This window comes from Heptranchias perlo, chromosome 12 (genome assembly GCF_035084215.1).
Source record: "Heptranchias perlo isolate sHepPer1 chromosome 12, sHepPer1.hap1, whole genome shotgun sequence".
NCBI classification, from domain to species: domain Eukaryota; kingdom Metazoa; phylum Chordata; class Chondrichthyes; order Hexanchiformes; family Hexanchidae; genus Heptranchias; species Heptranchias perlo.
Genome location: NC_090336.1, coordinates 62,821,623 through 63,398,338, shown reverse-complemented (window position 1 = coordinate 63,398,338; position 576,716 = coordinate 62,821,623). Strand labels below are relative to the sequence as shown.

The 576,716-nt window shown below is 48.4% G+C and overlaps 1 protein-coding gene across 2 annotated transcripts; it reads right to left on the bottom strand.

Moving 5' to 3' along the window:
- Positions 1 to 102,623: 102,623 nt before the first annotated feature.
- spon1b (spondin 1b) lies at positions 102,624 to 569,786 on the bottom strand. Of its 2 annotated transcripts, XM_067994217.1 has the most exons (18): positions 569,553 to 569,786; positions 569,127 to 569,391; positions 568,721 to 568,827; positions 564,408 to 564,541; positions 557,069 to 557,142; positions 555,066 to 555,188; positions 544,829 to 544,977; positions 356,358 to 356,432; positions 328,534 to 328,598; positions 308,305 to 308,506; positions 148,529 to 148,669; positions 145,020 to 145,095; positions 141,569 to 141,751; positions 125,536 to 125,706; positions 117,726 to 117,893; positions 109,232 to 109,396; positions 106,049 to 106,312; positions 102,624 to 103,539 (listed from the first exon to the last, which is right to left on the bottom strand). In XM_067994217.1, exons 2-18 carry the CDS (start codon positions 569,383 to 569,385, stop codon positions 103,376 to 103,378), a joined length of 2,520 nt encoding a protein of 839 aa, XP_067850318.1. In that variant the 5' UTR covers positions 569,386 to 569,391; positions 569,553 to 569,786; the 3' UTR covers positions 102,624 to 103,375. The 2 variants fall into 2 exon arrangements, with proteins under 2 accessions (XP_067850318.1, XP_067850319.1); XM_067994218.1 differs by lacking the exon at positions 356,358 to 356,432 and having other exon boundaries at positions 569,127 to 569,784.
- Positions 569,787 to 576,716: the final 6,930 nt, after the last annotated feature.

Here is a 576,716-nt window from a genome sequence, read left to right as displayed (position 1 = left end):
CGGATAGAGGATGTGCCTCCTTCTGTCCACCTCTTGCACCAAAGCATCCGATGCATCAGCAGAGAACCTTGGTGCACAGAGTCTCAGATCGGCAGATTGATGTGGTCTGGCATGCAGATTGGAGAATGTGGGATTTAGTGGTGTGCAACCTTTATTCAATGTTTTAACATAACTCATCAATATGTAAAAATAGGGATGGGACCTGCATTTGTGCTTTATGTGTGCGATGTCTGATCTCTGTTCAGAGTCCATGCAGACAGCAGGCTGTTATATTCAGCAAATAACAGGTACCAGCTACCTTTAAGAGATTTCCAACAGACAGCCTGCCTTTAAGAGATTGGAGCTTCCCCCTGCTGGTGGAAGGTGAGAATTGCATGGAATCCTCGTTCAACGCTGATTTCCAACGCTGATTGCAGGTGAGTCCTCAGGCCTGACAAAAATCTTGTCCTGCCTGCGCAGGGACCATTGGGTGTGGGGTAATAGCGGATCGTGCTACTCCCGCCCAAAAACAGGCCCGATCCAATTTTTCCCCCTTGATGTCAAAATTTGTAGTAGATACCAAATTTGGGGATGGGGGAAGTGGGGAACTATAGCAAATAAAATGGAGGACAACAGCAAAATACAGGAAGACATAACAGTCATGAATTTCATTTGTCATTCAATATAGTGTAAAGTGGATGAAATGGTTCATTCTGGGCAACACACTTTAGGAAAGATGCCAAGGCCTTGGAAAGATGCAGAGGAGATTTTCTAGTCTGGAACCAGGGATGAGAGACTTCAGTTATGAGGAGAGACTGGAGAAACTTCAAGAAGAGAAGGTTAAGGGGAGAATTAAAAGAGGTGTTCAAAATTATGAAAGGGTTTTGATAGAGTAAATAAGGAGAAACTGTTTCCACAGGCAGGAGGGTCAGTAACCAGAGGACACAGATTTAAGATAATTGGCAAAAGAACCAGAGGGGAGATGAGGACGTTTTTTTTAACACAGCGAGTTGTTATGATCTGGAATGCACTGCCTGAAAGGGTGATGGAAGCAGATTCAATAGTAACTTTCAAAAGGCAATTGGAAATATACTTGAAAAGGAAAAATTTGCAGGGTTATGGGGAAAGAGTAGGCGAGTGGGACTTACTGGATAGCTCTTTCAAAGCGCCAGCACAGGCACAACGGGCCGAATGGCTCCCTTCTGTGCTGTGTGTTTCTAATAAATCCAAGTCTCCTTTCCGTACACAAAGAAAGGTGGCATTCACCTCTTTAATTAGCAGAGCACTGAACTCAGAGTCATCCTTAAATATCGCGCCAGACTTCTCAATATCTCATCTCATTAAGATCGGTTACGAATGCACTGTGAGTATTACGTGTGTGTTTCACAATTAATAATGAATGGCAACACAATCCATCTAAGGTGTTGACTGACTGATGTATGGAAGGTGTAATCTATTAAATTGTATGCTTGTTATATTCCAAGGGGCAATACTTGAGAGCAACATGATACAAGGACTGTTATGTTTTTATTATTCATGCATGGGATTTGGGCGTCGCTGGCAAGGCCAGCATTTAATGCCCATCCCTAATTGCCCTTGAGAAGGTGGTGGTGAGCCGCCTTCTTGAACCGCTGCAGTCTGTGTGGTGAAGGTTCTCCCACAGTGCTGTTCGGTAGGGGGTTCCAGGATTTTGACCCAGCGACGATGAAGGAACGGAGATATATTTCCAAGTCGGGATGGTGTGTGACTTAGAGGGGAACGTGCAGGTGGTGTTGTTCCCATGTGCCTGCTGCCCTTGTCCTTCTCGGTGGTAGAGGTCGTGGGTTTGGGTATTAATTTGTTCTGTATCTCAATAGTTGCTGCAGCTATTTTAATTGGCACCCGAGACACACAGAGTGTACAGTTGCTTTGCAAGGAGTTTAAAACTATATGGTGTTTGATGGTTGAATGATGCTCAATCATCACACCACAGACCCATCACCATGCAGAGTTCCACTGAGAACCAGTTGGAGGACTTTCTTGTCTGCGCTGTCAGGGTAACTGTCGCCTCTGAGTCAGAAGGCTGCGGGTTCAAGCCCCAATACACACTTGAGCACCTTATCTAGGCTGACTCGCTGTCAGTGCCGTACTGAGGGGGGTGTCTTGTGATCAGAGGTGCAGTCTTCCAGATGAGACATTAAACCAAGGCCCTGTCTGCCTGTTCAAGTGGACGTAAAAAATACTATGGCAATGTTTCGAAGAAGAGCAGAGGCGTTCTCCTGGTGTCCTGGATAACATTCCTCTCACCTATGAAAATATATTAGCTGGCCATTCATTCATTTGCTGTTCGTGGGAGCTTGCTATGTGAAAATTGGCTGCTGTATTTGCTCAGTATAGAGTGCTGCGTTTCAAAATATAATTAATTGGCTGTAAAGTGCTTTGGGGCATCCTAAGGATGGCACGGTGTAAATCCAAGTTCTTCCTTTCACTAGAATCATAGAGTGATACAGCACAGAAGGAGGTCATTCGGCCCATCTTGCCTGTGCTGGCTCTTTGAAAGAACTATCCAATTAGTCCCATTCCCCAACGCTTTTCCCATAGTCCTGCAAATTTTTCCCCTTCAAGCATTTATCCAATTCCCTTTTGAAAGTAAATTTTGAATCTGCTTCCACCGTCCTTTCAGGCTGTGTATTCCAGATCATAATAACTCGCTGTGTAAAAAAAATTCTCCTCATCTTGCCTCTGGTTCTTTTGCCAATTACCTTAAATCTGTTTCCTCTGGCTACTGACCCTCCTGCCAATGGAAACAGTTGCGCCCTATCTACTCTATCAACACCCCTCGTAAATTTGAACACCTCTATTAAATCTCCCCTTAACCTTCTCTGCTCTAAGGAGAACAATCCCAGAATCTCTAATCTCTCTACATACTGAAGTCCCTCATCCCTGGTATCATCCTGGTAAACCTCCTCTGTACCCTCTCCAAGGCCTTGACATCTTTCCTAAAGTGTGGTGAGCAGAATTGGACACAATACTCCAGCTGAGGCCTAACCAGTGATTTATAAAGGTTTAGCATAACCTCCCTGCTTTTGTACTCCAAGCCAAGGATCCCGTATGCTTTTTTAACAGCCTTATTAACTTCTATCTGGTTCTCCACCAGTCCCACTTCAGCTGTGCTGACGACCGTATTTGTTGTTCTGCCTTTTTAATATTACTGAAATGCTCTTGGCTATTGCACCAGGGTCTTCTTGTGGTAGACAGTGTTTAATCAGCTGAATGCTTTCCATTCCGTCTTTCGGATGGGACGTTAAAGCAAGGCCCCACCTGCCCTCTCTGGTGGATGTAAAAGATCCTGTGACTTCTATTTTGAAGAAGAGCAGTGGAGTTCTCCCTGGTGTCCTGGGTCAATAGGAGGTCAAGACCCAGATTGTAGCTCGAAGCAGCAAAGTTTTTTGGGTGAATTGGGAGTGGAGCAAAGACTTAGAGTAACAGAGACAGAAAACAAAACGTTCATTGCTACTTTCTACCTGTACATTGACTGTTTCATTTCCATCAATTTTTCATCAAATTCAACATACACACACACACAAGGCGATGTAGCTTGAAGTGACTTGAAATAAGATTCATGTCGCAATGTATTTTATAAACCCAGAATACAAGGCAGCTAATCTTATGCATGGTGGCTCACAGGCCTCGTTAGTCCAGTGTAAAGGAAAGATTGTTGATGTTTTCTGCTCCACACTTACTATCTTATTTACCAATTATGAGTTGATAATAGTCGTTTTCATGTCGTGTTTCACAGTGCTGAAAGGCAACGCCACAGATGAAGCCTGATTAAACATTGCACCTTGCAAATACCTTCCTGTTAAACCTATTAAGAGGTGTTTAAAGGATCTTGCTTAAAGGCCTGACCAACCTGAAACCAGAGCTCTATTCAGTGGAAAACATTCATTTATTCATCCATTAATTCAAATTGGTCTAAATGGATCAATTGGTGTCAGTCGTGGCTCAGATGGGAGCACTCTTGCCTCGAAATCAGAAGGCAGGTCCCACTCCAGAGACTTGAGCACAAAATCGAAGATGACACTCCAGTGTAGTACTGAGGGAGTGCTGCATTGTCAGAGGTGCCGTCTTTAGGATGAGATGTTAAACCGAGGCCCCATCTGCCTTCTCAGGTGCATTATTTGAAGAGCAGGGGATTTCTCCGGGAGTCTTGGGGCCCGATTTTACCAGGGGTGCGGGTTGGCAGCGGGTGGTCAGCCGGGCTCGAGGAAAACGTGCCGTCCGAATAGAGTGCGTTGCGCGCGCGATCGCGGGATGATTGATGTAATTAGCCGGCAGTTGCGGGTTCCGCGCTTCTCAGCTGCGTGCCGGCGGCCTGTGCATGCGCATTGACATCTGAGCGATGTTGGAGCTCTATTTAAAGGGGCAGTCCACCAAAGCCCCTCCAGCCACAACCTACAGTCCATGAAGGATGGAGGAGCGCAGGGGTAAGGCCGCTCCCCGATCCACGGACCACGCCCTCCAGGTGCTGCTGGACGGGGTCTGCATGAGGAGGGAGACGCTGTTCCCCACGGATGGAAGGAGGTGCCCTGGCAGCGCCACCAAGAGGGCATGGGAGGAGGTGGCCGCGGAGGTCACAAGCAGGGGAAACACCACCCGCACTTGGATGCAGTGCCTCAAGAGATTCAATGACCTCACCAGGTCCGGGAAAGTGAGTACACTAACGCACTCTGCCTCACTCCGTCTTCCACATCACCTCAACCACCTCACAACCCCATCTCCACTGACAGCACTGCGCTCCCGCACCAATCCTCACAGCCACCCAACTATCCCTGTCCCCACTCGACCACTACCACACACCCCAATGCCCATACAATGGGATGGCCATGTGGCACACGCATCCTCCCATCCATCTGCCACACGCTCAACCCAATCACACCAATGCTTGAAGCGTCTCACATTGTAATCATCACTCAATAACGATTTTGTGTTTTGCTCTCACAGGAGAAGAGATGCAGGAACGCACGCGATAGGGCATGCACCGGAGGGGGCCCGCCACACGAGGTGGCCCTGACAGACGCCGAGGTCGAGGCGTTGGAGATCAGCCGCACGCTGCATTGCCTGTCGGTGGCGGATGGCGAGTCTGGTTCTGGCGAAACGGCCGGTAAGGGAAAGCTGGCACTCAGCAGTCATGAGCGCGAATGATCTTAGCATCAGATGGCATATGCCGCACCGCCACATTTGGTCACATGCCTGATATTGCCCTCTGTTCTCTTGCAGGGCCGTCTGCGATCGACGTTTCGGTTGAGGGGGATTCCTCAGAGGACATGCCCGTCTCTGAGGGTGCATCGTCACACATGAGCCTTGCATCCACCAGCGCAGATACACACACCTCAGTGGGTCCCCCCACCTCAGTTAGTTGGGATTGCACATGGTGAGTCACCGCACACACGTGAGCATGAGCAGACCCCGGTGGCAGGGTCAGCCTCGGAGGGTCCGCGTCGGTGGGAGCACTCTTCTCCAGGCTCTGCTCAGCCAGACCCAGATGCTGAACCCAGGGGGCCACCAGTCAAAAGGAGAGTCGTCGAGGGGCACCAGCACATTGCTGAGGTACTGGGAGAGGTGCCACGCGCACTCTCCACAATCGCACGGAGGATGGAGGAGTCCAACTCCTGCATGAGGGGAATGGTGGCACAGGTGCAGGAGGGTATCGCCGAGATAGTGTCGCAGGGACGTGAAGGCATCTCTGAGATAGTGTCGCGGGTAGGTGTGAGAACGTCTGCGGTGGAGGACAGGCTAGCCTCCCTCGAGCGTCACGCACAGCTCACCAATGAGTCCATCCAGGCCCTCACAACGGCTGTTCGGATTCAGGGTGAGCAACATTCTGCCGCCATCAACAGGTTGACAGATGTGGAGATGCCGGTGATGGACTGGGGTTAACAATTGTAAACAATTTTACAACACCAAGTTATAGTCCAATGATTTTATTTTTAATCCCACAAGCTTTCGGGGGCTTTCCCCTTCCTCAGGCGGTGTGGAAGGGGAAAGCCCCCGAAAGCTTGTGGGATTAAAAATAAAATCGTTGGACTATAACTTGGTGTTGTAAAATTGTTTACAACAGGTTGACAGATACATTGGAGGTGGCCTTGCAAGGTCTCACCCACGTCATCCAAACTGCCGTCCAGCAGGGTGGAAGGGGTGATGTGGGCCTTGGCCATGAGAGGGAAGATGGTGAACGGGGAAATGGAAGTGTGGACGCTACTCAAGTCGCCCCCACGTCTCACCCGTTGCCCCCCTCTCAACCAGTGCCCGCAATAGTCCATCCTCTCCAGGTGGCCGAGTCTGCCCCTGCACAGGTGCAGGAGGAGCAGTCTGTGGAGGTGCCCTCACGGGCACCGAAACCCAGGGGGCGTCGGCCCAAAGCATCTACCAGATCAGGGCACGAACAGGAGCAACCTGCCACCACCTGTGCTGGAGCCACAGGGGTAGCACCACGTAGGGGTACCCGGAAACGAAAGCCTAAAGTTCCGTGAGCACACAGGGATTGCACCAGGGTGTTTGTCTATTTTTTTTTAAATTTCCACTATTTGAATGTCAACACAAAATAAACTCACTTTTTCTCACCAATGCAGCCACCTCTTGTCCATAATTCTGCGGCTTGTGCAATATGTCCCTTCCGTGCGCCTCATCATGACGACGACCACCCCGTCCCACCCATTGGGCATTATACAGTGGGTGCAGGTATACAGGCACCACTCTTCTGTGGAGGGAGCCTGTATGGACCCTCGTCTGTGCACGTAATGGCATGTGAACGCCTCACACAGTGTGATGTTAGGAGAACCGTTGGCATATGAGTGCCTCCCTGGCCTGACGAGCACGCAGGTGAGCCGGTGTTCGGCCCATGGGTCGTTCCTCCTCCTCTCCCTCTTCTTCCTCCACCACCTCCTCCTCTTCCTCCTCCTCCTCCTCCTCCTCCTCATTGTCGTCCTCAATGTGGGTGGCGGGTGTGCATGGGGCCTCCTCCAGCGGCACCCCTCTCTGTAGTGCCATGTTGTGCAGGGCACAGCAGACAACTATAATTCGTCCCACTCGGAGTGGCGTGTATTGGAGCGCTCCCCCGGAACGATCAAGGCACCTGAAGCGCATCTTGACCAGCCCTATGGCCTGCTCAATTGTAGACCTGGTAGCAATGTGGCTGTCATTATACCGACGCTGTGGCTCGGTAATGGGGTTCCTCAGAGGTGTCATAAGCCACGTGTGCAGGGGATATCCCTTGTCGCCGAGGAGCCAGCCGTTGCCAGTGTTGGGTGCGTGGAAGAGGGGCGGGACGGTGGACTCCCTGAGGACGAAGGCATCGTGGCAGCTGCCAGGGTATCTGGCGCACACATGTAGGAATCTCTGGCGGTGGTCACAGATGAGCTGGGCGTTCATGGAGTGATACCCCTTCCTGTTGATGAACAGCCCTGGCTCATGCGGAGGTGCCCGTATTGCTATGTGGGTGCAATCGATTACACCCTGCACCCGTGGGAAGCCAGCCACAGCATGGAATCCAACCGCCCTCTTCATCTGGCTGTGCTCATCCATGGCGAAGTTGATGTAGTTCGAGGCCCTGCGGAACAACCCATCGGTGACCTGCCTTATGCACTTGTGTGCAGACGACTGACAGACCCCGGTGATGTCCCCCGTGGCACCCTGGAAGGATCCGGAGGCGAAGAAGTTGAGGGCAGTGGTGACTTTGACGGCGACGGGTAAGAAGTTGCTTCTTGGTCCATCTGGGAGCAGCTCGTCATTAAGGAGGCTGCAGATGTCGGCGACTACCTGGCGAGTGACTCTGAGCCTACGTATGCACTGCTCCTCGGAGAGGTCCGTGAAGCTGAGCCTCGGTCTGTAGACCCTGTGCGGAGCGTAGTGCCTCCTGCGACGCATCTCTCTCTGCGGATGCCCTCCATCCTGCTGTGCAGGTGGATGTGCCGCAGCACCGTGTTGTGGGGATGCATGTCTCTGAGGCGGACGGCGTGGACTGCGAGGCTGCTGAGGCTGGTCACGCTGTTCGTCCTCCGAGGATGTCAACGCAGCACCCATCTGGCAGGTGTAGGTTTGCGGGGTTGTGCACGCTAGAAAAGTGTGTCCTCGCACAGGGGTTGGACTTCCACGCCGAATCTTCTTGCTTGGAGGAGGGTGGTGGAGGGCAGGCGTTGCCCAATGTTACGGAGTGTCCTCCTGCGTTGGTGAAGGCTCTCCCCCCCCCCACCTGTGGAATGCACCTTGGCAGGTGCCACAGGCTGCTGGCTGCAACACGTCCGTTGGCAGTGTGAGTGTTTCCCCCAGTATGGGAAACAGTCTCATTTCACCATAAAATCCCACACTTGTTAAATAAACAGCTCAATCAGGTCATTTAATGACCTGAAATACCTAGATAAATACACTCAAGTGGAACCCCGCTGGCTTTAATTGCCTGCGGGATTCCCACCAGCGGGGGCTACGCACGCACCCCCGCACGTCAGCACGGAACCCGGAAGTGGGCGGGATCGAGGCGTGATCCGGTCCCGCTCCTCGATTTCGGGATTTTAGAGGCCCCCCCGCCGAGAACGCACCCGAGACCGGGTGCTAAAATTGGGGCCTTGGTCTCAACTAACACCTAAAACAGATATGAACATATGAATTAAGAGCAGGAGTAGGCCATTCGGCCCCTCATGCCTGCTCTGCCATTTGATAAGACCATGGCTGATCTGATTGTGACCTCAACCCCACTTTCCCATCTACCTACTATAACCTTTGACTCCCTCATTAATCAGGAATCTATCGAACTCAGCCTTAAAAATATTTAATGACCCTGCCTCCACCGTTCTCTGGGAAGGGAGTTCCACAGACTCACAACCCTCAGAGAAAAAATTTCTCCTCGTCTCCGTCTTAAATGGGAGACCCCTTATTTTTAAACTGTGTCCCCTAGTTCTACTCTCTCCCACAAGGGGAAACATCCTCTCAGCATCTACCCCTTCAAGTCCCCTCAAGATCCTATATGTTTCAATAAGATCACCTCTCATTCTTCTAAACTCCAATGTATACAGGCCCAACTTGTCCAACCTTTCCTCATAAGATAACCCCCTCATCCCAGGAATCAGTCGAGTGAACCTTCTCTGAACCACCTCCAAAGCAATTATGTCCTTTCTTAAATAAGGAGACCAAAACTGCACACAGTATTCTCGATGTGGTCTCACCAATGCCCTGTACAACTGTAGCAAAACATCTCTACTTTTATATTCCATTCCCCTTGCAATAAATGACATTCCATTTGCCTTCCTAATCACTTGCTGTACCTGCATACTAATGTTTTGTGATTCATGTACTAGGACACCCAGATCCATCTGTACCTCAGAGTTCTGCAATCTCTCTCCGTTTAAATAATATACTGCTTTTCTATTCCTCCTGCCAAAGTGGACAAGTTCACATTTTCCCACATCCCCCATCTGCCACATTTTTGCCCACTCACTTAACCTATCTATATCCCCAATGTATATCCAGACCTACGATCTGGTCATTTACCTGACTGCTGTTTGTAGAAACATAGAAACATAGAAAATGGGAGCAGGAGTAGGCCATTCGGCCCTTCGAGCCTGTTTCGCCATTCAATATGATCATGGCTGATCCTCTATCTCAATACCATATTCCCGCTCTCTCCCCATAGCCCCTGATGCCTTTTGCATCTAGAAATCTTTCCAGCTCCTTCTTAAATATAATCAGTGACTTGGTCTCCACAGCCTTCTGTGGTAGAGAATTCTACAGAATTCCACAGGTTCACCACCCTCTGGGTGAAGAAATTTCTCCTCATCTCAGTGCTAAATGTCCTACCACATATCCTGAGACTGTGACCCCTTGTTCTGGACCCCACAGCCAGGGGAAACATCCTCCCTGCATCCAGTCTGTCTAGCCCTGTCAGAATTTTATATATTTCAATGAGATTGTGGGACCATGCTGTGCCCAAATTGGCTGCCATGTTTCCCTGCATTACAACAGTGACTACACTTAAAAAGTACTTCATTGGCTGTAAAGTGCTTTGGTACGTCCTGAGATTGTGAAAGGCGCTATATAAATGCAAGTCCATTCTTTTTATTTCATTCTAACTTCATCAATTCCTTTCGTAAATCTTGAAAACTCCAATTAGATCAAGTCTCCTCTTTTCCAAAGAAATCATTCTTCAGTTTCTTAACCTTTCTTTATAACTTAAATTCCTAATAACCAGAATCAGCTTAATTTGTACTCTCTCATGAACAGTAGTATTTCCCATGCATTAGTTGAGCAGACCTACATGTGGTACTCCTCCAGATTGGATCTAAACAACATGTTGTAAAGCAGCAGTACAAAGTCTCTTGATCTATATTCTGCCTCTTTACTAATTCAACCAATACTTTATTGACCTTCTGCCTGCAGCCAAGCGCAGGGCTGATGGTTTAATTGGTTTATTTACTATAACTAAAGCTATCTTTCATGATTAGTACACTGTCCAGTTGTTCCATGTTTCCTCTTTTTGTTCCTTGTCCCTTTATTAATCACTTTATACTTGTCTGGATAGAACTCCAGTTGCCATTCACTAACCTAGTTGCCTAATAGATCGAAATCCTTCCGAATCTGGTCATAATCTCCTTCATTACTTGCTCTGCCTCCTATCTTGGTATGGCGGGGGGGAGTGGGGGGCGGGGCGGAGGAGGATGAGGGTGGGGGGCTGGATTTTGCGTATAATAACCTTATCCAAGTCATTAACCGATATTAAAAACAGCCAGGGCCACAAGACCAAACCTTAAAGTGCCCCACTTGTAATTGTTTTGCAGCATAAATACTTCCTATTTGTACCTACCCTCTGTTTTCTGTGTTTTTATTTTACACCATTTGCTATCCATTGAGTGGCGTCAGCTCCTTTCCTGTGATTACTTACTTGAGCCACTAATCGGTGATACGAGGAGTAAGTTTATGAATCTGCGCCCTCAACTTGGAGCTTCGCCCGCTGGGAGCCCATATTGGGAATTAGCATGACACCAGCCCCCCTCACCCCCAACCATGGCCTATTATAAAGAGAACATCACGGGAGAGCTGCCTGAATTCCTGATATTCACTCCCAGCTGCCAAAAATCTACGCCAGAGGCATGAGTTCATAAAATTACCCCCACGGATCCTCGTCAAAAACTTTCTAAATGGGAGCTGAATTGGTGCTGTCTGCCAATATAAATAAGGCACACATTTCCAAAGAAGTGGTGCTTCACTCACAAGCAAGTATTTTCTTTTTCCGATTACAGATCTAAGGTTACAGTCGCATTCTTCTACATTTTGTAGCTAGCGCTATCCCTGGCTTCATTAAGAACTCGACAGAATCACAATTGAAAGAGATTCAATATAGAATGTGGTAATAGAGTATTCATAAAAGCCTGGAACGGGTGAGTAACTGTGTTTCAGTGGTAATGAGTAGCGTTGAGTATGGGTGTTTTTTTTTACATTAAGCAGCGTTAACAGCAGAATGGATTCAAGAGGAGAGTAATCTCAGTTCTTTTGTTTGATTATTTTTGAAAATTCAGTTGGATACAATAATACTTTTACCCTGAGGTCAGGTCTGAGTTTCACCACATAAGTGTGTGCAAAGACTAGAAATTGCTGTTGGAAATATTAGCACTTAAGAGGTTCATGTTATATTCCTCCATGGCCTTACCCCTCCCTAGCTCCGTAACCTACTTTAGCCCTATAACCCTCCGAGATCTCAACGTTCCTCTAATTCTGGCCTCTTGCACATCCCCGATTTTCATCACTCCACCATTGGCGGCCGTGCCTTCAGCTGCCTAGGCCTTACGCTCTGGAATTTCCTCCCTAAACCTCTCCGCCTCTCTCTTCTCCTTTAAGACGCTCCTTAACACCTACCTCTTTGACCAAGCTTGTCTTAATATCTCCTTATGTGGCTCGGTGTCAAATTTTGTTTGGTAATCGCTCCTGTGAAATGCCTTGGAATATTTTACTACGTTAAAGGCGCTATATAAATACAAGTTGCTGGTGTTGTCCGCTATTTTAACAGGTTGAAGGGCACATGTCAAAAACAAGATTGCAACACTAGTACTGATTCTCCAACCACACAGGATACTGCAGGGAGTGTGGGGTCAGTGAATTTACCATTATTTGACTATACATGGAAAATTAAACGTTCACTGCAAGCCAACGCAGAACCTAAGGGTAATTTTCTCTAGGCATTTCTACTCAAGCTTGTCCCTCCTCACCTTCCTCTAGCACTGCCAACTCCCTATCTCAGTGCGGTCACTATCCTTACAAACTCTTGCTCCAGAAAACTCTCTTCCCTCCTTGCTGTGCTGGATTGTCTCCAACTCTGCCTCACGTTTTGAGGTCTTGAGCTCAAGTGATCTCAGACACTTCCCGCAAATGTGTTTGTCGGATTGATGACTGTTTACATGTACTAAGATGGGGTACAGTAGCCGACTGATTATAATACTGGACTAGCAACCCAGAGGTCGTTAATCCAAATCCCACCATGGCAAGTTGTGAAACTGAATTCAATAAATCTGGTCATTTGTGAACTAGTTGCCAGAAAAATAACCATTAAAATTTCCAGTTTGTCAAGACAACCCAACTGGTTCCCTATTGTCCTTCAGGGAACCTCTACCCAGTCTGCCCACATGTGACTCCAATCCCGCTACATGGTTGACTATAAATGCCCTCGCTACAAAGTTCAAGAAGAAGAATTCCCTTCCTAACCATGTAGGAATATAGGAACAGGAGGAGGCCATTCAGCCCATCTGGCCTGTTCTGCCTTTCAATTAGATTATGGCTGATCTGTATCTTAACTCCCGCCTTGGTTCCATAACCCTTAATACCCTTGCCTAACAAAAATCTATCAATCTCGGTTTTGAAATTTTTAATTGACCCCCAGCCTCAACAGCTTTTTGGGGGAAGTGTTTCCTGACATCACCCCTGAACTAGCTCTAATTTTAAGGTTATGCTCCCTTTGTTCTGGACTCCCCCACCAGACGAAATAATTTCTCTCTATCTACCCTATCAAAATGCACCAACAAAAAAATCTATCAACATCACTAAAACATTATCTGGTCATTTATCTCATTGCCGTTTGTGGGATCTTACTGTGCACAAATTGACTCTATGTTTCCTACATTACAACAGTGATTACATTTAAAAATACTTCATTGGTTGTAAAGCGCTTTGGGACGTCCCAAGGCCGTGAAATGCACAATATAAGTGCAAGTTCTTTTTTTCTGTAAAGTTGTTATGCCAAAATCTTAATTTCAAATTATATAGGAAGAAAAACTTGAGGAGAATTCAGTGCCTTTCTAGAGTATATACCATGAAGCAACAGGGTCCTTAAAACAGGGGGCAAAATCCAGCAGGGCCCAGCAGGAACTAGCATGCTTATTAGAAAATCGTGAGTGCAGTACTTGCGACTTCCTACCCATTCCAGAGACTTGATCACGTAATCTATGATACCAAGGCCCCGTCTCCTCTCAAGTGGACGTAACGGATCCCATGGCACCATTCGGAGAAGAGCAGGGGAATTCTTTCTGATGTCCTGGGCCAATATTTATCTCTCTACCAACATCACCAAAAAAAGATTATCTGGTTATTTATCTCATTGCAGTTTGTGGGATCTTGCTGTGTGCATTTTTGGCTGTCACCTTACTTTACATTACACCAGTGACTATACTTTAAAAGTACTTGATTACCTCTGAAGCACTTTGGGACGTCCAGTGGACATGACAGGCTGTATACAAATGTGGGTTCTTTAAATTGGGCCAAATTATATACCTGGAATTTATTGTTGGTGACAGCAACACACGACACTTAACACATTCTTATGAAATTCATCTGTTTCCAATTTTAATGGAGGTGTTAACCCCATGAATTAATATCTGTATTAAAATAACAGGGAGAGGAAGGTATTACAAACATATTAAGTATCCTCTGCTAATAACAGCAGCTCTAATCTCTAGTATTTATTGTGCCAGCTATATGAAATTTCAGTTCTTTTTGTCTCGAGTTTTGTTCAGTACAAACCTTGGAAGCCTATTTGCTTCAATAAAATGGCATCTTTCATTAAATTCTTTGTCCGTTCAGGAGCTGATTTACCTTAGAATAAAAGCAATTGAATAAAGGCCAAGATAGAGTTATATTCAAAGTAATTTTTTATGTCGAGACAAAAAAATTTGAACGAGGAAGAAAATGAGTACATTTTACATAGTCAGGTCTCCAAAGCTCTTCACAGCCAATTAATTACTTTTTGAAGTGAAGTAGGGAGTTCCAGGATTTTGACCCAGCCGACCCACTCGACATATGTCCAAGTTGGGATGGTGTGTGACTCGGAGGGGAACTTGGAGGTGATGGTGTTCGCATGTGCCTGCTGCCCTTGTCCTTCTGGGTGGTGGAGGTCGCGGGTTTGGGAGATGCTGTTGAAGAAGCCTTGGCAACTTGTCTATCCTATAGATAATATACACTGCAGCCACAGTGCGCCAGAGGTGGAGGGAGTGGGTGTTTAAGGTGGTGGATGGGCTGCCGATCGAGCGGTGCTTTGTCCTGGATGGTGTCGAGCTTCTCGAGTGTTGTTCGAGCTGCTCCCATCCAGGCAAGTGGAGAGTATTCCATCACACTCCTGTCTTGTGCCTTGTAGGTAATGGAAAGGCTTTGGGAAGTCAGGAGGTGAGTCACTCGCAGCAGAATACCCAGCCTCTGACCTGCTCTAATAGCCACGGAATTTATGTTCACCCATTCTGGATAGTTTAAGATTAAAAAGGACTTGCATTTATAAAATCCAAATGTTTTCTTTTTAGTTTTGATTCACAACTAAAGTGGGAAAGTAAGCTATGAGGAGGACACAAAGTGTCTGCAAAGGGATATAGACAGGTTAAGTGAGGGAGCAAGAAGGTGGCAGATGGAGTATAATGTGGGGAAATGTGAGATTATTCACTTTGGTAGGAGGAATAGAAAAACAGAATATTTTTGAAATAGTGAGAAACTAGTAAATGTTGGTGTTCAGAAAGACCTGGGTGTCCTCGTATAAGAAAAACAAAAAGTTAGCATGGAGGTACAGCAAGTAATTAGGAAAGCAAATGGCATGTTGGCCTTTATTGCAAGGGGGTTGGAGTATAAGAGTAAGGAAGTCTTACTACAATTGTACAGGGCTTTGGTGAGACCACACCTGGAGCACTGCATACAAATTTGGTCTCCTTATCTAAGGAAGGGTATACTTGCCTTAGAGGCGGTGCAGCGAAGGATCACTAGATTAATTCCTGGGATGACAGGGTTGTCCTATGAGGAGAGTTTGAGTAGAATGAGCCTCTACTCTTTGGAGTTTAGAAGAATGAGAGGTGATCTCATTGAAATGTATAAGATTCTGAGGGGGCTTGAAAGGGTAAATGCTGAGCGGTTGATTCCCCTGGCTGGAGAGTCTAGAACTAGGGGGCATAGTCTCTGGATAAGGGGTCGGCCGTTTAAGACTGGGAAGAGAAGGAATTTCTTCGCTCAGAGGGTTGAGAATCTTTGGAATTCTCTACCCCAGAGGGCTGTAGATGCTTTGTCATTGAGTATATTCAAGGCTGAGATCGATAGATTTTTGAACTCTAGGGGAATCAAGAGATATGAGGATCGGACAGGAAAGTGGAGTTGAGGTTGAAGATCAGCCATTATCTGATTGAATGGTGGAGCAGGTTTGAGGGATCATAGGCCTACTCCTGCTCCTATTTCTTATGTTCTTATGTTGTTAGAACATTTTAGAATCTAAAATGATAATTAGGGTCCAAGCATTTCAGAAGTGTAGCCAGATGTACTGGCAGGATGTGGTCCTGCCTTGTGATACCCAACACTGTAAGCTTCGCCACTCAACCGAGTTATATAGGTGTTATCTCTAATGATAGGGGTCTTATGGTTTCAGGCACCAGATAATCAAGCTCACAACAACAAATTGTCTTTACTGACTTTATTAACACCATTGGAAAATACTGAAAGGGTACTGTTACCTCATTCTGGAGAATAGAAGTAGGATGCCTTCACGAGTCTGTTCTAACAAGCTCTGGCTAAGCTAAAGCTTTTATACACGACTTGCTTACTAAAATTTGATGAAATGTCTTTGCACAATGGTGGCCATTGAATGTCTGTGCTTTGATCCTTTGAACTACTTGTTATCAAATATATGTCAAATAAATAAAATCATTTGTTCAACCAGCTCATACCAAGGCTTCCTGGCTATACACCTCCTTTCTATACTTGGAGTATTGTGCACAGTTCTGGTTTCCATTATATAAAAAGGATATAGTGTCACTGGAGAAAGTGCAAAGAGATTTACAAGAATGGTACCAGGTTTAAGAGGTTATACTTATCAGAAAGATTGAACAGGCTGGGGCTTTTTTCTTTAGAAAAGAGAAGACTGAGGGGTGACCTCATTGAGGTCTTTAAGATTATGAAAGGGTTTGATAGGGTAGATGTAGAGAAGGTGTTTCCACTTGCAGCAGAGACCAAAACTAGGGGCCATAAATATAAGATAGTCACTAATAAATCCAATAGGGAATTCAGGAGAAACTTCTTTACCAGAGAGTGGTTAGAATGTGGAACTCACTACCACATGGTGTAGTTGAGGCGAATAGCATAGATACATTTAAGGAGAAAGTAGATAAACACATGAGGGAGAAAGGAATAGAAGGTTATGCTGATAGGGTTAGATGAAGAGGGGTGGGAGGAGACTCATGTGGAGCATAAACACCGGCATAGACCAGTTGGGCCGAATGGCCTGTTTCTATGCTGCACATTCTATGTAATTCCACACAATTGGATGAGACATACGCAGAGACATTCACTATTAAAAGATACACATTACTCAACCTAACAAGGCTGACACTCAAATTGCTGACACTCGAATTTCTTAACTTGGTACAAACATTCGATAAGTTTCCTACCCTACGTAAAAAAGTGTAACTGGGCAGCTCGGCAGAGTGTCATCGAGTGGCTTACATGGTGGACACATTGAGAGGAGCTGAGGTATTGCCCCACAGGGAGGTTGGGGGGGAGAAAGGAAAATTGAATGAAGCCAAGCCACTGGACATGCGCCTCCTAGAGGCCAACTTGAAAGGGTCTAGGGAATAGGGCAAGTGATGGACCTTTTTACTGGTCCTGTGTTTTGGTGAATGGAGCAGGAAGACTTAAGGTCAAGGAAGAAAATGACTTGGAAAAAAAAAGGAACAGTACATTAAAGGCTGGTATATTAATGTGCGCTCACAGCGGGAGGTCCTGAAATTGGGCGTCGGGCCTCATCTGAATAATCTGGGCCAGACACTGCTCCACAGGCAGCTCGTCCTTCTGCAGCATCGAATTTCAGGCCCACTGCCTCGCTGGCAACAACCTCTGATAAGTTGCGAGAGGAGGACCATGGGAGGGAGAGGCTCAGGGACGGTAGTGGGCCTCAGGTTAGAAGCAGTCCTGCTCCTCCCAGCTGAACAACAGCATTTAAGAAAATAAAAAAAATAATGTTTTTACTTTTAACTTTTTGGTGGTGTCCGTATCCACGCCAACAAAACCGGAGACCAGCGACAACAAATCTCAGAGCAGTCCAAATTCCTTCAGGGGTCCTTAAACAGGCATTAGGATATGCAAGGGGCCTAGCACCTGTTTTAGGTGGCCACTCCCAGATGCCTAAACTATGGCTTGACCCAATATTGGGTTGGATGTTTTGCAGGCGTCCTTGGTACTCAGGACATTGGTCCCTAAAATTGGCCCTCATTGAGTCCAATTTACACCCATAAATCAAGCGCGATGAGGCCCAATTTCCAGGGATTGCTACGTCCAGCATCAGGGAAGACCCAATTTTTAAAAAAATTGGTGTTCCTAGCCATTAGCTTTTGTGCATCTGTGAGGCTCGATTTTAAAATTCTTATCCTCGTGTTCAAATCCCTCCATGGCCTTGCCTCTCCCTATCTCTGTAAGCTCTTCCAGCCCCACAATCCTACAAGATCTCTGCGCTCCTCCAATTCTGGTCTCTTGTGCATCCCCCACTTCCTTCGCCCCACCATCAGCAGCCATGCCTTCTAGACCCCAAGCCGTCTAGACCCCAAGCACTGGAATTCCCTCGTTAAACCTCTCTCTCCTCCCTTAAGGGGCTGCTTAAAATCTACCTCTTTCACCAAGCATTTGGTCACCTGCCCTAAAAAAAAGTTGCATTTATGTAGTGCCTTTCATGATCTCAGGATGTCCCAAAGCACTACAGAGTGAATGAAGTCCATTTCATGTACACTCACTGCTGCACTGCAACTAATTTGCACACAGAAAGGTGGTAATGATTAGATCATCTGTTTTTGTGATGTTGGTTGAGGGATAAGTATTGGTCAGGAAACCAGGGAGAACTCCTCTGTTATTCTTTGAAACAATGCTGTAGGATCTTCTACATCTCACCTGACATTGCTACACTTCCTCAGTACTGCACTGGAGAGTATCAACCTGGATTATGTGCTGCAAGTCTCTGGAGTGGGACTTGAACCCATAACTTTCTGGCTCACAGGCAAGTGTGCTACCCACTAAGCCATGGCTAATGTCCCTTTTGTTGCTTACTTTAATCTGTGTCAAATAGCACTCCTTTGAAGCACCTTGGGATGTTTAATTACGTTAAAGACACTTATATACATGCAAGTTGCTGCTGACTGTGGCGTTGTCACCAGTCGCTGGAGACTGTCACAATAGGAACCGACCTCACCACAATATGAGAGAGATTTTACATAGGAATGAAATTCATCTCACTCACCATCAGCTTTGTAGCATGGGAGAAACAGCGAATGCCCAGAGATGATGTCTATTGCCCAGAATGTTGCTGTTCATATCGCATCATCACAGGCATAACCAGAAATACAGTAGATTAATTACTCCCATGCATCGCTAATCTCAAAGAAGATCAGATGATGTAAACATAATTGAAATCTGTTAAAATAAAGGCGAAGACTCGAGCACTGAATTGAAAAATTTTAAACCTCCTCTATGAATATCTGTCAGCATGTTGCTCTGTAAAGTGAAGCTTATTACTGTATTTACGAGTAAATTATGTTGCTTGTCAACATTTTGGAATGAAATCTAACATGAGGTGTTGGATAGCAAGTACTCAAAAGCCCCATTAACTGTTACATCGAGTTACATCAAAACTACAGCATAGACAGGCCATTTGGCCCAACAGGTCCATGCCGGCATTTATGCTCCACACGAGCCTCCTCCCTCCTTACTTCATCTAACCCTATCAGGATATCCTTCTATTCCTTTCTCCCTCATGTGTTTATCTAGCTTCCCCTTAAATAAATCTATGCTATTTGCCTCAACTACTCCTTGTGGTAGCGAGTTCCACATTTTTACCACTCTCTGGGTAAAGAAGTTTCTCTTGAATTCCCTGTTGAATTTATTAGTGACTTTTTATGACCCCTAGTTCTGGTCTCCCCCACAAGTGGAAATATTTTCTCTACATCTACCCTATCAAACCCTATCATTATCTTAAAGACCTCTATCAGGTCACCCTCACCCTCCTCTTTTCTCGTGAAAAGAGTCCCAGCCTGTTCAGCCTTTCCTCATAAGGATATCCTTTCAGTTCTGAATCTTTGTGAATCTTTTTTGCAACCTCTCCAATGTATCTATATCCTTTCTATAATATGGAGACCAGAACTGGGCACAATACTCCAAGTGTGGTCAAACCAAGGTTCTATACAAGTTTAATATAACTTCTTTGGTTTTCAATTCTATTCCTCTAGAAATGAACCCTAGTGCTTAATTGGCCTTTTTTACGGCCTTATTAACCTGCATCACTACTTTTAGTGATTTGTGTATCTGTACCCCGAGATCCCTTTGCTCCTCTATCCCCTTTAGACTCTCATTATACAATTTTAAAGGGAGTGCAGTAATGGAGAGACCTGGGGGTGTACGGACACAAATCTTTGAAGGTGGCAGGGTAAGTTGAGAAGGCTGTTAAAAAAGCATAGGGGATCCTTGGCTTTGAGTACAAAAGCATGGAAGTTATGCTATACCTTTATAAATCACTGGTTAAGCCTCAGCTGGAGTATTGTGTCCAATTCTGGGCACCACACTTTAGGAAGGATGTCAAGGCCTTGGAGAGGGGGCAGAGGAGGTTTACCAGAATGGCCCCAGGGACGAGGGAATTCAGTTACATGGAGAGACTGGAGAAGCTGGGGTTGTTCTCCTTAGAGCAGAGAAGGTTAAGGAGAGATTTAATAGAGGTGTTCAAAATTATTAGGGGTTTTGATACAGTAAATAACGAGAAACTGTTTCCATTGGCAGGAGGGTTAGTAACTAGAGGACACAGATTTAAGATAATTGGCAAAAGAACCAGAGGGAAAATGAGGAGAATTTTTTTTATGCAGCGAATTGTTATGATCTGGAATGCATTGCCTGAAAGGGTGGTGGAGGCAGATTCAATAATAACTTTCAAAAGGGAATTGGATAAATACTTGAAGGGGAAAAAATTGCAGAGCTATGAGGAAAGAGCAGGGGAGTGGGACTAATTGGATAGCTCTTTCAAAGAGCCAGCACAGGCACATTGGGCTGAATGGCCTCTTTCTGTGCTGTATCATTCTATGATTATTATTATTATTATATTGAGTGCTTTTTTCAATTTCAATGTGGTTAACACTTCTGGAAATATTGACGCATCCCTTAGGACCCCTTGGAAATATTGATAGTCCTTCCATCACCAGACCCCATTCTAACTTCTGAAAGAGAGCACCAACTATGCAAAGGAAAATTGTGTTATCATTGCTGAAAACATTTTTTTGTTACTATACAGTAATGGGGGCAATACTGACTTGGGGCGATAGTGTAAAATGGGTGATATCGATTCAGCTGCCCGTCATACATCTCTCCGAATTTGTCATTTCCATTGTGTGAGTAAGTCAACAGGCACAGAAAAATACAGAAATCCGATGACAGATAGTCAGGAATGTTATGATTTTGCGACCCCTTTCATACCCAACCCCACCCTACGCCACCCTCCTGGATCTCCTATGGTCTTGGGACCCCCAAATTGTAAACCTGTGATTTAATTAATGGTTTCTGAAAACAGATGTTATGACTTAAATATTGGTTTAGCCAACTGTGACATACCTTAGTGCATTGCAGTCTAATTACAAGTTGTCAGTCTTGGCTCAGTGATAGCACTCTCTGAGTCAGAAGGTTGTGCGTCCAAGTCCCACTCCAGAGACTTGAGCATAAAATCTTGGTCAAACGTTCATCCCTTTATAAATTATGTGAATATTGTTTAACTGACGATGCATTGTTCTATTTCTGCAGTTGGTTTACGATTAAGAGACTATTAAGTCTGCTGTGGCTCAGTTTGTAGCTCAGTTTGTAGCTCTCTCACCTGAGTCAGAAGTTGTGGGTTCACAGTCCATTGGGGAGACTTGAGGACATAATCCAAGCTGACGCTCCCTCAGTGCTGTACTGTCGGGAGGTGCAGCCTTTCGGATGAGATGTTAAACTGAGGCCTCGTCTGCCCTCTCAGGTGGATGTAAAAGATCCCAAGGCACTCTTCGAATAAGAGCAGGGGAGCTCTCCCCATGTGTCCTGCCAATGTTTATCCCTCAAAAAAAAACAGATGACCTGGTCATTTACTTAAGGTCTGTGGGACCTTGCTGTGCGCAAATTGGCTGCCACGTTTCCGACATTACAATAGTAACTACATCTTAAAAGAAAAGTGGTTCATTGGCTGTAAAGCATTTTGTGTCCTCCTGAGGTCGTGCTATATAAAAAAATTATTTCTTTTACAAAGCAGCCTCTGGAGCCAACCAAGCCGAGAATGAATCAACATAAAAAGGTCCTGGAATGGGGTTTTAGCCCACAACCTTCTGACTCAGAGGCAAGAGTTCTGCCAACTGAGCCAAGCTGCCATATTTAATCCATCTACTGATAATAAACCAACAAGCCTCCTTCGTCCAGGACACCTTATAACACGTTTGGCTCAATTGCTTCCACTCTCGCCAATGACCCAAAAGGTCACGGGTTCAATGTATTGACCACCATTCATCCCACAAGCAAAATCAGATCAACTGGCCATTCTATCTCAGTGCTGTTTGTGGGATCTTGCCGCATGCAAAATGAACAACTATTGCATTTGCCTGCATCGTATCAATCACTGCCTTTTCATTGTGTGTGAAGCACTTTGAGATTTTTTTTAAAGAGATGTGATTAAACTGCTAGATACGTATGAAAATCTTTAACTATCAAGAGTTTAATTTTCTGCCAGATAGTTTCCTTATAGTCTTTGCTCCTCTCTGTGGGATGAAAATGTATTCTCGCAATCTGCCCTGAAGAAATGGATCTAGACTAGGTAATAGCTCTTCAGATCCAAGTCACTTTAAAGTTATCTTGTCTTATTATTATTGCACTAAGCTGTGGCAATCAAGCAACACATCCCTTAAAGAGCAGCACTGCAATGTTACCCCGGTGAAAAGCTGAAACAACCTCGGGAAAATCAATAAAGAAATTGAGGGATTGTATTTCTTTTGAGACAAAATTGCCAGGCACTGCTACAAAAATGAAATTAACTGGTGGCTGCAATCATTTTATTACTTTAAGGTGACTTAAATGACAACCCTTGCAGAGATATCAAGTAAATACAAGCTTGATTGACACTAATGTCCTGAGACAAACCAAAATGACACTGTGGCTTAAAGGACCAAATTATGAGGACAGGTTGCATAAACTTGCTTTGTATTCCCTTGGGTATAGAAGGTTGAGGGGTGATCTAATTGAGATGTTCAAAATGATAAAGGGATTCATTAACATAAATACTGAGATAACTGTTTCCTTTTGTGGGGGGAATCCAGAACAGGGGTGGGGGGGTACAATCTTAAAATGAGAGCTAAGACATTTCGAAGTGGAATCAGGAAGCAATTTTTCACACAAAGAGTCGTTGAAATCTGGACCTCCCTACCCCCAAAAGGCTGTGGATGCTGGGGGTCAGTTGAAATTTTCAAGACTGAGACCGATAGATTTTTTTTTAGGTAAGGCTATCAAGGGATTTGGAGCAAAAGCGGGTAAATGCGATTGAGGTACAGATTACCAATGATCGAATTGAATGGCGGAGCAGGCTCGAGGGGGCTGAATCGCCTAGTCCTGCTTCTATGTTACTAAATCCATGAGCTAAAGGCAGTCAATGGTGCCCGTAGAAGTATTTGCATTAATCTTGAAGATGAACTAGGTGACTAACAGTTCGCAGCACAAAAATCACTAATGGGCAATATTATCAGTCAAGCACTGAGTGAATTCTTCTGACAACCCTCTGCCCGTTATTTTAATGGAGCTGCTTGCCTTAAATAGACCAACACCTCTGTTAAAACAGCGAGCGTGTCAACTGAATTCGAGGCACCAGCACTTTGAAGAGCAGGGCACCGAGTTAGACGATCAGCCATGATCATTTTGAATGGCAGAGCAGGCCCGAAGGGCCGAATGGCCTACTCTTTCTCCTATTTTCTATGTTTCTATGAGCCACTTCCAGTGTAAGTTCAGTTCTGTGTAGGATGATTTCAGATGTGTTTGTTGAGATCGAAACAGATCGGAGATCTTGAGTTGTGGGGTGGGGGGGGTGATTGGAGATCGTGGGAGCGGGGTTGGAGATCGTGGGAGAGGGTAGGGATCAGTGATCGTGGTGATAAGAGGGATTTGGGTGTCCTTGTACACGAAACACAGAAAGTTAACATGCAGGTACAGCAAGCAATTAGGAATGCAAATGGCATGTTGGCCTTTATTGCAAGGGGGTTGGAGTACAAGAGTAAGAAAGTCTTACTACAATTGTACAGGGCTTTGTTGAGACCACACCTGAAGTATTGTGTACAGGTTTGGTCTCCTTACTTAAGCAAGGATATACTTGCCTTAGGAGCGGTGCAACGAAGTTTCACTAGATTGATTCCTGGGATGAGATGGTTGTCCTATGAGGAGAGATTGAGCAGAATGGACCTATACTCTCTGGAGTTTAGAAGAATGAGAGGTGATCTCATTGAAACATATAAGATTCTAAGAGGGCTTGACAGGGTAGATGCTGAGAGGATGTTTTCCCTGGCTGGAGAGTCGAGAACTAGGGAGGAGAGTCTCAGGATAAGGGGTCGGCCATTTAGGACTGAGATGAGGAGGAATTTCTTCACTCAGAGGTTGGGGAATCTTTAGGATTCTCTACCCCAGAGGGCTGTGGATGCTCAGTTGTTGAGTATATTCAAGGCTGAGATCAATAGATTTTTGGCCTCTGAGGGAATCGAGGGATATGGGGTTCGGACAGGAAAGTGGAGTTGAGGTTGAAGATCAGCCATGATTCGATTGAACGGCAGAGCAAGCTCGAGGGGCCGTATGGCCTACTCCTGCTCCTATTTCTTATGTTCTTAAATCTTTGGAGTGGGACTTGAATCCACAACCTTCTGACCTTGCAGTGAGAGTGCTACCAACTGAGCCATGGCTGGAAGCACCTTTATACGCTCAGTAGACCATGTCACATAGACAAGATAAAGCAGTTAATGTAACAGGGTAGATACTCAATCCACCTCTAAAAAGGGGAGAATAAAGACCAATGAGAAGGACAAGAGCAGCAATGCCATCACCTCCGAGTCACACACCATCCCGACTTGGAAATATATCGCCGTTCCTTCATCGTCGCTGGGTCAAAATCCTGGACCTCCCTTCCTAACAGCACTGTGGGAGTACCTCACCACACAGACTGCAAGAAGGCAGCCCACCGGCACTACCTTCTCAAGGAGCAACTAGGGACGGGCACTAAATGTCGGCCTTGCCAGCAAGGCCCACATCCCGAGAATGAGCTTAAAAAAAAGACCGTCAGCAAAGAGAAAGCATGGAAAATGCAGCTTGCAGCTTGTAGAAAGGAAAACACACTTTGTGCAATGTACAGTACGTGAACGAGTGAAGTGAATACTCCAGAAGAAAGCAAGAGATAAGGATATTAACACTCAGCCGTTACCTCTTTTACGATGCAGTTCGCAGTTCTCAATCCCCACCCTTTGATTAAAGTCACTTATTACATTTCCGAAAGAGAAGTGAACAGCCTCCTCAGTTTCATTAAAAAGTAAAAAGATAATGAGCTTATCGCAGGTTTATAAAGAAAGATTGCTTGTAGCTAGGGGGAAATGTTCAAAATCTCCAGGCAGATGCTGCAATAATCTTGATCTAAAACTGATGAACATTTGTAATAAGAGTCAGCATTATAAGTGCTTTCCCATTCATCTAATTGTGAAAAAGAATATGATTGATTTTACAATTGTCAAACACATTATAAAAGTTATTGAAGTGCAGTAGAATTTAATAAGCTGGAGTTAAAGAAAATCATAGAATCATAGAGGCCATTTGGCCCATCGTGCCTGTACTGGCTCTTTGAAAGAGCTATCCATTTAGTCCCATTCCCCCGCTCTTTCCCCATAGCCCTGCAAATTTTTCCTTTTCATGTATATGTCCAATTCCCTTTGAAAGTTACCATTGACTCCCTTCACCACCGGCGCACTGTGGCTGCAGTGTGCACCATCCACAGGATGCACTGCAGCAACTCGCCAAGGCTTCTTCGACAGCACCTCTCAAACCCGCGACCTCTACCACCTAGAAGGACAAGAGCAGCAGGCGCATGGGAACAACACCACCTGCACGTTCCCCTCCAAGTCACACACCATCCCGACTTGGAAATATATCGCCGTTCCTTCATTGTCGCTGGGTCAAAATCCTGGACCTCCCTTCCTAACAGCACTGTGGGAGAACCGTCACCACACGGACTGCAGCGGTTCAAGAAGGCGGCTCACCACCACCTTCTCAAGGACAATTAGGGATGGGCAATAAATGCCGGCCTCGTCAGCGACGCCCACATCCCATGAACGAATAAAAAAAAAAGTATCTGCTTCCACCACCCTTTCAGGCAGCGCATTCCAGATCATTACAACTCGCTGCTTAAAAAGAATTCTCCTCATCTCCCCTCTGGCTGTTTTGCCAATTATTTTAAAACTGTTTCCTCTGGTCACCGGCCCTCCGGCCAGTGGAAACAGTTTCTCCCTATTTACTCTATCAAAGCCCCTCATAATTTTGAACACCTCTATTAAATCTCCCCTTAACCTCTCTGCTGTAAGGAGAACAATCCCAGTTTTTTTAGTCTCTCCACATAACTGAAGCCCCTTATCCTTGGTATCACTCTGGTAAATCTCCTCTGTGCCCTCTCCAATGTACTTAACATTCTTCCTGAAGATGAAGATGATGAGGAGGAATATTAAAAGGAGAGTGGGATTAGACCAGGTGGCTATTGATGGGGGGCGATTTTAGATTTCTATGGAACACTGAGCCAGATGGGCTAATGTTCTCCCTCATCTATATTTATCTTTTGTGATTATTGTAAAAAAAAAAGCCAGTGCTGACTTGGGCTACTCAGTTGCCCAGGGAGGAAGGGCTCTGTTGAAATCTATGACCTTCCCCTCCGTGCCTCATCCAGTAATGAAAGCTACAAGACATCTTTGCTGACTGCTGGTCAGTCCAAAATCTAGGCAGGCACAGACACTGGCCCAGGAACTGGATCATGTCGCATCCGTTTTACATGCATAAAACAGGCACCTAAGGGTTCTATGTGGCAGGCAGCTGCATCTCACGCTGCAATTATGCTGCCCGCCATATTGCTAAATGCTCTTACATAGGCATCTAGGGTGCATGCCTGAAACAAGCATTAGGCCCTTTGTGTATGCAAATAAAAACTTACATTTATATAGCACCTTTAACATAGTAAAAAGGCCCAAGGGAGCAATTATCAAACAAAATTTGGCAGTGAGCCACAAACGAAGATATTGAGATAGGTGACCAAAAGCTTGGTCAAAAAGGTAAATTTTAAGGAGCATCTTAAAGGAGGAGAGAGAGCGTTAGAGAGGTGAAGAGGTTTAAGGAGGAAATTCCAAAGTTTAGGGCCTAGGCAGCTGAAGGCACGGCCGCCAATGATTGGGCGATGAAATTCGGGGATGCGCAATAGGCCAGAACTGGAGAAGTGCAGAGATCTCAAGAGGGCTGTAGGGCTGGGGAGTGGCCATGGAGAGATTTGAACACAAGGATGAGAATTTTAAAATCGAGGCATTGCCAGACCGGGAGCCAATGTAGGTCAGCGAGCACAGGGGGTGATTGGTGAATGGGACTTGGTGCGAGTTAGGATACGGGTAACAGAGTTTTGGATCATCTCCAGTTTATGGAGAGTGGAAAGTGAGAGCCTAGCCAGGAGAGCATTGGAATAGTCGAGTCTAGAGGTAACAATGGGTGGATGAGTTTCAGCAGCAGATGAGCTGAGGCAGGGGCGGAGACAGCCGATGTTATGGAGGTGGAAGTAGACAGTCTTGGTGATGATCATGGGAATGGTTAGTTTTCATTTTTTTTAAAGCTGACCTTATTGTGGAGCCGGGAGGAGCGGGAGTTCTCCGTGACTGGTGATTGCAGCTCGCCAGTAATAAGCAAAGGAAGTTGGCAAATCAATTTCCCATGGTCCTGCCACTGACCTCCTGCTGTGCTGTTAGTTTCTATGGTTCTATGTTGTTGGCAGACATGGACAGAAGATCAACCAAGAATAGCAACAGCAACTTGCATTTATATAGCGCCTTTAATGTAGTAAAATATCCCTAGGCACTTCACTGGAGCGATTATCAAACTAAATTTGAGACCAAGCCACATAAGGAGATATTGGAACAGGTGACCAAAAGCTTGGTCAAAGAGGTAGGTTTTAAGGAGCGTCTTAAAGGAGGAGAGAGAAGCGGAGAGGTTTAGGGAGGGAATTCCAGAGCTTAGGGCCTAGGCAGCTGAAGGCACGGCCACCAATGGTGGAGTGATAAAAATCGGGGATGTGCAAGAGGCCAGAATTGGAGCAGCGCAGAGATCTCGGAGGGTTGTAGGGCTTGACACATTTCAATCTGATCTTAAATAAATCAAGCAGTTTATCAGCACACAGTATTAATCTCTGTACTGAAGGTTTTAAATGTACAGTCAATGAGACAATTGAAGCGTTGATTGCCAGTGGTGGAGAACACTTAAGAATGATCAGTAGCATATCAATGCTACCTGTATTACTGTAATTGATCTTAACCATAAATATGCCTTTATTCTGCGCTTTACTGACACTGCACTTGTTGACCACTATATCAGTCATCCCCCTCCTCAATCGTTAAACAGTGTTCAACTATAGGAAGGGGAAATGTTGAGGTAAATCCTGTGTGTGTATGCGCACGTGCATGAGAGAGGAGAACGAGTGGAGAAAAACCTTTGTCATATATGGGCAGGATAAATAAGAGGGATTCAAATTCCATCGAAAGTCATTGACACTGGTCTCCTGGAACCTGAATTAACATAGCACAAGCATTAAAATGGCTAAAGAAATAAGCATCAATTCACAACTTAGATGAAAGAAAGAACTTGCATTTATATGGCCTTTGTCGTGTCCTCAGGATGTCTCGAAGCGCTCGACAGCAAAGAGATAAGTGACCAGTTTATCTGTTTTGATGGTCTTGGTTGAGGGATAAATATTTACCAGGACGCTGAGAGAACTCCCCTGCTCTTCTTCGAAATATTGCCAAGGGATCTATTACATCAATCTGAGTGGGCAGATGGGGCCTCGGTTTAACGTCTCAGCCAAGAGACGGCACCTTCGACAGGACAGTGCAGTGCACTGCACTTTGTACTGCACTGAAGTGTCAGCCTAGATTATGTGCTCAATGCTTCAGGAAAGGCTGAATAGGCTGGTCTCTTTTCTCTAGAAGAGAGAAGGCTGAGGGGTGACCTGAGAAAGGACTTTAAGATTATGAAAGGGTTTGATAGGATTGAGGTAGAGAAGACGTTTCCACTTGTGGGGAGACCATTAATATAAAATAGTCACTGAGAAATCCAATAGGAAATTCAGAAGAAACTTCTTTACCCAGAGAGTGGTTAGAATGTGGAACTCACATGGACGAGTTGAGTAGTTGAAGTGAATGGCATAGATGCATTTAAGAGAAAGCTAGATAAACACATGAAGAAGAAAGGAACAGAAGTTTATGCTGATAGGGTTAGATGAAGAGGGGTGGGAGGAGGCTCGTGTGGAGCACAAACACCGGCATGGACCAGTTGGACCGAATGGCCTGTTGCTGTCCTGTACGTTCTATGTAACTCCATGCAACTCACCTTATTATGTCTACCCCAAATATTTAATTACTGAAATAAAAGTTCTGTATAAATATGACCTTCACATGAACTGTGTTTTTTTGGAATGAAATTCAGTAGGAACTGGAGAATTGCCAGAATCATCCCTGTTTGTAAAAAAACAAGTAATTTGCTCGGCTAGACCAAAGTATTTTATTGATTTAATCATAGGGACAGACAGCCTCTCAATGAAGCTTGCATGATTTAATATTGTTCATAAATGATTGTTACCACCGGCATCTGTTTTGTAACCTATTTACCTTCCCAACTATTTAAAAAGCCAGATCAGTCCAGGGCACCTGAAGTGCTCGTCTGTAGTCCAGGCAGCTGAGACTGGGTCAACTCTTGGAAAATGTAATAAATGTCGCTTATGAATTTCATATCAGTTTGGCTCACTGGTAGCACTCTCATTGGTGAGTTAGAAGGTCGTAGACAACATCCAGGCTTGGGCTCATAAGTGGCAAGTAACATTCACGCCAGACAAGTTTTTTTTTATTCGTTCACGGGATGTGGGCGTCGCTGGCGAGGCCAGCATTTATTGCCCATCCCTAATTGCCCTCGAGAAGGTGGTGGTGAGCCGCCTTCTTGAACCGCTGCAGTCCGTGTGGTGAAGGTTCTCCCACAGTGCTGTTAGGAAGGGAGTTCCAGGATTTTGACCCAGCGACAATGAAGGAACGGCGATATATTTCCAAGTCGGGATGGTGTGTGACTTGGAGGGGAACGTGCAGGTGGTGTTGTTCCCATGCGCCTGCTGCCCTTGTCCTTCTAGGTGGTAGAGGTCGCGGGTTTGGGAGGTGCTGTCGAAGAAGCCTTGGCGAGTTGCTGCAGTGCATCCTGTGGATGGTGCACACTGCAGCCACAGTGCACCGGTGGTGAAGGGAGTGAATGTTTAGGGTGGTGGATGGGGTGCCAATCAAGCGGGCTGCTTTATCTTGGATGGTGTCGAGCTACTTGAGTGTTGTTGGAGCTGCACTCATCCAGGCAAGTGGAGAGTATTCCATCACACTCCTGACTTGTGCCTTGTCGATGGTGGAAAGGCTTTGGGGAGTCAGGAGGTGAGTCACTCGCTGCAGAATACCCAGCCTCTGACCTGCTCTCATAGCCACAGTATTTATATGGCTGGTCCAGTTAAGTTTCTGGTCAATGGTGACCCCCAGGATGTTGATTGTGGGGGATTCGGCGATGGTAATGCCGTTGAATGTCAAGGGGAGGTGGTTAGACTCTCTCTTGTTGGAGATGGTCATTGCCTGGCACTTATCTGGCGCGAATGTTACTTGCCACTTATGAGCCCAAGCCTGGATGTTGTCCAGGTCTTGCTGCATGCGGGCTCGGACTGCTTCATTATTTGAGGGGTTGCGAATGGAACTGAACACTGTGCAGTCATCAGCGAACATCCCCATTTCTGACCTTATGATGGAGGGAAGATCATTGACGAAGCAGCTGAAGATGGTTGGGCCTAGGACACTGCCCTGAGGAACTCCTGCAGCAATGTCCTGGGGCTGAGATGATTGGCCTCCAACAACCACTACCATCTTCCTTTGTGCTAGATATGACTCCAGCCACTGGAGAGTTTTCCCCCTGATTCCCATTGACTTCAATTTTACTAGGGCTCCTTGGTGCCACACTCGGTCAAATGCTGCCTTGATGTCAAGGGCAGTCACTCTCACCTCACCTCTGGAATTCAGCTCTTTTGTCCATGTTTGGACCAAGGCTGTAATGAGGTCTGGAGCCGAGTGGTCCTGGCGGAACCCAAACTGAGCATCGGTGAGCAGGTTATTGGCGAGTAAGTGCCGCTTGATAGCACTGTCGACGACACCTTCCATCACTTTGCTGATGATTGAGAGTAGGCTGATGGGGCGGTAATTGGCCGAATTGGATTTGTCCTGCTTTTTGTGGACAGGACATACCTGGGCAATTTTCCACATTGTCGGGTAGATGCCAGTGTTGTAGCTGTACTGGAACAGCTTGGCTCGAGGCGCAGCTAGTTCTGGAGCACAAGTCTTCAGCACTACAGCTTGGATGTTGTCGGGGCCCATAGCCTTTGCTGTATCCAGTGCACTCAGCCATTTCTTGATATCACGTGGAGTGAATCGAATTGGCCGAAGACTGGCTTTCGTGATGGTGGGGATATCGGGAGGAGGCAGAGATGGATCATCCACTCGGCACTTCTGGCTGAAGATGGTTGCAAATGCTTCTGCCTTGTCTTTTGCACTCATGTGCTGGACTCCGCCATCATTGAGGATGGGGATGTTTGCAGAGCCTCCTCCTCCCGTTAGTTGTTTAATTGTCCACCACCATTCATGACTGGATGTGGCAGGACTGCAGAGCTTTGATCTGATCCGTTGGTTGTGGAATCGCTTAGCTCTGCCTATAGCATGTTGCTTCCGCTGTTTAGCATGCGTGTAGTCCTGAGTTGTAGCTTCACCAGGTTGGCACCTCATTTTTAGGTACGCCTGGTGCTGCTCCTGGCATGCTCTTCTACACTCCTCATTGAACCAGGGTTGATCCCCTGGCTTGTTGGTAATGGTAGAGTGAGGAATATGCCGGACCATGAGGTTACAGATTGTGCTGGAATACAATTCTGCTGCTGCTGATGGCTCACAGCGCCTCATGGATGCCCAGTTTTGAGCTGCTAGATCTGTTCTGAATCTATCCCATTTTGCACGGTGGTAGTGCCACACAACACGTTGGATGGTGTCCTCAGTGCGAAGACGGGACTTCATCTCCACGAGGACTGTGCGGTGGTCACTCCTACCAATACTGTCATGGACAGATGCATTTGCGACAGGTAGATTGGTGAGGACGAGGTCAAGTAAGTTTTTCCCTCGTGTTGGTTCGCTCACCACCTGCTGCAGGCCCAGTCTCGCAGCTATGTCCTTCAGGACTCGGCCAGCTCGGTCAGTAGTGGTGCTACCGAGCCACTCTTGGTGATGGACATTGAAATCCCCCACCCAGAATACGTTTTGTGCCCTTGCTACCCTCAGTGCTTCCTCCAAGTGGTGCTCAATATGGAGGAGGACTGATTCATCAGCTGAGGGAAGGCCGTAGGTGGTAATCAGCAGGAGGTTTCCTTGCCCATGTTTGACCTGATGCCATGAGATTTCATGGGGTCCAGAGTCAATGTTGAGGACTCCCAGGGCCACTCCCTCCTGACTGTATATCACTGTACCGCCATCTCTGGTGGGTCTGTCCTGCCGGTGGGACAGGACATACCCAGGGATGGTGATGGAAGAATCTGGGACGTTGGCTGAAAGGTATGATTCTGTGAGTATGGCTATGTCAGGCTGTTGCTTGACTAGTCTGTGGGACAGCTCTCCCAATTTTGGCACAAGTCCCCAGATGTTAGTAAGGAGGACCTTGCAGGGTCGACTGGGCTTGGTGTTTTGCCGTTGTCGTGTCCGGTGCCTAGTGGTCCGATGCCGGGTGGTCCGTCCAGTTTTATTCTTATTGTGACTTTTCGTAGCGAGATTTTACAACTGAGTGGCTTGCTGGGCCATTTCAGAGGGCAATTAAGAATCAACCACATTGCTGTGGGTCTGGAGTCACATATAGGCCAGACCGGGTAAGGACGGCAAGTTTCCTTCCCTAAAGGACATTAGTCAACCAGATGGATTTTTACGACAATCCGGTAGTTTCATGGCCACCATTATTGATACTAGTATTTTAATTCCAGATTTTTTATTTAATTAATTGAATTTAAATAATTAATTGAATTTAAATTCGCCAGCTGCCGTGGCCGGATTTGAACTCATGACTCTGGATTTTCGTCCAGGCCATATGGGGTAGAGGTTGTGAAGTGGGTGGCAGAGGGTTTGGTAGATGGGGTGGAGGTATTAAGGAGGATTGCAGTTACCATATTGCAATCAATCGCAGAATGATCAAATGATTTCGGGAGAAAGGCAGATTTCAGATTGAGCCACTTTGGTCCAGCTTTTTAAAAAGTTCAGCCAGCAACTCAGGTCCACTTACTCTGTGCCAAGGCGCTACAGAAATTATCATCCCCCACCTGAGGCAAGCATTCCAGCAATATCCTTTCGAAACATATAAAAGCCCCTAAGCCCAAGTCAGGGATGGAGCAGACAGGAAATTCAGCCCCTCTATCTTTCTAAGAACTTCCTGAGAGAAGCTGAGAGAGATTTGGACTCTGTTTTGTTAAGCAGTTTGTGTGTAGTACAAGTATGATCATTGTACTATTGCTCACTTGCTGGGCTTCCTGCTTCTGCGTATTCTTTTATCTGTAAATAAATCTGGCCAATAATTTAGCCTGTCATTAGCAGCATGATTTTCTACCTTCTGATGTTGTGGAGAATGTGACGGGCATCCCATGCATTCTCCACCAAGCAATTCACCACGTTTTATGGTATATTATTTAACTTAAGCTATTCTAATCTATGTATGGAAGAAAACAAAGATTTCGGAAATTGTTATCAATCACGTCAACCTCTTCCATCGCCTCTCCCCTGCTGCCCAACTCCGTAGCACTGTCCTCACCTGGTTCCACTCCTACCTGTCTGAATACAGCCACTAAAACGGCAGCAATAAATCCTCTTCCTGTTCCTGCACAGTCACGTCCAGCGCCCCCAATAATATATCCTTCATCCCATCCTTTCAGTGACAACATCCACAGCAATGAAACTCCCTCACTTCGCATGACCCTACTCCCAGGACTGGTCCAATGTCGTCACGGGTGAGTTAAAACTTCCTCCAACTGAAGACCAAAGCCCATTGTTTTTTTAGTGGCACCATCAACTCTTCTCCACTCCATTCCAATGCACTGTGTCAGATTCCACCCCCCTCCTCCAATCTGTGGAGACTGGCGATGAGTGGTGCTTTGCCCGGGTATGCAAGTGCTGGAGCAAGGTGCTGTGCCCTTTCCCCCACACTCCACAGGATGCGAGCATGCAGTGTAACCATGGCACCCCCTTCATTGGCGGCTGTTGAAAGGTGACTGGCACTGGGAGGTGCAGGAATGAGCCATTGGTCTATAGGTAGCATTCCCTGCCTCGGAGCCATACAGTGAAGCCTTCAAGCCGCAATCCAGACAGTCCCAGAAAGCGGACACTGGAACACTGGCTCTGGATACTGGGTTGAGGTCCAGCGGGGGTACTCACGTCTGTTGGGTACACCGTAAAGGGTAAGCGGGTCTCTTTAGCCTCGATTTCAGCCCACCTAGGAGGAGGTACTCCGAAGATAAAGACCATGAGGGAGGCAACGGAAAGCCACCTCAGCTCCTCTTCCCTAGTAAATGGCTCAAGAATCTCATGTTTGTGAGACTTGTGTTAGGACCTGCCCTCGGGGGTCAGACCTACACCCTCTTAAGATGCTTTTAAACAGGCATTTATTTAAACTCATAAATAAGTCTAGGATTTTGCTGACAGGATAAGGGAGCGAAAAGGCAAGAAACCATCCCGTGATGGTGCTTTCCCAGAATCCGAACTAAACCCGTTCACCCATCACCCCTGTGCTCGCTGACCTACATTGGCTCCCGATCCGGCAATGCCTTTACTTTACAATTCTCATCCTCACGTTCAAATCCCTCCATGGCCTCGCCCCTCCCTATCTCTGTAACCTCCTCTAGCCCTACAACCCTCCAATATCTCTGCACTCCTCCAATTCTGGCCTCTTACGCATCCCTGATTTTCTTTGCCCCACCATTGGCAGCTGTGACTCGAGCTGGCTAGACCTGAAGCTCTGGAATTCCATCCCTAAACTCTCCGCCTCTCTCTCCTCCTTTAACAAGCTCCTTAAAACCTATCTCTTTGACCAAGCTTTTGGTCACCTGATCTAATATCTCCCTATGTGGCTCAGTGTCAAATCTTTTGACTGATTACGATCCAGTGAAGCGCCATTGGACTCTTTACTACATTAAAAGCGCTATATAAATGCAAGTTGATGTTGTTGTAAATAAGCTCCAGTTTATAGGCCCCATCGGCTTGTTATACAGAGAAACAAATATCACTCTAGGCTTCAGTTATGTAAAAAGAAAAGTAAGAAGTTGAACAAGTTGTCATGATTTTGTGAAGCCTCATTTGAAAAGATAATGTTTATTTAACACTTGCAACCCACCAAACTGCACAGGCAAGGAACTGGCATGCGAACAGACTCTTAGGTCAATTAAATGTTAATTTGCTGCAATCAACACCAGCAAATAAACAATACAAGAGAGCGGGTGATAATTGAAGCCCAGCCACCAGAGCCATCGAGATTTATTCAACATTTATGTCGGTCTTGTTTGTAATTTTCTGATCAAAAATTTCACAGAACAGATAAACGAACCACATCTGGAGCCGCAATGCTGAGGTGCAAATTAAACACGATATTGCAGTGTTTTTTTTTGTCAAGTGGGTGTAATATTGCATTGGTGAGAATAATTGCACTGGATATCTCTGGTATACACTTGCATTCCCTCACTGAAGGATTGCTATATTAAGTGCGAGAAAGCAATCATCAACCTACACCAGAATATACATCGCCCGCAGCTTACAATACAAAACCAGTACATACCTCTAAAAAGGGGCTAAAAGGGTTAAATTATGAGGGCAGGTTGCAAAGATTTGGCTTGTATTCCCTTGACTGTAGAAAATTAAGGGGTGATCTAATTGAGGTGTTTAAGATGATTAAAGGAATTGATAGGGGAGATAGTGAGAAACTATTTCCTCTGGTGGAGGGGGCCAGAACAAGGGGGCATAACCTTAAAATTAGAGCTAGACCATTCAGGGGTGATGTCAGGAAGCACTTCGTCACACAAAAGAGAGTGGAAATCTGGAACTTTCTCCCCAAAAAGCTGTTGAGGCTGGAGGTCAATTGAAAATTTCAAAACTGAGATTGATAGATTTTTGTTAGGCAAGGGTATTAAGGGACATGGAACCAAGGCGGGTAGATGGAGTTACGATACAGATCAGCCATGATCTAATTGAATGGCAGAACAGGCTCGAGGGGCAGAATGGCTTCCTCCTGTTCCTATAAAAGGCCAAAGCTCCACGTGTGCAGTTAATCAATGATGGTCTGAGAGTAGAAGACTGAGATTGGGGAATAAAAGCAGCAGCAGACCTGCAACAAGAGACGACGACTGTGAGATGTCACAGGTGAGGCAGGAGAGTCCAAGAGGTGAGCACAGGATAAAAGGAGAGACCGAGAGTGGGAGGAGAGTCTGAGAGTCTAAGGCAAGTCATGGCAGCACAGCTTGCACCCGTGATATGCTCCTCCTGCATTTTGTGGGAAGTCATGGACACGACCAGTGTCCCTGGTGACCATGTGTGCAGGAAGTGTGTCCAGCTGCAGCTACTGGCTAACCGTCTTTCGGAGCTGGAGCTGCGGGTGGATTCACTGTGGAGCATCCGCGATGCTGAGACTATCGTGGATAGCACGTTCAGTGAGGTGGTCACACCGCAGGTAAAGATTACGCAGGCAGAAAGGAAATGGGTGACCGCCAGGCAGAGTAAAAGGACTAGGCAGGTAGAGCAGGAGTCCCCTAGGGCCATCTCCGTCTCAAACAGATATTCTGATTGAGATACTGTTGGGGGAGATGGCTTATAAGGGGAAAGCAGCAAGAGCCAGGTTCGGGGCACCATGGGTGGCTCTGCTGCACAGGAGGGGAGGAAGAAGAGAAGCAGGGCTATAGTGATAGGGGATTCCAATGTAAGGGGAACAGATAGGCGTTTCTGCGGCCGCTAACGTGACTCCAGGATGGTATGTTGCCTCCCTGGTGCTAGGGTCAAGGATGTCACGGAGCGGCTGCAGGGCATTCTGGAGGGGGAGGGTGAACAGCCAGTAGTCGTGGTCCATATCGGTACCAAGGACATAGGTAAAAAAAGGGATGAGGTCCTGCAAGGTGAATTTAAGGAGTTAGGAGATAAATTAAAAAGCAGGACTTCAAAGGTAGTGATCTCAGGATTACTACCAGTGCCACGTGCTAGTGAGTATAGGAACAGGAGAATAGACAGGATGAATGCGTGGCTGCAGGGATGGTGTAGGAGGGAGGGATTTAGATTCCTGGGACATTGGGACCGGTTCTGGGGAAGGTGGGACCTGTACAAGCGTGACGGGTTACACCCGAGCAGGACCGGGACAAATGTCCTCGCAGGGGTGTTTGCTAGTGCTGTTGGGGAAGGTTTAAACTTGAGTGGCAGGGGGACGGGAACCTGAGCGGGGAGTCAGAAGGGAATAAAGTTGAGAGCAGCAAGAGAGGGGAAGACCCAGGGGAAATCTACAATACAAATAGTACAAACAGTTGTTCAAGAACAAGTGAAAGGGAAAAGCGTAGAGCAGTGGAAAGAAAGCGTACTTTAGGCACGACAGATAAAATAAAAACTAGAAGGCGTAAGGCGATTAACCCAGCATCAAAGCTGTGGCAGGGGGTTGGGAACCTGAGCAGGGAGACAGAGGAAAGCGTGTCAGGAAGGGACAGAAGGTATGGAGTAAAAGGTAAAGAGTTAAAAAAGGAAAAAGCAGGAACTAAGTGTCACAAAACATATTTGAAAGTTCTTTATCTGAATGCACGTAGCATTCGTAACAAAATGGACGAGTTAACGGCACAAATAACTACGTATGGGTATGATCTTGTGGCCATTACAGAAACATGGCTGCAGGGTGACAACGACTGGGAATTAAATATGCCAGGGTATTTAACAATCAGGAAGGACAGGCAGGAAGGAAGTGGAGGTGGGGTGGCTATGTTAATAAAGGAAGGAATCACTGTAATACAGCAAAATGATATTGGGACAAAGGATCAGGATAATGAAACAGTTTGGGTAGAGATAAGGAATAATAAGGGGAAAAAAACACTAGTGGGCGTAGTATATCGGCCTCCTAATAGTTGCAACTCTGCTGGAAGAAGTATTGATCAGGAAATAGTCGGGGCATGTAATAAGGGAACAGCTATAATTATGGGGGATTTTAACTATCATATTAACTGGACAAATCAAATTGGGCAGGGCAGCCTTGAGGAAGAGTTTATTGAGTGTATTAGGGATGGATTACTTGAGCAGTATGTAACTGATCCTACAAGGGGGCAAGCAACCTTGGACCTGTCCTGTGTAATGAGCCAGGATTAATTAATAATGTCCTAGTTAAGGATCCCCTTGGAATGAGTGACCATAACATGGTTACATTCCATATCCAATTAGAGGGTGAGAAGGTTGGTTCTCAAACAAGCGTACTGAGCTTGAATAAAGGAGACTATGATGGAATGAGAGCAGAATTGATTAAAGTGGACTGGGAAAATAGATTAAAGGGTAAGACTGCACATGAGCAGTGGTGTTCATTTAAGGAGTTATTTTACAACTTTCAAAAAATATATATTCCACTGAGGAAAAAAGGGTGTAAAAGAAATGACAGCCATCCGTGGCTAAGTAAAGAAATTAAGGATAGTATCCGACTAAAAACAAGGACATATAAGGTAGCCAAACTTAGTGGGAGGATAGAAGATTGGGAAGTCTTCAAAAGACAGCAAAAAGTAACAAAAGGATTGATAAAGGAAGGGAAGATGGATTATGAAAATAAATTAGCAAAAAATATAAAAACAGATAGCAAGAGTTTCTACAGTTATATAAAAAGAAAAAGGGTGACTAAGGCAAACGTAGGTCCCTTAGAGGATGAGACCGGGAAATTAATGGTGGGAAACATGGAGATGGCAAAAATGCTGAACAAATATTTAGTTTCAGTCTTTACGGTAGAGGACACTAAGAATATCCCAACACTGGACAAACAGGGGGCTCTAGTGGGGGAGGAGCTAAATACGATTAAAATCACTAAGGAATTGGTACTCAGTAAATTAATGGGACTCAAGGCAGATAAATCCCCTGGACCTGATGGCTTACATCCTAGGGTCTTGAGGGAAGTGGCAGTTGGGATTGTGGATGCTTTGGTAATAATTTTCCAAAATTCTCTGGACTCGGCAAAGGTCCCGGCAGATTGGAAAACTTCTAATGTAACACCCTTATTTTAAAGGGGTAGTCGGCAGAAGGCTGGAAATTATAGACCAGTTAGCCTAACATCTGTGGTGGGTAAAATTTTGGAGTCTATTATTAAGGAGACAGTAGGGGAACAATTGGATAAACATAATTTAATAGGATAAAGTCAGCATGGCTTTACGAAGGGGAAATCATGTCTGACAAATTTGCTTGAGTTCTTTGAGGATATAACGTACAGGGTGGATAAAGGGGAACCAGTGGACGTACTGTATTTAGACTTCCAGAAGGCATTCGACAAGGTGCCACATAAAAGATTATTGCTCAAGATAAAGAATCACTGGATTGGGGGTAATATTCTGGCATGGGTGGAGGATTGGTTATCGAACACGAAGCAGAGGGTTGGGATAAATGGTTCATTCTCGGACTGGCAACCAGTAGCCAGTGGTGTTCCGCAGGGGTCGGTGCTGGGTCCCCACCTCTTTACAATCTATATTAACGATTTGGAGGAGGGGACCGAGTGTAACATATCAAAGTTTGCAGATGATACAAAGATGGGAGGGAAAGTAGAGAGTGAGGAGGACATAAAAAACCTACGAGGGGATATAGACAGGCTGGGTGAGTGGGCGGAGATTTGGCAGATGCAATACAATATTGGAAAATGAGGTTATGCACTTTGGCAGGAAAAATCAGAGAGCAAGTTATTATCTTAATGGCGAGAAACTGGAAAGTACTGCAGTACAAAGGGATCTGGGGGTCCTCGTGCAAGAAAATCAAAAAGTTAGTATGCAGGTGCAGCAGGTGATCAAGAAGGCCAACGGAATGTTGGCTTTTATTGCTAGGGGGATAGAATATAAAAACAGGGAGGTATTGCTGCAGTTATATAAGGTATTGGTGAGACCGCACCTGGAATACTGCATACAGTTTTGGTGTCCATACTTAAGAAAAGACATACTTGCTCTCGAGGCAGTACAAAGAAGGTTCACTTGGTTAATCCCGGAAATGAGGGGGCGGACATATGAGGAGAGGTTGAGTAGATTGGGACTCTACTCATTGGAGTTCAGAAGAATGAGAGGCGATCTTATTGAAACATATACGATTGTAAAGGGGCTTGATCGGGTGGATGCGGTAAGCATGTTCCCAAGGATGGGTGAAACTAGAACTAGGGGGCATAATCTTAGAATAAGGGGCTGCTCTTTCAAAACTGAGATGAGGAGAAACTTCTTCACTCAGAGGGTAGTAGGTCTGTGGAATTTGCTGCCCCAGGAAGCTGTGGAAGTCACATCATTAAATAAATTTAAAACAGAAATAGACAGTTTCCTAGAAGTAAAGGGAATTAGGGGTTACGGGGAGCAGGCAGGAAATTGGACATGAATTTAGATTTGAGGTTAGAATCAGATCAGCCATGCTCTTATTGAATGGCGGAGCAGGCTCGAGGGGCCGATTGGCCTACTCCTGCTCCTATTTCTTATGTTCTTATGTTCTTATGGTCAACAAATGAGGTAAGAAACAATATCAAGCTAAAAGAAAAGACTCACAAAAATACAAAGCAATAAAAAAAGCAATAAGGAAATACAAAGAAAGTTAGAAGATTGCCATCTCATCAGCTTAAATTTCCATTGTTTTCTAAGTAGATATCGAAGAGAGTTTGTACTGGACGTGACATGTTTCCAGGATGGTATGTTGCCTCCCTGGGGCCAGGGTCAAGGATTTCAATGAGCGGCTGCACAACTCTCTGAGGGGGGAGGGTGAACAGTCAAAGGTTATGGTCCATATTGGTACCAGCAACATAGGTAGAAAGAGGGATGAGGTCCTGCAGGAAGAGTTTCGGGAGTTAGGAAGAGATTAATAAGCAGGACCACAAAGGTAGTAATCTCCGGATTACTCCCTGTGCTACGCGCTAGTGAGTATAGAAATAGGAGGATAGAGCAGATGAATGCGTGGCTGGAGGGATAGTGCAGGAGGGAGGGCTTTAGATTCCTGGGGCATTGGGACCAGTTCTGGGGGAGGTGGGACCTGTACAGGCTGGATGGGTTGCACCTCAACGGAGCTAGGACCAATGTCCTCGCGGGGAGGTTCACTAGTGCTGTGGGGGAGGGTTTAAATTAATTTGGCGGGGGATTGGACACCAGGATGTAACATTGGAAAGGAGAAACAAGGTGCACAAAGGATTGGGAGAGACAGATAGCACTAGAGTAAGAAATAGTACAGAATTAGATGGGATGAGGCTAAGAAAGAACACAAGGCCTTACAGTGCATCTGTGTAAATGCACGAAGTGTGGTAAACAAGGTTGGTGAGCTGCAGGCGCAATTAGCCACATGGGAATATGGTGTTGTGGCGATAACGAAGACCTGGCACAAAAAAGGACAGGTTTGGGTGCTAAATATTCCTGGATACAAAGTGTTCAGGAAAAATAGGGAAGGTAAGAAAGGAGTGGGGGCTGGCAGTATTGATTAAGGAGAATATTGCAGTGGTGGAAAGAGAAGATGTCCTGGAGGGGTCAAGGACAGAATTTATTTGGTTAGAGTTAAGAAACAATAGAGGTGCCATTAAACTACTGGGTGTATTCTATGGGCCACCAACTAGTGGGAAGGATATAGAAGAGAAAATTTGCAGGGAAATTACAGAGAGATGCAAGAACCATAGAGTAGTGATAATGGGGGACTTCAACTGTCCTAATATAGACTGGGATAGTAATAGTGTGAAGGGCAGAGAGGGGGATGAATTTTTGAAATGTGTTCAGGAGAACTTTTTTGACCAGTACGTTTCCGGCCCAACGAGGAAGGAGGAATTGCTGGATCTGGTTCTGGGGAATGAGGTGGGTCAAGTGGAGCAAGTGTCAATGGGGGAACATATAGGGAACAGTGATCATAGTATCATAAGTTTTAGATTAGTTATGGAAAATGACAAGGAGCAATCTAGAGTAAAAATATTCAATTAGAGGAGGGCCAATTTCAGTGGTTTGAGAACCGATCTGGCCGGGGTAAATTGGAATCAAAGATTGGCAGGCAAAACTGTAATTGAACAGTTGGCGACCTTTAAAGAGGAGATGGGTCGGGTACAGTCCAGGCACATTCCCACGAGGGAGAAAGGTAGGGCAATAAAAGCCAGACCACGTTGGATGACGAAAGAGGTAGAAAGTAAGATGAAATGGGAAAAAGGGGCGTATGATTGATGTCAGGTTGATAATACAAGTGAGAACCAAGCTGAATATAGAAAGTTCAGAGGGGAGGCGAGAAAGGAAATAACAGGAGCAAAGAAAGAAAATTAGAATATTAACATAAAAGGGAATCCAAAAGTCTTCTCTTGGCATGTAAACAGTAAACAGGTAGTCAGAGGAGGGGTGAGGCCGATTAGGACCAAAAAGGAAATCTATGCATGGAGGCAGAGGGCATGGCTGAGGTACTAAATGAGTACTTTGAATCTGTCTTTACCAAGGAAGAAGATGCTGCCAAAGTCACAGTAAGTGAAGAGGTAGTTGAGATACTGGAGGGGCTAAAAATTGATAAAAAGGAGGTACTAGAAAGGCTGGCTGTACTTAAAGTAGATAAGTCACCCGGTCCAGATGGGATGCACCCTAGGTTGCTGAGGGAAGCAAGGAAGGAAATTGCGGAGGTACTGGCCATAATCTTCCAATCATCCTTAGATACGGGGGTGGTGCCAGAAGACTGGAGAATTCCAAAAGTTATACCCTTGTTCAAAAAAGGGTGCAAGGATAAACCCAGCAACTACAGGTCAGTCAGTTTAATCTCAGTCGTGGGGAAACTTTAGAAACAATAAATCGGGACAAAATTAACCATCACTTGGACAAATGGATTAATAAAGGAAAGCCAGCACGGATTTGTTAAAGGCAAATCGTGTTTAACTAACTTGATAGAGTTTTTTGATGAGGTAACAGAGAGGGTAGATGAGGGCAGAGAGGTTGATGTGGTGTATATGGATTTCCAAAAGGCGTTTGATAAAGTGGCGCATAATAGGCTTGTTAAAAAAGGTGAAGCCCATGGAATAAAGGGGGCAGTGGCAGCATGGATATGATATTAGCTAAGTAACAGGAAACAGAGAGTAGTGGTGAATGGTTGTTTTTCAGATTGGAGGGAGGTATACAGTGGTGTTCCCCAGGGGTCGGTACTAGGACCATTGCTTTTTTTATGTTGATGACTTGGGTGTACAGGGCACAATTTCAAAATTTGCAGATGACTCAAAACTTGGAAGGGTGGTGAACAGTGAGGAGGATAGTGGTAGACTTCAAGAGGACATCGACGGGCTGGTGTAATGGGCGGACATGTGGCAGGTGAAATTCAACGCAGAACATTGTGAAGTGATACATTTCGGTAGGAAGAACAAGGAGAGGCAATATAAACTAAAGGGTGCAATTCTAAAAAGAGTACAGGAACAGAGGGATCTGGGGACAAATTGTTGAAGATGGCAGGGCAGGTTGAGAAAGCGGGTCAGAAAGTATACGGGATCGTGGGCTTTATAAAAAGAGGCATAGAGTACAAAAACAAGGAGATTATAATGAACCTTTATAAAACACTGTTTCGACCACAACTGGAGTATCGTGTCCAGTTCTGGGCACCGCACTTCAGGAAGGATGTGAAGGCCTTAGAGAGGGTGCAGAAGAGATTTACCAGAATGATTCCAGGGATGAGGAACTCTAGTTACGTGGATAGACTGGAGAAGCTGGGGTTGTTCTCCTTAAACCGGTGAAGGTTGAGAGAAGGTTTGATGGAGGTATTCAAAATCATGAAGGGTCTGGACAGAGTGGATAAAGAGAAACTGTTCCCATTAGTGGAGGGGTCAGGAACCAGAGGACATAGATTTAAGGTGACTGGCAAAAGATCCAAAGGCGACATGAGGAAAACCTTTTTTGGTTATGATCTGGAATGCACTGCCCGAGGGGGTGGTGGAGGCAGATTCAAACGTTGCCTTCAAAAGGGAACTGGATAAGTACTTGAAGGGACAAAATTTGCAGGGCTATGGGGATAGGGCCGGAGAGTGGGACTAGCTGGATTACTCTGGAGAGCTGGCATGGACTCGATGGGCCAAATGGCCTCCTTTCGTGCTGTAATCTTTCTATGAGTTTGTGTTGTAAAATTCTATGAACCATGGCTTAGCACATCTCAGCGGACTTTGGGAGAGGAGAGATGAAACTGATCAGACCATATAAAAAAAACTAGTCTAAAACAAATAACACTAAATGTCATTTTCCATCACTGCATTACCAGAAGCAACCATAGCAACAAAAATGCCTCCTGTACCTGCGGGATTTGCCAGTAATATATTTGGGTCTCGTGTCAATAATCAGAGACTTTTAATTAAACTCACCTTGGGCTATACAAGACTCATGAGTTTGTTTGTGTTGGATATGGAAATGACAACAGGACACTCACTGGGAAAAGGGCAGAACATTGCAAAAGAAAGCGGAGGACAAATAAAAGAGGGAGAAAGAGACACAGCAAGGCAGAGAGAGAAAGAAAGAGACACAGCAAGGCAGAGAGAGAAAGAAAGAGACAGAAAGAGAAAGAAAGAGACACAGCAAGACAGAATGAGGCAATGAGACACAGCAAAGCAGAGAGAGAAAGAAAGAGACACACCAAGACAGAGAGAGACAAAGAGACACAGCAAGACAGAGAAAGAAAGAGACACAGCAAGACAGAGAGAGACAAAGAGACACAGCAAGACAGAGAGAGACAAAGAGACACAGCAAGACAGAGAGAGACAAAGAGACACAGCAAGACAGAGAGAGAAAGAAAGAGACACAGCAAGACAGAGAGAGACAAAGAGACACAGCAAGACAGAGAGAGGCAAAGAGACACAGCAAGACAGAGAGAGGCAAAGAGACACAGCAAGACAGAGAGAGGCAAAGAGACACAGCAAGGCAGAGAGAGGCAAAGAGACACAGCAAGGCAGAGAGAAAGAAAGAGACACAGCAAGGCATAGAGAGGCAAAGAGACACAGCAAGACAGAGAGAGGCAAAGAGACACAGCAAGACAGAGAGAGGCAAAGAGACACAGCAAGACAGAGAGAGGCAAAGAGACACAACAAGGCAGAGAGAGTAAAGAAACAGACAGAAAGATAGATGGAAAAGAAGGAAAGTGATTGAGAGAAACGTTAAGGAAAGGAAAGTAAGGAGGGGAGGAAGGAAGAGAAGGGAGGGAGGGAAGGGAAAGAAGGAAGAGAAGGAAGAGAGGGTGGGACAGATCCGTGATGGCTGATTGGGTCAATGCAGCCCTTCCAATTACCTGGAATTACATAGAATTTTACAGCACAAAAACAGGCCATTCGGCCCAACTGGTGTTTATGCTCCACACGAGCCTTCTCCCTTCCTTACTTCATCTCACCCTATCTGCATATTATTCTAATCCTTTCTCCCTCATATGTTTATCATGTGCGAATGGTATGTTGGCCTTTATTGCAAGAGGATTTGAGTACAGCAGCAGGGATGTCTTACTGCAGTTATCCAGGGCCTTGGTGAGACCACATCTGGAGTATTGTGTGCAGTTTTGGTCGCCTTATCTGAGGAAGGAAGTCCTTGCTACGGAGGGAGTGCAACGAAGGTTTACCAGACTGATTCCTGGGATGGCAGGACTGACGTATGAGGAGAGATTGGGTCGACTAGGCCTATATTCACTAGAGTTTAGAAGAATGAGAGGTGATCACATATAAAAATCTAACAGGACTATACAGACTAGATGCAGGGAGGATGTTCCCGATGGCTGGGGAGTCTAGAACCAGGGGTCACAGTCTCAGGATACAGGGTATGCCATTTATAACCGAGATGAGGAGAAATTTCTTCACTCAGAGGGTGGTGAACCTGTGGAATTCTCTACCACAGAAGGCAGTGGAGGCCAAGTCATTAGATGTATTCAAGAAGGAGATAGATATATTTCTTAATGCTAAAGGGATCAAGGGATATGGAGAAAAAGCGGGAACAGGTTACTGAGTTAGACGATCAGCCATGATCATTTTGAATGGCAGAGCAGACCCGAAGGGCCGAATGGCCTACTCTTGCTCCTATTTTCTATGTTTCTATGTTTCTATCTAGTTTCCCCTTAAATGTATCTATGCTAGTCGCCTCAACTACTCCTTGTGGTAGCGAGTTCCACATTCTAACCACTCTCTGGTTAAAAAAAGTTCTCCTGAATTCCCTATTGGACTTATTAATGACTATCTTATATTTATGTTCCCTAGTTCTGGTCTCCCCGCAAAGTGGAAACATCCTCTCTACATCTACCCTATCAAACCCTTTTTATAATCTTAAAAACCTCTATCTGGTCACCCCCCAGTCTTCTCTTTTCTAGAGAAAAAAGCCCCAGCCTGTTCAATCTTTCTTGATAGGTATAACCTTTCGGTTCTGGTATCATCCTAGTAAATCTTTTTTGCAGATTCTCCAGTGCCTCTATATCCTTTTTATAATATGGAGACCAGAAATGTTCACAGAGCTCCAAGTGTGGTCTAACCAAGGTTCTATACAAGTTTAATATAACTTCCCTGCTTTTCAATTCTATCCTTCTAGAAATGAACCCCAGTGTTTTGTTTGCTTTTTTTGTGGCCTTATTAACCTACGTCACTACTTTAGTGATTTGTGTATTTGTACCCACAAATTCCTCCACTACTCTACCCCATTTAGACTTTTATTATCCAAGCAGTATGTGGCCCCCTTATTCTTCCTACCAAAATGTAATACCTCACACTTGTCTATATTGAAATTTCTTTGTCAGTTACACACCCATTCTGCAAGTTTATTAATATCTTCCTGTATTTTGTCGGAGTCCTCTTTGGTATTAATTATACCCCCCAATTTGGTGTCGTCATAACCTTAGTCATGACTCTGCTACGTGGAACCTTATCGAAGGCCTTTTGAAAATCCAAAAAATAACATCTACTACATTACCCTTGTCTATCCTTTCTGTTACTTCTTCAAAGAATTCATGTTGACTATTTGCAGTTTCTAGATGTTTTCCTATTACACCTTTGAGTAAGGATTTCATTATATTTCCTACCACCGACATTAAGCTAATTGGTCTATAGTTCCCTGGATTGGTTCTATCACCTTTTTTTATATAAGAATCACATGAGCTGTCCACCAGTCCTCTGGCAATATTCCCCTTGCTAATGAATTTTTATATATATGTATTAGTGCCTCTGCTATCTCTTCCCTAACTCCTTATAATATGCGCCAATGCAATCCATCTGGACCAGGGGTTTATCCTCCCTAAGTTTGATTAAGTTCAATTCTTCCTCATTGCATGGGTGGCCCTCTGATTTCTGATCACACACATTTCTCATTGCACATTCATTATCTCAGGAACATGGGAAAGCTCAGGACCAGAAGACATTCTGCAGTCCATGCGGCCAGTCTCAAAAATGAGTACATACTCACAGATTGTCTATCCCATTTACCCTCATTGTTTAGTTTACCGGTATATGATGCATCAAGCAGAATAAATAACGGTTTGTGACAGCACAAAGCTTCTGGAAGATTAAAAATGTACCTCGATCATCGGTCAGTGTTGTTAATGCACAAAATTAGATTGTAGTGAATCATACCAGCCATGGAGGTTCTAGGTTTGATCCTGGTCTGTGCTGAAATTGCAAAGAGTTAACCCAGGCCAGAGAAGGCAAAATTAGATCGGGTGGTCAGTAGTGACCAAGGCCATGCCAGAGGTCTATTGTGACTTTTGGTCAGCTGCTGATTCCAGCAGAGAAGAAACTATTTACAGCTAGCAGCCGACTGCTCAATGAGAGCCCTCTGCTCATTCTTAAAGTCTCACCAATAAGCCACAGATGCTATCAGCGAAAGACATGTTTCAGGAGCAGCAACCTCTTGAAAATTGCTTCATCTGTGTTGCAAACTCATTACAAATAAATGCCGGCCTCGCCAACTACGCTCACATCCCATGAACGAATAAAAAAAATCTTTTAACGTGGTTTCAGGACTTAAAAGGCCATTAAAGATGGGAACTAGAAATATCAACAGTGGCAGAATGAGTGTCAGTGAGCTGCGGAAGCATTTAATAATAGAAAAAGTGAAAAATTAATCATTCCTTAGCACTACTGATAACTGCATTGCAAAAAATGTTGCTGTTGTCTGACTAAAGTGTGCATCATGTGTAATAATGGGAAGCGATGGAGAAGATATTAGCAACAGAGAGCATCAAAGTAATTTTGCTATAGCAACTTAAATTTCAGTTCATTAATCCTCCAGTCATTCATTCCTCTCCAATTGATAGAGGTCAAACGCTACATGTGAGAAATTGTCGAAAAATCAAACATTTCTCAGGGAAATCAAGGGTCTACACGCTTTACGTTTTACTTAAAGAGGATTCGTTCACTTCATCCTCTATTCAAATCACGTATCAAAATGAAATTTAACATTGCAACCTTCTGTCCTCGACTTCCAACGATTTACTGAGAGATGAGGGCCTCCTCGCTTTCTAATAGTTTGCTGGATGCTTAATAAGGTGATAGATTTATTTTTATATATTCATACTCGGGATGTGGGTGTCACTGGCAAGGCCGGTAATTATTGCTCATCTCTCAGTTGCACCTTGAGAAGGTGGTGGTGAGCCGTCTTCTTGAACCGCTGCACTCCGTGTGGTGAAGGTTCTCCCTCAGTGCTGTTAGGAAGGGAGTTCCAGGATTTTGATCCAGTGATGATGAAGGAATGGCCGATATATTTCCAAGTCGGGATGGTGTGTGACTTGGAGGGGAACGTGCAGGTGCCATTGTTCCCATGCACCTGCTGCTCTTGTCTTTCTAGGTGGTAGAGGTCGCGGGTTTGGGAGGTGTTGCAGAAGAATCTTTGGCGAGTTGCTGCAGTGCATCCTGTGGATAGTACACACTGCAGCTGCAGTGCGCCGGTGGTAGACAGAGGGAATAGATGGAGTTAGCCAGCTATTGTGCTAATTTTATGTGTAAGGGGAGATTTAATAGAGGTGTTCAAAATTATGAGGGGCTTAGATAGAGTAGGTAGGGAGAAACTGTTTCCACTGGCACGAGGATCAAATTTAAGGTAATTGGCAAAAGAACCAGAGGGGAGATGAGGAGAAAATGTTTTACACAGCGAGTTATTAAGATCTGGAATGCACTGCCTGAAAGGATGGTGGAAGCAGATTCAATAGTAACTTTCAAAAGGGAATTGGATAAATACTTGAAGGGGAAAAATTTGCAGGGCTTCAGGGAAAGAGCGGGGAGTGAGACTAAATGGAATGCTGGCCTTTATATCGAGAGGACCAGAGCACAAGGGGGCAGAAGTTATGCTGCAGCTATACAAAACCCTGGTTAGACCGCACCTGGAGTACTATGAACAGTTCTGGGCACCGCACCTTCGGAAGGACATATTGGCCTTGGAGGGAGTGCAGCGTAGGTTTACTAGAATGATACCCAGACTTCAAGGGTTAAGTTACGAGGAGAGATTACACAAATTGGGGTTGTATTCTCTAGAGTTTAAAAGGTTAAGGGGTAATCTGATCGAAGTTTATAAGATATTGAGGGGAACATACAGAGTGGATAGAGAGAAACTATTTCCGCTGGTTGGGGATTCTAGGAGTAGGGGGCACAGTCTAAAAATTAGAGCCAGACCTTTCAGGAGTGAGATTAGAAAACATTTCTACACACAAAGGGTGGTAGAAGTTTGGAACTTTCTTCCACAAATGGCAACTGATGCTAGCTCAATTGCTAAATTTAAATCTGAGATAGATAGCTTTTTGGCAACCAAATGTATTAAGGGATATGGGCCAAAGGCAGGTATATGGGGCTCGATTTTAGGGTCGGGTTTCCGGCGGGTTACCAGCGGGGTGGCCCCGAAAATCCCGATCTCCGGTCACGTGACCGGATCGCGACGAAATCCCGGACACTTCCGGGTACCGCGCTGACGTGCGGGGCTGCGCGCGCAAGCCCCGCTGGTGGGAATCCCGCAGGCAATTAAAGCCAGCGGGGTTCCACTTGAGAGTACTTAACTTGCTCGTTGTGGTCAGTTAATGAGCTGAAGCAGCTGTCAAAAGAGGAAGTGTGGGATTTTAGGTTCAAGGCAGTGAGTTTCCCACACTGGGGGAAACAGACTCCCTCCAACCAGGCGTGTTGCAGCCAGCAGCCTGTGGCAGGTGCCAAGGTGCGCTCCACGGGGGAGAGCCCTCACCCACGCAGGAGGCCACCGCGTCACATAGGGCAACCCCTGCCCTCCACCAGCCCCCGCCAAGCCAGAGGACAGACCGACACGAAACCGCAGCCCCAGTCCGAGGAACCACACACCTACCCTGCACAACCCCTCAGACCAACACCTGCCAGTTGGGTGGTGTGTGGACACCCTCGGAGGACGAAGAGCATGACCAGCACCAGCAGCCTCGCAGTCCACGCCGTCCGCCGCAGAGACGTGGATCCCCCCAACACGGTGTTGTTGCACGCCCACCTGCACAGCAGGAGGGAGGGCTACCGCAGAGAGAGACACGTCGCAGAGGGCACTACCCTCGCCACAGGGTCCACAGACCGAGGCGCAGCTCCCCGGACCTCTCCGAGCAGCAGTGCACAGGGAGGCGCAGATTCGCTCGACATGTAGTCGTGGAGATCTGCAGCCTCTTTCATGCCGAGCTGCTCCTGGCTGGCCCCAGCACCAACTGCTTACCTGTCGCTGGCAAAGTCACCACTGCCCTCCACACCTTCTCCTCCGCATCCTTCCAGGGTGCAGCCGGCTACACCGCCGATGTCTCTCAGTCGTCTGCGCGGACGAGCCCTGCAAATACACCTGCACCTACTCTGCAGTAACCCGATGGGTGGCATCAGTGGTGGGTCCTCATAGTGATACCCAGGAACGGGCATTATTGGACACAACGGACAGGATTCGCGGAGACATGGCAGTGGTGGTGTCAATATAATGTGTGCTGTTTGTTGCTCTGAAATTCAATATGGGTAACACCCATGACAAACCCTCAGACACCCTTGTGCACCCCCTTAATGCTGACGAGACGTTTGCCTTACGCTGCCTACTGCACATATGTGATGCATGCCCTGTGGCTGCAGCACAGGTGGTGGCAGGTTGAGTGAGGCTGGCCGTGAGGGAGATGCACGAGAGGGTGAGTATGGGATGGAGCAATGAGATTTTATGAGGAGTGGGTTGCGTGTTAGTGGCAGGGTGAGTACTGGCGAGGTGAGTAGGTGGAGGTAAGATGAGGACGGGGTGTGAGTGGGTATGAAGGGTGATGTGACAGAATAGTGTTGGCGGTGCCGAAGGAGATTTGGGGTGGGGGCAGTGTTGTGGCAGACGGAGTGTAGGGGAAAGACTTCGTGTTCTCACTGTGGCAGACCTACTGCGGTCATTGCAGCGCCTCCTGCACTGTATGCAGGTGGGCGATATGTTGGTGGCGCAGGTGACCCCCTCTGCCACCTCGAGCCAGGCCTTCTTGGTGGCAGAGGCAGGCCGCTTCCTCCCGCCCGCCGGGGGGAAGATCTGTGTCCTCCCCCTCCTCCTCACCCCATCTGATGATAGCTGGGGTGAGGCATCATTAAACTGGGAGCAGCCTTCCCCCTGGGCTGCTCCATGCTGCAATTTGTCCCATTGGTTGCAGCATCTGTCAGTGGAGGACTGCCCCTTTAACTAGAGAGCCTCCAGCTGACAGATCGTACTGCGCATGCGCAGCCCGACCGATGCGCAGGCCAGCGCCGTGGACCCCGGAGGAGCAGGTAATTGATTCCGATTAGTGTGTTGCCTGCTACGATCGCGTGGGCAACCCACTAATTTCGCCGTCCGCGTTTTCGACGCTCCCAGAGGACCACCCGCTGGGAACCCGCAGGCCTGCTAAATTCGAGCCCATGGAGTTATATCACAGATCAGCCATGATCTTATCAAATGGCGGAGCGGGCTCGAGGGGCTGAATGGCCTACTCCTCTTCCTATGAAGCTCTTTCAAAGAGCCGGCACAGGGACGATGGGTCGATTGGCCTTCTATGCTGTATGATTCTATGAAGTAACTTCAACCACTGAGCAAAACCATCCACCCTACCCATATTATTAGTAAAAATCTCTCTCCGAGGTTTGAGAATCTTTTGCAATTTCAGATCCATTTCCAGCACTGAGTCAAATGAAACCATTGGCTTCAGCAAATCCTGATGATCTAATTACATCAAACCCTTGAAGGTTTCAGCTCTGCAGCGAGAACCGTGGCAACTAATTTCTTTTTGTAATCAAATTCTTTATTAAAACAATGAATCACAAACATTAAACCATCATTCAAATAAATAGTGCAAATAGACGGTTAAACGTGCGCTCTGTGTTCCATACAGCCTTTAATATCACACTAACCAAACACAAGCCCATTAAATGAGCCAGTTTCTCAACTAATAAACTAATATCAAGGCCAAAAGTAAAATTTCAGTGCTGGTTTTGTTACAATAACAACAGTAACAGCATCTCAGCAAAAGAAAATTACCTCAACTCCTTGCTAATCCATGTCGGCATTTACCCTCCACCCGAGCAAACAGTTCCAATCACATTTACCCGCCCTGTTCCTGTATCCATTTATCCCCTTTTCCTTCATCCTCCACCCAATATAATCTTGAATATCGACATAGTGTCTGCCTCAACCACTAATCCTGGAGGTGAAATCCACAGCCTCACAACTCTTTTGCTCCCTGTTCTAAATCTGTTACATCTATGGCCCCATGTTCTTGACCCCTCCACTATTGGAAACAGTTTACTTCTATCTACACTGTCCCATCCGTTCATAATTTTAAACATTTTATCATATAGATATGGTAGTGTGGTGGTTATGTTACAGGACTTTTAAAAAATTAATTCTGCGGATGTGGAAGTCACTGGCAAGGTTGGAATTTATTGCCCTTCTCTAGTTGTCTTGAGGTGGCGGTAATGGGCCTTCTTCTTGAACCGCTGTAGTGGTTTGATACAACTGAGTAGCTTGCTAGGCAACTACGTTGGTGCGGGACTGGAGTCACATATAGGCCCAGACCGGGCAAGGACGGCAGGTTTCCTTCCCTAAAGGTGTCAGCCTTGGCTCAGTGGCACTCTCGCCTCTGAGTCAAAAGGTCAAGGCTTCAAGTCCCACTCCAGAGACTTGAGCACATAATCCAAGCTGACACTCCAGTGCAGTACTGAGGGAGCGCTGAACTGTTGGAGGCGCTGTCTTTCGGATAAGGCATTAAACCAAGGCCCCACCTGCCCTCTTAGATAGATGTAAAAGACCCTATGGCACTATTCAAAAAAGAGCAGGGGAGTTCCCCCGGGGTCCTGGCCAATATGTATCTCAACCAACGTCACTAAAAAAACAGATTATCTGGTCATTATCACATTGCTGTTTGTGGGACCTTGCTGTGTGCAAATTGGCTGCCACATTGTCCACATTACAACAATGACTACACTTCAAAAATACTTAATTGGCTGTAAAGCGCTTTGGGACGTCTTGAGGTTGTGAAAGGCGCTATATAAATGTAAGTCTTTCTCTCTTTTCTTTCTAAAGGACATTAGTGAGCCAGTTGGGTTTTTCGTGGCAATCCAACAGCTTCATTGTCACTTTTAATGATACCGGATTTTTCTTTAAACTGAATTCAAATTCTCAAACTGCCATGGTGGGATTTGAACTCACGTTCTCTGGATTGTTAATCCAGGCCTCCCAAGAACAAATAAATAAAAAAGTCTCAAATTCAAGTTTTGTTTCATTTTTATTGTACGTTTGGTTTTTTTTGCAAGTGGTGAGGATTTTGATGGACATCAGTGGTCTGCATGATGTGCTCAGTTGGTGCATTACAATATGTATATGGAATGTACAGCACAGAAACAGGCTGTTCGGCTCAACTGGTCTGTGCTGGTGTATATGCTCCACTCGAGCCTCCTCCCTCCCTACTTTGTCTAACCCTGAATGATTAATGATTATGAAGTTATCATTACAACTTCACCGAGGTAAAAATCATGGTTGCTAACTGATCAATAACAGAGCAGTATGTATTATCATAGAATTTTGCAGTGCAGGAGGTGGCCATTCGGCCCATCGTGCCTGTGCGGAATTATTATAATCAATTAATTGACCCTTATTATCTTTCATTCAGAACGTCACACTGAAAAAAAGAAAGACAGACTTGCATTTATATAGCGCCTTTCACAACCTCAGGACGTCCCAAAGCTCTTAATAGCCAATGAAATACTTTTGAAGTGAAGTCACTGTTGTAATGTAGGGAAACGCGGCAGCCAATTTGCACACAGCGAGGTCCCACAAACAGCAATGTGATAATTACCAAATAATCTGTTTGTTAGTGATGTTGGTTGAGGGATAAATATTGCCAGGACAGCAGGGAGAACTCCCCTGCTCTTCTTCAAAATAGTGCAGTGGTATATTTTACGTCCACCTGAGAGGGCAGACGGGGCCTTGGTTTAATACCGACATTTGAAACATGGCACCTCTAGACAGTGCAGCACTCTCTCAGTACTGGCACTGGGAGTATCAGCCCAGATTTTATTCTCAAGTCTATGGAGTGGGACTTGAACCTACAACCTTTTGACTCAGAGATGAGAGTGATAGTCACTGAGCCACAGCTGATACTCTAAGAACAATCAAAGCCACCAGAAAGGGTTCTGAGCAGCAACACTGCAGAAGACCATCTGAAATAAAATGTGCCAAAATTACCCTTCAAGAACAATTTTACAGATCTAGAATATGCACCTGTTCTTCTTATTGGACTATTCAGCTGATAGACAGACTGTGAACAGAATTGATTCGTCAAAGTAAATATTTCAATATTTTAAGGAGGGGGTGCGATATTGTTGAAAACTCTGCAATTCCGCATTCCAAACTTGGCTTTGTATGTTCAGTGTAGGGTTCGGTAGTGTCGGGCACGAACTCTAAATAATGCACTTCTCTCCCTCCCTCTCCCATCCCCACCCACAAGAAATAATATTGCATAAATCTTGAGTAGAATATTCCAGTGGTAGGCCCTTTAGCCACAGAATCATAGAAAGTTTACAGCACGAAATGAGGCCATTCGGCCCATCGAGTCCGCACCGGCTCTATGCAAGAACAATCCAGCTAGTCCCACTCCCCATTTCTTGTGGGTGGGGATGAGAGAGGGAGGGAGAGAAATGCATTATTTAGAGCTGGTGCCCAACACTACCGCACCCTTCACTGAACGTACACATGCTAATTTATTAAAGGATCTTTTATTGGGCGGGCAGATTTGACAGGCGATAATCATTAAACGGATATGAATACTGCCTGAAGCTAATTCCTGATCAGGGACCATACCTTCTAAACCACCAGTTTAATGCTTTCTTCCTCATTATCAACCACATGGCCAATTTTTGTATTATAGCAAACTTCTTAATCATGCCCCTATATTTAAGTCTAAATCATTGATATGTACCACAAAAGGCAAGAGACCTTGTACTGAACCCTATCGTGTCTGGGTCCAGTGTTGACTAATTGATGGAGATTGATTGCCATGATTCGTCAACAACTCCATTATCATTGTATCATGAGACTACCAGGATGGCAGAAGGTGAACGAGATGAACCTTGGTCTTTTATTGTCCAACTATTCTTACTATCCTAAGCTTTGCCTCCAGAAGTACAGCCTTAAAGAAATTAAAATTGCATTCACTGGAGTCATAGAGTCATAGAGTTATACAGCACGGATAGAGGCCCTTCGGCCCATCGTGTCCGCGCCGGCCATCAGCCCTGTCTACTCTAATCCCATATTCCAGCATTTGGTCCGTAGCCTTGTATGCTATGGCATTTCAAGTCCTTTAAGTCACTAAGAAATCGGAATTAGAGTTTGAGCATTATGTAATTGACAGGGAGGTAGCACCATAAGAAAATATAGATTTAACCATATAGTACAGATCTGCAAAGGAATGCTGGCAGATGATGTAAACATCAATATTATAGACTCAATCTCTTTCCTTTAATAGATTTTATGACCCACCACATGCAATAATTTTAGTACATGCAAAATCATACACCCACTATTTTCCAACTTGCAGTCCCTGGGATTGCTGGTTCTCAGAATCACGTTCATCTGTCAAATTGTTGAAAATTTTCTGGACCTGCTCTGACAGAAAGTATTATTCACATGATGGATGGCAAACATATTAGTGCCAAAAACACTGCTTTATTTCTGATGAAGTAAGTCAAATAACTCACTGTTAAAATTGCTAAAATTACAAAATTGCTAAATTTACAATTTTTTGACATCCTTGTGTTTCTATAGTTCTTGGTTGAAGTGCAGCTTGACTCCTATTCTAAGTGATTGATTGAGTGAGCAAGAGAGGAAAAACACAGTGAACCCAGCAGTGTTGCACTGATGTATTTCATGCCCTAGGTTAATGATCAGCTCCAGTTTCTCCTTTTTCAAGATTGTTTCAGATCTGTGACTGGAGTGTGATGGATGTACATTAGATGTAAGACTTTATACACAGTCACATATATATATATATATATATCCACACATTATATACACACACACGCCAGTTAATCTCCTGTGGCATTGCACGGGAGGGTCAAGATCAAGTGTAGTTATCATTTGAAGTGGGGTTAGAGGGTAGGGGTATAATTGGACCAGGGTGCACTGAAGTTATTCAGTCCCCATTTTAAAGTCATACCATCTATCCATTATAAATTTCTATGTCCACATTTAGAATGGAAAGTGCTTATATAAACTTTAATTACACCGTCCCATCAATGGCGACATTGCAGCACCACCAATAGGAGAAATGCATAATTACAGTGTGACAAGTTTACATAGGCAGTTTTCATTGTAAATGTGGACATGGCAAATTATAATGAGAAAACTTGATAGGAAAACTTGTTAGGACACTGTGGGAACAGCTTCACCACATGGACTGCAGCGGTTCAAGAAGGCGGCCCACAACTATCTTCTCAGAGGGCAACTAGGGGATGGGCAATAAATGCTGGCCTTGCCAGCAACGTCCACATCCCGAGCATGAAGAAAGAAAAAAAGACACTGGTACCAGTCAGATGGACTGCCAAAGGATTTTTCAGCCCTGTGCATTCCTAACAAAATAAAAAGACGTACGACAACAGATTGCAGCTACATAATGACTATTAACATAATTAAACCACCCAAAACAACAACAGCAGCAACTTGCATTTATATAGCGCCTTTAACATAGTAAAACGTCCCAAGGCGCTTCACAGGACCGTTATCAAACAAAATTTGACACCAAGCCACATAAGGAGATATTAGTACAGGTGACTGAAAGCTTGGTCGAAGAGGTAGGTTTTAAGGAGATTCTTAAAGGAGGAGAGAGAGGTACAGAGGCGGAGAGGTTCAGGGAGGGAATTGCAGAGCGTAGGGCCCAGGCAGCTGAAGGTATGGCTGCCAATGGTGGAGCGATTAAAATCAGGGATGCACAAGAGGCCAGAATTGGAGGAGTGAAGAGATGTCGGAGGGTAGTAGGGCTGAAGGAGGTTACAGAAATAGGGAGGGATGAGGCCACGGAGGGATTTGATCGCGAGAGTGAAAATTTTAAAATTGACACATTGCCGGACCGGGAGCCAATGTAGGTTAGCGAGCACAGGGCTGATGGGTGAATGGGACTTGGTGTAAGTTAGGATACGGACAGTAGGGTTTTGGATGAGCTCAAGTTTATGGAGGGTGGAAGATGGGAGGCTGGCCAGCAGAGCATTGGAATAGCTGAGTCTTGGAGGTAACAAAGGCATGGATGAGAGTTTCAGCAGCAGAGGGGCTGATAACCAGACTGTGAGCAGCAGTGAGTGAAGGGTAAGGGTTAATGATGGAGGAAATGACCTAATAGGAGGAGGCTTCAGACAGAGAGGCTAGTGCTCCAGAGTGTGAGGATGAGATGGTTGAAGGGTCTGCAAAACTTATATAGATGAGACCAGGACTTGGTAGACAAGAATATTATGTGTATTTTGCTTTCATTAATATTAAATGGTTCTCCTTGATGCACATGAACAAAAGTGACAGCAAAGTCTTTAATGAAAATTCTGTTTGTGCCTTGATAAAATATTTAAACAAGATCTTACAGTTATCCAGTTCACTAAACAATGACTCACTGTGGAGCTGCACATTATTCTCAGAAGGCAAATTTCCCTGCGCGATTAGAAATAGCTAACAGCACAAATACCCTGACATTTATACAATCTTTATTTATCCTGCCGATTTACCTGCGTGACAATTCAAAATGCTGCAGCTCAATGTGACACCAGCGGTGGGCCCCGAGTCACCTGTCATGGTTCGATGTCACGCAATTGCCACAAAAGATTGTAATAGAACAATAACAGACACAAGGCCCCTAAAACAGCACCATGCTCAATATCTTTGCAGTTGGTAGCGAGTCGGGGGGCGGAGGGGAGGGGAGGGGGAGAATGATCCTTTCCTGCCAACTGAGCATGCTGGGAAATTGTGGGAGTGTTGCCCTGGGATTTCCCGACATGCAGGACTAGCAGACGAGTCTGCCTGGGAAAATCCGATACGCTTTTGTGCCATTCCTTCATTGATTCTATGATTCATAGAATAATTACAGCACAGATGGAGGCCATTCGGCCCATCAAACCCATGCCAGCTCTGTGTAAGAGCAGTCCAGTTAGTCCCATTCCCCAGCTTTTTCTCCCATAGCCTACAAAATTTTTCCCCACAAGGATTTATCCAATTCCTTTTTGAACGCTATGATTGAATCTGCTTCCACCACCTTTTCAGGCAGCACATTCAAAATCATAACTTCTCGCTGCATAAAAAGGTTTTGCCTCACGTTGCATTTGGTTCTTTTGCCGATCACCTTAAATCTGTGTCCTCTGGTTCTCAACCCTTCTGCCAATGTGATCAGATTCTCTTTATTTACTTTACCTAAACCTTTCATGATTTGGAACATTTCTATCAAATCTCCTCTCAATCTTCTCTGCTCTAAGGAAATCATTGGCTGATTTACCAGAGATGTTGTTCCAATTCAAAATAAACAGGTTAAAGCTTCCAGGAGAGGAACGTCATTCAAGCATGTTGGGTGTTGGGTGTTTTCACACTTTTGCACACCTTAAAGTCAAGTGTGATGATATAAATGGAAGACTGAACCCATCCTTTTCATTCCCTTCCCTAAACTCCAGTCCGTCCTCATTGACTCCGCTCCTCTCCCCAGCCACTCGCTCAGTCTGAATCAGGCCATGTGAAAACTCGAATGTCCTGTTCGACCCAAAGCTCAGTTCAAACCCCACATCCTATCCAATACCACATCCTATTCCAATACCTCCACCTTGGCAACATCATCTGCCCACACCCGAACTCACCCTCACCACCACCAAACCCTTACCCGCACTTTCATCACCTCAGTGAACATTAGTGAAATAGTTGGGTTTTTAATGATAATCCAACACTTCATGATAACTTTCATTGATACCAGCTTCATATTTCCCAGAACTTTGAAAAACTAAACTCAAATTCTCAAACTGCCATGGTGGGATTTGAACTGACATTCTCTGAATTGTTAGTCCAGGCCTCTGGATTACTAGTAACATAACCAGTGCATAACTCTACTCATTCAGCTTATTGCTGTTTGTGGGACTTTACTGTGCACAAATTGGCTGTTGTATTTGCCTACAAATCGACAGTGGCTACACTTCAAAAGTAATTCATTGGTTGTGAAATACTTGGGACAACCTGAGGATGTGAAAGGTGCTATATAGATACAATTTCTTCAATTCTGTTGCCAACACCAAGCCTCGCTAGATGTGATGAAGGGATAAAGAATTGGAGCCTTATCACCAACACACTTCTCTGACAAAACTCTGCTGCTGTGTTATTAAAAGTATTTCTTTGTGCAGAAACCCATTGACCTGTTTAAGGGTCTCCAGAACGAGGCTACTGAAAAATCCACAAAGTTAGAATTTCTCATTGCTTGATATAGAGTGCACTCTCTTTCCCCAGAGGGCACCACCCCATGTCGGTTCAGAGAACTTAGGCAAAGGTTGGCAAAAGAGCCAAGGCTTAGGGACTCCTCAAGTTTGCGAAGGGGCATTACAGAATTTAACCAGCTAAATCCATAACAGTACAGAGCACTGGTAAACTTCCCATTGCTTGTCGGATAATACCACCCTACCCATTAGGGCACTGGCTTGCAGGATTATCTGGAGCAGAGAGGGGAGAATCCCAGTCCCTAGTAACAAGTTTAACCTTCTACCGACACTTCAGTGCCACTTCACTTCAGTGATGGGCGTTGCACAGCCTGAGGTGCCATCTTTCAGATGAGATGTTAATCTGAGGCCCTGTTTGCTCTCTCAGGTAGATGTAAAAGATCCCACTGCACTATTCGAAGAAGAGCACGAGAGTATTCCCTGGTGTCCTGGTCAATATTTATCCCTCAACCAACATAACTAAATCAGATTATCTGGTCATCATCTCATTGCTGTTTGTGGGACCTTGCTATGTGCAAATTGGCTGCCACGTTTCCTACATTCCAACAGTGACCACACTTCAAAATTACTTCAATGGCTGTAAAGCACTTTGGAACTTCCTGGGGTTATGAGAGGTGCTATATAAATGCAAGTTCTTTCTTTTGTTTTTCTAGCCTCCCAAGCTGGTTAGTCAATGATCAACAGTGTCCTAGAATTCTATGGACATGTCTGACTCAGGTATCAGATTATCAAGTCAACCATTGAGGGTTGACTCACTTCTAATCTTCCATTGCCAGTTGGGTCATCTTGGAACCATCTTAAACCCAAAGGGGACCTGCTTACCCCTACCCTCTGAAGGAGAAGAGCATTCGGAATTTGATGGGACTACAAGATAAATTGTACAGAGATTACATGAGGGGAAAAGTATATTTTAAAAATGAGAATGGAATTCAGTGCTTGGTTGATAAATTAATAAACTGAGACATTGTAGACACATCTTTGTGGAATTGAGTAATTTGTTCCCAAATGGGAGTCCTGTAGCTATCTCCTTATCCTTTGTATTAGAAGATTGGTGGTTACAGTCAGTGTTTCAAAAAAGATTGGTATCAATGCAGTTTCACCTAGGTCAGCTTGTCAGGCTTCATGTTCACTGAGAAACTATCTAGCTTTCACAAAAGCCTCTGCAGAGAATCAAGCATCACTCTTTCAAGTTTATTGTCCACTATTTTTCCTTCACTTCAATGTCAACAGATCAAAAGCAGTGTCTGTCCCGTAGACAGACCTTTGTATTACACCTGCTGACTTATATTAAGTCGGAATAGTAAAATATAATTTATAAATAATGCACGAGGTCTCTGAACATTTGCACCAGGTGCTTGGCCAGGTTTTCTACTGTTAATTAATTGTTGTATTGCATATTTTAAATGTATTATAGAGATAATCTTTCTAAGAATGATGCGTCTGTATGAAAATACATATATGTCATTTGTTTCCAGCATAGGTTTATGAGGTTTGAAACAAGTTTGTAAATGAGCTGCAAAAACAGCAATTAACATTGTGAGTGTAAATTGGAGAAGGGAGGTGAGTAGCTGGATTTCATAAAAGCCAAAGTTTTCAACCTTCTTTGTGTGCACCCCTGCAAATACTGACACAATCCCAGAGCTTCCCCTGCTAATACTGGCACAGTCCTGGGCCTCTCCCGACAGTGAGGATGGTGGTGTAGTGGTTATGTTACAAGACCCGAAAACGTAAGTTCAAATCTCATCTTGGGAGTTTGAATTCAGTTTTTAAAAATGTGGAAAATTAAAAGCTGTGGTGAAAACCCAACTGGTTCACTAATGTCCTTTAGGAAAGGAAACCTGCCGTCCTCAACCAGTCTGGCCTATACCTTCCTCCACTAAAAGAGAAAGAACTTGCATTGATGTAGCGCCTTTCATGGCCTCAGGACATCCCAAAGCGCTTTACGGCCAATGAAGTATTTTTGGTTGAAGACGGAAAATGTATCACAATAACAGAGGATGTCATTTAACACTTTGATTAGGGCTGTTGCTGAGCTGAAGCAGGGGCTGATACCTAATTAGAGAAAGAAAAAGATAATCACTAAGCTGTGTTTGGGTTTATTTATGTTTATCAAAACAACCAGACCATCACTGCACCAAAACGTAACTGAATAGTCACTCTCCCCTTCACAGAGACCCTCAAACTCCTTACCAGAGGAATTCTTCTCCCCTGCACTCCTCCAGTTCACTCCTCCTCTATCCACCACTTTCTGCCCCTCTTATTCCTCCCCCCCTGCTCAATTCTCAGAGGCACTCCCTCCTCTCATCCCCATTCTCAGTTCATAAAGGAACTCCTCCCTGTCCCTTCTTTAACCTCTGGCCCCAGCTCACAGACATAAAAAGAGGTTGTTGTCTGTTAGTCTGGACCTGAGGGCTCACTGATCGAACTGTTCATCAATCTTTTCTCTTTCTAGATTCTGATGGATCTGCTCTGTATTTCCAGCATGTTTTGTGTTTTTTAATTTAAAAACTGAACCACCTCTAGTTGGAGTATTGTGTTCTGGGCAGCTAATTATAGGAAGGATATTCGAGCCATGGAAACAGGACACCGAGAATCGAGGGGTTCTAGTTTTGAAGAAACGTCTGAAAATTGGGGATTTCCCAGTAGAACAGATTATTGGTGGATCTAATAGAGATCTTCAAAACTATGAACGGTTTTGAGAGGTTAAAGAGTGAAACCTTTGGTTCTGCTGATGGCAAATCAGTTACAAGGGGCACAGATATAGGATTATCACTAACAGAACGAAGGGAAAGTCAGAAGTCTTTTCATACTGAGGGTTATTGAAACATGGAATGCTTTACCACAAGTAGATCTTCTGTGATGCCATTTGAAAAGGAATTGGGTAAGTATTTGATAAAGAAGAATATAAAAACATTCTGAGAAAAGGCAGTCATTGTCTTCCATAATTTAGAAAACCACCATTGGATTCTCCATTAACCTTCTCTGTTCTAGTGCAAAAAGCCCCAATTGTTGAGCCTTTCATAATCTTAAAATTAGAGCTAGGCCATTCAGAAGTGAAATCAGGAAACACTTTTTCACGCAAAGGGTGGTGGAAATCTCAAAGTTTATCTTGGCCTTGGAGAGGGTACAGCACAGATTCACCAGAATGATACTGCGGCTTAAAGGGTTAAATTATAAGGACAGATTGCCTAAACTTGGCTTGAGCTAGGCCTTTTAGGAGTGAAATCAGGAAGTACTTTCTCACGCAAAGAGTAATGGAAATCAGGAACTCGCTCCCCCAAAAGGCTGTGGATGCTGGGGGTCAACTGAAATTTCCAAGACTGAGATCAATAGATTTTTATTGGGTAAGGGTGCCAAGGGAATGGGATCAAATTGCGGGTAAATGGAGTTGAGATAGAGATCAGACACGCTCTAATTGAATGGCGGAACAGGCTCAAGGGGTTGAATGGCCTACTCCTGCTTCTATGTTCTTTAAACTATGACCTTTTATCCTTGGTATCGTTCTTCAATGCATGATTTTCGAAGCATAAGGAACACGGAAATTTCCTCCCAGTGGCCGAGATTCCCTGCAGGGGGCACCAGGTCGGAAAATTACACTGTACACGTTCAGCATCGGAGCAAAACAGTGCCCGTCTTGCACTAACACGATAATTGTGGTTAAATAACATCTGATTCAACCTAAATTAGGAGGAAATGTTGATTGAGCTGACAACTTGAAAAAAAAACCATAGGACAGAAGTTGCAAACATTACCTTCAGTCAGTCTCCACCCACCAATTTGTTTTTCCAATCTTTTTTTTACTTGTTCATGGGATGTGGGAATCGCTGTTGGAAGCAGCATGCTATAGACAGAGCTAAGTGATTCCACAACCAACGGATCAGATCAAAGCTCTGCAGTCCTGCCAGATCCAGTCGTGAATGGTGGTGGACAATTAAACAACTAACGGAAGGAGGAGGCTCTGCAAACATCCCGATCCTCAATGATCGCGGAGTCCAGCACGTGAGAGCAAAACACAAGGCTGAAGCATTTGCAACCATCTTCAGCCAGAAGTGCCGAGTGGATGATCCATCTCGGCCTCCTCTCGATATCCCCACCATCACAGAAGCCAGTCTTCAGCCAACTCGACTCACTCCACGTGATATCAAGAAACGGCTGAGTGTACTGGATACAACAAAGGCTATGGGCCCCGACAACATCCCGGCTGTAGTGCTGAAGACTTGTGCTCCAGAACTAGCCGAGCCTCTAGCCAAACTGTTCCAGTACAGCTGCAACACTGGCATCCACCCGACAATGTGGAAAATTGCCCAGGTATATCCTATCCACAAAAAGCAGGACAAATCCAATCCGGCCAATTACTGCTCCATCAGTCTACTCCCAATCATCAGCAAAGTGATGGAAGGTGTCGGCGACAGTGCTATCAAGCGGCACTTACTCACCAATAACCTGCTCACTGATGCTTAGTTTGGGTTCCGCCAGGACCACTTGGCTCCAGACCTCATCACAGCTTTGGTCCAAACATGGACAAAAGAGTTGAATTCCAGAGGTGAGGTGAGAGTAACTGCCCTTGACATCAAGGCAGCATTTGACCGAGTGTGGCAACAAGGAGCTCTAGTAAAATTGAAGTCAATGGGAATCAGGGGGAAAACTCTCCAGTGGCTGGAGTCATAGGTATCACAAAGGAAAATGGTAGTGGTTGTTGGAGGCCAATCATCTCAGCCCCAGGACATTGCTGCAGGAGTTCCTCAGGGCAGTGTCCTAGGCCCAACCATCTTCAGCTGCTTCATCAATGACTTTCCCTCCATCATAAGGTCAGAAATGGGGATGTTCGCTGATGATTGCACAATGTTCAGTCCCATTCGCAACCCCTCAGATAATGAAGCAGTCCGAGCCTGCATGCAGCAAGACCTGAACAACATCCAGGCTTGGGATGATAATTGGCAAGTAACATTCGCGCCAGACAAGTGCCAGTCAATGACCATTTCCAACAAGAGAGAGTCTAACCACCTCCCCTTGACATTCAACGACATTACCATCGCCGAATCCCCCACCATCAACATCCTGGGGGGTCACCATTGACCAGAAACTTAACTGGACTATCCACATAAATACTGTTGGTACAAGAGCAGGTCAGAGGCTGGGTATTCTGCAGCAAGTGACTCACCTCCTGACTCCCCAAAGCCTTTCTACCATCTACAAGGCACAAGTCAGGAGTGTGATGGAATACTCTCCACTTGCCTGGATGAGTGCAGCTCCAACAACACTCAAGAAGCTCGACACCATCCAGGACAAAGCAGCCCGCTTGATTGGCATCCCACCCACCACCCTAAACATTCACTCCCTTCACCACTGGCGCACCGTGGCTGCAGTGTGTACCATCAACAGGATGCACTGCAGCAACTTGCCAATGCTTCTTCGACAGCACCTCCCAAACCCGCGACCTCTACGACTTAGAAGGACAAGGGCAGGCACATTGGAACACCACCACCTGCACGTTCCCCTCCAAGTTACACACCATCTCGACTTGGAGATATATCTCCGTTCCTTCATCGTCGCTGGGTCAAAATCCTGGAACTCCCTTCCTAACAGCACTGTGGGAGAACCTTCACCACATGGACTGCAGCGGTTGAAGAAGGCGGCTCACCACCACCTTCTCGAGGGCAATTAGGGATGGGCAATAAATGCCGGCCTTGCCAGCGATGCCCACATCCCATGAACGAATAAAAAAATAAAAAAATATATTGCCCATCCCTGGACAATAATGGAAAAAATAAACAAATATTCCTTTTCAAATTGATAGAGGTGCTTGAATTATAATTCCAAACCACTTCGGAGGTGGTGGAACATAATGGACTTGGACTGCGTTCAGTCCTGGGCACTGCACCTCAGGAAGGATATATTGGCCTTGGAGTGGGTGCAGCGCAGATTCACCAGAATGATACCTGGGCTAAAAGGGTTAAAATATGAGGACAGGTTGTACAGACTAGGCTTGTATTCCCTTGAGTATAGAAGATTATGGAGTGATCTAATCGAGGTGTTTAAGATGATTAAACAAATTGATAGAGTAGATACAGAGAAACTATTTCCACTATTGGGAGAGTCCAGAACAAGGGGCCATAACCTTAAAATTAGAGCTAGACCATTCAGGGGTGATGTCAGGAAGCACTTCTTCATACAAAGGATAGTGGAAATCTGGAACTCTCTCCCCCAAGAAGCTGTTGAGGCTGGGGGAGAGAGTTCCAGATTTCCAAATTGAGATTGATAAATTTTTGTTAGGCAGGGGTATTAAGGGTCACAGAACCAAGGCGGGTAGATGGAGTTAAAGTACAGATCAGCCATGATCTAATTGAATGGCCTACTTTTGTTCCTATGTTCCTAGTTAGCTATCAAAAAAAAAATTACTGGTCAATCTCCTGTGGCATTGGGTGAAGACCAACAGTTGTCTTCAGTAGAAGTGAGGTCTGGAGTTGGAGAGGTAATTGGAAAGAAAGAACTTGCATTTATATCGCGCCTTTCATGACCTCAGGGCATCTCAAAGTGCTACTCAGCCGATGTGCTGGGTTTATGTGGGGAAATATGGTAGCCAGTTTGTGTACAGTAAGATCCCACAAATAGTGAGTAGAGTAAGGCCTGAACCTATATGCTCCAGCCTTGAATTCTCTATTGCCCTCCCTGCTGACTTTCCATCCTTCATCTTCTATAAACCCCAACTCATTCATAACTGAACCCCATCAGAGTCCCACTCACCCACAAGCCTTGGACCTTGGACACCTGGAATGGTTCCCTGGCCCCCAAAACAATGAATCTAAAATCCTTGCCGTCATCCTCAAATTTCTTCATACCAGGCATCACCCTACAGAGGGGGGTGGAAGTCTCCACTCTCCCACTCTAAAGAAGGCACTTTACAGCCAACTAAGTACTTTTGAAGTGCAGTCACTGTTGTAATCTAGGAAACGCGGCAGCCAATTTGTGCACAGCAAAGTCCACCTGAGAGGGCAGTCGGGGGCCTCGGTTTAACATCTCATCCAAAAGACGGCACAACAAACAGTGCAGCACTCCCTCGGTACTGTACTGGGTGTGTCAGCCTGGATTATGTGCTCAAGTCTTTGGAGTGAGACTTGAATTCACAACCTTCTACTTCAGAAGCGAAAGTGCTACCCACTGAACCATGACTGAGTCAAGGATGACAAGCTAAGAAAAGCATTGAACACCCCCTGGATATCAGAGACGACATCAGAGTCTGCCCAGCAGAGGCACTACTGCCTGTTCCGCACTACCTCCAAAGACAATTTCCACCCCCATTGTCTCCCGGTACCAAGATTACTCAGCTGTGACAATCTCTACCCAAAACAATCTGTTCCCAAGTCTTCTATCTTTTTCTATCTTAAGGGACTTCCCTCGGCAGCAAGTGCTTCACATTTGCTCCTCGGATGGTTCCCTGTTGAAAGCTCAAACTAACTGCTTGGGGACTCACAGCAGAGAATGAGCATTGAGTTAATGCAGTCTCAAAACAGTTTCTGAAGTGCAATCTGTTTCTACGCCATGCCACCAACGGGGTCAAACTCAATGTCAGTTGGAAGTATTCACGCCGCCGAGTCGGAAAGTGGTGGATTCAAGTCACACCAGTGCAGTGCTGAGGGAGTGCTGCATCATCAGAGGTGCCATCCTTTCAAGTAGTAAATAAATTAAATGGTTCAGTTGGATATTAGAAGGTAGATTTGCCTCTTATTGTACCTGAGTGCAGCACATGGAGGAAAACATTGGTTAGGCCACAGCTTGAGTACTGCATACATTTCTGGTCACCACGTTATAGGAAAGATGTGATTGCACCAGAGAGGGTGTGGAGGAGATTTACGAGGATGTTGCCAGGGCTGGAGAATTTTAGCTATGAGAAAAGATTGGATAGGCTGGGGTTGTTTTCTTTGGAACAAAGGAGGCTGAGGGAAGATTTAATTGAGGTGTATAGAATTATGACAGGACTGGATAGAGTGGATAGGGAGGACCTATTTCACTTATCAGAGAGGTCATTGACCAGGGGTCATAGATTTAAAGTAATTGGTAGAAGGATTAGACGGGAGCCGAGGAGAAATCTTTTCACCCAAAGGGTGTCATAGAGTCATAGAGTTATACAGCACGGATAGAGGCCCTTCGGCCCATCGTGTCCGCGCCGGCCATCAAGCCCTGTCTAATCTAATCCCATATTCCAGCATTTGGTCCGTAGCCTTGTATGCTATGGCATTTCAAGTGCTCATCCAAATGCTTCTTGAATGTTGTGAGGGTTCCTGCCTCCACAACCCTTTCAGGCAGTGAGTTCCAGACTCCAACCACCCTCTGGGTGAAAAAGTTCTTTCTCAAATCCCCTCTAAACCTCCCGCCTTTTACCTTGAATCTATGCCCCCTTGTTATAGAACCCTCAACGAAGGGAAAAAGCTCCTTAGTATCCATCCTATCTGTGCCCCTCATAATTTTGTACACCTCAATCATGTCCCCCCTCAGCCTCCTCTGCTCCAAGGAAAACAAACCCAATCTTCCCAGTCTCTCTTCATAGCTGAAGCGCTCCAGCCCTGGTAACATCCTGGTGAATCTCCTCTGCACCCTCTCCAAAGCGATCACATCCTTCCTGTAGTGTGGCGACCAGAACTGCACACAGTACTCCAGCTGTGGCCTAACCAGTGTTTTATACAGCTCCATCATAACCTCCTTGCTCTTATATTCTATGCCTCGGCTAATAAAGGCAAGTATCCCATATGCCTTCTTTACCACCTTATCTACCTGTTCCGCCGCCTTCAGGGATCTGTGAACTTGCACACCAAGATCCCTCTGACCCTCTGTCTTGCCTAGGGTCCTCCCATTCATTGTGTATTCCCTTGCCTTGTTAGTCCCTCCAAAGTGCATCACCTCGCACTTTTCCGGGTTAAATTCCATTTGCCACTGTTCCACCCATCTGACCATCCCATCTATATCGTCCTGCAGACTGAGGCTATCCTCCTCGCTATTTACCACCCTACCAATTTTTGTATCATTAGCGAACTTACTGATCATACCTTTTACATTCATATCCAAGTCGTTAATGTAGATCACAAACAGCAAGGGACCCAGCACCGATCCCTGTGGTACCCCACTGGCCACAGGCTTCCAGTCACAAAAACAACCTTCGACCATCACCCTCTGCCTTCTGCCACTAAGCCAGTTTTGTATCCAAAGTGCCAAGGCACCCTGGATTCCATGGGCTCGTACCTTCTTGACCAGTCTCCTGTGCGGGACTTTATCGAAGGCCTTACTGAAATCCATGTATACCACATCCACTGCGTTACCCTCATCCACACGCCGAGTCACCCCCTCAAAAAATTCAATCAAATTAGTCAGACATGATCTTCCCTTGACAAAGCCATGTTGACTATCCCTGATTAACCCTTGCTTCTCCAAGTGGAGACTAATTTTGTCCTTCAGAATTTTTTCCAATAATTTTCCTACCACTGATGTTAGGCTCACTGGCCTGTAGTTCCCCGGTTTTTCCCTACTCCCCTTCTTGAATAATGGTACTACATTGGCGGTTCTCCAGTCCTCTGGCACATCCCCTGTGGCCAGAGAGGTTCTGAATATATGTGTTAGAGCCCCCGCAATCTCCTCCTTTGCCTCACACAGTAGCCTGGGATACATTTCGTCCGGGCCTGGGGATTTATCCATTTTTAGGCCTGCTAAAACCGCCAATACCTCCTCCCGCTTGATGTTAATATGTTCGAGTATATCACAGTCCCCCTGCCGTATTTCTATGTCTACATCGTCCTTCTCCATAGTGAAAACAGATGCAAAAAATTCATTTAGAACCCCTCCTACATCTGCCGGCTCCACACACACATTGCCATTTTTGTCCCTAATGGGCCCTATTTTTCCCTAGTTATCCTCTTACCCTTAATATACTTATAAAACATCTTAGGATTTTCCTTTATTTTGCTCACCAGTGTTATTTCATGGCCCCTCCTTGATCTCCTAATTTCTTTTTTAAGTATCCCCCTGCACTTTTTGTACTCCTCTAGGGCTTCCTCCGTCTTTAGCCTTTTGTATCTGCCAAAAGCCCTCCTTTTTTTCCTAATCCATTCTCGTATATCCCCTGACATCCAAGGTTCCCTGGAGTTCTTGGAACCACCCTTGACCTTTACGGGAACATGTTGCCATTGTATGGTCTCAATCTCCCTTCTGAAAGACTCCCATTGCTCCGATGCGGATTTTCCTACAAGCAGCTGATCCCAGTCCATTTTGGCCAGATCCTGCCTTATCCTATTAAAATCGGCCTTCCCCCAATTTAGAACCTTTATTTCCGGCCCCTCCCTGTCCTTTTCCATGACCACCTTAAATCTCACCGAATTATGGTCACTGTCACCAAAGTGCTCACCTACTAGCACTTCTTCCACTTGGCCGGCCACATTCCCTAGAATTAGGTCCAGTACCGCCCCCTCTCTTGTAGGACTTTCTACATGCTGGCTCAAAAAGCTCTCCTGGATGCACGTTAAGAATTTTGTACCCTCTAAGCATTTTACACTCTGAGTATCCCAGTTAATATTGGGGAAGTTGAAATCCCCCACTATTATTACCCTATTATTTGCACAATTTTCTGAGATTTGCCTACATATCTGTTCCTCGATCTCCCCCTGACTGTTTGGGGGCCTATAGTACACTCCCATCAAAGTGCTTGCCCCATTTTTGTTTTTAAGCTCCACCCATATGGCCTCATTAGAGGAACCTGCTAATATATCATCCCTCCTTATGGCAGTAATTGATTCTTTAATTAATATTGCGACCCCCCCTCCTCTTATACCTCCCCCTCTGTCTCGCCTGAAGATTCTGTACCCCAGAATATTGAGCTGCCAGTCTTGCCCCTCCCTCAACCATGTCTCTGTGACAGCAACAATATCATACTCCCATGTGTTTATCAACACCTTCAGTTCATCCACCTTATTCGCAAGACTCCTTGCATTAAAATAGATGCCATCCAGCCTTGCCCTTACATATTTGCCCTGTCTTCCAAGCTGACTTGTTTTTTTCTCTATATTTGGCTGCACATCACCCCCTATTGTAGCTCCACTCTGTATCCCATCCCCCTGCCAAGTTAGTTTAAACCCCGCCCAACAGTGCTAGCAAACCTCCCCGCAAGGATATTTGTCCCGCTCTGGTTCAGGTGCAACCCGTCCGACTTGTACAAGTCCCACCTTCCCCAGAAGCAGGCCCAGTGATCCAGGAAACTGAAACCCTCCCTCCTGGTGGGGGTCTGGAACTCACTGCCTGAAAGGGTGGTAGAGGCATTCAATTAAAAAGTACTTGGATGTGCACTTGAAGTTCTGTAACCTACAGGGCTACAGACCAAATGCTGGAAAGTGGGATTAAGCTGGATAGCTCTTACTCGGCCGGCACGGACATGATGGGCCGAATGGCCTCCTTCTGTGCTGTAACTTTCTATGATTCTATGAAAACCGAATGCCACACTTTGGGAGCAGTTTGGGAAAATCAGACGCACTCCATGAGGGAGATGCAATCCTCTGCACCTGAACCATTATGCTTAAAGGCAAGAGGGAGAAAATCTGCCGTTAAAAGTTCCACGCCACTATTGAAGAGCAGACTGGTGAACTTGGCCAACATTCATCCCTGAACCAAACCAAATGAACTGCTCATTCTTCTCATTACTGTCTGTGGGATCTCGCCATGAGCAAATTGCCTAAGGAAGTGCAGTGATCGCCTCACTTGTGTGAAGCACTTTGAGACGTTTCTCAGATACGCCTTAAGGTGCTAAATCATGCAAGCTCTGTCGTTGTTGTATGCATTGAAAAACATTTGCAGGGCTACGAGGAAAGAGCAGGGGAATGGGACTAATTGGATAGCTCTTTCAAAGATCCGGCACAGGCACGATGGGCCGAATGGCCTCCTCCTGTGCTGTACCCCCTGGCCCGACATCTAGTAGAAACCTAAGTAAATATAGTCGTGAACCGCTGGGCAGAAAGATTGATCGCTGGTACTGAGAGCAGCGACACTAACATTTGACAGTCACATAAATACTCAGTTAGTGTTTAACAAGGCTTTAGTTTGTTCTGTGCCTGTTTAACAGAAATGGATTAATTCTCCAACTGGTCTTATATTGAAAAAAAACTGTCACTCTTAGATTAGAAAATAAATACTCTGGTTCCAATCTGGTGAAGCTACAACTCAGGACTACATGCATGCTAAACAGCGGAAGCAACATGCTATAGACAGAGCGAAGCGATTCCACAACCAACGGATCAGATCAAAGCTCTGCAGTCCTGCCACATGCAGTCGTGAATGGTGGTGGACAATTAAACCACTAACGGGAGGAGGAGGCTCTGCAAACATCTCCATTCTAAATGATGGCGGAGTCCAGCACGTGAGTACAAAAGACAAGGCTGAAGCGTTTGCAACCATCTTCAGCCAGAAGTGCCGAGTGGATAATCCATCTCAGCCTCCTCCCGATATCCCCACCATCACGGAAGCCAGTCTTCGGCCAATTCGATTCACTCCACGTGATATCAAGAAACGGCTGAGTGCACTGGATACAGCAAAGGCTATGGGCCCCGACAACATCCCAGCTGTAGTGCTGAAGACTTGTGCTCCAGAAGTAGCTGCGCCTCGAGCCAAGCTGTTCCAGTACAGCTACAACACTGGCATCCACCCGACAATGTGGAAAATTGCCCAGGTATATCCTATCCACAAAAAGCAGGACAAATCCAATCCGGCCAATTACTGCTCCATCAGTCTACTCCCAATCATCAGCAAAGTGATGGAAGGTGTCGTCGACAGTGCTATCAAGCGGCACTTACTCACCAATAACCTGCTCACCGATGCTCAGTTTGGGTTCCGCCAGGACCACTCGGCTCCAGACCTCATTACAGCCTTGGTCCAAACATGGACAAAAGAGCTGAATTCCAGAGGTGAGGTGAGAGTGACTGCCCTTGACATCAAGGCAGCATTTGACCGAGTGTGGCACCAAGGAGCACGAGTAAAATTGAAGTCAATGGGAATCAGGGGGAAAACTCTCCAGTGGCTGGAGTCATACCTAGCACAAAGGAAGATGGTAGTGGTTGTTGGAGGCCAATCATCTCAGCCCCAGGGCATTGCTGCAGGAGTTCCTCAGGGCAGTGTCCTAGGCCCAACCATCTTCAGCTGCTTCATCAATGACCTTCCCTCGATCATAAGGTCAGAAATGGGGATGTTCGCTGATGACTGCACAGTGTTCAGTTCCATTCGCAACCCCTCAGATAATGAAGCAGTCCGAGCCTGCATGCAGCAAGACCTGGACAACATCCAGGCTTGGGCTCATAAGTGGCAAGTAACATTCGCGCCAGATAAGTGCCAGGCAATGACCATCTCCAACAAGAGAGAGTCTAACCACCTCCCCTTGACATTCAACGGCATTACCATCGCCGAATCCCCCACCTTCACCACCGGCGCACTGTGGCTGCAGTGTGCACCATCCACAGGATGCACTGCAGCAACTCGCCAAGGCTTCTTCGACAGCACCTCCCAAACCCGCGACCTCTACCACCTAGAAGGACAAGGGCAGCAGGCGCATGGGAACAACACCAGCTGCACGTTCCCCTCCAAGTCACACACCATCCCGACTTGGAAATATATCGCCGTTCCTTCATTGTCGCTGGGTCAAAATCCTGGAACTCCCTTCCTAACAGCACTGTGGGAGAACCGTCACCACACGGACTGCAGCGGTTCAAGAAGGCGGCTCACCACCACCTTCTCGAGGGCAATTAGGGATGGGCAATAAATGCCGGCCTTGCCAGCGATGCCCACATCCCGTGAACGAATAAAAAAAAAAAAAAAAAATCCTCAGGTACTATCCCCCTCCCCTTCAAATCTGGCGTCATAACCCCCCTTCCCCACAAAACCCACCCTTGACTGTAGGGGGTGGTGGTGTGTGTCAGCTTCACCTCTGACTTCTGAGCAGTTCGAATTGCTCCCACTCCCTTGGTTCTGGACCTTGGACTTATTTGGGGGTTGTGACAAAGTGCAGCAGACAACTGGTTTTGGTGCAAGAAACTTTGATCTTTATTCAAGAGAGGAAATACAACACAACAATCTTAACACTCTAATAAAATGGGGAACACTTCAGTACACACGAGGGAAATTACAGTAGAAAGATACCTCACCCCTCCCAATCCCACTTTACTAGCTAAGTTGGGCTCTAAAGGACCAGGGATAATGCTCACCAAACGAATCCTTGATAGTTGAGCTGGTTCGCGATTTCGTGGTTCGTTGTATGTGTTGGTTGGTGTCTGCCATACCCCGGACGCGATAGAGGACTTCAACTGAGTCGCTGGTCAGTCTTTGTGAGTCCGCTGCTGCAGTAGGGTGCGTCTTGGATCTATCGGGTGAGTACCCACTTTTCTTCGTAAAGTGATAGGATTTAGAGTCTTTTGAGTAGAAAACTCACCCAGGGGTAAGTCAGGAATAGATTGTAGAGTGGAAACTTTGCGGATCTTCAGTTTTCTCCCGAGTTGTTTTTCTTTCGTCGCGGTGGCTCAATATTACCCGGTTGGTTGGTGGTAATATTCGGTTGGTTGTTTCGTAAGGCCCTTGTTGCCACGAGGTGTCCGACGGTCACTGGGGCTGTTGCTCTGGTTTCTTCTTGCCTGCTTCTAGAGCTGCTGACCTTCTCTGTTGAACTTCTTTCTGTTGTTCCCTCGCTTTGCTGAACTGTTGTCTCCCGAGCTGTCGAACTCCTGGCTGAACTGAACTTCTTGAGAAAATGGGCCTTCAATTATACTAATTGAAGCCTCCTTATCTGCATGCCAAATCTGACCCGGTTTATTGTAAGATTTTGGCTGGCTCGTTAAGAGTAACTTGTTTATGAAACGTGTGAAGTGGTTTCGGGATGGTTTCATGAGTTGTTGAGCTCTTGCTTGATTGTAGTCATTGTGCTAAGGTTTCGAGTTTCCTGACTGGGCCTGAGATTTCTATGGAGTGGGCTGATTGGATTTGTTTTATGCATGTTTTGGATGGGTCCTGTAATTTGGGTGGGGACTGCTCTTCTGTGGGTCTATTGTCTGAATGTAAATGTCTGGTAGGGGCTGAGTGAGGTCACACAGTTCCTCAGACAGTTTGATTAACTCCAATACTCAAACCGTCTATTATAGAGGTTGATCCCAACTCCTGTTGCAGCCTTTTTCTCCTTTACAAGCCCAAACATGCCTTTTTAAAATACCAAATCTTGGTTTTTGACCTTGAATCACCCTCTGTTAGGCCCAATATTTCATCACCCTGAAATGGTTAGAAAAGAGTCCAAAGTCCTTTTCTTTCGGGTTTTTCTCTGAGTTTTGGGGGATCTGTGAATTTTGAGAATCTTACTTGACCCCTCTTGCAAACTACCACCCCATCTCCAACCTCCCTTTCCTCTCCAAAGTCCTTGAATGTGTTGTCACAGTGCCCATGTTTGAACCCCTCCATTCAGGTTTCTGCCCCTGCCCACAGTACTGAAACGGCCCTTATCAAAGTCACAAATGAGATGCTATGTGACTGTGACCATGGTAAACTATCTCTCCACATCCTTCTCGGCTTATCTGCAGCCTTTGACACGGTTGACCTCCTCCAATGCCTTGCCTCCGTTGTCCAGCTGGGTAGGACTGCCCTTGCCTGGTTCCATTCTTACTTATCCATTCGTAGCCAGGGAATCTCCTGCAATGGCTTCTCTTCCCACTCCCGCTCCGTTACCTCTGGTGTCCCCCAAGGATCTTTCCTTGGCCCTTTTCTATTTCTCATCTACGGGTTGCTCCTTGGCGACATCATACGAAAACACGACGTCAGATTCCACATGTATGCTGACAACACACAGCTCTATCTCACCACCAGCTCTCTCGACCCTTCCACTGCCTCTGATTTGTCACACCGCTTGTCCGACATCCAGTTGTGAAAATCCAGTTCCTCCAATTAAATACTGGGAAGATCGAAGCCATTCCCTAGCCACTGACTCAAACCCTCTCCATGGCCACTGTCTGAGGCTGAACCAGACTGTTCGGAACCTTGGCATCCTATTTGACCCTGAAATGAGCTTCCGACCTCTTATCGTCTCCATTAACAAGACCAGCTACTTCCACCTCCATAATATCGCCCATCTCCGCCTCTGCCTCAGCTCACCTGCTGCTAAAACCCTCATCCATGCATTTGTTACCTTCAGGCTTGACTATTCCCATGCTCTCTTGGCCGGCCTCCCATCGTCCACTCTCCATAAACTTGAGCTCATCCAAAACTCTGCTGCCCCTATCCTAACTTGCACCAAGTCCCGTTCACCAATCACCCACTATGTTCGCTGACCAACATTGGCTCCCGGTCTGGCAGGGCCTCGATTTTAAAATTGACCTTCTTGTGTTCAAATCCCTCCATGGCCTCGCCCCCTCCCTATCTCTGTAATCTCCTCCAACCCTACAACCCTCCGAGATCTCTGCGCTCCTCTGGCCTCTGATTTTCATCACGCCACCATTGGTAGCCGTGCCTTCAGCTGCCTTTTTTTTTTATTCGTTCACAGGATGTGGGCGTTGCTGGCAAGGCCGGCATTTATTGCCCATCCCTAATTGCTCTTGAGAAGGTGGTGGTGAGCCGCTTTATTGAACCCCTGCAGTCCGTGTGGTGACAGTTCTCCCACAGTGCTGTTAGGAAGGGAGTTCCAGGATTTTGACCCAGCGACAATGAAGGAACGGCGATATATTTCCAAGTCGGGATGGTGTGTGACTTGGAGGGGAACGTGCAGGTGGTGTTGTTCCCATGCGCCTGCTGCCCTTGTCCTTCTAGGTGGTAGAGTTCGTGGGTTTGGGAGGTGCTGTCGAAGAAGCCTTGGCGAGTTGCTGCAGTGCAACTAGGCCCTAAGCTCTGGAATTCCCTCCCTAAACCTCTCCGCCTCTCTACCTCTCTCTCCTCCGTTAAGGCGCTCCTTAAAACCTACTTCTTTGACAACGCTGTTGGTCACCTGTCCCAATATCTCATGATGTGATCCGGTGTCAAACTTTGTCTGATAGTCGCTCCTGTGAAGCACCTTGGGACGTTTTACTATGTTAAAGGTGCTATATAAATGCAAGGCTTTGTTGTTGTTATTATTCAGATTTTCATATTCAATGAACACATATGCATCAGAAAAATACACAGACAGCTTGAAATCTTTCAGGAGCAAACGGTTACATTCAATTTTAATTGAGAAAATCAGATTGATAATGTTGTGCAGTAATTACCTACTTTAGTGTTCTGTTGCTTTTAATGTTCTTTTATTCTCCTAGTACTGAGATGATTGAGGAAAGTGCTGGAAATTAAATTGCATTAACCTCTGAAGTGGTGTGAATACCTTAGTCTATATTCCAACTCCGTCATGAGCAGTTATTACAATATTCAGTAGAGGATCTGGCTTTTCCCCTTTGTGCTGTATCAACACTGTCCCCTGCAGATCAAGCCGTGCATGTTTCCATTTAAGGTCAGGGATGTAGGTGCTGGTGAATGGAACATTCTCCCATGTTTTGCGTCAATTGCCAGCATCCAGATCAGGTACTGCTCTTATTAGATTTAAAGTACAAGTCCCTCTACTGTGTCCCATCAGTTGGATCCATGAGGCTAAAAGTTACTATTGGTTATGATCATTCAATCTTACAGCACAGAAGGAGGCCATTCAGCCCATTGTGCCTGTGCCAGTCCTTTGAAAGAACTATCAATTAATCCCGCTCACCCTGCTCTTTCCTCATAGCTCTGCAATTTTCTCCCCTTCAAGTACATATTCAATTTCCTTTTGAAAGTTATTATTGAATCTGCTTCCACCACCCTTTCAGGCAGCGCATTCCAGATCATAACAACTCGCTGTATAAAAAATGTCTCCTCATCGCTCCTCTGGTTCTTTTGCCAATTATCTTAAATCTGCGTCCTCTGGTTACCGACCCTCCTGCCAGTGGAAATAGTTTCTCCTTATTTACTTTATCAAAACCCCTCATAATTTTGAACAACTCTATTATATCTCCCCTGAACCTTCTCTGCTCTGAGAACAACCCCAGCTTCTCCAGTCTCTGCATGTATTACTGGATGAATATTTAATGCATTCATATGACACTCCTCTGTGTGCTGTTCTTTACAGTGCCACAGCTTGAGTACTGCATACAGTTCTGGTCATTACATTACAGGAAAGATGTGATTGCACTAGAGAGGGTACAGAGGAGATTTATGAGGATGTTGCCAGGACTGGTGAACTTTAGCTAGGAGAAAAGATTGGATAGGCTGGGGTTGTTTTCTTTGGAACAAAGGAGGCTGAGGGGAGATTTAATTGAGGTGTGTAAAATTATGACAGGACTAGATAGAATGGATAGGGAGGACCTATTTCCCTGAGCAGAGGGGTCAGTGACCAGGGGGCATAGATTTAAAGTAATTGGTAGAAGGATTAGAGGGGAGCTGAGGAGAGTTTTTTTCACCCAGAGGTTGGTGGGGGTCTGGAACTCACTGCCTGAAAGGGTTGTAGAGGCAGAAACCCTCAACTCATTTAAAAAGTACTTGGATGTGTACCTAAAGTGCCATAACCTACAGGGCTACAGACTAAGTGCTAGAAAGTGGGATTAAGCTGGATAGCTCTTTTTCAGCCGGCACAGACACGATGGGCCGAATGGCCTCCATCTGTGCCATAACTTTCCATGATCAAGCACTCCCAGGCCAGGCACAGAGTAAAACTCCCTCTACACTGGACCATCAAGTACTCACAGATCAGGTACAGCTCGGGTTAGATCAGAGTAAAGCTGTCGTGCATCACTTTGGGAACAAATTGGCTTCTGACTATGAAACAACAGTAACTGCCCTTCAAAAAGTAACCGATTAGATTCATAGAACTTTGGGATGTCCTGAGGATGTGACAGATGCAAGTTCATTTTTTAAAATTAAGTGGCATTACTTCATGAGTCTTCACCGACGATCTGCAGCATTGTAAAATCACAGTCTAGTTATTTGTTGCGAAAGAGTCTGCACAGTCTCTGTACTTCAGAGCAAGCCTGACACAAAACCGACTCTGTAACTGCTCATGCCAACACTTCAGGAGTTAATGTTTGTAAAATGTCTGAATTAAAAGCTCCCTGATAGCAACATTATCAGACTAACATGGCTTGGGCCTCTTAGAGCACCATGAGCATTTATTAAAACCAAGAATTTTAATCAACTAAAAACACTGATGAACACATAAAATAGTCGCAGCTGATGTCCCGCTCATTCCAAAATTTATTCTAGGCCAACAAACTTCACCGGCTTCATTGTCTAATTTGACTTACACGACACTGGATTTTCCAGGGGGCTTCAGCACCTCGTCACAAACATTTCACTGATTTACAAACATGGGTTTGTTTTATCAGCATTCTCTGTTTTACATAACATGCTTCAACAGCAGCTCCCAGCCCTGCGACCTCGCGACCATGTGGTCAACCATGTAATTGGAGACAGGAGTGGACTATTTTAAAAATTATATATTTATTCTGAGGATGTGGGCGTCACTGGCAAGGCCGGCAGAGTAAAAGGACTAGGCAGGTAGAGCAGGAGTCCCCTGGGGCCATCTCCCTCTCAAACAGATATTCTGCTTTGGATACTGTTGGTGGAGATGGCTTATCAGGGGAAAGCAGCAAGAGCCAGGTTCGGGGCACCACGGGTGGCTCTGCTGCACAGGAGGGGAGGAAGAAGAGTGGCAGGGCTATAGTGATAGGGGATTCCATTGTAAGGGGAACAGACAGGCGTTTCTGCGGCCGCAAACGTGACTCCAGGATGGTATGTTGCCTCCCTGGTGCTAGGGTCAAGGATGTCACGGAGCGGCTGCAGGGCATTCTGGAGGGGGAGGGTGAACAGCCAGTAGTTGTGGTCCATATTGGTACCAACGACATAGGTAAAAAAAGGGATGAGGTCCTGCAAGGTGAATTTAAGGAGTTAGGAGATAAATTAAAAAGCAGGACTTCAAAGGTAGTGATCTCAGGATTACTACCGGTGCAACGTGCTAGTGAGTATAGGAACAGGAGAATAGACAGGATGAATGCGTGGCTGCAGGGATGGTGTAGGAGGGAGGGATTTAGATTCCAGGGACATTGGGACCGGTTCTGGGGAAGGTGGGACCTGTACAAGCGTGATGGGTTACACCCGAGCAGGACCGGGACAAATGTCCTCGCGGGGGTGTTTGCTAGTGCTGTTGGGGAAGGTTTAAACTAGAGTGGCAGGGGGATGGGAACCTGAGCGGGGAGTCAGAAGGGAATAAAGTTGAGAGCAGCAAGAGAGGGGAAGACCCAGGGGAAATCTACAATACAAATAGTACAAACAGTTGTTCAAGAACAAGTGAAAGGGAAAAGCATAGAGCAGCGGAAAGAAAGTGTACTTTAGGTACTTTAGGCACGACAGATAAAATGAAAACTAGAAGGCGTAAGGCGATTAACCCAGCATCAAAGCTGTGGCAGGGGGTTGGGAACCTGAGCAGGGAGACAGAGGAAAGCGTATCAGGAAGGGACAGAAGGTATGCAGTAAAAGGTAAAGTGTTAAAAAAGGAAAAAGCAGGAACTAAGTGTCACAAAACATATTTGAAAGTTCTTTATCTGAATGCACGTAGCATTCGGAACAAAATGGATGAGTTAACGGCAAAAATAACGACGTATGGGTATGATCTTGTGACCATTACAGAAACATGGCTGCAGGGTGACAACGACTGGGAATTAAATATGCCAGGGTATTTAACAATCAGGAAGGACAGGCAGGAAGGAAGGGGAGGTGGGGTGGCTATGTTAATAAGGGAAGGAATCACTGTAATACAGAGAAAAGATATTGGGAAAAAGGATCAGGATAACGAAACAGTTTGGGTCGAGATAAGGAATAATAAGGGGCAAAAAACACTCGTGGGCGTAGTATATAGGCCTCCTAATAGTTGCAACTCTGCTGGAAGAAGTATTAATCAGGAAATAGTCGAGGCATGTAATAAGGGAACAGCTATAATTATGGGGGATTTTAACTATCATATCAACTGGACAAATCAAATTGGGCAGGGTAGCCTTGAGGAAGAGTTTATTGAGTGTATTAGGGATGGATTTCTTGAGCAGTATGTAACTGAACCAACAAGGGGGCAAGCAACCTTGGACCTGGTCCTGTGTAATGAGCCAGGATTAATTAATAATGTCCCAGTTAAGGATCCCCTTGGAATGAGTGACCATAACATGGTTACATTCCATATCCAATTAGAGGGTGAGAAGGTTGGTTCTCAAACAAGCGTACTGAGCTTGAATAAAGGAGACTATGATGGTATGAGAGCGGAATTGATTAAAGTGGACTGGGAAAATAGATTAAAGGGTAAGACAGTACATGAGCAGTGGTGTTCATTTCAGGAGTTATTTTACAACTTTCAAAAAATATATATTCCACTGAGGAAAAAAGGGTGTAAAAGAAATGACAGCCATCCGTGGCTTAGTAAAGAAATTAAGGATAGTATCCGACTAAAAACAAGGACATATAAGGTAGCCAAACTTAGTGGGAGGATAGAAGATTGGGAAGTCTTCAAAAGACAGCAAAAAGTAATGAAAGGATTGATTAAGAAAGGGAAGATAGATTATGAAAATAAATTAGCAAAAAGAATAAAAACAGATAGCAAGAGTTTCTACAGTTATATAAAAAGAAAAAGGGTGGCTAAGGCAAACGTAGGTCCTTTAGAGGATGAGACCGGGAAATTAATGGTGGGAAACATGGAGATGTCAAAAATGCTGAACAAATATTTTGTTTCAGTCTTTACGGTAGAGGACACTAAGAATATCCCAACACTGGACAAACAGGGGGCTCCAGGGGGGGGAGGAGCTAAATACGATTAAAATCACTAAGAAATTGGCACTCAGTAAATTAATGGGACTCAAGGCAGATAAATCCCCTGGACCTGATGGCTTACATCCTAGGGTCTTGAGGGAAGTGGCAGTAGGGATTGTGGATGCTTTGGTAATAATTTTCCAAAATTCTCTGGACTCGGCAAAGGTCCTGGCAGATTGGAAAACTGCCAATGTAACACCCTTATTTAAAAAGGTTAGTAGGCAGAAGGATGGAAGTTATAGACCAGTTAGCTTAACAACTGTGGTGGGTAAAATTTTGGAGTCTATTATTAAGGAGACAGTAGCGGAACATTTGGATAAACATAATTTAATAGGACAAAGTCAGCATGGCTTTACAAAGGGGAAGTCATGTCTGACAAATTTGCTTGAGTTCTTTGGGGATATAACGTACAGGGTGGATAAAGGGGAACCAGTGGACGTAGTGTACTTGGACTTCCAGAAGGCATTCGACAAGGTGCCACATAAAAGATTATTCCTCAAGATAAAGAATCACTGGATTGGGGGTAATATTCTGGCATGGGTGGAGGATTGGTTATCTAACAGGAAGCAGAGAGTTGGGATAAATGGTACATTCTCGGACTGGCAACCTGTAGCCAGTGGTGTTCCGCAGGGGTCGGTGCTGGGTCCCCATCTCTTTACAATCTATATTAATGATTTGGAGGAGGGGACCGAGTGTAACATATCAAAGTTTGCAGATGATACAAAGGTGGGAGGGAAAGTAGAGAGTGAGGAGGACATAAAAAACCTACAAGGGGATATAGACAGGCTGGGTGAGTGGGCGGAGATTTGGCAGATGCAATACAATATTGGAAAATGAGGTTATGCACTTTGGCAGGAAAAATCAGAGAGCAAGTTATTATCTTAATGGCAAGAGACTGGAAAGTACTGCAGTACAAAGGGATCTGGGGGTCCTAGTGCAAGAAAATCAAAAAGTTAGTATGCAGGTGCAGCAGGTGATCAAGAAGGCCAACGGAATGTTGGCTTTTATTGCTCGGGGGATAGAATATAAAAACAGGGAGGTATTGCTGCAGTTATATAAGGTATTGGTGAGACCGCACCTGGAATACTGCATACAGTTTTGGTGTCCATACTTAAGAAAAGACATACTTGCTCTCGAGGCAGTACAAAGAAGGTTCACTCGGTTAATCCCGGGGATGAGGGGGTGGACATATGAGGAGAGGTTGAGTAGATTGGGACTCTACTCATTGGAGTTCAGAAGAATGAGAGGCGATCTTATTGAAACATATAAGATTGTGAAGGGGCTTGATCGAGTGGATGCGGTAAGGATGTTCCCAAGGATGGGTGAAACTAGAACTAGGGGGCATAATCTTAGAATAAGGGGCTGCTCTTTCAAAACTGAGATGAGGAGAAACTTCTTCACTCAGAGGGTGGTAGGTCTGTGGAATTTGTTGCCTCAGGAAGCTACATCATTAAATAAATTTAAAACAGAAATAGACAGTTTCCTAGAAGTAAAGGGAATTAGGGGTTACGGGGAGCGGGCAGGAAATTGGACATGAATTTAGATTTGAGGTTAGGATCAGATCAGCCATGATCTTATTGAATGGCGGAGCAGGCTCGAGGGGCCGATTGGCCCACTCCTGCTCCTATTTCTTATGTTCTTATGTTCTTATTTCCCAACCCTAGATGCTCTGAGAAGGTGGTGGTGGGCCTTCTTCTTGAACCGCTGTTGTAACAGTTTAATACGCCTGAGTGTCTTGCTCGACTACTCTAGAGGGCAGTTGGCATGGGACTGGAGTCGCATATAGGCCCAGACCAGGTAAGGATGGCAGGTTTCCTTCCTTAAAGGACATCAGTGAACCAGTTGCGTTTTTAGGTCTATCCGACAGCTTCACAGTCACTTTTACTGATAACAGCTTTGTATTTCAAAAAATTATTTATTTTTTGAACTGAATTCAAATCCTCAAACTGCCATGGTGGGATTTGAACTGACAATTATGAGTGCATGCCTCTGGATTACTGGTCCAGTAACATAACCACTATGCTACCGCATCCAAAAAGTTGAAAGGACAAGAGAGTGACTGGTGACTGAGTGAGTGAGTGAACTTCTGAACAACGCACTACAGTTGTGCTCAGAATACAAGACTTTAAGATGATTGCATCAATCTTTGCGATGACAGCTAATAGAAACCGAGGCTAGGATAAAAGGCCAGGAGGGAGGGAGGGAGGGCTGGGAGGAGGAAGGGAGGGAGGGACTTGCATTTATAAAGTGCCTTTCACAACCTCAGGATGTCCCAAGGGCAGGGGAGGCCCAAGGGGGCCAGCACTCCTGCTCATCTCGGCCTAGATCCTTACAGCATTACTTGGTGGGCTGGAGGTCGTTTGAGCCATAGTCAGGGCCAGGGCGAAAATGGCGTGGACGAACCGGGCATGTGACTTTACCATTTAAAGTACCCCCCCATCCCGCTCCTCTGGGGCCGGCAGCCTTACCGATCTGATTGCAGGCGAGTTAAAAAATGATGGGAGGGTGGGAGGAAACACTGCCCGAATCCTGCCCACCATTTTAACCCTCGCCTGCACTGTTGTTACTGCTCATACTTCCTGTCAAGTTTTTCCATTATAAATTCCTATATCCAATTTATAATAGAAATTACCAAAATAAAGGTTGTCAGGATGTAATGACACCCTGTCCCCAGTGGAGGTGATGTAACACCACCACTGGCAGAAAGGTGCAAACATCCCCATTCTCAATGATGGCGGAATCCAGCACGTGATTGCAAAAGACAAGGCTGAAGCATTTGCAACCATCTTCAGCCAGAAGTGCCGAGTGGATGATCCATCTCAGCCTCCTCCCGATATCCCCACCATCACGGAAGCCAGTCTTCGGCCAATTCGATTCACTCCATGTGATATCAAGAAACGGCTGAGTGCACTGGATACAGCAAAGGCTATGGGCCCCGACAACATCCCAGCTGTCGTGCTGAAGACTTGTGCTCCAGAACTAGCTGCGCCTCGAGCCAAGCTGTTCCAGTACAGCTACAACACTGGCATCTACCCGACAATGTGGAAAATTGCCCAGGTATGTCCTGTACACAAAAAGCAGGACAAATCCAATCCGGCCAATTACCGCCCCATCAGTCTACTCTCAATCATCAGCAAAGTGATGGAAGGTGTCGTCGACAGTGCTATCAAGCGGCACTTACTCACCAATAACCTGCTCACCGATACTCAGTTTGGGTTCCGCCAGGACCACTCGGCTCCAGACCTCATTACAGCCTTGGTCCAAACATGGACAAAAGAGCTGAATTCCAGAGGTGAGGTGAGAGTGACTGCCCTTGACATCAAGGCAGCATTTGACCGAGTGTGGCACAAAGGAGCCCTAGTAAAATTGAAGTCAATGGGAATCAGGGGGAAAACTCTCCAGTGGCTGGAGTCATACCTAGCACAAAGGAAGATGGTAGTGGTTGTTGGAGGCCAATCATCTCAGCCCCAGGGCATTGCTGCAGGAGTTCCTCAAGGCAGTGTCCTAGGCCCAACCATCTTCAGCTGCTTCATCAATGACCTTCCCTCCATCATAAGGTCAGAAATGGGGATGTTCGCTGATGATTGCACAGTGTTCAGTTCCATTCGCAACCCCTCAGATAATGAAGCAGTCCGAGCCCGCATGCAGCAAGACCTGGACAACATCCAGGCTTGGGCTCATAAGTGGCAAGTAACATTCGCGCCAGATAAGTGCCAGGCAATGACCATCTCCAACAAGAGAGAGTCTAACCACCTCCCCTTGACATTCAACGGCATTACCATCGCCGAATCCCCCACCATCAACATCCTGGGGGTCAACATTGACCAGAAACTGAACTGGACCAGCCATATAAATACTGTGGCTACGAGAGCAGGTCAGAGGCTGGGTATTCTGCGGCGAGTGACTCACCTCCTGACTCCCCAAAGCCTTTCCACCATCTACAAGGCACAAGTCAGGAGTGTGATGGAATACTCTCCACTTGCCTGGATGAGTGCAGCTCCAACAACACTCAAGAAGCTCGACACCATCCAAGATAAAGAAGCCCGCTTGATTGGCACCCCATCCACCACCCTAAACATTCACTCCCTTCACCACCGGCACACTGTGGCTGCAGTGTGCACCATCCACAGGATGCACTGCAGCAACTCGCCAATGCTTCATCGACAGCACCTCCCAAACCCGCGACCTCTACCACCCAGAAGGACAAGAGCAGCAGTCGCATGGGAACAACACCACTTGCACGTTCCCCTCCAAGTCACACACCATCCCGACTTGGAAATATATCGCCGTTCCTTCATTGTCGCTGGGTCAAAATCCTGGAACTCCCTTCCTAACAGCACTGTGGGAGAACCGTCACCACACGGACTGCAGCGGTTCAAGAAGGCAGCTCACCACCAACTTCTCGAGGGCAATTAGGGATGGGCAATAAATGCTGGCCTCGCCAGCGACGCCCACATCCCGTGAACGAATAAAAAAAAAATTACAGAGTGACAAGTTTACATAAGCAGTTCCCATTATCGCAACATAGGAACAGGAGTAGGCCATTTAGCCCCTCGAGCCTGTTCCGCCATTCATTAAGAACACAGCTGATCTGTGACCTAACTCCATTTACCCGCCTTAGTCCCATATCCCTTAATACCTTTGGTTAACAAAAATCTGTCAATCTCAGATTTAAAATTAACAATTGAGCTAGCATCAACTGCCATTTGCAGAAGAGAATTCCAAACTTCTCCCACCCTTTGCGTGTGGAAGTGTTTCCTAACTTCACTCATGAAAGTCCAGGCTCTAATTTTTAGGCTATGTCCCCTAGTCCTCGACTCCCCAACCAGAAATGGTTTCTCTCTATCTAACCTATCAGTTCCCCTTAATATCTTGAAAACTTCAATCAAATCACTCCTTAATCTTCTAAATTCCATGGAATACAATCCTACTTTGTGTAATCTCTCCTCGTAATTTAACTCTTGGAGTCCAGGTATCATTCTAGTAAACCTACGCTGCACTCCCTCCGAGGCCCATTTTTCCTTCCTAAGGTGCGGTGTCCAGAACTGAACACAGTCCTCCAGGTGTGGTCTAACCAGGGCTTTGTATGGTTGTAGTATAACGTCTATCCCCTTGTATTTTAGTCCTCTAGATATAAAGGCCAGCATTCCATTAACTTTTTTGATTATTTTCTGTACCATGATATTTTAATGATCTATGTACATGGACCTCCACTGTTTCGAGCTTTTCGTCATTAGAAAGTACTCTGATCTATCCATTTTAGGTCCAAAATGGATGACCTCACACTTGCCTACATTGAAATCCATTTGCCACAGTTTTGCCCATTCACTTAATCTGTTATATCTCTCTGTAATTTTATGCTTCCATCTACACTGCTTACAGTGCTGCCTATCTTTGTGTCATCGGCAAACTTGGATATGTGGCTATAAATGTGGACATAGGAATTTATAATGGAGATATTAAAAATAAGGACAGAATGTAATACTTTAAAATGAGGACCGAATTATATCAGTGTGCCCTGGTCCAGTGACCCCCCCACCCTCTAACCTCACTTCACCTGAAGATTACACCTGGTCTCGATTCCCTGGGGTCGATCTGGATTTTGTGCAATGGTGTAAAACAGACGATAGCGAATCAGCAGTCCGATTTACACCTCTCCCCATTTTTATTTCCGATGATGTCAGCTGATTCGCTATCACTGGTTTTTACACTATCGCACAAAGCCAAAATCTACCTCTCCCTCCGCCCCCTCTGCACACACCCTCTGTGCTAAAGCACAGGAGATAACAAAAGCAGAAAGAAACATTCACATGCAGTACTGGTTGGTTCTTACTGTTTTTCTGTAACTTTCATTCCATTTATTTTACTGTCAGTTGTACAACGCAAAGGAAATCCCCAGAGGTTAGGTCAGGCAGCCATCTAGTGGATGTACAGCAAACTACAGAGCAGCTCATCTGCACACTTTACAGTGGAATGTTTCGGACCTTCACTCCTATTATCCACAAGGATTAATGTGGGATTCAGGGGTTTGTTTTGTATAAACCGGCGGAAATATAATTCGGCATTTTAAAATGATTTTTCACAAACTCCGAGTGCTTGATCCAGAATGTTAAATAGTTGTTACTTGGATGCCCAGTACCTGGTGAATTTACTATCTGTACAGCTCTGATATTTACAACCAAGGTCTCAGATTCAGGAGACCAGGATGAACCCACTGGCCTTTCACGACCTCAGGACGTCCCAAAGCGCATTTACAATCAATGAAGCACTTTTGAAGTGTAGTCGCTGTTGTAATGTACGGGAACACAGCTGCTAATTTACACACAGCAAGATCCCACAAACAGCAATGGGACAATTGATCAGATAATCTGTTTTAGCGATGTAGGTTGAGGGACAAATATTGGCCAGGACACTGGGGAGAACTCCCCTGCTCTTCTTTGAAATAGTGCCACAGGATCTTTTACATCCACCTGAGAGGGCAGACAGGGCCTCGGTTTAACATCTCGTCCGAAAGACAGCACCTCCCTTAGAACAATGAAGTGGGACTTCTGACGCCACTTTTCCCTGCTGTTGACCCCAGTCGCGGGGGTCAGGGTCAGGAGTCATTTACACACTCGGAGCGAGAGGTACACGCCTTTGAGGCACAACAGAGGTGCCCGTGCACAAGAACCGCTGGCGAATCAGAGAAGCCCTGTCACTCCAAGGAGAGGAATTCAAGGTCCTACTCAGGTGAATGAAAGAAGACCTCAGTCCCTGCAGGCAATGATCGGGTGCCATTCAGAAGGTAAGCAAACCCTATTGGATCGATTAACTTTGGCCTTTAACTTTTCTCGGACCTTCTGGAGACACAGAATGGAACCTACACTTGGTATCAGACCTCAGCAGCTACGACTATATATTTAGGGAGAAAAATTTGCTAAGGGTCCGTTTTGGGCCGTTGTGCGCTCCCACTCCGCACCCGATGGACCCTGCGCAGGCACGATGTAAGTTTGGACCCACAGGAGCACCTGCAATCAGCGTTCCATTCCGGGCCTTGCAGGTGGAATCAATGCAATTTGCACTTTCCACCACCAGGGGAGCTCAATCTCTTAAAGGGAGGATGTTTCTTCGAAATTTCTTAAAGGTAGCTGATACCTGTTATTTGCTGAAAATATCAGTGTACTGTCTGCACAGAGTCTGAACAGAGATCAGACATCGCACATGTAAAATACAGATGCAGATCCCATCCCTATGTTTACACACTGAGGAGTTATGTTAAAACATTGAATAAAGGTTGCGCAGTATTAAATCCCACATCCTCCAATCTGCACGCCAGACCTCACCAATCTGCCGATCTGAGTTGGTACCAGGCCTGCGAGAGTGCATGCACCAAGGTTCTCTGCTGATGCACTAGAGACCTTGATGCAAGAGGAGGACAGAAGGAGGGACATCCTATATCCACAGTGGGGAGGGCAAGAGGCCCTCCAGACATATATCCAAAAGGCAGTGGGAGGCAGTGGGGGATGAAGTCAATGCCAGGCGCACAGCATCATGAACATGGATGCAGTGCAGGTAGAATTTCAATGCTTTGACATGAGTGGTCAAGGTGAGTGAGGTCAACTGTCAAGTGGCGTCTCCGACCAACTGCACCATGCACTACACCCCCCATCATCCACATACCAACAAACTCTTTCCATCAGTACTCAACTCTTCCAATCAGATGCTTCCTCTCACCCTTACACATTACCACTGTTTCAAGCCACCCACCCACAACTCACAGGCCACACACACTGGCAGCTATTCAACCATGACAGGCACATCACCAATGCCCACATTCTGCTTTCTTGCAGGAGAAGGTGGCGCATATCAAGAGGCAGCAAGTGGCCATGGCATTTATCCCCTCGAGCCTATTCCACCATCCAATGAGATCATGGTGGACCTGTGACCTAACTCCATATACCCGCCTTAGCCCCATATCCCTCAATACCCTTGCTTCACAGAAATCTATCAATCTCAGATTTAACATTCACAATTGAGCTAGCATCAACTGCCGTCTGCAGAAGAGAGTTCCAAACGTCTCCCACCCTTTGCGTGTAGAACCATTTCCTAACATCACTCCTGCACGTCCTTGCTCTAAATGTTAGGCCATGTCCCCGCGTCCTAGAGTTCAAGTCTAGGAGATCTCCAAAAACAGTTACAAATGTCTCGACAGCCAGAAGCAATAATCCAGCCACTTATCTGTAAATCCTGCATGGTCCCTTTAAATAGCACTGGTGGGGGGGTCCTCCAGGCACTCTAAGACACGTTCAGATGGTCGGGGTTAAGACTGTGCGTTAAGTTGAGCATAAAGTCCCAAAATGGTGTCTATCACTTTAAATCAGCGCTGCACACTGATTGAAGCCATTTTCTCCCAACTTTACATGATTCCAGCGTTCGTTATCTGTGCCTGCGCAAACTCCTTTTTTAGATGGCCTCTGGCGCATGTCACACAGGAAACATGAGTGCGTATCCAAGACGCCATCTTGGATGTCGGAGAGGCTGTGTACACTTTAGCGCTATGTGTCTCTGGAAAGGCCTCAATTAATTCCCATTTCCTGTTGCCTGAGGCCATTAAGAGTGAACCATGTACTGTGAGTCTGGAGTCACATGTATGCCAGACTGGGGTGACGGTGGCAGTTGGGTTCATGACAGATGTGGCTTAGCGGGTGGCACTCTTTACCTCTAAGTCAGAAGGTCATGGCTTCAAGCCTCACTCCAGAGACTTGAGCACAAAATCCAGGCCGACACTCCCAGTTCAGTACTACTGTCAGAAGTGTCGCCTTTCGGATGAGACGTTAAACCGAGGCCATGTCCGCCCCCACCGGAGGACATAAAAGATCCTATAGCACTACTTTGAAGAAGAGCAGGCGAGTTCTCCCTGGTGTCCTGGTCAATATTTATCCCTCAACCAACATCATTAAAATACATTATCTGGTCATTATCTCATTGCTGTTTGTGGGACCTCGCTCTGTGCAAATTGGCTACCATGTTGCCTACATTACAACAGTGACTACACTTTAAAAGTACTTCATTGGTTGTGAAGTCCTGAGGTAGTGAAAGGCACTATATAAATGCAAGTTCTTCCCTTGGTTCCTTTTGTCTGCTTCCAACTAAACAATATCACAAAAATATTTATGTCCGCCCTTTCTGTCCCCATGGAATGTCAGACCCTTACTGTCCAAGTATTTTTAACAGGACAATCCCACCTGTTGCACCTTTACAGGCAATCTATTCCTTTCATCACTGGCTCAAAGGGAACACACTGGAAGTTTATTCTGATCAAATAGCACCACATTGTGGCTGAACTGTATTATAACACAATTCAGGCAGAAAAGCCAAGAGCTGCAGTTTCCAGCTCCACACTGCATTATTTTGGATGTTAATGCATCGAATTTCATATAAAAATGTTTTAATTATAAATGGGTGCATATATTTGTAATATGTAAAGATAAATCTAACAATAAAATGAAGCTGAACAGAATGCTTCCAGTAATAAGAATTAATTTGACCCTGAGCTGAGCTTCTGACCCCATATCCTCTCCAGCACCAAGACCGCCTACTTCCACCTTCATAGCATCGCTCGTCTCCGCCCTGCCTCAGCTCATCTGCTGCTGAAACCCTCATTCATGCCTTTGTTACCTCCAGACTCGACTATTCCAATGCTCTCCTGGCCGGCCTCCCATCTTCCACCCTCCGTAAACTTGAACTCATCCAAAACTCTGCTGCCCGTATCCTCACTCGCACCAAGTCCCGTTCACCCATCACCCCCGTGCTCGCTGACCTACATTGGCTCCCGGTCCGACAACACCTCAATTTTAACATTCATATCCTCGTGTTCAAAACCCTCCAATTGCCTCGCCCCTCTCTATCTCTGTAACCTCCTCCAGCCCTACAACCATCTGAGATCTCTGTGCTGCTTCAATTCTGACCTCTTGCACATCTCCGATTTTCATCACTCCAGTATTGCTGGCCATGCCTTCAGCTGCCAAGGCCCTAAGCTCTGGAATTCCCTCCCTAAACCTCTCCACGTCTCCGCCTCTTTCTCCACCTTTAAGACACTCCTAAAAACCTACCTCTTTGACTAAGCTTTTGGTCACCTGTCCTAATATCTCCTTATGTGGCTTGGTGCCAAATTTTGACTGATTACGCTCCTGTGAAGTGTCTTGGGACATTTTAGTACATTAAAAGGCGCTATATAAATGCAAGTTGTTATAGTTGTTAGAGTTTCAATTTACATTTTGCTTTAAAGTTGCAGTCTAGCCGAATCGATGGAAAAGTCAAAGATATGAAATATAAAATATTACAGAATAAAGATATTTCAGTTAATGCTTGGTCTGTATGTACAAATATTATATATATTTCAGCTGTATTTGTATTTGCAGGTTTTGCATACTTTTCCTCGGGATGTTTGCTGATCTGTTTTGGAACCTCTCTCTCAGCCGGAGTTTGGGCGCAAAGGATAGAAGCCAAACTGAGGTTCAGGGTGAGGTTGGCTGCAGGGTCAAGTTGTGATGCAGCCGAATTTGGGGGGGTACTGGTTAGGCCAAGGGTGAGCAGCTTGGGTCAGTGTGGGGGCTGGAGGGCTGGGGCCAATATTCAGATTGAGATAGGAGCATAGGTATCACCAAACGATAAAAGACCAAGGTCCATCTAGTTCGCCATCCTGGTCGTCACATGATACAATGATAATCGAGTTGTTGACTAATTACAGCAATCAATCTCCATCAATTAGTCTACATCAGACCCAGACATAGGGTGAGAAAATCCCCCAGTGGTGGAGAGCTTTGGGAACCAGAGGTCCAAAGTCACCTGTTCCTCTCAAGCATGTTACATTCACCATATGTCATGTCTCAAATTACTCATATAGGCCCCGATATTACCAGGCAGGACGGATGGCAGCGGGGGGCGACTGGGCGTGTGGGAAACCTGCCCATTGAAATTGGTCCATTCCCCACGCGATCGCGGGTAAGTTGAAGGCACTTACCGTGGCTTTCGAGTTTCCTGTTGTCAATCTGCGCAGCGGGCAGACTGCGCACCCGCATCACAGGCTGTCAGCTGGAGGAGCCCTATTTAAAGGGGCACTCCTCCAATGCTGCTCCTGGAGCAAACACCCAAAATTGCACAATGGATCAGATCAGGGGAAAGGCTGCTCCCAGATTTACCGATGCCTCACTCCAGATCCTACTGAATGGGGTGAGGAGGAGGAGGGATATCTTCTACCCAGTGGACGGGAGGAAGTGGCCTGTCTCTGCCGCCAAGAAGGCCTGGCTCGAGGTGGCAGAAGAGGTCACCAGCAGCAGCAACGTCTCTCACACATGGATCCAGTGAGAAAGCGCTTCAATGACCTAACTAGGTCAGCCAAAGTGAGCACGCTTACTCATTCTCCTACACTCCGTTTTCCACATCACCGCCCCCACCCCACAACTCTTTCGGCACTACCAACACTACTCTATCACATCACTCCTCACACCCACTCAAACGTCATCCTCAATTTACCTGCACTTACTCATTTCCCCAGTACTCATCCCACCACTACCACTCAACCCAATCCTCATACAATGTCATGGCTCTGTCTCATACTCACCCTCTGATGCATCTCTTTCATGGTCAGCCTCACCGAAACCAATGCATTCAGTGGTTGGCCACGTCACCATCCCTCACTCACGCCTCTCTACTTTCTTCCCTTATAGGAGAAGACAGCCCAGAATGCACGGGAGAGAGCGAAGACCGGAGAGAGGCCGCAACATCAGGTCGTCCTCATGGACGCGGAGCAAGGGACTCTTGAAGCAGCCGTACCCTCGAGTGCCTGTCCATCGGGGATGCCGAGACTGGCACCTGACAAATGTCTGGTGACAGAACTTTAAAATTCAGCACTCTCAATAAGAAATGATGTAAACATGCCTTGCCATCTTCAGCACCTCAACATCTGTCATCATGCTTAATATTGCCATCTGTTCTCTTACAGGGCCTTCAGCGACCGCCCTGACGGCGGAGGGTGATTCCTCAGAGGACCAGCCGGCCTCTGAGGGGGCAGCGTCACATCTGAGCGAGCCATCCACCAGCACAGATACTCACACCTCGGTGGGTCCCCATCCTCACTTATTTGGGGTCGCACATGGTGAGTCACCACACACGTGAGCACGAGCAGACACTGGTGGCAGGGGCAGTTGTGGAGAGTCCGCATCGGTGGGAGCATTCTTCTCCAGGCTCTGCTCAGCTGGACACAGATGCTGAACCCTGGGGGCCATCCTTTAAAAGGAGAATGATTGAGGGGCAGCAGCACATTTGCGAGGTGATGGAACAGGTGCCATGCGCACTCTCCACAATCGCGCAGAGGATGGAGGAGTCCAACTCCTGTATGAGTGGAATGGTGGCACAGGTACAGGAGGGAATCTCCGAGATACTGTCACAGGGACATGAGAGCATCTCTGAGTTAGTGTCGCGGGCAAGTGCAGGGATGTCTGCAATGGAGGGAAGGCGAGCCTCTATCGAGCTTCAAGCACAGCTCACCAATGAGTCCATTGAAGCCCTGACAACGGCCCTTCGGACTCAGGGTGAGCAACTTTCTGTCGCCTTAAACAGGCAGGCACATACTCTGGCACCGGCCTTACAAGGCTCCACACATGTCCTCCAAACAGTCGTCCAGCAGGGTGGTAGGAGTGATGTGGGCCTGCCCAGGAGAGGGATGATGGCGAAAGGGGACATGGAAGTGGGGACGCCACTCAAAGCGCCCCCACCTCTCACCTATTGCCCCCCCTCTCAACCAGTACCCGCAATGCTGCCCCCTCTCCAGGTGGCCGAGTCTTCCCCTGCACAGGTGCAGGTGGAGCAGTCTTTGGAGGGGCCCTCACGGCCACTGAAACCAAGGGGGCGTAGGCCCAAAGCATCTAATCGGTCAGGGCATGAACAAGAGCAACCTGCCACTACCTCTGCTGCAGCCACAGGGGAAGCACCACGTAGCAGTAGTAGGAAGCGAAAGGCGAAGGTTTTGTGAGCACAAAGGGGATGCACATGGATGTTTGACGGTTTGTCATGTTTTTTTATTTATATTTGATTTTTGTTAATGGCAAATTAAATATTATTATTGTCAACACTACTGTCACGTCTTGACCATTCTTAACTGGCTTGTGCAATAAGTCCCTTTTATGAGGTTCACCATGAACACCCACACTTGATGCCACCCATTGGGTCACCCGACAGTGAGTGTATGTGTAGTTGCACGACTACTTTGTGCAGGTGCCTGTGGCGCAGCACTGTGTTGTGGAGCTCCACGTGGCGGAGGTGGACGGCGTGCCTGGCGAGGCTGGTGATGTTGCTCGTCCTCGGATGAATTGATGAATGCAGTTATGGCACTCCCCCTCCTGACAGTGTGAGTTTGAGGGGGTCTGCAAAGTAGGTAAATGTGTTTGCACAGCAGAGTTTAGGGTATAAATTAAGAATTTTGAGTGGAAAGACAAAGATGTTGCAGCCAAAACTTTGGGCTCGATTTTGCCAGGCCTGCGGGTTTCCGGTGGGTTGGGTTTCGGGAGCGTGGTCAACACGCTCGGTGAAATTAGTGGGTTGCCCGCGCGATCGTAGCAGGCAACACACTAATAGGAATCAATTACCTGCTCCTCCGGGGTCCACGCTGCTGGTCTGCGCGTCGGGCGGGCTGCGCATGCGCAGTACGATCTGTCAGCTGGAGGCTCTCTAGTTAAAGGGGCAGTCCTCCACTGACAGATGCTGCAACCAATGGAACAAATTACAGCATGGAGCAGCCCAGGGGGAAGGCTGCTCCCAGTTTAATGATGCCTCACCCCAGGTATCATCAGATGGGGTGAGGAGGAGGGGGAGGACACAGATCTTCCCCCCGGCGGGCGGGAGGAAGCGGCCTGCCTCTCCCACCAAGAAGGCCTGGCTCGAGGTGGCAGAGGGGGTCACCTGTGCCACCAACATATCGCCCACCTGCATACAGTGCAGGAGGCGCTGCAATGACCGCAGTAGGTCAGCCACAGTGAGAACACGAAGTCTTTCCCCTACACTCCGTCTGCCACAACACTGCCCCCACCCCACATCTCCTTCGGCACGGCCAACACTACTCTGTCACATCACCCTTCATACCCACTCAAACCCCATCCTCATCTTACCTCCACCTACTCACCTCGCCAGTACTCATCCTGCCACTAACACGCAACCCAATCCTCATACAATCTCATTGCTCCATCCCATACTCACCCTCTCGTGCATCTCCCTCACAGCCAGCCTCACTCAACATGCCACCACCTGTGCTGCAGCCACAGGGCATGCATCACATATGTGCAGTAGGCAGCGTAAGGCAAACGTGTCGTGAGCATGAAGGGGGTGCACAAGGGTGTCTGAGGGTTTGTCCTGGGTGTTACCTATATTGAATTTCAGAGCAACAACCAGCACACATTATATTGACACCACCACTGCCATGTCTCCGCGAATCCTGTCCGTTGTGTCCAATAATGCCCACTCCTGGGTTTCGCTATGAGGACCCACCACTGATGCCACCCATCGTGTTACTGCAGAGTAGGTGCAGATGTATTTGCAGGGCTCTTCCGCGCAGACGACTGAGAGACATCGGCGGTGTAGCCGGCTGCACCCTGGAAGGATGCGGAGGAGAAGGTGTGGAGGGCAGTGGTGACTTTGGCAGTGACAGGTAAGCAGTTTGTGCTGGGGCCAGCCAAGAGCAGCTCGGCATGAAAGAGGCTGCAGATCTCCACGACTGCATGTCGAGCGAATCTGCGCCTCCCTGTGCACTGCTGCTCGGAGAGGTCCGGGGAGCTGCGCCTCGGTCTGTGGAGCCTGTGGCGAGGGTAGTGCCCTCTGCGACGCGTCTCTCTCTGCGGTAGCCCTCCCTCCTGCTGTGCAGGTGGGCGTGCAACAACACCGTGTTGGGGGGATCCACGTCTCTGCGGCGGACGGCGTGGACTGCGAGGCTGCTGGGGCTGGTCATGCTCTTCGTCCTCCGAGGGTGTCCACGCACCACCCATCTGGCAGGTGTTGGTCTGAGGGGTTGTGCAGGGTAGGTGGGTGGTTCCTCGGACTGGGGCTGCGGTTTCGTGTCGGTCTGTCCTCTGGCTTGGCGGGGGGTGGTGGAGGGCAGGGGTTGCCCTATGTGACGCGGTGGCCTCCTGCGTGGATGAGGGCTCTCCCCCGTGGAGTGCACCTTGGCACCTGCCACAGGCTGCTGGCTGCAACACGCCTGGTTGGAGAGAGACTGTTTCCCCCAGTGTGTGAAACTCACTGCCTTGAACCTAAAATCCCACACTTCCTCTTTTGACAGCTGCTTCAGCTCATTAACTGACCACAACGAGCAAGGTAAGTACTCTCAAGTGGAACCCCGCTGGCTTTAAATGCCTGCGGGATTCCCACCAGCGGGGCTTGCGCGCGCAGCCCCGCACGTCAGCGCGGTACCCGGAAGTGGCCGGGATTTCGGCGCGATCCGGTCACGTGACCGGATATCGGGATTTTCGGGGCCCCCCCCCGCTGGAAACCCGCAGGAAACCCGACGCGTAAATCGAGCCCTTTGTCTGAAGTGACAGAGTGTCCTGCTGCAATAAATGAGGTGTTCCCCCCAACTGTCAATTAATCATAAATAATCCTTTGCATCTCCCACTGGCTGCTGACTGAAACGCGTCTGCTCCAACAGGGAATGTTTCCCACAGCACAAAAGGGATGCACATGGATGTTTGACGGTTTGTCATGTTTTTTTATTTATATTTGATTTTTGTTAATGGCACATTAAATATTATTATTGTCACCTCTACTGTCACGTCTTGACTGGATCCTTCAAAATTGCACCCCTGCCAAAATCTCCTGTCAATGAGGCCTGTCAAGTAGCTCAACTAGGTAAGTAAGTATTTAAATTGTCATCCCACCAGCTTTAATTGGGAGCTGTGCACGCACCCGAATGCATCACTGGGGAACCTGGAAGTCAGCGGGTTGGAGCTGGGCTTCGAACCCGCTCCGGGATTCCGCCATTTTAGGAGCCCACCCTCCAACGCACCCATTCGGCCATCCAAAAATCGGCCCCATAGTGTCTTCCAAAATATTACTTTCTGAAAGAAATCTAATTTGTATTTGAATGAATCAACACTAACTGATTCCACCTTCTCTCTAGGGAGCCTGTTCCATAGGTTCACCACTCACTTACTGAAAAAATGATTTTGCAGATTAGTTTCAAACGCAGGCCGTGTTCTCTGGTTCTACTGTTCTGGACAAGGTGAAATAGCTTGTTATGGTCTATATTATGTGGTCCCTTTAGAATCCTAAAAACAACAATCACATCACCTCTTAACCTTCTCCATTCCAGTGAGAAGATGCCCAATTTACATAATCCAATCCCTCCATCATTCTGATTAAACCCTGATGTGTGCTGGATTGTGGAGGCAGCAGTTGCACCATCAGTGGGCAATAGGGAGAGTTGGGCTGGCTGCAAAGTTGGGCTTCGTTGGTCAGAGGAGGAGGAGGAGGAGGAGGAGGAGGAAGAGGCTGGCTGTCTATAGAATGAAGCCGACAGTATAGGGATCAAACATGGTTGATTTGTTTGTTATGACTCTCAATCTGATTGGTGCTTGCTAAGCACATGACCCATCATAATCACATACCTCCACAGACCAATCAGGTTTCACAAAAAGCATGGTCAGAAACTTTTTTAAAAATAGTATATTGACTGATATTTGTAAAACACACTTACGGTTGGAACCCAAGAGGGTTTGAGCTGAAGGCAACGTCCGTCAGCAACTTTACTGACGTCGATAATTCGTAGATCCTTGAGATGTCAAACCCAGCCACAGTGTCCAGTTGAAAATTCAACACTCCTCAATGATTTTCAGCAATGGGTCATCAGGTGAGACATTAAACTGAGGCCTCAACTGCACATCGAAGTGGACACAAAGGATCCCGTGGCATTATTTGAAGAAGAGCAAGGGAGTTCTCCTGGTGTCCTGGCCAACATTCCTCCTTCATCCAACACCAATAAAATACAGATTAACTGGGTATTTATCTCATTTGCTGTTTGTGGGATCTTGATGTATGTAAATTGATTCTCCCATTCACTCTACCTTGAAAGGAATCTTTTGGCAGTGATCATGTCCTGAGTGTGTTGAAGACACAATATAAATGAAGCTCTTTCTTTGCAGCACTATGTCTTTTGTTTTCTGAAATAAAGTTGTGGAAACTTAGCTCACAACATCATAACAGAACAGCACTCCAAAATGGCTGCTCCCATATTCACAACACACACCCTAAGTGCACCTGCTTAAGGTTCCCCCCGACAGGTACCACCAAGAAATGCATCCCTATGCATACTGCAAGTTACAAAATAAAGCAGCCTTCTTTTGTACCACACAAAATGTGGGGTGACAGGGTTTTCATGTATGAATATTGGGGCAGAAATTGGAATGTTATGTGTAGTCGATAAAAAAGACTTGGATTTATGTCACACCTTTCACAATCTCAGGTCGTCCCAAAGCGCTTTACAGCCAATGAAATACTTTCTGAAGTGTAGTCACTGTTGTAATGTAGGGAAACGCGGCAGTGAATTTGCACACAGCAAGGTCCCACAAACAGCAATGTGATAATGACCAGACAATCTGTTCTAGTGATGTTGGTTGAGGGATAAATATTGGCCTAGGACACCAAAGAGAACACCCCTGCTCTTCTTTGAAATAATGCCATGGGATCTTTTACCTCCACCTCAGACAGCAGACAAGGCCACAGTTTAATGTCTCATCTGACAGTGCAGCACTCCCTCAGTACTGCACTGGGAGTGTCAGCCTACATTATGTGCTCAAATCTCTGGCGTGGGAGCTAACCCCACAAACTTCTGACTCAGAGGTGAGAGTGCTACCCACTGAGTCATGGCTGACACTGTTACAACATGAAGTATATTTGACACAACTCTTACTCCAACATATTCTCACTAAGGACTGGTGTCAGGAAGCATTTCTTCAAACAAAGAGTGATCAGTACCCAAAATGAGGCAAAAACTCTGGAGTCATTGAGAAGGCAGTTAGAGACTGTAATAGAGGCCTGTAGCTTGATCTAGAGGGATGAAATGATGGGCAAATGGCCTCCCTCATCTGTCTATACCTTGTAGTCTTAACGTTAAGATGCTACTCTTGTGTAGATATGTGTTTGGTGAAGTATTCCATTTCCTTCGTGATCTAGGTCTCCACAGCATATACTGTCTGTGCATTGTAGATGTTTTGCTGAAACCAATAATATGAACATAATCCCCTCTCTATTTCTGTAACCTCCTCCAGCCCTACAACCCTCCCAGTACCCTGCGTTCTTCCAACTCTGGCCTCTCGCGTATCTCCCACTGCCTTCGCCCATCATTGGCGGCCGTGCCTCCAGCCATCTAAGTCCTAAGCTCTGGAATTCCCTCCCTAAACCTCTCTACCTCTCTCTCTCTCTCTCCTCCTTTAAGACGCTTTTTAAAACGTATGTCCTTGACCAAGCATTCGGTCCCCCATCCTAATGTCTCCTTCTTTGGCTCAAAGTCAATTTTGTCTGATTATGCTCTTGTGAAGTGCCTTGGGACGTTTTACTACGTGAAAGGTGCTCTATAAATGCAAGTTTTTGTTGATCATAGCCCACCCTGGGCCCATAGTCCAGTGGCAGGTGCCTGAAGTGCAACAGGCGCCTGCTTCCTGTGGCAACGACGCCCCACTCGAGATTCTTAAGCAGCCTTCGACTGCCAATTTTTTCTTTTGTCAAAAATCACCTTCTTTACATCATCTGATAAGTACAATATTAGGAATCTTGGTAATCCGATACCTGAGCCAGAAAAGGCCCACTGTCCTCCAGGGTGTGGTTGATGATTGACCAGCCAGGTCCAGTAATGGGATAGACCTGTTGCTGCAGCTGGGATTTTTCCCAATCATGCTCCAGATATCTCTGTGAACCAATAAGAAAGAAAGACTTGAATTTATGTAGCGCCTTTCACAACTTCAGGACGACCCAAAACATATTAGAGCCAATGAAGTACTTTTGAAGTGTAGTCACTGTTGTAATGTAGGAAATGCAGCAGCCAATTTGTGCACAGCAAGGTCCCACAAACAGCAATGTGATAATGACCAGATAATCTGTTAGGCGTTGGATAATTATTGGTCAGGACACCAGCCCTGCTCTTCTTTGTAATAGTGCCATGGGATCTTTTACATTCACCTGAGAGGACACACGGGGCCTTAGTTTAATGTCTCATCTGAAAGACAGCACCTCCAACAGTGCAGCACTCCCTCAGTATAGCACTGGAAGAATCAGCCTAGACTCTGTGGCTCAATAACCTTGGAGTGGGACTTAAACCCACAACATTCTGACTCATGGGCAAGAGTGCTGTCCACTGAGCCACAGCTGACACAATGGTAACAGGTAATGGACCATCCTGACCAGATAAGCAGCAGGAACCTTACCAATGCTCTATGTTGGTAAACTACACAGTCTCAGCTGGTTAAACTCCAGCACGACCTCTCCACACACTTGAGAGTCCCTAAGGCTTGGCTTTTACTAACCCTAAAATCTTTGTGGTGTGGTAATAAGTGTGGTGTGTCCCTACGGGGAGAGAGATTTAGGGTTCCATGTACAGAAATCATGAAAAACTAGTGGACAGGGACAAAATATAATTTAAAAGATTAATGGGATAACTCAAGGGGGACTGGAATACAAAGGGTTAAAAGTTATGCTCCAGTTGTATAAAGCTCTGCTTAGACCCCATCTGGAATACTGCGTTCAGTTCTGGGCACCGCACCTCAGGTAGGATATACTGGCTTTGAAGGGGATGCAGCCCAGTTTCACCAGAATGATACCGGGGCTAAAAAGTAGAGGACAGGTTGCATAAACTAAACTTGTATTTCCTTGAGCATAGAAGAATAAGGGGTGATCTAATTGAGGTGTTCAAAACATATTACAGCCAATGAAGTACTTTTGTTCAAGATGATTAAAGGGTTTGATAGGGTAGAGAGAAACTATTTCCTCTGGTGGGGGAGTCCAGAACAAGCGGGCATAACCTTAAAATTAGAGCTAGGCCGTTCAGAGGTGATGTCAGGAAGCACTTCTTCACACAAAGGGGAGTGGAAATCTGGAAACCTCTCCCCCCCACCCCCAAAAAAAAAAAAAGCTGTTGAGGCTGGGGGTCAATTGAAAATTTGTTAGGCAAGGGTATTAAGGGATATGGAACCAAGGCGGGTTAATGGAGTTAAGATACAGATCAGCCATGATCTGATTGAATAATGGAACAAGCTTGAGGGGCTGAATAGCCTACTCCTGTTCCTTCCTATATTCCTAATTAGCAATTAGTGGCCAATCTTCTGTGACATGCGGAGTTAAGGCCAAGTGTAGTCTTCAGGAGAAGTGAGGTTTGAAGACGGGGAGGTAATTGGAAAGAAATAACTTTCATTTATATAGCGCCTTTCATGACCTCAGGGTGTCCCAAAGCGCTACACAGCTAATGAATTACTTTTTGTGTGCAGCCACTGCGTTTTTGTAGGGAAATGTGTAGCTAGTTTGTGCACAGTAAGATATGGAATCAAAGCAGGTAATTGGAGTAAAGATACAGATCAGCCATGATCTAATTGAATGGTGTAACAAGCTTGAGGGGTTGAATGGCCTCCTCCTGTTTCTATGTTCCTATGAGAGTGTGCACTTCGTATTGGGCAAGCATGAAGCTTACCTGGGTTGCAATTCTCGGCATCTTGGTTCTGGGACTCTTAAACATGGCGATTGGTTTGTGTACGTCAGGAGAAACCAAAGAAACCTCATACCTCATATAATTTATAGTTTCCTTCAATAAAATTGGCAGGAAAAGAAAACACCAAATATATTATTGCCATTTTGTTTTATTGTCAAACATGGTAACCGGACAAGTTAATATATAATCAAAATTATATATTTTTCTTTTTTTTTCTTATTTTTTTTTACAAACGGTAAAATAGGCCGAGCGTACCTTGTATTATTTGACCCCGCTCACACTCTCACTCACTCTCAGTGTAAGGATGAATTTTCAACAAAAAAATTAACAACACCAAAGAACTTCAGAAACCCTGCGCAGAGACTTTGGTTGAATACACATCTGTGACTCCATCACTTCGGGCTGCAGGAAAGATACCACGGAAACTGACAATCGGCAAAATAAAACTTTTTTTAAAATTGTTAAATTCATTAAGGTTTGTTTTTAAACTTTTCCTCACCTCTAAAGAGCAAACAGTAAACTTTCCTTTGATAAGGCATCTAAAGTTCATATAATAAATGGATTTTAAAAAAAAAAAACATTTCTCACAACCAAAAAGCTACAATGGCAAAGTTTTAAAATTCAGGGGAAAAAAATAAACACTGCACCAGTGCATGAAAATTAAAAAAAATAATGTAACCACAGGTTAAACAGTTCAATTTGCTTTTAATCGGCTTGTGTGCTAGTGTGTGGGTACAGGTATGTGTGTACAGTGATATTGTAACATTTATAAACGTTAGGCTTACAGAAAGGTTTTGTTGTCAGAAAGAAGAAAAAAAAGTTCTCCATCACTTCAAAAATGAGTGCACCCTTTTAATGAGTGAGGGCAGCCTGCCGCACTTCCTAACATGGGTGAACACTGCACGCACGGATTTCTCTCATGTCCTTGCAGCTGGTGATCTGGGAGGTGCGATATTTTCTCTTCACGACCATGAAACGCTCCTGTATGCCTCCGCCGCAGAACTTGCTACAGTCAGTCCACGCTGTCCACGGTCTCATCTTGCATCCTAAACAAACGGGAGGATTTGGGGGTTAGTGTTACTTAAGGGAGGTAACAATTACAACTGATTACGGGAATTTTTCACAGCATAGAAAGAGGCCATTCGGCCCAACTGGTCTGTGCTGGTGTTTATGCTTCACACGAGCCTCCTCCCTCCCTACATCATCTCACCCTAACAGCATAACCTATTCCTTTCTCCCTCATGTACTTATCTAGTTGCCCCTTAAGGGTATCTATGCTATTTACTTCAGCTATTCCATGTGGTAGTGAGTTCCACATTCTCACCACTCTCTGGGTAAAGCAGTTTCTCCTGAATTCCTTATTGCATTTATTCATGACTATCTTATATTTATGACCTCTAGTTCTAGACTCCCCCACAAGTGGAAACATTTTCTCTACATCTACCCTATAGAACCCCTTCATAATCTTAAAGACCTCTATCAGGTCACCCCTCAGTCTTCCCTTTTCTAGAGAAAAGAGCCCCAGCCTGTTCAGTCCTACCTGATAGTTGTACCCTTTCGGTTCTGGTATCATCCTTGTAAAAAAAGCAATGGGATAAATTGGGGGTGGGTTCCTCACCTCATGTCTGGGTCTGCTGTAGACTAATTGATAAGATTTATTGCGATAATTATATTTATTGCAAGAGCTCTATTATTGTTGAGATTACATGCAGCTACCAGGATGGTAGAAGGTGAACCAGATGGACCTTGGTTTTTGTTTTTGTCCAGTAATTCCTATATTCCCACATATTCCTTTTTATTGGAATGATTGCCCATCCACTGTAGAATCTGCCCAATTGTCATTCCATTGAAATCAGTGGGATGAAAATCGGGCAGGTTCTACAACAGACGGGCAATTCACTCTGCTAGATTACCACCCAAGAGAAGAAAACTAAAATTCATCCCAATGTAAAGGAATATGAATTACTAGACCAAAAAAAAAACCAAGGTCCATCTAATTCACCTTCTACCATCCTGGTAGTCACATGATACAACAATAATGGAGTTGTTGACCAATTACAGCAATCAATCTCTGTCAATTAGTCTCCAACAGACCCAGACATGAGGTGAGGAAAACCCCCAGTGGTGGAGAGCTTTGGGAACCATAGGTCCAAAGTCACCTGTTCCTCCCGAGCCTGTTACACTGACCACATGTCATGTCTCAAATTACTCATATATTGCATCCCAAAATGTTACTTTAGGAATATAGAATCACGAGTAGCCTATTCAGCCCCCTCGAGCCTGTTCCACCATTCTATGATCTGACCAATAATATCACTGTCAGTCCTACTAATACTGAGAGTAATTTCAATTCTAAAGGGCAAAGTTTCTTTCAAGGAAACAAAAGTCAAATGCAAGACCACTAAAAATCATATTCTTAATGATTGCTGTTGAGCTAATTTGAATACAAATTTAGTAGAATACAGATGAAGTGCTGTCACTGCATTGAAAAGCCCAAGAGGCAAAGTAGCACTAATGGAAGAATGATTTGCTGTCTCCAGATGTTACACTTGTTTCTAACTTATCTTTCCCAATTTGAAATGGTTCTGAACATCTGGTTTCATCAAATTTTGCTGAGTCTTATATAGGCGAAGTGTTGAACCTTCTTACAAATCTTAAGTGATCTAAATTTTGATGCTTCAGGTTCTTTCGGGGAGAGTAGGGAGATTCCTCTGACCTCGTACGTGGTTAATTGGAGGACCATGGTATATGCCTTTGATCTGTACAAACGTAGCAGAAAGCTGCAGGTGCGGGATGTCTGAAAAAACCCCAGAAAATACCGCAAACACTCAGCAGGTCAGGCAGCATCTGTGGAGAAACACGGCAGGGGTCAGTGCCTGTTTCTAATCCAGATAAATGACCTGGATACTGAATATCTTGGCAAGGGCTGCTCTTTTGCTGATGCCTCATTGGTGGATAAATCCTAAATGAGAGCAGTATCAGCAAGAAAGAAAGAACTTGCCTTTCTATAGCGCCGAGCACAATGTTAGGATGTTCCAAAGCACATCGCAGGTAACAAGGTGCTTTTTCTTAAGTATAATCACTGTTGTAATGTAGGGCAATGTGGCAGCCAAAATTACACACAGCAAGGTCCACAAACAGCAATGAAATAAATGACCAGTTAAGCTGTTGGTTGAGGGATAAATATTGGCCAGGACACTGGGAGCACTCCTGTGCTCATCTTCAAATAATGCCTTGAGATCTTTTGCATTCACCTGAGAGAGTAGGCAGGGCCTCTCTATAATATCTCAGCAGAAAGACAGCACCTCTGACAGTGCAGCATTCCCTCAGCATCGCACTGATGCCAGATTAGATTACTTGCTCAATTCTCTGAATTGGGGCTTGAGCCCATGACCTTCTGACTCAGAGGCAAGAGTTTCTCTACTGAGCCACGACTAAGACCCACATGATGATAAGGCACAGCATCAATTCCATGCATACATAAGGAATGACACACTGTTAGATTTTCAGGGTTGTTCAAGAACCTTCCTGAGGCCTCACTGGGAACTCAGGTACCTGTATGATCTGGAATGTCAGGGTCTCCTCTCATCTGTTTATTCCGTTGCCTTTCTGGAGCTTCTTTGCGGCGCCTCTTTTCATCGCTCATCCTCCTCGAACACTTCCGCACTTTGCACTTCTTGCGTTGGATGGTCTCGGGACACAAAGCCCCACCAAACTGCGGCTCCAGTTTAATCTTCCTGGTCCTGATCACATGTCCCTTCCCACAAGACTTGTTGCACTCTGACCATTCTGACCATTCTGAGACCATGCAATCAGTGGCTGCAATTGGAAAAAAAAGATGAGCTTTATGTTTCTGATATCATAAAACAGCACAAACTTCAATAATAATGAGTATTGTTTATACAGAATTGATAACATATTAGTTTTGCTGGTTGAATCAATAGATCTAAAAAGGATAGACAGGTACAGGGAGTAATAGCCTTTCATTTGAAACACTGTTCCTCCTCAATAAATGTAACTCCATCTAAACCCCAAATCTGTGGGTTTTCCCCCAACACTTCTCTTACATACCTGAATAGAGTAGAAGCAAAAGTTGTTGATCGAGAAAATTATTTTCTTATCTCTAGTTTTCAGTGGCTACCCGTGTCACTTCAAATGCATCTTTGGAATCTACCTCCGGCCTCTGCTGCCAGGGTTGATATCAGGGCTCCCCGGAAACACCAGAGATTTGCTCCAAGTGCACCATCCCCCTCCCCAAATCCTCAACTTTGTAAAGTGGCCATTTTAGCCACAAGTTTATTTCAAGTCTCCGGGATCCAGGTTGCCTCCCATGCCTCAATTCTCACGGTAGTCCCCACTTGTCCTCTCTGGAGAAACCATTGTGGGCCCCTTCTCGCTCAGTGTACCAGCCTCCAGAGTTACAGCAGGCACCCCCACCCCCACCGAGGCTGAGGACAAAGGAAATCCCAATGGAGAGATTTCCCACACCATCTGGCACGATTGCCCTTATACTGTTGGAGGGTCCACTCCTTCCAAAACCTCTTGGCTGCACAATTCTCTGGGACCCTGCAAATCCAGGTCCCTGTCTGTTTCCCAGTCCATCTGTTGCAGTGAGTCTGGAGAAGAGCAGTGGGATTTCATCCCTATATTCTCCATTATGCATAGTGGGTAGGGTAAGACACATCTTTTTTTATTCCAGGTGAAACCACAATCCACAAGAGTGAATCTTTCATGTTTTACAACATTAATCCCAGTCAGCCTGGCTCATTAAAAGAAAAAACTTGTATTTCTGTAGTGCCTTTCACGACCTCAGGACATCCCAAAGCGCTTTACAGCCAATGAAGTATATTTGAAATGTAGTCACTGTTGTAATGTAATGTAATGGCAGCAGCCAATTTGCGCACAGCAAGATCCCACAAACAGCAACGAGATAATGACTAAATCATCTGTTTTTAGGAACATAGGAACAGGAGCAGGCCATTCAGCCCCTCATGCCTGCTCCGCCATTTGGTAAGATCATGGCTGATCTGTGATCTAACTCCATATACCCGCCTTTGGCCCATATCCCTTAATACATTTGGTTGCCAAAAAGCTATCTATCTCAGATTTAAATTAAACAATTGAGCTAGTATCAATTGCCGTTTGCAGAAGAGAGTTCCAAACTTCTACCACCCTTTGTGTGTAGAAATGTTTTCTAATCTCACTCCTGAAAGGTCTGGCTCTAATTTTTAGACTGTGCCCCCTACTCCTAGAATCCCCAACCAGCGGAAATAGTTTCTCTCTATCCACCCTATCTGTTCCCCTTAATATCTTAGAAACTTCGATCAGATCACCCCTTAACCTTCTAAACTCCAGAGAATACAACCCCAATTTGTGTAATCTCTCCTCGTAACTTAACCCTTGAATTCCGGATATCATTCTAGTAAATCTATGCTGCACTCCCTCCAAGGCCAATATGTCCTTCCGAAGGTGCGGTGCCCAGAACTGTTCATAGTACTCCAGGTGCAGTCTAACCAGGGTTTTGTATAGCTGCAGCATAACTTCTGCCCCCTTGTACTCTAGTCCTCTAGATATAAAGGCCAGCATTCCATTAGCCTTATTGATTATTTTCTGCACCTGTTCATGACACTTCAATGATCTATGTACCTGAACCCCTAAGTCCCTTTGGACATCCACTGTTTTTAACTTTTTACCATTTAGAAAGTATCCTGTTCTATCCTTTTTTGATCCAAAGTGGATGACCTCACATTTGTCCACAATGAATTCCATTTGCCACAGTTTTGCCCATTTTCACGGTGTTGGTTGAGGGATAAATATTGGCCAGGACACTGCGGCAGGGGGCCACGGACGAATTTTCAAGATTTGCTTCCCCTCAAATTGGCCTGGTTTTTTATCTGTTTTTTCTCCTCTCCCAGGAGATCACATGGGTGTCAGGTGGGGTGGGGAGTGTATATATTGTGAGGCACAAGACATCACAGTTGTGTGGGGACAGGCTGGATGGACCAGAGGGTCTTTTTCTGTCCGTATTGTCCGATATGAGTGGATGGGGAGGAATGGAGGTCAATGGGAAATGTACATCGCTGCCTCTTTGAGTGGGTAACACACAGCCCAACTCCCCAACCCTCCCCCCCACCCCCCCATCGCATCAGTGAGTATCAGGCAATAGTCACAACAAATACAGGTTGAAATCGTCCTGGGGAGTCTTCAAGCTCAACGGCCAAAAACATTATGAAGAGGTTACAACTATTTGGAAAGGCTGAACAGGCTGGGGCTCTTTTCTCTAGAAAAGAGAAGTCTGAGGGGGGGTGGGGGGTGACCTGATAGAGGCCTTTAAAATTATGAAAGGATTTGATAGGGTATTCATAGAGAAGATATTTCCACTTGTGGGGTAGTCCAAAACTAGAGGCCATAAATATAAGATAGTCACTAATAAATCCAATAGGGAATTCAGGAGAAACTTCTTTACCCATTGAGTGGTGGGAATGTGGAACTCGCTACCACAAGGAGTAGTTGAGGTGAATGGCATAGATGCATTTAAGGGGAAGTTAGATAAACACATGAGGGAGAAAGGAATAGAAAGAAATATGCTGATAGGGTTAGATGAAGTAGGGAGGGAGGATGCTCGTGTGGAGCATAAACACTGGCATTGACCAGTTGGGCTGAATGGCCTGTTTCTGTGCACTAAATTCTATGTAATTCTATGTTTATAAAGTTCACCATTTTGAGACCTCTACTTACGGCATTCTGGTAGCATGCACTTCTCCACCTGCTCCAGTTCCTCGTTGCACTCCCCCACCTCGGCTGGAGACTTCAGCATCCTCCTCCGCGAGCGCATGCCGATCCCACAGGTGACACTGCAGTCGCTCCAGTCCGACCAGAGGGTCAGCATACAGGGAATGGTCTCTGAGACCGAATACAGAACAGCGGTTGAAAATCCAACATCTACTCCGCGGAATCGCAACGCTAAAATGCAGATCAACGCATCCAGGTCAACACATCAGCACCAACAACCTTTATTAACCCTTAGTAAGTTCAGACCACCCAACTCTGTCAATCTTCAATGTGTGGGCTTTTGGTTGGCTGATAAGAATCAGCTTTTGGAGCATTGTACCGAGCCAATGAAAACCCAGGGGCTGAAATTCCACAGGGGCTCCCCCACTTGCATCTCCACTACAGTCTCCCCGATCTCTTCAACCTGGCTCCCATTTCCAAAATGGATGGTGGGAGCCAAGAGAGATGAGTAAGCTAACAAGTGAAGTGACTTGAAATTAGCTGTTGTTTTTAAAGAGATGGTTAACTTTATTTGAGTTAAAATAAAAACATTGACATTGACATTGACATTGAGAGCAATCGCTGCACGGCACTGGGAGGAGCAGGAACCATGGCTGATATTTTCATTCCTAGCCCGGAAGCAGTAAGACCAGTTCATGACTAACGTTTCTGCAATTCCCTCACCTACTTCTTTTAATACCCTGGGGCGGAAACCATCAAGTCCTGGAGATTTCCCTATTTTAAGTCCCCTTATTTTCTCTACTATCATTTTGTTATTTGTATTGAATCCAATAAGTTCCTGCCCTATGATTTGTTTTACAGTTTCCCTTTTATAACTGGTATATTTTATCCTGCTCTTCTTCCATGAAAACGGATACAAGGTATTTGTTTAATAATCTGCCATTATCTTGTTGCATGTTACAGTACTTCCATTGAGGTCAACGAAAGTCAGGTGGGGTGGGGTGGCCGGTCTGCGAGTTCCTGGTGGTAAAATGAAAATTGGCTCCATAATGTTTAAATCCACGTTCCCATTAATTTGCAGAAACTAAGAGATCTTGGTTGGATTTCTCAGCCAACAGTACTAAGAACAGCCCTTTCCCAAACCTCCAGGCCCATGGAATTAAGACAGAACAAATCAACAAACAGATAAAAAAAGCACAAGTAGGATGGAGCTGCCTGGGTTTTTGTGGCCAGATTTCCAGGCTCTAGAGGCTGTAGTTTGGACACTCCCATATTAAAATCGAGGGGGGGGGGTTGATGAAATTGTTCTGCGCTGATAGCTTTGAGCGAACCGACAGCCCCTTTGATACTAGCCTTGGTTTTCTTTCCCATCGACAAGTCAATGGGTAAAACGGGCTGCCGATTGGCTCGGAGCAGGTTTCTTACTACAGGCATAGACCAATATCACCCCTTTCCCCCCTTTCCCTCCCCCCACATCCCACACCCCCCCACAACTTTCATTACTACAGGTCTGTCGATAACAAACAACAAAGAGGGTTGATTCTGAGTTTTGGGGGGGCCAACTGGTGGAGTGCACTGGGTGAATGCACTGGTGGAGTGCACTGGTGGAGCGGGCTGGGGGAGCGGGCTGGGGGAGCGGGCTGGGGGAGCGGGCTGGGGGAGCGGGCTGGGGGAGCGGGCTGGTGGGGTGCACTGGTGGAGTGCGCAGGAGGAGTGCGCTGGTGGTGTACTCTGGGGATTGGCCCGGGGGAGTGCACTGGAGAATGCGCTGGTGGAGTGCATTGGGAGAATGAGCTGGTAGACTGTGCTGGGGGAATGAGCTGGTGGAGTGCATTGGGAGAATGAGCTGGTAGACTGTGCTGCGGGAATGCACTGGTGGAGTGCGCTGGGGGAATGAGCTGGTGGAGTGCACTGGGAGAATGAGCTGGTGGAGTGCACTGGGGGAATGAGCTGGTAGAGTGCACTGGGAGAATGAGCTGGTGGAGTGCGCTGGGGGAATGAGCTGGTAGACTGTGCTGCGGGAATGCACTGGTGGAGTGTGCTGGGGGAATGAGCTGGTGGAGTGCACTGGGAGAATGAGCTGGTGGAGTGCGCTGGGGGAATGAGCTGGTGGAGTGCGCTGGGGGAATGAGCTGGGAGAATGAGCTGGGAGAATGAGCTGGTGGAGTGCGCTGGGAGAATGAGCTGGGAGAATGAGCTGGGAGAATGAGCTGTTGGAGTGCGCTGGGAGAATGAGCTGGGAGAATGAGCTGGTGGAGTGCGCTGGGAGAATGAGCTGGGAGAATGAGCTGGGAGAATGAGCTGGTGGAGTGCGCTGGGAGAATGAGCTGGTAGACTGTGCTGGGAGAATGAGCTGGTGGAGTGCACTGGGGAATGAGCTGGTAGACTGTGCTGGGAGAATGAGCTGGTGGAGTGCACTGGGGGAATGAGCTGGTAGACTGTGCTGGGAGAATGAGCTGGTGGAGTGCACTGGGGGAATGAGCTGGTGGAGTGCGCTGGGGGAATGAGCTGGTAGACTGCGCTGGGAGAATGAGCTGGTGGAGTGCACTGGGAGAATGAGCTGGTGGAGTGCACTGGGGGAATGAGCTGGTAGACTGCGCTGGGAGAATGAGCTGGTGGAGTGCACTGGGAGAATGAGCTGGGGGAATGAGCTGGTGGAGTGCGCTGGGGGAATGAGCTGGTGGAGTGCACTGGGGGAATGAGCTGGGGGAATGAGCTGGTGGAGTGCACTGGGGGAATGAGCTGGTGGAGTGCACTGGGGGAATGAGCTGGTGGAGTGCACTGGGGGAATGAGCTGGGAGAATGAGCTGGGGGAATGAGCTGGTGGAGTGCGCTGGGGGAATGAGCTGGTGGAGTGCACTGGGAGAATGAGCTGGTGGAGTGCGCTGGGGGAATGAGCTGGTGGAGTGCACTGGGGGAATGAGCTGGGGGAGTGCACTGGGAGAATGAGCTGGTGGAGTGCACTGGGGGAATGAGCTGGGGGAATGAGCTGGGGGAATGAGCTGGTGGAGTGCACTGGGGAATGAGCTGGTGGAGTGCACTGGGGAATGAGCTGGTGGAGTGCACTGGGGAATGAGCTGGTAGACTGCGCTGGGGGAATGAGCTGGGGGAGTGTGCTGGGGGAATGAGCTGGTGGAGTGCACTGGGGGAATGAGCTGGTGGAGTGCGCTGGGGGAATGAGCTGGTGGAGTGTGCTGGGGGAATGAGCTGGGGGAATGAGCTGGTGGAGTGCACTGGGGGAATGAGCTGGTGGAGTGCACTGGGGAATGAGCTGGGAGAATGAGCTGGGAGAATGAGCTGGGAGAATGAGCTGGTGGAGTGCGCTGGGAGAATGAGCTGGGAGAATGAGCTGGGAGAATGAGCTGGTGGAGTGTGCTGGGAGAATGAGCTGGGAGAATGAGCTGGTGGAGTGAGCTGGGGGAATGAGCTGGTGGAGTGCACTGGGGAATGAGCTGGTGGAGTGCGCTGGGGGAATGAGCTGGTGGAGTGCACTGGGGGAATGAGCTGGGGGAATGAGCTGGGGGAATGAGCTGGTGGAGTGCACTGGGGAATGAGCTGGTGGAGTGTGCTGGGGAATGAGCTGGTGGAGTGCACTGGGGAATGAGCTGGTGGAGTGCGCTGGGGAATGAGCTGGTGGAGTGTGCTGGGGGAATGAGCTGGGGGAATGAGCTGGTGGAGTGCACTGGGGAATGAGCTGGTGGAGTGCACTGGGGGAATGAGCTGGTGGAGTGCACTGGGGAATGAGCTGGGAGAATGAGCTGGGAGAATGAGCTGGGAGAATGAGCTGGTGGAGTGCGCTGGGAGAATGAGCTGGGAGAATGAGCTGGGAGAATGAGCTGGTGGAGTGTGCTGGGAGAATGAGCTGGGAGAATGAGCTGGTGGAGTGTGCTGGGAGAATGAGCTGGGAGAATGAGCTGGTGGAGTGCGCTGGGAGAATGAGCTGGGAGAATGAGCTGGTGGAGTGCACTGGGAGAATGAGCTGGTGGAGTGCACTGGGGGAATGAGCTGGGGGAGTGCGCTGGGGGAATGAGCTGGTGGAGTGCACTGGGAGAATGAGCTGGTGGAGTGTGCTGGGGGAATGAGCTGGGGGAGTGCGCTGGGAGAATGAGCTGGGGGAGTGTGCTGGGGGAATGAGCTGGGGGAGTGCGCTGGGAGAATGAGCTGGGGGAGTGAGCTGGTGGAGTGCACTGGGGAATGAGCTGGTGGAGTGCACTGGGAGAATGAGCTGGTGGAGTCATAGAGTCATAGAGTCATACAGCACGGATAGAGGCCCTTCGGCCCATCGTGTCCGCGCCGGCCATCAGCCCTGTCTACTCTAATCCCATATTCCAGCATTTGGTCCGTAGCCTTGTATGCTATGGCATTTCAAGTGCTCATCCAAATGCTTCTTGAATGTTGTGAGGGTTCCTGCCTCCACAACCCTTTCAGGCAGTGAGTTCCAGACTCCAACCACCCTCTGGGTGAAAAAGTTCTTTCTCAAATCCCCTCTAAACCTCCCGCCTTTTACCTTGAATCTATGTCCCCTTGTTATAGAACCCTCAACGAAGGGAAAAAGCTCCTTAGTATCCATCCTATCTGTGCCCCTCATAATTTTGTACACCTCAATCATGTCCCCCCTCAGCCTCCTCTGCTCCAAGGAAAACAAACCCAATCTTCCCAGTCTCTCTTCATAGCTGAAGCGCTCCAGCCCTGGTAACATCCTGGTGAATCTCTTCTGCACCCTCTCCAAAGCGATCACATCCTTCCTGTAGTGTGGCGACCAGAACTGCACACAGTGCGCTGGGGGAATGAGCTGGGGGAGTGCGCCGAGGGAGTGCGCTGGGGGAGTGCGCCGAGGGAGTGCGCTGGGGGAATGAGCTGGGGGAGTGCGTTGGGGGAGTGCGCTGTGGGAGTGCACTGGGGAAATGTGCTGGTGGAATGCACTGGTGGAGTGCGCTGGTGGAGTGCGCTGGGGGAATGAGCTGAGGGAGTGCGTTGGGGGAGTGGGCTGGGGGAACGAGCTGGGGGAGTGAGCTGGGGGAGTGAGCTGGGGGAGTGAGCCAAGGGAGTGCGCTGGGGGAATGAGCTGAGGGAGTGCGTTGGGGGAGTGGGCTGGGGGAACGAGCTGGGGGAGTGAGCTGGGGGAGTGAGCTGGGGGAGTGAGCTGGGGGAGTGAGCTGGGGGAGTGAGCTGGGGGAGTGAGCTGGGGGAGTGAGCTGGGGGAGTGAGCTGGGGGAGTGAGCTGAGGGAGTGCGCTGGAGGAGTGGGCTGGGGGAACGAGCTGGGGGAGTGAGCTGGGGGAGTGAGCTGGGGGAGTGAGCTGGGGGAGTGAGCTGGGGGAGTGAGCTGGGGGAGTGAGCTGGGGGAGTGAGCTGGGGGAGTGAGCTGGGGGAGTGAGCTGGGGGAGTGAGCTGGGGGAGTGAGCTGAGGGAGTGCGCTGGGGGAGTGCGCCGAGGGGGTGCGCTGGAGGAATGCGCTGGGAGAGCGCCCTGGGGGAGAACGCTGGGGGAATGCGCTGGGGTAGTGCGCTGGCGGAATGAGCTGGGGGAATGAGCTGGGGGAGTGAGCTGGGGGAGTGAGCTGGGGGAGTGAGCTGGGGGAATGCGCTGGGGTAGTGCGCTGGCGGAATGAGCTGGGGGAATGAGCTGGGGGAGTGAGCTGGGGGAGTGAGCTGGGGGAGTGAGCTGGGGGAGTGAGCTGGGGGAGTGAGCTGAGGGAGTGCGCTGGAGGAGTGAGCTGGGGGAGTGAGCTGGAGGAGTGAGCTGGGGGAGTGAGCTGGGGGAGTGAGCTGGGGGAGTGAGCTGGGGGAGTGAGCTGGGGGAGTGAGCTGGGGGAGTGAGCTGGGGGAGTGAGCTGGGGGAGTGAGCTGGGGGAGTGAGCTGGGGGAGTGAGCTGAGGGAGTGAGCTGGGGGAGTGAGCTGGGGGAGTGCGCTGGGGGAGTGCGCCGAGGGGGTGCGCTGGAGGAATGCGCTGGGAGAGCGCCCTGGGGGAGAACGCTGGGGGAATGCGCTGGGGTAGTGCGCTGGGGGAATGTACTGGGGGAGTGAGCTGGAGGAGTGAGCTGGGGGAGTGAGCTGAGGGAGTGCGCTGGAGGAGTGGGCTGGGGGAACGAGCTGGGGGAGTGAGCTGGGGGAGTGAGCTGGGGGAGTGAGCTGGGGGAGTGCGCCGGGGGAGTGAGCTGGGGGAATGAGCTGGGGGAGTGAGCTGGGGGAATGAGCTGGGGGAGTGAGCTGGGGGAGTGAGCTGGGGGAGTGAGCTGGGGGAGTGCGCCGGGGGAGTGCGCCGGGGGAGTGCGCCGAGGGGGTGCGCTGGAGGAATGCGCCGGGGGAGTGCGCCGAGGGGGAGCGCTGGAGGAATGCGCTGGGAGAGCGCCCTGGGGGAGAACGCTGGGGGAATGCGCTGGTGGAGCGCCCTGGTGGAGTGCGCTGGGTGAGTGCGCTGGGGGAATGCACTGGGGAATGCGTTGGTGGAGCGCGCCGATGGAGCGCCCCAGTGGAGTGCACTGGGGGAATGCGCTGGGGGAATGAGCTGGGGGAGTGCGCCGGGGGAGTGCGCCGGGGGAGTGCGCCGAGGGGGTGCGCTGGAGGAATGCGCTGGGAGAGCGCCCTGGGGGAGAACGCTGGGGGAATGCGCTGGTGGAGCGCCCTGGTGGAGTGCGCTGGGTGAGTGCGCTGGGGGAATGCACTGGGGAATGCGTTGGTGGAGCGCGCCGATGGAGCGCCCCAGTGGAGTGCACTGGGGGAATGCGCTGGGGGAATGAGCTGGGGGAGTGCGCCGGGGGAGTGCGCCGGGGGAGTGCGCCGAGGGGGTGCGCTGGAGGAATGCGCTGGGAGAGCGCCCTGGGGGAGAACGCTGGGGGAATGCGCTGGTGGAGCGCCCTGGTGGAGTGCGCTGGGTGAGTGCGCTGGGGGAATGCACTGGGGAATGCGTTGGTGGAGCGCGCCGATGGAGCGCCCCAGTGGAGTGCACTGGGGGAATGCGCTGGGGGAATGAGCTGGGGGAGTGCGCCGGGGGAGTGCGCCGGGGGAGTGCGCCGGGGGAGTGCGCCGAGGGGGTGCGCTGGAGGAATGCGCTGGGAGAGCGCCCTGGGGGAGAACGCTGGGGGAATGCGCTGGTGGAGCGCCCTGGTGGAGTGCGCTGGGTGAGTGCGCTGGGGGAATGCACTGGGGAATGCGTTGGTGGAGCGCGCCGATGGAGCGCCCCAGTGGAGTGCACTGGGGGAATGCGCTGGGGGAATGAGCTGGGGGAGTGCGCCGGGGGAGTGCGCCGGGGGAGTGCGCCGAGGGGGTGCGCTGGAGGAATGCGCTGGGAGAGCGCCCTGGTGGAGTGCGCTGGGTGAGTGCGCTGGGGGAATGCACTGGGGAATGCGTTGGTGGAGCGCGCCGATGGAGCGCCCCAGTGGAGTGCACTGGGGGAATGCGCTGGGGGAGCGCGCTGGGGGAATGTGCTAGTGGAGCGCCCTGGTGGAGCGCACTGGTGGAGTGCGCTGGGGGAGCGCGCTGGGGGAATGCGCGGGGAGAATGCGCTGGTGGAGCGCACTGGTGGAGTGCGCTGGGGGAATGCGCTGGGAGAATGCGCTGGTGGAGTGCGCTGGGGGAGCGCGCTGGTGGAGCGCACGGGTGGAGCGCACTGGTCAGCCGCCTGATCATCCGGCGAAGAGGCCGCCTCCCAGATGATTTTGAGGACCCGGGCCGCATTCAAATCTGGCGGGTGAGCTGCGGGACAGATTGAGGCCTCGAGATCGGGCCAGGACCACGGGGTGAGGTCGTCAGGTAGTCACACTCGTGGGGGTCCTGGGGTGGCAGTAGTCCGGATTAATTTTTGTGCATCCCAGGGGTGAACACCAGCTCCTCCTGGGCCCACAAAAATCATTCGACACTTTCTTTTGCCGGCCCTCTTCAGCTCCATCGCCCGTGGAACTGGTCGAAGGGGGCACGGCACAGGCTGCGACCAGTTCCGACCTATATTGGCGATGGGGGCCCTATTTACGTCACAGGACCCCAACTTCCATTTTAAAAGGGGGCCTATTGCCTGAAACAGGCGGGCGCTTCGGACGCCCGGACCCTTTCAAAATGGAGCCGCCTGCATCGCCGGTGTTAACGGGAGTGCGAAGGCTTCCGACCCCAATGCTCAGGCCATTACCAACCCCCCGTTAACACCAAGTGAAGAGAGTGTAAATCCATCCCAAGGACTATAGAGAAAAAGAAATGTCCTGTTCACTGTTCCTCCATGTTAACTCCACAGGAAGCTGTCCATCAAACAAACTACTCCCTGGTCAGAGGGAAGAGTCTGGAAGAACTTCCTGTCCTTGACTGTGGTGACGGAGTTACAACAATATCGATAGAGCAGCGAGAGAATAAACATTGATTTTCAGTTCTGAACTGCTGTATATCATAACATTATGTATATCCATAATTGAAGAAGAGCAATTTTTTTTTAAAAGAATTTTCTGCGTCATTTGGAACTCGTACAGATACTCTGAGATTCCCAGCCTCAGCTCTTGAACTGCCCTTATACTTACGACAGTCTGGCATTGAACATTTCTCCATTTGTGCAGTTTCCACTTTGCACATGGATCCATCTGACGGATGCATCTTGACCATTCTCTGCCGCCTCTTGGTGCCCATCCCACAGCTGGCACTGCACTCCTCCCATTCTCCCCACTCCGTCACGAAGCAGGTGTTTGATGCTAACGTCAGGGGAGGAAGAGGAAATTCATGAGGAATCTGGCAGAAAACTCGCCGACAGTCCCTTATTTGTTCGCAACCTCGGTGTCCTATTTGACCCTGAGCTGACCTTCTGACCCCATATCCTCTCCATCACCAAGACCGCCTACTTCCAACTCCATAGCATTGTGCGTCTCCACCCCTGCCTCAGCTCATCTGCTGCTGAAACCCTCATCCATACCATTGTTACCTCGAAACTTGACTCTTACCATGCTCTCCATAAACTTGAGCTCATCCAAAACTCTGCTGCCTGTATCCTCACTCGCACCAAGTCTCGTTCACCCATCACCCCTGTGCACACTGACTTACCTTGGCTCCTGGTCTGGCAACGCCTCAACTTTAAATTTCTCATCCTTGTTTTCAAATCCGTCTATGACCTTGCCCCTCCCTATCTCTGTAACCTCCTCCAGCCCTACAACCCTCCGAGATCTCTGCACTCCTCCAATTCTGAACTCTTGTGAATCCCTGATTTTCATCACTCCACCATTGGCGGCCGTGCCTTCAGCTGCCTCAGCCCAAAGCCCTGCAATTCCCTCCCTGAACCTCTCCCTGTCTCTACCTCTCTCTCCTCCTTTAAGACACTCCTTAAAACCTACCTCTTTGACCAAGCTTTTGGTCATCTGTCCTAATATCTCCTTATGTGGCTCGGTATCAAATTTTGTCTGATTACACTTCTGTGTAGTGCCTTGGGACATTTTACCACATTAAAGGCTCTATATAAATGCAAGTTGTTGTTACCTTGGACGGTCCCACTATGGTATGGCTGTACTCACAAAAAGAAGGGGCAAGAGAAAAATAAACTCATCAGGCCCATCGATCCCTGCCCTGCCCCAATTACAGTCTATAGCGGGTGTGTTGGTGCCAGCGCAATTTGCCTGCTATACGCGTTGGGACAGTTTAAAGGGAAACCCTACGGCCATCAGGTAGCGAGTGATGCCCAAGCCTAGAGAGTGAGTATTTGATTGTGGGATTCTCCCTGAGTTCTTACCCGGGGTCCGTACACCTGGACTTTGCATCGCGAGTCCTGCTCAGGCCCAGCAATGACCTCATGGTGGCTGGCAGCTGAGGTCCCACCCGCTGTGAGTTCGAGAGGAGCACGGGCATTTTGGATCACAGAGGAAGAACTGGCATGGGGAATGAGAAAAATGGGCATCGGGGAGAAGATATCTTGGTTTTAGAGGGGGTGCAGCGCATGGTTAAATTATGAGTACAGGTTGCACAGCCTAGGTTGTATTCCCTCGAGTAGAGAAGATTAAGGGACGATCTAATTGAGGTGTTTAAGATCATTAAAGGATTTGATAAGGTAGATAGAGGGAAACTATTTCCTCTGGTGGGGGGAGTCCAGAACAAGGGAGGCTTAACCTTAAAATTAGAGCTCGGCTGTTCAGGGGTGATGTCAGGAAGCACTTCTTCACACAAAGGGGAGTGGAAATCTGGAACTCTCTCCCCCAAAAAACTGTTGAGGCTGGGGGTCAATAGAAAATTTCAAAACTGAGATTGATAGATTTTGTTAGGTAAGGGGATTAAAGGTTACGGAACCAAGGCAGGTAAATGGAGTTAAGATACAGATCAGCCATGATCCAATTGAATGGCTGAACAGTTTGGAGGGGCAGAATGGCCTACTCCGGTTCCTATGTTCCTTTGAGGAATGTCCTTAGAGGGAATGAAGCCACAGCTATTTGTGGGAGTAGGAGCGATTGAACCAGTCAATGGGGATTCAGGGCCAGGGAGAAAGGAAAGTGACCTGAGAGGTGAGAAACTGAATACTCTCAAACAACAGCAGCACCTGTTCCTGCCCGTAATACGGGGAGTGCTTTATTACTCTGTAAGCAGCAACTTCAAAATTGATTTTAATGCAAACGGATAACAGTTTGCGCTTATTGGCCGATTTAAACGATAGCCCGATTTAAACGTGGGCTTTTTGCGTGGTGGGGACTGCACTTGTAATGCGGACTAAAATTTTCTGCGTCCAATTACAGGTAAAGCTTTGTAAAATTCTCCACACCATGGTAATCAAGCAAGTTCCAGGAGAGCATGGTTATCTGTGAGGTATCATTAGACACATACAAGTAACCCCAGCCCTGCCCCGCTATCTCTTAACTTTGGTATCTCAGGTGTCAGCCATGGCTCATTGGGTAGCACTCTTGCCTCCGAGTTAGAAGGTTGTGGGCTCAAGCCCTGCTCCAAGGACTTGAGCACAAATCCCAGGCTGATACACCATTGCAGTATCTGAGGGAGTGCTGCACTGTTGGAGGTGCTGTCTTTTGGATGAGATGTTAAAACCAAGGCCCCGTCTGCCCTCTCAGGTGGACAGAAAATATCCCACGGCACCATTTCAAAGAAGAGCAGCAGAGTTCTCCCTGGTGTCCTAGGCCAACGTTTATCCCTTGCCAATCAAGGGCAATTAGGGATGGGTAATAAATGCTGGCCTTGCCAGTGATGCCCACATCCCATGAACGAATAAAAAAGCATCTTTAAAACAGATTATCTGGTCATTGCCACATTGCTGTTTGTGGGACCTTGCTGTGTGCAAATTGGCTGCTGCGTTTCCGACATTTAAACAGTGACGACACTGCGAAGAAGTACTTCATTGGCTGTAAAGTGCTTCGGGACATCCTGAGGTCATGAAAGGTGCTACATAAATGCAAGTCTTTCTTTCAACGTCCTTGGAAACACAAGACTGTAACGGGACCGGAAGTTTTACATTCCAGTGACTTGGTCTTCACCTTCATTTTTTTTCCTGATCTAACCATCGTTCTTGAGTTGACTGCTAACAAGGAGCAGCTGAGAGCAATGGCCAACTTTAGTGAAACACACTCTCAAGACTGAGATTGATAGATTTTTTTTGGATAAGGGTGTCAAGAGATCTGGAGCATAGGTGGGTGAATGGAGTTAATATACAGATCGGCCATGATTCGATTGAATGGCGGAGCAGGCTCGAGAGGCTGAATGGCCGCCTCCTGTTTCTATGTTCCAAATTTTCTAGGTTAAAGGCGCTATATAAATGCAACCTGATGTTGGTTTGCACGAGATCCACAGTTCCCGAGCCTGACGACAGTAGGTCAATATAAAATCACCTTAAAACAGTGTGCAGGGGCAGGCTACGTAGTATGTCTTGATTGCGTGAAGAGCATGTTTTTATAAATGGGGCTGCAAACAGGTCCTGCTGTGAATGCAGACACCCTCTCTGTGCCCAGACTGTCTATACAATCCACCCACAGCAAATTGTATTTTTAAATTGCCTTTTGTTTGTACTTTCACAGCTGTGCAACAGTATCACAATATCGCACATAATCAAATCAGCACAATGTGCGAAAGAAAGAAAATCAAAAGCAAAATGCTGCGGATGCTGGAAAGAAAGACTTGCATTTATATAGCGCCTTTCATGACCTCAGGATGTCCCAAAGCGCTTTACAGCCAATGAAGTACTTTTTTGAAGTGCAGTCACTGTTGTAATGTAGGAAACGCAGCAGCAAATTTGCACACAGCAAGGTCTCACAAACAGCAATGTGATAATGTCCAGATAATCTGTTTTTTCGATGTTAGTTGAGGAATAAATATTGACCAGGCCAACAGGGAGAATTCCACTGTTATTCTTCAAAATAGTGCCATGGGATCTTTTACATCCACCTGAGAGGGCAGACAGGACCTCGGTTTAACATCTCATCCGAAAGACGGCATCTCCTTCAGTACTGCACTGGGAGTGTCAGCCTAGACAATGTGCTCAAAGTCTCTGGAGTTGGGCTTGAACCCACGACCTTAAGACTCAGAGGCGAGAGTGCTACCCATTGAGCACAAATAGTGCATTACTTTGAAAATTAATGTTTTAAATAAGAACATAAGAACATAAGAAATAGGAGCAGGAGTAGGCCAATCGGCCCCTCGAGCCTGCTTCGCCATTCAATAAGATCATGGCTGATCTGATCCTAACCTCAAATCTAAATTCATGTCCAATTTCCTGTCCGCTCCCCGTAACCCCTAATTCCCTTTACTTCTAGGAAACTGCCGATTTCTGTTTTAAATTTATTTAATGATGTGGCTTCCACAGCTTCCTGGGGCAGCAAATTCCACAGACCTACTACCCTCTGAGTGAAGAAGTTTCTCCTCATCTCAGTTTTGAAAGAGCAGCCCCCTATTCTAAGATTATGCCCCCTAGTTCTAGTTTCACCCATCCTTGGGATCTTCCTTACCGCATCCACCCGATCAAGCCCCTTCACAATCTTATATGTTTCAATAAGATCGCCTCTCATTCTTCTGAACTCCAATGAGTAGAGTCCCAATCTACTCAACCTCTCCTCATATGTCCACCCCCTCATCCCCGGGATTAACCGAGTGAACCTTCTTTGTACTGCCTCGAGAGCAAGTATGTCTTTTCTTAAGTATGGGCACCAAAACTGTATGCAGTATTCCAGGTGCGGTCTCACCAATACCTAATATAACTGCAGCAATACCTCCCTGTTTGTATATTCTATCCCCCTAGCAATAAAAGCCAACATTCCGTTGGCCTTCTTAATCACCTGCTGCACCTGCATATTAACTTTTTGATTTTCTTGCACTAGGACCCCCAGATCCCTTTGTACTGCAGTACTTTCCAGTTTCTCGCCATTAAGATAATAACTTGCTCTCTGATTTTTCCTGCCAAAGTGCATAAGCCTCACATTTTCCAATATTGTATTGCATCTGCCAAATCTCCGCCCACCCACCCAGCCTGTCTATATCCCATTGTCGTTTTTTTATGTCCTCCTCACTCTCTACTTTCCCTCCCATCTTTGTATCATCTGCAAACTTTGATATGTTACACTCGGTCCCCTCCTCCAAATCGTTAATATAGATTGTAAAGAGTTGGGGACCCAGCACCGACCCCTGCGGAACACCACTGGCAACTGGTTGCCAGTCCGAGAATGAACCATTTATCCAACTCTCTGCTTCCTGTTAGATAACCAATCCTCCACCCATGCCAGAATATTACCCCCAATCTAGTGATTCTTTATCTTGAGCAATAATCTTTTATGTGGCATCTTGTCAAATGCCTTCTGGAAGTCCAAATACACTACGTCCACTGGTTCCCCTTTATCCACCCTGTACGTTATGTCCTCAAAGAACTCAAGCAAATTTGTCAGACATGACTTCCCCTTCGTAAAGCCATGCTGACTTTGTCCTATTAAATTATGTTTATCCAAATGTTCCGCTACTGTCTCCTTAATAATAGACTCCAAAATTTTACCCACCACAGATGTTAGGCTAACTGGTCTATAACTTCCTGCCTTCTGCCCACTACCCTTTTTAAATAGCGGTGTTACATTAGAAGTTTTCCAATCTGCCGGGACCTTTGCCGAGTCCAGAGAATTTTGGAAAATTATTACCAAAGCAGCCACAATCCCTACTGCCACTTCCCTCAAGATCCTAGGATGTAAGCCATCAGGTCCAGGGGATTTATTCGCCTTGAGTCCCATTAATTTACTGAGTACCAATTCCTTAGTGATTGTAATCGTATTTAACTCCTCCCCCCCAAAGCCCCCTGTTTGTCCAGTGTTGGGATATTCTTAGTGTCCTCTACCGTAAAGACTGAAACAAAATATTTGTTCAGCATTTTTGTCATCTCCATGTTTCCCACCATTAATTTCCCGGTCTCATCCTCTAAGGGACCTACGTTTGCCTTAGCCACCCTTTTTCTTTTTATATAACTGTAGAAACTCTTGCTATCTGTTTTTATTTTTTTTGCTAATTTATTTTCATAATCTATCTTCCCTTTCTTAATCAATCCTTTCGTTACTTTTTGCTGTCTTTTGAAGACTTCCCAATCTTCTATCCTCCCACTAAGTTTGGCTACCTTATATGTCCTTGTTTTTAGTCGGATACTATCCTTAATTTCTTTACTTAGCCACGGATGGCTGTCATTTCTTTTACACCCTTTTTTCCTCAGTGGAATATATATTTTTTGAAAGTTGTAAAATAACTCCTTGAATGAACACCACTGCTCATGTACCATCTTACACTTTAATCTATTTTCCCAGTCCACTTTAATCTCCTTTATTCAAGCTCAGTACGCTTGTTTGAGAACCAACCTTCTCACCCTCTAATTGGATATGGAATGTAACCATGTTATGGTCACTCATTCCAAGGGGATCCTTAACTAGGACATTATTAATTAATCCTGGCTCATTACACAGGACCAGGTCCAAGGTTGCTTGCCCCCTTGTAGGATCAGTTACATACTGCTCAAGAAATCCATCCCTAATATACTCAATAAACTCTTCCTCAAGGCTGCCCTGCCCAATTTGATTTGTCCAGTTAATAGGATAGTTAAAATGGTTTTGTTTTACTAATATGTTGTAGCAGCACTGTTGACTGTTGATGCTGACTGTCCAAGGGGAAACATTGGCAGTCCTGCAAAGTACTTGCCCATTTCCAAGTTCAATTGACCTGAATGGAGTGTCTGAACTGCAGTTGGTTCGCTCAACCTGCCAGCCAAGTGGCAGAAAGTGATCAATTGAGTGGTAACAACATCCCGACTGTAGTGCTGAAGACTTGTGCTCCAGAACTTGCAGTGCCTCAAGCCAAGCTGTTCCAGTACAGCTACAACACTGGCATCTACCCAACAATGTGGAAAATTTCCCAGGTATGTCCTGTCCATGTAAAGCAGGACAAATCCAATCAGGCCAATTACCGCCCCAAAGGCCTACTCCCAATCATCAGCAAGGTGATGGAAGGTGTCGTTGACAGTGCTATCAAGCGGCACTTACTCACCAATAACCTGCTCACCGATGCTCAGTTTGGGTTCCACCAGGACCACTCGGCTCCAGACCTCATTACAGCCTTGGTCCAAACATGGACAAAAGAGCTGAATTCCGTAGGTGAGGTGAGAGTGACTGCCCTTGACATCAAGGCAGCATTTGACCGAGTACGACACCAAGGAGCCCCAGTAAAATTAAAGTCAATGGAGACCGGGGGAGAAACTCTCCAATGGCTGGTGTCATACTTGGCTGTTTCTGGTTGTTGGAGGCCAATCTTCTCTGCTCCAGGACATCGCTGCAGAAGTTCCTCAGGGCAGCATCTTAGACCCAACCATCTTCACCAGCTTCATCAATGGCCTTCCCTCCATCATAGTTTCAGGAGTGGGACTGTTCACTGATGATGGTGCAGTGTTCAGCTCCATTCGCAACTCATTCGCATGCTTGGGCTGATAAATGGCAACTAACATTTTCCCCGCACAAGTGGCAGTCAGTGACCGTCTTCAAAACAAGAGAGAGCCTAACCACTTCAATGGCATTACCATTCCCACCATCAACATCCTGGGGTCACCATTGACCAGAAACTCAACTGAAACAACAAGAACTTGCATTTAGAGTGCTACCAACATTAGAGGCTGACATTAGAGGTTTATTCACCTTTCCTACATTACAACAATGACTGCACATCAAAAAGTACTTCATCGGCTGTGAAGTGCTTTGGGACATCCTGAGGTCGTGAAAGGCACTATATAAATGCAAGTCTTTCTTTTTTCCAGTCTGCATCCGAAACATTGACCCATCTTTTCTATTATCCCCTTTAGGTGCTGACGGACCTACAGTGCATCTCCAGCACTTTTATCCTTATCCCACTTACCACATTCCTCATTGACGATGCAATTTTCCGTCTCTTCGGTGGGCAGTGTGCAGAGGGAGCCGTCCTCTGGGTACTGCTTAATGTATCTTTCCCGCGACCGCATGCCCATTCCGCAGGAGATGCTGCAAGGAGACCAGCTGATCCACTCGGACATCATGCAAGTAGACGCATCTGGGGAGTACAATTAATATATTACTGAACCGAGCAAAAGCCTTACCAACATATGAAATCGACAGGCAGGAAAAGACCAGCTGGTCCATCAAGCCTGGCCCACACCATGATGGCCGGAACATCCTGACTAAACACATCCTCCCACCCCCAACCATAGACATGTAACCTCCTGGGAGAGGCAAAAAAAAAGAGGAAAACCTGGGCTTATTTGGGGAAAAAAACTCTGGAAAATTCCTCTCCAACCCCCTCAGGTGATTGAAACCAGTCCAGCAATTCACAAGGACCATTTGTTATCTGTTAACCCACTTACCTTCTAGAAGATACGATCTCTGTCCTAGTCAGGAACTGGTCCAGCTCCCTCTTGAAGGTGAGCAGAGAGTCAGCACCCACCTCAATAGCCGGCAACGCATTCCAGAGACTCACTAATCTCTGGGAAAAGAGGAACTGCCCAACATCCAGTCTATTCCCACTCTTCTATAGTTTGAACTCGTGTCCCCGGTCCTCCCCAATCTGTTAAACTGGAATAACCTACCAATGGGGATGCTATCCAGCCCTTTAATTATTTTATAGACCTCTATCAGCTCACCTCTAAGTCGATGCTGCTCTAAAGTAAATAGACTAAAGGTCATTGAGCCTATCTGAGTAGCTGAGGTGCTTTAAACTAGGAATCATTCTTGTGGCTCTCCTCTGGACCTTTTCCAAAGTCACTATATCACCCGCCTTGTGGGGGGACCAAAACTGAGGTCTGACAAGCGACCTTTGTAGTGACAAAATGGTGTCCGTTGAAACCTTCCCTTTTTAACATTTAATTAAATGCTTCAGTTTGCACTTCCAGGAAAGAACAGAAGTTTTGTCGTAAAATCATTGAAAGGGTCTTGCCACAGAATTCCAAACCGTACTAAACAATTGATGGGGCTTCAGTTATGTGGAGAGACTGGAGAAGCTGGAGTCGTTCTCCTTAGAACAGAAAAGGATAAGGAGAGATTTGATAGAGGTGTTGAAAATCATGAACGGTTTTGATAGAGTAAATAGGGAGAAACTGTTTCCAGTGGCAGAAGGGTCGGTAACCAGAGGACACAGATTTAAGGTGATTGGCAAAAGAGCCAGAGGTGACATGAGGAAACATTTTTTACGCAGCGAGTTGTTATGATCTGGAATGCACTGCCTGAAAGGGCGGTGGAAGCAGATTGAATAGTAACTTTCAAAAGGGAATTAGATAAATACTTGAAGGGAAAACATTTACAGGGGAAAGAGCAGGGGAATGGGACTAATTGGATAGCTCTTTCAAAGAGCCGGCACAGACATGATGGGCCGAATGGTCTCTTCCTGTGCTGTACCTACTATGATACTATGACTGCCAGTGATATAGGTGGCTGAATGCTTAAAGTCTTTGTCGGACATTCGATTTATTTAAAACCAGTTAATCTCCCATGACATTGCACACAGAGGGGTAGTTCTTGACTTTGTGCGATAGCGTGAAACGGGTGATAGCAAGTCAACAGCCCATTTTATGTCTCTCACGATTTTTATCTCCAAGTGGAAATAAAAATGGGGAGAGATGTAAAACGGGCTGACGACTCGCTATCACCAATTTTACACTATCGCACAAAGTCAAAATCTACCCCTCCAGAGAGTCAAAATCAAGTACAGTCTTCAGATGAAGTGGGGTTAGACGGCAGAGACGAGTTGGGTTAGGGCATGCAGATTAAAGACGACCTAAGTTAATCAAACAGTTTCACATCTGCAAACTGTCTGCATTTTATGCGGACAATCAGCATTTTTACTCGGTTTCTGCTTCTGTTGATGCTCCAGCTTTGAAACCAGCGTGGATCCCTTTCCAGGTGCCCTCTTGTAAACTCGGTTTTTAATCGATGCTGCTGTGCTGTGCAGCACACACGTTTGGCAAGACAAAGGTGGCTCGAAAGGTGAGAAAGGGTGGACATGGACAAGCCCCATTTCACTTCCCTTGCCAAAATAGTCCAACTGTTTAATTAGTGATGTGTGCGATAGGAGATGAGCGGGCTGAATCAGGGCAAAAAAAATGGAAGGACCATAATGAAAATACCAGAGAGAAAAGCTTCAATCCTTGATGAAAGAAAGAACTTGCATTCATCTAGCACCTTATCACATCTGAGAAACATCCCAAACCACTTCACACTCAATGAATTACACTCTTTTGCACACAAGCAGTGACAAAATGAATGAGTATTTAACTTATTTTATCGTTGAGAGGCAAATGTTGGCCAGCAACACTGGAAAAGCTCACTATTCATCCAATAAGATCTTTAATGTCCACTTGAACAGGCAGCCAAGTCCTCAGTTTAGCATCTCATTTGAAGGATCGGGCCTCCAACAGCGTAGCACTCCCTCGTTGGAGCGTTAGCCTAGAGTGGGCCTTGAGCCTACAAACATCTGGCTTAGGGGTCAGAGTGCAACCAACTGAGCCAAGCTGACACTCGCAAAAGTAGTTTGGGTTTGGAGAAACCGTAGCTCCTGTAGCAATTGGGTTGATGTCCTCGCAACTAGAATACGAAAAGGTCAGGAAAGAAGTTAAAAAAAACAATTGGGAAGGCAATGGGAAACTATGAAATTAAATTATGATGTAATAAGGCACCGAGAGTTTCATTCAGAACTTGTTTCTGTACAAACTTCAATTGAATAACAATTTTTTTTGCAGTAAATGCAGAAATTTGTGTTCTGAAAGAACAGCAGGGAATTTCAATTTTCTTAATGCAGTTCCTGCTGTGGTTTCGATCTCTGCAAGAAAGTAATTATTTATTTTTATTCAAGCTTCTTCTCTGAGCCGGAGAACATGTAACGTTACCAGAATAATCACAACACGGAAACGGCTATTTCAAAAAACATTTTTAGTTGGTACTAAAGTGTTGATAATATTCACCTGAAGAACTCAACATCCAGAAAGGAATTGAAGGATATGTTGATAGGGTTAAATGAAGAGGAGTTGGAGGAGGCTCGTGTGGAGCATAAACTCTACATTCCATGTGTCAGCTTGGCTCAGTTGGTTGCAATATGACCCCTAAGCCAGATGTTTGTAGGCTCAAGGCCCACTCTAGGCTAACGCTCCAACGAGGGAGTGCTACGCTGTTGGAGGCCCGATCCTTCAAATGAGATGCTAAACTGAGGACTTGGCTGCCTGTTCAAGTGGACATTAAAGATCTTATTGGAGGAATAGTGAGCTTTTCCAGTGTTGCTGGCCAACATTTGCCTCTCAACTATAAAATAAGTTAAATACTCATTCATTTTGTCACTGCTTGTGTGCAAAAGAGTGTAATTCATTGAGTGTGAAGTGGTTTGGGATGTTTCTCAGATGTGATAAGGTGCTAGATGAATGCAAGTTCTTTCTTTCATCAAGGATTGAAGCTTTTCTCTCTGGTACTTTCATTAATCCATGTAACGCCGCACTTCATGTCTTCACCTCAAAGACCCACATCACATCACCTCTATACTCACCAAGCTCCACTAGCTTCTATGCCCCAGGGAGTAGACCTTAAGATTTATCTTAGACCTTCGACAAGGAACCGCATAGTAGACTCATGACTAAGGTCAGAGCATGTGGAGTCAGGGACAAGTAGCAGAATGGATAGCAAGCTGGTTACAAAGCAGAAAACAGAGAGTAGGGGTTAAAGGTAGTTACTCAGACTGGCAAAAGGTGGGAAATGGTGTTCCATAAGGATCGGTGCTGGGACCGCTGTTGTGGCGAGGCTGTGGAGGGATCTGAATGATAATTTCATAGAATTACACAGAATGTACAGCACAGAAACAGACCAGTTGGCCCAGCAGGTCCATGCCAGTGTTTATGCTCCACATGAGCCTCCTCCCTCCCTATTTCATCTAAACTTATCAGCATATCCTTCTGTTCCCTTCTCCCTCATGTGTTCATCTAGCTTCCCCTAAATGCATCTATGCTAGTCCCCTCAACTACTCCTTGTGGTAGTGAGTTCCACATTCTAACCATTTTCTGGGTAAGGAAGTTACTCCTGAATTCCTTGTTGGATTTATTAGTGACTATCTTATATTTATGGCCCCTAGTTCTGGTCTCCCCCGCAAGTGGAAACAACTTTTCTACGTCAACCCTATCAAACCCCTTTTATAATCTTAAAGATCTCTTATAACGTCACTCCTCTGTCTTTTTTCTAGAGAAAACAGCCCCAGCCTGTTCAATCTTTCCTGATAGATATAACCTCTCAGTTCTGGTATCATCCTAATAAATCTCTTTTGCACCTTCTCCAGTACCTCCATATCCTTTTTATAATATGGAGACCAGAACTGTTCACAGTACTCCAAGTGTGATCTAACCAAGGTTCCATACAAGTTTAACATAGCTTCTGGGCTTTTCAATTCTATCCCTCCAGAAATGAACCCCAGTGGTTTGTTTGCTTTTTTATAGCCTTATTAACCTGTGTCCCTACTTTTAGTGATTTGTGTATCTGTACCCCCAGATCCCTCTGCTCCTCTGCTCTATTTAGACTCTTTTTATCCAAGCAGTATGTGGCCCCCTAATTCTTCCTATACAAATGTAATACCTCACACTTATCTATATTGAAATTCATTTGCCAATTACATTTCCATTCAGCAAGTTTATTAATATCTTCCTGTATTTTGTTGCAGACCTCAGTATTAACTACACCCCCCAATTTGGCGTCGTTCACAAATTTTGAAATTGTGCTTCTGATTCCCGAGTTCAAATCGTTTATGTAAATGGTGAACAACAGTGGTCCCAGTACTGAGCCTTGTGGAACATCACTTCCCACCTTTTGCCAGTCTGAGTAACTACCTTTAACCCCTACTCTCTGTTTTCTGTTTTGTAGCCAGCTTGCTATCCATTCTGCTACTTATCCCTGATTCCACATGTTCTGACCTAAGTCATGAGTCCACAATGTGGTACCTTATTGAAGGCCTTTTGAAAATCCAAATATATTACATCTACTACGTTATCCTTGTCTACCCTTTCTGTTGCTTCTTCAAAGAATTCAATAAGGTTGCTCAAGCATAACCTTCCCTTTTGAAACCTGTGCTGACTATTCTTTATTATATTTTTGGTTTCTAGATGTTTTTCTATTACATCTTTGAGTAAGGATTCCGTTATCTTTCCTATCACAGACGTTAAGCTAATTGGTCTATAGTTCCCTGGACTGGTTCTATCTCCCTTTCTAAATATAGGAATCACATTAGCTGTCCACCAGTCCCCTGGCACTATTTCATTGCATTTTTATATATACGTGATAGTGTGTCTGCTATCTCTTCCCTAACTTCTTTTAATATGCACGGATACAATCCATCTGGGCTAGGGGTTTTATCCTCTCTAAGTTTGATTAGTTTATCAATTATCTCCCCCCTTTCTTTCTTAAATGTCTTTATATCTTCTTTGACCTTTTCTTCTAATGTCATGCCCACCTTGTTAGTCTCCCTGGTAAATAGTGAGGCAAAGTAATTATTTAATATTTCTGTCATTTAGCTGTAATTTCCTGTATGATTATCATATGTATCCCTTATCCCTATGCTGATTCTTCTTTTGTTATTTATGTGTCTGTGGAAAACTTTACTATTTCTTTTTATATTCCTTCATAATTTAATTTCATAGTTTCCCATTGCCTTCCCAATTGTTTTTTTTAACTTCTTTCCTGACCTTTTCGTATTCCCTTTTGTCATCATCTCCTTTGTTGTCCACATACTTAGTGTATGCCTTTTCTTTAGTTTCAATTTTGCCCTTGTTTCTTTATTTACCCATGGTGTATCATTACTGGTTAGTTTGTTCTTGCTTTTTAGTGGGATATATTTCTCCTGGATTCTATTGATCACTGTTTTAAATGTTTCCTACTTCTGTTCTGTTTCTTTATCAGTAAATATTTCCAGTTTACCTTCCCTAGTTCCATTCTCATCCCCTCAAAATCAGCTTTTTTCCTATTTCTCACTTTGGTCTTTGTCTTAATATGTCCTTCTCAATTTTTATGTTAAACATTATTATGTTGTGATCGCTATTGCCTAGATGTTCCGCTAAGGTTATTTCTCTTATCTGTTCTGGTTCATTTCCCATTATTATGTCCGGCCATGCTTCCTCTCTTGTTGGACTTTTTACATACTTGGTAAGTAAGGAGTCCGAAACACATCGTTAACAATCCATTCCCTGTACCCCTTTACCTATCTCTTCTTGCTAATTTATTTGGGGACAGTTAAAACCTCCCATGATTATAATTCTCATATACTCATTTCACATATTTGCTTATATATTTCTTCCTCCACCTCCTTTCCATTATTCGGTGGTCTGTAGTTTATCCCTATTAGACTGATCGATCCCTTCTCATCTTTTATTTCAATCCACGTGGATTCTGTTTCTATCCTTCTGTTGGTGATGTCCCTTTTTTCTACTGCCATTATGTTATCTCTAATTAGTACAGCTACTCCACCCCTCCCCCTTCTTCCTTCCCTCAGCTTTCTGATTATCTTATATACTACGATATTTAGTTGCCAGTCCTGTTCTTTATGTTGCCATGTTTCAGTTATTCCTACTATATCTAGTTCCTCGCTATGGATTATTGCCTCCAGTTCTCCCGTTTTATTTTGGACGCTGTTTACATTGCTGCACAGGCAGTTTAATTCATCTTTAATAGTTGTTCCTTTTACTTTATTTTTAACAGTCCTTTTATACTCCTGTTTTATAACAGTATTTGTTCCTTGACCGTTTATGTTATCTTCATTCCTTACCCTGGTCTGACCTTTACACTCATCTCCTGTTTCTTTTATCTTTAAGCTTTTGTTAATACTCCCCGATCCCTCCCCACATCTTGCTACTTTAAAGCCTCGTGCACTGCCCTATTTATCCTTTCCTCTAGGACTCTGGTCTCATTCTGGTTCAGGAGGAGCCCGTCCCAATGGGATAGCTCCTTCCTGTCCCAGTACTGGTGCCAGTGTCCCATGAAATAGAACCACTCCTTCCCACACCACTCTTTCAGCCACAAATTCACCTTTCTGATCTGCCTATCCCTATGCCAATTAATACATGGTTCAGGTAATAATATTCCAAACAACGTCCTGCGTTGGATACGGGCATGGTGCTGGGAGATTGGAGGACTGCTAACATTGCACTGTTGTTTAAAAAGGGAGCGAGGGATAGACCGAGTAATCACAGGCCAGTCAGTCTAACCTCAGTGGTGGGCAAATTATTGGAATCAATTCTGAGGGACAGGGTAAATGTCACTTAGAAAGGCACGGAGTAATCAAGGACAGTCAGCATGGATTTGTTAAGGGGAGGTCGTGTCTAACTAACTTGATTGAATTTTTTGAGGAGGTAACAAGGAGGGTCGATGAGGGTAGTGCATTTGATATAGTCTACATGGATTTTAGCAAGGCTTTTGACAAGGTCCGACACGGCACACTTGTCAAAAAATTACAAGCCCATGGGATCCAAGGGAGGGTGGCAAGTTGGATCCAAAATTAGCTCAGTCGCAGGAAGCAAAGGGTAATGGTTGACGTGTTTTTGTGACTAGGAGGCTGTTTGCATTGGGGTTCCACAGGGCTCAGTACTAGGTCCCATGCTTTTTGTGATATATATTAATGATTTGGACTTAAATGTAGGGGGCACAATTAAAAAGTTTGCAGATGATACAAAAATTGGCCATGTGGTTGATAGTGAGGAGGAAAGCTGTAGACTGCAGGAAGATATCAATGGACTGGTCAGGTTGGCAGAAAAGTGGCAAATGGAATTCAATCTGGAGAAGTGTGAGCTAATGTATTTGGGGAGGGCAAACATGGCAAGGGAATACACAATATCCCCGATATCCCCACCATCACGGAAGCCAGTCTTCAGCCAATTCGATTCACTCCACGTGATATCAAGAAATGGCTGAGTGCACTGGATATAGCAAAGGCTATGGGCCCCGACAACATTCCAGCTGTAGTGCTGAAGACTTGTGCTCCAGAACTAGCTGTGCCTCTAGCCAAGCTGTTCCAGTACAGCTACAACACTGGCATCTACCCGACAATGTGGAAAATTGCCCAGGTATGTCCTGTCCACAAAAAGCAGGACAAATCCAATCCGACCGATTACCGCCCCATCAGTCTACTCTCAATCATCAGCAAAGTGATGGAAGGTGTTGTCGACAGTGCTATCAAGCGGCACTTACTCACCAATAACCTGCTCACCGATGCTCAGTTTGGGTTCCGCCAGGACCACTCGGCTCCAGACCTCATTACAGCCTTGGTCCAAACATGGACAAAAGAGCTGAATTCCAGAGGTGAGGTGAGAGTGACTGCCCTTGACATCAAGGCAGCATTTGACCGAGTGTGGCACCAAGGAGCCCCAGTAAAATTGAAGTCAATGGGAATCAGGGGGAAAACTCTTCAGTGGCTGGAGTCATACCTAGCACAAAGGAAGATGGTAGTGGTTGTTGGAGGCCAATAATCTCAGCCCCAGGACATTGCTGCAGGAGATCCTCAGGGCAGTGTCCTAGGCCCAACCATCTTCAGCTGCTTCATCAATGACCTTCCCTCGATCATAAGGTCAGAAATGGGGATGTTCGCTGATGACTGCACAGTGTTCAGTTCCATTCGTAACCCCTCAAATAATGAAGCAGTCCGAGCCCGCATGCAGCAAGACCTGGACAACATCCAGGCTTGGGCTCAAAAGTGGCAAGTAACATTCGCGCCAGATAAGTGCCAGGCAATGACCATCTCCAACAAGAGAGTCTAACCACCTCCCCTTGACATTCAACGGCATTACCATCGCCGAATCCCCCACCATCAACATCCAGGGGGTCACCATTGACCAGAAACTTAACTGGACCAGCCATATAAATACTGTGGCTACGAGAGCAGGTCAGAGGCTGGGTACTCTGCGGCGAGTGACTCACCTCCTGAGTCTCTTAAAGCCTTTCCACCATCTACAAGGCACAAGTCAGGAGTGTGATGGAATACTCTCCACTTGCTTGGATGAGTGCAGCTCCAACAACACTCAAGAAGCTCGACACCATCCAAGATAAAGCAGCCCGCTTGACTGGCACCCCATCTACCACCCTAAACATTCATTCCCTTCACCACCGGTGCACTGTGGCTGCAGTGTGTACCATCCACAGGATGCACTGCAGCAACTCGCCAAGGCTTCTTCGACAGCACCTCCCAAACCCGCGACCTCTACCACCTCGAAGGACAAGAGCAGCAGGCACATGGGAACAACACCACCTGCACGTTCCCCTCCAAGTCACACACCATCCCGACTTGAAAATATATCGCCGTTCCTTCATTGTCGCTGGGTCAAAATCCTGGAACTCCCTTCCTAACAGCACTGTGGGAGAACCGTCATCACACGGACTGCAGCGGTTCAAGAAGGCGGCTCACCACCACCTTCTCGAGGGCAATTAGGGATGGGCAATAAATGCTGGCCTTGCCAGCGACGCCCACATCCCGTGAACGAATAATAAAAAATAAATAAATAAATGGGAGGATACTGAAGGGTGTGGAGGAAAAGTGAGGGACCTTGGAGTGCATGTCCACAGATCCCTGAAGGTAGCAGGACAGGTAGATAAGGTGGTTAAGAAGGCATATGGAATACTTTGCTTTATTAGCCGACGCATAGAATATAAGAGCAGGGAGGTTATGTTGGAAATGTACAAAACACTAGTTCGGCCACAGCTGGAGTACTGTGTACAGTTCTGGTCACCACATTATAGGAAGGATGTAATTGCACTGGAGAGAGGGTACAGGGGAGATTCACGAGGACATTGCCAGGACTGGAGAATTTTAGCTATGAGGAAAGATTGGATAGGCTGGGGTTGTTCTCTTTGGACTAGAGGAGGCTGAGGGATGATTTAATTGAGATGTACAAAATTATCAGGAGCCTGGATAGAGTGGATAGGAAGGACCTATTTCCATTAGCAGAGAGATCAATAATCAGGGGGCATAGATTTAAAGTGATTGGTAGAAGGATTCGGGGGGAGCTGAGAAAACATTTTTTCACCCAGATGGTGGCAGGGGTCTGAAACTCACTGCCTGAAAGGGTGGCAGTGGCAGAAACCCTCAACTCATTTAAAAAGTACCCGGATATGCACCTGAATTGCCGTGACCTACAAGGCCACGGACCAAGTGCTAGAAAGTGGGATTAGGCTGGGTGTCTCATTTTCGGCTGGCACCAACATGACATAAATTTTCTATGATTCTATGATTCTATCTGACTGCAATAAGGAGGCAGTATGAGGTAAATAATATGTTATGAAGTCATCAAATTGCTTGAAATAATTAAACAGAATTAGATAGCATAATCCTTGATGTCTATAGTTTAAAGGATACTTTGCTGGACTGTTGGTCGAACATATTTGGTCATAAAAACATTTGTAAAAATCATGTTAGAATACTTTTCATTTCTTGGTGCAAAATTTATCAGTCCTGCCGGGATCATAGAATGTTCCAGCACAGAAGCCCGTCGTTCGGCCCATCGATTCTGTGCTGGTGGACTTCTCTCGTTTATCATTTTACTTTATTTTGACAGTCCTTTTATACTCTGTTCAATAACTGTATTTTTTCCTTGACCGTTTATGTTATCTTTATTCCTTACCCTTGTCTGGCCTCCAGTCTAATCCCTTTCCCCTGCTTGCTGACCATACCTGTTAATATTCATCATTCTTCAAGCAACTATCTAATCATAAGAATTTATGGACTCTGCTTCGAGAATGGTTTTGTGGCAGAGAATTCCACATTCCAACCAGCCTCTGTTAAATAATTTATTTCTACGCTCCTTTTGTGATGATTGTCGATTTGCACCCTCCCCTTACCGTTCTATTCACTAGTAGAAACCATCGATCGCTATTTACCTCAACATCACCTTTCAAAATCTTGAAGGCGATCACCGCATAAACATTTTATTTAAGCTGCAGTTTCGCATGGGAGTTATATGTTAAATATAAAATTTTTAAATATTCAATTTGGTCAATCTGATATGCATTTAGGGACAATGTAACTTGCACTTTGCACAGTTAAGTTAATTTGTTTGCAATTATAGATGTGCAGCTTCTAAATTGTCATAATTGTTTCAGGGTGGGAGTGAGGTGACTGGTAGAAACCGGGATTTAACTGCGTTTAATTATCGTTTCATGGGCATACATTCAGAAGAAAGTGAGTTTGTGTGCTTTATGGCATCCATGGCCTGGCCCCTCCCTGTAACTTCGTCCAGTCCTACCACCCTCCGAGATCTCTGTGCTCCTCCAATTCTAACCTCTTGCACAGCCCCGATTTCCTTACTCCACCATTGGCGGCCGTGCCTTCAGCTGCCTAGGCTCCAAGCTCTGGAATTCCCTCCTTAAACCTCTCCATCTCTCTAACTCACTCTCCTCCTTTAAGATGCTCCTTAAAACCTACCCCTTTGACCACCTGTTGCAATATCTCCTTAAATTGCTTGGTGTTAAATTTTGTCTGATAACACTCCCGTGAAATGCCTTGGGACATTTTACTGCATTAAAGATGCTCTATAAATGCAAGTTGTTCTTGTGGTTTATCCATCCTATTTAATTGTGCATCTCTTCTGGCTCCTGGACTGAGTAATATTTTGCTTCCAACTGGTTGCTATTTCTACAACGATCATAAGACATGTTGCATATGTCTGAGAAATACATGGATTACCATAAAATCCCAACACTGCGTAGATTCCAAAATGCTGGAAAAATGCCCCAAATAAAATATCAAAAATCAACTTCCCTTTTTGGATGTCAGCTCCATGTGTCTACCAGAGAGACTTTGGGGAGTCAGATGAGCCACTCACCGCAGAATACCCAGCCTCTGACCTGCTCTTGTAGGCACTGTATTTATATGGCTGGTCCAGTTAAGTTTCTGGTCAATGGTGACCCCCAGGATGTTGATGGTGGAGGATTCAGCGATAGTAATGCCGTTGAATGTCAAGGGGAGGTGGTTAGACTCTCTCTTGTTGGAGATGGTCATTGCCTGGCACTTGTCTGGCGCGAATGTTACTTGCCACTTATCAGCCCAAGCCTGGATGTTGTCCAGGTCTCGCTGCATGCAGGCACAGACGGCTTCATTATCTGAGGGGTTGCGAATGGAACTGAACTCTGTGCAATCATCAGCGAACATCCCCATTTCTGACCTTATGATGGTGGGAAGGTCATTGATGAAGCAGCTGAAGATGGTTTGGCCTAGGACACTGCCCTGAGGAACTCCTGCAGCAATGTCCTGGGGCTGAGATGATTGGCCTCCAACAACTATTACCATCTTCCTTTGTGCTAGGTATGACTCCAGCCACTGGAGAGTTTTCCCCCTGATTCCCATTGACTTCAATTTTACTAGGGCTCCTTGGTGCCACACTCGGTCAAATGCTGCCTTGATGTCAAGGGCAGTTACTCTCACCTCACCTCTGGAATTCAGCTCTTTTGTCCATGTTTGGACCAAGGCTGTAATGAGGTCTGGAGCCGAGTGATCCTGGTGGAACCCAAACTGAGCATCGATGAGAAAGTTATTGGTGAGTAAGTGTCGCTTGATAGCACTGTCGACGACACCTTCCATCACTTTGCTGATGATTGAGAGTAGACTGATGGGGCGGTAATTGGCCAGATTGGATTTGTCCTGCTTTTTGTGGACAGGACATACCTGGGCAATTTTCCACATTGTCGGGTAAATGCCAGTGTTGTAGCTGTACTGGAACAGTTTGGCTAGAGGCGCAGCTAGTTCTGGAGGAAAAGACTTCAGCACTACAGCTCGGATGTTGTTACCACACAATTGATCACTTGCTGTCACTTGGCTGGCAGGTTGAGCTAACCAACTGCAGTTCAGACAATCCATTCAGGTCAATTGAACTTGGAAATGGGCAAGTACTTTGCAGGATTGCCAATGTTTCCCCTTGGACAGTCAGCATGAACAGTCAACAGCTGCTGCTGCAACCCAAATGTAAAACAAAACCATTCAAAACGTTAATTTTAAAAGTAATGCACTACTTGTGTTCAGTGGGTAGCTCTCTCGCCTGAGTCTGAAGGTTGTGGGTTCGAGCCCCACTCCAGGGACTTGAGCACATACTCTCGGCTAACACTCCCAATGCAGTACTGAGGGAGTGCTGGACTGTCAGAGGCGCCGTCTTTCAGATGAGATGTTAAACCTTTTATATCCACCTGCTCTCTCAGGTGGATATAAAAGATCCCACGGCAGTATTTGGAAGAAGGGTTGGGGAGTTCTCCCTTGTGTCCTGGTCAATATTTATCCGTCAACCAACAGCACTAAAAAAGATTATCTGGTCATTATCTCATTGCTGTTAGTGGGATCTTGCTGTGCGCACATTGGCTGTCACGTTCCTAAAATTACAACTGTGACTGCACTTCAAAAGTACTTCATTGGCTGTAAAGTGTTTTGGGATGTCCTGAAGTCGTGAAAGACGCTATATAAATGCAAGTTCTTTCTTTCTTTAATTTATTCAGATCCTTATTTAAGGAGAAAAAAATCCCCATCTCACTGCACAGACCAATTCCTAACAACTCGAGTTTAGCCTCCTTTTAATGTAATGACTCTGTTTGGTAGAACTGAGTGCAAATCACCATTTGCTCTTTGCAGTAAGGTAATTGGTCACACGAGGACTGACAGGTGTGCTAAATGGTTGACCAGTATGCTGAAGCTGAGTTTAGCAAAGCAACGTGCTCTCAAGCGTGAAATGATCGTTTGGTTGCCACAATGGACCTTTAGGAATAACTTCATGGAAGGTCTTCATGCTAATCAGTAGGAAAACTGACGAAAAGAATGTTAGCTGTCTTCTGTGGATAGAAAGCCTTTTATACATGAATGATGATCCTACACTACACTTACCTTTTTATTATTAACCAAGTTTTCTCAGTAGATTGACATGGCTTCAAGAACAATATTACAAAAGAAATGTGGCACGTTTTTGAAGAAGGGCGGGGAATTTTCCTGGTGTTCTGGTCAACATTTATCACTCAACCCTGGAAGCTTTCCCAGTGCCCGAGCCAACATTCATTCCTCAACCAACATCACCAAAACAGCCTATTTTTAGTTCATTCTTGGGATGTGGGCGTTGCTGGCGAGGCCGGCATTTGTTGCCCATCCCTACTTGCCTTTGAGAAGGTAGTGTTGAGCCTTCTTCTTGAACCACTGTAGTCTGAGTGGTGAAGCTGCTCCCACAGTGCGGTTAGGTCGGGAATTCCAGGATTTTGACCCAGTGACGATAAAGGAACGGCTGATATATTTCCAAGTCGGGATGGTGTGTAACTCGGAGGGGAACTTGGAGGTGATGGTGTTCCCATGCCCCTGCTGTCCTTGTCCTTTTAAGTGTTGGAGGTCGCGGGTTTGGGAGATGAGCTTAACTGCTCATTCATCCCATTTGCTGTTTGTGGGACCGTGCTGTATGCAAATTGGCTGCTACATTTTCCTATGTAATTCATTGGCATGGAGCACTTTGGGAGGATGTGAAAGGCGGTATATTAATGCATAGTTGGCAATTAGGCTAAGCTTAGGAACTACAGGAGTGATTTTGTGATGCTCCTATTGTGGCACAGAGCCTCATCAGATTTGAGGGTGGATCTGCATTCGGCCTATAACACTCTATCCCAATTTTCCATCATACGCTCACTGCTACCAAGGCCCTAGGAGCCTCACAGAATTACCCCTTACAGCTCTCTTGATCTTCCTCTGCTTTACGAGCTGAAGTACTGGTGGGAAATGTTCCACAGCTGCACGTCCACTATCAAAGGACCAGATATCACGTAACTAACTGTTTCCATATTTAAAGGGCCTGTATTGAGTGATTTGGAAAGAAATTTCAAGCATATTTCTGCAGCATCATTTCATGTTCTAGCTAACTGTGAGGTCCACCATTTTGAGCATAGTAACCCGGAGGTGGGAATCTGGATGATGTCATCTCGGTCCCATGTATTGGGTAGCTGGGATGATCCATGTGGAAACTTCTGCAGCATTACTAATTTAGAGGCAGGGTAAACTCACAATGGGTGAATAATGTTCCCAAGGTACAGACTGGATCAGCGATTGTAAAATTGTTCAGGGAATAAATGTTGGCAACGTTCTGTTGTATTCCATGACCTAAATCATTTTTGGGTATTTAAATTTCTTGCTGGTCAAGTTGGGAGGCATAGATGGTTAGAAATGGAAGATTTCTCTACTTTTGGCTCCCATTATTAGCACTGACCACTCCTGGGGATCGCGGAAGTTACATCGCCTAGTACCTCAGTTCATCTGGTTTGTGGATGAGTCGTTGAACCGACGCTCCATCTGCTCTCTCAGATGGACGTAAAAGATCCCAATGGCACTATTTCGAAGAAGAGCAGGGGGATTCTCCCCAGTGTCCTGGCCAATATTTATCCCTCACCCAACATCACTAAAACAGATTATCTGGTCATTATCATATTGCTGTTTATGGGGTCTTGCCGTGCATAAATTGGCTGCCGCTTTTCCTACATTATAACAGTGCCTACACTTTAAAAGTATGTCATTGGCTGTAAAGTGCTTTGGGGCGTCCTGAGGTCATGAAAGGTGCTATATAAATGCAAGTTTCTTTCTTTTTCATTGAGTGAATTTTCCATTGGCCATGGCTGTGCTCTTTCTGCATGAGGTAGCCAACACAGTACCCAATAGTGCGCAGTCTTCTATTGCTGATTCACGTTCTCCAGGAACAGGTTGAGTCTGCACAGATTCATTTCAAATCTAATCCTAACGGCCGCCAATGAGCAGATGTTCCCGCCATTAGTTTGAGCTGAAATTAAACTGTGGCCCCGGGGGTGAAAGGAAAGAGAAGTTTCAATTCCTCATCACATCACTAACTTAAGTAGTTCCTTTCATTCATCACCCACACTCTCCATATACGTTCATCGCAATGGTCACTGTGCTTGCTTACCATCGTCACTGCAACCTGGCCCCATACAAGGCTCAAAGTCTTGAGTATGTGGGCAAGGCACACTTAGATCCAGTTGTGCTTTGAGCATCCGTTGCCTCATCCGTTTCCCTTTCTCACAAGTGGAGGAGCTGCAGGCTGACCACTGAGACCAATTGGAGTAGATGCAGGTTTCTGGAGTATCATCTGCAAAGCAAGGGTTAAAAACAGACAATTATTCAATTACCTTGGCTAATACCTCGCACTCCCAATCGTGTACCAGTTAAACTTCAAAGTGAAGAATCTTCCCCTGAGATTCAATGGGGGTCATTCTGACTTTCGACATTGGCGTAAAACGGTCGATCTAGAATCGGACGCCCATTATACACCTCCCACCGATTTTCCTTGCTGTTGAATTCAATAGAAAGGAGGATTAGACAGGTATATTTTGGGCTGCTGATCTATCGCTCATTTTACACCATCATCAAAAGCTAAAATGACACCCAATGCATCCAATCAGACAACTATTTTGATTCCGGCCTCAGATTCGATGGACAAATCCAATCTTTCCAATGGGTGACTAGATTTTCACACACCCGCTGTGAAGTAACAGATTGTTGTTTTCACATCCCTTTCGATGTCAGTTATGTAGAAAGCTGATTAACTTTATAAAATACTTTCTAAAATCTTTTTAACATTTAATTCTATGCTTATCAAGATAAGCGATGTGAGCACCGGGAAATTCTCCCCTTTACAGAGTCTGCTCAACTATTGAAACAGTGGGGGGGTGGGGGACATGTGAAACTGGTGCACTGCCTTCTCCTACCATTAAAAGATATTTTGAAGACATTTTTGATATTATTTGTTCCTTAGGTTGTTGACCTGTTAATATGTAATAGCAATAAAAAAGATATGGCCTTGTTACCTTTTATTCCTATGTGCTTTCACTTGTTGAAGACAAGCTATAAGAAAATAAGGTTGAGAAAGGTCCTTCATCCCATCAAAACTCGTAACCCAGCTCTCTCTTCTGAGCATCTACCCATACTTTGAATGCCTCAATGTTTCTCCCTCTGAAACCCTGGCTGGCAGATTCAGAACATAGGAATGGCAGGAGGCCATTCAGCCCCTCGAGCCTGTTCCTCCATTCAATCAGATCATGGCTGATATGTACCTCAGCTCCATTTACCCGCCTTTGATCCATGTCCCTTGATAACCTTACCTAACAAAAATCGATCGGTCGTAGAATCGGCCTTTATGGGGAGAAAATTCCAAATTTCCACTACCCTTTGTGTGAAAAAGTGCTTCCTGATTTCACTCCTGAATGGACTAGCTCTAATTTTAAGATTGTGCCCCTTTGTTCTGGATTGCCCCACCAGAGGAAATAGCTTCTCTGTATCTACCCTATCGAATCCCTTAATCATTTTCAATGCTTCGATTAGATCACCCCTCAACCTTCTAAACTCAAGAGATTGTGGTAAGGCTGAGGCACAACAGTGAGCTTTTGTTTCTAAATGTTTCTTTATCAAATACTGATCCACTTCCCTTTAACTCCAAATATTTAGTGAGGATATTTTTCCTGATTCTTTTTTCAATATATATCCTCTGGTCCTATTTTCCTGACTTACTTTTGAAGTAATATTCTGAGTTCACCATTTAATATTTCCAGAGGACATAGATATAAGGTGATTGGCAAAAGAGCCAGAGGCGACATGAGGAAACATTTTTTTTTATACAGCGAGTTGTTATGATCTGGAATGCACTGCCTGAAAGGGCGGTGGAAGCAGATTCAATAGTAAATTTCAAAAGGGAATTGGATAAATACTTGAAAGGAAGAAATTTACAGAGCTATGGGGAAAGAGCCAGGGAGTGGGACTAATTGGATAGCTCTTTCAAAGAGCCGGCATAGGCACAAGGGCCGAATGGCCTCCTCCTGTGCTGTATCCACTATGATATCCCTCGAAGGGTTCCTCTTAACCATCTTCTCGCGAGACTGTCGCATTTGAGTTTCTCTAATATTCCCTCACAGCTCAGTTTCTTTGGCTTGGGATCAGCCGTGTTGCTCTTCTCTGCTTCTCTCTCCAATGGAAAGGCAGCGAGTGAGAGGGATCGAGTTGTACTGAGTGTTGAAGCAAGATTCAAGACTTCTTGTCACTTGCAATGGAAAAAGTTAATGATCTCAAAATAGGGGGATAGATGAGTGGGACAATGGCTCATTGAACTAAGAAACTTACCATGTAAGTACAATGCCTCAGCTGTACTGAGAGGCAGATGTAGCACAGGGCAGCAGTATTACCACTACAAATAGCCTTAGGTCCACTGGGCTAAAGACAAGGGAAAATCAGCCGGAATTCCAAGTTTCTGATGGCTATCCAATGACCCCAATTGTAAAATAGGCGTGTGAACGTCAGTTAAGAGCTATGATGCCTCCATTTTATAATAGTCTGCTGGCACTTGCTGTTTAAGCTCATTTAGAATGGCCTTTTGAGCAAGATATTAGATGGGCAGCTGGTAACCTTAAAAAATGTTTCTCAATATGAGGCACACCCTTCAGAAAAGCAAGGGTGAATTCTAGGCAAAAGGGAAAGATCACAAAACCAGGGTAGATTTTCTTCCTCACCCCTGGGTAATAATCTCGCAGAGCGGGTCGCCCATTATAGAACCCGTTCGATTTTCCATGCCATTGAAATCAATAGATGGAACATCGGGCGGGTTCTATAAGAGGCAGGCAATCCACACTGCCAGATTACCACCCAGCCAGTCAGGATAAAATTCCACCCCATTCGTTCTTAAAATCGGTTAGATACATTTAACATTTAAAATGTGCGAGGATTTATCCCAGGACTACGAGCCTGTTTAGGTTCATCTTTGATACATGCATGGAAGTTGGACTACTTCTTTAATCAGGTCAATCATTGTACAAAGCTCTTGATTGCCCCTTGGTGTTTAAGGAGAAGATTTTACAAATCACGCACGAGGATAATATATTGGGAATCCAGGTGCGAAGGTCAGAGAATCGGACAGCACAGAAGGAAGCCATTCGGCCCATCATGTCTGTGCCGGCTCTTTGAAAGTGCAATCCAATTAGTCCCACTCCCCCCAGCGCTTTCCCCCACAGCCCTGCATATTTTTCCTTTTCAAGTATTTATCCAATTCCCTTTTGAAAGTTACTATTGAATCTGCTTCCACCGCCCTTTCAGGCAGTGATTCCAGATCATTACAACTTGCTGCGAAAAAAAAATTCTCCCCATCTCCCCCAAATCAGTGGGACTTGCAGCAAATTTCTACGCCAGGGCTCAAATTCATACGATCGAATCTATGATATTTTCAGAAGCAACAAACCGAAGTTAAATGCATGAGAAAAAAATTGTATTTACCTGTAGCGTTATTTTAAAATAACCTTGCTTACAGTGGAAAAATGCTCCTCCAGTCTGAAATGGCACCAGAACACTGAATTAATTAATTGTAACACAATTACCTTCGTCTTTCTCCTCTGGGGTGAGATCTGCCACAATATCATCTACATTATCAGGCTGAATATTACACTGCTCCCCCTGTGGAGAGATTATTAAGAACCATGAATAAAAAGGCCCAATTTACACATGCAAGAAACACAGCCAGACCAAAAAAGATCTATTTGGCAGTAACATTTAAAACCTGCTCGCAATTAGGCTCTGGTAAATGCAATTAAAGAAAATGTTTTAAAAAGATGATAAAACTGTGATTATGGTGCAAACTACATTGTTTCGATTAACCTTGTCCAATTCTCTGAGTAAGCTTGAAGTGAAATCTCACAAAACGGTTTCTTATTTCAATGACTCCGCTGCTGTTGTATTGGGTTTAGCAGGGAGTCCTGTCAGGCTGGAGACCGTGGTCTTGCAAATTTTCATGCCCTCAGCTAACTGCCAGGCTGCACTTTCAAAACTCCAGCTGGCCGAGTTTACAATCATTTTATAAACCGCAGCAACCCTGAAGTGTAACTCGCCCGTTCTGGGCTCAGCAGAGAGAAAAAAAAAATCACTGTAATCTGTTGCCACTAAGTGGCATCCGTGAGCTGTCAAGGCCATCAACTCGGTGAAGGAGGCCCTTTGGTCCGCCCGAAACCTGCTTGATTTCCAGCTGAAGGAGCTGTCCACGATCGAGTGTTGCTGACTGGCACACTCCAAGGTGCAGGAGTACATGCTGCGGGACGGACTGAGACGAGGTGCGACCTACGCAAAGGCTCTATGGGGAAAGGCCCCCGTTTAGAGCCCTCCCACCACTGTATACCGAGGAGCTGGATTCAGGGAAAAACCCCCTCGGACAGAATGTAAAATGATAAATGAACATAACGCAATGTACTGTATCTGTAACCGGTAACGAATGTAATGCAAGGAGGCAACCTAGGGTGCCATGAACTGTATTTACAATGCATGGTGTGTAACTATTGATTACACCGGGACCATTGATTTGTACTGTATGCACCGTTGCAAATTGTATGATCCGTATTGTATTGTTTGAAGCGTGACTTGAATTGCATTGTATGTACCTTTACAAATTTTATGAATAAAATTCATTCTGAAATACAAAAAAAAAGCATAAGTTGACTGTAGGTTCCTTTGACTGAGTCCATCTCACACCAGCCAGTAGCATTCCTGTCTGGCCGCTCCTATCCCATAACGATTTCTAACATTCAGAAGAAGCGACTAACTGAGCTCTGATATTTTTTAACTGGTGCCACTGGTCCTCATGATGTTTGTTGGATCCGAGAAGGACGTTTTTTTACACAAAGTCAGGCGACGATATGGAAGGAATAACATGACAAAAACACTGACCCTCTCAATTCCGATCGGGGTCCAGGGGAAAATCCGGCAGATCTCTGGATTGGGAGGGCCAGAACATGGGGTGGAACCAGGTTCAGCCAGGATCCCGCCCAACTTGCACCTCAATGAGAGTGGGCAGATCTTACGTCAGTTCCTCCCCTCCCCCCCACACTCCCACCCCTCCTCCATGTCAAGGGGTGATGCCTGAGGCTACCCCAGGAAATCCACCCAGAAAGTTCGAACAGAATTCTCACCAGCTGACAGCTGGCTTGAGCCCATTGAGGCCTTTTAAAAGGGCCCATAAGCTCTGCGGAGGCAAGTGATCAGTCCTGGCACGTGTCCCGGTCCAGGTTGTAGTGCTGAAGACTTGTGCTCCAGAACTAGCTGCGCCTCTAGCCAAACTGTTCCAGTACAGCTACAACACTGGCATCTACCCGATAAAGTATAAAATTGCCCAGGTATGTCCTGTCCACAAAAAGCAGAACAATTAAAATCCGGTCAATTAATGCCCCATCATCAGCAAAGTGATGGAAGGTGTCGTCGAAAGTGCGATCAAGCAATACTTACTCACCAATAACCGGCTTATCAATGCTTCGTTTGAGTTCCGTCAGAACCACTCGGCTCCAGACCACATTACAGCCTTGACCCAAACATGGACAAAAGAGCTGAATTCCAGAGGTGAGGTGAGAGTGACTGCCCTTGACATCAAGGCAGCATTTGACCGAGTGTGGCACCAAGGAGCCCGAGTACAATTGAAGTCAACGGGAATCGGGGGAAAACTCTCCAGTGGCTGGAGTCATACCTAGCACAAAGGAAGATGGTAGTGGTTGTTGGAAGCTAATCATCTCAGCCTCAGGGCATCGCTGCAGGAGTTCCTCAGGGCAGTGTCCTACGCCCAACCATCTTCAGCTGCTTCATCAATGACCTTCCCTCCATCATAAGGACAGAAGTGGGGATGTTCGCTGATCATTGCACAGTGTTCAGTTCCATTCGCAAGCCCTCAGATAATGAAGCAGTCAATGCCCGCATGCAGAAAGACCTGGACAACATCCAGGCTTGGGCTGATAAATGCCAGGTAACATTCGTGCCAGACAAGTACCAGGCAATGACCATCTCCAACAAGAGAGAGTCTAACTACCTCCCCTTGACATTCAACGGCATTACCATCGCCGAATCCCCCACCATCAACATCCTGGGGGTCACCATTGACCAGAAACTTAATTAGACCAGCCATATAAATACTGTGGCTACAAGAGCAGGTCAGAGGCTGGGTATTCTGTGGCGAGTAACTTGATACCATCCAGAATAAAGCAGCCCGCCTGATTGGCACCCCATCCCCCACCCTAAACATTCACTCCCTTCACCACCGGCGCACTGTGGCTGCAGTGTGTACCATCCACAGGATGCACTGCAGCAACTCGCCAAGGCTTCTTCGGCAGTGACCTCTACCACCTAGAAGGACAAGGACAGCAGGCACATGGGAACAACACCACCTGCACATTCCCATTGAAGTCACACACCATCCCGACTTGGAAATATATCGCCGTTCCTTCATCGTCGCTGAGTCAAAATCCTGGAACTCCCTCCCTAACAGCACTGTGGGAGAACCTTCACCACATGGACTGCAGCGGTTCAAGAAGACGGCTCACCACCACCTTCTCAAGGGTAATTAGGGATGGGCAATAAATGCTGGCCTCGCCAGCGATGCCTACATTCAATAAATTAATAAAACAAAAGGCTGAGACAAAGACTTTTTCCTCTTGTGGAGCCTCGGGGTCCCCCTCCAGTAGAACAGCTATGGAACGTTCCACCATAGATTGGGACAAGCAACGCTGAAAGACCTTTCAAAGCAATGGCAGTTCACTCCAACTACGCTAATGACCCTAATTTCCCCGCAACTTGGTGTCTCCCGTTTTCAGCCATTGGTGGATTTACAGGTCGCTACACATCCGTCGGCAGAGGGAGCCAATCAGAATTTCCAGGCCATATTTTGTATTCCCGCAATGGGAAAATGTTCCAAAAAATGTGATAGCAAATAGGTGTTGTAACAAACTTGTCAGATGCAAGGCCAAGTTCTGGAGGTTGCAATCTCTTGATTCCCTAATGAAGTTAAGCCTATCACAAGTTACTTGTTTCAGCTGAATGGACACAGCAGGTTCCGAATACGATAACAAGCCGACATTACCTTTCTTGCAATTCTTTCGATCACAACCCTGGCCACAGGGACGATTGGACCCCCTTCGGGGTCATAGAAGGGGCTTTTTGGATGGTCCAGGCTGGTTAATGGTCTAATTCTTTCTTGAGGCTCTGCCAGTTGGTTAGGGGCCTGAGAAACAGGAAAGATAGAAAATGTTGGTGAACAAATGCATGTGGTAACAATTTTGAATGAAGTGAAATGAATAAAAAAAAACCCAGTGACTACTTGCAACTCCATAGAGCTCCTCGTGTGCAAGAAAATGTCACAAAAAAACAAACAGCAAACACAAGCAGAAGGAAAAAGGGAAAGGGTCAGAGTGAGGGAGGTGCTAAGGATCTCATTGAAACATATAAAATTCTGACAGGGCTAGACAGACTGGATACAGGGAGGATGTTTTCCCTGGCTGGGGGGTCCAGAACGAGGGGTCACAGTCTCAGGATATGGGGTAGGACATTTAGGACTGAGATGAGGAGAAATTTCTTCACTCAGAGGGTGTTGAACTTGTGGAATTCTCTACCACAGAAGGCTGTGGAGGTCAAGTCACTGAATATATTTAAGAAGGAGCTAGATAGATTTCCAGACGCAAAAGGCATCAAGGGGATGGGGAGAGAGCGGGAATATGGTATTGAGATAGAGGATCAGCCATGATCATATTGAATGGCGGAGCAGGCTCGAAAGGCCGAATGGCCTACTCCTGCTCCTATTTTCTATGTTTCTATGATCAGTCAAAGAGCTGAGTTTTGAAGAGGTTTTTGAAAGCAGAGAAAGGATGGTGGAAGCAGATCCAATCATGGCTTTCAAAAAGGAATTGGATAAATACTTGAAGGGAAAAAATTTGCAGGCCTACGGGGAAAGAGTGGGGGAATGGGACTAACTGGATTGCTCTTACAAAGAGCCGGCATGGGCTCAATGGGCCAAATGGTCTTCTTCTGTGCTGTAACCATTCTATGATTCTAAGTGGCAGATGGAACCAGGCAGGAAATTTTGTCGCACAAGAGTGCAATGAACGAATGAGCAGCTGCCGCTAGTGGAGCAGAGGGGACTGAGGCCAAGAGAAACCCAGTGATTATAGAATGGAACCTACATGTAAGGAGACAAGGTTGGAGGACATTAGTATGGTAGGTTGGAATGAGGCATCAGAAGGATTTGAAAGGGAGGACAAGAATTCTGAACTCAACTTGCTGGGAAATCAACTGGACAGGAGCAATGGGAGTGCGGCACTTCCATGTGGATGAGGGTGTGGGTGGTGCTGAGTTGTAACTGGTGAAGGGTTGAGGCAGGAAGAGCGGCAAGGAACAGGCTAACAAAATCGAGACTGAAGGTGATTAAGGTGTAGTCAGGTGAGGGGAAGATCCTGCCTGACCAACCTCTTTGACTTCTTTGAGGAAGTGACATCCCAAATAGCCATCCCAAAATAGCCAAATCGCCATCCCAAAAACCCACTGCAACGTGCTGTACTTAGACTCCAAAAGACATAAGACAGAGTTCCACACAAAAGGCTATTGGTTTAACTCAACTCTGTGGGAATTGAGGGAAAGTCTTGGGAATGCAAACAAAACTGACTGAATCATAGTATCATATCCAAGTATCATGTCATAGTAGGAACAGTACAGGAGGAGGCCATTTAGCCCATCGTGTCTGTGCCACCACTTTGAAAGGGCCATGCAATTAGTCCCATTCCCCTGCTCTTTCTCCATAGCCCTGTAATTTTTTTCCCTTTAAGTGTTTATCTAATTCCCTTTTGAAATTTACCATTGAATCTGCTCCCACCACCCTTTCAGGCAGTGGATTCCAGATCATTGCAACTCGCTGTGCAGAAAAATGTTTCCTCATGTCACCTCTGGCTCTTTTGCCAGTCCTCTGGTTACCAACCCTTCTGCCACTGGAAACAGTTTCTCCCTATTTAATCTATCAAAACCGTTCATGATTTTGAAAACCTCTATCAAACCTCCTCTTAACTTTCTCTGTTATAAGAAGAACAATCCCAGCTTCTCCAGTCTCTCCACATGACTGAAGTCCCTCATCCCTGGTACCATTCTAGTAAATCTTTTCCACACCTTCTCTAAGGCCTTCACATCCTTCCTAAAGTGTGGTGCCCAAAATTGGACACAATACTCCAGCTAAGGCCAAACCAGTCTTTTATAATAGTTTAGCATAACTTCCTTGCTTTTGTACTCTATGCCTCTGTTTATAAAGCCCAGGATCCCATATGCCTTTTTAACAGCCTTTTCAACTTGTCCTGTCACCTTCAAAGACTTGTGTACATATACCCCCAGGTCTCTCTGTTCCTGCACCCTCTTTAAAATTGGACCATTTAGTTTCTATTGCCTCTCCTCATTCTTCCTACCAAAATGTATCACTTCACACTTCTCTGCATTAAATTTCATCTGTCATGTGTCTGCCCATTTCACCAGTCTATCTGTGTCCTCTTGAAGTCTGTTACTATCCTCCACATTGTTTACTACATTTCCGAGTTTCATGTTATCTGCAAACTTTGAAATTATACCCTCTGCTCCCAAGTCCAGGTCATTAATATTAATGAAAAAGAGCAGTGGTCCTAATACTGACCCCTGGGGAACACCACTGTATACTTCCCTCCAGTCTGAAAAACAACCGTTCACCACTACTCTCTGCTTTCTGTCCCTTAGCCAATTTTGAATCCACACTGCCACTGTCCCTTTAATCCCATGGGCTTCAATTTTGCTTTTAAGTCTATTATGTGGTACTTTATCAAATGCTTTTTGAAAGTCCATACACACAACATCAACCGTACTACCCTCAACAACCCTCTCCGTTACTTCATCAAAGAACCCAATCATGTTGGTCAAACACGATTTTCCTTTAACAAATCCGTGCTGACTTTCGTTTATTAGCCCACACTTTTCCAAGTGCCAATTAATTTTGTCCCGGATTATTGTCTCTAAAAGTTTCCCCATCACCAACATTAGGCTGACTGGCCTTTAATTGCTGCTTTTATTCCTCTCGCCTTTTTTCAACAGGGCTGTAACATTTGCAATCGTCCCCATATCGAAGGAGGATTGGAAGACTGTGGCCAGAGCCTCCGTAATTTCCACCTTTACTTCCCTCAGTAATCCAGGATGCATCCCATCTGGACCAGGTGATTTTTCTACTTTGAGTATTGCCAATCTTTCAAGTACCTCCTCTTGATCTATTTTCTCCTATCCAATATCACTACCAGCTCCTCCTTTACAGCTACAATGGCAGAATCCTCTTCTCCAGTGAAGACGGATGTGAAGTATTCATTTATTACCTCATCCATACCCTCTGCCTCCACAAGAAGATCTCCTTTTTTGTCCTTAATCGGTCCCACTCTTCCTTTGACTATCTTTTTACTATTTATATGTTTTTAAAAGACATTTGGGTTCCCTTTTATGTTAGCCACTAATCTTTTTTCATGCTCTCTCTGAGCCCCTTATATTGCCCTTTTTAGATCTCCTCTGTACTTTCTGTATTCAGCCTGGTTCTCCACTGTATTATGAACCTTACATTCATCAGAAGCCTCCATTTTCTGTATCATTTTAATCTCTACATCTTGAGTCATCCAGGGAGCTCTAGCTTTGGATGCCTTTCCTTTCCCCCTCATAGAGATGTGTCTACTCTGTACCAGAACCAACTCCGCAGAGTGGGGATATAAAGGAGAGGGACCAGTGATAAGAGCAGAGTGGGGGTATAAAGGAGAGGGACAAGTGACCGGGAGCAGAGCAGGGATATAAAGGAGAAGGAGCAGTGACCGAGAGCAGATCAGGGATAAAAAGGAGAGTGACAAGTGAATGGGAGCAGAGCAGGGATATGAAGGAGAGGGAGCAGTGAACAGGAGTAGAGTGGGGATATAAAGGAGAGGGAGCAGTGACCGGGAGCAGAGTGGGGATATAAAGGAGAGGGAGCGTGATGGAGAGCAGAGCGGGGATATAAAGGAGATGGAGCAGTGACCGAGAGCAGAGCGGGGATATAAAGGAGAGGGAGCAGTGACCGGGAGCAGAGCGGGGATATAAAGGAGAGGGACCAGTGACCGAGAGCAGAGCGGGGATATAAAGGAGAGGGAGCAGTGACCGAGAGCAGAGTGGGGATATAAATGAGAGGGAGCAGTGACCTGGAGCAGTGTGGGCATATAAAGGAGAGGGACCAGTGACCGGGAGCAGAGTGGGGATAGAAAGGAGAGGGAGCAGTGACAGGGAGCAGAGCGGGGATATAAAGGAGAGGGAGCAGTGACCTGGAGCAGTGTGGGCATATAAAGGAGAGGGACCAGTGACCGGGAGCAGAGTGGGGATATAAAGGAGAGGGAGCAGTGACCGGGAGCAGAGCGGGGATATAAAGGAGAGTGTGCAGTGACCGGGAGCAGAGCGGGGATATAAAGGAGAGGGAGAGTGACGGAGATCAGAGCGGGGATATAAAGGAGAGGGAGCAGTGGCCGAGAGCAGAGTGGGGATATAAAGGAGAGGGAGCAGTGACCAGGAGCAGAGCGGGGAAAGAAAGGAGACGGAGCAGTGACCTGGAGCAGAGTGGGGATATAAAGGAGAGGGAGCAGTGACCGGGAGCAGAGTGGGGATATAAAGGAGAGGGAGCAGTGACCGGGAGCAGAGTGGGGATATAAAGGAGAGGGAGAGTGACGGAGATCAGAGCGGGGATATAAAGGAGAGGGAGAAGTGATCGAGAGCAGAGCGGGGATATAAAGGAGAGGGAGCAGTGACCGAGAGCAGAGCGGGGATATAAAGGAGAGGGACTAGTGACCGAGAGCAGAGCGGGGATATAAATGAGAGGGAGCAGTGACCGGGAGCAGGGCAGGGATAGAAAGGAGAGGGAGCAGTGACCGGGTGCAGAGCGGGGATATAAAGGAGAGGGAGCAGTGAACAGGAGTAGAGTGGGGATATAATGGAGAGGGAGCAGTGACCGGGAGCAGAGTGGGGATATAAAGGAGAGGGAGCAGTGACCGGGAGCAGAGTGGGGATATAAAGGAGAGGGATAAGTGACCGAGAGCAGAGTGGGGATATAAAGGAGAGGGAGAGTGACGGAGATCAGAGCGGGGATATAAAGGAGAGGGAGCAGTGGCCGAGAGCAGAGTGGGAATATAAAGGAGAGGGAGCAGTGATCGGGAGCTGAGCGGGGATATAAAGGAGAGGGACTAGTGACCGGGAGCTGAGCGGGGATATAAAGGAGAGGGAGCAGTGACCTGGAGCAGAGCAGGGAAAGAAAGGAGACGGAGCAGTGACCTGGAGCAGAGTGGGGATATAAAGGAGAGGGAGCAGTGACCGAGAGCAGAGCGGGGATATAAAGGAGAGGGAGCAGTGACCGGGAGCAGAGTGGGGATATAAAGGAGAGGGAGCAGTGACCGGGAGAAGAGAAGGGATATAAAGGAGAGGGAGCAGTGACCGGGAGAAGAGAAGGGATATAAAGGAGAGGGAGCAGTGACCGAGAGCAGAGTGGGGATATAAAGGAGAGGGAGCAGTGACGGGGAGAAGAGAAGGGATATAAAGGAGAGGGAGCAGTGACCGAGAGCAGAGTGGGGATATAAAGGAGAGGGAGCAGTGATCGAGAGCAGAATGGGGACATAAAGGAGAGGGAGCAGTGACCTGGAGCAGAGTGGGGATATAAAGGAGAGGGAGCAGTGACCTGGAGCAGAGTGGGGATATAAAGGAGAGGGAGCAGTGACCGGGAGCAGAGTGTGGATATAAAGGAGAGGGAGCAGTGACCAGGAGCAGAGTGGGGATATAAAGGAGAGTGAGTAGTGACCGAGAGCAGAGTGGGGATATAAAGGAGAGGGACCAGTGACCTGGAGCAGAGTGGGGAAATAAAGGAGAGGGAGCAGTGACCAGGAGCAGATTGGGCATATAAAGGAGAGGGAGCAGTGACCTGGAGCAGAGTGGGGATACAAAAGGAGAGGGAGCAGTGACCAGGAGCAGAGTGGGCATATAAAGGAGAGGGAGCAGTGACCGGGAGCAGAGTGGGCATATAAAGGAGAGGGAGCAGTGACCTGGAGCAGAGTGGGGATATAAAGGAGAGGGAGCAGTGACCTGGAGCAGAGTGGGGATATAAAGGAGAGGGAGCAGTGACCGAGAGCAGAGTGGGGATATAAATGAGAGGGAGCAGTGACCGGGAGCAGAGTGGGGTTATAAATGAGAGGGAGCAGTGACCGGCAGCAGAGTGGGGATATAAAGGAGAGGGAGCAGTGACCGGGCGCAGAGCGGGGATATAAAGGAGAGGGACGAGTGACCGAGAGCAGAGTGGGGATATTAAGGACAGGGAGCAGTGACTGGGAGCAGAGTGGCGATATAAAGGAGAGGGAGCAGTGACCGGGAGCAGAGTGGGGATACAAAGGAGAGGGAGCAGTGAACAGGAGCAGAGTGGGGATATAAAGGAGAGGGAGCAGTGAACAGGAGCAGAGTGGGGATATAAAGGAGAGGGAGCAGACGACAGGAGCAGAGTGGGGATAGAAAGGAGAGGGAGCAGTGACCAGCAGCAGAGCGGGGATATAAAGGAGAGGGAGCAGTGATCGAGAGCAGAGTGGGGAAAAAAAGGAGAGGGAGCAGTGACCGGGAGTAGAGTGGAGATACAAAGGAGAGGGAGCAGTGATCGGGAGCAGAGCGGGGATATAAAGGAGATAGAGCAGTGACCAGGAGCAGAGTGGGGACGGAAAGGAGAGGGAGCGGTGACCAGGAGCAGATTGGGGATACAAAGGAGAGGGAGCAGTGACCTGGAGCAGAGTGGGGATATAAAGGAGAGGGAGCAGTGAACAGGAGCAGAGTGGGGATATAAAGGAGAGGGACCAGTGACCTTTAGCAGAGTGGGGATATAAAGGAGAGGGAGCAGTGACCGGGAGCAGAGTGGGGATATAAAGGAGAGGGAGCAGTGACCGGGAGCAGAGTGGGGATATAAAGGAGAGGGAGCAGTGACCAGGAGCAGAGTGGGGACGGAAAGGAGAGGGACCAGTGACCAGGAGCAGAGTGGGGATATAAAGGAGAGGGAGCAGTGACCTGGAGCAGAGTGGGGATATAAAGGAGAGGGAGCAGTGAACAGGAGCAGAGTGGGGATATAAAGGAGAGGGACCAGTGACCTTTAGCAGAGTGGGGATATAAAGGAGAGGGAGCAGTGACCGGGAGCAGAGTGGGGATATAAAGGAGAGGGAACAGTGACCGGGAGCAGAGTAGGGATATAAAGGAGAGGCACCGGTGACCTGGAGCAGAGTGGGGATATAAATGAGAGGGACCAGTGACCTGGAGCAGAGTGGGGATATAAAGGACAGGGAGCAGTGACCGGGATCAGAGCGGGGATATAAAGGAGAGAGAGCAGTGACCGGGTGCAGAGTGGGGATATAAAGGAGAGGGAGCAGTGACCGGGAGCAGTGTGGGGATATAAAGGAGAGAGACTAGAGACCGAGAGCAGAGTGGGGATATAAAGGAGAGGGAGCAGTGACCGGGAGCAGAGCGGGGATATAAAGGAGAGGGAGCAGTGACCGAGAGCAGAGCGGGGATATAAAGGAGAGGGAGCAGTGACCGGGAGCAGAGTGGGGATATAAAGGAGAGGGAGCACTGACCGGGAGCAGAGTGGGGATATAAAGGAGAGGGAGCAGTGACCGGGAGCAGAGTGGGGATATAAAGGAGAGGGAGCAGTGACCGGGAGCAGTGTGGGGATATAAAGGAGAGAGACGAGAGACCGAGAGCAGAGTGGGGATATTAAGGAGAGGGAGCAGTGATCGGGAGCAGAGTGGGGATATAAAGGAGAGGGAGCAGTGAACAGGTGCAGAGTGGGGATATAAAGGAGAGGGAGCAGTGACCGAGAGCAGAGTGGGGATATAAAGGAGAGGGAGCAGTAAACAGGAGCAGAGTGGGGATATAAAGGAGAGGGAGCAGACAACAGGAGCAGAGTTGGGATATAAAGGAGAGGGAGCAGTGACCGGGTGCAGAGCGGGGATATAAATGAGAGGGAGCAGTGACCGAGAGAAGAGTGGGGATATAAAGGAGAGGGAGCAGTGATCGAGAGCAGAGAGGGAAAAAAAGGAGAGGGAGATTGACGGAGATCAGAGCGGGGATATAAAGGAGAGGGAGAAGTGATCGAGAGCAGAGCGGGGATATAAAGGAGAGGGAGCAGTGACCGAGAGCAGAGCGGGGATATAAAGGAGAGGGACTAGTGACCGAGAGCAGAGCGGGGATATAAATGAGAGGGAGCAGTGACCGGGAGCAGGGCAGGGATAGAAAGGAGAGGGAGCAGTGACCGGGTGCAGAGCGGGGATATAAAGGAGAGGGAGCAGTGAACAGGAGTAGAGTGGGGATATAATGGAGAGGGAGCAGTGACCGGGAGCAGAGTGGGGATATAAAGGAGAGGGAGCAGTGACCGGGAGCAGAGAGGGGATATAAAGGAGAGGGATAAGTGACCGAGAGCAGAGTGGGGATATAAAGGAGAGGGAGAGTGACGGAGATCAGAGCGGGGATATAAAGGAGAGGGAGCAGTGGCCGAGAGCAGAGTGGGAATATAAAGGAGAGGGAGCAGTGATCGGGAGCTGAGCGGGGATATAAAGGAGAGGGACTAGTGACCGGGAGCAGAGCGGGGATATAAAGGAGAGGGAGCAGTGACCTGGAGCAGAGCAGGGAAAGAAAGGAGACGGAGCAGTGACCTGGAGCAGAGTGGGGATATAAAGGAGAGGGAGCAGTGACCGAGAGCAGAGCGGGGATATAAAGGAGAGGGAGCAGTGACCGGGAGCAGAGTGGGGATATAAAGGAGAGGGAGCAGTGACCGGGAGAAGAGAAGGGATATAAAGGAGAGGGAGCAGTGACCGAGAGCAGAGTGGGGATATAAAGGAGAGGGAGCAGTGACGGGGAGAAGAGAAGGGATATAAAGGAGAGGGAGCAGTGACCGAGAGCAGAGTGGGGATATAAAGGAGAGGGAGCAGTGATCGAGAGCAGAATGGGGACATAAAGGAGAGGGAGCAGTGACCTGGAGCAGAGTGGGGATATAAAGGAGAGGGAGCAGTGACCTGGAGCAGAGTGGGGATATAAAGGAGAGGGAGCAGTGACCGGGAGCAGAGTGTGGATATAAAGGAGAGGGAGCAGTGACCAGGAGCAGAGTGGGGATATAAAGGAGAGTGAGTAGTGACCGAGAGCACAGTGGGGATATAAAGGAGAGGGACCAGTGACCTGGAGCAGAGTGGGGAAATAAAGGAGAGGGAGCAGTGACCAGGAGCAGATTGGGCATATAAAGGAGAGGGAGCAGTGACCTGGAGCAGAGTGGGGATACAAAAGGAGAGGGAGCAGTGACCAGGAGCAGAGTGGGCATATAAAGGAGAGGGAGCAGTGACCGGGAGCAGAGTGGGCATATAAAGGAGAGGGAGCAGTGACCTGGAGCAGAGTGGGGATATAAAGGAGAGGGAGCAGTGACCTGGAGCAGAGTGGGGATATAAAGGAGAGGGAGCAGTGACCGAGAGCAGAGTGGGGATATAAATGAGAGGGAGCAGTGACCGGGAGCAGAGTGGGGTTATAAATGAGAGGGAGCAGTGACCGGCAGCAGAGTGGGGATATAAAGGAGAGGGAGCAGTGACCGGGAGCAGAGCGGGGATATAAAGGAGAGGGAGCAGTGACCGAGAGCAGAGCGGGGATATAAAGGAGAGGGAGCAGTGACCGGGAGCAGAGTGGGGATATAAAGGAGAGGGAGCACTGACCGGGAGCAGAGTGGGGATATAAAGGAGAGGGAGCAGTGACCGGGAGCAGAGTGGGGATATAAAGGAGAGGGAGCAGTGACCGGGAGCAGTGTGGGGATATAAAGGAGAGAGACGAGAGACCGAGAGCAGAGTGGGGATATTAAGGAGAGGGAGCAGTGATCGGGAGCAGAGTGGGGATATAAAGGAGAGGGAGCAGTGAACAGGTGCAGAGTGGGGATATAAAGGAGAGGGAGCAGTGACCGAGAGCAGAGTGGGGATATAAAGGAGAGGGAGCAGTAAACAGGAGCAGAGTGGGGATATAAAGGAGAGGGAGCAGACAACAGGAGCAGAGTTGGGATATAAAGGAGAGGGAGCAGTGACCGGGTGCAGAGCGGGGATATAAATGAGAGGGAGCAGTGACCGAGAGAAGAGTGGGGATATAAAGGAGAGGGAGCAGTGATCGAGAGCAGAGAGGGAAAAAAAGGAGAGGGAGATTGACGGAGATCAGAGCGGGGATATAAAGGAGAGGGAGAAGTGATCGAGAGCAGAGCGGGGATATAAAGGAGAGGGAGCAGTGACCGAGAGCAGAGCGGGGATATAAAGGAGAGGGACTAGTGACCGAGAGCAGAGCGGGGATATAAATGAGAGGGAGCAGTGACCGGGAGCAGGGCAGGGATAGAAAGGAGAGGGAGCAGTGACCGGGTGCAGAGCGGGGATATAAAGGAGAGGGAGCAGTGAACAGGAGTAGAGTGGGGATATAATGGAGAGGGAGCAGTGACCGGGAGCAGAGTGGGGATATAAAGGAGAGGGAGCAGTGACCGGGAGCAGAGAGGGGATATAAAGGAGAGGGATAAGTGACCGAGAGCAGAGTGGGGATATAAAGGAGAGGGAGAGTGACGGAGATCAGAGCGGGGATATAAAGGAGAGGGAGCAGTGGCCGAGAGCAGAGTGGGAATATAAAGGAGAGGGAGCAGTGATCGGGAGCTGAGCGGGGATATAAAGGAGAGGGACTAGTGACCGGGAGCAGAGCGGGGATATAAAGGAGAGGGAGCAGTGACCTGGAGCAGAGCAGGGAAAGAAAGGAGACGGAGCAGTGACCTGGAGCAGAGTGGGGATATAAAGGAGAGGGAGCAGTGACCGAGAGCAGAGCGGGGATATAAAGGAGAGGGAGCAGTGACCGGGAGCAGAGTGGGGATATAAAGGAGAGGGAGCAGTGACCGGGAGAAGAGAAGGGATATAAAGGAGAGGGAGCAGTGACCGAGAGCAGAGTGGGGATATAAAGGAGAGGGAGCAGTGACGGGGAGAAGAGAAGGGATATAAAGGAGAGGGAGCAGTGACCGAGAGCAGAGTGGGGATATAAAGGAGAGGGAGCAGTGATCGAGAGCAGAATGGGGACATAAAGGAGAGGGAGCAGTGACCTGGAGCAGAGTGGGGATATAAAGGAGAGGGAGCAGTGACCTGGAGCAGAGTGGGGATATAAAGGAGAGGGAGCAGTGACCGGGAGCAGAGTGTGGATATAAAGGAGAGGGAGCAGTGACCAGGAGCAGAGTGGGGATATAAAGGAGAGTGAGTAGTGACCGAGAGCACAGTGGGGATATAAAGGAGAGGGACCAGTGACCTGGAGCAGAGTGGGGAAATAAAGGAGAGGGAGCAGTGACCAGGAGCAGATTGGGCATATAAAGGAGAGGGAGCAGTGACCTGGAGCAGAGTGGGGATACAAAAGGAGAGGGAGCAGTGACCAGGAGCAGAGTGGGCATATAAAGGAGAGGGAGCAGTGACCGGGAGCAGAGTGGGCATATAAAGGAGAGGGAGCAGTGACCTGGAGCAGAGTGGGGATATAAAGGAGAGGGAGCAGTGACCTGGAGCAGAGTGGGGATATAAAGGAGAGGGAGCAGTGACCGAGAGCAGAGTGGGGATATAAATGAGAGGGAGCAGTGACCGGGAGCAGAGTGGGGTTATAAATGAGAGGGAGCAGTGACCGGCAGCAGAGTGGGGATATAAAGGAGAGGGAGCAGTGACCGGGCGCAGAGCGGGGATATAAAGGAGAGGGACGAGTGACCGAGAGCAGAGTGGGGATATTAAGGACAGGGAGCAGTGACTGGGAGCAGAGTGGCGATATAAAGGAGAGGGAGCAGTGACCGGGAGCAGAGTGGGGATACAAAGGAGAGGGAGCAGTGAACAGGAGCAGAGTGGGGATATAAAGCAGAGGGAGCAGTGAACAGGAGCAGAGTGGGGATATAAAGGAGAGGGAGCAGACGACAGGAGCAGAGTGGGGATAGAAAGGAGAGGGAGCAGTGACCAGCAGCAGAGCGGGGATATAAAGGAGAGGGAGCAGTGATCGAGAGCAGAGTGGGGAAAAAAAGGAGAGGGAGCAGTGACCGGGAGTAGGGTGGGGATATAAAGGAGAGGGAGCAGTGATCGGGAGCAGAGCGGGGATATAAAGGAGATAGAGCAGTGACCAGGAGCAGAGTGGGGACGGAAAGGAGAGGGAGCGGTGACCAGGAGCAGATTGGGGATACAAAGGAGAGGGAGCAGTGACCTGGAGCAGAGTGGGGATATAAAGGAGAGGGAGCAGTGAACAGGAGCAGAGTGGGGATATAAAGGAGAGGGACCAGTGACCTTTAGCAGAGTGGGGATATAAAGGAGAGGGAGCAGTGACCGGGAGCAGAGTGGGGATATAAAGGAGAGGGAGCAGTGACCGGGAGCAGAGTGGGGATATAAAGGAGAGGGAGCAGTGACCAGGAGCAGAGTGGGGACGGAAAGGAGAGGGACCAGTGACCAGGAGCAGAGTGGGGATATAAAGGAGAGGGACCAGTGACCAGGAGCAGAGTGGGGATATAAAGGAGAGGGAGCAGTGACCTGGAGCAGAGTGGGGATATAAAGGAGAGGGAGCAGTGAACAGGAGCAGAGTGGGGATATAAAGGAGAGGGACCAGTGACCTTTAGTAGAGTGTGGATATAAAGGAGAGGGAGCAGTGACCGGGAGCAGAGTGGGGATATAAAGGAGAGGGAACAGTGACCGGGAGCAGAGTAGGGATATAAAGGAGAGGCACCGGTGACCTGCTGCAGAGTGGGGATATAAATGAGAGGGACCAGTGACCTGGAGCAGAGTGGGGATATAAAGGACAGGGAGCAGTGACCGGGATCAGAGCGGGGATATAAAGGAGAGAGAGCAGTGACCGGGTGCAGAGTGGGGATATAAAGGAGAGGGAGCAGTGACCGGGAGCAGTGTGGGGATATAAAGGAGAGAGACTAGAGACCGAGAGCAGAGTGGGGAGAGAAAGGAGAGGGAGCAGTGACCGGGAGCAGAGCGGGGATATAAAGGAGAGGGAGCAGTAACCGAGAGCAGAGATATAAAGGAGAGGGAGCAGTGACCGGGAGCAGAGTGGGGATATAAAGGAGAGGGAGCACTGACCGGGAGCAGAGTGGGGATATAAAGGAGAGGGAGCAGTGACCGGGAGCAGAGTGGGGATATAAAGGAGAGGGAGCAGTGACCGGGAGCAGTGTGGGGATATAAAGGAGAGAGACGAGAGACCGAGAGCAGAGTGGGGATATTAAGGAGAGGGAGCAGTGATCGGGAGCAGAGTGGGGATATAAAGGAGAGGGAGCAGTGACCGAGAGCAGAGTGGGGATATAAAGGAGAGGGAGCAGTAAACAGGAGCAGAGCGGGGATATAAATGAGAGGGAGCAGTGACCGAGAGAAGAGTGGGGATATAAAGGAGAGGGAGCAGTGATCGAGAGCAGAGAGGGAAAAAAAGGAGAGGGAGAGTGACGGAGATCAGAGCGGGGATATAAAGGAGAGGGAGAAGTGATCGAGAGCAGAGCGGGGATATAAAGGAGAGGGAGCAGTGACCGAGAGCAGAGCGGGGATATAAAGGAGAGGGACTAGTGACCGAGAGCAGAGCGGGGATATAAATGAGAGGGAGCAGTGACCGGGAGCAGGGCAGGGATAGAAAGGAGAGGGAGCAGTGACCGGGTGCAGAGCGGGGATATAAAGGAGAGGGAGCAGTGAACAGGAGTAGAGTGGGGATATAATGGAGAGGGAGCAGTGACCGGGAGCAGAGTGGGGATATAAAGGAGAGGGAGCAGTGACCGGGAGCAGAGTGGGGATATAAAGGAGAGGGATAAGTGACCGAGAGCAGAGTGGGGATATAAAGGAGAGGGAGAGTGACGGAGATCAGAGCGGGGATATAAAGGAGAGGGAGCAGTGGCCGAGAGCAGAGTGGGAATATAAAGGAGAGGGAGCAGTGATCGGGAGCTGAGCGGGGATATAAAGGAGAGGGACTAGTGACCGGGAGCAGAGCGGGGATATAAAGGAGAGGGAGCAGTGACCTGGAGCAGAGCAGGGAAAGAAAGGAGACGGAGCAGTGACCTGGAGCAGAGTGGGGATATAAAGGAGAGGGAGCAGTGACCGAGAGCAGAGCGGGGATATAAAGGAGAGGGAGCAGTGACGGGGAGAAGAGAAGGGATATAAAGGAGAGGGAGCAGTGACCGAGAGCAGAGTGGGGATATAAAGGAGAGGGAGCAGTGATCGAGAGCAGAATGGGGACATAAAGGAGAGGGAGCAGTGACCTGGAGCAGAGTGGGGATATAAAGAAGAGGGAGCAGTGACCTGGAGCAGAGTGGGGATATAAAGGAGAGGGAGCAGTGACCGGGAGCAGAGTGTGGATATAAAGGAGAGGGAGCAGTGACCAGGAGCAGAGTGGGGATATAAAGGAGAGTGAGTAGTGACCGAGAGCAGAGTGGGGATATAAAGGAGAGGGACCAGTGACCTGGAGCAGAGTGGGGAAATAAAGGAGAGGGAGCAGTGACCAGGAGCAGATTGGGCATATAAAGGAGAGGGAGCAGTGACCTGGAGCAGAGTGGGGATACAAAAGGAGAGGGAGCAGTGACCAGGAGCAGAGTGGGCATATAAAGGAGAGGGAGCAGTGACCGGGAGCAGAGTGGGCATATAAAGGAGAGGGAGCAGTGACCTGGAGCAGAGTGGGGATATAAAGGAGAGGGAGCAGTGACCTGGAGCAGAGTGGGGATATAAAGGAGAGGGAGCAGTGACCGAGAGCAGAGTGGGGATATAAATGAGAGGGAGCAGTGACCGGGAGCAGAGTGGGGTTATAAATGAGAGGGAGCAGTGACCGGCAGCAGAGTGGGGATATAAAGGAGAGGGAGCAGTGACCGGGCGCAGAGCGGGGATATAAAGGAGAGGGACGAGTGACCGAGAGCAGAGTGGGGATATTAAGGACAGGGAGCAGTGACTGGGAGCAGAGTGGCGATATAAAGGAGAGGGAGCAGTGACCGGGAGCAGAGTGGGGATACAAAGGAGAGGGAGCAGTGAACAGGAGCAGAGTGGGGATATAAAGGAGAGGGAGCAGTGAACAGGAGCAGAGTGGGGATATAAAGGAGAGGGAGCAGACGACAGGAGCAGAGTGGGGATAGAAAGGAGAGGGAGCAGTGACCAGCAGCAGAGCGGGGATATAAAGGAGAGGGAGCAGTGATCGAGAGCAGAGTGGGGAAAAAAAGGAGAGGGAGCAGTGACCGGGAGTAGAGTGGGGATATAAAGGAGAGGGAGCAGTGATCGGGAGCAGAGCGGGGATATAAAGGAGATAGAGCAGTGACCAGGAGCAGAGTGGGGACGGAAAGGAGAGGGAGCGGTGACCAGGAGCAGATTGGGGATACAAAGGAGAGGGAGCAGTGACCTGGAGCAGAGTGGGGATATAAAGGAGAGGGAGCAGTGAACAGGAGCAGAGTGGGGATATAAAGGAGAGGGACCAGTGACCTTTAGCAGAGTGGGGATATAAAGGAGAGGGAGCAGTGACCGGGAGCAGAGTGGGGATATAAAGGAGAGGGAGCAGTGACCGGGAGCAGAGTGGGGATATAAAGGAGAGGGAGCAGTGACCAGGAGCAGAGTGGGGACGGAAAGGAGAGGGACCAGTGACCAGGAGCAGAGTGGGGATATAAAGGAGAGGGACCAGTGACCAGGAGCAGAGTGGGGATATAAAGGAGAGGGAGCAGTGACCTGGAGCAGAGTGGGGATATAAAGGAGAGGGAGCAGTGAACAGGAGCAGAGTGGGGATATAAAGGAGAGGGACCAGTGACCTTTAGCAGAGTGGGGATATAAAGGAGAGGGAGCAGTGACCGGGAGCAGAGTGGGGATATAAAGTAGAGGGAACAGTGACCGGGAGCAGAGTAGGGATATAAAGGAGAGGCACCGGTGACCTGGAGCAGAGTGGGGATATAAATGAGAGGGACCAGTGACCTGGAGCAGAGTGGGGATATAAAGGACAGGGAGCAGTGACCGGGATCAGAGCGGGGATATAAAGGAGAGAGAGCAGTGACCGGGTGCAGAGTGGGGATATAAAGGAGAGGGAGCAGTGACCGGGAGCAGTGTGGGGATATAAAGGAGAGAGACTAGAGACCGAGAGCAGAGTGGGGATATAAAGGAGAGGGAGCAGTGACCGGGAGCAGAGCGGGGATATAAAGGAGAGGGAGCAGTGACCGAGAGCAGAGCGGGGATATAAAGGAGAGGGAGCAGTGACCGGGAGCAGAGTGGGGATATAAAGGAGAGGGAGCACTGACCGGGAGCAGAGTGGGGATACAAAGGAGAGGGAGCAGTGACCGGGAGCAGAGTGGGGATATAAAGGAGAGGGAGCAGTGACCGGGAGCAGTGTGGGGATATAAAGGAGAGAGACGAGAGACCGAGAGCAGAGTGGGGATATTAAGGAGAGGGAGCAGTGATCGGGAGCAGAGTGGGGATATAAAGGAGAGGGAGCAGTGACCGAGAGCAGAGTGGGGATATAAAGGAGAGGGAGCAGTAAACAGGAGCAGAGTGGAGATATAAAGGAGAGGGAGCAGACAACAGGAGCAGAGTTGGGATATAAAGGAGAGGGAGCAGTGACCGGGTGCAGAGCGGGGATATAAATGAGAGGGAGCAGTGACCGAGAGTAGAGTGGGGATATAAAGGAGAGGGAGCAGTGATCGAGAGCAGAGAGGGAAAAAAAGGAGAGGGAGCAGTGACCGAGAGCAGAGTGGGGATATGAAGGAGAGGGAGCAGTGACCGGGAGCAGAGTGGGGATATAAAGGAGAGGGAGCAGTGATCGAGAGCAGAGTGGGGACATAAAGGAGAGGGAGCAGTGACCAGGAGCAGAGTGGGGACATAAAGGAGAGGGAGCAGTGAACAGGAGCAGAGTGGGGATATCAAGGAGAGGGACCAGTGACCAGGAGCAGAGTGGGCATATAAAGGAGAGGGACCAGTGACCTGGATCAGAGTGGGGATATAAAGGAGAGGGAGCAGTGACCGGGAGCAGAGTGGGGATATAAAGGAGAGGGACCGGTGACCTGGAGCAGAGTGGGGATATAAATGAGAGGGACCAGTGACCTGGAGCAGAGTGGGGATATGAAGGAGAGGGAGCAGTGACCGGGAGCAGAGCGGGGATATAAAGGAGAGGGAGCAGTGACCGGGAGCAGTGTGGGGATATAAAGGAGAGAGACTAGTGACCGAGAGCAGAGTGGGGATATAAAGGAGAGGGAGCAGTGAACGGGAGCTGAGTGGGGATATAAAGGAGAGGGAGCAGTAACCGGGAGCAGATTGGGGATATAAAGGAGAGGGAGCAGTGACCTGGAGCAGAGTGTGGATATGAAGGAGAGGGAGCAGTGAACGGGAGCAGAGTGGGGATACAAAGGAGAGGGAGCAGTGAACGCGAGCATAGTGGGGATATAAAGGAGAGGGAGCAGTGACCGGGAGCAGAGTGGGGATATAAAGGAGAGGGAGCAGTGACCGAGAGCAGTGTGGGGATATAAAGGAGAGAGACTAGTGACGGAGAGCAGAGTGGGGATATGAAGGAGAGGGAGCAGTAACCAGGAGCAGAGTGGGCATATAAAGGAGAGGGACCATTGACCGAGAGCAGAGTGGGGATATAAAGGAGAGGGAGCAGTGACCGGGAGCAGAGCGGGGATATAAAGGAGAGGGAGCAGTGACCGAGAGCAGAGTGGGGATATAAAGGAGATGGAGCAGTGAACAGGAGCAGAGTGGGGATATAAAGGAGAGGGAGCAGACAACAGGAGCAGAGTGGGGATATAAAGGAGAGGGAGCAGTGACCGGGAGCAGAGCGGGGATATAAAGGAGAGGGAGCAGTGACCGAGAGCAGAGTGGGGATATAAAGGAGATGGAGCAGTGAAAAGGAGCAGAGTGGGGATATAAAGGAGAGGGAGCAGACAACAGGAGCAGAGTGGGGATATAAAGGAGAGGGAGCAGTGACCGAGAGCAGAGTGGGGATATAAAGGAGAGCGAGCAGTGACCGAGAGCAGAGTGGGGAAAGAAAGGAGAGGGAGCAGTGACCGAGAGCAGAGTGGGGATATGAAGGAGAGGGAGCAGTGACCGGGAGCAGAGTGGGGATATAAAGGAGAGGGAGCAGTGATCGAGAGCAGAGTGGGGACATAAAGGAGAGGGAGAAATGACCAGGAGCAGAGTGGGGACATAAAGGAGAGGGAGCAGTGACCAGGAGCAGAGTGTGGATATAAAGGAGAGGGAGCAGTGATCGAGAGCAGAGTGGGGACATAAAGGAGAGGGAGAAATGACCAGGAGCAGAGTGGGGATATAAAGGAGAGGGAGCAGTGACCGGGAGCAGAGCGGGGATATAAAGGAGAGGGAGCAGTGACCGAGAGCAGAGTGGGGATATGAAGGAGAGGGAGCAGTGACCGGGAGCAGAGTGGGGATATGAAGGAGAGGGAGCAGTGATCGAGAGCAGAGTGGGGACATAAAGGAGAGGGAGCAGTGATCGAGAGCAGAGTTGGGACATAAAGGAGAGGGAGCAGTGACCAGGAGCAGAGTGGGGATATAAAGGAGAGGGAGCAGTGACCAGGAGCAGAGTCGGGATATAAAGGAGAGGGAGCAGTGACCAGGAGCAGAGTGGGGATATAAAGGAGAGGGAGCAGTGACCAGGAGCAGAGTGGGGATATAAAGGAGAGGGAGCAGTGACCGGGAGCAGAGTGTGGATATAAAGGAGAGGGAGCAGTGAACGCGAGCAGAGTGGGGATATAAAGGAGAGGGAGCAGTGACCGAGAGCAGAGCGGGGATCTAAAGGAGAGGGAGCAGTGACTGGGAGCAGTGTTTGGATATAAAGGAGAGAGATTGGTGACCGAGAGCAGAGTGGGGATATAAAGGAGAGGGAGCAGTGAACAGGAGCAGAGTGGGGATATAAAGGAGAGGGGGCAGTGATCGGTAGCAGAATGGGGATATAAAGGAGAGGGAGCAGTGAACAGGAGCAGATTGGGGATATAAAGGAGAGGGAGCAGTGAACAGGAGCAGAGTGGGGATATAAAGGAGAGGGAGCAGTGACCGAGAGCAGAGTGGGGATATGAAGGAGAGGGAGCAGTGACCTGGAGCAGAGTGGGGATATAAAGGAGAGGGAGCAGTGACCGGGAGCAGAGTGGGGATATAAAGGAGAGGGAGCAGTGACCGGGAGCAGAGTGGGGATATAAAGGAGAGGGACCGGTGACCTGGAGCAGAGTGGGGATATAAATGAGAGGGAGCAGTGACCTGGAGCAGAGTGGGGATAAAAAGGAGAGGGAGCAGTGAACGCGAGCAGAGTGGGGATATAAAGGAGAGGGAGCAGTGACCGAGAGCAGAGCGGGGATCTAAAGGAGAGGGAGCAGTGACTGGGAGCAGTGTTTGGATATAAAGGAGAGAGATTGGTGACCGAGAGCAGAGTGGGGATATAAAGGAGAGGGAGCAGTGAACAGGAGCAGAGTGGGGATATAAAGGAGAGGGAGCAGTGATCGGGAGCAGAATGGGGATATAAAGGAGAGGGAGCAGTGAACAGGAGCAGATTGGGGATATAAAGGAGAGGGAGCAGTGAACAGGAGCAGAGTGGGGATATAAAGGAGAGGGAGCAGTGACCGAGAGCAGAGTGGGGATATGAAGGAGAGGGAGCAGTGACCTGGAGCAGGGCAGGGATAGAAAGGAGAGGGAGCAGTGACCGGGTGCAGAGCGGGGATATAAAGTAGAGGGAGCAGTGAACAGGAGTAGAGTGGGGATATAATGGAGAGGGAGCAGTGACCGGGAGCAGAGTGGGGATATAAAGGAGAGGGAGCAGTGACCGGGAGCAGAGTGGGGATATAAAGGAGAGGGATAAGTGACCGAGAGCAGAGTGGGGATATAAAGGAGAGGGAGAGTGACGGAGATCAGAGCGGGGATATAAAGGAGAGGGAGCAGTGGCCGAGAGCAGAGTGGGAATATAAAGGAGAGGGAGCAGTGATCGGGAGCTGAGCGGGGATATAAAGGAGAGGGACTAGTGACCGGGAGCAGAGCGGGGATATAAAGGAGAGGGAGCAGTGACCTGGAGCAGAGCAGGGAAAGAAAGGAGACGGAGCAGTGACCTGGAGCAGAGTGGGGATATAAAGGAGAGGGAGCAGTGACCGAGAGCAGAGCGGGGATATAAAGGAGAGGGAGCAGTGACCGGGAGCAGAGTGGGGATATAAAGGAGAGGGAGCAGTGACCGGGAGCAGAGTGGGGATATAAAGAGAGGGAGCAGTGACCGGGAGAAGAGAAGGGATATAAAGGAGAGGGAGCAGTGACCGGGAGAAGAGAAGGGATATAAAGGAGAGGGAGCAGTGACCGAGAGCAGAGTGGGGATATAAAGGAGAGGGACCAGTGACCGAGAGCAGAGTGGGGATATAAAGGAGAGGGAGCAGTGACCGGGCGCAGAGCGGGGATATAAAGGAGAGGGACGAGTGACCGAGAGCAGAGTGTGGATATAAAGGAGAGGGAGCAGTGACCAGGAGCAGAGTGGGGATATAAAGGAGAGTGAGTAGTGACCGAGAGCAGAGTGGGGATATAAAGGAGAGGGACCAGTGACCTGGAGCAGAGTGGGGAAATAAAGGAGAGGGAGCAGTGACCAGGAGCAGATTGGGCATATAAAGGAGAGGGAGCAGTGACCTGGAGCAGAGTGGGGATACAAAAGGAGAGGGAGCAGTGACCAGGAGCAGAGTGGGCATATAAAGGAGAGGGAGCAGTGACCGGGAGCAGAGTGGGCATATAAAGGAGAGGGAGCAGTGACCTGGAGCAGAGTGGGGATATAAAGGAGAGGGAGCAGTGACCTGGAGCAGAGTGGGGATATAAAGGAGAGGGAGCAGTGACCGAGAGCAGAGTGGGGATATAAATGAGAGGGAGCAGTGACCGGGAGCAGAGTGGGGATATAAAGGAGAGGGAGCAGTGACCGGGCGCAGAGCGGGGATATAAAGGAGAGGGACGAGTGACCGAGAGCAGAGTGGGGATATTAAGGACAGGGAGCAGTGACTGGGAGCAGAGTGGCGATATAAAGGAGAGGGAGCAGTGACCGGGAGCAGAGTGGGGATACAAAGGAGAGGGAGCAGTGAACAGGAGCAGAGTGGGGATATAAAGGAGAGGGAGCAGTGAACAGGAGCAGAGTGGGGATATAAAGGAGAGGGAGCAGACGACAGGAGCAGAGTGGGGATAGAAAGGAGAGGGAGCAGTGACCAGCAGCAGAGCGGGGATATAAAGGAGAGGGAGCAGTGATCGAGAGCAGAGTGGGGAAAAAAAGGAGAGGGAGCAGTGACCGGGAGTAGAGTGGGGATATAAAGGAGAGGGAGCAGTGATCGGGAGCAGAGCGGGGATATAAAGGAGAGGGACCAGTGACCTTTAGCAGAGTGGGGATATAAAGGAGAGGGAGCAGTGACCGGGAGCAGAGTGGGGATATAAAGGAGAGGGAGCAGTGACCGGGAGCAGAGTGGGGATATAAAGGAGAGGGAGCAGTGACCAGGAGCAGAGTGGGGACGGAAAGGAGAGGGACCAGTGACCAGGAGCAGAGTGGGGATATAAAGGAGAGGGACCAGTGACCAGGAGCAGAGTGGGGATATAAAGGAGAGGGAGCAGTTACCTGGAGCAGAGTGGGGATATAAAGGAGAGGGAGTAGTGAACAGGAGCAGAGTGGGGATATAAAGGAGAGGGACCAGTGACCTTTAGCAGAGTGGGGATGTAAAGGAGAGGGAGCAGTGACCGGGAGCAGAGTGGGGATATAAAGGAGAGGGAACAGTGACCGGGAGCAGAGTAGGGATATAAAGGAGAGGCACCGGTGACCTGGAGCAGAGTGGGGATATAAATGAGAGGGACCAGTGACCTGGAGCAGAGTGGGGATATAAAGGACAGGGAGCAGTGACCGGGAGCAGTGTGGGGATATAAAGGAGAGAGACTAGAGACCGAGAGCAGAGTGGGGATATAAAGGAGAGGGAGTAGTGACCGGGAGCAGAGCGGGGATATAAAGGAGAGGTAGCAGTGACCGAGAGCAGAGCGGGGATATAAAGGAGAGGGAGCAGTGACCGGGAGCAGAGCGGGGATATAAAGGAGAGGGAGCAGTGACCGAGAGCAGAGCGGGGATATAAAGGAGAGGGAGCAGTGACCGGGAGCAGAGTGGGGATATAAAGGAGAGGGAGCACTGACCGGGAGCAGAGTGGGGATATAAAGGAGAGGGAGCAGTGACCGGGAGCAGAGTGGGGATATAAAGGAGAGGGAGCAGTGACCGGGAGCAGTGTGGGGATATAAAGGAGAGAGACGAGAGACCGAGAGCAGAGTGGGGATATTAAGGAGAGGGAGCAGTGATCGGGAGCAGAGTGGGGATATAAAGGAGAGGGAGCAGTGAACAGGTGCAGAGTGGGGATATAAAGGAGAGGGAGCAGTGACCGAGAGCAGAGTGGGGATATCAAGGAGAGGGAGCAGTAAACAGGAGCAGAGTGGGGATATAAAGGAGAGGGAGCAGTGAACAGGAGCAGAGTGGGGATATAAAGGAGAGGGAGCTGACAACAGGAGCAGAGTTGGGATATAAAGGAGAGGGAGCAGTGACCGGGTGCAGAGCGGGGATATAAAGGAGAGGGAGCAGTGACCGAGAGTAGAGTGGGGATATAAAGGAGAGGGAGCAGTGATCGAGAGCAGAGAGGGAAAAAAAGGAGAGGGAGCAGTGACCGAGAGCAGAGTGGGGATATGAAGGAGAGGGAGCAGTGACCGGGAGCAGAGTGGGGATATAAAGGAGAGGGAGCAGTGATCGAGAGCAGAGTGGGGACATAAAGGAGAGGGAGCAGTGACCAGGAGCAGAGTGGGGACATAAAGGAGAGGGAGCAGTGAACAGGAGCAGAGTGGGGATATCAAGGAGAGGGACCAGTGACCAGGAGCAGAGTGGGCATATAAAGGAGAGGGACCAGTGACCTGGAGCAGAGTGGGGATATAAAGGAGAGGGAGCAGTGACCTGGAGCAGAGTGGGGATATAAAGGAGAGGGACCGGTGACCTGGAGCAGAGTGGGGATATAAATGAGAGGGACCAGTGACCTGGAGCAGAATGGGGATATGAAGGAGAGGGAGCAGTGACCGGGAGCAGAGCGGGGATATAAAGGAGAGGGAGCAGTGACCGGGAGCAGTGTGGGGATATAAAGGAGAGAGACTAGTGACCGAGAGCAGAGTGGGGATATAAAGGAGAGGGAGCAGTGAACGGGAGCTGAGTGGGGATATAAAGGAGAGGGAGCAGTAACCGGGAGCAGATTGGGGATATAAAGGAGAGGGAGCAGTGACCTGGAGCAGAGTGTGGATATGAAGGAGAGGGAGCAGTGAACGGGAGCAGAGTGGGGATACAAAGGAGAGGGAGCAGTGAACGCGAGCATAGTGGGGATATAAAGGAGAGGGAGCAGTGACCGGGAGCAGAGTGGGGATATAAAGGAGAGGGAGCAGTGACCGAGAGCAGTGTGGGGATATGAAGGAGAGAGACTAGTGACGGAGAGCAGAGTGGGGATATGAAGGAGAGGGAGCAGTAACCAGGAGCAGAGTGGGCATATAAAGGAGAGGGACCATTGACCGAGAGCAGAGTGGGGATATAAAGGAGAGGGAGCAGTGACCGGGAGCAGAGCGGGGATATAAAGGAGAGGGAGCAGTGACCGAGAGCAGAGTGGGGATATAAAGGAGATGGAGCAGTGAACAGGAGCAGAGTGGGGATATAAAGGAGAGGGAGCAGACAACAGGAGCAGAGTGGGGATATAAAGGAGAGGGAGCAGTGACCGGGAGCAGAGCGGGGATATAAAGGAGAGGGAGCAGTGACCGAGAGCAGAGTGGGGATATAAAGGAGATGGAGCAGTGAAAATGAGCAGAGTGGGGATATAAAGGAGAGGGAGCAGACAACAGGAGAAGAGTGGGTATATAAAGGAGAGGGAGCAGTGACCGAGAGCAGAGTGGGGATATAAAGGAGAGCGAGCAGTGACCGAGAGCAGAGTGGGGAAAGAAAGGAGAGGGAGCAGTGACCGAGAGCAGAGTGGGGATATGAAGGAGAGGGAGCAGTGACCGGGAGCAGAGTGGGGATATAAAGGAGAGGGAGCAGTGATCGAGAGCAGAGTGGGGACATAAAGGAGAGGGAGAAATGACCAGGAGCAGAGTGGGGACATAAAGGAGAGGGAGCAGTGACCAGGAGCAGAGTGTGGATATAAAGGAGAGGGAGCAGTGATCGAGAGCAGAGTGGGGACATAAAGGAGAGGGAGAAATGACCAGGAGCAGAGTGGGGATATAAAGGAGAGGGAGCGGTGACCGGGAGCAGAGCGGGGATATAAAGGAGAGGGAGCAGTGACCGAGAGCAGAGTGGGGATATGAAGGAGAGGGAGCAGTGACCGGGAGCAGAGTGGGGATATGAAGGAGAGGGAGCAGTGATCGAGAGCAGAGTGGGGACATAAAGGAGAGGGAGCAGTGATCGAGAGCAGAGTGGGGACATAAAGGAGAGGGAGCAGTGACCAGTAGCAGAGTGGGGATATAAAGGAGAGGGAGCAGTGACCAGGAGCAGAGTGGGGATATAAAGGAGAGGGAGCAGTGACCAGGAGCAGAGTGGGGATATAAAGGAGAGGGAGCAGTGACCAGGAGCAGAGTGGGGATATAAAGGAGAGGGAGCAGTGACCGGGAGCAGAGTGTGGATATAAAGGAGAGGGAGCAGTGACCTGGAGCAGAGCGGGGATATAAATGAGAGGGAGCAGTGACCGGGAGCAGAGTGGGGATAAAAAGGAGAGGGAGCAGTGAACGCGAGCAGAGTGGGGATATAAAGGAGAGGGAGCAGTGACCGAGAGCAGAGCGGGGATCTAAAGGAGAGGGAGCAGTGACTGGGAGCAGTGTTTGGATATAAAGGAGAGAGATTGGTGACCGAGAGCAGAGTGGGGATATAAAGGAGAGGGAGCAGTGAACAGGAGCAGAGTGGGGATATAAAGGAGAGGGAGCAGTGATCGGGAGCAGAATGGGGATATAAAGGAGAGGGAGCAGTGAACAGGAGCAGATTGGGGATATAAAGGAGAGGGAGCAGTGAACAGGAGCAGATTGGGGATATAAAGGAGAGGGAGCAGTGAACAGGAGCAGAGTGGGGATATAAAGGAGAGGGAGCAGTGAACAGGAGCAGAGTGGGGATATAAAGGAGAGGGAGCAGTGACCGAGAGCAGAGTGGGGATATGAAGGAGAGGGAGCAGTGACCTGGAGCAGAGTGGGGATATAAAGGAGAGGGAGCAGTGACCGGGAGCAGAGTGGGGATATAAAGGAGAGGGAGCAGTGACCGGGAGCAGAGTGGGGATATAAAGGAGAGGGACCGGTCACCTGGAGCAGAGTCGGGATATAAATGAGAGGGAGCAGTGACCTGGAGCAGAGTGGGGATAAAAAGGAGAGGGAGCAGTGAACGCGAGCAGAGTGGGGATATAAAGGAGAGGGAGCAGTGACCGAGAGCAGAGCGGGGATCTAAAGGAGAGGGAGCAGTGACTGGGAGCAGTGTTTGGATATAAAGGAGAGAGATTGGTGACCGAGAGCAGAGTGGGGATATAAAGGAGAGGGAGCAGTGAACAGGAGCAGAGTGGGGATATAAAGGAGAGGGAGCAGTGATCGGGAGCAGAATGGGGATATAAAGGAGAGGGAGCAGTGAACAGGAGCAGATTGGGGATATAAAGGAGAGGGAGCAGTGAACAGGAGCAGAGTGGGGATATAAAGGAGAGGGAGCAGTGACCGAGAGCAGAGTGGGGATATGAAGGAGAGGGAGCAGTAACCGGGAGCAGATTGGGGATATAAAGGAGAGGGAGCAGTGACCAAGAGCAGAGTGGGGATATAAAGGAGAGGGAGCAGTGACCGAGAGCAGAGTGGGGATACAAAGGAGAGGGAGCAGTGACCAAGAGCAGAGTGGGGATGGAAAGGAGAGGGAGCAGTGACCAGCAGCAGAGCAGGGATAGAAAGGAGAGGAACAGTGAACGAGAGCAGAGTGGGGATATGAAGGAAAGGGAGCAGTGACAGGGAGCAGGGCAGGGATATAAACGAGAGGGAGCAGTGACCGGGTGCAGAGCGGGGATATAAAGGAGAGGGAGCAGTGACAGAAGAAGAGAAGGGACATAAAGGGGAGGGAGCAATGATCGAGAGCAGAGTGGGGATATAAAGGAGAGGGAGCAGTGAGCGGGAGAAGAGCAGGGATATAAAGGAGGGGGAGCAGTGATCGAGAGCAGAGTGGGGACAGAAAGGAGAGGGAGAAGTGACCGGGAGCAGAGCGGGGATATAAAGGAGGGGGAGCAGTGACCTGGACAGAGTGGGGATATAAAGGAGAGGGAGAAGTGATCGGGAGCAGAGTGGGGATATAAAGGAGAGGGAGCAGTGAACAGGAGCAGATTGGGGATATAAAGGAGAGGGAGCAGTGAACAGGAGCAGAGTGGGGATATAAAGGAGAGGGAGCAGTGAACAGGAGCAGATTGGGGATATAAAGGAGATGGAGCAGTGACCAAGAGCAGAGTGGGGATGGAAAGGAGAGGGAGCAGTGACCAGCAGCAGAGCGGGGATAGAAAGGAGAGGAGCAATGACCGAGAGCAGAGTGGGGATATAAAGGAGAGGGAGCAGTGACAGGGAGCAGAGTGGGGATATAAAGGAGAGGGAGCAGTGATCGAGAGCAGAGTGGGGAAAAAAAGGAGAGGGAGCAGTGACCGAGAGCAGAGTGGGGATATAAAGGAGAGGGAGCAGTGATCGAGAGCAGAGTGGGGATACAAAGGAGAGGGAGCAGTGACCTGGAGCAGAGTGGGGATATAAAGGAGAGGGAGCAGTGAACAGGAGCAGAGTGGGGATATAAAGGAGAGGGACCAGTGACCTTTAGCAGAGTGGGGATATAAAGGAGAGGGAGCAGTGACCGGGAGCAGAGTGGGGATATGAAGGAGAGGGAGCAGTGACCGAGAGCAGAGTGGGGATATGAAGGAGAGGGAGCAGTGACCGGGAGCAGAGTGGGGATATGAAGGAGAGGGAGCAGTGATCGAGAGCAGAGTGGGGACATAAAGGAGAGGGAGCAGTGATCGAGAGCAGAGTGGGGACATAAAGGAGAGGGAGCAGTGACCAGTAGCAGAGTGGGGATATAAAGGAGAGGGAGCAGTGACCAGGAGCAGAGTGGGGATATAAAGGAGAGGGAGCAGTGACCAGGAGCAGAGTGGGGATATAAAGGAGAGGGAGCAGTGACCAGGAGCAGAGTGGGGATATAAAGGAGAGGGAGCAGTGACCGGGAGCAGAGTGTGGATATAAAGGAGAGGGAGCAGTGACCTGGAGCAGAGCGGGGATATAAATGAGAGGGAGCAGTGACCGGGAGCAGAGTGGGGATAAAAAGGAGAGGGAGCAGTGAACGCGAGCAGAGTGGGGATATAAAGGAGAGGGAGCAGTGACCGAGAACAGAGCGGGGATCTAAAGGAGAGGGAGCAGTGACTGGGAGCAGTGTTTGGATATAAAGGAGAGAGATTGGTGACCGAGAGCAGAGTGGGGATATAAAGGAGAGGGAGCAGTGAACAGGAGCAGAGTGGGGATATAAAGGAGAGGGAGCAGTGATCGGGAGCAGAATGGGGATATAAAGGAGAGGGAGCAGTGAACAGGAGCAGATTGAGGATATAAAGGAGAGGGAGCAGTGAACAGGAGCAGATTGGGGATATAAAGGAGAGGGAGCAGTGAACAGGAGCAGAGTGGGGATATAAAGGAGAGGGAGCAGTGAACAGGAGCAGAGTGGGGATATAAAGGAGAGGGAGCAGTGACCGAGAGCAGAGTGGGGATATGAAGGAGAGGGAGCAGTGACCTGGAGCAGAGTGGGGATATAAAGGAGAGGGAGCAGTGACCAGGAGCAGAGTGTGGATATAAAGGAGAGGGAGCAGTGATCGAGAGCAGAGTGGGGACATAAAGGAGAGGGAGAAATGACCAGGAGCAGAGTGGGGATATAAAGGAGAGGGAGCGGTGACCGGGAGCAGAGCGGGGATATAAAGGAGAGGGAGCAGTGACCGAGAGCAGAGTGGGGATATGAAGGAGAGGGAGCAGTGACCGGGAGCAGAGTGGGGATATGAAGGAGAGGGAGCAGTGATCGAGAGCAGAGTGGGGACATAAAGGAGAGGGAGCAGTGATCGAGAGCAGAGTGGGGACATAAAGGAGAGGGAGCAGTGACCAGGAGCAGAGTGGGGATATAAAGGAGAGGGAGCAGTGACCAGGAGCAGAGTGGGGATATAAAGGAGAGGGAGCAGTGACCGGGAGCAGAGTGTGGATATAAAGGAGAGGGAGCAGTGACCTGGAGCAGAGCGGGGATATAAATGAGAGGGAGCAGTGACCGGGAGCAGAGTGGGGATAAAAAGGAGAGGGAGCAGTGAACGCGAGCAGAGTGGGGATATAAAGGAGAGGGAGCAGTGACCGAGAGCAGAGCGGGGATCTAAAGGAGAGGGAGCAGTGACTGGGAGCAGTGTTTGGATATAAAGGAGAGAGATTGGTGACCGAGAGCAGAGTGGGGATATAAAGGAGAGGGAGCAGTGAACAGGAGCAGAGTGGGGATATAAAGGAGAGGGAGCAGTGATCGGGAGCAGAATGGGGATATAAAGGAGAGGGAGCAGTGAACAGGAGCAGATTGGGGATATAAAGGAGAGGGAGCAGTGAACAGGAGCAGATTGGGGATATAAAGGAGAGGGAGCAGTGAACAGGAGCAGAGTGGGGATATAAAGGAGAGGGAGCAGTGAACAGGAGCAGAGTGGGGATATAAAGGAGAGGGAGCAGTGAACAGGAGCAGAGTGGGGATATGAAGGAGAGGGAGCAGTGATCGGGAGCAGAATGGGGATATAAAGGAGAGGGAGCAGTGAACAGGAGCAGATTGGGGATATAAAGGAGAGGGAGCAGTGAACAGGAGCAGAGTGGGGATATAAAGGAGAGGGAGCAGTGAGCGAGAGCAGAGTGGGGATATGAAGGAGAGGGAGCAGTAACCGGGAGCAGATTGGGGATATAAAGGAGAGGGAGCAGTGACCAAGAGCAGAGTGGGGATATAAAGGAGAGGGAGCAGTGACCGAGAGCAGAGTGGGGATACAAAGGAGAGGGAGCAGTGACCAAGAGCAGAGTGGGGATGGAAAGGAGAGGGAGCAGTGACCAGCAGCAGAGCAGGGATAGAAAGGAGAGGAACAGTGAACGAGAGCAGAGTGGGGATATGAAGGAAAGGGAGCAGTGACAGGGAGCAGGGCAGGGATATAAACGAGAGGGAGCAGTGACCGGGTGCAGAGCGGGGATATAAAGGAGAGGGAGCAGTGACAGAAGAAGAGAAGGGACATAAAGGGGAGGGAGCAATGATCGAGAGCAGAGTGGGGATATAAAGGAGAGGGAGCAGTGAGCGGGAGAAGAGCAGGGATATAAAGGAGGGGGAGCAGTGATCGAGAGCAGAGTGGGGACATAAAGGAGAGGGAGAAGTGACCGGGAGCAGAGCGGGGATATAAAGGAGGGGGAGCAGTGACCTGGACAGAGTGGGGATATAAAGGAGAGGGAGAAGTGATCGGGAGCAGAGTGGGGATATAAAGGAGAGGGAGCAGTGAACAGGAGCAGATTGGGGATATAAAGGAGAGGGAGCAGTGAACAGGAGCAGAGTGGGGATATAAAGGAGAGGGAGCAGTGAACAGGAGCAGATTGGGGATATAAAGGAGATGGAGCAGTGACCAAGAGCAGAGTGGGGATGGAAAGGAGAGGGAGCAGTGACCAGCAGCAGAGCGGGGATATAAAGGAGAGGAGCAATGACCGAGAGCAGAGTGGGGATATAAAGGAGAGGGAGCAGTGACAGGGAGCAGAGTGGGGATATAAAGGAGAGGGAGCAGTGATCGAGAGCAGAGTGGGGAAAAAAAGGAGAGGGAGCAGTGACCGAGAGCAGAGTGGGGATATAAAGGAGAGGGAGCAGTGATCGAGAGCAGAGTGGGGATACAAAGGAGAGGGAGCAGTGACCTGGAGCAGAGTGGGGATATAAAGGAGAGGGAGCAGTGAACAGGAGCAGAGTGGGGATATAAAGGAGAGGGACCAGTGACCTTTAGCAGAGTGGGGATATAAAGGAGAGGGAGCAGTGACCGGGAGCAGAGTGGGGATATGAAGGAGAGGGAGCAGTGACCGAGAGCAGAGTGGGGATATGAAGGAGAGGGAGCAGTGACCGGGAGCAGAGTGGGGATATGAAGGAGAGGGAGCAGTGATCGAGAGCAGAGTGGGGACATAAAGGAGAGGGAGCAGTGATCGAGAGCAGAGTGGGGACATAAAGGAGAGGGAGCAGTGACCAGTAGCAGAGTGGGGATATAAAGGAGAGGGAGCAGTGACCAGGAGCAGAGTGGGGATATAAAGGAGAGGGAGCAGTGACCAGGAGCAGAGTGGGGATATAAAGGAGAGGGAGCAGTGACCAGGAGCAGAGTGGGGATATAAAGGAGAGGGAGCAGTGACCGGGAGCAGAGTGTGGATATAAAGGAGAGGGAGCAGTGACCTGGAGCAGAGCGGGGATATAAATGAGAGGGAGCAGTGACCGGGAGCAGAGTGGGGATAAAAAGGAGAGGGAGCAGTGAACGCGAGCAGAGTGGGGATATAAAGGAGAGGGAGCAGTGACCGAGAACAGAGCGGGGATCTAAAGGAGAGGGTGCAGTGACTGGGAGCAGTGTTTGGATATAAAGGAGAGAGATTGGTGACCGAGAGCAGAGTGGGGATATAAAGGAGAGGGAGCAGTGAACAGGAGCAGAGTGGGGATATAAAGGAGAGGGAGCAGTGATCGGGAGCAGAATGGGGATATAAAGGAGAGGGAGCAGTGAACAGGAGCAGATTGAGGATATAAAGGAGAGGGAGCAGTGAACAGGAGCAGATTGGGGATATAAAGGAGAGGGAGCAGTGAACAGGAGCAGAGTGGGGATATAAAGGAGAGGGAGCAGTGAACAGGAGCAGAGTGGGGATATAAAGGAGAGGGAGCAGTGACCGAGAGCAGAGTGGGGATATGAAGGAGAGGGAGCAGTGACCTGGAGCAGAGTGGGGATATAAAGGAGAGGGAGCAGTGACCGGGAGCAGAGTGGGGATATAAAGGAGAGGGAGCAGTGACCGGGAGCAGAGTGGGGATATAAAGGAGAGGGACCGGTCACCTGGAGCAGAGTCGGGATATAAATGAGAGGGAGCAGTGACCTGGAGCAGAGTGGGGATAAAAAGGAGAGGGAGCAGTGAACGCGAGCAGAGTGGGGATATAAAGGAGAGGGAGCAGTGACCGAGAGCAGAGCGGGGATCTAAAGGAGAGGGAGCAGTGACTGGGAGCAGTGTTTGGATATAAAGGAGAGAGATTGGTGACCGAGAGCAGAGTGGGGATATAAAGGAGAGGGAGCAGTGAACAGGAGCAGAGTGGGGATATAAAGGAGAGGGAGCAGTGATCGGGAGCAGAATGGGGATATAAAGGAGAGGGAGCAGTGAACAGGAGCAGATTGGGGATATAAAGGAGAGGGAGCAGTGAACAGGAGCAGAGTGGGGATATAAAGGAGAGGGAGCAGTGACCGAGAGCAGAGTGGGGATATGAAGGAGAGGGAGCAGTAACCGGGAGCAGATTGGGGATATAAAGGAGAGGGAGCAGTGACCAAGAGCAGAGTGGGGATATAAAGGAGAGGGAGCAGTGACCGAGAGCAGAGTGGGGATACAAAGGAGAGGGAGCAGTGACCAAGAGCAGAGTGGGGATGGAAAGGAGAGGGAGCAGTGACCAGCAGCAGAGCGGGGATAGAAAGGAGAGGAGCAGTGAACGAGAGCAGAGTGGGGATATGAAGGAAAGGGAGCAGTGACAGGGAGCAGGGCAGGGATATAAACGAGAGGGAGCAGTGACCGGGTGCAGAGCGGGGATATAAAGGAGAGGGAGCAGTGACAGAAGAAGAGAAGGGACATAAAGGGGAGGGAGCAATGATCGAGAGCAGAGTGGGGATATAAAGGAGAGGGAGCAGTGAGCGGGAGAAGAGCAGGGATATAAAGGAGGGGGAGCAGTGATCGAGAGCAGAGTGGGGACATAAAGGAGAGGGAGCAGTGACCGGGAGCAGAGCGGGGATATAAAGGAGGGGGAGCAGTGACCTGGACAGAGTGGGGATATAAAGGAGAGGGAGCAGTGATCGGGAGCAGAGTGGGGATATAAAGGAGAGGGAGCAGTGAACAGGAGCAGATTGGGGATATAAAGGAGAGGGAGCAGTGAACAGGAGCAGAGTGGGGATATAAAGGAGAGGGAGCAGTGAACAGGAGCAGATTGGGGATATAAAGGAGATGGAGCAGTGACCAAGAGCAGAGTGGGGATGGAAAGGAGAGGGAGCAGTGACCAGCAGCAGAGCGGGGATATAAAGGAGAGGAGCAATGACCGAGAGCAGAGTGGGGATATAAAGGAGAGGGAGCAGTGACAGGGAGCAGAGTGGGGATATAAAGGAGAGGGAGCAGTGATCGAGAGCAGAGTGGGGAAAAAAAGGAGAGGGAGCAGTGACCGAGAGCAGAGTGGGGATATAAAGGAGAGGGAGCAGTGATCGAGAGCAGAGTGGGGAAAAAAAGGAGAGGGAGCAGTGACCGAGAGCAGAGAGGGGATATAAAGGAGAGGGAGCAGTGACCGAGAGCACAGTGGGGATATAAAGGAGAGGGAGCAGTGACCAAGAGCAGAGTGGGGATGGAAAGGAGAGGGAGCATTGACCAGCAGCAGAGCGGGGATAGAAAGTAGAGGAGCAGTGACCGAGAGCAGAGTGGGGATATAAAGGAGAGGGAGCAGTGACAGGGAGCAGAGCGGGGATATAAAGGAGAGGGAGCAGTGACCGGGAGAAGAGAAGGGATATGAAGCGGAGGGAGCAGTGATCGAGAGCATAGTTGGGAAAAAAAGGAGAGGGAGCAGTGACCGAGAGCAGAGTGGGGATATAAAGGATAGGGAGCAGTGAGCGGGAGAAGAGCAGGGAAATAAAGGAGAGGGAGCAGTGATCGAGAGCAGAGTGGGGACATAAATGAGAGGGAGCAGTGACCGGGAGCAGAGCGGGGATATAAAGGAGGGGGAGCAGTGACCGAGAGCAGAGTGGGGATATAAAGGAGAGGGAGCAGTGAACAGGAGCAGAGTGGGGATATAAATGAGAGGGAGCAGTGACCGAGAGCAGAGTGGAGATATAAAGGAGAGGGAGCAGTGACCGGGAGCAGAGTGGGGATATAAAGGAGAGGGAGCAGTGAACAGGAGCAGAGTGGGGATCTCAAGGAGAGGGAGCAGTGACCAGGAGCAGAGTGGGGATATAAAGGAGAGGGACCAGTGACCTGGAGCAGAGCGGGGATATAAAGGAGAGGGAGCAGTGACCGGGAGCAGAGTGGGGATAAAAAGGAGAGGGAGCAGTGACAGGGAGCAGAGCGGGGATATAAATGAGAGGGAGCAGTGACCGGGAGCAGAGTGGGGATATAAAGGAGAGGGAGCAGTGAACAGGAGCAGAGTGGGGATATAAAGGAGAGGGAGTAGTGACCAGGAGCAGAGCGGGGATATAAAGGAGAGGGAGCAGTGACCGGGAGCAGAGCGGGGATATAAATGAGAGGGAGCAGTGACCGGGAGCAGAGTGGGGATATAAATGAGAGGGAGCAGTGACCGGGAGCAGAGTGGGGATATAAATGAGAGGGAGCAGTGACCGGGAGCAGAGTGGGGAAAAAAGGAGAGGGAGCAGTGACCGGGAGCAGAGTGTGGATATAAAGGAGAGGGAGCAGTGAACAGGAGCAGAGTGGGGATATAAAGGAGAGGGTGCAGTGACCGGGAGCAGAGTGGGGATATAAATGAGAGGGAGCAGTGACCGGGAGCAGAGTGGGGATATAAAGGAGAGGGAGCAGTGACCTGGAGCAGAGTGGTGAAAAAAGGAGAGGGAGCAGTGACCGGGAGCAGAGTGTGGATATAAAGGAGAGGGAGCAGTGAACAGGAGCAGAGTGGGGATTTCAAGGAGAGGGTGCAGTGACCGGGAGCAGAGTGGGGATATAAATGAGAGGGAGCAGTGACCTGGAGCAGAGTGGGGATATAAAGGAGAGGGAGCAGTGAACAGGAGCATAGTGGGGATTTGAAGGAGAGGGAGCAGTAACCGGGAGCAGAGTGGGGATTTTAAGGAGAGGGAGCAGTGACCTGGAGCAGAGCGGGGATATAAAGGAGAGGGAGCAGTGACCGGGAGCAGAGCGGGGATATAAAGGAGAGGGAGCAGTGACCGAGAGCAAAGTGGGGATATAAAGGAGAGGGAGCAGTGACCGAGAGCAGAGTGGCGATATAAAGGAGAGGGAGCAGTGACCTGGAGCAGAGTGGGGATATAAATGAGAGGGAGCAGTGACCGAGAGCAGAGTGGGGATATAAAGGAGAGGGAGCAGTGAACAGGAGCAGAGTGGGGATATAAAGGAGAGGGAGCAGTGACCCAGAGCAGAGTGGGGATATAAAGGAGAGGGAGCAGTGACCAAGAGCAGAGTGGGGATAGAAAGGAGAGGGAGCAGTGACCGAGAGCAGAGTGGGGATATAAAGGAGAGGGAGCAGTGACCAGCAGCAGAGCGGGGATATAAAGGAGAGGGAGCAGTGACCAGAGCAGAGTGGGGATATGAAGGAGAGGGAGCAGTGACAGGGAGCAGGGCAGGGATAGAAACGAGAGGGAGCAGTGAGCGGGAGACGAGCAGGGATATAAAGGAGAGGGAGCAGTGATAGAGAGCAGAGTGGGGACATAAAGGAGAGGGAGCAGTGACCGGGAGCAGAGCGGGGATTTTTAAGGAGGGGGAGCAGTGACCTGGACAGAGTGGGGATATAAAGGAGAGGGAGCAGTGACCGGGAGCAGAGTGGGGATACAAAGGAGAGAGAGCAGTGACCTGGAGCAGTGTGGGGATATAAAGGAGAGGGAGCAGTGACCTGGAGCAGAGTGGGGATATCAAGGAGAGGGAGCAGTGACCTGGAGCAGTGTGGGGATATAAAGGAGAGGGAGCAGTGATCGGGAGCAGAGTGGGGAAAAAAGGAGAGGGAGCAGTGACCGGGAGCAGAGTGTGGATATAAAGCAGAGGGAGCAGTGAACAGGAGCAGAGTGGAGATTTCAAGGAGAGGGTGCAGTGACCGGGAGCAGAGTGGGGATATAAATGAGAGGGAGCAGTGACCGGGAGCAGAGTGGGGATATAAAGGAGAGGGAGCAGTGACCTGGAGCAGAGTGGGGAAAAAAGGAGAGGGAGCAGTGACCGGGAGCAGAGTGTGGATATAAAGGAGAGGGAGCAGTGACGTGGAGCAGAGTGGGGATATAAAGGAGAGGGAGCAGTGAACAGGAGTATAGTGGGGATTTGAAGGAGAGGGAGCAGTAACCGGGAGCAGAGTGGGGATTTTAAGGAGAGGGAGCAGTGACCTGGAGCAGAGCGGGGATATAAAGGAGAGGGAGCAGTGACCGAGAGCAGAGTGGGGATATAAAGGAGAGGGAGCAGTGACCTGGAGCAGAGTGGGGATATAAAGGAGAGGGAGCAATGACCGAGAGCAGAGTGGGGATATAAAGGAGAGGGAGCAGTGAACAGGAGCAGAGTGGGGATATAAAGGAGAGGGAGCAGTGACCGAGAGCAGAGTGGGGATATAAGGGAGAGGGAGCAGTGACCAAGAGCAGAGTGGGGATAGAAAGGAGAGGGAGCAGTGACCAGCAGCAGAGCGGGGAGAAAAAGGAGAGGGAGCAGTGACCGAGAGCAGAGTGGGGATATGAAGGAAAGGGAGCAGTGACAGGGAGCAGGGCAGGGATATAAACGAGAGGGAGCAGTGAGCGGGAGACGAGCAGGGATATAAAGGAGAGGGAGCAGTGATCGAGAGCAGAGTGGGGACATAAAGGAGAGGGAGCAGTGACCGGGAGCAGAGCGGGGCTTTTTAAGCAGGGGGAGCAGTGACCTGGACAGAGTGGGGATATAAAGGAGAGGGAGCAGTGACCGGGATCAGAGCGGGGATATAAAGGAGAGGGAGCAGTGACCGGGAGCAGAGCGGGGATTTTTAAGCAGGGGGAGCAGTGACCTGGACAGAGTGGGGATATAAAGGAGAGGGAGCAGTGACCGGGATCAGAGCGGGGATATAAAGGAGAGGGAGCAGTGACCGGGAGCAGAGTGGGGATACAAAGGAGAGGGAGCAGTGACCTGGAGCAATGTGGGGATATAAAGGAGAGGGAGCAGTGACCTGGAGCAGAGTGGGGATATCAAGGAGAGGGAGCAGTGACCTGGAGCAGTGTGGGGAAATAAAGGAGAGGGAGCAGTGATCGGGAGCAGAGTGGGGATATAAATGAGAGGGAGCAGGAACCGGGAGCAGAGTGGGGATATTAAGGAGGGAGCAGTGACCGGGAGCAGAGTGGGGATATAAAGGAGAGGGAGCAGTGACCGAGAGCAGAGTGGGGATACAAAGGAGAGGGAGCAGTAACCGAGAGCAGTGTGGGGATATAAAGGAGAGGGAGCAGTGACCAAGAGCAGAGTGGGGATATAAAGGAGTGGGAGCAGTGACCGAGAGCAGAGTGGGGATATAAAGGAGAGGGAGCAGTGACCAAGAGCAGAGTGGGGACATAAAGGAGTGGGAGCAGTGACCGAGAGCAGAGTGGGGATATAAAGGAGAGGGAGCAGTAATCGGGAGCAGAGCGGGGATATAAAGGAGAGGGAGCAGTGACCGGGAGCAGAGTGGGGATATAAAGGAGAGGGAGCATTAACCGGGAGCAGAGGGGGGATATAAAGGAGAGGGAGCAGTGACCGAGAGCAGAGCGGGGATATAAAGGAGAGGGAGCAGTGACCGAGAGCAGAGCGGGGATATAAAGGAGAGGGAGCAGTGACCGAGAGCAGAGTGGGGATATAAAGGAGATGGAGCAGTGAACAGGAGCAGAGTGGGGATATAAAGGAGAGGGAGCAGTGACCGGGAGCAGAGTGGGGATATAAAGGAGAGGGAGCAGTGACCGGGAGCAGAGTGGGGATATAAAGGAGAGGGAGCAGTGACCGGGTGCAGAGCGGGGATATAAAGGAGAGGGAGCAGTGACCAGGAGCAGAGTGGGGAAAAAAGGAGAGGTAGCAGTGACCTGGAGCAGAGTGGGGATATAAAGGAGAGGGAGCAGTGACCGGGAGCAGAGTGGGGATATAAATGAGAGGGAGCAGTGTCCGAGAGCAGAGCGGGGATAAAAAGGAGAGGGAGCAGTGACCGGGAGCAGAGTGGGGATATAAATGAGAGGGAGCAGTGACCGAGAGCAGAGTGGGGATATAAATGAGAGGGACTAATGACCAAGAGCAGAGCGGGGATATTAATGAGAGGTAGCAGTGACACGGAGCAGAGTGGGGATATAAAGGATAGGTAGCAGTGACCTGGAGCAGAGTGGGGATATAAAGGAGAGGGTGCAGTGACGGGGAGCAGAGTGGGGATATAAATGAGAGGGAGCAGTGACCGAGAGCAGTGTGGGGATATAAAGGAGAGGGAGCAGTGACCAAGAGCAGAGTGGGGATATAAAGGAGTGGGAGCAGTGACCGAGAGCAGAGTGGGGATATAAAGGAGAGGGAGCAGTAATCGGGAGCAGAGCGGGGATATAAAGGAGAGGGAGCAGTGAACAGGAGCAGAGTGGGGATATAAAGGAGAGGGAGCATTAACCGGGAGCAGAGGGGGGATATAAAGGAGAGGGAGCAGTGACCGAGAGCAGAGCGGGGATATAAAGGAGAAGGAGCAGTGACCGAGAGCAGATTGGGGATATAAAGGAGAGGGAGCAGTGACCGACAGCAGAGTGGGGATATAAAGGAGAGGGAGCAGTGACCGGGAGCAGAGTGGGGATATAAAGGAGAGGGAGCAGTGACCGGGAGCAGAGTGGGGATGAAAAGGAGAGGGAGCAGTGACCGGGAGCAGAGTGGGGATATAAAGGAGAGGGAGCAGTGACCGGGAGCAGAGTGGGGAGATAAAGGAGAGGGAGCAGTGACCGGGAGCAGAGTGGGGATATAAAGGAGAGGGAGCAGTGACCGGGAGCAGAGTGGGGATATAAAGGAGAGGGAGCAGTGACCGGGAGCAGAGTGGGGATATAAAGGAGAGGGACCAGTGACCGGGAGCAGAGTGGGGATATAAAGGAGAGGGAGCAGTGACCGGGTGCAGAGCGGGGATATAAAGGAGAGGGAGCAGTGACCTGGAGCAGAGTGGGGATATAAAGGAGAGGGAGCAGTGACCGGGAGCAGAGTGGGGATATAAATGAGAGGGAGCAGTGACCGGGAGCAGAGTGGGGATATAAATGAGAGGGAGCAGTGACCGGGAGCAGAGTGGGGATATAAATGAGAGGGAGCAGTGACCGGGAGCAGAGTGGGGATATAAAGGAGGGGAGGCCCGGGGGCAGAGTGGGGATATAAATGAGAGGGAGCAGTGACCGGGAGCAGAGTGGGGATATAAATGAGAGGGAGCAGTGACCGGGAGCAGAGTGGGGATATAAATGAGAGGGAGCAGTGACCGAGAGCAGAGCGGGGATAAAAAGGAGAGGGAGCAGTGACCGGGAGCAGAGTGGGGATATAAATGAGAGGGAGCAGTGACCGAGAGCAGAGTGGGGATATAAATGAGAGGGACTAGTGACCGAGAGCAGAGCGGGGATATAAATGAGAGGGAGCAGTGACATGGAGCAGAGTGGGGATATAAAGGAGAGGTAGCAGTGATCTGGAGCAGAGTGGGGATATAAAGGAGAGGGTGCAGTGACCGGGAGCAGAGTGGGGATATAAATGAGAGGGAGCAGTGACCGAGAGCAGAGCGGGGATGAAAAGGAGAGGGAGCAGTGACCGGGAGCAGAGTGGGGATATAAAGGAGAGGGAGCAGTGACCGGGAACAGAGTGGGGATACAAAGGGGAGGGAGCAGTGAACAGGAGCAGAGTGGGGATATAAGGGGAGGGAGCAGTGACCGGGTGCAGAGCGGGGATATAAAGGAGAGGGAGCAGTGACCTGGAGCAGAGTGGGGATATAAAGGAGGGGAGGCCCGGGAGCAGAGCGGGGATATAAAGGAGCGGAGGCCCGGGAGCAGAGTGGGGATATAAAGGAGCGGAGGCCCGGGGGCAGAGTGGGGATATAAAGGAGCGGAGGCAAGGGGGCAGAGTGGGGATATAAAGGAGCGGAGGCACGGGAGCAGAGTGGGGATATAAAGGAGGAGAGGCCTGGGAGCAGAGTGGGGATATAAAGGAGGGAGGCCTGGGAGCAGAGTGGGGATATAAAGGAGGGGAGGCCCGGGAGCAGAGTGGGGATATAAAGGAGCGGAGGCCCGGGAGCAGAGTGGGGATATAAATGAGAGGGAGCAGTGACCGAGAGCAGAGCGGGGATGAAAAGGAGAGGGAGCAGTGACCGGGAGCAGAGTGGGGATATAAATGAGAGGGAGCAGTGACCGGGAGCAGAGTGGGGATATAAATGAGAGGGAGCAGTGACCGAGAGCAGAGTGGGGATATAAATGAGTGGGAGCAGTGACCGAGAGCAGATTGGGGATATAAATGAGAGGGAGCAGTGACCGAGAGCAGAGTGGGGATATAAATGAGAGGGAGCAGTGACCGAGAGCAGAGTGGGGATATAAATGAGTGGGAGCAGTGACCGGGAACAGAGTGGGGATACAAAGGGGAGGGAGCAGTGAACAGGAGCAGAGTGGGGATATTAAGGAGAGGGAGCAGTGAACAGGAGCAGAGTGGGCAGATAAACGAGAGGGACCAGTGACCTGGAGCAGAGTGGGGATATAAAGGAGAGGGAGCAGTGACCGGGAGCAGAGTGGGGATATAAAGGAGGGGAGGCCCGGGGGCAGAGTGGGGATATAAAGGAGCGTAGGACCGAGAGCAGAACGGGGATATAAAGGAGCGGAGGCCCGGGAGCAGAGTGGGGATATAAAGGAGCGGAGGCCCGGAAGCAGAACGGGGATATAAAGGAGGGGAGGCCCGGGAGCAGAGTGGGGATATAAAGGAGCGGAGGCCTGGGAGCAGAGTGGGGATATAAAGGAGCGGAGGCCGGAAGCAGAGTGGGGATATAAAGGAGGAGAGGCCCGGGGGCAGAGTGGGGATATAAAGGAGCGGAGGCACGGGAGCAGAGTGGGGATATAAAGGAGCGGAGGCCTGGGAGCAGAGTGGGGATATAAAGGAGGAGAGGCCTGGGGGCAGAGTGGGGATATAAAGGAGCGGAGGCACGGGAGCAGAGTGGGGATATAAAGGAGCGGAGGCCCGGGAGCAGAGTGGGGATATAAAGGAGCGGAGGCCCGGGAGCAGAGTGGGGATATAAAGGAGGGGAGGTCGGGAGCAGAGTGGGGATATAAAGGAGTGGAGGCCCGGGAGCAGAGTGGGGATATAACGGAGGAGAGGCCTGGGGGCAGAGTGGGGATATAAAGGAGCGGAGGACCGGGAGCAGAGTGGGGATATAAAGGAGCGGAGGCACGGGAGCAGAGTGGGGATATAAAGGAGCGGAGGCCTGGGAGCAGAGTGGGGATATAAAGGAGCGGAGGCCCGGGAGCAGAGTGGGGATATAAAGGAGGGGAGGTCGGGAGCAGAGTGGGGATATAAAGGAGTGGAGGCCCGGGAGCAGAGTGGGGATATAAAGGATGGCAGGCCCGGGAGCAGAGTGGGGATATAACGAAGCGGAGGCCCGGGAGCAGAGTGGGGATATAAAGGAGCGGAGGTCCGGAGCAGAGTGGGGATATAAAGGAGGGCAGGCCCGGGAGCAGAGTGGGGATATAAAGGAGCGGAGGACCGGGAGCAGAGTGGGGATATAAAGGATGGCAGGCCCGGGAGCAGAGTGGGGATATAACGAAGCGGAGGCCCGGGAGCAGAGTGGGGATATAAAGGAGCGGAGGTCCGGAGCAGAGTGGGGATATAAAGGAGGGCAGGCCCGGGAGCAGAGTGGGGATATAAAGGAGCGGAGGCCCGGGAGCAGAGTGGGGATATAAAGGTGGGGAGGCCCGGGAGCAGAGTGGGGATATAAAGGAGGAGATGTCGGGAGCAGACTGGGGATATAAAGGATGGGAGGTCGGGAGCAGAGTGGGGATATAAAGGAGGGGAGCCCCGGCAGCAGAGTGGGAATATAAAGGAGGAGAGGTCGGGAGCACAGTGGGGATATAAAGGAGGGGAGACCCGGGAGCAGAGTGTGGATATAAAGGAGTGGAGGTCGGGAGCAGTGTGGGGATATAAAGGAGGAGAGGCCCGGGAGCAGAGTGGGGATATAAAGGAGGGGAGGCCCGGGAGCAGAGTGGGGATATAAAGGAGGGGAGGCCCGGGAGCAGAGTGGGGATATAAAGGAGGGGAGGCCCGGGAGCAGAGTGGGGATATAAAGGAGCGGAGGACGGGAGCAGAGTGGGGATATAAAGGAGCGGAGGCCCGGGAGCAGAGTGGGGATATAAAGGAGCGGAGGACGGGAGCAGTGTGGGGATATAAAGGAGGGGAGGCCCGGGAGCAGAGTGGGGATATAAAGGAGCGGAGGACGGGAGCAGAGTGGGGATATAAAGGAGCGGAGGCCCGGGAGCAGAGTGGGGATATAAAGGAGCGGAGGACGGGAGCAGAGCGGGGATATAAAGGAGGAGAGGCCCGGGAGCAGAGTGGGGATATAAAGGAGCGGAGGCCCGGGAGCAGAGTGGGGATATAAAGGAGCGGAGGACGGGAGCAGTGTGGGGATATAAAGGAGGGGAGGCCCGGGAGCAGAGTGGGGATATAAAGGAGCGGAGGACGGGAGCAGAGTGGGGATATAAAGGAGCGGAGGCCCGGGAGCAGAGTGGGGATATAAAGGAGCGGAGGACGGGAGCAGAGCGGGGATATAAAGGAGGAGAGGCCCGGGAGCAGAGTGGGGATATAAAGGAGCGGAGGCCCGGGAGCAGAGTGTGGATATAAAGGAGGAGAGGCCCGGGAGCAGAGTGGGGATATAAAGGAGCGGAGGCCCGGGAGCAGAGTGGGGATATAAAGGAGGAGAGGCCCGGGGGCAGAGTGGGGATATAAAGGAGGGGAGGCCTGGGAGCAGAGTGGGGATATAAAGGAGCGGAGGCCCGGGAGCAGAGTGTGGATATAAAGGAGTGGAGGTCGGGAGCAGTGTGGGGATATAAAGGAGGAGAGGCTCGGGGGCAGAGTGGGGATATAAAGGAGCGGAGGTCGGGAGCAGAGTGGGGATATAAAGGAGCGGAGGCCCGGGAGCAGAGTGGGGATATAAAGGAGCGGAGGTCGGGAGCAGAGTGGGGATATAAAGGAGGAGAGGCCCGGGGGCAGAGTGGGGATATAAAGTAGCGGAGGCCCGGGAGCAGAGTGGGGATATAAAGGAGGGGAGGCCCGGGGGCAGAGTGGGGATATAAAGTAGCGGAGGCCCGGGAGCAGAGTGGGGATATAAAGGAGCGGAGGCCCGGGAGCAGAGTGGGGATATAAAGGAGCGGAGGCCCGGGGGCAGAGTGGGGATAGAAAGGAGGAGAGGCCCGGGGGCAGAGTGGGTATATAAAGGAGGAGAGGCCCGGGGGCAGAGTGGGGATATAAAGGAGGAGAGGCCCGGGGGCAGAGTGGGGATATAAAGGAGCGGAGGCCCGGGGGCAGAGTGGGGATAGAAAGGAGGAGAGGCCTGGGAGCAGAGTGGGGATATAAAGGAGCGGAGGCCCGGGGGCAGAGTGGGGATATAAAGGAGGAGAGGCCCGGGGGCAGAGTGGGGATATAAAGGAGCGGAGGCCCGGGGGCAGAGTGGGGATATAAAGGAGTGGAGGTCGGGAGCCGAGTGGGGATATAAAGGAGGAGAGGCCCGGGAGCAGAGTGGGGATATAAAGGAGGAGAGGCCCGGGAGCAGAGTGGGGTTATAAAGGAGTGGAGGTCGGGAGCAGAGTGGGGATATAAAGGAGGAGAGGCCTGGGAGCAGAGTGGGGATATAAAGGAGGGTAGGTCGGGAGCAGAGTGGGGATATAAAGGAGGAGAGGCCTGGGAGCAGAGTGGGGATATAAAGGAGCGGAGGCCCGGAGGCAGAGTGGGGATATAAAGGAGTGGAGGCCCGGGAGCAGAGTGGGGATATAAAGGAGTGGAGGTCGGGAGCAGAGTGGGGATATAAAGGAGGAGAGGCCCGGGGGCAGAGTGGGGATATAAAGGAGGAGAGGCCTGGGGGCAGAGTGGGGATATAAAGGAGCGGAGGCCCGGGGGCAGAGTGGGGATATAATGGAGGGGAGGTCTGGAGCAGAGTGGGGATATAAAGGAGCAGAGGCCCGGGAGCAGAGTGGGGATATAAAGGAGGGGAGGCCCGGAGGCAGAGTGGGGATATAAAGGAGCGGAGGCCCGGAGGCAGAGTGGGGATATAAAGGAGTGGAGGCCCGGGAGCAGAGTGGGGATAAAAAGGAGTGGAGGTCGGGAGCAGAGTGGGGATATAAAGGAGCGGAGGCCCGGGAGCAGAGTGGGGATATAAAGGAGGGGAGGTCGGGAGCAGAGTGGGGATATAAAGGAGGAGAGGCCTGGGGGCAGAGTGGGGATATAAAGGAGGGGAGGCCTGGGAGCAGAGTGTGGATATAAAGGAGTGGAGGCCCGGGAGCAGAGTGGGGTTATAAAGGAGCGGAGGTCGGGAGCAGAGTGGGGATATAAAGTAGCGGAGGCCCGGGAGCAGAGTGGGAATATAAAGGAGAGGAGGCCCGGGGGCAGAGTGGGGATAGAAAGGAGGAGAGGCCCGGGGGCAGAGTGGGTATATAAAGGAGGAGAGGCCCGGGGGCAGAGTGGGGATATAAAGGAGCGGAGGCCCGGGGGCAGAGTGGGGATAGAAAGGAGGAGAGGCCCGGGGGCAGAGTGGGTATATAAAGGAGGAGAGGCCCGGGGGCAGAGTGGGGATATAAAGGAGGAGAGGCCCGGGGGCAGAGTGGGGATATAAAGGAGCGGAGGCCCGGGGGCAGAGTGGGGATAGAAAGGAGGAGAGGCCTGGGAGCAGAGTGGGGATATAAAGGAGCGGAGGCCCGGGGGCAGAGTGGGGATATAAAGGAGGAGAGGCCCGGGGGCAGAGTGGGGATATAAAGGAGCGGAGGTCGGGAGCAGAGTGGGGATATAAAGGAGCGGAGGCCCGGGGGCAGAGTGGGGATATAAAGGAGGAGAGGCCCGGGAGCAGAGTGGGGTTATAAAGGAGTGGAGGTCGGGAGCAGAGTGGGGATATAAAGGAGCGGAGGCCCGGGAGCAGAGTGGGGATATAAAGGAGCGGAGGTCGGGAGCAGAGTGGGGATATAAAGGAGGAGAGGCCTGGGAGCAGAGTGGGGATATAAAGGAGGAGAGGCCCGGGGGCAGAGTGGGGATATAAAGGAGGAGAGGCCTGGGAGCAGAGTGGGGATATAAAGGAGGAGAGGCCCGGGGGCAGAGTGGGGATATAAAGGAGGGGAGGCCCGGGAGCAGAGTGGGGATATAAAGGAGGAGAGGCCCGGGGGCAGAGTGGGGATATAAAGGAGGAGAGGCCTGGGAGCAGAGTGGGGATATAAAGGAGCGGAGGCCCGGGAGCAGAGTGGGGATATAAAGGAGGAGAGGCCTGGGAGCAGAGTGGGGATATAAAGGAGCGGAGGCCCGGGAGCAGAGTGGGGATATAAAGGAGGAGAGGCCTGGGAGCAGAGTGGGGATATAAAGGAGGAGAGGCCTGGGAGCAGAGTGGGGATATAAAGGAGCGGAGGCCCGGAGGCAGAGTGGGGATATAAAGGAGTGGAGGCCCGGGAGCAGAGTGGGGATATAAAGGAGGGGAGGCCCGGGAGCAGAGTGGGGATATAAAGGAGTGGAGGTCGGGAGCAGAGTGGGGATATAAAGGAGGAGAGGCCTGGGAGCAGAGTGGGGATATAAAGGAGCGGAGGCCCGGAGGCAGAGTGGGGATATAAAGGAGTGGAGGCCCGGGAGCAGAGTGGGGATATAAAGGAGGGGAGGCCCGGGAGCAGAGTGGGGATATAAAGGAGTGGAGGTCGGGAGCAGAGTGGGGATATAAAGGAGGAGAGGCCCGGGGGCAGAGTGGGGATATAAAGGAGGAGAGGCCTGGGAGCAGAGTGGGGATATAAAGGAGCGGAGGCCCGGGGGCAGAGTGGGGATATAATGGAGGGGAGGTCTGGAGCAGAGTGGGGATATAAAGGAGGAGAGGCCTGGGAGCAGAGTGGGGATATAAAGGAGCGGAGGCCCGGAGGCAGAGTGGGGATATAAAGGAGCGGAGGCCCGGAGGCAGAGTGGGGATATAAAGGAGTGGAGGCCCGGGAGCAGAGTGGGGATAAAAATGAGCGGAGGCCCGGGAGCAGAGTGGGGATATAAAGGAGGGGAGGTCGGGAGCAGAGTGGGGATATAAAGGAGGAGAGGCCTGGGGGCAGAGTGGGGATATAAAGGAGGAGAGGCCTGGGGGCAGAGTGGGGATATAAAGGAGTGGAGGCACGGGGGCAGAGTGGGGATATAAAGGAGGAGTGGCCTGGGAGCAGAGTGGGGATATAAAGGAGCGGAGGCCCGGGAGCAGAGTGGGGATATAAAGGAGCGGAGGTCGGGAGCAGAGTGGGGATATAAAGGAGCGGAGGCCCGGGGGCAGAGTGGGGATATAAAGGAGGGGAGGCCTGGGAGCAGAGTGGGGATATAAAGGAGCGGAGGCCCGGAGGCCGAGTGGGGATATAAAGGAGGGGAGGCCCGGGGGCAGAGTGGGGATATAAAGGAGCGGAGGCCCGGGAGCAGAGTGGGGATATAAAGGAGCGGAGGCCCGGGGGCAGAGTGGGGATATAAAGGAGCGGAGGCCCGGGAGCTGAGTGGGGATATAAAGGAGGAGAGGTCGGGAGCAGAGTGGGGATATAAAGGAGGAGAGGCCCGGGAGCAGAGTGGGGATATAAAGGAGGGGAGGCCCGGGAGCAGAGTGGGGATATAAAGGAGCGGAGGCCCGGGAGCAGAGTGGGGATATAAAGGAGGGGAGGCCCGGGAGCAGAGTGGGGATATAAAGGAGCGGAGGTCGGGAGCAGAGTGGGGATATAAAGGAGCGGAGGTCGGGAGCAGAGTGGGGATATAAAGGAGGGGAGGTCGGGAGCAGAGTGGGGATATAAAGGAGCGGAGGCCCGGGAGCAGAGTGGGGATATAAAGGAGGAGAGGCCCGGGAGCAGAGTGGGGATATAAAGGAGGGGAGGCCCGGGAGCAGAGTGGGGATATAAAGGAGCGGAGGCCCGGGGGCAGAGTGGGGATATAAAGGAGCGGAGGCCTGGGAGCAGAGTGGGGATATAAAGGAGCGGAGGTCGGGAGCAGAGTGTGGATATAAAGGAGCGGAGGTCGGGAGCAGAGTGGGGATATAAAGGAGCGGAGGCCTGGGAGCAGAGTGGGGATATAAAGGAGGGGAGGCCCGGAAGCAGAGTGGGGATAGAAAGGAGGGGAGGCACGGGGGCAGAGTGGGGATATAAAGGAGCGGAGGCCCGGAAGCAGAGTGGGGATAGAAAGGAGGAGAGGCCTGGGAGCAGAGTGGGGATATAAAGGAGCGGAGGCCTGGGAGCAGAGTGGGGATATAAAGGAGTGGAGGCACGGGGGCAGAGTGGGGATATAAAGGAGCGGAGGCCCGGAAGCAGAGTGGGGATAGAAAGGAGGAGAGGCCTGGGGGCAGAGTGGGGATATAAAGGAGGGGAAGTCGGGAGCAGAGTGGGGATATAAAGGAGGAGAGGCCCGGGAGCAGAGTGGGGATATAAAGGAGGAGAGGCCTGGGAGCAGAGTGGGGATATAAAGGAGCGGAGGCCTGGGAGCAGAGTGGGGATATAAAGGAGTGGAGGCACGGGGGCAGAGTGGGGATATAAAGGAGCGGAGGCCCGGAAGCAGAGTGGGGATAGAAAGGAGGAGAGGCCTGGGGGCAGAGTGGGGATATAAAGGAGGGGAGGTCGGGAGCAGAGTGGGGATATAAAGGAGGAGAGGCCTGGGGGCAGAGTGGGGATATAAAGGAGGGGAGGCCCGGGAGCAGAGTGGGGATATAAAGGAGCGGAGGCACGGGGGCAGAGTGGGGATATAAAGGAGCGGAGGACGGGAGCAGAGTGGGGATATAAAGGAGGGGAGGCCCGGAAGCAGAGTGGGGATAGAAAGGAGGGGAGGCCCGGAAGCAGAGTGGGGATAGAAAGGAGGGGAGGCCCGGAAGCAGAGTGGGGATATAAAGGAGGGGAGGCCCGGAAGCAGAGTGGGGATATAAAGGAGGGGAGGCCCGGGAGCAGAGTGGGGATATAAAGGAGCGGAGGACGGGAGCAGAGTGTGGATATAAAGGAGCGGAGGACGGGAGCAGAGTGTGGATATAAAGGAGCGGAGGTCGGGAGCAGAGTGGGGATATAAAGGAGGGGAGGCCCGGAAGCAGAGTGGGGATAGAAAGGAGGGGAGGCACGGGGGCAGAGTGGGGATATAAAGGAGCGGAGGCACGGGGGCAGAGTGGGGATATAAAGGAGCGGAGGCCCGGAAGCAGAGTGGGGATAGAAAGGAGGAGAGGCCCGGGAGCAGAGTGGGGATATAAAGGAGGAGAGGCCTGGGGGCAGAGTGGGGATATAAAGGAGGGGAGGTCGGGAGCAGAGTGGGGATATAAAGGAGGAGAGGCCTGGGGGCAGAGTGGGGATATAAAGGAGGGGAGGCCCGGGAGCAGAGTGGGGATATAAAGGAGCGGAGGCACGGGGGCAGAGTGGGGATATAAAGGAGCGGAGGCCCGGAAGCAGAGTGGGGATAGAAAGGAGGAGAGGCCCGGGAGCAGAGTGGGGATATAAAGGAGGAGAGGCCCGGGGGCAGAGTGGGGATATAAAGGAGGAGAGGCCTGGGGGCAGAGTGGGGATATAAAGGAGGGGAGGTCGGGAGCAGAGTGGGGATATAAAGGAGGAGAGGCCTGGGGGCAGAGTGGGGATATAAAGGAGGGGAGGCCCGGGAGCAGAGTGGGGATATAAAGGAGCGGAGGCCTGGGAGCAGAGTGGGGATATAAAGGAGCGGAGGCCTGGGAGCAGAGTGGGGATATAAAGGAGGGGAGGTCGGGAGCAGAGTGGGGATATAAAGGAGGGGAGGCCCGGGGGCAGAGTGGGGATATAAAGGAGGAGAGGCCCGGGAGCAGAGTGGGGATATAAAGGAGGAGAGGCCCTGGAGCAGAGTGGGGATATAAAGGAGCGGAGGTCGGGAGCAGAGTGGGGATATAAAGGAGCGGAGGCCCGGGAGCAGAGTGGGGAGAGAAAGGAGGAGAGGCCTGGGAGCAGAGTGGGGATATAAAGGAGGGGAGGCCTGGGAGCAGAGTGGGGATATAAAGGAGGGGAGGCCCGGGAGCAGAGTGGGGATATAAAGGAGGGGAGGCCTGGGAGCAGAGCGGGGATATAATGGAGCGGAGGCCCGGGAGCAGAGTGGGGATATAAAGGAGGGGAGGCCCGGGAGCAGAGTGGGGATATAAAGGAGCGGAGGCCTGGGAGCAGAGTGGGGATATAAAGGAGCGGAGGCCCGGGAGCAGTGTGGGGATATAAAGGAGCGGAGGCCGGAAGCAGAGTGGGGATATAAAGGAGCGGAGGTCGGGAGCAGAGTGGGGATATAAAGGAGGGGAGGCCCGGGAGCAGAGTGGGAATATAAAGGAGCGGAGGCCCGGGAGCAGAGTGGGGATATAAAGGAGGGGAGGCCCGGGAGCAGATTGGGGATATAAAGGAGCGGAGGCCCGGGAGCAGAGTGGGGATATAAAGGAGCGGAGGCCGGAAGCAGAGTGGGGATATAAAGGAGTGGAGGTCGGGAGCAGAGTGGGGATATAAAGGAGCGGAGGCCCGGGGGCAGAGTGGGGATATAAAGGAGGGGAGGCCCGGGAGCAGAATGGGGATATAAAGGAGGGGAGGCCCGGGAGCAGAATGGGGATATAAAGGAGGGGAGGCCCGGGAGCAGAGTGGGGATATAAAGGAGTGGAGGCCCGGGAGCAGAGTGGGGATATAAAGGAGGGGAGGCCCGGGAGCAGAGTGGGGATATAAAGGAGTGGAGGTCGGGAGCAGAGTGGGGATATAAAGGAGGGGAGGCCCGGGAGCAGAGTGGGGATATAAAGGAGTGGAGGCCCGGGAGCAGAGTGGGGATATAAAGGAGGGGAGGCCCGGGGGCAGAGTGGGGATATAAAGGAGGGGAGGTCGGGAGCAGAGTGGGGATATAAAGGAGGAGAGGCCCGGGAGCAGAGTGGGGATATAAAGGAGCGGAGGCCTGGAGGCAGAGTGGGGATATAAAGGAGGGGAGGCCCGGGAGCAGAGTGGGGATATAAAGGAGTGGAGGCCCGGGAGCAGAGTGGGGATATAAAGGAGGGGAGGCCCGGGGGCAGAGTGGGGATATAAAGGAGGGGAGGTCGGGAGCAGAGTGGGGATATAAAGGAGGAGAGGCCCGGGGGCAGAGTGGGGATATAAAGGAGGGGAGGCCCGGGAGCAGAGTGGGGATATAAAGGAGGGGAGGCCCGGGAGCAGAGTGGGGATATAAAGGAGCGGAGGCCCGGGAGCAGAGTGGGAATATAAAGGAGCGGAGGCCCGGGAGCAGAGTGGGGATATAAAGGAGGAGAGGCCCGGGGGCAGAGTGGGGATATAAAGGAGCGGAGGCCCGGGAGCAGAGTGGGGATATAAAGGAGGGGAGGCCCGGGAGCAGAGTGGGGATATAAAGGAGGAGAGGCCTGGGAGCAGAGTGGGGATATTAAGGAGTGGAGGACGGGAGCAGAGTGGGGATATAAAGGAGCGGAGGCCCGGGAGCAGAGTGGGGATACAAAGGAGGGGAGGCCCGGGAGCAGAGTGGGGATATAAAGGAGGGGAGGCCCGGGAGCAGAGTGGGGATATAAAGGAGCGGAGGCCCGGGAGCAGAGTGGGGATATAAAGGAGGAGAGGCCCGGGAGCAGAGTGGGGATATTCAGGAGTGGAGGACGGGAGCAGAGTGGGGATATAAAGGAGGAGAGGCCTGGGAGCAGAGTGGGGATATAAAGGAGCGGAGGACAGGAGCAGAGTGGGGATATAAAGGAGGAGAGGCCTGGGAGCAGAGTGGGGATATAAAGGAGTGGAGGCCCGGGAGCAGAGTGGGGATATAAAGGAGGAGAGGACGGGAGCAGAGTGGGGATATAAAGGAGCGGAGGACGGGAGCAGAGTGGGGATATTAAGGAGTGGAGGACGGGAGCAGAGTGGGGATATAAAGGAGCGGAGGCCCGGGAGCAGAGTGGGGATATAAAGGAGCGGAGGTCGGGAGCCGAGTGGGGATATAAAGGAGGAGAAGCCCGGGAGCAGAGTGGGGATATAAAGGAGGGGAGGTCGGGAGCAGAGTGGGGATATAAAGGAGGAGAGGCCCGGGAGCAGAGTGGGGATATAAAGGAGCGGAGGTCGGGAGCAGAGTGGGGATATAAAGGAGCGGAGGTCGGGAGCAGAGTGGGGATATAAAGGAGGAGAGGCCCGGGAGCAGAGTGGGGATATGAAGGAGCGGAGGTCTGGGAGCAGAGTGGGGATATAAAGGAGTGGAGGTCGGGAGCAGAGTGGGGATATAAAGGAGGGGAGGCCCGGGGGCAGAGTGGGGATATAAAGGAGCGGAGGCCCGGGGGCAGAGTGGGGATATAAAGGAGCGGAGGCCCGGGAGCAGAGTGGGGATATAAAGGAGCGGAGGCCCGGGAGCAGAGTGGGGATATACAGGAGCGGAGGCCCGGGAGCAGAGTGGGGATATAAAGGAGTGGAGGTCGGGAGCAGAGTGGGGATATAAAGGAGGAGAGGCCCGGGGGCAGAGTGGGGATATAAAGGAGCGGAGGCCCGGGAGCAGAGTGGGGATATAAAGGAGCGGAGGCCCGGGAGCAGAGTGGGGATATAAAGGAGGAGAGGCCTGGGAGCAGAGTGGGGATATAAAGGAGCGGAGGCCCGGGAGCAGAGTGGGGATATAAAGGAGGGGAGGCCTGGGAGCAGAGTGGGGATACAAAGGAGGAGAGGCCCGGGGGCAGAGTGGGGATATAAAGGAGCGGAGGCCCGGGAGCAGAGTGGGGATATAAAGGAGCGGAGGCCCGGGAGCAGAGTGGGGATATAAAGGAGCGGAGGCCCGGGAGCAGAGTGGGGATATAAAGGAGGAGAGGCCTGGGAGCAGAGTGGGGATATAAAGGAGGAGAGGCCTGGGAGCAGAGTGGGGATATAAAGGAGGGGAGGCCCGGGAGCAGAGTGGGGATATAAAGGAGCGGAGGCCCGGGGTCAGAGTGGGGATATAATGGAGGAGAGGCCTGGGAGCAGAGTGGGGATATAAAGGAGCGGAGGCCCGGGAGCAGAGTGGGGATATAAAGGAGCGGAGGCCCGGGGTCAGAGTGGGGATATAATGGAGGGGAGGTCTGGAGCAGAGTGGGGACATAAAGGAGGAGAGGCCTGGGAGCAGAGTGGGGATATAAAGGAGCGGAGGCCCGGAGGCAGAGTGGGGATATAAAGGAGCGGAGGCCCGGAGGCAGAGTGGGGATATAAAGGAGCGGAGGCCCGGGAGCAGAGTGGGGATATAAAGGAGGGGAGGCCCGGGAGCAGATTGGGGATATAAAGGAGGAGAGGCCCGGGAGCAGAGTGGGGATAAAAAGGAGTGGAGGTCGGGAGCAGAGTGGGGATATAAAGGAGCGGAGGCCCGGGAGCAGAGTGGGGATATAAAGGAGGAGAGGCCTGGGAGCAGAGTGGGGATATAAAGGAGGAGAGGCCTGGGGGCAGAGTGGGGATATAAAGGAGGAGAGGCCTGGGGGCAGAGTGGGGATATAAAGGAGTGGAGGCACGGGGGCAGAGTGGGGATATAAAGGAGGGGAGGTCGGGAGCAGAGTGGGGATATAAAGGAGGAGAGGCCCGGGGGCAGAGTGGGGATATAAAGGAGCGGAGGCCTGGGGGCAGAGTGGGGATATAAAGGAGCGGAGGCCCGGGAGCAGAGTGGGGATATAAAGGAGGAGAGGCCCGGGAGCAGAGTGGGGATATAAAGGAGCGGAGGACGGGAGCAGAGTGGGGATATAAAGGAGGGGAGGCCCGGGGGCAGAGTGGGGATATAAAGGAGCGGAGGACGGGAGAGGCCTGGGAGCAGAGTGGGGATATAAAGGAGGAGAGGCCTGGGGGCAGAGTGGGGTTATAAAGGAGGGGAGGCCCGGGGGCAGAGTGGGGATATAAAGGAGCGGAGGCCCGGGAGCAGAGTGGGGATATAACGAAGCGGAGGCCCGGGAGCAGAGTGGGGATATAAAGGAGCGGAGGCCCGGGAGCAGAGTGGGGATATAAAGGAGGAGAGGCCCGGGAGCAGAGTGGGGATATAAAGGAGGAGAGGCCCGGGGGCAGAGTGGGGATATAAAGGAGGAGAGGCCCGGGGGCAGAGTGGGGATATAAAGGAGCGGAGGCCCGGGGGCAGAGTGGGGATATAAAGGAGCGGAGGTCGGGAGCAGAGTGGGGATATAAAGGAGGGGAGGCCCGGGAGCAGAGTGGGGATATAAAGGAGCGGAGGCCCGGGAGCAGAGTGGGGATATAAAGGAGCGGAGGCCCGGGAGCAGAGTGGGGATATAAAGGAGGAGAGGCCCGGGGGCAGAGTGGGGATATAAAGGAGCGGAGGCCCGGGAGCAGAGTGGGGATATAAAGGAGCGGAGGCCCGGAAGCAGAGTGGGGATAGAAAGGAGCGGAGGCACGGGGGCAGAGTGGGGATATAAAGGAGGAGAGGCCCGGGAGCAGAGTGGGGATATAAAGGAGGAGAGGCCCGGGAGCAGAGTGGGGATATAAAGGAGCGGAGGCCCGGGAGCAGAGTGGGGATATAAAGGAGGGGAGGCCCGGGGGCAGAGTGGGGATATAAAGGAGGGGAGGCCCGGGGGCAGAGTGGGGATATAAAGGAGCGGAGGCCCGGGAGCAGAGTGGGGATATAAAGGAGCGGAGGCCCGGGAGCAGAGTGGGGATATAAAGGAGCGGAGGCCCGGAAGCAGAGTGGGGATAGAAAGGAGCGGAGGCCCGGGAGCAGAGTGGGGATATAAAGGAGCGGAGGCACGGGGGCAGAGTGGGGATATAAAGGAGGGGAGGTCGGGAGCAGAGTGGGGATATAAAGGAGGAGAGGCCTGGGGGCAGAGTGGGGATATAAAGGAGGGGAGGTCGGGAGCAGAGTGGGGATATAAAGGAGGAGAGGCCTGGGGGCAGAGTGGGGATATAAAGGAGGGGAGGCCCGGGAGCAGAGTGGGGATATAAAGGAGCGGAGGCCTGGGAGCAGAGTGGGGATATAAAGGAGCGGAGGCCTGGGAGCAGAGTGGGGATATAAAGGAGGAGAGGCCCGGGAGCAGAGTGGGGATATAAAGGAGCGGAGGTCGGGAGCAGAGTGGGGATATAAAGGAGCGGAGGCCCGGGAGCAGAGTGGGGAGAGAAAGGAGCGGAGGCCTGGGAGCAGAGTGGGGATATAATGGAGCGGAGGCCCGGGAGCAGAGTGGGGATATAAAGGAGGGGAGGCCCGGGAGCAGAGTGGGGATATAAAGGAGCGGAGGCCTGGGAGCAGAGTGGGGATATAAAGGAGCGGAGGCCCGGGAGCAGTGTGGGGATATAAAGGAGCGGAGGCCGGAAGCAGAGTGGGGATATAAAGGAGCGGAGGCCGGAAGCAGAGTGGGGATATAAAGGAGGGGAGGTCGGGAGCAGAGTGGGGATATAAGGGAGGGGAGGCCCGGGAGCAGAGTGGGAATATAAAGGAGCGGAGGCCCGGGAGCAGAGTGGGGATATAAAGGAGGAGAGGCCCGGGGGCAGAGTGGGGATATAAGGGAGGGGAGGCCCGGGAGCAGAGTGGGGATATAAAGGAGCGGAGGACGGGAGCAGAGTGGGGATATAAAGGAGGAGAGGCCCGGGAGCAGAGTGGGGATATAAAGGAGGGGAGGCCCGGGGGCAGAGTGGGGATATAAAGGAGGAGAGGCCCGGGAGCAGAGTGGGGATATAAAGGAGGGGAGGCCCGGGAGCAGAGTGGGGATATAAAGGAGCGGAGGCCGGAAGCAGAGTGGGGATATAAAGGAGCGGAGGCCCGGGAGCAGAGTGGGGATATAAAGGAGGGGAGGCCCGGGAGCAGAGTGGGGATATAAAGGAGTGGAGGTCGGGAGCAGAGTGGGGATATAAAGGAGCGGAGGCCCGGGGGCAGAGTGGGGATATAAAGGAGGGGAGGCCCGGGGGCAGAGTGGGGATATAAAGGAGCGGAGGCCCGGGGGCAGAGTGGGGATATAAAGGAGCGGAGGCCTGGGAGCAGAGTGGGGATAGAAAGGAGGAGAGGCCTGGGAGCAGAGTGGGGATATAAAGGAGCGGAGGCCCGGGAGCAGAGTGGGGATATAAAGGAGCGGAGGCCCGGGAGCAGAATGGGGATATAAAGGAGGGGAGGCCCGGGAGCAGAATGGGGATATAAAGGAGGGGAGGCCCGGGAGCAGAGTGGGGATATAATGGAGTGGAGGCCCGGGAGCAGAGTGGGGATATAAAGGAGGGGAGGCCCGGGAGCAGAGTGGGGATATAAAGGAGTGGAGGTCGGGAGCAGAGTGGGGATATAAAGGAGTGGAGGTCGGGAGCAGAGTGGGGATATAAAGGAGGGGAGGCCCGGGAGCAGAGTGGGGATATAAAGGAGTGGAGGCCCGGGAGCAGAGTGGGGATATAAAGGAGGGGAGGCCCGGGGGCAGAGTGGGGATATAAAGGAGGGGAGGTCGGGAGCAGAGTGGGGATATAAAGGAGGAGAGGCCCGGGAGCAGAGTGGGGATATAAAGGAGCGGAGGCCTGGAGGCAGAGTGGGGATATAAAGGAGGGGAGGCCCGGGAGCAGAGTGGGGATATAAAGGAGTGGAGGCCCGGGAGCAGAGTGGGGATATAAAGGAGGGGAGGTCGGGAGCAGAGTGGGGATATAAAGGAGGAGAGGACCGGGGGCAGAGTGGGGACATAAAGGAGGGGAGGCCCGGGAGCAGAGTGGGGATATAAAGGAGCGGAGGCCCGGGAGCAGAGTGGGGATATAAAGGAGGAGAGGCCCGGGAGCAGAGTGGGGATATAAAGGAGCGGAGGTCGGGAGCAGAGTGGGGATATAAAGGAGGAGAGGACCGGGGGCAGAGTGGGGACATAAAGGAGGGGAGGCCCGGGAGCAGAGTGGGGATATAAAGGAGCGGAGGCCCGGGAGCAGAGTGGGGATATAAAGGAGGAGAGGCCCGGGAGCAGAGTGGGGATATAAAGGAGGAGAGGCCTGGGAGCAGAGTGGGGATATTAAGGAGTGGAGGACGGGAGCAGAGTGGGGATATAAAGGAGCGGAGGCCCGGGAGCAGAGTGGGGATATAAAGGAGGGGAGGCCCGGGAGCAGAGTGGGGATATAAAGGAGGGGAGGCCCGGGGGCAGAGTGGGGATATAAAGGAGGGGAGGTCGGGAGCAGAGTGGGGATATAAAGGAGGAGAGGCCCGGAGGCAGAGTGGGGATATAAAGGAGGAGAGGTCAGGAGCAGAGTGGGGATATAAAGGAGGAGAGGCCCGGGAGCAGAGTGGGGATATAAAGGAGGGGAGGCCCGGGAGCAGAGTGGGGATATAAAGGAGGGGAGGCCCGGGAGCAGAGTGGGGATATAAAGGAGTGGAGGCCCGGGAGCAGAGTGGGGATATAAAGGAGGGGAGGTCGGGAGCAGAGTGGGGATATAAAGGAGGAGAGGACCGGGGGCAGAGTGGGGACATAAAGGAGGGGAGGCCCGGGAGCAGAGTGGGGATATAAAGGAGCGGAGGTCGGGAGCAGAGTGGGGATATAAAGGAGTGGAGGTCGGGAGCAGAGTGGGGATATAAAGGAGGAGAGGCCCGGGGGCAGAGTGGGGATATAAAGGAGGGGAGGCCCGGGGGCAGAGTGGGGATATAAAGGAGGGGAGGCCCGGAGGCAGAGTGGGGATATAAAGGAGCGGAGGCCCGGGAGCAGAGTGGGGATATAAAGGAGCGGAGGCACGGGAGCAGAGTGGGGATATAAAGGAGCGGAGGTCGGGAGCAGAGTGGGGATATAAAGGAGGAGAGGCCCGGAGGCAGAGTGGGGATATAAAGGAGCGGAGGCCCGGGAGCAGAGTGGGGATATAAAGGAGCGGAGGCCCGGGAGCAGAGTGGGGATATAAAGGAGCGGAGGCCTGGGAGCAGAGTGGGGATATAAAGGAGGGGAGGCCCGGAGGCAGAGTGGGGATATAAAGGAGGGGAGGCCCGGAGGCAGAGTGGGGATATAAAGGAGTGGAGGCCCGGGAGCAGAGTGGGGATATAAAGGAGCAGAGGCCCGGAGGCAGAGTGGGGATATAAAGGAGTGGAGGCCCGGGAGCAGAGTGGGGATATAAAGGAGTGGAGGCCCGGAGGCAGAGTGGGGATATAAAGGAGGAGAGGCCCGGGAGCAGAGTGGGGATATAAAGGAGCGGAGGTCGGGAGCCGAGTGGGGATATAAAGGAGGAGAGGCCCGGGAGCAGAGTGGGGATATAAAGGAGGGGAGGCCCGGGAGCAGAGTGGGGATATAAAGGAGCGGAGGCCCGGGAGCAGAGTGGGGATATAAAGGAGGAGAGGCCCGGGAGCAGAGTGGGGATATAAAGGAGCGGAGGCCCGGGAGCAGAGTGGGGATATAAAGGAGGGGAGGTCGGGAGCAGAGTGGGGATATAAAGGAGGAGAGGCCTGGGAGCAGAGTGGGGATATAAAGGAGCGGAGGCCCGGGAGCAGAGTGGGGATATAAAGGAGCGGAGGCCCGGGGGCAGAGTGGGGATATAAAGGAGCGGAGGCCCGGGAGCAGAGTGGGGATATAAAGGAGCGGAGGCCCGGGAGCAGAGTGGGGATATAAAGGAGCGGAGGCCCGGGGGCAGAGTGGGGATATAAAGGAGTGGAGGTCGGGAGCAGAGTGGGGATATAAAGGAGGGGAGGCCCGGGAGCAGAGTGGGGATATAAAGGAGGAGAGGCCCGGGAGCAGAGTAGGGATATAAAGGAGCGGAGGCCCGGGAGCAGAGTGGGGATATAAAGGAGCGGAGGTCGGGAGCAGAGTGGGGATATAAAGGAGGGGAGGCCCGGGAGCAGAGTGGGGATATAAAGGAGGAGAGGCCCGGGAGCAGAGTGGGGATATAAAGGAGCGGAGGCCCGGGAGCAGAGTGGGGATATAACGAAGCGGAGGCCCGGGGGCAGAGTGGGGATATAAAGGAGGGGAGGCCCGGGAGCAGAGTGGGGATATAAAGGAGAGAGGCCCGGGGGCAGAGTGGGGATATAAAGGAGGAGAGGCCTGGGGGCAGAGTGGGGATATAAAGGAGCGGAGGCCCGGGAGCAGAGTGGGGATATAAAGGAGGGGAGGCCTGGGAGCAGAGTGGGGATATAAAGGAGGAGAGGCCCGGGAGCAGAGTGGGGATATAAAGGAGGGGAGGTCTGGGAGCAGAGTGGGGATATAAAGGAGGGGAGGCCCGGGAGCAGAGTGGGGATATAAAGGAGGAGAGGTCGGGAGCAGAGTGGGGATATAAAGGAGAGGAGGCCTGGGAGCAGAGTGGGGATATAAAGGAGCGGAGGTCGGGAGCAGAGTGGGGATATAAAGGAGGGGAGGTCGGGAGCAGAGTGGGGATATAAAGGAGGGGAGGCCCGGGAGCAGAGTGGGGATATAAAGGAGTGGAGGTCGGGAGCAGAGTGGGGATATAAAGGAGCGGAGGCCCGGGAGCAGAGTGGGGATATAAAGGAGAGGAGGCCCGGGAGCAGAGTGGGGATATAAAGGAGTGGAGGCCCGGGAGCAGAGTGGGGATATAAAGGAGAGGGAGGCCCGGGAGCAGAGTGGGGATATAAAGGAGCGGAGGTCGGGAGCAGAGTGGGGATATAAAGGAGGGGAGGCCCGGGGGCAGAGTGGGGATATAAAGGAGGGGAGGCCCGGGGGCAGAGTGGGGATATAAAGGAGCGGAGGCCCGGGAGCAGATTGGGGATATAAAGGAGAGGGAGGCCCGGGAGCAGAGTGGGGATATAAAGGAGCGGAGGTCGGGAGCAGAGTGGGGATATAAAGGAGGGGAGGTCGGGAGCAGAGTGGGGATATAAAGGAGGGGAGGTCGGGAGCAGAGTGGGGATATAAAGGAGGGGAGGTCGGGAGCAGAGTGGGGATATAAAGGAGTGGAGGACGGGAGCAGAGTGGGGATATAAAGGAGTGGAGGCCAGGGAGCAGAGTGGGGATATAAAGGAGGAGAGGCCCGGGGGCAGAGTGGGGATATAAAGGAGGAGAGGCCCGGGGGCAGAGTGGGGATATAAAGGAGCGGAGGACGGGAGCAGAGTGGGGATATAAAGGAGCGGAGGCCTGGGAGCAGAGTGGGGATATAAAGGAGGGGAGGCCCGGGAGCAGAGTGGGGATATAAAGGAGGGGAGGTCGGGAGCAGAGTGGGGATATAAAGGAGTGGAGGCCCGGGAGCAGAGTGGGGATATAAAGGAGGGGAGGTCGGGAGCAGAGTGGGGATATAAAGGAGTGGAGGACGGGAGCAGAGTGGGGATATAAAGGAGTGGAGGCCAGGGAGCAGAGTGGGGATATAAAGGAGGAGAGGCCCGGGGGCAGAGTGGGGATATAAAGGAGCGGAGGACGGGAGCAGAGTGGGGATATAAAGGAGCGGAGGCCTGGGAGCAGAGTGGGGATATAAAGGAGGGGAGGCCTGGGAGCAGAGTGGGGATACAAAGGAGGAGAGGCCCGGGGGCAGAGTGGGGATATAAAGGAGGGGAGGCCCGGGAGCAGAGTGGGGATATAAAGGAGGAGAGGCCCGGGAGCAGAGTGGGGATATAAAGGAGCGGAGGCCCGGGAGCAGAGTGGGGATATAAAGGAGCGGAGGCCCGGGAGCAGAGTGGGGATATAAAGGAGGGGAGGCCCGGGGGCAGAGTGGGGATATAAAGGAGCGGAGGCCCGGGAGCAGAGTGGGGATATAAAGGAGGAGAGGCCCGGGAGCAGAGTGGGGATATAAAGGAGCGGAGGCCCGGGAGCAGAGTGGGGATATAAAGGAGGGGAGGCCTGGGAGCAGAGTGGGGATACAAAGGAGGAGAGGCCCGGGGGCAGAGTGGGGATATAAAGGAGGGGAGGCCTGGGAGCAGAGTGGGGATATAAAGGAGCGGAGGCCCGGGAGCAGAGTGGGGATATAAAGGAGCGGAGGCCCGGGAGCAGAGTGGGGATATAAAGGAGCGGAGGCCCGGGAGCAGAGTGGGGATATAAAGGAGCGGAGGCCCGGGAGCAGAGTGGGGATATAAAGGAGCGGAGGCCCGGGAGCAGAGTGGGGATATAAAGGAGCGGAGGCCCGGGAGCAGAGTGGGGATATAAAGGAGGAGAGGCCTGGGAGCAGAGTGGGGATATAAAGGAGGAGAGGCCTGGGAGCAGAGTGGGGATATAAAGGAGGAGAGGCCCGGGGGCAGAGTGGGGATATAAAGGAGTGGAGGTCGGGAGCAGAGTGGGGATATAAAGGAGCGGAGGCCCGGGAGCAGAGTGGGGATATAAAGGAGCGGAGGTCGGGAGCAGAGTGGGGATATAAAGGAGTGGAGGTCGGGAGCAGAGTGGGGATATAAAGGAGCGGAGGTCGGGAGCAGAGTGGGGATATAAAGGAGGGGAGGTCGGGAGCAGAGTGGGGATATAAAGGAGGAGAGGCCTGGGAGCAGAGTGGGGATATAAAGGAGGAGAGGCCCGGGGGCAGAGTGGGGATATAAAGGAGGGGAGGCCCGGGGGCAGAGTGGGGATATAAAGGAGGGGAGGTCGGGAGCAGAGTGGGGATATAAAGGAGGGGAGGCCTGGGAGCAGAGTGGGGATATAAAGGAGCGGAGGCCCGTGGGCAGAGTGGGGATATAAAGGAGGGGAGGTCGGGAGCAGAGTGGGGATATAAAGGAGGGGAGGCCTGGGAGCAGAGTGGGGATATAAAGGAGGAGAGGCCCGGGAGCAGAGTGGGGATATAAAGGAGCGGAGGCCTTGGAGCAGAGTGGGGATAGAAAGGAGTGGAGGCCCGGGAGCAGAGTGGGGATATAAAGGAGCGGAGGCCTGGGGGCAGAGTGGGGATATAAAGGAGGAGAGGCCTGGGAGCAGAGTGGGGATAGAAAGGAGTGGAGGCCCGGGAGCAGAGTGGGGATATAAAGGAGCGGAGGCCTGGGGGCAGAGTGGGGATATAAAGGAGGAGAGGCCCGGGAGCAGAGTGGGGATATAAAGGAGCGGAGGCCTGGGAGCAGAGTGGGGATATAAAGGAGGAGTGGCCCGGGAGCAGAGTGGGGATATAAAGGAGTGGAGGCCTGGGAGCAGAGTGGGGATAGAAAGGAGTGGAGGCCCGGGAGCAGAGTGGGGATATAAAGGAGCGGAGGCCTGGGGGCAGAGTGGGCATATAAAGGAGCGGAGGCCCGGGAGCAGAGTGGGGATATAAAGGAGCGGAGGCCCGGGGGCAGAGTGGGGATATAAAGGAGGGGAGGCCTGGGAGCAGTGTGGGGATATAAAGGAGGGGAGGCCTGGGAGCAGAGTGGGGATATAAAGGAGGGGAGGCCTGGGAGCAGAGTGGGGATAGAAAGGAGTGGAGGCCCGGGAGCAGAGTGGGGATATAAAGGAGCGGAGGCCTGGGGGCAGAGTGGGGATATAAAGGAGCGGAGGCCCGGGAGCAGAGTGGGGATATAAAGGAGCGGAGGTCGGGAGCAGAGTGGGGATATAAAGGAGGAGAGGCCTGGGGGCAGAGTGGGGATATAAAGGAGCGGAGGCCCGGGAGCAGAGTGGGGATATAAAGGAGCGGAGGTCGGGAGCAGAGTGGGGATATAAAGGAGGGGAGGCCCGGGAGCAGAGTGGGGATATAAAGGAGCGGAGGCCCGGGGGCAGAGTGGGGATATAAAGGAGCGGAGGACCGGGGGCAGAGTGGGGATATAAAGGAGGGGAGGCCCGGGAGCAGAGTGGGGATATAAAGGAGCGGAGGCCTGGGGGCAGAGTGGGGATATAAAGGAGGAGAGGCCCGGGGGCAGAGTGGGGATATAAAGGAGGGGAGGCCTGGGAGCAGAGTGGTGATATAAAGGAGCGGAGGCCCGGGAGCAGAGTGGGGATATAAAGGAGGGGAGGCCCGGGAGCAGAGTGGGGATATAAAGGAGCGGAGGCCCGGGGGCAGAGTGGGGATATAAAGGAGCGGAGGCCTGGGGGCAGAGTGGGGATATAAAGGAGGAGAGGCCCGGGGGCAGAGTGGGGATATAAAGGAGCGGAGGCCCGGGAGCAGAGTGGGGATATAAAGGAGCGGAGGTCGGGAGCAGAGTGGGGATATAAAGGAGGAGAGGCCCGGGGGCAGAGTGGGGATATGAAGGAGCGGAGGCCCGGGAGCAGAGTTGGGATATAAAGGAGCGGAGGCCCGGGGGCAGAGTGGGGATATAAAGGAGCGGAGGCCCGGGGGCAGAGTGGGGATATAAAGGAGCGGAGGCCCGGGAGCAGAGTGGGGATATAAAGGAGCGGAGGCCCGGGAGCAGAGTGGGGATATAAAGGAGGAGAGGCCCGGGGGCAGAGTGGGGATATAAAGGAGGAGAGGCCCGGGGGCAGAGTGGGGATATGAAGGAGCGGAGGCCCGGGGGCAGAGTGGGGATATAAAGGAGGAGAGGCCCGGGGGCAGAGTGGGGATATGAAGGAGCGGAGGCCCGGGAGCAGAGTGGCGATATAAAGGAGCGGAGGTCGGGAGCAGAGTGGGGATATAAAGGAGGAGAGGCCCGGGGGCAGAGTGGGGATATAAAGGAGGAGAGGCCTTTGAGCAGAGTGGGGATATAAAGGAGCGGAGGCCCGGGAGCAGATTGGGGATATAACGGAGCGGAGGCCTGGGAGCAGAGTGGGGATATAAAGGAGCGGAGGCCTGGGAGCAGAGTGGGGATATAAAGGAGCGGAGGCCCGGGAGCAGAGTGGGGATATAAAGGAGCGGAGGCCCGGGAGCAGAATGGGGATATAAAGGAGCGGAGGCCCGGGAGCAGAGTGGGGATATAAAGGAGGGGAGGCCCGGGAGCAGAGTGGGGATATAAAGGAGGGGAGGCCCGGAGGCAGAGTGGGGATATAAAGGAGCGGAGTCCCGGGAGCAGAGTGGGGATATAAAGGAGCGGAGGCCCGGGAGCAGAGTGGGGATATAAAGGAGCGGAGGCCCGGGAGCAGAGTGGGGATATAAAGGAGCGGAGGCCCGGGAGCAGAGTGGGGATATAAAGGAGGGGAGGATCGGGGGCAGAGTGGGGATATAAAGGAGGAGAGGCCCGGGGGCAGAGTGGGGATATAAAGGAGCGGAGGCCCGGGGGCAGAGTGGGGATATAAAGGAGCGGAGACCCGGGAGCAGAGTGGGGATATAAAGGAGCGGAGGCCTGGGAGCAGAGTGGGGATATAAAGGAGCGGAGGCCCGGGAGCAGAGTGGGGATATAAAGGAGCGGAGGTCGGGAGCAGAGTGGGGATATAAAGGAGCGGAGGCCCGGGAGCAGAGTGGGGATATAAAGGAGGGGAGGCCTGGGAGCAGAGTGGGGATATAAAGGAGCGGAGGCCCGGGAGCAGAGTGGGGATATAAAGGAGCGGAGGCCTTTGAGCAGAGTGGGGATATAAAGGAGCGGAGGCCCGGGAGCAGAGTGGGGATATAAAGGAGGGGAGGCCCGGGAGCAGAGTGGGGATATAAAGGAGCGGAGGCCCGGGGGCAGAGTGGGGATATAAAGGAGCGGAGGCCTGGGGGCAGAGTGGGGATATAAAGGAGGAGAGGCCCGGGGGCAGAGTGGGGATATAAAGGAGCGGAGGCCTGGGAGCAGAGTGGGGATATAAAGGAGGAGAGGCCCGGGGGCAGAGTGGGGATATAAAGGAGGGGAGGTCGGGAGCAGAGTGGGGATATAAAGGAGGGGAGGCCCGGGAGCAGAGTGGGGATATAAAGGAGCGGAGGCCCGGGGGCAGAGTGGGGATATAAAGGAGCGGAGGCCTGGGGGCAGAGTGGGGATATAAAGGAGGAGAGGCCCGGGGGCAGAGTGGGGATATAAAGGAGCGGAGGCCCGGGAGCAGAGTGGGGATATAAAGGAGCGGAGGTCGGGAGCAGAGTGGGGATATAAAGGAGGAGAGGCCCGGGAGCAGAGTGGGGATATAAAGGAGCGGAGGCCCGGGCGCAGCGTGGGGATATAAAGGAGCGGAGGCCCGGGGGCAGAGTGGGGATATAAAGGAGCGGAGGCACGGGAGCAGAGTGGGGATATAAAGGAGCGGAGGACGGGAGCAGATTGGGGATATAAAGGAGGAGAGGCCCGGGAGCAGTGTGGGGATATAAAGGAGCGGAGGTCGGGAGCAGAGTGGGGATATAAAGGAGCGGAGGACGGGAGCAGATTGGGGATATAAAGGAGCAGAGGCCTGGAGGCAGAGTGGGGATATAAAGGAGCGGAGGCCCGGGAGCAGAGTGTGGATATAAAGGAGGAGAGGCCTGGGAGCAGAGTGGGGATATAAAGGAGCGGAGGCCCGGGAGCAGAGTGGGGATATAAAGGAGCAGAGGCCTGGAGGCAGAGTGGGGATATAAAGGAGCGGAGGCCCGGGGGCAGAGTGGGGATATAAAGGAGCGGAGGACGGGAGCAGATTGGGGATATAAAGGAGGAGAGGCCCGGGGGCAGAGTGGGGATATAAAGGAGCGGAGGCCCGGGAGCAGAGTGGGGATATAAAGGAGCAGAGGCCTGGAGGCAGAGTGGGGATATAAAGGAGCGGAGGCCCGGGAGAAGAGTGGGGATATAAAGGAGCAGAGGCCTGGAGGCAGATTGGGGATATGAAGGAGGGGAGGCCCGGAGGCAGAGTGGGGATATAAAGGAGCGGAGGCCCGGGAGCAGAGTGGGGATATAAAGGAGCGGAGGCCCGGGAGCAGAGTGGGGATATAAAGGAGCGGAGGCCCGGGAGCAGAGTGGGGATATAAAGGAGCGGAGGCCCGGGAGCAGTGTGGGGATATAAAGGAGCGGAGGCCCGGGGGCAGAGTGGGGATATAAAGGAGGGGAGGCCCGGGAGCAGAGTGGGGATATAAAGGAGGGGAGGCCCGGGGGCAGAGTGGGGATATAAAGGAGTGGAGGCCTGGGAGCAGAGTGGTGATATAAAGGAGGGGAGGCCCGGGAGCAGAGTGGGGATATAAAGGAGGAGAGGCCTGGGGGCAGAGTGGGGATATAAAGGAGCGGAGGACGGGAGCAGAGTGGGGATATAAAGGAGCGGAGGACGGGAGCAGAGTGGGGATATAAAGGAGGGGAGGCCCGGGGGCAGAGTGGGGATATAAAGGAGCGGAGGCCCGGGGGCAGAGTGGGGATATAAAGGAGCGGAGGCCCGGGAGCAGAGTGGGGATATAAAGGAGCGGAGGCCCGGGGGCAGAGTCGGGATATAAAGGAGCGGAGGCCCGGGAGCAGAGTGGGGATATAAAGGAGGGGAGGCCCGGGGGCAGAGTGGGGATATAAAGGAGGAGAGGCCCGGGAGCAGAGTGGGGATATAAAGGAGGAGAGGCCCGGGAGCAGAGTGGGGATATAAAGGAGCGGAGGCCCGGGAGCAGAGTGGGGATATAAAGGAGCGGAGGCCCGGGAGCAGAGTGGGGATATAAAGGAGGAGAGGCCCGGGAGCAGAGTGGGGATATAAAGGAGCGGAGGCCCGGGAGCAGAGTGGGGATATAAAGGAGCGGAGGCCTGGGGGCAGAGTGGGGATATAAAGGAGCGGAGGCCCGGGAGCAGAGTGGGGATATAAAGGAGGAGAGGCCCGGGAGCAGAATGGGGATATAAAGGAGCGGAGGCCCGGGAGCATAGTGGGGATATAAAGGAGCGGAGGCCCGGGAGCAGAGTGGGGATATAAAGGAGCGGAGGCCCGGGAGCAGAGTGGGGATATAAAGGATGGCAGGCCCGGGAGCAGAGTGGGGATATAAAGGAGGGGAGGCCCGGGGGCAGAGTGGGGATATAAAGGAGCGGAGGACGGGAGCAGAGTGGGGATATAAAGGAGCGGAGGACGGGAGCAGAGTGGGGATATAAAGGAGCGGAGGACGGGAGCAGAGTGGGGATATAAAGGAGGGGAGGCCCGGGGGCAGAGTGGGGATATAAAGGAGCGGAGGCCCGGGGGCAGAGTGGGGATATAAAGGAGCGGAGGCCCGGGAGCAGAGTGGGGATATAAAGGAGCGGAGGCCCGGGGGCAGAGTCGGGATATAAAGGAGCGGAGGCCCGGGAGCAGAGTGGGGATATAAAGGAGGGGAGGCCCGGGGGCAGAGTGGGGATATAAAGGAGGAGAGGCCCGGGAGCAGAGTGGGGATATAAAGGAGGAGAGGCCCGGGAGCAGAGTGGGGATATAAAGGAGCGGAGGCCCGGGAGCAGAGTGGGGATATAAAGGAGGAGAGGCCCGGGAGCAGAGTGGGGATATAAAGGAGGGGAGGCCTGGGAGCAGAGTGGGGATATAAAGGAGGAGAGGTCGGGAGCAGAGTGGGGATATAAAGGAGCGGAGGCCCGGGAGCAGAGTGGGGATATAAAGGAGCGGAGGCCCGGGAGCAGAGTGGGGATATAAAGGAGCGGAGGCCTGGGGGCAGAGTGGGGATATAAAGGAGCGGAGGCCCGGGAGCAGAGTGGGGATATAAAGGAGGAGAGGCCCGGGAGCAGAATGGGGATATAAAGGAGCGGAGGCCCGGGAGCAGAGTGGGGATATAAAGGAGCGGAGGCCCGGGGGCAGAGTGGGGATATAAAGGAGGAGAGGCCCGGGAGCAGAGTGGGGATATAAAGGAGGGGAGGTCGGGAGCAGTGTGGGGATATAAAGGAGCGGAGGTCGGGAGCAGAGTGGGGATATAAAGGAGCGGAGGCCCGGGAGCAAAGTGGGGATATAAAGGAGCGGAGGTCGGGAGCAGAGTGGGGATATAAAGGAGCGGAGGCCCGGGAGCAGAGTGGGGATATAAAGGAGGAGAGGCCCGGGAGCAGAGTGGGGATATAAAGGAGGGGAGGCCCGGGAGCAGAGTGGGGATATAAAGGAGCGGAGGCCCGGGAGCAGAGTGGGGATATAAAGGAGCGGAGGCCCGGGAGCAGAGTGGGGATATGAAGGAGGGGAGGCCCGGGAGCAGAGTGGGGATATAAAGGAGCGGAGGCCCGGGAGCAGAGTGGGGATATAAAGTAGCGGAGGCCTCGGAGCAGAGTGGGGATATAAAGGAGGGGAGGCCCGGGAGCAGAGTGGGGATATAAAGGAGCGGAGGCCCGGGAGCAGAGTGGGGATACAAAGGAGGAGAGGCCTGGGAGCAGAGTGGGGATATAAAGGAGCGGAGGCCCGGGGGCAGAGTGGGGATATAAAGGAGCGGAGGCCTGGGGGCAGAGTGGGGATATAAAGGAGGAGAGGCCCGGGAGCAGAGTGGGGATATAAAGGAGGGGAGGCCCGGGAGCAGAGTGGGGATATAAAGGAGGGGAGGCCCGGGAGCAGAGTGGGGATATAAAGGAGGGGAGGCCTGGGGGCAGAGTGGGGATAGAAAGGAGGAGAGGCCCGGGAGCAGAGTGGGGATATAAAGGAGGGGAGGCCTGGGAGCAGAGTTGGGATATAAAGGAGCGGAGGCCTGGGGGCAGAGTGGGGATATAAAGGAGGAGAGGCCCGGGAGCAGAGTGGGGATATAAAGGAGCGGAGGCCCGGGAGCAGAGTGGGGATATAAAGGAGGGGAGGCACGGGAGCAAAGTGGGGATATAAAGGAGGAGAGGCCTGGGGGCAGAGTGGGGATATAAAGGAGGAGAGGCCCGGGAGCAGAGTGGGGATATAAAGGAGGGGAGGCCTCGGAGCAGAGTGGGGATATAAAGGAGCGGAGGCCTCGGAGCAGAGTGGGGATATAAAGGAGCGGAGGCCCGGGAGCAGAGTGGGGATATAAAGGAGCGGAGGCCCGGGAGCAGAGTGGGGATATAAAGGAGGAGAGGCCTGGGAGCAGAGTGGGGATATAAAGGAGCGGAGGCCCGGGAGCAGAGTGGGGATATAAAGGAGGAGAGGCCTGGGAGCAGAGTGGGGATATAAAGGAGCGGAGGCACGGGAGCAGAGTGGGGATATAAAGGAGCGGAGGCCCGGAGGCAGAGTGGGGATATAAAGGAGCGGAGGTCGGGAGCAGAGTGGGGATATAAAGGAGCGGAGGCCTGGGAGCAGAGTGGGGATATAAAGGAGCGGAGGCCCGTGAGCTGAGTGGGGATATAAAGGAGCGGAGGCCCGGGAGCAGAGTGGGGATATAAAGGAGGAGAGGCCCGGGAGCAGAGTGGGGATATAAAGGAGGGGAGGCCCGGGAGCAGAGTGGGGATATGAAGGAGCGGAGGCCCGGGAGCAGAGTGGGGATATAAAGGAGCGGAGGCCCGGGAGCAGAGTGGGGATATAAAGGAGCGGAGGCCTGGGAGCAGAGTGGGGATATAAAGGAGCGGAGGCACGGGAGCAGAGTGGGGATATAAATGAGCGGAGGCCTGGGGGCAGAGTGGGGATATAAAGGAGCGGAGGCCCGGGAGCAGAGTGGGGATATAAAGGAGGAGAGGCCCGGGGGCAGAGTGGGGATATAAAGGAGCGGAGGCCCGGGAGCAGAGTGGGGATATAAAGGAGCGGAGGCACGGGAGCAGAGTGGGGATATAAAGGAGCGGAGGCCCGGGAGCAGAGTGGGGATATAAAGGAGGGGAGGCCCGGGGGCAGAGTGGGGATATAAAGGAGTGGAGGCCCGGGAGCAGAGTGGGGATATAAAGGAGCGGAGGCCCGGGAGCAGAGTGGGGATATAAAGGAGCGGAGGCCTGGGAGCAGAGTGGGGATATAAAGGAGGAGAGGCCCGGGGGCAGAGTGGGGATATAAAGGAGCGGAGGCCCGGGAGCAGAGTGGGGATATAAAGGAGGGGAGGCCCGGGAGCAGAGTGGGGATATAAAGGAGCGGAGGCCCGGGAGCAGAGTGGGGATATAAAGGAGGAGAGGCCCGGGAGCAGAGTGGGGATATAAAGGAGGAGAGGCCCGGGAGCAGAGTGGGGATATAAAGGAGCGGAGGCCCGGGAGCAGAGTGGGGATATAAAGGAGCGGAGGCCTGGGAGCAGAGTGGGGATATAAAGGAGCGGAGGCCCGGGAGCAGAGTGGGGATATAAAGGAGCGGAGGCCCGGGAGCAGAGTGGGGATATAAAGGAGCGGAGGTCGGGAGCAGAGTGGGGATATAAAGGAGGGGAGGCCCGGGGGCAGAGTGGGGATATAAAGGAGGGGAGGCCCGGGGGCAGAGTGGGGATATAAAGGAGCGGAGGCCCGGGGTCAGAGTGGGGATATAAAGGAGCGGAGGTCGGAAGCAGAGTGGGGATATAAAGGAGTGGAGGCCCGGGGTCAGAGTGGGGATATAAAGGAGCGGAGGCCCGGGGGCAGAGTGGGGATATAAAGGAGCGGAGGCCTGGGGGCAGAGTGGGGATATAAAGGAGCGGAGGCCCGGGAGCAGAGTGGGGATATAAAGGAGCGGAGGCCCGGGGGCAGAGTGGGGATATAAAGGAGCGGAGGCCTGGGGGCAGAGTGGGGATATAAAGGAGCGGAGGCCCGGGAGCAGAGTGGGGATATAAAGGAGCGGAGGCCCGGGGGCAGAGTGGGGATATAAAGGAGCGGAGGCCCGGGAGCAGAGTGGGGATATAAAGGAGCGGAGGCCCGGGGGCAGAGTGGGGATATAAAGGAGCGGAGGCCCGGGGGCAGAGTGGGGATATAAAGGAGCGGAGGCCCGGGGGCAGAGTGGGGATATAAAGGAGCGGAGGCCCGGGGGCAGAGTGGGGATATAAAGGAGGGGAGGCCCGGGAGCAGAGTGGGGATATAAAGGAGCGGAGGCCCGGGAGCAGAATGGGGATATAAAGGAGGAGAGGCCTGGGGGCAGAGTGGGGATATAAAGGAGTGGAGGCCCGGGAGCAGAGTGGGGATAAAAAGGAGGAGAGGCCCGGGAGCAGAGTGGGGATATAAAGGAGTGGAGGCCTGGGAGCAGAGTGGGGATATAAAGGAGGGGAGGCCCGGGGGCAGAGTGGGGATATAAAGGAGGGGAGGCCCGGGGGCAGAGTGGGGATATAAAGGAGGGGAGGCCCGGGAGCAGAGTGGGGATATAAAGGAGCGGAGGCCCGGGAGCAGAGTGGGGATATAAAGGAGGGGAGGCCCGGTGGCAGAGTGGGGATATAAAGGAGCGGAGGCCCGGGAGCAGAGTGGGGATATAAAGGAGCGGAGGCCCGGGAGCAGAGTGGGGATATAAAGGAGGGGAGGCCCGGGAGCAGAGTGGGGATATAAAGGAGGAGAGGCCCGGGGGCAGAGTGGGGATATAAAGGAGCGGAGGCCCGGGAGCAGAGTGGGGATATAAAGGAGCGGAGGCCCGGGGGCAGAGTGGGGATATAAAGGAGCGGAGGCCCGGGGGCAGAGTGGGGATATAAAGGAGCGGAGGCCCGGGGGCAGAGTGGGGATATAAAGGAGCGGAGGCCCGGGGGCAGAGTGGGGATATAAAGGAGGAGAGGCCCGGGAGCAGAGTGGGGATATAAAGGAGCGGAGGCCTGGGGGCAGAGTGGGGATATAAAGGAGCGGAGGCCCGGGAGCAGAGTGGGGATATAAAGGAGCGGAGGCCTGGGAGCAGAGTGGGGATATAAAGGAGGAGAGGCCCGGGAGCAGAGTGGGGATATAAAGGAGGAGAGGCCCGGGAGCAGAGTGGGGATATAAAGGAGCGGAGGCCTGGGGGCAGAGTGGGGATATAAAGGAGCGGAGGCCCGGGAGCAGAGTGGGGATATAAAGGAGCGGAGGCCTGGGAGCAGAGTGGGGATATAAAGGAGGAGAGGCCCGGGAGCAGAGTGGGGATATAAAGGAGCGGAGGCCCGGGAGCAGAGTGGGGATATAAAGGAGCGGAGGCCCGGGAGCAGAGTGGGGATATAAAGGAGGGGAGGCCCGGGGGCAGAGTGGGGATATAAAGGAGGGGAGGCCCGGGGGCAGAGTGGGGATATAAAGGAGGAGAGGCCCGGGAGCAGAGTGGGGATATAAAGGAGCGGAGGCCTGGGGGCAGAGTGGGGATATAAAGGAGCGGAGGCCCGGGAGCAGAGTGGGGATATAAAGGAGCGGAGGCCTGGGAGCAGAGTGGGGATATAAAGGAGGAGAGGCCCGGGAGCAGAGTGGGGATATAAAGGAGCGGAGGCCCGGGAGCAGAGTGGGGATATAAAGGAGGGGAGGTCGGGAGCAGAGTGGGGATATAAAGGAGCGGAGGCCCGGGAGCAGTGTGGGGATATAAAGGAGCGGAGGTCGGGGGCAGAGTGGGGATATAAAGGAGCGGAGGTCGGGAGCAGAGTGGGGATATAAAGGAGCGGAGGCCCGGGAGCTGAGTGGGGATATAAAGGAGCGGAGGCCCGGGAGCAGAGTGGGGATATAAAGGAGCGGAGGCCCGGGAGCAGAGTGGGGATATAAAGGAGCGGAGGCCCGGGAGCAGAGTGGGGATATAAAGGAGCGGAGGCCCGGGAGCAGAGTGGGGATATAAAGGAGCGGAGGCCCGGGAGCAGAGTGGGGATATAAAGGAGCGGAGGCCTGGGAGCAGAGTGGGGATATAAAGGAGGGGAGGTCGGGAGCAGAGTGGGGATATAAAGGAGGGGAGGCCCGGGAGCAGAGTGGGGATATAAAGGAGCGGAGGCCTGGGAGCAGAGTGGGGATATAAAGGAGGGGAGGTCGGGAGCAGAGTGGGGATATAAAGGAGCGGAGGCCCGGGGGCAGAGTGGGGATATAAAGGAGCGGAGAATCGGGAGCAGAGTGGGGATATAAAGGAGCGGAGGTCGGGAGCAGAGTGGGGATATAAAGGAGCGGAGGTCGGGAGCAGAGTGGGGATATAAAGGAGGAGAGGCCTGGGAGCAGAGTGGGGATATAAAGGAGCGGAGGCCCGGGAGCAGAGTGGGGATATAAAGGAGCGGAGGCCCGGGAGCAGAGTGGGGATATAAAGGAGGGGAGGCCCGGGAGCAGAGTGGGGATATAAAGGAGCGGAGGCCCGGGAGCAGAGTGGGGATATAAAGGAGCGGAGGCCCGGGAGCAGAGTGGGGATATAAAGGAGCGGAGGCCCGGGGGCAGAGTGGGGATATAAAGGAGGAGAGGCCCGGGGGCAGAGTGGGGATATAAAGGAGGAGAGGCCCGGGGGCAGAGTGGGGATATAAAGGAGGAGAGGCCCGGGGGCAGAGTGGGGATATAAAGGAGCGGAGGTCGGGAGCAGAGTGGGGATATAAAGGAGCGGAGGTCGGGAGCAGAGTGGGGATATAAAGGAGCGGAGGCCCGGGGGCAGAGTGGGGATATAAAGGAGCGGAGGCCCGGGGGCAGAGTGGGGATATAAAGGAGCGGAGGACGGGAGCAGAGTGGGGATATAAAGGAGCGGAGGACGGGAGCAGAGTGGGGATATAAAGGAGGGGAGGCCTGGGGGCAGAGTGGGGATATAAAGGAGCGGAGGTCGGGAGCAGAGTGGGGATATAAAGGAGGGGAGGCCTGGGGGCAGAGTGGGGATATAAAGGAGGAGAGGCCCGGGAGCAGAGTGGGGATATAAAGGAGCGGAGGCCTGGGAGCAGAGTGGGGATATAAAGGAGGGGAGGTCGGGAGCAGAGTGGGGATATAAAGGAGGGGAGGCCTGGGGGCAGAGTGGGGATATAAAGGAGGGGAGGTCGGGAGCAGAGTGGGGATATAAAGGAGGGGAGGCCTGGGAGCAGAGTGGGGATATAAAGGAGCGGAGGTCGGGAGCAGAGTGGGGATATAAAGGAGGGGAGGCCCGGGGGCAGAGTGGGGATATAAAGGAGGAGAGGCCCGGGAGCAGAGTGGGGATATAAAGGAGCGGAGGACGGGAGCAGAGTGGGGATATAAAGGAGCGGAGGCCCGGGAGCAGAGTGGGGATATAAAGGAGCGGAGGCCCGGGGGCAGAGTGGGGATATAAAGGAGCGGAGGTCGGGAGCAGAGTGGGGATATAAAGGAGGGGAGGCCCGGGAGCAGAGTGGGGATATAAAGGAGCGGAGGCCCGGGAGCAGAGTGGGGATATAAAGGAGGGGAGACCCGGGGGCAGAGTGGGGATATAAAGGAGCGGAGGTCGGGAGCAGAGTGGGGATATAAAGGAGCGGAGGCCCGGGAGCAGAGTGGGGATATAAAGGAGGGGAGACCCGGGGGCAGAGTGGGGATATAAAGGAGGAGAGGCCCGGGAGCAGAGTGGGGATATAAAGGAGCGGAGGCCCGGGAGCAGAGTGGGGATATAAAGGAGGAGAGGCCCGGGAGCAGAGTGGGGATATAAAGGAGCGGAGGCCCGGGAGCAGAGTGGGGATATAAAGGAGGAGAGGCCCGGGAGCAGAGTGGGGATATAAAGGAGGAGAGGCCCGGGAGCAGAGTGGGGATATAAAGGAGCGGAGGCCCGGGAGCAGAGTGGGGATATAAAGGAGCGGAGGCCCGGGAGCAGAGTGGGGATATAAAGGAGCGGAGGACGGGAGCAGAGTGGGGATATAAAGGAGCGGAGGACCGGGGGCAGAGTGGGGATATAAAGGAGGGGAGACCCGGGGGCAGAGTGGGGATATAAAGGAGGAGAGGCCCGGGAGCAGAGTGGGGATATAAAGGAGCGGAGGCCCGGGAGCAGAGTGGGGATATAAAGGAGCGGAGGCCCGGGGGCAGAGTGGGGATATAAAGGAGGGGAGGCCCGGGAGCAGAGTGGGGATATAAAGGAGGGGAGGCCCGGGAGCAGAGTGGGGATATAAAGGAGCGGAGGCCCGGGGGCAGAGTGGGGATATAAAGGAGCGGAGGCCCGGGAGCAGAGTGGGGATATAAAGGAGTGGAGGCCCGGAGGCAGAGTGGGGATATAAAGGAGCGGAGGCCCGGGAGCAGAGTGGGGATATAAAGGAGCGGAGGCCCGGGAGCAGAGTGGGGATATAAAGGAGCGGAGGCCCGGGAGCAGAATGGGGATATAAAGGAGCGGAGGCCCGGGAGCAGAGTGGGGATATAAAGGAGCGGAGGCCCGGGAGCAGAGTGGGGATATAAAGGAGTGGAGGACGGGAGCAGATTGGGGATATAAAGGAGGGGAGGCCCGGGAGCAGAGTGGGGATATAAAGGAGGGGAGACCCGGGGGCAGAGTGGGGATATAAAGGAGGAGAGGCCCGGGAGCAGAGTGGGGATATAAAGGAGGGGAGACCCGGGGGCAGAGTGGGGATATAAAGGAGGAGAGGCCCGGGAGCAGAGTGGGGATATAAAGGAGCGGAGGACGGGAGCAGAGTGGGGATATAAAGGAGCGGAGGACGGGAGCAGAGTGGGGATATAAAGGAGCGGAGGTCGGGAGCAGAGTGGGGATATAAAGGAGGGGAGACCCGGGGGCAGAGTGGGGATATAAAGGAGGAGAGGCCTGGGAGCAGAGTGGGGATATAAAGGAGCGGAGGTCGGGAGCAGAGTGGGGATATAAAGGAGGGGAGACCCGGGAGCAGAATGGGGATATAAAGGAGGAGAGGCCTGGGAGCAGAGTGGGGATATAAAGGAGGAGAGGCCCGGGGGCAGAGTGGGGATATAAAGGAGCGGAGGCCTGGGAGCAGAGTGGGGATATAAAGGAGGGGAGGCCCGGGAGCAGAGTGGGGATATAAAGGAGCGGAGGTCGGGAGCAGAGTGGGGATATAAAGGAGGGGAGACCCGGGGGCAGAGTGGGGATATAAAGGAGCGGAGGACGGGAGCAGAGTGGGGATATAAAGGAGCGGAGGCCCGGGGGCAGAGTGGGGATATAAAGGAGCGGAGGCCAGGGAGCAGAGTGGGGATATAAAGGAGCGGAGGACGGGAGCAGAGTGGGGATATAAAGGAGCGGAGGTCCGGGAGCAGAGTGGGGATATAAAGGAGGGCAGGCCCGGGAGCAGAGTGGGGATATAAAGGAGCGGAGGACCGGGGGCAGAGTGGGGATATAAAGGAGCGGAGGACGGGAGCAGAGTGGGGATATAAAGGAGGGGAGACCCGGGGGCAGAGTGGGGATATAAAGGAGGGGAGGCCCGGGAGCAGAGTGGGGATATAAAGGAGCGGAGGCCCGGGGGCAGAGTGGGGATATAAAGGAGCGGAGGCCCGGGGGCAGAGTGGGGATATAAAGGAGCGGAGGCCCGGGAGCAGAGTGGGGATATAAAGGAGCGGAGGCCTGGGAGCAGAGTGGGGATATAAAGGAGGGGAGACCCGGGGGCAGAGTGGGGATATAAAGGAGGAGAGGCCCGGGAGCAGAGTGGGGATATAAAGGAGCGGAGGACGGGAGCAGAGTGGGGATATAAAGGAGCGGAGGACGGGAGCAGAGTGGGGATATAAAGGAGCGGAGGTCGGGAGCAGAGTGGGGATATAAAGGAGCGGAGGCCTGGGAGCAGAGTGGGGATATAAAGGAGAGAGGCCCGGGGGCAGAGTGGGGATATAAAGGAGGGGAGGCCCGGGAGCAGAGTGGGGATATAAAGGAGGGGAGACCCGGGGGCAGAGTGGGGATATAAAGGAGGAGAGGCCCGGGAGCAGAGTGGGGATATAAAGGAGCGGAGGACGGGAGCAGAGTGGGGATATAAAGGAGGGGAGACCCGAGGGCAGAGTGGGGATATAAAGGAGGAGAGGCCCGGGAGCAGAGTGGGGATATAAAGGAGCGGAGGACGGGAGCAGAGTGGGGATATAAAGGAGCGGAGGCCCGGGAGCAGAGTGGGGATATAAAGGAGGGGAGACCCGGGGGCAGAGTGGGGATATAAAGGAGGAGAGGCCCGGGAGCAGAGTGGGGATATAAAGGAGCGGAGGACGGGAGCAGAGTGGGGATATAAAGGAGCGGAGGCCCGGGAGCAGAGTGGGGATATAAAGGAGGGGAGACCCGGGGGCAGAGTGGGGATATAAAGGAGGAGAGGCCCGGGAGCAGAGTGGGGATATAAAGGAGCGGAGGACGGGAGCAGAGTGGGGATATAAAGGAGCGGAGGACGGGAGCAGAGTGGGGATATAAAGGAGCGGAGGTCGGGAGCAGAGTGGGGATATAAAGGAGCGGAGGCCTGGGAGCAGAGTGGGGATATAAAGGAGGGGAGGCCTGGGAGCAGAGTGGGGATATAAAGGAGCGGAGGCCCGGGGGCAGAGTGGGGATATAAAGGAGCGGAGGCCCGGAGGCAGAGTGGGGATATAAAGGAGCGGAGGCCTGGGAGCAGAGTGGGGATATAAAGGAGGAGAGGCCCGGGAGCAGAGTGGGGATATAAAGGAGCGGAGGCCCGGGGGCAGAGTGGGGATATAAAGGAGGGGAGGCCCGGGAGCAGAGTGGGGATATAAAGGAGGAGAGGCCCGGGAGCAGAGTGGGGATATAAAGGAGGAGAGGCCCGGGAGCAGAGTGGGGATATAAAGGAGCGGAGGCCCGGGGGCAGAGTGGGGATATAAAGGAGGGGAGGCCCGGGAGCAGAGTGGGGATATAAAGGAGTGGAGGCCTGGGAGCAGAGTGGGGATATAAAGGAGGGGAGGCCCGGGGGCAGAGTGGGGATATAAAGGAGCGGAGGCCTGGGGGCAGAGTGGGGATATAAAGGAGGGGAGGACGGGAGCAGAGTGGGGATATAAAGGAGGAGAGGCCTGGGAGCAGAGTGGGGATATAAAGGAGCGGAGGCCCGGGAGCAGAGTGGGGATATAATGGAGCGGAGGCCCGGGAGCAGAGTGGGGATATAAAGGAGGGGAGGCCCGGGAGCAGAGTGGGGATATAAAGGAGGAGAGGCCTGGGAGCAGAGTGGGGATATAAAGGAGCGGAGGCCCGGGGGCAGCGTGGGGATATAAAGGAGCGGAGGCCCGGAGGCAGAGTGGGGATATAAAGGAGCGGAGGCCTGGGGGCAGAGTGGGGATATAAAGGAGGAGAGGCCCGGGAGCAGAGTGGGGATATAAAGGAGGAGAGGCCCGGGAGCAGAGTGGGGATATAAAGGAGCGGAGGCCCGGGGGCAGAGTGGGGATATAAAGGAGGGGAGGCCCGGGAGCAGAGTGGGGATATAAAGGAGTGGAGGCCTGGGAGCAGAGTGGGGAAATAAAGGAGGGGAGGCCCGGTGGCAGAGTGGGGATATAAAGGAGGGGAGGACGGGAGCAGAGTGGGGATATAAAGGAGCGGAGGCCTGGGGGCAGAGTGGGGATATAAAGGAGGGGAGGACGGGAGCAGAGTGGGGATATAAAGGAGGAGAGGCCTGGGAGCAGAGTGGGGATATAAAGGAGCGGAGGCCCGGGAGCAGAGTGGGGATATAATGGAGCGGAGGCCCGGGAGCAGAGTGGGGATATAAAGGAGGGGAGGCCCGGGAGCAGAGTGGGGATATAAAGGAGGGGAGGCCCGGGAGCAGAGTGGGGATATAAAGGAGGGGAGGCCCGGGAGCAGAGTGGGGATATAAAGGAGCGGAGGCCCGGGAGCAGAGTGGGGATATAAAGGAGCGGAGGCCCGGGAGCAGAGTGGGGATATAAAGGAGCGGAGGCCCGGGGGCAGAGTGGGGATATAAAGGAGCGGAGGCCCGGGAGCAGAGTGTGGATATAAAGGAGGGGAGGCCCGGGGGCAGAGTGGGGATATAAAGGAGGAGAGGCCCGGGGGCAGAGTGGGGATATAAAGGAGCGGAGGCCCGGGAGCAGAATGGGGATATAAAGGAGGGGAGGCCCGGGAGCAGAATGGCGATATAAAGGAGGAGAGGCCTGGGAGCAGAGTGGGGATATAAAGGAGCGGAGGCCCGGGAGCAGAGTGGGGATATAAAGGAGCGGAGGCCCGGGAGCAGAGTGGGGATATGAAGGAGGGGAGGCCCGGTGGCAGAGTGGGGATATAAAGGAGCGGAGGCCCGGGAGCAGAGTGGGGATATAAAGGAGGGGAGGCCCGGGAGCAGAGTGGGGATATAAAGGAGGGGAGGCCCGGGAGCAGAGTGGGGATATAAAGGAGCGGAGGCCCGGGAGCAGAGTGGGGATATAAAGGAGGGGAGGCTCGGGAGCAGAGTGGGGATATAAAGGAGGAGAGGCCCGGGAGCAGAGTGGGGATATAAAGGAGGGGAGGCCCGGGAGCAGAGTGGGGATATAAAGGAGGGGAGGCCCGGGAGCAGAGTGTGGATATAAAGGAGGGGAGGCCCGGGGGCAGAGTGGGGATATAAAGGAGCGGAGGCCCGGGGGCAGAGTGGGGATATAAAGGAGGAGAGGCCTGGGGGCAGAGTGGGGATATAAAGGAGCGGAGGCCCGGGAGCAGAGTGGGTATACAAAGGAGCGGAGGCCCGGGAGCAGAATGGGGATATAAAGGAGGGGAGGCCCGGGAGCAGAATGGGGATATAAAGGAGGAGAGGCCTGGGAGCAGAGTGGGGATATAAAGGAGCGGAGGCCTGGGAGCAGAGTGGGGATATAAAGGAGCGGAGGCCTGGGAGCAGAGTGGGGATAAAAAGGAGGAGAGGCCCGGGGGCAGAGTGGGGATATAAAGGAGCGGAGGCCCGGGAGCAGAGTGTGGATATAAAGGAGCGGAGGCCCGGGAGCAGAGTGGGGATATAAAGGAGGGGAGGCCCGGGGGCAGAGTGGGGATATAAAGGAGGGGAGGCCTGGGAGCAGAATGGGGATATAAAGGAGCGGAGGCCTGGGAGCAGAGTGGGGATATAAAGGAGCGGAGGCCTGGGAGCAGAGTGGGGATATAAAGGAGCGGAGGTCGGGAGCAGTGTGGGGATATAAAGGAGCGGAGGCCCGGGAGCAGAGTGTGGATATAAAGGAGGGGAGGCCCGGGGGCAGAGTGGGGATATAAAGGAGCGGATGTCGGGAGCAGTGTGGGGATATAAAGGAGCGGAGGCCCGGGAGCAGAGTGGGGATATAAAGGAGCGGAGGCCCGGGAGCAGAGTGGGGATATAAAGGAGGAGAGGCCCGGGAGCAGAGTGGGGATATAAAGGAGCGGAGGCCCGGGGGCAGAGTGGGGATATAAAGGAGCGGAGGCCCGGGGGCAGAGTGGGGATATAAAGGAGGAGAGGCCTGGGGGCAGAGTGGGGATATAAAGGAGCGGAGGCCCGGGAGCAGAATGGGGATATAAAGGAGGAGAGGCCAGGGGGCAGAGTGGGGATATAAAGGAGCGGAGGCCCGGGGGCAGAGTGGGGATATAAAGGAGGAGAGGCCCGGGGGCAGAGTGGGGATATAAAGGAGGAGAGGCCCGGGAGCAGAGTGGGGATATAAAGGAGGAGAGGCCAGGGGGCAGAGTGGGGATATAAAGGAGCGGAGGCCCGGGGGCAGAGTGGGGATATAAAGGAGGAGAGGCCCGGGGGCAGAGTGGGGATATAATGGAGGAGAGGCCCGGGAGCAGAGTGGGGATATAAAGGATTGGAGGCCCGGGGGCAGAGTGGGGATATAAAGGAGCGGAGGTCGGGAGCAGAGTGGGGATATAAAGGAGGAGAGGCCCGGGGGCAGAGTGGGGATATAAAGGAGGAGAGGCCCGGGAGCAGAGTGGGGATATAAAGGATTGGAGGCCCGGGGGCAGAGTGGGGATATAAAGGAGGGGAGGCCCGGGAGCAGAGTGGGGATATAAAGGAGGGGAGGCCCGGGAGCAGAGTGGGGATATAAAGGAGCGGAGGTCGGGAGCAGAGTGGGGATATAAAGGAGCGGAGGCCTGGGAGCAGAGTGGGGATATAAAGGAGGAGAGGCCCGGGGGCAGAGTGGGGATATAAAGGAGGGGAGGACGGGAGCAGAGTGGGGATATAAAGGAGCGGAGGCCCGGGGGCAGAGTGGGGATATAAAGGAGGAGAGGCCCGGGAGCAGAGTGGGGATATAAAGGAGCGGAGGTCGGGAGCAGAGTGGGGATATAAAGGAGGAGAGGCCCGGGAGCAGAGTGGGGATATAAAGGAGGAGAGGCCTGGGAGCAGAGTGGGGATATAAAGGAGCGGAGGCCCGGGAGCAGAGTGGGGATATAAAGCAGCGGAGGCCTGGGAGCAGAGTGGGGATATAAAGGAGCGGAGGCCCGGGAGCAGAGTGGGGATATAAAGGAGGGGAGGCCCGGGAGCAGAGTGGGGATATAAAGGAGGGGAGGCCCGGGGGCAGAGTGGGGATATAAAGGAGGAGAGGCCCGGGAGCAGAGTGGGGATATAAAGGAGGAGAGGCCCGGGGGCAGAGTGGGGATATAAAGGAGTGGAGGCCCGGGAGCAGAGTGGGGATATAAAGGAGGAGAGGCCCGGGGGCAGAGTGGGGATATAAAGGAGGAGAGGCCCGGGAGCAGAGTAGGGATATAAAGGAGGGGAGGCCCGGGAGCAGAGTGGGGATATAAAGGAGCGGAGGCCCGGGAGCAGAGTGGGGATATAAAGGAGCGGAGGCCCGGGAGCAGAGTGGGGATATAAAGGAGGGGAGGCCCGGGGGCAGAGTGGGGATATAAAGGAGCGGAGGCCTGGGAGCAGAGTGGGGATATAAAGGAGGAGAGGCCCGGGGGCAGAGTGGGGATATAAAGGAGTGGAGGCCCGGGAGCAGAGTGGGGATATAAAGGAGGAGAGGCCCGGGGGCAGAGTGGGGATATAAAGGAGGAGAGGCCCGGGAGCAGAGTGGGGATATAAAGGAGGGGAGGCCCGGGAGCAGAGTGGGGATATAAAGGAGGGGAGGACGGGAGCAGAGTGGGGATATAAAGGAGGGGAGGCCCGGGAGCAGAGTGGGGATATAAAGGAGCGGAGGCCCGGGGGCAGAGTGGGGATAGAAAGGAGGAGAGGCCCGGGAGCAGAGTGGGGATATAAAGGAGCGGAGGCCCGGGGGCAGAGTGGGGATAGAAAGGAGGAGAGGCCCGGGAGCAGAGTGGGGATATAAAGGAGCGGAGGCCCGGGAGCAGAGTGGGGATATAAAGGAGCGGAGGCCTGGGAGCAGAGTGGGGATATAAAGGAGGAGAGGCCCGGGAGCAGAGTGGGGATATAAAGGAGGGGAGGCCCGGGAGCAGAGTTGGGATATAAAGGAGCGGAGGTTTGGGGGAAGAGTGGGGATATAAAGGAGGGGAGGCCCGGGGGCAGAGTGGGGATATAAAGGAGCGGAGGCCCGGGAGCAGAGTGGGGATATAAAGGAGGGGAGGCCCGGGGGCAGAGAGGGGATATAAAGGAGTGGAGGCCTGGGAGCAGAGTGTGGATATAAAGGAGCGAAGGCCCGGGAGCAGAGTGGGGATATAAAGGAGCGGAGGCCCGGGGGCAGAGTGGGGATACAAAGGAGCGGAGGCCCGGGAGCAGAGTGGGGATATAAAGGAGCGGAGGCCCGGGGGCAGAGTGGGGATACAAAGGAGCGGAGGCCCGGGAGCAGAGTGGGGATATAAAGGAGCGGAGGCCCGGGAGCAGAGTGGGGATATAAAGGAGCGGAGGCCCGGGGGCAGAGTGGGGATACAAAGGAGCGGAGGCCCGGGAGCAGAGTGGGGATATAAAGGAGCGGAGGCCCGGGAGCAGAGTGGGGATATAAAGGAGCAGAGGCCCGGGGGCAGAGTGGGGATATAAAGGAGGAGAGGCTCGGGGGCAGAGTGGGGATATAAAGGAGGAGAGGCCCGGGGGCAGAGTGGGGATATAAAGGAGGAGAGGCCTGGGAGCAGAGTGGGGATATAAAGGAGCGGAGGCCCGGGGGCAGAGTGGGGATATAAAGGAGTGGAGGCCCGGGGGCAGAGTGGGGATATAAAGGAGTGGAGGCTCGGGAGCAGAGTGGGGATATAAAGGAGCGGAGGCCCGGGAGCAGAGTGGGGATATAAAGGAGTGGAGGCCCGGGAGCAGAGTGGGGATATGAAGGAGGGGAGGCCCGGGAGCGGAGTGGGGATATAAAGGCGGGGAGGCCTGGGAGCAGAGTGGGGATATAAAGGAGGGGAGGCCCGGGGGCAGAGTGGGGATATAAAGGAGCGGAGGCCCGGGAGCGGAGTGGGGATATAAAGGAGGGGAGGCCTGGGAGCAGAGTGGGGATATAAAGGAGGGGAGGCCCGGGGGCAGAGTGGGGATATAAAGGAGCGGAGGACGGGGGCAGAGTGGGAATATAAAGGAGGGGAGGCCCGGGAGCAGAGTGGGGATATAAAGGAGGGGAGGCCTGGGAGCAGAGTGGGGATATAAAGGAGGAGAGGACGGGGGCAGAGTGGGGATATAAAGGAGGAGAGGACGGGGGCAGAGTGGGAATATAAAGGAGGGGAGGCCCGGGGGCAGAGTGGGGATATAAAGGAGGAGAGGCCCGGGAGCAGAGTGGGGATATAAAGGAGGAGAGGACGGGGGCAGAGTGGGAATATAAAGGAGGGGAGGCCCGGGGGCAGAGTGGGGATATAAAGGAGCGGAGGCCTGGGAGCAGAGTGGGGATATAAAGGAGGAGAGGCCTGGGAGCAGAGTGGGGATATAAAGGAGCGGAGGCCCGGGAGCAGAGTGGGGATACAAAGGAGCGGAGGCCTGGGAGCAGAGTGGGGATATAAAGGACCGGAGGCCTGGGAGCAGAGTGGGGATATAAAGGAGCGGAGGCCCGGGGGCAGAGTGGGGATATAAAGGAGCGGAGGCCTGGGAGCAGAGTGGGGATATAAAGGAGCGGAGGCCTGGGAGCAGAGTGGGGATATAAAGGAGGGGAGGCCTGGGAGCAGAGTGGGGATATAAAGGAGCGGAGGCCCGGGAGCAGAGTGGGGATATAAAGGAGCGGAGGTCGGGAGCAGAGTGGGGATATAAAGGAGCGGAGGCCCGGGAGCAGAGTGGGGATATAAAGGAGCGGAGGCCCGGGGGCAGAGTGGGGATATAAAGGAGGGGAGGACCGGGGGCAGAATGGGGATATAAAGGAGGGGAGGCCCGGGAGCAGAGTGGGGATATAAAGGAGCGGAGGCCCGGAGGCAGAGTGGGGATATAAAGGAGGGGAGGCCCGGGAGCAGAGTGGGGATATAAAGGAGCGGAGGCCCGGGAGCAGAGTGGGGATATAAAGGAGCTGAGGCCTGGGAGCAGAGTGTGGATATAAAGGAGCGGAGGCCTGGGAGCAGAGTGGGGATATAAAGGAGGGGAGGCCCGGGGGCAGAGTGGGGATATAAAGGAGCGGAGGCCCGGGAGCAGAGTGGGGATATAAAGGAGGGAGGCCTGGGAGCAGAGTGGGGATATAAAGGAGGGGAGGCCCGGGAGCAGAGTGGGGATATAAAGGAGCGGAGGCCTGGGAGCAGAGTGGGGATATAAAGGAGCGGAGGCCCGGGGGCAGAGTGGGGATATAAAGGAGGAGAGGCCTGGGGGCAGAGTGGGGATATAAAGGAGCGGAGGTCGGGAGCAGAGTGGGGATATAAAGGAGGAGAGGCCCGGGGGCAGAGTGGGGATATAAAGGAGGAGAGGCCCGGGAGCAGAGTGGGGATATAAAGGAGGGGAGGCCTGGGAGCAGAGTGGGGATATAAAGGAGCGGAGGCCCGGGAGCAGAGTGGGGATATAAAGGAGCGGAGGCCTGGGAGCAGAGTGGGGATATAAAGGAGCGGAGGCCTGGGAGCAGAGAGGGGATATAAAGGAGGAGAGGCCTGGGAGCAGAGTGGGGATATAAAGGAGTGGAGGCCCGGGAGCAGAGTGGGGATATAAAGGAGGGGAGGCCAGGGAGCAGAGTGTGGATATAAAGGAGCGGAGGACGGGAGCAGAGTGGGGATATAAAGGAGCGGAGGACGGGAGCAGAGTGGGGATATAAAGGAGCGGAGGACGGGAGCAGAGTGGGGATATAAAGGAGCGGAGGTCGGGAGCAGAGTGGGGATATAAAGGAGCGGAGGCCCGGGAGCAGAGTGGGGATATAAAGGAGGGGAGGCCCGGGAGCAGAGTGGGGATATAAAGGAGGAGAGGCCTGGGAGCAGAGTGGGGATATAAAGGAGGAGAGGTCGGGAGCAGAGTGGGGATATAAAGGAGCGGAGGCCCGGGAGCAGAGTGGGGATATAAAGGAGCGGAGGCCCGGGGGCAGAGTGGGGATATAAAGGAGCGGAGGTCGGGAGCAGAGTGGGGATATAAAGGAGCGGAGGTCGGGAGCAGAGTGGGGATATAAAGGAGGAGAGGCCTGGGAGCAGAGTGGGGATATAAAGGAGGAGAGGCCCGGGAGCAGAGTGGGGATATAAAGGAGGGGAGGCCAGGGAGCAGAGTGTGGATATAAAGGAGCGGAGGACGGGAGCAGAGTGGGGATATAAAGGAGCGGAGGACGGGAGCAGAGTGGGGATATAAAGGAGCGGAGGTCGGGAGCAGAGTGGGGATATAAAGGAGCGGAGGTCGGGAGCAGAGTGGGGATATAAAGGAGGAGAGGCCTGGGAGCAGAGTGGGGATATAAAGGAGGAGAGGCCCGGGAGCAGAGTGGGGATATAAAGGAGGGGAGGCCCGGGAGCAGAGTGGGGATATAAAGGAGCGGAGGTCGGGAGCAGAGTGGGGATATAAAGGAGGAGAGGCCTGGGAGCAGAGTGGGGATATAAAGGAGGAGAGGCCCGGGAGCAGAGTGGGGATATAAAGGAGGAGAGGCCCGGGAGCAGAGTGGGGATATAAAGGAGGAGAGGCCTGGGAGCAGAGTGGGGATATAAAGGAGCGGAGGCCCGGGAGCAGAGTGGGGATATAAAGGAGGGGAGGTCCGGAGCAGAGTGGGGATATAAAGGAGCGGAGGACCGGGAGCAGAGTGGGGATATAAAGGAGCGGAGGCCCGGGAGCAGAGTGGGGATATAAAGGAGCGGAGGTCAGGAGCAGAGTGGGGATATAAAGGAGGGGAGGCCCGGGAGCAGAGTGGGGATATAAAGGAGCGGAGGCCCGGGAGCAGAGTGGGGATATAAAGGAGGAGAGGCCTGGGAGCAGAGTGGGGATATAAAGGAGGAGAGGCCTGGGAGCAGAGTGGGGATATAAAGGAGCGGAGGCCCGGGAGCAGAGTGGGGATATAACGGAGCGGAGGCCCGGGGGCAGAGTGGGGATATAAAGGAGGAGAGGCCTGGGAGCAGAGTGGGGATATAAAGGAGCGGAGGTCGGGAGCAGAGTGGGGATATAAAGGAGGGGAGGCCCGGGAGCAGAGTGGGGATATAAAGGAGGGAGGCCTGGGAGCAGAGTGGGGATATAAAGGAGGGGAGGCCCGGGAGCAGAGTGGGGATATAAAGGAGCGGAGGCCTGGGAGCAGAGTGGGGATATAAAGGAGCGGAGGCCCGGGTGCAGAGTTGGGATATAAAGGAGGGAGGCCTGGGAGCAGAGTGGGGATATAAAGGAGGGGAGGCCCGGGAGCAGAGTGGGGATATAAAGGAGCGGAGGCCCGGGAGCAGAGTGGGGATATAAAGGAGCGGAGGTCGGGAGCAGAGTGGGGATATAAAGGAGGAGAGGCCCGGGAGCAGAGTGGGGATATAAAGGAGCGGAGGCCCGGGAGCAGAGTGGGGATATAAAGGAGGAGAGGCCTGGGGGCAGAGTGTGGATATAAAGGAGGGGAGGCCTGGGAGCAGAGTGGGGATATAAAGGAGCGGAGGCCCGGGAGCAGAGTGGGGATATAAAGGAGCGGAGGCCTGGGAGCAGAGTGGGGATATAAAGGAGCGGAGGCCCGGGAGCAGAGTGGGGATATAAAGGAGGGGAGGCCTGGGAGCAGAGTGGGGATATAAAGGAGGGGAGGCCTGGGAGCAGAGTGGGGATATAAAGGAGCGGAGGTCGGGAGCAGAGTGGGGATATAAAGGAGGGGAGGCCTGGGAGCAGAGTGGGGATATAAAGGAGGGGAGGCCTGGGAGCAGAGTGGGGATATAAAGGAGCGGAGGCCTGGGAGCAGAGTGGGGATATAAAGGAGCGGAGGCCTGGGAGCAGAGTGGGGATATAAAGGAGCGGAGGCCTGGGAGCAGAGAGGGGATATAAAGGAGGAGAGGCCTGGGAGCAGAGTGGGGATATAAAGGAGCGGAGGTCGGGAGCAGAGTGGGGATAGAAAGGAGGGGAGGCACGGGGGCAGAGTGGGGATATAAAGGAGCGGAGGCCCGGGGGCAGAGTGGGGATATAAAGGAGCGGAGGTCGGGAGCAGAGTGGGGATATAAAGGAGCGGAGGACGGGAGCAGAGTGGGGATATAAAGGAGGAGAGGCCTGGGAGCAGAGTGGGGATATAAAGGAGGAGAGGCCCGGGAGCAGAGTGGGGATATAAAGGAGGGGAGGCCCGGGAGCAGAGTGGGGATATAAAGGAGCGGAGGTCGGGAGCAGAGTGGGGATATAAAGGAGGAGAGGCCTGGGAGCAGAGTGGGGATATAAAGGAGGAGAGGCCCGGGAGCAGAGTGGGGATATAAAGGAGGGGAGGCCCGGGAGCAGAGTGGGGATATAAAGGAGGAGAGGCCTGGGAGCAGAGTGGGGATATAAAGGAGCGGAGGTCCGGAGCAGAGTGGGGATATAAAGGAGCGGAGGTCAGGAGCAGAGTGGGGATATAAAGGAGGGGAGGCCCGGGAGCAGAGTGGGGATATAAAGGAGCGGAGGCCCGGGAGCAGAGTGGGGATATAAAGGAGGAGAGGCCTGGGAGCAGAGTGGGGATATAAAGGAGGAGAGGCCTGGGAGCAGAGTGGGGATATAAAGGAGGGGAGGCCCGGGAGCAGAGTGGGGATATAACGGAGCGGAGGCCCGGGGGCAGAGTGGGGATATAAAGGAGGAGAGGCCTGGGAGCAGAGTGGGGATATAAAGGAGCGGAGGTCGGGAGCAGAGTGGGGATATAAAGGAGCGGAGGTCGGGAGCAGAGTGGGGATATAAAGGAGCGGAGGCCCGGGAGCAGAGTGTGGATATAAAGGAGGGGAGGCCCGGGAGCAGAGTGGGGATATAAAGGAGCGGAGGCCCGGGGGCAGAGTGGGGATATAAAGGAGCGGAGGCCCGGGAGCAGAGTGGGGATATAAAGGAGCGGAGGCCCGGGAGCAGAGTGGGGATATAAAGGAGAGGAGGCCCGGGGGCAGAGTGGGGATATAAAGGAGCGGAGGCCCGGGAGCAGAGTGGGGATATAAAGGAGCGGAGGCCCGGGGGCAGAGTGGGGATATAAAGGAGCGGAGGCCCGGGAGCAGAGTGGGGATATAAAGGAGCGGAGGCCCGGGAGCAGAGTGGGGATATAAAGGAGGGGAGGCCTGGGAGCAGAGTGGGGATATAAAGGAGGAGAGGCCCGGGAGCAGAGTGGGGATATAAAGGAGCGGAGGCCCGGGGGCAGAGTGGGGATATAAAGGAGCGGAGGCCCGGGGGCAGAGTGGGGATATAAAGGAGGAGAGGCCTGGGAGCAGAGTGGGGATATAAAGGAGCGGAGGCCCGGGAGCAGAGTGGGGATATAAAGGAGCGGAGGCCCGGGGGCAGAGTGGGGATATAAAGGAGGGGAGGCCTGGGAGCAGAGTGGGGATATAAAGGAGGAGAGGCCTGGGAGCAGAGTGGGGATATAAAGGAGCGGAGGCCCGGGAGCAGAGTGGGGATATAAAGGAGCGGAGGTCGGGAGCAGAGTGGGGATATAAAGGAGGGGAGGCCCGGGAGCAGAGTGGGGATATAAAGGAGCGGAGGCCCGGGAGCAGAGTGGGGATATAAAGGAGTGGAGGCCCGGGGGCAGAGTGGGGATATAAAGGAGCGGAGGCCCGGGAGCAGAGTGGGGATATAAAGGAGCGGAGGCCCGGGAGCAGAGTGGGGATACAAAGGCGGGGAGGCCCGGAGGCAGAGTGGGGATATAAAGGAGGAGAGGCCCGGGAGCAGAGTGGGGATATAAAGGAGAGGAGGCCCGGGAGCAGAGTGGGGATATAAAGGAGCGGAGGCCCGGGAGCAGAGTGGGGATACAAAGGAGGGGAGGCCCGGAGGCAGAGTGGGGATATAAAGGAGGAGAGGCCCGGGAGCAGAGTGGGGATATAAAGGAGCGGAGGCCCGGGAGCAGAGTGGGGATATAAAGGAGCGGAGGACCGGGGGCAGAGTGGGGATATAAAGGAGGGGAGGCCCGGGAGCAGAGTGGGGATATAAAGGAGCGGAGGTCGGGAGCAGAGTGGGGATATAAAGGAGGGGAGGCCCGGGAGCAGAGTGGGGATATAAAGGAGGAGAGGCCCGGGAGCAGAGTGGGGATATAAAGGAGGGGAGGCCCGGGAGCAGAGTGGGGATATAAAGGAGCGGAGGCCCGGGAGCAGAGTGGGGATATAAAGGAGCGGAGGCCCGGGAGCAGAGTGGGGATATAAAGGAGCGGAGGCCCGGGAGCAGAGTGGGGATATAAAGGAGAGGAGGCCCGGGAGCAGAGTGGGGATATAAAGGAGAGGAGGCCCGGGAGCAGAGTGGGGATATAAAGGAGGGGAGGTCGGGAGCAGAGTGGGGATATAAAGGAGCGGAGGCCCGGGAGCAGAGTGGGGATATAAAGGAGGGGAGGCCCGGGAGCAGAGTGGGGATATAAAGGAGCGGAGGCCCGGGAGCAGAGTGGGGATATAAAGGAGGGGAGGCCCGGGAGCAGAGTGGGGATATAAAGGAGCGGAGGCCCGGGAGCAGAGTGGGGATATAAAGGAGCGGAGGCCCGGGAGCAGAGTGGGGATATAAAGGAGCGGAGGCCCGGGAGCAGAGTGGGGATATAAAGGAGAGGAGGCCCGGGAGCAGAGTGGGGATATAAAGGAGCGGAGGCCCGGGAGCAGAGTGGGGATATAAAGGAGGAGAGGCCTGGGAGCAGAGTGGGGATATAAAGGAGCGGAGGCCCGGGAGCAGAGTGGGGATATAAAGGAGGAGAGGCCCGGGAGCAGAGTGGGGATATAAAGGAGCGGAGGCCCGGGAGCAGAGTGGGGATATAAAGGAGCGGAGGCCCGGGAGCAGAGTGGGGATAAAAAGGAGCGGAGGCCTGGGAGCAGAGTGGGGATATAAAGGAGCGGAGGCCCGGGAGCAGAGTGGGGATATAAAGGAGGAGAGGCCCGGGAGCAGAGTGGGGATATAAAGGAGGGGAGGCCTGGGAGCAGAGTGGGGATATAAAGGAGGGGAGGCCCGGGAGCAGAGTGGGGATATAAAGGAGGGGAGGCCCGGGAGCAGAGTGGGGATATAAAGGAGGGGAGGCCTGGGAGCAGAGTGGGGATATAAAGCAGCGGAGGCCCGGGAGCAGAGTGGGGATATAAAGGAGCGAAGGCCCGGGGGCAGAGTGGGGATATAAAGGAGCGGAGGCCCGGGAGCAGAGTGGGGATATAAAGGAGGAGAGGCCCGGGAGCAGAGTGGGGATATAAAGGAGCGGAGGTCGGGAGCAGAGTGGGGATATAAAGGAGGGGAGGCCCGGGAGCAGAGTGGGGATATAAAGGAGCGGAGGCCCGGGAGCAGAGTGGGGATATAAAGGAGGGGAGGCCCGGGAGCAGAGTGGGGATATAAAGGAGTGGAGGTCGGGAGCAGAGTGGGGATATAAAGGAGGAGAGGCCCGGGGGCAGAGTGGGGATATAAAGGAGGAGAGGCCCGGGGGCAGAGTGGGGATATAAAGGAGGGGAGGCCCGGGAGCAGAGTGGGGATATAAAGGAGGAGAGGCCCGGGAGCAGAGTGGGGACATAAAGGAGGAGAGGCCCGGGGGCAGAGTGGGGATATAAAGGAGCGGAGGCCCGGGAGCAGAGTGGGGATATAAAGGAGGGGAGGCCCGGGAGCAGAGTGGGGATATAAAGGAGCGGAGGCCTGGGAGCAGAGTGGGGATATAAAGGAGCGGAGGCCCGGGGGCAGAGTGGGGATATAAAGGAGGAGAGGCCCGGGAGCAGAGTGGGGATATAAAGGAGGAGAGGCCCGGGGGCAGAGTGGGGATATAAAGGAGCGGAGGCCCGGGAGCAGAGTGGGGATATAAAGGAGGAGAGGCCCGGGAGCAGAGTGGGGATATAAAGGAGGAGAGGCCCGGGGGCAGAGTGGGGATATAAAGGAGGGGAGGCCCGGGAGCAGAGTGGGGATATAAAGGAGCGGAGGCCCGGGGGCAGAGTGGGGATATAAAGGAGCGGAGGCCCGGGGGCAGAGTGGGGATATAAAGCAGGGGAGGCCCGGGAGCAGAGTGGGGAGATAAAGGAGGGGAGGCCCGGGGGCAGAGTGGGGATATAATGGAGCGGAGGCCTGGGAGCAGAGTGGGGATATAAAGGAGCGGAGGCCCGGGGGCAGAGTGGGGATATAAAGGAGCGGAGGCCCGGGAGCAGAGTGGGGATATAAAGGAGGGAGGCCTGGGAGCAGAGTGGGGATATCAAGGAGCGGAGGCCCGGGGGCAGAGTGGGGATATAAAGGAGCGGAGGCCCGGGAGCAGAGTGGGGATATAAAGGAGCGGAGGCCCGGGAGCAGAGTGGGGATATAAAGGAGCGGAGGCCCGGGGGCAGAGTGGGGATATAAAGGAGCGGAGGCCCGGGAGCAGAGTGTGGATATAAAGGAGCGGAGGCCCGGGAGCAGAGTGGGGATATAAAGGAGCGGAGGCCCGGGAGCAGAGTGGGGATATAAAGGAGCGGAGGCCCGGGGGCAGAGTGGGGATATAAAGGAGCGGAGGCCTGGGAGCAGAGTGGGGATATAAAGGAGCGGAGGCCCGGGAGCAGAGTGGGGATATAAAGGAGGGGAGGCCCGGGGGCAGAGTGGGGATATAAAGTAGCGGAGGCCTGGGAGCAGAGTGGGGATAAAAAGGAGCGGAGGCCTGGGAGCAGAGTGGGGATATAAAGGAGCGGAGGCCCGGGAGCAGAGTGGGGATATAAAGGAGCGGAGGCCCGGGAGCAGAGTGGGGATATAAAGGAGGAGAGGCCCGGGGGCAGAGTGGGGATATAAAGGAGGAGAGGCCCGGGAGCAGAGTGGGGATATAAAGGAGGGGAGGCCCGGGAGCAGAGTGGGGATATAAAGGAGCGGAGGCTCGGGGGCAGAGTGGGGATATAAAGGAGGAGAGGCCCGGGGGCAGAGTGGGGATATAAAGGAGGGGAGGCCCGGGAGCAGAGTGGGGATATAAAGGAGCGGAGGCTCGGGGGCAGAGTGGGGATATAAAGGAGGAGAGGCCCGGGAGCAGAGTGGGGATATAAAGGAGGGGAGGCTCGGGGGCAGAGTGGGGATATAAAGGAGGAGAGGCCCGGGGGCAGAGTGGGGATATAAAGGAGGAGAGGCCCGGGGGCAGAGTGGGGATATAAAGGAGGAGAGGCCCGGGGGCAGAGTGGGGATATAAAGGAGGAGAGGCCCGGGGGCAGAGTGGGGATATAAAGGAGGAGAGGCCCGGGGGCAGAGTGGGGATATAAAGGAGGAGAGGCCCGGGAGCAGAGTGGGGATATAAAGGAGGAGAGGCCCGGGGGCAGAGTGGGGATATAAAGGAGGGGAGGCCCGGGGCAGAGTGGGGATATAAAGGAGGAGAGGCCCGGGAGCAGAGTGGGGATATAAAGGAGCGGAGGCCCGGGGGCAGAGTGGGGATATAAAGGAGCGGAGGCCCGGGAGCAGAGTGGGGATATAAAGGAGCGGAGGCCCGGGAGCAGAGTGGGGATATAAAGGAGCGGAGGCCCGGGGGCAGAGTGGGGATATAAAGGAGCGGAGGATCGGGAGCAGAGTGGGGATATAAAGGAGCGGAGGCCTGGGAGCAGAGTGGGGATATAAAGGAGCGGAGGCCTGGGAGCAGAGTGGGGATATAAAGGAGGGGAGGCCCGGGAGCAGAGTGGGGATATAAAGGAGGGGAGGCCCGGGAGCAGAGTGGGGATATAAAGGAGCGGAGGCCCGGGAGCAGAGTGGGGATATAAAGGAGGGGAGGCCTGGGAGCAGAGTGGGGATATAAAGGAGCGGAGGCCCGGGGGCAGAGTGGGGATATAAAGGAGCGGAGGATCGGGAGCAGAGTGGGGATATAAAGGAGCGGAGGCCTGGGAGCAGAGTGGGGATATAAAGGAGTGGAGGCCCGGGGGCAGAGTGGGGATATAAAGGAGGAGAGGCCCGGGGGCAGAGTGGGGATATAAAGGAGCGGAGGCCCGGGAGCAGAGTGGGGATATAAAGGAGCGGAGGCCCGGGAGCAGAGTGGGGATATAAAGGAGGAGAGGCCCGGGGGCAGAGTGGGGATATAAAGGAGCGGAGGCCCGGGAGCAGAGTGGGGATATAAAGGAGGAGAGGCCCGGGAGCAGAGTGGGGATATAAAGGAGGAGAGGCCCGGGGGCAGAGTGGGGATATAAAGGAGCGGAGGCCCGGGAGCAGAGTGGGGATATAAAGGAGGAGAGGCCCGGGGGCAGAGTGGGGATATAAAGGAGCGGAGGCCCGGGAGCAGAGTGGGGATATAAAGGAGGAGAGGCCCGGGGGCAGAGTGGGGATATAAAGGAGCGGAGGCCCGGGAGCAGAGTGGGGATATAAAGGAGGAGAGGCCCGGGAGCAGAGTGGGGATATAAAGGAGCGGAGGCCTGGGAGCAGAGTGGGGATATAAAGGAGGAGAGGCCCGGGAGCAGAGTGGGGATATAAAGGAGGAGAGGCCCGGGGGCAGAGTGGGGATATAAAGGAGCGGAGGTCGGGAGCAGAGTGGGGATATAAAGGAGGAGAGGCCCGGGGGCAGAGTGGGGATATAAAGGAGTGGAGGCCCGGGAGCAGAGTGGGGATATAAAGGAGCGGAGGCCCGGGAGCAGAGTGGGGATATAAAGGAGCGGAGGCCCGGGGGCAGAGTGGGGATATAATGGAGCGGAGGCCTGGGAGCAGAGTGGGGATATAAAGGAGCGGAGGCCCGGGGGCAGAGTGGGGATATAATGGAGCGGAGGCCTGGGAGCAGAGTGGGGATATAAAGGAGGAGAGGCCCGGGGGCAGAGTGGGGATATAAAGGAGGAGAGGCCCGGGGGCAGAGTGGGGATATAAAGGAGTGGAGGCCCGGGAGCAGAGTGGGGATATAAAGGAGGGGAGGCCCGGGAGCAGAGTGGGGATATAAAGGAGGAGAGGTCGGGAGCAGAGTGGGGATATAAAGGAGGAGAGGCCCGGGAGCAGAGTGGGGATATAAAGGAGGAGAGGCCCGGGGGCAGAGTGGGGATATAAAGGAGCGGAGGCCCGGGGGCAGAGTGGGGATATAAAGGAGCGGAGGCCCGGGGGCAGAGTGGGGATATAAAGCAGGGGAGGCCCGGGAGCAGAGTGGGGAGATAAAGGAGGGGAGGCCCGGGGGCAGAGTGGGGATATAAAGCAGGGGAGGCCCGGGAGCAGAGTGGGGATATAAAGGAGCGGAGGCCCGGGGGCAGAGTGGGGATATAAAGGAGCGGAGGCCCGGGGGCAGAGTGGGGATATAATGGAGCGGAGGCCTGGGAGCAGAGTGGGGATATAAAGGAGCGGAGGCACGGGAGCAGAGTGGGGATATAAAGGAGGGGAGGCCCGGGAGCAGAGTGGGGATATAAAGTAGCGGAGGCCTGGGAGCAGAGTGGGGATATAAAGGAGGAGAGGTCTGGGAGCAGAGTGGGGATAGAAAAGGAGCAGAGGCCCGGGAGCAGAGTGGGGATATAAAGGAGGAGAGGCCTGGGAGCAGAGTGGGGATATAAAGGAGCGGAGGCCCGGGAGCAGAGTGGGGATATAAAGCAGCGGAGGCCCGGGAGCAGAGTGGGGATATAAAGGAGCGGAGGCCCGGGAGCAGAGTGGGGATATAAAGGAGCGGAGGCCCGGGAGCAGAGTGGGGATATAAAGGAGCGGAGGCCCGGGAGCAGAGTGGGGATATAAAGGAGCGGAGGCCCGGTGGCAGAGTGGGGATATAAAGGAGCGGAGGCCCGGGGGCAGAGTGGGGATATAAAGGAGCGGAGGCCTGGAGGCAGAGTGGGGTTATAAAGGAGGGGAGGCCCGGGAGCAGAGTGGGGATATAAAGGAGGAGAGGCCTGGGAGCAGAGTGGGGATATAAAGGAGGGGAGGCCCGGGAGCAGAGTGGGGATATAAAGGAGGGGAGGCCTGGAGGCAGAATGGGGATATAAAGGAGGAGAGGCCCGGGAGCAGAGTGGGGATATAAAGGAGCGGAGGCCTGGAGGCAGAATGGGGATATAAAGGAGGAGAGGCCCGGGAGCAGAGTGGGGATATAAAGGAGCGGAGGCCCGGGAGCAGAGTGGGGATATAAAGGAGGGGAGGCCCGGGAGCAGAGTGGGGATATAAAGGAGGAGAGGCCTGGGGGCAGAGTGGGGATATAAAGGAGGGGAGGCCCGGGAGCAGAGTGGGGATATAAAGGAGGAGAGGCCCGGGAGCAGAGTGGGGATATAAAGGAGCGGAGGCCTGGGAGCAGAGTGGGGATATAAAGGAGGAGAGGCCTGGGAGCAGAGTGGGGATATAAAGGAGTGGAGGCCCGGGAGCAGAGTGGGGATATTAAGGAGCGGAGGCCAGGGAGCAGAGTGGGGATATAAAGGAGCGGAGGCCAGGGAGCAGAGTGGGGATATAAAGGAGCGGAGGCCAGGGAGCAGAGTGGGGATATAAAGGAGCGGAGGCCAGGGAGCAGAGTGGGGATATAAAGGAGGAGAGGCCCGGGAGCAGAGTGGGGATATAAAGGAGTGGAGGCCCGGGAGCAGAGTGGGGATATAAAGGAGTGGAGGCCCGGGAGCAGAGTGGGGATATAAAGAAGCGGAGGCTCGGGAGCAGAGTGGGGATATAAAGGAGGAGAGGCCCGGGGGCAGAGTGGGGATATAAAGGAGTGGAGGTCGGGAGCAGAGTGGGGATATAAAGGAGCGGAGGCCCGGGAGCAGAGTGGGGATATAAAGGAGCGGAGGCCCGGGAGCAGAGTGGGGATATAAAGGAGCGGAGGCCCGGGAGCAGAGTGGGGATATAAAGGAGTGGAGGTCGGGAGCAGAGTGGGGATATAAAGGAGCGGAGGTCGGGAGCAGAGTGGGGATATAAAGGAGGGGAGGCCCGGGAGCAGAGTGGGGATATAAAGGAGCGGAGGCCCGGGAGCAGAGTGGGGATATAAAGGAGCGGAGGCCCGGGAGCAGAGTGGGGATATAAAGGAGCGGAGGTCGGGAGCAGAGTGGGGATATAAAGGAGCGGAGGCCCGGGAGCAGAGTGGGGATATAAAGGAGGAGAGGCCCGGGAGCAGAGTGGGGATATAAAGGAGCGGAGGCCCGGGAGCAGAGTGGGGATATAAAGGAGCGGAGGTCGGGAGCAGAGTGGGGATATAAAGGAGCGGAGGCCTGGGGGCAGAGTGGGGATATAAAGGAGCGGAGGCCCGGGAGCAGAGTGGGGATATAAAGGAGCGGAGGCCCGGGAGCAGAGTGGGGATATAAAGGAGGAGAGGCCTGGGAGCAGAGTGGGGATATAAAGGAGTGGAGGCCTGGGAGCAGAGTGGGGATAGAAAGGAGCGGAGGCCCGGGAGCAGAGTGTGGATATAAAGGAGCGGAGGCCCGGGAGCAGAGTGGGGATATAAAGGAGCGGAGGTCGGGAGCAGAGTGGGGATATAAAGGAGCGGAGGTCGGGAGCAGAGTGGGGATATAAAGGAGGAGAGGCCCGGGGGCAGAGTGGGGATATAAAGGAGGAGAGGCCTGGGAGCAGAGTGGGGATATAAAGGAGTGGAGGCCTGGGAGCAGAGTGGGGATAGAAAGGAGCGGAGGCCTGGGAGCAGAGTGGGGATAGAAAGGAGCGGAGGCCCGGGAGCAGAGTGTGGATATAAAGGAGCGGAGGCCCGGGAGCAGAGTGGGGATATAAAGGAGCGGAGGTCGGGAGCAGAGTGGGGATATAAAGGAGCGGAGGTCGGGAGCAGAGTGGGGATATAAAGGAGGAGAGGCCTGGGAGCAGAGTGGGGATATAAAGGAGGGGAGGCCTGGGGGCAGAGTGGGGATATAAAGGAGCCGAGGCCCGGGAGCAGAGTGGGGATAAAAGGAGCGGAGGCCCGGAGGCAGAGTGGGGATATAAAGGAGCGGAGGCCCGGGGGCAGAGTGGGGATATAAAGGAGCGGAGGTCGGGAGCAGAGTGGGGATATAAAGGAGGGGAGGTCGGGAGCAGAGTGGGGATATAAAGGAGCGGAGGCCTGGGAGCAGAGTGGGGATATAAAGGAGGAGAGGCCCGGGAGCAGAGTGGGGATATAAAGGAGCGGAGGCCCGGGAGCAGAGTGGGGATATAAAGGAGGGGAGGCCCGGGAGCAGAGTGGGGATATAAAGGAGGGGAGGCCCGGGAGCAGAGTGGGGATATTAAGGAGCGGAGGCCTGGGAGCAGAGTGGGGATATAAAGGAGGAGAGGCCCGGGAGCAGAGTGGGGATATTAAGGAGCGGAGGCCTGGGAGCAGAGTGGGGATATAAAGGAGGAGAGGCCCGGGAGCAGAGTGGGGATATAAAGGAGCGGAGGCCCGGGAGCAGAGTGGGGATATAAAGGAGGGGAGGCCCGGGAGCAGAGTGGGGATATAAAGGAGGGGAGGCCTGGGGGCAGAGTGGGGATATAAAGGAGCGGAGGTCGGGAGCAGAGTGGGGATATAAAGGAGCGGAGGCCTGGGAGCAGAGTGGGGATATAAAGGAGGAGTGGCCTGGGAGCAGAGTGGGGATATAAAGGAGGGGAGGCCTGGGGGCAGAGTGGGGATATAAAGGAGGAGTGGCCCGGGAGCAGAGTGGGGATATAAAGGAGCGGAGGCCCGGGAGCAGAGTGGGGATATAAAGGAGGGGAGGCCCGGGAGCAGAGTGGGGATATAAAGGAGGAGAGGCCCGGGAGCAGAGTGGGGATATAAAGGAGGAGAGGCCTGGGAGCAGAGTGGGGATATAAAGGAGGAGAGGCCCGGGGGCAGAGTGGGGATATAAAGGAGCGGAGGCCTGGGAGCAGAGTGGGGATATAAAGGAGCGGAGGCCCGGGAGCAGAGTGGGGATATAAAGGAGCGGAGGTCGGGAGCAGAGTGGGGATATAAAGGAGGAGAGGCCTGGGAGCAGAGTGGGGATATAAAGGAGGAGAGGCCCGGGGGCAGAGTGGGGATATAAAGGAGCGGAGGCCCGGGAGTAGAGCGGGGATATAAAGGAGCGGAGGCCCGGGGGCAGAGTGGGGATATAAAGGAGAGGAGGCCCGGGGGCAGAGTGGGGATATAAAGGAGCGGAGGGCCGGGAGCAGAGTGGGGATATAAAGGAGTGGAGGCCCGGGGGCAGAGTGGGGATATAAAGGAGGAGAGGCCCGGGAGCAGAGTGGGGATATAAAGGAGGGGAGGCCCGGAAGCAGAGTGGGGTTATAAAGGAGCGGAGGCCCGGGAGCAGAGTGGGGATATAAAGGAGGAGAGGCCCGGGAGCAGAGTGGGGATATAAAGGAGCGGAGGCCCGGGAGCTGAGTGGGTATATAAAGGAGGAGAGGCCCGGGAGCAGAGTGGGGATATAAAGGAGCGGAGACCCGGGAGCAGAGTGGGGATATAAAGGAGCGGAGGCCCGGGGGCAGAGTGGGGATATAAAGGAGCAGAGGCCCGGGAGCAGAGTGGGGATATAAAGGAGGGGAGGCCCGGGAGCAGAGTGGGGATATAAAGGAGCGGAGGCCTGGGGGCAGAGTGGGGATATAAAGGAGGAGAGGCCCGGAAGCAGAGTGGGGATATAAAGGAGCGGAGGTCGGGAGCAGAGTGGGGATATAAAGGAGCGGAGGCCTGGGAGCAGAGTGGGGATATAAAGGAGGAGAGGCCCGGGAGCAGTGTGGGGATATAAAGGAGCGGAGGCCCGGGAGCAGAGTGGGGATATAAAGGAGGAGAGGCCCGGGAGCAGAGTGGGGATATAAAGGAGGAGAGGCCCGAGAGCCGAGTGGGGATATAAAGGAGGGGAGGCCTGGGAGCAGAGTGGGGATATAAAGGAGCGGAGGCCCGGGAGCCGAGTGGGGATATAAAGGAGCGGAGGTCGGGAGCAGAGTGGGGATATAAAGGAGCGGAGGCCCGGGGGCAGAGTGGGGATATAAAGGAGCGGAGGTCGGGAGCAGAGTGGGGATATAAAGGAGCGGAGGCCCGGGAGCCGAATGGGGATATAAAGGAGGGGAGGCCTGGGAGCAGAGTGGGGATATAAAGGAGCGGAGGCCCGGGGGCAGAGTGGGGATATAAAGGAGCGGAGGTCGGGAGCAGAGTGGGGATACAAAGGAGGAGAGGCCCGGGAGCAGAGTGGGGATATAAAGGAGCGGAGGCCCGGGGGCAGAGTGGGGATATAAAGGAGCGGAGGCCCGGGAGCAGAGTGGGGATATAAAGGAGGAGAGGCCCGGGAGCAGAGTGGGGATATAAAGGAGCGGAGGCCCGGGAGCAGAGTGGGGATATAAAGGAGCAGAGGGCCGGGAGCAGAGTGGGGATATAAAGGAGGGGAGGCCCGGGAGCAGAGTGGGGATATAAAGGAGTGGAGGCCCGGGAGCAGAGTGGGGATATAAAGGAGGAGAGGCCCGGGAGCAGAGTGGGGATATAAAGGAGCGGAGGCCTGGGTGCAGAGTGGGGATATAAAGGAGGGGAGGTCGGGAGCAGAGTGGGGATATAAAGGAGGGGAGGCCCGGGAGCAGAGTGGGGATATAAAGGAGCGGAGGCCCGGGAGCAGAGTGGGGATATAAAGGAGGAGAGGCCCGGGGGCAGAGTGGGGATATAAAGGAGCGGAGGCCTGGGGGCAGAGTGGGGATATAAAGGAGGAGAGGCCTGGGAGCAGAGTGGGGATATAAAGGAGCGGAGGCCCGGGAGCAGAGTGGGGATATAAAGGAGTGGAGGCCCGGGAGCAGAGTGGGGATATAAAGGAGTGGAGGCCCGGGAGCAGAGTGGGATATAAAGGAGGAGAGGCCCGGGGGCAGAGTGGGGATATAAAGGAGCGGAGGCCTGGGGGCAGAGTGGGGATATAAAGGAGGAGAGGCCTGGGAGCAGAGTGGGGATATAAAGGAGCGGAGGCCCGGGAGCAGAGTGGGGATATAAAGGAGGAGAGGCCCGGGAGCAGAGTGGGGATATAAAGGAGCGGAGGCCCGGGAGCAGAGTGGGGATATAAAGGAGCGGAGGCCCGGGAGCAGAGTGGGGATATAAAGGAGCGGAGGCCCGGGAGCAGAGTGGGGAAAAAAGGAGGAGAGGCCCGGGGGCAGAGTGGGGATAGAATGGAGGAGAGGCCCGGGGGCAGAGTGGGGATATAAAGGAGGGGAGGCCCGGGAGCAGAGTGGGGATATAAAGGAGCGGAGGCCCGGGAGCAGAGTGGGGATATAAAGGAGGAGAGGCCCGGGAGCAGAGTGGGGATATAAAGGAGCGGAGGCCCGGGAGCAGAGTGGGGATATAAAGGAGCGGAGGCCCGGGGGCAGAGTGGGGATATAAAGGAGCGGAGGCCTGGAGGCAGAGTGGGGATATAAAGGAGCGGAGGCCTGGAGGCAGAATGGGGATATAAAGGAGGAGAGGCCCGGGAGCAGAGTGGGGATATAAAGGAGCGGAGGCCCGGGAGCAGAGTGGGGATATAAAGGAGGGGAGGCCCGGGAGCAGAGTGGGGATATAAAGGAGGAGAGGCCTGGGGGCAGAGTGGGGATATAAAGGAGGGGAGGCCCGGGAGCAGAGTGGGGATATAAAGGAGGAGAGGCCCGGGAGCAGAGTGGGGATATAAAGGAGCGGAGGCCTGGGAGCAGAGTGGGGATATAAAGGAGGAGAGGCCTGGGAGCAGAGTGGGGATATAAAGGAGTGGAGGCCCGGGAGCAGAGTGGGGATATAAAGGAGGAGAGGCCCGGGAGCAGAGTGGGGATATAAAGGAGGGGAGGCCCGGGAGCAGAGTGGGGATATAAAGGAGCGGAGGCCCGGGAGCAGAGTGGGGATATAAAGGAGTGGAGGCCCGGGAGCAGAGTGGGGATATAAAGGAGGAGAGGCCCGGGAGCAGAGTGGGGATATAAAGGAGGGGAGGCCCGGGAGCAGAGTGGGGATATAAAGGAGCGGAGGCCCGGGAGCAGAGTGGGGATATAAAGGAGGAGAGGCCCGGGAGCAGAGTGGGGATATAAAGGAGGGGAGGCCTGGGAGCAGAGTGGGGATATAAAGGAGGAGAGGCCTGGGAGCAGAGTGGGGATATAAAGGAGTGGAGGCCCGGGAGCAGAGTGGGGAAAAAAAGGAGCGGAGGCCCGGGAGCAGAGTGGGGATATAAAGGAGGAGAGGCCTGGGAGCAGAGTGGGGATATAAAGGAGGAGAGGCCTGGGAGCAGAGTGGGGATATAAAGGAGGAGAGGCCCGGGGGCAGAGTGGGGATATAAAGGAGGAGAGGCCCGGGAGCAGAGTGGGGATATAAAGGAGCGGAGGCCCGGGAGCAGAGTGGGGATATAAAGGAGGAGAGGCCCGGGAGCAGAGTGGGGATATGAAGGAGCGGAGGACCGGGAGCAGAGTGTGGATATAAAGGAGCGGAGGCCTGGGAGCAGAGTGGGGATATAAAGGAGGAGAGGCCCGGGAGCAGAGTGGGGATATTAAGGAGGGGAGGCCTGGGAGCAGAGTGGGGATATAAAGGAGGGGAGGCCCGGGAGCAGAGTGGGGATATAAAGGAGCGGAGGCCAGGGAGCAGAGTGGGGATATAAAGGAGCGGAGGCCAGGGAGCAGAGTGGGGATATAAAGGAGGAGAGGCCCGGGAGCAGAGTGGGGATATAAAGGAGGGGAGGTCGGGAGCAGAGTGGGGATATAAAGGAGGGGAGGCCCGGGAGCAGAGTGGGGATATAAAGGAGCGGAGGCCAGGGAGCAGAGTGGGGATATAAAGGAGCGGAGGCCAGGGAGCAGAGTGGGGATATAAAGGAGGAGAGGCCCGGGAGCAGAGTGGGGATATAAAGGAGGGGAGACCCGGGAGCAGAGTGGGGATATAAAGGAGCGGAGGTCGGGAGCAGAGTGGGGATATAAAGGAGCGGAGGCCCGGGAGCAGAGTGGGGATATAAAGGAGCGGAGGCCCGGGAGCAGAGTGGGGATATAAAGGAGGGGAGGCCCGGGAGCAGAGTGGGGATATAAAGGAGGAGAGGCCTGGGAGCAGAGTGGGGATATAAAGGAGGGGAGGTCGGGAGCAGAGTGGGGATATAAAGGAGCGGAGGCCCGGGAGCAGAGTGGGGATATAAAGGAGGGGAGGCCCGGGAGCAGAGTGGGGATATAAAGGAGGGGAGGCCCGGGAGCAGAGTGGGGATATAAAGGAGGGGAGGCCCGGGAGCAGAGTGGGGATATAAAGGAGTGGAGGTCGGGAGCAGAGTGGGGATATAAAGGAGCGGAGGCCCGGGAGCAGAGTGGGGATATAAAGGAGCGGAGGCCCGGGAGCAGAGTGGGGATATAAAGGAGGGGAGGCCCGGGAGCAGAGTGGGGATATAAAGGAGCGGAGGCCCGGGAGCAGAGTGGGGATATAAAGGAGGGGAGGCCCGGGAGCAGAGTGGGGATATAAAGGAGCGGAGGCCCGGGGGCAGAGTGGGGATATAAAGGAGCGGAGGACGGGAGCAGAGTGGGGATATAAAGGAGTGGAGGCCCGGGAGCAGAGTGGGGATATAAAGGAGCGGAGGCCCGGGGGCAGAGTGGGGATATAAAGGAGCGGAGGCCCGGGAGCAGAGTGGGGATATAAAGGAGCGGAGGCCCGGGGGCAGAGTGGGGATATAAAGGAGGGGAGGCCCGGGAGCAGAGTGGGGATATAAAGGAGTGGAGGTCGGGAGCAGAGTGGGGATATAAAGGAGCGGAGGCCCGGGAGCAGAGTGGGGATATAAAGGAGGAGAGGCCCGGGGGCAGAGTGGGGATATAAAGGAGGGGAGGCCCGGGAGCAGAGTGGGGATATAAAGGAGCGGAGGCCCGGGAGCAGAGTGGGGATATAAAGGAGGGGAGGCCCGGGAGCAGAGTGGGGATATAAAGGAGCGGAGGCCCGGGAGCAGAGTGGGGATATAAAGGAGGGGAGGCCCGGGAGCAGAGTGGGGATATAAAGGAGGGGAGGCCCGGGAGCAGAGTGGGGATATAAAGGAGGGGAGGCCTGGGGGCAGAGTGGGGATATAAAGGAGTGGAGGTCGGGAGCAGAGTGGGGATATAAAGGAGCGGAGGCCCGGGAGCAGAGTGGGGATATAAAGGAGCGGAGGTCGGGAGCAGAGTGGGGATATAAAGGAGTGGAGGTCGGGAGCAGAGTGGGGATATAAAGGAGCGGAGGCCCGGGAGCAGAGTGGGGATATAAAGGAGGAGAGGCCCGGGGGCAGAGTGGGGATATAAAGGAGCGGAGGTCGGGAGCAGAGTGGGGATATAAAGGAGGAGAGGCCCGGGAGCAGAGTGGGGATATAAAGGAGCGGAGGCCCGGGAGCAGAGTGGGGATATAAAGGAGCGGAGGCCCGGGAGCAGAGTGGGGATATAAAGGAGCGGAGGCCCGGGAGCAGAGTGGGGATATAAAGGAGCGGAGGTCGGGAGCAGAGTGGGGATATAAAGGAGGAGAGGCCCGGGAGCAGAGTGGGGATATAAAGGAGCGGAGGCCCGGGAGCAGAGTGGGGATATAAAGGAGCGGAGGCCCGGGAGCAGAGTGGGGATATAAAGGAGCGGAGGCCCGGGAGCAGAGTGGGGATATAAAGGAGCGGAGGCCCGGGGGCAGAGTGGGGATATAAAGGAGCGGAGGTCGGGAGCAGAGTGGGGATATAAAGGAGCGGAGGTCGGGAGCAGAGTGGGGATATAAAGGAGGGGAGGCCCGGGAGCAGAGTGGGGATATAAAGGAGTGGAGGCCTGGGAGCAGAGTGGGGATATAAAGGAGGAGAGGCCCGGGGGCAGAGTGGGGATATAAAGGAGTGGAGGTCGGGAGCAGAGTGGGGATATAAAGGAGCGGAGGCCCGGGAGCAGAGTGGGGATATAAAGGAGTGGAGGTCGGGAGCAGAGTGGGGATATAAAGGAGCGGAGGCCCGGGAGCAGAGTGGGGATATAAAGGAGGAGAGGCCTGGGAGCAGAGTGGGGATATAAAGGAGGAGAGGCCCGGGGGCAGAGTGGGGATATAAAGGAGCGGAGGCCCGGGAGCAGAGTGGGGATATAAAGGAGTGGAGGCCCGGGGGCAGAGTGGGGATATAAAGGAGTGGAGGTCGGGAGCAGAGTGGGGATATAAAGGAGCGGAGGCCCGGGAGCAGAGTGGGGATATAAAGGAGGAGAGGCCCGGGAGCAGAGTGGGGATATAAAGGAGTGGAGGCCTGGGGGCAGAGTGGGGATATAAAGGAGAGAGGCCCGGGGGCAGAGTGGGGATATAAAGGAGCGGAGGCCCGGGAGCAGAGTGGGGATATAAAGGAGCGGAGGCCCGGGAGCAGAGTGGGGATATAAAGGAGCGGAGGTCGGGAGCAGAGTGGGGATATAAAGGAGCGGAGGCCTGGGGGCAGAGTGGGGATATAAAGGAGGAGAGGCCCGGGGGCAGAGTGGGGATATAAAGGAGGAGAGGCCTGGGAGCAGAGTGGGGATATAAAGGAGTGGAGGCCTGGGAGCAGAGTGGGGATAGAAAGGAGCGGAGGCCCGGGAGCAGAGTGTGGATATAAAGGAGCGGAGGCCCGGGAGCAGAGTGGGGATATAAAGGAGCGGAGGTCGGGAGCAGAGTGGGGATATAAAGGAGGAGAGGCCTGGGAGCAGAGTGGGGATATAAAGGAGGGGAGGCCTGGGGGCAGAGTGGGGATATAAAGGAGCCGAGGCCCGGGAGCAGAGTGGGGATAAAAGGAGCGGAGGCCCGGAGGCAGAGTGGGGATATAAAGGAGCGGAGGCCCGGGGGCAGAGTGGGGATATAAAGGAGTGGAGGTCGGGAGCAGAGTGGGGATATAAAGGAGCGGAGGCCCGGGAGCAGAGTGGGGATATAAAGGAGGAGAGGCCTGGGAGCAGAGTGGGGATATAAAGGAGGAGAGGCCCGGGGGCAGAGTGGGGATATAAAGGAGCGGAGGCCCGGGAGCAGAGTGGGGATATAAAGGAGCGGAGGCCCGGGAGCAGAGTGGGGATATAAAGGAGCGGAGGTCGGGAGCAGAGTGGGGATATAAAGGAGCGGAGGCCTGGGGGCAGAGTGGGGATATAAAGGAGGAGAGGCCCGGGGGCAGAGTGGGGATATAAAGGAGGAGAGGCCTGGGAGCAGAGTGGGGATATAAAGGAGTGGAGGCCTGGGAGCAGAGTGGGGATAGAAAGGAGCGGAGGCCCGGGAGCAGAGTGTGGATATAAAGGAGCGGAGGCCCGGGAGCAGAGTGGGGATATAAAGGAGCGGAGGTCGGGAGCAGAGTGGGGATATAAAGGAGGAGAGGCCTGGGAGCAGAGTGGGGATATAAAGGAGGGGAGGCCTGGGGGCAGAGTGGGGATATAAAGGAGCCGAGGCCCGGGAGCAGAGTGGGGATAAAAGGAGCGGAGGCCCGGAGGCAGAGTGGGGATATAAAGGAGCGGAGGCCCGGGGGCAGAGTGGGGATATAAAGGAGCGGAGGTCGGGAGCAGAGTGGGGATATAAAGGAGCGGAGGCCCGGGAGCAGAGTGGGGATATAAAGGAGGAGAGGCCTGGGAGCAGAGTGGGGATATAAAGGAGGAGAGGCCTGGGAGCAGAGTGGGGATATAAAGGAGGAGAGGCCTGGGAGCAGAGTGGGGATATAAAGGAGGAGAGGCCCGGGAGCAGAGTGGGGATATAAAGGAGCGGAGGCCCGGGAGCAGAGTGGGGATATAAAGGAGGGGAGGCCCGGGAGCAGAGTGGGGATATAAAGGAGGGGAGGCCTGGGAGCAGAGTGGGGATATAAAGGAGGAGAGGCCTGGGAGCAGAGTGGGGATATAAAGGAGGAGAGGCCCGGGAGCAGAGTGGGGATATAAAGGAGCGGAGGCCCGGGAGCAGAGTGGGGATATAAAGGAGGGGAGGCCCGGGAGCAGAGTGGGGATATAAAGGAGGGGAGGCCTGGGGGCAGAGTGGGGATATAAAGGAGCGGAGGTCGGGAGCAGAGTGGGGATATAAAGGAGCGGAGGCCTGGGAGCAGAGTGGGGATATAAAGGAGGAGAGGCCCGGGAGCAGAGTGGGGATATAAAGGAGGGGAGGCCCGGGGGCAGAGTGGGGATATAAAGGAGCGGAGGCCTGGGAGCAGAGTGGGGATATAAAGGAGTGGAGGCCCGGGAGCAGAGTGGGGATATAAAGGAGCGGAGGCCCGGGAGCAGAGTGGGGATATAAAGGAGCGGAGGTCGGGAGCAGAGTGGGGATATAAAGGAGCGGAGGCCTGGGAGCAGAGTGGGGATATAAAGGAGTGGAGGCCCGGGAGCAGAGTGGGGATATAAAGGAGCGGAGGCCCGGGAGCAGAGTGGGGATATAAAGGAGCGGAGGTCGGGAGCAGAGTGGGGATATAAAGGAGGGGAGGCCTGGGAGCAGAGTGGGGATATAAAGGAGGAGTGGCCCGGGAGCAGAGTGGGGATATAAAGGAGCGGAGGCCCGGGAGCAGAGTGGGGATATAAAGGAGGGGAGGCCCGGGAGCAGAGTGGGGATATAAAGGAGGAGAGGCCCGGGAGCAGAGTGGGGATATAAAGGAGGAGAGGCCTGGGAGCAGAGTGGGGATATAAAGGAGGAGAGGCCCGGGGGCAGAGTGGGGATATAAAGGAGCGGAGGCCTGGGAGCAGAGTGGGGATATAAAGGAGCGGAGGCCCGGGAGCAGAGTGGGGATATAAAGGAGCGGAGGTCGGGAGCAGAGTGGGGATATAAAGGAGGAGAGGCCTGGGAGCAGAGTGGGGATATAAAGGAGGAGAGGCCCGGGGGCAGAGTGGGGATATAAAGGAGCGGAGGCCCGGGAGTAGAGCGGGGATATAAAGGAGCGGAGGCCCGGGGGCAGAGTGGGGATATAAAGGAGAGGAGGCCCGGGGGCAGAGTGGGGATATAAAGGAGGGGAGGCCCGGGAGCAGAGTGGGGATATAAAGGAGCGGAGGCCCGGGAGCTGAGTGGGGATATAAAGGAGGAGAGGCCCGGGAGCAGAGTGGGGATATAAAGGAGCGGAGGCCCGGGAGTAGAGCGGGGATATAAAGGAGCGGAGGCCCGGGGGCAGAGTGGGGATATAAAGGAGAGGAGGCCCGGGGGCAGAGTGGGGATATAAAGGAGGGGAGGCCCGGGAGCAGAGTGGGGATATAAAGGAGCGGAGGCCCGGGAGCTGAGTGGGGATATAAAGGAGGAGAGGCCCGGGGGCAGAGTGGGGATATAAAGGAGGGGAGGCCCGGGAGCAGAGTGGGGATATAAAGGAGCGGAGGCCCGGGAGCAGAGTGGGGATATAAAGGAGTGGAGGCCCGGGGGCAGAGTGGGGATATAAAGGAGGAGAGGCCCGGGAGCAGAGTGGGGATATAAAGGAGCGGAGGCCCGGGAGCTGAGTGGGGATATAAAGGAGGAGAGGCCCGGGAGCAGAGTGGGGATATAAAGGAGCGGAGGCCCGGGAGCAGAGTGGGGATATAAAGGAGCGGAGGCCCGGGAGCTGAGTGGGGATATAAAGGAGGAGAGGCCTGGGAGCAGAGTGGGGATATAAAGGAGCGGAGGCCCGGGAGCAGAGTGGGGATATAAAGGAGCGGAGGCCCGGGAGCTGAGTGGGGATATAAAGGAGGAGAGGCCCGGGAGCAGAGTGGGGATATAAAGGAGCGGAGGCCCGGGGGCAGAGTGGGGATATAAAGGAGCAGAGGCCCGGGAGCAGAGTGGGGATATAAAGGAGGGGAGGCCCGGGAGCAGAGTGGGGATATAAAGGAGCGGAGGCCTGGGGGCAGAGTGGGGATATAAAGGAGGAGAGGCCCGGAAGCAGAGTGGGGATATAAAGGAGCGGAGGTCGGGAGCAGAGTGGGGATATAAAGGAGCGGAGGCCTGGGAGCAGAGTGGGGATATAAAGGAGGAGAGGCCCGGGAGCAGAGTGGGGATATAAAGGAGCGGAGGCCCGGGAGCAGAGTGGGGATATAAAGGAGGAGAGGCCCGGGAGCAGAGTGGGGATATAAAGGAGGAGAGGCCCGAGAGCCGAGTGGGGATATAAAGGAGGGGAGGCCTGGGAGCAGAGTGGGGATATAAAGGAGCGGAGGCCCGGGAGCCGAGTGGGGATATAAAGGAGCGGAGGTCGGGAGCAGAGTGGGGATATAAAGGAGCGGAGGCCCGGGAGCCGAATGGGGATATAAAGGAGGGGAGGCCTGGGAGCAGAGTGGGGATATAAAGGAGCGGAGGCCCGGGGGCAGAGTGGGGATATAAAGGAGCGGAGGTCGGGAGCAGAGTGGGGATACAAAGGAGGAGAGGCCCGGGAGCAGAGTGGGGATATAAAGGAGCGGAGGCCCGGGGGCAGAGTGGGGATATAAAGGAGCGGAGGCCCGGGAGCAGAGTGGGGATATAAAGGAGGAGAGGCCCGGGAGCAGAGTGGGGATATAAAGGAGCGGAGGCCCGGGAGCAGAGTGGGGATATAAAGGAGGGGAGGCCCGGGAGCAGAGTGGGGATATAAAGGAGGAGAGGCCTGGGAGCAGAGTGGGGATATAAAGGAGGGGAGGCCCGGGAGCAGAGTGGGGATATAAAGGAGTGGAGGTCGGGAGCAGAGTGGGGATATAAAGGAGCAGAGGGCCGGGAGCAGAGTGGGGATATAAAGGAGGGGAGGCCCGGGAGCAGAGTGGGGATATAAAGGAGTGGAGGCCCGGGAGCAGAGTGGGGATATAAAGGAGCGGAGGCCCGGGAGCAGAGTGGGGATATAAAGGAGGAGAGGCCCGGGGGCAGAGTGGGGATATAAAGGAGCGGAGGCCTGGGGGCAGAGTGGGGATATAAAGGAGGAGAGGCCTGGGAGCAGAGTGGGGATATAAAGGAGCGGAGGCCCGGGAGCAGAGTGGGGATATAAAGGAGTGGAGGCCCGGGAGCAGAGTGGGGATATAAAGGAGTGGAGGCCCGGGAGCAGAGTGGGGATATAAAGGAGGAGAGGCCCGGGGGCAGAGTGGGGATATAAAGGAGCGGAGGCCTGGGGGCAGAGTGGGGATATAAAGGAGGAGAGGCCTGGGAGCAGAGTGGGGATATAAAGGAGCGGAGGCCCGGGAGCAGAGTGGGGATATAAAGGAGGAGAGGCCCGGGAGCAGAGTGGGGATATAAAGGAGCGGAGGCCCGGGAGCAGAGTGGGGATATAAAGGAGCGGAGGCCCGGGAGCAGAGTGGGGATATAAAGGAGCGGAGGCCCGGGAGCAGAGTGGGGAAAAAAGGAGGAGAGGCCCGGGGGCAGAGTGGGGATAGAATGGAGGAGAGGCCCGGGGGCAGAGTGGGGATATAAAGGAGGGGAGGCCCGGGAGCAGAGTGGGGATATAAAGGAGCGGAGGCCCGGGAGCAGAGTGGGGATATAAAGGAGGAGAGGCCCGGGAGCAGAGTGGGGATATAAAGGAGCGGAGGCCCGGGAGCAGAGTGGGGATATAAAGGAGCGGAGGCCCGGGGGCAGAGTGGGGATATAAAGGAGCGGAGGCCTGGAGGCAGAGTGGGGATATAAAGGAGCGGAGGCCCGGGAGCAGAGTGGGGATATAAAGGAGGGGAGGCCCGGGAGCAGAGTGGGGATATAAAGGAGGGGAGGCCCGGGAGCAGAGTGGGGATATAAAGGAGCGGAGGCCCGGGAGCAGAGTGGGGATATAAAGGAGGGGAGGCCCGGGGGCAGAATGGTGATATAAAGGAGGGGAGGCCTGGGAGCAGAGTGGGGATATAAAGGAGCGGAGGCCCGGGAGCAGAGTGGGGATATAAAGGAGCGGAGGCCCGGGGGCAGAGTGGGGATATAAAGGAGCGGAGGCCCGGGGGCAGAGTGGGGATATAAAGGAGCGGAGGCCCGGGGGCAGAGTGGGGATATAAAGGAGGAGAGGCCCGGGAGCAGAGTGGGGATATAAAGGAGCGGAGGCCCGGGAGCAGAGTGGGGATATAAAGGAGGAGAGGCCTGGGAGCAGAGTGGGGATATAAAGGAGGGGAGGCCCGGGAGCAGAGTGGGGATATAAAGGAGGAGAGGCCCGGGAGCAGAGTGGGGATATAAAGGAGCGGAGGCCCGGGAGCAGAGTGGGGATATAAAGGAGGGGAGGCCCGGGGGCAGAATGGGGATATAAAGGAGGGGAGGCCTGGGAGCAGAGTGGGGATATAAAGGAGCGGAGGCCCGGGAGCAGAGTGGGGATATAAAGGAGGGGAGGCCCGGGAGCAGAGTGGGGATATAAAGGAGGAGAGGCCCGGGAGCAGAGTGGGGATATAAAGGAGCGGAGGTCGGGAGCAGAGTGGGGATATAAAGGAGGGGAGGCCCGGGGGCAGAGTGGGGATATAAAGGAGGAGAGGCCCGGGGGCAGAGTGGGGATATAAAGGAGCGGAGGCCCGGGAGCAGAGTGGGGATATAAAGGAGTGGAGGCCCGGGAGCAGAGTGGGGATATAAAGGAGTGGAGGCCTGGGGGCAGAGTGGGGATATAAAGGAGCGGAGGTCGGGAGCAGAGTGGGGATATAAAGGAGGGGAGGCCCGGGAGCAGAGTGGGGATATAAAGGAGCGGAGGCCCGGGAGCAGAGTGGGGATATAAAGGAGGAGAGGCCCGGGAGCAGAGTGGGGATATAAAGGAGCGGAGGCCCGGGAGCAGAGTGGGGATATAAAGGAGCGGAGGGCCGGGAGCAGAGTGGGGATATAAAGGAGCGGAGGTCGGGAGCAGAGTGGGGATATAAAGGAGGGGAGGCCTGGGGGCAGAATGGGGATATAAAGGAGGGGAGGCCTGGGAGCAGAATGGGGATATAAAGGAGGGGAGGCCTGGGAGCAGAGTGGGGATATAAAGGAGGGGAGGCCCGGGAGCAGAGTGGGGATATAAAGGAGCGGAGGCCTGGAGGCAGAGTGGGGATATAAAGGAGCGGAGGCCCGGGAGCAGAGTGGGGATATAAAGGAGCGGAGGTCGGGAGCAGAGTGGGGATATAAAGGAGGGGAGGCCTGGGGGCAGAGTGGGGTTATAAAGGAGCGGAGGCCCGGGAGCAGAGTGGGGATATAAAGGAGCGGAGGCCTGGGGGCAGAGTGGGGATATAAAGGAGCGGAGGCCCGGGAGCAGAGTGGGGATATAAAGGAGCGGAGGCCTGGAGGCAGAGTGGGTATATAAAGGAGCGGAGGCCTGGGGGCAGAGTGGGGTTATAAAGGAGCGGAGGCCCGGGAGCAGAGTGGGGATATAAAGGAGGGGAGGCCCGGGAGCAGAGTGGGGATATAAAGGAGGGGAGGCCCGGGAGCAGAGTGGGGATATAAAGGAGCGGAGGCCCGGGAGCAGAGTGGGGATATAAAGGAGCGGAGGCCCGGGAGCAGAGTGGGGATATAAAGGAGCGGAGGCCCGGGGGCAGAGTGGGGATATAAAGGAGGGGAGGCCCGGGAGCAGAGTGGGGATATAAAGGAGGGGAGGCCCGGGAGCAGAGTGGGGATATAAAGGAGCGGAGGCCTGGGAGCAGAGTGGGGATATAAAGGAGCGGAGGCCCGGGAGCAGAGTGGGGATATAAAGGAGGGGAGGCCCGGGAGCAGAGTGGGGATATAAAGGAGGGGAGGCCCGGGAGCAGAGTGGGGATATAAAGGAGTGGAGGTCGGGAGCAGAGTGGGGATATAAATGAGGGGAGGCCTGGGGGCAGAGTGGGGATATAAAGGAGCGGAGGCCCGGGGGCAGAGTGGGGATATAAAGGAGCGGAGGCCCGGGGGCAGAGTGGGGATATAAAGGAGCGGAGGCCCGGGAGCAGAGTGGGGATATAAAGGAGCGGAGGCCCGGGAGCAGAGTGGGGATATAAAGGAGCGGAGGACGGGAGCAGAGTGGGGATATAAAGGAGGAGAGGCCTGGGAGCAGAGTGGGGATATAAAGGAGCGGAGGACGGGAGCAGAGTGGGGATATAAAGGAGGAGAGGCCCGGGGGCAGAGTGGGGATATAAAGGAGCGGAGGCCCGGGAGCAGAGTGGGGATATAAAGGAGCGGAGGCCCGGGAGCAGAGTGGGGATATAAAGGAGCGGAGGACGGGAGCAGAGTGGGGATATAAAGGAGGAGAGGCCTGGGAGCAGAGTGGGGATATAAAGGAGCGGAGGACGGGAGCAGAGTGGGGATATAAAGGAGGAGAGGCCCGGGGGCAGAGTGGGGATATAAAGGAGCGGAGGATGGGAGCAGAGTGGGGATATAAAGGAGCGGAGGCCCGGGAGCAGAGTGGGGATATAAAGGAGGAGAGGCCTGGGAGCAAAGTGGGGATATAAAGGAGGGGAGGCCCGGGAGCAGAGTGGGGATATAAAGGAGCGGAGGCCCGGGAGCAGAGTGGGGATATAAAGGAGCGGAGGCCCGGGAGCAGAGTGGGGATATAAAGGAGGAGAGGCCCGGGAGCAGAGTGGGGATATAAAGGAGGGGAGGCCCGGGAGCAGAGTGGGAATATAAAGGAGCGGAGGCCCGGGGGCAGAGTGGGGATATAAAGGAGCGGAGGCCCGGGGGCAGAGTGGGGATATAAAGGAGCGGAGGCCCGGGAGCAGAGTGGGGATATAAAGGAGGAGAGGCCCGGGGGCAGAGTGGGGATATAAAGGAGGGGAGGCCCGGGAGCAGAGTGGGGATATAAAGGAGCGGAGGACGGGAGCAGAGTGGGGATATAAAGGAGGAGAGGCCTGGGAGCAGAGTGGGGATATAAAGGAGGGGAGGCCCGGGAGCAGAGTGGGGATATAAAGGAGCGGAGGCCCGGGAGCAGAGTGGGGATATAAAGGAGGAGAGGCCCGGGAGCAGAGTGGGGATATAAAGGAGGAGAGGCCCGGGGGCAGAGTGGGGATATAAAGGAGGAGAGGCCCGGGGGCAGAGTGGGGATATAAAGGAGCGGAGGCCCGGGAGCAGAGTGGGGATATAAAGGAGGAGAGGCCTGGGAGCAAAGTGGGGATATCAAGGAGGGGAGGCCCGGGAGCAGAGTGGGGATATAAAGGAGCGGAGGCCCGGGAGCAGAGTGGGGATATAAAGGAGGAGAGGCCCGGGAGCAGAGTGGGGATATAAAGGAGGGGAGGCCTGGGAGCAGAGTGGGGATATAAAGGAGCGGAGGCCCGGGTGCAGAGTGGGGATATAAAGGAGAGGAGGCCTGGGAGCAGAGTGGGGATATAAAGGAGCGGAGGCCCGGGAGCAGAGTGGGGATATAAAGGAGGGGAGGCCCGGGAGCAGAGTGGGGATATAAAGGAGCGGAGGCCCGGAGGCAGAGTGGGGATATAAAGGAGGAGAGGCCCGGGAGCAGAGTGGGGATATAAAGGAGCGGAGGCCCGGGGGCAGAGTGGGGATATAAAGGAGGGGAGGCCCGGGAGCAGAGTGGGGATATAAAGGAGGGGAGGCCCGGAGGCAGAGTGGGGATATAAAGGAGGAGAGGCCTGGGAGCAGAGTGGGGATATAAAGGAGCGGAGGCCCGGGGGCAGAGTGGGGATATAAAGGAGGAGAGGCCTGGGAGCAGAGTGGGGATATAAAGGAGGGGAGGCCTGGGAGCAGAGTGGGGATATAAAGGAGGAGAGGCCCGGGAGCAGAGTGGGGATATAAAGGAGCGGAGGCCCGGGGGCAGAGTGGGGATATAAAGGAGGAGAGGCCTGGGAGCAGAGTGGGGATATAAAGGAGGGGAGGCCTGGGAGCAGAGTGGGGATATAAAGGAGGAGAGGCCCGGGAGCAGAGTGGGGATATAAAGGAGCGGAGGCCCGGGGGCAGAGTGGGGATATAAAGGAGAGGAGGCCTGGGAGCAGAGTGGGGATATAAAGGAGTGGAGGCCTGGGAGCAGAGTGGGGATATAAAGGAGGGGAGGCCCGGGAGCAGAGTGGGGATATAAAGGAGGAGAGGCCCGGGAGCAGAGTGGGGATATAAAGGAGCGGAGGCCTGGGAGCAGAGTGGGGATATAAAGGACGGAGGCCTGGGGGCAGAGTGGGGATATAAAGGAGCGGAGGCCCGGGAGCAGAGTGGGGATATAAAGGAGTGGAGGCCTGGGAGCAGAGTGGGGATATAAAGGAGCGGAGGCCCGGGAGCTGAGTGGGGATATAAAGGAGCGGAGGCCCGGGAGCAGAGTGGGGATATAAAGGAGTGGAGGCCCGGGAGCAGAGTGGGGATATAAAGGAGCGGAGGCCCGGGAGCTGAGTGGGGATACAAAGGAGCGGAGGCCTGGGGGCAGAGTGGGGATATAAAGGAGCGGAGGCCCGGGGGCAGAGTGGGGATATAAAGGAGCGGAGGCCCGGGAGCAGAGTGGGGATATAAAGGAGGGGAGGCCCGGGAGCAGAGTGGGGATATAAAGGAGCGGAGGCCCGGGAGCAGAGTGGGGATATAAAGGAGGAGAGGCCAGGGAGCAGAGTGGGGATATAAAGGAGGAGAGGCCCGGGAGCAGAGTGGGGATATAAAGGAGGAGAGGCCCGGGAGCAGAGTGGGGATATAAAGGAGCGGAGGCCCGGGAGCAGAGTGGGGATATAAAGGAGGAGAGGCCCGGGAGCAGAGTGGGGATATAAAGGAGCGGAGGCCCGGGAGCAGAGTGGGGATATAAAGGAGGAGAGGCCCGGGAGCAGAGTGGGGATATAAAGGAGGAGAGGCCCGGGAGCAGAGTGGGGATATAAAGGAGCGGAGGCCCGGGAGCAGAGTGGGGATATAAAGGAGGGGAGGCCCGGGAGCAGAGTGGGGATATAAAGGAGGAGAGGCCTGGGAGCAGAGTGGGGATATAAAGGAGCGGAGGCCCGGGGGCAGAGTGGGGATATAAAGGAGTGGAGGTCGGGAGCAGAGTGGGGATATAAAGGAGTGGAGGCCCGGGAGCAGAGTGGGGATATAAAGGAGCGGAGGCCCGGGAGCAGAGTGGGGATATAAAGGAGGGGAGGCCCGGGGGCAGAGTGGGGATATAAAGGAGGGGAGGCCCGGGGGCAGAGTGGGGATATAAAGGAGCGGAGGCCCGGGAGCTGAGTGGGGATATAAAGGAGCGGAGGCCCGGGAGCTGAGTGGGGATACAAAGGAGCGGAGGCCTGGGGGCAGAGTGGGGATATAAAGGAGCGGAGGCCCGGGGGCAGAGTGGGGATATAAAGGAGCGGAGGCCCGGGAGCAGAGTGGGGATATAAAGGAGGGGAGGCCCGGGAGCAGAGTGGGGATATAAAGGAGCGGAGGCCCGGGAGCAGAGTGGGGATATAAAGGAGGAGAGGCCAGGGAGCAGAGTGGGGATATAAAGGAGGAGAGGCCCGGGAGCAGAGTGGGGATATAAAGGAGGAGAGGCCCGGGAGCAGAGTGGGGATATAAAGGAGCGGAGGCCCGGGAGCAGAGTGGGGATATAAAGGAGGAGAGGCCCGGGAGCAGAGTGGGGATATAAAGGAGCGGAGGCCCGGGAGCAGAGTGGGGATATAAAGGAGGAGAGGCCCGGGAGCAGAGTGGGGATATAAAGGAGGAGAGGCCCGGGAGCAGAGTGGGGATATAAAGGAGCGGAGGCCCGGAGGCAGAGTGGGGATATAAAGGAGGGGAGGCCCGGGAGCAGAGTGGGGATATAAAGGAGGAGAGGCCTGGGAGCAGAGTGGGGATATAAAGGAGCGGAGGCCCGGGGGCAGAGTGGGGATATAAAGGAGTGGAGGTCGGGAGCAGAGTGGGGATATAAAGGAGTGGAGGCCCGGGAGCAGAGTGGGGATATAAAGGAGCGGAGGCCCGGGAGCAGAGTGGGGATATAAAGGAGCGGAGGCCCGGGGGCAGAGTGGGGATATAAAGGAGGGGAGGCCCGGGGGCAGAGTGGGGATATAAAGGAGCGGAGGCCCGGGAGCAGAGTGGGGATATAAAGGAGCGGAGGCCCGGGAGCAGAGTGGGGATATAAAGGAGCGGAGGCCCGGGGGCAGAGTGGGGATATAAAGGAGGGGATGCCCGGGGGCAGAGTGGGGATATAAAGGAGCGGAGGCCCGGGAGCAGAGTGGGGATATAAAGGAGCGGAGGCCCGGGAGCAGAGTGGGGATATAAAGGAGGGGAGGCCCGGGAGCAGAGTGGGGATACAAAGGAGCGGAGGCCCGGGAGCAGAGTGGGGATATAAAGGAGGAGAGGCCTGGGAGCAGAGTGGGGATATAAAGGAGCGGAGGCCCGGAGGCAGAGTGGGGATATAAAGGAGCGGAGGCCCGGGAGCAGAGTGGGGATATAAAGGAGCGGAGGCCCGGGAGCAGAGTGGGGATATAAAGGAGCGGAGGCCCGGGAGCAGAGTGGGGATATAAAGGAGGAGAGGCCCGGGAGCAGAGTGGGGATATAAAGGAGGGGAGGCCTGGGAGCAGAGTGGGGATATAAAGGAGCGGAGGACGGGAGCAGAGTGGGGATATAAAGGAGGAGAGGCCTGGGAGCAGAGTGGGGATATAAAGGAGCGGAGGACGGGAGCAGAGTGGGGATATAAAGGAGGAGAGGCCTGGGAGCAGAGTGGGGAAAAAAGGAGGAGAGGCCTGGGAGCAAAGTGGGGATATAAAGGAGCGGAGGCCCGGGAGCAGAGTGGGGATATAAAGGAGCGGAGGCCCGGGAGCAGAGTGGGGATATAAAGGAGGAGAGGCCCGGGAGCAGAGTGGGGATATAAAGGAGGGGAGGCCTGGGAGCAGAGTGGGGATATAAAGGAGCGGAGGCCCGGGAGCAGAGTGGGGATATAAAGGAGCGGAGGCCCGGGTGCAGAGTGGGGATATAAAGGAGCGGAGGCCCGGGAGCAGAGTGGGGATATAAAGGAGGAGAGGCCCGGGAGCAGAGTGGGGATATAAAGGAGGGGAGGCCTGGGAGCAGAGTGGGGATATAAAGGAGCGGAGGCCCGGGGGCAGAGTGGGGATATAAAGGAGGGGAGGCCCGGAGGCAGAGTGGGGATATAAAGGAGCGGAGGCCCGGGAGCAGAGTGGGGATATAAAGGAGGGGAGGCCCGGAGGCAGAGTGGGGATATAAAGGAGCGGAGGCCCGGGAGCAGAGTGGGGATATAAAGGAGCGGAGGCCCGGGGGCAGAGTGGGGATATAAAGGAGCGGAGGCCCGGGAGCAGAGTGGGGATATAAAGGAGGAGAGGCCCGGGGGCAGAGTTGGGATATAAAGGAGCGGAGGTCGGGAGCAGAGTGGGGATATAAAGGAGCGGAGGCCCGGGAGCAGAGTGGGGATATAAAGGAGGAGAGGCCCGGGAGCAGAGTGGGGATATAAAGGAGCGGAGGCCTGGGAGCAGAGTGGGGATATAAAGGAGCGGAGGCCCGGGAGCAGAGTGGGGATATAAAGGAGCGGAGGCCCGGGGGCAGAGTGGGGATATAAAGGAGCGGAGGCCCGGGTGCAGAGTGGGGATATAAAGGAGCGGAGGCCCGGGAGCAGAGTGGGGATATAAAGGAGGAGAGGCCCGGGGGCAGAGTGGGGATATAAAGGAGGGGAGGCCCGGGAGCAGAGTGGGGATATAAAGGAGCGGAGGCCCGGGGGCAGAGTGGGGATATAAAGGAGGGGAGGCCCGGGAGCAGAGTGGGGATATAAAGGAGGGGAGGCCCGGGAGCAGAGTGGGGATATAAAGGAGCGGAGGACGGGAGCAGAGTGGGGATATAAAGGAGTGGAGGCCCGGGAGCAGAGTGGGGATATAAAGGAGGAGAGGCCCGGGGGCAGAGTGGGGATATAAAGGAGCGGTGGCCCGGCAGCAGAGTGGGGATATAAAGGAGCGGAGGTCCGGGAGCAGAGTGGGGATATAAAGGAGCGGAGGCCTGGGAGCAGAGTGGGGATATAAAGGAGGGCAGGCCTGGGAGCAGAGTGGGGATATAAAGGAGCGGAGGTCCGGGAGCAGAGTGGGGATATAAAGGAGCGGAGGTCCGGGAGCAGAGTGGGGATATAAAGGAGGAGAGGCCCGGGAGCAGAGTGGGGATATAAAGGAGCGGAGGCCTGGGAGCAGAGTGGGGATATAAAGGACGGAGGCCTGGGGGCAGAGTGGGGATATAAAGGAGCGGAGGCCCGGGAGCAGAGTGGGGATATAAAGGACGGAGGCCTGGGGGCAGAGTGGGGATATAAAGGAGGGGAGGCCCGGGAGCAGAGTGGGGATATAAAGGAGCGGAGGCCCGGGAGCAGAGTGGGGATATAAAGGAGGGGAGGCCTGGGAGCAGAGTGGGGATATAAAGGAGCGGAGGCCCGGGAGCTGAGTGGGGATATAAAGGAGCGGAGGCCCGGGAGCAGAGTGGGGATATAAAGGAGGGGAGGCCCGGGAGCAGAGTGGGGATATAAAGGAGCGGAGGCCCGGGAGCAGAGTGGGGATATAAAGGAGGAGAGGCCAGGGAGCAGAGTGGGGATATAAAGGAGCGGAGGCCCGGGAGCAGAGTGGGGATATAAAGGAGCGGAGGCCCGGGAGCAGAGTGGGGATATAAAGGAGGAGAGGCCCGGGAGCAGAGTGGGGATATAAAGGAGCGGAGGCCCGGGAGCAGAGTGGGGATATAAAGGAGTGGAGGCCCGGGAGCAGAGTGGGGATATAAAGGAGGAGAGGCCCGGGAGCAGAGTGGGGATATAAAGGAGCGGAGGCCCGGGAGCAGAGTGGGGATATAAAGGAGCGGAGGCCCGGGAGCAGAGTGGGGATATAAAGGAGGAGAGGCCCGGGAGCAGAGTGGGGATATAAAGGAGCGGAGGCCCGGGAGCAGAGTGGGGATATAAAGGAGGAGAGGCCCGGGAGCAGAGTGGGGATATAAAGGAGGGGAGGCCCGGGAGCAGAGTGGGGAAATAAAGGAGGAGAGGCCCGGGAGCAGAGTGGGGATATAAAGGAGCGGAGGCCCGGAGGCAGAGTGGGGATATAAAGGAGGGGAGGCCCGGGAGCAGAGTGGGGATATAAAGGAGGGGAGGCCCGGGAGCAGAGTGGGGATATAAAGGAGCGGAGGCCCGGGAGCAGAGTGGGGATATAAAGGAGCGGAGGCCCGGGGGCAGAGTGGGGATATAAAGGAGGAGAGGCCCGGGGGCAGAGTGGGGATATAAAGGAGGGGAGGCCTGGGAGCAGAGTGGGGATATAAAGGAGGAGAGGCCCGGGAGCAGAGTGGGGATATAAAGGAGCGGAGGCCCGGGAGCAGAGTGGGGATATAAAGGAGGAGAGGCCTGGGAGCAGAGTGGGGATATAAAGGAGCGGAGGACGGGAGCAGAGTGGGGATATAAAGGAGGAGAGGCCTGGGAGCAGAGTGGGGATATAAAGGAGCGGAGGCCCGGGGGCAGAGTGGGGATATAAAGGAGCGGAGGCCTGGGAGCAGAGTGGGGATATAAAGGAGCGGAGGCCCGGGGGCAGAGTGGGGATATGAAGGAGGGGAGGCCCGGGAGCAGAGTGGGGATATAAAGGAGCGGAGGCCCGGGAGCAGAGTGGGGATATAAAGGAGCGGAGGCCCGGGGGCAGAGTGGGGATATAAAGGAGGAGAGGCCTGGGAGCAGAGTGGGGATATAAAGGAGCGGAGGACGGGAGCAGAGTGGGGATATAAAGGAGGAGAGGCCTGGGAGCAGAGTGGGGATATAAAGGAGCGGAGGACGGGAGCAGAGTGGGGATATAAAGGAGGAGAGGCCTGGGAGCAGAGTGGGGATATAAAGGAGGAGAGGCCTGGGAGCAAAGTGGGGATATAAAGGAGGGGAGGCCCGGGAGCAGAGTGGGGATATAAAGGAGCGGAGGCCCGGGAGCAGAGTGGGGATATAAAGGAGGAGAGGCCCGGGAGCAGAGTGGGGATATAAAGGAGGGGAGGCCCGGGAGCAGAGTGGGGATATAAAGGAGCGGAGGCCCGGGGGCAGAGTGGGGATATAAAGGAGGAGAGGCCTGGGGGCAGAGTGGGGATATAAAGGAGTGGAGGCCCGGGGGCAGAGTGGGGATATAAAGGAGCGGAGGCCCGGGAGCAGAGTGGGGATATAAAGGAGCGGAGGACGGGAGCAGAGTGGGGATATAAAGGAGGAGAGGCCTGGGAGCAGAGTGGGGATATAAAGGAGGAGAGGCCTGGGAGCAAAGTGGGGATATAAAGGAGGGGAGGCCCGGGAGCAGAGTGGGGATATAAAGGAGCGGAGGCCCGGGAGCAGAGTGGGGATATAAAGGAGCGGAGGCCCGGGGGCAGAGTGGGGATATAAAGGAGCGGAGGCCCGGGAGCAGAGTGGGGATATAAAGGAGCGGAGGACGGGAGCAGAGTGGGGATATAAAGGAGGAGAGGCCTGGGAGCAGAGTGGGGATATAAAGGAGGAGAGGCCTGGGAGCAAAGTGGGGATATAAAGGAGGGGAGGCCCGGGAGCAGAGTGGGGATATAAAGGAGCGGAGGCACGGGAGCAGAGTGGGGATATAAAGGAGCGGAGGCCCGGGGGCAGAGTGGGGATATAAAGGAGCGGAGGCCCGGGGGCAGAGTGGGGATATAAAGGAGCGGAGGCCCGGGAGCAGAGTGGGGATATAAAGGAGGAGAGGCCCGGGGGCAGAGTGGGGATATAAAGGAGGGGAGGCCCGGGAGCAGAGTGGGGATATAAAGGAGCGGAGGCCCGGGGGCAGAGTGGGGATATAAAGGAGCGGAGGCCCGGGAGCAGAGTGGGGATATAAAGGAGCGGAGGCCCGGGGGCAGAGTGGGGATATAAAGGAGCGGAGGCCCGGGGGCAGAGTGGGGATATAAAGGAGCGGAGGCCCGGGAGCAGAGTGGGGATATAAAGGAGGAGAGGCCCGGGGGCAGAGTGGGGATATAAAGGAGGGGAGGCCCGGGAGCAGAGTGGGGATATAAAGGAGCGGAGGCCCGGGGGCAGAGTGGGGATATAAAGGAGCGGAGGCCCGGGAGCAGAGTGGGGATATAAAGGAGTGGAGGCCAGGGAGCAGAGTGGGGATATAAAGGAGTGGAGGCCAGGGAGCAGAGTGGGGATATAAAGGAGTGGAGGCCCGGGGGCAGAGTGGGGATATAAAGGAGTGGAGGCCAGGGAGCAGAGTGGGGATATAAAGGAGTGGAGGCCAGGGAGCAGAGTGGGGATATAAAGGAGTGGAGGCCAGGGAGCAGAGTGGGGATATAAAGGAGTGGAGGCCAGGGAGCAGAGTGGGGATATAAAGGAGTGGAGGCCAGGGAGCAGAGTGGGGATATAAAGGAGGAGAGGCCCGGGAGCAGAGTGGGGATATAAAGGAGTGGAGGACGGGAGCAGAGTGGGGATACAAAGGAGTGGAGGCCAGGGAGCAGAGTGGGGATATAAAGGAGGAGAGGCCCGGGGGCAGAGTGGGGATATAAAGGAGTGGAGGCCAGGGAGCAGAGTGGGGATATAAAGGAGTGGAGGCCAGGGAGCAGAGTGGGGATATAAAGGAGGAGAGGCCCGGGAGCAGAGTGGGGATATAAAGGAGTGGAGGACGGGAGCAGAGTGGGGATATAAAGGAGTGGAGGCCAGGGAGCAGAGTGGGGATATAAAGGAGGAGAGGCCCGGGGGCAGAGTGGGGATATAAAGGAGAGGAGGACGGGAGCAGAGTGGGGATATAAAGGAGTGGAGGCCCGGGAGCAGAGTGGGGATATAAAGGAGGAGAGGCCAGGGGGCAGAGTGGGGATATAAAGGAGCGGAGGACGGGAGCAGAGTGGGGATATAAAGGAGGAGAGGCCTGGGAGCAGAGTGGGGATATGAAGGAGGGGAGGCCCGGGGGCAGAGTGGGGATATAAAGGAGGAGAGGCCTGGGAGCAGAGTGGGGATATAAAGGAGGAGAGGTCGGGAGCAGAGTGGGGATATAAAGGAGGAGAGGCCCGGGGGCAGAGTGGGGACATAAAGGAGGAGAGGCCCGGGGGCAGAGTGGGGATATAAAGGAGGAGAGGCCTGGGAGCAGAGTGGGGATATAAAGGAGGGGAGGCCCGGGAGCAGAGTGGGGATATAAAGGAGGAGAGGCCTGGGAGCAGAGTGGGGATATAAAGGAGGAGAGGTCGGGAGCAGAGTGGGGATATAAAGGAGGAGAGGCCCGGGGGCAGAGTGGGGACATAAAGGAGGAGAGGCCCGGGGGCAGAGTGGGGATATAAAGGAGCGGAGGCCCGGGAGCAGAGTGGGGATATAAAGGAGGAGAGGCCTGGGAGCAGAGTGGGGATATAAAGGAGGAGAGGCCCGGGAGCAGAGTGGGGATATAAAGGAGGAGAGGCCTGGGAGCAGAGTGGGGATATAAAGGAGCGGAGGACGGGAGCAGAGTGGGGATATAAAGGAGGAGAGGCCTGGGAGCAGAGTGGGGATATAAAGGAGCGGAGGCCCGGGAGCAGAGTGGGGATATAAAGGAGGAGAGGCCTGGGAGCAGAGTGGGGATATAAAGGAGCGGAGGACGGGAGCAGAGTGGGGATATAAAGGAGGAGAGGCCTGGGAGCAGAGTGGGGATATAAAGGAGCGGAGGACCGGGAGCAGAGTGGGGATATAAAGGAGGAGAGGCCTGGGAGCAGAGTGGGGATATAAAGGAGGAGAGGCCTGGGGGCAGAGTGGGGATATAAAGGAGGAGAGGTCGGGAGCAGAGTGGGGATATAAAGGAGCGGAGGTCTGGGAGCAGAGTGGGGATATAAAGGAGGAGAGGCCCGGGGGCAGAGTGGGGATATAAAGGAGCGGAGGCCCGGGAGCAGAGTGGGGATATAAAGGAGGAGAGGCCTGGGAGCAGAGTGGGGATATAAAGGAGCGGAGGCCCGGGAGCAGAGTGGGGATATAAAGGAGGAGAGGCCCGGGGGCAGAGTGGGGATATAAAGGAGGGGAGGCCCGGGAGCAGAGTGGGGATATAAAGGAGCGGAGGCCCGGGAGCAGAGTGGGGATATAAAGGAGGAGAGGCCCGGGGGCAGAGTGGGGATATAAAGGAGGGGAGGCCCGGGAGCAGAGTGGGGATATAAAGGAGCGGAGGACGGGAGCAGAGTGGGGATATAAAGGAGGAGAGGCCTGGGAGCAGAGTGGGGATATAAAGGAGGAGAGGCCTGGGAGCAAAGTGGGGATATAAAGGAGGGTAGGCCCGGGAGCAGAGTGGGGATATAAAGGAGCGGAGGCCCGGGAGCAGAGTGGGGATATAAAGGAGGAGAGGCCCGGGAGCAGAGTGGGGATATAAAGGAGGGGAGGCCCGGGAGCAGAGTGGGGATATAAAGGAGCGGAGGCCTGGGAGCAGAGTGGGGATATAAAGGAGCGGAGGCCCGGGAGCAGAGTGGGGATATAAAGGAGCGGAGGCCCGGGGGCAGAGTGGGGATATAAAGGAGCGGAGGCCCGGGAGCAGAGTGGGGATATAAAGGAGGAGAGGCCCGGGGGCAGAGTGGGGATATAAAGGAGGGGAGGCCCGGGAGCAGAGTGGGGATATAAAGGAGCGGAGGCCCGGGGGCAGAGTGGGGATATAAAGGAGCGGAGGCCTGGGGGCAGAGTGGGGATATAAAGGAGGGGAGGCCCGGGGGCAGAGTGGGGATATAAAGGAGTGGAGGCCAGGGAGCAGAGTGGGGATATAAAGGAGTGGAGGCCAGGGAGCAGAGTGGGGATATAAAGGAGGAGAGGCCCGGGAGCAGAGTGGGGATATAAAGGAGTGGAGGACGGGAGCAGAGTGGGGATATAAAGGAGTGGAGGCCAGGGAGCAGAGTGGGGATATAAAGGAGGAGAGGCCCGGGGGCAGAGTGGGGATATAAAGGAGCGGAGGACGGGAGCAGAGTGGGGATATAAAGGAGTGGAGGCCCGGGAGCAGAGTGGGGATATAAAGGAGGAGAGGCCCGGGGGCAGAGTGGGGATATAAAGGAGCGGAGGACGGGAGCAGAGTGGGGATATAAAGGAGGAGAGGCCTGGGAGCAGAGTGGGGATATGAAGGAGTGGAGGCCCGGGAGCAGAGTGGGGATATAAAGGAGGGGAGGCCCGGGAGCAGAGTGGGGATATAAAGGAGGGGAGGCCCGGGGGCAGAGTGGGGATATAAAGGAGGGGAGGCCTGGGAGCAGAGTGGGGATATAAAGGAGGAGAGGCCTGGGAGCAGAGTGGGGATATAAAGGAGGGGAGGCCCGGGAGCAGAGTGGGGATATAAAGGAGGAGAGGCCTGGGAGCAGAGTGGGGATATAAAGGAGCGGAGGCCCGGGAGCAGAGTGGGGATATAAAGGAGGAGAGGCCCGGGGGCAGAGTGGGGACATAAAGGAGGAGAGGCCCGGGGGCAGAGTGGGGATATAAAGGAGGAGAGGTCGGGAGCAGAGTGGGGATATAAAGGAGGAGAGGCCCGGGGGCAGAGTGGGGATATAAAGGAGCGGAGGCCCGGGAGCAGAGTGGGGACATAAAGGAGGAGAGGCCCGGGGGCAGAGTGGGGACATAAAGGAGGAGAGGCCCGGGGGCAGAGTGGGGATATAAAGGAGGAGAGGTCGGGAGCAGAGTGGGGATATAAAGGAGGAGAGGCCCGGGGGCAGAGTGGGGATATAAAGGAGGAGAGGTCGGGAGCAGAGTGGGGATATAAAGGAGGAGAGGCCCGGGGGCAGAGTGGGGATATAAAGGAGCGGAGGCCCGGGAGCAGAGTGGGGATATAAAGGAGGAGAGGCCTGGGAGCAGAGTGGGGATATAAAGGAGGAGAGGCCTGGGGGCAGAGTGGGGATATAAAGGAGCGGCGGCCCGGGAGCAGAGTGGGGATATAAAGGAGGAGAGGCCTGGGAGCAGAGTGGGGATATAAAGGAGCGGAGGACGGGAGCAGAGTGGGGATGTAAAGGAGGAGAGGCCTGGGAGCAGAGTGGGGATATAAAGGAGCGGAGGACGGGAGAGGCCTGGGGGCAGAGTGGGGATATAAAGGAGCGGAGGCCCGGGAGCAGAGTGGGGATATAAAGGAGGAGAGGCCTGGGAGCAGAGTGGGGATATAAAGGAGCGGAGGACGGGAGAGGCCTGGGGGCAGAGTGGGGATATAAAGGAGCGGAGGCCCGGGAGCAGAGTGGGGATATAAAGGAGGAGAGGCCTGGGAGCAGAGTGGGGATATAAAGGAGGAGAGGCCTGGGGGCAGAGTGGGGATATAAAGGAGGAGAGGTCGGGAGCAGAGTGGGGATATAAAGGAGCGGAGGCCTGGGAGCAGAGTGGGGATATAAAGGAGGAGAGGCCCGGGGGCAGAGTGGGGATATAAAGGAGCGGAGGCCCGGGAGCAGAGTGGGGATATAAAGGAGGAGAGGCCTGGGAGCAGAGTGGGGATATAAAGGAGCGGAGGACGGGAGCAGAGTGGGGATATAAAGGAGGAGAGGCCTGGGAGCAGAGTGGGGAGAAAAAGGAGCGGAGGACGGGAGCAGAGTGGGGATATAAAGGAGGAGAGACCTGGGAGCAGAGTGGGGATATAAAGGAGCGGAGGCCCGGGAGCAGAGTGGGGATATAAAGGAGGGGAGGCCCGGGAGCAGAGTGGGGATATAAAGGAGCGGAGGCCCGGGAGCAGAGTGGGGATATAAAGGAGCGGAGGCCCGGGAGCAGAGTGGGGATATAAAGGAGGGGAGGCCCGGGGGCAGAGTGGGGATATAAAGGAGCGGAGGTCGGGAGCAGAGTGGGGATATAAAGGAGGAGAGGCCCGGGAGCAGAGTGGGGATATAAAGGAGCGGAGGCCCGGGAGCAGAGTGGGGATATAAAGGAGCGGAGGCCCGGGAGCAGAGTGGGGATATAAAGGAGGAGAGGCCTGGGGGCAGAGTGGGGATATAAAGGAGCGGAGGCCCGGAGGCAGAGTGGGGATATAAAGGAGCGGAGGCCCGGGAGCAGAGTGGGGATATAAAGGAGGAGAGGCCTGGGGGCAGAGTGGGGATATAAAGGAGCGGAGGCCCGGGAGCAGAGTGGGGATATAAAGGAGGGGAGGCCCGGGAGCAGAGTGGGGATATAACGGAGCGGAGGCCCGGAGGCAGAGTGGGGATATAAAGGAGGGGAGGCCCGGGGGCAGAATGGGGATATAAAGGAGGGGAGGCCCGGGAGCAGAGTGGGGATATAACGGAGCGGAGGCCCGGGAGCAGAGTGGGGATATAAAGGAGGGGAGGCCCGGGGGCAGAATGGGGATATAAAGGAGGAGAGGCCCGGGAGCAGAGTGGGGATATAAAGGAGCGGAGGCCCGGGAGCAGAGTGGGGATATAAAGGAGCGGAGGCCCGGGAGCAGAGTGGGGATATAAAGGAGCGGAGGCCCGGGGGCAGAGTGGGGATATAAAGGAGCGGAGGCCTGGGAGCAGAGTGGGGATATAAAGGAGCGGAGGCCCGGGGGCAGAGTGGGGATATAAAGGAGCGGAGGTCGGGAGCAGAGTGGGGATATAAAGGAGCGGAGGCCCGGGAGCAGAGTGTGGATATAAAGGAGCGGAGGCCCGGGAGCAGAGTGGGGATATAAAGGAGCGGAGGCCCGGGAGCAGAGTGTGGATATAAAGGAGCGGAGGCCCGGGAGCAGAGTGGGGATATAAAGGAGCGGAGGCCTGGGAGCAGAGTGGGGATATAAAGGAGTGGAGGCCCGGGGGCAGAGTGGGGATATAAAGGAGCGGAGGCCCGGGAGCAGAGTGTGGATATAAAGGAGCGGAGGCCCGGGAGCAGAGTGGGGATATAAAGGAGCGGAGGCCCGGGAGCAGAGTGGGGATATAAAGGAGCGGAGGCCTGGGAGCAGAGTGGGGATATAAAGGAGTGGAGGCCCGGGGGCAGAGTGGGGATATAAAGGAGGGGAGGCCCGGGAGCAGAGTGGGGATATAAAGGAGCGGAGGCCTGGGAGCAGAGTGGGGATATAAAGGAGTGGAGGCCCGGGGGCAGAGTGGGGATATAAAGGAGCGGAGGCCCGGGAGCAGAGTGGGGATATAAAGGAGGAGAGGCCCGGGAGCAGAGTGGGGATATAAAGGAGGGGAGGCCCGGGAGCAGAGTGGGGATATAAAGGAGCGGAGGCCCGGGGGCAGAATGGGGATATAAAGGAGCGGAGGCCCGGGAGCAGAGTGGGGATATAAAGGAGCGGAGGCCTGGGAGCAGAGTGGGGATATAAAGGAGGGGAGGCCCGGGGGCAGAGTGGGGATATAAAGGAGGAGAGGCCCGGGAGCAGAGTGGGGATATAAAGGAGGGGAGGCCCGGGAGCAGAGTGGGGATATAAAGGAGCGGAGGCCCGGGGGCAGAGTGGGGATATAAAGGAGCGGAGGCCCGGGAGCAGAGTGGGGATATAAAGGAGCGGAGGCCCGGGGGCAGAGTGGGGATATAAAGGAGGAGAGGCCCGGGAGCAGAGTGGGGATATAAAGGAGGAGAGGTCGGGAGCAGAGTGGGGATATAAAGGAGGGGAGGCCCGGGAGCAGAGTGGGGATATAAAGGAGCGGAGGCCCGGGAGCAGAGTGGGGATATAAAGGAGCGGAGGCCCGGGAGCAGAGTGGGGATATAAAGGAGGAGAGGCCTGGGAGCAGAGTGGGGATATAAAGGAGGAGAGGCCCGGGGGCAGAGTGGGGATATAAAGGAGCGGAGGCCCGGGAGCAGAGTGGGGATATAAAGCAGCGGAGGCCCGGGGGCAGAGTGGGGATATAAAGGAGCGGAGGCCCGGGAGCAGAGTGGGGATATAAAGGAGCGGAGGCCCGGGGGCAGAGTGGGGATATAAAGGAGGAGAGGCCTGGGAGCAGAGTGGGGATATAAAGGAGGGGAGGCCTGGGGGCAGAGTGGGGATATAAAGGAGCGGAGGCCCGGGAGCAGAGTGGGGATATAAAGGAGCGGAGGCCTGGGGGCAGAGTGGGGATATAAAGGAGCGGAGGCGCGGGTGCAGAGTGGGGATATAAAGGAGCGGAGGCCTGGAGGCAGAGTGGGGATATAAAGGAGCGGAGGCCTGGAGGCAGAGTGTGGATATAAAGGAGCGGAGGCCTGGAGGCAGAGTGTGGATATAAAGGAGCGGAGGCCCGGGAGCAGAGTGGGGATATAAAGGAGGGGAGGCCCGGGAGCAGAGTGGGGATATAACGGAGCGGAGGCCCGGAGGCAGAGTGGGGATATAAAGGAGGGGAGGCCCGGGGGCAGAATGGGGATATAAAGGAGGGGAGGCCCGGGAGCAGAGTGGGGATATAACGGAGCGGAGGCCCGGGAGCAGAGTGGGGATATAAAGGAGGGGAGGCCCGGGGGCAGAATGGGGATATAAAGGAGGAGAGGCCCGGGAGCAGAGTGGGGATATAAAGGAGCGGAGGCCCGGGAGCAGAGTGGGGATATAAAGGAGCGGAGGCCCGGGAGCAGAGTGGGGATATAAAGGAGCGGAGGCCCGGGGGCAGAGTGGGGATATAAAGGAGGAGAGGCCCGGGAGCAGAGTGGGGATATAAAGGAGCGGAGGCCCGGGAGCAGAGTGGGGATATAAAGGAGCGGAGGCCTGGGAGCAGAGTGGGGATATAAAGGAGCGGAGGCCCGGGGGCAGAGTGGGGATATAAAGGAGCGGAGGTCGGGAGCAGAGTGGGGATATAAAGGAGCGGAGGCCCGGGAGCAGAGTGGGGATATAAAGGAGCGGAGGCCCGGGAGCAGAGTGGGGATATAAAGGAGCGGAGGCCCGGGGGCAGAGTGGGGATATAAAGGAGGAGAGGCCCGGGAGCAGAGTGGGGATATAAAGGAGCGGAGGCCCGGGAGCAGAGTGGGGATATAAAGGAGCGGAGGCCTGGGAGCAGAGTGGGGATATAAAGGAGCGGAGGCCCGGGGGCAGAGTGGGGATATAAAGGAGCGGAGGTCGGGAGCAGAGTGGGGATATAAAGGAGCGGAGGCCCGGGAGCAGAGTGTGGATATAAAGGAGCGGAGGCCCGGGAGCAGAGTGGGGATATAAAGGAGGGGAGGCCCGGGAGCAGAGTGTGGATATAAAGGAGCGGAGGCCCGGGAGCAGAGTGGGGATATAAAGGAGCGGAGGCCTGGGAGCAGAGTGGGGATATAAAGGAGTGGAGGCCCGGGGGCAGAGTGGGGATATAAAGGAGGGGAGGCCCGGGAGCAGAGTGGGGATATAAAGGAGCGGAGGCCTGGGAGCAGAGTGGGGATATAAAGGAGTGGAGGCCCGGGGGCAGAGTGGGGATATAAAGGAGCGGAGGCCCGGGAGCAGAGTGGGGATATAAAGGAGGAGAGGCCCGGGAGCAGAGTGGGGATATAAAGGAGGGGAGGCCCGGGGGCAGAGTGGGGATATAAAGGAGGAGAGGCCCGGGAGCAGAGTGGGGATATAAAGGAGCGGAGGCCCGGGGGCAGAGTGGGGATATAAAGGAGCGGAGGCCCGGGAGCAGAGTGGGGATATAAAGGAGCGGAGGCCCGGGGGCAGAGTGGGGATATAAAGGAGCGGAGGCCCGGGAGCAGAGTGGGGATATAAAGGAGCGGAGGCCCGGGGGCAGAGTGGGGATATAAAGGAGCGGAGGCCCGGGAGCAGAGTGGGGATATAAAGGAGGGGAGGCCCGGGAGCAGAGTGGGGATATAAAGGAGCGGAGGCCCGGGAGCAGAGTGGGGATATAAAGGAGCGGAGGCCCGGGGGCAGAGTGGGGATATAAAGGAGCGGAGGCCCGGGAGCAGAGTGGGGATATAAAGGAGGAGAGGCCTGGGAGCAGAGTGGGGATATAAAGGAGGAGAGGCCCGGGGGCAGAGTGGGGATATAAAGGAGCGGAGGCCCGGGAGCAGAGTGGGGATATAAAGGAGCGGAGGCCCGGGGGCAGAGTGGGGATATAAAGAGCGGAGGCCCGGGAGCAGAGTGGGGATATAAAGGAGGGGAGGCCCGGGAGCAGAATGGGGATATAAAGGAGCGGAGGCCCGGGGGCAGAGTGGGGATATAAAGGAGGAGAGGCCTGGGAGCAGAGTGGGGATATAAAGGAGGGGAGGCCCGGGGGCAGAGTGGGGATACAAAGGAGGAGAGGCCTGGGAGCAGAGTGGGGATATAAAGGAGGGGAGGCCTGGGGGCAGAGTGGGGATATAAAGGAGCGGAGGCCTGGGGGCAGAGTGGGGATATAAAGGAGCGGAGGCGCGGGTGCAGAGTGGGGATATAAAGGAGCGGAGGCCTGGAGGCAGAGTGGGGATATAAAGGAGCGGAGGCCTGGAGGCAGAGTGTGGATATAAAGGAGCGGAGGCCTGGAGGCAGAGTGTGGATATAAAGGAGCGGAGGCCTGGGAGCAGAGTGGGGATATAAAGGAGCGGAGGCCTGGAGGCAGAGTGTGGATATAAAGGAGCGGAGGCCTGGGAGCAGAGTGGGGATATAAAGGAGCGGAGGCCCGGGAGCAGAGTGTGGATATAAAGGAGGAGAGGCCCGGAAGCAGAGTGGGGATATAAAGGAGGAGAGGCCTGGGAGCAGAGTGGGGATATAAAGGAGGGGAGGCCCGGGAGCAGAGTGGGGATATAAAGGAGGGGAGGCCTGGAGGCAGAGTGGGGATATAAAGGAGCGGAGGCCCAGGAGCAGAGTGGGGATATAAAGGAGGAGAGGCCCGGGGGCAGAGTGGGGATATAAAGGAGCGGAGGCCCGGGTGCAGAGTGGGGATATAAAGGAGGGGAGGCCCGGGAGCAGAGTGGGGATATAAAGGAGGAGAGGCCTGGGAGCAGAGTGGGGATATAAAGGAGAGGAGGCCCGGGAGCAGAGTGGGGATATAAAGGAGGAGAGGCCCGGGGGCAGAGTGGGGATATAAAGGAGGAGAGGCCTGGGAGCAGAGTGGGGATATAAAGGTGCAGAGGCCTGGGAGCAGAGTGGGGTTATAAAGGTGCAGAGGCCTGGGAGCAGAGTGGGGATATAAAGGAGGGGAGGCCTGGGAGCAGAATGGGGATATAAAGGAGCGGAGGCCTGGGAGCACAGTGGGGATATAAAGGAGCGGAGGCCCGGGAGCAGAGTGGGGATATAAAGGAGGAGAGGCCCGGGAGCAGAGTGGGGATATAAAGGAGGAGAGGCCTGGGAGCAGAGTGGGGATATAAAGGAGGGGAGGCCCGGGAGCAGAGTGGGGATATAAAGGAGGAGAGGCCCGGGAGCAGAGTGGGGATATAAAGGAGCGGAGGCCCGGGAGCAGAGTGGGGATATAAAGGAGGAGAGGCCCGGGAGCAGAGTGGGGATATAAAGGAGCGGAGGCCTGGGAGCAGAGTGGGGATATAAAGGAGCGGAGGCCCGGGAGCAGAGTGGGGATATAAAGGAGCGGAGGCCTGGGAGCAGAGTGGGGATATAAAGGAGCGGAGGCCCGGGGGCAGAGTGGGGATATAAAGGAGGAGAGGCCCGGGAGCAGAGTGGGGATATAAAGGAGCGGAGGCCTGGGAGCAGAGTGGGGATATAAAGGAGCGGAGGTCGGGGGCAGAGTGGGGATATAAAGGAGCGGAGGCCCGGGGGCAGAGTGGGGATATAAAGGAGGAGAGGCCCGGGAGCAGAGTGGGGATATAAAGGAGCGGAGGCCTGGGAGCAGAGTGGGGATATAAAGGAGCGGAGGCCCGGGAGCAGAGTGGGGATATAAAGGAGCGGAGGCCTGGGAGCAGAGTGGGGATATAAAGGAGCGGAGGCCCGGGAGCAGAGTGGGGATATAAAGGAGCGGAGGCCTGGGAGCAGAGTGGGGATATAAAGGAGCGGAGGCCCGGGGGCGGAGTGGGGATATAAAGGAGGAGAGGCCCGGGAGCAGAGTGGGGATATAAAGGAGCGGAGGCCTGGGAGCACAGTGGGGATATAAAGGAGCGGAGGCCTGGGAGCAGAGTGGGGATATAAAGGAGCGGAGGCCTGGGAGCAGAGTGGGGATATAAAGGAGGGGAGGCCCGGGAGCAGAGTGGGGATATAAAGGAGCGGAGGTCGGGAGCAGAGTGGGGATATAAAGGAGCGGAGGCCCGGGAGCAGAGTGGGGATATAAAGGAGCGGAGGCCTGGGAGCAGAGTGGGGATATAAAGGAGGAGAGGCCCGGGGGCAGAGTGGGGATATAAAGGAGCGGAGGCCTGGGAGCAGAGTGGGGATATAAAGGAGGAGAGGCCCGGGGGCAGAGTGGGGATATAAAGGAGGGGAGGCCCGGGAGCAGAGTGGGGATATAAAGGAGGAGAGGCCCGGGGGCAGAGTGGGGATATAAAGGAGCGGAGGCCCGGGAGCAGAGTGGGGATATAAAGGAGCGGAGGACGGGAGCAGATTGGGGATATAAAGGAGTGGAGGCCTGGGAGCAGAGTGGGGATATAAAGGAGTGGAGGCCTGGGAGCAGAGTGGGGATATAAAGGAGCGGAGGACGGGAGCAGATTGGGGATATAAAGGAGCGGAGGCCCGGGAGCAGAGTGGGGATATAAAGGAGCGGAGGACGGGAGCAGATTGGGGATATAAAGGAGTGGAGGCCTGGGAGCAGAGTGGGGATATAAAGGAGCGGAGGACGGGAGCAGATTGGGGATATAAAGGAGCGGAGGCCTGGGAGCACAGTGGGGATATAAAGGAGCGGAGGACGGGAGCGGATTGGGGATATAAAGGAGCGGAGGCCTGGGAGCACAGTGGGGATATAAAGGAGGAGAGGCCTGGGAGCAGAGTGGGGATATAAAGGAGGAGAGGCCCGGGAGCAGAGTGGGGATATAAAGGAGCGGAGGCCCGGGAGCAGAGTGGGGATATAAAGGAGGAGAGGCCCGGGAGCAGAGTGGGGATATAAAGGAGGAGAGGCCCGGGAGCAGAGTGGGGATATAAAGGAGCGGAGGCCCGGGAGCAGAGTGGGGATATAAAGGAGCGGAGGCCCGGGAGCAGAGTGGGGATATAAAGGAGGAGAGGCCCGGGAGCAGAGTGGGGATATAAAGGAGCGGAGGCCCGGGAGCAGAGTGGGGATATAAAGGAGGAGAGGCCCGGGAGTAGAGTGGGGATATAAAGGAGCGGAGGCCCGGGAACAGAGTGGGGATATAAAGGAGCGGAGGCCCGGGAGCAGAGTGGGGATATAAAGGAGCGGAGGCCCAGGGGCAGAGTGGGGATATAAAGGAGCGGAGGCCCGGAGGCAGAGTGGGGATATAAAGGAGGAGAGGCCCGGGAGCAGAGTGGGGATATAAAGGAGCGGAGGCCCGGGAGCAGAGTGGGGAAAAAAGGAGGGGAGGCCCGGGAGCAGAGTGGGGAAAAAAGGAGGGGAGGCCCGGGGGCAGAATGGGGATATAAAGGAGCGGAGGCCCGGGAGCAGAGTGGGGATATAAAGGAGCGGAGGCCCGGGAGCAGAGTGGGGATATAAAGGAGCGGAGGCCCGGGAGCAGAGTGGGGAAAAAAGGAGGGGAGGCCCGGGGGCAGAATGGGGATATAAAGGAGCGGAGGCCCGGGGGCAGAATGGGGATATAAAGGAGCGGAGGACGGGAGCAGAGTGGGGATATAAAGGAGGAGAGGCCCAGGAGCAGAGTGGGGATATAAAGGAGGGGAGGCCCGGGAGCAGAGTGGGGATATAAAGGAGCGGAGGCCTGGGAGCAGAGTGGGGATATAAAGGAGCGGAGGCCCGGGAGCAGAGTGGGGATATAAAGGAGCGGAGGCCCGGGAGCAGAGTGGGGATATAAAGGAGCGGAGGCCCGGGAGCAGAGTGGGGATATAAAGGAGCGGAGGCCCGGGAGCAGAGTGGGGATATAAAGGAGCGGAGGCCCGGGGGCAGAGTGGGGATATAAAGGAGCGGAGGCCCGGGAGCAGAGTGGGGATATAAAGGAGCGGAGGCCCGGGGGCAGAGTGGGGATATAAAGGAGGAGAGGCCTGGGAGCAGAGTGGGGATATAAAGGAGGGGAGGCCTGGGGGCAGAGTGGGGATATAAAGGAGCGGAGGCCCGGGAGCAGAGTGGGGATATAAAGGAGCGGAGGCCTGGGGGCAGAGTGGGGATATAAAGGAGCGGAGGCGCGGGTGCAGAGTGGGGATATAAAGGAGCGGAGGCCTGGAGGCAGAGTGGGGATATAAAGGAGCGGAGGCCTGGAGGCAGAGTGTGGATATAAAGGAGCGGAGGCCTGGAGGCAGAGTGTGGATATAAAGGAGCGGAGGCCTGGGAGCAGAGTGGGGATATAAAGGAGCGGAGGCCTGGAGGCAGAGTGTGGATATAAAGGAGCGGAGGCCTGGGAGCAGAGTGGGGATATAAAGGAGCGGAGGCCCGGGAGCAGAGTGTGGATATAAAGGAGGAGAGGCCCGGAAGCAGAGTGGGGATATAAAGGAGGAGAGGCCTGGGAGCAGAGTGGGGTTATAAAGGAGCGGAGGCCCGGGAGCAGAATGGGGATATAAAGGAGGGGAGGCCCGGGAGCAGAGTGGGGATATAAAGGAGGGGAGACCTGGGAGCAGAATGGGGATATAAAGGAGGGGAGGCCCGGGAGCAGAGTGGGGATATAAAGGAGGGGAGGCCTGGAGGCAGAGTGGGGATATAAAGGAGCGGAGGCCCAGGAGCAGAGTGGGGATATAAAGGAGGAGAGGCCCGGGGGCAGAGTGGGGATATAAAGGAGCGGAGGCCCGGGTGCAGAGTGGGGATATAAAGGAGGGGAGGCCCGGGAGCAGAGTGGGGATATAAAGGAGGAGAGGCCTGGGAGCAGAGTGGGGATATAAAGGAGAGGAGGCCCGGGAGCAGAGTGGGGATATAAAGGAGGGGAGGCCCGGGAGCAGAGTGGGGATATAAAGGAGGAGAGGCCTGGGAGCAGAGTGGGGATATAAAGGTGCAGAGGCCTGGGAGCAGAGTGGGGATATAAAGGAGGGGAGGCCTGGGAGCAGAATGGGGATATAAAGGAGCGGAGGCCTGGGAGCACAGTGGGGATATAAAGGAGCGGAGGCCCGGGAGCAGAGTGGGGATATAAAGGAGGAGAGGCCCGGGAGCAGAGTGGGGATATAAAGGAGGAGAGGCCTGGGAGCAGAGTGGGGATATAAAGGAGGGGAGGCCCGGGAGCAGAGTGGGGATATAAAGGAGCGGAGGCCCGGGAGCAGAGTGGGGATATAAAGGAGGAGAGGCCCGGGAGCAGAGTGGGGATATAAAGGAGGGGAGGCCCGGGAGCAGAGTGGGGATATAAAGGAGCGGAGGCCCGGGAGCAGAGTGGGGATATAAAGGAGGAGAGGCCTGGGAGCAGAGTGGGGATATAAAGGAGCGGAGGCCCGGGGGCAGAGTGGGGATATAAAGGAGCGGAGGCCCGGGAGCAGAGTGGGGATATAAAGGAGGAGAGGCCCGGGAGCAGAGTGGGGATATAAAGGAGCGGAGGCCTGGGAGCAGAGTGGGGATATAAAGGAGCGGAGGCCCGGGAGCAGAGTGGGGATATAAAGGAGCGGAGGCCTGGGAGCAGAGTGGGGATATAAAGGAGCGGAGGCCCGGGGGCAGAGTGGGGATATAAAGGAGGAGAGGCCCGGGAGCAGAGTGGGGATATAAAGGAGCGGAGGCCTGGGAGCAGAGTGGGGATATAAAGGAGCGGAGGTCGGGGGCAGAGTGGGGATATAAAGGAGGGGAGGCCCGGGGGCAGAGTGGGGATATAAAGGAGGAGAGGCCCGGGAGCAGAGTGGGGATATAAAGGAGCGGAGGCCGGGGAGCAGAGTGGGGATATAAAGGAGCGGAGGCCCGGGAGCAGAGTGGGGATATAAAGGAGCGGAGGCCTGGGAGCAGAGTGGGGATATAAAGGAGCGGAGGCCCGGGAGCAGAGTGGGGATATAAAGGAGCGGAGGCCTGGGAGCAGAGTGGGGATATAAAGGAGCGGAGGCCCGGGGGCGGAGTGGGGATATAAAGGAGGAGAGGCCCGGGAGCAGAGTGGGGATATAAAGGAGCGGAGGCCCGGGAGCAGAGTGGGGATATAAAGGAGCGGAGGCCTGGGAGCACAGTGGGGATATAAAGGAGCGGAGGCCTGGGAGCAGAGTGGGGATATAAAGGAGCGGAGGCCCGGGAGCAGAGTGGGGATATAAAGGAGCGGAGGTCGGGAGCAGAGTGGGGATATAAAGGAGCGGAGGCCTGGGAGCAGAGTGGGGATATAAAGGAGGAGAGGCCCGGGGGCAGAGTGGGGATATAAAGGAGGGGAGGCCCGGGAGCAGAGTGGGGATATAAAGGAGGAGAGGCCCGGGGGCAGAGTGGGGATATAAAGGAGGGGAGGCCCGGGAGCAGAGTGGGGATATAAAGGAGCGGAGGACGGGAGCAGATTGGGGATATAAAGGAGCGGAGGACGGGAGCAGATTGGGGATATAAAGGAGCGGAGGCCTGGGAGCACAGTGGGGATATAAAGGAGCGGAGGACGGGAGCAGATTGGGGATATAAAGGAGCGGAGGCCTGGGAGCACAGTGGGGATATAAAGGAGCGGAGTCCCGGGAGCAGAGTGGGGATATAAAGGAGCGGAGGCCCGGGAGCAGAGTGGGGATATAAAGGAGGAGAGGCCCGGGAGCAGAGTGGGGATATAAAGGAGGAGAGGCCCGGGAGCAGAGTGGGGATATAAAGGAGCGGAGGCCCGGGAGCAGAGTGGGGATATAAAGGAGCGGAGGCCCGGGAGCAGAGTGGGGATATAAAGGAGGAGAGGCCCGGGAGCAGAGTGGGGATATAAAGGAGCGGAGGCCCGGGAGCAGTGTGGGGATATAAAGGAGTGGAGGTCGGGAGCAGAGTGGGGATATAAAGGAGGAGAGGCCCGGGAGCAGAGTGGGGATATAAAGGAGGGGAGGTCGGGAGCAGAGTGGGGATATAAAGGAGCGGAGGCCCGGGAGTAGAGTGGGGATATAAAGGAGCGGAGGCCCGGGAACAGAGTGGGGATATAAAGGAGTGGAGGCCCGGGAGCAGAGTGGGGATATAAAGGAGCGGAGGCCTGGAGGCAGAGTGTGGATATAAAGGAGGGAGGCCTGGAGGCAGAGTGTGGATATAAAGGAGGGAGGCCTGGGAGCAGAGTGGGGATATAAAGGAGCGGAGGCCCGGGAGCAGAGTGGGGATATAAAGGAGTGGAGGCCCGGGAGCAGAGTGGGGATATAAAGGAGCGGAGGCCCGGGAGCAGAGTGGGGATATAAAGGAGCGGAGGCCCGGGAGCAGAGTGGGGATATAAAGGAGCGGAGGCCCGGAGGCAGAGTGGGGATATAAAGGAGCGGAGGTCGGGAGCAGAGTGGGGATATAAAGGAGTGGAGGTCGGGAGCAGAGTGGGGATATAAAGGAGCGGAGGTCGGGAGCAGAGTGGGGATATAAAGGAGCGGAGGCCCAGGGGCAGAGTGGGGATATAAAGGAGCGGAGGTCGGGAGCAGAGTGGGGATATAAAGGAGCGGAGGCCCGGGAGCAGAGTGGGGATATAAAGGAGCGGAGGCCCGGAGGCAGAGTGGGGATATAAAGGAGGAGAGGCCCGGGAGCAGAGTGGGGATATAAAGGAGTGGAGGTCGGGAGCAGAGTGGGGATATAAAGGAGCGGAGGTCGGGAGCAGAGTGGGGATATAAAGGAGCGGAGGCCCGGGAGCAGAGTGGGGAAAAAAGGAGGGGAGGCCCGGGGGCAGAATGGGGATATAAAGGAGCGGAGGACGGGAGCAGAGTGGGGATATAAAGGAGGAGAGGCCCAGGAGCAGAGTGGGGATATAAAGGAGGGGAGGCCCGGGAGCAGAGTGGGGATATAAAGGAGCGGAGGCCTGGGAGCAGAGTGGGGATATAAAGGAGCGGAGGCCCGGGAGCAGAGTGGGGATATAAAGGAGCGGAGGCCCGGGAGCAGAGTGGGGATATAAAGGAGCGGAGGCCCGGGGGCAGAGTGGGGATATAAAGGAGGGGAGGCCCTGGTGCAGAGTGGGGATATAAAGGAGGGGAGGCCCGGGGGCAGAGTGGGGATATAAAGGAGGGGAGGCCCGGGAGCAGAGTGGGGATATAAAGGAGGGGAGGCCCGGGAGCAGAGTGGGGATATAAAGGAGCGGAGGCCCGGGAGCAGAGTGGGGATATAAAGGAGGAGAGGCCCGGGAGCAGAGTGGGGATATAAAGGAGCGGAGGCCCGGGAACAGAGTGGGGATATAAAGGAGCGGAGGCCCGGGAGCAGAGTGGGGATATAAAGGAGCGGAGGCCCGGGAGCAGAGTGGGGATATAAAGGAGCGGAGGACGGGAGCAGAGTGGGGATATAAAGGAGCGGAGGCCCGGGAGCAGAGTGGGGAAAAAAGGAGGGGAGGCCCGGGGGCAGAATGGGGATATAAAGGAGCGGAGGCCCGGGGGCAGAATGGGGATATAAAGGAGCGGAGGACGGGAGCAGAGTGGGGATATAAAGGAGGAGAGGCCCGGGAGCAGAGTGGGGATATAAAGGAGCGGAGGCCCGGGAGCAGAGTGGGGATATAAAGGAGCGGAGGCCCGGGAGCAGAGTGGGGATATAAAGGATCGGAGGCCCGGGAGCAGAGTGGGTATATAAAGGAGCGGAGGCCCGGGGGCAGAGTGGGGATATAAAGGAGGGGAGGCCCTGGTGCAGAGTGGGGATATAAAGGAGGGGAGGCCCGGGAGCAGAGTGGGGATATAAAGGAGGGGAGGCCCGGGAGCAGAGTGGGGATATTAAGGAGGGGAGGCCCGGGAGCAGAGTGGGGATATAAAGGAGCGGAGGTCGGGAGCAGAGTGGGTATATAAAGGAGCGGAGGCCTGGGTGCAGAGTGGGGATATAAAGGAGCGGAGGCCCGGGAGCAGTGTGGGGATATAAAGGAGCGGAGGCCCGGGAGCAGAGTGGGGATATAAAGGAGCGGAGGCCCGGGAGCAGAGTGGGGATATAAAGGAGGGGAGGCCCGGGAGCAGAGTGGGGATATAAAGGAGGAGAGGCCCGGGAGCAGAGTGGGGATATAAAGGAGCGGAGGCCCGGGGGCAGAGTGGGGATATAAAGGAGAGGAGGCCCGGGGGCAGAGTGGGGATATAAAGGAGCGGAGGCCCGGGAGCAGTGTGGGGATATAAAGGAGCGGAGGCCTGGGTGCAGAGTGGGGATATAAAGGAGCGGAGGCCCGGGAGCAGTGTGGGGATATAAAGGAGCGGAGGCCCGGGAGCAGAGTGGGGATATAAAGGAGCGGAGGCCCGGGAGCAGAGTGGGTATATAAAGGAGCGGAGGCCCGGGGGCAGAGTGGGGATATAAAGGAGGGGAGGCCCTGGTGCAGAGTGGGGATATAAAGGAGTGGAGGCCCGGGAGCAGAGTGGGGATATTAAGGAGGGGAGGCCCGGGAGCAGAGTGGGGATATTAAGGAGGGGAGGCCCGGGAGCAGAGTGGGGATATTAAGGAGGGGAGGCCCTGGTGCAGAGTGGGGATATAAAGGAGTGGAGGCCCGGGAGCAGAGTGGGGATATAAAGGAGCGGAGGTCGGGAGCAGAGTGGGTATATTAAGGAGCGGAGGCACGGGAGCAGAGTGGGGATATAAAGGAGGAGAGGTCGGGAGCAGAGTGGGGATATAAAGGAGGAGAGGCCCGGGGGCAGAGTGGGGATATAAAGGAGCGGAGGCCTGGGTGCAGAGTGGGGATATAAAGGAGGAGAGGCCCGGGGGCAGAGTGGGGATATAAAGGAGGGGAGGCCCGGGAGCAGAGTGGGGATATAAAGGAGCGGAGGCCCGGGAGCAGTGTGGGGATATAAAGGAGCGGAGGCCCGGGAGCAGAGTGGGGATATAAAGGAGCGGAGGCCCGGGAGCAGAGTGGGGATATAAAGGAGCGGAGGCCCGGGAGCAGAGTGGGGATATAAAGGAGCGGAGGTCGGGAGCAGAGTGGGGATATAAAGGAGGGGAGGCCCGGGAGCAGAGTGGGGATATAAAGGAGGGGAGGCCCGGGAGCAGAGTGGGGATATAAAGGAGGGGAGGCCTGGGAGCAGAGTGGGGATATAAAGGAGCGGAGGCCTGGGAGCAGAGTGGGGATATAAAGGAGGGGAGGTCGGGAGCAGAGTGGGGATATAAAGGAGGGGAGGCCCGGGAGCAGAGTGGGGATATAAAGGAGCGGAGGCCCGGGTGCAGAGTGGGGATATAAAGGAGGAGAGGCCCGGGAGCAGAGTGGGGATATAAAGGAGCGGAGGCCCGGGAGCAGAGTGGGGATATAAAGGAGCGGAGGCCCGGGAGCAGAGTGGGGATATAAAGGAGGGGAGGCCCGGGAGCAGAGTGGGGATATAAAGGAGGAGAGGCCCGGGAGCAGAGTGGGGATATAAAGGAGCGGAGGCCCGGGAGCAGAGTGGGGATATAAAGGAGGGGAGGCCCGGGGGCAGAGTGGAGATATAAAGGAGCGGAGGCCTGGGAGCAGAGTGGGGATATAAAGGAGCGGAGGCCCGGAGGCAGAGTGGGGATATAAAGGAGCGGAGGACCGGGAGCAGAGTGGGGAAAAAAGGAGGGGAGGCCCGGGGGCAGAATGGGGATATAAAGGAGGAGAGGCCCGGGAGCAGAGTGTGGATATAAAGGAGCGGAGGCCCGGGAGCAGAGTGGGGATATAAAGGAGCGGAGGCCCGGGAGCAGAGTGGGGATATAAAGGAGCGGAGGCCCGGGGGCAGAGTGGGGATATAAAGGAGGGGAGGCCCGGGAGCAGAGTGGGGATATAAAGGAGCGGAGGCCCGGGAGCAGAGTGGGGATATAAAGGAGTGGAGGCCTGGGTGCAGAGTGGGGATATAAAGGAGCGGAGGCCCGGGAGCAGAGTGGGGATATAAAGGAGCGGAGGACCGGGAGCAGAGTGGGGATATAAAGGAGCGGAGGCCCGGGAGCAGAGTGGGGATATAAAGGAGCGGAGGCCCGGGAGCAGAGTGGGGATATAAAGGAGTGGTGGCCTGGGTGCAGAGTGGGGATATAAAGGAGCGGAGGCCCGGGAGCAGAGTGGGGATATAAAGGAGCGGAGGCCCGGGAGCAGAGTGGGGATATAAAGGAGTGGAGGCCCGGGAGCAGAGTGGGGATATAAAGGAGCGGAGGCCCGGGAGCAGAGTGGGGATATAAAGGAGCGGAGGCCCGGGAGCAGAGTGGGGATATAAAGGAGTGGAGGCCTGGGTGCAGAGTGGGGATATAAAGGAGCGGAGGCCCGGGAGCAGAGTGGGGATATAAAGGAGCGGAGGACCGGGAGCAGAGTGGGGATATAAAGGAGGGGAGGCCCGGGAGCAGAGTGGGGATATAAAGGAGCGGAGGCCCGGGAGCAGAGTGGGGATATAAAGGAGCGGAGGCCTGGGAGCAGAGTGGGGATATAAAGGAGCGGAGGCCCGGGAGCAGAGTGGGGATATAACGGAGCGGAGGCCCGGGAGCAGAGTGGGGATATAAAGGAGTGGAGGCCTGGGTGCAGAGTGGGGATATAAAGGAGCGGAGGCCCGGGAGCAGAGTGGGGATATAAAGGAGCGGAGGACCGGGAGCAGAGTGGGGATATAAAGGAGGGGAGGCCCGGGGGCAGAGTGGGGACATAAAGGAGCGGAGGCCCGGGGGCAGAGTGGGGATATAAAGGAGCGGAGGCCCGGGAGCAGAGTGGGGATATAAAGGAGGGGAGGCCCGGGAGCAGAGTGGGGATATAAAGGAGCGGAGGCCTGGGAGCAGAGTGGGGATATAAAGGAGGGGAGGCCCGGGAGCAGAGTGTGAATATAAAGGAGCGGAGGACCGGGAGCAGATTGGGGATATAAAGGAGGGGAGGCCCGGGAGCAGAGTGGGGATATAAAGGAGGGGAGGCCCGGGGGCAGAGTGGGGACATAAAGGAGCGGAGGCCCGGGGGCAGAGTGGGGATATAAAGGAGCGGAGGCCCGGGAGCAGAGTGGGGATATAAAGGAGGAGAGGCCCGAGGGCAGAGTGGGGATATAAAGGAGCGGAGGCCCGGGAGCAGAGAGGGGATATAAAGGAGGGGAGGCCCGGGAGCAGAGTGGGGATATAAAGGAGCGGAGGCCTGGAGGCAGAGTGGGGATATAAAGGAGGAGAGGCCCGAGGGCAGAGTGGGGATACAAAGGAGGAGAGGCCTGGGAGCAGAATGGGGATATGAAGGAGGGGAGGCCTGGGAGCAGAGTGGGGATATAAAGGAGCGGAGGCCCGGGAGCAGAGTGGGGATATAAAGGTGCAGAGGCCTGGGAGCAGAGTGGGGATATAAAGGAGTGGAGGCCTGGAGGCAGAGTGGGTATACAAAGGAGGAGAGGCCTGGGAGCAGAATGGGGATATAAAGGAGGGGAGGCCTGGGAGCAGAGTGGGGATATAAAGTTGCAGAGGCCCGGGAGCAGAGTGGGGATATAAAGGAGGAGTGGCCCGGGAGCAGAGTGGGGATATAAAGGAGGGGAGGCCCGGGGGCAGAGTGGGGATATAAAGGAGCGGAGGCCCGGAGGCACAGTGGGGATATAAAGGAGCGGAGGACCGGGAGCAGAGTGGGGAAAAAAGGAGGGGAGGCCCGGGGGCAGAGTGGGGATATAAAGGAGGAGAGGCCCGGGGGCAGAGTGGGGATATAAAGGAGCGGAGGCCCGGGGGCAGAATGGGGATATAAAGGAGCGGAGGCCCGGGAGCAGAGTGGGGATATAAAGGAGCGGAGGTCCGGGAGCAGAGTGGGGATATAAAGGAGCGGAGGCCCGGGAGCAGAGTGGGGATATAAAGGAGCGGAGGCCCGGGGCAGAGTGGGGATATAAAGGAGCGGAGGCCCGGAGGCAGAGTGGGGATATAAAGGAGCGGAGGACCGGGAGCAGAGTGGGGATAAAAGGAGGGGAGGCCCGGGGGCAGAATGGGGATATAAAGGAGGAGAGGCCCGGGAGCAGAGTGGGGATATAAAGGAGCGGAGGCCCGGGAGCAGAGTGGGGATATAAAGGAGGAGAGACCCGGGAGCAGAGTGGGGATATAAAGGAGCGGAGGCCCGGAGGCAGAGTGGGGATATAAAGGAGGAGAGGCCCGGGAGCAGAGTGGGGATATAAAGGAGGAGAGGCCCGGGAGCAGAGTGGGGATATAAAGGAGCGGAGGCCCGGGAGCAGAGTGGGGATATAAAGGAGCGGAGGCCCGGGAGCAGAGTGGGGATATAAAGGAGTGGAGGCCCGGGAGCAGAGTGGGGATATAAAGGAGGAGAGGCCCGGGAGCAGAGTGGGGATATAAAGGAGGAGAGGCCTGGGGGCAGAGTGGGGATATAAAGGAGCGGAGGCCCGGGAGCAGAATGGGGATATAAAGGAGCGGAGGCCCGGGAGCAGAGTGGGGATATAAAGGAGCGGAGGTCGGGGGCAGAGTGGGGATATAAAGGAGCGGAGGCCCGGGAGCAGAGTGGGGATATAAAGGAGCGGAGGCCCGGAGGCAGAGTGGGGATATGAAGGAGCGGAGGCCCGGGAGCAGAGTGGGGATACAAAGGAGGAGAGGCCTGGGAGCAGAATGGGGATATAAAGGAGGGGAGGCCTGGGAGCAGAGTGGGGATACAAAGGAGGAGAGGCCTGGGAGCAGAGTGGGGATATAAAGGAGGAGTGGCCCGGGAGCAGAGTGGGGATATAAAGGAGGAGTGGCCCGGGAGCAGAGTGGGGATATAAAGGAGGAGAGGCCTGGGAGCAGAGTGGGGATATAAAGGAGGGGAGGCCCGGGAGCAGAGTGGGGATATAAAGGAGGGGAGGCCCGGGAGCAGAGTGGGGATATAAAGGTGCAGAGGCCCGGGAGCAGAGTGGGGATATAAAGGAGGGGAGGCCTGGGAGCAGAGTGGGGATATAAAGGAGCGGAGGCCCGGGGGCAGAGTGGGGATATAAAGGAGCGGAGGCCTGGGAGCAGAGTGGGGATATAAAGGAGCGGAGGCCTGGGAGCAGAGTGGGGATATAAAGGAGCGGAGGCCTGGGAGCAGAGTGGGGATATAAAGGAGCGGAGGCCTGGGAGCAGAGTGGGGATATAAAGGAGCGGAGGCCCGGGGGCAGAGTGGGGATATAAAGGAGTGGAGGCCCGGGAGCAGAGTGGGGATATAAAGGAGCGGAGGCCCGGGGGCAGAGTGGGGATATAAAGGAGGAGAGGCCCGGGGGCAGAGTGGGGATATAAAGGAGGAGAGGCCCGGGGGCAGAGTGGGGAAATAAAGGAGCGGAGGCCTGGAGGCAGAGTGGGGATATAAAGGAGCGGAGGCCTGGGAGCAGAGTGGGGATATAAAGGAGGGGAGGCCTGGGAGCAGAGTGGGGATACAAAGGAGGAGAGGCCTGGGAGCAGAGTGGGGATATAAAGGAGGAGTGGCCCGGGAGCAGAGTGGGGATATAAAGGAGGAGTGGCCCGGGAGCAGAGTGGGGATATAAAGGAGGAGAGGCCTGGGAGCAGAGTGGGGATATAAAGGAGGAGAGGCCCGGGAGCAGAGTGGGGATATAAAGGAGGGGAGGCCTGGGAGCAGAGTGTGGATATAAAGGAGCGGAGGCCCGGGAGCAGAGTGGGGATATAAAGGAGGGGAGGCCCGGGAGCAGAGTGGGGATATAAAGGAGCGGAGGCCCGGGGGCAGAGTGGGGATATAAAGGAGCGGAGGTCGGGGGCAGAGTGGGGATATAAAGGAGCGGAGGTCGGGAGCAGAGTGGGGATATAAAGGTGCAGAGGCCCGGGAGCAGAGTGGGGATATAAAGGAGGGGAGGCCCGGGGGCAGAGTGGGGATATAAAGGAGCGGAGGCCCCGGGGCAGAGTGGGGATATAAAGGAGCGGAGGCCCGGGAGCAGAGTGGGGATATAAAGGAGGGGAGGCCCGGGGGCAGAGTGGGGATATAAAGGAGCGGAGGTCGGGGGCAGAGTGGGGATATAAAGGAGGGGAGGCCTGGGAGCAGAGTGGGGATATAAAGGAGCGGAGGCCCGGGGGCAGAGTGGGGATATAAAGGAGCGGAGGCCCGGGAGCAGAGTGGGGATATAAAGGAGCGGAGGCCCGGGGGCAGAGTCGGGATATAAAGGAGGAGAGGCCCGGGGGCAGAGTGGGGATATAAAGGAGGAGAGGCCCGGGGGCAGAGTGGGGAAATAAAGGAGCGGAGGCCCGGGTGCAGAGTGGGGATATAAAGGAGCGGAGGCCTGGAGGCAGAGTGGGGATACAAAGGAGGGGAGGCCTGGGAGCAGAATGGGGATATAAAGGAGGGGAGGCCTGGGAGCAGAGTGGGGATACAAAGGAGGAGAGGCCTGGGAGCAGAGTGGGGATATAAAGGAGGAGTGGCCCGGGAGCAGAGTGGGGATATAAAGGAGGAGTGGCCCGGGAGCAGAGTGGGGATATAAAGGAGGAGAGGCCCGGGAGCAGAGTGGGGATATAAAGGAGCGGAGGCCTGGGAGCAGAGTGGGGATATAAAGGAGGAGAGGCCCGGGAGCAGAGTGGGGATATAAAGGAGGAGAGGCCCGGGAGCAGAGTGGGGATATAAAGGAGGGGAGGCCTGGGAGCAGAGTGGGGATATAAAGGAGGGGAGGCCCGGGAGCAGAGTGGGGATATAAAGGAGCGGAGGCCCGGGGGCAGAGTGGGGATATAAAGGAGCGGAGGCCGGGGAGCAGAGTGGGGATATAAAGGAGGAGAGGCCCGGGAGCAGAGTGGGGATATAAAGGAGCGGAGGCCCGGGAGCAGAGTGGGGATATAAAGGAGCGGAGGCCTGGAGGCAGAGTGGGGATACAAAGGAGCGGAGGCCCGGGAGCAGAGTGGGGATATAAAGGAGGAGAGGCCTGGGGGCAGAGTGGGGATATAAAGGAGGAGAGGCCTGGGAGCAGAGTGGGGATATAAAGGAGGAGTGTCCCGGGAGCAGAGTGGGGATATAAAGGAGGAGAGGCCTGGGAGCAGAGTGGGGATATAAAGGAGGAGTGTCCCGGGAGCAGAGTGGGGATATAAAGGAGTGGAGGCCTGGAGGCAGAGTGGGGATATAAAGGAGGGGAGGCCTGGGAGCAGAGTGGGGATATAAAGGAGGAGTGTCCCGGGAGCAGAGTGGGGATATAAAGGAGGAGAGGCCTGGGAGCAGAGTGGGGATATAAAGGAGGAGTGTCCCGGGAGCAGAGTGGGGATATAAAGGAGGAGAGGCCTGGGAGCAGAGTGGGGATATAAAGGAGGAGAGGCCTGGGAGCAGAGTGGGGATATAAAGGAGGAGAGGCCCGGGAGCAGAGTGTGGATATAAAGGAGCGGAGGCCTGGGAGCAGAGTGGGGATATAAAGGAGGAGAGGCCCGGGAGCAGAGTGGGGATATAAAGGAGGGGAGGCCCGGGAGCAGAGTGGGGATATAAAGGAGCGGAGGCCCGGGGGCAGAGTGTGGATATAAAGGAGGGGAGGCCCGGGAGCAGAGTGGGGATATAAAGGAGCGGAGGCCCGGGAGCAGAGTGGGGATATAAAGGAGGAGAGGCCCGGAGGCAGAGTGGGGATATAAAGGAGGAGAGGCCCGGGAGCAGAGTGGGGATATAAAGGAGCGGAGGCCCGGGAGCAGAGTGGGGATATAAAGGAGCGGAGGCCTGGGAGCAGAGTGGGGATATAAAGGAGGGGAGGCCCGGGGGCAGAGTGGGGATATAAAGGAGCGGAGGCCCGGGAGCAGAGTGGGGATATAAAGGAGCAGAGGCCCGGGTGCAGAGTGGGGATATAAAGGAGGAGAGGCCCGGGGGCAGAGTGGGGATATAAAGGAGCGGAGGCCCGGGAGCAGAGTGGGGATATAAAGGAGGGGAGGCCCGGGAGCAGAGTGGGGATATAAAGGAGGAGAGGCACGGGAGCAGAGTGGGGATATAAAGGAGGAGAGGCACGGGAGCAGAGTGGGGATATAAAGGAGGGGAGGCACGGGAGCAGAGTGGGGATATAAAGGAGGAGAGGCACGGGAGCAGAGTGGGGATATAAAGGAGGGGAGGTCGGGAGCAGAGTGGGGATATAAAGGAGCGGAGGCCCGGGAGCAGAGTGGGGATATAAAGGAGGAGAGGCACGGGAGCAGAGTGGGGATATGAAGGAGGAGAGGCACGGGAGCAGAGTGGGGATATAAAGGAGGGGAGGCCCGGGGGCAGAGTGGGGATATAAAGGAGGGGAGGCCCGGGAGCAGAGTGGGGATATAAAGGAGGGGAGGCCTGGAGGCAGAGTGGGGATATAAAGGAGGAGACGCCCGGGGGCAGAGTGGGGATATAAAGGAGGAGACGCCCGGGGGCAGAGTGGGGATATAAAGGAGCGGAGGCCTGGAGGCAGAGTGGGGATATAAAGGAGGAGAGGCCCGGGAGCAGAGTGGGGATAGAAAGGAGGAGAGGCCCGGGAGCAGAGTGGGGATATAAAGGAGGGGAGGCCCGGGAGCAGAGTGGGGATAGAAAGGAGGAGAGGCCCGGGAGCAGAGTGGGGATATAAAGGAGGAGAGGCCTGGGAGCAGAGTGGGGATATAAAGGAGCGGATGCCCGGGAGCAGAGTGGGGATAGAAAGGAGCGGAGGCCCGGAAGCAGAGTGGGGATATAAAGGAGCGGAGGCCCGGGAGCAGAGTGGGGATATAAAGGAGCGGATGCCCGGGAGCAGAGTGGGGATATAAAGGAGCGGAGGCCCGGGAGCAGAGTGGGGATATTAAGGAGCGGAGGACCAGGGGCAGAGTGGGGATATAAAGGAGCGGAGGCCCGGGGGCAGAGTGGGGATATAAAGGAGGAGAGGCCCGGGAGCAGAGTGGGGATATAAAGGAGCGGAGGCCCGGGAGCAGAGTGGGGATAGAAAGGAGCGGATGCCCGGGAGCAGAGTGGGGATAGAAAGGAGCGGAGGCCCGGAAGCAGAGTGGGGATATAAAGGAGGAGAGGCCCGGGAGCAGAGTGGGGATATTAAGGAGCGGAGGACCAGGGGCAGAGTGGGGATATAAAGGAGCGGAGGCCCGGGGGCAGAGTGGGGATATAAAGGAGGAGAGGCCCGGGAGCAGAGTGGGGATATTAAGGAGCGGAGGACCAGGGGCAGAGTGGGGATATAAAGGAGTGGAGGCCTGGGGGCAGAGTGGGGATATAAAGGAGCGGAGGCCTGGGAGCAGAGTGGGGATATAAAGGAGGGGAGGCCCGGGAGCAGAGTGGGGAAATAAAGGAGGGGAGGCCTGGGAGCAGAGTGGGGATATAAAGGAGCGGAGGCCTGGGAGCAGAGTGGGGATATAAAGGAGGGGAGGCCCGGGAGCAGAGTGGGGAAATAAAGGAGGGGAGGCCTGGGAGCAGAGTGGGGATATAAAGGAGCGGAGGCCCGGGAGCAGAGTGGGGATATAAAGTAGCGGAGGTCGGGAGCAGAGTGGGGATATGAAGCAGGGGAGGCCCGGGGGCAGAGTGGGGATATAAAGGAGCGGAGGCCCGGGAGCAGAGTGGGGATATAAAGGAGCGGAGGCCTGGGAGCAGAGTGGGGATATAAAAGATTGGAGGCCTGGGAGCAGAGTGGGGATATAAAGGAGGAGAGGCCCGGGAGCAGAGTGGGGATATAAAGGAGGGGAGGCCCGGGGGCAGAGTGGGGATATAAAGGATTGGAGGCCTGGGAGCAGAGTGGGGATATAAAGGAGGAGAGGCCCGGGAGCAGAGTGGGGATATAAAGGAGCGGAGGCCCGGGGGCAGAGTGGGGATATAAAGGAGCGGAGGCCTGGGAGCAGAGTTGGGATATAAAGGAGAGGAGGCCTGGGAGCAGAGTGGGGATATAAAGGAGGGGAGGCCCGGGAACAGAGTGGGGATATAAAGGAGCGGAGGCCCGGGGGCAGAGTGGGGATATAAAGGAGGAGACGCCCGGGGGCAGAGTGGGGATATAAAGGAGCGGAGGCCCGGGAGCAGAGTGGGGATATAAAGGAGAGGAGGCCTGGGAGCAGAGTGGGGATATAAAGGAGTGGAGGCCTGGGAGCAGAGTGGGGATATAAAGGAGTGGAGGCCTGGGAGCAGAGTGGGGATATAAAGGAGTGGAGGCCTGGGAGCAGAGTGGGGATATAAAGGAGGGGAGGCCCGGGGGCAGAGTGGGGATATAAAGGAGCGGAGGCCTGGGAGCAGAGTGGGGATATAAAGGAGTGGAGGCCTGGGAGCAGAGTGGGGATATAAAGGATTGGAGGCCTGGGAGCAGAGTGGGGATATAAAGGAGGAGAGGCCCGGGAGCAGAGTGGGGATATAAAGGAGCGGAGGCCTGGGAGCAGAGTGGGGATATAAAGGAGAGGAGGCCTGGGAGCAGAGTGGGGATATAAAGGAGCGGAGGCCTGGGAGCAGAGTGGGGATATAAAGGAGAGGAGGCCTGGGAGCAGAGTGGGGATATAAAGGAGGAGAGGCCAGGGAGCAGAGTGGGGATATAAAGGAGGGGAGGCCCGGGAGCAGAGTGGGGATATAAAGGAGTGGAGGCCTGGGAGCAGAGTGGGGATATAAAGGAGGGGCCTGGCAAGTTATCTACTTTCAAAGATACTAAACCCCTTACTATTTCCTCCCTCACTATGTTTATCCCCGCTAATATTTCACATTCCTGCTCCTTAACTATAATCTTTGCATCGTCCCCCTCTTTTATGAAGACAGACGCAAAATATTCATTAAGAACCATGCCCACATCTTCCGCCTCCACGCACAGGTTACATTTTTGGTTTCTAATAGGCCCTACTCTTTCCTTAGTTAACCTCTTGCTCTTTATGTATTTACAAAACATCTTTGGGTTTTCCTTAATTTTACTTGCCAGTACTTTTTCATGCCCTCTCTTTGCTTTCCTCGTTTCCTTTTTAATTTCACCCCTGCACTTTCTACACTCCTCTAGGCTTTCTGCATTATTGAGCTCCCAGTGTCTGACATAAGCTTCCCTTTTTTTGTCCTTATCTTACCCTGTATGCTCCTTGTCATCCAGGGGGCTCTAGATTTGGCATTCCCACCCTTTTTCTTTTTGGGAACATGTTTGTTCTGAACCTTCACCATCTCCCCCTTGAATGCCTCCCACTGCTCTGACACTAATTTACCTTCAAGTAGCTGTTTCCAGTCTACTTTTGCTAAATCACTTCTTAGTTTAATAAAATTGTCCTTTCCCCAATTGAGAACTTTTACTCCTGGTCTATTTTTGTCTTTTTCCATAACTATGCTAAATCTAACTGAATTATGATCACTACCATCAAAATGCTCTCCCACTGATACTCCTTCCACCTGCCCAGCTTCATTCCCTAAAACTAAATCCAGAACTCCCCCTCTCGTTGGGTTTGCTACGTACAGGCTAAAAAAGGTCTGAATGCAATTTAAGAATTCTGTGCCCTCCAGACCTTTTACAGTGATTGTATCCCAGATAAGATTAGGGTAGTTGAAATCCCCTACTATTACTGCCCTATTGTTATTGCACTTCTCAGAAATTTGCCTGCATATTTGCTCCTCTATACCCCTCTGACTGTTTGGGGATCTATAATTACACTCCCAGCAGTTTGATTGCCCCTTTATTGTCTTAGGTCAACCCATATGGCCTCATTTGACGATCCTTCTAACATATCATTCCTCCTCATGGCTGTAATTATTTCTTTAACTGATATTGCCATCCCTTCTTTTTCAATCTCCCTTTCTGTCTCGTTTGAACACCTTCTGACCAGGAACATCGCGCTGCCATTCCTGCCGCTCTTTAAGCCATGTTTCAGTAATAGCTAAGATAGCATACTTCCATGTGTCTATCTGTGCCTTCAGCTTATCTGCCTTATTGCATTGAGAGAGAGTCCAACAAGAGAGAGTCTAACCACCTCCCCTTGACATTCAACGGCATTACCATCGCCGAATCCCCCACCATCAACATCCTGGGGATCACCATTGACCAGAAACTTAACTGGACCAGCCATATAAATACTGTGGCTACAAGAGTACGTTAGAGGCTGGGTATTCTGCGGTGAGTGACTCACCTCTTGACTCCCCAAAGCCTTTCCATCATCTACAAGGCACAAGTTAGGAGTGTGATGGAATACTCTCCACTTGCCTGGATGAGTGCAGCTCCACCAACACTCAAGAAGCTCGATAACATCCAGGACAAAGCAGCCCGCTTGATTGGCACCCCATCCACCACCCTAAACATTCACTCACTTCACCTCCGGCGCACTGTGGCTGCAGTGTGTACCATCCACATGCAGCAACTCGCCAAGATTCTTCGACAGCACCTCCCAAACCCACGACCTCTACCACCTAGAAAGACAAGACCAGCAGGCACATGGGAACAACACCACCTGCACGTTCCCTCCAAGTCACACACCATCCCGACTTGGAAATATATCGCCGTCCCTTCATCGTCGCTGGGTCAAAATCCTGGAACTCCCTTCCTAACAGCACTGTGGGAGAACCTTCACCACACGGACTGCAGCGGTTCAAGAAGGCGGCTCACCACCACCTTCTCAAGGGGCAATTAGGGATGGACAATAAATGCTGGCCTCGCCAGCGACTCCCACATCCCATGAACGAATTAAAAAATATATACCGTTAAGCACTGCCAAACTCTTTTGTTGTCTATTTTCTAACCTTTGTTTCCTCTGCCTTCCAAACTCACTTATTAATATTTTGTCTTCCATTTCCAGCTCTGCTTCTCTCCCTTCTGAATCTACACTCAGGTTCCCATCCCTCGCCAAGCTAGTTTCAACCCTCCCCAACATCACTAGCAAACCTCCCCGCGAGAATGTTGGTCATGGCCCTGTTGATGTGCAACCCGTTCGGCTTGTACATGTCCCACCTCCCCCAGAACCGGACCCAATGCCCGAGGAATCTAAAGCCCTCCCTCCTGCACCATCTCTCCAACCACGCATTCATCTGCTCTATCCTCCTATTTCTCTCCTCGCTAGCGTGTGGCACCAGGAGTAATCCGGAGATTACTACCTTTGAGGTCCTGCTTATTAATTTCTTTTCTAGCTCCTTAAAGTCTGCCTGCAGGGCCTCATCCCTCTTTCTACCTAGGTCGTTGATATCGATATGGACCATGACTTCTGACAGTTCACCCTCCCCCTTCAGAATGTTCTGCAACCGCTCAGTGATACCTTTGACCCTGGCATCAGGGAGGCAACATACCATCCTGGAATCATGTCTGCGGCTGCAGAAACGCCGATCTGTTCCCCTATTCCTACTATTCCCCTGGATGTAGTATATTTGGATTTTCAAAAGGCATTCAATAGGGTGCCACACAAGAGGTTGTTACACAAGATTAGGGCTCATGGGGTTGGGGGTAATATATTAGCATGGATTGAGGATTGGTTAACGGACAGAAAACAGAGAATAGGAATAAATGGGTCATTTTTGGGTTGGCAGTTTGTAATTAGTGGGGTGCCACGAGGATCAGTGCTTGGGCTTCAGCTGTTTAAAATCTATATCAATGACTTAGATGATGGGACCGAGTTTAATGTATCCAAGTTTTCTGATGATAGAAAGCTAGGTGGGAATGTTAGCTGTGAGGAGGATGCACAGAGGCTTCAAAGGGATATAGAGACAGGTTAAGTGAGTGGGTGAGAAGGTGGCAGGTGGAGTATAATGTGGGGAAATGTGAAATTATCCACTTTTGCTGGAAGAATAGAAAAGCAGAATATTTTTTAAAAGGTGAGACTAAGAAACGTTGGTAGTCAGAGGGATTTGGGTGTACGTCTTCACAAATCACAAAAAGTTAACATGAAGGTACAGCAAGCAATTAGGAAGGCAAATGGTATTTTAGCATTTATTGCAAGGGGTTTGGAGTTTAAGAGTAAGGAGGTCGTACTGCAATTATATGGGGCTCTGGTGAGACCTCACCTGGAGTGCTGTGTATAGTTTTGGTCTCCTTACCTAAGGAAGGATATACTTGCCTTAAAGGGGGTGCAACAAAGATTCACTAGATTAATTCCTGGGATGAGAGGTTTGTCCTATGAGGAGAGATTGAGTAGAATGGGCCTATACTCTCTGGTGTTTAGAAGAATGAGCGGTGATCTCATTGAAACGTATAAAATTCATAGAGGGCTTGACAGGGTAGATGCTGAGAGGCTGTTTCTCCTGGCTGGAGAGTCTAGAACTAGGGGTCATGGTTTCAAGATAAGAGGTCGGCCATGTAGGACCGAGATGAGGAAACATTTTTTCACTCAGAGGGCTGTGAATCTTTGGAATTCTCTACCTCAGAGGGTGGTGGATGCTCAGTCATTGAGTACATTCAAGACTGAGATTGACAGATTTTTGGACTCTAGGGGAATCAAGGGATATGGGGATCGGGCGGGAAAGTGGAGTTGAGGTTGAAGATCAGCCATGATCTTATTGAATGGCGGAGCAGGCTCGAGGGGCCATATGGCCTACTCCTGCTCCTATTTCTTATGTTCTTATGTAGCTCAAAAATTACAAATTGAGCTGGACAAAATATGCATATGGGCAGAACAATGACAGATTAAATTTTAATGTGAATAAGTGTAAAGTACTAAATATTGGAAGAACAAATAAGCAAGACAAGAATTCCATGGGGCAACTTTTACTTTTACTGCCTGGGTGGTAATCTTTCAGAGCAGATTACCGACACCTCTGAGGGGGCAGGCAGGGCTTCGATTTATCTCATCCAAAAGACAGCACCTCCAACAATGCAGCACGCCTTCAGTAATTCACTGGAGTATCAGCCTGGATTACATGCTTAAGTCTCAGGAATGGGACTTGAACCTACAACCTGCTGATTCAGAGGGGAGTGTGCTACCCACTGAGCCACAGCAATCAGCAATTTCCAGCGGGAAACATAACATGCAGTGCAGACTCTGCTCACCAGTGTCACACTGACACAATTAGATCTGATCAAGGATTTATTCACGGGCAGATGAGCGTGGGGGGAGGTAAACGAACGGCCAGTGTGTCGTATGTAAGTTAAGAAAAATGGAATAACAGAATATAAATGAAAGAATTAAACCAAAAGATCTTAAAGACATGACTGCGTGGTAATTGTGCTTATGTAAGCCATCTTGCCAAACTGAGTGTTCAAAACTGACAGGGCCATCTGCCTCCTCCTTTAACCATCTAGCCCATGGTTCTGTTGTAGCAATGCACAACATACTACAGTCCTTCAATCTTGTGTTAGTTCTTGTATAATTTTGGCAATAAGCTGGTCAAATAATTCAGAATTTATTATCCCAGTTATGACCTCAATACAGTATGCTACGCAGAATATTAAACCACATCCGATTTACAACAAAATCTAGAAAGAGCACATAAAACATTATAGCTGATGGGCATTAAATTGTAGATGTTTAAATTTCCACAATTTTCCGAGTCTCTGAGTTTGATCCTAGCTCTTCTGGAAATCTTCTCACAGTAATCTGCTTTGCACACACTTTTAATCTCTTAATGCTGGATACTGCACTTATCACCAGATTCCAGAATGACTTTCAACAAAGGGAATTTAAAGGCAACCAGCAATGCCTGCCATTTGCCGCAGAAAAGATCGGTGATAACCACACACCTTCCCCCATCCTCCTTACCACAAAACACATTGGTATCACAAACACTTCATATTGCAGCTGCTTTTGGTTATTTTTCCCACATCCAGGAACAAATCCAATCCAATAAAGAATTTATGAGAAACTTCTTTACCCAGGGAGTGGTTAGAATGTGGAACTCGCTACCACAAGGAGTAGTTGAGGCGAATAGCATAGATACATTTAAGGGGAAACTAGATAAACACATGAGGGAGAAAAGAATACAAAGTTAAGCTGATAGTTATATGAAGTAGGGAGGGAGGAGGCTCATGTAGAGCATAAACACCAGCATAGACCAGTTGGGCCGAATGGCCTGTTTCTGTGCTGTAAATTCTCTGTAATTCTATGTAAAATGTTCCTGCTTTGTTGTGAGGAGTTGGACTACTTCAACTCTTAGAAGGCAATAGAATTTTCACAGCACAAGGGCTGTGTGAAAATATTTTCACAGCTTAGTTCCACAGCGTTGACTTGCTTTTTCTTTGTTTACAGATTAGCATCATGTGCATGAATACTAATTAATCAAACAGATTGAAGTTTATTGTTCTGACAGTGCTCTTCGAAGAACATTGCAGTGAAATTCCTTGTATCAACAATTTTCGCAAAAAAGAAATTTGGGAGTGTCTATTTTGTACTCACGCCGAGGCATTTGATTAAATTCCCAGCAGGAAGAAACATACCCTAATGCCGAAATTAACTTAGCAACGTAGGAACTGGAGTAGGTCATTCAGCCCCTCGAGCCTGTTCCGCCATTCTATTAGATCATGGATGATCTGGACCTCAACTCTTCAAGTTACTCACTTTGACATATCAGCCTGCCTCAGCTGCATTCTCACCTTCTGAGACAGAAGGTTGTGGGTTCAAGTCCCTCTCTAAGACTTAAGCACATAATCTCGCCTGATGCTTCAGTATAGTACTGAGGGAGTGCTGCGCTGTTGGAGGTGCTGTCTTTCGGTTGAGTCATTAAACCGAGGTCCTGTCTGCTGGTTCAAATGGACATTAGGGATCCCATGGCACTACTTGATGAATAGCAGAGCTCCCCCTCCAGCCTTGGCCAACATTCCTCCCTCAACCAACACCACAACAGTTAGCTGGTCATTCATCTCAGTGCCATAGAAATCAAAGGAACAGGTCAAAATGTTTGAAAAGGGGTTAAAAAATACTGTCAGCGATGTTACTGAACAAACACTTAACACACTTGTACCAGGCTCCTCCCTCCATTGATGCAATGGAAGGTTAAATCCATCTATTTAAACTCCTTCATTAAAATAGCAGGACTAGGTGAATAAATACTTGTGCATAACAATGCCAACCTATGGTCTTCAATAGGGAAGTACAAGTTATTGTCAACTTAAATTCACAAGTCAACTGACATGTGTCAGCCGTGGCTCAGTTGGTAGCACTCACGCCTGAGTCAAAAGGTCATGGGTTCAAGTCCACACTTCAGAGACTTGAGCACATAATCCAGGCTAACACTCTCAGTGCAGTACTGAGGGAGTGCTGCACTGTTGGAGGTGCTGTCTTTCAGATGAGATGTTAAACCGAGGTCCTGTCTGCCCTCTCAGGTAATCGATCCCATGGCACTATTTTGAACAAGAGCAGGGGAGTTCTGAGGTCGTGAAAGGTGCTATATAAATGCAAGTTCTTTCTTTAAATTGCATTGAATCAATCTCTACGGAAAGCTCTGCTATCCTCATTGCAGAATTTTCATTGTACCCCCACACGCCTCAGCATCCAAACCTTTGTCTGCCACTGACGTCTGTTTAATCTGAGTGTAATACTTTAATTGTGTGTATGTTTTTTTTTCTAATTAGGATGGTTTTTTCTCATTATGGCTCCCATCGACTATAATGAATTCAGAAACGTGCGTCTATTTGAACCAAGCTGCTGACTGCTACAGCGAATGACAAATGAATCAGCGTTGTGGTGAAACCCATACACACTCACGTTAAGAGTTCACTAACATCAAAACAAGCAGGTGGTTAAAATTTGATGCATTTAAGGGGAAGCTAGATAAACACTTGAGGGAAAAGGGAACAGAAGAATAGGGTTAGATGAAGTAGGTAGGGAGGAGGCTCGCATGGAGCATAAACACCGGCATAGACCTGTTATGCCGAACAGCCTCTTTCTGTGCTGTACATTCTATGTAATTCTATTCAGTCATCAGTTCCAAAGGTGACTAGTTAGCAGGACCTCGCACACAATTACTATTTACATAATTTCCGCAGGAACAAACTTGCATCAGAAAATGACAAAAAATCGGGATGCTCCAAGAAACCTGGCTCCGGATCAGTTCCATAACTACAAAGTTGGCAAATAAACAAAACTACATTAACAATTTTTCATTTCGCCTCCCCTCGCACCCAATATTCACTCCACATTCCGGTACTGGGTCATATTTCACGCATGGCCCTCGACAGCGAGGCTTTGATTTTGCTCTGCAGTGGATTCCTTTTGGAAGTCTGTCAGGGTGGCACTGTTTCCTGTTGGTGACCCCACCCTCTGACCCTGCCGTTTCATCTGGGGCCAAGATAATTTGAATATTGGTGGTGGCCTCATCAAGGAACGTTAGAAATGGGAGTAGGCCATTCAGCCCCTCGAGCCTCTTTCACCATTCAATCAGACCATGCCCGATCTGCACCTCAACTCCATTTACCCGCCTGTGCTCCATTTCCCTGATACCCTTACTCAACAAAAATCTATCCCTATTAGTCTTGAAAGCTTCAATTGATCCAGCATCCACAGCCTTTTGGGGGAAAAGGGCTCCAGAGGTAGACTACCCTTTGTGTGAAAAAGTGTTTCCTGAACAGCCTAGCTCGAATTTTAAGATTGTGCCCCTCTTGTTTTGGATTCCCCCAGCAGAAGAAATAGTTTCTCTCTATGTACCCTGTTGAATCCTTTTGTCATTTTTCACATCACAATTAGGTCACGCCTCAACCTTCTAAACTCAAGGGAATACAAGCCGAGTCAATGCAACCTATTCTCATAATTTAATCCTTTTAGCCCTGGTATCATTGTGGTGAATCTACGCTGCACCCACTTCAAGGCCAATATATCCTTCCTGAGGTGCGGTGCCCAGAACTGAATGCAGTATCTCCAGATGGGGTCTGACCAAGGCTCTGTACAACTGTATAACTTCCTCTCTTATGTATTCCAGCTCCTTGAGATAAAGGGCAATGTTCCATTAGCCTTTTTGGCTATTAGCTTTTAGAGATTGGTGTAGATGTGCACCCAAATCTCTTTGCTCCTCCACAGTTCCTAGTTTCTCACTGTTAAGGAAACATTCTGATTTGTCTTTCTTGGATCCAAAGTGGATGACCTCACATTTCCTTCCACATTGAACTCCATCTGCCATGGTTTTGCCCACTCAATTTTAATCTGTCCATGCCCCTTTGTAACTTCCTGCTCTCATCCGCACACCACAAGGACTGCAGCAATTCAAAGAGGAGGAAGGCCCCAGCAGCAGCAGCACCACTACCTTCTCAGGGCAACTAGGGATGGGCAAAAAAATGCAGCCTCGCCAGAGACGCCAGCATCCCGAGAATGAATAAAATAAAAATCCCAGTTTTTAAAGCTTTGCTTGTCTCGCATGGATGCTCAGTAAAGAAATCCAATGCAATTTATTCACCAGGCTGTGCTTGGCCAAGTGAACTGTTTTCTTGTAGATTGAACTGATTTAAAAGTCTACAGCAAACTGCGGTGATGACATTGGAATCACTGTGCGCCAGCCTCTTGAAATACAGGAACCCAACAGTTTTGTTTAGTCAGGAATGTCTGCTCTTTCTGGCTGAGATTCTGACAACAGAACACCATTAAAGCTGCACTGGGAACAGCGATAAATGCTCTGACTGAAAAAAAAGAAACGAGTTTAATTAGTTTTGTTGCTAAAAGAGTTGGTTATTGGCAGCAGTGAACAGAAATTGTGTGCCTTTCAGGAAAAATTATAGCTGGCTTCATGTTGTTCAGTAGCTCCAAACAGTCGGGTGTCCCCAGGCTCATTTGTCCCTGTTGGATGCGTTTCATTCAGTCCATGTCTAACCATTGGGTGCCGAAGTTGCATTCCATCTGCGGGCATGAAAGGAGGCCAGGAAAGTAATGGAAGACATTGGGGGTTAAATTGGATTGCGTAACACCCGTCTATCAGGTGCTAAACGTCCTCCTGAGGCCCCAGAATGGTGGGCAGGAAGCGTGCGCGGGTGAAACTGACCGGAAGTGCGCCGCCTGCCAAATTGGGTAAGGGCAAACAAGAGGCGTCGTTTACCCAGGCCTGAAACAGGTGTTAAGCACAATGTCACCTTTAGGTTCCTGCTGCAACATTGATTTGCCCCAAGGCAGTCTTCATTATGATGAGGTCCGAGGTCTAATATCCAGGGCTCCTCGGACCTCACCATATGTGCATGGGGGATTAATGCTGCGTGGGTGGGGAGGGGGTGTGCCCAAAAGTGGGCTCTAATGAATTTAACCCCCATTGTGTGCTCATCCCAATTAGCTGATCACGAAATAACAAAGCCATGTAGAAGTCTACACAGATGAGTTGGATAAATCATAGAATCATACAGCACAGAAGTAGGCCATTCGGCCCATTGTGCCTGTGCCAGCTCTCTGAAAGAGCTATCCAATTAGTCCCACTCCCCCCTGCTCTTTCCCCACAGCCCTGAATTTTTTTCTTTTCAAGTATTAACCAATTCCCTTTTGAAAGTCACTATTGAATCTGCTTCCACCACCCTTTCAAGCAGCACGTTCCGGATCACAACATTGAGAAAAAACTTTCTCCTCATCTCCCCTCTGGTTCTTTTGCAAATTATCTTAAAGCTGTGTCCTCTGGTTACCGACCCTCCTACCACTGGAAACAGTTCCTCCCTATCTACTCTATCAAAACCCCGAATAATTCTGAACACCTCTATTAAATCTCCCCATAAGGAGAAGAACCCCAGCTTCTTCAGTCTCTCCACATAACTGAAGTCTCTCATCCCTGGTGTCATTCTGGTAAACCTCCTCTGCCCCCTCTCCAAGGCCTTGACATCCTTCCTAAAGTGTGGTGCCCAGAATTGGACACAATGCTCCAGCTGAGGCCTAACCAGTGATTTATAAAGGTTTAGCAAGGGTGTCGAAAATTGGACTGTAATTAAAATGGAATAGTGAACGGGGGACTAAGTGTATAGTTCTTTCAGAGAGCCAGCACATGCATGATGGCATCATTCTGTACTGTAAAACTCTATAAATTAAGGACTGCCCCATTTCGTGTTGGCTGAGAGCAGTTGCCCCAGGGATTAGCAGCATCTGGGAGAGGCAAAAAAAAATGAGGAGCAAAATCATTCATAAAAAGGAAAGAATTAAAACAAATTGGATTATATGTCAACAAACTATCCGCGGTGAAAGATGAGTCTCATTTCCTCAGGATGTGGTTTAAAGGGCTCATGTCAGCTCCTGCTGGCACTATCACAATGCACATATGGTACAGTGCAACAGTAATGACTTTCCTGGGATGATAATAAGACTGGCCCAGCTCAGCCTCATCTTCCAAACTACTCTCCAACCATGTGCAGCATAATATCCCAATAAAATGTTAATATAAGCAAACATTAAAACACTGCAATGATAGCGCTTCATTGCACTGCAGTGTCTCCCCACTGTTTGGATTTAACCTTTTCAGTTACAGTTGTATAAAGCTCTGGTTAGCCCATTTAGAGTATCGCATTCAGTTCTGGGCACCGAACCGCAGGAAGGATGTATTGGCCTTGAAGGGGGTGCAGCACAGATTCACCAGAATGATACCAGGACTAAAAGGGTTAAATTATGAGGACAGGTTGCGTAGGCTAGGTTGTATTCCCTTGAATATAGAAGATTAAGGGGTGATCTAATCGAGGTGTTTAAGATGATTAAGGAATTGATAGGGTAGAGAGAGAGAAACTATTTACTCTGTCCAGAACAAGGGGGGCATAACCTTAAAATTAGAGCTGGGCCGTTCAGGGGTGATGTCAGGAAGTACTTCTTCACACAAAGGGTAGTGGAAATCTGGAACTCTCTCCCCCAAAAAAGCTGTTGAGGCTGGGGTCAAATGAAAATTTCAGAACTGACACTGATAGATTTTTGTTCGACAAGGGTATTAAGGGATACGGAGCCAAGGTGGGTAAATGGAGTTAAGGTACAGATCTACCATGATCCAATTGAATGACAGATCAGGGTCGAGGGGCCGAATGGCCATCTCCTGTTCCTAGAACTGCATCCTTGTTGTTTAAAACATTCACAACAGGTCCTCCCCTCTCAAGAAATGATAGCCTAGAACTTGACTGCCAGTGATCCTCGTGTTAAATGTATCCATGTGATTTATATCAATTAGTGATAATTGTATTCAGGTGGTGCATATCAAATGGGGACTCTTTTGTATCCATTTATATGAGAGCTGATCTAGGGCATGGAGCTTGTAATGTGGAGCTCTGGGAATAAAGGCTTGGAAGCAACTGAAGACCAGGCTCTAATATTCCCTCCTTCACCACCTGGCTATCCAATTATTACAACTAGCAGTTAAATGTTTCACGCCTTCCAAGGACGTTCCTTTTTGTGCAGTTTTAACGGAAGTGTTAACGCATTTAAAGTAAACAAGTTAATGCCTCCATTAAAATGGCGGACAGACGAATGTTGTATGAACCCATCAGCCTAGAAGTTCAATTAGGCCTTGTCCGTTTTTGGGTTCGATCCAATTTCTGGGCCAGTATGTGTCAATCTGCTAATATCGCCAAGAGTAATTGCTAGGCTGGTATATTTTCCAGCATCTTTCACATGTCCTGAGCTCCATATAACTGAGCAAAACTTGATCATTTTTAGTTCTTTTCTAAAGACAAATATATAACAGGGTGCTTCATGGAATAATAAGAGAACTGGAAAGCTCCATGATTAAGAAAGAAAGAACTTGCATTTATTTGGCACCTCATTACATCCTTGGGACATTCCAAAGTGTTCTCAACTCATGGATTACTTTTTAAAGTGCAGTCACTGTTATAGTGTAGGCAAACTCAGTAGCCAATTTCCACACAGCAAGGTCCCACAAATAGCAAGTGCTACATAGAATTACACAGAATGTACAGCGCAGAAACAGGCCATTCGACCCACCTGATCCATGCAGGTGTTTATGCTCCACACGAGCCTCCTCCCTCTTTACTTCATCTAACCCTATCAGCATAACCTTCTATTCCTTTCTCCCTCATGTGTTTATCTAGCTTCCCCTTAAATGTATCTATGCTATTCGCCTCAACTACTCCATGTTGTAGCGAGTTCCACATTCTCTGGGTAAAGAAGTTTCTCCTGAATTCCCCATTGGATTTATTAGTGACTATCTTATATTTATGACGTCTAGTTTTGGTCTCCCCCACAAGTGGAAACACCTTCTCTAGATTTACCCTATCGAGCCCTTTCATAATCTTAGACCTCTATCAGGTCACCCCTCAGTCTTCTCTTCTCTAGAGTAAGCAGCCGCAGCCTGATCAATCTTACCTGGTAAGTATAGGTAAGTGAGTTGAAGGTCCAGTTAATCTGTGTTTTGGTGGTTTTGATTGAGGGAGGTATGTTGGCCTAGGGCAACAGGAGAACTCCCTGATCTTCAAATAGTGCCATTGGAACTTTTACATCCTCTGAAGCAGGCAGATGGGATGTTGGATAACCTTCCTGACATGACCTCCGACAGTGCAGCACTCCCTCAGTGGAGTGCACTGGAGTTTCAGCCTAGATTATGTGCTGAAGTCCTGGAGTGGGGCTTGAACCCACAACTGGGTTAGAATTATATTTTTAACGTGTTTTTTGCTTTTCTTGTCAGTATTGTGAGGGAATCTGAGCGAGGGTGCATCCATGTTTCCTAATTGGCCTAAAGAAACTTGTGCACTGCCAGCTGGCACTGAGGTGAGGTGCCTTCCTTCAGATGAGGTTAAGCCGAGGCCCCATCTGTCGGTTCAGATGGATGGCACTATTTGAAGAGGAGCAGGATATGTCCTGGCCAACACTCACCCCTCAACCAACATCACATTGCTGTTCGTCCCCCCCCGCCACCATCTCTGTAACCTCCTCCAGCCCTACAACCCTCCGAGATCTCTGCCCTCCTCCAATTCTCGCCCCTTGCGCATCCCCGATTTTCTTCGCTCCACCATTGGCGGCCGTGCCTTCAGCTGCCAAGGCCCTAAGCTCTGGAATTCCCTCCCTAAACCTCTCTGCCTCTCTACCTCTCTCTCCTTCTTTAGGACGCTCCTTAAAACCTACCTTTGACCAAGCTTTTGGTCACCTGTCCTAATATCTCTTTTTGTGGCTCGGTGTCAAATTTTTGTTTGATAATCGCTCCTGTGAAGCACCTTGGGATGTTTTACTGCGTTAAAGGTGCTACATAAACGCAGGTTATTGTTGTTGTCTAGGAGATGATTTATTGACCTAATTCAAAGGAGAAGAGTCTGTCCCACATTATCAATATCCAAAGGCCCTGGTGGCAACATATTCAGAATACAATGGGATGTAAAGGAGGAAAAGGTTGAAAAATCTGAGATAAGGGCAAATCTGGTCATAAGCCTTTCACTGAATGACTTTGGGATGGTATTCAAGTTCCATTCAGCATAACAAATGCTGGACAAATATGGCATTAGAGACATGTTGGATAAAAAAGCCCATTTTTTTTTTCTATTTTCAAATGGAGAGATTTGAGAGAAGCGTCTCAGGTTACATAGAATGTACAGCACAGAAACAGGCCATTCGGCCCAACTAGTTCATGCCAGTGTTTATGCTATACATGTCTCCTCCCACCTCTCTTCATCTAACTCTTATCAGCATAACCATCTCAGGTTCCAATTACTCTCTTAAGTAAGGGGCGAACCCATTGAAAAATCAGCCAACTGCTCACCAGATACGTTACTCCATCATCAGTCCCAGCATCCCAAGGAATCAGGTCCTGGATAATCTTCTGCACCCACCCGCAATCGTTTGTACAGAGGTCTTCCGCTGCTAGCCCTACGTTCCAATCTGGGCTCGGGCCCAACATCGTCAGGAAGGACATCAGATGCCGCATTCGGTCAACTGAGAACTCGGCAGATGGAGCTGCCCGGCTGTAACCCAGAGAGAGAGAAAAAAAAGAATATTTTTGAAAGCCTGTTCATTGGAAAGGCACAATTAGGATATCCAGTCAATCTTTCATAAAGAGCAACCTAACAAATGTGCACGAGTTGATTTGTATTTTCAAGTGTCACTTAGCTCCAAATGGTACTTGCTGTCTAATGATTAATAATTTAGTCACAGCACATGCATTTGACCTGAAACTGAATATTACGCCAATTAGTTTGACAATCTTCTTACCAGTTGATAGTGAGATATATTGAGAAATGACATTGGTGTAGTCAATAAGACTTAACTGTACAGCAAACATGCAGGTGATCTTCATGAGTGTGAGAGACTCTGAGCATATAGATCAGTAAAGTTCCTCTTATTCATTACTCGGTGATGTGTTTTACTTTCCTTTAGATCCTTTATAAATTGGTTCTTTTAAAGAAATGACATTTAAGATCAATATCTATAATTTGCATATCCACAAATGTGTCCAGTTAGCAAGTGAGTTGCACTTATTTTGATATTTTGCACGGTCCAATAATCTTTTGCTTTTTCACTTTGCTTTCAATATTGTCCGCTTAAAAAACATAGAAAGAATAAAGAAAGAACTTGCATTGACATAGGGGTGAATTTAAAGACTTAGCTCTTCCTGCACAGAGATTTGAGTGATGGGAATTTGAGCATGGAGGTCAGTGTGGTCCAATCATGATATACACTCCTGTCGCTTGTAGCTCTTCACTGGGAATGCATGAGTCTACAAAATATACTTCATGGAATTTATTTAATGTATTACTTCCTGTCAACTTTTCCATTATAAATTCCTGTGTCCGCATTTATAATGGGAACTACCCCTTTAAGACTTGTCACGCTGCAATGCTGCCAATGGTACGAGGGTGTCATTACAGCGTGACAAGTTTACATTGGCATTTTCCATTATAAGTGTGGACATCGGAATTTATCATGGAAATATAAGGACAGAAGGTAAGACTTTAAAACGGGAACTGAGTTATCTTTGTGTGCAATGGTCTGATTTATCCTACATCCTCTATTTCCACTTGACTGCATTCGGTCTTGTCTCCCTTGTGCAACACCTTGTAAGATCGACTTGTAACATCATTATAATTGCATCAATCAACAAAACAGAAGGCGAGGAACAGCATAAAGGAGCCTTTATCGTAGAATCATACAGCATGGGAGGCCATTTGGCCCGTCCTGCCTGTGCTGGCTCTTTGAAAGAGCTATCCAATTAATCCCACTCCCAAACTCTTTCCCCATAGCTTTTCAATTTTTCCCCCCTTCAATTATTTGTCCAATTCCCTTTTGAAAGTTACTCTGAATCTGCTTCCACCACCCTTTTAGGCAGTGCATTGCAGGTCATAACAATTCACTGCAAAATTCTCCTCATCTCCCCTGTGGCTTTATAGCCAATTATTTTCAATCTGTGTCCTCTGGTTACTGACCCTTCTGCCACTGGAAACAGTTCCTCCCTACCTACTGTATCAAAACCCCTCATAATTTTGAACACTTTTGTTAAATCTCTCCTGAACCTTCTTTGCTCTAAAGGAGAACAATCCCAGCCTGGGACTTTTTCAGAAGTATATTTTAACCATTTATCCATAATAATTACTCATTGTAGTTATTAACAGTGTCCTCACCTGGCAATCACCTTTTTCAAAAAAACATAGCCTGGGGATTAATGTGTAAACAAACACTTAGTATGCTTGTATTAAATACATGTACTTTTTGCTCTCCACTATTTTAACTGAGCCTTAAATGCATTTAATATAATTAGCCAGAGGAAAATGTTAACCATTTGTCTGGTAATATAGGCTCCAATCCTTCGTCTTTTCATCTGACTCTTACGTTGTTCTTGTTGTGGTAGCAAACCAGCAAGTGGTAATGAGATTCCAAATAGTGTCCTTTATTTAGGTAAAACTGTTTTTGAATTGAAAAGCTAAAGAAGCAATTGCAAAGTACCTGCATGATCATTTGTGGAACAATCCAGAACAAGGAAACATCTTAAAATCTTAAAATCAAGCTAAACCAATTAACAATGAATCCAGGGGAATCTTAAGGAACATAAGAACAGGAGCAGGCCACTCAGCCCCTCGAGTCTGCTCCACCATTCTATGAGATCACGGCTGATCTGTACCTCAATATCATTTACTCACCTTTGCTCCATATCCCTTGATACCCTTATCCAACAAAAATCTATCGATCTCAGTCTTGAAAATTTCAACTGACCCCCAGCGTCAACATCCTTTTGGTGGAGCGAGTTCCAGATTTCCACTACCCTGTGTGTGAAAAAGTGCTTCCTGATTTCCTGGCTCTAATTTTAAGATTGTGCCCCCCCTATTTCTGGATTCCCCCCACTAGAGGAAATAGTTTCTCTGTATCAGCCATATCGAATCCATTTATCGTTTGAAACACCTCAATCGGATCACCCCTCAATCTTCTCAACTCGGGAATACAAACCAAGTTTATGCAACCGGTCTTTGTAATTTTGTCAAAAAGGGCTGGAAGCATCTGGAGTGCACTGCACTAGAAGGCCAGAGATGTAGAATCAATGGCAGTGCTTAAAATGGAGAAAGATGCTTTTTTAAAAATTCAATATTGGGATGCGGGCATCACATCCTTAGTTGTCCTGAGAAGATGGTGGTGAGCCTTGTCAAACCATTGTAGCTGTTGGATACAACTCAGTGGCTTGTTAGGCCACTTCAGAAAGCAACTAAGAGCCAACCTAGTTGATGTGGGACCGGAGTCACATATAGGTCAGACCGGGTAAAGTCGGCAGGTTTCCTTTCCTAAAGGACATTAGTAAATCAATTGGGCTTTTACAACAATCCGACAGCTTCATGGTCACAATTGCCGGTGCCATCTTTTTTCATTTCCAGACATTTCCAGACTGAATTCAAATTCTCCAACTGCCATGGTGGGATTTCAACTCATGTTCTCTGGATTACTAGGCCTGGGCTCTGGATTACTAGTCCAGTTACATAACCACTACTCACCCGTGCCCTTGGGAAGCGAGGGAGATGGAGAAAGGAGTGGGAATTGGGATTAGAAAGATGCCAAGGCTAACAAAAATGGCAGAGCAGTGTCCTAGGCCCAACCATCTTCAGCTGCTTCGTCAATGACCTTCCCTCCATCATAAGGTCAGAAATGGGGATGTTCGCTGATGATTGCAGTGTTCAGTTCCATTTGCAACCCCTCAGATAATGAAGCAGTCCGTGTCCGCATGCAGCATGACCTGGACAATATCCAGGCTTGGGCTGATAAGTGGCAATTAACATTTGCACCGGACAAGTGCCAGGCAATGACCATCTCCAATAAGAGAGAGTCTAACCACCTCCCCTTGACATTCAATGGCATTACCATCGCCGAATCCCCCACCATCAACATCCTGGGGGTCACCATTGACCAGAAACTTAACTGGACCAGCCATATAAATACTGTGGCTACAAGAGCAGCTCAGAGGCTAGGTATTCTGAGGTGAGTGACTCACCTCCTGACTCCCCAAAGCCTTTCCACCATCTAAAAGGCACAAGTCAGGAGTGTGATGGAATACTCTCCACTTGCCTGGATGTGTGCAGCTCCAACAACACTCAAGAAGCTCGACACCATCCAGGACAAAGCAGCCTGCTTGATTGGCACCCCATCCACCACCCTAAATATTCACTCTCTTCACCACCGGCGCACTGTGGCTGCAGTGTGTACCATCCACAGGATGCACTGCAGCAACTCGCCAAGGCTTCTTCGACAGCACCTCCCAAACCCGCGACCTCTATCACCTAGAGGACAAGGGCAGCAGGCGCATGGGAACAACACCACCTGCACGTTCCACTCCAAGTCACACACCATCCCGACTTGGAAATATATCGCCGTTCCTTCATCGTCGCTGGGTCAAAATCCTGGAACTCCCTTCCTAATGGCACTGTGGGAGAACCTTCACCACACGAACTGCAGCGGTTCAAGAAGGCGGCTCACTGCCACCTTCTCAAGGGTAATTAGGGATGGGCAATAAATGCCGGCCTCGCCAGCGACGCCCACATCCCATGAACGAATAAAAAAAAGAAAAGGTTCGATGGGCTGTACGATAGAATCATAGAATCATAAAGCACAAGAGGCCGATCAGCCCATCATGCCTGTGCCGGCTCTCTAAAAGAGCGTCTAGTTAGTCCATCTGCCCTGCTCTTTCCCCATAGCCCAGCAAATTTTTTCATCCAATTCCCCTTAGAAAGTTATTATTGAATCTGCTTCCATTGCCATTTCAGGCATTGCATTCCAGATCATAACAACTCACTGAGTAAAAAAATTTCTCCTCATCTCCCCCGTGGCTTTATAGCCAATTATTTTAAATCTGTGTCCTTTAGTTACCGACCCTCCTGCCACTGGAAACAGTTTCTCCCAACCGACTATATAAAAATCCCTCATAATTTTGAACACCTCTGTTAAATCTCCGTTTAACCTCCTCGGCTCTAAGAAGAACAATCCCAGTTTCTCCAGTCTCTTCAGAATATTGAAACCCCTCATCCCTGGTACCATTCTAGTAATTCTCCTCTAAGCCCTCTTCAAGGCCTTGATGACCTTTCTGAAGTGTGGTGCCCAGAATTGGACACAATACTCCGGCTGCGTGATTTATAAAGATTTAGCATAACTTCCTTACTCTAAGCCTCTATGTCTAAAGCCAAGGATCCTGTATGTTTTTTTAACAGCTTTATCAACTTGTCCAGCCACCTACAAAGATTTGTGTATGTGAATGGTCGTATTCCCATGAATTTCAAGAAACAAACAAGTGACATATCGGTTGGTATTCTGCAGCACCAATATCAGAGAGATACTGGGATGGTCAACTCTTCAAAAATAATGGTCCTATCACAGGAATTGCAGCAAGGTGCAAATGCAGTTTACAGAGGTCACTTCAAATCTGAGTACGTTTAAGAGAGCCTTGTGTGAACTGTTCTGTTCCCAGTAACTAAAATATTCACACACCCACAGGCGTGAGCACACATTTTATTTCGACACACTAACAAGCATCTACACAAACACTATGTATACGCGCACAAACTCACAATTCACTGATAAATACAAAGGTCCGGCAATTAGCATCGGCTATAAGAGCAGCCAAAGACTGAACACACCCATATGACACTCCTCTGCTATTCGCACGGGGGGAAAAGCAATAATAAAATTAAGTTACAGGAAAACAAGAGTGCAGGACCGCAGTGAGTCATGGCTCAGTGGTAGCATTGCTACCTCTAGGTCAGAAGGTTATCGATCAGAAGGTTACAGGCTCGAGCCCCATTCCAGAGCAGAGACAAACATTCCCGCTTTCTGAATAATGGGTTGACATCAAGTGGGGTACTCGAGTCTCATGGGAGTGGAGTTGGTGACCTTCCCTCCTACCCTATCGCATCCAGCTGGTTCTCCTCGTAGGGAGCTATGAGTCAGGCTAACAACCCGTCCACATAAAAAGGGGACTTTGTTACGGAAGCAATGCAGAGCACAATCTGCTGGATGTAAAAGCAATGGAAGAAATCGGTTGCCTCAGGTCCGACACAACAACTTGCGTCTTTAACATAGTAAAACGTTCAAGGTGCTTCACAGAAGAGTAACTGGACAAAAATTGAAACCGAGCCAAAGAAGGAGACATTAGGACAGGTGATCAAAAACTTGGTCAAAGAGGTAGGTTTTAAGCAGAATCTTAAAAGAGTAGAGTTAGGATACGGGCAGCAGAGTTTTGGATGAGCTCAAGCTTACAAAGAGTGGAAGATGGGAGACCGGTCAGGGGAGCATCGGAATAGTCTAGTCTGGAGGTAACAAAAGCATGGATGAGGGTTTCAGCAGCAGATGAGCTGAGGCAGGGGTGGAGACGGGTGATGTTACCGAGGTAGAAGAAGGCGGTCTTTGTGACGGAGGGGATACGTAGTTGGATGCTTAGCTCGGGGTCAAATAGGGAGCCGAGGTTGCGAACAGGCTGGTTCAGCCTGAGACAGTGGTCAGGGAGAGGGATGGAGTCGGTGGCTCAGGAACGGAGATCGTGGCAGGGTCCGAAGACAATGGCTTCGGTCTTCCCAAAAACAGGGAAGAGAAGGAGAAAGAGTGCAGGGAAGCCAAGGAATCACTGTTGGCAATAACCCATTTAAAGTATTTTAAAAGAGACCTTGATGTGTTAATAACTGCATTAAAACAACATTGGAATGTCACACAGATGCGTTAAAGTTCATTGCCAGCAGTAATTTCTAGGCTATTAACACACACCACTGATTGTTCATCTGCTCAAAGTGCCATATACTTGAAAGAGGAAAGTTCCATCCCTCTGATCGGTACCTTAATATGGCGCAAGTAATAATACTGCAATCACTTTTATTTGTATCTATCCTTGGAACAAAGTCTTCAACTGAAAATACTAATGATACTTTATTAACGTAATTGAAATCTTGTGTTTGAGTATCTGTTAAGATGCCAATTTAATCAAATGAAGTGACATTCATCAGCCTTTAATCTTTTCAAGTAAGCCTTGAAATTTTACATCCCTAATGTTTGCTTTAGTTTCCACGGCAACCGTATCCATTCACTTTACAGTTATGGTGCTCCTGATGGAGTGCAATCTATAATCTTTTGCAGTGGAAGTACATTATCCCCCTTGTTACTCATTGTAAAACTGACCTGTGAAAGTAATTTATTTTGCTCATCTTTGTCATATAATTGTTAAAATTACAGGAACACAGGACCAGGAGGAGGCCATTCAGCCCCTTGAGCCCATTCAATTAGATCATGGCTGATCTGTATCTGAACTCCATCTACCCACCTTGGTTCCGTAACCCTTAATCCCCTTGCCTAACAAAAATCTATCAATCTCAGTTTTGAAATTTTCAATTGACCTCCAGCCTCAACAGCTTTTTGGGGGAGAGAGTTCCAGATTTCCACTCCCCTTCGCGTGAAGAAGAAATGAAGGAGTATCTAACTTATATATGGCGATGAGTAAGGATGCAGGGGGATCGGGGGGCGGGGGAGAAGAGGGGAAATCAAGGTCCTCCAAGTGACAGTGCACAGTATGCGATCCACAAATGCAAGACACTTACTTACCCTTGGACATTACACAGAATCACACGCCCTGATTCTAACCTAACCCATCGGGTGGGATGGGGGAGGGTTCGGGTAGGACTGCTGTTTTACACCCCGTCTGATTTTACACTCCACTGACTTCAAAATCGGGTTTACAAAACGGGCATCTGACTCAAACCCGCCCTGCCACTTAAGGTAAAATCGGGGCTATAGAAATTTACCACACAGGAGGCCATTCGGCCCACAGGATAGTTTATTTCTGCAATCTTTGCTTCATTTGTTCAGCTGGGTACCTGACTTGTGCGAAAACCCATCGCTGTGTCTAAGAGTCTCTGAAACAAGCTACTGAAATATCGACACCTGTAGAATTTCTATCTGCCTGATACAGAGTGGGCACCATCTCCTCCTTAGACAAAGCCCACTTACCAAATCCAGAAAGCTTAGGAGGAAACTTGATGGAGCGTAGGCAGGACCCCCCCCCACCCCAAGTATGCAGTGGTGGAATTTAACCAACTTAAGAACACTGGTAAGCTCCCTCTTTATTCAGCCTGGACCACAATACCCACTGGGGGCAGGGTTATATGGAGCTGAGTGAGAAGAATTCCACCCTCCAGTGACATGTCTCTTCACTTTCTATCAACACTCTGCCTTCTACCCTTTAAGAACGTGCATTCTGATAGTGCATGTCTTGAAATTCAGCAGATTAGCTGTTTCCTGTCACTCACTGTGCATTACTGGGGTGAGATGAAAGCTGAAAGACTGGATTGTAATGGAGATGACACACCGTTCATATTGGTGTAAGTCAGTAAGTGTGAGATAAGACTTTCAAGTCAATCAGCCCATCTAGTGTATTTCTTTCTTGTCCAGATATATATATCAATATTCTAACTCTGTCCTTCATCCATCATTTTACCAATTCCCGCTAGTTAGGACTTAAGTTAGCTCTCATTTAGGATAATTTGAATGTTGTAAAACTGGGGATATTGAATTAGCTGCCCATTGTGCACCTCGCCCAGTTTTTCCTTCCGCTGACTTCAACGAAAAGAATTGGGCTTGGTCTATATTGGGTGGTTAACTCGATATCACACATTTAACACAATTGTCTAAAAGTTAAAATTACCCCCATTATCATAGTCTTGGCCTCGATCTGAACTTCTCCTCCTCAATTTCCTTCCAATTCAAAAAGCTGTCCCGTTCTTCTTTCAACATGTCCAATGATTTGACAATGACTGCTCTGGGTGATAATTTATTCTCTGTACTAATAGCCCTGTGAGACAAAATATTTCTTCAAAGGTCTTTGCTCTTCAGTGGTATTCTAATTATAAAACTCTACCCCGCCTTGCATTATGTGCTGGATCTAATACAAATAGCCTAGTTCTTTCTACTTGACACATTCAGTTTGTTACTTTCAATATTTCAATCATGTCTTTGCACCATAATCTTCTTTTCTATTAGAAAAATAATCTCAGTTCTTTGAATCTGTCTTCAGAACAAAGTGATCCAATGTCCAGGAATCAACTTCTTTCCCACAACCTTTCGATCACATTGAAGAGCGACGGAGAAAGGGCGGGGGAGTGGAACTAGCTGGATTGCTCTTGCATAGAGCTGGCGCAAACTCAATGGGTCGAATGGCCTCCTTCCGTGCTGTAACCTTTCTATGATTCTATAATTCTACATTGGCATCCTGTACATCCCACTTATATTGTGGAATCAGTTTTAAAATTTTTTTATTATTCATTCTCGGGATGTGGGCATCACTGGCAAGGCTGGCATTTATTGTCCATCTCTAGTTGCCCTGAGAAGGTGGTGGTGGGATTTCTTCTGGAACCATTGGTAGAAGTTTGGTGCAACTGAGGGGCTTGCTAAGCCGTTTCAGAGAGCAGTTAAGAGTCAACCACATTGATGTGGAGACACATAATAGGCACAGACTGGATAGGAGCGATAGGTTTCCTTCCCCAAAGACATTAGTGAACCAGTTGGGTTTTTTACGACAATCCGACAGCTTCACGGTCACTTTTACTGATACCAGCTTTTTATTTCCAGATTTATTTATTTTTTACAACTGAATTCAAATTCTCCAACTGCCATGGTGGGATTTGAACCCACGCTCGCTGGATTATTAGTGGAGTAGCATAATCACTACAGTATCATACCCACTTACGTTGTTAACAGTTCTGTAATATGATGAGGCTATCTGCTTTCTGAAATCAGACAGCAGCAGTATCATCAGAACATGCAAGCATCTGAGAATGTAAGTGTACAGTAATGGCATGTGCGTGATCATTTGATCAAAAACTACATTTGCAACTTTTCCTTCTTCCTCCCACTGTCAGGGGAGGCGCAGCGTAAACCCGACAACGGACAAATTGCATTGCTGCCCTGAGTGGGTGGGCTGTGAGATCATCTGCAAGACCAGCCCCCCCATTCAGGGACGTCCTCTCAGGCAAGATTCCTGACTAATGTTTATCATGGAAAAAATCGAACAGGATCCTATAGTGGCTCAGTGGGTAGCGCTCTTGCCTCGAGGCAGAAGGTTGTGGGTTTCAAATCTCACTCCATTTGAACACATAATCCAAGCCTGACACTCCAAGTGCAGTACTGAGGGAGGTGCTGTCTTTCAGATGAGACATTAAACCAGGGCCCATCTGCCCTCTCAGGTAGATGTAAAAGATTTCATGGCCACAACTTTGAAGAAGTGCAGGGGAGTTCTCCCCGGTGCCCTGGGCCAATATTTATCCCTCAACCAACATCACGAAAAACAGATTATCTGGTCATTATCACGTTGCTGTTGTGGGACCTTGCTGTGCCCAAATTGGCTGCCCCGTTTCTTACATTAAAATAGTGACTACACTTCAAAAGTACTTCATAGTCTATAAAGCGCTTTGGGACGTCCTGAGGTCGTGAAAGTCTGTCTTCTTCTATAATCGGCGATGAAAATCCCAGAAAATCCTGCAATCTCATATGATGAAGATGGTATTGAACTTATTGACTCAGCACAAACCAATGGAGTGGACTTTCAACTTGAAGCTTGAACTTATATTGGCCGTTTCTTCATTGTAGCTGGATCAAAATCCCGGAACTCCCGACCTAACAGCACTGTGGAAGAACCTTCACCACACGGACTGCAGCGGTTCAAGAAGAAAGCCCACCACTACCTTCTCAAGGGGCAATTAGGGATCGGCAATAAATGCCGGCCTTGCCAGTGACACCCATATCCCCAGAATAAATAAAAAATAGTTGATATGACATTCTGACCACTATTCTAACAGACACATTAACCTGTTTATTTAACTGCTCTGTTGAAAATGCGGGCAGAGAAATTCTAAGCGTTCCCTTTTGATTAAAATTAAAGTTTGAGTGCGGAGGTAGGAAAGCAGAGGAAGGTCATTAAAAATCAGGAACACAACCTAGTAACAAAATGCTCTTTATGTGTAAATGTCAATGCTTGGACCCGATTTTTCTTCACTCCCTAAGGAATAGACGTGAGCTCCATGGTCAGAGCTGTTTAGGAGTAAAAAAAGGTTTAATCAGCGACGGCAGGACAATAAATGGCCCTGATTAGATTTCAGAAGTGCCATTCTCTACTGTACTTATTTATGAGGTGCTATTGTAACCTTCTTATGCTTCCAATAAAATATCTTCTCTTGTGCAAGCTTTCACTTAGAATCTGCCTTTAAAATTCACTCGCTTAAAATACTGATACAGCATTTCTCCATTCAAGGCTTCAAAGATAAAGGTGCAAAATTCTGAGGCAGTTTCTTTAACTGAAAAGATTTCACATGATTAACGTGAAAGTAAAACCATGTAAAAATAGATATTTAAATAAAGGAGAAAAGGGAGGGTTTGAATAAAGTATTAATGACAGAAAGAGTGGTAATTTCCATTAATGGAATGCCTTTGAGCACACAAATCCAATTCCATCTGCTGCGTATTGTATTCCAAAACTCATTTAATGTATATTTCTGCCGAGTTAATAGATCTACACTCAACAGGCACCAGAGGAAATCAGATTTGCGTTTATAAAGCCATTCCATTAATGGGAATTGTCACTTGCTGCATCCTCCGATATAAATCTACTTATAGACATCCTGCTCTTTCCTTGCTGATCTCCTTTTCTAAAATGATGTTATATCCTCCCTACTTTTCCAATGGAAACCTGGATTTAATGCTTTAAGTTGGAAACAGTGATAATCTGAAATGCTAAAAGGTTAGAATTAATTCAGCTGTATCTAACTCATTACCAGCCTGTTATGTACAAAGTCTACGCAGGGTAAAAATAGTTCTAATAATGCCACTGTTTAGCTATTCATGGGATTGACTTTAGCTGGCAGAAATAATCCTCTACCAAAGTCTTTTTGCTGTATTTAATTTCAAAGTTAACCCTTTGGGTGCTGGGGACGAATTGGTTCATCCAGCCTGTGTGAGGCTACAAGGGACAAAGAGGAGCACGCTGGTCGAGCACTCCCTCCCGGAGAAACAAGTCAAATATCAGCAGGGCCACCACTCTGATCGTTAAGTTGGTTAAAAAAACTGACGGCAAGGGTTAGAAGAGATGGAATTGAGTACTTTGAGAAAGGCTTGCATTTATATAGCACCTTTTCAAGCTCAGGATGTCCCAAAGTGCTTTACAGCCAATGAAGCACTTTTGAAATGTAATCACTGTTGTAATGTAGGAAACTCGGCAGCCAATTTGTGCACAGCAAGGTCCCACAAACAGCAATATGATAATGACCAGGTAATCTGTTTTAGTGATGTTGATTGAGAGATAAATATTGGCCAGGACACCGGGGAGAACTCCCCTGCTCTTGTTCAAAATAGTGGCCATGGGATCTTTTACGTCCACCTGAGAGGGTGATGGGGCCACAGTTTAATGTCACATCCAAAAAACGGCACCTCCAACAATGCAGAACTCCCTCAGTACTGCACTGGGAGTGCCAGTCTAGATTTTGTGCTCAAGTCTCTGGAGTCGGACTTCTGACTTCACAACCTTCTGACTCAGAGACAAGAGTGCGACCAACTGAGCCACGGCTGACACATAATGTAAATAACTGGGAATAAAAGATTTTGCTTGACAGCAGCCCCCCCTTCCTCTGCTCAAATCCCTCAACACCCACACCCCACCCCACCCTGCTGCCAATTTTTCAGCAGGTATGGGGCAGGTAGGGGCAGGATGCTTCAACATGTCTTCTGCTTTCTCACCATTTTCCAGATCACGTCACACCGGGCTGGAGAGCAATTGCCCAATGTATGTGCAGGCTTATGTAAACTAAATGAGAATGAGATAAACACGACCTCAGAATTTGTCCAGGCGGAATGCTGGTTACAGTGGCGCATGTTAGGCCCCAGTGTGCAGCTTTGAAAGGTCGGTGGAAGGGGATCTCAAGGCTTCAGAAGAAGAGGCTTTTGCAAGTTCAGCCATATACAGGTCCCAATCAACAAATCTTAAAATTACCCGGGCGGGTGCATCTCCATGGTCACCTCCTTCTCACTGAAGCCTGCCAGAGCAGCTCTCCATCCCACCCTAATGGAGCAAATTCCCAACGGGGACTAGGGAGCCTATAACTACAAAAACAACAACTTATATTCAAACAGTGCCTTTGACGTAGTGAAACGTCCCAAGGCGCTTCACAGGAGCGATTATCAAACTAAATTTGACACCGAGCCACATAAGGAGATTTTAGGACAGGTGACTAAAAGCTTGGTCAAAGAAATCGGTTTTAAGGAGTGTCTTAAAGGAGGAAAGAGAGGTAGAGAGGCAGAAAGGTTTAGGGAGGGAATTCCAGAGCTTAGGGCTTAGGCACCAGAAGGCACAGTCGCCAATGGTGGAGCGACGAAAATCAGAAATGTGCAAGAGGCCATAACTGGAGGAACACAAAGTTCTCGTAGGGTTGTAGGTCTGGAAGAGGTTACAGAGATAGGGAGGGGTGAGGCCATGGAGGATGAGAATAAGGATGAGAATTTTAAATTTGAAGTGTTGCTAGACCGGTAGCCAATGTAGGTCAGCGAGCACGGGGTGATCGGTGAGTGGGACTTGGTACGAGTTAGGGTACGGGCAACAGAGTTTTGGATGAGCTCAAGTTTACGGAGAGTGGAAGAAGGGAAGCTGGCCAGGATAGCATTGGAATAGTCGAGTCTGGAGGTAATAAAAGCATGGATGAGGGTTTTAGCAACAGCTGGGCTGTGGCAGGAATGGAGACGGGCAATGTTATGGAGGTGGAAGTAGGTGGTCTTGGTGATGGAGAGGATACGGAGTTGGAAGCTCAGCTCACCACGGATCAGGGGTAAGATCAACAAGGCATCCCAATGCCGCTGGAGATGTACACCAGTCAAAGGGAGCAGAGATAGCCTGAGCAATCTAATCATTGCAGGGGCAGTTGCATGATCGCCAGAGCGCAGGCAGTGATTCGCCAATGATTCTGCGCAATGGATTGAACATCAATGGGCTGTGTGCCAGTGATCTCCCAGAATGCACCAGCTGCCAGCCCTGTTGCCTGCTGGGAGCACTGGATAGCCGAATCGCCCTCTGATGCTCTAAAGTCGCACAAGAACAAACGTGCAAGGGAAAATAGCAATGAAGGATCATGAACTGCTGTGGGGATTGATGTGGTTAAGTTTAGCAAGGCTTGTCAAAATTAAGCTGATGCAATTTAGAATCCTGCACGAGTAACACCACTTAATCAAGAAGAAACTAATCAAAATAAAGTGAGGAACAGATGTTGAAGGTTTGGGAGGGATTGGAGCCAACTTCTACATGGTTTTGTTTTTATGCTGTCTTATTCCTGGCAACAGGTTTTAGATCCCATTATCTCTCCACCACAAAGACCACCAACTTCCAACTCCGTAATATCGCCCGTCTTCACCCCCTGCCTCAGCCCATCTGCTGCTGAAACCCTCACCCATGCTTTTGCTTCCTCCAAAGCTCTCCTGGTTGGCCTCCCACCTCGTACCCTCCATAAACATAAAGATAAAGAATCTACTTGAGCCGTTGTAAGTAAGAAAGGAAGAACTTACAATTATACAACATCTGATAACAGCCACAAGATGTCCCAAAATGCATCACAGTCAATGGATTACAGTTGAAGTGCAGTCACTGTTGTTATGTAGGCAAACCCAGCAGCCAATTTGTGGATAGCAAGATCCCAGAAACAGCCAGATCAGATAATGTGTTTTTGGCCTCTACAAACATCTCAAAGGTACCAATAAACCTAATAGCAAAACTGTGGCCGTCAATGAGTAGGTAAAATGCCAATCCGAGATACGCACCATAATTTGAGAGGTGTTGGTCCTCTGGGTACCTGTTTTCTGGATGAAGAAAGAACCTTGGGGAGTGGGGGGACAAATTTCGGGCCTCAATCTCTCACGGCATAGAAGTGCGCCGGCTGCTAAATTGTACGCCGGTGACTTCTAAGTGTCCAAGGCACTCGCCTGAAACAGATGTCAGGTACCTTTGAACATGCATAGCAGGGTCCTAACACCTGTTTTAGGACCCCAGCTGGAAATTTGTCATCAATTGGACAGAGCATGCAGCCGACAGCGGCCTAACCAGCGGTTCCCCAGAGGAACCTTGGGAGGCTTTCCTCACAAAAAGCGAAGTAATTTTTTTTTATACAGCCTCAGTGGAGCCAGGAGAAGCAGGAGGCATTCCGGCCAGCTCCACAAAAATACCTACGGGTCACCGTCGGCTAGGATCGCATCCCATTTCCATTCACCCACTGCCCACCACATCTGGACGCCCGATTATCATCCGCCGGTTTCGTGGAAATAAGGCCCGGGGCCCAATTTTCCGTGAGCCTCAGGCCAAGGTCTACACGTGTTCCAATGGCGACGACACTCGTTTCACGCCGGTTTCAGGCGCCACTCCAATTTCTCGGCCTTGAACTCCACTTTAACGCATCGACTGATTTGTTGGCACTGTTTGTGTTTCTACATGTTCAGCGGCTATCTGCTGCATTAGGTGTCAGGCTCAGTGGGCAGCATGCTTGTCTCTGAGTCAGAAGGTCGTGGATTCAAGTCCCACTCCAGAGACTTGAGCACATAATCCAGTCTGACACTCCCAGTGCAGTACAGAGGGAATGCTGCACTGTCAGAGGTGCTGCCTTTCAGAAGAGATGTAAAAGATCCCATGGCATTATTTCGAAGAAGAGCAGGGGAGTTCTCCCCGTGTCCCGGCCAATATTTATCCCACAACCAACATCACTAAAAAATAGATGATCTGGTCATTATCACATTGCTGTTTGTGGGAGCTTTCTGTGTGCAAATTGGTTACCATGCTTCCTACATTATAACAATGATTACACTTCAAAAGTACTTGATTGGCTGTGAAGCGCTTTAGGATGTCCTGAGGTCATGAAAGATGCGATATTAATGCAACTTCTTTCAGTCTCTACGATGCAAATATATTCTTTTGTACCAGATAAACGGCCTGGGGCCTTTCTCATTTAAAAAACATAAGCGATTGCTTAAAGGAAAAGCCCATTGGGCAGTTTCAACCCATCTCCTTTTCAATGCATCAACCCATCCTCAGATCACGTCCCTCGAACCCCCTTACCCAATTGTTTTTTTGCCTTGTTGGAATGCCAGTGCTCGCAGCTTGCTCTTTGCTGTTTCTGCATTTGAAAATCTCAACAGGGACTTAAAAGGCAAACAAAAGCAGAAGGTATAAAGTAGGTGATGAATAATATAGGGCTCTGGTGACATTATGCCAATATCATTTCTGTCAGTCATCGCTGGCTGGCTACAGGTTTCTCTAATGAAATGGACAATGAGCGTGTTGCTTGCATGGACGCAGCTGCAATGACATTCGAGAAGCTGGACACCATCTGGGACAGAGCAGATTGCCTGATCAGTGATGCCCCTGGCCCAGGACTCAATATTCACCTCCTTGCATCAGTGGCACTCTGTGCCTGTGGTATAAATTTTCGTTAGATGCAGTAACTCACCACGCTCACTTTGACAACACTTCACGACCCCACGAGCTCTACCACCGAAAATGAACAACGTTGCAGGAAGACCATCACTTCCAACTTCCCCTCCAAACTACACACCATCCCACCTTGGACATATATCGCCGCTCGTCCATCGTCACTGGGTCCGAATCCTGGAATACCCCTCCCTAACACCATTGTGGGAGCACCAGCACCACAAGGACTGCAGCAATTGACTTTCTTAGAGCAACTAAGGTTAAACAATAAATGCATCTTTCCCACATCACAAGAACAAATAACAAAAGTGAGTGTAAATTGGCACGAAGCCTTGACAGAGTTGAGAGCAGGCTGAGAATGGGTTATACGATGTTTAAGAGCTATTTCTGACCATCGATCATGTCTATCGAGGAACTACACTGGGGTGGAGCCTGGCAAAATTATCCCTGAGTCAAGAAGGGATGATATGACTAGACCTTGTATCATTGTCACTATACGATGGCAGCTAATCCTGCTTTGCTGTCTTGGGTATTCCGTCAGTCATGGCTCTGGATTTACAAGTTCCTGATCAGTAAGTCAATTTATTCTGCACGTACTTTTTCTAACAGATGATAAACCGACTCCGAGCTATGTTACAAGATGTAATATTGTAGGAGCTGCACCACTAAACGCTATCAGTTAGCCGTGTCAATTTTGCTCTGGTGGTGCTGTGTGCAACTCATGACTGTTCCCAGACTAGAAGCAGATGATGCTCCCTGAGTACTGGAGATGGATTTGTTTCGACCTAATCAATGAGGCTGAAAAAACTCTTTCATTGGCCAATCATTATTCTGCAGAAATGCGTTAGGTGCGGCAAAGGTTAAAGAAATGATTTACTGTCACTTTCTTTTCTCCCTCCTAAATCAACCGCCTCCCCTCCTCCCCCACCCAGGTCAGAAGCTGGTGCTGCTCATTTTATGGCAGTTCCATGCATGACGCCAATGGACCAACCTACCGAGAGGCATGCTGCAGAGACGTGGGAAAAAGCCCATTCACTTCCTTTAGTCAGTTTTGCTTCTCTTCACTTCTCCATCCCGCTCAAGAGAAGCTGACTACAATTGCCAAACGTGCCTCCGACAGGGCGAGAGCGAATGCGGCTGGGCCATCGAGACTGGAATTCACTCCTGCAGGTGGAAAGCTCGTGATACCGCACTGGCCGGCGTCTCCTCATTACCGTTTTCTAATTTGACTAAAATTCTTGTTGACTGTGGATGTGCATTATTACCAGCACGCTGCATTTTATTGCTTAAATAAAGGAAAAGAACATAGGACAAACACAGGTACAGGAGGAGGTCATTCAGTCCCTCGAACTGGTCCTGTCATTCAATTAGATCATAGCTGATCTGCATCTTAACTCCCATTCGCTGAAAAATAAACATCCAGCCAGAACAACACAGGTTTTTAAGGCAAGTCATAGCCAGAGCATCTCGAGCAATGGTTTCTCTTCCGCATCCCACTCCATTACCTCTGGAGTCCCCCAAGGATCCATCCTTGACCTCCTCCTCTTTGTCTACATGCTGCCCCTTGAAGACACCATCTGCAGGCAAGGGGTCAGCTTCCACATATATATTCATGACACCCAGCTCCAACTCCCCATCACCTTTCCCTGTTAGAAATTGGATAGCCAGGTGATGAAGGATAGAATACAAGAGCCTGGCCTTCAGTTGCTTCCAAGCCTTTATTCATAGAGATCCATTTTACAAGCTCCACACCCTAGATAAGCTCTCATATATATGGACACCAGAGAGTCCCCAATTGATACCCGCCACCTGAATGCAATTTAACACTAACTAATATAAATCATACAATTAACACTCCCGACCCCTCCACTGTCTCTGCGCTGTCCGACTGCTGGTCTGGCAACCAGTCTAGGATGAGCTGAAATCTCCTCTTGCTGAACATTTGGAAGACCGAAGCCATATGATTCTATGATCTTCTTCAACCCTCCACCACGAAAGCCACCGACTTCATCCCTCTTCTCAGGCTAAAGAAGACCACTCGTAACCTCAGCATCCCACCTGAGTCTGAGCTAAGCCTATCACACACTGATCCTCTCCTTTACAACAACCACTTACTTCCACATCTGTAACATTGCCCCTACCTCGGCCGATCCTCCACTAAAATGCTCATATGTGTCTTTCTCATCTTGAGTATTCCAAGCTCTTCTGGACGGCCTCCCATCCTCCACCTCCATAAACTTCAGCTTGTCCAGAACTTTGCCCTCTGTATCCCAGCTTACACTAAGTCCAGCTCATCCATCATTCTTATTGTCCATTGGATTTTGGTCTCAAAATGCCTCAAATTTAAAAAATGTCTTCCTGTCTTCTCCCTACCTCCATAAGCTCTTCCAGTGCTAAAACCCTGCACATCCCCTCTCCCGCGATTTCTCTGTTCCTCCAGTTCTAGCCTCCTGTGCATCCCATCCCATCACTTTGCCCCACCATTGGGAGCCCTGTCTTCTGCTGCCTAGGCCCTGTGCTCTGGAATTACCTTCCCATACCCCTCCAATCACCACATCCCTTTCCACCTTTAAGGGCAACAACCTCTTGCATTTATACAGCACCTGTAATGTTGAAAAACATCCCAAAGCACTTCACAGAGATATAGTCAAAACAAAAATGCTGGTGCAGTCCAAAACCAATTCCACTCCCGCACTCTCTTCCCAGAGCTTCTGTATCTTCCCCTGCTGTAAATATTTATCGATTCTTCCCTTAAAAGATGCAATGGTCTCTGCCTCAACCACTCCCTGGAGCAAAGCATCCCATGATCCAACAACCCTCTGTGTAAAGAAATTATTCTTAGGGCTCGATTTTAGCACCCGTGATCCTGGCGGGGGGGCTATGAAAATCGGGGATTCCTGGGACGGGTCGGGAGCCCCCGCCTGTGGGACTCCCGCCGGCAATTAAAGCCGGCGGGGTGCCACTTAAGATAGTTATTTAGGTATTTCACGTCGTTTAGAGACCTGATTAACATGATATTTTAGGAGGGGTGGGATTTTGCAAAGAACTGGGACTGTTTCCTGGACTGGGGGAACAATCACAGTTGAAATGGACGTGTTGCAGCCACCAGCCTGTGGCAGCTGCAAAGGTCCATTTGACAGGTGGGGGGGGGGCGGGGAGACCCTCACTCATTGCAGGAGGTCACTCTGTCACTTGGGACAAAGTTTGGCCTCCACCACCCTCCTCCTAACAATAAAACTCACCAACTTGCACACTTACCCCGCTGTCCAGAGACATGTACCTACCTTGCGGACCCCCTCAGATGTACATCTTCCGGAGATGGGGGCTGCCGTAGCTGCAGTCATGACCTCCTCGGAGGGCGAACAGCATCACCAGCCTCACCGTCCACGCCGTCCACCTCTGACACGTGGAGCTCCAGAACACAGTGCTGTGACACATCCACCTGCACAGCAGGAGGGAGGGCAACCGCAGAGAGAGATGCGTCACAGAGGGCACTACCCTCGCCACAGGGTCTACAGACCGAGGCTCAGCTTCCTGGACCTCTCTGAGCAGCAGTGCACACAGAGGCTCAGAGTCACTCGACATGTAGTCGTGGACATCTGCAGCCTCATTCATGCCGAGCTGTGGACTCGATGGGCTGAATGGCCTCCTTCCGTGCTGTAACCTTTCTATGATTCTATGAATATTCTCTACGAATTTTTTTTGCAGCGAGTATTACAAAATAGAATAAAAGAAACAAGGCGGACACACAAAATGTTTCCTTATTGTATTTCTTGCTGAAATAAAAGCCAATAACCTTGCATTATTCTTAATTTTCTTCAACAATATTCAACAAGGCCCTCAAATGATTGAGCAGAATGTCTTCAGTGGGACAACTAACTGTGCATTATTCACACTTAAAAGAACCTTATATTTTTTCCCTACAAATGCAGCACTAAAAAATCTGCAACAAAAGATTATTTTTTGGTATAAATCCCTAAAGCTGCTTTATGCTAGAAAACATTTTTTTCCAAAATGGCAGCTGATAGAATTCCAACTTACACATTCAAAGGTTGCCAGGCTGGCCACTGAGCTTTCGCCTTGATGACGGTCAAAACACTATCACCCTGAAAAAGAAAACAAGAAAAAAGAAATCAATGTGCTACACAAGAATAAGATTGCAGCAAACTTGGAAGAGAACACAAGGCAGAGATCAAATAGACACCAGAATAGGAGAAGGTAATTCATCCCATCATGCCTCTGCCAGCTCTACTTTGGAGCTATCTGTTACATAGAATTACATCGAGTTTACAGCACAGAAACAGGCCATTCGGCCCAATCAGTCTGTGCTGGTGTTTATGCTCCACACAAGCCTTCGCCTACCCTACTTCACCCAAACCTATCAGCATATCCTTCTATTCCTTTCTCCCCTCATGTACTTATCCAGCTTCCCCTTAAATGCATTTATGCTGGTCGCTTCAACTACTCCTTGTGGTAGCGAGTTCTACATTCCAACCACTCCCTGGGTAAAGAAGTTTCTCTTCAATTCCGTACTGGATTTATTAGTGACTATCTTATATTTATGGCCTCTAGTTTTGGTCTCCCCCGCAAGTGAAAACATATACCCATAAATACTTTTCCTCAAGTGCTCCTTTGATTGACTCAGCTTTTATAGCCAATTGTGATAAAGAATTCCATATTCTCATAATACTCTACGTGAAACCAATTCTTCTCGTCTCTCCTTTTTTAGCTTTATGTGCTACCACAATGACTTGCATTTATATAGCACTTTTAACAAAGTGCTCCACAGAAACCTGAGGGAAAACAGACACCATGCCAAAGGAGGGGAGATTGGGAGGCATGGCCAAAAGCATGGTGGGTTTAAAAAGCCTTAAGGAGGAGAGGGCAGGAGATGGAAGGGTTCAGGGATGGAATTCTGGAAAGTGGCATCTGGGCGGCTGAAGGCACAGCCGGCAATGGAAGGGCAGGTGTACCAGAGTCAGAGAATTCAGGGGTGAGGGGGCGCAGGGGGGGTTGTAAAGCGGCTGGAAGATCCAGACATAGGGAGTTCTAAATTTATCGGCCCTTGTTACTGATCTACTGTCTAATGGAAGTCTTCTCACTTTTTACCTCAACCACAACCATTTTTATTTCAACTGAGCCAACAACTCAGCTAAAATTGTTGACAGAGGATCACAACACAAATGCATTAAGGCTTTATTCATTAATATCACCAACAGTAATTTCTAGGTCGAAGTGCCAAAGAGAGACCAATACAGAGTTTGATGATAATTACTGGTAAAAATTAAAACCATTTCTCTCAGAAATTCCACCAAGCTTTAGTAAAATCATTTTACCCCTTTCTTAATGATTTCCTTCATTCCTGCTTTTAAGTCTCCCACCATGCAGGCCAAATGGGAACGCCATCACCTCTAAGTTCCCCTGTCACACACCTGACTATACATGTCCTGACTTGGACATATATCGGCCATTCCTTCATCATCACTGGGTCAAAATCCTGGAACTCCCTATCTAATAGCACGGGGGGAGAACCTTCACCTCACGGACTGCAGCGGTTCAAGAAGGTTGACCATCAGCTTCTCAAAGGGCAACGAGGGATGGGCAATAAATGCTGGCCTTGCCAGCGATGTACATAACCCGAGAATGAATTAAAAAAAAAACATTTCCTGGCCAGACGCGCAGACAGACAGGAGTCCTGCATGCAAGCCTCGGTCAATACTTTTCTGAACTAAAGTTTTCCACCTCGTTCTCTCTCTGAAGGTGTTGTCTCATTTAAGGGTACACGTCCACTGTTCTGGTACCTCACCTATCGGCCATTCGTTACGCGGAGACCTAGACGGGGAGTATCAGGAGGCAATTCATTCTTCGTGTTCACCCGATACCCACAAGTACTCACTTTCGATCAAAAGCCAATGGATAATCATCAGGACCGGGAATGCTGGCTGAGTTATTTTCCCTCCTTAAGGCACAATAAGGCAAACTGAAGTGCCCCCACCACCTTCTCAGGTGACAGCAGCTAGCGCAATGCAAACCAAGGATGAAAGCTGGAACTTACCTGGCATGTGTAGCTCAATACCATGATACAGGGTGTAGTTACCCATTGCGTCATTGGGAGGATCATAATCCCATTCTTGAGCTAACAACTAGAGAGTGTGCACAAGTATATCCTTCTCTCTTCTACATCACCCTTATATGACTAGGGATTCCAACAGAAAATTGTGGAAGTTTGCTAAACCTTCATCGTTTTTCAAAGGTTTTTTAAATTGAGAAACTCGAGCGACAGCCTAAGGCTGACAGTGTAGGACATCACCAAGATTGAAAGGAGTTGGGGAGAAGACAGCGTAAATCATGAAGCAGTGATTAGGTGACTCGCAAGATTGCACTTTAAATGCTTGTAGGATTGTCAGAGGGAGGAAAGACTGAGGGAGGTCCTGCTTGTCCGGCATCCAATACTGGATGAGCAAAAATTTCCTCCAACTAAATATTGGGAAGACCGAAGCCACTGTCTTTGGTGCCGGCCGCAAACTCAGTTCCCCGGCCACCGACTCGGCCCCTCTCCCAGGTCACTGTCTAAGATTGAACCAGACCGTTCACAACCTCTGTGTCTAATTTAACCCTCAGATGAGCTTCAGACCACATATCTGCTCCATTTTTTTTATTCATTCATGGGATGTGGGCGTCGCTGGAAAGGCCAGCATTTATTGCCCATCCCTAATTGCCCTTGAGAAGGTGGTGGTGAGCCACCTTCTTGAATCGCTGCAATCTCTGTGGTGAAGGTTCTCCCACACTGCTGTTAGGTAGGGAATTCCAGGATTTTGACCCAGCGATGATGAAGGGATGGCAATATATTTCCAAGTCAGGATGGTGTGTGACTTGGAGGGGAACGTGCAGGTGGTGTTGTTCCCATGCGCCTGCTGCTCTTGTACTTCTAGTGGTGGAGGTCGCGGGTTTGGGAGGTGCTGTCGAAGAAGCCTTGGCGAGTTGCTGCAGTGCATCCTGTGGATGGTGCACACTGCAGCCACAATGTTCCGGTAGTGAAGGGAGTGAATGTTTAGGGTGGTGGATGGGGTGCCAATCAAGCGGGCTGCTTTGTCCTGGATGGTGTCAAGCTTCTTGAGTGTTGTTGGAGCTGCACTCATCCAGGCAAGTGGAGAGTATTCCATCACACTCCTGACTTGTGCCTTGTAGATGGTGGAAAGGCTTTGGGGAGTCAGGAGGTGAGTCACTCGTCGCAGAATATCCAGTCTCTGACCTGCTCTTGTAGCCACAGTATTTATGTGGCTGGTCCAGTTAAGTTTCTGGTCAATGGTGACCCCCAGGATGTTGATGGTGGGGGTTTCAGCAATGGTAATACCGTTGAATGTCAAGGGGCGGTGGTTAGAATCTCTCTTGTTGGAGATGGTCATTGCCTGGCACTTGTCCGGTGCAAATGTTAATTGCCACTTATCAGCCCAAGCCTGGATGTTGTCCAGGTCTTGCTGCATGCGGGCTCGGACTGCTTCATTATCTGAAGGGTTGCAAATGGAACTGAACACTGTGCAATCATCAGCGAACATCCCCAAATCTGACCTTATGATGGAGGGAAGGTCATTGATGAAGCAGCTGAAGATGGTTGGGCCGAGGACACTGCCTTGAGGAACTCCTGCTGCAATGTCCTGGGGCTCAGATGAATGGCCTCCAACAACCACTACCATCTTCCTTTGTGCGAGGTATAACTCCAGCCACTGGAGATTTTTCCCCCTGATTCCCATTGACTTCAATTTTACTCGGGCTCCTTGGTGCCACACTCGGTCAAATGCTGCCTTGCTGTCAAGGGCAGTCACTCTCACCTCACCTCTGGAATTCAGCTCTTTTGTCCATGTTTGGACCAAGGTTGCAATGAGATCTGGAGCCGAGTGGTCCTGGCATAACCCAAACTGAGCATCAGTGAGCAGGTTATTGGTGAGTAAGTGCCGCTTGATAGCACTGTCGACGACACCTTCCATCACTTTGCTGATGATTGAGAGTAGACTGATGGGGCAGTAATTGGCCGGATTTTATTTGTCCTGTTTTTTTGTCGGGTAGATGCCAGTGTTGTAATTGTACTGAAACAGTTTGGCTAGAGGCGCGGCTAGTTCTGGAGCACAAGTCTTCAGCACTACAGCCGGGATGTTGTCTGGGCCCATAGCCGTTTTTGTATCCAGTGCACTCAGTCGTTTCTTGATATCACGTGGAGTGAATCGAATTGGCTGAAGATTGGCTTCTGTGCTGGTGGGGATATCGAGAGGAGACCGAGATGAATCATCCACTCGGCACTTCTGGCTGAAGATGGTTGCAAACGCTTCAGCATTGTCTTTGCACTCATGTGCTGGGCTCCGCCATCATTGAGGATGGGGATGTTTACAGACCCTCCTTCTCCCACTAGTTGTTTAACTGTCCCCCACCATTCACGACTGGATGTGGCGGGACTGCAGAGCTTTGATCTGATCCGCTGGTTGTGGAATCGCTTAGCTTTGTCTATAGAATGTTGCTTTTGCTGTTTAGTATGCATGTAGTCCCGTGTTGTAGCTTCACCAGGTTGGCACCTCATTTTTAGGTACGCCTGGCATGCTCTTCTACACTCCTCATTGAACCAGAGTTGATCCCCTGGCTTGTTGGTAATGGTAGAGTAAGTAATATGCTGGACCATGAGGTGACAGATTGTGCTGGAATACAATTCTGCTGCTGCTGATGGCCCACAGTGCCTCATGGATGCCCAGTTTTGAGCTGCTAGATCTGTTCTGAATCTATCCCATTTAGCACAGTGGTCGTGCCACACAACACGTTGGATGGTGTCCTCAGTGCGAAGACGGGACTTCGCCTCCACGAGGACTGTGCGGTGGTCACTCCTACCAATACTGTCATGGACAGATGCATCTGCGACAGGTAGATTGCTGAGGACGAGGTCAAGTAAGTTTTTCCCTCGTGTTGGTTCGCTCACCACCTGCCGCAGGCCCAGTCTGGCAGTTATGTCCTTCAGGACTCGGCCAGCTCGGTCAGTAGTGGTGCTACCGAGCCACTGTTTGTGATGGACATTGAAGTCCCCCACTCAGAGTGCATTCAGTGCCCTTGCTGCCCTCAGTACTTTCTCCAAGAGGTGCTCAACATGGAGGAGGACTGATTCATCAGCTGAGGGAGGGTGGTAGGTGGTAATCAGCAGGAGGTTTCCTTGCCCATGTTTGACCTGATGCCATGAGATCTCATGGGGTCTGGAGTCAATGTTGAGGACTCCCAGGGCCACTCCCTCCTGACTGTATATCACTGTACCGCCACCTCTGGTGAGTCTGTCCTGCTGGTGGGGACAGGACATACCCAGGGATAGTCATGGAAGAGTCTGGGACGTTGGCTGAAAGGTATGATTCTGTGCGTATGGCTATGTCAGGCTGGTGCTTGACTAGTCTGTGGGACAGCTCTCCCAATTTTGGCATAAGTCCCAAAGTGAGGAGGACTTTGCAGGGGCAACTGGGCTTGGTTTGCCTTTGTTGTGTCTGGTGCCTCGTGGTCCGCCCGGTTTTATTCATATTTTGACTTTTTGTAGCGAGATTGTACAACTGAATGGCTTGCTAGGCCATTTCAGAGGGCAATTAAGAATCGACCACATTGCTGTGGGTCTGGAGTTATGTATAGGCCAAACTGGGTAAGGACGGCAGGTTTCCTTCCCTGAAGGACATTAGTGAACTAGACTGATTTTTACTGCAATCCGATAGTTTTGTGGTCACCATTACTGACACTAGCTTTTTTTTATTCCAGATTTAATTAATTAATTGAATTTAAATTCTCCAGCTGCGATGGTGGAATTTGAACTCATGACTCTGGATTATTAGTCCAGGCCTCAGGATTACTAGTCCAGTAACATAACCACTATGCTACTGTACCCGTATCCATCACCAAGACTGCCTACTTCCACTTCTGTAACATCGCAAGTCTCTGCCCCGCCTCAGCTCATCTGCTGCTGAAACCCTCATCCATGCCTTTGTTACCTCTGACTATTCCAATGCTCTCCTGGCTGATCTCCCATCTTCTACCCTGCATAAACTTGAGCTCATCCAAAACTCTGCTGCCCATATCCTAACTCACACCAAGTCCCATACACCCATCACCCCTGTGTTCACTGATGTACATTGGCTCCCAGTCCAGGAACGCCTCAATTTTAAAATTCCCATCCTTGTTTTCAAATCCCTCCATGGCCCCTCCCCTCCCTTTCTCTGTAACCTCCTCCAGCCCTGCAACCCTCTGAGATCTCTGCGCTCCTCCAATTCTTGCCTCTTGCGCATCCCCGATTTTAATCGCTCCACCATTGGCGGCCGTGCCTTCAGCTGCCTAGGCCCTAAGCTCTGGAATGCCCTCCTTAAACTTCTCCGCCTCTCTACCTCTCTCTCCTCCTTTAAGACGCTCCTTAAAACCTACCTCTTTGACCAAGCTTTTGGTCATCTGTCCTAATATCTTCTTATGTGGCTCGGTGTCAAGTTTTATTTGATAATTGCTCCTGTGAAACGCCTCGGGACACTTTTGCTATGTTATCGGCGCTATATAAATGCAAGTTGTTGTTGCTGTCCTGGGAAGGAATGTATTAGGGTAGGCAACAGGGCAATGAGTCTTGATCTCCACACATGGAGGGTGCTGGGAGAAGGAAGGAAGTGTCAGGCATTGGATTTGGAGCTTCCTGTTAAAGAAAAAACTTGCATTTATGTAGCGTCTTTCACAACCTCAGCACCTCCCAAAGTGTTTTACAGCCAATGAAGTACTTTTGAAGTGTAGTCACTGTTGTAATGTAGGAAACGCAGCAGCCACACTGCGCACAGCAAAACCCCACAAACAACAGTGTGATAATGACCAGATAATCTGTTTTTTTAGTGAATGTAGGTTGATCGATAATTATTGGCCAGGACACCGGGGAGAATTCCCCTTCTCTTTTTCAAAATAGTACCATGGAATCTTTTATGTCACTTTGAGAGAGGCAGACGGGGCCTCGGTTTAACGTCTCCTCCGAAAAGGTGGCAACTCCGACAGTGCAGCATTCCCTCTGAAATAACTGGAGTATCACCCCAGATTTCGCGTTCAAGTCTCTGGAGTGGGACTTGGACCCATGACCTTCTGACTCAGAGGTGAGAGAGCGAGCCATGGTTGACCGTGATCAGTCTTGATTTCAACACATGGAGGGTGGTAGGAGGAGGAAGGGAGTGCAGGACATTGGATTTGGATCTCCCTGTTGAGGTGATAGCTGAAAAGTATAACGCCAGATAGGAATTATGGCCTTTCTACTCTGGTAGAAATTAAGCAGATTTAGAATGCAGCAGAATTGCTTTCATTCTGCATTCCTAGTCACTGCGACAGTACAACACACACGGTGCTCCCAGTGACTCCCTGATCAATTTACACTGTGTAAAAATAAAAATGCATATAGCTGATGATAAAGTTTGTTTTCCAAACGAATGGTCCTGAGTCTTGTATCACGCAGTGCGGATGAAATTTAAAATTTAAAAAAATGAAAACTATTCTGTATTCACCAGCATAAGTGGGCTCGACACATAATAAAAGTGGTATCACACTGCAGGAGTTACTGCAATTTGGATTTACAAGGCATGCCATCACTCTCATTTGACAGTCCCTGTAAGCATCTGGTAGACTTTAAACGTAATCAGTTTCTCCTGAGAGACATTTCCTTCCATTTGCGGTGACGAGTCTCGTAAATTACTCACTGACGATGCAGTTCCATTAGTATGTTTGGGTGGAATTTAATAACAGCCTGGATTAGATAGAGTAGGCTGTAAGGGGCTAAGTTATGTTCTTGTTCCATTCAGGAACTCTGAATCAGACCACCAGAATTAATTGCCTGGCTTTGAAGTCTTCTGTGAGATTATTATGGCGTCCTTGTGCTTTCTGCTGAATTAGTTCTTCCAAGGAGAAATTAAATTCGGAGAATTTCCCGATTGAATGCTTTGATATTTGCGAGCTAGAATCTCATGGATGGTGCAAAATTCAGAGGACAACAGAAAATCAGCAAAGAATGTCCTTGGGAGAAGCTGCAAGGATAAAATGTCCTCAAAACTTTTCGGGCCAGATGGCTTACATCCCAGGAAACCTCAAGAGATTGAAGGAGGAAATTGGTGATGCGTTGGTTGAAATATTTTTTTTAAGAGCTCCAAGTGCCCAAGGATGGGAACTGTCATTTCAATATCCAAACAAGGACTAAGGTTCTTGGGATGTGACCAACACTGGCAAGGCAATATTTATTGCCCATTACCCTAGTTGATAATACAAGTGAGAACCAGGCTGAATATAGAAAGTACAGAGGAGAAGTGAAAAAGGAAATAAGAGGGGCAAAGAAAGAGTATGAGAATAGACTGGTGGCTAACATAAAAGGGAATCCAAAAGTCTTCTATAGGCATGTAAATAGTAAATGAGTACTAAATGAGTACTTTGCATCTGTTTTTACCAAGGAAGATGATGCTGCCAAAGTCACAGTGAAAGAGGAGGTAGTTGAGATACTGGATGGGCTAAAAATTGATAGAGGAGGTATGAGAAAGACGAGCAGTACTTAAAGTCGATATGCCACCTGGTCCGGATGCGGTGCATCCTAGGTTGCTGGGGGAAGTGAAGGTGGAAATTGCGGAGGCACTGGCCATAATTTTCCAATCCTCCTTAGATATGGGGATGGTGCTGGAGGACTGGAGAATTGCAAATGTTACACCCTTTTTCAAAAAAGGGTGTAAGGATAAACCCTGCAACTACAGGCCAGTCAGTTTATCCTCAGTGATAGGGAAGCTTTTAGAAATGATAATCCGGGACAAAATTAATAGTCACTTAGACAAGTGTGGATTAATGAAGGAAAGCCAGCATGGATTTGTTAAAGACAAATCGTGTTTAACTAACTTGATAGAGTTTTTTGATGAGGTAACATAGAGGATTGATGAGGGCAATGCGGTTGATGTTGTGTATATGGACTTTCAAAAGGCTTTTGTTAAAGTGCCACATAATAGGCTTATCAATAAAATTGAAGCCCATGGAATAAAAGGGGGCAGTAGCAGTGTGGATACGAAATTGGCTACAGAAACAGAGAGCAGTGGTGAACGGTTGTTTTTTGGACTGGAGGAACGTGTACAGTGGTGTTCCCCAGGGATCAGTTCTAGGACCACTGCTTTTTTTGATATATATTAATGACTTGGACTTGGGTGTACAGGGCACCATTTCAAAATTTACAGATGGCACAAAACTTGGAAGAGTAGTAAACAGTGAGGAGGATAGTGATAGACTTCAAGAGGACATAGATAGGCTGGTGGAATGGGCGGACACATGGCAGATGAAATTTAACACAGAGAAGTGCGAAGTGATACATTTTGGCAGGAAGAATGAGGAGGGGAAATATAAACTAAATGGTACAATTCTAAAGGGGGTGCAGGAACAGAGAGACCTGGGGGATATGTGCATGAATCTTTGAAGGTGGCAGAACAGGCTGAGAAAGCGGTTAAAAAAGCATACAGGATCCTGGGTTTTATAAATAGAGGCATAGATTACAAAAGCAAGGAAGTTATGTTGAACCTTTATAAAACATTGGTTTGGCCACAACTGCAGTATTGTGTTCAATTCTGAGCACCACACTTTAGGAAGGACGTGAAGGCCTCAGAGAAGGTTCAGAAAAGATTTGCTAGAATGGTTCCAGGGATGAGGGACTTCAGTTACGTGGATAGACTGGAGAAGCTGGGGTTGTTCCCCTTAGAGCAGAGAAGATTAAGAGGAGATTTGATAGAAGTATTCAAAATCATGACGGGTTTAGATAAAGTAAATAATAAAGTAAAGGCCTTCCCATTGGCGGAAAGATCAAAAACCAGAGGACACAGTTTTAAGGTCATTGGCAAAAGAACCAAAGGCGACATGAGGAAAAACTTTAAGCAGTGAATGGTTATGATCTGGAATGCACTGTCTGAAAGGGTGGTGGAAGCAGATTCAATCATGGCTTTCAAAAAAGAATTCGATAAAAATTTGAAGGGAAAAAATTTGTAGGGCTACGGGGAAAGAGCAGGGGAATGGGACTAATTGGATTGCTCTTACAAAGAGCCGGCACAGGCTCGATGGGCCGAATGGCCTCCTTCTGTGTTGTAACCATATGATGATTCTAATTAGGTATGCCTTATGTCCCCCTAGAATATCAAACACCTCTAACACATTGACTTCCAAATCCTCCAGGATACAGTGTAATAAAGGAAATGGATAGCAGGTTACTGATATCCTCTCTCATAAATACTTCTGGAAAATATTAATTTAATATTTCAACTGTCTTATCTTTAACCTCACTGTTATTTTTATAGAATCATAGAAATCTTTTATCTTCGAACTTCTTCTACAATATCTTTTTTACTGTTCTGACACTGGAAGAATGTTTGAGTTTTGTGCTTTACATCTTCAGCTAGACTTATCTCTGAGGCCCTCTTCACAATTCTAATATTCCCTTTAACCTGTTTTAGCCAATCCTACTCCGAGCGTTCTCTCCCTTCCTTATCCCTGCAGGCTTTGTACAGTTAGATATCTGTTTTTAACCCTATTTTGGAGAATGGTCCTTTATCTTACACTTACTTTTCATGGGTATGTGCTTATTTTGCATAGTCGGCTAAAAATGTCACCTTGGCTCGGTTGGTAGCAGTCCCGCTTCTAAGTCCCACTCCAAGACTTGAACACACAATCTAGGCTGACACTTCAGTAGAGTAATGTCGGAGTGCTGCATTACCAGAGGTGCTTATTTTTCAGATGGGACATTAAACCAAGACCTGTTCCCAAGGAACCATCTGCAGAAGAGAAGGAGGTTGTCCTGACTACCATTTTTCCCTCAACCACCACTGCCACCAAAAACAGATTAACCAGTTGTTCACTTCATTTACTGTTGATGGGATCTTGTTGTTAGCAATTTGGCAGCCACATTTCATGACATAACAGCAGCAATTTCACTTCAAAAGTACTTCATTGGACGTGAGATGCTTTAGGATGTGAAAAAATGCCATCTAAATGCAAGTCCTTTCTTTCCTTTCAACATTATATATAGTTTTTAAAACTGTTCTCTTTTTCCTCAACCTGTTCATTTCATTCCTATTAAAGTGTTTCTTTTTAAAATCATATAATTTCTCCTGGTCCTTGCTGTTGCCAATAATCTTAAATATAATCATATTGTGACCACCTGCCCTAGAAGTTCAATATTCTAGATATTATCTTCATCACTTATATAAACCAGGTCTAGATGGGAGTTATCCCTTAATGCTCCTCTATGTTCTTTTGAGCTTGGTTCAGTGGTACACTACAACCCCGGAAAGAAAGAAAGAACATTTTTTTCTTTTTGTTTTATTCGTTCATGGGATGTGGGCGTCACTGGCATGTATTTATATAGCGCCTTTCATGACTTCAGGATATCCCGAAGCGCTTCACAGCCAATGAGGTACTCTTGAAGTGTAGTCACTGTTGTAATGTAGGAAACGCGGCAGCCAATTTGCACACAGCAAGATCCCACAAACAGCAACGTGATAATGACCAGATGATTTGTTTTAGTGATGTTGGTTGTGACCAGGACACCGGGGACAACTCCCCTGCTCTCCTTCAAAATAGTACCAAGGGATGTTTGACCTTCATGAGAGGGCAGATGGGGCCTCGGTTTAATGTCTTATCTGAAAGGAGGCACCTCCGACAGTACAGCGCTCTCTCAGTGCTGCACTGGAGAGCTGCCCCAGGGGAACAGAAGCAGCATCAACTCAGATCACTCTTGCATTGCTAGAGCCCTGGAATGGGTCCAGGTTTTGTGGATAATGGAAATTCTTGCTCGATATGCAAAGTTAAAGAAAAAACTCTTTTACTCGATGGTCATGAGAAACCTTTCCAGTTTAGAAAAAGACTACTTCCAACTTTACTCACAGAGAAAAAATGTACCCCACCGAGCTGTGGTTAGAATGTGTGCTACTGGAGAATCTAACAGAGAGAGTAAGCAACTTATAAAACAGGGAAAAGTAAGGAAAGAATTGCATTCTTTAGCGGTTTATTAACGTTAGCAATTGCTACATTTTTTACTCAGACTATCTATTAACTCTGTGTTGATCCCATGGCTAGCGACCTCTTTATTGCTTATTTGAACATCCCTTGCAGTGATATTGGAACAATCACTTGCTGAAGTGAAGCCTTAAAATACTAGGTTCATGGAATCATATAAAATTATGGCACAGGAGGGGGGCATTCAGCCTATTGTGTCCGTACTGGCTGAGAAAGAGCTATCCAGCCTAATCCCACTTTCCAGCACTTGGTCCGTAGCCCTGTAGGTTACGGCACTTCAAGTGCACTTCCAGGTACTTTTTAAATGAGTTGAGGGTTTCTGCCTCTACCACCCTTTCAGGCAGTGAGTTCCAGATCCCCACCACCCTCAGGGTGAAAGAAATTCTCTTCAGCTCCCCTCTAATCCTTCTACCAATCACTTTAAACCTATGCCCCCAGTCACTGACCCCGCTGCTATGGGAAATAGGTCCTCCCTATCCACTCTATCTAGTCCTGTCATAATTTTATATATCTCAATTAAATCTCCCCTCAGCCTCCTTTGTTGCAAAGAAAACAACCCCAGCCTATCCAATCTTTTCTCATAGCTAAAATTCACCAGTCCTGGCAACATCCTCATAAATCTCCTCTGCACCCTCTCTAGTGCAATCACATCTTTACTGTAATGTGGTGACCAGAACTGTACGCAGTACTCAAGCTGTGGCGTAACCAATGTTTTGTACAGTTCTAGCATAACATCCCTTTCAGGCAGTTGGAGAAGGATTTTTAATTTCACCATCAGAACCAGGGCTCCCAGCAGCGAGCCGGGCTTGGAGGGAGCACGGATCAGAGAGTCGTCACTGTATTGTTGTGGCCCATCTCCAACCCACTTTCCTTTCAAGCACAGCTCCCCACTGCGCATGCAGGATCACTGACTTTGGCCTTGAGAGAGCAGGACGCTACGTTGTCAACGTGCTTCAATTTGTGAAAGACATTTAATACTTCAAAAGCAATCACAGCCGTGATTGACTTTTAACAAAAAAATTGTTCTTGAGATGTGCGCATCGCTGGCAATTCACTGCCCATCCCTAGTTGCCCTGAGAAGGTGTGGTGGGCATTCTTGAACCGCTGTGGTCCTTGTGGTGAAGGCGCTCCCACAATGGTGTAAGGTAGGTAATTCCAGCATATTCACTCAGTGATGATGGAGGAACGGCAACCTATGTCCAAGTCAGGATGGTGTGTGACGTGGAGTGGAACTTGGAGATGATGGTATCCCTACGATATTGCTACTCTTGTTCTTCTCAGTGGTCACAGGGGAGGGAGGTGGTATCGAAGTAATCTTGGAGAGTTGCTGAAGTGAATCCTGTAGATTATGATTTCAGTATGTACAATGTGCCAGTGATGGTGGGGATGGATATTGAATCCAGTGGCAGAAGCGCCAATCAAGCAAACTGCTCTATGCCAATGTTATTGGACAAAAGCTTAATACACTTGTGCCAAATTCCTCCCATGGGTTAACATCTCTCTTAAAATAAGAGAGGAAATTTGTATGAGTGCATTAAGAGATCATATGACAACATTGTCAGCTGCAATTGATACTGTGAGCAGTTCTGGGCACCGCACCTTCGGAAGGACATATTGGCCTTGGAGGGAGTGCAACGTAGGTTTACTAGAATGATACCCGGACTTCAAGGGTTAAGTTACGAGGAGAGATTACACAAATTGGGGTTGTATTCTCTAGAGTTTAGAAGGTTAAGGGGTGATCTGATCGAAGTTTATAAGATATTAAGGAGAATGGATAGGGTGGATAGAGAGAAACTATTTCCGCTGGTTGGGGATTTTAGGAGCAGGGGGCACAGTCTAAAAATTAGAGCCAGACCTTTCAGGAGCAAGATTAGAAAGGGTGGTAGAAGTTTGGAACTCTCTTCCGCAAACGGCAATTGATACTAGCTCAATTGCTAAATTTAAATCTGAGATAGAGAGCTTTTTGGCAACCAAAGGTATTAAGGGATATGGGCCAAAGGCAGGTATATGGAGTTAGATCACAGATCAGCCATGATCTTATCAAATGGTGGAGCAGGCTCGAGGGGCTGAATGGCCTACTCCTGTTCCTATGTTCCTATACCCTGTGCTTAGTTCCACATGCCCTCTGTTAAAACATATATTGTTCACTATTCAACCTTCTGCACAGATGAGGAGTACAACTTTACAAAAGTATTGTCCAGCGTTCATTCCCTGCGGTACAAAGAAGGCACAGGATCCAAATGTAGAATCATAGAAAGGTTACAGTATGGAAAGAGGCCATTTGGCCCATCGAGTCCGCGCCGGCTCTATGCAAGAGCAATCCAGCTAGTCCCACTCCCCCGCCTTATCCCCGTAGCCCTGCAAATTTTTTCCTTTCAAGTACTTATCCAGTTCCCTTTTGAAGGCCATGATTGAATCTGCCTCCACCGTCCCCTCAGGCAGTGCATTCCAGATCATAACCACTTGCTGTGTAAAAAAGTTTTTCCTCATGTCACCTTTGGTTGTTTTGCCAATCACCTTAATTCTATGTCCTCTGGTTCTTGAACCTTCCGCCAATGGGAACAGTTTCGCTCTATCTACTATATCTAGATCCTTCATGATTTTGAATACCTCTATCAAATCTCCTCACAACTGTCTCTGTTTTAAAACAGCTCAAAAACAGCAACATAGGAATTGCTAAACAAAGAAAGACCAAGGTCCATCTAGTTTGCCTTCTAACATCCTGGAACAATGATAATGGAGTTGTTGCCTAATCATTGCAATCAATCTCTATCAATTAGTCTACAACAGACCCAGACATGAGGTGAGGAAAGCCCCCAGTGGTGGAGAGCTTTGGGAACCATAGGTCCAAAGTCACCTGTTCCTCCCAAGCCTGTTACACTGACCACATGTCATGTCTCAAATTACTCATATACTGTGTCCAAAAATGTTACTTTCTGAAAGAAATGTATCTATTTTGCATTTGAATGAATCAATAGTAACTTCTGCCACTGTCTCCCTAAGGAGCCTGTTCCACAGACTGACCACTCACTCACTGAAACATTGATTCCGCAGATTAGTTTTGAATTTACCCCCTTTCAAGGGCAAGCCTTTTATTTCTTTCTTCAACAACAACAAATTGCATTTATATAGCGCCTTTAATGTAGTAAAAATGTCCCCAGGCTTTTCACAGGAGCATTATCAAAGGGAATTTGACACCGAGTCACATAAGGAGATAATAGGACAGCTGACCAAAAGCTTTGTCAAAGAGGTAGGTTTTAAGGAGCGTCTTAAAGGAGGAGAGAGAGGCGGAGAGGTTTAGGGAGGGAATTCCAGAGCTCAGGGCCTAGGCAGCTGAAGGCACGGCCGCCAATGGTGGAGGGATGAAAATTGGGGATGGGCAAGAATGAAAATCGTGTGGGTTCTACAAAAGGCAGACGATTCGCTCCTCCAGATTACCGACCAAACAGTGAAGATGAAAATGATCCCCCATGCCCATGTCCCTCAACACCTCTCGAGGTATGTTCCACTGTGTGTGAAACTCTTTTACGAAACTAGAGAGGTTTATAACATCGGGCTATGGGGTAAGAGTGGGACTTAATTGGATAGCTCTTTCAAAGGGCCGGTACAGGTGCAATGGGCCAAAAGGACTCGTTCTGCGCCATAAGATTCTATGGCAATGACAGTTTAGCACCTTTCATGACCTCAGGACTTCCAAAGCTAATGAAGCACTTCTGAAGTGTGATCACTGTTGTAATGTAGGAAACACAGCAGTCAATTTGCACATAGCAAGGTCCCACAAACAGAAATATAATGACCAGATAATCTATTTTTTTAATTGAATGTTGGTTGAGGGATAAATATTAGCCAGGACAATGGGGAGAACTCCTCTGCTCTTCTTTGAAATAGTGCAGTAAGTTCTTTTACGTCCACCTGAGAGGACAGACAGGGCCACTCCCTCAGTACTGCACTGGGAGTGTCAGCCTGGATTATACACTCAAGCCTCTGGGGTGGGACTTGAAACCTATGACCTTCTGACTCAGAGGCAAGAGTGCTACCCACTGAGCCAAGACTGAATAAGAACAGACATTAATATAATGGGGGTAAATTTTAACTCCCAAGAATGGGTGGGTTGGGGACAGGTGGGAAGGAAAAAATGTAAAACCCGACCCCAATTCCCCAACGTCCGGTTTTAATGGAGGCAGGTTGGGCAACCAATCCGCTCTCAGGAGGCAGGTAGGTCAGTAAAATCTTTTAAGGAGGTTGCGGCCCCCATTTTAATAGTTTTTTTATTTTTTAACTCCTGGGGGCCTGGATTCCTGGGGCTTCTGATTTTTTCCACATAAGAGGAGGTGAGAAGACCCAGATCAACAGATAAGTACCTTTATTGCACTGTTTGTGGGCCACAAGAAGCAGGAGTGCTTTCTCCAGGCCCTACAAGTCTACCTGCCACAATCCCACACGTGCAATCGGCCGACCCCCACCATATACAACCCCGATGTCCAACTCCCCTGATCTATCCACGGCCCTCCACTCATGTCTCTAACTCCGCTCCCCCATACTTCCGGGTTTCCTGTCCAGAAATCCTCCCCCCCCCCCCCACCTTGCCTCCCCCCCCCCCCCCCGCCCCTTCTCTCCAGGCCAATGTCTCCAGAATTTCCTGATCTGCAGGCTTCCTTTTTACTGTATTCTTTTGCTTCATTAAAACTGAGTGCAAATGACAGGTCACATTAGGAAAGACATATTAAGAATCTGAATCCTAAACACCATTAATTAGTTATTAAAAGTTTTGCAAAAAATCTCCATTGTTGCTTGGTGTCCCACTTTGGGTGGAATCAGTTTGAGCTGGGACAAATTGTAGGCAATATTTCTCTCAGATGTTATCCTTCAAGCTTCTTTTATCCTTCCAGACTGGATTTTAGCTCTAATCCCAAGATGATGTGGGTATCTTCACTCGCAAATACCAAAGTGTCAATTTGATCGAGTTGCTCCAGGGGGACTGTGCAGATATGAAGTTGATAAGGGGAGACAACTGAGAAAGCACGATGAAAGTAAGGCAGTGCGAAGGACTACAAACTCTGACAGTCTTCCTGAATATGATCACTGTCAAATGACTGTGCCTGGAGAAAGTGATTGTGTAGGGCATCAGGTGAACATTGGACTGCGGCTCAGGTGCAATGCACTGCAAGAATAACTAGCCTGTCAACACTCACTCACGAAGGACGGCCACTTAGAGCCGGTACAAGAGAGCTGCTAACATCTGCAGAGATTCTCACTGCGAGAGTCTGTACCTTCAGAGGAGGGAGGAGATATTTTTATATAAAAAGCAGTTCTTTTCTTTATTTCAACTCTGCTCAGTAGGTAGCACTCGCACCTCTGAGTCAGAAGGTCATGGGTTCAAGTCCCAATCTAGAGATTTGAGCACAAAATCCAGGCCGACACTCCCAGTGCAGTACTGAGGGGGTGCTGCACTGTCGAAGGTGCCGTCTTGGTTAAACCGAGGCCCCGTCTGCCCTCTCAGGTGGACATAAAAGATCCCATAACATTATTTTGAAGAAGAGCAGGGGAGTTCTCCCCGGTGTCCTGGGGCCAATATTTATCCCTCTGCCAACATCACTAAAGCAGATTATCTGGTCATTATCAAATTGCTGTTTGTGGGACCTTGCTGTGCACACATTGGTTGCTGCATTTCCTACAGTACAACAGTGACTACATTTCAAACGTACTTCACTGACTGTGAAGCGCTTTGGGATGTCCTGAGGTCTTTCTATTGTGATTTAAAGAGCTGTGTTGTCTTGCACAAAAATCTAACAAAATAGAACCGTTTACAGGGCTCATTCAGGCCTACTAAATATAGTCACAGTAGTATTGAAAATGTGATTTTAATCGCATATCCACAGCTCATCAGAAATACTGTGAATAAATACAGGTGAATCTATAGGGCATGACACTGTAGTGATTCTGGTACTAGCGTAACAAACCAATGGCTGTAAGTTTAAATCCCACCAGGGAGTGTTGTCAAACTATATTCAATAAATGTGGGCCGTTTAAAAACTCAACTGGTTCATGAATGACCTTCTGGGACAAGAACCTGCCCAGATGTGGTTGACTCCGAATCACCTCTTAAGTGGCGTTGCTCGGTTGTACATTGACTAAGGAGCGTTGGGTAATAAATGTGGTCTTGCTGGCATTTCCTGTATCCGGTGAACAAATAACAAAAATTACATTTATATCTTCAATTCTAGAAGATCACAAAACCCCTTTAAAAAAAAGGTCAAGAAAAGATTTAATAGAGGTGTTCAAATTTATGAAGGGTTTTGAAAGAGTAAATAAGGAGAAACTGTTTCCACTGGCAGTTAACCAGAGGACACAGATTTAAGATAATTGGCAAAAGAATCAAAGGGGAGAAGAGGAGAATTTTTTTTATGCAGCGAGCTGTTATGACCTGGAATGCACTGCCTGAAAGAGTGGTGGAAGCAGATTCAATAGTAACTTTCAGAAGGCAATTGGATAAATACTTGAAAAGGAGAGAATTTGAAGGGCTGTGGGGAAAGAGCAGGGGAATGGGACTAAATGGATAGCTCTTTCAAAGAGCCGGCACAGGCACAATGGGCCAAATGGCTTCCTTCTGTGCTGTATGATTCTGATATGATTCTATGAAAAGTCTGCTGGTGTCACTTTTAAAATCGGAGACTAACTGACTTTGTGCTTAAGACACTAGTCACCCGTAAAACGACAATGTATAACAAGTACTGGCCTCCATCTGAGCAGACTATCCTATGACATGACTAAATTAGTGACCCTTTGACTGTACTCCCTGCATTGCAGCCCACTGTTTTCCATCGCAAGCCATTCTTAAGCAAGTAAATCAATTATGCATGAATAAAAAAAACCATTAGACTGCCAAAAAATAAACAGCTTCATGTTCGGCAGTGTTTGTGCTGACTGAAGAGAATTTTCCGTTCTAATCGAATGAGTGACAAACTGGAACAGACTTTGGCTATGAAACAGCATAATGTAATCTGTTGTAATCAGGTGTCAGCCATGGCTCAGTGGGTAACACTCTCACCTCGGAGTCAGAATGTCATGGGTTTAAGTCCCACTCCAAAGACTCCAGCAGATATTCCAGGCTGACACTCCCATTGCAGTGCAGAGGGAGTGCTGCACTGTAGGAGGTACCGTCTGTCAGAAGAGATGTTAAATTGAGACCCCGTCTGCCCTCTGAGGTGGATGTAAAAGATCCCATGGCACTATTCGAAGAAGAGCCAGGGAGTTCTCCCTGGTGTCCTGGCCAATATTTATCCCTCAACCAAAATCACTAAAACAAATTATCTGCTCATTATCACATTGTTGTTTGTGGGACCTTGCTGTGCGCAAATTGGCTGCCACATTTCCTACATTGCAACAATGACTACACTTCAAAAAGTCTTTCATTGGCTGTGAGGCGTTTTGGGACATCCTGCGGTCGTGAAAGGCGCAATATAAATGCAAGTTCTTTCTTTTCTCCCCAGCACCTTTGTTCTGATCAGCTCACTTAACAGGCTTCGGCAACAGTCTTCCACAGGACTGAGACTGAAGAAGTTTTTATTTCCCTCAGACAGCTGGGACACGTTAAGGAGAGGAGTAGTTTCGAGGTCATCTTTGGCCAAATTTATGCGGGCCTGGGTGCTTTTGATAAGCAGTACCTGCAAAGGTGTTCTTGGCAAGTAGCCAGAGAACATTCACAGAGCTGTGTTCAGCAGTTACGCTCGAACGGAATTCACAGCGTCAGCAAATTGCGGGCCCACAGCTGGTAGCAGAATTGCACGAGCATATGCCACACTATTTTAACATTGCACTGGTACAACCCCCATCTATCTACTCCTTGCAAAGGCATGTTAATTTCTCCCAGAGACAGCTTGACAGATGCGACTGTTTATGGGAGTACAAAATCCTCTGTGTATTAGCATGCCCGTGATCAGAAATATTATATTTTTTCAATCTATTCCCTGTAAAATGGCATCATAAATTTTTGATAATCTGACAGTTCACAGTGTGCTTCCTTTCTCTGCTGACAGTTTCTGTGTTTGCTGCTCACCATTAAATATTTCCGATACCATACACAGTCTTTAATCCATAGATCTATGCCAAACATTTAGAGTGTAATGCATCAACTCGACAATTACTGAATAAATCTATTTCCAATAACCATTTAGGTGTTTAACTGGATCTCTCACAGATAGCTAGTGTCAGCCTTGGCTCAGCGGGTAGCACTCTCACCTTTGAGTCGGATGGTTGTGAGACCAAGTCCCACTCCAGAGATTTGAGCACATAATCCACACTGACACTCCCAGGAGGGAGTGCTGCCCTGTCAGAGGTGCTGTCTTTTGGATGAGATGTTAAATCGAGGCCCCGACTGCCTACTCAGGTCGACATAAAAGATCCCACAATACTATTTCAAAGAAGAGCAGGGGAGTTCTCCACGGTGTCCTGGCCAATCCCTCAACAAACGTCACTAAAAAAAAATTATCTGGTCATTATCTCATTGCTGTTTGTAGGAGCTTGGCTGCCACGTTTCCAACATTACAACTGTGTGACTACACTTCAAAAAGTACTTTATTGGTGGTAAAGCACTTTGGGACATCCTGAGGTCGTGAAAGTTTTTCCATCTTTTTATACCAAACTCATTTATTTGTTTCAGCTTTTACATAAGATGATGTGATTCCCCCAACAACCCCCCTCCCCCCACGCCACCACCCCCTCTCTCCCCCCACCAAAGAACATAGGAACAGGAGGAGGCCATTTAGCCCCTCGAGCTTGTTCCGCCATTCAATGAGATCATGGCTGATCTGTGACCTAACTCCATACACCCGCCTTAGCCCCGTATCCCTTATTACCTTTGGTTAACAAAAATCTATCAATCTCAGATTTAAAATTAATAATTGAGCTAGCATCAACTGCCGTTTGCGGAAGAGAATTCCAAACTTCTACCACCCTTTGCGTGTAGAAGTGTTTCCTAACTTCACTCCTGAAAGTGCTGCCTCTAATTTTTAGGCTGTGCCCCCTAGTCCTAGACTCCCCAACCAACGGAAATAGTTGACATGTGGTAAGTGCAGCATATTTGGGAGGAACAGATGACTTTGGACCTATGGTTCCCAAATCTCGCCACCACAGGGGGATTTCCTCACCTCATGTCTGGGTCTGTTGTAGACTCATTGATGGAGATTGTTTGCTGTGATTAGTCAACAACTCCATTATCATTGTGTCATACAATAACCAGGATGGCAGAAGGTGAACGAGATGGACCTTGGTCTTTTCTCATCTGGCAATTCCTGACACCCTATGTTCTCCATGAGGAATACTTGAGTAGTGTGATGAAGGGGACAGGCCTGGTGAAGCACAGCTCTGTTTTAGCAGCTGAACATCATAACTGTGCAGTTCAGAGGTCTCAGCCGAGGAGCGGTCAGAAGGAAGAGCGGACACTTGGCCTCAGTGCCCCTGGGTGAGGGAGGAGAAAAGTCAACTATTCCTGCTCTTAACTGACATCCAGTGACCCCTACTGGAGATAGGGGTGAGGATAAGATCAACATTAGTTCTGAGGTGTGCCCTGTGGTCAAGTACATAGAAACAGGAGGAGGCCATTCAGCCTGCTCCACCATTCAATTTGATCATGGCTGATCCGTAACTCAACTCTATTTACCTGCCTTGGTTCTGTAACCCTTAATACACTTAAGTGACAAAAATCTCTCAATCTCAGTTTTGAAATGTTCAATTGACCCCCAGCCTCAACAGCTTTTTGGGGGAGAGTTTTCCAGGTTTCCACTAGTCGTTGTGAGAAGAACTGTTTCCTGACATCACCCCTGAACGGTCTAGCTCTAATTTTAAGGTTATTCCCCCTTGTTCTGGACTCCCCCACCAGAGGAAACAGTTTCTCTCTATCTACCCTATCGGCTCCTTTAATCATTTTAATCACCTTAATTAGATCACCCTTTAATCTTCCATACTCGAGGGAATACAAGCCTAGTCCATGCAACCAGTCCTCATAATTTAACTCTTTTAGCCCCGGTATCATTCTAGTAAGTCTGCGCTATCCCCTCTCCAAGGCCAATTTGTAACCTGCCGATATTTGCTACTGAGGCACACATCTCGTCTAGGCATCTGGGTGAGGTGGAAACGGGATGCTGGGGAGCATGAAGCTAAATCCTAACATGAGTTAGGAGAGAAATCTCTGTGTGTGTTGGGGGGAAAACAAAAAAAAAAGCCACATTGGGAAAGCACAGAATTCCCTGGAGCTCCTGGTGATCCAAGGGTTAGAAGTTCATGAAGCGGAAATAACAAGAGAGAGAGATTACAAGCCGGTTGATCTGATTGAGGGGTTCAGATGACAACATAAACCCTGTGAAAGAAGCTTAACTGATTTATAACCGTAATGTGAAACAGGAGATGGGATTATAAACCAAAACCTCGCTCAAGGTTATATCTTTAGTAATAATACACTGTGAGCTGTGATTTGTGGGGGGAGGGAATTCATATCTGGACCTTCTTCTTTTCCTGGCAGTGCGCCTGTGTAGTGTGTATTGATTAATTGTAAACAATTTTACAACACCAAGTTATAGTCCAGCAATTTTATTTTAAATTCACAAGCTTTCGGAGGCTTCCCCCTTCGTCAGGTGAACGATGTGAAACACAGGGATTGTAACACGATACCTCACAGTGTATCACTTGTGATTCATTACCATTACACGAGCAGTACAAACTCTGGCCAGGGTACACTGCAGTTTCTAGCAGCCAAGAGGTCAGTTTCTGAGTTTATACAACTTGAAACCCTTGATGCGATTTTCTTATCATCGTTCTCCCACCACTTACTTTAATTTAAAGATTGCATCCCCAAAAATAGCCTTGGCATAAATATGTACATTATACCCCCCACTGTTAACCCGTACCCCAAATTAATGTGAAGCACGTGAGGGCGTAAATTAGGGTAGCCAACCCTCCCTGGATTGTTACCAAATCGCCCTGAAATTAAGAGGTGAAGCACCCGTGCATGTCAGTAAAACCATGCGATGGATAGAGCAGTTTCAGGGGATCTCAGGTATCCCAGCCACCATTATTGACCCTTTCACATGTCGGGCAACCAATGGCAGGAGTGTGGGGGTGGGGCGGTTGGAGGCTGGAGGTCATGTGACCAAACCTCCCGGAATACCTAACTGGATTGCTCTTACAAACAGCCGGCACAGGCTCGATGGGCCGAGTGGCCTGCTTCTGCACTGTAACGATTCAACGGGTCCAACCAGATTTGGCGAGCCTGGCGTGAATTACTATTGGTGATTTGTGCACGAGCAATTCGTGTACTTCAACCTCATTCCTCTCTCTGCTATTTTAACAAAGAGGTGAGCCCTTTAATTTATTTATGCCGATATTTCTCTTAAAATAGAGAGGGAAATTTGGAAAGGAAAGGGTTTGGGTGGTAACATCACTGACAAATAACTTCAACCCTGGTCATCTGGTCACTTCAGTGTGGCCACATTTCAGTCCAGTTACCAGGTCATAGAATCATGACCTTATTTCGTACAGCAAGCTAATAATATGAAGGAGAGAGAGAAAAAAATAAATAGCATTTCTTTCTAGACAGGTTGAAGGAATTTAGATTGCCTGTGTAATTAAAATTCTCATCCTTGTTTTCAAATTGCTCCATGGCCTCGCCCCTCCCTATCTCTGTAACCTCCTCCAACCCTAGAAACCTTCGGAATCTCTGCACTCCTCCAGTTCTGGCCTCTTGTGCGTCTCCGATTTTCGTCACTCCACCAATGACGGGCGTGCCTTCAGCTCTGGAATTCCATCTCTAAACCTCTCTGCCTCTCTACCTCTCTCTCCTCCTTTAAGACGCTCTTTAAAATCTGCTTCTTTGACCAAGCTTTTGGTCACCTGTCCTAACATCTCCTTTTGTTTGATAATTGCTCCTGTGAAGCGCCTTGGGATGTTTTACCACGTTAAAGGCGCTATATAAATGCAAGTTGTTGTGTTCATTCTGAAGTGGTTATTAGTGACCAGTCAGATACAATTTGGTTCCTTCCTTCAAGGACTGAGCAAATGAGCACTTGATGCATTAATAAGTTTTCAAAAAACTTGATTTGCAAAACTCATTTGTTCCCATTGTAAGAGGTAGGTCCTTTACAATGCACAACACTATTGCCAGTCTTATCCTTTACCATTCGAATTAACAAAAAGGAAATTGAATGGACGCCTTTCTTCCCTTAAAACAATTTTAAGCCTAGAAATGATAAGCGTTATTCATGAACAAAACATTTAGTGCCTTGGTACGACAATCTTCTGTCTGCTATCTTAACGTGGGTGCAACCCATTTATTTTAACTGGGTTAACTCATCTGTTTAAATAGCAAGGTAGAGGATTGGCATTAGAATGTGTTAAGCCTTTGTTTGCTATCATCAACATTAATGTCGAGGCTATAGTTCCTCAACTAATCGCAGTCAAGGTAATTGGAGATTACATTGTTTGTTTGGTAGATAATGCAGGTAACTATGGAAACAAATCCCCGTTTTTTTTTCCCAACTCACCCACAACAAAAATTGATAATGATTAGAAATCATCCACGGTTTCCTTTCATGTCTGTGCAGAGATACCCCAGGAGCTAAGAATACTGCAGCACTAAGTCTCACCTTCACGTTAAATCAATAAGGAGGATTTCAGACCGAAAACCAATATATGAATTTCCAACTACTTCATATATCTCGCATTAAAATGGATTCTATTTATAAACTGGATCGTCCCTGAATGACAGTGTGAAATGTGACCTTACCCTGGTCACAACTGTTCTGCTGAAGGGTCTCTCACTTTAACTCGCCCTTTGTCCTCATTTTGTTGCTGGCTATCCTAAGTTCATGCAGCATTTTCTGTTTTTATTACATTTGAACTGTTTTCAGTGGCGATCATGGATAAGAAGTGTACTTTCACTTCCTCATTATCACCTACCTTACCTCACCCCACTGATGCTGAAACCCTTGTACGTGACCTCCTCCCAAGCTTCACCCTACATTACAACAGGAAACTACACTTCAAAAGCACTTCATTTTCTGTAAACCACTTTGAGACTTCCTGAGGTTGTGAAAGGCGCTATACAAATGCAAGTTTTTCTTTTGACAGTCAAATGATGCACAGCAAGGTTCCATAAACAGTAATGGAATGAGTGCTGGTTAATCTGTTTGTTGCTGGTACTGGTTGAGGGATAAATGTTGGCCAGGAAACCGGGGAGAACTCCCCTGCTTTTGTTCGAAATGGAGCCATGGGATCTTTTACGTCCACCTGAGAGGGAAGACGGGGCCTCGGTTTAACGTCTCATCCAAAAGATGGTAAGCCAGCTTTTAAAAGAACAAACCAACGTCATCCAATGCAAATTGATATAAAAGAAAAGAATTCAAAATAGCCCAATTGTTGTTGATGGTCCTTGAGCTGATTTTGTTGCTCTGAGTTCAGAAAGAGCCATCTGGCATTATTCTGGGACCCAGGTATAGGAGCAGAATGCCAGAGGACATCTTTAATGGGAAATGAATCACGCAATGCTTCTAATTTGAAACACTCACTTAAAAAAAAATGAGATCTCACGAATGTGGAAAGTTGGGCTTGAATGCTATATAGCTCATTGTAATATATTAACATGCAATATAGCTCATTGTAATATATTAACCAGGTCAATTATCCCTCAGCCCTTGCCACACAAGGTCTATAAGCTTTCACTTTATACTGTTTCAATTTACATATGGGATTCTACAGAATTTTTCCAAATGCATGACAAATAATTTTACAGGCATTGGATGATGACGTTGTCAAAAGAATTCTCCAGAAACATAATGTGCAAATTCACATTAGCTTGCGACTGGGTAACAGCTTACAGCGTTATTCCCCCTTCTACTGACATATCTTGCCATTTACTTTCCTCGTAAATGCCGCAAACATGATAGTCAGCTGCAAATATAAAGATTTTCTCTCATGCACACAGCAGTACACGAGTGTCTGGATACTAGAAGATTAGATCCGACTAACCCCGGCTGGGATAATAACTTCATGTTACATGCTGCTGGAGGAGTGTTTTATAGCCCGGAGATTGAAACAGTTGGGAAATTGCTAACAGCTGCTTGTGTGCAGCGAAAATTATTTTCTGAGAAGCTTTTTTTTTCCTCCTAAACCACCCATCGTCTGCACATTTTGTTAAAAGCATCTTCCTATGACCAGACTAATAATAGCCAGCAGCCAAAGACTAGCCCTAATCTCTGCTTTATCTCCTCTTCTCTATTGTTGCCCTGAGAGAAGGAAGTGTTAAGAAGCGTCCTTGGTTTAAGAAAAACCTCTTCTCTCTTATCTTTCTCATTTGTTTTCTTTTGTCGACGCTGTTCTCCGTTTTGTCCTAATTTAAGGCATCTTTCATCACAGCTGTTGCTTGACCCTGTGCGATGACCTTGCAAGAAACCCCAGAATTCCTCGTATTTGGCCCCCTTTGTGGTGGTTTTTGATGTGGTGGTTTGTTGATAATTGATAGATCTCATAATGGTCTTTAGAATTTTAAAGAGATACGCCCAGATTTTTGCAGTAAAGTCCCATGTAGTTTGCAGCCTTTGGTATTCACTGCATTGCTCCAGTGTAAGGTAATGATTTTTTATCTGATAATTTTGGCAGGACTATCGTTAAATAAAGATCAAATCGGAATACTCTGATAATATATCAAGGACAGTAGGGAATAGCAAATAACAAAATTAATTAGATCGATTATTGTTAAAGTGAATCATTCATCAATCAACTTACAATTACATGGTATTACTTGGATGACATGGAATTTACAGCACAGAAACAGGCCATTCGGCCCAACTGGTCAGTGCTGGTGTTTATGCTTCACACGAGCCTCTTCTCACCCTACTTCATCTAACCATATCAGCATAACCTTCTATTCCTTTCTCCCTCATGTACTTATCTTGCTTCCCCTTAAATGCATCTATGCCTCAACTACTCCATGTGGTAGCAAGTTCCACATTCCAACCACTCTCTGGGTAAAGAAGTTTCTTCTGAATTCTTTATTGGATTTATTAGTAACTATCTTATATTTATGGCCTCTAATTTTGGACTCCCCCACAAGTAGAAACATCTTCTCTACGTCTACCCTATCAAACCCCTTCGTAATCTTAAAGACTTCTATCAGGTCACCCCTCACTCTTCTCTTTTCTAGAGAAAAGAACTGCAGCCTGTTCAGTCTTTCCTGATAGGTATAGGCTCTCAGTTCTGGTATCATCTAGAACTAGTTTAACAGCTCCTCATTGCGATGGACTATGTAATTACTCAAAACGCACAGCATAAATATTTTAATAATAAGGATTTTATATTTATGTACATAATATACCGACTCTCTCAGTAAATGCTACACCTTTGAAGCGTAAGTTTTGCTTGAGAGCAGATTTAATCCATTTATGGATTTTCTTCTTGTCCTTTTTTTGTTTATGGCACCAATTCTCTGCTCATAAACCAAGTTGCGCTTTCAGCTGTACAATTCCGCAGCGATCTAAGAGTGACCTTGTGCTCTTTTGTCCTGTATGCCACTCCATTAATCACCAATTAATGGCCCCCTAGTCATGTAACAAAAAGAATCACGATGTGTTAAATTTAAGAGCTCATTCCCCAGAAGGTGGGAACAAACTCATTTGTCAGTTCACTTCAGTCGGATAAACTGTTATGCCGGTCGTCCCATTTTTTAAAAACCTTCTCCTGCCCTGGCCTTCTTGTGATACTGTTCACAAGATAATTACGAATGAAGGCGGCCGTTCAGCCCACCTTAATGCATCCATCCAGAAAGACCCTTCACTCACCTGATTGCTGCTTTTGAATAATTCAAGGATTTTTGCCTCCACTACTCTGGGAGTCCATTCCATGTGTTGATCAATCTTTGAGTGAATAGGAACTACATAGAATCATATAGAATTTTTGGCACAGAAACAGGCCATTCAGCTCAACTGGTTCATGCTGGTGTTTATGCTCCACATGAGCCTCCTCCCTCCCGACTTCATCTAACCCTATCAGCGTATCCTTCTATTCCTTTCTCCCTCATGTGTTTATCCAGCTTCCCCTTAAATGCATCTATGCTATTTGCCTCAACTATTCCTTGTGGTAGCAAGTTCCTCATTCTAACCACTCTCTGAGTAAAGACATTTCTCGTGAATTCCTTATTGGATTTATTAGTGACTATCTTATATTTATAAGAACTTCCTGATATTACTCCAAAATTTCTTGTTTCCTAGTTTGAACCTGTGTACCCTAGTCCTACTTTTCGAATTCAGTTAGAAGTAAATAAAATTAGAAGGACATATTGGCCTTGGAGGGAGTGCAGCGTAGCTTTACTAGAATGATACCCAGATTTCAAGGGTTAAGTTACATAAATTGGGGTTGTATTCTCTGGAGTTCCGAAGGTTAAGGGGTGATCTGATCGAAGTTTATAAGATATTAAGGGGAACAGATAGGGTGGATAGAGAGAAACTATTTCCGCTGGTTGGGGATTTTAGGAGTGGGGGCACAGTCTAAAAATTAGAGCCAGACCTTTCAGGAGCGAGATTAGAAAACATTTCTACACACAAAGGGTGGTAGAAGTTTGGAACTCTCTTCCGCAAACGGCAATTGATACTAGCTCAATTGCTAAATTTAAATCTGAGATTGATAGCTTTTTGGCAACCAAAGGTATTAATGGATATGGGACAAAGGCCCATGGAGTTAGATCACAGATCAGCCATGATCTTATCAAATGGCGGAGCAGGCACGAGGGGCTGAATGGCCTACTCCTGTTCCTATGTTCCTAAAGTAGAAAGAAAGAAAGAAAGAACTTGCATTTATATAGCACCTTTCACGACCTCAGGACATCCCAAAGCACTTTACAACCAATGAAGTACTTCTGAAGTGTGGTCACTGTTGTAATGTAGGAAACGCAACAGCCAATTTGTGCACAGCAAGGTCCCACAAACAGCAATGACATAATGACTAGATAACCTATTTTTGTGATATTGGTTGTGGGATAAATATTGGCCAGGACAATGTGGAGAACTCCCCTTCTCTTCTTCAAAATAGTCATGGGATCTTTCACATCCACCTGAGAAGGCAGATGGGGGCCTCGGTTTAACATCTCATTCGAAAGACGGCACCTCCGACAGTGTAGCACTCAGTACTACGCCAGGAATGTCAGCCTAGATTTTCTTTGTGCTGTGTAGAAAATATCGTCACGATACAGACACCACACTCTGTATAAAACACCTTCAAATTGCAATTAAACTAACCTGTCAAGAGTATATGAAAAACCCACTTATTTCCTGCTGGTTGTTCTTACCCTGAGGGAATTTAGAGGGTTTGTTGAGATAACAGAGAGAGGAACCAAGCAGCTACCAAGATGAAGAAACTTCCTACTGCAAGGGTTAGCTTCTAATTTTGTATTTAATTCATTCTCGGGTGGGCATCACCGGCCAGGCTGGCAGTTATTGCCTCATCCGCAGTTGCCCTGACAAGGTGGTGGTGGGGCTTCTTCTTCAACATTCTTGCAGTGATTTTGATACAACTGAGTGGCTTGCTAGGCCACTTGAGAGGGCAGTTAAGAGTCAGCCATGTTGGTGTGGGACTGGAGTCACATATAGGCCAAACCGGGTAAGGGCAGCAGGTTTCCTTCCCTAAAGGGCCAATCCGAAAGCTTCATGTTCACTTTTACTGAGACCAGCTTTTAAATCCTACATTTTATGAATTCTCAAACTGCAATGGTGAGATTGGAACTCATGTTCTCTGGATTATTATTCCAAGCCTCTGGATTGCTAGTCCAGTAGTATAACCACTACACTGGCATACCATCAGTTAACCTTAGGATCTATTCAGACCACTTGCCCCTGGGGAGTACCTGAGTGCATTGGCCAAATTAACAGTTAAAACTTTACAACCATGCTTCAGAACCCAGACGACCCGCGAGCAATGCCACGGGAGATCGGCTAGTGTTGTATGTGAAAACTCTTCCCTGTGGAATACCGCAAATTCCAGTTGTGCAGTTAGTTGGTTGATCAGGTTATAAAACAGTGGCAAAGGAAGATGCAGCTCACCTTCTGCCCCAGGCTACTTTAAACAAAGTCAAGAGCTAAAGCGATGGATTATATTTCAATCGACCTCTTTCAGATGGCCTCTAATGTGTCAGTATGGCTTTTGACAACACTCTGTGTGTTGGCACATCCTTGCTATCTCTCTCAGTTCTTCCTACCGTCACACGGGATTTTGCAGGCAGAGGTTCTAAGTCCCCTTCTTGCATTAAGAACATAAGAAACAGGAGCAGGAGTAGGCCATACGGCCCCTCGAGCCTGCTCCGCCATTCAATAAGATCATGGCCGGTCTTCGACCTCAACTCCACTTTCCCATTGATCCCCAAATCCCTTGATTCCTTTAGCGTCCAAATATCCATCGATCTCAGCCTTGAAAATACTCAATGACTGAGCATCCACAGCCCTCTGGGATAGAGAATTCCAAAGATTCACAACCCTCTGAGTGAAGAAATTTTTCCTCATCTCGGTCCTAAATGGCCGAACCATTATTTTAAGTCTAAGACCTCCCAGTTCTAGACTCTCTAGCCAGGGGAAACAGCCTCTCAGCATCTACCCTGTCAAGCCCAATGTATTACTGGTAATTACAATCCAATTTTGCGAAGTAAAAAGACTGCACAGAGCCTGAATAGGTATTTATGGGAGCTAATGGGCTGTGTTATACACCCTGCCCAAAACCAAGTTGTAATCCCACTAATCTGATGCTTTATTAATGAAGAGATTCATTTTCTAAAACATGCGATTATACTTATTACAGATGCAGTGGAGTCCTCATCAGCTCAATTGTAATGAGATACTATTTGAGAGGAAACATTTTCAGCACGCAAAGTAATTTCCATTCACTATCAGGTAAAATGCTTAGGTTAGCTACATACATATATAAAAAATCCCAGATTTGATCCATCATTTTTATACGACCTCCACCACCTAGAAGGACAAGGGCAGCAGACACATGGGCCCCGATATTACCAGGGAGGCGGGATGGCAGCGGGGGGCGACTGGGCGTGTGGGTAACCCGCCCAGGGAAATCGGTCCATTCCCCACCCGATCGTGGGTAAATTGAAGGCACTTACCGTGGCTTTCGAGTTTCCCGTCGTCAACCTGCGCAGCGGGCGGACTACGCACCCACATCACAGGCTGTCAGCGGGAGGAACCCTATTTAAAGGGGCACTCCTCCAATGACTGATCCTGCATTAAACAATGACAGAGGACCATGGAGGAGCCCAGGGGAAAGGCTGCCCCCAAGTTTAATGATGCCTCACTCCAGATCTCACTGGATGGGGTGAGGAAGAGGAGGGAGATCTTCTACCCGGCGGACGGGAGGAAGTGGCCTGCCTCTGCCACCAAGAAGGCATGGCTTGAGGTGGCAGAGGAGGTCACCAGCAGCAGCAACGTCTCCCGCACCTGGATGCAGTGCAGGAAGCGCTTCAATGACCTAAGTAGGTCAGCCAAAGTGAGTACACTTACTCATTCTCCTACACTCCGTCTCCCACATCACCACCCCCACCCCACAACTCCTTCAGCACTGCCAACACTACTCTGTCACATCACTCCTCACACCCACTCAAATCTCATCCTCAACTTACCTGCACTTACTCACCTCCCCAGTACTCATCCCACCACTACAACTCAACCCAATCCTCATACAATGTCATGGCTCTGTCTCATACTCACCCTCTGATGCATCTCTTTCACGGTCAGCCTCACCCAAACCAATGCATTCAGTGGTTGGCCACGTCACCATCCCTCACTCACACTCTCTACTTTCTCCCCTTATGGGAGAAGACAGCCCAGAATGCACGGGAGAGAGCGAAGACCGGAGGGAGGCCGCAACATCAGGTCGTCCTCATGGACGTGGAGCAAGAGGCTCTTGAATTGAGCCGCACCCTCGAGTGCCTGTCCATCGGGGATGCCGAGACTGCCACCCGAAAAACGGCTGGTGACAGAACTTTAACATTCAGCACTCACAAGAGGAAATGAAGTTAACATGCCTTGCCATCTTCAGCACCTCAACATCTGTCATCATGCTTAATATTGCCTTCTGCTCTCTTACAGGGCCTTCAGTGACCGCCGTGACGGCAGAGGGCGATTCCTCAGAGGACCTGACGATCTCTGAGGGGGCAGCGTCACATCTGAGCGAGCCATCCACCAGCGCAGATACTCACACCTTGGTGGGTCCCCGTCCTCACTTAGTTGTGGTCACACATGGTGAGTCACTACACACGTGAGCACGAGCAGACACTGGTGGCAGGGGCAGCTGTAGAGAGACTGCGTCGGTGGGAGCAATCTTCTCCAGGCTCTGCTCAGCTGGACACAGATGCTGAACCCTGGGGGCCATCCTTTAAAAGGAGAATGATTGAGGGGCAGCAGTACATTTGCAAGGTGCTGGAATAGGTGCCACCGCGCTCTCCACAATCGCGCAGAGGATGGAGGAGTCCAACTCCTGTATGAGTGGAATGGTGGCACAGGTACAGGAGGGAATCTCCGAGATACTGTCACAGGGACATGAGAGCATCTCTGAGTTAGTGTCGCAGGTAAGTGCGGGAATGTCTGTGAGGGAGGGAAGGCGAGCCTCTATCGAGCTTCAAGCACAGCTCAACAATGAGTCCCTTGAGGCCCTAACAACAGCCCTTTGGACTCAGGGTGAGCAACTTTCTGCCGCCTTAAACAGGCAGGCAGATGCACTAGCACTGGCCTTACAAGGCTCCACACATGTCGTTCAAACTGTCGTCCAGCAGGGTGGAAGGGGTGATGTGGGCCTGGACCAGGAGAGGGATGATCGTAAAAGAGGACATGAAAGTGGGGACGCCACTCAAAGCGCTCCCACGTCTCACCTATTGCCCCTCCTCTCAACCAGTACCCGCAATGCTGCCTCCTCTCCAGGTGGTCGAGTCTGCCCCTGCACAGGTGCAGGTGGAGCAGTCTTTGGAGGGACACTCACAGGCACCCAAACCCAGAGGGCGTAGGTCCAAAGCATCTAATCGGTCAGGGCATGAACAAGAGCAACCTGCCATCTACCTCTGCTGCAGCCACAGGGGAAGCACCACATAGGAGTAGTCAGAAGTGTAAGGCAAAGATTTTGTGAGCAGAAAGGGAATGCATAAGGGTGTTTGACGCTTTGTCATGTTTTTTATTTATAGTTCATTTTTGTTCAACTCACATTAAATACTATTATTGTTACCACTACTACCACATCTTGGCCATTCTTGACTGGCTTGTGTATTAAGTCCCTTTTATGAGGTTCTCCATGAACACCCACACTTGATGCCACCCATTGGGTCACCCGACAGTGGGTGTATGTGTAGTTGCACGACTACTTTGTGCAGGTGCCTGTGGCGCAGCACTGTGTTGTGGAGCTCCACGTGGCGGAGGTGGACGGCGTGCCTGGCGAGGCTGGTGATGTGGTCGTCCTCGGATGAAGTGATGAATGCAGCAATGGTGCCTCCCCATCCTGACAGTGTGAGTTTGAGGGGGTCTGCAAAGTAGGTAAATGTGTTTGCACAGCAGAGTTTAGGGTATGAAGTAATAATTTTGAGTGGAAAGACAAAGATGTTGCAGCCAAAACTTTGTCTGAAGTGACAGAGCATCCTGCTGCGATAAATGAGGTTTTCCCCCCAACTGTCAAAAAATCGTTTGCATCTCCCACTGGCTGCTGACTGAAACACGTCTGATCCAACAGGGAGTGTTTCCCACAGCACGGGAAACACACTGAGGATCCATCAAAATTGCACCCCTGCCAAAATCTCCTGTCAATGAGGTCTGTCAAGTACCTCAACTAGCTATATAAGTATTTAAATTATCATCCCACCAGCTTTAATTGCCAGTGGGCGTCCCGCATGGGGGAGCTGCGCGCGCACCCAAATGCGTCATTGGGGGACCCGGAAGTGAGCGGGTTGGAGCCGGGCTCCGAATCCACTCCCGGATTCCGCCATTTTAGGAGCCCCCCCACCCCCAACGCACCCGCTCGGCCATCCTAAAATCGGCCCCATAGGAACACTATCACCTCCAAGCTACATACATCATCCTGACTTGGACATATATCGGCCGTTCCTTCATCGTCACTGGGTCAAAACCCTGGAACTCCCTACAACACTAAGGGAGCACCTTCATCACATGGACTGCACCAGTTCAAGGAGAAGACCTACCCAGGAAAAACATCTTGGGGCATTAAAAAAAATTGAGCATTTTAAAAATTTCTTTGAACATTTTCATTTATTAGTTATAAAAATATTGGAGAATGGAACAAAAACGGCTGTTTGACTGACAGTCAAGAATCATCCAATTGGGTAATGATGAGTCTTTTTGCTTTCCGATTGGCCGTGGGAATGCGGGGCGCTGCGAGGATGGACATGTCGGGCGACCAATGGCAGGAACCCCCAATGGGGGTGGGGTGGTTGGAGTCAGGAGGTCATGCGATTAAACCTCCAGAAGCATGTCCAATCAGAGTTGGCAACCATTTGTGCAACAGAAAGTTTTGAGTTGGAGCCCTATTCCAGTAAAGAAAGAAAGACTTGCATTTATATAGCGCCTTTCATGACCTCAGGATGCCCCAAAGCGCTTTACAGCCAATGAATTACTTTCAAAGTCACTGTTGTAATGTCGGAAACACGGCAACCAATTTGCGCACAGCAAGATCCCACAAACAGCAATGAGATAAATGAACAGATCATCTGCTTCAGTGTTGTCGCTTGAAGGATAAATTTTGGGCCAGAACACGGGGAGAACACCCCTGCTCTTCTTCGAAGTACATCTTTTACATCCACCTGAGAGGGCAGATGAGGCCTCGGTTTAACGTCTCGTCCGAAAGATACTTGAACATATGATCTGGGTTCATGCTCTCAAGCGCAGTACTGAGGGAGCGCTTCGTTGTCAGTGGTGCCATCATTCGAACGAGATGTTAAACCGGGCTGCCGCCTGCCAGTTCAAGTGGACATCAAAGATCCCATGGCACTATTCGAAGAACAGCAACAGTCATTGCCCAATCAGTAAAAAAAAACGAGTTCAACTGTTTTTACGTTCAGCTCATTGCAGTTCGTGGGATGTTACTGGTGGAGAATGGCTGCTGTGTTTACCCTACATGGTAACAGGCACTGCATTCTTTTAAAAGAAGGATCCATTGCTTGATAATTTGCAATATAAACGCAAGTACACTATTTCCTTTCAGTTTGGAGAATTTCACCAAAAAAAACGTGACCCATCTTAGTTTGGGCTCGACATTGACACAACGAACCAAACTCAGGAGTACAGAGGATTGTGGGCCAGCATTGTCCCCTTCCTCATTATTATGAGCAGGTTTTCTAAAAGAAATGGTCAGATCGAGCAGGGTACAGCTGTGTCTATGGCAACACCCTGGATTCCACCATTCATTCCGTTTCAATTTGGCCACCATTGTGGTCGCTACAGTGTGCACAGTGTACAGGCTAATATCTGCCATCCGGAGACGAATGTTCTCTATTCTATCCCAGGACATTTTGCTGATGACTTTCCCACCACGTTGCAGTGCAGTTTGTAAGAACTTTCATTAGGGAACAGGTCAGGAAAGGCTCCCATACAAATAAAAAAAAACGCGCACGCACACACACACACACACACACACACACACACAGCCACTGTGGAATGGGCAGTGGGTCAAACTCTCCACACAAAGTAGAACTAACAGAACCTCGAGAGCTTGAGCAGTCCAGGAATACAAAAAAACTCAGCAGGCAAATCTTCATCTAAATATGTCTCGGTTAATGGGACTCCTATCCTGTAGTGAAGGAAACTCTCGGGAAAGTCTGCACACTTGTAACTGCTCGCAATGGCACAGGCAGGAGGACAAGGACATGGCGGATGTTTTTGGCATATATACACATCAAGCTATATCCCGACGGCTCCACGCAAGCACATAATTCATCATAATATGTTGCTGGACAGCATGTTAATATTGGAGGGAAATGTTTTCATACTGCCTAATGAAGCTTAGACATCTAAAAAAAGAGCTTGCATTTATACAGCGTCTTTCATGACCTCGGGATGCTCCAAAGCGCTTTACAGCCAATAAAGTACCTTTGAAGTGTAGTAATATAGGAAAGTGAGTGTCAGTGTTGTAATATAGGAAATATGGCAGCCAATTTGCACACAGCAAGATCCTACCAACAGCAATGAAATAAATGACCAGATAATCTGCTTTTTAGAAATGTTGGTTGAGGGGTAAATATTGGCCAGGACACTTGGGAGGACTCCCAAACTCCTCTTTGAAATAGTGCCATGGGATTTTTTATGTCCACCTGTGAGGCATAGACAAGGCCTCGGTTTAACATCTCGTTGAAATGACAACACCTCCAACAGTGCAGCACTGGAGTATCAGCCTAGATTTTGTAGTTAAGTCTCTGGAGTGGGCCTTGAACCCACTACCTTCTGACTCACAGGCAAGAGTGCTACCCACTGAGCCAGAGCTGACACCTTTCTATAAGAAGGCCCATCACCACCTTCTCAGGGCAACTAGGGGTGGAATATCCCACACAGTCAGCACAATGGGTTAATGCTCAGTAAATCAGAGCTCAAACTGGCCTGTTGCTGGGAATCCCTACCCGTGAGTATTCTGTTTCAATGAAGTACAGCCAGCATAAATGACAGATGTTTTAAAAGGCCTCCAGTGCTGTTTTGTTCGCTGCTATCTTACTGAACATATCTGGGAGAAGGAGGGGGAAGTTTATCTTCGAGATGATTTCAGTTTTATTTTATCTCATCTCTCCAACCAAAGAGATTTATGAGAAAGACCTTATTTAGATATGTGGCTACACACAGGCCCCCAGGGGCCATAAATCTTGATAGGGCTCATAAAACCTCGAGTGTTGTCCTATACCATGCACATTCTGGGGTTTAAAATATCAACCCTCCTTCAATGCACAGGGAAAGTGAAGGGAACTTATTTGTGCATCAGTTTACACATCAAACCATTACAAATGAACCAGATAAATCCACCACTGTCCAATTAATTGTTACAGTGAGGCAAATAATTTAAATATTTACTTCTCTTCCCACGGGATATAGGTTACCTCCTAGTACGCTAAAAGTTACGAGCAACTCAGATACTTGGAGCAAATGGTCAGCGCAAAGATTGGCTGACGGATATGAGCACAATTAATTGTTAATAAAATATGGCCAAGAATTCCTGCAAGTAGATAAATATTAAAAAAAAGTGAAAATTCCCTTCTGCCCAAATGATTAAACTGACCATGTAGAAAATATGCTTGCTGGCAAAAAAAAATAACAAGAACTTAACACAATCTGGGATAATGTGAAACATTCCTTGAAAACAGTTTCTGCAGCTGAGATGTTTCAGTGGCTTAATTAGTCAAATTAACCAATTACCAGCATCTGCGGGAGCAATTTCTGAAAACCTCTTGTCACGTGTGTGTCTGTGCCATAGAAAGATGTGAAGAAAATAGTCGTATTGAGTGGGAGGTGGGAAAAACACAGCCAAGGACCCAGTTTGCTGCATGCTGATTTTAATTTTTTAAAACAACTTTGGGAGCCAAATGGAGGAATGTTGAATTAGCTCCAAATAAGCAAAAAATGACTCCCCCGCCCCCTCCATTCCTTCCCCAAGCCATGCTCATTTTAGTTCATAGGCAAAACAGCACTGAATGGTTCTCCCCTGAAACAGATTCCCTTTCTTCTGAGTGAGAGAGAAGGCACTAATAAACTCACGATATATTTTTTATTAATTTGTTCTTGGGATGTGCGGGAACATTATTTCAGTGAGCCAGTGGTCAATCTATGGAACAGGCTCCCTAGGGAGACAGTGGAAGCAGAGTGTTGATTCATTCAAATGAAAATTAGACAGATTTCGTTCAGGAAATAATATTTTGGGAGACAGTATATGAGTAATTTGAGACATGACATGTGGTCAGTGTAACAGGCTCGGGAGGAACAGGTGACTTTGGACCTATGGTTCCCACAGCTCTCCACCACTGGGGGTTTTCCTCGCCTCATGTCTGGGTCTGTTGGAGACTAATTGATGAGCATTGATTGCTTTGTCCAGTCAACAACTCCATTATTGTTGTATCATGTGACTACCAGGATGGTAGATGGCAAACTAGATGGACTTTGGTCTTTTCTCGTCCAGCAATTTCTATGTTTCTATGTGGGTGCCCCTGGCAAGGCTGCATGTGTATTGTCCATCGCTCGAGGGCATTCAGAGTCAAGTGTGGGCCAGGCTAGGGGTGGCAGGTTCCTTTCTCTGAAGGACTCCATTTGGGCTTTTTATGACAATCCAGTTGCTGTCATGGTCATTTTTTTTCGGTTCTAGCCCACAAATAGTTCAATTCACAATTTGCCATTGTGGGATTGGAACTCACGACCTCTGGACTGCTAGCCCAGTATCTAAACCAGTCGGAAATGCAGAAGCCAATTTGCACACAGCAATGCCCCACAAACAGCAATGTGATAATGACCAGATCATCTGTTTCAGTGATGTTGGTTGAGGGATAAATGTTGGCCAGGACATCAGGGAGAATTTTATGCTCATTATAGAACCCTAGAATCTTATAGAAGTCTATAAAATAATGAGGGGCATAGATAAGGTCGATAGTCAAAATCTTTTCCCAAAGGTAGGGGAGTCTATAATGAGGGGGCATAGATTTAAGGTGAGAGGGGAGAGATACAAAAGGGTCCAGAGGGGCAATTTTGTCACTCAAAGGGTGGTGAGTGTCTGGAACGAGCTGCCAGAGGCAGTAGTAGAGGCGGGTACAATTTTGTCTTTTAAAAAGCATTTGGACAGTTACATGGGTAAGATGGGTATAGAGGGATATGGGCCAAGTGCAGGCAATTGGGACTAGCTTAGTGGTATAAACTGGGCGACATGGACATGTTGGGCCGAAGGGCCTGTTTCCATGTTGTAAACTTCTATGATTCTATGATTCTAGAAGGCTACAGCACAAATGGAGGCCATTCGGCTCATCGTGTCAGTGCCAGCTCTTTGCAAGACCAATAAAAATCTGATCCCACTGCCCCGAGTTCTCCCCAGAGCCTTGCATCTTACTATGCTTCAAATATTTATTCAATTTTCCCTTAAAAGACGCAATGGTGTCCACCTCAACCACTCTGGCAAAGTGTTCCATGCTCCAACAACCTCGATGTAAAGACAATTCTTCCAATCTCTCTCCTCTTTCTCACTATCAATCAAATATAAGCACCAAAACATAAGGCCTTATCATTGCAGGAAACGGGAGAATACTTGAAGCTAAGAAGTGAAGACAATTCACTATGTAGCATCTGTATAATTCATTGTGATGCAAAACTCTCTTTGCTTCCAGCTGTGGTCGAGTTTACCTACTGCAGTGTTGAGGTGTGAGTGAAAATAGGTGATTAACTTCAAAAAGAGGATTTTGTTTTCATAGAATGGTAGAAGGTGAACCAAATGGAACTTGGTCTTTTTTCATCCAGCAATTTGAAATTGTACAATTCTAAAGGGGTTGCAGGAGCAGAGATACCTGGGGGTATTTGTGCACAAATCTTTGAAGGTGGTAGGACAGGTTGAGAAAGTGGTTAAAAAAGCATACGGGATCCTGGGCTTTATAAATAGAAGCATAAAGTACAAAAGCAAGGAAGTTAGGTTGAACCTTTATAAAACACTGGTTCTGGCCGAATATTGGGCTCGATATTAGCAGGGCGGCGGGTTCTCAGCAGGGGGGTCGACTGGGCGCGTGGGTAACGTGCCCGGTGAAATCAGTGTGCTTTGCACGCAATCGCAGGCTAATTGGAGCCACTTACCTGTGCTTCCGGGTTCCCCGCTGTTAAGCTGCGCAGCGGGCCGATTGCGCATGCGCAGTAAGGTCTGTCAGCTGGAGGATCTCTATTTAAAGGGGCAGTCCTCCACTGACAGATGTTGCAGATAATAGGAAAAATTACAGCATGTACATCTGAGGGGGTCCGCAAGGTAGGTACATGTGTCTGGACACCGGGGTAAGTGTGCAAGTTGGTGAATTTTATTGTTAGGAGGAGGGTGGTGGAGGCCAAACTTTGTCCAAAGTGACAGAGTAGCCTCCTGCAATGAGTGAGGGTCTCCCCCACCACCTGTCAAATGGACCTTTGCATTACAGCGGCCACAGGCTGATGGCTGCAACACGTCCATTTGAATTGGGAGCGCTTCCCCCAGTACGGGAAACAGTCTCAGTTCATTGCAAAATCCCACCCCTCCTAAAATATGAGGTCAATCAGGTCTGTGAACAACCTGATGTACCTGTTCAATTACTTTAAGTGGCACCCACCAGCTTTAATTGCCGGCGGGAGTCCCACATTCGGGGGCTGCGCGCGCATATCCGCGCGTCACTGGGGAACCAGGAAGCGGGCAGGTTGGAGCCGGGCTCCAGACCCGCCCCGGGAATCCCCGATTTACGCATCCCCCCCGCCACGAAGGCACCCGATCGCGGGTGCTAAAATCGAGCCCACTGTGTCCAATTTTGGACACTGCACTTTAGGAAGGATGTGAAGGCCTTAGAGAGGGTGCAGAAAAGATTTACTAGAATGGTTCCAGGGATGAGGGACTTCAGTTACGTGGATAGACTGGAGAAGCTGGGGTTGTTTTCCTTACAGCAGAGAAGATTGAGAGGAGATTAGATAGAAGTGTTCAAAATCATGATCAGTTTAGATCAAGTAAATAAAGAGAGACTGTTCCTATTGGCAGAAGGGTCGAGAACCAGAGGACACAGATTTAAGGTGATTGACAAAAGAACCAAAGGCGACGTGAGGAAAATTTTTTCTATGCAGCGAGTTGTTTTGATCTGGAAAGCGCTGCCTGAAAGGGCGGTGGAAGCAGATTCAATCATGGCTTTCAAAAAGGAATTGGATAAAGATTTGAAAGGAAAAAAATTACAGGGCTACGGGGAAAGAGCGGGGGAATGGGACTAACTGGATTGCTCTTATAAAGAGCTGGCACAGGCTCGATGAGCCAAATGGCCTCCTTCTGTGCTGTAACGATTCTATGGTCCTTTGAATCATAGAATGATACAGCACAGAAGGAGGCCATTTGGCCCATCGTGCCTGTGCCGGCTTGAAAGAGCTATCCAATTAGTCCCATTCCCTAGCTCTTTCCCCGTAGCCTTGCAATTTTTTTCCCCTTCAAGTGTTTACCCAATTCCCTTTTGAAAGTTATTATTGAATCTGCTTCCACCGCCCTTTCAGGCAGTGCATTCCAGATCGTTACAACTCACTGCATAAACATTTTTTTCCTTATGTCACCTCTCGTTCTTTTGTGAATTACCTTAAGTCTGTGTTCTCTGGTTACCGACCCTTCTGCCACTGGAAACAGTTTCTCCTTATTTATTCTGTCAAAACCCTTCATGATTTTGAACAGCTCCATCAAATCTCCCCTTAACTTTCTCTGCTGTAAGGAAAACAACCCCAGATTATCTCGTCTCTCTACGAAACTAAAGTCTTTCATCCCTGGTACCATTCTAGTAAATCTCCTCTGTACCCTCTCTAAGGCCTTGACATCCCTCCTAAAGTGAGGTGCTCAGAATTGGACACACAACTCTAGCTGGGGCCTAACCAGTGTTTTATAAAGGTTTTGCATATCTTCCTTGCTTTTGTACTCTATGCCTCTATTAATAAAGCCCAGGATCCCATATGCTTTTTTAACTGCCTTCTCAACTTGTCCTGCCATCTTCAAAAACTCATGCACATACACCCCCAGGTCACTCTGTTCCTGCACCTCTTTAAAATTGTATAATTTAGTTTATTTTGCCTCACCTCATTCTTCTTCCCAAAATACATCACTTCACACTTCTCTGCATTAAATTTCATCTGCCATGTATCTGCCCGTTTCACCAGTCTGCCTATGTCCTCCTGAAGTCTGTTACTATCCTCCTCACTATTTACTACATTTCTGAGTTTCGTGTCATCTGCAGACATTTAAATTATGCCCTGTAAAATTTTCATCCTTGTGTTCAAATCCCTCCATGGCCTCACCCCTTCCCTATCTCTGTAACCTCCTCCAGCCCTAAAACCCTCCGAGATCTCTGATCTCCTCCAATTCTGATCTCTTGCGCATCCCCCAATTTTAATCTCTCTACCACTGGTGACCGTGCCTTCAGCTGCCTAGACCCTAAGCTTTGGAATTCCCTCCCTAAACCTCTCCACCTCCCTCTCTCCTCCTTTAAGATGCTCCTTAAAACCTACCTCTTTGACCAAGCTTTTGGTCACCTGTCCTAATACCTCCTTATGTGACTCGGCGTCAAATGTTGTTTGATAATCGCTCCTGTGAAGTGCCTTGGGACGTTTTACTACATTAAAGGCACTATATTAATGCAAGTTGTTGTTGTGGTTGTATATCTAAGTCCAGACCATTCATATATATTTTTATAACAATATAAATGTTCGGCAAGCATTCCTCTACAAGCACCAGTCAAAACTCAGTTAAGCTCTTTGGTAGTGCAACAAGTGGTAGAGGGCGTTCTCAGGCAAGTTGTCTTCAGTTACGAAATTTGGGATCTGGAACCTAGGCAGGTAGATGGAGTTAAGATACAGATTAGCCATGGTCTAACAGTACAGTGGAACAGGCTTGAGGGGCTGAATGACCTACTTCTGTTCCTATGTTCAGAGGTGTAGCTTGAAACATGACCTTACTAGTCAATACAGCAACAATAACACTCAATGACTTAATACTGACCTGATGACTAGAATATGGACTGCAACAATTATTGGAAGTTGCCCAAAACATTTCCCTTGTGGTTCAGATAGAAACTCTAGGGCTTTCTGCTTACCTATTAATCTCTGAAGTCAAAATATATGAAGTGGTTGAAACCTCATCAGCATATTTTCCAATAATCTTGTCACTAGAATTAACATATTATGCAGCAACAATTCCCTGAACCTTTAGACTTTGTGTTTTGATTAACATATTGTACATTCTGTACCTTCCTCCCAGTTTAGCAGTTTACAGTTAATTGGAACATTACATAACATCAGTCTATTGTTCCCAGGCAAAGTCAGCCTGAAGCATATTCAAGAAACCGTTGAGAAAGGTCCCATGGACTGACAAACATTGTAATTAAAACCAAAATACTGCGGATGCTGAAAATCTGAAACAAAAACAGAAAATGCTGGAAACACTCAGCAAGTTAGGCAGCGTCTGTGGAGAGAGAAACAGGGGAAAGAACAGAAACTGTAATGTATGGTTGAAGAAAATCTCGAGTCAGTCGCATGTACCAAAGGGGAAAAAAAACTTACAACAGACTTAAAAAGGAAAGAACTTGTATTTCATAGTAACTTATCCTGACTCTCAACAAAAATGTTGTCCCAAAGCACTTCACCTACAATCAATTAATTTGAAGTACAGTACCAGCAGCCAATTTGCACAATACAAGGCCCTTCAAACAACAATTGGATGATTAGACTGCCTCTGCTATTTTTGGTGGTGTTGGCTAAGGGAGAGATATTGTCCAGAGCCCCAAACACCTTGCTCTTCCACAAACTGTGCCAGGGGATCTTCAACTGTCACTTGAAGAGAACTTCAGCTTAATGTCTTATCCAGAGGGCAGCACTGCCAGCCATCCAGTACTCCCTTAAGCTTTGAATTGGAGGGCCAACCTAGCTTATGTGCTCAAATTCCAGAGTGTGGATTGAAATCATGAACTTCTGACACAGAGCCATGAATGTGACTAACTGAGCCAAGCTGACACATGCCTACGTAGGATTGGACAGCCCAGAAATTAAACATAATGGTCAAAAGAAATTCAAGGGAATGACTAAAAAGACTACTCCAGATTTGCTTAAATAATACTTAGAAAAAATTGTACATAGGTATTAATATCCAATTTTTTTTGTAATGTTATTGCAGTATAAAGCAAGACTCATAACTTTGCAAATATGTGTTTTCTGTATTTGGGAAACCCAAAAGAAGGGTTAAAATCAAATGGTTAGCTGATGATAAGCTTGGGTTGCAAAAGCTTTAAGACTGCAGGAGGATAGGGAGACTGAGAAAAGTAAGGAATTCTACAGGAGAGTTCCTGGGGTGATGGGGAGGGGGATGGATATTGGATTAGGAGATGATGCAATGATTCTTTACTTTAGCACAGAGAGGTTGCAGGTGGGGTGCGGGAAGGGAGGAGACTTTAGCACAGTGTGTTCGGAGCATCAGAGGAATGAGAGAAGAACGTTCACAGAAACAATGACCAAGTCTCCACTGCTTTTGGAAGTCATGATTAAACCTGCCTTGACTTAACAAGACTTGACTTGGGGAGAAGGTCAACATGGCATTTGTCTAGGGTAAATACCAGCCGTTTTTTTCTAATTTTTCATTTTTCTAAATCCCATTCTTTGAACTTTCTACAAAACAGTAAACACCTATTTTCAATTTAGGTGCTTTGAAAAGCAAGCGAGTAGAACATTTGAAATTAGCCATGTAAATGCTATCGCCCCAATGGCTCACTGAATATATACACTACATGGTGTGTCACTGGTTCATACACAGCAAGGAAGTCTAAGATTTGACACTATGATCAATGGGCAACAGTGACCACAACATTATACAGTTTCAATTGGCTGGTAGAACCAAAGGTGCTGAAAATCTACAACTCATACCAGGGCAAACTTTGCTAAAGTGGCAGACGATTTGGGACAGGTTAATTGGCTAACCCGACTGGGTGGTGAAGAGGCCGATGTAAAATACAACAGAAAGTTTTTAAGAACAAGATAAAAACAAAAATGGGGAAGATAAATATGTACCCAAAGTCAAAAGAAGGGAGTGTAGTAAGAAATAGCCCCGGTGGCTGACTGGTCACAAACAAAGACAAAATAAGATGTAAACAAAAATGTTTCCTGCACAAAGACAAAATAAGACGTAAACAAGAATTAGCTCATCTCAGCTGAGATGGTAGTGAAATCATAAGGGGGGAATTTGTATATAAACATAGAAGATATAGGAAGAGAGGGCAGTGGGGTTAGTTTTGGATTGTTGTGGCAAAGAGCCGGCACAGACTCAATGGGATGAATGGCCACCTTCAGTGCTGTAAACTTCTATGGTCCTCTATTCCCATACTCTCAATTTTCTCCAGTGTGCTGAAGCAGTCAACGCCAATAAATGTATCATACATTTACATAGGAGGACGTGTTTGCAATTGGAACTGTGAGGCTTCACTATGTATGTGCAAGTTTAAGCGTTCTGATTCAGAAAGAGACAGTTCCTGTTGTAAAACTGGAACATAGAGAGAAACAGGTCAAGATGAAACCTGATGTGATATGGTCCTGCCACTAGACTCGATATCTACCCCCTCCACCACTGGTACACTGTGGCTGCAGTATGCACCGTCTACTGCAGCAATGCACCAAAGTTACGTCGACAGAAATTCCCTTCCCTGAGATCTCCACCACTGAGAAGGATAAGAGCAGCGATGTCGTTTGAACACCATCACCTCCAAGTTCCTCCGCGCATTCCATCCTGATTTGGACATATATTGCCGTTCCTTCATCGTCGTTGAATTCCCTGCCTAACACCATCATGGGGGTGTTTTCATCACAAGGACTGCAACGATTCAAGGAGAAGGCCCAACACTACCATCTCAGGGTGACTAGGGATGGAGCAATAAACGAGGCCTTGTCAACACTGCTCACATCCCGAGAACAAAGTAAACAAAAAGTCACGCCCAGGCCAGTAACAGGCACAGACAAAGTGCTTGGGTGTCGCTGCAACTGCATTTGTTGGCTCATGACCTCAGTTTCCTCATCTAATTCATGCAGTGTGTTCAGGACCCTATAAAGGAATTCCCATCGGCATCATTTTATGTTGTGCAAGATAAGTGCTAGCAACAATCAAGGGTAATGAAAAGAAAACACTGAACTGAATAATGCTAAAATGACAGATTAGCCAGTTAAACATTTAATTCATGGAGCAAAATACAACAACATACTTGCATTTATATAGCGTCCCTAATGTAGTAAAATGTCCCAAGGAGTTTCACAGGGGTGTAATCAGACAGAAATTGACATCGAGCCACATAAGGAGATATTTGGACAATGACCAAAAGCTTGGCCAACGAGGTACGTTTTAAGGAGGGTCTTAAAGGAGGTGAGGGAGGGAGAGTGGCGGAGAGGTTTAGTGAGGGAATTCCAGATCTTTGGGCCCAGGCAGCTGAAGGCACGGCTGCCAATGGTGGGACGAAGAAAGTGGGGGATGCACATTAGCCAGAATTGGAGGAGCGCAGAGTTCTCGGAGGGCTGTAGGAGGTTACAGAGATAGGGAGGGCGTGAGGCCATGAAGAGATTTGAACACAAGGATGACTAAAACAACGGGCTAGATTTTCAACTTGCTGCATGGGCATAAAACCGGCGGTGCAGATCGGCCGCCCACTATAGAAACCACCCGATTTTCCAATCCAGCGTATTTGGTGACCAATCCTCAACGCAAGTTTTACGCCTGGGGCGGCAACTTGACAATCTACCCCAAAGGCTTTGACCACCAAATGAAACTACCAATTCCCTTCAAGAAGCCTATTTGAGTGAGTGAGTTCCCAGGACTCTCATGTGCCCAGTTGATACAGCGCATGATGGACGGAGCCTCACTCAAAGGCAGAACATTCTGAGATCAACCTCATTGTGCAAATATTAATATTGGAATGAAGTCCGCACGTTAGGTCGCCAAACCACTGTTGGAAAATTGAGCACCCCCGAAAATTAACTCATCGAGGTCTGGTATCCGATGTCCCTGCTCTAGTGAGGCCCACCTCAGTGGTTGAGGAATCGGAAAATCGGCCTTCGTTCTTTTGTTGGCTGAGATTTTCTTTTGTTTGTCTTTCCTACTGTTTCTTCCCCCCACCCCCCCCCACCCCCCCACCACCCCCTTCATTCTTTTTTTTTCTGAGCTTACTTTATATTTCTGAAAATAAATGGTGTTGTGTTGAAGGCTGGAAGCTGGAAGGTTGACAGGTTATGGAGAGAATGCTTTCGGGGACAATTAAGTGAGAGCAACTTTTGTTTCCTTATTGATTAATGACCTGAGACTAGATGGTGAAACACTGAATGCAGTTTGGGATGTCACGGTGTCTGAATGAAACAATCATTTACAGATGCAAAACCCCAGGAAACTGTGGTGAATGGGTAGAATTGTCAGAAACCAAAGGCACAGCTCCAGATATAAAATAAGTGTATAACTTTTGATTTTATTTATAGAACAGGTAATTAGACTATTTCTGGAAATGTCCTTGACATTTCTATTCAGTGCTTAGGACGTCCAGTCAGCTGCAGTCTGAGGGGCATATAAATTATAAAAACAACTTGCATTGATACAGCACCTTTCATAGTATCATGGTATCACAGTAGGTGCAGCACAGGAGAAGGCCATTTGGCCCATCATGCCTCTGCCAGCTCTATGAAAGAACTATCCAATTAGTCCCATTCCCCTGCTCTTCCCCATAGTCCTGTAAATTTTTTCCCTTCAAGCATTTGTCCAATTCCCTTTTGAAAGTTACTATTGAATCTGCTTCTACTGCCCTTTCAGGCAGTGCATTCCAGATGATAACAACTCGCTACTAAAAAAATGTTTCCTCATGTTGCCTCTCGCTCTTTTGCTGCTCACTTTAAATCTGTGTCCTCTGGTTACTGACCATTCTGCCACTGGAAACAGTTTCTCCATATTTACTCCATCAAAATCGTTCATGATTTTGAACACATCTATCAAATCTCCCCTTAACCTTCTCTGTCCCAAGGAGAACCATCCCAGCTTCTCCTGTCTCTCCACTCTCCCTCATCCCTGGTACCATTCCAGGAAATCTCTTCTGCACCCTCTCAAAGGCCTTGACATGCTTCCTAAAGTGTGGTGCTCAGAATTGAACACAATACTCCAGTTGAAGCCTAACCAATGTTTTTTAATGGTTTAGCATAACTTCCTTGCTTTTGTACTCTATGCCTGTTAATAAAGTCCAAGATCCCATATGATTTTTTAACAGCCTTTTCAACTTCTCCTGCCACCTTCAACATAGTAAACATCCCAAGGTGCTTCACAGGAGCAATTATCAGACAAGATTTGACACCGAACCACAGAAGGAAGTATTAGGACAGGTGACCAAACGGTTGGTCAAAGAGGTAGGTTTTAAGGAGCGTCTTAAAGGAGGAGAGAGAGGTAGAGAGGCGGAGAGGTTTAGGGAGGGAATTCCAGAGCTTAGGGCCTAGGCATCTGAAGGCCTGACTGCTGATGATGGAGTGATGAAAATTGGGGATGCGCAAGAGGCAAGAATTGGAGGAGCGCAGAGATCTCGGAGGGTTGTAGGGCTGGAGGAGGTTACAGAGATAGGGAGGGGAGAGGACATGGAGGGATTTGAAAACATGGATTAGAATTTTTAAATGGAGGCGTGGCCGGACCGGGATCCAATGCAGGTCAGCGAGCACGGGGGTGGTTACAATAGAGTTCTCAAGATTCACACCTTTGAAGAATTAATAAAGAGGGGTTGGAGCAGATCGGGGAAAAAACAAAAACTATAGGGTCTCGTGTGGCGTTGCTTTTGGCATGTCAGGTGATTTGCAGGTTTATAGCAACAGGAATGTTATACTCAAAAAACACACAATGAAATATTCTGCTGCAAAGTTGGCTGTGTCTAAATCAACCTGGCCCCTTCAAGGGCACAAATTCTAATTCTGGGTGAACAGTCAGGTCAAGCAGAACTCAGCTGTTGTAATGGTGAAGGAAGTTTGCAGTTGGAAATTTCCGGCTCCAGGTCAGTAGAAAAACAAATGTGAAATGTCTGGGTTTCTTTCTCTTTCTTTAAACATCTGACACTTTGAAGTGTCACATCCGTACTGTGACGGAAGCACACAGAACTTTTATGTATGTTAATGTTTGATTTGTTTGATAACGCTCCTGTGAAGCGCCTCGAGATGTTTTACTATGTTAAAGGCGCTATATAAATGCAAATTGTTGGTGTTAATGTGCGACCGAGAAAATATGGAAATGGTGCATGACGCAACGTTTAGTGAGAATTTGCCTTCCCTGTCCTTCCAAAGTGAGTAAATGTAATGTTATGGGGGAGAGGGGGTAGGGGGAGAGGGGATTGATGTTAATTTATCACCCTCTTTGTGAACCAATATACTGAGTTAGCACCACCTTTCATGACCTCAAGACATCCCAAAGCACTTTACAGCCAATGAAGTACTTTTGAAGTGTAGTCACTGTGTAATGTCAGAAACTCGGCAGCCAATTCTCACACAGCAAGCTCCCACAAACAGCAATGAGATAATGACCAGATAATTTAGTGTTGTCAGTGGAGGACTCCCCTCCCCTGCCCTTCTTCGAAATAGTGGCCATGGGATCTTTTACTTCCACCTGAGAGGGCAGACAGTGTCTTGGTTTAACATCTCATCTGAAAGACAACAGTGCAGCACTCCCTCAGTGGTGCACTGAGAGTGTCAGCCTGGATTATGTGCATAAGTCTCTGGAGTGGGACTTGAACCCATTACCTTCTGACTCAGAGGCGAGGATGTTACCCACTGAGACATGGCTGACACTATACAACAAGATCCTTACTTGCGGATTAGCACCATGTGTGATCGTTTATGTTTTCCCAAAGTTTTACTTGAAAGTTATTTTGTAATCAGAAGCTCTGCGAAGTCAGAAGCTATCAATGTCTCAATTGGACATATGACTGATTGTGTTGCAAAGAGCTGGGGAACAGCAGGCAACATCCCAAACATCTGGAAACACACTGGCCAACACAAATGAGAACAAAAATGAGCAAAAATGCTGGATTCCATTAACATTCCACACATTTCTACAAAGGGCTGTTATCAGCAAAAATATGGAGAAAATGTTATTTGCTGTCTGTATTTAATGCAAGAGCTGATTTGTTGACCGAATGCAAAGTACAAATCTTCCTTGTGGTCTGGGATGTAATCAATAATGACCATTATTGACAGCTAACAAGCTAATTCCAAAAAGGTGAAAAGGCTTTTTGCCGTTTTTACATTGGATTTGCTCCCTTGTATTCACTCCAAATGCAGATCAATTCAATGTCACTTTACAGCAACAACGACAATTTGCATTCATATCATGTCTTCAGTGGAAACATCCCAAGGCGCTTCACAGATGCGTAAACAGATAAAAATGGAAGCTGGGCCAAAGAAAGAGATATTGAGAGGGGTGACTAAAAGCTTGGCCAGACAGGTAGGTTTAAGGAGTGTCTTAAAGAAGGAGAGGGAGGTAGAGAGGCGGAGAGGTTTAGGGAGGGAATTCCAATGTATGAGGCCTAGGCAGCTGAAGGCACGGTTGCCATTGATGGGGCGAAGGGAGCAGTGGATGCACAAGAGGCCAGAGTCAGAGAAATGGAGAGTTCTTTGTGGGGAGAGGGGGGGAATTGTAAGGCTGCAGGAAGTTACAGAGATGGGATGGGGCGATGTTCTGGGAGGGATTAAAACACGAGAATGAGAATTTTAAATTTCAGGCGCTGGGGGGACTGGGAGCCAACGCAGGCCAGCAAGAACAGGAGTGATGGTTGAGCAGGAATTTGTGTAGGATAGGATGTGGGCAGCAGAGTTTTGGATGAGTTGAAGTTTATGCAGGATGGAGGAGAGGCCAGCCACGAGAACACTGGAGTCCTTCCATAACAGTGTATGGAACCTTCACTGGATGTACTTCCCTGGTGAGGTATGGGCCTGGTCCAAGGGAGACATAATTACAGACTTTCTGACTCAGCGGGACCAGCTTTCTGGACCTAGAGCCGCACACAGTACAGCCAAGCTTGAAACGGGCCCAACAGAGTGTGCCTCCCATTGGCAGTTCACATTCAGGAAGTGCTTGCTATTAGTCAGGTTCTCTGTCAATCATGGTCCGGTGGCTGTGATGTGCCGCAGGATATCATATGGCAATCTGGGAGCATGTGGTCACTTTCAATTAGAACCTGTGAGCCCCCAAAGCCAGGGGGTGCAGAGATGATGCGGCAAACTAATAAACACATGGGAAGGGGGTAGAGAGAGAGAAAAAGAAAGGACTTTCTATAGCACCTTTCACAACCTCAGGACTTCCCAAAACAGTTTACAGTCAATGAAATACTTTTGAAGTGTAGTCACTGTTGTAATGTAGGAAACACAGCAGCCAATTTACACACAGCAAGATCCCACAAACAGCAATGTGATAAATGACCAGATAATCTGTTTTAGTATTGTTGGTTGAGGGATACTGGGAGAACTCTCCTGATCTTCTTTAAATAATGCTGTGGGATCTTTTATGCCCACCTGAGAGGGAAGACGGGGCCTCAGTTTAACGTCTCATCTGAAAGAGGGCACCTCCGACAGTGCTGCACTCACTCAGTACTGCACTGGAATATCAGCCTAGATTTTGTGCTCAAGTCTCTGGAATGAGGGTGTGAACCCACGATCTTCTGACTCACAGACAAGAGTGCTATTCACTGAGCCACAGCTGACACCCAATACATAAATAATAACAAGGGAATAAGTATCAAAGGAATATAAGTAATAAATAATATTAAGGGAAGATAAGTAATGCAGCAGCAAAGGATCAGATAACTGTTACTTAACAAAAAGACACTAAGAAATCTCCGATGGCACTACAAGTGTGTGTCCCTTTCAAGATGCTGAATGTAATAGGTCTGTGTTCCTGAAATGAATGGTGGGGTCAGTTACAGGTCAGATTGCAGATACCAACTCCGGCTTTGTTTGATTGACAGGTCAATTAAAATTTGTGAAGCAGGTATGTTCTTGGAGAGAGGAGGCAGAAACACGCAGCATTTAAAGATTGTTTCACCTTGGTAAGAAGGCGAGCTGAGTGTCAGTCGTGGCTCAGTGGGTAGCACTCTCACCTCTGAAACAGAATGATTGTGGGTCCACAATCCCACTCTAGAGACCTGGAGCACATAAATCCACTTCAGTGTCGTTCTGAGGGAGTGCTGCACTGTAAGAGGTCCCGCTGCCCTCTCAGGTGGATGTAAAAGATCCCTTGGACACTATTGCTAGAAGAGGGGAGTACTTCCAGTGTCCTGGGCCAATATTTATCCCTCAACCAACACCATTAAAAACAGATTATCTGATCATTACCTCAATGCTGCCGTCTCTCCTACAATACAATAATGACCATACTTCAAAAGAACTTCATTGGCTGCAAAGTGCTTTGGAATGAAAGGTGCGATATAATTACAAGTTCTTTTTCTCAGAAGGCAAGATATGCAAATTTTCCTAATTGTAAGGCGTGTTGTTCTAAGACTCCTATCTTTCCTAATTCTGCATTTAGATTGGAGCTGCCCAATTGTTTTTCCTATACCTTAACTTACTTCTCCATTCTGCTGCTACTCTTGAGACAGTGAAAGTCTGGGCTGGGAGCCAATCACATGGGAAGAATGGCCCCAATCAGATGGGGTGGAATAAATTTGTCTATGAATAAGAGAGGTATTGCAGGAAGTACAGAAAGTATTACAGGGTACACCCGATCGTGTATTTTTAATATATATCAAAGGGAGATAGAAGAGCAAATATGTAGGCTGATTTCTGAGAAGTGCAAAAAATAACAGGCAGTAATAGTGGGGGATTTCAACTCCCCTAATATTAACTGGGATACAATCAGTGCAAAGGGTATAGAGGGCTCAGAATTCTTAAATTTCATTCAGGAGAACTTTTTTTAGCCAGTACGTAGCAAGCCCAACAAGAGCAGTTTTGGATTTAATTTTAGGGAATGAAGCTGGGCAGGTGGAAGGAGTATCAGTGGGAGAGCATTTTGATGGTAGTGATCATAATTCAGTTAGATATAGTATAGTTATGGAAAAGGGCAAAGATAGAACAGGAGTAAAATTTCTCAATTGGGGAAAGGCCAATTTTACTAAGCTGAGAAGTGATTTGGCAAAAGTGGACTGGAAACAGCTACTTGAAGGTAAATCAATGTCAGAGCAGTGGGAGGCATTCAAGGGGGAGATTCAAGGGATTCAGAGTAAACATGGTACCACAAAGAAAAAGGGTGGGACTCCCAAATCTAGAGTCTCCTGGATGAGCAAGGAGCATACAGGGTAAGATAAGGCAAAAAAGGGAAGCTTATGTCAGACACTGGGAGCTCAATAATGCAGAAAGCCTAGAGGAGTGTAGAAAGTGCAGGGGTGAAATTAAAAAAGGAAATTAGGAAAGCAAAGAGAGGGCATGAAAAAATACTGGCAAGTAAAATTAAGGAAAACCCAAAGATGTTTTATAAATACAAAAAGAGCAAGAGAATAACTAAGGAAAAAGTAGGGCCTATTAGAGACCAAAAAGGTAACCGATGTGTAGAGGCGGAAGATGTGGGTATGGTTCTTAATGAATACTTTGTGTCCGTTTTCAGAAAAGAGGGAGACGACGCAGAAATTGTAGTTAAGGAGGAGGAGTGTGAAATATTGGATGGGATAAAAATAGTGAGGGAGGAAATATTAAGGAGTTTAGCATCTTTGAAAGTAGATAAATCACCAGGGCCGGATGAAATGTATCCCAGGCTGTTAAGAGAAGCAAGGGAGGAAATATCGGAAGCTCTGACCATCATTTTCTGATCCTCCCTGGCTACAAGCGTAGTGCTGGAGGATTGGAGGACTGCTAACGTTGTACCATTGTTTAAAAAGGGAGAAAGAGATAGACCGAGTAATTATAGGCTAGTCAGTCTAACCTCAGTGGTGGGCAAATTATTGGAATCAATTCTCAGGGATAGCTTAAATCATCACTTTGAAAGGCACGGGTTAATAAAGGACAGTCAGCATCGATTTGTTAAGGGAAGGTCGTGTCTGACTAACTCGATTGTATTTTTTGAAGAGGTAACAAGGTGGGGTCGCTGAGGGTCGTGCATTTGATGTAGTGTACATGGATCTTAGCATGGCTTTTGACAAGATCCCACATGGCAGACTGGTCAAAAAAGTAAAAGCCCATGGGATCCAAGGGAAAGTGGCAACTTGGATCCAAAATTGGTTCAGTGGCAGGAAGCAAAGGGTAATGGTTGACGGTTGTTTTTGCGACTGAAAGGCTGTTTCCAGTAGAGTTCTGCAAGGCTCAGTACTGGGTCCCTTGCTTTCTGTGGTGTTTATTAATGATTTGGGCTTGAATGCGGGGGGGCTTGATCAAGAAGTTTGCAGATGATACAAAAATTGGCCGTGTGGCTGATGGTGAGGAGGAGAGCTGTAGACTGCAGGAAGATATCAATGGACTGGTCAGATGGGCAAAAAAGTGACAAGTGGAATTCAATCCAGAGAAGTGTGAGGTAATGCATTTGGGGAGGGCAAACAAGGCAAGGGAGTACACAATAAACGGGAGGATACTCCCGAGAGAGGTGTAGAGGAATAAAGGGACCTTGGAGTGCATGTCCACAAATCCCTGAAGGTAGCAGTACAGGTAGATAAGGTGGTTAAAAAGGCATACGGGATACTTTCCTTTATTAGCCAAGGCATAGAATATAAGAGCACGGAGATTATGCTAGAACTGTATAAAACATTGGTTAGGCCACAGCTTGAGTACTGTGTACAGTTCTGGTCACCACATTACAGGAAAGATGTGATTGCACCAGAGAGGGTGCAGAGGAGATTTCTGAGGATGTTGCCAGGAGTGGTGAATTTTAGCTATGAGAAAAGATTGGATAGGCTGGGGTTGTTTTCTTTGGAACAAAAGAGGCTGAGGGGAGATTTAATTGAGGTATATAAAATTATGACAGGACTAGATAGAATGGATAGGGAGGACCTATTTCTCTTAGTAGAGGGGTCAGTGACCAGGGGGCATAGATTTAAAGTAATTGGTAGAAGGATTAGAGGGGAGCTGAAGAGAAATTTTTTCACCCAGAGGGAGGTGGGGGTCTAGAACTCACTGCCTGAAAGGGTGGTAGAGGCAGAAACCCTCAACTCATTTAAAAAGTACTTGGATGTGTACCTAAAATGCCGTAACCTACAAGGCTATGGACCAAGTGCTGGATAGTGGGATTAAGCTGGATAGCTCTTTCTGGGCCGTCACAGACACTATGGGCCGAATGGCCTCCTTTTGTGCCGGAACTTTCTATGATTCTTTGATATATGGGTTATTTAAGATGACGCTAATGTAGAGCAACAGGAGGCTGATCTTGAGTGGAGATCCTTAGGCAGTAGTTACAGGCAGTGTTAGGCCTAGGTGGCTGAAGGCACGGCCGCCAATGGCCAGGCAAAGGAAGTGGAGGATGGACAAAAGGCCAGATTTGGAGGAACGCAGAGTTCTTGGAGGGTTGTAAGGCTGGTTGGAAGTAACAGAGATAGGGAGGGGCGAGGCCATGGAGAAATCGGTACACGAGGATGAGAATTTTACATTCGGCATATTGGTGGGATCCAACATAGGCCAGTGAGCATAGGGGTGATGAGCGAGCGCTTTATGTCACGTACCTATCTGCATGAATCAGATTTCCTCCAAGATTTATGTGCATTTTAGCACGATAATGCAGTTGCAGATAATTCTTAACGTAGGAGGATACATCAACTTAGATTACAGTTAGTCAAAGTGCAGCTGTGAAAGTCGATTGATTGTTCCTGCTGTGCATTGTGCAGTGTCTCTTAGTCAAATTCCAACTAGACTATGCATTACTCTGCCTGTGGATGTAGTGGGTGTAATGGGATATAATTGCGAGTAAGGAGTCGGAATAGTTCCAAAGCCATCAAATATTAATAAACTACTTCTCTTTCCAGCGATCCTGACCAATCAAGTGACAAGGAAACCAAAATGAGTGAGGCCATTTTGTTTGGGATCAATCAGCAAACGGATCAGGGCATTAATATCAAATATTTTAAGTCATACTGGGTGTTGATTAGGCAGTATTTTATTGTCCAAAAATGTTTGGTGTGTCCGTTTGTCTTTATGGTTGTCAACAAAACCAGAATGACTCTATTCCCTTTGAAAGGCTGTCTCACTGGGCCTGAATTTGCTGAAAACTTGCGCCGTAGGAAGGGCATACCTACAGCGTACACTGTTATTATGGCGCAGAATTTCCAGCGAATTATGGCATGAGTGACTTACGCCATTACTTACGCCAAGCCATAATTTCCTGGGCGTTTTGCACTGCTCCACAGAGATCCTTGCCAAAAAAAATGAGCAGCTAATTACCATAGCTTCGCCCCCCCCCCCACCTCATTAAAATCAACGGCGAGATCGAGATTGCTGAATTAAGGCCACTGCGATCGGCACAGACACTTTAGACCGACACAGAATGGCGCTGGAGGCCTTGGGATTAGTGACGTATTCAATCGCTCAGCACTTGCCCGAGGGGAACATCTTTACTGACTTGTTCTAGGAACTTCAATGAAATCTTAAGCCTCAATTAAGCAATAAAATAAGTGTTTTGCTAGACATGTCCTGATTTCCCCTGACTGGTATTACTTTTTTATGACGATTTATTGAGCTTGCGCGCCAAGCATGGATTTGCAACCAATAAAATGGCTAGGGATCGCAGGCCATTCGAGAAACAGTCCTGTGCACACTGGCTCCCTTCTTAACGCTGATGTATATATTTATACTGTTTCAGTACAAACTCATCGATCAAATTAAACCAGACCCTGGACATTCTGTTCATAAAGGCTGCCACCCATCCCCACGTTATCATATCGGAGCCAAATGCTCCTAAACAGGGCCTGTTCAAAAACCTGTTCTTCCGTCCTGTGTCAGGACCTTGGACGTGTATCAGACATTGCCCTCACCGCTCACGATCCATCACAGTTCTCACTGTCACATATTCTAATTATAAGTCCAGCAAATCATGGCGTGTATTCGCACTGGAGGATTCGGGGAGCACAACGGTCTAATTTATGCCGCTGGTCACCAACTTCCACCTCCGTAACATCGCCCGTCTCCGCACCGGCCTCAGCTCATCTGCTGCTGAAACCCTCATCCGTGCCTTTGTTACCTCCAGACTCGACTATTCCAATGCTCTCCTGGCCGGCATCCAACCTTGCACCTTCCATAAACCTGAGCTCATCCAAAACTCTGCTGCCCGTATCCTAACTCGCACCGAGTCCCGTTCACTCATCACCCCTGTGCTCGCTGACCTACACTGGTCTCGATTTTAAAATTCTCATCCTTGTTTTCAAATCCCTTCATTGCCTCGCCCCTCCCTATTTCTGTAACCTCCTGCAGCCCTACAGCCCTCCGAGATCTCTGTGCTCCTCCAATTCTGGCCTCTTGTGCATCGCCGATTTTAATCATTCCACCATTGATGGCCGTGACTTCAGTTGCCTCAGCCCGAAATCATTTATTTCATTGTCATTAGGAATTCCCTCCCTAACCCTCTCCACCTCTCCTTTAAGAAGCTCCTTAAAACCTACCTCTTTGACAAAGCTTTTGGTCACCTGTCCTAAAAACTCCTTATGGCTCGGTGTCAAATTTTGTTTGATAACGTTCCTGTGAAGTGCCTTGGGACGTTTTACGATGTTAAAGGTGCAATATAAATGCAAGTTGTTGTTTTTGTTGTTGACATCCAGACGATTATCTTTTTCTTCAAAACTTGTCCCGTGAGGGATTAGATGGTGTGTGCAATGCATAGGAAACATAGGAACAAAGGAACAGGAGGAGACCATTCAGCCCCTCGAGCCTGCTCCTCCATTTGATAAGATCATGGCTGATCTGTGATCGAACTCCATATACCTGCCTTTGGCCCATGTCCCTTAATACCTTTGGTTGCCAAAAAGCTATCTATCTCAGATTTAAATTTAGCAATTGAGCTAGTATCAATTGCCGTTTGCGGAAGAGAGTTCCAAACTTCTACCACCCTTTGTGTGTAGAAATGTTTTCTAATCTCACTCCTGAAAGGTCTGGCTCTAATTTTTAGACTGTGCCCCCTACTCCTAAAATCCCCAACCAGCGGAAATAGTTTTTCTCTATCCACCCTATCCGTTCCCCTTAATATCTTATAAACTTCGATCAGATCACCCCTTAACTTTCGAAACTCCAGAGAATACAACCCCAATTTGTGTAACCTCGCCTCATAACTTAACCCTTGAAGTCCGGGTATCATTCTAGTAAACCTACGCTGAACTCCCTCCAAGGCCAATATGTCCTTCCGAAGGTGCGGTGCCCAGAACTGCTCACAGTACTCCAGGTGCGGTCTAACCAGGGTTTTGTATAGCTGCAGCATAACTTCTGCCCCCTTGTGCTCTGGTCCTCTAGATATAAAGGCCAGCATTCCATTAGCCTTATTGATTATTTTCTGCACCTGTTCATGACACTTCAATGATCTATGTACCTGAACCCCAAGGTCCCTTTGGATATCCACTGTTTTTAACTTTTTACCATTTAGAAAGTACCCTGTTCTATCCTATTTTGATCCAAAGTGGATGACCTCACGTTTGTCTACATTGAACTCCATTTGCCACAGTTTTGTCCATTCACCTAATCTATCAATATCGCTTTGTAATTTTATGTTTTCATCTACACTGCTTACAATGCCACCAATCTTTGTGTCATCGGCAAACTTAGATATGAGACTTTCTATGCCTTCATCTAAGTCGTTAAGAAATATTGCGTTGACCAGTTAGAAGTGAGCGCTGACTGATCGGTTAGAATCGAGCGACGATTGACCGATTAGAATCGAGCGACGATTGACCGGTTAGATTCGAGCGACGATTGACCGGTTAGAATCGAGTGACGATTGAACGGTTAGAATCGAGCGACGATTGACCGGTTAGAATCGAGCGACGATTGACCGGTTAGAATCGAGCGACGATTGACCGGTTAGAATCGAGCGATGATTGACCGATTAGAATCAAGCGACGATTGACCGATTAGAATCGAGAGACGATTGACCGGTTAGAATCGAGCGACGATTGACCGGTTAGAAGTGAGCGATGATTGACCGGTTAGAGGTGAGCGATGATTGACCGGTTAGAATCGAGCGATGATTGACCGGTTAGAATCGAGCGATGATTCACCGGTTAGAATCGAGCGATGATTGACCGGTTCGAATCGAGCGATGATTGACCGGTTAGAATCGAGCGACGACAGACCGGTTAGAATCAAGCGATGATTGACCGGTTAGAATCGAGCGATGGTTGAACGGTTAGATGTGAGCGATGATTGACCGGTTAGAATCGAGCGATGATAGACCGGTTAGAATCGAGCGATGATAGACCGGCTAGAATCGAGAGACGATTGACCGGTTAGAATCGAGCGATGGTTGACCGGTTAGAATCGAGCGATGATTGACCGGTTAGAATCGAGCGATGATAGACCGGTTAGAATCGAGAGACGATTGACCGGTTAGAATCGAGCGATGATTGACCGGTTAGAATCGACCGATGATTGACCGGTTAGAATCGAGCGATGATTGACCGGTTAGAATCGAGCGATTGTTGACCGGTTAGAAGTGAGCGATGATTGGCCGGTTAGAATCGAGCGATGGTTGACCGGTTAGAAGGGAGCGATGATTGACGGGATAGAATCGAGCGATGATTGACTGGTTAGAATCGAGCGATGATTGACCGGTTAGAATCGAGCGATGATTGACCGGTTAGATTCGAGCGATGGTTGACCGGTTAGAATCGAGCGATGATTGACCGGTTAGAATCGAGCGATGATTCACCGGTTAGAATCGAGCGATGATTGACCGGTTAGAATCGAGCGATGATTGACCGGTTCGAATCGAGAGATGGTTGACAGGTTAGAATCGAGCGATGATTGACCGGTTAGAATCGAGCGATGATTGACCGGTTAGAATCGAGCGATGTTTGACCGGTTAGAATCGAGCGATGATTGACCGGTTAGAATCGAGCGATGATTGACCGGTTAGAATCGAGCGATGATTGACCGGTTAGAATCGAGCGATGATTCACCGGTTAGAATCGAGCGATGATTGACCGGTTAGAATCGAGCGATGATTGACCGGTTAGAATCGAGCGATGATTGGCCGGTTAGAATCGAGAGATGATTGACCGGTTAGAATCGAGAGATGATTGACCGGTTAGAATCGAGCGATGATTGACCGGTTAGAATCGAGCGATGATTGACCGGTTAGAATCGAGCGATGATTGACCGGTTAGAATCGAGCGATGATTGACCGGTTAGAATCGAGCGATGATTGACCGGTTAGAATCGAGCGCTGATTCACCGGTTAGAATCGAGCGATGATTGACCGGTTAGAATCGAGCGATGATTCACCGGTTCGAATCGAGAGATGGTTGACCGGTTAGAATCGAGCGATGATTGACCGGTTAGAATCGAGCGATGATTGGCCGGTTAGAATCGAGAGATGATTGACCGGTTAGAATCGAGCGATGATTGACCGGTTAGAATCGAGCGATGATTGACCGGTTAGAATCGAGCGATGATTGACCGGTTAGAATCGAGCGATGATTGACCGGTTAGAATCGAGCGATGATTGACCGGTTAGAATCGAGCGCTGATTCACCGGTTAGAATCGAGCGATGATTGACCGGTTAGAATCGAGCGATGATTCACCGGTTAGAATCGAGAGATGATTGACCGGTTAGAATCAAGCAATGATTCACCGGTTAGAATCGACCAATGATTGACCGGTTAGAATCGAGAGATGATTGACCGGTTAGAATCGAGAGATGATTGACCGGTTAGAATCGAGCGATGATTGACCGGTTAGAATCGAGCGATGATTGACCGGTTAGAATCGAGCGATGATTGACCGGTTAGAATCGAGCGATGATTGACCGGTTAGAATCGAGCGATGATTGACCGGTTAGAATCGAGCGATGATTGACCGGTTAGAATCGACCGATGATTGACCGGTTAGAATCGATCGATGATTGACCGGTTAGAATCGAGCGATGATTGACCGGTTAGAATCGAGCGACGATTGACCAGTTAGAATCGAGCGATGGTTGACCGGTTAGAATTGAGCGATGATTGACCGGTTAGAAGTGAGCGATGATTGACCGGTAAGAAGTGCGCGATGATTGACCGGTTAGAATCGAGCGATGGTTGGCCGGTTATAATCGAGCGATGGTTGACCAGTTAGAATCGAGCGATGATTCATCGGTTAGAATCGAGCGATGATTGACCGGTTAGAATCGAGCGATGATTGACCGGTTATAATCGAGCGATGATTGACCGATTAGAATCGAGCGATGATTGACCGGTTAGAATCGAGCGATGATTGACCGGTTGGAAGTGAGCGATGATTCACCGGTTAGAATCGAGCGATGATTCACCGGTTAGAATCGAGCGATGATTGACCGGTTAGAATCGAGCGATGATTGACCGGTTAGAATTGAGAGATGATTGACCGGTTAGAATCGAGCGATGATTGACCGGTTAGAATCGAGCGATGATTGACCGGTTAGATTCGAGCGATGATTGACCGGTTAGAATCGAGCGATGATTGACCGGTTATAATCGAGCGATGATTCACCGGTTAGAATCGAGCGATGATTGACCGGTTAGAATCGAGCGATGATTGACCGGTTAGAATCGAGAGATGGTTGACCGGTTAGAAACGAGCGATGATTGACCGGTTAGATTCGAGCGTTGATTGACCGGTTAGATTCGAGCGATGATTGACCGGTTAGAATCGAAAGATGATTGACCGGTTAGAATCGAGTGACGATTGACCGGTTAGAATCGAGCGACGATTGACCGGTGAGAATCGAGCGATGATTGACCGGTTAGAATCGAGCGATGATTGACAGGTTAGAATCGAGCGATGATTGACCGGTTAGAATCGAGAGATGATTGACAGGTTAGAATCGAGCGATGATTGACCGGTTAGAATAGAGCGATGATTGACCGGTTAGAATAGAGCGATGGTTGACCGGTTAGAATCGAGCGATGATTGACCGGTTAGAATCGAGCGATGGTTGACCGGTTAGAAGTGAGCGATGATTGGCCGGTTAGAATCGAGCGATGGTTGACCGGTTAGAATCGAGCGATGATTCACCGGTTAGAATCGAGCGACGATTGACCGGTTAGAATCGAGCGACGATTGACCGGTTAGAATAGAGCGATGATTGACCGGTTAGAATCGAGCGATGATTGACCGGTTAGAATCGAGCGATGATTGACCGGTTAGAATCGAGCGATGATTGACCGGTTAGAATCGAGCGATGATTGACCGGTTAGAATCGAGCGATGATTGACCGGTTAGAATCGACCGATGATTGACCGGTTAGAATCGATCGATGATTGACCGGTTAGAATCGAGCGATGATTGACCGGTTAGAATCGAGCGACGATTGACCGGTTAGAATCGAGCGATGGTTGACCGGTTAGAATCGAGCGATGATTGACCGGTTAGAAGTGAGCGATGATTGACCGGTTAGAATCGAGCGATGATTGACCGGTTAGAATCGAGCGATGGTTAACCGGTTAGAATTGAGCGATGATTGACCGGTTAGAAGTGAGCGATGATTGACCGGTTAGAATCGAGCGATGGTTGGCCGGTTATAATCGAGTGATGGTTGACCGGTAAGAAGTGCGCGATGATTGACCGGTTAGAATCGAGCGATGGTTGGCCGGTTATAATCGAGCGATGGTTGACCAGTTAGAATCGAGCGATGATTCATCGGTTAGAATCGAGCGATGATTGACCGGTTAGAATCGAGCGATGATTGACCGGTTATAATCGAGCGATGATTGACCGGTTAGAATCGAGCGATGATTGACCGGTTAGAATCGAGCGATGATTGACCGGTTGGAACTGAGCGATGATTCACCGGTTAGAATCAAGCGATGATTCACCGGTTAGAATCGAGCGATGATTGACCGGTTAGAATCGAGCGATGATTGACCGGTTAGAATTGAGAGATGATTGACCGGTTAGAATCGAGCGATGATTGACCGGTTAGAATCGAGCGATGATTGACCGGTTAGAATCGAGCGATGATTCACCGGTTAGAATCGAGCGATGATTGACCGGTTAGAATCGAGCGATGATTGACCGGTTAGATTCGAGCGATGATTGACCGGTTAGAATCGAGCGATGATTGACCGGTTAGAATCGAGCGATGATTGACCGGTTAGAATCGAGCGATGATTGACCGGTTAGAATCGAGCGATGATTGACCGGTTAGAATCGAGCGATGATTGACCGGTTAGAATCGAGAGATGGTTGACCGGTTAGAAACGAGCGATGATTGACCGGTTAGATTCGAGCGATGATTGACCGGTTAGATTCGAGCGATGATTGACCGGTGAGAATCGAGAGATGATTGACCGGTTAGAATCGAGCGACAATTGACCGGTTAGAATCGAGCGACGATTGACCGGTGAGAATCGAGCGATGATTGACCGGTTAGAATCGAGCGATGATTGACAGGTTAGAATCGAGCGATGATTGACCGGTTAGAATCGAGCGATGATTGACAGGTTAGAATCGAGCGATGATTGACCGGTTAGAATAGAGCGATGGTTGACCGGTTAGAATCGAGCGATGATTGACCGGTTAGAATCGAGCGATGGTTGACCGGTTAGAAGTGAGCGATGATTGGCCGGTTCGAATCGAGCGATGGTTGACCGGTTAGAATCGAGCGACGATTCACCAGTTAGAATCGAGCGACGATTGACCGGTTAGAATCGAGCGACGATTGACCGGTTAGAATAGAGCGATGATTGACCGGTTAGAATCGAGCGATGATTGACCGGTTAGAATCGAGCGATGATTGACATGTTAGATTCGAGCGATGGTTGACCGGTTAGAATCGAGCGATGATTGACCGGTTAGAATCGAGCGATGATTCACCGGTTAGAATCGAGCGATGATTGACCGGTTAGAATCGAGCGATGGTTGACCGGTTAGAATCGAGCGATGGTTGACCGGTTAGAATCGAGCGAAGGTTGACCGGTTAGAATCGAGCGACGGTTGACCGGTTAGAATCGAGCGACGATTGACTGGTTAGAATCGAGCGACGGTTGACCGGTTAGAATCGAGCGACGATTGACCGGTTAGAATCGAGCGATGATTGACCGGTTAAAATCGAACGACGGTTGACCGGTTAGAATCGAGCGATGATTGCCCGGTTAGAATCGAGCGATGATTGACCGGTTAGAATCGAGCGATGGTTGACCGGTTAGAATCGAGCGATGGTTGACCGGTTAGAATCGAGCGATGATTGACCGGTTAGAATCGAGAGATGATTGACCGGTTAGAATCGAGCGATGATTGACCGGTTAGAATCGAGCGATGAATGACCGGTTAGAATCGAGCGATGATTGACCGGTTAGAATCGAGCGATGATTGACCGGTTAGAATCGAGCGATGATTGACCGGTTAGAATCGAGCGATGATTGACCGGTTTGATTCGAGCGATGGTTGACCGGTTAGAATCGAGCGATGATTGACCGGTTAGAATCGAGCGATGATTCACCGGTTAGAATCGAGCGATGATTGACCGGTTAGAATCGAGCGATGGTTGACCGGTTAGAATCGAGCGATGGTTGACCTGTTAGAATCGAGCGATGGTTGACCGGTTATAATCGAGCGATGATTGACCGGTTAGAATCGAGCGACGATTGACCGGTTAGAATCGAGCGACGGTTGACCGGTTAGAATCGAGCGACGATTGACCGGTTAGAATCGAGCGATGATTGACCGGTTAGAATCGAGCGATGGTTGACCGGTTAGAAGTGAGCGATGGTTGGCCGGTTAGAATCGAGCGATGGTTGACCGGTTAGAATCGAGCGATGGTTGACCGGTTAGAATCGAGCGATGATTGACCGGTTAGAATCGAGCGATGATTCACCGGTTAGAATCGAGCGATGATTGACCAGTTGGAATCGAGCGATGATTGGCCGGTTAGAATCGAGCGATGATTGACCGGTTAGAATCGAGCGATGATTGACCGGTAAGAATCGAGCGATGATTGACCGGTTAGAATCGACCGATGATTGACCGGTTCGAATCGATCGATGATTGACCGGTTAGAATCGAGAGATGATTGACCGGTTAGAATCGAGCGAAGATTGACCGGTTAGAATCGAGCGACCATTGACCGGTTAGAATCGAGCGATGGTTGACCGGTTAGAATTGAGCGATGATTGACCGGTTAGAAGTGAGCGATAATTGACCGGTTAAAATCGAGCGATGGTTGACCGGTTAGAATCGAGCGATGGTTGACCGATTAGAATCGAGCGATGGTTGACCGGTTAGAATCGACCGGTGATTGACCTGTTAGAATCGAGCGATGATTGACTGGTTAGAATCGAGCGATGATTCACCGGTTAGAATCGAGCGACGATTGACCGGTTAGAATCGAGCGATGATTGACCGGTTAGAATCGAGCGATGATTGACCGGTTAGAATCGAGCGATGATTGACCGGTTAGAATCGAGCGATGATTGACCGGTTAGAATCGAGCGATGATTGACCGGTTGGAAGTGAGCGATGATTCACCGGTTAGAATCGATCGATGATTCACCGGTTAGAATCGAGCGATGATTGACCGGTTAGAATCGAGCGATGATTGACCGGTTAGAATTGAGAGATGATTGACCGGTTAGAATCGAGCGATGATTGACCGGTTAGAATCGAGCGATGATTGACCGGTTAGATTCGAGCGATGATTGACCGGTTAGAATCGAGCGATGATTGACCGGTTAGAATCGAGCGATGATTCACCGGTAAGAATCGAGCGATGATTGACCGGTTAGAATCGAGCGATGATTGACCGGTTAGAATCGAGCGATGATTGACCGGTTAGAATCGAGAGATGGTTGACCGGTTAGAAACGAGCGATGATTGACCGGTTAGATTCGAGCGATGATTGACCGGTTAGATTCGAGCGATGATTGACCGGTTAGAATCGAGAGATGATTGACCGGTTAGAATCGAGCGACGATTGACCGGTTAGAATCGAGCGACGATTGACCGGTGAGAATCGAGCGATGATTGACCGGTTAGAATCGAGCGATGATTGACAGGTTAGAATCGAGCGATGATTGACCGGTTAGAATCGAGCGATGATTGACAGGTTAGAATCGAGCGATGATTGACCGGTTAGAATAGAGCGATGGTTGACCGGTTAGAATCGAGCGATGATTGACCGGTTAGAATCGAGCGATGGTTGACCGGTTAGAAGTGAGCGATGATTGGCCGGTTAGAATCGAGCGATGGTTGACCGGGTTAGAATCGAGCGATGATTCACCGGTTAGAATCGAGCGACGATTGACCGGTTAGAATCGAGCGACGATTGACCGGTTAGAATAGAGCGATGATTGACCGGTTAGAATCGAGCGATGATTGACCGGTTAGAATCGAGCGATGATTGACATGTTAGATTCGAGCGATGGTTGACCGGTTAGAATCGAGCGATGATTGACCGGTTAGAATCGAGCGATGATTCACCGGTTAGAATCGAGCGATGATTGACCGGTTAGAATCGAGCGATGGTTGACCGGTTAGAATCGAGCGATGGTTGACCGGTTAGAATCGAGCGAAGGTTGACCGGTTAGAATCGAGCGACGATTGACCGGTTAGAATCGAGCGACGATTGACCGGTTAGAATCGAGCGACGGTTGACCGGTTAGAATCGAGCGACGATTGACCGGTTAGAATCGAGCGATGATTGACCGGTTAGAATCGAGCGACGGTTGACCGGTTAGAATCGAGCGATGATTGCCCGGTTAGAATCGAGCGATGATTGACCGGTTAGAATCGAGCGATGGTTGACCGGTTAGAATCGAGCGATGATTGACCGGTTAGAATCGAGAGATGGTTGACCGGTTAGAATCGAGCGATGATTGACCGGTTAGAATCGAGAGATGATTGACCGGTTAGAATCGAGCGATGATTCACCGGTTAGAATCGAGCGATGATTGACCGGTTAGAATCGAGCGATGAATGACCGGTTAGAATCGAGCGATGATTGACCGGTTAGAATCGAGCGATGATTGACCGGTTAGAATCGAGCGATGATTGACCGGTTAGAATCGAGCGATGATTGACCGGTTAGATTCGAGCGATGGTTGACCGGTTAGAATCGAGCGATGATTGACCGGTTAGAATCGAGCGATGATTCACCGGTTAGAATCGAGCGATGATTGACCGGTTAGAATCGAGCGATGGTTGACCGGTTAGAATCGAGCGATGGTTGACCTGTTAGAATCGAGCGATGGTTGACCGGTTAGAATCGAGCGATGATTGACCGGTTAGAATCGAGCGATGATTGACCGGTTAGAATCGAGCGACGGTTGACCGGTTAGAATCGAGCGACGATTGACCGGTTAGAATCGAGCGATGATTGACCGGTTAGAATCGAGCGATGGTTGACCGGTTAGAAGTGAGCGATGATTGGCCGGTTAGAATCGAGCGATGGTTGACCGGTTAGAAGGGAGCGATGATTGACCGGTTAGAATCGAGCGATGATTGACCGGTTAGAATCGAGCGATGTTTGACCGGTTAGAATCGAGCGATGATTGACCGGTTAGAATCGAGCGATGATTCACCGGTTAGAATCGAGCGATGATTGACCGGTTAGAATCGAGCGATGGTTGACCGGTTAGAATCGAGCGATGGTTGACCGGTTAGAATCGAGCGATGATTGACCGGTTCGAATCGAGCGATGATTGACCGGTTAGAATCGAGCGATGATTCACCGGTTAGAATCGAGCGATGATTGACCGGTTGGAATCGAGCGATGATTGGCCGGTTAGAATCGAGCGATGATTGACCGGTTAGAATCGAGCGATGATTGACCGGTAAGAATCGAGCGATGATTGACCGGTTAGAATCGACCGATGATTGACCGGTTCGAATCGATCGATGATTGACCGGTTAGAATCGAGAGATGATTGACCGGTTAGAATCGAGCGACCATTGACCGGTTAGAATCGAGCGATGGTTGACCGGTTAGAATTGAGCGATGATTGACCGGTTAGAAGTGAGCGATAATTGACCGGTTAAAATCGAGCGATGGTTGACCGGTTAGAATCGAGCGATGGTTGACCGATTAGAATCGAGCGATGGTTGACCGGTTAGAATCGAGCGATGATTGACCGGTTAGAATCGAGCGATGATTGACCGGTTAGAATCGAGCGATGATTCACCGGTTAGAATCGAGCGATGATTGGCAGGTTAGAATCGAGCGATGATTGACCGGTTAGAATCGAGCGATGATTGGCCGGTTAGAATCGAGCAATGATTGACCGGTTAGAATCGAGTGATGATTGACCGGTAAGAATCGAGCGATGATTGACCGGTTAGAATCGACCGATGATTGACCGGTTCGAATCGATCGATGATTGACCGGTTAGAATCGAGAGATGATTGACCGGTTAGAATCGAGCGATGATTGACCGGTTAGAATCGAGCGACGATTGACCGGTTCGAATCGAGCGATGGTTGGCCGGTTAGAATCGAGAGATGATTGACCGGTTAGAATCGAGCGATGATTGACCGGTTAGAATCGAGCGATGATTGACCGGTTAGAATCGAGCGATGATTGACCGGTTAGAATCGAGCGATGATTGACCGGTTAGAATCGAGCGATGGTTGGCCGGTTATAATCGAGCGATGGTTGACCAGTTAGAATCGAGCGATGATTGACCGGTTAGAATCGAGCGATGATTGACCGGTTAGAATCGAGCGATGATTGACCGGTTAGAATCGAGCGATGATTCACCGGTTAGAATCGAGCGATGATTGACAGGTTAGAATCGAGCGATGATTGACCGGTTCGAATCGAGCGATGATTCACCGGTTAGAATCGAGCGATGATTGGCCGGTTAGATTCGAGCGACGATTGACCGGTTAGAATCGAGCGATGATTGACCGGTTAGAATCGAACGATGATTGACCGGTTAGAAGTGAGCGATGATTGACCGGTTCGAATCGAGAGATGATTGACCGGTTCGAATCGAGAGATGATTGACCGGTTAGAATCGAGCGATGATTGACCGGTTAGAATCGAGCGATGATTGACCGGTTAGAATCGAGCGATGATTGACCGGTTAGAATCGAGCGAGGATTGACCGGTTAGAATCGAGCGACGATTGACCGGTTAGAATCGAGCGATGATTGACCGGTTAGAAATGAACGATGATTGACCGGTTAGAAGTGAGCGATGATTGACCGGTTAGAATCGAGCGATGATTGACCGGTTAGAATCGAGCGATGATTGACCGGTTAGAATCGAGCGATGATTGACCGGTTAGAATCGAGCGATGATTGACCGGTTAGAATCGAGCGATGATTGACCGGTTAGAATCGAGCGATGATTGACCGGTTAGAATCGAGCGATGATTGACCGGTTAGAATCGAGCGCCGATTCACTGGTTAGAATCGAGAGATGATTGACCGGTTAGAATCGAGCGACGATTGACCGGTTAGAATCGAGAGACGATTGACCGGTTAGAATCGAGCGACGATTGACCGGTTAGAATCGAGCGATGATTGATCGGTTAGAATCGAGCGACGATTGACCGGTTAGAATCGAGCGATGATTCACCGGTTAGAATCGAGAGATGATTGACCGGTTAGAATCGAGCGATGATTGACCGGTTAGAATCGAGCGATGATTCACCGGTTAGAATCGAGAGATGATTGACCGGTTAGAATCGACCGGTGATTGACCAGTTAGAATCGAGCGAGGATTGACCGGTTAGAATCGAGCGACGATTGACCGGTTGGAATCGAGCGACGATTGACCGGTTAGAATCGACCGATGATTGACCGGTTAGAATCGATCGATGATTGACCGGTTAGAATCGAGCGACGATTGACCGGTTAGAATCGAGCGACGATTGACCATTTAGAATCGAGCGATGGTTGACCGGTTAGAATTGAGCGATGATTGACCGGTTAGAAGTGAGCGATGATTGACCGGTTAGAATCGAGAGTTGATTGACCGGTTAGAATCGAGAGATGATTGACCGGTTAGAATCGAGCGATGATTGACCGGTTAGAATCGACCGGTGATTGACCTGTTAGAATCGAGCGATGATTGACCAGTTAGAATCGAGCGACGATTGACCGGTTAGAATCGAGCGACAATTGACCGGTTAGAATCGACCGATGATTGACCGGGTAGAATCGATCGACGATTGACCGGTTAGAATCGAGCGACGATTGACCGGTTAGAATCGAGCGACGATTGACCGGTTAGAATCGAGCGATGGTTGACCGGTTAGAATTTAGCGATGATTGACCGGTTAGAAGTGAGCGATGATTGACCGGTTAGAATCGAGAGATGATTGACCGGTTAGAATCGAGAGATGATTGACCGGTTAGAATCGAGCGATGATTGACCGGTTAGAATCGAGCGATGATTGACCGGTTAGAATCGAGCGATGATTGACCGGTTAGAATCGAGCGATTATTGACCGGTTATAATCGAGCGATGATTGACCGGTTAGAATCGAGCGATGATTGACCGGTTAGAATCGAGCGATGATTCACCGGTTAGAATCGAGCGATGATTGACCGGTTAGAATCGAGCGATGATTGACCGGTTAGAATCGAGCGATGATTGACCGGTTAGAATCGAGAGATGGTTGACCGGTTAGAATCGAGCGATGATTGACCGGTTAGATTCGAGCGATGATTGACCGGTTAGAATCGAGCGATGATTGACCGGTTAGAATCGAGCGATGATTGACCGGTTAGAATCGAGCGATGATTGACCGGTTAGAATCGAGAGATGATTGGCCGGTTAGAATCGAGCGATGATTGACCGGTTAGAATCGACCGATGATTGACCGGTTAGAATCGAACGATGATTGACCGGTTAGAATCGAACGATGATTGACCGGTTAGATTCGAGCGATGATTGACCGGTTAGAATCGAGCGATGATTGACCGGTTAGAATCGAGAGATGATTGACCGGTTAGAATCGAGCGATGATTGACCGGTTAGAATCGAGCGATGGTTGACCGGTTAGAATCGAGCGATGATTGACCGGTTAGAATCGAGAGATGGTTGACCGGTTATAATCGAGCGATGATTGACGGGTTAGAATCGAGCGATGATTGACCGGTTAGAATCGAGAGATGATTGACCGGTTAGAATCGAGCGATGATTGACCGGTTAGAATCGAGAGATGGTTGACCGGTTAGAATCGAGAGATGATTGACCAGTTGGAAACGGAAGAATTTCACAGCGAGGACTAAAGCTCCCAATTACTAAAATACTATTTGCATCTAATTTGCACACATCTGAGTTAGTGACAGTCGGTATAACTGAATTAGCTTATCTTGGTAGTTTTTCAACTGTAGGAACAATTTCGAGCTTCTCTTTTTGTGGGTGTAAATAAATTTCCAGCATGGAAGGAACACGGTTTTTGAAATATTAATACAAGAACCTTAACAGGTATCGAACATGAAATGCAAAGGACTGGACCCAACCCTCAATCAGATTGACGTCTGAGGTAAGTGGACCTTGGGTGAATATAATGAATATGATTGGAGGCCCCTGGGATACAGTGTTGATTTTAATCTTTACAAATTATAAATCAAGTTGGAATAAATGAATAATATTCAGAACAAACAACAAATTATTTACTGGTTTCGTGAGTTAAGTAAAAACAAATCTTCCCTTTGACCTGTCCTGAAAGCAGAGCCATCTCATGTGCCCACAATAAACTCTCCCTGATCATGTAATGCAAGGTGTGAGGCAACTATTTCAGTGCTTTATTGTTTCATCGCAAGTTACTGTTTGTAATTATATACAGGCAAACGGTGTCTTTAAATCTTTCCAACATTCCTTGCTTTTTTACCTTTTCCTATTCAATGTGTTTCAATTTATGAATCTTTTCGCCATGTGTGTATGGGTATGCGTTTGTGTGAGGTGTGTGTGTATGAGTGGTGTGTTTGACTGTCTATGTGAGATGTTTGTGTATGAGTTGTGTGTCTGTCTGTGTGAGGTGTGTGTATGAGTGATATGTGTGTGTCTAGGTGAGAGGTGTGTGTGTGTCTGTCTGTGTGAGGTGTGTGTGTGTGTGTGTGTGTGTCTGTGCAAGGTGTGTGTGTCTGGGTGAGGTGTGTGTGTCTGGGTGAGGTGTGTGTTTGTGTGTGTGTGTGAGGTGTGTGTGTCTGGGTGAGGTGTGTGTTTGTGTGTGTGTGTGAGGTGTGTGTGTCTGGGTGAGGTGTGTGTTTGTGTGTGTGTGTGTGTGAGGTGTGTGTGTCTGGGTGAGGTATGTGTTTGTGTGTGTGTGTGTGAGGTGTGTATGTCTGGGTGAGGTGTGTGTTTGTGTGTGTGTGTGAGGTGTGTGTGTATCTATGAGGTGTGTGTGTCTGGGTGAGGTGTGTGTGTGTCTGGGTGAGGTGTGTGTGTCTGGGTGAGGTGTGTGTTTGTGTGTGTGTGTGTGTGTGAGGTGTGTGTGTCTGGGTGAGGTGTTTGTTTGTGTGTGTGTGTGTGAGGTGTGTGTGTCTGGGTGAGGTGTGTGTTTGTGTGTGTGTGTGAGGTGTGTGTGTCTGGGTGAGGTGTGTGTTTGTGTGTGTGTGTGAGGTGTGTATGTCTGGGTGAGGTGTGTGTTTGTGTGTGTGTGTGAGGTGTGTATGTCTGGGTGAGGTGTGTGTTTGTGTGTGTGTGTGAGGTGTGTATGTCTGGGTGAGGTGTGTGTTTGTGTGTCTGGGTGAGGTGTGTGTTTGTGTGTGTGTGTGTGTGTGAGGTGTGTGTGTCTGGGTGAGGTGTGTGTTTGTGTGTGTGTGTGAGGTGTGTATGTCTGGGTGAGGTGTGTGTTTGTGTGTGTGTGTGAGGTGTGTGTGTCTGGGTGAGGTGTGTGTTTGTGTGTGTGTGTGTGTGAGGTGTGTGTGTCTGGGTGAGGTGTGTGTTTGTGTGTGTGTGTGTGTGAGGTGTGTGTGTCTGGGTGAGGTGTGTGTTTGTGTGTGTGTGAGGTGTGTGTGTCTGGGTGAGGTGTGTGTTTGTGTGTGTGTGTGAGGTGTGTGTGTCTGGGTGAGGTGTGTGTTTGTGTGTGTGTGTGAGGTGTGTGTGTCTGGGTGAGGTGTGTGTTTGTGTGTGTGTGTGTGTGAGGTGTGTGTGTGTATCTGTGAGGTGTGTGTGTCTGGGTGAGGTGTGTGTTTGTGTGTGTGTGTGAGGTGTGTGTGTCTGGGTGAGGTGTGTGTTTGTGTGTGTGTGAGGTGTGTGTCTGTGTGAGTTTTGTGTTTGTGTCTGTGTGAGAGGTGTGTGTGTGTGTGTGAGAGGTTTGTGTTTGTGTCTGTGTCTTTTTTTATTCGTTCATGGGATGTGGGCGTCGCTGGTGAGGCTGGCATTTATTGCCCATCCCTAATCGCCCTTGAGAAGGTGGTGATGAGCCGCCTTCTTGCTGTTAGGAAGGGACTTCCAGGATTTTGACCCAGCGACGATGAAGGAACGGCGATATATTTCGAAGTCTGGATGGTGTGTGATTTGGAGGAGAACGTGCAGGTGGTGTTGTTCCCATGCGCCTGCTGCTCTTGTCCTTCTCGGTGGTAGAGGTCGCGAGTTTGGGAGGTGCTGTCGAAGAAGCCTTGGCGAGTTGCTGCAGTGCATCCTGTGGATGGTACACACTGCAGCCACGGTGCGCCGGTGGTGAAGGGAGTGAATGTTTAGGGTGGTGGATGGGGTGCCAATCAAGCGGGTTGCTTTGTCCTGGATGGTATCGAGCTTCTTGAGTGTTGTTGGTGTGCTGTTGGAGTGTGAGGTGTGTGTGTGAGGTGCATGAGGTGTGTGTGTGTGTCTGTGCAAGGTGTGTGTGTCTGGGTGAGGTGTGTGTGTGTGTCTGTGTGAGGTGTGTGTGTGTGTGTCTGTGTGAGGTGTGTGTGTGTGTGTGTGTGTGAGGTGTGTGTGTGTCTGTGTGAGGTGTGTGTGTGTGTCTGTGTGAGGTGTGTGTTTGTGTGTGTGTGAGGTGTGTGTGTGTCTGTGTGAGGTGTGTGTGTGTGTGTGTGTGTGAGGTGTGTGTTTGTGTGTGTGTGAGGTGTGTGTGTGTGTGTGTGAGGTGTGTGTGTCTGTGTGAGGTGTGTGTGTCTGTATGAGGTGTGTGTGTGTCTGTGTGTGAGGTGTGTGTGTGTCTGTGTGAGGTGTGTGTGTGTGTGTGTGAGGTGTGTGTGTCTGTGTGAGGTGTGTGTGTGTCTGTGTGTGAGGTGTGTGTGTGTCTGTGTGAGGTGTGTGTGTGTGTGTGTCTGTGTGAGGTGTGTGTGTGTGTGTGTGAGGTGTGTGTTTGTGTGTGTGTGAGGTGTGTGTGTGTCTGTGTGAGGTGTGTGTGTGTGTGTGTGAGGTGTGTGTTTGTGTGTGTGTGAGGTGTGTGTGTGTGTGTGTGTGAGGTGTGTGTTTGTGTGTGTGTGAGGTGTGTGTGTGTGTGAGGTGTGTGTGTGTGTGTGTGAGGTGTGTGTTTGTGTGTGTGTGAGGTGTGTGTGTGTCTGTGTGTGTGTGTGTGTGTGTCTGTGTGAGGTGTGTGTTTGTGTGTGTGTGTGTCTGTGTGAGGTGTGTGTGTGTGTGTGAGGTGTGTGTTTGTGTGTGTGTGAGGTGTGTGTGTGTCTGTGTGTGTGTGTGCGTGTGTGTGTGTTTGTGTGTGTGTGAGGTGTGTTTGTCTGTGCTTCTGTCTGTGTCTGTGAGAGCTAGGGGTGTGTGTGTGTGTGTGTGTGTGTATCTGTCTGTGTGAGTTGAATGTATGTGCTAACCCTCTCTTGTTGTCTCCCTCTAATCATTTTAGACATATCTTTACTATCCCGTCTGTGTCTCACTATCTCTTGGCTCTAATCTCCCACCTCCAGTCTCACTATTATCCAGTTTTACCCTGACTCTGCCTTGCTATCTCCTTGCTTGGGTCTGTTATTTCCTGGCCTGGATCTTTCAAAACAGTGAATACTGATAAGAAGGGACTCATTTATAATCACCAAAAAACTGAAAGGCAAGCCTTTGCATCTGAACCTTTTATCAAAGTAAAGGGGAGAGAGAAAACATTTAAAATAGAAGTCACACCAGCTGCTCATTTGACTGCACTGGAAGACAAGTGTTGGTGCACCAGCATATCTGTGGCATGGCTTAGAAAAAGACTGTGGGGTAATCCGGAGCAACAGATCGCAGGAGCTTTATAAAAACCGCCCGATTTTCATTTAGTTGATTTCAGGTAGGTTCTGCAAAAGGTGGGCGTTCCGCTCTGCTAGGTTACCATCCCCCCACCTCAGCAGTGAAGACAAAACTCTACCCCCAAGGATTAAATATTAAATCAAAAATGTACCTAGATTATTCATACCAGGTTCAATCATCAGAAAGTAGGAAAATAGGATCATGGATAGAGACCGTCTCTGCACCCCCCCCCCACCCCACCCATGAGTCCTGTATAGTCCTAAAGAAAGAAAGAATGAACTTTGAGGCGGAGGTGAACGTAAGTGGTCTTGATGACGGTTAGGACATGAGGTTTGAAGCTCAGCTCTGGGTTGAACAGGATTCCAAGGTTTAGTACAGTCTGATTCAGCCCGGGAAAATGGCCAAACAGAGGGATAGCGTTAGTGGCAAGGGAGCAGAGTTCACGGCAGGGGTCCAAAACGATACGTTCTGATGTTCAGTTTGGAGAAAGTTGTGACTCATCCACGACTTGACTCCATCACTACGTAGAGGAACCAGATAAATTCTTACTCCATAGTATCTTATGCTTTTGTGCTCATTATATATAAATGAAGGCACATGAAAGGAGACAGCTTGAATTTATAGAGCACCTTATCATAATCTCAGAAATGGCCTAAAGCACTTCACTTACAATGAATTGCTTCCTAGTGTTATTTAATCAAACAAGGCAACCATTCTTCCCAAAGCAATATCCCACAAATAGCAATCAGATGAATAATGATGAGTTAATTTCTTTTTGGTTGTATTGGTTGAGGGAAATTTGAGGAACTGATATACTTTATGACTTACAAGTTGCTTCTAGTGAAGCATTAAGGACTCACTACTGCAGTGCAGTGAAATGTGTGTGTCCATAATGAATGCTTTTATTGCTGAAATACCCCCAAATTTTCTTTTTACTTCATTCCTTCCTTAAAAAAATAAAGAACTTGCATTTATATAGCGTCTTTCACGACCTTAGGATGTCCCGAAGCGCTTTACAGCCAATGAAGTACTTTTGAAGTGTAGTCACTATTGTAATGTAGGAAACGTGGCAGCCAATTTGCACACAGCAAGGTCCCACAAACAGCAATGTGATAATGACCAGATATTCTATTTTTAGTGATGGTGGTTGAGGGATAAATATTGGCCAGGACACCAGGGATATCTCCCCTGCTCGTCTTCAAAACAGTGCCATGGGATCTTTTCCATCCACCTGAGAGGTCGGTTTAATGTCTCATCTGAAAGGCAGCACCTCTGACACTGCAGCACTCCCTCAGTAGTGCACTGGGAGTGTCAGCTTAAATTTCATGCTCAAGTCTCTGGAGCGGGTCTTGAACCCACAACCTTCTGACTCAGCAGGCAAGCGTGCTACCCACTGAGTCACGGATGACTCTATAATATATTAAAAATGGTACACACAAATATTAACTTCGGGTGTCGGGCTCCAGCTGTCGCACATGCAAAGCAGCCTTAAAATACAGAACGCTTCTTAGCATCAACATGGAACTGTCAAGCACCTTCCAATCTGCAAAATTTGTTGGCCAAAGAACAATTGAACTCTTAATGACCTCACCATGTGCATACCTAATGACAATTAGATTTTGTGGCCTTAAAGGGGCACACTCTACATTTGCACAATAATAAATTATGCATTACGGGGTATAATGATCTCTTCCTTATTAAACAAAGCATCAACTGACTTACCATAACAAAAGCCCAGGAGATTGACTTTCAATAACAAAAGAGATCAAACAAAATGCATCTACTGTGTGAGTACTAAAAAAAACAAGGGGTATATTTTCTACTGTTTGCTAATGATGGCAAAAAAGTCAGCATGGGTGTAAAGCAAATGAAGGAAAATATTAGGCGAAAAATAGTACTTTCTCCTGGAGGAACCCTCTTAGCATATCTGAGGGCTGTAAGTTTTATCGTTCATTCTCTGAACTTTCCGGATAAAATTACAAAGATGAAAATGTGTTCTGAATCTGCTGAACGACATATTTTAGTACACAAATTATAGTTTGCTTCAGGTATTAAATGTGGCATAACTCAAGAGCGCATTTAGTTACAATCTAAATGTAGGCAGTGTGCCTCTTATACTGCCGCTGGGAATCTGGGCACACCCCTAACAAATGAGTTATGCTCTCCCCTTTTTTACCAATTGGTTCCCAACAAAACAACAAAATGCATTTATATAGCGCCTTTAACGTAGTAAAACACCCCAAGGCGCTTCACAGGAGCGATTATCAAATAAAATTTGACACCGAGCCACATAAGGAGATATTAGGACAGGTGACCAAATGCTGGGTCAAAGAGGTAGGTTTTAAGGTGCGTCTTAAAGGAGAGAGAGGTAGAGAGGTGGAGAGGTTTAGGGAGAGGATTCCAGAGCTTAGGGCCTAGGCAGCTGAAGGCACGGCCACCAATGGTGGAGTGATAACAATCGGGGTTGTGCAAGAGGCCAGAATTGGAGGAGCGCAGAGATCTTGGAGGGTTGTAGGGCTGGAGGAGGTTACAGAGATAGGGAAAGGGTGAGGCCATGGAGGGATTTGTAAACAAGGATGAGAATTTTAAAATTGAAGCGTTGCTGGACTGAGAGCCAATGTAGGTCAGCGAGCACAGGGGTGAAGGGTGAACTGGGCTTGGTGCAGAGCTTTTGACGAGCTCGTGTGTACAGAAGGTGCAAGGTGGGAGACCGGCCAGGAGAGTACTGGAATAGTCGAGTCTAGTGGTAACAAAGCCATGGATGAGGGTTTCAGCCGCAGATGGGCTGAGGTAGGGGCAGAAATTCCAAGGTGCTTCACAAGGATGGGACACAAGGGGAAGTGATGCTCCAGTTATACAAAGTCTTGGTCAGGCCCCATCTGGAGTACTGTGTTTACTTTTGGGCACCGCACCACAGGGAGGATATATTGGCCTTGGAGGCCATAAAACAGATGGTGAGTGTTAATTGTGTGGTCACTGGTAACTTCTTGTTTTCAGATTCTCTTTGCATCATGTAACTTGCTGACTTCACTTGGTTCAATGCTTTCCCTCAAGCCATTCAACGAGCAAAAACCTTTGACAAATGATCAATTTTCAAGTGCATGTAACCCTTCAAATAGGGGGTAGATTTTCAACATCCCACCCTGCAATTAATCTGGTGTCGTGGATCAGCCGCCATTTATAGAAAGCACTCGATTTTCATTCCCACCGAAATCAATACACTTTAATAATACTCAGTCGGATGACTGTATAGAACTTAGTTCCTTCAATTCTGCTCGAAAATCTCCTTTTCCAGTTGACACAATTTCCCAACCAGATTTAGGATGCGCAGGACGCTGTGATACTCAAGTATTTTATAAAAGTATATCAGCTTAAAAGGACAGAAACGGAACAAGCAAACCCCAGGGGACACAGACTGAGGATTATCACCAGAAGAATGAAAGGGAAAGTTAAAAGAAACCTTTCCACACAGAGGGGTTATTAGAACAGGGAATACTTTACCCACAAGGGGCTATTGAGGCCAAGACTGTGACATCATTTAAAGGGAATTGGATAAGTATTTGAAAAGGAAAAATATAAAAGAGAATGGAGAAAGGACGGGGGAATTGGATTAGACTACATAATGTCTACTCCAGTTAAATTCAAAATCAGATTAGCTCGGAAGAAAAAATTATCCAGTACGAATTTAGCAATGTTAATAAAACAACACAAGATGCATTTTTTTGCACTATTTTTATTCGAATTAAACAACTTTGAATTAAAAGTAGAGTGTAGTATCAAACAAAATTCTAGCACCTGCACAACTTGCATTTTAAATTCAGGTAGTACTGGTTGAGTCTTTGAATTAAAAGTGTAAACTTGAACATATGGACCTAGTGAATCTCTTGTGGCCTTGTTCGTGGGTAATCTTGGGCCTAAGGCCTGACTGTGATGTCTAACTGCTAAGCTGGCCTGTCCCTGTCCTGCTGGGAGAGTATACTTTGTACCATTTTTTTCAATTGACGTTACAGCATGAGAATCTGACAAGAGCAGTGCAATGACAGATGCTGAAATTACTCTTTGAGAGATGCAGCTATGGATTTAGCAGAACATTCTTTATGATCCAAAATATTTCTTTGCTTCTACTTTGTAACATTCAGCACTGCCTGCATTTTGGTGCAAAAAAGTATTCAGCACTCAACGGGTTAAGCGAAAAGGCTTACATTTTAGCAATTACCGGATAGTCTGTATGATTTCATCAGGACATGTAAAGGCATATCTGACCCATGTGGGCTCGGTCGGATATAATCATTGAGCCTTTTGAAGTAAAGCAGGGATATGCCATCTCTAAATATTTTCACCAGTATCACAAAGCCCGTAGGTTTCTATCACCACAGGAAGAACACAGTAATAGGCATTGTTAATCTCTGAATATAAAGAGTGCTAAAGAGCAGTGAGTTTGCTAAGTCTTTGGGTTCCTTGTTTCTGGGTAGAACACCCAGAATATTGCCAATCACGGGTTAGAAAAGGCCCCTCATTATGTGCTCAAGACCCACTCCAGGACTTGAGCCCATAATCTGCGCTGGCACTTGAAAACATAGCAAATATAAGCAGGAGTAGGCCATACGACCCCTCGAGCCTGCTCTGCCATTCATCAAGATCATGGCCGATCTCCGACCTCAACCCCGCTTTCCCACCCGATCCCCATATCCTTAGTGTTCAAAATAAAAAGTGCAGTGCTGAGGGAACGTTGCATCGTTGGAGGTGTCGTCTTTCAGATGAAGATGTTCAATTGAGTCCCCTTCTGCTGGGGCAGGTGAAGATAAAAGAACCCTTGGCACTATTCACAAAAGAGCAGGGGAGTTCTCCTGGTATCCTGGCCAACAGTTATCCCTCAATCAACGCGATAAAAGCAGACTGACTGGACATTTATCTCATTTGCTGTTTCTTGATGTGCGCAAACTGGCAACCGTCTTTGCCGATATAACAGCAGGGATTACACTTCAAAAAAGAAACTGACAAGTACTTCACAGCCAATGGATTAATGTTGGTGAAGAAACCACTAGATTCTGTGATAAATTTTCATGAATGGGAAGTCATGCCTTGGCTCAGTGGTAACACTTTTATCTCTGAGTCAGAAGGTCATGGTTTCAAGCCCCACTCCAGAGACTTCAACACATAATCTAGGCTGACACTCCAGTGCAGTACTGAGGGAGTGCTGCACTGTTGGAGGTGCTGTCATTCAGATGCGATGTTAAACCGAGGCCTCGTCTGCCCTCTCAGATTGATGTAAAAGATCCCATGACGCTATTCGAAGAAGAGCAGGAGAGTTCTCCCCAGTGTCCTGGCCGATATTTATCCTTCCACCAAATATTTATCTGTTGCTGTTTCTGGTGCAGAAGTTCACACTCTGGGAGCGCATGCCAGCAATTTCAGCACATAAAGAAAGAACTTGCATTTATATAGCACCTTGTAGTTTCCGACATTGACTACACTTCAAAAGTTCCTCAAAGACTGCAAAGTGCTTTGGGATGTCCTGAGGTTGTGAAAAGCACTGTATAAATGCAAGGCTTGCTTTCTTTCGTTTAGTCACTGTTGTAATGTAGGAAACGCGACAGCCAATGTGCGCACAGCAAGGCCTCACAAACAGCAATGAGATAAATAACCAGATAAACTGCTTTAATGATGTTGATTGAGGGATAAATATTGTCCAGGACACCGTGGAGAACTACCTTGCTCTACTTTGAAATAGTGCTGTGGGATCTTTTACATCCACCTGAGGGGGCAGATGGGGCCTCGGTTTTACTTCTCATCCAAAAGACGGCACCTTCGACTGTGCAGCACTCCCTCAGTAATGCACTGGAATGTCAGCCTGATTTATGTACTTGAAGAAGAAACAGGGTGTGAATAACTAATGTCCAATCAACATGGTAGCAAAATTTTTTTTTCCCTCAACCAACATCAAAAACAGATGGTCATCACCTCATTGCCGATTGTGGGACCTTGCTGTGCGCAAATTGGCTGCCGCGTTTCCTACATTGCAACAGTGACCACACTTCAAAAGTACTTCATTGGCTGTGAAGCACTTTGGGACGTCCTGAGGTCATAAAAGGCACTATATAAATGCAAGTCTTTCTTTCTACAACGGCATGAATAGTGCATTAATCATCATGCAAGTAGCTCATTCACTGTAATTCATGGGAGTGTTACCGGGATTATAATACAGCAAAGGCCACTTAACAACAGGAACTAGATTGGAGCTGATTTGTTCAGTATGTCCTAATTGCGAACAACCAAAATAGTGGAGGTTTATTTAATCAATTATATGGTCCATTATGCATAATATAAAAGGACCATCAGTATATTTTACTCAGTAAACAACATGTTTAATTGCTTCCATTTAAATATCAATAATATGATTTAAATTAGTATTCTAAATTATTACACAATCATATTTGACTGACAGGTGCTGCCATTCTTCAACAGAAAATTAATTTCACAACTGCAATCTTATCTGATCTAAACGCAAATGCACAAACCTCTTTGGCTGTGATTTTTATTCATTGTAATTAGTGGGATGCTAATGAAGGCACATAATGCTACACTTACATTCCGTTCTTTAGGTATTTAGACCAACATTACTGTGTGCTCAGCTCAGTTGCACTCTCACCTCTGAATCAAAGGTGTATGCTGAACAACAACTTGCATTTATCATAGAATCATACAGAGCTGAAGGAGGCCATTTGGCCCATTGTGCCTGTGCTGGCACTTTGAAAGAACTATCATAATTAGTCCCACTCCCCTGCTCTTTCCACATAGCCATGAAAATTTTTCATTTTCAAGTATTTATCCAATTCCCTTTTGAAAGTTACTATTGAATCTGCTCCCACCGTCCTTTCAAGCCGTGCATTCCGGATTGGAAAAACACGCCGTGTAAAATAAATTCTCCTCATCTCCCCTCTGGTTCTTTTGCCAATTATCTTAAATCTGTGTCCTTTGGTTACCGACCCTCCTGCCAGTGGAAACAGTTTCTCCCTATCTGTTCTAGCAAAACCCGTCATAATTTTGAACATCTCTATTAAATTCCCCTTGAATCTTCTCTGCTCTAAGGAGAACAACCCCAGCTTCTCCAGTCTCTCCACATAACTGAAGTCCCTCATCACTGGCACTCGCCTTAAACTGTAAAAAAAATCCCAAGATATGTCATAGAGGCATAATCAGAACAAAATGGATGTTGAGCCAAAGAAGGAGACATTAGGAGGGGTGAGGTGGGTTTATAAGGAGGATTTTAAAGGAGGAGAGGGAGTTGGAGAGGCAGAGGGGTTTAGGGACGGAATTTCAGACCGTGGGGCCTATCAAGGACATTTGCATTTTCGCTACTTACCAGGCCTATCCTTTTCACGCCACTGCTCCGCTACACTTCCCTATGGGGAAGTTGTCTAAATTGGGTTATTGAGGTCACAAAAGGCTAATTATTATCGTTGGAAGTTCCTCTGCATTGGCAGCTGCTCTCCCCATTATCTCAACATCTCCTCCAGGTTATCTCGGCATCAGGACAATCAGCAGGAAATCATGTGTTTCTTTCTCTCTCTTATTGTGTGCTATTTTTAACTCTGTTCAGCTGTGACTTGTTGGTGATGTTTGAAGTGCAACTAGCATTCTCATCACCATATCAATCAATTTTTCTCTCAGATGTTTGGTGACATGCAGCTGTTGTTCACCCATCACACGTATGATCCATATTCAATCTGAGTTCGACTGATTAGAAATTATTGTGGAATATTTGAATTGTGTCGCAATCAGGATGGGAGGGGGCCATTGCTTTGAGGAACGGGCAGTGGGAATTTATCATTTGTTGGTTCATTCTGTGCATTTATCACAACACATTGACCGTAATGCACCAATCATGTTCCATGTCTTTTACATCTCAGCAACTAAAAAGGTTCTAGTGAGCTTAGAAGGAAGGAAAGAAAGAACTTGCATTTCTATAGCGCCTTTCACGACCTCTGGACATCCCAAAGTGCTCTACAACCAATGAAGTACTTTGAAGTGTATTCACTGTTGTAATGTAGGAAACACAGTGGCCAATTTGCGCACAGCAAGATCCCACAAACAGCAAGAGATAAATGACCAAATAATCTGTTTTTTAGTGATGTCAATTGAGGGATAAATATTGGCAAGGACACTGGGGAGGACTCCCTTGCTCTTCTTCAAAATAATGCCGTGGGATCTTTTACATCCACCTGAGTATTGTCGTTGAAACAGGGAATAAGGGTCGACTTAATTTGAACATTTAAATGCAACACCCAAACAGGAAGGTTAACTCTAATTTTGTCCCATGTGGTTAGCCCATGGATAAGTAAGGAATTTACAGACAGAAAATATATACAAAAGCTGGGACCTAATTATCTCCCATTCATAGTCATTGGCCAGAAAACGTGACCCCTCATCTCCTGTTATCAGTTCTCAAGATTTATGTTTTGATATTGGGCCAGTAATCGCACAGAGTGGTGAGGCAATGCTCACAGCAGCTCCTGCAAATTAAATTAACAAAAGTACTTACAGCGGGCTCTGTGGCATCGAAATGCTTGATTTTGAACTTTTAAAAAAATTCATGCTTCATCTACCCAGCCTCTGAGCAGCGTGAGTTGACAGGCACGGAACAGTCTGAGAGAATAGAAGACACGCCCACAAAATCTATCAGGACGAGAAGCCACGCCCACAGATTCAGGCTACATTGGTCCAGCAGACAAGCAGACTTCATTCATTGGAAGTTAGTATTCTGGATGTCATTGTAAATAAAAATTTATTTTTTTTTTAATAAAAGGCCAAAGAAATAATTGAATTAAATTAAAGAGACAGAAGGGAAAAAAAATTTTTAAATAATTTTTTTAATGACCAAAAACAATTAAAATAAGGAGTAATATCACAGTCCACATTTTTAAGATTTAATTTTTCGTTGTTTGGCAGTCATTACGATTAAACTGCGCACATAAAACTCCATTTAGACCTGGTATTTTTAAGCGTACCTGTTTGGTGGCATAATTAGTTATTTTCCAGCTGGGCGGATGAGCAAGTTTGCGATTTTTCAGTGATTTCTCTGATTGCAGCATGCGATGGCCCTTTAATTCGAAGCTTTCAAATCGCTGGCGAACCAATAGGAGCAAGTTCACGATTTCCGCATTTTAGTGCGCATGTGCAAACGCGGGAACTTGCTCCTTCAATTCACCATTAAAAACGGAGAGCGCTGCTGAGCTCCTCCATTATTTAGGGAGCAATTTCTGGCCCATTGTTTCTAGCACGCAGCCTCTGATTGTTGAAAGGCCTTTGATTTAAAACTTGCAAAGGAGTGCAAATCTATCCTAATTCCCGAAAGTCCTCTATCTTGCTTCCTTTCTCCCCACTTTCAAAAGATTTCTCAAAGCCTAGTTTTTTGGCCAACCCTTCCCCCAACTCTTCTCCATCTATTGTTCAATGTCTCTTTCTCCTTTGTGAAGCTTTCTGGAATGTTCAGTCCTTGAAATATACCACAAATTGCTGTTGTTATGTTCTTTTCTGACTGAAACATCCTATGGCCGCACTGAAAGATTCAGCTTTGAAAAAAAAATGTTGCACAAAAGTGCTTGTGGGGAAACATTACCCTGTTAATACAGAAAGTAACTTTACAACAACATCTTGCATTTATATAGAGCCTTCAACATAGTAGAACGTCTCAAGGCACTTCACAGGAGCGATTATCAAACAAAATTTGACATCGAGCCACATAAGGAAATATTAGGACAAGTGACCAAAAGCTTGGTCAAATAGGTAGGTTTTAAGAAGCATCTTAAAGGAGGAGAGAGAGGTAGAGAGGCGAAAAGGTTCAGGGATGGAATTCCAAAGTTTAGGGCCTAGATAATTGAAGACACAGCCGCCAATGGTGGAACCATTAAAATTGGGAATGCGCAAGAGGCCAGAATTGGAGGACCACAGAGATCTCGGAGAGTTGCAGGGCTGGAGGAGGTTACAGAGATAGGGAGGGGCAAGGCCATGGAAGGATTTGAAAACAAGGATGAGGATTTTGAAATCGAGGCATTGCTGGACCGGGAGCCAATGTAGGCCGTGAGCACTGCAAAGAAATTTGTGAAGTACATCTCAATTGCTAGTCTCACAGAGGCAATGTACCAAACAAAAAGTCTCTATGAAGCGATTGAGTGGTTATGTAATAGTGGTGAATGTTATAGGATAGTGTATGATATAATAGTAGAAATAGCTTAGCAATACAAAAGTCAATGTTAATATATTTGTATTATGAGAATGTATTCTGTGTGATAGAGGCTAAAACATGGTTTGGATTAGGCCATTCGGATTCTGCAAGGGAATACTAAGTAAGCAGGAGGCGTCAGGTTAATGCAATTTAAGATGTATCAAAGTGCAGGGGTGAAATTATAAAGGAAATTAGGAAAGAAAAGAGAGAGCATGAAAAAATATTGACAAGTAAAATCAAGGAAAACCCAAAGATGTTTTATAAATACATAAAGAGCAAGAGGATAACTAAGGAAAGAGTAGGGCCTATTAGAGACCAAAAAAGGTAACCTGTGTGTGGAGACATAAGTTGTTGATACGGTTCTTAATGAATACTTTGAGTCTGTCTTCATAAAAGAGAGGGACGATGCAGACACTGTAGTTAAGGAGGAGGAGTGTGAAATATTGGATGGGATAAACTTAGTGAGAGAGGAAGTATTAAGTGGATTAGCATCTTTGAAAGTAGATAAATCACCAGGGCCGGATGAAATGTATCCCAGACTGTTAAAAGAAGCAAGGGAGGAAATAACGGAAGCTCTGACCATCATTTTCCAATCCTCACTGGATACATGCGTGGTGCCGGAGGATTGGAGGATTGCTAACGTTGTACCATTGTTTAAAAATGGAGCGAGGGACAGACCGAGTAATTACAAGCAAGTCAGTCTAACCTTGGTGGTGGGCAAATTATTGGAATCAATTCTGAGGGATAGGATAAACCATCAGTTAGAAAGGCACGGACTAATCAAGGGCAGTCAGCATGGATTTGTTAAGGGATTGTCGTGTCTGACTAACTTGATTGATTTTTTTGAGGAGGTAACAAGGAGGGTCGATGAGGGTAGTGCACTTGATATAGTCTACATGGATTTTAGCATGGCTTTTGACAAGGTCCCACTTGGCAGACTGGTCAAAAAGCTGTAGACTGCAGGAAGATACCAGTGGACTGGTCAGATGAGCAGAAAAGTGGCAAATGGAATTCAATCCAGAGAGGTGTGAGGTAATGTATTTGGGGAGGGCAAACAAGGTAAGGGAGTACACAATAATTGGGAGAATACTGAGAGGTGTAGAGGAAGAAAGGCACCTTGGAGTGCATGTCCACAGATCCCTGAAGGTAGCAGGACAGATAGATAAGGTGTTAAGAAGGCATATGGAACACTTTCCTTTATTAGTCGTGACATAGAATATAAGAGCAGGGAGGTTATGCTGGAACTGTATGAAACACTGATTAGGCCACAGCTTGAGTACTTTGTACAGTTCTGGTCACCACATTACAGGAAGGATGTAATTGCACTAGAGAGGGTACAGAGGAGATTTACAAGGATGAGGGGCCTAGATAGATTGGATAGGAAGGAACTATTTCCCTTTGCAGAGCGGTAAATAACCAGGGGGCATAGATTTTAAGTGATTGGTAGAGGATTAGAGGGGAGCTGAGGAAAAACTTTTTCACCCAGAGATTGGTGGAGGTCTAGAACTCACAGCCTGAAAGGGTGGTAGAGGCAGAAACCCTCAACTCATTTAAAAAGTACCCTGGATGTGCACCTGAAATGCCTTAACCTACAGGGCTACGGACCAAGTGCTGGAAAGTGGGATTAGGCGGGTGGCTCGTTTTCAGCCGGTGCGGACAGGATGGGCGGAATTGCCTCCTTCTGTGCCGTGAATTTTCTATGATTCTTCTATGATGCTAAAGGGTTTGTGTAAAGAATTATATCTAGTTTGGAGACAACATGTATAGGTTTCAGTTGTTATTATTCTGGTAAGGTGTGATGTTTATAACCGTGCAAAACTGTCTTATCTGCTATGGATAAAAAATGAACACCAGTCACTTTCCAGTGAAAATGGAATGTATTTGGTGTGACATTTTCACAGAGGTTCCATTGACATCACTGTGTCAGCCAATCAGTTGGAGGCGGGGCGGGACTCACAGCAAACAGTCTGTTTTACAGCAAACAAGGTCTATTTACACTGGTCACCACATTACAGGAAAGATGTGATTGCACCAGAGAGGGTAGAACGGAGATTTACGAGGATGTTGTCAGGACTGGAGAATTTAACGATGGAAATTGATTGGATAGGCTGGGGTTGTTTTCATTGGAACAAAGGCGGCTGAGGGGAGATTTAATTGAGGTATATAAGATTATGAGGGGCCTAGATAGAGTGGATAGGGAGGACTTATTTCCCTTAGCAGAGAGATCAATAACCAGGGGGCATAGATTTAAAGTAATTGATAGAAGGATTAGAGAGGAGCTGAGGAGAAATTTTTTCACCCAGAGGATGGTAGGGGTCTGGAACTCACTGCCTGAAAGGGTGGTAGAGGCAGAAACCCTCAACTCATTTAAAAAGTACTTGGATATGCATTTGAAGTGCCGTAACCTACAAGGCTATGGATCAAGTGCTGGAAAGTGGCATTAGGCATGATAGCTCTTTTTCGGCTGGCACAGACACGATGGGCCAAATGGCCTCCTTCTGGGTCATAAATTTCTATGATTCTATGCAAACAGAGTCTATATAAAAAGCGGACTACAGCAAACAGACTATATACTCAGCAAACAAAGTCTATTTAAAAAGAGTCTCTACAAACTACAGCAAACAGAACACATGACTAAAACTACAGCAAAGTTTGCAGATAAATGCAGAATAATACAAATTGATTATTTTTCCAACAAAATGCTTTGAGTGGAGAATAGTTACATAATACAAATTATGTGCTTAAAATCAACCCCATTCACTTATAGGCAGAATTGACGGGGGAATTACCCATGATCTCCATTTGGCCCAGGAATAGTAGTGTCACTGTATGCAGCCATATTTTCATCTACTGGTGTAGTAGCATCTGGTACATAAAGATCACATGACAATACTCTCAGGTAGAAGATCAGCCATGATCTTATTAAATGGCGGAGCAGGCTTAAGGGGCTGAATGGCCTACTCCTGCTCCTATTTCTTATGTTCTTAATTGATTGGTTCAGAGCGGTTCAGAGCCAGTCATCTGACATTGCCGTCTAGGTGTATAAATAGGCTCACATTTACTAATTCTTTTGTGTTCTGTGCTGAGAACTAGCCCGGAATGGTTAGTAATTTGCAGACCCCGATGGAAATCCTACTTGTAAGAAAGAAAGACTCGCTGTTATATAGCGACTTCCAAGGCCTCAGGACGTCCCAAAGTGCTTTAAAGCCAATGAAGTATTTTTTTGAAGTGTAGTCACTGTTGTAATGTAGGAAATGTACAAACTTAGACTTGCATATAGATATAGGCATCTAGGCCTGCTTGTACTTTCTGTTGATATTAATAAAACCAACAAGCTGATTTATCTCTGGTGTCTGAACCTGTATAATTTGTATTAATCTTCTCAGCTGACCTAACATGTGTGAATATGGTAATGAGACTAAAATTTGACCATTTTTAATGCTGTTTCCCAATTGAATTGGCTACAGTGTTTTTTCATGCTAACGGTGCTATATATATGCAAGTTGTATGTTGAACATAAGCCACTGAAAGTGGCTGCGGAAAGCCATGGGATAGATATCAAATTTTATTTTTTAAATGGCATTTTTCATCTTGTGGGTTATCTCCAATCTTCAGCCTGCCTGACTTTGACACCACAACTCCCAAGAGTATGACTGGCCAACTGCCAACTGGCTCTCAGACTTGAACTTGTAGCCCATGTATTAGTATTACTCTGGTCGGTAACCAAAGGACACAGATTTAAGATATTTGGCAAAAGGTCCAGGAGAAGTATTTATTCGCAGCAAGTCGTTATGACCTGGAATGCACCGCTTGAAAGGGTGGTGGAAACAGATTCAATAATAACTTTGAAAAGGGAATTGGATAAATACTTGAAAAGGAGAAATTTACAGGGCTATGGGGAAAGAGCAGGGGAGTGGGACTAATTGGAGAGCTCTTTCAAAGAGCCGGCACAGGCACGATGGACCGATTTTTGTTAGGCAAGGGTGTTAAGGGTTATAGAGCCATGGCGGATAAATGATGTTAAGATACAGATCAGCCACGATCTTACTGAATGGTGGAACAGGCTCGAGGGGCTGAATGGCCTCCTTCTGTTCCTATGAGTGGAACGGGGATCAAATTTACATTCATGTCTGCTCTGTTGGTCTGAACGTTATTGCTATAATGTGCAGCACCACTGCATAAGTCCAAAATCAAACAATGTTCAATACTCCCATCTATCAGGTTTGGTTTCATTCTCTTTTGATGGTAAAAGCCCAGAAATTACAGTTATTCATTTGTCTGTTGTTTTAATGCAGATATTAATCTAGATGATGGGCAGTTAAGATACTAATGAACTAGCTTTGATGATTTTTCCCCATGGAATTTGGATAATGGGCAGTTCGTTAGCTTGTCTCGGTGGTCAATAAATGACTCATGTCCAGAAGCAAAGTGTCTGGCAGGACTTCCCTTTCTGGCTATGAACAGGAAGAGATAAAAGACAGAGACAGACAAAGGCAGATTGGCTTTCTGAAACAGGAAGGCTGCGAATGCAGTCAAGTTTGTTACAAGTTTTTACTGAGGTGAAGAGGTTAGAAATGCTGGCGGTTAGTTAGAAACCATATTATTTAAGTCAAGTAAGCTGACTGACTGTTGTGGGGTAACGTGGCGTGTTCTTTGTTTTGTATTATTGTGTGAAGATAAGTTGTATGGATTGATCATAATGGCTGTTCTGTATCTTCGCCTTGTTGTGAAATAAAGCCGCTTAATAATTTGTATATATAGCCTCATCTCACCAAGTATTCCCTTGGTCTACTATTGGGGAGATTAAAGAAGGATAGGTGTGAATGACATGAATATTCAGCCGAGATCGCAAGGGGATGCTGTTGTTATGTCCCTGGGTTGTTCTTTCTTACAAGTAGTTATAGGAGGATATAAATCAACTCCCACAAAAGTAAGACACTCGGGCAACTTAAGGGAGCAACAGAAATCATTGAACCCAAGAAGTTATCTACAGAGATCTGGAACGCTCTCCCCCGCTCCCCACAAAAGGCTGTAGATACTGGGGGTCAATTGAAATTTTCAGGTTTGAGATCAACAGATTTTTGTTAGGTAAGGGCATCAAGAGATTATGGGGCAAAGGAGGGTAAATGGAATTGCTACAAATCTAATTGAATAACGGAACAAGTTTGAGGGGCTGAATGGCCTACTGCTGTTCCTATGAATTTGTAATATGTAGATATATGATGGAGGTGTTAGTATATTAATGCAGATGAAGGTATGTTGGTGAAACATCAGTATATCGGTGGAACGTTAGCGTATTGGTGGAGGTGCTGGTATATTGGTGGAAGTGCTGGTATATTGATGGAAGTGCTGGTATATTGGTGGAAGTGCTGGTATATTGGTGGAGGTGCTGGTATATTGGTGGAAGTGCTGGTATATTGGTGGAAGTGCTGGTATATTGGTGGAAGTGCTGGTATATTGGTGGAGGTGCTGGTATATTGGTGGAGGTGCTGGTATATTGGTGGAGGTGCTGGTGTATTGACGGAGGTGCTGGTATATTGGTGGAGGTGCTGGTATATTGGTGGAGGTGCTGGTATATTGGTGGAGGTGCTGGTATATTGGTGGAGGTGCTGGTGTATTGACGGAGGTGCTGGTATATTGGTGGAGGTGCTGGTATATTGATGGAGGTGCTGGTATATTGACGGAGGTGCTGGTATATTGGTGGAGGTGCTGGTATATTGATGGAGGTGCTGGTATATTGGTGGAGGTGCTGGTATATTGGTGGAGGTGCTGGTATATTGACGGAGGTGCTGGTATATTGGTGGAGGTGCTGGTATATTGATGGAGGTGCTGTTATATTGATGGAGGTGCTGTTATATTGATGGAGGTGCTGGTATATTGATGGAGGTGCTGGTATATTGATGGAGGTGCTGGTATATTGGTGGAGGTGCTGGTATATTGATGGAGGTGCTGGTATATTGGTGGAGGTGCTGGTATATTGGTGGAGGTGCTGGTATATTGACGGAGGTGCTGGTATATTGATGGAGGTGCTGGTATATTGGTGGAGGTGCTGGTATATTGATGGAGGTGCTGGTATATTGATGGAGGTGCTGGTATATTGACGGAGGTGCTGGTATATTGGTGGAGGTGCTGGTATATTGGTGGAGGTGCTGGTATATTGGTGGAGGTGCTGGTATATTGGTGGAGGTGCTGGTATATTGACGGAGGTGCTGGTATATTGGTGGAGGTGCTGGTATATTGGTGGAGGTGCTGGTATATTGGTGGAGGTGCTGGTATATTGGTGGAGGTGCTGGTATATTGACGGAGTTGCTGGTATATTGGTGGAGGTGCTGGTATATTGGTGGAGGTGCTGGTATATTAGTCGAGATTCTGGCATACTGGTGAATAAATGAATCCAAGAAAACCCACATGTCACTGCAATACGCTGGGCTGACAACCACTATGGCTGGCTTTATTATTAGGTTAATCATTTGGGAGTTAATATAGCAGCAATAAACAATAAGTGACACTGGGGGCCACAACATGAAATAATCTACAGAAGCAATGCTAAATTGCTTGTAATTGCAGAATCCATTAAATTGACTAAAAGTCGCTTAAGGACGTGTCCTTTGAAGTCCTTTTATGTGATTCCATTCAAGGGTTAACATTCTGCTTCGCCTGGTGCAATCTGTGTTTGACATTTAAAGTAATCGTACTGATAAGTGATATCATTCCTTTTCGTCCAATTTACTGTGTACACAGGACAGGGGCAATGCAATGTTGGGAGTGAGTTCAAATCCAAACCATCTGCGATGCCTGGTACACACAGGATTTCTAACTTTCCCAATCACGGAATCATAGAATGATTACAGCACACAAGGAAGCCATTCGGCCCATTAAGCCTGTGCCAGCTCATTGTAAGAGCAATCCAGTTAGTCCCATTCCCCCGCTCTTTCCCCGTAGCCCTGCAAATTTTTTCCCTTCAAGGATTTATCCAATTCCTTTTTGAAAGCTACAACTGAATTTGCTTCCACCACCCATTCAGGCAGCGCATTCCAGATCATAACTACTCGCTGCATAAAAAAGTTTTTCCTCATGTAAGCTTTGGTTCTTTTGCCAATCTCTTTAAATCTGTGTCCTTGACTCTTCCGCCAATGGGAACAGTTTCTCTTTACATACTTTATCTAAACCCTTAATGGTTTGCACTGTGATTGGCATCACGTGTGCATTAAAATGACACGGTGGGATATTACCGGTAATATAGTTTATCTGAAACGCCTCCCTCCGTTATATTGGTTGAGGTGTTGATCCATTTATAGTGGAGAGAGAATCCATGGCATAACTTGGATTGTGCTCGAGTTATCATCAACTTGATTTTGGCTCACTTGTACTAAAATGAATCATCAAGAGAATAGAAATTATTTGATAATTCACTGTAGAAATATTAAGCAACAAGTGCCCACACTGGGCCATCTCCCACAGTTGCCATGGGGGTATGATGTATGGAGGCTGCTTCATATGGTTCCTCTACAAATGTGAGAGTTGTAACCCTTCGAAAACCATAATTCTCCACACCCCTCTTTGACTGTGACTTCAGTTCCCCAGCCTAACTCCAGGGACTTAAGCACATGTTCTAGGCTGGCACTCCAGTGCAGTACTGAGGGAGTGCTGAACTGTCAGAGGTGCCGTCTTTTGGATGTGGCATTAAACCGAGACCCCATCTGCTCTGTCAGGTGAATGTAAAAGATCCTATGGCACTATTTTGAAGAGGAGCAGGGGAGTTGGCTAACATTTATCCCTCAACCAACATTACTAAGACAGGTTATCTGGTCATTTATCTAAATGATGTTTGTAGGATGTTGCTGTGCACAAATTGGCTGCTGTGTTTGCCTACCTTACAGCAGTGACTACACTTCAGAAGTATTTTGTTGGTTGTGAAGTGAGATGTCATGGTTTTGGGTGGGGTGCGGAGTGTATATATAGTGATACACAAGGTTGTACACATTTCAAGGTTCTACACAATTGTGTGGGACAGACTGGATGGACCAGTGGGTCTTTTCTTGACCTTCATTGTTAATATGTTTGTATGAAAGGTGCTTTATAAACATAGGATCTTTCTTAACATCTCCACTTTATCCCCTCTCTTCAAGCTTGGTGCCCATTGTATCCTTTCCTTCTTAATGTACAACACCCAGAGATATCTTTCTGCAAGTGAACAGCACTATATTAATGCAAGTTATTGTTATAATGTAATGGCTGATACAATGCAATATGATCTCTGTGAGGTTAACGACTCAATAGAAACCACAGTTTGTTTTCTTTGCATATGAATCTCCAGAAACAAACCCTGTATTTAGTGGCTAGCTCAGAAAGGAGTTACTAAATCTACACTGTTAGCAACTTGCAGCGAAAAAGGGGCTAGAATGGTTAAATTATGAGGACAGGCTCCATAGATTTGTATTCCTCAAGTATAGAAGATTAAGGGGTGATCTAATTGAGGTGTTTAAGATGATTAAAGGATTTAATAAGGTAAATGGTGAGAAGCTTTTTCCTGTGGTGGGGGAGTCCAGAACAAGGGGGACATAACCTTATAATTAGAGCTGGACCATTCAGGGGTGATGTCAGGAAGCATTTCTTCACACTAAGGGTAGTGGAAATCTGGAACTCTCTCCCCCCAAAAAGCTAAAGAATCTTACAACACCAGGTTATAGTGCAACAGTTTTATTTGAAAATCACAAGCTTTCGGAGCTTACCTCCTTCGTCAGGTGAGTGAGTGAAGGGTTTTAAAATTGCATATCATATATTAGGCTGGGAGACAATCATAGCAATCAAAGGTGTCGTTGGTGTTCAGACAGGTTAGCCACGGAAAACATTACATCCCAGTATACTGAATACACAGTGGGTCAGATTACACAGACAGAGAGAGAATGAGACCCGAAAGGCAGAGAGAGAGAAGAGAGAGAGAGAGAGAGAGAATGTCCAGTTGTATTAAAAACAGATAACTTTTTTTTCCCGCTGGTGAGGTTACGTGTAGCGTGACATGAACCCAAGATCCCGGTTACCCACAGATCCGACCAAAGAACACACCCACCAGCTCAACAAACTGATCAAGGCCTTCGATCCAGACCTTCAAAGCATCCTATGCACTCTCATCCCACGTATTCCCCACGTGGGAGACTTCTACTGCCTCCCAAAGATACACAAAGCCAACACACCCGGACATCCTATCGTATCAGGCAACGGAACCCTTTTGTGAGAACCTCTCTGGATGCGTCGAGGGCATCCTGAAACCCATCGTACAGGGAACCCCCAGCTTCTGTCACGACACTACAGACTTCCTACAAAAACTCAGCACCCACGGACCAGTTGAACCAGGAACACTTCTCACCACGATGGACGTCTCAGCACTCTACACCAGTATCCCCCACGATGACGGCATCGCTGCAACAGCCTCAGTACTCAACACCAACAACAGCCAATCTCCAGACGCCATCCTACAACTCATCCACTTCATCCTGGATCACAATGTCTTCACCTTCGATAACCAGTTCTTTACCCAAACACACGGAACAGCCATGGGGACCAAATTCGCACCCCAATACACCAACATTTTCATGCACAAGTTCGAGCAGGACTTCTTCACTGCACAGGACCTCCAACCAACGCTATACACCAGATACATCAACAACATTTTCTTCCTATGGACCCACAGCGAAGAATCACTGAAGAGACTACACGATAACATCAACAAGTTCCATCCCACCATCAAACTCACCATGGACTACTCCTCAGAATCGGTTTCTTTCTTGGACACACGAATCTCCATCAAAGACGGGCACCTCAGCACCTCACTCTACCGCAAGCCCACGGACAACCTCACGATGCTCCACTTTTCCAGCTTCCACCCTAACCACGTCAAAGAGGCCATCCCCTATGGACAGGCCCTGCGAATACACAGGGTCTGCTCAGACGAGGAGGAACACGATGGACACCTACAGACGCTGAAAGACGCCCTCGTAAGAACGGGATATGACGCTCGACTCGTCGATCGACAGTTCCGACGGGCCACAGCGAAGAATCGCATAGACCTCCTCAGAAGACAAACACGGGACGCAACCAACAGAGTACCCTTCGTCGTCCAGTACTTCCCCGGAGCGGAGAAACTACGCCATGTTCTCCACAGCCTTCAACATGTCATCAATGACGACGAACACCTTGCTATGGCCATCCCCACACCTCCACTACTCGCCTTCAAACAGCCGCCCAACCTCAAGCAGACCATCGTTCGCAGTAAATTACCCAGCTTTCAGGAGAACAGCGTCCACGACACCACACAACCCTGCCACGGCAACCTCTGCAAGACATGCCAGATCATCGACACAGATACCACCATCACACGAGAGGACACCACCCACCAGGTACATGGTTCATACTCCTGTGACTCGGCCAAGGTTGTCTACCTCATACGTTGCAGGAAAGGATGCCCCGGAGCAAGGTACATTGGCGAGACCATGCAGACACTGCGACAATGGAAGAACGGACACCGCGCAACAATCGCCAGACAGGAGGGTTCCCTCCCAGTCGGGGAACACTTCAGCAGTCAAGGATATTCAGCCACCGACCTTCGGGTAAGCGTTCTCCAAGGCGGCCTTCGAGACACACGACAACGCAAAATCGTCGAGCAGAAATTGATAGCCAAGTTCCGGACCCATGAGGACGGCCTCAACCGGGATCTTGGGTTCATGTCACGCTACACGTTACCTCACCAGCAGGAAAAAAACGTTATCTGTTTTTAATACAACTGGACATTCTCTCTCTCTCTGCCTTTCGGGTCTCATTCTCTCTCTGTCTGTGTAATCTGACCCACTGTGTATTCAGTATACTGGATGTAATGTTTTCCGTGGCTAACCTGTCTGAACACCAACGACACCTTTGATTGCTATGATTGTCTCCCAGCCGAATATATGATATGCAATTTTAAAACCCTTCACTCACTCACCTGACGAAGGAGGTAAGCTCCGAAAGCTTGTGATTTTCAAATAAAATTGTTGGACTATAACCTGGTGTTGTAAGATTCTTTACATTTGTCCACCCCAGTCCATCACCGGCATCTCCACATCATGTCCCCAAAAAGCTGTTGAGGCTGGGAGTCAATTGAAAATTTCAAAACGTAGATTGATAGTTTTTTTTTAGGCAAGGGTATTAAGGGTTATGGAACTAAGACAGGTAAATGGAGTTTAGTTACAAACCAGACATGATCTAATAGAATGGTGGAACAGGCTCGAGGGGCTGAATGGCCTACTCCTGTTCCAATGTTCCTTTCTTGCAGTAAGACACTGAAAATAAACTATAAGCCAACTGCTTGGGAAAGATCACATCTTTGGGAATTAGCACAAGCAAACTTCCAGTTATTAAAAGATTATAAAGCAGTCCTGTTTTACGTTGGACTATTCTGGATTTTCGGGCCTACATTTCAACAGTGACTACATTGGCTGTAAAGCGCTTTAGGATGTCCTGAGGTCGTGAATGGCACGATAGAAATGCAAATCTTTCTTTCTTTTTCTTTCAAGGTGGGTAAAAAAAAATCTATCCGCTTAGGGCCAAAATAAACTGCAGCAGCAAGGAAAGCAAACAGCAGACTGCTGACTAAGAGAAGGGCAGATATAAACAGGCCACTTGGAGCTGCGTTGTCTCTTGAGCTCCAAGGACCATTAATTCCTGCATCTGTCCTCACTGCCCATTGATGCCCTTCTGAAGTTCTATCACTCAGTGCTCAATAAAGCCTCGCTGTGGCCATCCATTCCCATGACAGGGAGCAATAACGGCAGATCAGCGCCTGTTGGGTTTCGTAAGCACAGGGCAGTGAGTTGAGAAGTGATGTGATATGCCTTCAACGTGATGGATGAAAACAGGAACGCCAGTTCTCTCACCGACACCTGATGCCAGTGATGGATGGCCATATACTTGGTCCTGGCAGTCACTGGGGAGAAGCCGATTTATTAAATTGATGCGGGGAATAAAGGCAATCCCTAGGAGGAGGGGAAGCGGCTTTTTATTTCTCCTTTTACCCTTGAATCAGGAGCTGCTGGGTTTTTATTTGGTTAATATCTGTCGAAACGTCTCATTAAAGTTCTACACTGTCCAAACTCAGAAACCAATTGGTGCTAGGACAAGCCATCCTATCTAGGAACTTGTGAGACCTTAACAACTACAATGCGGAGCAATTGGATTCAGGTCAGAGTGTGCGATACCCCACCAGTGATGTGGTTTCCCATCTGCCGGTCTGTATAGACCTACCCCTGCCACAACTGAAGGTCAGAAACCCTGACCATCGAATAACTGGCAATATGCACACCATGAACTGAACACGAGGGAGTGCGGAATAAAGAAAGAACTCGCATTTATATAGTGCCTTTAATGACCTCAGGACATCCCAAAGCACTTTACAGTAAATGAAGTAATTTTTTGAAGCAATCAATGTTGCAATGTAAGAAACATTATTTGCGCACAGCAAGGTCTCACAAACTGCAATGAAGTAAATGACCAGATAATCTGTTTTTTCAGTTATTTTTGTTGAGGTATAAATATTGGCCAGGAAGACCAGGGAGAACTCCTCTGCTCCTCTTCGAAATAGTGCCATAGAATCTTTTACATCCACTTGAGAGGGCAGACGGGGCCTCAGTTTAACATCTCATCCAGAAGATGGCATCTCCGACAGTGCAACAGTACTGCACTGGAGTGTCAACCTGGATTACGTACTCAAGTCTCTGGAGTAGGGCATGAGCCCACCACCTTCTGGCTCAGAGGCGAGAGTGCTATCCACTGAGCCAAGGCAGACACCAGTGCAGTACAGAAAGAGTGCAGCACTGTTTGCGATCACATCCTCTATTTGAGATGTTAAACCAATTTAACCCCTGTTCCAGTGGATCTGAAAGATGCCATGACATTTTTTGAAAAAGAGCAGGGAGTTCACCCACTGTCAAGGCCAACAATCTTCCCTCAACCAACACTACCAAAAACTCATTACATAGAATTACATAGAATTTACAGCACATGAAACAGGCCATTCGGTCCTACTGGTCTGACCCAATGTTCATGCTCCACACAAGCCTCCTCCCACCCTACTTCATCTAACCCTATCAGCATATCCTTCTATTCCTTTCTCCCTCATGTACTCATCTAGCTTCCCCTTGAATTCATTAATTTGTTGTTGTTGGTTGTTATGCTTTGTTGTGTGGTAAAAGGTGGCTATGTTCACCTACATAGCAAAATAATTCATTGAATGTGAAGCCCTTTGGCACATTTCTAAGAAATGGCAAGGTGCTACATATATAAATTCAAGTTTGTTCCTTTACCTGCAGAGATCTATCATTCCCCATCATCAGTATGACATAACCTGTGACCCAATTACAGTCTTGCCTCACTCCTTGATTCCAGAGTGACATTATCTCTACCTCTTGACATCCTCGTGACAACTTTCATGATCACAGGCTTGCCATTCTCTCTCGCCTCTTCTTAGACAATCAGAGAATGCCATTATCGGTCTGTCGATGCTGCAATTACAGCTCATCCTGGATGATCCATGACACGTCTGCTCTGCCCCACCTACAATCACGCCCCCAAGGTGACATCCAGTCTGTCCCAGTACAAGCGCACATGGTCATTTTAAATGTAGACGGTTGGAGGCACTTGAAAAAAAATTGCACAGATGCACAAAATCTCCAAAGCAGCCCCATCACATTTGATTTTAATTAGTTCCGAAAGTGCATACTTTATATTCATTATGATTGGTTTCTTTGGGAGTACAATAAGCAAAATCATGCCAAACATAATGAGCACAATAACAAACAACCTGTCAGGAATAAAACTGGAAAGAGAATAGATCAGGTGAAGCACTCGGTGGAATTTGCAAAATTACTCTTGCAAAAAAACTGTGCACTATTTTCTGTTAATATAAGTGTCTTTGAACCCAAGTGAAACAGGTGCAATGTTACAATCCTCACCCATTCTTAAGGAATCCTATTGCCTGTAGACTTCCTCAGTTCAACATTATGTACAGTCTGAGAATACACACCACAGATGGGTGATGAATAACATGCACTTATGAAAAGTTCTACATCTTGGAGTAGAGAGACTGGAGAAGCTGGGATTGTTCTCCTTAGAGTAGAGAAGGTTAAGGGAAGATTTAGTAGAGGCATTCAAAATCATGAAGGGTTTTGACAGAGTCAATAAGGAGAAATTGTTTCCACTGACAGGAGGGCAGGTAACCAGAGGACACAGGTTTAAGATAACTGGATAAAGAGCCAGAGATAAGACGTGGAGAATTTTTTTTTATGCAGTGAGTTATTATGATTTGGAATGCAATGTCTGAAAGGGTGGTGGAAACAGATTCAATAGTAACTTTCAAAAGGGAATACTTAAAGGGAAAAAAATTATAGGACTATGAGGAAAGAGCAGGGGAGTGGGACTAATTGGATTGCTCTTTCAAAAAATCGGCACAGGCATGATGGGCTGAATGGCCCCTCCTCCTGTACTGTAACATACAATGACTTCAAGTGCCCATATCAAATTCCTCTCTTCCGCTATTAATGGAGGCACTAATCATTTAAAAGGGCAGAGAAAGAACTTTGGTACAAGCCCGTTAAATGTTTGTAGAATCACATCAGCTCTACGCAGTAATGAGTTCTACTTCCTTCACTGAGGCGGCTGTAATTTTACCTCATCAATTATCATCAGTTTTTGAAACCACTGCCAATATCAGCATGTTCCAAAGTGCGTGAACCAATACAAACATGCACGCAGACACACGCACAGACACATACTTACGCACTAGGGTTGCCAACTCTGGTTGGATGTATTCCTGGAGTTTTCATGACAAGACGTCCCGCCTCCCACTGCCCTGCCCGCACACTCCCGCCATTGGTCGCCTAACTCGTCAATCCTCGCAGCACACGGCCTTCCCACGGCCAATTGGAAAGCGAACTGACCCTTGATGATTCAATTGGATGATTCTTGACTGTCAAACAGCCTTTATTCCCATCTCCATCAATTTTATATGTAGGAATCAAAATTGTTCAAAGAAAATGAAAAGGAAAGCATAATTTTGTTTAATGCTCCTATGATTTTTCTCCTGGGTTTGCTCGCAGCAATATCCTGGAGATTAACTTTCATTTTCTGGAGACTTGGGGACAATCCTGGAGTGTAGGTAACCCTAGAACACACACATACACACGCACAGATAGGGATACTCATACACACAGGCAATTACACACGCACATGCACATGCACACACAGCCATAAATATTTCTTGAAAAGTTCAGGGAATTGGAAGTGTCTAACTGAGTGGAGGCATTAATAGATTTAGTCAATAAATATTTTTGGTACTGTGTCTTCCTTAAGTATACAATATATATTGTAATGACCATAATGACCATCTTTATATTTATGGTTATTGTTTTAGCTTGAAGTTATTTTTATGTATTAAAGCAAAATGCAAGTAATACCCTAAGCAAATCACTCAACATTAAAAGCAGGATAACACCAAATGAAAACATCTGGTGCAGAGGTGCACCTCTTGCTAAATGGCACATTACAGAACTATTATGCTAATTGCATGTTAATTATTATGCTAATAGGATCATTAGCAAATATTAGTATGTAAATGGATAAATTAATTATTTATTCTATCCATTAAACTGTGGCGTGCGATTTGCGAGCATATGTTTAACGGCCAATCTAAATGGTTAAATAAACATTTTTCTCTGGCCTGGTCCTTAAAGTCAGCCTCTAATTGAAACGGTAATCACATTTGCCTAAATTAAAATGATACAAAGTTGAATGATAACCCAAGAATACTTGCAAACAGTAAACGGGGTTAGAAATCAACTGAACTTCAAGTCAGTTCGATGCATCATGATTTATCAGCCTACCAGAAGCCAGCATGAGAATTGCAATATTGTACATTTAAAATATGAAGGACGTCAACGGGGGAGGGGAAGAGGGGAAGCAAAATTTTTAGGTAAATAATCTCTCAACACAATTCAGCCAACAGAAGTTGAAGAGAGGTGATGATTCACTTCGCCTACTTTGAATGAAACTTGATCTGAGGTATATCTTAACAAGAAACATAGAAACATAGAAAATAGGAGCAAGAGCCGGTCATTCGGCCCTTCGGGCCTGCTCCGCCATTCAAAATGATCATGCCTGATCGTCTAACTCAGTAATCTGTTCCCGCTTTTTCCCCATATCCCTTGATCCCTTTAGCATTAAGAAATGTATCTATCTCCTTCTTGAATACATCTAATGACTTGGCCTCCACTGCCTTCTGTGGTAGAGAATTCCACAGGTTCACCACCCTCTGAGTGAAGAAATTTCTCCTCATCTCGGTTCTAAATGGCATACCCCGTATCCTGAGAATGTGACCCCTGGTTCTGGACTCCCCAGCCATCGGGAACATCCTCCCTGCATCTAGTCTGTCTAGTCTTGTTAGAATTCTATATGTTTCAATTAGATCACCTCTCATTCTTCTAAACTCTAGTGAATATAGGCCAAGTCGACCCAATCTCTCCTCATACGTCAGTCCTGCCATCCCAGGAATCAGTCTGGTAAACCTTCGTTGCACTCCCTCCATGACAAGGATATCCTTCCTCAGATAATGGGACCAAAACTGCACACAATACTCCAGATGTGGTCTCACCAAGGCCCCGTACAACTGCAGTAAGACATCCCTACTCATGTACTCAAATCCTCTTGCAATGAAGGCCAACATACCATTCACCTTCCTAACTGCTTGCTGCACTTGAATGCTCGCTTTCAGCGAATGGTGTACAAGGACACCCAGGTCTCGTTGCACCTCCCCTTTTCCCAATTTATCACCATTCAGATAATAATCTGCCTTTCTGTTTTTACAACCAAAGTGGATAACCTCACATTTATCCACGTTATACTACATCTGCCATGTTCTTGCCCACTCACCCAACTTGTCTAAATCACATTGGAGCCTCTTTGCATCCTCCTCACAGCACACATTCCACCCCAGCTTTGTGTCGTCTGCAAACTTGGAAATGTTACATTCCGTTCCCTCATCCAAATCATTGATATATATTGTGAATAGCTGGGGCCCAAGCACTGATCCCTGTGGTACCCCACTAGTCACTGCCTGCCACTCGGAAAAAGACCCGTTTATTCCTACTCTCTGTTTCCTGTCTGTCAACCAATTCTAAATCCATGTCAGTATATTCCCCCCAATCCCAGGTGCTTTAATTTTGCACACTAACCTCTTGTGTGGGACCTTATCAAAAGCCTTCTGAAAATCCAAATACACCACATCCACTGGTTCTCCCCTATCTAAGAAGTGTGGGTTACTGGCCATTGGGTTTCTCACAAAGCCTTTCGCCAAATACAGCACTGCAAATGCTGAATTAATTCTGCAGCTTCAGGTTATTGCAGCCAAAAATAAATAAATAAAATGCTCATTATCTGGATGTCTGGTGTCTCCACGGTGCTTTTGTGTCTGAAATGATGACAGATTGGGAGGTAGGAAATGGCCTCATGGAGTGCAGGAAACTTTAAAAGACCATTTACTTCCCAGGTGTGAAACTCAACCAAAAAAAACCCCACCTCAGCTTTATGGCAGAAGGAACACCAGCGAGAACCAGCGGCACATCTGTCTCATTAACTAATTGCTAGTGATTTTTTTTATCCTCGTGCTCTCTCACCATGAGGAATCCCGAGTGAAGGGTAGAATTTCAACCTTTAATGTGATGCTTTCTCACACTTCCAGAGCTGCATTGACACTGTTAGCCACCCTTTCATAGCAGTGACCTGCAAAAACCTCTTTGATGTTGGGCAAAAGGTAAAAACAGTGACTTGAATCACAAATGCGAACTTAGCTTTGTTAAGCTTAAACCAACTCACAGACAAGAAACAGAACAATCCCTCCGATGGCTTTGTTGGTACATACTTTGACGGAGGACGAAAGTCCCACGTTCGATCCCCAGCTTGTGCTGAGGTGGCGATAACAATACTGCAGCTCAGCTCAGTGATCCCAGAGCTACGATATCCCCTCACCTGCCCTTTTCCAAATAGCCTACCATTGAGTGTCAGCTTGGCTTAGTTGGTAGTGCTCTTGCCCCTGTGTTAGAAGGTTAGGGGTTCAATCCCCACTCTTAAGATTTGAGCACATAATCTAGGCTGACACTACAGTACAATACTGAGGGAGCACTGTGGTGCCATCTTTCAGAGGAGATGTTGAACCAAGGCCTCTCTTCAATGGATGCAAATGATTCCACGGCACTACTCAAAGATTCTAAGGAACCAGACGAATCCTTAGCATCCTCACTAGGAGCCATCTGAGGTTTTATCACCCAGCGTAGGTCTTGGAGTAAATGATGGCTAATTTGGCTCGTCGAACTACCTTGCTACAATTGTACCGGGTGCTGGTGAGACCACACCTAGAGTACTGCGTATGGTTTTGGTCCCCATATTTAAGGACGGATATACTTCCAATGGAGGCGATTCAGAGAAGGTTCACTAGGTTGATTCCGGGTATGGAAGTGTTTTCTTATGAGGAAAGATTGAGTAGGTTGGGCCGATACTCACCGGAGTTCAGAAGAATGAGAGGAGATCTCATTGAAATATTAAAGATTCTGAGGGGGCTTGACAGGGTAAATGCTGAGAGGATGTTTCCCCTCATAGGGGAATCTAGAACTAGGGGGGGCATAATCTCAGAATAAGGGGTCGCCCATTTAAGACGGAGATGAGGAGAAATTTCTTCTCTGAGAGGGTTGTGAACCTTTGGAATTCTTTGCCCCAAAAAGCAGTGGAGGCTGAGTCACTGAATATATCCAAGACTGAGTGGGTGTAATTCCAGGATAAGGCCATTTAAGACTGAGATGAGGAGGAATTTCTTCACACAGAGGGTTGTGAATCTTTGGAATTCTCTAGCCCGGAGGGCTGTGGATGCTGTGTCGTTGAATATGTTAAAGGCTGAGATAGACAGATTTTTGGACTCTACGGGAATCAATATGGGGATTGCGCAGGAAAGGAGTTGAGGTTGAAGATCAGCCATGATCTGATTGAATGGTGGAGCAGGCTCGAGGGGCCGAATGGCCTACTCCTGCTCCTAAATCTTATGTTCTTAACACTCCTGTGAAGCACCTTGGGATGTTTTACTGTGTCAAAGGTGCTATATAAATGCAAGTTGTTGTTGTGATTAGCAAGGTTCCAGAGCTTATAAGGACCTTGACTTTATGAGCGCCATGCTTGAGCTGATCTCCTTCCTTCCCTGGAATGCAGATGTTAGTTGCTGGAGCGTTGAGTTGATGAACCCTTTTTGGTGGCGGGGTTGTCTGTTCCATGTGGGTCTTCGGTTCCGGCTGAACCTTGCTTAGACACAAGCTACAATATCAGAGCTAGCTGGCTTGCCTCTCGCCTTTTTTTGATCTCAGGCACTTGTTAATTGACACTCTTTTCACTGCCCGAAACTGACTCGCGAAACCACTATATAACTTCGAACCTCTGACTCTCTGTCCTTAAAGGGACTTTGTATGGGTAAGAGTACCTTTTACACATTGCTCAGCAGAGATTCGTGCAGATAGAGACAAAGAGAACCTTCTTCTATCTACCAAGAGAGGCTAAGAGAGTGTAAGACAAAGAAAGATTCTGCTTCTCTTACTACCAATTATTACTGTTCAAAGACAAAGAATATCTGCTGGAGGTGTGTTAAAACTTTTTTACATATATCTCAATTACAAAGAGGAACATCTTACAGTTAATTAACCAATGAGAGTGACAGATGACCCTGAAACATGTTAAGTTCCTGTGAATGTCATTGAGCCATTAAAACAAGGCCTTCCCCAAGCATGACAGACCCTTCAGTCTACAGTTTAAGATCTCTCTTCCCATCCATCTTGCATTTCTTGAGGTTTTTTTCCATACGGGGGAGGGGGGGCGGTGGAGGGTGGATGTGTTATTCTAAATGGTTTGTGTCCAGGGATAGTAGCTTCTCACAATAGTAAGGAATACATTGTTTGTGCAAACAAGCCTTCATGGTGGAATTAATTTAGAAGCTTCATGATCTGACCAGCTGAGCAAACTTGGGTTAGCTAAAAACCTTTATGGTTTGATAGTTTGAAGCAGCCTGCATTCCAGCCATTTCCCAGCATTCAGTTCAACAGCTGAACTCCATTTTGTATGCGCATCGTTCAAACTGAACTCCAGTTTGAACGCATTTCAGGCAATTTACTGGGCATTTTTCAGATGAATTTTGAAGGCATCCTTCGTGCAATTTACAGGGCACTGTTCCTGCAAAGAAGAGTGCAGATATTTTGCAGCATTGGGGCCAACATTCCCCCTCAACCAACACCACAAAAGAATGACTTAAATGATCAATCTCCTCACATTTGCTGTTTATGGGACTTTATTGAGCAATGTTTGCCTGCATGACAACAATACTTACACTTAAATAGAATTACATAGAATCTTACAGCAAAGAAACAGGCCATTCGACCCAAATGGCCCATGCCTTACTTCATCCAGCCCGATCAGCATATCTTTCTATTCCTCTCTCCCTCGTGTGTTTATCAAGCATCCCCTTAGATGCATCTATGCTATTCACCTCAACCATTCCCATGTGGTCGCAAATTCCACATTCTCAACACTTTCTGAGTAAAGAAGTTTCTCCAGAATTTTTTATTGGAATTATTAGCGACTAGCTTATATTTATGGCCCCTGGTTTTGGACTCCCCACGAGTGGAACCATTTACTCTACATCTACCCTATTAAACCCTTTCATAATTTTAAAGACTTCTATCAGATCACCCATCAACCTTCTCTTTTGTAGAGAAAGTAGCCCCAGCTTGTTCAGTCTTTCCTGATAGTTATGACCTCTCAGTTCTGGTATCACCCTTGTAAATAGGAACATAGGAACAGGAATAGGCCATTCAGCCCCTCGTGCCTGCTCCGCCATTTGATAAGATCATGGCTGATCTGTTATCTAACTCCATATACCTGCCTTTGGCCCATATCCCTTAATACCTTTGATTGCCAAAAAGCTATCGATCTCAGATTTAAATCTTCAGATCCTTTTTATGCCATGGAGACCAGAACTATACAGAGTACTCCAAGTGTGGTTTAACCAAGGTTCAATACATGTTTAATATAACTTATTTGCTTTTCAATTCTATTCCTCTAGAAATGAACTCCAATGCTTGGTTTGCATTTTGTATGGCCATGTTAACCCGTGCTGCTACTTTTAATGATTTGTGGATCTGTAACCCTAGATCCCTTTGCCTCTCTATCCCATATAGACTCTTTCAAACGTGAATTTTTATTCACACAGAGTATAGATACAGTGCCATTTTTAGCTTAGGACAAGACTATGGGATATCACATTGAGACCCTGTTACAATATTCGCCTGCACAGTGGGTGTGATAGACTTGTGAAATATAATCTGAGCTGCATTTAACAACTTTGAAACGACGGATTTAAAAAAAGTAAGTGGAGGAGATGACGAGTTTGCTTCAGAGTAAGTTGCTCCCTCGTGCTGATTATGGCAGGGCCAGCTTCAGCTTTAAAGTGGGGCACTTCCATGACAGTCTAATCATTTTGTCAAATGTCACCACTGCTCGAGAGATGCAGCAGATGTCACCAGATTTTGGTCTCGGGAGATAAGAGTTATAGATGGGCAGGAACTCACTCCAGGATTCACGATGTGTCAAACAAAACTCCACACTAATTAGAAGTGAGTGTTGTGCTCAAAAGCTTCTTAGAATCATAGAATCTTACAGCACAAAAGGAGGCGATTCGGCCCATCGTTCCTGTGCCGGTTCTTTGAAACACTCATCTAATTAGTCCCACTCCCCCTGTTCTTTCCCCCGTACCCCTGCAATTTTTTTCATTTTCACGTATATATCCAATTCCCCTTTGAAAGTTACTATTGAATCGGCTTCCAGGCAGTGCATTCCAGATCGTAACAACTCGCTGCGTAAAAATAATTCTCCTCAGGTGGACGTAAAAGATCCCATGGCACTATTTCGAAGAAAAGCAGGGAAGTTCTCCCCAATGTCCTGGCCGATATTTATCCCTCAACCAACATCACCAAAAAAAAAATCAGATTTTCTGGTCATTATCTCATTGCTGTTTGTGGGATCTTGCTGTGCGCAAATTGGCTGCTGCCTTTCCTACATTACAACAGTGACTACACCTCAAAAATACTTCATTGGCTGTAATCACCAACAACGTTAATGAGTTTCACAATAATACTGTGGTATTTGTCATGTAATTCAAACGGGCTGATCAGTTTATAGGGTCAGTGGGGGGGCAGGCGGAACAGATTAATCTTTTTTTCATTCGTTCATGGGATGTGGGCGTCGCTGGCGAGGCCGGCATTTATTGCCCATCCCTAATTGCCCTTGAGAAGGTGGTGGTGAGCCACCTTCTTGAACCGCTGCAGTCCGTGTGGTGAAGGTTCTCCCACTGTTAGGAAGGGAGTTCCAGGATTTTGACCCAGCGACGATGAAGGAATGGTGCTATATTTCCAAGTCGGGATGGTGTATGACTTGGAGGGGAATGTGCAGGTTGTGTTGCTCCCATGTGCCTGCTATCCTTGTCCTTCTAGGTGGTAGAGGTCGTGGGTCTGCGAGGTGTTGTCGAAGAAGCCTTGGCGAGTTGCTGCAGTGCATCCTGTGGATGGTACACACTGCAGCCACAGTGCGCCGGTGGTGAAGGGAGTGAATGTTTGTGGTGGTGGATGGGGTGCCAATCAAGCGGGCTGCTTTGTCCTGGATGGCGTCGAGGTTCTTGAGTGTTATTGGAGCTGCACTCATCCAGGCAAGTGGAGAGTATTCCATCACACTCCTGACTTGTGCCTTGTAGATGGTGGAAAGTCTTTGGGGAGTCAGGAGGTGAGTCACTCGCCGCAGAATACCCAGCCTCTGACCTGCTCTTGTAGCCAGAGTATTTATGTGGCTGGTCCAGTTAAGTTTCTGGTCAACAATGACCCCCAGGATGTTGATGGTGGGGGATTCGGCGATGGTAATGCCGTTGAATGTCAAGGGGAGGTGGCTAGACTCTCTCTTGTGGGAGATGGTCATTGCCTGGCACTTGTCTGGCGCAAATGTTACTTGCCACTTGTCAGCCCAAGCCTGGATGTTGTCTGGGTCTTGCTGTATGCGGGAATGGACTGCTTCATTATCTCAGGGGTTGCGAATGGAACTGAACACTGTGCAATCATCAGCGAACATCCCCATTTCTGACCTGACGATGGAGGGAAGGTCATTGATGAAGCAGCTGAAGATGGTTGGGCCTAGGACACTGCCCTGAGGAACTCCTGCAGCAATGTCCTGTGGCTGAGATGATTGGCCTCCAACAGCCACTACCATCTTTCTTTGTGCTAGGTATAACTCCAGCCACTGGAGAGTTTTCCCCTTGATTCCCATTGACTTCAATTTTACTCGGGCTCCTTGGTACCACATTCAGTCAAATGCTGCCGTGATGTCAAGGGCAGTCACTCTCACCTCACCTCTGGAATTCAGCTCTTTTGTCCATGTTTGGACCAAGGCTGTAATGAGGTTTGGAGCCGAGTGGTCCTGTCAGAACCCAAACTGAGCATCGGTGAGCAGGTTATTGGTGAGTAAGTGCCGCTTGATAGCCCTGATGATGACACCTTCGATTTTTTTGCTGATGATTGAGAGTAGACTGATGGGGCGGTAATTGGCTGGATTGGATTTGTCCTGCTTTATGTGGCCAGGACATACCTGGGCAATTTTCAACATTGTCAGGTAGATGCCAGTTTTGTAGCTGTACTGGAACAGCTTGGCTAGAGGCGCAGCTAGTTCTGGAGCACAAGTCTTCAGCACTCTATATCGTGACAGCTTCTCTAGAAAAGAGAAGGCTGAGGGGTGACCTGATAGCGGTCTTTAAAATAATGATCGGGTTTGAACGGGTAGATGTCGTGAAAATGATTCCATTTGTGGGGGAGTCCAAAACTAGAGGTCATAAATATAAAATAGTCACTAATAAAATTCAACAGGGAATTCAGGAGAAACGTCTTTACCCAAAGAGTGGTGAGAATATGGTACTCGCTACCACAAGGAGTGTTTGAGACAAATACCATAGATGCATTTAAGGGGAAACTAGATAAGCACATGAGGGAGAAAGGAATAGAAGGGTATCCTGATAAGGTGAGATGTGGTCGGGAGGGAGGAGACTCGCCTGGAGCATAAACGCCGGCATGGACCAGTTGGGCCGAATGGCCTGTTTCAATGTATATCAAGTATCTTTGTTACTGAAAAGGAAGCAAGTTTTTTGAGACAATGGATTCAGGCTTCTTATTGGTTATAGCGCACAATAAGAGGAGTGACTGAGTATAACGATGTGGAACAGTTTTGATCAAATATTCCAAACTTTACAGTGTCATCATCAATTTTCCTCATTAAAACAGGCAACAATGGTAGTTGAGACTAAACAAGGAAACATCACAACCTCAAAGTCACAATTGGCGACACCAGCGGGCGAACACCTAATGTCATTCGTACATTGTCCCTAATTTAACGTAAGTGTCAACCGACTGCAGAGACACGAAGCTGCGTCAAAATGGCAAAAGAAGGCATGTCATACGAAGGCATTAAGTGTTCAGCTACTAACAATTAGCAATAGTTATTTCGAGGTTCACATCTCATCCAGCCCTGAGAACCCAGTGACGAGAGCAACCTTCATCAAGAGGCAAGTCACCTTGTGATACATTAAAATAAAAATTAACATAGGAACAGGAGGAGGCCATTCAGTCCCTCAAGCCTGTTCCGCCCTTCAATTAGGTCATTGTCTGATCCATATCTTAACTCCATCTACCCGCCTTGGGTCCATAACCCTTAATACCCTTGCCTAACAGATCTATATTTTCCAGGTGAATATACTCGGATTAATGCCATTATGGAGTCTTATCCTGAAGTATTCTGTAAAAGCAACCTCTAGGATGGGGCCTCAATTTGTGGTTTGCAGTTTGCAACCCTTAATTCACTATCAATCAATCCTGCCCTAAAACCCATGCATGGGCCTGCTTTCACATGAAATAGACAAATACTCCATGCTCACACCAGCACAATAGTCTCCAAAGCAAAGCAAGGAGCCTCAAGTCCAATCTCCAGATTTTGGTTAGAACATAAAACTAGACAGATCGAGACCCCAATTTATAGTCTTTTACCATCAGATTAGGCTTCTCTTTGTTAGTAGATTCAGCAATGGTGATATATGTATTGGCACCAACTGAAAATACATTTGGATGTGTTGTTACTGTTTCTGGCTGGGGCAAAGAGCACCTCGTACTAAAGGTAGTACTGCATAAATTTATCAGGGCCAGAATGATCTCCTCGACTAGTTTTGATGGCCTTGGGGGGGGGGGGCGGGGAGCGGGGGCAGGGGGGTGGTGGTCAGAGAGGAATTTCCCAGATTTTCTTCCACAAAAAAATTGGCCTGGGTTTTCAATTTGGTTTTTCGCCTCTCCCAGGTGATCACATGGTCTCGGTTGGGGTGGGGAATGAATATATTGTGATGCAAAAGGCATCACAATTGTTTGGGATAGGCCAGATGGACCAGAGGGTCTTTTCCTGTCCGTCATTGTTTGTATGCCTGTAAGACTTGTTCCTCATCAATAGGCATAGGATAGATGTTGGGCGGTCCTTCTTTTCCCAGAGATTAGTGAGTCTCTGGAATACACTGCTGGCTGGTGTGGTGGGTGCTGACTCTCTGCTCACCTTCAAGAGGGAGCTGGACCATTTCCTGACTGGGGCAGAGATCGCATCATATAGAAGGTAATCAGATTAACAATTAACATACACATGGTCCATGTGATCTCCTGGACTGGTTTCGATCGCCTGAAGGGGTCGGAAAGGAATTTTCCAGAGTATTTCTTTCCTTTATTGGTTTGTTTTTCTGGATTTTTGCCTCTCCCAGGAGACTACATGCCTGCAAGGGGTGGGGGGAGGAGTGGGGGCGGCAGTAGGAAATGTTTAGTCAGGATGCTCCAGGCTTCATGAGTATGGGGCAGGCTTGATGGGCCAGCTGGTCTTTTCCTGCCTGTTATTTTCATACATCGTGTGTATCTTGTTCAGCACATTTCTCAGTCTCAGTTTTTTGGTAGACCGCTGAGGTGAAACTGATTGGATTTGTGGGGACTTTTCTCTTCAATGCCCCAGCAAGGTCAACCTTCCATTCAACTGCTGTATTTTCATCATCTTTCTTTCAGCTCAATAGTTTGAACCACCAGCCTCTGATAAACAGGGCATTCTATCGAAAGGACAATTCAAACAGGAGAAAAACTCACCAGCTGACTGCGGGTTTAAACCGTGAAGGAGGAAAACCAGCTGGAAAAAAGATCAGAATTTCAAAGCCGTTGATTTTAATGAAATTTTGTGCTACTGATGTTGGATCTCAGTCGGGTAATTAAACGTGGGGCAGATTTTCTCCTGTTTTTGGGCAAGAACAGGGCGAATTGGAGCACAGGACGTACTGCCCCGTTCCCGCCAACACCTGGGCCATCTTGAAATGGAGGCCAAGACACCCGCTGAGAACATACAGGCACCCCACTAGCCCAGGCAAATCGGGGTCCTCGAACCCTGACGCAATTTTTAGGTACCAATGGGGCGGAACCTGCACCATATTCGTTTCACCTGTTGCAACTTCAGATGAGACGTTAAACCAAGGCCCCATTCGCCCTCTCAGATGGATGTAAAAGATCCCAATGCCACTATTCGAAGAAAAGCAGGGGAGTTCTCCCCGTGTCCTGTCCAATATTTATCTCTCAACCAATCACTAAAAAAAGATTATCTGGTCATCATCACACCGTGTTTATGGGAGCTTGCTGTGTGCAAATTGGCTACCGCGTTTCCTACATTAGAACAGTGACTACCCTTCAAAAGTACTTCATTGATTGTAAAGCACTTTGGGATATCCTGAGGTCTGTCTGTCTTTCTTTCTTGTGTTGAACTTTGAAACTGATCTTTTTGGCATCATGGGGAGGATTAATGGTCCTACTGAGCCTCCACAAAAAATAATCACCCCCTTCCCGTGATGTCCGCCCCTCTCCAGGGATCGCCGCACCACCCCACCTTTAACGTGCCTGCATCGGATGATCTTGCGCTGGAATTTCTGGCCCTCTCTGGACCCTGTGAGCAGCTCGCCAAACAACATGGAAAATTGGTCACGTCTCCGAGCTATTGCCCAGTCTCAGTTGACAAGAGGACATTAAAGGTCAACCACAACCATTGAGCTTTATAATTAATCAAAGGACAATCACTGAGGTTCAAAATCGATCAAAGGACAATCACTAGGCTTCATAATTAATTAAAGGACAATCACTGGGGTTTATAATTAATCAAAGGACAATCACTGGGGTTCATATTTAATCAAAGGACAATCACTGAGGTTCAAAATCGATCAAAGGACAATCACTGGGGTTTCATAATCAATCAAAGGACAATCACTGAGGTTCATAATTAATCAAAGGACAATCACTGAGGTTCATAATCGATCAAAGGACAATGACTGAGGTTCATAATCGATCAAAGGACAATCACTGGGGTTGATAATTAATCAAAGGACAATCACTGGGGTTTCATAATCGATCAAAGGACAATCACTGGGGTTTATAATTAATCAAAGGACAATCACTGGGGTTGATAATTAATCAAGGGAAAATCACTGGGGTTTCATAATCAATCAAAGGACAATCACTGGGGTTTATAATTAATCAAAGGACAATCACTGGGGTTTATAATTAATCAAAGGACAATCACTGGGGTTGATAATTAATCAAGGGACAATCACTGGGGTTTCATAATCGATCAAAGGACAATCACTGAGGTTCATAATTAATCAAAGGACAATCACTGGGGTTGATAATTAATCAAAGGACAATCACTGGGGTTTCATAATCGATCAAAGGACAATCACTGGGCTTCATAATTAATCAAAGGACAATCACTGGGGTTCACAATCGATCAAAGGACAATCAGCGGGCTTCATAATTAATTAAAGGACAATCACTGGGCTTCATAATCAATCAAAGGACAATCACTGGGCTTCATAATTAATCAAAGGACAATCACTGGGGTTGATAATTAATCAAAGGACAATCACTGGGGTTTCATAATTAATCAAAGGACAATCACTGGGCTTCATAATCAATCAAAGGACAATCGCTGGGCTTCATAATTAATCAAAGGACAATCACTGGGGTTTCATAATTAATCAAAGGACGATCACTGGGGTTTATAATCAATCAAAGGACAATCACTGGGCTTCATAATCAATCAAAGGACAATCACTGGGCTTCATAATCGATCAAAGGACAATCACTGGGCTTCGTAATTAATCAAAGGACAATCACTGGGCTTCATAATCAATCAAAGGACAATCACTGGGCTTCATAATTAATCAAAGGACAATCACTGGGGTTTAAAAACAATCAAAGGACAATCACTGGGGTTTACAATCAATCAAAGGACAATCACTGGGGTTTACAATCAATCAAAGGACAATCACTGGGGTTTATAATTGATCAAAGGACAATCACTGGTGTCTATAATCAAAGTACAATCACAAGGGTTTATAATTAATCAAAGGACAATCACTGGGGTTTATAACCATCAAAGGACGATCACTGGGGTTTATAGTCAATCAAAGGACAATCACTGGGGTTTATAATTGATCAAAGGACAATCACTGGGGTTTATAATCGATCAAAGGACAATCACTGGGGTTTATAATCGATCAAAGGACAATCACTGGGGTTTACAATCAATCAAAGGACAATCACTGGGCTTCATAATCAATCAAAGGACAATCACTGGGCTTCATAATCCATCAAAGGACAATCACTGGGCTTCGTAATTAATCAAAGGACAATCACTGGGCTTCATAATTAATCAAAAGACAATCACTGGGCTTCATAAACAATCAAAGGACAATCGCTGGGCATCATAATCAATCAAAGGACAATCACTGGGCTTCAGAATCAATCAAAGGACAATCACTGGGCTTCATAATTAATCAAAGGACAATCACTGGGGTTTAAAAACAATCAAAGGACAATCACTGGGGTTTACAATCAATCAAAGGACAATCACTGGGGTTTACAATCAATCAAAGGACAATCACTGGGGTTTATAATTGATCAAAGGACAATCACTGGTGTCTATAATCAAAGTACAATCATAAGGGTTTATAATTAATCAAAGGACAATCACTGGGGTTTATAACCATCAAAGGACGATCACTGGGGTTTATAGTCAATCAAAGGACAATCACTGGGGTTTATAATCGATCAAAGGACAATCACTGGGGTTTATAATCGATCAAAGGACAATCACTGGGGTTTATAATCGATCAAAGGACAATCACTGGGGTTTACAATCAATCAAAGGACAATCACTGGGCTTCATAATCAATCAAAGGACAATCACTGGGCTTCATAATCGATCAAAGGACAATCACTGGGCTTCGTAATTAATCAAAGGACAATCACTGGGCTTCATAATCAATCAAAGGACAATCGCTGGGCTTCATAATCAATCAATGGACAATCACTGGGCTTCATAATTAATCAAAAGACAATCACTGGGGTTTATAATAAATCAAAGGACAATCATTGGGGATTCATAATTAATCAATGGACAATCACTGGGGTTTCATAATTAATCAAAGGACAATCACTGGGGTTTATAATTAATCAAAGGACAATCACTGGGGTTTATAATTCATCAAAGGACAATCACTGGGGTTGATAATTAATCAAGGGACAATCACTGGGGTTTCATAATCGATCAAAGGACAATCACTGAGGTTCATAATTAATCAAAGGACAATCACTGGGGTTGATAATTAATCAAAGGACAATCACTGGGGTTTCATAATCGATCAAAGGACAATCACTGGGCTTCATAATTAATCAAAGGACAATCACTGGGGTTCACAATCGATCAAAGGACAATCAGCGGGCTTCATAATTAATTAAAGGACAATCACTGGGCTTCATAATCAATCAAAGGACAATCACTGGGCTTCATAATTAATCAAAGGACAATCACTGGGGTTGATAATTAATCAAAGGACAATCACTGGGGTTTCATAATTAATCAAAGGACAATCACTGGGCTTCATAATCAATCAAAGGACAATCGCTGGGCTTCATAATTAATCAAAGGACAATCACTGGGGTTTCATAATTAATCAAAGGACGATCACTGGGGTTTATAATCAATCAAAGGACAATCACTGGGCTTCATAATCAATCAAAGGACAATCACTGGGCTTCATAATCGATCAAAGGACAATCACTGGGCTTCGTAATTAATCAAAGGACAATCACTGGGCTTCATAATCAATCAAAGGACAATCACTGGGCTTCATAATTAATCAAAGGACAATCACTGGGGTTTAAAAACAATCAAAGGACAATCACTGGGGTTTACAATCAATCAAAGGACAATCACTGGGGTTTACAATCAATCAAAGGACAATCACTGGGGTTTATAATTGATCAAAGGACAATCACTGGTGTCTATAATCAAAGTACAATCACAAGGGTTTATAATTAATCAAAGGACAATCACTGGGGTTTATAACCATCAAAGGACGATCACTGGGGTTTATAGTCAATCAAAGGACAATCACTGGGGTTTATAATTGATCAAAGGACAATCACTGGGGTTTATAATCGATCAAAGGACAATCACTGGGGTTTATAATCGATCAAAGGACAATCACTGGGGTTTACAATCAATCAAAGGACAATCACTGGGCTTCATAATCAATCAAAGGACAATCACTGGGCTTCATAATCCATCAAAGGACAATCACTGGGCTTCGTAATTAATCAAAGGACAATCACTGGGCTTCATAATTAATCAAAAGACAATCACTGGGCTTCATAAACAATCAAAGGACAATCGCTGGGCATCATAATCAATCAAAGGACAATCACTGGGCTTCAGAATCAATCAAAGGACAATCACTGGGCTTCATAATTAATCAAAGGACAATCACTGGGGTTTAAAAACAATCAAAGGACAATCACTGGGGTTTACAATCAATCAAAGGACAATCACTGGGGTTTACAATCAATCAAAGGACAATCACTGGGGTTTATAATTGATCAAAGGACAATCACTGGTGTCTATAATCAAAGTACAATCATAAGGGTTTATAATTAATCAAAGGACAATCACTGGGGTTTATAACCATCAAAGGACGATCACTGGGGTTTATAGTCAATCAAAGGACAATCACTGGGGTTTATAATCGATCAAAGGACAATCACTGGGGTTTATAATCGATCAAAGAACAATCACTGGGGTTTATAATCGATCAAAGGACAATCACTGGGGTTTACAATCAATCAAAGGACAATCACTGGGCTTCATAATCAATCAAAGGACAATCACTGGGCTTCATAATCGATCAAAGGACAATCACTGGGCTTCGTAATTAATCAAAGGACAATCACTGGGCTTCATAATCAATCAAAGGACAATCGCTGGGCTTCATAATCAATCAATGGACAATCACTGGGCTTCATAATTAATCAAAAGACAATCACTGGGGTTTATAATAAATCAAAGGACAATCATTGGGGATTCATAATTAATCAATGGACAATCACTGGGGTTTCATAATTAATCAAAGGACAATCACTGGGGTTTATAAACAATCAAAGGACAATCACTGGGGTTTATAATCAATCAAAGGACAATCACTGGGGTTGATAATCAATCAAAGGACAATCACTGGGGTTTATAATTAATCAAAGGACAATCACTGGGGTTTCATAATCGATCAAAGGACAATCATTGGGGTTTATAATCAATCAAAGGACAATCACTGGGGTTCATAATCAATCAAAGGACAATCACTGGGGTTTACAATCAATCAAAGGACAATCAATGGGGTTTATAATTGATCAAAGGACAATCACTGGTGTTTATAATCAAAGTACAATCAAAAGGGTTTATAATTAATCAAAGGACAATCACTGGGGTTTATAACCATCAAAGGACGATCACTGGGGTTTATAATCAATCAAAGGACAATCACTGGGGTTTATAATTGATCAAAGGACAATCACTGGGGTTTATAATCGATCAAAGGACAATCATTGGGGTTTATAATCAATCAAAGGGCAATCACTGGGCTTCATAATCAATCAAAGGACAATCACTGGGGTTTATAATTAATCAAAAGACAATCACTGGGGTTTATAATCGATCAAAGGACAATCATTGGGGTTTATAATCGATCAAAGGACAATCACTGGGGTTTATAATCGATCAAAGGACAATCACTGGGGTTTATAATCGATCAAAGGACAATCATTGGGGTTTATAATCGATCAAAGGACAATCACTGGGGTTTATAATCAAAGGACAATCACTGCGGATTATAATCGATCAAAGGGCAATCACTGGGGTTTATAATTAATCAAAAGACAATCACTGGGGTTTATAATCGATCAAAGGACAATCACTGGTGTTTATAATCGATCAAAGGAAAATCATTGTCGTTTATAATCGATCAAAGGACAATCACTGGGGTTTATAATCAAAGGACAATCACTGCGGATTATAATCGATCAAAGGGCAATCACTGGGGTTTATAATTAATCAAAAGACAATCGCTGGTGTTTATAATCAATCAAAGCACAATCGCTGGGGTTTATAATCAAAGGACAATCACTGGGGATTATAATTAATCAAAGGACAATCGCTGGGGTTTATAATTAATCAAAAGACAATCGCTGGTGTTTATAATCAATCAAAGGACAATCGCTGGGGTTTATAATCAAAGGACAATCACTGGGGTTTATAATCAATCAAAGGACAATCGCTGGGGTTTATAATCAATCAAAGGACAATCACTGGGGTTTATAATCGATAAAAGGACAATCATTGGCGTTTATAATCGATCAAAGGACAATCGCTGGTGTTTCTAATGAATCAAAGGACAATCGCTGGGGTTTATAATCAAAGGACAATCACTGGGGTTTATAATCAATCAAAGGACAATCGCTGGGGTTTGTAATCAAAGGACAATCACTGGGCTTCATAATTAATTAAAGGACAATCACTGGGCTTCATAATTAATCAAAGGACAATCACTGGGCTTCATAATCGATCAAAGGACAATCACTGGGCTTCATAATTAATTAAAGGACAATCACTGAGCTTCATAATCAATCAAAGGACAATCACTGGGCTTCATAATTAATCAAAGGACAATCACTGGGGTTTCATAATTAATCAAAAGACAATCACTGGGGTTTATAATCAATCAAAGGACAATCACTGGGCTTCATAATCGATCAAAGGACAATCACTGGGCTTCGTAATTAATCAAAGGACAATCACTGGGCTTCATAATCAATCAAAGGACAATCGCTGGGCTTCATAATCAATAAAAGGACAATCACTGGGCTTCATAATCAATCAAAGGACAATCACTGGGCTTCATAATCAATCAAAGGACAATCGCTGGGCTTCATAATTAATCAAAGGACAATCACTGGGGTTTCATAATTAATCAAAAGACAATCACTGGGGTTTATAATCAATCAAAGGACAATCACTGGGCTTCATAATCGATCAAAGGACAATCACTGTGCTTCGTAATTAATCAAAGGACAATCACTGGGCTTCATAATCAATCAAAGGACAATCGCTGGGCTTCATAATCAATCAAAGGACAATCACTGGGCTTCATCATCAATCAAAGGACAATCACTGGGCTTCATAATTAATCAAAGGACAATCACTGGGGTTTAAAAACAATCAAAGGACAATCACTGGGGTTTACAATCAATCAAAGGACAATCACTGGGGTTTACAATCAATCAAAGGACAATCACTGGGGTTTATAATTGATCAAAGGACAATCACTGGTGTCTATAATCAAAGTACAATCACAAGGGTTTATAATTAATCAAAGGACAATCACTGGGGTTTATAACCATCAAAGGACGATCACTGGGGTTTATAGTCAATCAAAGGACAATCACTGGGGTTTATAATTGATCAAAGGACAATCACTGGGGTTTATAATCGATCAAAGGACAATCACTGGGGTTTATAATCGATCAAAGGACAATCACTGGGGTTTACAATCAATCAAAGGACAATCACTGGGCTTCATAATCAATCAAAGGACAATCACTGGGCTTCATAATCCATCAAAGGACAATCACTGGGCTTCGTAATTAATCAAAGGACAATCACTGGGCTTCATAATCAATCAAAGGACAATCGCTGGGCTTCATAATCAATCAATGGACAATCACTGGGCTTCATAATTAATCAAAAGACAATCACTGGGCTTCATAAACAATCAAAGGACAATCGCTGGGCTTCATAATCAATCAAAGGACAATCACTGGGCTTCATAATCAATCAAAGGACAATCACTGGGCTTCATAATTAATCAAAGGACAATCACTGGGCTTCATAATTAATCAAAGGACAATCACTGGGGTTTAAAAACAATCAAAGGACAATCACTGGGGTTTACAATCAATCAAAGGACAATCACTGGGGTTTATAATTGATCAAAGGACAATCACTGGTGTCTATAATCAAAGTACAATCACAAGGGTTTATAATTGATCAAAGGACAATCACTGGGGTTTATAACCATCAAAGGACGATCACTGGGGTTTATAGTCAATCAAAGGACAATCACTGGGGTTTATAATTGATCAAAGGGCAATCACTGGGGTTTATAATTAATCAAAAGACAATCACTGGGGTTTATAATCGATCAAAGGACAATCACTGGGGTTTATAATCGATCAAAGGACAATCATTGGCGTTTATAATCGATCAAAGGACAATCGCTGGTGTTTATAATCAATCAAAGGACAATCGCTGGGGTTTATAATCAAAGGACAATCACTGGGGTTTATAATCAATCAAAGGACAATCGCTGGGGTTTATAATCAATCAAAGGACAATCACTGGGGTTTATAATCGATAAAAGGACAATCATTGGCGTTTATAATCGATCAAAGGACAATCGCTGGTGTTTATAATCAATCAAAGGACAATCGCTGGGGTTTATAATCAAAGGACAATCACTGGGGTTTATAATCAATCAAAGGACAATCGCTGGGGTTTGTAATCAAAGGACAATCACTGGGCTTCATAATTAATTAAAGGACAATCACTGGGCTTCATAATCAATCAAAGGACAATCACTGGGCTTCATAATTAATCAAAGGACAATCATTGGGGTTGATAATCAATCAAAGGACAATCGCTGGGCTTCATAATTAATCAAAGGACAATCACTGGGGTTTCATAATTAATCAAAGGACGATCACTGGGGTTTATAATCAATCAAAGGACAATCACTGGGGTTTATAATCAATCAAAGGACAATCACTGGGCTTCATAATCGATCAAAGGACAATCACTGTGCTTCGTAATTAATCAAAGGACAATCACTGGGCTTCATAATCAATCAAAGGACAATCACTGGGCTTCAGAATCAATCAAAGGACAATCAATGGGATTCATAATTAATCAAAGGACAATCACTGGGGTTTAAAAACAATCAAAGGACAATCACTGGGGTTTACAATCAATCAAAGGACAATCACTGGGGTTTACAATCAATCAAAGGACAATCACTGGGGTTTAAAATTGATCAAAGGACAATCACTGGTGTCTATAATCAAAGTACAATCACAAGGGTTTATAATTGATCAAAGGACAATCCCTGGGGTTTATAACTGTCAAAGGACGATCACTGGGGTTTATAGTCAATCAAAGGACAATCACTGGGGTTTATAATCGATCAAAGGACAATCACTGGGGTTTATAATCGATCAAAGGACAATCACTGGGGTTTACAATCAATCAAAGGACAATCACTGGGCTTCATAATCAATCAAAGGACAATCACTGGGCTTCATAATCCATCAAAGGACAATCACTGGGCTTCGTAATTAATCAAAGGACAATCACTGGGCTTCATAATCAATCAAAGGACAATCGCTGGGCTTCATAATCAATCAATGGACAATCACTGGGCTTCATAATTAATCAAAAGACAATCACTGGGCTTCATAAACAATCAAAGGACAATCGCTGGGCTTCATAATCAATCAAAGGACAATCACTGGGCTTCATAATCAATCAAAGGACAATCACTGGGCTTCATAATTAATCAAAGGACAATCACTGGGGTTTAAAAACAATCAAAGGACAATCACTGGGGTTTACAATCAATCAAAGGACAATCACTGGGGTTTACAATCAATCAAAGGACAATCACTGGGGTTTATAATTGATCAAAGGACAATCACTGGTGTCTATAATCAAAGTACAATCACAAGGGTTTATAATTAATCAAAGGACAATCACTGGGGTTTATAACCATCAAAGGACGATCACTGGGGTTTATAGTCAATCAAAGGACAATCACTGGGGTTTATAATTGATCAAAGTACAATCACTGGGGTTTATAATCGATCAAAGGACAATCACTGGGGTTTATAATCGATCAAAGGACAATCACTGGGGTTTATAATCGATCAAAGGACAATCACTGGGGTTTACAATCAATCAAAGGACAATCACTGGGCTTTATAATTAATCAAAGGACAATCACTGGGCTTCATAATCCATCAAAGGACAATCACTGGGCTTCGTAATTAATCAAAGGACAATCACTGGGCTTCATAATCAATCAAAGGACAATCGCTGGACTTCATAATCAATCAATGGACAATCACTGGGCTTCATAATTAATCAAAAGACAATCACTGGGGTTTATAATAAATCAAAGGACAATCATTGGGGATTCATAATTAATCAATGGACAATCACTGGGGTTTCATAATTAATCAAAGGACAATCACTGGGGTTCATAATCAATCAAAGGACAATCACTGGGGTTTACAATCAATCAAAGGACAATCAATGGGGTTTATAATTGATCAAAGGACAATCACTGGTGTTTATAATCAAAGTACAATCAAAAGGGTTTATAATTAATGAAAGGACAATCACTGGGGTTTATAACCATCAAAGGACGATCACTGGGGTTTATAATCAATCAAAGGACAATCACTGGGGTTTATAATTGATCAAAGGACAATCACTGGGGTTTATAATCGATCAAAGGACAATCATTGGGGTTTATAATCAATCAAAGGGCAATCACTGGGCTTCATAATCAATCAAAGGACAATCACTGGGGTTTATAATTAATCAAAAGACAATCACTGGGGTTTATAATCGATCAAAGGACAATCATTGGGGTTTATAATCGATCAAAGGACAATCACTGGGGTTTATAATCGATCAAAGGACAATCACTGGGGTTTATAATCGATCAAAGGACAATCATTGGGGTTTATAATCGATCAAAGGACAATCACTGGGGTTTATAATCAAAGGACAATCACTGTGGATTATAATCGATCAAAGGGCAATCACTGGGGTTTATAATTAATCAAAAGACAATCACGGTGGTTTATAATCGATCAAAGGACAATCACTGGTGTTTATAATCGATCAAAGGAAAATCATTGTCGTTTATAATCGATCAAAGGACAATCACTGGGGTTTATAATCAAAGGACAATCACTGCGGATTATAATCGATCAAAGGGCAATCACTGGGGTTTATAATTAATCAAAAGACAATCGCTGGTGTTTATAATCAATCAAAGGACAATCGCTGGGGTTTATAATCAAAGGACAATCACTGGGGTTTATAATCAATCAAAGGACAATCGCTGGGGTTTATAATCAATCAAAGGACAATCACTGGGGTTTATAATCGATAAAAGGACAATCATTGGCGTTTATAATCGATCAAAGGACAATCGCTGGTGTTTCTAATGAATCAAAGGACAATCGCTGGGGTTTATAATCAAAGGACAATCACTGGGGTTTATAATCAATCAAAGGACAATCGCTGGGGTTTGTAATCAAAGGACAATCACTGGGCTTCATAATTAATTAAAGGACAATCACTGGGCTTCATAATTAATCAAAGGACAATCACTGGGCTTCATAATCGATCAAAGGACAATCACTGGGCTTCATAATTAATTAAAGGACAATCACTGAGCTTCATAATCAATCAAAGGACAATCACTGGGCTTCATAATTAATCAAAGGACAATCACTGGGGTTTCATAATTAATCAAAAGACAATCACTGGGGTTTATAATCAATCAAAGGACAATCACTGGGCTTCATAATCGATCAAAGGACAATCACTGGGCTTCGTAATTCATCAAAGGACAATCACTGGGCTTCATAATCAATCAAACGACAATCGCTGGGCTTCATAATCAATCAAAGGACAATCACTGGGCTTCATAATCAATCAAAGGACAATCACTGGGCTTCATAATCAATCAAAGGACAATCGCTGGGCTTCATAATTAATCAAAGGACAATCACTGGGGTTTCATAATTAATCAAAAGACAATCACTGGGGTTTATAATCAATCAAAGGACAATCACTGGGCTTCATAATCGATCAAAGGACAATCACTGGGCTTCGTAATTAATCAAAGGACAATCACTGGGCTTCATAATCAATCAAAGGACAATCGCTGGGCTTCATAATCAATCAAAGGACAATCACTGGGCTTCATCATCAATCAAAGGACAATCACTGGGCTTCATAATTAATCAAAGGACAATCACTGGGGTTTAAAAACAATCAAAGGACAATCACTGGGGTTTACAATCAATCAAAGGACAATCACTGGGGTTTACAATCAATCAAAGGACAATCACTGGGGTTTATAATTGATCAAAGGACAATCACTGGTGTCTATAATCAAAGTACAATCACAAGGGTTTATAATTAATCAAAGGACAATCACTGGGGTTTATAACCATCAAAGGACGATCACTGGGGTTTATAGTCAATCAAAGGACAATCACTGGGGTTTATAATTGATCAAAGGACAATCACTGGGGTTTATAATCGATCAAAGGACAATCACTGGGGTTTATAATCGATCAAAGGACAATCACTGGGGTTTACAATCAATCAAAGGACAATCACTGGGCTTCATAATCAATCAAAGGACAATCACTGGGCTTCATAATCCATCAAAGGACAATCACTGGGCTTCGTAATTAATCAAAGGACAATCACTGGGCTTCATAATCAATCAAAGGACAATCGCTGGGCTTCATAATCAATCAATGGACAATCACTGGGCTTCATAATTAATCAAAAGACAATCACTGGGCTTCATAAACAATCAAAGGACAATCGCTGGGCTTCATAATCAATCAAAGGACAATCACTGGGCTTCATAATCAATCAAAGGACAATCACTGGGCTTCATAATTAATCAAAGGACAATCACTGGGCTTCATAATTAATCAAAGGACAATCACTGGGGTTTAAAAACAATCAAAGGACAATCACTGGGGTTTACAATCAATCAAAGGACAATCACTGGGGTTTACAATCAATCAAAGGACAATCACTGGGGTTTATAATTGATCAAAGGACAATCACTGGTGTCTATAATCAAAGTACAATCACAAGGGTTTATAATTAATCAAAGGACAATCACTGGGGTTTATAACCATCAAAGGACGATCACTGGGGTTTATAGTCAATCAAAGGACAATCACTGGGGTTTATAATTGATCAAAGGGCAATCACTGGGGTTTATAATTAATCAAAAGACAATCACTGGGGTTTATAATCGATCAAAGGACAATCACTGGGGTTTATAATCGATCAAAGGACAATCATTGGCGTTTATAATCGATCAAAGGACAATCGCTGGTGTTTATAATCAATCAAAGGACAATCGCTGGGGTTTATAATCAAAGGACAATCACTGGGGTTTATAGTCAATCAAAGGACAATCGCTGGGGTTTGTACTCAAAGGACAATCACTGGGCTTCATAATTAATTAAAGGACAATCACTGGGCTTCATAATTAATCAAAGGACAATCACTGGGGTTCATAATCGATCAAAGGACAATCACTGGGCTTCATAATTAATTAAAGGACAATCACTGGGCTTCATAATCAATCAAAGGACAATCACTGGGCTTCATAATTAATCAAAGGACAATCATTGGGGTTGATAATCAATCAAAGGACAATCGCTGGGCTTCATAATTAATCAAAGGACAATCACTGGGGTTTCATAATTAATCAAAGGACGATCACTGGGGTTTATAATCAATCAAAGGACAATCACTGGGGTTTATAATCAATCAAAGGACAATCACTGGGCTTCATAATCGATCAAAGGACAATCACTGTGCTTCGTAATTAATCAAAGGACAATCACTGGGCTTCATAATCAATCAAAGGACAATCACTGGGCTTCAGAATCAATCAAAGGACAATCAATGGGCTTCATAATTAATCAAAGGACAATCACTGGGGTTTAAAAACAATCAAAGGACAATCACTGGGGTTTACAATCAATCAAAGGACAATCACTGGGGTTTACAATCAATCAAAGGACAATCACTGGGGTTTATAATTGATCAAAGGACAATCACTGGTGTCTATAATCAAAGTACAATCACAAGGGTTTATAATTAATCAAAGGACAATCCCTGGGGTTTATAACTGTCAAAGGACGATCACTGGGGTTTATAGTCAATCAAAGGACAATCACTGGGGTTTATAATCGATCAAAGGACAATCACTGGGGTTTATAATCGATCAAAGGACAATCACTGGGGTTTACAATCAATCAAAGGACAATCACTGGGCTTCATTATCAATCAAAGGACAATCACTGGGCTTCATAATCCATCAAAGGACAATCACTGGGCTTCGTAATTAATCAAAGGACAATCACTGGGCTTCATAATCAATCAAAGGACAATCGCTGGGCTTCATAATCAATCAATGGACAATCACTGGGCTTCATAATTAATCAAAAGACAATCACTGGGCTTCATAAACAATCAAAGGACAATCGCTGGGCTTCATAATCAATCAAAGGACAATCACTGGGCTTCATAATCAATCAAAGGACAATCACTGGGCTTCATAATTAATCAAAGGACAATCACTGGGGTTTAAAAACAATCAAAGGACAATCACTGGGGTTTACAATCAATCAAAGGACAATCACTGGGGTTTACAATCAATCAAAGGACAATCACTGGGGTTTATAATTGATCAAAGGACAATCACTGGTGTCTATAATCAAAGTACAATCACAAGGGTTTATAATTAATCAAAGGACGATCACTGGGGTTTATAGTCAATCAAAGGACAATCACTGGGGTTTATAATTGATCAAAGTACAATCACTGGGGTTTATAATCGATCAAAGGACAATCACTGGGGTTTATAATCGATCAAAGGACAATCACTGGGGTTTATAATCGATCAAAGGACAATCACTGGGGTTTACAATCAATCAAAGGACAATCACTGGGCTTCATAATTAATCAAAGGACAATCACTGGGCTTCATAATCCATCAAATGACAATCACTGGGCTTCGTAATTAATCAAAGGACAATCACTGGGCTTCATAATCAATCAAAGGACAATCGCTGGGCTTCATAATCAATCAATGGACAATCACTGGGCTTCATAATTAATCAAAAGACAATCACTGGGGTTTATAATAAATCAAAGGACAATCATTGGGGATTCATAATTAATCAATGGACAATCACTGGGGTTTCATAATTAATCAAAGGACAATCACTGGGGTTTATAAACAATCAAAGGACAATCACTGGGGTTTATAATCGATCAAAGGACAATCACTGGGGTTTATAATTGATCAAAGGATAATCACTGGGGTTTATAATCAAAGGACAATCACTGGGGTTCATTTGTAATTGTGTAGAGTTCTTTAACATACGGCATGACCTTTAACTAAGGTTTACACCCACTTCAGTTGTCACGCTTATACCAGACCCAAGCTCAACCTCAATTGGAAAGAAATGGACCTGTTTATGCAGGGTCAGTGCCCACCTAACCCTTTGGACAGCGATCGCTTGTACGGTGAATAACTATGAGTTAGTTTAGCGCAGACAGGCAGACAGACAGAAACACCTCTTTTGTTCGCAATTCGGCCCTTGTATTTGTTTTGTTCTTATTATCTGTTCTCAGAATTTGGGCCTTGCTGGCATGGCCACATTTATTGCCCAGTCTCAGTTGCCCTCAGGGCATTATGGGTCAACTACATTAGTGGTTTTTACGACAATCCAGCAGCTTCCATGGTCATTTTATCTGGTGTCAGCCCACATACCACAGAATTCCATTTCCCAATTTGCTGTGGTGGGATTATGAACTCACAACCTCTGGGTTGCTCGTCCACTGCCATAACCATTAGGCTACTCTACCACCTATTAAGGGTAATATTTGAAAATTGACCGCAGTGCAGAATTTACATTTTTTTTTAAATCTTAATTTTCTCAGAACTGCCATTCTCTGTGTAGATCATGAAATGAAATTTGATTTGCAAATTTTTAATCAAGTCAATTAAATTAGGTAACACCCAGCCGCTGTTGAAAATGAAGAATGCAAAAAGAAGTGTTGAAAATCTAATCATAGCAAAGCCGTTCTCGCTAATAAGAAAAGGAACTTTAATGAGTTACATTTTCTTTGATCCCATTGTACTAAAGAAGAGACGGGATTTACTGAAAAGGCCTTTGACAAACCAATGACGAGCACGACAACAGCTAATTATCACGGAAAAAGTCTATTGGAAGTAAAATGAACCCATTACTGAGACCTGCTCTTTCATATCTCAGGCTACACAAGTTTCGTTAATTAATTTTTTAGGTGATTGTTATGCTGTCTGTTAGGCTTCTATTTTGTAATTAAAAATAAAATGACAAAATCAATTTATCAGAGGAGTGTGTGTGTGTGTGTGTGTGTGTGTGTGAGAGAGAGAGATACTTTCTCCGCCTCCCTTCAATGGAAAACTGCCTCCGTTCACCTTGTCTATTCACCCCGATGGCTCACAGGTTTCCCAACCCTTCAGGGTTGTCCTGGAGTCTCCGGCAATTAAGGATTAATCTCATAGACACTGCTTCAAACAAAACCCAGGAGAAAAATTCATAGGGGCATTAAAATAAATGGTGTTTTTACTTCTACTTTCTTTGAACACATTAGTTATAAAAAATATTGGAGATGGGAATAAAGGCTGTTTGAGCGACAGTCAAGATTCATCCAATTGGGTAACAAAGAGGTTATTTGCTTTCCAATTGACCGTGGGAAGGTCATGCACCGTGAGGATGGACGTGTCGGGCGATCAATGGCGGGAGCGTGGGGGTGGGGTGGTTGACGGTGAGTAGTCATCTGATGAAACCTCCTAGAACACGTCCAAACAGAGTCGGTGACACTTATGGCTCAGCCAGAATTAAAAGAGACCATCGTAAATGTGATTATATGGAACTGCTTTACAATTCCGCTGGAATGGTGCACAGGGGAACTCTGCTGTGCCCCAATATAGGGAATTGCAGGTGTGAACTCATGGTTCAACATCTTTTGCGATCCAGAGTTAGCTTGGCTCAGTGCTAGCATTCTTGCCTTCTGACTCAGAGGTTGTGTGTTCAAACTGCAGTGATAGACTTAAGCCCATTAAAAAGTTGGCTAAAGCTTCACTGAGGTACTATGGGAGTGCTGTGGCCTTTGGATATTAAACCAAGGCTTAACATCAAAGGATTTGATAGTAGATAGAGAGAAACTATTTCCTCTGGTGGGGGGAGTCCAGAACAAGGGGGCATAAACTTAAAATTACAGCTAGGCCGTTCAGGGATGATGTCAGGAACATAAGAACATAAGAACATAAGAAATTGGAGCAGGAGTAGGCCAATCGGCCCCTCGAGCCCTGCTCCGCCATTCAATAAGATCATGGCTGATCTGATCCCAACCACAAATCTAAAGAACACAAGAAGTCGGAGCAGGACCCGGCCACATAGCCCCTGGGCCCTCTCTGCCACCCACAGGGCATTGACCGATCCGAACTCAGCTTCATGTCCAATTTCCTGCCCGCTCCCCATAACCCCTAATTCCCTTTACTTCTAGGAAACTGTCTATTTCTGTTTTAAATTTATCTAATGATGTAGCTTCCACAGCTTCCTGGGGCAGCAAATTCCACAGACCTACCACCCTCTGAGTGAAGAAGTTTCTCCTCATCTCAGTTTTGAAAGAGCAGCCCCTTATTCTAAGATTATGCCCTCTAGTTCTAGTTTCACCCATCTTTGGGAACATCCTTACTGCATCCACCCGATCAAGACCCTTCACAATCTTATATGTTTCAATAAGATCGCCTCTCATTCTTCTGAACTCCAATGAGTAGAGTCCCAATCTACTCAACCTCTCCTCATATGTCCACCCCCTCATCCCCGGGATTAACCGAGTGAACCTTCTTTGTACTGCCTCGAGAGCAAGTATGTCTTTTCTTAAGTATGGAGACCAAAACTGTATGCAGTATTCCAGGTGCGGTCTCACCAATACCTTATATAACTGCAGCAATACCTCCTTGTTTTTATATTCTATCCCCCTAGCAATAAAAGCCAACATTCCGTTGGCTTTCTTGATCACCTGCTGCACCTGCATACCAACTTTTTGATTTTCTTGCACTAGGACCCCCAGATCCCTTTGTACTGCAGTACTTTCCAGTCTCTCGCCATTAAGAAAATAACTTGCTCTCTGATTTTTCCTGCCAAAGTGCATAACCTCACATTTTCCAATATTATATTGCATCTGCCAAATCTCCGCCCACTCACCCAGCCTGTCTATATCCCCTTGCAGGTTTTTTATGTCCTCCTCACTCTCTACTTTCCCTCCCATCTTTGTATCATCTGCAAATTTTGATATGTTGCACTCGGTCCCCTCCTCCAAATCGTTAATATAGATTGTAAAGAGTTGGGGACCCAGCACCGACCCCTGTGGAACACCACTGGTTACTGGTTGCCAGTCCGAAAATGAACCATTTATCCCAACTCTCTGCTTCCTGTTCGATAACCAATCCTCCACCCATGCCAGAATATTACCCCCAATCCCGTGATTTTTTATCTTAAGTAATAATCTTTTATGTGGCACCTTGTCGAATGCCTTCTGGAAGTCTAAATACACTATGTCCACTGGTTCCCCTTTATCCACCCTATACGTTATATCCTCGAAGAACTCAAGCAAATTTGTCAGACATGACTTCCCCTTCATAAAGCCATGCTGACTTTGTCCTATTAAATTATGCTTATCTAAATGTTCCGTTACTGTCTCCTTAATAATAGACTCCAAAATTTTACCCACCACAGATGTTAAGCTAACTGGCCTATAATTTCCAGCCTTCTGCCTACTACCCTTTTTAAATAAGGGTGTTACATTAGCAGTTTTCCAATCTGCCGGGACCTCTCCTGAGTCCAGGGAATTTTGGAAAACTATCACCAAAGCATCCACAATCCCTACTGCCACTTCCCTCAAGACCCTAGGATGGAAGCCATCAGGTCCAGGGGATTTATCCGCCTTAAGTCCCATTATTTTACTGAGTACCATCTCCTGAGTGATTTTAATCGTATTTAGCTCCTCCTGCTTCACATAAAGGGTAGTGGAAATCTAGAACTCTCTCCCCCAATTGGGGGTCAATTGAAAATATCAAAACTGAGATTGATAGATTTTTGGATAGATTTACGGAACCAGGGCGGGTAAATGGAATTAAGATACAGATCAGCCATGATCTAATTGAATGGTGGAGAACAGGCTCGAGGGGCAGAATGCCCTACTCCCATGTTCTTCAGGCTCTGTCTGCCTGTTCACGTGAACAGCAAAGATCCCATAACACTATTTAAAGAAAAGAGAATTGTCCTGGCCTAAATTTCTCTTTCAACACCACCAAACTTAAAAAAGATGGTAATTTAGTTCTCTACATATCTTCAGTTACGTGGAGAGACTAGAGAAACTGGAATTACTCTCCTTGGAGTGAGAAGGTTAAGGGGAGATTTAATAAAGGTGTTCAAAATTATGAGAGGTTTTAATAGAGTGAATAAAGAGAAATTGTTTCCACTGGCAGGAGGGTCAGTCACCAAAGGACACAGATTTAAGACAATTGACAAAAAAAGAGGGAAGATGATGATTTTTTTTTTCCGCAGTGAATTGTTATGATCTGGAATGCACTGCCTGAAAGAGTGGTGGAAGCAGATTCAATAGTAGCTTTCGAAAGAGAATTGGATAAATACTTGAAAAGAAAACATTTCCGGAGCTATGGGGAAAGAGGAAGGGGGAATGGGACTAATTAGACAGCTCTTTCAAAGAGCCGGCACAGGCACGATGAACCGAATGGCTTCCTTCTGTGCTGTAAGATTCTATGATTTACCACATTGCTGTCTATAGGATCGCGCTGTGTACAAAAATGGTTGCTTTCTTACAGAACAACTCATTGTGTGAAGTGCTGACACAAATGATAAGGCACAACGTAAATGCAAGTGTTTATTTTCTTCCTCTCCTGTCTTCTAGCTCTTCAAACAATGGAACTGTTGTGTAGGTAATTGTGCACAAATGTTAGAATATATGGTTGCATACTGCACTTAACTCTATGTCGTTAAATGTAAGCCTTTAGCTGGATGGTGTTAACCTGCAAAATAGAGTCATGGTTTTATGTTTTGTTGCTTGCAGTAATAAATTAGCTTTCTCCGATAATAAAGTGCCAATAATGCAGTACAACCATGAGCAACTGAGTAAGAGGGTCTGGTCATGTCCGGTGAGCTGATCCATGGACCTCCAGATCGATGACTAGGCCAACACCCCAGTACAGTACTGAGGGAGTGCTGCACTGTCGGAGGTGCTGTCTTTTGGATGAGACGTTAAACCGAGGCCCTTGTCTGCCCTCTCAGGTGGATATAAAACATCACATACACTATTTCGAAGAACAGCAGGGGAGTTTCCCCCGGTGTCTTGGCCAATATTTATTCTTCAACCAACATCACGAAAAAAAAATACACAGATTATCTGGTCATTTATTTTATTGCTGTTTGTGTGCAAATTGGCTGCCGCATTTCCTACATTACAACAGTGACTACACTTCAAAAAGTACTTCATTGGCTGTAAAGCGCTTTGGGACGTGACAGGCGCTAAATAAATGCAAGTCTTTCTTTATTTCTTGTACCTTCAGTACAGGTGCTTGTATAATGCATTCATTTTTTTCCCATAATTTACACCACCAGATAAATCAAGAGAGATTAGAGTAGCAGCTATTAATATAAGCAGTGCCTTTAACTTGACAGTACAGGGACAAGCCTGAGGTATTAAAGAGCACTTGCTTGGATGATTATTAGAATTCAGAACAAGTTGGCAATGCGAGATACCAATCCTCCAAAAATCCTCAACTGGAACACACATCACTGTTGGAGTTTCCCAAGGTGATGTCCTTGATCTCCATTAACAACCTAGTTCCAGATCGATCTCTGCGCAGATGTTAGCACTCATCAAGCTATTGCATTATGAAGTTATTATGAAGTCCATTGGATTCAGTGCAACTTAGATAAATATCAATCTTCCGCAGTCATGCATTGAATGGACAAACTGAATGCTCTTCAATAAAGATAGAATACAGCTGCGTTTAAAAAAAGAATGACTAGCATTTATATAGTGCCTTTTACGACCTTAAGATGTGCCAAAGTGTTTTACAGCCAATGAAGTACTTTTTGAAGTGTTGTCACTGTTGTAATGTAGGAAACACGACAGCCAATTTGTGCACAGCAAGATCCCACAAACAGCAATGTGATAAATGACCAGATAACCTGTTTTTTTTTAGTGATGTTAATTGAGGGATAAATATTGGCCAAGAGACCAGGGAAAACTCCGCTGCTCTTCTTTGAAATCGTGCCTTGGCATCTTTTACATCCACCTGAGGGGGCAGACGGGGCCACAGTTTAACATCTCATCCAAAAGACAGTACGTCACTCCCTCAGTACTGCACTGGAGCACCAGCCTAGATTTTGAGCCCAAGTGTCTGGAGTAGGACTTGAACCCACAGCCTTCTAACACAGAGACAAAGGTGCAGTGGGAGCTTGACATCCCATCCAATTGCCCACTACAAAGGCTTATAGATCTGAGTGGTATTCAGTGAAATTCTTTTGGGAATAATTAACACCAAAAAACTGACTTTGTTTCGTCTAATCAAATTAGGCTGAAAGGAGAACCAAATCCCATTGAAGATTCAATTTTCAGTCACACTAGGAGGGGGAAATATTCATTTCTATGCATTTATCTATGCATTTTATTCCATGGCTATTTGGCAACAGTGTGCAAATGAAACCATCAATTCTGCATTGTGATAATATTCAGAGGTAAACAGATACAAAGGGTTAAATTATGGTTTGCATTGACTCGGCTTGTATTCCCTTGAGTATAGAAGATTAAGGGGTGATCTAATTGAGGTGTTTAAGATGATTAAAGGATTTGGTAGGGTAGATAGAGAGAAACGATTCCCTCTGGTGGGGGAGTCCAGAACAAGGGGGCATAACCTTAAAATTAAAGCTAGGCCATTCGGGGGTGATGTCAGAAAGCACTTCTTCACACAAAGGGGAGTGGAAATCTGGAACTCTCTCCCCCAAAAAGCTGTTGAGGCTGGGGGTCATTTGAAAATTTCAAATAATGAGATTGATAAAGTTTTTTTTTAGGCAATGGTATTAAGGGACATGGAACTAAGGTAGGTAGAAGGAATTAAGGTACAGATTAGCCGTGATCTAATTGAATGTCGGAACAGGTTCGACGGGCTGAATGGCCTTCTCCTGTACCTATGTTGCTATGTTCCTAGATACACAATACTGTAAAAGAATGACATGGTACAAAATAAGGGCTCAACCTTACAGTCTGATATTGGGAATTGCATCACTCAGTTTCCTGTACTGCACCATCCTCTCCAATGGAACTTGCCTTCCCCCCACCGCCGCCCGCGCCCCCCTCCTCGGCAAGGGCCGTAAGGGTGGTGGAAGCAGATTCAATCGTGGCTTTGAAAAAGGAATTGGATAAATATTATGGAATCATAGAAATTTACGGCACAGAAGGGGGCCATTCGGCCCATCGCATCTGTGCCAACCGAAAAAGAGCGATCCAGTCTAATCCCACTTTCCAGCACTTGGTCCGTCGCCTTGTAAGTTACAGCACTTCGAGTGCATATCCAAGTACTTTTTAAATGAGTTGAGGGTTTCTGCCTCTACCACCCTTTCAGGCAGTGAGTTCCAGACCCCCACCAACCTCTGGATGAAAAAAAATGTCCTCAGCTCCCTTCTAATCCTTCTATCAATTACTTTAAATCTATGCCCCCGTTTATTGACTTCTCTGCCAAGGGAAATAGGTCCTTCCTATCCACTCTATCTAGGCCCCTCATAATTTTATACACCTCAATTAAATCACCCCTCAGCCTCCTCTGTTCCAAAGAAAACAACCCCAGCCTATCCAATCTTTTCTCATAGCTAAAATTTTCCAGTCCTGGCCACATCCTCTTAAATCGCCCCTGCACTCTCTCTCGTGCAATCACATCTTTCTTGTAACGTGGTACTCAAGCTGTGGCCTAACTCGTGTTTTATACAGTTTTAGCAAAACCTCCAATAAAGGAAAGTATCCCATATGCCTTCTTAACCACCTTATCTATCTGTCCTGCTACCTTCAGGGATCTGTGGACATGCACTCCAAGGTCCCTTTGTTCCTCTACATCTCGCAGTATCCTACCATTTATTGTGTGCTCCCTTGCCTTGTTTGCCCTCCCCAAATACATTACCTCACACTTCTTCGGATCGAATTCCATTTGCCACTTTTCTGTCCACCTGACCAGTCCATTGATATCTTCCTGCAGTCCACGGCTTTCCTCCTCACTATCAACCACATGGCCAATTTTTGTATCATCTGCAAACTTCTTGATCATGCCCCCTACATTTAAGTCCAAATCATTAATATATACCACAAAAAGCAAGGGACCAAGTACTGAGCCCTGTGGAACCCCATTGGAAACAGCCTTCCAGTCACAAAAACATCCATTGACCATTACCTTTCGCTTCCTGCCACTGAACCAGTTTTGGATCCAACTTGTCACTTTCCCTTGGATCCCATGGGCTTTTACTTTTTTGACCAGTCTGTCAGGTGGGACCATGTCAAAGTCTTGCTAAAATGCATGTAGACTACATCAAACACACTGTCCTCATCGATCCTCCTGGTTACCTCCTCAAAAAATTCAAACAAGTTAGTCAGACATGACCTTCCCTTAACAAATCCATGTTGACTTGAAGGGAAAAAATTTGCAGGGCTATGGGGAAAGAACGGGGGAATGGGGCAAACTGGATTGCTCTTACAAATAGCCGGCACGAGCTTGATGGGCCAAATGGCCTCCTTCTGTGTTATAACCATTCTATGATTCAATAACTCCCCCTTCAATCACACCTGGAAGTGATTGGGATTGATTTTACGCACATAATTTGTATTATGTAACTATCCTCTACTCACTGCATTTTGTTGGAGAAATCACTTTGCTTTTAGTGGGAGAAGTTGCTGTAGTTTCGGTCACGAGTTCTGTTTGCTGTAGTTTATCGAGGTTCGGTTTAAATAGACTCTGTTTGCTGAGTGAGTAGAATTTGTTTGCTGTAAAATAGACTGTTTGCCGTGAATCCTGCCGTAAGACCCACCCCGTCTCCAACTCACTGGCTGACACAGTGGTGTCAATAGCTAAAAGTTTGCATGCAGTGCGCATGCTCAGCCAGGCCCCTGCTTACCATCCTCATTTAGTAGCTGTGGAAAGCAAACAACAAATGTCCATTCACGTTGTTTGGAACAGATGTCCGTCAGCAGGTGTCCTTTCTTGTGATGGAAACTGCAGTCTGAAAACTGGCTGGTTCCCCCAAATATGAAGGATTCACCAACAAATTTACTGGTGTTAACAGGCACCCATTATAAATCACTGGTTAGGCCTCAGCTGGAGTACTGTGCCCAATTCTGGACACCATACTTTAGGAAAGATGTCAAGGCCTTAGAGAGGGTTATACAGAGGAGATTTACTAGAATAGTACCAGGGATGAGGGACTTCAGTTATGTGGAGAGACTGGAGAAGTTGGGATTGTTCTCCTTAGAGCAGAGAAGGTTAAGGGGAGATTTACTAGAGGTGTTCAAAATTATGAAGGGGTTTTATAGAGTAGATAAGGAGACACTGTTTCCACTGGCAAGAGAGTTGGTAACCAGGGGACACAGATTGAAGGTAATTGGCAAAAGAGCCAGAGGGGAGATGAGGAGAATTTTTTTTACGCAGCGAGTTGTTATGATCTGGAATGCTCTGCCTGAAAGGATGGTGGAAGCAGATTCAATAATAACTTTCAAAAGGGAATTGGATAAATACTTGATGGGGAAACATCTACAGGGCTTTGGGGAAAGTGTGGATGAGTGGGACTTATTGGATAGCTCTTTCAAAGAGGCAATTTGGGCCAAATGGCCTCTTTCTGTGCTGTATGATGCTGTGATTCTATGGTTGATCATTTTATAACTGTTGTCGCAACCGAATGCAGGGTGTAAGCAAGCCCACTATATGATTCATGTGACAAAGGGTTTATAATATTGTTAAATGCTCTTATGGCTCTCTCCATTTCGAAACCCTCTTGTAATTGTTTTAGAAGAGATCAAAGCAGTGCTAAGCTATTAGGTCACATATCCATGCTTTGGCAAAAAGCAGAGCAAATTAAAGCAACAACACTTGAGGGGGAGATCTGAGAGAGCAGTGAGTCATCATTCGAGAAAATGTCTATTGGAGTAACGAAAGAAAACCGACTGAATTGCAAATTTGTTCCATAAAGGCAAAAATAAAACTGGAGCTCAGTGGTTAGCACTCTCCCCTCTGAGTCAGAAGGTCGCAGGTTCAAGTTCCAATCCAGAGACTTCAGCAGTAGGCTGACCCTCCAGTGCAGTACTGAGAGAGTGTTGCACTAACGGAGGTGCCGTCTTTCAGATGAGACGTTAAACCGAGGCCTCGTCTGCCCTCTCAGGTGGACGTAAAAGATCCCATGACAGTATTCAAAGAATAGAAGTAGAGTTCTCCCCAGTGTCCTGGCCAATATTTATTTCTCAACTAACATTACTAAAAAAAACTCTGGTCATTTATCTCATTGCTGTCTGTGGGAGCTTGCTGTGCACAAATTGGCTGCCGCATTCCAACAGTGACCACGCTTCAAAAGTACCTCCTTGGCTGTAAAGCACGCTGGGACATCCTGATGTCGTGAAAGGCACTATATAAATGCAAGTTCTTTAATTCTTTTATTTGGTGGTAGAGCATTACTTGTCTAATCAAATGCACAGATTCACATCACACACGGTCTAATTTCTGGAAGAACTGCCACAATTTTATTAACATTGAATGAAACAATAAAAAACAACCATTTGAACCCTAGATACGTCCTTGAAGTTGAAGTATCAACTTGGCTCAGCTGGTAGCACTCAGCTCTGAATCAATAGTTTCTGGGTACAAGCCCCATTAATCTAGGCTAACCTGTCAGTGCAGTATTGACGGTGTGCAGCATTGTCTGAGGTGCTATCCTTCATATCAGATGTTAAACCAAGACGCTATCTCTTTAGAAGGACATAAAAGATCCCATGGCACTATTTGAAGAACCGCAGGAGTTCTCCTGGTGTCCTGGCCAACCTTTCTCTCATTATTAATACCAACTAAGAACAGGTCATTTACCTCTTTGCTGTTTGTGGGACCTTGCTGTCTGCAAACTGGCTGTCATATTTGCCTACATAATAAGTGATTGCACTTCAAAGAGTAATTCATTGGCTGTGAAGCATTTTGGGGAGTGAAGGCACTAAATGAATGTAAGTGCTTTAATACTGCTTCTTCCTGATTATAGAGTAAAGCAATCTCTACCTCCCAGCGTAGTGTGTGTGTTCTAATGATGCATAAGTCTGTTCCATAAATAGAGGAACAGTCATTGAAGTCCAGATTTTGCTACTTTTCGAGAGACCTTGGGCATGATTTTGACCCCGAACCGGGAAGGGGGTGGGAGGGTCAAATTGTGGACCGGAAACTCAGAAGTACGGGTTTCCCGGACGTCCTTATGATTTTGACGTAAAGACGTCTTTTTTTTTGGCAGTTTGCCATCCGACTGACCGGCCTGATGGACAGGCTAGTCTCAGTCGGGCAGGAGAGCAGCCCGGAAGAGGATGTGTTCAGGTAAATCTTCAGGTACGTCTTTGTTTGTATGGATGGAGGTGGGGGGGGGGGGTGAGTTGGGGGGGGGGGCATGGAGACATGGGTGGGCACGGATGCATGAGGGGCACGGGTGCGGGGGGAGTCAGTCATGGGGGGAGGGATCGGGGTTCAGTCACGGTGGGGTGTGGGGATCGGGGGTCAGTCACAGTGGGGTGTCGGGATTGGGGGTCATCGCGGGGGTCCTCGATCGTTTGGGGGGTCGGAGGTCGGGGGGTGGTCTGCGATCATTGGGGGGGGAGTCAGAGATTGGAGGGGGGGTCCATGATCATTGGTGGGGGGGGGGTCGGACATTGGGGGTGGGGTGTGATCGTTGGGGGCGGGTTGCTGCAGGTCGGCTTGTTGGGCCTGGGGGAAGCACTCCTGCTCCTCAGGGCCCAAAACCTGTGCCAGAAAGGCACTTAACTGTTAGTTTCAGGGCTTCTCACCTACTTTCACATGGTGTAAAAGAGAAGGCTCAGGAATCCCGGCCTCCAGGGGTTGAAATTGGAAACTCTGGAACAATGGAGGCCCGCAGCCTTCTTGAAAGGTTTTAATCACCAACCCGCCTCCTGGGAGCGGGTTGGTTGCCCACACCTCGTCCTGCCCCAGTGAAAACCGGAAGTGGGCGTGTTGGAGGCAGGTTGGGCGCGGGTCCAAAATGGTTGAAATCTTAAATGCCGTCCCACCCCCAACCAACCTGTTTTTCCCTTTTAAAATTGGGCCCCTTGAATCAATTAACTTTTTTGCACTCATTCTCGAATAATTGGAGCTTTCAAGACTGAGATCGATAGATTTTTTGGGGGGTAAGGGTTTCAAAGGATATGGAGCAAAAGGGGGAAAATGGAGTTGAGATTTAGATAAGCCAGGATCTAATTGATTGGTGGAACAGGCTCAAGGGGCTGAATGGCCTCCTCCTGTTCCTAATGTTCCTATGTTCCTTTTTTCACAATTACATAACTTAAAAAAAGTCCTTTCTCAAGCTCCTAATCATGCGACATATTGACTGTGCCTCGTACACAAAAACACATCCTATAATTCTTAGAATTCATCTAGAACAGCTCATTATCCAGATATACCTGGAGCACCAGTAGGATCAGCCCCTATTGTTAGATCTGGCAGAGTTGGGCTACACTCAAATACATTAAAACTACTTAAGAAGCTAACAAGCTGCATAGTCTTTGTAATTCTCATCCTTGTGTTCAACTCCCTCCATGGCATGGCCTCGCCCCTCTCCAACTCTGTGCCCCTCCCAGATCTCTGTGCTCCTCCCAGATCTCTGCGCTCCTCCAATTCTGGCCACTTGAGCATCCCTGGTTTTCATCACTCACCATTGGCGGCTCTGCCTTCAGCTGCCTAGATCCTAAGCTCTGGAATTCCCTCCCTGAACCTCTTCGCCTCTCTCCTCCTTTAAGATGCTTCTTACAACCTACCTCTTTGACCACGCCTTTCATCACCTGTCCTCATATCTCCTTACGTGGCTCGGTCTCAAATTTTGTTTGATAATCACTTCTGTGAAGCACCTTGGGAAGTTTTACTACATTAAGGGTGCTATGTAAATGCAAGTTGTTGTTGTTGGTGTTGATGTTGTAATAGGGCTGAGCTCAGAATTAGAAGTGAAGTTTGTATGAATTCAAATTTTGAAGAAAAAACATCAGTTCAATTTGAATTCATGTGGGCTCGCCTTTTAAGAGAAATTAGATCACAAATAGGCAATTTGAGAGTCCATGCACAACTCTATATTAACGGTCTATCAAAACTTTGGACATCTTCATGATTCTGGTCTCAGGTATTGGATGGAACCACTTAAAAGATCGAATGGCATAAATATTGGATAGTGTTCATTTTCTGATTTTCAATTTTATTTCTCTTCACCGTCGGCATTTGTTCCATCCAATTTCTGTGGTGCTTCAAGACCCAAGTGCCCAAGATATCAGTTCGTCTTGTGATGGGACAGCATGTTAATTCACAGAGTGTTCATTTCCTTTCTGCTTTAATTCAAAGCTGTTTTTTTTGAGTGTGTGTGTGTGTGTGTGTGTGTGTGTTTGGCCAGGGATGAGGGGCTTTGAAAACTAGACCAGACTTGGGGCGGGGGGATGGGGGGTAGAGAAAGGAATCAGTGCAATTCTGAATTCAAAGCCAAGGCTTCAATTAATCAAAGCACTTATCCATGCTTAACACATATGTGGGAATAACCACTGGCACTTAATGCACTTGTAACGCATTCCTCTCTCTGCTATTTTAATGAGGGTGTTAACCCATTTCATTTAAATAAATGAGTGCCACCAGCTATTTAAGGAAGTTTGGTACAGATGCACTAAACATTCATATAATAATTTCAGTCATGTCTACCCTATTAACAATAAATATTAGATGTTAGGTTTTGACCAAAGACCAAGTGATCTTCTGTCTGATTCTAAATTGAAGCAACTTTCTCTGCTCACAAGATACAAACTCTAGCTCCATGATCATTATGATGTTAGTGTTATTATTCTAGTGCTTCGTTCTTCTTACTTTACATTGATTCTTTTAATAATAACTAATGGGGCTTTGTGTAATAATTCTCTGCGGTATCCTGCTTGCTAGACAACCATCTTCGTGGTGCTTTATTGGACTGTTCCATTCTGTAATACTTTATTTTTATAATTTGTTGTTCTTCTCTGAATCCAATAGTCTTGTCATCTCTATTGGAAAGACAAATCATGCACTAGAGTTTCTAGATCAATTTAAATAAGTTAATTGAAGAACAATAGTGTTCGAGAGATGATTGTGTCGACTGAAACCTGAAAATTATGGTGCTGATATTAGGGGAGAAATGCTTCACACATTTGTTCCTCTACATTATAACAGTGACTACACTTCAAAAGCATTTCATTGGCTGTAAAGCGCTTTGGGACGTCCTAAGGTTGTGAAAGGCACTATATAAATGCAAGTCTTTCCTTTTTCAATGGAGGAGATTTCAAGGCCTCCTGCTTGGCAGAAGTGGGAGGGTGGGAGGTGTCCCAAAATGGTGGGGGATGACTTACCACTGTATTCTCACCATCGCTGTTGTCGCCACAATCTTGCCCCTGGGCTTCCCGTTAGGCAGCCGGAGAGCCCGCCTGAGTCAGGCGGTGGGCCCTTTTAATATGCGAGTTAAGACCCAATTACATATGCAAGACCCAGCTTGCCATGTTACGACAGTGCTGGGCGGAACTCCATCAGCTGGCCGTCCAGCCAAAGAGAAGCACTTTGGTAAGTTTTACTGTCATTTTCGTGGGACCGGGAGTGCGCCTCCGTGCTCTGCGAAACCAGCCTGGGCCGCTGGCATTCCCCACAAACCCCCCACCCCCACGCCATTACAAAATGGGACCCAGGGCCCGTTGGCCAACTGGGCCTCCTGATACTGTGGTGGAGCCGGAGCCAGAGCCGGAGCCGGAGCTGGAGGGCTCCTCAGGGGCGCTCGTTTTCCACCTACTAACAAAGCCACGGGCGGCGGGCAGGCTCGCTCTGCGAGCTGGTCATAGAAAATCGCAGAAATAGAAAATTTACGGCACAGAATGAGGTCATTCACCCTCCTTCAGTCGTCTGAAATCCCCACCGGGGGGTAGGGGGGCAGAAAATCTACCCCAATAGGTCCAATCCCAGCACAGCAGCAATCCAATAAAGCAAGTTATTGTGGAGTACAAGTTAGAAGATATCATGGTGTCTCATTACTGTGTCCAGTTTTGGTCACCAAGACACAAGGTGCACATTCAAGGACTATTACATCGAGTTACTGGAGTCTACAACACAGGAACAGGCCGTTAAGCCCAACTGACTTATGCTGGCGTTTATGTTCCACACGTGCCTCCTCCAACTCTATCAGCATAACCCGCTATTCCTTTCTCCCTTATGTGTTTATCTAGCTTCCCCTTAAATGTGTCAGTGCTAGTCACCTCAACTACTCCTTGTGGTAGCGAGCTCTACATTCTCACCACTCTCTGGGTAAAGAAGTTACTCCTGAATTTCCCATTGGATTCATTGGGAACTATCTTATATTTATGCTCCCTGGTTTTGGTCTCCCCCACTGGAGGCAGTGTAGAGCCACCAGACTGATCCCCAATGTCATGGAATTCAAACTGGAGAAATGTAGGTTTTTCAAGGCTTGAAAGAGGCAACTGAGAGGTGATCTGATGGAGGTATGTAAGATAACAAATGTTACAGACAAAACGGCTATAGGCAGAGAGTGGGACAATGGGATCAGTTTTGGATTGATACAGAACTATGGGAAGAACAAGGAACAGTGGGATTCTTTTTGGATTACTTTAGCAAAGAGTCAGCACCAGAATAATGGGCCAAATGGCTTCTTTCTGTGCTGTAAGATTCTTTGGTTCAAAATTTCCACTAAAAGGTTAATAGATGGAAAATTGTGGTGGAGCCTTGCTGCTATATCCCAATATTCTCTCCTAATGGATGAGACTCTAGGCCAGGTGAACATATTCATTAAATTTACTCCAATTGGCTTTCATTTTCCCCTCTATCCAGCAACTCCGTCTATTTGTACTGAGAACATCAAAGACTGAATGATTGAATCCAAGTAATCAGCCCATGTCAGATATAGCACTTATATCTTAGAATTGTCAGAGAGATCGATCTTACATCCTTTTTCACTTGGATTGTAGTCCTAACTATTTGGGTGCAGTAGAAGGATAGGTTTGACATGACACAACTGTTGAATATTAAGACTAATGAGAGACTACCGGTGATGCAATCTTAAAAAGGAATAAAACCTTCATTGCTTTCCACTTATTACTTCAGAAAGTATGAGATAAGTGAGACATTTTGCAGATAAAAACATGCTTTTCAGAACAGACACTGGCAGGAACAGGAAACCAAACCACACTTAAACACAGCTCGATGCCAAAATAGTAACAGAGTGGACAAATGATTCTGGGGAGAACTGAGTCACATTTGGCTGTACCCCTCTATATTCATCATTTAGTTGCACAACACGTCAATAAACTTCTCTAAACCAAACACAGCAGGGTTCTTGAAGTTAATTCCTCAGTCACTGGCAGCAAACTTTAAACACCGACGCCCCAAAATTACTTCGAACTGAATTGCAAGAGTAGGACAAGGACCCACAGGTTCAAACTAGCAAGAGTCAAATTTAGGACTGATATCAGGAATCATAGAATCTTACAGCACAGAAGGAGGCTCCTCGGCCCATCGTGCCTGTGCCGGCTCTTTGAAAGAGCTATCCAATTAGTTGTCATAGCCCTGCAAAAATTTTCCCCTTCAAGGTTTTATCCAGATACCCTTTTGAAAATTACAATTGAATCTGCTTCCACCACCCTTTCAGGCAGTGCATTCTGGATCATAAAAACTCGCTGTTTAAAAAGAATTCTTCTCATCTCCCCCCTGGTTCTTTTGCCAATTAAAATAAATCTGTGTTGTCTGGTTACCAACCCTCCTGCCACTGGAAACAGTTTCTCTTTATCTACTCCATCAAAACCCCTCATAACTTTGAACATTCCGATTAAATCCCTCTTTAATCTTCTCTGCTCTAAGGAGAACAACCCCAGTTTCTCGAGTCTTTCCACATAACTGACATTCCTCATCCCTGGTATAATTCTGATAAATCTCTTCCGCACCCTCTCCAAGGCCTTGACATCCTTCCTAAAGTGCGGTGCCCAGAATTGGACACAATGCTCCAGATGAGGCCTAACCAGTGATTTATAGAGGTTTAGCATAACGTCCTTGCTTTTGTACTCTATGCCTCTATTTATAAAGCCAAGGATGCCGTACGCTTTTTTACCAGCCTTATCAACTGGAAGAAGGATTTTGAACACTGCGATGTAATTAATGAGCTGTGGCTGTAATCATTTTAGGCCGGACACATTCGATATACACTGAATGTGATCCAAGCCCAAGAGCAACACGCAAACCTACGACAATATTCTGCAGACCTACTAGATGGAAATTTTCATGAAACAATACCTCTAACTCGGCAAATTTATTCCCAGTATCAATCTGTAATATATCTGTAATATAAACCAAATGTGATGATAGTGGCTAAGAACCTTGAAGAAGGTAATTTGTAATCTCAGAAACACCGAATATATACCGTTGTTTAGATATTTGAAAAACATTTATCGACATAGCATTGGGGATGCTTAACTAAATATGTCTAATTAAATCAGGATACTAATTACTTGGGAATCTAGATATTTTTGGGTACCTTTTAATTTTTGGCTGAAGTGTGATTTTCTTTGGAATATTATCTCTTTTTTGGAGTGATAAATCTCCATATTGTCTTAATAGGAAGTCTCATCATGCTGGCAAAGAATTGAGACTCTTGTCTGCATAACTCACTCAATTTAATTCATATTGTAGTAAATTGACTAGTTTCCCTTTACGCTGAGCCTGAGGGCTTCGCAGCTGTTATTAGGCAGCTGTGGCCAAATACAAAATAACGAGAATCAAACCATCCCCAATATCTCAGGTCTCGGTTCAGTTCACCGAGCCCAGTAGTCTTTCAGCCTCTCTCTTTGCTTTTAAATTCTCAATAAGTTAACAGCAACAGTAACTTGCATTTATATAGCGCCTTTAACATAGTAAAACGTCCCATGGTGCTTCAAAGGAACGATTATCAAACAAAATTTGACACCAAGCCACATGAGGAGATATTAGGACAGGTGAAGATATTTGGACAGGTGACCAAAAAGCCTGGTCAAAGAGGTAGGTTTTAAGGAGCGTCTTAAAGGAGGAGAGAGAGGTAGAGAGGCTTAGGGAGGGAATTCCAGAGCTTAGGGCCTAGGCATCTGAAGGCACAGCCGCCAATGATGGAGCGATGGAAATCCGGGTTGCGCAAGAGGCCAGAATTGGAAGAGCGCAGAGATCTCGAAGGGTTGTAGGGCTGGAGGAGGTTACAGAGATAGGGAGAGGCGAGGCCCTGGAGGGAGTTGAAAACAAGGATGAGGATTGTAAAATTGAGGCGTTGCCGGACTGGGAGCCAACGTAGGTCAGGGATGATGGGTGAATGGGACTTGGCGCAAGTTAGGATACAGGCAGCAGAGTTTTGAATGAGCTCAAGTTTATGGAGGGTGCAAGGTGGCAGAGCGGCCAGGAGAGTACGTGACTTGTTAATGGCTACTGTCTTGTAACCAAAAATCTAGAAAGCCGGAATATTAGAATTCCTTAATTAGCTCGAAGAAACTCTCATGAAGAACCCATCGACTTCAGTGAGTGGAATCTATGTTCTGCAGTGGAGGATTACACACGTGATCAAAAATGTATTCAGTGCTCGGTTGTGAATCAAATACTCACCATACAATTATTGCCTTTCCAGCATGTGGTGGTTCTGTTTGGTCCACTTTGATTCCACAGGAAGACGCAGGTGTCTTTGCTATAATGAGCTTCTGTTATTCATTCAATGGTTCCACTTTAGTTGAAGTGGTGGTGTGAAAATGAAAAGGCTTCAAATGAATCCTGCTCACTGTGAACCTTTTAACTGTGCGACATGTCATACTCTTTCCGCAGTAATGTGTCCTTTCCTGCCCTTTACATCCGAGAGAGCAACAGGCCAATCGGTCTAAAGAAAGACTTGCATTTATACAGTGCCTTGAACGACCTCGGGATATTAAAAAATGCTTTACAGCCAATGAAGTAGTTTTAAAGTATAGTCACTGTTGTAATGTAGGAAACGTGACTGACAATTTTGCGCACAGTGAGGTCCCACAAACAGCAATGTGATAAATGACCAGATCATCTGTTTAGTGATGTTGGTTGAGGGATAAATATTGGCCCAGGACACCAGGGAGAGCTCCCCTGCACTTCATGCCATGGGATCGTTTACATCCATAGACAAGGGGCATCATTTTAGCACCCGTTATCGGGTGCGTTCCTGGCGGGGGGGCTCCAAAAATTGGAGAATCCCGGAGCGGGACCGGAGCCTGGCTCGAACCCGCCCACTTCCGGGTTCCCCACTGACGCGCCGGTGTGCACGTGCAGCCCCCGCTGGTGGGAATCCCGCAGGCAATGAAAGCCAGTGGGATGCCACTTAAAAGTATTTATTTTGCTTGTTCAGGACATTAACTGAACTGATTATGGGATTATGTGAGGAGGGGTGGGATTTTATAGAAAACTGGGACTGTTTCCCATACTAGCTGCAAAGGTCCATTTGACAGTTGTGGTGGGGGAGGGGGGGGGAGACCCTCACTCATTGCAGGAGGCCACTCTGTCACTTGGGACAAAGTTTGGCCTCCACCACCCTCCTCCTGACAATCAAATTCACCAACTTGCACACTTACCCCGGGGTCCAGAGACATGTACCTACCTTGCGGACCCCCTCAGATGTACATCTTCCGGATGGGGGCCACCGTAGCTGCAGTCATGACCTCCTCAGAGGACGAACAGCCTCACCAGCCTCGCCGGCCACGCCGTCCACCTCTGACACGTGGAGCTCCACAACACAGTGCTGTGACACATCCACCTGCACAGCAGGAGGGAGGGCAACCGCAGAGAGAGATGCGTCGCAGAGGGCACTACCCTCGCCACAGGGTCCACAGACCGAGGCTCAGCTTCCTGGACCTCTCTGAGCAGCAGTGCACACGGAGGCTCAGAGTCACTCGACATGTAGTCGTGGACATCTGCAGCCTCCATCATGCCGAGCTGCTCCCGGCTGGCCCGAGCACCATCTTCTTACCTGTTGCTGTCAAAGTCACCACTGCCCTCAACAACTTCTCCTCCGCATCCTTCCAGGGTGCCACCGGGGACATCGCCAGCGTCTCTCAGTTGTCTGCACAAAAGAGCCCTGCAAATACACCTACACCCACTCTGCAGTGACACAGTGGGTGGCATCAGGTGTGGGTCTTCATTGTGATCCTCAGGAAAGGGCATTATTGCACAAACCAGACAAGATTCGCAAAGATGTGGCAGTAGTGGTGCCAATATAATATGTAATGTGAGTTGGTCAGAAATTCAATATAAGTAACAACCATGACAGACCCTCAAACACCCTTGTGCATCCCCTTCATGCTCACAACACGTTTGCCTTACGCTGCCTACTGCACATATGTGATGCATGCCCTGTGGCTGCAGCACAGGTAGTGGCAGGTTGAGTGAGGCTGGCCGTGAAAGAGATGCATGAGAGGGTGAGTATGAGATAGAGCCATGAGATTGTATGAGGATTGGGTTGAGTGGTAGTGGCGGGATGAGTACTGGCGAGGTGAGTAAGTGCAGGTAAGATGAGGATGAGGTTTGAGTGGGTATGAGGGGTGATGTGACAGTGTTGGCAGTGCAGAAGGAGATGTGGGGTGGGGGCGGTGATGTGGCAGATGGAGTGTAGGGGAATGAGTAAGTGTACTCACTTTGGCTGACCTACTGAGGTCATTGGAGCGCCTCCTGCACTGTATGCAGGTGGGCGATATGTTGGTGGTGCAGGTGACCTCCTCTGCCACCTCGAGCCAGGCCTTCCTGGTGGCAGAGGCAGGCCGCTTCCTCCCGCCCGCCGGGGGGAAGATCTCTGTCCTCCCCCTCCTCCTCACCCCATGTATTGATACCTGCAGTGAGGCATCATTAAACTGGGAGCAGCCTCCCCCCTGGGCTGCTCCATGCTGTAATTTTTCCTATTTGTTGCAGCATCAGTCAGTGGAGGACTGCCCCTTTAAATAGAGCTCCTCCAGCTGACAGATCTTACTGCGCATGCGCAGCCCGCCCGACGCGCAGATCAGCAGTGGGGAACCCGGAAGAACAGGTAAGTGGATCCAATTGGGCTGCGATCGCGCGGGTGACTGACTAATTTTACCAGGCGCGTTACCCACGCGCCCAATAGCCCCCCCGCCGTGAACCCGCAGCCCTGGTAACATCGAGCCCAAGGCTTTGGTTTAACATCTCATCCGATAGACAACACCTCCGACAGTGCAGCACTCCCTCAGGACTGGGCTGGGAGTGTCAGCCTGGGTTTTGTGCTTCAGTCTCTGGAGTGGGACTTGAACCCAGAGCCCTCTGACATCAGAGGTAAGAGTGATACCCACTGCGCCACAGCTGATAATGGCATCTATCGTACCCACAATCCTCCATGCTGCAGAAACCGCTTATGTCTATCGCGTGGTTTTTAATGGACCAGTGGCGAGAGTGGGGGGTGGGGGGGGGGGCGGGGCGGGCGGTCATGTGATGAACCAAGCAGAGTTGGCTAACCCACTTGTCGGTTGGGAGGGTGGGAAATCTTGCAGGGCAGCCGATCTCGATGGGCCTGCAGCAGCACCTTAAAGGGGAGGGGTGGAAGCATCAGAAGTCAAAGGAAGCAGCAATAGCAGTGGAGCAGGAATGACTCCAAGGAAATTCCAGGTTATAATGCATATACAGCGAACAAATATTAAATTCCAAATGCAGATCAAGTCCTTGTCGATAGTTTGAGTATCACAGCTGCCTACTGTGAACAGTTCTGGTCTCCATATTAAAAAAAAGGATATAGAGGCACTGGAGAATGTGCAAAAAAGATTTACTTGGATGATACCAGAACTGCGAGCTTATACCCATCAGGAAAGATTGAACAGGCTGGGGCTCTTTTCTCTCACCTTTAAGATTATGAAAGGGTTTGATAGGGTAGACATAGAGAAGATGTTTCCACTGGCGGGGAGAGACCAGAACTAGGGACCATAAATCTCAGATAGTCATTAATAAATCCAATGGGGAATTCAGGAGAAACTTCTTTACCAGAGAGTGGTTAGAATATGGAACTCACTACCACATGGAGTAGTTGAGGCAATTTTTTTTTTATTCGTTCATGGGATGTGGGCGTCGCTGGCGAGGCTGGCATTTATTGCCCATCCCTAATTGCCCTTGAGAAGATGGTGGTGAGCTGGCTTCATGAACCACTGCAGTCCGTGTGGTGACGGTTCTCCCACAGTGCTGTTAGGAAGGGAGTTCCAGGATTTTGATCCAGCGACGATGAAGGAACAGCGATATATTTCCAAGTCAATAGTTTAAAAGCATAGATGCATTTAAGGGGAAGCTGGATAAGCACATGAGAGAGAAAGGAATAGAAGGATATGCTGATAGGGTGAGATGAAGTAGGGAGGGAGGAGGCTCGTGTGGAACATAAACACCAACATGGACCTGTTGGGCTGAATGGCCTGTTTCTGTGCTGTACATTCTATGTAATATAACACACCAAAGGAATGGATTTTCACACACATTTCAAAATACATTTTGCACTTACTCCCTCCCCTAAATGAAATGTAGTAGTATTTTAATAACACAAACACATTGTTTACGATTCTGTATCTAAGAACAGAGGGTTATTAAATTAGGGATAAATGATATCAGAGATAAAATTGATGCAGGTTGTGAGTTAACTGATCTCAGGAAGGATAGTCGTTTTCAGTGTTATAATTGGTCTCTGACCTAGGAAAGGTGGGAGGGAAGAGAAGGGAAAAGTAATCAGCTAGAGTTCCCTCTCCTGGTCCCTATCCGGTGGCTTGTGCTCTGGGTAGGATCGAGCTTGGTTGCAAAGCTAGCTCTTCATGGTAATAATCTTTATTCTTGGGATGTGGGCGTCGCTGGCAAGGCCAGCATTTATCATCCACCCCTAGTTGCCCTGATAAGATGGTGGTGGGCCGTCTTCTTTAAGCAATTTTTTTTTTTAACAGCTGAGTGGCTTGCTAGGCCAGTTCAGAGGGCAACGTAATAGAATCATAGAAAGATTACAGCACGGAAGGAGGCCATTTGGCCCATCGAGTCCGCACCGGCTCTATGCAAGAGCAATCCAGCTAGTCCCAATCCCCCACCCTTTCCCCGTTTTCCTGCATTTTTTTTACTTTCAAGTACTTATCCAGTTCCCTTTTGAAGCCCATGATTGAATCTGCCTCCACCACCCCCTCGGGCTGTGCATTCCAGATCCTAACCACTCACTGTGTGAAAAAGTTCTTCCTCATGTCACCTTTGGTTCTTTTGCCAACAACCTTAGATCTATGTCCTCTGGGTCTTGACCCTTCCACCAATGGGAACAGTTTCTCTCTATCTACTCTGTCTAGACCCTTTGTGATTTTGAATACCTCTATCAAATCTCCTCTCAACCGTCTCTGTTCCAAAGAGAACAACCCCAGCTTCTCCAGTCTATCCACGTAACTAAAGTCCCTCATCCCTGGAATCATTCTAGTAAATCTCTTCTGCACCCTCTCTAAGGCCTTCACATCTTTCCTGAAGTGTGGTGCCCAGAACTGGACACAATATTCCAGTTGTGGCCGAACCAGTGTTTTATAAAGGTTCATCATGACTTCCTTGCTTTTGTACTCTATGCATCTATTTATAAAGCCCAGGATCCCGTATACTTTTTTAACTGCTTTCTCAACCTGCCCAGCCACCTTCAATGATTTGTGCACATATACCCCCCAGATCTCTCTGTTCCTGTACCCCTTTAGAGTCATGCCCTCTAGTTTATATTGCCTCTCCTTGATCTTCCTACTGAAATGTATCACTTTGCATTTTTCTGCATTAAATTTTATCTGCCACGTGTCCGCTCATGCCACCAGCCTGTCCATATCCTCTTGAAGTCTCTTAATGTAGGACTGAAGTGACTTTTGGACCAGACCGGGTAAGGACGGCAGGTTCCCTTCCTTGAAGGACATTAGAGAATGAGTTGGGTTTTTACAACAATCCAGCAGCTTTCGTGGTCATTTTATCTGGTGCCAGCCCACAGATTACCATATTTACTGAATTCAGTTTCACAACATGCCACGGTGAGATTTGAACTTGCTATCTTTGGGTCAATAGCATGCCAACACTCACTGTCCAGGTCACATGGCAAGGTCATTTAGGTGAAGTAGTGGAGGGTTTATGGCAATGGGAACAGTAATCTGGAGATAGCCCTTTCAGGTGAGCACACTCCAAGTTTCCCTCCAAGTCACACTTCATCCTGACTTGGACATATATCATCACTCCTTCATCGTTGCTGGTGGAAGGTTCTGGAATTTCTGACAGTACCACTGTGGGAGCACCATCAGCATGAGGACAGCAACGGTGCATGGAGAAGGCCCACCACTGCAGACTCAGGGCAATGAAGGATGGGCAATAAATGCCAGCCTTGCCAGTCTGACTCACATCCCGCGAACCCATTAATTAAAGACCTCTCTCAAATATTGTATTCATGATCGAAGAGTCGGTAACCAGAAAACACAAATTTAAGGTCATTGGCAAAGGAGCCAGAAGTGAAATGAGGAGAAACGTTTTTACGCAGCGAGTTGTTATGATCTGGAATGCAGATTCAAACAGTAACTTTCAAAGGGGAATTGGATACATACTTGAAGGGGAGAAATTCGTAGAGCAATGGGGAAAGAACAGGGTGAGTGGGACTAATTGGACAGCTCTTTCAAAGAGCCGGCACAGGCATGATGGGCTGAGTGGCCTCCTTCTGTGCTGTAAGATTCTATGATTTGACATCTAACTCAAAGAGTACTCTGAGGACACATGTATATTCTGTTCTTGTCCATGCTATAACCACTGTTTGTATATCAATGTCAAGGAGCTGTTTGACGGAAAGTAAAAAATATTGAAGAACTCTTTTTCAGTGTTTACTTTCCATTCATCTCCCGCAGTGATAGAGGAGCCAAATTAAATGATGCTGAATTTGGAACCTTTCCTGCCTTTTATGTTTGCCCTCAATTACATTGCATTACATCTCAAGCACATCCGAATGTCTGGTGTTATGAAATTATTTTCTTTTGTAAACCCCCTGCCTGTAGTCACATAAACTTTACAACGACCACATCGGAATTTAGGCATAAAGGTCAGCAATAATGAGAGTCATTTATGTTCACAAATACAACAGGATAGTAGCAGTGCATGTTGGCTCAAGAACCTTCTTTGATTCTTGGAAAGACAATGAAGCATTAAACGTATGTCTAGTGTAATGTGTGCTGACACCAATAATTGCACAAGCACTCCCGATAAATTTTTGCATTACGTTTTTAGCTGTGCGCTAAATCTTCTGGGCTTGAAGTGACAGCCCCTAGTTCTTTTGTCCTATCTGTTTATTATGCATGCAGTAACTACTTTGATTAGAACTGATCTCTCCTTCCACCTCCCCCGTACCTCCTATTGCTAGCATTAACAGTGCAGCAATAAAATTAAGTTCTTGCTTGAGGGAGTCAAAGCTTGACTATTTTCCTTGTATTCATTAACTCATCTGATACAGTTTTCTCAGCAATGTGCAATTATTTTTTTTAATAGGTCCACTTTAAGAAACATTTTCTTTTAAAATCATCTTGACCATAAAATGCATGTTACAGCACACCAGCCACTCACTTTAAACATCTCAGATCAGCTAAAACGTGCAATGTTTGTGTTCCCGGACCGACACGGAACCTATATGAAAAGATGCTCCTTGTAATCGTGCAGTTGCAAGGTGCATTGGAGCGTCAATGCCAGATACCTTGTCAGCTTGGCTCAGTTGGTAGCGCTCTCGCCTCAGAGATAGATGGTTGTGGGTTCAAAGGGCCTGACCACATAATCTGGGCTCAGAGTTCAGTGCAGAACTGAGGGGCTGTTGCATTGTTAGAGGTGAGATGAGCTGTTAAACTATGGGGCTCTTACCTTCTTAGGTGGAAGTAAAAGATCCCATGGCACTATCTGAAGAGGAATAGGGAATTCTGCCAATATTCCTCCCTCAGCCAACACCACTAAAAACAGATGATCTGGTCACTTGTTTATTTGCTGCTCGTGGGATCTTGATGTGCACAAATTGGCTGTTACATTTCCCTACATAACAGTGACATTTCCTACATTACAACAGTGATTGCACTTCAAAAATACTTCATTGGCTGTAAAGTCTTTTGAGGTGTCCAGAGGTCATGAAAGGCACCATAGAAATGTGAGTCTTTCTTTTCTTTCAGTGACTACACTTCAAAAAGAAATCCATTGTTCCCGGACCGACACGGAACCTATATGAAAAGATGCTCCTTGTAGTCGTGCTAAGTGCTGTGTGAATGCAATTCTTTCTTCCTTGGGGTGAATAGACATGGGATCTATCTCTTACCCCACCCTCCTCCCCAAGAGTTGATATCACCCCTGCACAGGCCCAGGAGAGCCCAGTTTTATTCTCACAGAAAGGGGCGGAAATTGGAGGGTGAGTCATCACCACTCGATTGAGGCCTTCTTAGAAGCAGTATTAGTGGAAGCCCCCATGGGAGGAGGGGTTTCAGGTACAATACAAATGGAGAGAAAAAAAATTACACAAACAACTAGTCCACAAAGCATGGAAGACATGGGATAGGAGGCAAGATTCAGAAGTTTGCTGAAAATCGGCCAAACCCGCGAAAGCAGAGAATCTTCGTGAGTGGAACTGTGTTGACACGGCAAGGGGGTCACTAGTGGGTGCCACAGGGGTCAATGCTGAGCCGTTGCTGTTTACAGGCTATATAAAAAACTATATAAAAGCTGGCCTCTTGCGCATCCCCGATTTTCATTGCTCCACTATTAGTGGCCGTGCCTTCAGCTACCGAGGCCCTAAGATCTGGATTTCCCTCCCAAAACCTCTCCGCCTATTTCTCTCTCTCCTCCTTTAAGATGCTCCTTAAAACCTACCTCTTCAACCAAGCTTTTGGTCACCTGTCCTAATATCTCCTTATGTGGCTTGGTGTCAAATTTTGTTTCATAATGCTCCTGTGAACGCTTTTCTAAGTTAAAATCACTGTATAAATGTAAGCTGTCATTGTTGTAGATGGGGACCGAACTAAGATGTTGAAGTTTGCAGTTGACACGATATTGACAGTAGGGGATGAAAGGACTGGGAAGAGTCAAACCAAATACAAAAGGGATCAGGACGCATTGGGAAGGTGGACTCACGAGGGGCAAATGGCATTTAATGTGGTCAAATGCAAGCTAATGAGACCAGAGGAGGGAAATAAGCAGTGGGAGTGGAAATTAAATGATTCTAAGGCAGAGGAACAATACAGGAGAGGGATAGGAACATAGGAAAAGGAGTAGGCCATTCAGCTCCTCGAGCCTGTTCTGCCATTCAATGAGATCACGGCTGATCTGTGACCTAACTCCATATACCTGCCTTAGTCCCATATCCCTTAATACCTTTGGTTAACAAAAATCTATCAATCTCAGATTTAAAATTAACAATTGAGCTAGCGTCAACTGCCATTTGGGGAAGAGAATTCCAAACTTCTACCACCCTTTGCGTGTAGATGTGTTTCCTAACTTCACTCATGAAAGTCCAGGCTCTAATTTTTAGGCTGTGTCCCCTAGTCCTAGACTCCCCAACCAGTGGAAATATCTCACTATCTACCCTATCAGTTCCCCTTAATATCTTGAAAACTTCGCTCAAATCACCCTTTAATCTTCTAAATTCCAGGGAATACAACCCTAGTAATCATTCCTCGTAATTTAACCCTTGGAGTCTGGGTATCATTCGAGTGAACCTACGCTGCACTCCCTCCTAATCTGTGGGTAGTAGCAGATAGCTCACTGAAATGAGTGGCATTGGACAGGAAAATCGGGCCGCACGTAAAGCGAGCTGTCATTTCGCTGTCGTCTACTTTGCGCCACCGCCCGAGGTGAATTTATACCCCACCGAATACAAATGCAGAATGAATCAGCCCCATTTTGGAGCAAAAATCCTGGTCCAACTTCAAACTTAATGGAGCATTTTCTACGATTTATCACTCCAGGCATATAGCTTTGTGTGACAGGAACGCACGTCAGATATTCAAGCACAGAGCTCAGTGTGTCAGCAATCCTGCAAAGCTTCGTGCTGGAAGCATCAGCTCGAGAAAAGGACAAGAGGAATGGCAAGGAATGGATAGCTCTCTGCAGAGTGCCGGCAGGGGCAAGATGGGTTGAGTGGCCTCCTTCTGTGCTGTAAATCCAGACGCTCCGCACTGATTTTGTAAGATTCTATGATCTGCGTTGTTTATTGAACACGACTTTACTGGAAACTTTAGCAGATTCTGCAAAATTTCCTGCAATAATTTCTGGTAAAAAAGTGAATTGGCAAACGCATGGTATTTGCTCAAATCACATTGGAAGAGAACTTACTGGGCTGTGGAATCTTTGATGAATCTTGTCTTTACCATTCACTCGGCAATGTCTCCCACTACCCCCCCTCCAACCGCCCGCCGCCACAACAGATTAGCATGCATGTAGAATCACAAAAGCTTCATAGACCAGCAAAATGGCAATTAGTCCAAAATCAAATTCTAAGAGCCTCCAGCTCCTGCCAATTATCTGTGGACATTTTGAAACCGCACAGCAGTAGTGCTGATTATATTTATGACGATATACCTGGTGAGGATAAGTCTACAAAAGTTGGACGTTTTTCCCGAGAGCGAGACTCTTTTTTTCTTGCCTCCAAGTCAGAAGATTCAAGCCCCTGTCCAACATTTGAGTGCCTAAAAGAGGCTAGCACTTCAGTGCAGCCCTAAGGGAGTGCTGCATTGTTGACGGTGCTGCATTTCAGATCAGACCTTAAGCTGATACCCTGCCTGTCTGTTCATGTGGATGTCAAGATCCCACTGCACTATTCAAAGAAGAGAACGGAGCTCTCCTGGTCTGCTGGCCAAACTCCTCAATCAATACCACCAAAAGTTAAGTTGCCCGGTCATTCATGTTATTGCTGCTTGAGGGATGGTGTGCGCAAAATGGCTGCTGTGTTTACCTACATAAAAAGAAAAAAAAGAAACACTTGCATCTATATCGTGCCTTTCACGACCTCAGGATGTCCCAAAGCACTTTACAGCCAACGAAGTACTTTTTGAAATGTAGTCACTATCGAAATGTAGGCAAGGCTGCAGCCAATCTGTGCAGCAATGTGATAATAACCAGATAATCTGTTTTTTTTAGTGATGTTGGTTGACGAATAAATATTGGCCCAGGGCACCGGGGAGAAGACAAAGACTGCACTTCAAAAGTAATTCCTTGTATCTTGAAGCACCTTGGGACATTTCTGAGAGATGTGATAAGACATTATAGAAATGCCTCTTTCTTCTTTAGAATAGGGGCGGAAACAGATAATTTGCTTGAACGCTAAGATCATTTACCTCCAGATCAGATACAGCAATGGGGTTGGTTATCTCTTAACAGGTTATCTACCTGTCCAACTTTGTTCAAAGTGGATTCTGAGCATTGTGCTGAACACGGACGATAGATTGTCTGTTTCCATGCCATTCCTTTGCAGATTTCTCAGGTGTCACTTGCACGGCAATTAATAGTGTCAGAGTGATGTAGTTTCACTTTGCACTGCCACTGAAGATGTCCTGTAACTTCGAAGCGGAGGCCCCCATTCAGACTCCAAAGCGAACTGGGGCGAGATTCCCTAAAGAAAGGAGTCTCACTACTCCACTTTGCTTTTGCAGCGATCTGGAATCAAACCGGGTCTCGAATCTAGATTTACAATACAGTTTGTTAAGTGTCGGTGGGAAGAGAAACCACCACACGCTGACACTACCGGGGCTGTAGTGCAAGCTCGGGCTCTGAGTCTCGTGAAAATGCATTTCAGTCAATGCAACTGTGGACAGGTCACAATCCCACAGTTTCACAATCCCACCAACTGTCTAGTCAGCTGTGGCTCAGTGGGTAGCACTCTTGCCTCTAAGTCATCAAGAGTTGTAGGTTCAAGCTCAAACCCACTCCAGAGACTTGAGCACAAAAATCTAGGCTGATACTCCCAGCACAGTACTGAGGGAGTGCTGCACTGTCAGAGGTGCTGCCTTTCAGTTGAAATGTTAAACTAGGGCCCTCTCAGGTAGATGTAAAAGATCCCTTGGTGTTATTTGCAGAAGAGATAGGGAGTTCTCCATGGTGTCCTGATCAATAATTATCCCTCAACCAACACCTAAAAACAGGTGATCTGCTCATTATCACATTGTTATTTGTGGGACCTTACTGTGTGCAAAATTGGCTGCCGTGTTTCCTATATTATAACAGTAACTGCATTTCAAAGGTACTTCATTGGCTGTAAAGCACTTTGAGATGTCCTGAGGTCATGCAAGGCGCTATATAAATGCAAGCCTTTTTTTTAAGTGGGTAAAAGAAAAGAGGTTGAAGGAATAATGGGAACAGGAATGGGTAAATGTAATCAGAACATGGAGGGTAAATGCCAACATGGGCTGGCTGGGCTGAATGGCCTCTCTCTATGTTGTAACGTCCACATACAGCAACACTGTTGTGCGAGAGGATTAATTGGACCTACCGGCATAGAATATTGAAACTATCTCATTTTTCAGTCCATACGCACAACATGCAGTCAGCACAGAGTAATGGCCCAAATTCGTTAAGCTGTCCTAAACACCCTATTATATTGAACAATAAAACAGCGCGCCTCAAAATAAATTACTTTGTTTACTACGGGAAGAAGAGTAATCTCATTCGAGTTGTATAGTTTAACAATCTATAACCACTTAAGGAGTGGATAAATTATAGTCCTACTGCTATCAATAAATTGCCAATGTTATTTGAGCTTTTGAACAGGTAATTATAACCCTCAGCAGACTCTGGCTAGACTCTAGTAGTTAGTGTTATCTGGGGACCAAAAGAGATTTCAACTTCTACATATATATATGTATATATATACACACTGATGTTTTTTTCTCATGTAGCCTAGAAATTACTATCGGTGATATTAGCAAATGAATAATTAATATTAGAGCATTGCTCGTCCTGCTATTTTAACACATTTGCTATTATTATTATGATAGGTTTTGGTGAGCAGACTTATTCAAGACTGGGGAGATTTCCTCTCTGTGTCATATACGGCCAAGTCGTTCAGGTTTTTTTATATAAATAAGGTGCCGTGACTCAGTGGTAGCACTCTCACCTCGGAGTCAGAAGGTTCTGGGTTCAAGCCCCACTCCAGAGATTTGAGCACAAAATCTAGGCTGACACTTCGAAGTAGTACTGAGGGAGTGCTACCTGTTGGAGGTGCCGTCTTTTGGATGACTCATTAAAGGCTCTGTCGGCCCTTTCAGATGGACATAATAGACAGCTAGTGGAAGAAGAGCAGGGGAGTTCTCCCCAGTGTCCTGGCCAATATTTATCCCTCAACCAAAATCATTAGAAACAGATTATCTGGTCATTATCTCATTGCTGTTTGTGGGACCTTGCAGTGTGCAAATTGGCTGCCGCATTTCCTACATTACAACAGTGAGTACACTCAAAAAGTATTTCATTTTCTGTGAAGCCCTTTGGGACGTCGCGAATTGCAAGTTCCTTTCTAAATGAATCGAATATTTCTCTACAAATAGCACCTTGAGGAAACTTTCAAGCGCTGCGAATGTTGACTCATCAAAGTAAATCATCGGCGATGAGCAATTCCGTGCTTGGCATGATCTTCAAGGCCAAGATTGAAAATGCCAGCAACTGTGATGTAAACTTCCCAACCTTCAGGAACTGAACTTTTCATTGGATGGAAAGAAAGCCATTAAAGTTGGTTTTCAGCCAGTCAAGAGTCTTTCTTCTGAAATAAAGGCTTCACCATCAAAAAGGGGTGGCGGCAGCAGGGAAAGGAAAAGGGTAAGCAATTTAAACCTTCATTAAGAAAAAATTGGACATGTTAAATGTTGTCGTAGGTAGAAAAAGAGTAAAATTAAAAGTCACTAACAAGTTGTGTGGAGGCACCGAACAATTGTTTGAGCACAGGTTAAATGTTTAGTTTTTAATTTTATGTAAAATTGTGTTCCACATGTTTAGTGTGGTAGTTTGTGGTCAATATTCCAGCAACAGAGCAATGCCTGATGCTTGAGTCACTTTATTACTGTAATATTAATATTTATTTCTGTGTCACAGTGCATGAGTTGAAAGCAAATAAACTCAGTCAGCCCAGGGTGGCAAGACAGTCTAACACCCTATTTATATTAAACTAATTTTCCCAGCTGTTGAATCTGCTTCATTTATACTAAGGGGTAGACCAGGCAAAGCAGGGTATCTGTGCATCTGTGAGATTCACACCTTGCTCCGATTTCATAAAGGCTACTTAAGAACCTAGTATAGTGGTTATTTTATTAGTGTAGCGGTCACTAATGAATCCAGTAAGGAATTCAGGAGAAACTTCTTTACCCAGAGAGTGGTTAGAATGTGGAACTCACTACCACATGGAGTGGTTGAGACGAATAACATAGATGCATTTAAGGGGAAGCTCGATAAGCACATGAGGGAGAAAGGAATAGAAGGGTATGCTGATAGGATTAGATGAAGTAGGGAGGGAGGAGGCTCGTGTGGAGTATAAACACCAGCATGGACCAGTTGGACCGAATGGCCTGTTGCTGTGCTGTAAATTCCACATAATTCTATGTGTATAAGACTGTGATTCTGAATTTGACCTTTTGATACATGTGGGTTTGCACCAGGTACTGGAAGCTGACTGGTGGCTTATTGTCCTCCAATTAAGCAGTTTGAAAACAGAACCTTTTTTTTAAGGGGGATCAATTCGGGTTGCCAACCCTCCAGGATTGCCTTGGAGTCTCCAAGAATTAAAGACTAATCTCCAGGACACTGCTGCAAGTAAAACCGAGGAGAAAAATCATAGGGGCAATAAATAATTGTGGTTTTTAAAAAAAATTCTTTGAACGCTTTTGTTTACTGGTTACATCAAAGCTACAGCACAGAAACAGGCCATTCAGCCCTACTGGTGTATGCTGGCATTTATGCTCCGCATGAGCCTCCTCCCACTCTACTCCATCTAACCCTATCAGCATATCCTTCTATTCCTTTCTTCCTCATGTGTTCATCTAGCTTCCCCTTAAATGCACATAAGCTATTCACCTCAACTACTCCTTGTGGTAGTGAGTTCCACATTCTAACCACTCTCTGGGTAAAGAAGTTTCTCCTGAATTCCCTATTGGATTTATTAGTGACTATCTTATATTTATGATCTCTAGTTTTGGACTACCCCACAAGTGGAAACATTTTCTCCATGTCTTCCCTATCATACCTTTTCATTATCTTAAAGATCTCTATCAGGTCACCTCTAGAGAAAAGAGCCCCAGCCTGTTTAGTCTTTCCTGAGCAGTATAAGCTCTCAGTTCTGGTATCATCCCTGTGAATTTTTTTTGCACCTTCTCCAGTGCCCCTATATTCTTTCTACAACATGGAATTGTTATAAAAGTATTGGGCGTGGTTGGGGTGGGGGGAAGGCTGTTTGACTGCCAGTCAAAAATCATTCAATCGAATAATGAAGAGTCAATTCGCTTTCCAATTCATGTGACCACACCTCCACGAATAGGTCCAACCCTCGGAACAATGAAATCAAACCTCAAAATAAAAATGTCCGTTCATTGGGAAGCGAGAAAGGAGGTGTAGTTAACTGGTGAGGGTAGACTCTTTTAATGTTTTAAACAAAAACATGGCAGTTTAGAAGCTCACGTTGTAAGTAGCAAGGCAATGCTGATCTGAGGAACCAGTGAACAGAGGCTTTTTACCTTCTGAGCTACTTAGCTGAAAATCGCAGACGCCGGCAGTCTCATATAAACAATACAATCACCCACCAACCATCACTGTCACATTAAAAACACATTTTGCATCATTAAATTCACATAAAAGCAACCCCCCAACCCCCTGCCCGCAAGCCAAATTACAGATGGATTTAGAAAACATTAAACCAATGAGGTTTTGTGGCTGAGGACAGACTTTTTCAAACTGCCAGAAATTCTAAGAGGCGAATTTAAGAAATAGAAGAGCAAATGGAAACCATTTCAACAGGGGTTAATGGGCCAGCTTGTGTGGGCCTGCAGACCAAATAATCTACAGGCCTTAGTTTTGAGTCGGGATTGCTAACCTTCCAAGATTGTCCTGGAGTCTCCAGAAATTGAAGATTAATCTCCCGGACACTGCGATGGGCAAAACCTGGGAGAAAAATCATGGAATGATAGAAAGGTTACAGCAGCGAAGGTGGCTGTTCGGCCCATCGAGTCCATGCCGGCTCTATGCAAGAGCAATCCAGCTAGTCCCAATCCCCCACCCTTTCCCCATAGCCCTGCAAGTTTTGTCCTTTCAAGTACTTATCTAGTTCCCTCTTGAAGGCCACAATTGAATCTGCCTCCACCGCCCCCTCAGACAGTGCATTCCAGATCCTAACCACTCACTGTGTAAAAAAGTTTTTCCTCATGTCACCTTTGGTTCTTTTGCCAATCACCTTAAATCTATGTCCTCTGGTCCTTGACCCTTCCACCAATGGGAACAGCTTCTCCCTATCTACTCTGCCTAGACTCTTCATGATTTTGAATACCTCTATCAAATCTCCTTTCAATCTTCTCTGTTCCAAGGAGAACAACCCCAGCTTCTCCAGTCTATCCACATAACTAAAGTTCCTTATCCCTGGAATCAATAGGGGGCATTAAAAACAATTACATGTGTTTTTCATTTTCTTTGAACACTTTCATTTATTACTCCTAAAAATTTTGAAGATGGGAAACAAAAGGCTGTTTGACCGAGCGGGGAGATCATGTGATGAAACCTCCAGGGATACGCCCAAGCAGAGTTGGCAACCCTAATTCTGAGCCACCAGCTGCCTTACAGATTCCCCAGACAGCACCATCTGGTGTACAGGGTGAGCAATTACCCATCTCCATGAATCGCATCAGTCATCCCAAGAGCTGAGTGCAAGTGCCTGAGACAGCAAGGAGTTGATGCTGTAAATAAAGCTGTCATTTTTTTGGAACTACTGCCTCTGACTGTTCTTTGATAACATAAAGTGCCAAAAAGATAAATCAATGTCTATTTCAGCTCTCAAATTCATCAAAAAAATGATATGGAAAGAACACCCAGCTTTCGTAAGGAGAGAGTTTCTGTTCATAAAACTCTTTTCCTATCTGGAGTAAATCTTTTTGTCAGCTACATGCTCACCGATAAGGATCTTACTCTCCTCATTTTCATCCACTGCATTGTCCCACAACAGCCTTGAACCTGTTATTTAACCTCCCAAACCCGCAACCTCCACCACATCGAAGAACGAGGGCAACAGGCGCACGGGAACACCACCACCTCCAAGTTTCCATCCCAAGTCACACACGATCCCGACTTGGACATATATCAGTCGTTCCTTCACAGTCACTGGGTCAAAATCTTGGAACTCCCTACCCAACAGCACTGTGGGAGAACCTTCACCACAAGGACTGCAGCGGTTCAAGAAGAAGGCCCACCACCACCTTCTCAAGGGGCAATTGGGGATGAGCAATAAATGCCGGACTTGCCAGCGACGCCCACATCCCGAGAATGAATTTTTAAAAATTGCCAGTTTGTCCAGCAACACCTTGCATTTACGTCTTAAAGTAAAGAAACATTCCAAGGCTCTTCACAGAAGCGTGTAGAAATGGATGTCAAGCTAGGATGAGAGATTAGGAGGGCTGGCCAAGAGCTTGGTTGAAGAGGTAGGTTTATCTTGTACCTTTGATATTTGTGAATGGGTTTTCAAATATTCATTTCACTTAAGTTTCCTTTTAAAATCCTGCTGTGATGTAGTTCCTTCTTAATTACACTCAGGCCTTGAAATTACACTTTGGGATATTATTGCATGATTGCTTAATGCATTCACCTGAAATTCATGGCATTCATCTCTATCCTGCTCCTCTCAAGGCTGTAAATGAGTTACAAGCTTAATCTTAGATTTTTGTTGTTGTTGAAATTGTTTTTTTTTCTTTCTCGTATTCCAATCAGCTCCACATAACTTTCTATTATTTACTGCCTCAGAGATTCCTTTGTCTTTGATGCCTTTAATATTTCGTTCAGGAGATCTGATAAATTGGAATTACTTCTTTCATAAGGTCTCAGTTATTTTTTTCACTCTAACTTTTCATTAAATAAAATCGTTTTGCTCTTTCATTTCTGAGAGCTGAATTGAAGCCTTGAAATATCACAATTAGTAATCTGATATCTAAGTGGACAACTTTGCTATCAAAACACATTATAATTTTTGTTGTTTGTTTTGAGCTGCATGAAACAGAGAAATTTTTAGTTACTGCAACTAAGGAACATTAGGAACAGGAGTAGGCCACTCAGCCCCTTGATCCTGTTCCGCCATCCTATTAGATCATGGTTGATCCATACCTCAACTCCATTTACCCATATTTGCTCCTTATCCCTTGATACTGTTACCCAACAAAAATCTATCAAACTCATTCTTGAAAATTTCAATTGACGCACAATCCACAGCCTTTTGGGAGAGAGAGTTCCAGATTTCCACTACCTTTTGCATGAAAAAGTGCTTCCCGATTTCAATCCTAAATAGCCTAGCTCTAATTTTAAGATTGTGCCCTTGTGTTCTGGATTCTCCCATCATTTGTATCTATCCCATTGAATCCCTTTATAATTTTAAACACCTCAATAAGATCATCCCTTAAAATTCTAAACTCAAGGGAATACAAGCCAATTTAGCAACCTGTCCTCATAATTTAACTTTTGAGCCCTGGTGAATCTGCGCTGTAACTCCACTGAGGCCAATACCTTTCCTGAGATTCAGTGCCCAAAGCTGAACGCAGTACTCCAAATAGGGTCTGACCAAGGCTCAGTATAACTGAAGCATCAAGATAGGAACAAACCAATGTTAACATATTGGATATGTAACTGTATATAGGTGTTTAGCTAGTAGTGGAAAATGAAAACAATGGAGATAATTTGTGCCTTCATTAGTTGGGCAATAATGTGGTGATTGGATTGCTCACCCTTTATATGACTCGTCCGGTATTCATTATATTGATTTCAACAGGATGAAAATTGGGCAGGTTCTATAATAAGAAGAAAGCACTTGCATTTATAAAGCGTCTTTCACGACCTCAGGACGTCCCAAAGCGATTTACAGCCAATGAAGTACTTTTGAAGTGGTCACTGTCATAATGATGGAAACGTGGCAGCCAATTTGTGTACAGCAATGTGATAATGACCAGATAATCTGTTTTGGGTGCTGGTTGTGGGATAAATAATGACCAGGACACTGGGGAGAACTTCCCTGCTCTTCATTTAAATAATGCTGTGGAATCTTTTACAGTAGACAGGGCCTTGGTTTGATGTCTCATCCAAAAGACAGCATCTTCAACAGTGCAACACTCCCTCAGTACTGTACTGAAGAGCCAGCCTAGATTTTAACTCAGAGGCAAGAGTGTTACCAACTGAGCCACAGCTAATACCTCAATAATGAGAGGCAATGCACTCTTACCATATTATTTTCCAAGCAGTGATGATGAAAATTAATCCCATTGTGAATGCTTCACCATAATGGGATCATGGCATCCAACTACAGACATTTATTTCATAGGTTATTAAATACATTTACATGATATGGAAAATCCATGTCATTACTTAGGATGGATCAAATTGTAATAAAAAAATTATATCTGGACACATTCTGTCAACGTTTTCCATCATAAATTCCCATGCTCACACTTATAATGAAAACTGCTTATATAAACTTGTCACACAGTAATTACACTCTGCAACTCAACCACTGGTGGGGGAGTGTTACATGTTTACATGGGAAGTTTCCATTATAAATGTGGACATGGGAATTTCTAATAGAAACTTAAAAATAAGGACAGAATGTATGGCTTTAAAATGGGGACTAAATTACATGTGCATGCCCCAGTCCAATGATTTCCCACCGTCACACTTCCCCCCTTCACCTGAAGACTACACTCGATCTTGGATTCCTCTGTGCAATGCCATATGTATAATGTCTAACAACATCTATCACACTCCAAACGTTACATTTCAAAGCATCACACTGTTACAAGTTTCGGGTCTCCCTTACATATTCTTTTCGTTGCAGTGGTGCTGATCATTTCCATAAGTGGTCTAAGCATCTTATGTTCAGGAGTGTGCCTGTACAGCCCCATTTCTAATTATACAACAACATAACCAAGGGATGTAACAATAGAATCCCGTAGTGGTCAGGACTGGATATCACGTCTTTCACATGTTCCCTCAGGTGTGCTTTCCCAATCTTTTCGAAGCTGGACTGAAACAAATAGTAAGACATGGCCAGAAACAAATCATTGAGCTATTTTTTTTCACAGGCAGAAAGTGAAGAAACTGATTAACAGTCAAAGCAAATTCCACTAACTTAATTCAATCTCACTTCTCCCTTCAAAAATGGAAAAATAATGATTAACCACGCACACTGATCCTTTCGTAAGCCGACTGATTTGCTTTTGGCATCACCTTTCTTTCAAACTACTTCTAACTGCAAAAACTGACCTCATGCATTTCTTGATTCTAACTCCAGGCCTCAGGCCTCACAGTCTTTTGCTTAAATTCTGACTGTCGGTGTGTCCCTTTGTCCCTTTTCTTTTGTGTGTTCCCAGCCAAGGGGGAGGGTTGTGACACCAGGCTTCCTCCCTGGTCAGTGAATCACTAGTAGGCCTGCCAATAAAACCGATGACCTCTTCTCCTCCTGTGCATTTAAAGAGTGTATTTGCTGTTTTTTAAATGAACACAGGCTATCCTGATTAATGGGCTTGGGATGCCACAAATGACCCGCATTACATCATATGAGATACCCCACAAACTGGCCCATCTGGCTTCAATGTACATTTTCAATTCCAGCAGCTTGCGGCTTCTTTTTAAAAACAAATGTACAAATTCACTTTGTTTTAAAACACAACATAAGTCAATGCCAAAATCCTTTCAATGGGAAAAAAAAATCAAAAATCCTAAAACATGGCATGCACTTTGTTACAGGCAAAAAAAACAAGTTAGAAGATAAAAGTGGCAGTGGAGTTAAAGATAAGACAGTTGAAATATTAAATGAATATTTTCTAGAAGTATTCACGAGAGAGCATAATAATATCTTGCCATCCATTTTCTGTATTACACTCTGTACCCTGGAGGATTTTGAAGTCGGTGCAACAGAGGTGTTTGATAATCTAAGGAGGACTTACGGCAAACCCAATTACAGCTTGTACGTACCTTAATTACACAAGGAGGAAATTTCTGAGGGTTTGCTTATTTACAGAGGAATTGATAAGCCTGGTGAGATTCTTCAGAACTGAAAGCAACCAGGAGTATTTAAAAACAGTGGCAATGGAACCTAGGCAACTACAGTCTCTAGTCTAACATCAATAAAATAGGAATAATAGAATCTATCCTAAGGGAAAGGCTGGAGGAATCGACTGCAATACCAATAACTTAATAAGAAACGGCAAGTATGCATGTAGAAGGGGAATATCCTGCTGTGACAAATCTCCTTGTCTTCTTTAAGAATGTTACAGATACCGTAGATAATGGTTTATGCAGACTTTCAGAAAGCTGTTGGAAAAGTTCCACATGAAAGACGTCTAAATATACTAAAAGCCACAGGAACTCGGGATAAAGCATGTGACTAGTCAAGAAGCAAGTTTTAAAAAATGGGTAACTCGTGAGAGTGTCAGATGGGGAGTGGGGGGGGCGATGGGGTCAGTTAGAGGTGCATATCTGAGCATTGCTTCCACTCCTGTTGCTCCTAGCCTGAGTAAATAACCTAGGATACCCAATCCATCTATAAATTGGTCAGAGTTGCTGGTAACACAGAAACAGAAAATGCAGTCAAGGCAGAGGATGCAGAAAATGATTTGCGAAAAGGATTTTAAGGCCTAACAAGGCAAGTTAAGTTTAACGCTCATAAGGGTACAGTATTGCTCATAGCTGTGGCTCAGTGGGCAGCACTCTTGCCTCTGAATCTAAAGGGTTGTGGTTCAAGTCCCAATCCAGGGACTTGAGCACAAAATCTAGGATGATGCTTCCACTGAGGTGCTGTCTTTCAGATGAGATGTTAAATCCAAGGCCCTGTCTTCCCTCTCAGGTGGATATAAAAGATCCTTCGGCACTCTCTCAAAGAAGACCAAGGGGAGTTCTTCCTGGTCAATATTTATCCGTCAACCAACATCACTAATAAACAGATTATCTGGTCATTATCACATTGCTGTTTCTTTGGGATCTTGCTGTGTGCAAATTGGCTGCCTCATTTCCCACATCACAATGGTACAAAAGTACTTCAATGGCTATAAAGCACTTTGGGACATCCTGTGGTTGTGAAAGGCGCTATATAAATGCAAGTTCTTTCTTTAAGGAAGGAATACGGTAAAAAGAAAAAAAATAGGTATTTCAGTAATAAAAGCATTCATTATGGAGACACACATTTCACTGTAGTGAGTCCTTAATGCTTCACTGGAATCAAATTGTAAGTCATAAAGTATATCAGTTCCTCAAATTTCCCTCAACCAATACAACCAAAACGAGATTAACTCATCATTATTCATCTGATTGCTATTTGTGGGATATTGCTTTGGGAAGAATGGTTGCCTTGTTTGATTAAATAACACTAGGAAGCAATTCATTGTAAGTGAAGTGCTTTAGGCCATTTCTGAGATTATGATAAGGTGCTCTATAAATTCAAGCTGTCTCCTTTCATGTGCCTTCATTTATATATAATGAGCACAAAAGCATAAGATACTATGGAGTAAGAATTTATCTGGTTACTCTGCGTGGTGATGGAGTCAAGTCATCGATGAGTTGCAACTTTCTCCAAACTGAAGGACCAAAGCTATTGTCCTTCATGAACTCTGCTCCCTACCACTAACGCTAACCCTCTGCTTGGCCATTTTCCCGGGCTGAATCAGACTGTACTAAACCTTGGAATCCTGTACAACCCAGAGCTGAGCTTCAAACCTCACATCCTAACCATCATCAAGACCACTTACGTTCACCTCCGCCTCACTGCCTGCCTCACCCCACATAGCCACTAGAACTCTTATCCATGCCTATGTCTACTCTATACTCGACATCTCCAATTCCCTCCTTGCTGGCCTCCCAACTTCCAATTTGTCCAAAACACTCAGTGTCCTGTCCTGCAACTGAGGCCGTCTCACCCATCACCCCCTCCTCACGGGCCTACACTTGGTTCCAGTCCCCAACACATTAAAATTCAAAATCCTTGTCTTCAGGTCGGTCCATGGCCTCATCCCACCTCTACCTCGACAACCTGCTCCAGTCCTATATCTCCTCCTGCATCCTTCAGTCCCCTAGTTGTGGCCTTTTGTGCATCCAGCCCTCCCTTCACCCCAACATTGGTGGCAGAGTCTTCAGCTGTCACAGCCCCACTCTCAGGAACTCCCTGCCTACCTTTATAAACCTTCTCAAAAAACCATCTTTTTGACCAAGCTGTCAGTCACCCCTCTGGACCTCTTCCTTCATGGCTGGAGGTTCGGTCCTTATCTCTTGTTTATGAAGCACCTTGGGGTGTCTTTTTACGTTCAGGATGCTCAATGAATGCAAGTTGTTGTTAAATTCTCACTGGTGAAACTTTCCTCTGATATTTCCAGCAAAACCATAAATGTGCTTTGTTCAGAAGGCATTCACATTTGCACTAAAAATATTTAACCAAAGAGATCTTCAAAAACACGCTTACAATGTTGTTACATGTGGTGTAGAGGAAGTTGTTTATTCCTCATCCAAGTGATTGCTCTCCCACATTGTACAATTTGAGACTTGCAACTTGCCAATAAATACGGAATAAAACAATCATGGTCATTAAGGCTCTGACTTGTAGCTCACTGAGATCTAGGATTACCGAGAGATTATATTGCTTAATCCTGAGTTTAGCACGGAACACCGTTAACAGAACACTGTTCCAACTCTGGATCTTATCCACACACACAACTGCATTTCAAATGAAAATTCCACCAGCAGAGACTTCACTGTCCTTTCGTTGTTGAACTTTTGTTGACCGGTGTAGAACAGCTGGCTCCTGAATTACTCAGTGAGGCTGACGTCCCCACTAAACCCAACAGGGAACCAAGCCAACGTTAGCAATGTGAAGGTATTACAGAAGATTAAGGGGTGATCGGTGTTGAAGATGATTAAAGGATTTGATAGGATAGATGGAAACTATTTCTCTGGTGGGGGTTGTCCAGAACAAGGGAGCACAACATTAAAATTAGAGCCAGGCCGTCCAGGGGTGATGTCAGGAAACACTTCTTCACACAAAGGGGAGTGGAAATCTGGAACTCTCTCCCCCAAAAAGCTGCTGAGGCTCGGAGTCAACTGAAAATTTCAAAACTGAGATTGATAGATTATTGTTGGGCAAGGGTATTAAGGGACATGGAACCAAGGAGGGCAGATGGAGTTAAGATACAGATCAGCCATGATCTAATTGGATGGTGGAACAGTCTCGAGGGGCTGAACGGCCTACTCCTGTTCCGAATGTTCGTAACAGGAGTGACATTCCTAGCAGCAAGATTTTATTCTGGAGACATTCATCAACAGGATTTAGAGATTAGAGCCCAACAAATCTCAGAGCACAAGCACCAGTTTACGGAAGGAAATGTCAGCAGTTGACTTTTGTGATCTTCGTGTAAATTACGACAAGCATTGTGCCTTGTGCTACTGCTGCGAGCTCCTTTTAAGAGGCACTACACAAATCGGTCATTGAGCGAAGTCGGATGATGGGTTTAGGAAGGGAACAGGCAGCAAGAACATATTTTTCAGAAACACTCATCCCTCAGTTTTTTTTGGGGGGGTGGGTGGGTGGAGTGGGGGGGGACCATTTTTAAGTTCAAGCTGGTCAGAAAATAAGAATGGGTGATGCCCAAAAAGGAAGAGTAGGGTTTTGATGAAACGGCTACAGCTAAGGCGGTACTCTGTCACTTCCCTCTTCAGCTTCTGGCAGACATGGTGTGTAGTTCCAGCGTTTTCAGTTTTTTATCTGAGAGACAAAATAACTTGCAAAAGGGGAGAGGGATAAAAAGACCATTAATAATTTCCGGAACTTCATCGAGCTTCACTCAGAACAATCCCTACCCAGCAGGTTGATGCCTCCTCCCAACTTTCTATCACCAGCTGGTGTCTGGGTGTTTAGTACCACTGGCTGCGACACAAGAAATGAGAGGAGGTTCTCTGCTCCTGTCAAATGAGATTAAACAAGGCCATTTTCACCTTTTTCTCCTCTCAGTGGAAAAGTGATGTCTACTTAACAGGTCAGTATTTCCACAACCAGAAAATTCCTGTTCCTGATCAAAGACAAAAGGATTAATTGGATAGCTCTTTCAAAAAGCCAACACAGGCACGATGGCCCGAATGGCCTCCATCTTTGCAAAGGATTCTATGATTCCATGACTCTATGACTCTTGGAAGTCTTAATACAGAAGCAACCATATACCGATACTGTAAAGCCACGAGCTTGAGATTCTGGTTTGTATCTCTAAATAAATCCAGAGAGCCAGATATAATTGCCAAGGCTCGTTCATGACACAAAACTCAGAAATGTAGTAAACAATGTGGAGGATAGTAATAGACTTCAGGAGGACAACTGGTGAAATGGGCAGACACATGGCAGATGAAATTTAACGCAGAGATGTGTGAAATGATGCATTTTGGTGGGAAGAATGAGGAGAGACAATACAAACTAAATGGTACAATTTTTAAGGGGGTGCAGGAACAGAGAGACCCGGGGATGCATGTACACAAATCTTTGAAGGTGGCAGGACAAGTTGAGAAGGCTGTTAAAAAAAAGTAGATGGAATCTTAGGCTTTATTAATTGAGGCCTAGAGTACAAAAGCAAGCAAGTTATGCCAAACCTTTGTAAATCACTGGTTAGACCTCAGCTGGAGTATTGTGTTCAATTCTGGGCACCACACTTTAGGAAGGATGTAAAGGCCTTAGAGAGGGTGCAGAAGCGATTTACTAGTACCAGGGATGAGGGACTCAGTTATTTAGAGAGACTGGAGAAACTGGGGTTGTTCTCCTTACAGCAGAGAAGGTTAAGGGGAGATTTCATAGACATGTTCAAAATCATAAAGGGTTTTGATAGAGTAAATAAGGAGAAACTGTTTTCACTGGCAGAAGGGTCGGTAACCAAAGGACACAGCTTGAAAGTGATTACCAAAAGAACCAGAAGAAACATTTTTTACGCAGCGAGTTGTTATGATCTGGAATGCTCTGCCTGAAAGGGTGGTGGAAGCAGATTCAATAGTAATTTTCAAAAGGGAATTGGATAAATACTTGAAGGGAAAAAAAATGACAGAGCCAAGCGGAAAGAGCAGGGAGAAGTGGGACTAATTTCAAAGAGCCGGCACAGGCACGATGGGCCGAATGGCCTCCTTCTGTGCTGTAACATACTATGAGCCGAGCGGAGGGAGCGTCCGATAAAAGGCGGGATTTCAGAGCGCTGAGAACAGCTGAGAGGAGCCGAGCCGAGCGGAGGGAGCGTCCGATAAAAGGCGGGATTTCAGAGCGCTGAGAACAGCTGAGAGGAGCCGAGCCGAGCGGAGGGAGCGTCCGATAAAAGGCGGGATTTCAGAGCGCTGAGAACAGCTGAGAGGAGCCGAGCCGAGCGGAGGGAGCGTCCGATAAAAGGCGGGATTTCAGAGCGCTGAGAACAGCTGAGAGGAGCCGAGCCGAGCGGAGGGAGCGTCCGATAAAAGGCGGGATTTCAGAGCGCTGAGAACAGCTGAGAGGAGCCGAGCCGAGCGGAGGGAGCGTCCAATAAAAGGCGGGATTTCAGAGCGCTGAGAGGAGCCGAGCGGAGCGGAGGGAGCGTCCGATAAAAGGCGGGATTTCAGAGCGCTGAGAGGAGCCGAGCCGAGCGGAGGGAGCGTCCGATAAAAGGCGGGATTTCAGAGCGCTGAGAACAGCTGAGAGGAGCCGAGCCGAGCGGAGGGAGCGTCCGATAAAAGGCGGGATTTCAGAGCGCTGAGAACAGCTGAGAGGAGCCGAGCCGAGCGGAGGGAGCGTCCGATAAAAGGCGGGATTTCAGAGCGCTGAGAGGAGCCGAGCGGAGCGGAGGGAGCGTCCGATAAAAGGCGGGATTTCAGAGCGCTGAGAGGAGCCGAGCGGAGGGAGCGTCCGATAAAAGGCGGGATTTCAGAGCGCTGAGAGGAGCCGAGCCGAGCGGAGGGAGCGTCCGATAAAAGGCGGGATTTCAGAGCGCTGAGAACAGCTGAGAGGAGCCGAGCCGAGCGGAGGGAGCGTCCGATAAAAGGCGGGATTTCAGAGCGCTGAGAACAGCTGAGAGGAGCCGAGCCGAGCGGAGGGAGCGTCCGATAAAAGGCGGGATTTCAGAGCGCTGAGAACAGCTGAGAGGAGCCGAGCCGAGCGGAGGGAGCGTCCGATAAAAGGCGGGATTTCAGAGCGCTGAGAGGAGCCGAGCCGAGCGGAGGGAGCGTCCGATAAAAGGCGGGATTTCAGAGCGCTGAGAACAGCTGAGAGGAGCCGAGCCGAGCGGAGGGAGCGTCCGATAAAAGGCGGGATTTCAGAGCGCTGAGAGGAGCCGAGCCGAGCGGAGGGAGCGCCCGATAAAAGGCGGGATTTCAGAGCGCTGAGAACAGCTGAGAGGAGCCGAGCCGAGCGGAGGGAGCGTCCGATAAAAGGCGGGATTTCAGAGCGCTGAGAACAGCTGAGAGGAGCCGAGCCGAGCGGAGGGAGCGTCCGATAAAAGGCGGGATTTCAGAGCGCTGAGAGGAGCCGAGCGGAGCTGCGACCGAGTTCGAAGTGACGTCAGGAATCAGATCGGGACGCGACACAGGGGAGGCACCTGATTGGTGAGTAGGTTCAGGTGAGTATTTCTTCTTATCCACAGCAACTGAAGGAAAAGGAAAGGGAAGGTCTGCAGGTCTTATAGGAAGTAGCGTTTATTTTTTAGTGAATCAAGGTCCCTAGTGTAGTTAACATTCTCTAAATTGAGAACAATTTAAAGGAGTAAACTCCTTAAAGGGAGTGGTAAGTAGTTTTTCTTTCCTTTTTTTTTCTCTTGACATTGTAGTTGTTCTTAAGCTAATTTAAGGGTTAAGTCATGGCAGGAGATCCCAGCACCGTGTCATGTTCCTCTTGTGGGATGTGGGAATTCAGGGCTCCTTCCTGTATCCCTGATTCCTTCACCTGCGGAAAGTGTGTCCAGCTGCAGCTATTGTTTGACCGCTTGACGGCTCTGGAGCTGCGGATGGACTCACTTTGGAGCATCCGCGATGCTGAGAAAGTCGTGGATAGCACATTCAGTGAGTTGGTCACACCGCAGATAAAAATTACTGAGGGAGATAGTGAATGGGTGACCAACAGACAGAGGAAGAGTAGGAAGGCAGTGCAGGGGTCCCCTGCGGTCATCTCCCTCCAAAACAGGTATACCGTTTTGGATACTGTTGGCGGAGATGGCTCACCAGGGGAAGGTGGCAGTGGCCAGGTTCATGGCACCGTGGCTGGCTCTGCTGCACAGGAGGGCAGGAAAAAGAGTGGCAGAGCTATAGTGATAGGGGACTCGATTGTAAGGGGAATAGACAGGCGTTTCTGCGGACGCAACCGAGACTCCAGGATGGTATGTTGCCTCCCTGGTGCAAGGGTCAAGGATGTCTCGGAGCGGCTGCACGACATTCTGGAGGGGGAGGGTGAACAGCCAGTTGTCGTGGTGCATATAGGCACCAACGATATAGGTAAAAAACAGGATGAGGTCCTACAAGCTGAATTTAGGGAGTTAGGAGTTAAACTAAAGAGTAGGACCTCAAAGGTAGTAATCTCAGGATTGCTACCAGTGCCACGGGTTAGTCAGAGTAGGAATGACAGGATAGCTAAGATGAATACGTGGCTTGAGAGATGGTGCAAGCTGGAGGGATTCAAATTCCTGGGCCATTGGAACCGGTTCTGGGGGAGGTGGGACCAGTACAAATTGGACGGTCTGCATCTGGGCAGGACTGGAACCAATGTCCTAGGGGGAGTGTTTGCCAGTGCTGTTGGGGAGGGTTTAAACTAATGTGGCAGGGGGATGGGAACCGATGCAGGAAGTCAGTGGGAAATAAAGTGGTGACAGAAACAAAAGGCAGTAAGGGAGAGTGTACAGAACATGACCGGACAGATGGTCTGAGAAAGCAGGGCAAAGACCAAGGGAAGTCGAGATTAAACTGCATTTATTTCAATGCAAGAAGTCTGATGGGCAAGGCAGATGAACTCAGGGCATGGATGGGTACATGGGACTGGGATGTTATAGCTATTACTGAAACATGGCTAAGGGAGGGGCAGGACTGGCAGCTCAATGTTCCAGGGTACAGATGCTATAGGAAAGATAGAGCAGGAGGTAAGAGAGGAGGGGGAGTTGCGTTCTTGATTAGGGAGAACATCACGGCAGTAGTGAGAGGGGATATATCCGAGGGTTCGCCCACTGAGTCCATATGGGTAGAACTGAAAAATAAGAAGGGAGAGATCACTTTGATAGGATTGTACTACAGACCCCCAAATAGTCAACGGGAAATTGAGGAGCAAATATGTAAGGAGATTACAGACAGCTGCAAGAAAAATAGGGTGGTAATAGTAGGGGACTTTAACTTTCCCAACATTGACTGGGACAGCCATAGCATTAGGGGCTTGGATGGAGAGAAATTTGTTGAGTGTATTCAGGAGGAATTTCTCATTCAGTATGTGGATGGCCCGACTAGAGAGGGGGCAAAACTTGACCTCCTCTTGGGAAATAAGGAAGGGCAGGTGACAGAAGTGTTAGTGAGGGATCACTTTGGGACCAGTGATCATAATTCCATTAGTTTTAAGATAGCTATGGAGAAGGATAGGTCTGGCCCAAAAGTTAAAATTCTAAATTGGGGAAAGGCCAATTTTGATGGTATTAGACAGGAACTTTCAGAAGTTGATTGGGAGAGTCTGTTGGCAGGCAAAGGGACGTCTGGTAAGTGGGAGGCTTTCAAAAGTGTGTTAACCAGGGTTCAGGGTAAGCACATTCCTTATAAAGTGAAGGGCAAGGCTGGTAGAAGTAGGGAACCTTGGATGACTCGGGAGATTGAGGCACTAGTCAAAAATAAGAAGGAGGCATATGACATGCATAGGCAGCTGGGATCAAGTGGATCCCTTGAAGAGTATAGAGATTGCCGGAGTAGAGTTAAGAGAGAAATCAGGAGGGCAAAAAGGGGATATGAGATTGCTTTGGCAGATCAGGCAAAGGTGAATCCAAAGAGCTTCTACAAATACATAAAGGGCAAAAGGGTAACTAGGGAGAGAGTAGGGCCTCTTAAGGATCAACAAGGTCATCTATGTGCGGAACCACAAGAAATGGGTGAGATCCTGAATGAATATTTCACATGGGTATTTACGGTTGAGAAAGGCATGGATGTTAGGGAACTTGGGGAAATAAATAGTGATGTCTTGAGGAGTGTACATATTACAGAGAGGGAGGTGCTGGAAGTCTTAACGCGCATCAAGGTAGATAAATCTCCGGGACCTGATGAAATGTATCCCAGGACGTTATGGGAGGTTAGGGAGGAAATTGCGGGTCCCCTAGCAGAGATATTTGAATCATCCACCGCTACAGGTGAGGTGCCTGAAGATTGGAGGGTAGCAAATGTTGTGCCTTTGTTTAAGAAGGGCGGCAGGGAAAAGCCTGGGAACTACAGACCAGTGAGCCTGACATCTGTAGTGGGTAAGTTGTTAGAGGGTATTCTGAGGGACAGGATCTACAGGCATTTGGAGAGGCAGGGACTAATTAGGAACAGTCAGCATGGTTTTGTGAGAGGAAAATCATGTCTCACGAATTTGATTGAGTTTTTTGAAGGGGTAACCAAGAAGATAGATGAGGGCTGTGCAGTAGACGTGGTCTACATGGACTTCAGCAAAGCATTTGACAAGGTACCGCATGGTAGGTTGTTACATAAGGTTAAATCTCATGGGATCCAAGGTGAGGTAGCAAATTGGATACAAAATTGGCTTGACGACAGAAGACAGAGGGTGGTTGTCGAGGGTTGTTTTTCAAACTGGATGCCTGTGTCCAGCGGTGTGCCTCAGGGATCGGTGCTGGGTCCGCTGTTATTTGTTATTTATATTAATGATTTGGATGAGAATTTAGGAGGCATGGTTAGTAAGTTTGCAGATGACACCAAGATTGGTGGCATTGTGGACAGTGAAAAAGGTTATCTAGGATTGCAACGGGATCTTGATAAATTGGGCCAGTGGGCCGATGAATGGCAGATGGAGTTTAATTTAGATAAATGTGAGGTGATGCATTTTGGTAGATCGAATCGGGCCAGGACCTACTCCGTTAATGGTAGGGCGTTGGGGAGAGTTATAGAACAAAGAGATCTAGGAGTACAGATTCATAGCTCCTTGAAAGTGGAGTCACAGGTGGATAGGGTGGTGAAGAAGGCATTCAGCATGCTTGGTTTCATTGGTCAGAACATTGAATGCAGGAGTTGGGATGTCTTGTTGAAGTTGTACAGGGCATTGGTGAGGCCACACTTGGAGTACTGTGTACAGTTCTGGTCACCCTATTATAGAAAGGATATTATTAAACTAGAAAGAGTGCAGAAAAGATTTACTAGGATGCTACCGGGACTTGATGGTTTGACTTACAGGGAGAGGTTAGACAGACTGGGACTTTATTCCCTGGAGAGTAGGAGGTTAAGGGGTGATCTTATAGAAGTCTATAAAATAATGAGGGGCATAGATAAGGTCGATAGTCAAAATCTTTTCCCAAAGGTAGGGGAGTCTATAACGAGGGGGCACAGATTTAAGGTGAGAGGGGAGAGATACAAAAGGATCCAGAGGGGCAATTTTTTCACTCAAAGGGTGGTGAGTGTCTGGAACGAGCTGCCAGAGGCAGTAGTAGAGGCGGGTACAATTTTGTCTTTTAAAAAGCATTTGGACAGTTACATGGGGAAGATGGGTATCGAGGGATATGGGCCAAGTGCAGGCAATTGGGACTAGCTTAGTGGTATAAACTGGGCGACATGGACATGTTGGGCCGAAGGGCCTGTTTCCATGTTGTAACTTCTATGATTCTATGATTCTATACTATTTCTTTAGCAGCATAACATCCAACAATAGGTTGTCTCTAACACCTATTGACAAAAAGCTGTTAATAAGCAGATTAAAAGTCTTAGAGATGTAGCTATCATTTAAACATAAATTATTCATTTGTTTCAAATATTTACCTCTACTTTTTTTTTCTTCTTACCGATTGAGGCTTGTATCTTACACACAGCACCCTAAAATACCTGATCATGTTGAATCCAGCTCACGTACCCAAGCATTACTGTGATAATCCATGTCTTAATCTTGTCATGAAGACAGTGTAAAGATTGTTTTAATCCCTCCGCTGTTGAAAACTATCTTTTTGATATTAGTTATTATAGATCGGTCAGCATTTTAATCCATTTCTAACCTCACCTTGTTTAGAATCCCACTGCTAAAATAAACTCCCTTTTGGTGCAGCAAGATTCGAAACAAAGAAAATGAACACTCTCTACTGTATCTCTTCTTGATTAATGAATGGATGTGCTAATATTCAGACATATAAAATTAATATATTCTCGGGTTAAAACTATTAACGATATCAGAATACACAGAGATGGATCGTTAATCAGTGTCCATATCACTCCAGAAAGTAACCATCTTATGTTAATGAGATCAATAAGAGTGTGGAACATTAATTCTGCTGAAGTAACAACTTTTATCCAGTGGCACTACTGTCTTTACATGTCATTGGCATTCGAACAAATGCAGCCAGAGGACAGCAATAGCCCTGTGCGATTACGTCCAATGCAAGCAATCAAAGAATCATTGAATGATACAGCACAGAAGGAGGCCATTCGGCCCATCATGTCTGTGCCACTCTTTCCCCATAGCCCTATAAATTTTTCCCCTTCAAGTATTTATTCAATTCCCTTCTGAAAGTCACTATTGAATCTGCTTCCACCTCCCTTTCAGGCAGCACATTCCAGATCATAACAACTCTTTGCATAAAAAAATGCATCCTTTTGCCAATTACATTAAATCTGTGTCTTGCGATTACCGACGCTTCTGCCACTGGAAACAGTATCTCCTTATTTACTCTATCAAAACCTACTTGATTTTCAACATTTCCATGAAATCTCCCCTTAACCTTTTCTGCTCTAAATAGAACAACCCCAACTTCTCTAATCTCTCCACGTAACTGAAATCCCTCATCCCTAGTACCAGTCTCGTAAATCTCCTCTGCACCCACTCTAAGGCCAATTCTTTCTACATGGTACATACGCTAACAAAGTGGAAACTATATGAAGCGTTTTGATAGAGTAAATAAGGAGAAACTCTTTCCAAAAATTTGCAGAACTATAGGAAACGTAAGAAATAGGAGCAGGAGTAGGCCATACGGCCCCTCGAGCCTGCTCCGCCATTCGATACAATCATGGCTGATCTTCGACCTCAACTCCACTTTCCCGCCCGATCCTCATATCCCCTTGAGTACCCTAGAGTCCAAAAATCCATCGATCTCAGTCTTGAATATACTCAACAACTGAGCATCCACAGCCCTCTGAGGTAGAGAATTCCAAAGATTCACCACCCTCTGAGTGAAGAAATTCCTCCTCATCTCAATCATAAAATAAATGACCCCTTATCCTGAGACTATGCCCCCTAGTTCTAGACTCACCAGCCAGGGGAAACAACCTCTCCGCGTCTACCCTGTCAAGCCCTCTAAGAATTTTATACGTTTCAATGGGATCACCTCTCATTCTTCTAAACTCCAGAGAGTTCTAATCAATCTCTCCTCATAGGACAACCCTCTCATTCCAGGGATCAATCTAGTGAACCTTCATTGCAAGTATATCCTTCCTTAGATAAGGAGACCAAAACTGTACACAGTACTCCAGGTGTGGTCTCACCAAAGCCTTATACAATTGTAGCAAGACTTCCTTACTCTTGTACTCCAACCCCCTTGCAATAAAGGCCAATATATTATTTACCTTCCTAATTGCTTGCTGTACTTGCATGTTAACTTTCTGTGTTTCGTGTACGAGGACACCCAAATCTCTCTGAACACCAACGTTTAATAGTTTCTCATAATTTAAAAAATATTCTGTTTTTCTATTCTTCCTACCAAAGTGAATAACCTCACATTTCCCCACATTATACTCCATCTGCCACCTTCTTGCCCACTCACTTAACCTGTCTATATCCCTTTGCAGAATCTTTGTGTCCTCCTCACAGCTTACTTTCCCACCTAGCTTTGTTTCATCAGCAAAATTGATTACATTACACTCGGTTCCTTCATCTAAGTCATTAATATAGATTGTAAATAGCTGAGGCCCCAGCACCGATCCCTGCGGCACCCCACTAGTTACAGCCTGCCAATCTGAAAATGACCCGTTTATCCCTACTCTCTGTTTTCTGTCCGTTAACCAATCCTCTATCCATGCTAATATATCACCCCAACCCCATGAGCAGAGGAAGTGAGGCTAATTGGATTGCTCTTTCAAAGATCCGGCACAAACATGATGGGCCGAATGGCTTCCTTCTGTGCTGTATGATTTTATAATATCACCATCCATTCAGGAATCAGCACACATCAGGAGAGAAATTCAGGAAAACAACTTGTAGCAAATGAAAAAAAAATTATACTGCTCAATGTGTAATGCAAGAGTTAAAAGTTCCCAAGCTGTGAGTTAAGAAACTGTCACCCTGAATTATTTACGAGTTTTGTTGCACAACCCAGGAGAGTTTGCCAGTGACCTGGTATCTGCAAAGTGGGGCACAAATGATGAAAAGCATTACGCAGGCTAACACTTAGGAAACATTCAGGAAGCTCCTTCAAAAGCTTTCGCTCTGATAATTTAAATAGGTAAAAAAAAATTGTATTTTTTTTTGTTTTCAACCACTCTCTTTGAGGCTTGGGAAAGACTGGCTGTTTTTTCCTCCTGGAATTACCTCACTGAATCTTGAACAAACTCTTTCCAGCAGCAATATTTAGGCAGCAGTGAATCTTGGACTGACCCCAATATAACTAAAATGTCCAGTGACCATATAACCCCATCGCGTGGCTGTGTTCCAGTGTGTTGTCAGCTTCAAGCTTTCTCCTCACAGCCTCACAAAAAGTCCCCACTGACAGACTGAGAAGTTTGTTTCTCACACTGCCTTTGCATGCGATGCACTGACAAACGTTTCCACTCATGAAGGAGTCATTTTCTCAGAAAGCAAATTCACTGTAATGTACTCTGTGAGCGAACATTGGTGTCCTAAGGTAACTTTCCACTTAAGTTACTAAGTGAACTGCAGTGTTTATGTGATCATTAAGTTCTGAGATATCGGTGCTGGGGAACAACAACAATATGCATTTATATAGTGCCTTTAACGTAGCAAAACGTCCCAAGGCGCTTCACAGGAGTGATTATCAAACAAAATTCGACACCAAGCCACATAAGAAGATATTAAAAGATATGGTGACCAAAAGCTTGATCAAAAGAGGTAGGTTTTAAGGAACGTCTTAAAGGAGAAGAGAGAGGTACAGAGGCAGAGAGGTTTAGGGAGGGAATTGCAGAGCTTGGGGCTTAGGCAGTTGAAGACACGGCCACCGATGATGCAGCGATTAACGTCGGGGATGCGCAAGAGGCAAGAATTGGAGGAGCACAGAGATCGCGGAGGTTTGTAGGGCTGGAGGAGGTTAAAGAGATAGGGAGGGGCGAGGCCATGGAGCGATTTTAAAACAAGGATGAGAACTTTAAAATCGAGGCATTCCCGGACTGAGAGCCAATGTAGGTCAGTGTGCACAGGGGTGATGGGAGAACGGGACAAGGTGCGAGTTAGAATACGGGCCGCAGAGTTTTGGATGAGCTCAAGTTTATGGAGGCTGGAAGATGGGAGACCGGCCAGGAGAGCATTGCAATAGTCAAGTCTGGAGGTAACAAAGGCACGGATGAGGGTTTCAGCAGCAGGTGAGCTGAGACAGGGGCAGAGACGGGTGATGTTACAGAGGTGGAAGTAGACCTTTCACATCTCAATGCATTTCATTGGAGCCATTATCAAACAAAATTTGGCACCGAGCCACAGGAGGAGATATTAAGATAGGTGACCAAAAGCTTGGTCAAAGAGGTAGATTTCAAGGAGACTCTTAAAGGAGAGAGAGAGGTAGAGAGGCGGAGAAGTTTATGGAGGAAATTCCAGAGCCCAGGGCTTAAGCAGCTGAAGGCACAGCCGCCAATGGTGGAGCAATAACAATCGGTCTCATTTTACAAAATTACGCACTCCCACATCAGAAATAACATGGACCAGATGCAGTAGAGTACAAGCACATGCAACTGAAGGAAGATCGACAATAGACCTAAGCTCAACCTCACAGAAGATCCCTAACCCCATCAACCCCCAACTATCATGACTCATAGTTCTCATACTGTCCATCCTTCTATGTCTCTGAAAATGTTGAATTGCTGCAAATTGTGCTGAATTGGAGAAATATTCCATCCATAAGATTCATTTCCACAGGAGTGTGGAGACCCATGCTACAGAGCTGACCTTAACCCAAATGAAACAACAAGGTTATTGATGTGGGAACTGGAGTAGGTCACTTTACGTACAATTACATAGAATTTACAGCACAGAAACGGACCATTTGACCCAACTGATCTGCGCTGGTGTTTATTCTCCACACAAGCCTCCTCCGACCTTACGTCATCTAACCCTATCAGCACATCCTTCTACTCCTTGCTCCCTCATGCACTTATCTAGTTTCCCCTTAAATGCGTCAATGCTATTCGCCTCAACCACTCCATGTGGTAGCAAGTTCCACATTCCAACAACTGTAAACCACTTGGCCCATTACAATTCTTAGAGAGGGGAGACCCATGCCTTCGAATTTGGCTTTAACCAAGGTGAGAGGTCAGGGTTCTGAATACGGGAACAGATGCAGGTCACTTGGCCCATCAAGGCTGTCCACCATTTTGTTAGCCCTGGCAGCTCTATTCTTTTTATCCCAATTCCATATCCCTTATTATCTTGGCTTCTCAAGTAAGTATCTATCTTGTTTTTAAACACCTCCATTGACTTTCCATTTATAGCCTTCTGCGGCAGTGAATTGCACATACTCACAACCTTTTGCTTGTGTGAAGAATTTCGCTCTGGGTTCACCTTTAACCAAATTTGTTCAAATTCAAAGATTATGGTGAACATTTTCAACTTACCGCCTGGCGCCAGGCTGGCTTCTTCTTCCTAACCCAGGGGCACAAAGGCCATTTGTAGCACCCATCCGCCCGCTCTGACCGATGAGAGCAACTCAGCACAGACCAAGGATTGAGTCTGGGAATTTTGTGATCTAATACAGTACCATACCAACCACAACAACTTGTATTTATACAGCGCCATTAATGTAGTAAAACGTCCCGAAGCGCCTCACAGGAGCAATTATCAAACAAAATTTGACACCGAGTCGCATAAGGAGGTATTAGGACAGGTGACCAAAAGCTTGGTCAAAGAGGTAGGTTTTGAGGAGCGTCTTAAAGGAGGAGAGAGAGACGGAAAGGTTTAGGGAGGAAATTCCAGAGCTTCGGGCCTAGGCAGCTGAAGGCACGGCCGCCAATGGTGAAGCGATGAAACTCGGGGATGCTGAAGAGGCCAGAATTGGAGGAGCGCAGAGATTTTGGACGGTTGTAGGGCTGCAGGAGGTTACAGAGATAGGGAGGGGCGAGGCATAGAGGGATTTGAAAACAAGAAGCGTACTTACTCACTAAGCCATTGTGGAACGTGACAATTGAATCTTAAACATAAAATTGTAAACATTCAGTTGACAACACTTCTCAGCACAGTAAATCTCACTCTGAGTTTATTTCTTATGTCTCAAATGAACAACAAATGCATCTATCTAATCTCGCAAGCCATTTCATGTTAGCAGTTTCACTGCTCAAAAGCAATAAATGATCTTTTGTAGATTTCCAAATGTATTTTACATTCACCAAAGGCAGGTTCCATGTGGGAACTGGCAGACCCACACGCACACTTCCAACTCAACGCCAATAAAACCCGCTCATTAGTAAACTGGGAATTATAACGGAAGCTTGGGTCAGGCTTGCAGTTAACAGCCAAGCGACGCTAAGTTCCACAGTCTAATATATTAGCGCAATGGAAATCAGAAGCTACTGCACTTTAAATTGTTAGGATTGTCCTTTCTTTCCTATTTTTGTGCTCAGGAAAGCGAGAGTTGTCAATGCTGAGAATTGTATCTCTGTAACCTCCTCCAGCCCTACAACCCTCCGAGATCTCTGTGCTCCTCCAATTCTGGCCTCTTGCCCATCCCCAATTTTAATCACTCCACTATTGGCAGCCGTGCCTTCAGTTGCTTAGGCCCTAAGCTCTGCAATTCCCTCCCTAAACCTCTCCGCCTCTCTCTCCTCCTTTAAGACGCTCCTTAAAACCTACCTCTTTGACCAAGTTTTTGGTCACCTGTCCTAATATCTCCTTATGTGGCTCGGTGTCAAATTTTGTTTAATAATCGCTCCTGTGAAGCACCGTGGGAAATTTTACTATGTTAAAGGCGCTATATAAAAACAAGTTGTTGATGTTGATGTTGTTGGTGCACTTTCATTTTCACATATCAGGCATGGCCAGATACAGAGTGAAGCTCCCTCTATCCTGACCCAACAATGCGTTTCAGCTACACCCGAAATTAATATTTGCATTAATGTAGTATTTTTTCCCATTTCCTGCATCCACCCTCTTTAGGCCTGCCTGATTGACATCGATAATTGGTGCCGACTTAGGGACAGTTTTATGTTGTAGGCCTGTGCCGACGAGGAACTGGATTTGGACTTGTTTCACATAGAATCCTCGCAGTCATCAGTCTAGAATCATCGAAACATGCGGCACAGGAAGAGGCCATTCGGCCCATTGAGTCTGGGTCAAATTTGAACCCAGGTCACAGAAGTCTAACCCATTGCAATACTCAGTCCCAATGTTGTAAGAATTGTAAGGAGTCCTCTTCAACCTTGTGAACATTTTCATTGGTTTTCAGATATATGAAAACTATATGAAATCACATCACTTATCAAAATGTGTTAAGTGATACTAATGTAAAATGACTAATGGTCAGAGAGATCTAAACTGATCAGATCACACATTCGAACTGATACTGATAATGTGACCTTTTCACTGTTTTTTTAATATATTAATTTTCCAGACGTGGGCATTGCTGACAAGGCCAGCATTTATTGCCCATCCCTAGTTGCCCTTGAGAAGGTGGTTTTATTTTTTGTAACGGTCTGATTGGCTTGCTGGGCCACTTCAGAGGGCACTTAAGAGTCAACCACAATGATGTGGGACTGGAATCACATATAGGCCCAGACCGGGTAAGGACGGCAGGTTTCCTTCCTTAAAGGACATTAGTGAACCAGTTGGGTTTTTATGACAATCTGACAGCTTCACGGTCACTTTTACTGACACCAGCTTTTTATTTCCAGATTTACTTTTGAAACTGAATTCAAATTCTCAAACTGCCACAGTGGGATTTGAACCCATGTTCTCTTGACTATTAGTTGAGGCCTCTGGAATACTAGTCTAGTAACAAAAACAACTACATTACCATAACCCTGTGCACTATAGTAAACTATACGACTATAACATACATGGACAAACTGAGTGCATACACACAGACTACAGGACTATGGAGAAAGAGTGGGGGAGTGGGACTAATTGGATAGCTCTTTCAAAGAGCCGGCACAAGAACAATGGGCCGAATGGTCTCCTTCTGTGCTGCATGATTCTATGAAAGAAGAAAAGAAAAAAGACTTTCATTTATTTAATGCTTTTCACGCTAGTTGATGCTAGCTCAATTGTTAATTTTAAATCTCATATTGATAGATATTTGTTAACCAAAGGTATTCAGGGATATGGAGCTAAAGCAGGTATATGGAATTAGGTCATAAATCAGCCATGATCTCATTGAATGGCAGAACATGCTCGAGGGGCTAAATGGCCTCCTCCTGTTCCTATGTTCACAACCTCCCAAAGCAATTTACAGCCAATAAAATACTTTTGAAGTGTAGTCACTGTTGTAATGTAGGAAACACGGCAGCCAAATTGTTCACAGCAAGGTCCCACAAACAGCAATCTGATAATGACCAGATAATCTATTTTAGTGATAAATATTGGCCAGGCGACCGGGGAGAATTCTCCTGCTCTTCTTCCAAACAGTTCCGAGGGACCTTTTATGTCCACCCAAGAGGGCAGATGGGGCCTCGGTCTAATGTCTCATCTCAAAGACGGCAACTCCAACAGCGTAGCACTCCCTCAGTACTGCACTGGGAGTGTCAGCCTGGATAATGTGCTCAAGTCTCTGGAGTGGGACTAGAACCCACAACATATGGACTCAGAGGCGAGAGTGCTGCCCACTGAGCGACTGTATGATTCTACATGAGATCACAAGAAGTGGAGTAATGTGTCAAGGAAAATACACTTTAACTGCAGATAAGGATTCAGCTTGAGGAAAAGCAGCCAGCCTTGAAATCCCTGTAGACACAACGCCAACCCATTAATCTTCACCTCAGCAATGACAAAAGTGGCTCAAGTTTGAAGAACTCATCATTTCTGCTATTTTTTTCCTCCGTGTCAAATGCTTTCAGCGCAAGTGATGCTCAGCACTTTCTTGTGCCAGCAGGGATTTATTCAATTCCCGCAAGCTTTTCCAATTTCAATGGATCATTGTTCATGAGCTACCGCGAGGTATGCAAAGTAAAACATGAGTGATGGATGCGAGTCATGGGTTCCCTCAGAGTTTCCTATATTTGCATCAACTTAGCTTGAGTTCCCTTCACTTCAGAAGATTTGAGGGGTGATCCAATTGAGGTGTTTAAAAGGTTAAAAGGATTCGATAGGGTAGATACAGAGAAACTATTTCCTCCGGCCGGGGAATTGAGATCGAGGAGACATAATCTTAAAATTAGAGGCAGGCCATTTAGGAGGGAAATAAGGAACCACTTTTTCATACACAGGGTAGTAGAAATCTGGAATTCTCTCCCCCAAAATGTTGTGGATGCTGGTGGACAATTGGAGCTTTCAAGATTGAGATCAATAGAATTTTGTTCGGTAAGGGTATCAAGGTAATATAGAGCTAAGTCAGGTAAATATAGTTGAGGTACAAGTCAACCATCATCAGGCTCGATAGGCTGAATGGCCTGCTCCTGTGCCTGTGTTCCTCTAAGGATCCCAGAAAGTCAAAATATTTGGACGATGTTTAGACAAAATCTTTAGGAAAATGCAACAAACTGACTGCAATGCTGAAAGACAAGCAAGGAAGATAAACCAAAGTGATGGCACAACCTCATATAAACAGTTGTTGGAGGTGTTGAGACAATTTAGGATTTAGAGCTGGGGAGGGGGAGAAAATGAGGCAGAAACATAATCCATATCAAAAGAATTAGGAAGTGTATATGGTCCCCCCTTATCTTCTTATGCATGAAATACCCTCCCATACGTACCCCATTGTAAAAGTCCTAGCACAAGAGACTGACATTGGAGGTAGAGAGGCGGAGAGGTTTGTGGAGGGAATTCCAAAGCTTAGGGCCGAGGCAGCTGAAGGCACGGCCGCCAATGGTGGAGCGATGAAAATCGGGGACGCGCAAGAGGCCAGAATTGGAGGAGAACAGAGAACTCGGAGGGTTGTAGGGCTGGAGGAGGTTACAGAGATGGGGATCGGCAAAGGGCCATGGAGGGAATTGAAAACAAGGATGAGAATTTTAAAATCGGGGGCGTTGCCGGACCGGGAGCCAATGTAGGTCAGTGAGCACAGGGGTGATGGGTGACGGGGCTTGGTGCGAGTTTGGATACGGGCAGCAGAGTTTTGGATGTGCTCAATTTGGGGAAGGGGGAAGGTGGGAGGCCAGCCAGGAGCGCAGCACTATAGAGACCTTAAGAAATGACAATTAAGTAAAAATTACAATCATAGAAGTGATTTGTAATGGCCATGACGTATGCCTCAATTGTCCAATTGGTTAAGCATGGACAGGACCTCTTCCAAATTGTTGCTTATTTCCTGGCTGGGTTCTTGAATAGAAAGGTTCAAACTGGGCAGGAGCGCTTTAGTGAGAATGCGTCGAGCAGCATTCATCGGTAATTGCGAGGATTTATTCTCACTGGTCGCGTTGTCTGCACGAAACAATGGGGACGGCCAGTCACCCAAATCATTTATTTTTTAAAAAAAGGATCTGAAAGGAAAATCCATCCAGAAGCCCACAGTTTGAGCAAACACAAGAGAGAAAATTGCTTGATAAATCTCCAAGGGAGATGAGAACTGGTCTAAAACATACATCAGCACAGCGGAGAAACAATGCATTTCAACTGCAATCCTTCATGTGTGTGGGAGAGATTATGTTTATCTGAGGTAAACATATTGCATGAGCAGATCTCCAATTTATTGGCATTTTGCACCATGTAAGGCCTCCAAGTATGCAGTCAATGCAGCATTATCTCAAACCCATCTGATGGTTCCATCCCATTTAAGACTTTAGAATTACTCTTTCACTACGCAGCCAAGCGCTGTCTAAGATTAGCCGTCTCTCTAAAAAAAACACGGCCTTAGATTTCCAGCTTTCACTGTCGAGTTCCCTCCTTGTTCCATGGAGTCAGTGAGCTGCTCCGGCTCCAATTTGTAGCTCTGAGGAGAGGTGAGGTGCTCAGCTGAAGGGCGAGTGAGAGGGAAAAACCCACCTCACACATCAGCACTGCATGTAGCCATTATGACCCAGCAATTCGGAACTGCCCATTTGTGGTCCGGGAGGGGGAAGAGGGAGATCGGAGGTTGGGCAGCCTGGAGGTCGGTCAGGGAGAGGGAGGATTGGAGGTTGGGGCCAGGACCTGGAGGTCGGGGGAGCTGGCGATTGGGAGGGTGGTTCACCGGTAAGTAAACCTGCAGGCGAACTTTAGGGCTGGTTTCCCTGAGTGCAGTTCACAATGCTGCTTGGCTGCTTCAGGTCAAACCAATGTTACAGCGGGGACCTCAAGCAGGCAGCAGGCTCCTTATTAGCAAGCGTGGGTAAAGGACGCCTCTCGTTTCTCCTTACCCAATATGGCGGGCGTCAGACCTCCGGTCGGGAGTATGTGCGCATGCTTCCTGCCCGCCATTTTAGGGACTTAGGAGGCCACGCAGTGCCTAAAAGACTGGCACTACATGGTCCAATTTCTAGGCCAAAGTGAGGAATCAAATATACATTTAAAAACACACTTAGATTAATTCAGATTAATCACCATGTGATTACATTTTGTCTCTATTTTTAATGTCTATGAATGTGGAATAATCGTGAGGTAATTTTCTTCTTCCGTTAAGAACGATGACCTAATTTCGAACTCAAATTATACTTAACACATTCATATAATATACACCGTAGTTAATTATAGAAATATTCATTATCAAAAATATCTTCAATACTGGAAGTTCTGTGTTATAAAAGTGACTTAATATTCATAAAACTTATATTGTTCAAATATTGCTCTGTTCCACGTCATTTAAAACCCTTGACAGTGTGGTATCCATCATCTCTCATGAACTTACTGAGCTGCTTTAATGCTTTTGTTGTGCACATGGTACATCGCCCAGGGACTAGGCTCGCCAACTCTGGTTGGACATATTCCTGGAGGTTTCGTCATGTGACCTCCTGCCTCCAACCGCCCCGCCCCCACACTCCCGTCATTGGTCGCCCAACACATCCATCCTCACTGTGCCCCGCCTTCCCACAGCCAATTGGAAAGCGAATAGACTCTTCATTACCCGATTGGATGATTCTTGATGGTCAGTCAAACAACCTTTCTTTTCATGTCCCATATTTTTATAACTGGTAAACAAAAGTGTTCAAAGAAATTTTTTTTAAAATGCTATTTTTTTTTCTTGCCCCTATGATTTCACTCCTGGGTGTTCCTCATAGCAGTGTCCTGGAGGTTAGTCTTTAATTCCTGGAGACTCCAGGGCAATCTTGGAGGGTTGGCGACCTGACCAGGGACCAGTGCGCTGGAGTGGTTCACTGTTTGTACCGCACTCGGACCCCATGTGCTGACTAGGTAGTTAAAAGCTACAGACTATAAGCAATTCCAAACAGCTTCAGCGAGTTTATCCAGAGAGCACTTAAGCCAGACAGATCAGGAAGATGCCTGGTCCAGCACCCCCCAGCCACCCACCCTCCCCTGCCCAGAGAACTCTCCTGCTCTTCTTCGACAGCAATGAGGTGAATGCCCAACTAATCTTGTATAGTGGTGATGGTTGAGGAATATATGTTGGGCCAGGAAGCTGGCAGAACTCCCCTGCTCTTCTTCGAATGGTGCCATGGGATCGCTTATGTCCACATGAACTTGGCAAATGGGAGCCATGGTTTTAACACCTCATTCAAACGGCGGCTTCACTGATAAATGCAGCACCTCCCCGTTGCTGCAATGAAATGTCAGCCTAGATTAGGTGCTCAAGTTCGCTTGAGCCCACAACCTTCTGACTCCGAGCCAAGAGTGGCATCAATCAGCCACACTGACACTTGGTAGCATACTTGTGGCCCTCGAGTCTTTGATCAACTGACTCACTTCTTCATATATCTAATATGTTGGTTTGTCCTGGTTGGATTTAGTGGGCTCTTGGGCGCTCGGATAAGGGGCTGTTATTTTTGCACAGTTACCTCATTGGTGGAAAAATCTGAGCACCAAGATCTATTGGTATCAGCAACTTGAGATATCTGCGCATTAATTGAACATTGAGCAATGAGGCCTGAGAAACTATATTTTATCTGCCTAAACATAGAGACAAAATGTCCTGGACACTCACTCCGTACGGTATGTTGGAAGAGACACTGAGTTTTGGGAAAGAAAGATTCTCATTTATATAGCAACTTTCATGACTTCAGGATGTCCCAAAGTGCTTCACAGCCAATGAAGTACTTTTGAAGGGTAGTCACTGTTGTAATGCAGGAAATGCAACAGCCAATTTGCACACAGCAAGGTCCCACAAACAGCAATGTGATAATGACCAGATAATTTGTTTTTTAATGATGTTGGTTGAGGGATCAATATTGGCCAGGACACCGGGGAGAACTCCCGTGCTCTTCTTTGAAATAGTGCCATGGGATCTTTTACATCCACCAGAGAGGGTAGACGGGGCCTCGGTTTAACATCTCATCTGAAAGACGGCACCTCCAACAGTGCAGCGCTCACTCAGTACTGGGAAGGGGCAGAATAATAGTTCATAATGAGTTCCAAATGTAAGAGCAGATTTTCTTTTTTGTTAAAAGTCCCCTCTTCCCCATCCCTGCACAGCTGGAGAAGACCTTTTGCACAAATGGATGTTGAGGAAACTTCTGCTTCTCCCTGAATATAAATGTTAGAGTTCAGAGAGCAAAGACTTAGCTTCCAAGTCGGGGTTTAATTTGCTATGGCTAATCCAATAAACCACTGGTTTGTTTTTTTGTGCAAACAGATGTTCAGAATGTAATAAGCCAAACATCTGCTCTTGCTTTGCTTCCCAAATGCCAGAACAAAATCCAACACAACTGTAGAAAGATCCACAGTGATGTTTAATTTTCAATACTTCGTAAAAATCTACTGCCTTGAACTAAACTCACTCTATTCTGTACACACACAGAATCAACTGTTGACAACGCAGGAAGCCTACGGTATGATGGGTTTATAATGAAATCTATTTGTTTTACATCTGCACAAATTAGATTAAATGAGGTGTTTAAGATAATGAAAGGGTAGACGCAGAGAAGATGCTTCCACTTGTGGGGTGTCCAAACCTAGAGGTCATAAATATAGGATAGTCACTAATAAATCCAATAGGGAATTCAGGAGAAACCTCTTTACCCAGAGAGTGGTGAGAATGTGGAACTCGCTACCACATGGAGTGGTTGAGGTGACTAGCATAGATGTGTTTATGGGAAGCTAGATAAACACATGAGGGAGAAAGGAATGGAAGGATATGCTGATAGAGTGAGATGAAGTAGGGAGGGAGGAAGCTCCTGTGGAGCATAAACGTCGGGATAGACCCGTTGGGCCGAGTAGCCTGTTCTGTGCTGTAGACTCAATGTAAATCAGCGCGAAGCCAAAGGGTTGAAAGTCCAACCTTCAGCTTAGTTTGGTTCCAATACGAACTTAAACAAAGATCAACGCTTTATACTTGCAAAGAAAATTTATCCAGATCATACGAACAATGACGGACAGGACAAGACCCATTGGTCCATCCAACCTGACCCGCACAATTGTGATACCCTGTGCATCACGATATATACACTCCCCACTCCACCCAAAAGCCTTGTGATATCCTGGGAGAGGGGAAAGAACAGATTCAAAAACCCAGGCCAATTAGGGGAAGAAAAGAAATCTGGAAAAATGTATAGCTATTAATATATAATGTCTCAAAAATGTGATTTTTCTTTTCAAGGAGAATTCTTTACGATAAAAGCTAGAATTAGCTTGGGTATAGTTAGACCCTAACACTCACTCTCGGCTCGTCCCACATTCAGGGAAGGCTGGGTTTCCAGTTCGGACACAGGCTCCTTCTTACACCTGGACTTTGCCAGTTCGACGTGTTACCTTTTGCAACATGCACTTTGTTGTTGGCCCAGAATTTGCTGAAAAAATAGAGGCATCTGAACAACCTTCGCCGTTATTAATGTGCAAATCGACCAGCAACTTGTGGCGAGGAAGAGATACCCTGTGACTTGTGAATCGCCACAAGTTGCTGGACGACTTGTGCTGCTCCGTCATTAACTTCATGAAAACGGCATCTTGCGCTCCCTGTAATTTTCATGAAATTGCTGCACTTGCACATTAGTTAACCGTTAAACTCGCCACAGAAAGTTAGGTCTAGTAATTAATAGCGTAACTGCCATTTTAACAATGTGATAATTGTTAATGACTGCCAATCAACCTCTCTGGCCCAGAACGTGAACAATTAAAAGTGTGGAGTTTCATTCCTTCAGGTTGTTGTTGGAGATTTTGGTTAAAAATGTTTTCTTACTTTTCCTTTCTATCTTTTTTTTTCTCTCTCTCTTTATTTCTCTCTCTGTAAACTGATTTGACTCTAATTTACCCTCCTTCTCAGTCCTTCCTTTGTTTATTTCTCAATCCTTAAATGTTATTGGTTAAGGAGATACACCGTTGGTCCCATCATTCATCAAGCTCGCAAATCCGGCAACTTTGTGGGCAAAACATTTTTGAGCTGAAGGGTGCAGGAACAAATCTAACTGACGGGGCATGTCGTGAGATGCCCCACTCCAGCAAAATCTGGCCCATTATAAATAAGACTTGGAGGGCCCGGGTGTTTTCACAGATTGCAAACAGGTGTCGTTTAATTTGATCAGATTTCTCTTTTGTACAGACAAACAAAACAGCAAAGGCTAGCCTGTAAAATCAAATCCACATTTATTCCCTTTGTACATCCGACACTTGAAGATCACGTGACTTGATGTTCCGATGATTGCTACAATTTTCTTTGCGTATGCAAGGGACAGGAACCTGGCTCACAACCAAGACTATTGAAAGGTTGTCCTCTCTGAATTGTCGCACAAAACAAAACAAATATTCCATCACAGCGACAAAACTGCTGGTGAGACACTTGGCTACCAGACTAGGATGGAGTCAGTTCACATAAAATCCATGTGTTAGCCATCAGGTGATAGAGATCCTTGGACTCCCCAAGCTTCAATCAGTTTATTTTAATGTCATTTGTGTTTAGTATTCGTCGGCTAATATTGCTGATGGTAATCTCTGGGCCATACTAGAAAGTCAAAGAGTAACTTTTATTTTTAAAAAAAGATTGTGTCTGGTGTGCTTTGCAGAGTACAGCAGGGCAGCTCAGAGTCAAGTACACTGTCCAACGTGACACTAAATCATACAAATGGCACCAGCTTTGATCCCTGGCCTGAGTTGAGTTAGCTAGTCTCAGGTGGAGTAGCCAAAAGGGGTTGCCACAAGTGGCCCTCAATGCCCAAGAGGTGGGGAAGAGAAATGCCAGCCAGGATTTATATTCCTCATCATAATCCAATGATGGAAAGTGCCAACGGGTTGGGTAGTCAGTTATGGACAAGATCTGGCTAAGAGCCACCATACTCAAAAAACAACACTCACTGTCTGAGCTCTCAGATGAAGACTGGTCACTAGTGGAGGGCAGTGAGTGGGGTGGAACTGAATCAACTGTGGCTCAGTAATAGCTCTCTCACCTCTGAGTCAGAAGGTCGTGGGTTCAAGTTCCACTCCAGAGACCTGGGCACAAAATCTAGGCTAACACTCCCGGTGCAGTACTGAGGGAGTGCTGTACTGTCGAAGGTGCCATCTTTCGGATGAGATGTTAAAAACTCTCAGGTGGACGTAAACGATCCCATGGCACAATTTTGAAGCAGAGCAGGGGAATTCTCCCCAGTGTCCTGGTCGATATTTATCCCTCAAACAGATCACTAAAATTGGCTGCCATGTTTCCTACATTACAACAGTGACTACACTTCAAAAGTACTTCATTGGCTGTAACGACATCCTGAGGTCGTGAAAGGCGCTATATAAATGCAAGTTTTTTCTTTTTCTTTCTAATAGTGAGTCCCTTCCGGGGAGAATGAGGGAAAAATCATTTTAAAAACATGTCCTGTAGAGCTCCAGTACAATAAGGCGAGAAAATAGATGTATCACATTCACAAACAATGAAGGGTTTAACTGAAAATTATAATAGTCTTTAAATAGCCACAAATCAGGAACTTTCTCTAAATTAATATACAAATTATGCTCGTGCTTCTTAACCTTTCGAAGTGTCAGGACAGCAAACTGCTACACAGTTATCAGGTACTTAAGTCTCACTAACCTTGCAGCCCTGTTCTTGCTGACCTACATTCATTTTCCATCTCCCAAAGTGATAAAATCCTCAGCCACATCTTCAAATCCTACTACGGCCCTGCTCCACTCTCCCTATTGTACCATCCTCCAACCCTAAAGATCAGCCTGCACCTTCCACTGATGTGAGTTTGGTCGACTTTGTGCATTACCCCCCACCTCCGCCACATGGGTATGGTCGGGTAGCGGTTATGTTACTGGACCAGGCGCATGGCTTAATCGTCCAGAAAATGTGAATTCAAATCCCACCGTGGCAATTTGAGAATTCTGAATTCTATTTTTTTTTTAAATCTGGAATTTAAAAACTGGTGTCAGTGAAAGTGACCATGAAGCTGTTGGATTGTTGTAAAAACCCAGCTGGTTCACTAATGTCCTTCAAGGAAGGAAACCTGCCACCTTTACCCGGTCTGGGCCTATATGTGAATCCAGTCCCACACCAACGTGGTTGACTCTTAACTGCCGTCTGCTATCAATCAGGTACAAAATACCAACGGGACTGCAGCAATTCAAGAAGATAACCCACTGCCAACATCTCAGGGCAGCTAGGGATGGGCAATAAATGCTGGCCTTGCCAGCGACGCCCACATCCTGAGAATAAATGGAAGCAGTGGAAGAGCCTTCAGCCATCTTGACTCTTCCCCTATGGAACTACCTTTCTGGCCCCCTCCCCACTTTTTCTAAAGGCTCCTCAAAACCTAGCTTTTTGGCAACACCTTTAGTCACCTGCGACTCCCGGCACCCTCCAGCACTGACCCTCATGTGGGGTCAATGGGAGGGGCACCTGATTTGCATGGGACTGGAAGAAAGGCACATGACTTCTCTCCGCCAGACCTTGCAATTTGAATTTATTTAACAAATTTATTCTCGGCATGTGGGCGTCGCTGGTAAGGCCGTGTTTGTTGCCCATCCCTAGTTGCCCTTGAGAAGGTTGTGGTGGGTTTACTGCATGTGGCCATTGTTTGTACAACTGAGTGTCTAGCTGGACCACTTCAGAGGGTATTAAAGGTCAACTGTGTAGCATGTGGCTGGAATCTCATGGGCAGACTGGGTGGGGTGAAGGGCTTTAGTGAACTAGTTGGGTTTTTACAACACAAAGCAGCTTTCTTGCAACCAGCCCACAAATGACTCCATTTATTGAATACACTTGCCCATAATCTGGGTGGACCATCTACAACTGTCACTATCACCTCTGGCAGAAATTCCAGGGAAGTGAATTCCCAGCTCCCACCTGCTCCAGATCCCTGGACAGAGAGCTGAAAATCCCAACTACGATTTGTTCGAGTTGTTTTAATGGAGTCATTCACTATTTAAAATAAATGGGTCAACACTCCCATTAAAACAGGGCACAGAGGAATATCATTCAAACCCAAATACAGAATTTTACAGTGCTAAAGGACACCATTTGGCCCATTGTGCCTATTCTGGCTCTCTGAAAGAGCTATCCACTTGGTCCCATTCAATAGTTACCAATTTGACAATAGTATTTTGCAGCCTTTAAATCCTAACAAATTTATTAATAAAGCCCAGGCAATCAGGACACATATTACCATATGTTGCTGCATGGTATAGCTCAAATATTACAATTGTTATTTGAACACATAGGCTGTAAATGTGGTTGAAATCTTACTCATTCACTCGGAATTGATTAAATAAAATAGTTTGGGCCACTGTACTCGAAAGAGATAGTTTCATTTACCTACTGAAACATAAATGTTACTACAATTACAAGCAATAAGACAAAGATAGATTTAAAACAATACAACCTCAATAGCTGTGCCAGGAGAAGTTGATCAGTCTTCCTCCTATTAGCACCCAGGTCACGAATCATCTCTCGAAAACACTACTAACTGACTAGGATTTCGGGCTGTCTTTATAATAGGTTTTCATCTGCCTCGCAATTCCCCACTCCCTTCATTCTCTTCAGTGTACCTGCGCGACACTATTATTCTCAGTATAGAGATGTTGTTCCTAATTCTTATCTTATACATGTACTGGGTCAGGAAGCATTATTAAATGATCTCACCCACCAGACAAGAGATGATTCACAACACACAAGGCTGTCTTTAGCAGACCTTGAAGCTGATAACATAGGAAGCTTTCCTTGGGAATTGTAAGTTTGCAGTTTCTCAAAAGCTGTACTTACAACTTTAAGTTATAAACACTCCCATCGGTCTTTGCTGCTCTAGTTAGCTTATTTCCGAAAGCATGCTGGATAATGGTACTGGATTTCTTTCTCACATAGGCCTTGATTAATACGGGGCTGCAGGAACGGTGCGGGGGAGCCCAGTAGTGGGCGGCGCACCCCGAGAGTCCGGGGAACATGGAGACCCGGCCGGTCTTAATGGCAGGGTCTCATTTAAGTAACATTTTCCTGGAGTCCCACCCGACACCCAGACCAGATCCACTATCTAGCCGGCCGGCAGGAACGGGAGCGGGAATTTGGTGGCAGGAGGCCACAGCCGAGGACTCGTGGGAATGGTCTCCCGGCAGTCAGGTCTGGAGGTGATCGGGGATCAGAGAGAGGGGCGGGGGGTGGGAGCTGGGGAGGGGTCCCAGCGCATTAATATTATGGAGGGTTGGAGGCAGGATTTCGATTTTCATGGTTTCAACCCCTCGGCCGACTCGTTCCTGCCTCTCAGGGGGTGGGTGGGGATTAAAATTGAAGCCATAGATACTGCTGGCAAAAATTGAGCCACTCAGCCATGGTAATTGAGATGGGCTGATGCATTAATCTCACTGACAACATTAAAAAGGAGATTGAAATGTTGTGGAAAATGATTTTTAAAAAAGTCAGTGTAAATAATAAACATAATTTGTAATGCGTCTCAGGAAAGTGCATATCTAAAATATGGACTTAAGCCATGTGATACAGGCTGTGCTATAAAGCAATCACGTATGAACACTTCATCACAGAGCAGCACAGTAGGGGTCCTCCACTTACAGTGGAAAGTGCTTAAAAATGGTTTAGGAGAGAACTTATTCAGAGTCCAAATGCACTCCTCTGTGTACATAATCCAATGTCTCACAGAAGAGTAAGTTTTCTGATTAGCTAACTCCACCACCGTTCTCAAGTGTGATGGGACACCTGCAGCTCATACAAGAGCTGACTTGCTGCTTGGTTGACTCAAGATCACAGAACTCAATTTCTCCAAGTGCTGCCCACTGGTGTCCGACAAAATCAAGGGCTTACCTCATTTGTTTTTCAGTTAAACCATTGAGCCATAAACAGCCTGTTTTTGGAGGCCTATTATTGAGATTCAGCCCTTCGATTGCAGGCACAACCAGGCAGGACAACATCCTCTCCAAACATGGTCAACCGGACTCACTGAAGAATGGTATCATTTGTCTCCCAGTTAAGTTCTGGCAGATAACATTAAATAGGGTATTTCCCCAGTCAGTGACTGACGAGAGAGCGATGCTTCACAGCAAGCAATATGAAAAGCAAAAAATAAATACTCCCTCCAGGTAATTATGATGGGCGCTCCCTTTGTTTATACTGCGCAGTTGACAAGGTCATGACACCTTGTCTCGACTTTGATTTAAAAAGCATGAAGTGGAAACATACAAGTGTGACAGCAGCAAAGAACTGCAAAGCCTCATTGGATCTGACCGGCCATCCGATCCAACAACAACAACCTGTATTTATACAGTGCTTTTAATGTAGTAAAATGTCCCAAGGCGCTTCACAGGAGCGATTATCAAACAAAATTTGACACCGGGCTATATAAGGAGATATCAGGACAGGAAAGAGGTAGGTTTTAAGGAGCATCTTAAAGGAGGAGAGAGAGGTAGAGAGGCGGAGGGGTTTAGGGAGGGAATTCCAGAGCTTAGGGCCTAGGTAGCTGAAGGCACAGCCACCAATGGTGCGACGATGAAAATCAGGGTTGCGCATGTGGCCAGAATTGGAGGAGCGCAGAGATCTCAGAGGGTTGTAGGGCTGGAGGAGGTTACAGAGATAGGGAGGGACGAGGCCATGGAGGGATTCGAAAACAATGATGAGAATTTTAAATCAGGGGCGTTGCTGGATCAGGAGCCAATGTAGGTCAGTGAGCACAGGGGTGATGGGTGAATGGGACTTGGTGTGAGTTAGGATACGGGCAGCAGAGTTTTGAATGATCTCAAGTTTATGGAGGGTGGAAGATGGGAGGCCAGCCAGGAGAGCATTGGAATAGTCAAGTCTAGAGGTAACAAAGGCATGGATGAGGGTTTCAGCAGCAGATGAGCTGAGGCAGGGGCGGAGATGGGCAATGTTACGAAGGTAGAAGGCAAGCATTTAATATAGTACAGCGGAAAAATTTCAATTAAGACCATATTAATCAAAGGCGCATAGCAACTTGGAACAGTAGAGGAGAGCGAGCTGCACAAAATGGATTTCAAAAACCTGCTCCAGTATCTCAATGAATCATACTGATGCTTAATCTGGTGACACCATATAAAATGGATCAGAAGTCATTTTGATCAGACAGTGCATGTTCAATTATAATTGGTATGATTAAGGCTGCCTCTTTAAAATGGAAAGAGCTTATGTTCCTGTGTTGACAATCAAAAAAACTGAAGGAAGTGCCGAGCCACTTGCAAAATTACTTCAGAATAATGCCTCACATTTAGACAGCACTCCTGTACCGCCTTTCGGAGGAGATATTAAACCAATCTGTGGAATTCTCTACCCCAGGGGGCTGTGGATGCTCAGTCATTGAATATATTCAAGGCTGAGATAGATAGATTTCTGGACTCGAGGGGAATCAAGGGATATGGGGATCGGGCGGGAAAGTGGAGTTGAGGTCTAAGATCAGCCATGATCTTATTGAATGGCGGAGCAGGCTCGAGGGGCCGTGTGGCCTACTCCTGCTCCTATTTCTTATGTTCTTAAGAGCCTGCCCTCTCAAGTGGACGTAAAAGGTCCCATGGCATTATTACAATGTAGAGCACGGGAGTTCACCCTGGTCAACGTTTATCCCTCAGCAGCCAATTTGCACACAGCAAGCTCCCACAAACAGCAATGAGACTGTGACCAGATAATCTGTTTTAGATGTTGGTTGAGGGATAAATATTGGCCAGGACATCAGGGAGAACTCTTTTCCTCTTGTTTGAAATAATACCATGGGATCTTGTACGTATACCTGAGAGGACAGACGTGGCCTCGGTTTACCGTCTCAAATGAAAGACGGCACACCTCCGACAGTGCAGCACTCCCTCAGTACTGCGCTAGAGTGTCAGCCTAGATTAGGTGCTTAAGTCCCTGCAGAAGAACTTGACCCCGCAATCTTTAAATAAATTAAAGGTCCTATGTTACTAATCAGTGCCTAGAACCCTAAAGTTCAGGTTGTATTGCCAGTGGTAGCTGCAGACTGCATTCGGGCCAATGTGAAGAATATAACACAGCACCAGCCTGCAAAACACAGCAGAATGGACGTATTGATTCAAAACTCACTAAAACTGCGTGAACCGTCTATTTATTTGTCGATTAACATTTTTTTTTCTCAGCTTGGTTTGTCAGGTTGTAAGTGATTACTTCCTCCCCACTTGATTAGTTATATTTTATTATATGGCTGGCCAGAAAGGAACGTGGAATGAGAAAGCATGACGTCAGTGGGAGAAAACAGATGAAAACATTTTTCATGGCCCATTTTACTAAAACGAACCTTAGGGATGAAAAAACAAATGGTTCTCCAAATCTTCCTTGAGAATTGAGGATTTAATGGATCCCAATCTGAACCATCAACCCGGACTTGTTACTAGTTTCCTCAGTGCTCCTTTTACTTAACAGCTGTGAATGCCTTCGCCTCACTAACTTTCAGCAAGCCTCAATAATTTCTGTGGCTAGTTAAGAGATTGGGATGATGAATCTACGTGGCAGATTGGGACTGTCCGAGTCTTTCACTTTCCAGAGTTGTCTTTTCCTGTTTTTTGATGTCCAGGCCGTAATTCGCAGTCGGGATTGTTAACAGCAACACAATTTAGGATGATCCGATTTAAAATTCTAGCGATGGATACAGGCAAGACTGACTGGGTGACTCTTGCAATTGCAAAGTAGATGAAGGAGGGATAAATGATTCACCCTGTGTGGAATGTTATTGACCCAAGCTAAGATAATAAGGAATGCAGATATCTGCACACTCCTACCAACACCCTTTCTCTACGTTCCCACGTAATGACATTTAACCTACACATTGCTTTGAAATGTTACACGTATATATATATATATATATATATATGGAAATATGGGTCTCGAAACCAAGCAAGCACAATTCCAGCACATTCCCAGACCCATGACCTCCACCACCTAGAAGGACAAGGGCAAAAGATGCATGGGAACAACACCACCTCCCAAGTTCCCCTCCAAGTCACACACCATCCCGACTTGGACGTATATTAGCCATTCCTTCATCATCGTTGGAACTCCCTGGAAAATCCTGGAACTCCCTACTCAACAGCACTGTGGGAGAACCTTCACCACACGGACTGCAACGGTTCAAGAAGAAGGCTCACCACCACCTTCTCAAGGAGAAACTAGGGATGGGCAATAAATGCCGGCCTTGCCAGCAATGCCCACATCCCAAGCATGAATTTTAAAAAAGGATGGGGCCTTTCAATGGGAAGTAGTCCCACATTTCCACATATAGTTTGAGGAATATAAAAATACAGAGCATAATTTTTGCTCAATGTTTATATGAGAAAGCTGGTGTCAGCTTCACTTAGCTGGTTGAAGGTCACGGGCTCAAGCCCCAAATCAAGGGCTTGAGTACAATCTAGGTTTACGAGCAATGAAACTCAGAAATAATGTCTCCGATACCAGCGGATGCGCGCTTAACACGGCCGCGTGTTTTAATGCGTGCATTAACCTGTATTTTAAAGCCCGATTTTTATCACTCCACTATTAGCAGCCATGCCTTCAGCTGCCTAGGCCCTAAGCTCTGGAATTCCCTCCCAAAACCTCTCCGCCTCTCTACCTCGCTCTCCTCCTGTAAGACACTCCTTAAAACCTACCTCTTTGACCCTGTCCTAATATCTCCTTATGTGGCTCGGTGTCCAACTTTGTCTGATAATCACTTCTGTGAAGTGCCTTGGGATGTTTTACTGTGTTAAAGGTGTGATGTAAATGCAATTTGTTGTTGTTGATGCTTAAATGGATTTAAACCTCCATAAAAATAGCGGACAAGGGAATGTCACATTACATGTTCATCCACAGATATTCCAACAATGATATTGAGGCATGAATGCTCTCCTGACGCAAAACACCATACGAACATAAGAACATAAGAAATAGGAGCAGGAGTAGGCCAATCGGCCCCACGAGCCTGCTCCGCCATTCAATAAGATCGTAGCTGATCTGATCCTAACCTCAAATTTAAATTCATGTCCAATTTCCTGCCCGCTCCCCGTAACCCCTAATTCCCTTTACTTCTAGGAAACTGTCTAAAACCAGACGCAGAGTTGACAACAAATTATCAAAGAGTGCAGCATGCAATAATCAAGCATCAGTTTCTAAAATGGGTTTGCGTTGTCTGTTTATTTTGCTCAAAGTATATCTATATAAAACTTGTCTATCTTTCCACAGTACACTAAATGGATGTAGTTGTCACTGTTCAGTGACACTGAATAAAACAGTCCCCATGTTAAAATGGTACTGTCAAATCCCTAGCTTCCTAATCTTCCTGGACTAAGCACCAATTGTGGACAAGGGTGAACGGTCTACACCTAGCACTCTACTGATGGTTGCTCTGAAATGGCCCAAGAGCAGGTTAGCATCTTCTCTCTATCTCTGATTTTGCCCCTCTCTGCACTGACTGAAGGGAACTTGTATCAGAAATTCATCTAATTGCATCGGTGGGATCTTTCTGTGCATAAAATGGCCAACACGGTTACCTACGTAACAACAGCGACTGCACATCAAAGTAATTTGTTGTGTATAAAGGAAAGAAACGCTTGCATTTATACAGCACCTTTCATGATCTCAGGATGTCCCAAAGCATTTCACAGTCAATGAAGTACTTTTGAAGTGTAGTCACTAATGTAATGTAAGAAATACGGCAGCAATGAGATAATGACCAAATAATCTGTTCTTAGTGACATTGGTTGAGGGAGAAATATTGGCCAGGACACCAGGGAGAACTCCCCTGCTCTTCTTCAAATAGTACCATGGGATCTTTTATATCCACCTCAGAGGGAAAATGGGGCCTCAATTTAAAATGTTATCTGAAAAACAGCATCACCCTCAGTATTACACTGAAGTAGCAGCTTGGATTATATGCTCAAGTCACTGGAGTGGGGCTTGAACCCACAACCTTCTGGCTCAGAGACATGAGTGCTACCCACTGAGCCACAACTGGCACCTTAAAGTATGAAGTGCTTTGGGATGTTTCTTTGTGAGAGACACAATAAGTCACGATATAAATGCAACTCTTTCTTTCATCCTCCTGTTTAGAAGCCCTCCTCGAACATGCACGCCTCCATCACCAAAACTATAATGCTCTTGGTTGAGTTAGGAATCTGTTCATTTCCTTTTGGAAAGATACAACGGCACCAGCACTCACTGCATTTTTTAAGAATTCATTCTCGGGACGTGGGCGTCGCTGGCAAGGCCGACATTTATTGCCCATCCCTAGGTGCCCTGAGGTGGGGATTCTTCTTGAACCATTGCATTCTAGTGGTTTCATATAACTGAGGCCACTTCATAAGGGTCAGTCACGTTGGTGTGGGACTGGAGTCACCTATAGGACCAGGCCGGGTAAGGAAGGCAGATTTCCTTCCCCAAAGGGCGTTAATGAACCAGTTGAGTTTTTACGACAATCTAACAGCTTCATGGTCACTTTTACTAATGGCAGCTTTTTATTTCCAGATGCCATGGTGGGATTCGCAGGCTCTTAATTATTAGTCCAGGCCTCTGGATTACTAGTTCAGTAACATAACCACTAGACTACTGTACCCATATATTATGTAACAGTCTATTTCATGAGTCATTCTTTGAATCATTTTAAACTCACTTTGTCTTTAATTTCTAATTATGCACCCCAGTTCTTTTTGATGTACCTCGCCTTATCCATCTTCTAGGCCATTTCAGCATGATTTAAAAAAAAACTGTATTCACCTTTTCCAATGTTTTTTTTCCTCCAGTGAGAACAGATTGAGATTGTTCTTCAGACTTCTCACAGATCAATAATTCAGGACAGGCCCTTCAGGGTTCATTTACTTAGAATTACATAGAATGTACAGCACAGAAACAGGCCATTCCGCCCAACTGGCCTATGCCATTGTTTATGTTGCACATGAGCCTCCTCCCACCCAACTTCACCCAACTCTAGATATGCACATGCAGGAGAAAGGAATAGAAGGATATCCTGATAAAGTGAGACAAAGTAGGTGGAAGGAGGCTCGTGTGGAGCATAACTGCCAGCATAGATCAGTTGGGGCGAATGGCCCGTTTCTGTGCTGTAGTTTCGATGAAACTCGATATTACCCTATCAGCATAAGCTTCTATTCCTTTCTTCCCCATGTTATCTAGTTTCCCCTTAAATGCGTCTATGCTATTCGCCTCAACTACTCCTTGTGGTAGCGAGTTCCACATTCTAACCACTCTCTGAGTAAAGAAGTTTCTCCTGAATTCCTTATTGGATTTATTAATGACTATCTTATATTTATGGCCCCTAGTTTTTGTCTCCCCTACAAGTGAAAACATCTTCTCTCTGTCTACCCTATCAAACGCCTTCATAATTTTAAAGACCTCTTTTCTGGACAAAATTGGAGCTAGCAGTCTTGAGACTGGTTGTTGCAGTTTTGGTTTCAGCCAGGTACGACCCGGTTACAGATTGAGAATCTGCAGGCAATATTCTCTCCAGATCAGCATCACTGATAACTCCTATAAAGTGGCCTCATGTCCCGTATGAACTAGAGAGTACCCTAATCACCGATTTCTAGTGTTGATAAACACATGGGAGTATGATATTGTTGCTGTCACAGAAACATGGTTGAGGGAGGGGCAAGACTGGCAGCTCAATACTCCGGGGTACAGAATCGTCAGGCGAGACAGAGGGGGAGGTATAAGAGGAGGGGGGTCGCAATATTAATTAAAGAATCAATTAATGCCATAAGGAGGGATGATATATTAGCAGGTTCCTCTAATGAGGCCATATGGGTGGAGCTTAAAAACAAAAAGGGGGCAAGCACTTTGATGGGAGTGTACTATAGGCCCCCAAACAGTCAGGGGGAGATAGAGGAACAGATATGTAGGCAAATCTCAGAAAATTGTGCAAATAATAGGGTAATAATAGTGGGGGATTTCAACTTCCCCAATATTAACTGGGATACTCAGAGTGTAAAAGGCTTAGAGGGTACAAAATTCTTAACGTGCATCCAGGAGAGCTTTTTGAGCCAGCATGTAGAAAGTCCTACAAGAGAGGGGGCGGTACTGGACCTAATTCTAGGGAATGTGGCCGGCCAAGTGGAAGAAGTGCTAGTAGGTGAGCACTTTGGTGACAGTGACCATAATTCGGTGAGATTTAAGGTGGTCATGGAAAAGGACAGGGAGGGGCCGGAAATAAACGTTCTAAATTGGGGGAAGGCCGATTTTAATAGGATAAGGCAGGATCTGGCCAAAATGGACTGGGATCAGCTGCTTGTAGGAAAATCCGCATCGGAGCAATGGGAGTCTTTCAGAAGGGAGATCGAGACCATACAATGGCAACATGTTCCCGTAAAGGTCAAGGGTGGTTCCAAGAACTCCAGGGAACCTTGGATGTCAGGGAATATACGAGAATGGATTAGGAAAAAAGGGGGGCTTTTGGCAGTTACAAAAGGCTAAAGACGGAGGAAGCCCTAGAGGAGTACAAGAAGTGCAGGGGGATACTTAAAAAAGAAATTAGGAGATCAAGGAGGGGCCATGAAATAACACTGGCGAGCAAAATAAAGGAAAATCCTAAGATGTTTTATAAGTATATTAAGGGTAAGAGGATAACTAGGGAAAAAATAGGGCCCATTAGGGACAAAAATGGCAATCTGTGTGTGGAGCCGGCAGATGTAGGAGGGGTTCTGAATGAGTTTTTTGCATCTGTTTTCACTATGGAGAAGGACGATGCAGACACAGAAATACGGCAGGGGGACTGTGATATACTCGAACATATTAACATCGAGCGGGAGGAGGTATTGGTGGTTTTAGCAGGCCTAAAAATGGATAACTCCCCAGGCCCGGACGAAATGTATCCAAGGCTACTGTGTGAGGCAAAGGAGGAGATTGCGGGGGCTCTAACACATATATTCAGAACCTCTCTGGCCACAGGGGATGTGCCAGAGGACTGGAGAACCGCTAATGTAGTACCATTATTCAAGAAGGGGAGTAGGGAAAAACCGGGGAACTATAGGCCAGTGAGCCTAACATCAGTGGTAGGAAAATTATTGGAAAAAATTCTGAAGGACAAAATTAGTCTCCACTTGGAGAAGCAAGGGTTAATCAGGGATAGTCAACATGGCTTTGTCAAGGGAAGATCATGTCTGACTAATTTGATTGAATTTTTTGAGGGGGTGACTAGGCGTGTGGATGAGGGTAACGCAGTGGATGTGGTATACATGGATTTCAGTAAGGCCTTCGATAAAGTCCCGCACAGGAGACTGGTCAAGAAGGTACGAGCCCATGGAATCCAGGGTGCCTTGGCACTTTGGATACAAAACTGGCTTAGTGGCAGAAGGCAGAGGGTGATGGTCGAAGGTTGTTTTTGTGACTGGAAGCCTGTGGCCAGTGGGGTACCACAGGGATCGGTGCTGGGTCCCTTGCTGTTTGTGGTCTACATTAACGACTTGGATATGAATGTAAAAGGTATGATCAGTAAGTTCGCTGATGATACAAAAATTGGTAGGGTGGTAAATAGCGAGGAGGATAGCCTCAGTCTGCAGGACGATATAGATTGGTTGGTCAGATGGGCGGAACAGTGGCAAATGGAATTTAACCCGGAAAAGTGCGAGGTGATGCACTTTGGAGGGACTAACAAGGTAGGGGAATACACAATGAATGGGAGGACCCTAGGCAAGACAGAGGGTCAGAGGGATCTTGGTGTGCAAGTTCACAGATCCCTGAAGGCGGCGGAACAGGTAGATAAGGTGGTAAAGAAGGCATATGGGATACTTGCCTTTATTAGCCGAGGCATGGAATATAAGAGCAAGGAGGTTATGATGGAGCTGTATAAAACACTGGTTAGGCCACAGCTGGAGTACTGTGTGCAGTTCTGGTCGCCACACTACAGGGAGGATGTGATCGCTTTGGAGAGGGTGCAGAGGAGATTCACCAGGATGTTACCAGGGCTGGAGCGCTTCAGCTATGATGAGAGACTGGAAAGATTGGGTTTGTTTTCCTTGGAGCAGAGGAGGCTGAGGGGGGACATGATTGAGGTGTACAAAATTATGAGGGGCACAGATAGGATGGATACTAAGGAGCTTTTTCCCTTCGTTGAGGGTTCTATAACAAGGGGGCATAGATTCAAGGTAAAAGGCGGGAGGTTTAGAGGGGATTTGAGAAAGAAATTTTTCACCCAGAGGGTGGTTGGAGTCTGGAACTCACTGCCTGAAAGGGTTGTGGAGGCAGGAACCCTCACAACATTCAAGAAGCATTTGGATGAGCACTTGAAATGCCATAGCATACATGGCTACGGACCAAATGCTGGAATATGGGATTAGATTAGACAGGGCTTGATGGCCGGCGCGGACACGATGGGCCGAAGGGCCTCTATCCGTGCTGTATAACTCTATGACTCTATGACTTATTCGATAGCATGACCCAGGGGCCGTAAGAAAAAGGCGCCTTACTGTGTGTACTGAAAACTAAATTTGCACATCAGGCAAAATCAGTGCGTTTCTCCTCATGTGTGTCCTGTACCAATATTTATCCCTCAAACAACTTCACTAAAACAATGATCTGGTCATTATCTCATTGCTGTTTGTGGGACCTTGCTGTGTGCAAATTGGCTGCTGCATTTCCTACATTACAACAGTGACTACACTTCAGAAGTATTTCATTGGCTGTAAAGCACTTTGGGACATCCTGAGGATGTGAAAGGCGCTATATAAATGCAAATCCTTCCTATCTTCTGGAAGATGGACTGATAAAACACTCTGTTGAGACCAGGCCAATCGTGAACCAAGAAAGCTGGTTTATTTTATGTGCAGTACATAATTGAACAGAATGTAGTTTTCAGTCAAACTGAATCTATATTTTAATAACTTCCGATCATAACCACTGTTCCCATTTGTTTGGACTAGCAGGTGCTGATAAGAACATAAGAAATAGGAGCAGGAGTAGGCCATGCGGCCCCTCGAGCCTGCTCCACCATTCAACAAGATCATGGCTGATCTTCGACCTCAAGGCCATTTTCCTGCACGATCCCCATACCCCTTGATGCCTTTAATATCTAGAAATCTATCGATCTCTGTTTTGAATGTACTCAATGACTTAACCTCCAAAGCCCTCTAGGGTAGAGAATTCCAAAGATTCACCACCCTCTGAATGAAGAAATTTCTCCTAATCTCCTCATCTCACCTAAATGGTCTACCCTTTATTTTGCGACTGTGACCCATGATTCTCGACTTCCCAGCCAGGGAACCATTCTCCTTGCATCTACCCTGTCGAGCCCTGTAAGAATTTTGTATGTTTCAATGAGATCACCTCTCATTCTTCGAAACTCTAGAGATTATAGGCCGAGTCTACTCAATCTCTCCTCATACAACAATCCCGCCATCCCAAGAATCAGTATGGTAAACCTTCGTTGCACTCCTTCTATGGCAAGTATATCCTTTCTTAGGTAAGGATATCCTTTCTCAGGTAATAGAGTAATGGTTCTGATGTTGCCATTTACAGCTCCTCTAGACCCATCTTTTGTTTCTTAACTTGTCCCATTACCACCCTCCTTGCCGTTCATCATCATCAATTTTGTTATGTAATCACTCCTGCCCTCCACCCAATCACAGACCTTCCCTTTTGTTCTTCCCTCCCCTCCCCTTGCCCTGCCCCCTTTCCCTGACTCTGTACTTGCTTAAAAATTGTTAAATCTTTACTTCTTCCAGTTCTGGTGAAAGGTCATCGATCTGAAACGTCAACTCTGTCTCTCGCCACAGATGCTGCCTCACCTGCTGAGTATTTCCAGCATTTTCTGTTTTTATTTCAGATTTCTATCATCCGCAGTATTTTGCTTTTGAATCTACTTCTTAACGTTCCTTTTAACATGGAAAATAAGAACATAAGAAATAGGAGCAGGAGTAGGCCATATGGCCCCTCGAGCCTGCTCCGCTATTCGATAAGATCATGGCTAATCTTCGACCTCAACTCTACTTTCCCACCCGATCCCCATATCCCTTGATTCTCCGAGAGTCCAAAAATCTATCAATCTCAGCCTTGAATGTACTCAACGACTCAGCATCCACAGCCCTCTGGGGTAGAGAATTCCAAAAATTCACAACCTCCTAAGTGAAGGAATTCCTGCTCATTTCAGTCTTAAATGGCCAACCCCTTATCCTGAAACTATGCCCCCAAGTTCTAGACTCTCCAGCCAGGGGAAGCAACCCCTCAGCTTCTACCCTGTCAAGCCCCCTTGAAAATAATGTACACCACTCTACCCCTGCTAATGTGCTAATGTCACTTTACTAGTCAGTGTTCGCTGAACTTACTGGCTGGTTTCTACGATCATTTCAAACTCAAGCTTGACCCCCTGCAGCCAGAGAGAAGCCAAGAACTTGAAATCTGACTTCATCTTGAGCTCTCTGCATCAATGATTGGTTCATTGCACTGCCAATCAAACTGCTGCTGCCAAACACACCCCTCCCCTTGTGAAGATTATGGCATTATTTTAACTGAGCTCAATAGAACTTTACAGCACAGGAGGAGGCCATTTGGCCCATAGTGTCTTTGCCAGCTCTTTGTTAGGGCAATCCAATGCTCCATGCTTTTCCCATAGCCCTGTATCTTCCCCTGCTCTAAATATTTATCCAATTTTCACTTAAAAGATGCAATGGTCTCTGCCTCAACCATTTCCTGTGGCAAAGCATTCCATGCTTCAACAACACTGTGTAAAGAAATATCTTCTAGCCTTACTCTCAGTGATAATTTTAAATTGACGACTTCTAAACATTGATTTCCCAACCAGAGGAAATAGTCTTTCCCTATTTACTCTATCAAAACCCTTCAACAGTTTTTAAAACCTCCATTAAATCTTCTCTTAGCCTCCCCTGCTCAAGTGGAAATAGTCCAAATATCTCAAGTGGCTCCTCATAACCATAGTTTCCTGGCCCGCAAACTTTGGTGGAGTCAGCAGCAATGACCATGGGCAGAAAGATCCCGGCAATCATACCAAAAAGCAGCCCTCCCCAGGGCCAATGTCTCTAAAATATCAGTGCTAAGGAACCCCCAGGGCCTCAAATTGATATGGAATGCGAGAACATCGGAAGATGAATGGACCATTCAGCCCCTCGAGCCTGTTCTGCCATTCAATTGAATCATGGCTGATCTGTATCTTAACTCCATTTACCTGCCTTGGTTCCATAACCTTGAATACCCTGCCTAACAAAAACCTATCAATCTCAGTTTTGAAATTTTCAATTGACCCCCAGCCTCAACAGCTTTTTGGGGGAGAGAGTTTTCCAGATTTCCACTCCCCTTTGTGTGAAGAAGTGCTTCCTGACATCACTCCTGAACAGCCTAGCTCTAATTTCAAGGTTATGCTCCCTTGTTCTGGAATCCCCCACCTGAGGAAATAGTTTCTCTCCATCTAACCTACCAACTCCTTTAATCATCTTAAACACCTCAATTAGAACTCTCCTTAATCTTCTATACTCGAGGGAATACTATGCAACTTGTCCTCATGAATTAACCCTTTAAACCCAGGTGTCGTTCTGGTGAAACATCAATCTATCAGCTATTTCATCTGGTCCCAGCTCGTTTATTGAATCCACATCCCATATAGATGGTGACCATTGAACTTAAGTTATTAACAACAACATAATTTCAATTGCCCCCCAGCATCCACAGCCTCTTGGGGGGAGAAAATTCCACATTTCCAGTACCCTTTGTGTGAAAAAGTGCTTCCTGATTTCGCTACTGAACAGCCTTGCTCTAATTTTAAGATTGTGCCCCCTCGTTCTGGATTCCCCCACCAGAGGAAATAGCTTCTCTGTATCAACTCTATTGAATCCTTTTATCATGCTAAGAAGCACTTCAATTAGATCGCCCCCTCAACCTTCTAAACTCAAAGTAAAGTGAATCTGATATCTCACTCGTTAGTTGTAATTACAGAAGACAAACTGTGAGGAAAGCCATTTAAGAAAAAAAAGCTTTAAAAGAAAACAAAAAAAGGTTTCTAAGAGAGCCAAAGTGATGTTATTCAGCTCTGGCACTGAATATGTATACGACTTAAGACATTCACTGTAAGTGGATAGTAATTCGTTACGTTATTCCATAGTAAGTGAATTGGGTTATTGGATTTTTCAATTATAAATGGAACTTCAGTAGGTTAGAATTCAATATAAACAGCTTTTATGCAAGGGTTTTTTTCAGCAGCTCATTGAATTTTACGAGTTGATTTCATTATTTTCACACAAATGCAAGAGTTTGCATCTTGGCAACACGCTGCAGAATCAGCAAATTGATGTTCATAATAACCAATTCCTGTCGAAGGCTGAGATCATTTACCATTCCCCTTAAATATGTGCTGAGTTATAAGGAATGAGGAACACAAAATAAAGTGCAGCTCTTACATTACAACAATGATTACACTTCAGAAGTGTTTCATTCGCTGTAAAGTGCTTTGGGATGTCCTGAGATTTTATATCTAGCTACAGTGCTTCCAGGTGGGGACTGGTACAGGAAGGGAATGTGGGGCACAGAATCAGGCTTACAGTGTTGTACCCCCATCTTTTTCCTAAAAATTCATTCTCGGAATGTGGGCATCACTGGCAAGGCCGGTATTTATTGCCCATTCCTGGTTGCCCTCGAGAAGGTGGTAGTGAACCCTCTTCTTGAACCGCTGCAGTCCATGTGCTGTTAGGTAGGGGGTTCTGGGATTGTGACCCAGCGATGTTGAAGGAACAGCCGATATATATCCAAGTTAGGATGATCTCCAACCCACTTCCCCTTCGAGCATGGTTCCCCTCGAAGGTGCGCTGAATTTACCCAACATTATTTTAAGCAGCATTATTTTCCTGCCTTGCATCATGAAGATTTCCCTTCGAATCCCTACTCTAAACCCCAAATGTGGTTGTCCTGATTATATTTTCTGCTGTTGTATTTGAGACAGAGGCTAAAAATGTTTTAAAAGCAAATATATGAATGCAGCGTGCAATATGTTCAGTCAGATAATCTCAGATGAGAGAGCTTGTTGGATTGAGTCCCCTTACAAAAGGTCCATAATTGAAAATGCCAAGGTTGTCCAAGGTTACCAGAAAGAGTGGTGAAGGACAACCATCTCTGTCAGAATCCATAAACATCAACTTGTATTTATATAGCACTTTTAACGTAGTGAAACATCCCAAGGCACGTCACAGGAACGTTATCAGACAAAATTTTGATACCGAACCCCACAAGGAGATATTAGGACAGGTGGCCAAAAGCTTGGTCAAAAAGGTAGGTTTTAAGGAGTGTCTTAAAGGAGGAGTGAGAGGTAAAGAGGCGGTGAGGTTTAAGGAGGGAATGCCAGAGCTTAGGGCCTAGGCAGCTGAAGGCACGTCCGCCAATGGTGGAGCAATGAAAATGGTGGATGTGCAACAGGCCAATGGAGAGGCAAAGGCGAGGCAGCTGGCAGCTTGTAAGTGACTAGGGGTAGAGATTTTTCCAGGGGGGTTCACAGAAGGAAGTGGGTTTGGAAGGGAGTAGTGAAGGATATAAGGAAATGGTCAGAGATGGCCTTCTCTGTGATTGAGACCATGAGAGTAGAGAGGCCACGGGAGATGGCAAGGTTCAAGGGGTGGCTGTGAATATGGAGAGGAGAGTTCATACGAAGGACCCTGAAATCAGAGGAGAGGGGGCAAGGTGAATTGAGATGAAGATTGAAAACACCAATGATGTGTCGTCGCTCAGTGCAGAGGCTGAGGGAAGATAGGATGGATGATATCTCAGTGAGAAACTCATTATGGGGCTTGGGAGGGGGCTGTAGAGTACAAGGAATTTAAAAGGAGAGGCAAGAGGGGTGGAACAAGGTGAGGTGCTTGAAGGAGAATGTACCAGAGAAGTCGGGGGACCAATGTGCAATTTAGTGATTAACAAGCGAAGCAAGACGACAGATCCCCGCCACCATCTACTCAGGGCAGTAAAAAGTACAGCCTTGCCAACGTAACCCACATCATGAAAAAAACATTTTAAAAAATTACCAAATATTAAAAGCAGACATTAAGAGATCATTTTATTTATTTGCTTGATGTTTGCAAATGATAGGGAACTGCATGAAATATTCTTCCTGTGCATAGAAGCAAGAAACTGTGAGAAAATAAGCCACTAGGCGAACAAAATTTAATGAAGCAATTAGAATTCACGCAGAGAAGTTCATTAACTACTTAACTGTGATTTGAGATTATATGTAATTCATTCCTGGAAAACAATCTAATAAATTTGACTTAAATGACAAATTACCCCGAAACAAAGTATTTTAAAAGTCATTATTGAGAAATTTCAAGTTATGATAAGAAAATCCTCAAACAATCCTATGTTCCTATGTAACTATCAAATCAGAAAGGCTGACTGAGTAAGATGATTTTTTTTTGGTACGTGTGTGCTCATCAAAGTGAGGGATGTCAGTGCTGGGAAATGGAACTCTTCCCATTTCAGGACACCTCGATCCCGATATTTAAGGGGAGGGAGGGAGGGAGGGAGGGCGACTGACAGCAGCCTGGAAACCAGAAAATACGGGAAAGTCAGAGGTTGTGCCAAATTTAACGGTAGGACCTCATTTGAATTTTTGTCATCAGTTTCCCGCATGGCAGCCGGTCAGATTGAGAGGCTGGTTCACTGGCTGGCGGGAAGGCCTGCGGTGGAAGGCAGCACCCGGGGACTGGAGAGGGGGGAAGGATGGAGAGAGAGATCGTGGGTAGGGGTAGAGAGATAGAGAGAGAAATCGCGGGCAGGGGCAGAGGAGGGAGGGAGGGAGGGAGAGAGAGATACATATATATATATATATATAGATCATGGGCAGGAATTGAAATTGGTTTGGGCCAAAAACAGGCCCAAACGTCTAATATTGAGAGAACGGGATCACTCTCCAGTGCGTTGCCAGTTGATAGATCACCCACTAACGGAGTCGCACCGAGTAAATATATTTTGGAAGCTACTAGGCTCTCCAAATTCAAAAGAGACAAATAACGGCATCACTGACAGGAATCGAGCCGAATGTTTCAACTCCTGATCTCATGGTGCCCATACTGTGGTTGACCAGGAGTCAAAGAACTCTGCGCTCTTCCAATTCTGGCCTCGTCCATCCCCCACTTCTTTCGCCCCACCATTGGCGGCCGTGCCTTCAGCTGCCTAGGCCCTAAGCTCTGGAATTCTCTCCCCAAACCTCTCCACCCCTCCCTCCTCCTTTAAGATGCTCCTTAAAACCTACCTCTTTGACCAAGCTTTTGGTCACCTGTCCTAATATCTCCTGATGTGGCTTAGTGACAAATTTTGTCTGATAATCGCTCCTCTGAAGCAGCTTGGGACATTTTACTACATTAAAGGTGCTATATAAATGCAAGTTGTTGTTGTTGTTGAAGAGATGAGACTGGCTGCCCAGTGTTGAACCATAATTCAGTTGGTCGGGTTAGATAAAAACCCTGCTTAGGTAGAGTAGCCTGGGAGAGTGGAAGACGGGTAGTCCAAGAGCACAGAATGGGCCAGGAGCCCATTAGTCAAGCTGAGCATTTGAAAGTAAAATTCAATAAAACTTAATGTTAGAGACCAGGAATAAGGTCAAAGCGTCAACATTTCCAGATGTTTATCATATCAAAATATCCAGATGTTTACCATATCAAAATCGAGCAACAAAGCTTCGGAACTACTCGAGGCACAAAGCTACCCCAGAACACCGTGCTCGATCAAGGCACAGCTCAAACGACAAAGATCACAGGGCTTCACACACTGCAAACTGATTATACGAGACTAATGTCCAGGCCCATTCGATCACTCTTGCGGGTCTTACAAGTTCAAAGAGTGAGGCTCTTGCAAGACAAAAACCAACAAAAACACAATCGACTGCTGTTTTAATACGAATTCAACTTCACCCGAATCCCAAGCAAGCGAATCACTTATGTTGCTGTGGCTCAATTTAATCAACTGCAGAAGGATTAGCTGGGATTTCAGAATAGAATCATCCTTAGTTCTAAAGACTCCAATTGCAAAACTACTTAGATTGTAGATGTTGACATTCAATACCCCCAGGATTTCAATCCACCGCATAGTAAATAAATGCCAGGAATTCTGCCGTAAATTCTCTATCACTATTGATGGCCTATTCTAAATATCTTACAAAGCCACTGGATATATGGGTTACTCAGGGTCATTCTGACTTTCATTTCAGGTTAAGATTGCTGAATTAAATAAACAAAGAGATAAATAACCAATCGGTGCTGAGCTCCACACAGTTCCCAGTGTTACCCATTACTTTACACAACCAGAACTTCGAAGGCCTAAACGATAAAGATCCCTTTGGGCTGACTTAGAAAGGAACTTCATCGAATCATAGAAATGTATGGCACAGAAGGAGGCCATTCGGCCCATCGTATCTGTGCCGACTGAAAAAGAGCTATCCGGCCTAATCACACTTTCCAGCTCTTGTTCCATAGCTTTGTAGGTTACGGTCTTCAAGTGCATATCCAAGTACCTTTTAAATGCAATGAAGGTTTCTGCCTCTACCACCATTTCAGGCAGTGAGTTCCAAACCCTTGCATTTATATAGCGCCTTTCACGTCCTCAGGACGTCCCAGAGTACTTCACAGTCAATGAGTTGTTCTTTTTCCCATTGAATCAGAGCATGATACAGCACAGAAGGAGACCATTCGGCCCATTGTGCCTGTGCCGGCTCTTTGAAAGAGTTATCCAATTAGTCCTACTCTCCCATTTTGAAGGTTACTATTCAATCTTCTTCCTCCACCTTTTCAGGCAGTGCATTCCATTTTTGTCTGAAAATAGGTATTAACGTAAACCCAAAATCTGTGTTGATTTTTGAATAACATCAGTACACCTATGACCTGGTTTACGTAAAGGTGCTTTTTAAGCAACTTGAGAAAAGTTATTCAGGATTGTTCGATCCTCTGTGAGACTACAAGCCTTGAAGTGACTATTGGTGATGCTTGTGGCTGATTGCTTTCTCCATTTGTCTGTCTGCTGGTATAATGTAAATATTAATCCGGATAAACTCAAAAAAACACAGACAAAGTCTTAAACGTACATCTGGTAACATCGGCAAGGGTATTTTCTAGATTCTTTTGTTTTGATAAAGTAGGGAAAAACTGTTTCCAGTGGCAGGAGGGTCAGTGACCAGAGGACACAGATTTAAGGTCATTGGCAAAAGAGCCAGAGGGGAGATGAGGAGAATCTTTTTTTAAAGCAGCGAGTTGTTATGATCTGGAATGTACTGTCTAAAAGGACGGTGGAAACAGATTCAACAGTAATTTTGGAAGAGAATTGGGTAAATACTTGAAGGGGAAAAACTTGCAGGGCGATGGGGAAAGGGCAGGGGGGAGTGGGGCTAGTTGGATAGCTCTTTCAAAGAGCCGGCACAGGCATGATGGGCCAAATGGCCTCCTTCTGTACCGTATCATTCTATGATTCTATGAGTTCTATGTACTGACTGTGTCACTGTAAAGCAACCGGTGATGCTAGGAAATCCACCCAATGTCAATGTCACCTTTCTAATTGTGCTCCGAATTCAATCAGTTTTGCTGCTGAGCGTACTTTCTCTCCATTCCCGCATTTCATTCAGACTCCGGAGATTGAAAAGTTCTCTTTCCGAAATGACTTGAATTAAAATATCCCCCCACCCTCACCAGGAATGAACAGTAACAATTGAACGATAACATTACAATCTGCATGGAAATAGAGGCAAGATTAAAGTTTCATCTTTAAGCTTCTGCTCTTAACTCATGGGGCTGGAATGATCAGCCTTCAGGTACTACCACTCGCTATGTCCGATTAACACTCAAGTTGGTGTGGTCACGTCATGGCTGCTTTTACTTCAGACCCTCTGTAATATTCTCTCCAGATAAAACAAAGTACAAGAGGAGACGCTGGAGTGTAATAGCTACAATATGCTTACTCCCATCGGAGGGGGGCCTCTAGTGTTCAATTACGCAACGTGCAAATACGATACGCATCATTATTGAAGCTAAGTGGCCGCATTAGTAAAATCAGCTGCTCAACCAGCTGTTGTTCCTCTATCAACTGAGCAATCCACCTGGACCTGTGGTTCATGTCTCGACCACAGGGAATTATTGTGAGCTTGGCCCTCGGTTCTGACCTACCTGCTGGCGGATTTCTTCTTCCATTTTCACCGGGGAGCCCCACTCCGCAACCTGCTGTACTCCATTGCTGGCAAATCCCCCGTACTCCCATAGCCTGTAAGACTTGGAGTGAGACGCTCCAATGATGGCAGACCAGTGAGTTGCAAATTCTTTTCGGGGAAAAAAAAAGAAAAGAATATATATAAATATTCAATGCTTCAACAGAGTTGCCATTAAAGATTTTGCACGCTAGCTTGAAGGTCCAGCACTTTCACTGGATGCTGCATTCTACGCCGCTCTGCTAAAGGTGAGAAAGACAAACTAATGAGTGGCACTAACGACCCTCTGTCACTCAGTTACCAATGGTCTCCATATTCCAAAAAGAATATAGAGGCACTGGAGAAGATACAAAATAGATTTACAAGGATGATATCAGAACTGAGAGGATATGACTTTTTTTTTTATTCGTTCATGGGATGTGGGCGTCACTGGCGAGGCCGGCATTTATTGCCCATCCCTAATTGCCCTTGAGAAGGTGGTGGTGAGCCGCCTTCTTGAACCACTGCAGTCCGTGTGGTGAAGGTTCTCCCACAGTGCTGTTCGGAAGGGAGTTCCAGGATTTTGACCCAGCGACAATGAAGGAACGGCGATATATTTCCAAGTCAGGATGGTGTGTGACTTGGAGGGGAACGTGCAGGTGATGTTGTGCCTGCTGCCCTTGTACTTCTAGGTGGTAGAGGTCGCGGGTTTGGGAGGTGCTGTCGAAGAAGCCTTGGTGAGTTGCTGCAGTGCATCCTGTGGATGGTACACACTGCAGCCACTGTGCGCCGGTGGTGAAGGGAGTGAATGTTTAGGGTGGTGGATGGGGTGCCAATCAAACGAGCTGCTTTGTCCTGGATGGTGTCGAGCTTCTTGAGTGTTGTTGGAGCTGCACTCATCCAGGCAAGTGGAGAGTATTCCATCACACTCCTGACTTGTGCCTTGTAGATGGTGGAAAGGCTTTGGGGAGTCAGGAGGTGAGTCACTCGCCACAGAATACCCAGCCTCTGACCTGCTCTTGTAGCCACAGTATTTATGTGGCTGGTCCAGTTAAGTTTCTGGTCAATGGTGCCCCCCAGGATGTTGGTGGTGGGGGATTCGGCGATGGTAATGCCGTTGAATGTCAAGGGGAGTTGGTTAGACTCTCTCGTTGGAGACGGTCATTGCCTGGCACTTGTCTGGCGCGAATATTACTTGCCACTTATCAGCCGAAGCCTGGATGTTTTCCAGGTCTTGCTGCATGCGGGCACATCAGGAGAGACTGAACAGACTGGGGCTCTTTTCTCTAGAAAAGAGGTGACCTGATAGATGTCTTTAAGATTATAAAAGGGTTTGATAGGTTAGATGTAGAGAAAAAGTTATCACTTGTAGGGGGAGGGAGGGGGGTTCAAAACTAGGCACCATGAATATAAGATATTCACTAATAAATCCAATAGGGAATTCAGGAGAAACTTCTTTACCCAGAGAGTGGTTAGAATATGGAACTCACTACCAGAGGGAGTAGTTGAGGCGAATAGCATAGATGGATTTAAGGAGAAGCTAGATAAACACATGAGGGGGGAAGGAATAGAAGGATATGATGATAGGGTGAGATGAAGTAGGTTGGGAGGAGGCTCCTGTCATAGAACAGTTGGGCCAAATGGCCTGTTTCTGCGCTGTACATTGTATGTAATTCTATGTAATGAGTCCCATCCCTGGTTGCAAGGACAAAGTTCCATTTTCTTTCTTTCTAGTCGAATAGCCCCCTCAAGCAGCCTGACTACGAAACCATATAATTAACGCCTAGAGAATAAATGAGTGCCTGGGCTCGAACCTTTGGGCAGAACAATGGGAAACAGATGTGCTGCTACAGGGAGACTCACTTCTGATTGTTTTTCATTTTTTTTGTTTTCTAAAGAAGGGAGGTAGGGTATTTTAATGCACTTTCTTCTTGCTCAGTGAGAGAATTGTCTGCGGTGGATTCATGACCACCAGCAATGTGGCTGAGATAATTCTAGTCTATTTTTTTTTGCTCCAGGTTTAAGGGCAATGTAGAAGGATGCCGATCATCCAATCTGCCTGATCCCGATTCAAAACTTCAGATCAGAGGTGAAAGGAGGGTGCTCCGACTCATTACTCCAGTCACCGAATTGACTTAACAGATCGTTTGAATCTGACAAGCATGAGCAGTCAAATAACAGTCAGATGTGTGCTCGTGAAAGGTCGTGGGTACCTTATTAAATATCTAACCTAAGAGTATGAGGGAACAACTGCGCAACAAAGCTGGTTTTAATTAGTTATGGTTACTTGAAAAAAAATCACTTATTGAACCTCAGATTGCAGGCAAGGTTCCCATTTATTCTGGTTCCCCACTACACCATGGATACCCAAACTACTGTCCACAGGCCATTAAATGACATTGGCAATCCAGCCTACAAAGAAAAAAAGTTTGGACACTCATGCACTATGGCAGATCCGGCACATGAAGCAGTTCATTCGCTTTCAATACATTCTCGGGATAATCGGCATTTATTGCCCATCCCTAGTTACCCTGACAAGATGGTGGTGGGCCTTCATCTTCATAGTGGTTTGATACAACTGAGAGACTTGCTAGGCCATGACAGAGGGCAGTTATGAGTCAACCAAGTTGGTGTGAGACTGGAGTCAGGTATAGACCCAGACTGGGTAATGTCAGCAGGCTTACTTCCCTAAAGGACATTAGTGAACCAGTTGGGTTTTTACGATAATCCGACAGCTTCACGGTCACTTTTGCTGATACCAGCTTTTTATTTCCACTTTTTTTTTAAAAACTGAATTCAAAATTCTCAAACTGCCATGGTGGTGATTTGAACTCACGTTCTCTGGATTATTAAGCCAGGCCTCTTGATTATTAGTCCAGTAACATAACTACACTATGGAACAGATGCTGGAAATGCCTAAAAGGAATAGACAGGTCAAAGCTGAGAGTACTGATGCAGTGTCCTATCTGAATTGTTGGCCTTACTCTGTCAGATGCTGGCCAACCTGTGGTGGGGTTTCCAGGATTTTCTGTTTTTATCTCCGATTTTACACATTCGTTGTTTTCTATGGTATGAGATTAGTTAATTAAACTGTTAATTGGCTTGTGGAGAAAAGCAATCAGCTCAAATGGTCCAGCAACCATCCTGGCGACATTAGCAGACAAACGTTTAACATGTTCCTATGATATTCCTCCGAGTGTTAAGCTAACACAGGTGCGTACCTGATATACCATGTGTTAAGATAGCGGAGAGTGCATTGTCAAACAAACACGTTAACTGTATCATTCACAAATGTCAACGGACCTTATAGATCATTTCACAAAGCAACTCACAGTTTACAGCTTCGATTCTGGAGGCTGTATCTTTACATAGAAATAAATAGAATTTACAGCTCTGAAACAGGCCATTCAGCCCAACTGTTCTATGACGGTGTTAATGCTCCTCATGAGCCTCCGCCCACCTTATTCATCTAACGATATCAGCATTTCTTGCTTTAAGCTTGCTTCAAATCATGTCATTGATTGCATTAAATTGTCTGGATACATTTTTGATGCAAGATTGACTAGGAAATGGGCAGTTTCTATTTTTTAACACATCCCTCCGACAATCTCTAAAGGAGCTCCCAATATTTATGATGGAGGCATCAACATCATTCTTTCTCTTCTTGTACTTTTGGTTGGAGTTCGGATCTCTCACATTGACCCTGAAGTTTCACTTGGGGTACGGGGCACCAAGTCCCATTCACCCATCACCCCTGTGCTCGCTGATCTACATTGGCTCCCGGTCCGGCAACGTCTCGATTTTAAAATTCTCATCATTGTTTTCAAATCCCTCCATGTCCTTGCCCCCTCCCTATCTCTGTAAGCTCCTCCAGCCCTACAACCCTCCAAGATCTCTGCACTCCTCCAATTCTTGCCTCTTGCGCATCCCCAATTTCCATTGCTCCACCATTAGCAGCCGTACCTTCAGCTGCCTGGGCCCTAAGCTCTGGAATTCCCTCCCTAAATATCTCCGCCTCTCTACCTCTCTCTCTTCCTTTAAGACACTCCTTAAAACCTACCTCTTTGACCAAGCTTTTGGGCACCTGTCCTAATATATCATGCAGCTCAGTTACAAATTTTGTTTGATAACGGCTCCTGTGAAGTGCCTTGGGATGTTTTACTGTGTTAAAGGTGCTATATAAATGCAAGTTGTTGTTGTTGTTGGGTGTTTAGGTTGTGGTTGTTGAAGGCAAACTACTGACCTGGTTAGGAAATTGGTTGAACAGCAGGGACAGAGTAGGGATCTGTTTTGGGGCCTCAACTACTCACTATTTATTAACAACTGAGATGACGGGATAGAGAGCCACATATCCAAGTTTGCCGATGACACAATGATAGGCAGCAATGTAAGCAGTGTAGATGGAAGCATAAAATTACAGAGAGATATTAAATGAATGGGCAGAACTGTGGCAAATGGATTTCAACGTAGGCACGTGTGAGGTCATCCACTTTGGATCTAAAAAGGATAGATCAGAGTACTTTCTAAATGGTGAAAAGCTTGAAACAGTGGAGGTCCAAAGAGACTTAGGGGTCCATGTACATAGATCATTAAAATGTCATGGACACGTACAGAAAATAATCAAAAAGGCTAATGGAATGTTGGCCTTTATATCTAGAGGACAATACAAGGAGGTAGAAGTTATACTACAACCATACAAAGCCCTGGTTAGCCCACACCTGGAGTACTGTGTTCAGTTCTGGGCACCGCACCACAGGAAGAATATATTGGACTTGGAGGGAGTGCAGTGTAGATTTACTAGAATGATACCTGGAATCCAAGGGTTTATTTATGAGGAGAGATTACACAAACTAGGGTTGAATTCCATGGAATTTAGATGATCAAGGGGTGATTTGATCGAAGTTTTCAAGATATTAAGGGGAAGTGATTGGGTAGATAGAGAGAAACTATTTCTGCTGTTTGGGGAATCTAGGACTCGGGGACATAGCCTAAAAATTAGAGCCAGGACTTTCAGGAGTGAAGTTAGGAAACACTTCTACACGCAAAGGGTGGTAGAAGTTTGGAATTCTCTTCTGCAAACAGCAGTTGATGCTAGCTCAATTGTTAATTTCAAATCTGAGATTGATAGATTTTTGTTAACCAAAGATATTTAGGGATATGGGGCTAAGGCGGGTGCATCGAGTGAGGTCACAGATCAGGTATGATCTCATTGAATGGTGGAACAGGCTCGAGGGGCTAAATGGCCTACTCCTGATCCTATATTTAACCCATGCATCTGAAAAATTCCTCATCAACCCATTGAAAATAAATAGGTTGACACCTCAGCTAAAATAGCAGAGGGAGGAATGTAGGAATAGAAGGATATAGAGGACTGGAAAAGGCAATTGCAGTCACAGTGTCCAGGAAATACTATATACTGCCATACCTCTCATGCCCTTCTTTCTCCAGGTACCCTCGCTTGAATTTGCTGATACAATCAGCCCCCATGGCCTCCCTTGGCAGTCCATTCCACACATTCACCAACTCCTGTGTCAGCCGTAGCTGAGGAAGTAGCACTCTTGCCTCTGAGTTAGAAGGCTGTGGGTTCAAATCCCACTTCAGAGACTTGAGCACAAAATCTAGGCTGACGCTCCACTGCAGTACTGTTGAAGGTGCTGCCTTTTGGATGAGATGTTAAACCGATGTCCCGTCTGCCCTCTCAGGTGGACGTAAAAAATCCCATGGTATTTCGAAGAAGAGCAGGGGAGTTCTCCCCAGTGTCCTGGCCAATGTTTATCCCTCAAACTAACATCAATAAAACAGATTATCTGGACATTATCTCATTGCTGTTCGTGGGACCGAGCTGTGCGCAAATTGGCTGCCACATTTCCTATATTTCAAAAAGTACTACATTGGCTGTAAAGTGCTTTGGGACGTCGTGAAAGGCACTATAAATACAAGTTCTTTCTTTCGGCATGAAATAGCTATATCTAAAATGACTTTTCACTCTCCCTCTTCCAGGTTTGAGGTTCTGCCCTCTTCTTGTAGAGTCTGTAACTATTTTAAGCACATTGATGTTTATCTTGTCTGTACCCTTTAGGATCTTGAATATCTCACCCCTGAGCCTTCTCTTCTCCAGTGTGAACATTCCCACCTTCAGTAGCCTCTCCTCATTCAGGTGTCTAATCCCAGTTATCAATTTTAGACAAATGCAATAAGCATCTGTACACTGGTATCCCATGTTGCAATTTCATGGCCAATGTGATTGCGCATTGAGTTAGTGTTTGAGATTAATAAAGAAAAAATAAAGACTTGCATTTATATAGCACCTTTTGCGACCTCAGGACATCCCAAAGAGCTTTACAGCCAATGAAGTACTTTTTGAAGTGCAGTCACTGTTGTAATGTAGGAAACGCGGCAGCCAATTTACACTAAGCAAGGTCCCACAAACAGCAATGTGACAAATGACCAGATAATATTTTTTTAGTCATTTTGGTTGAGGGATAAACATTGGCCAGGACACCGGGGAGAACTCCCCGCTCTTCTTCGAAATAGTGGCCATGAGAACTTTTACGTCCTCCTAAGAGGGCTGACGGGGCCTTGGTTTAATGTCTCATCTGAAAGACAGCACCTCAGACAGTGCAGCACTCCCTCAGTACAGGCACCGGGAGTGTCAGCCTAGATTTCCTGCTCAATAAAGTGCGGGTGCACCACACACTTCATAACCCATCCAATTGGTTGAACAGTAATTGGAAATCTTTGCTGACACTGAGTGGGGAGGGGGGAGGAATGAATTCCCGCAGGGGTCCTCCTGTTGATGCGCCAATGGAAGAACCGCAGAAGTCCCAGAAAAACCATGTAAAGACGAGAGGGACAACACCCGGGCAAACTTTTACTCTGAAAACCCTAAACATGCACCCGTAATAAGCCAAAAATAACTCTCCTCAATAGTCTTTTCAAAACCGTTTTATCAGCCAAGCTTATTGTGGTAATCACACAGTATAGGTGACATCTCCACACTGAGTATCTAATTTATCGAGCAAAGCTGAGCGGGGCTTAAGGAAGTGCGACTGCTGAAGATTAATAATAAACAATAAATGCCTAATAATTAAAATGGGGTGACTGCAAGAGAAACAAGAACGTGCTTGGTGAATAAAATCAAATGGTTTTCAGGACCAAGCGTTAGTCCAGAACTGTGATCTTCAAATAGTTCTTCATCATTTTCCAGTTTCAAGGGCCTTTGGCAAACACTAATTTTAGTGCTTGCAATCCAATAATACATAGCCTCAATATTTTTAACTGTAATTAGTTCAGCATTGATCCAATCATGTTGCAAGCACTTTGCCCTCATTTATGGATTTTGACTATTTGGTGCTATGCAGTTTCTTGGTGTGACATTAAATTTGAACCTTAAAGTCGCAATAAGCCTGGAAACTATTGCCCTGTTGGAAGTGTGGATCCACAGCTGCCAGTAGTCTGGTGGTTATGTTACTGGGCTAGTAATCCAAAGGTCAGCACGAACGTGTGTTCAAATTCCACCATGAGAATTTGAATTCAGTTTTTAAAAAGCTGGTATCGTAAAAGTGGCCGTGAAACTGTCAGATTGTCGTAAAAACCCACTGGTTCACTAATCTCGTTTAGGGAAGGAAACCTGCTTGCCCAGTCTGGGCCTACCTGTGACTCCAGTCCCACACCAACGTGGTTGACTCTTAACTATGCTCTGAAGTGGCCTAGCGAGCCACTCAGTTTTATCAAACCACTATCAGAGGTTCAAGAAGGCCCACCACCACCTTCTCAGGGCAGCAAAGGATGGGCAATAAATGTGGCCTTGACAGTGATGCTCATAATAAAAAATAAAGGTGAGAAACAGGCTAATTGTGATGTTTTCCATAATCTAATAGCCTGCTGAATTGGCACAATTTTTTTCTATTCATTCTAGGGCAGTTGAGAGTCAACCAAATTGGTGTGGGCGACGCTGGCAAGGCCGACATTTATGGCCCATCCCTAGTTGCCCTCGAGAAGGTCGCCACCTTGGTTGACTCTCAACTGCCCTAGAATGAATAGAAAAAATTGTGCCAATTCAGCAGACTATTAGATTATGGAAAACATCACAATTGAGCCTGTTCCTCACCTTCTTCTTGAAAGTTACCGTAATCGCCGCTCCCTAGGAACTAGCCCTACATGTATGAGAATGAGCCCCACAGTCCAAAGTCAGCTTATTATAACGTTATCATTTTGCTTCCTGCATATAGCACATGAGGTACTGGGAGTGCGTCGAGCTGGCAGGGGTTGGGGGGGGGGCAGGATTTCAGGCACCAGCAACACATAAAGAGCCACTGGCACATCAAGAAAGAAGGACATGAGTGGAGGCTGGGCAGAGACGGAATGGCCTTTTGGGGCACTCAATGTAGGCTTGGTGGCCCTAGTGCCAGCAAGAAAATTAATTTTCCTTCAGTGTCTGCTTAGGTTCCCGAGCCACATTACAGTGAGATCTATCTCATTAGCATAGGGTGTTATAGGGGCTCCAGGACACTGTTGGTGCACAGGTTCCTGGCGCCCTAGATTCTGGCCAGTCACAGCAGGACTTGTTAGGCAAATTGGAGGCCTCAAGCCTCTAAGCCCAGTGATTCGGGGAGCCAGATGCCGGACACATTTCGGGGCAACGGGCCGTATCCTATCCAGATGTGGCACTTGGACAAGGTGTCGGAGGGTCATTCAGCATCTGGGAATTTCAGCACGACTGGACAGAGAGAAGCAGAACCAAAGGGAAATCGAAGGCAAAAATAAAAAAGTGAACCAACTAAAAGTTAGCAACAGCAAGAAATCCATTCTCAGCAATGATTGGTCTTACTTCTGTCATTTGAGTGATAAATAGGTCCAGCTCACAAGCCTGCCTTAGGGCAGTCTTCTGCATGTATTGGATACAAAATATCATAAATTATATTTTATAAAAATGATGGAAAGCAAACACAAGGTTCTAGAGGATAATACATCTTACAAAAATTATAAAATGTTAAGCAACCCAACAGAACAGAAACTAATTACTCTCGATTGTTGGTGATATATTTAGTTCAAATGCGTTTGATTTAATGTTATTTCATTTCACATTATCTTCCTGGCTTCTGACCTTCCCTACATTTGTTGCTTTCAAAAGAATAAATTGCTGCACGTTCTCACTGAGTACACTTTGAATATGCAGCACGCAGACAAATATAGAAACATGACCGGCTAATCAGCAACTTGTGATCAAGGTATTAGCAAGAACTAAACACATTTTAAATTATCTCAATAAAAATGTAAGAATATATCAACAAGGTGGAAAATAAAAAGACACTTTTTAAAGGCAATAGTTATTCTACAGATTAAATAATCGATGTGTGGTGAGAGTGTTCCTTTAATCCATCTGAAGAGGACATAGAGGCACTGGAGAAGGTGCAAAAAAGTTACAAGGATGATGCCAAAACTGAGAGGTTATACCTATCAGGAAAGACTGAACAGACTGGGGCTCTATTCTCTGGAAAAGAGAAGACTGAGGGGTGACCTTAGAAGGATCATTAAAACTATGAAGGGGTTTGATATGGTGGACGTAGAGAAGATGTTTCTACTTGTGGGCGAGACCAGAACTAGGGGCCATAAATGTAAGATGTCAGTCATAAATGCAATAGGGAATTCAGGAGAAATTTCTTTACCCAGAATTGGAATGTGGAACTCACGATCACAAGTAGTAGTTGAGGTGACTAGCATAGATGCATTTAAGGAGAAGCTAGATAAACACATGAGGGAAAAGGGAATAGAAGGTTATGCTGATAGAATTAGGTGAAATAGGGTGGGAGGAGGCTCGTGTGGAGCAGAAACACTGGCACGGACCAGATGGGACGAATGGCCTGTTTCTGTGCTGAACATTCTATGTAATTCATGTACTTATTTTCTAAAAACTCATCATTTCAGTAGATTCTCTTTTTTCCCCTTCTAATTAAGATGTGAGAGTTGACTGAAGCATTAGTTCAAAGTTGCTATACTTCTCTAATGTATCATTTTAATTCTTTCTGTGTCTGCTGCCTCCTCTCTTTCACATTAACTTTAAGAACCAGCTCAACTAGATTCATTTGAATGTGAGCAGATTCTCCTTAACTTGATTTAAGCATAATCCTTAAGACTAATTCACAGTCTATTAAAGTTTGTGATTCGAATGATATTCTGCGTTAAAAAAAATGCTTACTGATAAAAGGTTCATATCTTACTTGGATAATCTTTGGGATGAGTCTGCTCTGACCAGTTTCCGTAAAATGTTAGCCTGTATTTTGCTGTACCGCAGGCACAACAGTCCTGAATGGGTTTTTCTGTGGCATATTCTTCATTCAGCACTGAAATGGAAAGTGAAAATTTAAATGAGAAATATATACTTATTTATAGCTAACTACATTTTGGACCAGAAATAGAATATAGTCCTCGTAGGATGAGAAATGGAATATTACACATTTATGGTCCCCATAGACCCAATAATGACCATGGTTTAGTTGTTCCCCGTGGGCTTAAGTCACGCCAACAGCCTAATGCAGGCAGCTGAAGAAATACTTCATATCCCAGAGTTAAAACCTAATCAAGAAATGTTACGATTATTTCAGGACTCTCAGAATTGTAGGTAGGAAAAAAAAAATCAACAGGTAAAGCTATTGTAGTCTAGAAAATACTGTTGATTATATTAGCAGAGAGCCTTTGGCTTGGTGGTAGCATTCCTACCACTAGGCCAGAAGGTAAAGGGTTCAAATCCCACTCCAAACAATTCCAGTAAGTGGAGATTAGAATATGGATCTCATCGAGTGGGGTACTCTCTGCTCATTTGTACCTGCCTGGTACCATGATTTGCACATGTCAGCCTGTTTTGGGACAGCATTGTATGTGTCCATTTCTAGTCCTGGGCAGCAGTGTAAATCATCCCAAGTGAGTTAATATCACATTCTTCTGTCTGTTGTTTCCTGCTGGCATTAGTGCATATATATATATATACACTAACAGTTCATCTAAACTAGAGGGGAGGGGAATGTCACATGAACATGTTAAGTGTTCGTTACCAATAGTAAATTAGTAGCATGCATTTTTTTTATTCATTCATGGGATGTGGGCGTCCCTGGCGAGGCTGGCATTTATTGCCCATCCCTAATTGCCCTTGAGAAGGTGGTGGTGAGCCGCCTTCTTGAACCGCTGCTGTCCGTGTGGAAGTTAAACTCATTCAACTATTGAATCCACGCAAAAATATCATCAAACACTAAACCAAAACCTACATGCACAAGTATTTGGACAAAGGTGAAATTTTGACCAGATTTGAATGTGCTAAAAAGCAAAAGGCAGATAATTGAAAAATGTTTCATTCAATGCCAGGCTTGAATTCACAGTTTTGTTTAATGGGGGCAAAGTCATTGATTTCGGGTAATTCTATATTTGAATCAGAGTTGCATTTACCTGAGTCAAACATACTTGCACACACATTTTGGCAGATGTTTTATTCAAGGCGCTAAAAAGTACAGGAAAGTAAATGCTGAGCAAAGGAACACAATAGCAATTTCGACACCCAGTGTCAGCCTCAAGGACTCCTAGTCAGGTTTAGCAATGGCGAGATACAGAATACAGCTCTCCCCATTGATCCCAATGATGTACTTTGACCCCAGTTTTAGATGAGAACCTCCTGCTGTATTGGTGCACATATTTCTGTTGCCATAACAGCCATGCTTGCGGTTTCTCTGAGCAAGACTGACAATTCATTGTCAATTGGTGTCGACTGAAGGGCAGGTTTGAATTGCAGACGTGTAACCACGAATAACTGGGTTAGAACGCCCCAATTTTATGCCACTTGGGACCCTCGCAGCTGGTTAAAAGAGAGGAGACTTTTTAAATCGATCAGTCTGGGCTGGATTGAACCAGATGAAAGCACATTACATGCAGCACATTGGTCAAATATACTGTAAACATATCACATTGCCCAATAACTATGGCACACAATCAGGAGACTCAACTCCAGCTCTGGCCTTAATTCACCAGGTTATAAATGATACTGATTTGGAGTTAAAATGGCCACTTACAACCAGCTGTATTTAAGCTAAGGCAATCCCAAAACATGCTTCATTATAACAAGGCAAAAGAACCAGTACCAATATTAAAACAGGCAACCTCATCAAAAAGACAATTACACAACACTAGAAAAATGTTTTGTCGGAATGTCAGATATCGCAAGGGATCTTGCACTTACCTTTTTCACATAGTCTCTTAGTAAGCGCCCCATCATCCTGGAACCAGATTATTCGCTTCTGCACAATGCTGGCTCTGTAAAATAAAATGGTTGATGAGTTTCGATACCTTGGGAGATGTATGGGCAGCAAAGCATGATGCAAGAGTGAGGCAAAGAGACACGTTGCTTTGCCTGGATGTGGTTTTGATTCCATAATGGAGACCTCTTCAGTAGAAGCAATATAGTACAGGATATGAAAGGGAGGCCTTATGAGTTAAAGAAAGAACAAACTTGGGTTTATGTAACACCTTTCATGTCCTCAGGACATCCTAAAGCATTTCACAGCCAATGAACTACTTTGCAAATGTGCTCATTGTTTTAAGTAAATGTGGGTGCCAATTTGCACACAGCAAGGTCGCAAAATAACAATGAGTTAAATGACCATATAACCTGTTTCAGTGGTGTTGGTTGAAGGATAAAAGGTATATAAATGTTGGCCAGCAATTCCTGTGATATCTGGAGCTAATGGTGGATTCTTTTGGAGCACGCTGTAGGAGGAGAATGTTGCGTATTAGTTGAAAGGACAGAGCGATAGTAATAGGAAGGAGTGCTCCGTGTGCAATAACAGAGAGTGTCGGGGTAAGAAGATTCCAATGGGTGAGACACATTTGCCGTGTGGCTGAAGATCAGTGCCCTCAGAGTGCAACAGAATGGGTCCCAGCTGGGAAAAAATCATGTGGATCACCGAAGCAGAGATGATGGGGCTGTGTACGTGAAAGCAACAATAAAAGGTTGACAAGTGGCAGACAACAAAGAGAACTGGCAAAGCAGGGAGCATGATCATAAGGTCGGGCAGTGCTGGTTGTGATGAGTGATTGCAGACAAAATAAAGTCCAACTGAATACAATCGCTTGGTGTAAAGTCAGGCCATCAGCTATTTTAATGGTCTGCTATATCTTTGAATCAGATACTTCATGGCTTCCTTCCTCAAACAATGTAGTTTTGCTCAGTAATTTTCATTATAATTCTCGCTAAGCTACACGAAACAGCAGGTCTCAGCACTAAGAGACCTAACTGATGAATATAAAGTTACAGCCAGGTCTTCACTTTTTAATAAATATCAGTACTAAATACTTCAACGTAAAGTGATTTCCTTTCCTGTTTACTGCAAACGGCTTCAGAAATAACAAGGGACCAGTCAATGTGAAGGAGTAAAAGATTTGCTTTCATTCCAAAATCAGAAATGATGGGCAAGAATTCCATTATGACAATTTATTTTCAGCTTATGCTGGTGGAGCAAGTTGTAATGTTTGTTATTTTATCAGGATTAAATTTCTATGTCCACATTTACAATGGCAATTGCGTAGTAAACTTGTCATGACACCTCCTCCAGTTGGGGCACTGCATCGCCACCTCTGGCGGGAGGGTGCAATTACAGCACGACAGGTTTACATAGGAAATTTCAATAACAACGTGGCCATAGACATTTATAACAGAAATATATAAAAATAAGGACAGAATATACGGTGTTAAAATGAGGACTCAATTAAGTCTTCGTGCGCTGGTCCAATAATCCCCCCACCCCCACTTCACGCAAAGTGGGTTAATTCTGGGATTTGGAGCAGGGATGAAGAGGGGGTGCACCCTGCTAAAAATATTTGAGACGGGGAAAAATGTCCTCTTTAATCTGCCCTCTCCCACAATGTGCCAGGACACTGGAGAGAACTCCCCTGCTCGTCTTTGAATAGCGCCAAGGGAACTTTCACATCCACCCGAGAGAGCAGACATGGCCTCAGTTTGACATCTCATCCAAAAGATGGCACCTCCGACAGTGCAGTGCTCCCTCAGTACTGGATTATTTGCTCAAATCTCTGGAGTGGGGCTTGAACTCATAAACACCCGACTCAGAGGCGAGAGTGCTACTACTGAGCCAGGGCTGACACCTTGTGGGGTGAGACTGGATGACTGATTTTCCAGACATGCAATCTCAGCTAGGAACCTTGCCCACCATCAGCACACACCAGAAAATCATGGGTTCGCTTGCCATGATTTTCCCTCCATAAAAGATGGAAAATCGCAGGCAGCAGGCTCACGACTTCCAGATATGTGCTTCCGGGGAGAGGGAACGGGGTGAGGTTTCCCACCCAGAGTGTACATTTGAAAAGAAATCAGCCTTTAAAAGTTCTCTCCCTTTTGCAAGGGCTGTTACAACCTAAATCAAGAAGCTCATGGTTTTGAAAACTCTGGGCGTCTCAATCTGAATCTTAAAGCCAAAATGTGATCCAACATCCCAAGGGGTGACCTAACAGGGGGTTTTAAAATTATGAAGGGGTTTCATAGTGTAAATTTAGAGAAGATGTTTCCACTTGTGGGGGAGTCCAAAGCTAAAGGCCACAAATATAAGATAGTCACTAATAAATTCAATAAGGAATTCTGGAGAAACTTCTTTACCCAGAGAGTGGTAAGAATATGGAATGTGCGACCACGTTGAAGCGAACAGCATAGATGCATTTAAGGGGAAGCTGGATAAACACATGAGGGAGAAAGGAATAGAAGGATTTTTTTTTATTCATTCATATGATGTGGGCATCGCTGGCAATGCCAGCATTTATTGCCCATCCCGAATTGCCCTTGAGAAGGTGGTGGTGAGCTGCTTTCTTAAAACGCTGCAGTCCGTGTGGTGAAGGTTCTCCCACAGTGCTGATAGGTAGGGAGTTCCAGGATTTTGACCCAGCAACGACGAAGGAACGGCGATATATTTCCAAGTCGGGATGGTGTGTGACTTGGAGGGGAACATGCAGGTGGTGTTGTTCCCACGCGCCTGCTGCCCTTGTCCTTCTAGGTGGTAGAGGTCGCGGGTTTGGGAGGTGCTGTCGAAAAGCCTTGGTGAGTTGCTGCAGTGCATCCTGTGGATGGTACACACTGCAGCCACGGTGCACCATTGAAGGGAGTGAATGTTTAGGGTGGTGGATGGGGTGCCAATCAAGTGCGCTGCTTTGTCCTGGATGGTGTCAAGCTTCTTGAGTGTTGTTGGAGCTGCACTCAACCAGGCAAGTGGAGAGTATTCCATCACATTCCTGACTTGCGCCTTGTAGATGGTGGAAAGGCTTTGGAGAGTCAGGAAGTGAGTCACTCGCCGCAGAATACCCAGCCTCTGACCTGCTCTTGTAGCCATGGTATTTATGTGGCTGGTCCAGTTAAGTTTCTGGTCAATGGTGACCCCCAGGATGTTGATGGTGGGGGATTCAGCGATGGTAATGATGTTGAATGTCATGGGGAGGTGGCTAGACTCTCTCTTGTTGGAGATGGTCATTGCCTGGCACTTGTCTGGCATGAATGTTACTTGCCACTTATCCTCCCAAGCCTGGATGTTGTTCAGATCTTGCTGCATGCGGGCCCGGACTGCTTCATTATCTGAGGGGTTGTGAGTGGAACTGAACACTGTGCAATCATCAGCGAACATCCCCACTTCTGAACTTATCACAGAGGAAAGGTCATTGATGAAGCAGCTGAAGATGGTTGGGCCGAGGACACTGCCCTGAGGAACTCCTGCAGCAATGTCCTGGGGCTGAGATGATTGGCCGCCAACAACCACTACCATCTTCCTTTGTGCTAGGTATGACTCCAGTCACTGGAGAGTTTTCCCCTGATTCCTATTAACTTCAATTTTACTAGGGCTCCTTGATGCCACACTCGGCCAAATGCTGCCTTGATGTCAAGGGCAGTCACTCTCGCCTCACCTCTGGAATTCAGCTCTTTTGTCCATGTTTGGACCAAGGTTGTAAAGAGGTCTGGAGCAGAGCAGTCCTGCGGAACCCAAACTGAGCATCAGTGAGCAGCTTATTGGTGAGTAAGTGCCGCTTGATAGCACTGTTGATGACACCTTCCATCACTTTGCTGATGATTGGGAGTAGACTGATGAGGCGGTAATTGGCTGGATTGGATTTGTCCTGCTTTTTGTGGACAAGACATACCTGGGCAATTGTCCACACTGTCGGGTAAATGCCAGTGTTGTAGCTGTACTGGAACAGCTTGGCTAGAGGCACGGCTAGTTTTGGAGCACAAGTCTTCAGCACTACAGCTGTGATGTTGTCGGGGTCCATAGCCTTTGCTGTATCCAGTGCACTCAGCCGTTTCTTGATATCACGTGGAGTGAATCGAATTGGCTGAAGACTGGCTTCTGTGATGGTGGGGATATCGGGAGGAGGCCGAGATGGATCATCCACTCGGCACTTCTGGCTGAAAATGGTTGTTAATGCTTCAGCCTTGTCTTTTGCACTCACGTGCTGGACTCTGCCATCATTGAGGATGGGGATGTTCACAGAGCCTCCTCCTACTGTTAGTTGTTTAATTGTCCACCACCATTCACGACTGGATGTGGCAGGACTGCAGAGCTTTGATCTGATCCGTTGTTTGTGGGACCACTTAGCTCTGTCTATAGCATGTTGCTTATGCTGTTAGGGTGAGAGGAGGCTCATGTGGAGCATAAACACCAGCATAGAGCAGTTGGGCCGAATGGCTTATTTCTGTGCTTTACGTTCTATGTAATTCTATATAAACACAATGTGATTCTCTGATCTGTTTACATACGTCACTGTGCGCTGGTTGACCCAGATTAAACCAAAATTTTTAAATCTAAAGTTCAAGAAAGGTGGTGCAAGTACACACTATGGAATCTCTGGTTTTACCTTCTTCACCGAATGATATCTGGCTGATTTTATGTCTTTTATTTGCACCCTGTTGCTTTTGCTTACTTAATGACTGTGGCTACACTTCGGAGTAATTCATTGTATGCAAAACACCTTGGTGACATTGCCGAGAGATGAGATAAGGTGCTATATAACAACAACAACAATTTGTATTTATATAGCGCCTTTAATTTAGTAAAACGTCCCAAGGCGCTTCTCGGGAATGTAATCAGATGAAAATTGACACCGAGCCAAACGAGGAGACATCAGAACAGGTAACCAAATGTTTGGTCAAAGAGGTAGGTTTTAAGGAGAGTCTTAAAGAAGAGAGAGTTGGAGAGGCGGAGAGGTATGGAAAGGAATTCGAGAGCTAAGGGCTTAGGCGCTGAAGGCACAGCCGCCAATGGCGGGGAAAGGGAAATTGGAGACGCATAAGCATCCAGAAATGGAGGAACGCAGAGTTCTCAGGGGGATGTGGGGTTGGAGGAGGTTGCAGAGTTATGGAGGGGTGAGGCTGTGGAGGGATTTGAACATGTGGATGAGATTTTTAAATTCAAGGCATCGCCGGACCGGGAGCCAATGTAAATCAGTGAGCACAGGGGTGATGGGTGAACAGGACATGGAGTGAGTTAGGATATGGGCAGCAGAACTTTGGATGAGCTCAAGTTTAGGGAGAGTTTCAGCAGCAGATGGGCTGAGGCAGGGGCGGAGATGCGTGATATTAGGGAGGTGGAAGTAGGTGGTCTTGGTGATGGAGAGGACATGGAGGCAGAAGCTCAGCTCAGGGTATAAATAGCAGTCTTTCTTTCTTTTACAATTTGTAAGAATATTCAGGGGGAAAATTTGACAAGAGAACAAGCCAAATGCAACGGCCATGGATGAAGAAATCTTTCCTTTAGAGAAAAATACATTGAAACTCAAGAGACTTGTATCCACTCTAAAACTAATCTAATCTTATTTACTCCCAATTCTTGTACTCCTTCATAAAACTCTTTCTGGGCCCCAGCTGGATTATTGTGGCCAATTCTGGGCACCACACTTTAGGAAGGAGGTCAACGCCTTGCAGAGGGTTCAGAAGAGATTTATTAAAATGGTACCAGGGATGTGGGGCTTCAGTTATGTGAAGAGACTGGAGAAGCTGGGATTGTTCTCCTTAGAGCAGAGAAGGTTAAGGGGAGATTTAATCCAGGTGTTCAAAATCATGAAGGATTTTGAAAGAGTAAATAAGGAGAAACTGTTTCCAGTGGCAGGCGGGACAATAACCAGAGGATGCAGATTTAAGGTAATTGGCAAAAGAACCAGAGGTGACATGAGGAAAAAAAAATTTAGCCAGCGAGTTGTTATGATCTGGAATGCACTGCCTGAAAGGGTGGTGGAAGCAGATTCAATAGTAACTTTCTAAAGGGAATTGGATAAATACTTGAAGGGGAAAAATTTGCAGGGCTGTGGGGAATGAGCTGGGGAGTGAGACTAATTGGAAAGCTCTTTCAAAGAGCCGGCAGAGGCACAATGGGCCGAAAGGCCTCCTCCTATGCTGTATGATTCTATGATTCTAAGTCAGTCATCACGAACAGTGGATTTTGCTCTGCAAGAATTTACATTGTTTCATGTTCCTGTGGATCAGCCATTAAAAAAATCAAATGGCTATGAACCTCTATGGTTTCTCATAGCACCTATTACAATGAAGCAACTCTCTCTAGCAGGTTCTTTAAATTCATTTTAAATTCACACCCTCTCTATGCACAGCACTGAGTTGATCTCGCTTATCTTACTCAATCTGACCACATTTTTTCCCAGTCTAAACAGTAAAACTGTGTACTCATCTAATGTAGAATGCCTGGGGAACGCTGGAGGTGTGTCGGGTTTGATATCAGATCTGTGCAGCTTGCTGTGCGAGGGAAAAGTGAGTAATAAAATTACAAACTTCTTATTCAATGAACGCAAAGACTATGAGCAGGAGTCAGCTGTGGCTCAATAGGTAGCACCCTTTCCACTGAGTCAGAAGGGTATGGGTTCAAGTCCCACTCCAAAGACTTGAACATATAACCTAGGCCGACACTTCAGTTCCACATTGTCGGAGGTGCCGTCCTTTGGATCAGACGTTAAACTAAGGCCCCGTCTGCCTTCTCAGGTGGACATAAAAGATCTCATGCCACTATTTCGAAGAAGAGCAGGGGAGATCCCCCTGGTGTCTTGGTCGATATTTATCCCTCAACCAACATCACTAAAACAGATTATCTGATCTTTATCACATTGCTGTTTGTGGGACCTTGCTGTGCGCAAATTGGCTGCCACGTTTCCTACATTACAACAGTGACTACACTTCAAAAGTACTTCATTGGCTGTAAAGTGCTTTGGGTCATGAAAGGCGCTAAATAAATGCAAGTTCTTTCTTTAAACATGTCTGGGTCTGTTGGAGATTGATTGCTATGATTAGTCAACAACTCCATTATTGTTCCACCATGCGACTACTGGGATGGTAGAAGTCAAACTAGATGGACCTTGCGCTTTTATTCGTCTCGCAATTCCTATGTAAACACAATCGTTGGCCAGTTTATATTGCAGCACCTCAGGCTTGGTCTCACAATTCTCTCGAAGTTCTGCATGAAGCTGCAGGGTTCACGCCCCGCTGGACTCCCCCCAATTCGTCACTGAAGTATGATGTAACTTACTTCAATATAACGCAGCCTGAACCAGCGAGGGGTGCTGTCCAAAAGACCTGGATGCGTGTCCGTCTCCTGGGGGTGCTTTCCGTGACAGCGTACGGGCAGTTTGTCATAAACTGCGTGTCCTCATGGTCAATGATCTGGATATAGAGCAGGGGGAAGAGAGACATTGTTAGTTAAACAAAGAGGTTGCATTTATATATATCATAGAAATTTACGGCACAGAAGGAGGCCATTCGGCCCATCATGTCTGTGCCAGCCAAAAAAGAGCCAACCAGCCTAATCCCACTTTCCAGCTCTTGGTCCGTAGCCCTGTAGGTTACGGCACCTCAAGCGCATATCCAAGTACTTTTTAAATGAGTTGAGGGTTTCTGCCTCTACACCCTTTCAGGCAGTGAGTTCCAGACCCCCACCTCCCTCTGGGTGAAAACATTTCTCTTCAGCTCCCCTCTAATCCTTCTACCAATTATTTTAAATCTATGCCCCATGGTTATTGACCTCTCCGCTAAGGGAAATAGGTCCTCCCTATCCACTCTATCCAGTCCCATCATAATTCTATACACCTCAATTAAATCTCCCCTCAGCCTCCTTCGTTCCAAAGAAAACAACCCCAGCCTAGCCAATCTTTCCTCATAGCTAAAATTTTCCAGTCCTGGCAACATCCTCGTAAATCTCCTTTGTACCCTCTCTAGTGCAATCACATCTTTCCTGTGGTGACCAGAACTGTCCTCTAGCTGTGGCCTAACTAATGTTTCATAGAGTTCTAACATAACCTTTCTGCTCTTGTATTCTATGCTTCGACTAATAAAGGAAAGTATCACATATGCCTTCTTAACCACCTTATCTACCTATCCTGCTACCTTCAGGGATCTGTGGACATGCACTCCAAGGTCCCTCTGTTCCTCTACACCTCTCAGCGTCCTCCCATTTATTGGTGTATTCCCTTGCCTTGTTTGCTCTCCCCAAATGCTTTACTTCACTCTTCTCCAGATTGAATTCCATTTGCCACTTTCCTGCCCACCTGACCAGTCCATTGATATCTTCCTGCAGTCTACAGCTTTCTTCCTCACTATCAACCACACGGCCAACTTTTGTATCATCAGCAAGCTTCTTAATCATGCCCCCTACATTTAAGTTCAAATCATTAGTATATAACTACAAAAAATAATGGACGTAGTACTGAGCCCTGCGGAACCCCACTGGAAACAGCGTTCCAGTCACAAAAACACCCATCGACTATTACCCTTTGCTTCCTGCCACTGAGCCAATTTTGGATCCAACTTGTCACTTTCCCTTGGATCCCATGGGCTTGTACTTTTTTAACCAGTCTGCCATGTGGACCTTGTCAAAAGCCTTGCTAAAAGCCATGTAGACTACATCAAACACCCTGCCCTCATCGACCCTCCTTGTTACCTCCTCAAAAAATTCAATCAGGTTAATCAGACATGACCTTCCCTTAACAAATCCATGCTGACTGTCTTTGATTAATTCGTGCCTTTCTAAATGACGATTAATACTGTCTCTCAGAATTTTTTCCAATAGTTTGCTCACCACCGAGGTTAGGCTGACCTCAGGACGTCCCAAAGCGTTTTACAGCCAATGAAGTACTTTATTGAAGTGTAGTTACTGTTGTAATGTAGGAAATGTGACAGCCAATTTGTGCACAGCAAGATCCCACAAACAGCAATGAGGCAAACGACTAAATAATTTGGTTTTATCAGTGATGTCGGTTGAGGGATAAATATTCGCCAGGTCACCAGGGAGAACTCCGCTGCTCTTCTTCAAAATAGTACCCCAGGATATTTTACGTCCCACTGAGAGGACAGATGGGAGCCTCAGTTTAACATCCCATCTGAAAAACAGCACCTCCACCAGTGTAGCACTCTCTTAGTACTGCAGTGGGAGTGTCAACATGGATTATGTGTTTTAAGTCTCTGGAGTGAGACTTGAACCCATAACCTTCATGATAGCAGAGGTGATAGTGCTACCCACTGAGCCATAGCTGACAGCAGCTTGGTTAAATATTAACTTGCAGGAACAAACTTTAATTACATCAGATTACGAATCAACATGCAGATACAAACTGCATTAATATGCACTGCAGTGACTGGATTACATATTCTCAGGTGTTGTGCAATATTCATGTTGGATAAAGCAATCAATGAATAGATTTTTAAGGGGTGTAATCATTCATATTTCTAGCAAGATTAAATGATTGATAGATTGGACACCTAAATCCATCCTCCAATTAGAGTTGCTGTCATGCATCAGCAATTAAAATGGAATAAAGCCAATAAGGTATTGCCGTAGACACATAATTATATCTTTAAGGGTGCACTTAGATTGCATGGAGGGTATAAACCATGTGACATTGATCAGCTGACTTCTGTTATCATATAGACTTGTATATTATACACAAATCACCCTGAAATCTTGGGCTTCTTCGACAGCACCTCCTAGACCCACAACCTCCACCACTTAGAAGGACAAGGCCAGCAGGTGCATGGGAACACCATCACATTCAAGTTCCCCTCCAAGCCACACACCATCCCGACTTGGACATATATCGGCCGTTACTTCATTGTTGCTGGGTCAAAATCCTGGAACCCCCGACATAACAGCACTGTGGGAGAACCTTCACTACACGGACTGCAGCGGTTCAAGAAGAAGGCCCATCACCACCTTCTCAAGGGGCAACGAGGGACGAGCAATAAATGCTGACCCTGCTAGCGACGCCCATATCCCGAAAATGTGTATGAAGAAAACAAAATCAAACGAGACACTAGCATAAGGATTCTTAATAAGTTCACCTGAAATTCAATGCTCTGCAATATCAGCAGAGGTGTGAACCTGTTTAAAATAAATCATGTAATTCCTCTGCTAAGATAGCGAAGAGAGAGAGAGAGAACGCATTAAGTATCCATACACTAATATCCCACAGCATGTGTTCCATGTAAATATATATGAAAACAGTATTCACAAGATCAAGGTTATAACCTATACTCTCCATCCACCTCAACAAATCTCTGCACAGACTTAAATATACAGCTAGCTATATGTGGCTTTCACCAAATCTCATTGAACGCTGATGTATCCTAAGATGCATTGCAATGCTACAAAACTTTCACAGCTAAATGGATGCCTTAATCCCTAATTCTGACTTGAGATAAGCACTCAGCACTGTGTAGAAAGGAATAAAAGAATAAGACACACAGAAGTGTGACACGGTCTGAATCCATTTGAAGTCCTGATCATTCAAAGTCATTTCTTGAGCTTTTTTTTGAATTATCCAATCAATTGAGTTAAATAAAATAAATAACGCAGAAAAGAGGAAATTCAATCCTTAAATAAAAGAACTACCAAATAATTTGAACCGAGCAAGATTAAACTAGTACAGTCTACAAAATAGCACAGCACAGACTTACAGCATTGTTAGATGTATAATATATGGGAGATAGCAAGAGAAGAAAAATAAACTAAATAAAGACACCATTGGATTTTTTCTTTGTTCAAAGATACCCCAATTTTAAATTATTTCAACCCTCCCAATAATGACTCTGCAAACCAAAGGTTTTACTGAATGGTGATTCAGGGAAGCGACTCTGCACGATAACTGTGAACGTGGATTATATGTTGGCTCCAGTTTGGAAGCTTGATTTAGAAATGACTTTGTTCACAGGATTTTTTGCATCCAGCCCTCTTCACACTCACACACATAGATACACACACACATAGATACACACACATAGATATACACACACACAGATATACATATACATAGATATGTACACACACATACATAGATACACACCACACTCAGATATACACACACTCAGATATACACACACATAGATACACACACCATACTCAGATATACACACAGATGCACACACACATAGATACATACACACCACACACAGATATACATACAGAGACACACACACCACACACAGATATACACAGATACACACACACATATAGATACACACACACAGCCACATTAACGCATCAAAAAATCTACCAGAATTAATTTGCAAGATACTGTACATTGTAAGTGAGAGCCCCACACACAGACTACGCCTGTGAGCTATTGACTGACGGCTCTCTGTGCCATCATTAGGAAATAATTGTTCTGCTCAAAGTCACATATTCGCCCTTATCATCCCTGCCTGGCAGACAAATGTCACCTCTATCTGAAAGGTGACTTGGTTTAGCCGTTTATTAGTTTACCTTTATCATTCCGGGATGTGCTGGGGGGAGGGGGAGGACAGGAGGTTTAGAGTGGGGGGAGGAGGAAGGGGCGGTGTGTGTTGTCCTACCTGAAAGTTCCCAGCGTATTCATCCTCTCTGTCGCCGTCCTCTCCTTCCTTGAGAGCTATGAGGGTGAAGCCACGGAAATAGGAGGGAACTGTGGCCGAGAGGGTGACTGGAGATGAAAGAGAAAAAAAATAATTAGCGAGAGGAGAAAAAGAAACACACCAGATGCAGCATCTGTAAAGTTAGCGTAGATTTCAAATTTTCTGCTGAGTTAGGCGGGCGCACTTAATACAACAAAAAAAGCACATTAAAAAAAACTTAACAGGATGGGATTTGTGTTTATGGAGAAAATCAGTCCAAAGACACTTAGCAGGGACCCTTGAAATAATCCCTGGGAGAGAGATAACAGTCTGTTTCATGCTGGGACCGCCTGGATTGTGGACAGATTACAGAACATGTTTTACTTACCTCGGTATGTGCTGCCTGGGGTGTAAAATTCGGGACTCCCTTCAATCCGAAGGCTGAAGCCGGTGTTCCCGTCCCTTCGGCTGCCCTGAGACCTAACGATCCGGTTACAGTATCCGTCGGTGACCGTGCTTTCGTCGTAAAAGGAGCCGGTCACCGCAGGAAGGGAGAGGAGGAGAGCGAGGAAGCGGAGAGAGGAGTCCATCGTGTGTGTGGATGTGTGTGCCTTGTTCTTTCCTCTCTCTGGTGTCTTAACTCTCATCTGCAGCTGAAATAGACACACACACACAATATATATAAAGTGCTGCCTGTCGGAATGTTCCAACTCTTGTGAAATTGACCAGACCCCGTTCAATATCACAGCTGCTGAAGTCGGTTTCACTTGTGACTGTGTAACACCACCCCAAAAAAAGAAAAAAAGCCCCAGACCTGCGATCCCTTTCTCACCACTGGTGCAACACACACAGTTATCTGGCACGACTCGACCGTCCGCTCGTTTAACTCCCACAGAATCTTGAGACTGGACAGCCCATATTGACAATTAGCCTGACGACTGACACAGGGGAGGGATGGGATAGGAGGGGGGTTTTCTTTGGGAGGGGGAAGGAAATTGAGAGGAATATCAGAAAGCAGACAAGCGACGCTTTGCTCCTTTCCAGTTCTCCCACCGTTTCCAAGACACTGGTTAAATATACGAATTGCATGTCTCTGAAATACTCCACACAAACACACACACACAAAAACTTTTCAACAAGCTGGGCGAGTGAGACAAAACGTCTATAGTTACATTTAAAAAAAAGAAAGTGGGGGTGAGGTGCAGACAAGAGAGAGCGCGGAATTATTAAAGAGCCGCCAAAAAAATAAAAGTTACTTGCAAATGTGGGAAACGTTCATTTCTTTTCGGCTTTTGCAAAGATTTGTCCACCAAACGCACCGGGGCCAAGACACATCTTAACTCAAAAATGTCAGCAAAATGCAAAAAAAAATGACAGAAGTCAGATGAGACTTTTTTTTTAACACAGCGAGGTATTATGATCTGAGATGCGCTGCCTGAAAGGGCGGTGGAAGCAGATTCAATAGTAACTTTCAAAGGGGTATTGGATAAATACTTGAAGGGAGGAAAATTGCAGGGCTATGGGAAAAGGACAGGGGAAAATGGAACTAATTGGACAGCTCTTTCAAAGAGTCAGCACAGGCGCGATGGGCCGAATGGCAGCCTATGATTCTACATTGCAAACCTGGGTTAGCCAACAAACATTAAAAAAATGACACAGAAACAGAGCCGAGATGCTGCCTCATTTAGTCCAGAGAGAACGGAAACTCCGCAGTACTTTTGGGGGCAAAGTTCTTTCTTAAAATTTCTAAATCAGCTTTGGGAGCAGGCACGATGCAAGACTCGGGGGACGGATATAATTAGCTTTCAGCGGGAGATTTCCCGGCAATTTGTCCGCACAATACTTGATACTGCGAATTCCAAGTGCTGTTTGTTGATCAGATCCGATGAATGACACGTTAGAGAGTTAACCTTGCCTTGTGTGTTTTTTTACACAAACGTGTTCTTGTGTATTTCAACAAGACTTGATCCCTTAGGCAAGCCTTTCTGTCCGAAACCAAGGACGGTCAGTCCTGCCCGAACCGCTCCTCAGTAATTATGTAAATCATAATATTTTTACTTCTTTCAGTGTGCGGACAAGATACTCGTGCCCCCGTTGCAAAAATCACCCGAGGCAGCGCTCAAGATTAAAAGATAGCGAGTAAATTAAAAACAACTCCACGATTATTTATTTTTAAAGATTGCTTTATGTTTACAGTGCAAATAAACAGACATTGAACACTCAATGAAGGTTCCCAATTATTCCAGAACCTGTAACTGAAGGCAGTCTCAATCCGCTTCACAGACTCGGACTGCGGATATACATTGCACTAGTTTGGCGCCAGTGGACTAATGCTGGACTGTAAAAACAGCGATTGAGTTCTAAAACTGACTTCAACTTTAAATAGATATATAGTGTTTGCATTGGTGTGTGTGTATATTGAGATATATATATACATATATAGGATGTGTGCATATTGAAATATCTATAGGGTGTAGACTTATATATCTATGGAGTGTGCAATGGTATATCTATAAGAGTGTGCAATGATATATCTATAGAGTGTGTATATACTCTTATATCTACAGGGTGTGTGCACTGATATATCTATAGGGTGTATGTGTTATATATGTACATAACGGCTGGAGTCATACTAAGCACAAAGGAAGATGGTAGTGGTTGTTGGAGGCCAATCATCTCAGCCCCAGGACATTGCTGCAGGAGTTCCTCAGGGCAGTGTCCTAGGCCCAACCATCTTCAGCTGCTTCATCAATGACCTTCCCTCCATCATAAGGTCAGAAATGGGGATGTTCACTGATGATTGCACAGTGTTCAGTTCCATTCACAACCCTCAGATAATGAAGCAGTCCATGTTCACATGCAGCAAGACCTGGACAACATCCAGGCTTGGGCTGATAAGTGGCAAGTAACATTCGCGCCAGACAAGTGCCAGGCAATGACCATCTCCAACAAATGTAAGGAATCTTACAACACCAGGTTATAGTCCAACAATTTTATTTTAAAATCACAAGCTTTCAGAGATTACCTCCTTCGTCACTCACTCACCTGCCGAAGGAGATAATCTCCGAAAGCTTGTGATTTTAAAATAAAATTGTTGGACTATAACCTGGTGTTGTAAGATTCCTTACATTTGTCCACCCCAGTCCATCACCAGCATCTCCACATCATCTCCAACAAGAGAGAGAGTCTAGCCATCTCCTCTTGACATTCAATGGTATTACCATCGCAGAATCCCCCACCTACAAGAGGTGGGGGATTCTGTGGCTACAAGAGCAGGTCAGAGGCTGGGTATTCTACAGTGAGTGACTCACCTCCTGACTCCCCAAAGACTTTCCACCATCTACAAGGCACAAGTCAAGAATGTGATGGAATACTCTCCACTTGCCTGGATGAGTGCAGCTCCAATAGCACTCGAGACGCTCGACACCATCCAAGACAAAGCAGCCCACTTGATTGGCACCCCATCCACCACCGGTGCACCGTGGCTGCAATGTGTACCATCTACAAGATGCACTGCAGCAATTCGCCAAGGCTTCTTGGACAGCACCTCCCAAACCTGCGACCTCTACCACCTAGAAGGACAAGGGCGAGAAGGACAAGGGCAACAGGCGCATGGGAACAACACCACCTGCACGTTCCCCTCCAAGTCACACACCATCCCGACTTGGAAATATATCGCCGTTCCTTCATTGTCGCTGGGTCAAAATCCCGGAACTCCCTTCCCAGCAGCACTGCGGGAGAACCTTCACCACACGGACTGCAGTGGTTCAAGAAGGCGGCTCACCACCACCCTCTCAAGGGCAATTAGTGATGGCCAATAAATACTGGCCTTGCCAGCGACGCCCACATCCCATGAACGAATAAAAAAAATATATACACACACATGCATAGATCTCCCTGTGGCATTGCTCACAGTGAGAGAGACCCTGTTTTATAATAATGCGGGGGTCAGATAAAATTACACAGAAATTACAACATGGAAATAGGGCATTCGACCCAAAGAAAGAACGAACTTGAATTTATAGAGCATCTTAAATGGGCGTCAATGAAATACTTCTGAAATGTGGTCACTGTTGTAATGTAGGAGCCAATTTGCGCACAGCAAGATCCCACAAAGAGCAATGAGACGATGACCAGATAATTGGTTTTAGTGATGTTGGTTGAAGGATAAATGTTGGCTAGAACACCAGGGAGAACTCCCTTGCTCTTCTTCAAAATAGAATCATTGGATCTTTTACATCCTTCTAAGAGGGCAGATGGGTCCGCAGTTTAACATCTCCTCTGAAAGATGGCACCTCTGGCAGATACAGCACTGGGAGTGTTAGCTTGGATTTCACGCTTAAGTCTCTGGAGTGTGGAGAGTGCGATTAAGAACCCACAACCTTCTGACCTCAGAGGTGAGGGCACTACCCACTGAGCCAGCACTAAGAACCATTCCCTGTGGGTTTATCCTCCACACAAGCAGTAGTCCTAATACTGTGTACATGCCTTGTTCCCATATCCCTTCATCCCTCTCTCCTTCAACATTGTTAAATGTTGACACGGTCTCTGCATCAGTTCCACCATTGAATGCACAACAGAGCTGACTCCACCCTCCCAGCAGGGGGTGCCCCTCGCAGGAAAAGGCAAACAGATGGATTTTCCTATGATGCTGATGAATCAGAGGCTGGGTCCACAATATTGGCGCTAATATTATCGGAGCCGTGAATATCCAATGACCGAATCGGGGGGGGGGGGCTGAAATTGGTGTTCGTTGGTAAGTTGGTACGAGTGCAAAACAAGCAAACGGTGAGGCAGCAGTCCGTTTTACACCATGTCCGGCTTCCTCGGCTTCACTGGAAAAGAAAATTAGGCGCAATGTAAAACGGGCTGCTGATTCGGCATCACCCATTTCCTGCTATTGGCGCAGACAGATATCACCTCACCCCCCTCCCCCCACAACAAGTCACATCCTGATTAGAATTGGATTTTTAATCAGTGTTTATGGGATTAAATTCTCCCACTGTTCATTGTTCTATGGAAATTTAAAATTAACGGTCTTGATTATTCACAAATAAGTGTTTTACCTTCGTATTTTATTTTTATTTATTGGAATTAAAGCAAATTAGCCTTCATGATATATTTTTGTTGGGCAAGGGTATCAAAGGATATGGAGCAAATGTGGGTAAATGGAGTTGTGGTACAGATCAGCTGTGATTTAATTGAATGGCAGAGCAGGCTCGAAGGGGTGAATGGTCTATTCCTGTTTCCCTGATGTACCCAATTAGGAATCAGTACCTGGTGTTCAGTAGCACTGCGAGAGGATTTAGCAGAACTTGAGGGTGGTCCTGGGCTTTGGTAGCACCGGGATTGGAGTCTTGGTTCTGATTTGCAACCAGTGGGGGGGGGAATGCTGGAGTTTGGCAGCATGGGGAGGAGGGGTGGGGTGTCCATGCTTTGGCTGCTATGTGGAGAAGGGAAGGATCGGGGTAGGGGGTGCGGCTGGGGGTAAATGTGGGGTTTTGCTCACTGGTTGACTGTAAGCAGTGGGAGAGGGGAGGGAGGGCACTGGTGTGACCTCCTATGATTACCCTCCACTCCTCCCCAGACTGTCCATCATTACTCTTTTGTCGACTTGTTCTGTACTCCGGCTACATCGCCCCTTGCAGGTTGCCATTGACGAATTCAAGATTTAAGTCACCTAGCTTTTGATGCCATTTCCTCCATCCAGGGTCCCACTCCCCTCCTCCAGGGGCTCACCCGTCCAAAGCCACTGGCACTTTCTGGAGCCTGCTCGGTTAATTAATTAATCAAAGGTGGTCGCGCCTACTGTCATTACAGGTCCAAACACCTGACCCGACAACTAAGTTTCTATCAGATCTCTGCAAACATTGAATTAATTGTTTTGTGATTGGTTTCCTGGAGAAGCACAGTTTTCTTTACATAAATAAATATCACAGCTGCATAAATAAACATACATATTTTGCTCTGTGCCTGCCTGGAACTATAGATAAACAGATGGTTGCTTTAATAAAATGTCATCTTTAACTGGGTAAAATTCAGTCAGTGCTTCTTGGGGTAAAGTTTCCGTTTTGGGTGCAGTCGTGGAGTTGCACTCAAAATGCGCTCGAAATTGAGCAGGTTAGGTTACGCTTCAATTTTCTGCTAAATTTCATTTTCATAATCACAAACATAAAATCTCCCATGAACCAGCACGATCCGGCAATGTAATATAATGTTATCGTTTCATTTTTTATTCTTTCCATTAAAAAGTATTCCTTGATTTAAGAGTGGTAACCTGGTGCAGTTTTATTAATACCGCTGAAAATGGGTTTATCACAAAAATAAGCATTTTTAATAAAAGTGTCCAGTCCTCCACCTGTTAATAACTTGATTTAAAATCACTGAAAAATGACTTTAAAAACTATACTGAACCATTTAATAGTTTCATTGGTGTACATTAGACAGTTTCTTAGTAAATTAAATATTTTTTGATATGTAAAAACTTTTAAAACATGCCGACTAGTGCCTGTGAGCCTAAGAAAATGATCGTAATTTGAAGAGCTTCCCGAACCAGCGCAATTGGCGGAATCTCATGATCTCGACCTGGGGGAGGCGTGGCCTGTTTTGTGGGCGGGGCCTGATCCAGGTGAATTGAATCTTAAATCAGCGGAAAAGATTGCGGAAAACACGAGCGTAAGTAGTTTTGGGCGTAACTCACTTATGTTTAAGATTCCCCCCCCCCCCCCGATCTTTTGCGCTGGTTCGGGCGATTCTGCCTGGGTTGCGCTGGAATCTGGGCGCAAAATTAGCGGAAACAAGTGGAAATTTGATCCCCCTTGAATTGCTTTATGGGGGGTGGGGCTTGTGAGCAACCTTCTTTGTCAATGTCCAGTCTTCTTGTCAAATATCAACACTTTCAGAAATTTTCTTAAGCACATTATTTATCTGAGATGAGTCCCAAAGCACTTCTTTTTAAAAATTAAAACCTGAGAACAACAAAATGGTTTATGTTGTTGTTGGGTTAATTTTAAAAAATGACCTCACACAGCTCCTGATATTTCCACTCAACAACAAGTTATTAGAATTTTATTCATCTACAGCAGCAATATTAACAAATCTTATGTAAACCATCCTTAGATGTAAATAGTGTCCGTCTATCCCGTCTCTCTATCGATCTCTTTCAACTTGATATGATTTCTAAATCAATAACATTTAGTTAATAACTTTTATTTAAGTATTTGATTGAAAACAGACTCAAACAGTTTGTATTCACAAATTAAAATATTGTTATGCACAGAGACAAAATTTCTCTTTTCCACTAAGGAAAATAGAATTACATAGAATTTACAGCACAGAAACAGGCCATTCGGCCCAATTGGTCTATGCCAGTGTTTATGCTCCACATGAGCCTCCCCCCACCCTACTTCGTTTAACCCTATCAGCATATCCTTCTATTCCTTTCTCCCTCATGTGCTTATCTAGCTTGTCTTTAAATGCATCTACGCTATTCGACTCAACTACTCCATGTGGTAGCAAGTTCCACATTCTAACCAATGTCTGGGTAAAGAAGTTTCTCCAGAATTCCTTATTGGATTTACTGGTGACTATCTTATCTTTATGACCCCTAGTTTTGGATTCCCCCACAAGCGGAATCATTTTTGAAAATAAACAAAAGCTATAGTAAGCTTATCATCACTAAAGTCTGTCATATTTGAGATCTGTTTCTCATACAGTTTTAAAACAAACCTGAATAAACTTTTCCTGAATAAAGCTTTTGAAATTTGTGCTCCAGCTTTTTGTCAAATAGTGTTGGAGAAACAGCCAAACAGGTGGTATTGGAGGCTGAAGAAAAACAATTTTCCAGTAACGCTGATTAAATGCTGTTGATGCTTCCTGGGAAACTGCAAAATATACATGCTTAGACTGCCAGGTATAGCTTCAGCTACCAGAGTCATAGCGCTGGGCAAAATATCATGAAATATAAACTTTTGGGGAA

Coding starts and splice junctions, on each gene's coding strand:
- spon1b (XM_067994217.1), bottom strand. CDS start 569,385: ATGAGAGTTAAGACACCAGAGAGAGGAAAGAACAAGGCACACACATCC. Junction 308,507..328,533: donor GCCTGGCAACCTTTGAATGT/GTAAGTTGGAAT, acceptor TCTGGGTTACAG/CCGGGCAGCTCCATCTGCCG. Junction 106,313..109,231: donor GTGCATGCTACCAGAATGCC/GTAAGTAGAGGT, acceptor TTCCAATTGCAG/CCACTGATTGCATGGTCTCA.